General features: G+C 39.9%; 2 protein-coding genes across 5 annotated transcripts; one reads left to right on the plus strand and one right to left on the minus strand.

Annotated features, from left to right (window-relative positions):
- Positions 1–50,467: 50,467 nt before the first annotated feature.
- On the minus strand, positions 50,468–453,346 carry LOC149142747 (kinase superfamily protein). Of its 4 annotated transcripts, none has more exons than XM_089447805.1 (22): positions 452,741–453,344; positions 442,427–442,829; positions 442,157–442,262; positions 441,759–441,900; positions 440,973–441,219; positions 412,635–413,005; positions 337,415–337,485; positions 325,681–325,831; positions 310,974–311,166; positions 272,593–272,848; positions 241,953–242,417; positions 240,395–240,452; positions 239,928–240,015; positions 216,554–216,628; positions 184,469–184,552; positions 184,160–184,303; positions 160,171–160,264; positions 159,654–159,733; positions 159,433–159,487; positions 75,015–75,078; positions 66,792–66,929; positions 50,468–50,793 (listed from the first exon to the last, which is right to left on the minus strand). In XM_089447805.1, the coding sequence occupies exons 1-21, from the start codon at positions 453,171–453,173 to the stop codon at positions 66,919–66,921; spliced, it is 3,591 nt and encodes a 1,196-aa protein (XP_089303931.1). In that variant the 5' UTR covers positions 453,174–453,344; the 3' UTR covers positions 50,468–50,793; positions 66,792–66,918. The 4 variants fall into 4 exon arrangements, with proteins under 4 accessions (XP_089303931.1, XP_089303932.1, XP_089303933.1 ...); XM_089447806.1 differs by having other exon boundaries at positions 50,468–50,879; XM_089447807.1 differs by lacking the exons at positions 50,468–50,793; positions 160,171–160,264 and having other exon boundaries at positions 66,863–66,929; positions 452,741–453,345.
- A 67,784-nt stretch (positions 453,347–521,130) lies between these two features.
- On the plus strand, positions 521,131–521,922 carry LOC149142748 (uncharacterized). Its single transcript, XM_089451571.1, has one exon. It carries the CDS (start codon positions 521,131–521,133, stop codon positions 521,920–521,922), a length of 792 nt encoding a protein of 263 aa, XP_089307697.1.
- Positions 521,923–576,716: the final 54,794 nt, after the last annotated feature.

Genomic DNA, 576,716 nt, shown 5'->3' on the forward strand with positions numbered 1-576,716 from the left:
CAGTGGGCTAGTGAGCAACAAGGTTCCCATTGAGCGGATTAGAACTAGACCAATGAGGGCTATTCTATGGATGATTGTATGCTTGGAAGGGTCCAAGAGCCAACATGTGGTGAAAAAGGCCCAGTTTCTACTAGCATTGCACTACTTACAACCATAGGTATTCAACTGGTGTGAAGGAGTCCTCCGTCAAGTGAAAGCAGAGTTGACAAATTATAAGACCCGAGCCCAAAGAGAGTTTGGGTACGGTACTTCGATCATGTTCTTTACACTTGAGAGAGTTCCCATGATGAAGCCACTCATGAGTTTGGGTATAGACGATCCCAGGGATCTTAGACAGGAGCGATGGGCATCCCTGGCACCTCGTACTGGAGGAGGACCGATTATATACCTTTTCGAGGATGACTTCTTTGAGTGGCTCAACAACCAGATCCTGATGATTAAGGATTATCCTTATACAGGCATGGATCACATAGGGGATCCAAAACTGATATTTCCACCTGACACTCAATGGGAGCCAAAGTACCAAAAAGTATTTTTTGACTTTTGAAATTTATGTAATTTTTTGGTTATGGGTTAAAATTTTTGACATGAAGCATTTGCTTGACATAGATGTGGAACCGATACGTCCCGTGGGTATGCCTTGCCATGCTAGGTGGGGTGATTGGCTACCTGGGGATGGAGAAACAACAGAGGGTGAGGCAACCACCGAAGAGGGAGATGACACACATAGTCTTCGTGAGGTTGCTAGGAGCCTCGAAGCATTGAGCATGGTTGTGCCGCCTCTTCCCATGAGAGAGATACTAGATCATATGCAACGGTACGTAATGGGTGTGCCGAAGTGGTTTCTAGTGCCTCTTAAGAGGTTAGCTAGATAAGTCATTTATTACCATGAGCAACAGGCTCAACATGAGTAGTGTATGGCCAACGGGTGTCATAGCGAGGCTTAGCAGAGTCAATTTGTACTTAAAACATCTAAGTTTTGGGAATTTTTGATGTAAAAGGACTGGAATCGATATATATATATATATATATATATATATATATATATATATATATATATATATATATATATATATATATATATATATATATATATATATATGACGATGGATGGTGTATGTGTTTGTTTTGATTTTTGTAAATTTTTAACTATGAAAATTTTACATTCATACATGTGACTATAAAGAATGGGACATATGCCAATCTAATACATAATTTTCCAATGAGTCAACTAATGCATTATATTCTCTAGGAATGTGTTCATATGTAATAAACTCAAATTGATGTTCCAAAATTCGCACCCTTCAAAAATAATGTAACAATAGTGGATTACGAATGTGATAGTGATTATTCATTTGCATAACGACTAGTTGAGAGTCTAACCTGAACACTAGATTAGAGATATCCCAAGATGAGGCTTTAGTAAGGAGTTAAATCATAGACATGTACTCGAAAATATTGTCGGTGGCAATGTTAAGAAAAACTCCCCTAGAACTAAGTATTTCCGACTCAGGTGTGTAAAGGACCCAAGCAACTAATGCAATGTGTCGTGTGTGACGACTAGAACCATCCACATATTCAACGTATGGTAAGGGTAATGAAGAAGAAAAATCCAGACACACCAAAAGAAGAAAAATTTATATACATAAAATTACAAAGAAAATGTCCAGTAGAACACTAGGCATAATACTTTTTCAGATAGAGCCCATTGTGGGGCTCCGTGAGTGGAATTCCATCACAGTCTTGAAGTTCATAGGCACCTTTTGAAAGGACCTTAGTAATGACATATGGACCGACCCATAATGGTTGAAGTGTTCCTTCCCCCAAGAGATCATGCTTTTGATCGTAAAGTAAAATGAGGTCGCCCTCTTGGTAAGATCAAGGCTTGACATTTTTGTCATATTGGGATTTGAATCGATGCTTATGGGCTTCAAGAGCCAGTGCAACATCTCGACGAGTTGCATCCAGCTAATTGAGTGATAGCAAGTGCTCTTCTTTAGCAGTAGTGTCGGGAAGGAGTTCAACTTATTTTAGGGAGGGAATCTGGCACTCGATAGGAAGAACTGCTTCTAGGCCATAAGAAAGTTGAAATGGTGTAAAGCTTGTAGCAGTTTTGACTGACGTTCGGCATGCCCAAAGAGTAGGATATAACATGTGATGGCAACAAGTTTTATAATTTCCTACTAACTGACAGATCATGGTTTTTAGGACGCCATTGACGACTTCCACTTGGCCATTAGCCTGTGGGTAGTAGGAGGAAGAATGATCTTGCCCAAAACCTAGCAATGATGTTAAGTTGGACATCATATGGTTATGAAAGTATGAACCATGGTCTGTAACGATCGTGAAGGGAACGTCGAAACAACATATTACCTGATTGAACAAGAATAAAGCAACGATTTCTCCATCAGCCTGAAAAATGGGAATGGCTTCGACCCATTTCGTAAAGTAGTCCATAGCGACAATAATGAAGTTGTGTCCATCATAAGAAGTGGGGTTACACATGACGAAATCGATGCTCCATTTAGAAAAGGGGACGACGGAGATAACCGGGTGAAGTGGGGTAGGGGGTGCACGTATTTTCTTGTTAAATATTTGACAAGGATGACACTGCTGGAGTGTAGTAACACAGTCGTTAAACAAAGTTGGCCAGTAGTATCGTGCGCATAATTTTTTTTGGGCGGAAGCCATGCTAGAAAGATGACCACCACGTGCCCCAACATGGTAGTCATTTAGAACATGTTCTGCCTTGGCATGAGTGAGACAAGGTTGAAGAACTGATTCAATGCCATGGCGATATAGAGTATCGTTTATTACTAAGTAGTGACTGCCTTGGTGGAGGATGCGACAACGGTCATCTGACAAGAGAACCAGGAAGAACCGTTTTATTTGGAGGTAGAAAAGAATGTATCCATACCAATAATCAATTAAGTTGACTAGATAGAAAGAATCATCTAGTAGAGGATCATGGGCTACATCATCTGGGTCGACAATGGGAAGGTTTGACAATAATTCAACGAAGACTAGGGATTTTTTAGCCTTGGGAGTGGCAAAAACCAGATCAAATTGTTGGAGGATCACAATCCATTTGGAATATTTTCCTTTGATGACTTGAAGAGACAAGATGTTTCTCATGGGATTCTCCAAGGCAATGACAGTAGTCTGTCACAACACTATGTAATGTCAGAAGCGATTGACAACAAAGACAACTGCTAAGGATAGTTTCTCCACATGTGAATATTGGAGTTCAGGCCCAACCATGCCTTTCGAGAGATAATAGATCACATGCTCACTATGATCATCATGAGTTTGGACCAACACCATACCAATGGAGGATGGCGAGGCTGCCAGGTATAAGAGAAAGTCACGCGAATAGTCAGGAGGACTAAGTAGTGGGGTAGATATGAGTGCCTCTTTCAAGGCATCAAATGATCGTTGGGCTTGATCATCCCACAAGTATGATACTCCTTTCTTTAGCATGCACATAAAGACTTTCATTAGTTCAGCGTAATTCATGATGAATTGTTGTAAGAAGTTTTCCTTCCCTTGCAAACTTTGGAGTTGTAATATGGATTGTGGCGCAGGAAATTGAGTAATTTCCTTTACCTTATAGGGATGAATCCTTATCCCGTGTTTGGAGACAATGAAACCAAGTAGGCGTTTAGACTCGACAAAGAATACACACTTATGCGGACTCAGCCAAATTTTATAGAACCTACACCTAAGAATGATTTCTCAAAGATGAGTTAGGTGTTGGGTTCGTTTCTTGGAATGAGTTGGAAGATCATCCAAGTAAGCTTGAACAATGTGTTAATATCATGAAACACACAGTCCATGGGAACTCACATTCTTCAGACCGAATGGGAGCTTTCTATACAAAAATATGCCCCAAGGACAAATGAAGGCGGTTTTGTGCTAGTCCGTAGGTTTTATAGCAATCTAGTTATAGCCTGAGAAGCCATGCATGAAGGAGAAGGATTCACAACCAGCACAATTGTCGTTTATTTGGTCAATGAACGAAGTCGGATAATTGTATTTTGGACATGCGGCGTTCAAATTGTGGTAGTCAACATAGATGTGGATGGTACCTTGTTTTTTTCTACACGAACCAGATTGGAGACCCATTTCGTCAAGGGAACGAGGTAGATAAAACCAACACGTAACAATTTTTCCACCTCAGTCTTGATAGCTGAAGTTTTACGGCGGTGGACTGGTTGAAGCCTTTGTCAGATAGGCTTGGAATTCTCATAGACCTTGATCTCATGCTCGACAATAGAAGGATCTATGCCAAGCATTTCCTCATAAGACCAAGCGAAGACATCGCAAAATCCTTGAAAAGGCAAGTGAAGCTTGCAATTTCCTCAGGATTGCAGTGAGTTACAATCTGAATGTTTTCCATGATACTTGTTTTGATTGAGATATCAATGAGCATAATCTTTGAAAGAGTGCTCAAGTTCCCTTCTAAATCCAAAGTTTGGAAATTTGTATAAATTGAGGGAAAAACTTCAGGTGGTTCAAAAGGCAAGATTTTTACAGATGTCGCGTTTGAATCAGATATCAAAGTGCGATGGTGAGAGGTTTCCCAGGCTGCTCTTCTAAAGACATGATCTCTCGAATACTTCTTTTGAAGTTAGCACTTCATCGAGGAGATCGTTGGAAGGAGCCGTGATGGGGGAGCAGGTGGTACCATTGGTTGTAACCAAAGTAGAGGAAGAATCAGATGCAAATTGAATGGATTGATAAGCCAATTCGGATGGTGAAAGTGACATTTGTTCCCCATAAGAGTCAAGGTTTGAAGGGGCCGGGAGGATCCAGGGATCACTTGGGTCATGAGGAACAATGGAGACCATAGAAATCATCTGTGGAACCTCAGGCAGTGGGAGAGGAAAGCAACCCAACAGAGAGGAACCCTTCAAAAGACCGGTACCAACACTGATAAGAGTCAGGTATGCCACCCACTAGGGCATGATGCCGCTAGGAAACGAGGAGTAATTTGGGGTACATAAGGACAACTGGTCCACTGTGACTATTCTCCCATCCAATGGAAAGAGGATGAGGTGGAATATCGAAAAAAAAATGGCAGTCATGGCATAAGTCAAACTACAATCCAAGAGAATATTATAGTCGAGATGACGATCTATGACTTCAATGTCCATATTTATAGTTTTCCCACTCAGAGTGATGGGGTAGCTGGCAAGGTATCCTTTTGGGATGAACATGTGGTCATCAAATGCTTTAAGCGAATTTGATGATGGAGCGAGGGTTGGAGAACCCAAAGCGAGTCAACATGAATTAGACATGACACAGGTCGAAGCACCTTCGTCAATGACTATTCTATGGATAACTCTGCCTTTCGAAATAACCTGCACGTGAAATTTCTAGCATGGAACCCTAAGAATCAATTCCACCAATGGCAAAAAACAAAGCTTTCTGTTGTGTTGGAAAAGTTTGCAATACTTCTAGTGAAGACATGGCTGACGATGCTTGCACCAAATATTCTACAATACTGTAGTTCTGGGAAGCACGTGCAGAGGTATTGTGTGTCATGTGATGAAGTTTCACTTTAGGGGGTTGGACCACAAGATCAACAACAAGCGATATGAAGATCATTAGGTGCCCTTTCGATTTGAACTTGAGGCAACGTACGAAGCATTAGTGATGAGAGTTCCATAAGTTTTGGCTCGTGTTTGAAGATCAACCATTTCAAAGGTGTAAATGGTTGACGATCCTTCACTAGAGGAAGGATGGTTTGAACTACCGTTTCCCCCTTGTGGGGGTTGCGGTGGGTTTGAAATAAGATGCTACTTCTGCTGAGTAGGGAAAGAGTTGTTTAGGACCGCAGGGGTCCGACCAGTGTCAGTTTGAGTAAGAAGATCTGTGCATTCTTGAAGACGAGGACATTTGTGTGTCATGTGGTCCTCCACATAGATTTTGCAAGGGAACTTGATAATTTTTTCCTTTCCACTGTCAGATTTGGCAACAACTTTCTGTTTGGGGTTGTGCTGTGTAGTGGGCTTCTCTTCAGAAGGAGAGGTATTTTTCTTGTTCTTCTTGTTCTTGCCACTGGGTTTTTGTGTAGGCTGCATAGAGTTTATTGCAACGATCAGAAGAACATCCAATTGGGTAGAAGTAGCGGTATCGATAGAAAACTGGGAAACATTCCCGCTAAGTTGTTTTATAGCAGCCCTAGAGGTAGCCTCGACGAGACTGTTAGTGTGCACACCGGGTTTTGAGTAGTGGGAGCATTGGAATTTCGAGGAGCATGGGGTATTATATCATATAGTGTGCCATAATGAGAGTAAATCAGATCTAAATGTTGGGCACAACGAATGGATTGGTCTTCTATGACCGCACCACCTAAGGCAACGTCCTTGACAATTTGAGGAAGAAGTGATTTGCAGGACCAATCTGCTAACAGGTTATCCAGAATGGGTGCCTTGACAAGCCTCTGCCTATGTCTCCATTCATGGATGTGATCAGAGATGTCTTGGTGCAAGGTAGTAAGGAGTTTCGTTACGGTTTCATAGCAGATAGGAAGCTGAAAGTGGTTTAAAAATTCCATTTCCAGGGCACCAAAGGTATTGTCTGATGCACATGGTAACTCAATGTACCACTTGGTAGCATTTCCAGTAAGGGTGTGGGGGAAGAGCTTGATCCAGACACTATAATCCACCATTAAGTTTGATACGCACCATAGATGGTAGGTGGTGACGTGTGTACCCAGATCATCCCCTTGTTTCCCTTCAAACTTTAGGATGTCGACATTCATCTTCTGTGGGATTGGGGGCTAATGAAAGTTATGATAGATGGGGTCATTAGTCAGTTTATACAGATCAGGGATATCAAGAATTGCCAATAAAGGAAAAGTGTTCGGTGCCCCCGAGTTTGACCAGGGTGATGAAGAATTACTTGAAGGACCCTGGGGTCCTCCCATCATGTTGTATCCAACATGATACATATGATTCATTAGATGATAACCTCCTTACTGTGGTGGAACAATGATATACGGTGGCGGTCCATAACATCTATTGGGTTCGGGGGCAAAAGACGGGTTTCCCCTAGGATAAAAGGTGCCCCCTTGACTCAATTGAGGTTGAGGAGGGGGTGCCCAAATAGAAGTAGTAGGACCAGTTTGAGGGATTCCACTAGCCATATAGTTTTCCATAGGCACATGAATGACACTAGAATAGTGTCCACTTGGAGGAGGTAAGTCTATCAATGATGATCTAGGTTGTCTTATAGATAGAGTGGGGACAGTGATGCCCCTGATCGATATGTGCATGCTAGGAACATTGCCCCCAAGAATCTGAGCCTGGGGGTTTGAACTTAGAAAAGGGTTCTAACCAAAAGGATTAATGAAGGTATCTATGTTAACTGTGCTATTAGGAGCACTAGCCGAAGGTCTAGGAGTAGACAAAAAAGGGGCAGAAACCAACATGTATTGGGTTCCACTCATAGCAAGTGTAACTAGGTTGCTCAGACTATGCATCGTATCGATAGTAGGGTAACCAATCATCTGTGTGTTACTAACTATTGGCAGGGGAAGTGGTGGTGAGCCAAAGTTGTCCACAAAAGACCACGACCCATTAGTTGTCGGGGGAATGTTGGATGTGGGTACTGTCGAAGACATGATAGGTATAGGTTCTACCTGAATCAACACTCGTCTAATAGGATTGGTGAGGAAGAAAAAGGAGGTACAACTCCTTCGCTATTAAATTCCTCCGGGAATATAGTGTCTTGGGAAGTGTTATGCAATTCAGTGTTAGACACTCGAGGTTGATTTCTCAAAGAGGCAGAATCTAGGTCACTAAGGCTCAGATTATCCTCCAGAGTCAGCAGAGGAAGACCTTGTTGTCACCTAGATTGACGACGAGGGTCATATGTAGCCATGGTGACCGATATATTTTATCAAATTTTTTTAAGTGATATTTTTTATAGTCTCAGTGATAAAAAACCATCACCTAAAAATAAACAATACTCTAAAAGTCAATCAACAATTAGTAAGGGGATATGACTCTATTTGATAATGATCGTTTGCTGGAGATGAAACCCAGTATCACAATGGCTAAAAGAGAAAGTTGGCCAAATGTATAGTTACGATTACTCTTGAGCTTCACCCGAACCTTAGATTAAGGGGCCAAGAACTCTCGTGAAGACGAGCACCCTCCCAAAAATTGAAGATAGAGTAGGTTCGTCTATTTAGGTACGAGGGAAGCCCACCCTAGTCACCTTATGTTCATCCCTAAAAATCTCTGGCCACTAAGGTTACCTCAAATCATAGACACCACCCGGGGGGGACATGGTCGTAGATAGTACGCTGTGCAGGCAAGATATCTGAGTCCCCGACTCAGCTTCAATATCCCCAAGGAGATTCCCAATACAAAAAATACCCAATGGATATGTAATCGAAGGAAAGATACCTTTTCTCACATTCCAATGTTGTCTCTTTTTTAACTCCTCTTTGAGGGGAGCGTCCTGGATGATATGAGCGCAACATGATTTTACCCTCTTTAACGACACTAGTCTCAATTTTGTGATCTTGGATAATTTACTCACCACTTCCTAGCCCAAGATCCTAGCCTAGACTAATCTGTGTGTATGCTCAAAAAGAGTTGTTGATTGTTTTTATTACGAGATTGATTTTAAAGGTACTTCATTAATGTCTTCGGAAGGGGTGTTGACGTATGGAGTTTTATGAGACTCTAACTCAAACCATGCAAAAAATATGCTTTTCAATTTCAATTCAATGAAGAAGTTATTCTACAAGGAGAGAGTTATCTATACATCAATTCAGTACCATGCATCCAATGCAGTAAACACATGCACAACTTGTAGACATGTAATTCTCTCTAACAACTAACCCAATATACATATGCAGAATCAAACCAACTAAAACAAAAATTTTAAACAATTTTTTCATTTTATTTTCCTGAAAACAAATGCACTTAAGCTATTTTCCTAAAAAGAAAAATGATCATAGAAGCAAGCAACCAAACACAGTGCACAATTGCAAATCCATAAAACATACTACAAGTAACCTCCCAACCCATGATTTCACATAACAGGGTGAAAATCAAGATAATGATGAACTAACGCTTCTCAAGAGAGGATACATAGCATTAATATTAGGACTAACGCTCGGTCCAAAATCCTGGGGATAATTATAACTAACTAGACTGCATAGCTAGGGTGCGTTATAGAGGAAAAGGCTATAAAAAGAGTCATTCAGGGTCCAATCAAAGGCTATGCACAACAAAGGATGTTGTGAAGCATCCTGATTGGTCAGAATGGGAAGCAAGTAGAACAGGAAGGCCTGGAAAGAAAGAGATATCTGGGAAATTGAAAGATCAAAACTGGGAACTAAGTATTAGTTCTAGTGGAGTCACCAATTCTACTATAGGGATTAATGCACGGGTGGTTGTGGATGAAATAACCTCTAGGGTCTTCCCGAGACCCAAGGTAAACTATTTAAGATTAGTTGCAACTTTCACAAAGAAACACAAATAAATTCATATTAATCCATGATTTACCAAGCAAAAAGAGAAGGACAACCTCAGTCCTTGGTGTAGCCCTGCTGGAGAACTCAATGTGGCAAAGTGGAAGACCTCTCCACCAACTCCTAGATCAGAACCTACACATAGACAAGACAAAGCGTAATCCTACAACATATAAACCTTGATAATCAAAACATCAATATATGAGAATATAAGCTAGCATGAATCTAAGCTACTTATTAATCATGGAATCAAATCAACATGTACAAGAATACAATATCAACACCATCAAGTACACAACAAAAAAACAAATCTATATTATTAGATAGAAGAAGAATGATTACAACCATCTTGGCTAGACCAAGCCTCCTCTAGTCCTTCAGCTCCACTCTCTCTCTCACTCAACTTCTTGGCATCGTAACAATACTAAAGCTCTTGCAAAATTTCGACAACCTTTCAACCTCATTCACAATGGCGAAGCCTCTAATATATAGATGAAGAGAGGTTGCTCTTTACCTTCTTATGAGACTCTGTTAGGAATAAAAATGTCCTTAGTTAGGTCGGAGGTGGATGTTTTTGGCTTTTCGAATTGACATTTGAGTGAAAAGCGGAGTGTCAGTTAGTCAACTCACGCTTTGACCTCTAGAATCTCACAAATATCTAGTATCACTTCCCTTTAGGAAAAACAGAGCATTAACCTAGGGACTAACGCCTTTGGTGAAGATATGGAAAGTGTTATAACTCTCCTTGTCTGTTTCTAAGGTGCGTTACCCTGGAAAATAGGCCTGTGACTTAGGTCTTGTCTTCAACCAATGTGTGTTTCTCCTTTGAGCTGATGAGGAGGTCATTTTCCTGTATAACAGTGGTATTTGAACCTTATGATGATTTATGCCTGTATTCGACTTATCAATATCACCATGTAGTTTCAATATTTTCTCTTTTTGTTTCTTAAATTTCTCTCCTCTTGCATACTATATTTTATTTTGAAGCTCACTGGACTTCTCTTTGGGATTTTAGAACCCCTTTACAAAATATGCAAGCTCCTTTCCTTCATTAACAATAATTCAATTTCTTTCAACCTTTCTAGCTCAATATTTGATGATTGTGCCACAAACTTAAGGGGTTGAGTTGCTTCTTAATGTCAACATATTTTATGCCTAGGTGAAATTTTGAAAATTTCCCCACCCCATGAAGCACAATGCATGTTCAATTCAAGCTAATTGTGATCATTCATCATCTTAATGTTCCTAAGTGTAGATTTTTTATTTTGATGCAACCCACTATATAAGGCAAGTCATTCATTCATGGGCTGTTGATTACCAGTCGAAATTGCTGAACTTGTAGTGCCAAGAAGATTAAGATTCACATTACCAATGGATGTCATATGTCCTTCCTTCTCAAATGGAAAAATACTCATCATTCCTTAAACTTGTAGCTAGTTATATTGCCCCGTTGATATATAAATAATGAATTAACTCTCTTGAGGTCTTGGTCTTTAAAATATCGTACCTTGCAAATATGTTTTATATGCACAAGTAGATTGATGGCAATTCCTTAAACTCTAATATTAAAATCCAAGTTGGCACTAATGATATTGGAACTACTCATGTGGAAATATATACACCTTTTGAGAGGCGGAAGAGGGATCCCGACTTATTGAGAGCAAAAGAGGTTGTTCCTTTAGAGAAGTATGTTATATATACCTCTGAAATACTTGTTAAGGTTTCCCCCCTCACCTTACTCTACTTGACTGAGCTGACAAGGGTTAACCCAAAAAAAACTGACTAGAATAGGTGGTACTAGTTAGAGCACAAGTGTTTGGTTTTCACCAAGATTCACTCTGAACAGAACATATTTTCCATTGGTGTATCACTGGCTGAAGACAAAAACTTCTGCATAAAGAGAAAGAGAAACATATATCCAAGTGTTGATAGTAGTACAAGTCCTCTTGTACTTTACCCTGCTTGTCTTAAGAGTCACACACAGTTTCATGTGAACTAACCTATGGACGTAAACAAGCAAACAAAACAATAAAGAAAAAATCATAAGCAAATGCGAAAGCAAAGAAAGTAAGCGAAGAAAGCAAGCAAACAAACAAACAAAGTAAAAAGGAAAACAATAATGCAAGTAAACAAGACATAAAGAAAATACTACTCCTACTCCTAAGCTAATCGTGCATGGGCCTGATCACATGAAGTGATATTTCCAATGTAGCCACCGACACATTGGTTGAACCATGTTGGTGAAGGCACGATTCGCGGAAAGGATGGTTATGCGAACCAACAAACATGAAAGGTATAACAATGAAGACCAGCACACTCCGAGTTTGAATGCGTCCACAAAAAAGAAAAGAGTGAAATCACAAGACAAGCATTCCGCGGACTTAACATGGTGTTGTGACACACTGCATGCATATGATAAGCATGCACACTCTTTTGACTATGATAGACAAGCAAACATGAGAAAGAGAGACAACATACACTTTGCAAGTGTTCTCACTGTGTATGATTCCTCCAATGCATGAGCGATGGTATCATGTGATTCAGGTGGAGGAAGCGAAATCTGTGTATGGGATTGATCTTCAATGCATACAAATGATTGATGAGCAGCCTTGGGTGGTTCAACAATTTCTTGATTAGAAGTGAAACTATCCTCAGGACAACGATGGCCTAACATAAGCATCAGCTCGAGCTGAAGTGCCTCGAAAGCCTGCAGGGTTTCAACTTCATCAATAGATAAATCATCATAAACAAGTGGCTTTGCAAGATCAACAACGATTGAATCAACATCATGATCGAATATAGGAATAAAGAGATCACGACAACTATGGTCAAAAAAATCAATGAGTTCATCGACATCCTTATGGTCTGATGAATCACACAGAGGGGTATATGATAAGTAAGGATGTTCACCCTCTGCATTTTCGAAAATAGTAGATGAAAAATTGAGTGGATTCTCAATGAAAGATTTGTCCTCTCTGCTATCAAATGTTGGATTGACGTCGGGTGTGTTCTGTGAATGATCAAAAGTCAATGCATTCGGGAATGAATTTTCACAAACAAAATCAGAGATAGTAGCATCACCAAAGATGTTAGGAAAAAGAGAAGGAGGTGTAGACAGAAAGAGGTCATCCTTCACCACGGGTTCATGTTTAGATTCCTAGTCATACTCATCATAATTAATAGCGTAGGTTGGTTGTGCAACATCAACTCCATCGATATCTTAATCCTCGTTCACAACAAGGGTGGAGTCCGGAACAGAAGAACACAAGACAATGCAATCTGGAGGATCAACAGAATGCAAGGACGAAGGTTGAGGTAACAAGTGCATATGACAACCCATGGGCTTCCCAACCAAATCTTTGTAGATATCAAGAGCAGGTGGGGTAGGAGGATGTGATAGTTCAACATATGTGCGTGCACCTTTTCCCACCTCGCACTGCGGAGCTAGAGCTGTTTGATGAGAAGAGGACAAACAATCACTTGTGACAATGACCTTGTATATCTTATATTTGGTAGCTCCAACACTGAGGTATGCTGGGAGGGGTTCGAATAATTCTAAGAATTAAGAATTTTCAGATATGTAAAAAGATACTTAAATCTTCTATCGAGAAATTCCCAATCAATTTCATCTTTAGGAAATCGAAATGCAATATTACAGAAGAGTTTGTGAAATTTCTTAATGGATTCATCAGGTTCTTTCCGTAATTTAAAATTTCTTTATTGAGTGCTTTATGGTCAAAATGTTTGAAAGCACAGGCTATCTTTCGAACAACTGATGGAAAGAGTGAATAGATTTCTTGGGCAGCGTGACACACCATAGTAGTGGATGCCCTCGAAGGATGAATGTGAACAACGCACAGGTCATGTAATATTCATGGATTTCATGCCTTTTATAGGAGCCTACAACACCAACTACGTGTCTAAGCAAGTCTGCTCCACCTTCACCATCGTATGTTTTACGTGACAAGCCATTCCAAAGCTATTTCGAGATTTCAAAGTCGTTTACATAAGACATACACTTCGGAAGAGAAATTATGCGGTTAGTCATGGTAAATATGCAAAGATTCAAAATATATTGTGAGGACTCAACTTGTTATCTAGCCCTCCTTCTAGCACCAAAAATGTTGATGGTGCTAGACCTGGCAACATGTCAGGGGATATTCGTGGTAAGAAGTTCCAACTAGACCTTAGACAGTTTGGAGTAGGAGTCCTAGCAGTGGGTAGTACGGTATCGCCTTGATTGCGGTTGTGCATAGAGGTAAGTAAGATGTCCTCGTTGGAAGCAAGGGTGTGACCTTGCAGCAAGTTAGGGAAGATGTATGGAAAGGCTTTAACACATGGAAGGGAAGAGGAGTGCGCTCCTAGAAGCCTATAATAGTACGCAACTTGGAAGGGAACACACGAGCTGAAAGACATCACAAGATGGAAAGTAGAATAGTCGACAATTCAAAGTGATGAGTTAAACCAACAACACGCTTCAATAAGATTCATAAAAACATATACGGAATAGTCCATACATACACGCGTAAGTTACAACTACATACATTGTTAGAGTAACCATAATAGTTGAACTACAATAAAAATACATGCATGAAATGTGTTGGCTCTGTTATATTAAAAGAGTGAAAGATCCAATCATACATACAACCATGAAAACCACTAGCCCCAATAGTGGAACGTTATAGTCACTGCCGCCTGCTCCTCCAAAGAGATGTGGTTGCTTTGCATTGTGGAGAAGCCAAGGCTCGTTACATTACACTCCAATATTTCTTTAAGTTATAGCTATCAGAATCTTGGCTACAAAAAACCTGTACAGTGAGTTATGAGGTTCTATATATAACAAAGGGTGGGGTGACCCTTGAAATTCCCCTTTTTGACGCTTGAGCTACCCTCATGGCTATTCAAATTACACATGACTATTTACATTCTACTATTGAAACTTGGTCTTTCACTTTACAACATGTTTACAATAAAATCTGCACATGTATCCATGTGAGACAAAAATGGGCTTGAGTAAGCCATACAAGAAATCTCTGAGACTCAGACAACTGTGGGAAGACTAACTCGTCGACATCCTCTTGGTATTCATTGGTGGCAAATTGATGGCAAACTTGGTAGTCTGCTATGGTGTCCATGTACTCCATAGTGACATCCTTCTGAAATCGATCTCTTGCCTCCGTAGCATATGGGTACACTGATCTGGCACCTCTATCCAACTTGTCATGTAGCATGCACATAATGGTATTGAGTGTAACTGGACCAATGACATACTTTTGCATAGTGTCTGTGCTCATCTGCAAATTTGCATTGGTGGCTATGCGCATCAACTTCTTGAAGTACATGTCTAGCTCCAGTCGGACTTGGTTCTTTTCTTTCACCTTGGTGAGTGTGTTAATGGATGGGATTGCATGCGTGTGCACAATGACATCCATGGTCTTGAACACTCGTGCATGTGAAGCCTGTAAGCTGGTGATGAGCTGTGGGAGTTCCTCATAGTTCCGGATCTGACTCCAAATGCGTGCCTTCAACTCCACTACCTTTGGCTTCATCATCTTTGGCAAGTACAACAGGGCTCCCTTGTACCTCATTGTCTATATCTGTATGTGATCGACAACAATGTGTATGTCTATCAAGATGCGTGCTCTCCTAGAACAACGCTACTGCCAACCATTAAGATGGACAACTAACTTATGCACAATGATGAACCTGTAGTACAACTTCCGCACGACTGTCTCAAGAGACGATACTTCACTAACTATCACTTTCCTCCACTATGGTCTGGCGGATCATGTAGCTTGCTCCTCTCTCTTCTTGGCCGCTTGCAGTTCCTTATCTATGTGCTCATTCTCAACTATCAAGAATCTGACACTTGAGCAGGTGGATTCGACATATGCCTTTGTAGCATTGGCCAATACAGCTAGATGTCTGTGCACATCAGACATGATCACTTGTTCTTGAAAATGCACAGGAGATGCATGGACATCTGGAGTGGGCACTCTGTGCGACTGCACAATTGTGTGTTGTGATTCATTAAAGGATATGTTGTGCACATCTGCTTCTAGATAGTCCTCAAGGATTTCAGTGTCTCATTGATCACTTAGGACTTGCTCTGCTCCCAGATCTGGTGAAGCTTGTGGAGTGACCTTTGGATCCTTAGGCATGAGGTCTTTATCCTAATCCTTCTCCAGCTGAACCAAATATGTGTCCATATGATCCAACATCTGTTCAAACTCCTGAGAAAAGTCTTGCTCCTGCAACTTCTCACCCTTTTTTCTATCTGCCAATTGTTCTAATTCATTAACATGTATCTATGTAATGTCCTCAATGTGTGCACACTACGCTTCCAGTTGTTCTTGTTCATGCTGCGGTTCCTTCTCCTTTCTGTGCAACTTTTGTTCTTCCCTTAGTTGTTGCTTCACCTCATGAAACTTCTTCTTTACCTCCACTAGTCTCTGCATGTCCCTCTGTATTTGTGCAATAATTTTGTTGCACTGTCACTTCTTTGCTTCAATCTCCAAAGCTGCTCTTTCTACAAGTGGATCTTCCTTGAACTTGTAGCTTTGCTCCACCTCTATGCTGTCAACAATCTTCCTTTTTCCATTTTCTGGTGCAAGCCTGCTGCTGTAGTTTCGGCCTTGTTAAGTGCTGCTGCCTTGTGTGTTGCTAACCATTCTACAACCAGTTTGATTGGTTCATTGAGCCTTGAGGATTTATAGTAGTATCTCCATGGGTCTTCCTCAGGCCAATGACATGCCCCGTGGATCTAAGGATGATACACTCTTGCACAGTGGTCCTTCACTAACCAATGCGAGTCATATAGATTGAAACTTCTGGTGCCAAAGGTGAACCTCTTGAATTCCTCCGTCTTGGCCTCAACATGCTTGAGACTTTGGATCTCATACAACCTGATCCACAAAGGAAAAGTGGGCCAAGGTGCCTTCTTCTTCTTGTCTAGTCTCGCTGATAACCCTGTCGACATGTGGTATGCAACCTCTTGCATGACTAGCTTGTCCATGGAAAACTTTGGTAACACATGTAGAGCTTTCTCCACGCTGGACATCTAGATGAAGATGCCAAGGGGTGAGGCGTACCAATTTGCTATGTTAACTAATGCCTCCATCACTGCATATGACATGCAAGGTGGATCCTGGTCAAAGATCATCTTGTACACTGAGGTGACAAAGTGGTATGACAGCTGTAGTATAAATCCAAGGAAGATGCACTCGAAGAAAAACCTACAATAGATGTGCACAGAGGTTTATGAAGGCGTTTATGCCCAACCAAAGCCAGGGAGCCTTCTGCAGTGTCTTTGTCTTGTATACCTGGTTGAGTGTCGTCCTGAAATTAGACAACTCTCTCACCCAGCTCTTCAATATGTCTCTTGAGTTTGTGCTGTTGCTGGGATTGGTGAAGCATGCTTCCATTTTGTTCGTCGACTGCGGAAAGTGATACATCTCTTGCAAGTTCTCTGCCATGAAGGTAGCAAGTTCTGTTCCACTGACACTTCTTAGTACCATTGTCTCTGGATCAATATGCGAGACAATCCAAGGGATCATATCCGCGCATGGAAATGTAGGATACCTGCATGCAACCTGGTACAACCCAGACTTGTGTATGTTGATATAGACTCTACGGTCCTCACGATTCTCCTCAAAGGTTCCTGAAAAGATGTCATTAATGTCTTGCCATGTGATCTTTATCTCCTTGTCTATGAACAACTTATTATCTTTATAGATGGGAAATCTCATAGACACTTGCTCGACCACATCTCCAGTTGTGCTCTCAATGGTGTTCTTTGACCCTGCTCTCTTGGAAGCCATTGTACCTATAATGTTGAGTGAATGATGAAAACCTGTGATACCTAGAGACAGAGAAACACTCATGGCAAGAAAAATTTCAGTTGAAAACAAAAAGAAACTCGAGGACTAACATGCAACACACCTAGGCGACTGCTTGGGAAAATTGCACAGTTTTCTCTAGGAAAGGCTAGGAGACTGACTGTTGGAACTACGCAGAGCACAGTCCAAGTTTCCAATGAGATGACTGACTGTTGAAGCTGCGTAGAGCACAGTCCATCTTGGCCTGCTAAGGACTGGAACTATGCAATGCGCAGTTTCAGTCAGCATGACTGCTACCCAGGAAATTGCACTACGCAATCCCGGGGGCCAACTGAGGCACTGTCTCTCAAAATTATGCAGAGCACAACCTAGGAGGCTAGTGTGAGGAAAAATATGTGGAATTCCTAGGAGCAAGGCAAGGCCTTCCATACCAGAAATGCACAGTGCAATCCAGGCAAGGAAAGGTCCGGGCCAAGGCAGCTTAGACCTACCGATGGGCGACTGAAAATCAGTAAGGACTGAATGCATGTGAAAAGATGGGCGCAAACATAAGTGAATCAACATGCATGCAATCAGTAAATGTAGGATTCAGTAAGATGGGAAAAAAATGAGGTGTGTGAAGCGAGTCGGCGTAATGACAACTGTTAGTGCAGAAACAATGTCATGCATGCGACAACAAGGAATGCAATGGAAAACTTGAAACAACACTTCTACAAGCTAACATGCATTGAAACGACAATGAGCGTCCAATAAAACAAAGAAAACAACATTCACACAAACCGAAATGCAAAAAGAGACTGAAAAGTAGCAAAAGACATGAAAAGCGGAATTACCTAGAAAAAGCTGCAATGAGTGTGCAGAAGGTTCCTAGATGCATTGGGAATGCTAGAGCTTCAAGATCGAAAGTGAAGAATGAGCTCTGAGGCGTAGAATAAATAGTTTTGGCAAGATCGAGGCTTATGATGCACATGCCACAAATCTAGGAAAAAGCGACACTTGGTGAGAGTTTTCTAAAACAACTTTTGCATGTAACCCTCAGCTGCTAAAAATAGATCCCTAAAATATAGGGATGCTTTCTTATTTTTCGAGAAAAGTTGCCCATTCATGCAAGGAAATATTGCATAGTCTTGGAAGGAATCGGTCAACCTATGAGCACATGCAATGATCAGCAAGCCATGGGATGACTTCTACGCAGTTTCTAGGTTGAGTGGCTCTGGCTGCCCCTCAAGCTTTGCACAATTTTTGAACTGAATCTAGGGCTACTAGCCAGAACCACGCAAATTCTGAGAGCAAGCTCGGTGATGGGATGCTTCGCGCAATTTTCTTAGGGAAGGTAGCCTGCTCGCTCTGCGCAATTATGGAGAGCAGTGCTGGCTACTAGGATGCATTGCGTAATCCTGGAGAGCAAGGCTAGTTACCCTCAAGTACTGTGAAGTTTTCCAAGTCAACACAAGAACCGATTTGAGACCAAGTCACGGGAGGTCAGCTTGCGGGCTAAAGACAAAAAAGTTAGCGAACACAAGCTATTATGCCAAAGAAGCTCAATTGAAAGCATAAGTACCTGGGTAGTGCAAGACATGCTGCTAAGGATGGTTGGTATGGAGGCTCCAAAACGAAGCGAAGACAAAATTTCGGAGGATGGTTGTAGCCACTACAACAAAACCTTTGGAGTTTTTCTTTTCACCTCTTTTTCAAACTCTTTAAACATGAAAAAGGAGCCGAGTTACACCTTTGTTGGACTCACAAAAGCATAAAACAACGATGGATTCGTCAAACATGACAGGATTGGGCCACTCCTTCTCAGGGTTCGTTAAAAATACTCAGAAGGATTCTTATGAAGGATGAAATTATAGATCAAGCATATTTTATCCTTCTCAAGTTTGTCAAAAATAAAGAGGTACTGACCAGAAATGGTTTGGGAAATTGGGAAAACATGGTACTTCACCTATTAATGGAATTGAGTCGCTCTTGAACATGACACTCTTTCACCTCATCTCCATGAATTTTGGGTTGGGAAATCCACTTACCTCTTTGGTTCATCTTACCATATTAAAAGACTCCACATTAGATTTTGGGTCAATGATGCCAATTCCATTAAGTGTCGCTGATATGTTCAAGGGAATTCCTTCAGTTGCTATTTGCTACAATACACCTAAGCCTTCATTCATATCGATTGTTTCTAAATCAGTTCCACATCCACATCTTTCCATCTCCAATATTGATACCTGTTTCATGTCATTGACAGGGGATATATCAAGGCCCTCCTGCGACAGGTCGCTTCCTATCGACATCAATTCATTAAACATGAAGCTGACTTAGAAACTCCTTTTGGTACCTTGGAGCTTGCATACAACAATAGAAAGTTTCCTTTCTTTTGGCGACAAGACTTCATCATTGGCCTTCGACCAAAAGATTCTGTTTGGTGTTCGACTTTAACTCATCTATTCACACCACATAGATTGTACTATAGTACCTTGAGAATCATTAACATCATTAGTGGTTTCTCTCTCATTTGTTATAGACTTACATCCTTGCCAGGTAATCAATTGGTGTCTACCATGTTCGACTCCGTCTCATTTATTCACCTGGTTAGACTCATACATCAAGTGATTGAGTGAACAAGATAGAAGACCCCAGATCTAGTTTCATCCATCTAGGTTGCATTTTAGGATTCATGCAAGATCACAAAATATGATGGATATGATCATACAAAAAATCATCCAAACATGAGTCCACACTTTGTCATTGTTGGCTTAGGGGCCTTGACCTAGGTTCAAAGTTAGTTGCGCCAAAAAAATCCCTACACTACTTTCCCTTTTGGCATCAATCCGTGGTGCGCGGACTAAAGTCTCACCTGAAGCAGTATGGGGGGATGTTGGAACCAAGTTTCCGCACCCAAAGATCAGTGTGATGTCCCTTTTCTGTCCTAGATCTGCTTTGCAAATATCTCTAAGCCCTTATGGCTTATCAGTGTAACTTCCCTTAATCGGCCTCTAGACCTCTACGGAGGACTACGACTGGATTTTTTGGACCCAGAACAGGGAAATTATCTACTTATGCACATCATAGATCTACTTAGATCAATATTTACTCAGATCTACCTAAGTGTTCAATAACTTTAATAGAAGGTGTTATGATCTTTGCGTAATCACTTAACATTAATTGCGTTAAGATAATAAGACGGATCAAGTAAATTCGCATCAATACATCATTATTTCATAAATAAATTATTCATCACAACATATATTGCATTCATACATGACATAAGTAAAGAGATAAAACATAGTGATTTCTGCAACAATGTTATTTATTGATCTTCAGTAAAGGCTTATAGACTCGAAAGTTCCCTCAGCTGCAGGGGTCCGTGCATTCAACTACGAACACAACTCTATGCCTAAGCGCACTCAGCTGCAGAGTCTTTTCCTCCTCTAAGACTCCTATTTCAATATTCCTTCTATCGACCCATCATTCATCATTATAGACTATGCCTTAGACTTTCTAAGACACTCCTATTTATACAATCCCATGGTCCGTGGACCATGGGTAGATCTCAAAAACCGGCTCTTCTTTACATGAACAAGGGTAAAAACCCTTTTTGACTCCTAACTAACTCCACACTCCATGTCCACAATTTGCGGAGACTTTACATCCTTTTACATCAAAATTTGGGATTTTGTCCCAAAATTAACCCAGGGGACCCCATCCCAACAGTCCCCCAACACAAAGGTCGTGACTCGCCCTCGAGTCACTCAGCTGGCGAGGTGATCTTGCTGCAAAGATCCCCCAGATATATCTATACAACTGCTACTTCAACCATGCTCTGTGTGGCTGCCGACTTTACTTGCTCCACCAGCTTCTCTGTGGCTGGTCCTTCACTGACTCGCTTGATCTTCTGTTGTGTAAGTTGCAAGTTCGACAACTTTTCCTGTATGTTAGCTGAGACTAGGTAGGCTTCGTCCAACCTGTTAGTGTCAGTCTTTCCAGCCTTCCTCCAGTGATCAAACGTGCTCTTACAAAATGATTTTGAAGTGTCAAGGTCAAAATTTTGTCATTTCAGTGAGTCTTCAAGCAAAATTTGGTCACTAGGCATTAGGTCTAGGGTTTGATCTCACTCTTTTCAAAGTTGCCCAAATGCGAATCTATGTCACTATTCAGCTGAGTCTATCATCATTCATAGGAGTTTCATTATCATCTCAGTGTCTAATGAGTCATTTTACACCTTGTCCATGCTTCAGTTGCGCCTAGGTAAGGTCATTTCCCTCTCCTAGGGTTTTGAAGGCAATTTCTGTTGGACGATCAAATAATCGGCAAAACTTGTATCCTGATGTTCATACACCTTCCCCTATCCTTAAAGTACCTTATCAAACACTTCCCATCCCTTAGATCCGCCAAATTCCTCATTTTTGCACAAACCCTAGTTTCTAGCTACAACTTGGTAATTTTCTAGGTTTGGCCTGTGTTTTGCCCTTTTGGACCCCTTCCCCTCACTCAATCTCTGAGATTCCATTTTCCCCTACTTCCTAACATCCCTCCCTACTTCCAAAAATTTCCCCAAGAATTTAGAAGCCTCTTATCCCCTTCATTTCGCTTCATTTCGACAAAATCCCTTGTTCCACACATCGGGATAAGTTTCACTCAAAAGCCGTTTCAGAGCAATCAAAAATGAATTTTGGAAACCTGAGAGAGGTTTTTGTCCACAACAGGCCAAGGAAGAAAAACCTCCTTCACTTTTTGTACAAGTGTCATGGTTTTAGAGAAATGTCAAAATTACAATCGCTAGATCCAAGGAGGTTGAGCAAAGCACTAAAACGACGGAAAAGGCCCGATCCACTGCAAATTTTGGCCAAAGCCTCTTTGAATGAGCATGGTACTTGATTGGGGACTCCCAGCCCAAATTTCAAGAAATTTGGAGAAATTTTTGTCAATTGAGAATTTTTTGTGCCAAAAACAGGTTTTCTCCACCAACGGGTCGCGCGCCGCGCGCGACCTTTTCGTTGGGCAACTCCTTTTTGGGAAAACTCAGAATTTTTGGATTTGTCATGCAAAGATACACTTTCTCAGCAATTGCCAAGAAATTTCACCAAGTTTTGAGCCTCCAGAAGGTCAAAAAAAAGCAAAAAATGACTTTCTGCCACTTTTTTGACACACAGGAAGCAGTCTTGGGAGATTGTAATTTTGGAGGGGCAAATGACCACCAAATTCAGAAATTCCACTTGGGTTGGAAAGTAGACATCCAGAACTTTCCAAAAAGCCCACTTTTGCCTCATTTGGACACCTGGAAGTGCCTCAAAAGCAGCTCCAAAGTAGCGCGACCTGTTCAGGATCAGGGCGCGACCTATTGGGAAAGTTTGCCAATTTTTCATCTACAGCTCAGGAATTCACCCAGCTTTGACCAGTTTTGACTTGTGATGGGATTTTTCACCCTCTTTGATGTAATTAATTTATTTTCATGTTGACATGACACTTATTTACCTATTCCAGAAGATTCATTCATGAAATAGCAAACATTTAATGAATGAATTGGTTTCCTAGCTTATAGAGGCAAGTTGTTTTGACTGCCTAGATTTTAGTGCTCAATTTAGAATTGGTTGAAACAGCTTCTAGAAGGATGAGCTCGACCCCTAGAGGCAAGGAAAGGTGTTAGCTTGCCTATATTATGTATTTTCTTAGTCATTTTCAGAGGTTGGAGGGTTGGACTCTTGAGGGAGAAAGCTTCTATTGTATTACTCATTGTATCTCTGCAATTTTGGCAAAGGAAGAAAGACCAGGGTTTTGCAGTCCTTTTTGGGATTCCTGTGGTTACATGTATTGATGGTGTGTTTCTCTTTGTACTTGTAAGTTTGTTATGTGAATCATCTCCTTACTTTTCCTTCTGCAAATTAGGCAAATGAAGTGTTAAAGTAGAATTCATGATTGCCATGCTCTGCTTTTAAGTTTGCTTAATATTTATGTTTTCATCTGTCTAAAGAGAACTCTTGAAGGTTTCTTTCTCTCTTTAGCCCCTCACTGGTCATTCCTATCCATTCACTTAATTCAAAGGCATCAATACAGTCTCCTACCTTGCCCCAAAGAACCCCCTGCAAAAACTGTGTCCAATCCCCACACCCAAAATTGCCTTTCCCCGATTTTCCACCAAAATCCTAAAACTTCCCAATTCAAACCTTTTTATCAGTTTACTAGCCTAAAATCAGTGTTCTTTATTGGTTATCTCTGCCTCGTTGAAGATCTTTGCCGAGATAGACCAGAGAGAGCCCTCTCCTGCCCCGTAGGGCTAGCTACGAGGCTAAGTGGTTTGATGTTGCCTTGGAGTTTGCCTTTCTCAGCCTGAGGTGAAATTTCAAGCGCTAACATATTGGCGACCATACTGGGGAGAACAAACTTGTTTGTGGATTGATGTGTTTGTTTCATAAGTCTTAGACGGAGCCTGAAGTTATGCCAGGTAGCCTTCGAAACGCTTTTGCTTTGCATAAGCGCAAGTAGATAAACGCTGCTTCAGTCAATCTCCGTGAGCTTGTGAACACACCACTTCGATTGCATTTTACCCCAGTACATGTATCAAGTTTAGATTTGATTGTTGATAGTGGACAACGATCAGACACTGACAAGGCTGAAATCATTCACTGGTGACTCCTTCACTGAGATCAATGCTTCATGGTGACTTCACTGCAGAGAGATCAGTAGCTGTGAGATTTTCAAGATGGACCGAATCACAAGAAGATATGCTCCCATGAGCCGAGATCACATTCCAGGTTTTCCAAATAAAATTCCAAAGGTAGATTGGTCAAGGAATCTGCCTACATTTAAAGATGATGGTAAGAAGGATGCTGCTTTACAGCTAGTTAGATTTCATATGCATATTCGCAAGTTGAAGGTTGATTTTCCTGAAGATTGCTTGATGAAGATATTCTTGGCCACTCTGGAAGGTGCAGCTCAATCCTGGTATGAAAATTTGCCGCAGGCCTGTATTTACTGTTTAAAGGATTTTCATGCCTTGTTTATTGAAAGATATCAAGCATCTTATCCATCATTAAATTTGGTTCATGACTGTTGCAAGCATGCTTATAGTTTTATTGAAAGCCTTGAGAAATATTATGAAGATGATAATTTTATGGATGTTGAGATCATGGAGGCTCTGTATGAGAATCCATTTCAGCAACATGAAGAGAACCTAGTGGATACCTATCAAGATGATCAGGAAATTTTGCAGCATAATCAAGATCAGCAGGTTGAAGATAATATGGCTGAAAATGATGAAAGAGAGGGTTCTATTTCAGATCTGCCCATAGAAGAAGACAATGAGCAGGGTAGTCAAGATTCATGTGATGCAATCAAGTCAAATATTTCAGATCAACATTCAGATCATGATGACCAAGAATACCTTGTGCCGAATCCTATAAAGACAAACTTGGTTGTTGAGATCATTTGGCATGAAGAAAACAAAGTTACAAATCTAAGTGCTCCCATTTCTTCAGAACAGAGTCTTCATGAGGAGGTCATTCAGTCTGCTCATGAACAGCAAGGTGAGATCTTTGCTCAAGCAAGTGATAAAGTTTCTTTGAGTGAATTTGTGGTAGACGATGTAAATGATAATATTGTGCTTGATAATATTGAAGAATGTAATAAGGAACTTGATAATTTGGTTGTGATAATATATGAAGATGACCTACCATATTGTCAGACTACAGAAGATCAGAGCATACAGGATTACCTTTCAGATTCTTCATATGTTTCATGTGCTGAAATGTTTTTCCAAGAAGAGATTTTCTCATCCATTTGTTCGGAGTTTTTTGAAGCTTATGAGCATACTTTTACTGAAGCACACGATGAAGGCAGATCAGAATTTGAAGCAAAAGACACCTTGTTCTTTCAGCAGGAGGTGGCAATGTCAAGTCTTCATGTTTTCCAGGATCCAATGGCAGATTTGTTACAGTCAGCACTGAAAGTGATTATTGTTGTGTTCAGTGATGAAGGAGATCATGGTCAGCTATGTTTTTGGATGCCCAGTTACCAGTATCTATTGTTGATCATGAGATCTGAGTGGGAGAATCAATCAAGAAGGCATCTGCTTGATTGGTTGCATTGGCATTTTGATATAGTTTGATGTATATTGTCTTGTAAGAAACACAGGTGGTTGTCATCATGATTTCAGATCTTGATGGACTGCTGCCCTTCAATAAGCTTTGTAAGTTGTTGTTTTCGTTAAGTTAGTCATGAGTCATTTATGAGTCAGTTTTCAGTCATGTTGGTTTCATAATTGTGTTGGCTTGAGTCAAGTTTCAGTCAATAAATGTCTCAAAGTTTTATGTCGTTTGCCGAAATAATGGACTCCATCGCCCAATGGTTGAAAGCACTGGTCTGCTCTCCCAGAGGTCTAAGGTTCTTGGCACCTCCAAGGAGCTACCATCCCCATTGGAGCCAATGTTAGTGTCAGTCTTTCCAGCCTTCCTCCAGTGATCAAACGTGCTCTTACAAAATGATTTTGAAGTGTCAAGGTCAAAATTTTGTCATTTCAGTGAGTCTTCAAGCAAAATTTGGTCACTAGGCATTAGGTCTAGGGTTTGATCTCACTCTTTTCAAAGTTGCCCAAATGCCAATCTATGTCACTATTCAGCTAAGTATATCATCATTCATAGGAGTTTCAATATCATCTCAGTGTCTAATGAGTCATTTTACACCTTGTCCATGCTTCAGTTGCGCCTAGGTAAGGTCATTTCCCTCTCCTAGGGTTTTGAAGGCAATTTCTCTTGGACGGTCAAATCATCGGAAAAACTTGTATCCTGATGTTCATACACCTTCCCCTATCCTTAAAGTACCTTATCAAACACTTCCCATCCCTTAGATCCGCCAAATTCCTCATTTTTGCATAAACCCTAGTTTCTAGCTACAACCTGACAAATTTTCTAGGTTTGGCCTGTGTTTTGCCCTTTTGGACCCCTTCCCCTCACTCAATCTCTGAGATTCCATTTTTCCCTGCTTCCTAACATCCCTCCCTACTTCCAAAAATTTCCCCAAGAATTTAGAAGCCTCTTATCCCCTTCATTTCGCTTCATTTCGACAAAATCCATTGTTCCACACATCGGGATAAGTTTAACTCAAAAGCCGTTTCAGAGCAATCAAAAATGAATTTTGGAAAACTGAGAGAGGTTTTTGTCCACAACAGGCCAAGGAAGAAAAACCTCCTTCACTTTTTGCACAGGTGTCATGGTTTTAGAGAAATGTCAAAATTACAATCGCTAGATCCAAGGAGGTTGAGCAAAGCACTAAAACGACGGAAAATGCCCGATCCACTCCAAATTTTGGCCAAAGCCTCTTTGACTGAGCATGGTACTTGATTGGGGACTCCCAACCCAAATTTCAAGAAATTTGGAGAAAGTTTTGTTAATTGAGAATTTTTTGTGCCAAAAACAGGTTTTCTTCACCAACGGCGCGCGACCTTTTCGTTGGGCAACTCCTTTTTGGGAAAAATCAGTATTTTTGGATTTTTCATGCAAAGATACACTTGCTCAACAATTGCCAAGAAATTTCACCAAGTTTTGAGCCTCCAGAAGGTAAAAAAAAAGCAAAAAATGACTTTCTGCCACTTTTTTGACACACAGGAAGCAGTCTTGGGAGATTGTAATTTTGGAGGGGAAAATGACCACCAAATTCAGAAATTCCACTTGGGTTGGAAAGTAGACATCCCGAACTTTCCAACAAGTCCACTTTTGCCTCATTTGGACACTTGGAAGTTCCTCAAAAGCAGCTCCAAAGTAGCACGACCTGTTCAGGATCAGGGCGCGACCTGTTGGGAAAGTTTGCCAATTTTTCATCTACAGCTCAGGAATTCGCCCAACTTTGACCAGTTTTGACTTGTGATGGGATTTTTCACCCTCTTTGATTTAATTAATGTATTTTAATGTTGACATGACACTTATTTACCTATTCTAGAAGATTCATTCATGAAATAGCAAACATTTAATGAATGAATTGGTTTCCTAGCTTATAGAGGCAAGTTGTTTTGACTGCCTAGATTTTAGTGCTCAGTTTGGAATTGGTTGAAACAACTCCTAGAAGGATGAGCTCGACCCCTAGAGGCAAGGAAAGGTGTTAGCTTGCCTATATTATGTATTTTCTTAGTCATTTTCAGAGGTTGGAGGGTTGGACTCTTGAGGGAGAAAGCTTCTATTGTATTACTCATTGTATCTCTACAATTTTGGCAAAGGAAGAAAGACCAGGGTTTTGCAGTCCTTTTTGGGATTCCTGTGGTTACATGTATTGATGGTGTGTTTCTCTTTGTACTTGTAATTTTGTTATGTGAATCATCTCCTTACTTTTCCTTCTGCAAATTAGGCAAATGAAGTGTTAAAGTAGAATTCATGATTCCCATGCTTTGCTTTTAAGTTTGCTTAATATTTATGTTTTCATCTGTCTAAAGAGAACTCTTGAAGGTTTCTTGCTCTCTTTAGCCCCTCACTGGTCATTCCTATCCATTCACTTAATTCAAAGGCATCAATACAGTCTCCTACCTTGCCCCAAAGAACCCCCTGCAAAAACTGTGTCCAATCCCCACACCCAAAATTGCCTTTCCCCGATTTTCCACCAAAATCCTAAAACTTCCCAATTCAAACCTTTTTATCAGTTTACTAGCCTAAAATCAGTGTTCTTTATTGGTTATCTCTGCCTCGTTGAAGATCTTTGCCTAGATAGACCGGAGAGAGCCCTCTCCTGCCCCGTAGGGCTAGCTACGAGGCTAAGTGGTTTGATGTTGCCTTGGAGTTTGCCTTTCTCAGCCTGAGGTGAAATTTCAAGTGCTAACACAACCAAGGACCCAACCTGGCTTTTAGGACTACTTCCTTTTTCTGCACTGCTTGCACTTGTGCAAGGAGATGCTTTTCCTCCTGCAACTTAGCAAGGCACTGCACTGTAGCAATGGTGCGCGCCGTCACCCTTACTTTGTCGTACTGCTATTGGAGCTCGCAAATCTTGGTATTTAATATCTGCATAGTGGTATTTTCCTATAGGGCTGTCACCACTTCCATGGCTTGTTTGAATAAAGCCATCCATTTAACGACCGCATCATCCACAGTAGCTATCCCTTCCTTGATAGGAGCTTCGCGCTGTTCCTTGAATTAAGGAGAGTGGAAAGATGTGACTTGAGTTCCAGCTCCGTGATTTTCATGTTGAGTTTAGACTAAACTCTAGCCACCTCTGCCTTAGCATTGCGGACGCCCGCAACGAGTTTCTAGATCTTGGCCTCTAGTTGTGCTTCCTCAGGGCTGTGCAACTCCGACACTGTTCGACACGCCTCTGCAACTGCTGCCTCCAACTGGGTGTTTTTCTCCTTGATTGTATCTCTTTCTTTCAGAGCCTCTGCCTTCTCGACAAACATTTGTTCATTGTTCACCCTGTACTCGCCGATTAAACTGAGAGCGCACTACTTCTGCACTCTCAATTCCATTGTCACACCTGCCTGCAGTGCGTGAAGATATTTGTTGGGGAGCACTGCAATGTTGAGGTTGATGTTCTTTAGAGTGCTCACGACGACCTTGTAATTAGCCAATTCCACGCTCATGGATCCTTCTGACAGTGCGAATGTCCCGAGATCCACTGTCTTTCCTAGCTCTATAGCCTTTGACTTCTTTCAGGGCCCCTCCTTCTGTTATTCTCTGTTCCTCTTTGCCCAGTGGAATGGAGTGCTTTGCCCTTCATCACCGCCACCGCTCTGTGTTGATTGTTCTTCCTCCTCAGTCTGGGGCAAAGGGGATTTACCACTTCACTCGGATTCGCACTGCTCTTGTTCAGCCTGCTACTTTGCAGTGCATTCCTTTTCTAGTCGGGCCTTCTCCTCGGCCTCCTTCCTTCATTGCGCGACCAACTTCTGTACTGCCTATTTCGTTGCATCCTTCCTCTTTTTCTCTACCGAACTCCCCGCGTCTTTGCTGGTACCCATGACCAGGTTAGACGGAGAGTGCCAATCTGCTAGCCAACACTTGAAGACTTCTTGAATCACATCATCTGTGGCAATATATGGTAGATCAAACCACTTCTATTGCAGATCCTTCGACGCTCTGAAATAGACGCGGTGGAAGTCTTCCTTAAACTCGGTGTACTATTATAACTTATCATACATGGTTTGGGACAAACATGGCTGTTGGTTGATGGCCATGCGAATGCTCGCCTCCATCAAAACCCAATTTTTTTTTCATTCTGTGATTCGCGCGGGGTCCTTTGTGGTCCAAAGGGAGGCAAACTGTGTAGCCTTCAGCAAACCTGCCTCCAGTGGGGGGAACTGACTGTCCTCTGGTTGCTCCCAAGAAACCAACCAACTGATTATCCTCTGACAACTCCCAAGCAATTGACAACAGAACCATTTGTTGGCTTAGGGGGTCCTGACCCAGGTTCAGAGTTAGTTGTGCCAAACAAATCCCTACACTACTGGCCCTTTTGGCATCAATCCGTGGTGCACGGACTGAAGTCTCACCCGAAGCAGTATGGGGGGATGTTGGAACCAAGTTTCTGCACCTAGAGATCAGTGTGATGTCCCTTTTCTGTCCTAGATCTTCCATTGCGCAAATCTTTAAGCCCTTATGGCTTATTGTTGTAACTTCCCTTAATCAGCCTCTAGACCTCCGTGAAGGTCTATGACTGGCTTTTGCGGACCCTGAACAGGAAAATTATCTACTTACGCGCATCATAGATTCTCCTTAGATCAGTATTTACTTAGATCTACCTAAGTGTTCAATAACTTTAGCAGAAAGTGTTATGATTTTCGCGTAATCACTTAACATTAATTGCATTCAAATAATAAGACGGATCAAGTAAATTCACATCAATACATCATTATTTCATAAAGACATTATTTATCACAGCATATATCACATTCATACATGACAAAAGTAAAGAGATAAAACACAGTAATTTCTGCAACAATCTTCTTTATTAATCTTCAATAAAGGCTTACTGACTCAAAACTTCCCTGCGCACTTATCTGTAGGGGTTCACATGCTCAACTGCGGACACAACTCTAGGCCTTTGCACAGTCAACTGCAGAGCCTTTTCCTCCTCTAAGAATCCTATCTCAATCTTCCTTCTATTGACCCATCATTCATCATTATATACTATGCTTTAGACTTTCTAAGACACTCCTATTTATACAATCCCATGGTTTGTGGACCATGGGTAGATCTCAAAAACTGCCTCATCTTTACATGAACAAGGGTAAAAACTCTTTTTGACTCCTAATTAACTCCGCGCTCTGCGTCCACAATTTGCGGAGACTTTACATCTTTTTACATCAAAATTTGGGCTTTTGCACCAAAATTGACCTAGGGGACCCCATCCCAATAGTCATCAATGGACAAAAGTTTTGAACATTGTACATGAAATATGGCTTATATGTTGAGTATGGGTATGCCTTCCTCAGAAGTGATATCACGATGAAAAATGTATTGTAACAAATGATGATCTCGATTAGTTGTTTTTGATCCAGACTTGTCACAAGGCAAAACATTTCAGTCGTCAACCATTACTTCTGACTTTGTACTTTAGGGGGCAATCTGTTACAGGCCATTTTGTCACAGTAACCTAATAGGCCTGCAAAACAGATCAAATAACATTCTAGAACACTTTTTCATAACCCCTTAAAAAAATCCTTAAGCATCACTTCTCCAAAAAGTCTGAGTTTCTGGGACAATTAGCTCAAAAAAACTATTTTTAGCCCCAACGCACCTTGCATGTTTAGCCACCTGTGTTTAACGCATGTTGCATACCTATTAGTCAACGCTGATCAACACTTGTTACTCCCTTCTACAAGTGCGGTGATTCTAGAAATTCAGGAAAAATAAAAAATATCTCCGAAGCTTCCTCTTCTAGAAACTTCTAAGGTAGTTTTAACTATTTACCACAGATAGAGAGCTCGAATACTATCTTGGATACCTTATCTATGATCCCTTGAGCTCGTCTTCCCCTATTAAGTGGATCTCAATCCTAGATTCATAATTGGATAAGAATTCCTAAGCGACCACACTCCTATAAATTTACTGCCTCCCATAAGGCCTAGGTTGGATTTTGGAGATTGATAGTGCCCTTATGCTGCTTCTTTTAGCCTAAGGAGTCATCACATTTATGCATTAGGTTTGATGTTGAGGTGTTCTTTGTGGCAAGGAAGGACAATTCAACTTTGGGAGACATCTACAAAGTCATCTTATATTTATGGTTGTAACTCTCTCTTATATTTGTTAATACAAAGAGAATCTTGTTTTCCTATATTTGTTGTGTTATGTTTGCACTCATGTATTTCAATGCCATGTTGACTCATTGAATAGAGATTTTAGATTATGCTATGCAGATGGTGGTTCCTTTGCTTGTTTTACTTGTGTGTGTAGGTTCTAATTATATCATTTGGAGCTAGAGTTGGAGCTTACAAGCAAGGAGGAAAGGAAGGTTTTCTACAGATTCCAGGTAGGATTCTTTTCCATTTTCTAATTTCTCTAAGGAAAACTCAAATATTTTTGTCTTCTGTTGTTTTAGATCAGACCACTAGATCTAGGGAATTCACCTTTTTCCGCAATCGTGAAAATTCCGCATAACAATTCACATGTTATTGAATTGAGTTGTTTACAAGTATTGGATGAGGCCACGGTGATGGTCGAGCCAGTTCACATACCGAACCAACGAACTCTACATCTTAGGCGACGATTGGTGGAACAGGTGAAGGTCTGGTGGGATAGTTATAGTTCTAGTTCGGCTACTTGAGAGTATGCCAAGGAGATGCGTCACTATTTTTCCTTCATGTTTTGAGAACGTTAGGACGAAGTCTATTGTTAAGAGGGGGTGCATGTAATTCCCCTCTCTAGTTTATTGAATTTGATATTGGATTAACCTTGATATATAGCCTCAGGGCTCATACATTATTCTTTGAGTACCTCAGGTCGAGGATTCAATTATTTTACTTGCATTATTAGTGGATGTGATAATAATTGTGATGTACCGGTTTGATGGTATGATGCTGATGACTGTGATGGACTTGTTTGATGACTATGTGTAATCATGTTGATTGATTCATTATGTTGTCTTGTTTACGTAGTCTAAGGATTATCTCCTTGCTTACAATTAGCGATTATGTTGATGATTATGTCATGATAATAATTTAGCATGTGTAATTATATCAATGACTAACATTATGAACATATATTACTGATGATTATTGAGTGTAGCAGGAGACCACCCGAATGCACCTACATGTGATGAGTCAACGACCTCTGGTTTTATCGATTGCATAATATTGGCATTAAATATTAAATTTCAAATTAATATTCTATTATTATTACTAATGGCATGATAGTGGCTACAAACATAGGTCAGTTTCTTGGATGAACGACTTACACATGGGTGATGGGGTTGTACAAGATAAATGAAACTTCATGGGAGGGGCAGGATGACGTCCATGATTCCACACACTAATACTCCCGCCGTGATTTGGGTTGGAAGGCGTTGGGATACCTTTGTCTTGAAGCTCACGATGTCATGAGGGTGAACCCTAAATTGGGTCACTCATGAGGATTTACTAGGGGCCGTGCATTAAGGCATATTACTTGATACCCAACACGATTAGTCTCACCATAGAGGGAAACATAAGAGATGATAATGGTCTTGGTCGTCGTGCCCAATTTTTCCCTTCGTAGTCATAGGATTCCTGAAGGGCAAGCGATGTGGCACCCTTGGAACTTTGAAGGGAAGTACTTAAAGGACATGACTTAATTGACACCATTGACATCAGGAAGAGAAAGTTGAAAGATATTTAAGGGTCAATGATCATGCAATGAGAAGCAAAAATTCACATAATGTAGTAATGGTTTTTAAAAATAAAATTAATTAAATTATAAGTAAACCTTGGGAAAGGGAAAATAGGAAGAACTATAAAATCTAGACTAAATGAGTAACTCTTCCCTCCTCACGTTTGGAAAATCTTAAGTATATAAGGTGTATATAAAATAACTTCAAAGAGTGTAAGTGTTCTAATAACAAAATGGGAAGTGGATATAGATTTTGTTGAGAAATCTAGGGCAATGAGATGAGATGATTTCTCTTTGCTTAATAATAGCTTATGCTGTATTTTTACTTTACTTGATTGACTTCTTCTTCTTTAATTATTATTATTGTTCTTTATCATCAAAAAACTACCAAATCATAAGTAACAATTAGACTAAGTACACAAGATATAAACGATCAACGAGGGCCAAAACCTCTCTAATAATGAGAGGAAAACCCACAAAATTCTTCTTCTTACATAATCTTCAATTGACGAATTTCAAGACTTAGACCCTTGACCCATAACCCCTCCAAGGCCAAGTCAATGCCTTTCCTTAATGAGTTCTCCTTCCAGAAAGTCAACCCTAGTCAAACTAGCCTTTTTGTAGAAAAAGTTTCTCCTTCGACCTCCTTTTTCGAACATGCAACTTCTTGACTATAATTCTACATAACTGCATAAACCCTAGGCCATACGTGTGGGAAAGATCATGAATAAATCATCCTCCGTTCTTCTTTGCTTGGTGAGATACTTCTCCAACAATTCAACCTTCAAGATGATTCCTTTGCCACCCAAGTTTGGACTTCTATGGTGACTGCAATTTTTGGTCTTCTTGCAACAATGAGAATCCTAATTCTCTTTGAACATGTGAGATATTTCTAGCCCAAAACAGATCATAAATTACTTCATTCTTCTTTCTCCTTCCTTCACTAGGTGTTAGCTCCTTTCTTCTTCTTGATCGAACACTTGATGATGCTTGAATGAGTGTCTCTTGAGTGAGGCTGATCTTGCCTTTATATAGTCCTTCTTGTGTCCTCAAAATAGGCCTACATCATCTTCTAGAGAGGCCGACTGCTCCTTTGTGGGCCGACTTGATTTTTGCATTTGACAAGGTCTTGGAGGGTTAATTTACATGACTTTGACTTAAATAATTTTTCTTACCATATGTAACATGCCCAAGAAGGGTCTTCCAAATATGACAATGACTCATAAGCCTTAAAAGCTCTCAATGGGAGCTTTAACCTATAAAAATAAATTCCTTTTGAGCATGAAATCCATGCCTCAAGAAAACAATAACAAATTTATTTTTCTCATTACATCAAATACATAAAATAATGATTCCATATGTCATTATGAAGATCGAACCTAGTTAGATATTTCAACACTCCCTCTTATCTAAGGAGGTATGCGTAATCCATACAAGGTACTTGGACATTATCAATCTCAAGAATTCTCGTAAGAAGAGTCGGATTGGTAACCCATTTGTATAACATCATATCATACAACATTGTCACATAGAAAGGCCTTGACTAACAACTCTATCTCTCCACAAGATTAGAGCACAATGCTGGTGAGACTAATGATTTATGGACACCTTCATCATTTTCTCTCTAGAAGCATACCCCACCCAGGTGTTCACAGGGTATGTCCTTTTAGGACTATTCTTATCTTGGATTCCCAGTCCTCAAAGAATATAATTCCTCTACAACTACTCTTATCTTAGATTCCCTACCACATCCTCAAAGAGTATCAGATTCCAGATGCTTTCCCAATCCTCCATCCTTTTCTTCCCAAGTGAAGATAAGAGTGACGATTCTATCTCTCCCTCTCAATTATGGAGGATATACCCATTCTAATGAAGGAATGTACCCATTCCTTATAAAAGTAATGTACCCAATCTCCCTCTTAACCAGGGACTTGTCCAAGCTCCCTCTTAGATTAACGACTTGCTTCCAAGTTTCTACTAAATCAAAAACTTGCTTCTAGACTCCCTCTTAATTAGGGACCTGTTCCCAGCAATGAATTTTTTATTCGTTGGTGGAGATAATGGGACCTTCAGTTGCTTGTAGCGCTCCTCCATTCGATGTCATGAATTTCATTTTTAATATTATGAAGCCTTCTTCTTTTGGGACTTATTTGTAGGGCATCGACCATCCATCACTTTCCTTCTCAAATCAGGGTAGTCATATCTTTCTTCCTTTTTGTCGGAGAGTGATCCATTAGACCATATTTGGCTTTTCCTCATACAACTACCTTTTCCACATCATGTATCCTTCAGGATCTTCCATCCCACCACATGAGTACCAGTTGTAGATGACATCCACACCTTTCTTTTGGTAGCCCTGTATTAGCCCATCCAGATATTGTTCAAAAATTAGAAATGAACATCAAATCAAAAATTACCTTTTGTGATGGCCCTTCATCATGACATCTGCTTATTGCAACATCAACATCCCGCATTCATATTGACACATCTCCAAGATATAAATTTTTCAAGGGTATTCTTTCTTTTCAGACTTTTCCGAGGTCTTCATATCTTTCCCATGGAGATATCATAGTCAATTATTCTAGTCATAAGATGTTGATTTCCTTCTCCATAGTTTCATTTTTTCATGATCTCTTCCATTTTATTCACATATTACTTCCCAAGAACTCCCAATCATAGTTTATTCATTTTTTCAACCACCTCGTATTCCATATGAGGACATATTATGTTGATTTCATCTAGTTAATATGTGACCCATGCCTTTATACATCCTTTTAATGAAAGAGATCCTTTTTAATTGATCATGCTCATGAGGTAGAGCACGAACCCTTACTATCTATAACTATATCATGACATGACTTGACTCATTGAACATATGCATACATACCTCTTTTCTTCTTTGGATATCTAGAATTCCTTTAGCAACTTATTGTCCTTGAGTGAGAGCACTTCAATAATCTTTTGACCTGCTACATTCTTTTGTCATCATATCATCATTCTCCTAAACAATGAATCCCATCCCAAGTGGATTTATTAGCAAGGCCTCTTTCAAGAGATGAATATTTTAATGAAGATTCCAACAGAGGATCCTGATTATCCTCATCTTGCAGATGCTCCTTCCCAATAATGTATGACGAGATTTATACTAGATGACTTCCTTCTACCCATAAGTGCTACTTCTAATGAGGTTACCAAGAGGTACTTCCTTCTAATAATCACTACCATAGACTTCAACTATCTTTCAAGCTTCCCATAATGACGTCATGAGCTCTTGCTTTCAATTGTATGCTATTATGATGCCATTCTTAATGTGATGCATCCTATCATACTCTATTGATTGTAATTCTTTAACCATGATGGAGGTCTTCCACCTTATACTCCTTCCAAGCATCCATACATCATGAATAGTGCCCAAGGGTCTGTATAGTTCCCTCCTATCATGCTTCTTAAAAAAACAAAGTCTTAGCCCATCCACCTTTACTTCTTGCACCTGTAATATTTATTGACAAGCACCCCAAGCAAAGTATATAATACCCAAACATTATGTCAAGTTATCTTTCTAGGGTTTTACACAATCAAGAAGTCATCCTAAGGTTTGTTAAGTTCAAAACCTAGATCATATTATTTTCTCTTCATGTCATTCTAGGGTTTATTCGATATCCTAGAATCCTAAAAAACCCTAGAAATCATAGGGAAAAATTACCTTAAGACTAGGGTTCCTCATTACTAGGGTTTCTTATGAGTATGCAAACTAAAAACCCTAGAGCCATAATTTTAACCCTACAACCTCTTATGATGGAACCTTGAAAATTAAAAGGAAAAATATCATACATAGCTCATGGATACCTACTTGCAATGCTCTATATTTCAGGATACCATGGTATTATTGATTTTTATTAACCTTTCTGCTCTCTTCAAGAATTCTTTAATCAAGGAAATTATTGTCCTTCTTGTTGAGACCTGCTTCTTCACGAGTTCCTTTGGAGGTCCTTTTTGATGGCTAAAAGACTTCTTTGCAACAAAACTTCATAATGGAGACTCTTTTTGTTGCACTTACTTTCTGCTTGTAGTTTCTTGATTTGGCTGCTTATCAAAATGTAAAGATGATTGTTGAGGCAATTTAGCCTTCTCAAATAATTGATTGTTCTACAAAGAACAAATATATTTGATTTGAAGATGATTGCACCTCAGTGACATAGATGAATGATTCATCCCAAACTCGGTGCTTTGCAAATTTTAATATGAATTATCTTCATGAATTTCTCGGTCTTCTTGAGGAGTTAGATTCCTTTATGAGGATGTTTGGAAATTGGGTCATGTGGTTGCTACATATAATTTTTTGATGAAAACAATCTTCTTCTTTAAGGCACAAAGACTCGATCTTCTTGTCAAAGGATTCATATTATTCTGAGAATTTGAATTAGGCCTTCGACCTCTTGAAACAATGATGTAGTTTCTTCGAAAATCACTTCATTATGCACACAATTCAGAAGTTTGCTTACTTAGAGAAGGACTGATATTGTAACCAAAATTTTTAACTTTGGAATGAGTTTCAATGTCTTGAGAGAGATAGAGTTTTATTGAGATTTCTTTGTTTTCAGACTTGAGAATTTCAGAACTTTGTCAAGCCTCCTTAAATTTTGAGTATTCCTTTCTTTGGGTTGATAATTGAGCAAGGTTCCCAAGAATGCTAGGTTTTTGAGATCTTCTTTTATGTAATCCTTGACCTTGAAATGCCTTGGAGATGAGAGGATCTTCTTGATGATTGATGCCCTTGATAATATTTTGGTCCTTGAATGTCCCTTATTGAGTTTCCCTTCCTTGACTTGTCACCTTATCTTTGATACCATGTTGAGAAATCTATGGCAGTGAGATGAGATGATTTCTCTTTGCTTGATAACTTCTTGTGATGTATTTTTACTTTACTAGATTGAATTCTTCTTCTTTAATTATTATTAGTGTTATTTATAATTAAACAACTACCAAATCATAAATAACAATGATACAAAAGAAACAAGATATATGTGATCAACCAAGGCCAAAACCTCTCCAATCATGAGAGGAAAAGCCACAAAATTATTCTTCTTATAGAATCTTCAATTGATGAATTCCAAGACATAGACCCTTGACCCATAACCCCTCCAAGACCAAGTCAATGCCTTTCCTTAATGAGTTCTTCTTCCACAAAGTCAACCTTGGTCAAACTAGCCTTTCTATAACAGAAGCTTCTCCTTCGACCTCCTTTTTCGAACCTACAACTTCTTGACTATAATTCGACCTACCTGCAGAAACCCTAGGCCACACATGTGGGCAAGAACATGGAGAAATTGTTCTCCTTTCTGCTTCACTTGGTAAGATACTTCTCCTTTAGCAATTCGACCTTCAAGATGATTCCTTTGCCACCCAAGTTTAGACTTCTATGGTGACTCTAATTTTTGGTATTTTTGTAGCAGTGAGACCCTACTTTTCTTCGCACGTGACATATTTCTAGCCCAAAACAAATCAAAAATTACTTCGCTCTTCTTTCTCCTTCCTTCACTAGGTGTTAGGCTCCTTTCTTCTTCTTGATCGAACAATTGATGATGCTTGAGTGAGTGTCTCTTGAGTGAGGTCGATCTTGCCTTTATATAGTCCTTCTTGAGTCCTCAAAATAGGCCAACATCATCTTCTAGAGAGGCCGACTGTTCCTTTGTAGGACGACTTGATCATTTTGCATTTGAAAAGGACTTGGAGGGTTAATGTACTTGAATTTGTCTTAAATAATTTTTCTTACAATATGTAACATTCCCAAGAAGGGTCTTCCATATATGCCAATGACTCACAAGCCCTAGAAGCTCTCAATGGTAGCTTTGACCAATAAAAATAAATTCCTCTTGAGCATGAAACCCATGCCTCAATAAAACAATAACAAATTTATTTTTCTCATTACAACAAACAAATAAAATCATGATTACATATGTCATTATGAAGACCAAACCTAGTTACATATTTCAACAGATTTTAATTAGAAACATTAATCGAAGGATGGTTTAACCTCATTAAGAAAAGAGAGTTGTGTATGAAAGTAAAGAGTAATAATTTAAAATTAGAGAAATTTAGTTTCATGAGAGAACCTCCACGTGGAAGGAGAACAACACAAAGATATCCATCCAAGCTTTCAGCTTGAATTAAAGTAGGGAGCGATTAGGGAACAAAACCTATGAACTACCAGTTGGATTCATTAATGAACACCAAATGAGTACAAAAGGGGGATCAAGGGACAATTAGGAGAATAAATAGGGAATCATGTTGGGGTGAATATGTGGATCTTCCTTTCACAACAAACAACTCCAACCACATAAACCTAAAATCTACAATTATAACTCGATATGGAAGGGGTATTCACAACGAAGTTCATTTACTTGAAAACTAAGGATCAAAATTAAAAGAAGAGCAACATAATTGGAATTTTTATAAGAATGTAGGGATAAGTATAGAACTTCCAAATGGGTTAATGTCTTGAGTCGGCTTTAGGGTTTTGGCTACACATATCCCGTTGGATTATTTATTCCTCCCTTGCTCTTAACTTTTTTTCCATGTCTTGACAATGGACCTAGTTATTTGCTCCAAAACGTCGACAACAAAACACTCATATGTGGATCTTACTTTCCCAACAAATAAGTCCAACCACATAAACCTAAAATATCCAATTATAGCTCGATATGGAAGGGGCATTCGCAGTGAAGTTCGTTTACTTGAAAACGTAAGGATCAAAATTAAAGGAAGAGTAATGGATTTGGAGCTTTTAAAATCCTGTAGAGATAAGTACGTCACTCCCAAATGCGTTAATGTCTTGAGTTGGATTTAGGGTTTTGGCTACACTTCCCTTTTTGGCTTGTTTATTTCTCATATGCTCTTAATTTCCATGTCTTGACATTGGACCTAATTATTGACTCCAAACTTTGACAAGAAAACACTCATTTGTGGATCTTTCTTTCCCAACAAACAATTTTTGTGTTATTATCTCGTGTTTGTTTTTTGTTTATTTTGATTTGATGTGTGTGTGTGTGTATGGCGTACTTAGGAACGATCCCTACAAATTTCTTACACACACATGATATGTTTGATGTTCTATGTGGATGACATGAAATTGTGCTTTTGCTTGTCAATGGATTATCAGGTATATCATGCTGTTGATTGGATTATTATATGGTTAATAATTTATGGCCTTCATATTATATTTCAAGATTAGTTTATTTGATAACATTTAGATACTATTAATGTTAATGTACCACATTAGGAGAATTTTGAGGTCTAAAATGGGCCTCAGAAGGAAAATAATAAAATAATAAAATGAGAGTAATGGATTTTTAAAGGAAAAGAAACTAAAATTATTTTTTTTGTTGTATTTTCAACTTATCTCCTTACAGGTTTACTCAATTTTCAAGCATGGGCACTCGTTGGATGCATAATTTGATTCTCCATCCAACGAGTGCCCACACTTGAATTTGAGTAAACCTATAAGGAGATACGTCAAAAATAAAATTAAAAACAATAATTTTCTCTCAAAAAATATTTACCCCTAGGGATGACATCATCATCTTGAATAATCTTGAATCCAATTGGTTATTTTATTAGTACATTTTTCATTTTGAGGCCCATTTTTGACCTCAAAATTCTCCTAATGATATGAACTATGGCCAACAAGCTACATTTGTTGATTTTTATGTTTGAATATGAAGGGTTATGCAAGTACACTTACATAATCACGAGGAAGTAAACTATGCAAGGAAAGCATGAAGATTTTGTCAATAAAAGCCATTGAGGGAAAACATAAAATTGAATTGGATTATGTTATATTATACTTGATCCATTTGATATGCAGGTCTATGTGAAAGTCAAAGGGGGAGACACTTGCCAATTCATTAACACATGGGTGTAGGATGCAACCAAGATGCTTTGATAGAGGCATAGAATCTGTGTTTGCAAAGTATGAGAGATGAGTACTTACACCATGGGAATAAGAGCATGGAGTCCTCATTTAACAATTTCAATTGGGATGTGCATAGTAGGGGTGCCAAATCCTCTCCCTAACAAATACACCTCTCATATTCTTGAATAAACCAAACTAACCTCAAAGTGGTATTATATTTTGAGGAAAACTACCCTTTTAGGAGCGAAAACTTAATATATTAGTATTTTAATGTGATTGAGAATTATTCAATTTTTACAAAAATGAATATTGGAGAAATCACAGAAATGACAAATAAGGGTGATGAATAACTATATATTTAAATTACCAATAAATGAATAATTAGGGAGAGTGACATGTATATGGTGACTATTAGTTAATTTAATAATTATGCATGGATGTTAGATGGTAGGTCACCTTGATCCTAATAAATAATTAGAGTAGGGGTGGGTGGAAAATGCCAAAAAATGGTTAGAATTTGGAGATAGTTGAGTTAAAATGAATTGGCTAAATATGGATGGTTGTTGTGTCCAATTGTTATGAATCCCATTATCAAAGGTGCTATTTCTTCTAGATAAGTTCAATGTGTGCGAACCCACTATTTTTACATATTTGACATCAACTCAAGTTCTTGGTTGTGAACCCATGCAACTCAGGGTCTTAAGGGAATTTTTTTTCCCTCAATAGGACTGAGTGGAAACTAGTTGACATTATTTGAATTGGAAAGACAAGGAGTTAAAAGACTGGAGCTTTCATCTAATAACTAGAAGAAAATTCTAAGTATAAGGATGCACTTGGTTATCTAGTGTAGTTGTAATTGCAAGCTTGATTATTTTGCAGATTTTGAAATAATGAATGGCTAAAAATGTGTGTAGTTATATAAGAATATAAAACATGGAATCATGTTGGTTTTGTATTCGTAATACTAACTTGGTTGATGAAGAAATGATGGAGACAAGAATGTGTAATGACTATCTAAAATTGTTGAGAAATCAATGCTAGTACGATTAGTGTTAGATTTCTCTTTCTTGATAATTACTTGTGAATTATGTTTGCTTATTTTACTTATTAGTTATATTATCTTTCATCAAGCAATTACCAAATTATGTGTGCATGAAGATCACAAAAACACAAGACACAAGATGTAGGTCCTCTACTAGGGAAAAACCCTTGTCTAGGGGAAAGCCCATTCAAAATCTCTTCCTTCAATAGTTTTCCTTGAGACTTCTTTTACCTAGACAAAGACCTCCTCCACGCCAAGCCAACCTCTCCTTCTTCGATCCAACCTTCGACCTAGCAGCAACAACACTTCGACCCTAACAATTTCGACTTGGCAACTTCCAGCATCAGCAACAACTTCAACCTTGACTAGGAGACTTCGATCTCCTAAATCAACCCACACGAGAGAGAGAGAGAGAGAGAGAGAGAGAGAGGGAGAGAGGCACCAAAATTTCTATTTTCTTCTTCCCTTCCTCCTTAACCAAACTCGCACTCCTTTTGGACCCTTCCTTCAACTTCGCACTTCTTCTCAGCTTCTAGTGTCCAAAGATCAAACTATGCTTGAGAGAGTGAGATGCTCAAATGAAGTCGAAATGCCTTGTATATATAGCCTTCCAATGAGGTTGAATTGCCTTCCTCGAGGCTGACTTGATCTTCATGAGGCCAACTTGGTATGGACGTTACATAATTTATTTTTGGCTAAAAACTATCCTTTTTACATCGTTCAAAATCCCAAGAAGGGTCCCATAAAATATACAATGACTTTATTGACTCTTTATTAATCCTAGGATTCCTCAATGGGGGCTATGACTAATAAAATGATGCCACAAGCATGAATCCCATGCTTTAATAAGTCATTGTAACAATAATAAAATTTCTTTTGACAAATACATTTTATGAAGAGTGAACCTAGTTACATTTTTCAACAAAAATAACTGTCATAAGAACTACCCGAAAAAATATGTGGATAGGTATGTTATTTGTGGGAAAATATCTTTTGTCTAGTACCATATAAATGAAAAACTATGGAAGTGAAGATGACCATATGAGTAATAATCCTTATCATTCTTTGCTCTTGGATAAGAATATGTTAATGTAATTTCAATCATGATCTTCATAGTTTAAATAAACATTTCTAACATAATAAATTGAGAATGCATACTAAGTGTTTGAAAATAAGATTGAATGGGGTAACTATTTCTTGTGCATCTTGATAATGACCTTATAATATGTTTGGTGAGTTACCTATGGCTAAGATTTTGTTGTTGGTGGAGTAATTTAAAGATAAATGACATTTTCTTTTAGACATGTATCGTTTCCTTTTGATGATATACTTCCAACTTCTTATAGTTTAGCTATGAATTTCTCTCTTATATTATGAAATTGATTGGAATGGGCTTAGAATAGCTTTTAAGGCAATGGGGAATTTGTTTTTCAGTCTTGTATTGTAAAATATTGGGTTTAGGATGTGCTTGGGGCCTATAGAAGAGGCAATCAAGTTCATATAATGTAGGTCATATTTTTGGTCTTTAACATGGAAAATAAGCTATGAATGGAAATTATATTTGTATGTTTGATTGCTTCTAATGCTAAAACAATGTACATCCCATTTATGTATATTTATCCTTTGATTGTGAATGCATTATACCTAAGATTTGGATTTAATAAAGTTTAGTTGATTGATAATTGAACACTTGAAAAATACATCACTTATATTTACTATTTCTTTTTTTAACAAGGTCGGGTAGTTGATATATTATCAAAAGCTTTGTTGGAGCAAGCTCCTATTACAAACGACTGCAAAATGATAAAAATCTAAGCCATGAGATAGGAATGTAGTCTCTTCTCCTAGGCTAGTGTTCAAGACTTCATGTATTTTTATGAGTATTCTAGTGTACTGCCTAACAAACTAACCTACTAGAAAGAGAAATTTACATGTCATGGATTCTCTGACAATTTTTCAAGGCTTATAGACTGTTTGCTCCTAAGTTGGTTGTTTCTTCTTTTCATATTTAACCGAGTTCTCTCCTTCATTACTTCTGCGACTGATTTTGTAATATGCCACTGTGGTTCCATTTGAGTTGATTTCTTGTTCTTCCTTTGGCTTTGCGTTTTGTTGTGCTTCCTTGGATTTGTATTGGTTGAGGTACTTTTTCTTCTGCTAATGTTGACCGCTTTCCTTTTGTCGGACACGAGGGCCATTGGAATTAACAAACAGGGTTTTCAGATTAATAACTGTCAAGTTTAAGTCACATAGTTCAGAATCATGGGATGGATGGTGGAGATTAACCAGAGGCGCTGCAGTCGGGAGGAATCGTCGCAGCTGTCGATGATTAAAATCAACAATCATCGGGCGCAAAAAGGTTGGAACGATAACCAAGGAGAGAGGCGGGTTTAAAAGCGGAGATAGTGTTTTGGGCGGAGAAAAAACCGAGAGTGGTAAAAAGGGGAGGTTGCCCGATTCCACTGACCGGGTGACATGTAACAGCGGAGGAGAGAGAGAAAACCACTTTTTGGGTGGGTAATCTCCGAGCTTGTTGTCGGCCCAATATTGATATGAGCCGTCAAATCTGATGAGGACAGATCGACGGTGGGAGAAAGTTGCACAGGTTTGGATGGACAGGTTGATCGCCAACCATCGGATCAACGATCCAGATTTGATCGGAGATTAGAGAGAGGAGAGAAAAGCGATGCGGTAAAGGCTTGGGAGGGCAGACTCGACGATAGAATTAGGTGTGAATGAATGCTTATTTGAAGTTTGTATTAAGCACTCGGTCATGATTTTCCTTTGTATTTCGATAGAAATGAGGTCCCAAAGTAAGGACCGAAATATGGACATAACAGAGGCTTTATGCTGCAAAGGGTCGCTGAGTGGAAGGAATGGAGGGAATGGGGGGACGCTTAGCAGTGGTAACACTGCAGGCTATTATAAGGCAGGAAGGGGTTTTGAAACCAAAGAAGCACTATACTGACTTGGAAGGTGAAGATTTCTTCACTGAGATTGCTTCTACGATGATTGCACCCTCTGTTCTTATAGTGCTTTAACGCTGCCCGATCCCTGCCTTTGATGAAATAGTTTGCAACATGTTTCTTGTGACCATGGTTGCAATCCTCCTTCCTGTTGTTTCTCATGCCAGAGTCTTAAGTTTCATGGATTTTATTTTGCATTTCCATGACTTCCTGGCTGTTACTGCAATGATGAGTCCTTTGCTGCTTTTTGACTGTTGGTTTTTGATTTATTGCTTTTATCCTTGTGGTTTTTCCTTGATTTTAGTGAGCTTTATACTTGTGCTTTTTGCTGCTCATTAAGGAACATAGTTATGATATTCTTCCTGGTTTTCATGAACATGCCCTTCATTTTTTCGCACTGCTTGGTTTGCAAAATAATCCACTTGTTGATTGTGAATTCTCAAGACATGTTTGAAGATTACATTGCCAGAGCCTTCCAAGTTCTTCCTGATTCTTCGAAGAATTCTGTTCATGAACTCATTGCTTGGGTTTTTGTTTCTTGCCATTGCCTCTATTATTATGGCTCAGTCTCCTATTATGATAGGATTTTGAATTTATATTTTTTTGATTATTCTTGTTCCCATCAGCAAGCTATATGCTTCTGCCTTATTATTTGAGATTTGTCCCAATCCCCATTCATATGTGACATTTTCTTTTCTATCAGGATCTAGGATTATTCCCCCTGCCCCTGCCTTTCCCGGGTTATGCTTTGAGGCCCCATCAATGTAAAGACAGTAACTATTTGATTTTTCCTCCAGTTTGCCAGTTCCTCTTCACTCATTCTTATTTTCCATATATTTCCTGAGTTTATCTTCTTGTTTCCTTTTTGTCCATTATTATTTATTATGGCTTTGCTGAGCCAATCTTCAGGAATATCTTCCAGTGTTTTAACAAACTTGGTGATTGATGGTCTGTACTTTGCCGGGCCCATTGCAGAAATGAGAGGCAAAAGCTTTTGCTGTTCCTTCATTTTCTTGCTGTTGATCTGAAGGAGGCTCTCTGTCCTCTAATGCGTCCATGGAGCTCAAGCCCCAACAACAGGAGGCCGCTGAGGGGTAGTTGCGTGCTTCTTGCTTCGTTCGCTGGCTAGGGTTGCGCAACTCCTTCAACAAGCGATTGTAATTATATTTAGTGTTAACCTTAGGTATGGGTGTGAATTCAGTGAATCTCTCCAAAGCATTTAAGCATTCTTGTGTCGTTGGAAGGCCTTAACAAACAACGATGGGAGGTTGCATATAATATGATTGATAAAATATCTTAATCAATTGCATATTCTTTTATTATTCTTGCTACATTTTTTGAAGGAATGGATGAACCAAATTAAAATTGAGCCATGTAGAACTTTTATGACTTTTTTTTAACCTTTTTTATTATTAATTTTTTTATGTGGTTCAAAGTTCTCAGAGATCGGTGATCGCTACGTCCACGAAATATTTGTACCAGGCAGATCCACCCGAAGGGATCACTTTTTGTCGGATCAACCACTGAGCCTAACCCTGAGGGTGTCGAGAAAATTGAACTTGTGACCTCTTAATAACAAAGGTGCTTTAACAACAAGAGCTTGACCAATTGAGCTAACCCTCTGGGCTAAAATTTTATGATCATTTTACTTAGCTAATAGATGGAAATTATGTTACAATATGTAGACCCTAAAAAATTGATGAAGCATTCAACACTCATTAGTACCTAAGATTATATGCTTGGTTAAATACAAGGGAAAAGTATCTTATACCTTGTGCATGAAATCCTCAATGTGGACTTACATATATAATTGTAACACAACTATTCAAGATTAAATTGCAATTATCCTTATTAATGATTTTGAATTTGATTACGTAGTTGAACAACAATTTGGGAACTAAAGAGTATTTTTTGGGCTTAATTCAAAAGGTGGAGTGGCCTTATGCTTCCTTAAGAGCACAATAAGGAGTTGATGGAAGAGATTTTCCGCATCGCAAGATATCATGATGATGTCTTCGCAACAAGTTATGGTAGCTACAAGAGCAGAACATTACGGATTTAAGGGTCCCGTGGACAAAGGAAACAAGGCTAGTTCATCTGGTCAACCTTCTAGTTCAATTCCTCCTCCTTATGAACCATTACAAATCAAGAAACCAAACCCTAACATGATGATTTGACCAACTCCCAAAGGTTTCATAGCAATGTTGAATCTTATGAAGTTATCAGGTAGTGAATATTCTTAGCCAGTTTCAGCTGGAGCCTAGACATGATCATTGGGTAGTAACGAAACACATCTTAAGATATCTTTGTGGGACCATACATCATTGTTTGAAATGCGTTGTAGGAAATGAGATTAAGTTATTAGGCTACATAGTACTACAAGTGCGGTTTTTGTTTGGGATCTGCTATGGTTTCATGGATGAACATAAAACAAGACTCGGTTGCATTGAGTACTGTTGAAGCTATTAATCACTCAATTTAAGCTCGTGAGAGTAATACTTTATGGTAGAATGGATGATTTGGAAAATATTTTGCACTAAAAATTGACTAATTATGGGTGGTGTAATTTGGAGTGTGTAGAATATTAGTGTGCAATTTGAATGGCATAGGAATGATGAGGTAAAAAATTTGAATAAGTATAGGTGGTGCAATTTGAAGTGTGTAGAACATTAGTGGAAAACCACAAGATCAACATGGATTCAAATTATTACTCCATGGAATCAAGATTTAATGAAATTGTTCTCTTAGACACTGCACAAGGGTCAATACACTTTTTCTTAGGCAACAAGCATCTACAGAGGTTACTGGAGTGATTGACATGGGACTAAAACTAAGCCAAATTGAAATAATAGCTGTTCTTGATGGAGGGATAATGAGTTCAAGGTCGAAATATGAACAACATGAAGACAACAAAATGCTTTGATTCTTTTAGCAGTTTCAATTATTTATGCTTGAAACCCAGAAGTTGTGAGTGAATCATTATTTTCGGTAGATCCTAGTTGTTCCTTGTATTCACATGCATTTACCTTTGATTAAGATTAGATAAATTAGATAATATTGGCACTATCTCTTGCACACACTATGTGGAGAGCCTTGAAATAAATAGACAAAGCTTCAGGGTGATGATTTAATGTATATTAGGAACAAACTAAGCAACCCAACATTTTGGCATCGTTGTCGGGGAGGCTGTCAAAGAAGTGTTAGTCATATCCCTGTAGTATCTATTATATGACTAATAGATGAGATGATATAGTAGTCATCTAGCCCTGCTCTTTTTCAAGATGAGGTCCATCGTGCTACAACTTAACCAACAAGCTTCTTAAGAGGCATGCTCCAAAAACAGAGAGAGTAGACTATAAGAGTGATATCATCATGGTCATTCAAGATGAAGAACTCATTTCATGACATCACGAAGGAGGATCCATAAATGATCCTAGTTATCGGCTTGCAACAAAATCTTTATATCGACTAGTTGACTACTATATCAGGGTCCTGAATTCTTCCGAATGTTGTTATTAACTCTTATCTTCCAGGCATCCATAGTCCCATGATTATACCATGAATCTATCTTTAATTGCTATCGTGTCACCTATCTAGTCAAGTTATATCATATGCTATTGCACTTTAAGTCAAGAAGACAATTATTCTCATGTGGAATGAGTGTCACAAGAGTAAATCTGCAATGTTGTTAATAAGCTATAATTTTTTTCCTCAATGCATTGAATATATAATGTGGAATGCATTTAGAAATTTTACCAATGGATGATTATAATTATTGGTTGTTATTAAATTAAAAATTATATTGCTTTTCTTTTATTAAAAATTAAACTTTTCTATTGAGTTTAATGGTTGCAGTATTGGGGTAACTAAAGTCCTTTTCTATGAGGGGAAGATGACATTTATAAATTATACCTATACTCTTCCCAAATTTGTCTTATAATAGATCTTTGAATGGCATGCATTTTGAATTCCTAGATTCACATGGTATTATACTTTGTCTTATCTTTAGTGTTGTTAAGAATGCTATTAGACTTTAGGAGTCACGGAAGTATTTTGCTTTGATGGTAACAATGTGGCATTTTGTTGAGAGAAGTTAAAACTTATGCACTTTTGAATATTCATTTCAATGCTTATCATGTGTTGTTGCTATGAAAAATTATTGAGACCTATTAATTAAAGTCTAGATATTTTTGAATTGGTTCTTTCTTTCCCATACAAACTGATTTCCAACCATTTAGGTTTCGATTCATATGACTTTTGAATAATTTGAAAGTTCTTTATAAGTATCCCCTAGGGTTTTCTCATAGCTATCAACACCATTATGATTTAGAGTTGGATTCTAATTGACATTAATATTGTATTCTTCTACTTTTTGTGTTTTCTTTCAAATATTTAAAAACCTTTATTCAACAATTTGATTATAGTTTGGTAAATATTATTACTTACATATACCCTAAATTGGAAGATGGATCATTAGAAAATGAAAATTTGAAAGTATATATCAGAATTTTAATTAGATTAGCCCTATACTATAGTTGTAGTTACCCATGAAAAAAACCTATTTAACTTAGTGAATTATAATGACATTAATAAATGGAAGCTATAAAATGAAAGAAAATAATACTATTTAAATGACATCATCCCAATGCTTAAATTTTATTTTTAATACAAGATATTAAATACTCATATTTATCTATTAGAATATCATCATAATCTAAACATTTTCAGATCTCTTTCTTGGCCCAATCTACTGGATAATCAATACACCATTCTTGCAACACATTGTCAAAAATTAGAAAAGCACATGAATTCAATCTCCTGAATGTAGCTCTTGATTTTAACACTTTCTGATCTTATTACCATAGTATCCACATTTTTGTGTTTTCTATGTAAGCCAATAAGTTTATTAATTGTATCCATTCCTATAAACATGTTAGCCAAAATATAGGAATTCAAACTTGCAAAAACATGAGTTGATATTATTATATATTATATAAAATAAAATTGTCAATTTCATGTTTTAGTAGTGTTTTATGTTTTTTTAATGTAGTCTTAAGTTGATATTATTATATATAAAATAAAATAAAATTGTCAATTTCATGTTTTAGTAGTGTTTTATGTTTTTTTAATGTAGTCTAACACCTAAGAGGAATTTAAACTAGTGATTTTTTTGCAAGTTCCTTAACAGTGCACTCGTTCGCTGAATAATATTTTATGTAATATGCTCTTATTGGAAGATTGTTTTGAGATTTTCATTTTGTAATTATTAAAATTGTATAGATACGATTTTCTTTTTCCATCCCAAAAGAAATCACTGCTTTGAGAAATTTTCATAATATTCTATTAGTACTTTCCACTTTCCACTGAGGTTGAGGTCAAGTCAATCAAAATATACTATACAAATTTCAACTCCAATGGTATATTAACAAAATACCTCAAATACATTGAAAAAGACAAGAACTTATTTATATTGAGTTACTTCAATTTAATAACAAAATATCCCAAATAATACATTGAGAAAGACAAAAACTTAATTTATATATACTAACTTTAATTTAATCACTTGAGAGTTAGCTTCGGTACTCTCACATTGCTATGATGACTCCTAGTTTCTAGTCTCATATATTAATAAATACATTTTATCCTTTTGGATGATATATGGCTATTTTTTTCTCCGTGATGTTGCCCCCAATGAACAAATAATGTTAACTATATTTGGTATCATATGCCAGGTATAAACAAGAGGAGCTATGAAGCAACAAGTCCCTGCCATGTTGAAGAAAATAAACAAGTTACAATAGGCAGTTAGGAGAGTACTGTGAAATCTAAGAAGATAGGCAAGTTACTTTACCCTGCAAAATTGAAAACCTTCACAAATCAGATGGCCTAGTACACATGTCACTAAAAATTTGTCCTCATAAATAGCACATTGCGTAAAATTTCTCTAAAAACTTATAGAAATATACAACAAACAGACCAAGTGTCAACAGGTGTAGAGTAGTGAGTAGCCCCAAGAGCACTTCAGGTGCCCTATACCAAAGGGTCACAATATGTAGCAAAAACCAAAAACTTTGTCAATAAAGAAAAAATCTTGGAAAGATAGAAGAATCTCAAGGACCCATATGCAAACTTGCAAAGCTATAAAGGTTAATTTTAAAAATAACCCACTATATCAATCATTTTAATGTTATTTGCTCAAGAAATTTGAAAAGCTTTGAAAAGTGTTGGCCCTGAATGCCAACCCTTCAACCAAAGTGTCGGTCTTGGTAATTGTGCTTCCCGCCTGGAGTTAGTGACTTTGTCACAAAAATAGGTTAGGGATATTTGGTGCTTATTGGATCATTTAACTCATAGGGCTTTCTCTTAATAATGTTTACACTCAGGAAAAGGCATACAAAGAACAAAAGAAATACAAACAAGGAAAGTACGTCATAGAGAGGACGAGAATGTTAAAGGATGGTAGCGCAATTACATCCATATTGACAGGTGAATCCTTAATTGGTTTCTATATGCTATGGAGCATTTTGAAATATCTATTACATTTGACATACATTTCTTTTTCATTGGCCTTGTTGCAGGACTTTTTGGAGCACTAGAAGTCTCATAATTCTTTTTTTTCAAATTGTACATATACAACTATATTCGTTGTTTGGAAGGATTGGTACCTCATTTATTGTCTGTGAATATCTATTTTTTGTTAGGTTCGACCATTGAGGCTGTAGAGATCATCCTTTATGTTTGATCCGCAGACTCTGTTATAATTGATATTTTGGTCTTGTTAATAATTGGTTTCTTTTACATGGGACTTCTTTTCTAATTCTAAATATCCAACTTTGCTCACGTAGCCTGGAGACAAAAGACCACGGTTAGCACATACCAGTGATAGCCCAGACTAGGGATTAATAAGCACTTGCCCAGACCTACGAAGAAGAATAGTTCCATTTTGGGCCATAGGGGGTACAATAACACCAAAGCCCATACCTATTAGCAACACCCCCTCTTATCCATACCTCACACATACCATGTTGTCTATACAAGTTATCAAGCCCTTTGAAAAATACCTTTTATCATAGAAATGGTTCCCTTGTGATCACGATCAATGTTGCACGAAGCGGAAGCATTTTTTGGAAGCAGGGACGTGGAAGCGTCATTTTCCAAAAATCTAGGAAGCGAAGCATCCACGGAAGCGTCTGCTATATATATATATATATATATTTTTTTTTTTTTTTTTTATTTTATTTTTTGCATTTATACTCAAAACAAACATCCCAAATAGCAAATTAATTGTAGAAGACATGAAAACATGCATATTTTTGCTTAAATCAAGATAGATATAACATCCATTGTACATTAATGATTAATTATTCGAGCATCAACCATTTAGATGCATCAACCATCTAGAATCTAGATTCTTCTCCTCTTGTCTAGCCTTTGCCTCTACCTCGATTGTCTAGGGATATTAGTCAACATTGCTCAATTTTGATCAAACTACCTAATTCAAGACTTAAAATATGGTAGAAAAAGCTTAACATGCTTGATCGATGATTTTGACTTGATTGAAAGGTAATTTTTTGCTAAGGGCGTGCCGCGTGACAAAGGAGTTCAACAATTAACACCACTAGGGTACATATAGGGCTTGGTGCTCTTGATTAAATGCTAATCGCATACCTTCATACTTGATATAATCTAATGAAATGCCACAATCCCATTAATCCTGAATCCCTGAAAATTGTTAAGTCTGCTGAATTTTGAATAGGATATGAAATTCTATTTTCTCCATATGAAGTCCAATGAGGCTGGAACCACTTTCAAACATCCTGAGTCATTTCATGGTAATGTTAAAAATTTAAGTAAAAGGATGAAAATGAAAAATAAAGGAGAATGCCACTTTTACTTTAAGAATTTAACATTACCATGAGGGAGCATCTGCTACATTTATATATATTTTTTTGCCTTCATTCGTCACCCTAACCCAAGGTGGATCCATCCCCAACAAGCAAACTCACCTAAAATTAAAAAAAATTGAAAAAAAACGATTTTCTAAACGCTTTTCCGGAAGCGTACGGGAAGCGTACGCTTCCTCCTCCGAAGCGCCACGCTTCTGACGCCCAAAGTGTCGTACGAAGTGCGCTTCGACGCTTCGAAAGCGGCGCTTCCGTACCATGCTTCCGAATTTCCAGGAAGCGGCAAAAATTTCGGAAGCGCGCTTCCGACCAAGCTTCCTAGGTGCTTCCATACGGGGCGCGCTTCGGGGCTCGGAACCGTGGGGGGAGGGGGGGGGGCGCTTCGTGCAACATTGATCACGATACCTATACCCAAGCTTTAGGCGGAGATATTTTAAACGCTATTATCTCGCCTTTTACTCACATATAACAATATTGCCCCTAATCTCTTTGTAAAGCTTACTTCCTTGCCTTCCTTCTTCTGGATAGGGTAGCTCACTGGCCCTCTCTGTAAATAAAAAGTGAAAACAAACTAGAAGGATGAGAAAACACTACCTTTTCGGTAAGAAAGGCATGTTGGAGGACTCATAACATGTGTGTAAAATCATTTTTTCACTTCCCGTGCCTCGGGTCGGTCTCGATGTTGGCAACGCTCTGGCTTCTGTACTGGCTGGGTAAATCCCCTCCTCCTTCCTGATATATTTTAGGAAAAGAGCGTCTTCCTACATCTGCTGGCATGGAGTTTCGCTGTCCTTGCACCTTCTTTTCACACAATTTAAATAGCCTCAATGAGTTGCAAACTACTAGCAAATACAGAGGTCACATTTCCCAAGGTTTTGAAGCTCCACAATCTTCCTGGAATATCACTATTTGTTATAATCAGCCCTCAGTGGGTATTTTTGCTAAAGCTTATAGAACATCTTTATATTCATGGGAACGCGCATTCCCAAACAAATATACAAAAAATCTACCATTTACCAGAAATACAAGGCCTATATATTTTACAAGTATATATCAGAACATAATGGGTTGGGTGAGTTGTTTGTGGGTGGGCCTATGCGAGAGTCAATGCAACCTTGCATGAATAAAGTCAAAATCCTTGGCCTCGGACCATGTAGTAAGTTTAAATTTTACAGTGATTTCCCTCAAAGGATGCAAACCATACAAAGATGGCAGCATTTGTCTTTCAAATCTCTCTGCAGTTCCCAACACCCAAATGCATGTGGTACACGAAAGGCTAAGGAAGCAATCCTACTTTGATCCAAACAAAAGTTTTCCAATCTACCTGGAGAATGCTGGCACAAGCCTGCGCCCCAATGTGGTGATAGATTCGATGGCTAATTACATGAGATCTATGTATGTTCAAATAGGGGCTGGATATGAGCTATCCATGAGAGCAAAAGAGGTGGTGGACTCTGCTCATAAATTCATGAAAACATTTGTGAATGGTGATGAAGTTGGAGAGGTTGCATTTGGGTCTTCATCTTCACAACCCCTAAAAAATTTCAGCTATTGTTACCTCAATGTCCTCAAGGAAGGGGATGAAGTGATTGTTCATGAGGCTAATCAAGAAGCAAATGCTGGTCCATGGGTTAAACTGGCAGAACAGAGAGACCTCCCTATCAAGTTTTGGAAGGTAAATCAAGCTTGGACTCACTTGGTCAGCTTCTATCCACTAAGACAAGAATTATAGCAGTAACCCATGTTTCCAATGTCTTGGGAGAAATCCTTGATTTGGAAAGAGTGGTTAAATTCGTCGGGCATGAGATGGGTTGCATCATTATCACAGACAGTTCAATGAATATGCCATATGTGATGGAAATTATGTGTCACTAACACGAAATCACTAGACATGATTTCCTAGCCCTCAATCAATTTATACACAAGCTTGCAAGAACAAGGATGCCTCACTTGATGACAAAATACTTCTAATACAATCCAGTTTATGCACATGGAATGACTTCTAGGCTGGTTGTCTAACAGGAGATGCAACAGTAAAACACTTTAATGAACAAAATATTGGTTAGCGATAAGTGAATTACTATAATTTGCAGCACCTGTTTGTCAGAGAACAAAAAAAACATAAAAAAATGCCTTGTTTCTAAATAACTGGACTTCTATTGTTAAGTGTTGAATAGATGGAGTCTATAAAAAATAGCAACTTTTTCCATCTGCTGGCATAGAGTTTCAATAACCTCAATGAGTGGCAAAGTAGAGGTGCAAAATAACTCAATTTCCAAGGGGAAATTTGATATAGTTCAACCAAAAATGTAATGGAACTGTAACTCCTTGAAATCCATTGAAAATACAATGTTAAGAGAGTATACAGATGTTCCTTATACACAAAATAAGACAATGTTTGCAAAATTCTTGCAAATCATGGCATGAGCATTAAACCATAGGTTTGGTATGTATCCCTCAGGTTTTGAATTCTTGCTGAACTGCCAAATTCATAGCACAGGCCATAACAACAAAATTGTGCCATTGTTTGCCTCCCTCGAGAGAAGATGTGCTTGAAGAAAACAGAGGCCCCACACAACTGCCTTGAATGACAGATAGGTTGATCAGCGACCGTTCTCATCCATTCCTAATAACATAACTACAGAAATCAGTGGCCATCTATCCAGTCTCTAATGTTTAGACCTTAATTTAAATTTTTATTTAATTCAATCAAAAATGTCCTATAATTATCTGTAGGGCAAGTGGAGCACTAGTTGTAGGTTTCAAAGGCAGAGGGGATACCACCTGGAGGTGGCAAGCGAGCAACATGTTGTACTGATATACACCATATACCCAACAGTGAGAGGTATATGCAGAAACCACTCCAAGATATGAAAAGGGCAACTAAAATACCTCAAAAATTACCGAAGTGCTCCAATATTTATAATGACATACTACTGTCCAATTCAAACTCTACTTCAAGCTTTCACGAAGGTTCCAGTGCCTCTGTTCAAGGGCTCACTGTATGTTTCCAAGGGTTTCTACAACAAAACTTTCACTAGATAACTTCAGAATATTAGCAGCCTTATGACTCTATGAGATTTTGTACCACCACCATTTATGCCACAAACTTGCTGTAAGATGAAGGCACATGAAGACTTTAAATGGCTGTTGCTTGAAGGAAAGCAGATTGTTGTTCTGACTGATGGGTATTTAAAGTTTTACTGCTGGTTTTAATTTGCTGACAATGACCCTAGAAGTAGTCACAAACAAGTACTGAAGGCTACTGCTATTCATAGCACTGAAATGTGTTTTGAAATCCCTCAAACAATCCCACAATTCTATCACCAAATGGCCACCATCCTTGCCTTACACGTCAGCCATCTTCTTTGGCCACTTTGCTTGAACCAAATGACAAATCAACCTCATAAATCGGTATGGTCAAAGTTGTAACACTTGCACTGGCAAAGAATTCCAAGGGGGTTTCCATTGAGGGCAGTCTTTGGTGAGGAGGTCTTGCACCTAACATGCAAAGGCTTTCAGGTGGTCTTGCAGCTAACATGCAAAGCAAGCAATAGAAAACTTTAGATAACGAGCCTTTTGCTATTTGACCCCATCCACTGTCATGATATAAATTATGAGGTAGCTTCTTTTTTAATCAAATTTTACCCAAACCCAGCTCAAAATGACTTGCATCATCAATTCATAATCACCACCTTTCCCAATTGATTGGCAAATAGATTGAGAGATGGCCATCATCCTTTCCTTATAGGCCATCATTGTTGGCCACTTTGCTTGAACCAAATGACAAACCAATCTCATAAGTCGGTATGGTCAAAGATGTAACACTTACACTCAGAAAGAATTATGAGGGGTTTTCCAATGAGGGCAGTCTTTGATAAGGTGGTCTTGCACCTAACATGCAAACACTTTAAATGTGGTCTTGCACCTAACATGCAAGGCAAGCATTGGCCAAATTTACATAACAAGCCTTTTGCTATTTGTTCCCATCCACTGTCATGATAAAAATAAATTGAGATAGTTTTTTTTTAATCAAATTTTACACAAATCCTTGGGCTGGCTCAAAATGAATCCAATCATCCATTCATAATCGACACCTTTCCAAATCGATTGGTAAATAGATTGATAAATGGTCACAAATCAAATCGATTGGCAAATAGATTGACAAAATGGCCAAAAATTAGCTCCAAGAGAGAGGAACTCCAACCACAAAGGATAGTGTGCCTTCCCTCAACTCTACAGGAAAAAATGTCTTCCATGACTGAATATAAGCCAAATATACTGCAATATTCCAAGTTCCACATCACAAAACTTGCCTTGCCGTAGCTTCAATATTGCGACCTCTTCTAGGTTGCACGAAACAGGGAAACGGGTACGAGTTTCCGAAACGGGAACCGATACGAAACGTGACCTCCCCAAATTTTGGAAACGGGGAAACACGAATATATATATATATATATATATATATATATATCTGTATTAGGACATTTAAGAAATATGTGCAATCATAAAGCATATATGATACATTCTAATTTATTACATTATGATAAAATTGTCAATTGTCAATGCATAAACTATAAGTCTCTAAATTTACATCACATTTACTCATGAATGATCACATAATGAAAATAGAAATATCCAAAATCAGCCACGAGAAATTTCTAATTTCTTGTCTCGTGCTTGATTGGGAGTCTTCTCCTACATAGTCAAACGACCTTAGTGCTCTTGATTAAATACAAGTTTCATACCCTAGTACCCTACATGCTCTTGATTATTAGGAGTCTCCCCTGCATAGAGGGCTTGGTTCTCTTCATTAAATACAAGTTCCATACCCTAGTACATGATAAAATCCAATGGAAACATTGCAATCCCCCCAATCTTGAAATCCTGAAAAACAGGTCTGCTGGATTTTGAGTGAGATCTAAAATTCTACTTTCTCCATATGAAATCCAATGAGGGCGAAACCACTCTCAAACATCCTGAGTCATTTCATGGTAATGTTAAAAATTTAAGTAAAAGGATGAAAATAAAAAATAAAGGAGAATATCACTTTCTTAACATTACCATGAACTGCATATGCCTTAAACTTCCTGATAAATTGCATATCAACATTAGGGCAAAAGTCCACTTTTAGAACTTTAGATAGGCATCTAGAAGCAACTAGAAGTCACTAGGATAACCTAAAAATAAATTAGAAAACAAATTAAAAAAAAAACACAAGTAAAACGCTGAAACGTGAGTCGTATGGCCCTGAAACGCGTTTCAGGCCGTACTGGCCACGTTTCATGATCAGTTTCATGAAACGTGGCAATACGGCCTGGAATGCGTTTCAGGGCCGTACCACACGTGTTTCAGCATTTCGTACTTGTTTCCCTACGGAAACGCCCCCTTGCCCTACGTTTCCTGCAACTTATGACCTCTTTCACTTTCCATTTTAATAGGAACCATTTGTTAAATGCACCTCCATCATGCATACGATGCATGAAGTAAAGACGAATAAAAAGGAATTTTATTAAAATAACATATATCAAAATTTATTTGTATGGTACTTGGATTATTAATTATTAACATCTTTGGTTTGGAATATCTTCAACAAAATTTAATAAGTGGGATGAGTAGTAGTGTTGCTTATTATACCACCCTTGTTTATCATTTTACAAATAGTTAAATATTGTAAACTTGAGGGGAAAAGCACTTGTATGGTGAAATATCAATGGAGTGATACTAGGAGAGTGATACAAGGAGAGTGGAGCTTTTGCATCTGCGAAGATGTCTAGATTGTATAGTGTGACAGTGTAAGTGGATAGCTAGAGAGCGAATGAGTTGTAATGGTATTCTCTAAACACGTGTTTCGTCATGAAAATATTAGGAACTGATCACTAATTCTGTCTTGAAAAGAAACTAGGGAATGAATATTAGAAGCAAGTGTTAATTTAAACTAGAGAATGGATGTTAAAAGCGAGTGTTAATTTTCAAAATCTATTTCTAGTTTCTAGGTTATTTCAAAACAAATCTAATTCAATTTTCTGTAACCATGCTTCACTAAGAAACATCAATTTTGAAACAGGTTGACATTGCTCATCACTTCTCAATCTATACAACTTGCATTTGCTACAAATTTGATAGTGCCTTTGTCCTAAACGATACATTTGTTTCCTATCACTCATAAGATCCTAGAACAACATTTTCATTGGTCTTCCATAGCTCCAATCCACATTTGGAGTGAAATTTTGCATGTGAGTAATCGGCACTGTATACACCAGGCATCAATTACAATGCTCTTTCAAGTTCTACAGTGTGTTTAACCCACACTCCCATATTAGAATCTTTCACAAATTCATATGAGATTTTATCAGATGTTGTGGTCAACTTTGGTTTCTATCTAGTGTTGAGTTTTAGGCACTGTTCACAAGCTGGAAAGCTATAGAATATAAGTTTGGATATTCCATAACTATGGATTTTATTCCTTTTCATTTCATGCTTTTGAATCTGGTATAAACCACAACCCATCAGACATGGCTACTAACAAGGAAACAATCAATTGTGATGTCATTGTAAATGAAAGTGCAAGGATTTTTCAATGTGATTCAGATCCAAAATCTAATCTGAAATTTGTTTATGCTAGTTGTTATTGAGGCTAAAAATTGAGTTGTGTGGCAGGAATGTGAAGGACAGTCAAGTCTACAAGAGTTGAGTGTGCATGAAGAGCACAAGAATGAAGTGGTGGAAAAATGCTCCAAGGAAAACTCATAGCAACACCAGTTTGGAAATGAGAACATGTATTACAGCACTTTGCAGGATATGTCATTGCAAGACCTTCCTCAACCAAGAGAAGAATGGACATGCAGAAAACTGAAAAGGCAAGTTCTCCTCGAGAGTGAAGGAAAAGTTACTTCTGCAGCAAAGCAGGACATATCCAGGACAGCCATGGAATTCAGGTGGTTGGTGGAGTAGAAAAATGAATGTAAAGAGTGGTAGAGTCCAGTTGGAGGATGTACAATGGACAAGATTGGAGTCTTTAGAATTCATGGCAGTGCACAAGATTGGAGTCTTCAGAAGTCATAGTGTAACAAACTAAATTTATATAAAAATAGACACAAATAATGTAAAAACAACGAAAAAGATTAAATGATTAATTAGTTAGCAATTAATGAAACGGTATGTCCCTAAAGGACATATCTGTTTGTGAAAGGGTACTTACCTGGCTATATATACGCAAGACCCTCATTCTCATTGTATCATCATTCTTCATACATTTTAATATATAATATTTGTATCCTCAATGGATATCTTTATATTCCAGGTCTAGAGTATTTAACGAGAAGTACGAACTTTCGCTTCATTTGGTATCAGAGCAATTCGATCCTCTGGTTGCTCCACCACTGCACAGAGTCACGCTCTCCAATCCCTAAAGGACATATCTATTCGTGAAAGGGTACTTACCTGGCTATATATACAAGACCCTCATTCTCATTGTATTATCATTCTTCATACATTTTAATATATAATATTTGTATCCTCAATGGATATCTTTATATTCCTTGGAGTATTTAACAAGAAGTACGAACTTTGTTTGCTTCACATAGCAGGCTCAAATTCCTAATACTTGAGCATAAGTTTATTATACTACCAAGATGTAAAAAGGTACATTTATTGGAGGACAAACCGGATTCTATATTGATCTTAGATGGGCTGAAATTTTCAGTCATCACTAAGTCAAATCTGACCACTGAGTTAGGTGATAATCAAATGGTTCATGAATTGGCATCAACCATGCCAACCATGCCAACCATGCCAAATATAGATCTTGCATTCAATTTTGGTGCATTGTGCTTTGAAAAGACAATGGGATGTAGAGTTGTCGACCATACTCTGTTGTGGATCAGTTCCACTACTAAATGATGGGTGGTGGAGATCACTATTCTAAACCTAACTTGCTTTCACAATTGATGCATGGTAGCATTTATTACAATCCTAATGTTGAGAGTAGAGGCATCATTTTGAATTAGGCAGTTAGACCACTTGCAACTTTTGGCCCTTTCAATTGTAATTGCCATTGCCACGTGTTGATTTTGGGTAGCATCGGATGTGCTCTAAGCCTCAAATTTTGCAAGGAGGCTTGGGCACATGTATTCCAAAGAAACCATAAAGCGTTTTGGGAAATTCCACCCAGAAGTGATTTTATTAAAATAATTAATATTTTTAATGAGGTTCTCAAGTCTAAACTTGGGAAAATTAAAATATTAATGGGTATTAATCTAATCGGGGGTGAAACTTCTAGAAAAAGCCAAAACGATCTGAGCCTTTGATTAAGATGTAATCTAGGCCGTTAGTTGTCAAACAAGAAGATATAAGAAGGGACTTGAGGGTCATTTGGAAGACACCAAGAGAGATCAAGAAATCAATTTTTCTGAAGTGAGAATTTCTCAGGAGGAAAATTTGATTGAGGAGCTTTCCTGCAGTTGAGGGGTAGGGATAGCTTCTGGAGAGAGCGTGATTTTCTCAGTTGGAGAATCATCAACAAAGAGAGGCAGAGAGTAATCTAGCAGTGGCAGCGCTGAGCTAGAGGGGCTGACGCAAAGCCACGCAGAGGTAGCGCAAAAGCCAATGAGGAGTCCGAAATTTGCAGAGGGAATTCGAGTTTCAAAAGTTGGGAACTGGGGTGTGAGATCGGGAAGTAGAAATCGAATGTCCTGGACAACAAATCCACTAGCCAGAGGAGTGATGTAGTCCCTAGAGAGCTTGATGCTGGGTTAACGCAAATACTGCGCAGAGGCAACCAGAAAAGCCAGGGAATTCAGTTTGGGGTTGGATCAATCAGGATTTCTAGTGATAGTGTGAGGTAACCTCACAATTCTTTCTGCCAATATTTCTCTCTGTAACTGAATAACCCTGTGAGGTATTCAAAGATGTATTCAGAATTTGCTATTGCTTAATAATAATAAACCCTCAGAGCTGTTGCACCGGTTTTCCCACATTAGGTTTTTCTGGGGACTTTTGTCTAACAATAATGGTGTCCTATGTTTGTATTTCCTTGCTCAGTTTCTATGTTTTAGAATCATATTTAATTTGGTGCAGGCTGCTTCAGTAATTTGCTTCAATATTTCAAGAAGAAATCTGAAATAAGTTTGTAATGTAATTTACAATCTAGGTGAAGTAGATTCAGCTGGTTGCAGTAGGATTCCTGAGATTGTTAGATCTAGGAATTTTCACATGGTATCAGAGTTGTTGATGTGAAACAGGGAAGAGCAGATCTAGCACTGAAGCAAGGGCTAACTTGTTGCAACAAGCAGCAGTTCGAATCCCTTGAGGGATAGCGTAGTTCTAGCTAGGAGGGCTATATTTTCGTGGGTGTCTCTCTCTGAGTGAGCCGACAGAGAGGTAAGACTGCCAGATCAAAATCTTACCAAGGACGAGGGAGCTACGCAGAGCCACACAAAGCTAGAGGGGCACAGTTTTATGCAAGATGAGTCCTAGGAAGAAACACCGTCAAAAGGAAGAAGTAGATCGCATAGAGAGGGAATAATTCCTTAGTGATTTCTTGCCGAGGAATCAATATTTCTCATTTGTTGAGCAGCAGAGGAACAACAACTTACTAGCTCCATCAGGGAGTGCGTAAGGCAGCCTAGGAGCTATGCAGTAGGGAGAAAGAGGGAGTTGTTCGACATTTTTTTCGGTGGATATGGCAACCAATGGCTTGAGGGACCAAGACAGGTTGGATGGGGCTTCCAACTATGCCATCTGGAAGGTTAGAATGACTTTCCTTCTAGATGAGCATACCCTCAAGACATATGTTGATAATGTGGTAGCTGTCCTGACATATGTAGATCCACTGAAGAAGTACAAAGCTGAGATGGCTAAGGCGAAGAGGATGATCCTGGATGGAGTCAAGGATCATGTGGTGTGCCACGTTGCTAGCAAAGCAATCGCTAAGGAGATGTGGGATGCCTTGGCCACATTGTATTACGGATCTTCTGAGCAGCAAAAGATGTACTTAGAGCAGAAGCTGAGATCTGCTCAGATGCAAAAGGGAGAACGTGTGGATCCGCTCCTCACGAAACTGAAGGAGACCCATGATGAGCTGTCAGCTGCAGGACATACAGCTCAGGTTTCGGAGTTAGTGAGACTAGCTCTAAATTCCGTCTTGGATGAGTGACAAATCTTTGTCCACAGTATCCTGGGCAGAGCAACATTGCCAAATTGGGATGAGATGTGGGCAGCTTTGAAACAAGAAGAGCTGAGGAGAGACCTACTCAAGGTGAAACTTGATGGGAGCAACAACAGCAGTGGGTCAAAGCCCAAAGTAGAGGAGTAGGATAACGTAGCCCTTGCATCAAAGGAACAACATGGTCAATAGAGACGAAAGAAGAACGTTTCCAAGGTCAAGTGTTTCAGATGTGGCGAGATGGGCCACTATGCATCCCAGTGTCCTTTGAAGAAAAAGGACAAGGATGAGAAGCATGATCCTAAGGTTGCAGTCGCTAAAAGATTGAACAGGAGGAGTTCGCCATGACAACCAAGATACCTCCAGGAGGGAGGTGGGCTGATATACAATTGTAGTTCGATAGAGCTACAGATGGGCAAAATCCTTGAGGAGCCCACCTCTTGGATCATCACCTTGCTATGGGAGCCCATGATTAGTAGTAGTGGGATGGTGGAGTTTCAGTTGGTGCCATGGAGTGTTGATTCGATAGATGCAATGGTTAGTAGAGCCATAATGTGAGCAACGCAGAGCAGAGGCAATAGTGCCAGGAGGCACAGTGCAAAGCTCCAGTAGCATAGTGGCTTCAGAGGCAGCGTGTGACTAGCAGCAGTCAGGATTTCAGCACTGAGGAGTATCCACTGGATACTTGTCCAGTTTTGGGTGTTTTTAGTTGCTTCGCTCAGCAACTGAGTTGCAGTACGAATGCAGTGTTAGCAGTCACAATGCTAGTAGCATAGCAGATGCAACGTTTGAGAGGGAGCTACAGTATAGATGTAGCATTGACAGTGGCAGTGTCAAAGGCAGCAGTACAATAGCAGCAACAACGCAGTATTTGGTGGACAACATGTCAGACATCAACAATGCAGAGGACGATGCTTCAGAGTCAGAGCAGTATGCAGTAGCAGTATATTGCTAGAGCACATTCCTCGCTAAGAGGGAGTGTTGATTTGGGGTAGCATCAAATGTGCTCTAAGCCTCAAATTTTGTAGGGAGGCTTGGGCACATGTATTCCAAAGAACCCAAAAAGAGTTTTGGAATATTCCACACAAAAGTGATTTTATTAAAATAATTAATATTTTTAATGAGGTTCCTAAGTCTAAACTTCGGAAAATTAAAATATTAATGGGTATTAATCTAATCAGGGGTGAAACATCTAGAAAAAGCCATGGATCAAGCCAAAATGATCTGAGCCTTTGATTAGGATGTAATCTAGGCCGTTGGTTGTCCAACAGGAAGATATAAGAAGGGGCTTGAGGGTCATTTGGACGACACCAAGAGAGATCAAGAAATCGATTTTCTGAAGTGAGAAGTTCTCAGGAGGAAAATTTGATTGAGGAGATTTCTTGTAGTTGAGGGGCAGGGATAGCTTCCGGAGAGAGTGATTTTCTCAGCCAGAGAATCATCAACAGAGAGAGGCAGAGAGTAATCCAGCAGTGGCAGCGCTGAGCCAGAGGGGCTGACGCAGAGCCACGCAAAGGCAACACAGAAGCCAGTGAGGAGTCCAAAATTTGCAGAGGGAATTCGAGTTTCAGAAGCCGAGAGCCGGGGTGTGAGACCGGGAGGTAGAAATCGAATCTCTTGGGCAACAAATCGACTAGCCAGAGGAGTGACGCAGTCCCTAGAGAGCTTGACGCTGGGTTGACGCAGATACTGCGTAGAGGCAGCGAAAAAAGCAGAGGGAATTCAGTCTGGGGCTGGATCAGTCAGGATTTCCAGTGATAGTGTGAGGTAACCTCACAATTCTTTCTGCCAATTTTTCTCTCTATAATTGAATAACTCTGTGAGGTATTCAGAATTTTCTACTGCTTAATCATAATAAACCCTCAGAGTTGTTGCACTGATTTTCCCGCATTGGGATTTTCTAGGGACTTTTGTCCAAAAATAATGGTGTCCTATGTGTTTGTATTTCCTTTCTCAGTTTCTATGTTTCAGAATCATATTTAATTTGGTGTAGCCCGCTTCAATGATTTGCTTCAATATTTCAAGAAGAAATTTGAAATAAGTTTGTAACGTACTTTACAATCTAGGTGAAGTAGATTCAGTTGGTTGCAGTAGGATTTCTGAGATTGTTAGATCTAGGAATTTTCACACAATCAAGTGTTGGGTAGTGGGGGCTCTAGATGTTTGTCGGGTTAGTGTGATACATTGAATTTTGCAACTTGATTTGCTCTTCCAAGTAAATCGAGTCAACATTGGGTTAGATATACATTATAGTTGGATATACATTACATTCAAATTACTTCGGTTGTATGTTGTTTTGTGGATTAATATGGAGATGATATGGGTCAGCTAACTACAAACTACATATACAACACCAAGTATGCACGATTCTCTATGTTTTGATTCATTGATAGCTGAATTAGTAATGGGATTTAATAGAAGACATTAAGAGATGACCAACTTGGCCGAGTAAGTACAAACCCAATGGAGTTGGACTACTTTAGCACCGAACCAACCCCTAACCCAACTAGAGGGCTGACTCAAGATGGTATCTTTTCAACTCGGTCAATTCGGCAAAGTCCAAGTCTGAATTGTCTGAGATTAAAGGCAAGAAAAAGTTTGATCTAGATATAGCAACTAGTAGTGAAAATTCCAATATATGGCACCTAGAAGAAGACTGGACAATTAGTTTAAGATGCAGAACTTCAGAGTAGCCACAGTGGTAGTTCTCAGTTAGTGATATCATGCATGATTTGTTGTAGTATTCATATTGACAAGGAAACCCTAATTTTTCATTAGGAGTGTTATAGACCAGTTTAATATTGTGCTAGATATTTGAGAATACACATATATACTAGAATTTTCCTTTATTCTCTTCATTCAATTCCAATACAAGAGATTTGTTAGACAATAATGATCTGGGTTTCCAGCATCTAGCAACACCTCAAAATACCAGCCTGCAGATTCCCCTCGGCAGCAGGGTTGGAGGCAGATATAGTCAGAGTTGAGGAGGATTACACTGTACACTTTTGTTTGTTCTGCAATGTAACAGAAGTATCTGAATTTTGCACAAAAGGCACATAAGAATCAGATATCACAAATCACATAATTGCAAGCATACCCGTTGCATTTGTAGAGACATAAACAAGGTATAAGATATCCCAATCATGTAATCACCATCATACACAGTAGAATGTATGCTAAGTTCAGTTATTTCCTAAATGTGTTTTTAACTTTTTAATGTAATTCTAGGATCATGGATCTCTGTTCTGAAAAATTAATACTAACACAATGGGATATTCTAACTCTAGATTCTCAAACAAAACTAAAAATACCAAGCTAAATGATTCATCTGCTTTGTAGAATACGGGAAGATAGCATGATGCGAATAATAAATTGTGAAGGGAAGTGGACTCTCAAAGCATGCTTGCATCCCTTATGCCATAAGAAAAATAATCTCTAGGCTGCTAGTTAGACTTAGAACTAAGAACGAAGAAAAAACAGCATGTTTTCACTTTAAGTAATCATCCAAAACTCTATAACAGAAAATGAGTTACAGCAATATGACTGAATCAGTTATTTTAAATATACAACACATATGACACAGATTCATATATTTGAAAATAATAAGCAGCCCTAGACATACACCATCAAGAAGATGGAATTTTTTATTACATCATAAATATATTGTGATAAGTAAAAAACTTTGAACTTACTTCTGCAAGTTTGGCCACAGTAGACTCCTTCAGTATCTTGTTCAGAAGGAATTGGGCAGAGTTGACCAAACTAAATGGCCGTGCAAAGTAATCCGCAAATCGCATCAACTGAACATCAGGCTGCTTTTCATATGAGGTCTACAAATCCAACACCAGAGACACAACCTAATTAGAAGAAGTCAAATCCTTTCCTAATACTTGCTCCAAAAGTTGATCATATATGCATAATGAAAAACATCTCATCCCAATAGTTCAGTTCACTACGGAATAATATTTTCACTTGATATGCAAAAAAAGGAAAAAAACTATAACCTCAAAAATTGTAAATCAACAAGAATGAAAATGAACCAAAGTTTCGTCACTGAGAGTTCAACCACGAAAATAGAATTTGAAATAAAATTTTATAAAGCTGAGTTTTCCAATACTTTCTTGATTAAATTCCATTCACTGTCTTGATCCTAAGTAAAAGAGCTCGTAAGAACAAGACAAGTCCCAAACGATGTCAGGTCTTGATCCTTAGTAAAAGAGCTTGTAGGAACATGACAAGTCCCAAAGGGTGTCAAAATAAGAAAAGTAAGCCTAAACATTATTCATATCAAAGTTTAAAAAATCCCTTCCTGCAAGTGACGGAAAGAATCCAATGTAAGAGTTTCAAAACAATTTTTCCCTATTTTCCATTTTTACTCAAAGGACCTATAAATATTTTTCAATCCAGTTTGATTTAGTGGACCACAAATAACCTAAAAGTTAGTTATGTATCAGCATCTGATCTATATACATGAGTGTCTGAATCGCTACTGCTATTTTTGACTCAGTAGAATAGAGTCAACTTGGGACAAAATTAATTAGGCTCACCAGCAAGGTCAAGCAAGTTCGCCTCAGGAATAATCGAAACCTCAGCGGAATTTACAACTAAGGTTGCATTTAATCCATAGAAGCCTAAATTCCTTTTAATAGTACCATTATATCACCGTACAATTGAAGATGAAGAATGTGAAAGAAGATGTTGATGAGGAATGTAAAACAAGATCCTAAATATTTTGAAATAGCTAAAATAGTTCAACTATCTGAATGAAGATGAAGAATGCTTAACAATGTACAAAAGATAGGAAATGCTAAATCATTAATTACAGAGCTTATATAAACGTTTGGAGAGGAGATTAAAATTCTCAGATCATTTAAAGAACACATACAAAATAACAAACACTTATAAATGTATGCAACATATAATCCATTAATGAAAAAAATGTCAATCGATCCATACGAGAAGTAATTCAAAGCCTTGGGGATCTACCAGCGAATCAAGCAACTCTAAAATTTCTGGAAGCCCAAAAAATAAATAAATGTGATTTATATTATTAAATATGAATTTATATTATTAAATATTAATGTATATCACATAATTGTGTTTGTGTTTCTTTGTTGTACATTAACTCTACAAATGTAATATGCCATCTACAAATGTCATAACTATTTATAAATCCTACACGTCCTCAACATGCAGCAAGGTAGCAATGAGTTCCCTCACACACCTATGCAGAAAGGTCTTGGAACAACTAGGTTCAGGAAGTGGTAATATGTGGTAACTCGTTTCCCTGGGTGGTTGAGTTCAAGTTGAACCAACAGACTGAGACTCCTTAGAAAAGACGCTTCGATCTACACCTAGCTTCTTTCCTTTCACCAATATATTCATGGGTATCTATTAATCTTTAACAAAGTCAAGAGTTGGGTTGTGATCCAGAAGGAAAGCTGCTCAATCCTCTCTCCCAGATAAAAGAAAGTGTCCAATAACACTCTTACTGACCCATAGTCAGTCCCAATGAAGAGAGTGTGTCATACCACTCTTACTGACCCGAAGTCAGTTCCAAAAGAGAGTGAGTTATATCACTCTTACTAACTCGAAGTCAGTTCCAATTGATCCCAGATCAATGTCATCCTAGCATAGGGAGTACAATAGATACACAATGCGTCCATCGGTACTACTATGGTCCCTACCCTCATTTCCCTACTCATTGGCCAGATGAGAGGTACTTCCCATGAGTCCCAGACTGCATGGGTAGGATGTCTTGGCAGGAGAAGGATGAACCACTCATCCTACCTACATGTCGCCATGGGGTATCACAAGGGAAGGCTGAATCATTCACCCTGTACATAGTGCACCACTAGGGGAGGGTGAGTCACCCTATGGTCGCTTGTCGCTCCAAAAAGTACCCCAAGCCCCCCGGAGCTCCCAAAGCTCAATATATGCATCATATAGGACCCTCATAAGAGGGTCGCTCCACAACTCCTAGTCGTTCTCAGAAAGTCAAGAATTTGACCTTTCCCACAGGCTTCGTCAAAATATCAGCAACCTGTTCATTAGTCCCAATATGATAGAGCCTTATTGCTCCTCGTTGTACCATATCTCGAATAAAGTGGTACTTGATGTCGATGTGCTTGGGAGCGATCATGAAATACGAGATTCTCAGATAAACGAATCCCACTCTAGTTGTCATCGAGGATCACAATAGTATCTAGCGTATGTCCAAACAATTCAATGAAGAGCTTCCTCAACCAGACAGCCTCACAGGAGGCCATACTCACAGCAATGTACTCTACCCCAGTGGTGCTCAAAGCCATCGACTTCTACTTCTTGCTCATCCAGGATATCGAGGCAGAACCCAAAGAGAAACAGCACCCGAAAGTGCTCTTTCGGTCCACCACACTGCCTGCCCAATCAGCATCAGAATATCCATGTAGCCTCACATCTCTGGCAGTGTATCTCAACCCATGAGTGATTGTGCCCTGAAGATATCTCAGAAGATTCTTGGCACCAATCCAATGTGAGTGATGAGGCTCAACCATATATTGGCTCAACGTGTTGACTGCAAAACATATATCCGGACGGGAGTTCACCAAGAACATCAATGCTCCTATGAGTTGATGATACTCAGAAGCATTTCCCAAAACAGGTCCGACAGCACTACCGCATAACTTCTTGAAGTTAAGCTCCATCGGGGTAGTCATGGGCTTGCAGTCCACCATACCAAATCTCTCCAATATCTTCACCATATATTTTCCTTGAGATAGGAAAATTTCTCCTGGCTTCTGCCAAACTTCTAGCCCTAGGAAATAGTGCATTAGTCCTAAGTCATTCATCTCAAATTCGGAAGCTAACTCCCTTTTACATTTGTGAATGAGAGGGTCTGCACTTGTCAGAAAGAGGTCGTCAACATACAACACCAGTATGAGAGGCTTATCATTCTCAACCTTAAAGTAAAGGTTTGGATCGGCTTCACTCCTAGTGAATCCCAGCTTCATCAAGTAGCTATCGATCCTTTCATACCAAGCTCGAGGTGCTTGCTTCAGCCCATAGAGAGCTTTCTTCAACCTGCATATGTGAGATTCCTGATTATGAATCTCAAACCCCTCGGGTTGTTCCACATAGACTTCCTCTTTAATCGAACCATGCAAGAACGTGGTCTTGACATCCATCTGATGTAGGTTCCATCCTTGCGAAGCGGCAAGGGCTATGATGGAGCAGATAATTGTGTATTGGGCAACAAGTGCAAATATCTCATCATAGTCCACACCTTCCTTTTGAGAGAAGCCTTGAGCAACAAAGCGAGCCTTATACTTTTCAGCACTCCCATCGAATCCATGCTTTATTTTGTAAAGGCACTTTGAGGTGACATCTGTTTTGTCTTGGGGTATGGGGACCACATCCCAAACATCATTCTTCGTGATGGACTCGTATTCCTCATTAATAGCATCCTTCCATACTAGATGCTTCACGACTTCTTCGAATGATGAAGGCTCATTTTGAATGATGGTGCTCATAATAGTCAAGTATCCCTGATACCTGGTCGGCTTCTTACTTTCACAGAAAGTCCCTTTGGGTGCAATATGTCCCTCGACATCATCAAGTGTCCCCCTAAGCCATGAGGGCCTCTTCTTAGAAGAGGAAGGTTCTTGCGGAAGGGGATCAATAGGATCCACAGGTTCTTCCACATTGGGCATCATCTCATCTTCCTTCTCATCCGACTTCTTGGTGTCAGCTTCTTTATTTTTCCTTAGAATAGGAAGATTGTCAACCTTGCTAAGAGCCATATCTTCGTCAAAGGTGACATCATGACTTATCTCGACTTCCCTTTGACCAACCACATAGATTCTATAGCCCTTAGAAGTTTCGCTATAGCCCACAAAGATTCCCTTCTTTCTAGATGCACCCAATTTTCTTCTTTTCTCTTTCGGCACATGAAAATATACAAGACTTCCAAAAATTCTAAAATGAGAGACATCAGGTTTCTTACCAGTGAACATTTCTTTAGGAGTCTTGTAATCCAATGCTTGATGAGGGCATTATTTTTGAACATATACGGCGGTGTTCACAGCTTCGGCCCATAGAAACTTTGGAAGCCTTTGATCATGTAGCATGGAATGAACAACTTCCAAAATTGTATGGTTCTTCCTTTCCACCACACCATTCTGCTCAGGAGTGTATGGTGTTGTGTTCTCCCTCTTAATGCCAACTTCTTTGCAAAAGTCATGGAACTCATTGGATTCATACTCGGCCCATTATCAGTCCTTAAGATCTCGATCCTATTCTTTGTTTGATTCTCGATCAAGGCTTTGAAGTGACAGAACCAGGAGAACACTTCATCCTTCTTTTTCAAGAAATATATCCAAGTCTTGCGAGAATAATCATCTGTAAAAGTGAGATAATATAGATATCCTCCCAAAGAGTTCATGGGCATCATACCATATATGTCGGAGTGAACCAATTGCAAAATGTCGGAGGTCTTGCTATGGCTTGAGGGGAATGGTCCCCTTTTGAGCTTTCCTTTAGCACATCCCGGACATACACCTTCATGCTCTACTTTAAACTCGGGCATCCTTGTCACCATCTGCCTCACATCGGGTAGAACCTTATAATGAAGGTGGGCAAACCTTCCGTGCCATAATTCAAACTGTAGAGTTGTGTCGCAAGACATGACTTCGAACGGACTTCCTCCAACTTGATATAAAGAGTCAACTCAAAACCCAAGAGTGAAAGCAACTTTAAAATTCTTTTTTCGCACACGTACCTTGCCATCGATGAAGGCCACCTTGTAGCCTTTGTCTTCCATTGCCGAAATGGACACCAGGTTCTTCTTGAGATCAGGTACATATAGGACTTCTTGCAAATGAATTGTTTTACCTTGATTCAATTAAAGAGTAACATTCCCTACACCCTTTACAGGATAAGTGGAATTGTCTCCAACAATAATCTCCAAGTTTGTCTCCTTCTCTATCAGATTAGAGGGAGCTTCCTTGTAACTAGTGAAGTGCCTTGAGGCACCACTATCAATAAGCTAATTGCCCAACGAATCCAGAGTAGAGGTTGTGGAGAGGGCCGATATCAGATAATATTCATCTTGCTTATTGTCAACAACATTTGATTCATACCTGGAGTTCCTTGCTTTCTTGGAGGGTTGACCACCTCCTTGATTTCCCACATTTCTCTTTCCTTTGCCATTGAACCTGCCATTCCTTTGATTGTGGTTGGAGTTGCCTCGGGAGTGATTTTGATCATCGTCATGTGATGTGTCCTTTCTATTTGGACACTCCCTTGCATAGTGGCCAAATTTATTGCAAACGAAGCATCTTCCCTTCCTTCCACCTTTCGATCTGATCTTTCCTTTGAAGTGACTTTTAGACCTAGAATTATTTCTCCTTTTGGCATGAGAGGCGAAAGCAGTGGGATTGCCTTTGCTTGAAGGCATTTCTTGTTCCACCATCCTTGTCTCTTCTTGAATGCATCTTTCCATCAATTCTTCAAATCCTGGAATTCGGTCATTGTTGAGAAGAGTGGTTCTAAATGCATACCATTCGGATGGGAGTCCAAGGGTAGTGATATTTAGTTCCTTGTTAGAAATGACTTCTCCAATCAATAAGAGATCATTCTTGATCTCAGTGATCCTTAAGAAGTAGGATTGAATATCCTCGTCCTTGCCCTTCTTAATATCCTTCAGCTTATTTTTGAGGAACAAAACTTGATTTGTATCACTAACTTTAAACAAGCTTACCAATCTATCGTAGATCTCCTTGGAGATGTTCAACTCGGAAATGTAGGCCGCCAGACGCTTGTCAATTAAGTCCTGGATGATCTTCTTTTCTTTGACTCACCCTTAGTGTACTTGTTCCTTGTGGCAACCGGTGCATTTGATGGAGGCTCCGTAATTCTGCTCCTCACATAGTCCAACACTTCCTGCTCTTCCAATGTCAGATCAATAGACATCTTCCATCTGTGATAGTCAGACTTCTCACGGAGCTTGTCTTCGGCGGGGAAGTATGATGAGGAACACATGAAGACTTTTGACTTTTTCCAACTGTCTCTGGTGATTGCTCGTGCTCTTGCTGTTGCTTGGGCTTTGTCTTCACCTCAGCTCTGATACCATGTTAAATTATGGTATGTTCTATGCTTAAGAGCAATTTACTTCAATTCTTCTTATTAGCCCAATATCAATTCCCAGTATTGCAATCACATCAACATGATAGTAAAATGCAAATAGAACATAAATGTAAACAACAGAAGACAAGCCAAGACAAGAGACAAAAGATGTGGCACCAGGGACAAACCCCAATGCGGGGAAACCCTTTGATCAATTCTTCTATATTCTTGAATAATTCAGCAGAGAGAGAGAGAAATAGTACAATATCACAAATCTGTGATTTACAACAGCAGCAATGTAATTCTGATCAACAAGGTCAAAGCTGGTCAAACAGCTCCAAAAGACCTCAAAACAACCTAGGAGAACTCGGCCTCCAACAGCAGTAGATAGCAGCCCAAAACAGTGAATGCAAGGAGGTCGAAACAACAATCAATGCTACAGCAATACTGTGGTCAGCCCTAACCAGTCAATGCTGTCCCAGACATGTTCTCCAACAGGTCAATGCAGGCTGTCCAGCAATGCGGCTAGCCTAGGAGAGGCTGCCCAACCCAATAATGCAGTCAACTTCCTCTTCGCTGGTCAAACACATGCATAATATACCCTTGCTGCTCCACAGTCAGCCCTAGGTCAACGCTGTCCCAAAACTGGCCTGTGTCCTTCCTTTTCTCCCACGTGAGTTCTGCTCCTCCTATGCATACCAAGAGACTAGGAGAGAGAGGAATGAGATGGTGAGATGATTGTACTAATGCCTCAAGGTCTCCTCTACTTATATGCCACGTTGAGGTTTAGCTGGGGGTGTGCAACACTATTTTACTTGCTGGCCGACCTTGACAATTTGTGAAGAAATACAAATAAATTCATATCTATATGAATACATGTCGGAATCGGATGATCGTTAGATCAATCCTACACCTCTCGATGAGAGGAATCCAAGAAAAATATCAGCTGCCATAAATATTAGTTGTCAATTTTAACAATAATATACAGCCTTCCGAACGAAGGGTTATCTTCTCAATCTGATGTTTTCTTGAATTTCAAATCTGCAAACAATGTCCCATTTAAGGGTTCCTTTTTAGGTCCACGTTATTCAATGTTTAGTTGGTCAGTTGGACTAATGTAGTTACAACTTATGCCACTGCTTTGCAATACAGCACTTTTCGTCCTCAGACTCGGTTAAAAGATGAAGAATCCAGTGTCCGATATGTTTTGATATGAAAAACCTTTATGAGATAAAGGATGGAGAGTTTTGAACATGCAACATCAATACAAAGCATCCATTATCCATTATGTACAGGTAATTATTACCAAAAATATTTCCATCCCCGGTTCCTTTTGAAAACTTTACAGCAAGTTCCAAGGAAAAGTGGACAAAAGAAAAAACGTTATCTTGTCTTCATTTCTCATACTGAAATCCAATGTTGACATACGTTATGTAAAATACCCAGTAACTATCCAGATGACGATGTTCCTCATCAATCCTAGAAGCCTTCTCATTTAGAAACCCCTATAATGCAATGAAAGATACTAAAGGGAATTACTGGAGACATTAAGTCAACATTCAATCCCCTGGAAAAAATTATATGTAAGACTGTTGTTGTAATGAGGAAGTATTGGAAAGAGGGATGATGTCTGCCACCTATATGTAGTACAAGTTTATGCTTTCCCCTTGTTACAGAGTCAAAGGACAAATTTTGTTACGATAGACTACTTAAGTAGATAAGAGCAAAAAGAACATATGTATCAAATATATGATTATGTCATACAACATGCATTAGCTGGATCAAAAAGAATTTTCAAACAAAAAACTTACCTTCATTCTCGACTTTCATAAAATATGGATGCTGAAGAGCATCTGTTGCAGATATCCGATCCTCCTATGAAGCAAAAAATACCAATGTCAGTATTCTGGTAATGCCTGTTCGGTGTTGGTTGTTAATAACAAGAAAAACGAAAATTTTAAGTATCTCAAGTAATCAAAAGTTGTAAAAACAAACTTAAGTATCTACTAATAAAAAACAAATCTCATCTATCTTGCTTGGAATCCTTATTCTCCTTCAAATTCAATCAAGGAAAGTGGCAAGTAAACAAGTGGAAAAGACACTCAACACTCTAATGGAATGAAAACCATCATATACTCGTGGGACACATAATAAAAAAGGCACATGTTCGGGCCCCCCAAAAAGGAAGTCCGTTGAGAAGGTTATTTTTGCAGTCGTTTTGATTTTGTACTAGTGAGGCTGCAACAGGAAAGCCTGGACTCTCTATATCCTAGCTCAGTCAGACTGTGGCTGTTAGCTTTTGGGGTTATTCTGAAAGTTTTTGGCCCATCTTTGGGGATGCTTCATGTGATTTGGAGTACATGGTGTATAATTCAGCCCCTGGATGACCTGTGACGGATTTACATGTGAAAGATGGTCCGTGATGGATTTGCACATTGGAGATGGCTTCCTTAGTGGTTGATTGACTTCAGTTGGGTGCTTCCTTGGTATTCTTCCCCAGGGCGCTAGCGATCTCCTTAAAGCTTGGGTGAAGTTCTACATGATGGCCACATGGAGAAGTTTGCTTGTTTGGAGCATGCCTTAGTTAGGAGGAACTGAAATGAACAAAGTTCATTTATTGAATATGCAATGTAAAAATGGTTGGGTTGAAATTTATATAGGAAAAATGTTAAATAATTGAATAATGAATAACATAGATGATATAGTGATTGATGTCATGTCATGGAATGGGATAATTATATGCATTGACTAGTCACCATGGTTGAATGCTCATATCCTTTAGTTAGGCCATGCCCCTTAGTTAGGATGAGACACTTCATTCATATATATGTATATATATTACATTGCCTATCCCTTCAAGATGCTCTGTTCTCAAAGCATTTTATGGAAACGTTTATGTCTTTGTTCTGGCTTGTAATGCTTTCTCATGACTCTGTTCATCATACCGTGATGGTTGATGATACAAATCAATGAGTTGTGAAGTGTTGAGTAGGATTGTCTTATTCTGAAAGGGTCACACCACCCTAATTCAACTTTTCGTGGAACTGTGCGGGGACAACCTTTGTGATTTGGAAAATGATAAAAGTCCACACCTGAGCTTCTCTTCAATATAATAAAATCTTCACTTAGTTTCCCGTATTGATTTTTGGTTAATTTGTTGAATAATACAATGACTATTACAATTAGGATGATGAAAATGCATCCTTGCATGATGTGTCTTCAGCGCTGGCAGAGCATGTGGATAACCAAGTCTTCAGCGCTGGCAGAGCATGTGGATAAGACCAAGTATCACGTTTGTATTGAGGAGGCTAAGGTTATTGCCAAGGTTGCCCAGTTCCATCATCGGAAACTCAGGGAAGCTATTGAGATCGAAAGAAGGCCTAACAATCTCAATAGAGATGACTGCTGGAAGATCAGTAGATGTTGGATCCCTGCCCTTTCTTCTTAGTCTCCCCCCCCCTCTTTCATCTTTTTTTCGCTTTTGTCGTTCCCCTGGAGCCTTCCTTTCTCCTTTGGTTTATCCTTTTTGGCTCTGGACTCTTTCCAGGCCTTCTCCTGTTTATTTTGTGTCGCTCCTTTTTCCCGGATTGATATTGGTATCTATATTATAGCTAGTATTTATTTACTTATTATATATATATATATATATATATATATATATATATATATATTATTATTATTATTTATTATTATTTATTTTTTATTATTATTATTATTATTATTATTATTTATTATTATTATTATTTATTATTATTTATTTATTTATTATTATTTTATTTATTTATTTATTATTATTATTATTATTATTATTATTATTATTATTTTATTATTTTTCGTCACTAATTTTTATATATTGTTAGTATTGGTAATTTATCTATTTATTAACCGATATATATCATTATTAGTATTTACTTTATTATTTTTTAATTTTTTTTCATAACTAATTTATATATATTATTATTATTTTTATTTTTATATAGATTTTTATCTATTTATTTATTTATCTAGCGAATATATATTATTATTATTTATTTATTTGCTGATTTGTATTATTATTTTATTTAATTACATTTACCTTGTTTATAAATAAGTTAGGTCTTCAATTTAACTAATTCCCATTTAATAATAAAAAAAAAAATTTAATTATTAAATTATACATTTTAACTAATTATTAAAGTAAACCCCTTCTTAAATTATTTCATTTATATAATTATATATTTATATATAGGTATGGTCATTGCTATCTTCCTTGAAATAATCAATTTGACTTTTTGACTGTCCCTAAGTCAAAGCTAGCCGTTATTCTAGATAGCTGTTGGAGGCCCTGCTCATACTATTTAACACGCAAAGCTGGATCTGTTTCTTCAACTTGTCCTGACGATGAGCCACACTTGCTGGCTCGAAACGCGTTGACAAAAGTCTTTCATTATGTGAATTACGCCGAAGCTCTTCTTATAACTATTATGGATCACAGAAGTCTCAATTCAACCATGATGTGTCTTGTTGTTGAAACTTTCATCTTTTGATACTTTCGGTGATTTATTGGTTGGTAACATCTCAATGTAAACATCTTTATAATTTTGGACAGTGATTGTATCTGTATTGGTCCCTTTCTCTATGGTTTGGATTTTACATTCAATAACTTCTCTAATTCAGTTGCATCAATCATTGATTCTTTATTCATCAATGCTTCCTTGCTAGTAAGTTCCTCTATATTTCATGTCTGTGAACTAGCAAGTCACCTCCTAATTTGGGCAACCAAGCATGTTGTGACTTCATGTTCCTATTTTACTAAATCTGTGCAACTGCGAATGTTGTGACTTCATGTTACTATCTACTATTTTACTTCTTAATTTAATCTGTGCAACTGAGCATGTTGTGACTTCATGTTACTATCTTACTATTTTACTTCTTAATTTTTGCAACTAAGCGAGTTGTGACTTCATGTTACTATTAAATCATTTCATGGTGTGACTTCTTCTTACTATCTTATGTATGTTGGAAATACTGAGAGGGGGGTGAATTAGTATTTTTTTCAAATTGTTAAGATTACCAGTTAAGATTCTTCACAATGATAATTAGAAAAATAAATGATAATGATTTTATTATAAACAAGTGAGGACATCAATCCTCTTTTACAAAAATTCGAGTACAATGATGTTTGATGGCACCAACCCTTCAATCTTCTAGGCTCCAACCTGTTGTCAAGCACCAACTTGGACTTTTGTGAGGCTCCAACCCTATTCTTTTCAAGGCTCCAACCTGATTTTTAGAGGCTCCAATCCCTAGGGCACCAACCCTTCAGTCTTCTTAATAAAGATAGATAAGTTAATTACTTGAATTTCTCCAGAAATCTTGTTTTGCACTTCACTTGTCCGTTAGCTCCAAAACAGCTAGTGCTTCACTATCCAAGGTTCTCAATCCTTTATGTCCTTCTTTAGATGATCATGATGAATGATGCCACCAGAGTCATTCCATTATTGTATCTTCACTGATTTATCCTCCAAAGTGTCACTGCAATAGGTTGTGGTGGGGCTCGAGCTCCTCTAGTGAAGTCTGAGCTTACTGTGGAGGAGTACGAGCTTCTATGGCTTATCCAAATGCTGTCCCACAGTCTTCTCTCTAGCAAACAACTTACATGCTCCTTTTATCACAGGTCTGAGAGTATGGTAGATCACTGTTGATGACCACCTCGCTGCTTCAATGAATGCGGGCCTTCTGATCTCCTCGTCTCTTCTGGGTACTGTAGTAATCTTTTTTTGTGTGAAACTTTCTCGTTATTAGTGGAATGCTTCAGATACTGCTCGCTTAAAAATTCTCGACTAGTATCGGAATACTTCAGATAATGTTCCTTCTCAATGGATGAAGGCCTTCTGGATTCCGATCCAAGAGGTCCAAGATTTCTTCAAATACGTCTTGAAGGTTTACAAAGCTTTGTTATATATCAAGCATACGGTTCCTTGTTGCTGGTCCGAATGTTTCATAGGTCCGAGAGATTGTTTCTTCAATTTTTAACCCAATCAAAATTTGCTTCTTCTTCTCGACCTTAAGCTTCTTTTCCTTGGTGATGTAAAGTTCACGATTTGTGAATTGTATCTTACTCTCTGTGATGGATGATTGAGTTCAATGATAGAAATGAAGGTCTGTGGTTTTATTTATATACATTATCTTATGAAAATGAAGGGACGCAACCCTTGGAGGGAGGCGGACATGATGTGGAAGAGTATTAGAGGTTTGTGTATCGGAAGCTTTAACATGACATAACGTGCAAAACTTGCGATATAGGAAAATTCTGACGCAACGGATGTGATATCATATTAAAACGTTATGATAAAGTCAATTGGGTCCACAACCATATCGGCAATCAAATATTAGGTCATACTGAAGGGTCTTATCCTAAGTTGCAGGAAACGTGGCCCTAGGGGGCGTTTCGCCAGGGGAAACGAAACGAAACGCGTTTCCCCGTACCGTACGGCCTAGAAACGCGTTTTCAGCCGTACGGCCACGTTTCCCGAAACGGAAACGTGGCCGTACGGCTGGAAACGCGTTTCCAGGCCGTACGGGCCACGTTTCCCCCAAAAAAACATTTGTTTTTTAATTTTTTTTTTCTAATGTAGATCTCTTACATTTGTTTGCCCTAGTGTTGATATGCAGTTCATGGTAATGTTAAATTCTTAAAGTAAAAGTGATATTCTCCTTTATTTTTCATTTTCATCCTTTTACTTAAATTTTTAACATTACCATGAAATGACTCAGGATGTTTGAGAGTGGTTTCGCCGTCATTGGATTTCATATGGAGAAAGTAGAATTTTAGATCTTACTCAAAATCTAGCAGACTTATTTGTTTTTCAGGATTTCAGGATTGGGGGGATTTCAATGTTTCCATTGGATTTTATCATGTACTAGGGTATGGAACTTGTATTTAATCGAGAGAACAAAGCCCTCTATGCAGGGGAGACTCCCAATAATCAAGAGAATGTAGGGTACTAGGGTATGAAACTTGTATTTAATCAAGAGCACTAAGGTCATTCGACTATGTAGGAGGAGACTCCCAATCAACCACGAGACAAAAAATTAGAAATTTCTCGTGGCTGATTTTGGATATTTCTATTTTCATTATGTGATTATTCATGAGTAAATGTGATGTAAATTTAGATACTTATAGTCTATGCATTGACAATTGACAATTTTATCATAATGTAATAAATTAGAATGTATCTTATATGCTTTATGATTGCACATATTTCTTAAATTCCTATATATATATATATATATATATATATATATATTCGCGTTTCCCCGTTTCCAAAATATGGGGAGGTCGCGTTTCGTATCGCTTCCCGTTTCGGAAACTCGTACCCGTTTCCCCGTTTCGTGCAACCTTGGTCTTATCAGAGGTGCCATTTCAAAAGTTCTGATAAAGTGGTGGATGCGATTTGATAATTAAATCGTTACTAAATCAAGTCAAGTCCGCATATTGGAAGTTAGAGAAAATCATAGGTTATCACATATCAGAGATCAGAGGTTTTGAGTGGTGACACACAATCAAAATGTCGATATGATATTTCTCCGATAGGGTTTTATTATAGCGTTGTGTTATAACTTATATCATATGTGTTGGAACTTTGGTTAAAAGGTTTCCAAATTTTATTAATCCGACAATGGATTACTATTCAAAGGCCCGATTAAAGTCACACGATAATATATGTCATCAAGTATGTCATCAATTATAACCCTCCAATAGTGCAACATCTTATAGTTCCATTAATGACAATTATTGACCAACAATCTCCCCCTTTGTCATTGATGAAAATCTTATTTCTTTCAACATTCTCTCCCCCTTTGACATCAATGGCAAATGGGGTGCCCAATCACTCCCCCTATCAAGCTGTTTCTTGTCATGCTACTCCCCTTGTCATGGTGCTTCTAACCATATCAATGTGTGATCTTAATGTGATGCAAGAGCAATGACCCCTATCTTTTGGTGAAGATATTCAAATGCTTCTCGTACTAGGGGTTTTGTGAAGATATTTGCAATTTGCTCCTTTGTATTTACATATTCCAACTTAATATTCTGTTCAGCAACTTGTTCATGGAGAAAGTGGTATTTGATTGGAATATGTTTGGTCTTTGAGTGCATTACCGGATTCTTTGAAAGATTGATGGCGTTGGTGTTGTCACAATAGATGGTGATTGGTTGATTAGTCTTTATGTTGACATCTTTCAATGCTTCCTTCATCCACAATATTTGTGTACAACAATCTGCAGCAACTATATATTCGGCTTCAACTGTGGAGAGAGATATAGAAGATTGTTTTTTGTTGAGCCAAGATACTAGACAATCTCCCATGAAGAATGCATTTCTGCTGGTACTTTTTCGATCATCTACACTTCTAGCCCAATCAACATTAGTGTAAGCTATCACAGTAAGAGTTGTGCTTTTGGGATACCATAGACCAAAATTAGGAGTACCTTTCAAGTATTTGAGAATTCTCTTCACAACCAACAAATGGGATTGCTTAGGAGCTAATTGAAATCTTCCCACCATTCCTACTACTTGCATAATATCGGGTCTTGTAGCAGTTAAGTATAGGAGAACTACAATTATTGACTTGTAAAGAGTTGCATCTACTGAGGGGGATTCATCATCTTTGCTCAATTTGCAATCTGTGTTCATCAGTGTGCTCATAGGTGCACATTCTTCCATCCCATATCTTTTAAGCATGTTTTTAAGGTATTTTGCTTGAGATATGAACATACCTGCTGTAGTTTTCTTGGAAACCGGTGTAGCAATTCGGAGGGTTATTTTATTATGCAGTCTTTCTAAGTACAATTGGGTGCCAAACTGGCTCACCCGATAGAGAAAAAATCCAGCAGTAATACCTCTCTATTCGGAAGCAGATATTCAGAAAGTTTGCCCCACGAAACCCTCTCCAACACACTCTGAAGCTCAGCGTCAACCCACCTAGCCTCAACGTCAGCCCAGAACCCCCTGCGTCAGCCCTCTGAGGCACTGCGCAGCCTCTACGTCCCTCTGCATCACTCCTACAGTCTCTGCGTGGATGACGTAGGCCCTTTTGGCCTCTGCACAGTCTCTTCTGCCTCTGGCTCAACGTTTACCTCTCTCTGCTTCTGCGCTAGTCTCTTGGCACTATCTCTGCCTCTTTGCCTTGTACTCACTGCCCGTCGCTGCAATTGACACTGATTCAATTTCTCTTAGCAAACCCCACTCTAGAAATCCGAATGATTGATCACTCTGGTGTATTCTCCAACTGACCCTCAAGTCTCCTCTTATACTTTTCCTGTTGGTCCTTCAACGGCCAAGATTACATCTTTAATCGACGGCTAAGATTAGATTTGGCTTGATCCATGTCCTTTGGAACCTTCTAACCTAGTTTTATATTAATACCCATTAATATTTTATTTTACTTAGGAACTCCATTAAAATATTAATTATTTTAATATCTCCTTAACGGGGTAGAATCTTCCCAAAACATTTCTGTGTCTTGGAGATCTCATGTGCTTTAGCGTCTCCACCAATTTTCATGGCTAGAGCACATCCGATGCTACCACAAATCAACATGTAGTAATTGTTTTCTATGTGAAATTGTCTCGGTTATTAATGGAATGGTTCGGATACTGCTCGTTTACAAATTCTCGACTAGTATCAGAATACTTCAGACACTGTTTCTTCTCAATGGATGAAGGCCTTCTGAGTTTCGATCCAAGAGGTTCGAGATTTCTTCAGATACGTCTTGAAGGTTTACAAAGCCTTGTTATATATCAAGCTTACTGTTTCTTGTTGCTGGTCCGAATGTTTCACAGGTTTGAGAGATTTTGTTTCATCAATTTTTAACCCAATCAAAATTTGCTTCTTCTTCTCGGCCTTGAGCTTCTTTTCCTCGGCGCTTTAAAGTTCACGAGTTGTGAACTGTATCTTACTCTCTATGATGGATGATCGAGTTCGTTGATAGAAATGAAGGTCTACGGTATTATTTATATACATTATGTTATGAAAATGAAGGGACATGACCCTTGGAGGGATGCCGACATGATGTTGAAGGGTATTAAAAGCTTTAACACAACACAGTGTGCAAAACTTGTGATATAGGAAAGTTCTGACGCAATATTATATTAAAACATTATGATAAAGCCAATCGAGTCCGCAACCATATCGACAATTGGAGATTAGGTATTATCGGAGGGTCTTATCGGAGATGCCATTTCAAAAGTTCCGATAAAGTGGCGGATGCGATAATTAGATCATTATTAAATCAAGTCGGGTCCACACATTGGAAGTCAGAGCAAATCAAAGGTTATCGCATATCGAAGATCGGAGGTTTTGAGTGGTGACACACAATAAAAACGTCGTTATGATATTTCTCTGATAGGGTTTTATTATAGCGTTGTGTTATATTATATGCGTTGGAACTTTGGTTATATGAGTTGGAACTTTGGTTAAAAGGTTTCCAAAGTCTATTACTCCGACAATGGATTATTATTCAAAGGCCCGATTAAAGTCACACGATAATATATGTCATCAGGTATGTAATCAATTATAATCCTGCAATAGTGCAAGTGCAACATCTTATATTTCCATCAATGGCAATTATTGACCAACAATGTAATGTTGTTACTACTTCTTACTATTTTACTTCTTAATGTTGATTTGGGGTAGCATCGGATGTGCTCTAGCCACGAAAATTGGTGGAGAGGCTAAAGCGCATGAGATCTCCAATAACTAGAGATAGCTTGGGTAGAATCTAACTAGTTTGGGAGATATTAAGATAATTAATATTTTTAATAGAGTCCCTAAGTCTAAACATAGGGAAAATAAAATATTAATGTGAATTAATATAAAATTGAGTTAGAATGGTCCAAAAGCCATGGATCAAGCCAGATCTAATCTTAGCCGTTGATTAGGGACTTAATCTCGGCCGTTGAAATGTCAATGAGAAAAGTATAAGAGGAGGCTTGAGGGTCACTTGGAGAACACACTGAGTTGATCAAGAATTCGATTTTCTGGGGCAGGGCTTGCTAAGGAAATCTAAGGAGTGATCAGAGTTGCAGCTGAGGGGCAGTGAATGCAGTGGCAGAGAGTCAAAGATAGTACCGGGAGCATTAGCGCAAAATCTAGGAGAGAGTTGACATAGAGCCAACTAGAGGCCACACAGAAGCAGCCAGAGGCCATGCAGAGGCAACCAAGAGCTGCGCAGAGCCTGAGGAGGGCCAGCGTGAGAGACGCAGAGGCTCCAAAGGCTGACGCAGAGCCCAAAGAGGTTGACGCTGGGCCAAAGAGGTTGATGCTGGGCAGACGCTAGGCCAGAGAGGCTGACACAGACCCTAGAGGTTGATGCTAGAAGATTTCATGGGGTAGATTGGGGCTGATATCTGTCTTCGACTGAGAGGTACCATTGTCGAGGGCATTCTCTGTTGGGTGAGCCATTTTTGGCACCCAGGTTGTATTATGAAATTGCTTAATAATAAAACCCTCAGATAGCTGCACTAGTTTTCCCGCATTGGGTTTTTCCGGGGACATTGGTCCAAAAATAAGGATGTTACTTGTGTGCTTATTTTTCCTTCAGTTGATGATCTGTATATGTTGAGACTGTACTTGTATTTATTTTCAGTATTTACATGGTAAATAACTTGTTGACAAGGTTGCACGAAACGAGGAAACGGGTACGAGTTTCCGAAATGGGAAGCGATACGAAACGCGACCTCCCCAAATTTTGGAAACGAGGAAACGCGAATATATATATATATATATATATATATATATATATAAATATAAATATTAGGAATTTAAGAAATATGTGCAATCATAAAGCATATATGATACATTCTAATTTATTACATTATGATAAAATTGTCAATTGTCAATGCATAGACTATAAGTATCTAAATTTACATCACATTTAATCATGAATAATCACATAATGAAAATAGAAATATCCAAAATCAGCCACGAGAAATTTCTAATTTTTTGTCTCGTGGTTGATTGGGAGTCTCCTCCTACATAGTCGAATGACCTTAGTGCTCTTGATTAAATACAAGTTTCATACCCTAGTACCCTACATTCTCTTGATTATTGGGAGTCTCCCCTGCATAGAGGGCTTTGTTCTCTCGATTAAATACAAGTTCCATACCCTAGTACATGATAAAATCCAATGGAAACATTGAAATCCCCCCAATCCTGAAATCCTGAAAAACAGATAAGTCTGCTGGATTTTGATTAAGATCTAAAATTCTACTTTCTCCATATGAAATCCAATGACGGTGAAACCACTCTCAAACATCCTGAGTCATTTCATGGTAATGTTAAAAATTTAAGTAAAAGGATGAAAATGAAAAATAAAGGAGAATATCACTTTTTAAGAATTTAACATTACCATGAACTGCATATCAACACTAGGGCAAACAAATGTAAGAGATCTACATTAGAAAAAAAAAAAAAAAAAAAACAAGTGTTTTTTTTTGGGAAACGTGGCCCGTACGGCCTGGAAACGCGTTTCCGGCCGTACGGCCACGTTTCCGCTTCGGGAAACGTGGCCGTACGGCCGGAAACGCGTTTCCAGGCCGTACGGTACGGGGAAACGCGTTTCGTTTCGTTTCCCCTGGCGAAACGCCCCCTAGGGCCACGTTTCTTGCAACTTAGCTTGTTGATTAACAAAGAAAGTAGGAAGAAATAAATTAGAAAGTATAGGAAGAATTTCTAATAGTTAGACTTAGAAATTCCAACATGGTATCAAAGTGTGGTTGTAGACCACAAGATAACTGAGGGCATTAGCCGAGCAGAGAAGCAACAATAAAAACCGCTGTCTCGAGTGACAGAAGCTGTTCCTAGCGGAAAAACAACAAGGAAGGGGTGATGCAGTGCCTACATCATCAGTTAGAGCCAGGAAGAGGATCAATGCAGTGGCAGAGAGGAGCAAACCTCACCTATGTAGTGCCTGGTCATCTTTCTCAGCGAGGAAGGATTGACGCCTGTGACCAAGAGGTGCGGATTTTGCTAGTGCCAGGATTGCGGAGAGCCTAGAGGCTCTAACCTTTAGTTTCCTGGGGCATAGGAGGCTGTGGGTAAGTTGCAGAGTGAAGCTGGTGGGGTACTGTGGTCAGAACAATACCTAACAGGGCAAGACCAAGGAGGAGGGAGTTGTTGCCGAGGATTTCTAGCCAAGAAATACGGATAAGTGGTGCAGCTGCACTAACGATCGGAGTGGGGGCATCTTGACATTGGCAGAGGGGTTTCCAGGAGGGAAATCGAGGCTCAGAGGGAGTCACACCGAGAACTTCTAGGAGGGAAGTAGAGAGACTCGGAAGAGTCGAAAGAGGAGCAGCGAAATGGCAGTGAATGGGGTAAGAAATCAAGACAGACTGAACGGAACCTCAAACTTCATAGTCTGGAAGGCCATGATCTTGTCGTTCTAGACAGGAATCGTCTCAAGCACTTTGCCTTGAGCACGATAGTGATCCCAGTTGACCCAGCTAAGAACAAAATGTACCAGGAGGCAATGGCGAGGGCCAAGAGTATCACCCTTGACGAGGTCATGGACCATGTAGTACCACATATTGCCGAAAAGGACATGGCAAATGCGATGTGGGAGGCCTTGACGAAATTGTATCAACATACTTCCGTGCATAGGAAGATGCTACTAAAATGTCAGTTGTGGTCATACCAAATGCAGAAGGGAGAACAGATAGACACCTTCCTTAGTCGATTGAAGGAGATCCGGGATCAGTTGATTTCCATAGGGTCCATGCCGGATGAGGAGATGATGGTGAGGACCGCATTGAACACAGTCTCAAATGATTGGGAGGTATTTGTCCAGAACATACTGGGCAGGTCGACCCTTCCAGATTGGGAGGAACTGTGGGCAACTTTTCGTCAAGAAGAGATTAGAAGGCTAACCAAGGCAGGAAGCAGTGGTAAGTGGGTTAGAATCAAGAAGGAGGAAGAGGAGGATGCTGCCTTAGAATCTGAGGGAAAGCAGGAGAAACGAAAGAAGAAAGACCTTTCCAAGGTCAAATTCTTCCACTGTGGGGAATTGGATCATTATGCGAGCTAGTGTCCGAGGAAGAAGAGCAAGGGAGAGGCTTCTGAGACCAAGGTTGCACCAGCAAGGGTGGAGAAAGAAGTGGAGACAGATGATGATTGTGCCAGGAGTGCTCATACGCCACTTGAGAGGAAGTGGGGAGACATTGAGCTGTAGTTCGACGGACTACAAACAATGAGGGGCAGGATCCTCGAGGTACCCAACCTCTTGGATTATACCTTGCTACGGGAGCCCAGAAGAGGAGTAGCAGAACTGGCAGATGTCGGTAGAGACGGATGTGGATGGAGCGACAGAGGGAGATACAGTACAGGAGTCCCAGAAAGCATGAGGCAACAGTGCGAGATGCACAGAGTTGTTGCAGCAACGCAGAGGTTAGAGAGGGAGCACTTGTCAGCGACAGAGAGAGCTTAAACATCGGGAGTGATTCTAGCCTGAGGGAGATGTCAGAGTTGGGAGTTCAGTTACTCACTTCTCAGTAACTGAGTTGCAGTGCAACAGTTAGCAGTGGCAGTGCTATGAGCAACACGATGCAGCATGATGAGAGGGGTTGCAGTGCAGATGCAACAGTGGTAGTGGCAAGGCCATGGGTAGCAGTACATGATGCAGCAGTGCAGAGGATGTTGGGCAGCAGACCTAGCATTAGCACGGGGACCAATGCCGGATGATGAGGGTGATGCTCAGTGTGGACTCTAGAGTATTACTAGAGCACAATCCTCGCTAAGAGGGAGTGTTGATTTGGGGTAGCATCGGATGTGCTCTAGCCACGAAAATTGGTGGATAGGCTAAAGCACATGATATTTCCAATGCCCAGAAATGGTTTGAGTAGAATCTAACCAGTTTGGGAGATATTAAAATAATTAATATTTTTAATGGAGTCCCTAAGTCTAAACTTAGGGAAAATAAAATATTAATGTGAATTAATATAAAAATGAGTTAGAAAGGTCCAAAAGCCATGGATCAAGCTAGATCTAATCTTAGTTGTTGATTAGGGACTTAATCTCGGCTGTTGAAATGTCAACGAGAAAAATATAAGAGGAGGCTTGAGGGTCACTTGGAGAACACACCGAGTTGATCAAGAATTCGATTTTTTGGGGCAAGGCTTGATGAGGAAATTGAAGGAGTGATCAGAGTTGTAGTTGAGGGGCAGTGAATGCAGTAGCAGAGAGGCATAGATAGTACCAGGAGCATCAACACAGAAGCTGGGAGAGGATTGACGCAGAGCGAGCCAGAGGCCACACAAAAGTAGCCAGAGGCCACGCAGAGGCAGCTAGGAGCTGCGTAGAGCCTGAGGAGGGCTAGCGTGGGAGACACAGAGGCTCCAGAGGTTGACACAGAGCCCAGAGAGGCTGATGTTGGGCAGACGCTGGGCTAGAGAGGCTGATGTTGGGCAGACGTTGGGCCAGAGAGGCTAACGCAGACCCTAGAGGTTGACGCTGGGAGATTCTGTGGGGCAGATTGGGGCTAATATTTGTCTCCAACTGAGAGGTACTACTGCCGAGGGCATTCTCTATTGGGTGAACCATTTCTGGCACCCAAATTGTATTATGAAACTGCTTAATAATAAAACCCTCATATAGCTGCACCGGTTTTCCCACATTGGGTTTTTCCGGGGACATTGGTCCAAAATAACAGTGTCACTTGTGTGCTTGTTTTTCCTTCAGTTGATGATCTATATGTGTTGAGACTGTACTTGCATTTAATTTCAGTATTTACATGGTAAATAACTTGTTGATTAACATAACAAGTAGAAAGAAATAAATTAGAAAGTACAGGAAGGATTTCTAACAGTTAGACTTAGAAATTCCAACACTTAATTTATGGCTCCTTAAATGAATTTTTTCTTCATTTTTCTCTAATAATCCCTTTCCAAATTTCTTTTTTGAAAGCTAAATTTGTTGTTGTGATACTTGCTCATTTTGTTGATGTTTTGCTAGTTCATCCTCTATTTATTTTTTTAAATTTGTGACTTGCATTTATGCATTTTTTGTTACATGAATATTCCTTTGCAGTGTGAAATCTTCAACAATTGTGACAAAGGATATTTTCCTTTTTAATGGTTAAAAGAGACTCAAACCTCATTGCACAAAAAGGGCATTTAATCCAAAAGGTTGAATCGTTTGTGGAATTCATAGTCAATATCAAACTAGTCCACATATAGGTTCTTCCACTTTTAATAACAACTCTCTTTCAACTCATAAATACCTTCAATAATTTCAAAGAAAACACTTTATTAAATAACCCTCCCTTTTCTTATAAAAAAGAGTTTATATTTTCCACCATGTACGCTTCACTTATATGTATATTTTCATAATTGAATACGCAAAAAGTGCAATTCTATACTTTTTTTAATATATTTCTCTTATAATATAATGAACCAAATGAATATCATTGTCTTAACTTTAAATTGGCTCATTCTTTGAACTTGGAAAAATAAACCTTTCTTACATTCATTGATTTCATATTATCTCATTCTTATTATATAACACTTACATAATTGACTTTTATATGGCTTCAGCCATCAAATTGACAATCGTGTTGTTCAATATGCAGCTTATGTTTTCTTTGTGATTTTGATGGTGGTTATATGTTCCTTTAAATAGCTGGTTTTAGTGATGGTGACTTCGGTTCAGAGTTTCAACCCTATAAATTTGTGGTGGCTACAGCTGCTTCTTCAATATCGTGACCAAATTGATTTCAATGTTCTTTTTGGCATTGGTAGGTTTAGCACTAAGGTGATGATTTTAACATCATGACATGACTACAAATCCCTAGTGGAATACTTTAGTCTTCAACTACGACACCTGATACCTCTTTATGAAGATATTTTTCTTAACAAAACACTCATATTGGTGACTAACATTGAATGTATTGATGCTTGCAGCAATTACACAAAAAGATTTTGTACACACATTCTTGGTGCTTGTCATATTCCTAGGGAATTTTTATAGTAAATAACAAAACAAACATAGACATAAAACCATGAAAATCAAACACATGAGTCAGACCATGAAATTTCACCAAAATCTGCGTTGCTGAGCCATTTTATTATAATAAGAAGAGGGTACAATGAGGTACTGGAAAGAGTGCACCTGGGCTTGCTCAAGGCAAGCTAGCTAAGCCCAAATGAACAATAAGAAATCCCTCGTAAATCTATTGTTGCTCTTTCCTGGCTCTGCACTGAAACTACCCAGAAATATGCTATTGGCTGCAAAGAACTGCTACTAGGACCTCCTTGGGAGCTCAAAAAATTTCAGGAAATTAACCCCGAGCTCTCCACCAATAATTTACAAAAACCCACGAAGGAATTGGTCAAATGTTGACCTTGAAATTTCGGCCCAATTTTCTCCTAGCTGCTGGCCGAGTTGGGACCTCTGTTTGACCCCTCAAATCTGCCCAGAAAATTCTGCCAAATTAATCTTGGCCTCTCCTCAATAAACCTTGAAAAACCCAGAAAGGGGTTGTCCTAGTTTTGATGCTCCAAAATTAACATCCAATTGCTTGGCTCTCCTCTGCAACATAAAGATGTAACTTGTAGCAATTGTTGCGTTTGCTGTTCCACCAAAATGCTGGAAAAGCCCCCACAACACTTCCCTAGACTCCACCTCAAGTTTCAGCCCCAATCACAACTCACTCCTTAATCTCCCAGAGTGATCCCACCAAGAACTACGCAAATCCCTGTGCTCTTGTAGCTATTCCTCTCTCAGAAAATCGACCCTCCTACTAGTAGAGTGAAAAGGAAAGGTGAAACTCCCTCATTGGGCTGGCATTCCAAAGCAAGGGTTCTGATCTCCGCTCAGAGAGACTTGTGCGCTAAACAACACTGCAGACTTGGCTTCAGTTCAAGCGTGCTGTGTTAAAGACACAATTTCTGAATAGATGAATGAATGACCAAAATGAGTGCCTCTTGCTCTATTTATCAAAGAGCCTCCAAGATGCCCATGTGGGCCCAACTCAACCTTCCCCACCAACTTTGCTCCAATGGGAGTGTCTTCCACATGTGGGTTGTAATTTTCCATGTGGTGGCCCCCACACTCCACTAGAACCGCAATATTTCCCTTCCTTCCTAATGTTTGGGCCCCCATTTAATCCCAAAATTCATGTGGGACCTCTGAACCCACATCTCCTAAGTGAAAACATGAAATAAGACAAAGTTGGGCAAGATTGATATTTCGCTTAGGAATATTGCTAAGTGGGAATATCACAGTCCTCCCTGCCAAAACATTGCTTGTCCTCAAGTAATTGCCGAACAATGCTCTCTCTGGTTGTAGCTCCCCATTGTCACTGTAAAAATGTGCCAAGGTCCTAGATGCGCCACTGATTTGTCCCTAAATTCTGCACTGTCTTAACATGAAAGGATCCCTCAATACCAGGATCCCAAGCCATCCTGTCCCACCTGAAGCTCCCCTCACTCCATTCACTACCCTGCCCGATATAAGTACCAAAAGTCCCCTGTATACCATCAATGAGTAGGGGATCATGATAATATGGCACTATGCCCAACTCCTCGTGAAGTTGTCCTACCACATAGGCCATCCCATGCACTCCAAGAGTATACTCTCGAAGATACCACCCAATTCCTGCAGAGATAGCGTCTCGCTCACGTGATCTTCTCCTGATATCATCCTGCTGGCACACCTTCCATGTTAATGAAGTCCCCCACGCCATCAGTGACTCGCTAAAGCCCAATGGAAGATCTGCATGACCTCCCCCTATAGTAGTAGCTCATCCCTAAAGGTTATTGAGCTGTGAAGAGTGGTGATGATCAAGTCCCCTGCTAATTTCAAAGTGGTGCCACCATGCTGAAGCTGCGCTACTCTGATTATGACATACTCCCCATTGTGTGTGGATTGTATCCTCCTCTCATGAGGTTTAGTGGCGAAAGATCTATGAGATCCAAGCTCATCTTTCCCGAGCATCCCCATGATGCCAATATCTACCCCTCCACTACCAATCTCGACCTTGAGCCATAACAAGATAACTCTGCCTCGCCATATCGTGGAGGTCTCAGTGATCCCCCATGTGTCAAACCCAAAGTGCACTGGATCACCCTTTGCCATGACCCTGCTCATCCTAAAGGGTGAGCTAAGACACAGAGAGAGAGGCCTTAACCAACAGTGTGTGAAGGCCTAATCTGCAGTTCTAAAGAGCCCTAATTGCTGACCCTTATTCATAGTCAAAGACTCCTATACGCTGGTCGAAAAAATCAGTTTGTAAAGCATTTATATGCAACAAGCAGAAGGAGCCTTTAGATAAGAAAAAAGGTCTCTATTCTAAGACCAAGGGCAGTGGAACTTCTAGCGTGGAAGAGAAGGCCTATCATTGTTTAGAAGTTGTCATGGAGGAAGACTTATTACGCAACAGTTAAGAGAGGCCCATTAGTAGTCTTGTATTGCTGTCATGATGCCACATTGCTGTAGATGACAGCGTGGCTTAATTAAGGACTGTCTGGGCATATTGTTGATGATACAAAGGGTTGCTACAGCTAGCTGCTTTGCTAGGCTGCAAGCCATAGCAAGCAGCTAAGGATATCCCATGACAATATTGCAGCATGCAGCATATAGATGACAGTGAGGATGGGTGTTGCATGGTGCAACACAGTGAGGATGGGTGTTGCATGGTGTAGCAAAGTGATGATGGACATGGATGTATAGCAGCAACAATAATGTATTACAATAGCATAATGATGATGTATTGGAGTATTCATTTCGATGCAGCATAGTGCAATGAAGGGTACATCATAGTGCAGCATGAAGGATGCAACATAATGATGATGAAAAGTAGCTTGATGGGTACAACATGATGATGAGGTACTGCTCAGTGATGGGAGAAACATAGTGATGAGAGCAGCGCAGTGATTGGGTGCAACCTAAGTCACAGGATACGTCCTCTAAGGTTTTGTGTCCTGTATTTAATGTGTCCGACACGAAAAATGCCCTAAAATATGTCGAAAACGTTTTTGAAAGTGTCCTGGAAAACATAAAACGTACTTTGTCATTTTCTTCGTGTCCTAGTAATGGAAAACGAGTTTTCTAAGTCTAAAAAATGTTGCCCTAACGTTTTTTCTCCAGTTGAATACGTACCCCACGAAATCAATAGCTTTAAAGCCCACGTAATTATTTTTTTGGGGTTCTTTTGCTATTTTCCTCCGATGTCGTCGCTCTCTGTCGCTGTATAATCGTCGTGTGGAGCCGAGTCATCTCCTTGGAGCTGTTTGGTCGCTGGAAAGTTTGGCAACTTGGCAGCGTGTGTGAGGTTCAGGTAAGTCGTAGACCATATGGCATAGACGCAGTTAAAACTTAAGCGGCAAGCCCGTTAAAAATGTGTTTGATTCGTAACAATGACTAGCTGAGGGCCTAAGGCTATAATAAAATAAGATGTCCATTGTCACCGTTCTCTACACCCAGGATTTTCCCTCTTCTTTCGTATCTAGCAAACCAGTTCTAGTTAAACAATATATATATAGTTGAGGGAAACTGTATATTTGGTTCTGCCAGAAAATGTGGCTTCCCAAAGGGTTCTCCACAAGGCAGACTTTGCCCGAGAAGGTGTCCTCAGAAATTGTTATATACGTAGGGGGGATAATATGGGGTACTAAGGGAGGTACCCAAGGTAATAATGTAATAATGGGATGGGCCATAGTAATAAATAAGGTGGTTAACTCATATCATGTAAGGGACCACAAGTAGTTAATAATAATGTAATGGGCCCATGGTATTAGTTTGATGATATGAGGGAACCATGATAATGATCCATGGTATTGTATGTATGAGGCCTATATAGAGGCTAGAGACTCCACAAGAAGAAATAGTGAAGGATTATTATATGAACAAGCATATGGCTTGTGGAGTGTTCTCCTTCCTTAAGGAGTAAATGTATGGTGTTGCCCTACCTTAAGGGTTTGATCAATAAAGAATCATTTCATATTATTTCTGGGTTTCTTTGCATTATCTTATATTTTCATATCAAATCTATAATATTTTTGGATCAGATCTATAACAAGTGGTATCAGAGCTATAACAAGTGGTATCAGATCACTTTCTTGGGCACAAGGGGAGAATTTTTTTAATTTTTTGCAGGATTTCGGGGGCGACGAGTTTGCAGATCAGATCTGTATGTTTTGGTGAAAGATCTGCAAAATCTAATTGTAGATCTGTATTCTTTGTGAAAAAATAGCCGATTTCAAAAAAAAATCAGTTGAATCGGAGTCTGGATGAAGGAGATATCGCTAATCTAAAAATCAGTGGGGTTGCAGACAATTTTTCAGGGCAGCGAGTTGGCGGCGCAGATCTGGACGTCCTGGTGCAAGATCTGCAAAATCTAATAGTAGATCTAGATCTTTGTGAAAAAATATCCAAATTCAAAAAAACAATCAGTCGAATCGGAGTCCGGATGAGGGAGATATCGCTTATTTAAAATCAGCTCTTTTTTTGCAGAAATTTTGGTGACGACGTGAGAGTTGCAGTACAGATCTAAAATTCCAAGTGCCTAGATCAAGATTTCTACCACATGGGCAGATGCAAAATGATTGTTCCATTTCTAAAAACAGGTTATAATAGAGATTCTGAGCAATATTGACGGAATTGTGAACATTTCAAATTTTCGCCAATATTTTTTGTGATGGCGGGCCTAGATCAGAATTTGAGGGACTTGTATAAATTTGATGGTTCTCATCCAGTTAGATGGCTAGCACAAATGGAGAAATATTTGGATCACGTCTATGATAATGAGACTCAGCTTATGGTGGGAAGCATGTACTTGGACAATGAAAGACGACAATGGTGGCAAGAGCATCAACGTTCCAATGGAAGGTTTTTGACTTGGGATGCCTTCAAGAAAGTTCTTATAGAGCGCTTTGACCGTAAATGTAATCTTGTGGATAAGCTCACACAGATAGACACATAGCCTAGCAAAGATTTTATTTTTACAGGAAAGAAGGAAACCAAGAAACCAAAAGGGTTATTTTTTGCTGGTATCTCTGTATTGCAGGTTCATGGATTGATTCAGAAGGAGAAAATCATTGTGTCTATAAATCCGAGTTGCAAGCAAAATCTCATAAATGTCAACTTGGCAAAAAAATTGCAAGTTCCAGCAAAACAAATTGAAAATACACAGGTTGATGATGAGGATGTTCAAATTTATAAGGATTTGAAGCTTTCTATGGATAAGTATGTGTTTCATGGTGATTTTTATGCTTCAAATATGGATAACATGGATGTTGTTTTGGGATACCCTTGGATGGAGTCAGTGGATACTATCAATATTAATGTACAGAAGAAATTCTTGAAGCTCTGGTATAAAAAGAAGAAAATTACATTACAGGATATTTCCATTAATAAACAGGTAGTCCAAAGAGGCTGAAGCAGAAGATGTTCCAGGGTCTGACATATTAGATGATGAGCCAGTGATGATAGACAATCAAACACAAACAGAGGCTGAAGCAGAAAAGGTTATAGGTGCTGATACATCAAAGGAGGGCTCAGTGGTTGAAGTAATATTGAAAGATAAGACACCACAGCAGGCACCACAACATGCACCAGATAACAGTCAGGCTCCCGTAAGGGGTGAATTAAAGAAAAAGCCATCGTGGATTCAAACTTCAACATATCATCACCCACATCACCCCGCAAGACAACCAACAAGATGGCAACCAATTAGCCACATGGACAACAACCCCCGCAGGACAGATAGAGAGGAGTGAAGATCCACCTACTACACATCCACACAGAAGAGCTACCACAGTCAACTTCCATCTCAAGCGAGCGAGGCACCAGCGAGATCGAGGGTTCACCTTTCTCTTGGATGGCTAGATGCACGTGCATGGTACCAGTGGACTACTCTTTTGAGTAGATCTTATTATTTGTGTTCTTCCCATGTTTCGGGGACGAAACATGCTTAGGGGGGTGGAATGTTATATACCTAGGGGGGATAATATGGGGTACCAAGGGAGGTACCCAAGATAATAATGTAATAATGGGATGGGCCATAGTAATAAATAAGGTGGTTAACCCATATCATGTAAGGGACCACAAGTAGTTAATAATAATGTAATGGGCCCATGGTATTATTTTGATGGTATGAGAGAACCATGGTAATGATCCATGGTATTGTATGTATGAGGCCTATATAGAGGCTAGAGACTTCACATGGAGAAATAGTGAAGGATTATTGTATGAACAAGCATATGGCTTGTGGAGTGTTCTCCTTTCTTAAGGAGTAAATGTATGGTGTTGACCTACCTTAAGCGTTTGATCAATAAATAATCATTTCATATTATTTCTGGGTTTATTTGCATTATCTTATATTTTCATATCAGATCTATAATATTTTTGGATCAGATCTATAACAAGTGGTATCTGAGCTATAACAAGTGGTACCAGAGCACTTTCTTGGGCACAAGGGGAAGCCTCTATATAGGTCTCATACATACAATACCATGGGTCATTACCATGGTTCCCTCATACCATCAACCTAAGTAGCAGGAAACGCTGGGCAGGGGTCCGTTTCCGTACGGAAACGAAACGGAAACGGGTTTCCCCGTACCGTACGGCGTGGAAACGAGTTTCCGTCCGTACGGGCGCGTTTCCCGAGATGGAAACGCGCCCGTACGGACGGAAACTCGTTTCCACGCCGTACGGGCCCCGTTTCCTGTAAAAAAGCACTTGTTTTTAAAAAAAAAAAAATTCCTAATTAGTTTAGGGTTTAGCTTAGGGTTTCTAATCACTTCTAGAAAGCGTTTCTAAAGTTATAAAAGAGCTGTGCCTCTCATTCTCTCATCACACTATTCAGCAAGGAGTTTCTCTTGGAGATTGGCAGTTGTTTCAGTAGCTGGTGTTTTGAGCATTGAGCAAAGTAGATTTCAGCAGCGGGAGAAAGAGATTTCAGCAGCAAGAGAAGGAGATTTCAGCAAGAGATTTCTGTAGCAGCAGATTTGGCTCAGCTATAGCCATATTTATCTTCTCTTTTCTGGCATTTCCGGGTAGTTTCAACCACAGAAAATTAATTTGGGTAAGCCACATTCATTTTGTTAGTTTTTTCTTACTATTTCTTCAAATTTTCTAGGGTTTATGCAGCTAAATTGCTGAAAAACGTTTTTTATTTATAGATTTGTTTTTTAAATTTATTTTTGCAGTAGATTTGGCTCAGCTACAGCCATATTTCTCCTCTTTTCTAGCATTTTAGGGTAGATTCAGCCACAGATAATTCATTTGGGTAAGCCACATTTATTTCTTAGTTTTTTCCTTACTATTTCTTTAATTTTTCTAGGGTTTATACAGCCAAAAATATGAAAAACGTTTTTATAAATTTATTATTTACAGATTTGTTTTTTTAATTTATTTTTGCAGCAATGGCTTCCAGCCAAAGTGCAGCTGCAACTTCAAACCCTAGGGCCAACCCAAGGGCTGAATATTATCCTCTTTGGAGGCATGTGGTGAAGCTTCAAAAATGTGGAGGTGGTGGCTCATGGGAATGGCGATGCACTCTTTGCAATATTACGTACAAGGGCTCCTACCCAAGAGTGAAGGCGCATCTGTTGCATGGAGGAGGACAGGGGATTGTGGGTTGCACAAAAACAGCAGATCCGTTGGTAAGGAGGGCATATCAAAGAGAGCAAGATGAGGCGGATGGTACTAAGAGGAGGCATGATGAGCATACTCAGGCTACATCTAACGTTGAGCCAAGGATTGTAGTTGAAGCAAGAAAGAGGAGAGGTGGTCTGGGTCACAGTCAAGAACATGAACAAGCAGCACCCAAACATACCAGAGGCTCAGGGGCATCCCAATCAGTTCAGGATAGCAGAATTGCTAGATTGGTGAATGTGCAAGCAAGAGAAGAAGCTGATTCCAGAGTTGCCAGGTGCATTTATGCATGTGGTATCCCATTCAATGTTGTTCGCTCTCCTTACTGGCAAGATATGTTGAGGGCAGTTAACAAAGCTCCTCAAGGGTACAAGGGGCCCAACTATGAGAAAGTCAGAACCCAGCTTCTCAAAAATGAGAAGGAACTTGTGGAGGACGTTTTAGCTCCAATTCGTTCTTCCTGGAGTAGCTCTGGGGTTACCATAGTCTCAGATGGTTGGACAGATATGAGGCGCAGACCATTGATAAATATCATTGCCACTTCCCCCAAAGGAGCAATGTTTATCAAGGCAGAAGACTGCTCAGAGAGGTGAAAGATGCACAGTTCATTGCTGATATTATTATAAAAGCTATTGAACAAATAGGGGCTAACAGGGTGGTGCAAGTTATCACGGATAATGCACCAGTTTGCAAAGCTGCAGGTTTGATTATTGAGGGGAGGTATGACAACATATTTTGGACACCATGCATTGTCCATAATATGAATCTGATCTTAGAGGAGATCGACAACAAAGTTTCCTGGATAAAGGAAGTCACAGGGGATGCAAGGGAGATTATCAAATTCATCACCAACCACCACCAGTCTCAGGCCATATTTCGAGAGTACTCCAAATTGGAGTTGTTAAAAGTTGCTGAGACAAGATATGCCTCAAACTTCGTGATGTTGCGCCGCCTTGTTGAGGTTAAGCATGCATTAGTTTCTATGGTGGTGAGTCAACTGTGGATTGAGTGGAGACAAGCAGATTCAGAGCGGGGATCTATGGTGCGTAGATTGTGCCTTGATGAGGATTGGTGGAGCAAGGTAGATTTCTTGCTAAAGTTCACAACCCCTGCATTTGAGCTTCTCCGGAGTGCTGACACTGACCAACCTTTCTTGGGAGAGGTATATGATGGCATGGATTCCATGGTTGAGAAAACTATGGAAATCATTTCGCAGGAGTCTCCACAACTTCTGTTTGTTGATGATCATTTTGCTGGTTTAATCAAGAAAATCATTGTTGACCGGTGGAACAATTTCAATACACCATTGCACACTTTAGCACATGCTTTGAACCCCAAATTTTATGATGAGGAGCTTATTGCTAAAAGCAATGGGAAGAGGAAGGCACCCCATAAGGATAGAGAGGTGGCTACTGGGGTGAAAAAAGCACTAATGAGAATGTTTCCTTCTCACCTACATAGGGAGGTAAAGGAGGAATTTGCCAGTTTTGCTGCAGGAATAGATGATTATGCAGATATATCAGCTTTGGAGGAGAGAAGCACCATGAATCCAGTTAGGTGGTGGATTTGTCATGGAGCAAATGGTGTACATTTGCAAAGCCTTGCCATTCGTATTCTTTCACAAGTGGCAAGCTCTTCATCAGCAGAAAGGAATTGGAGCACTTATGGTTTTATTCATTCTGTGAAGCGCAATAGGTTGGGCTCACAGAAAGCAGAGGATCTTGTTTATGTGCACTCCAACCTTCGCCTTGCATCTCGTAGGGGTCCAGAATACAACAGTGGTCCTTCTAAAGAATGGGATGTGGATGCAGAAAATCCTGATTTGGATCTCTCTCTTGCTGCCCTGAATATTGAGGAGGATTCTGGAAGTGGAATTGGTGCATCATCTTCTTCAGCACCACCATCCACTGTTGAGCATTCTGCTGCTTCTATTTTTGATGAGGATTGTTATGATGAAGATTAGTCTTTTGTGACTTGTCTCTATAGTTCTTGCAGCCTTATAGTCTTTATTGTACTTGCAGCCTCATATACTAATATAAATAAAGGCTGATTTTGGATTTTCCAGTTCCTATATTTTTATTTTCATTATGTGATGACTCATGAGTAAATGTGATCATTGTGATGTAAATTTAATCTTAATGTTAAAATGTTTAAGTAAATGTATCATTAATGCTTTATGATTGCAGTCTTGCACATATATATATTAATAATTTTTAAATGTTTTTAATATATATATATATATATATATATATATATTATTATATATATTCGCGTTTCCCCGTTTCCAAAATTCGGGGAGGTCGCGTTTCGTTTCGCTTCCGCGTTTCGTGTCGCTTCCCCGTTTCCCCGTTTCGTGCAACTTAGCCATCAACTAATACCATGGGCCCATTACATTATTACTAACTACTTGTGGTCGCTTACATGATATGGGTTAACCACCTTATTTATTACTACGGCTCATCCCATTATTACATTATTACCTTGGATACCTCCCTTGGTACCCCATATTATCCCCCCTAGGTATATAACAGAAATTATGTAAACATAAAAGGAAACATCCGAGATTGCATACTGTATGGCTACGTATCACCTGCCTGATTACTACACTATTTCTCTCTCTATTTAAAATACCTTAACTATTATGGTGTCTTAATACCATTCCGTGTGCAGCTTACACTGTCGAATTCTGGGGCCGGTATACAAATATAAATAAGTCTACTCAGACACACTGTCATCTAATCAAATGTTACAATAATATAATAATGATTATGTCAGACGATTTTCAACCCACTAGGTTTTCATTCGAGCTATTAATTTTCTTTGGTTTTTGAAATCAAATTTGTTCTGGTTACGATTATATCAAAAGAGCTAGCATGCAGTGTACCTACTGTTTAACAGTTTAATATCAAAGTACATATCTATAAATTTATAATCTTTGTTTCATTATTGACCCCCAAAAACACAGTTGGATCTTAATCAAGACCAAGCATATCACATTCTAATTTCTAAATTCTGATTCTATTTATTTTTTTAAATGAACTATGAACTTTGAAGTAATTATATTTTAATTTGATTAGATAAGCTGCAGCCTACAATTTAATATGGATCAAAAACTATATATATATATTAATAAATATATATAAAACGTGTCCCTCATGTCCTATTTCCGGGTTGCTGCATTTCGTATTGAATACTCGTATTTACGTGTCCTCCGTGTCTCGTGTCCTCATGTCATGTGACTTAGGGTGCAACACAGTGACAGGTGCAACATGATGATGAGGTGCAACACAGTGATGGTGCAACATGGTGATGGAGTCACCTTGGAGGATCAGTTGAAGTAGTTCACCTGAGTTCAGATCAACTACCTCATTATGTTATCTTCATGGTGAAGATCTCTGCTCTTATCTTATCAAAGTGTTGTCTTTTGATGTATATGTACTATCTCTCTCTACTGAACTATTGAAGAATATAAGAAGAATTGATCAAGGGTTCCCCACATTGGGGTTTGTCCCTGGCTGGCGCCGCATCTTGTGTCCTCTTGTGTTGGCTTGTCTTCTGCAATTTATGCCTTTGTTCTATCTGCGTTTTACTATCATGCTAAATGTGATTGCTAATTTGGAATTGATATTGAGCTAATATGGAAAAATTTAAGTAAATTGCGCTAAGCATAGAATATACCTAAAATTAACATTTATTGATGACCTCTCTAGAAAATGCTGGGTGTATTTCATGCAAAACAAGAATGAGACCTTTGAGAAATTCAAAGAATTTAAAGCCCTAGTGGAAAATCAAACTGAAAAGAAGATTAAAAATCTTAGGTTTGATAATGGGGGGAAGCATCAATACCATTCTTTTGTGGATTTCTGTAAAGAACATGGCATAAGAAAACAATTGACTGCCCCTTATAATCTTCAACAAAATCGAGTAGATGAGAGGAAAAATAGAACCCTTGCTGAGGCCACCAAAGCAATGATGTTTGACCAAGACCTTCCTATCTCTCTTTGGGCCGAAGCTACCAGGACAATTGTTTACATTCAAAACCGTAGCCCTCATTCCATTCTCAAGGATAAAACATCTGAAGAAGCCTTCACTGGAATCAAGCCTAACGTAAGCCACTTTAGAGTCTTTGGTTGCACAATTTACATTCATGTTCCCAAGGACAAGAGGTCCAAACTACAACCCTCTAGGATAAAAGGCATATTTGTGGGATATAGTGAGTCATCCAAAGCCTACAAAATTTATATACCTGGTCAAAGAAAAATTGAGGTGAGTTGGGATGTCACCTTCCATGAAGAAGCAACCTTTAGAAAGTCAAAAGAACTGCAACTTGAAACTGAAAATGAGCCTATGTCTCCTTGTACTGAAAGTTCAGGTTCAGGGAGACAGAGGGGGAGACACCAAGATGATCCCATGGATCGTGACTTGTCTCTTGAGCTTGTTGAAGTCCTAGAAAAATCACTTGAAGAAGCTCCAGTTAAAAGATTCACCCTAAAGGAAGGCATTGATTATGACGAGACATTTGCACCAGTGGCAAGGTATACTTCTATTCGTACAATGATTTCTTTAGCCTCTATATTGTTGAAGAAAAGGGTAACTAGGTTCGGTATTTGTCAATGTAATTTTGATCTTTGTACTTGTCAAGAAAAATAATTATTATTTTTATAAATTATATGAATGAGTTTCTTGCTCATTCCATAGGTCTAAGAAAGTCAAAGAGTCAAAAGAAAATTGAAGAGCTCTTCTTGAGCCTATGTGTAATGTATATGGGTCAAACCGAATGTCTAGAACAACCCTCCAAGACAAGCACAATCCTTTGGATGAAGTCGGCCAGCAAATGAACTAAATAAATGTCATGTCGGGTTGCAAATAGAGACACATCTGTTCACACTGACAAGTCGGCTTACTATGTGGGTCAAACCACTATAAATAGGCGTGTAAGTTCAAAATTACAGTCATGGAATTTCAGACATCTCTTTGCAATTCGGATCTCTGAAATCTCAAGGTAGTACATGAGTCGCAATACGCATTACAGAAGGACACATTTTTAGATGTCTCTGAAACAGTCTCAGTGTAGGAAGATCTCAGTGCAGGAAGAATACTATCATAGTCTCAGTGGATATCAACAGTCTTTGCATATATGTGATGAGAGGGATCTCAGTATTACTGTCTCGGCATGGTTAAGGATCACGATGATCCCACAGTAGTGCAAACAGTCTTGGCATATCTGTTATGAAGAGGATAATACACTCTTGACATATTCATAGTCACAGTCAATTGTAATGATAAGAACCTCGGTGATCATACAGCAATGTTCTCCGTCTTGGCATACATTCTAAGTACAACTATGCTCTCATAGAAGTAATCATGTAAATATAGTCACGATCTCGATGAAGACAAGGTCAGTACAAAGACCTAGTTGACATGGTGATGATCTCAGTGAAGGTGCTGCAATCATCTAGATGAAGGTGCATCAATGGTACTACTGTAATGCAATAATGATGACCTCAGTGAAACAATAGTGATGAAGATGATCTCAGTAGTAACAAAGGGAGAGGATTGGTGTCTTCGTCTTGGAGTGGCATAGAGGGTCAAGTATAATGGTCTTGGTGTTCGTCAATTAGAATCTCTATAAGAAGAATTATGTGCGGGTTTTCCTCTCCAAGAGGGAGAGGTTTCGGCCCTGGCAGAATGCCAACTTCTTGTGTTTTTGTGTTTTTGTTTTGGTAGCAGTTTGATGAAGTAAATACACACTCAGAATAAGAAGAAGATCAAGATAAGCTAAATAGTAAAAGCATTTCACAAATTGTTATCAAGTATAGAAGAATCTATCTAATGCTAATTGCCCTAGATTCTTCAACATATGTTTGGTTGGAAGTTACATCAAATGGATGTCAAAACTTCTTTTCTAAATAAAAATGTAGAGTAGGAAGTTTATGTTGAACAACCAGAAGGCTTTATTTCGCATAGCAAGGACTCGCATGTATGCAGGCTAAGGAAGGCTTTGTACAACCTTAAACAGGCTCCTCGGGTATGGTATGAACCATGGACAATTTTCTTAAAGATTTGGGCTTTCAAAGCAGTGATACTGATTCCTACTTGTATCTCAATATGATCAAGAATCAACCTCTATTTGTAGTGTTGTATGTTGATGATCTCTTTCTAACAAGAGAAGACCACTTAATTGAGTGGTGTAAAAAGGAACTCACAAAAAGATTTGGAATGAAAGATCTTGGCATTATGCATTACTTCCTTGGGTTGGAAGTCTGGCAGAACAAAGATGGTATCTTTCTGGCTCGGGGAAAATATATTGTGGACATCCTAAAGAGGTTTGGAATGCTTTAATGTAAGTCAACGACCACACCAATGATCACCAACCTCAAGAAACTAGATGACTCAGACACAAGATCAGATTTAGTGGACCCCACTATGTACAGGCAGCTAATCAGCTCCTTCTTGTATCTAGCTCATACTCGGCCTGATATATGTTATTCAGGGAGTGCGCTAAGTCAATTTATGGCCGAGCCTAGACATAGACATTGGGTTAAAGCAAAGCATATTCTGAGGTATCTGAAAGGGACCATTACCTATGGTCTAAGTTACTCTTCCAACAATGGTATTTCTTTGGATGGTTATGCAGAGTCAAATTGTGTTGGAAGTCCAGTAGACAGGAAGAGCACAACAGGTTACTGTTTTAGTCTTGGATCAGCCATGATTTCTTGGTTGAGTGGAAAACAAGGGTCCATTGCCCATAGTACAACAAAGACTGAATATATTGCAGCAATTGATGCATGCAGGGAAGTAGTGGGGCTCAAGAAGTTGATTCTGGGTTGTACAAAACTCGGCTGGAGACTACCGTCCTCTTTTGTGACAATCAAAGCTGCATAAAACTATCTGAGAATCCAGTGTCCCATGAAAGAATGAAGCACATGGACTTGAAGTATCATTATGTAAGATACATGGTCCAAAAGAAAATAGTCAAGCTACAATACATAGCAACACAAGAGCAGGTTGCAGATATCCTGACCAAGCCCTTGCCAGTAAAACAATTTGCGCACCTAAGAGGTTAGCTTGGAGTTGCGGAGAATGCCTCCCACGTTGAGAGGGAGTGTTGAAAATAGCAACATCGAAAGTCATTCTCTAATGAGAGGCCTTAAATGGCCACCCTGAGGCTAGCTAGGGAAGATTTGAAGAATCAATAAATCCTGTGAGCCACTGCAAAATTCAAGGCGAAGGTAGAAGCCTTGTGAGATTTGACAAGAGTCAGGATCAAGGCGCTGCTAGTGGATGCCTCGTGAGCCATGTGCAAAATCCAAGGCAATGTCTTGTGAGCTCTTTGAGCAATAGTCAAGACTCAGTCTAGCAAGAGGCAGGACGAATGAAGAAGTCCTGTGAGCTAGTACAGGTATGATGGACCCCTTGGCTTGTTGTGATGTGACTACCTAGGCCCTGGCCCCTCCTAGGCTTAATCCAACAAGTGTCCAATTTGTAGTACTAAATGATCACATGGAAAAGACCTTCTTCTTATTGCCATCTTGAACATAAGTACGTAATGTAATTGTAGGTGAATGGACCATATTGGTTGAGAGAGTGATAAAATGTCTATATAAAATATCTATGTAAAAGTGTTTGTCATGTAAACTCCTAGTCCTAGTGACTAGTTGAGATGTTATAATGTAATGTTATGATGTAAAGGCTAAAAGCCTAAGTTTATAAAGGCATTATTATATTAAAGATGTCAATGTAAAATTAGAAGATGGCAGGGCACACTTGTGTCTAGAGAGAACAACTTAAGTTGTTAACCCCTCTTCCATGGGGTCTTCTAGAACAATCATGAAGCTTATCCAATGTCAATCCGAGATTAAGTATGGGCACTCCACTCTAGCCAAGAGAAATGATAAAAGGACCAAGAGAAAGCAATTCGCTACATAAGTTCTTTTTCTGCAGTTTTTCATCTATTCTCCAAGGTGCACCTATCCCTCTTGAGAGCCCAAGGTTACAAGTTCTCAGTTGTTAGATATAAACATTCAAAGTACAGTAGTCATCTTGAGTTAAAAACATTTTAACATTCTACAAGTTGGATGCAAGAAATCCAAAGACTAAGAGGGAGTTGTCATGATATTAAAAGATAAGTATATTATATTTCCTTTATTCTTTTAATCATTACTGACATTGGATTGATTATGGCTTGTAAGCCATAGGTAGGGTTGGAAAAAATATCTATGGTGTATGAACCTAGAACTGATTTGTTAAATGAGCAACTTGATGGTGACGATATAAATATGGACTTGGACTCTTTAATGTTAACTCCTGGATGATATTAATTTCTTATGATGAGAACTCCTTGATGATGTGGATTTCTTGATGACTTCTTGGTGATGTGGATTCCTTGTTATGGACTCCTTATTGATGATGTGGACTTCCTAAATAATGTGGACTCCATGATGTGAACTCCTTAATGATGATATGGACCCCCTTGTTGAAAAATGTGTAACTAGGTTCAGTATGCATATATATGAGATGTACTTTTGATTCTTGCATATTGTAAATTGAAAGAAAAATTATTATTGCTTTTTTGAAGCATGGGTTTCATGCTCAAGGACTTTTATTTTAGAGGTCAAGCACCCATTGAGTGCTTCTACGGTTTGTCCTAGGTCAAGAAGTCAAAAGAGTCATTTTCATATGTTGAAGATCCCATCGAGCACATTGTAACTTGTGAAAAGAATTATTTTTGTATTTAAAAGTGTCAGAATACCGTCCAAGACCAAGTGGGCCTGCCAGCTAAGAAGTCGGCCCATTTTGAGGATCCTCGTCAACCTTAGAAGCCTATGTAAAGGAAGGAACTCGACATCCGTTCAACACACATTCACACACATCATCTAAGCGAACAAGAAGAGCAAGAAGGCTAGCAAATAAGGAGAAGGGTGAAGGAAGAAGTTTTTGGGTAATTCTCGCTCACATGTGCGAAAAAAAAGAGCTAGGGTTTGCTACTTCAAGGTCGAAATTCTCAAGTACCTAGAAGAAGATCAAAGTTGTTGGAAGAAGAGCCTATTAGGTCACTCTCTACCCCTAGACAAGGAAGCAAGTCAAGTGAAGCTGTTGGAAGGCCTTGGAAGGTCAATTTTTGCTCACACGTGTGGATGCAATAGAGTTGCAGGGGTTGAAAATATCAGACCTGCAGTAGAGGCTGAAAATCAGAAGCTTGAGGTCGAAGTTGTGCTACTGGAAGAGCTTTGATTGGGTTTGACTTAGACAAAGAAAGCATATCATCAAGAAGGTCAGACTTGGTCTTGGTCTAGAGGTCTTAGAATTCATCAATTGAAGAGTCTACAAGAAGAGAAGAGATTTACAGGTTTTCCTTTCAAGTGGAGATGTTTTGGCCCTGGCTTGCAACCTATATCCTATGTTCTTGTGTACTTTTGTGCTTGTTTTTGTAGTTGTTTGATGATAAGAACAAACATAATAATAAGAGAAGAAGCTAATAAGAAAGAAAAAGTAAAAAGACATCAAAAGTAGTTATCAAGAATAGAGAAATCATCCTAACTATGCCCTATAGATTTATCAACATGGTATCAGAGCTAAGGTTGGCTAAGGGCATAATGAAGATCTCTTCTACATTGAAGAAGTTCCTAAAGAAGTGTACAATGGTGGAAAGTCATCTCAAGAAGGACATCAAAGAAGGAAGTGACCAAGACATCTACAAAGGATGAAGAACTATTCTCAACACTCACTTCCACATTTCAAGACGAGAATATTTGGGTAATCGATAGTGGAGCATTGAGACATATGACTGCTCAACACAAGCAACTAAAAACATTGTTTAAAGGAAAGTCCTCTTACTCTGTAGAGCTTGGTGACAATAAGAGCTACCTTGTGAGAAGAATTGAATCAACCTCGCTAGAGCTGGAGAATGGAGGAAATATTCATCTCAACAATATCCTATTTGTTCCAGGTTTGCACAAGAATTTACTTTCCATTTCATGTCTAGAAGATAAGGGTGATAGAATTGCTTTCATAGATGGAAAGGTTGTAGTATGGGATAAAAAATCAAGCATAGAAAATGCAAGGATGATTGGGATCCATGAAGGAAGACTTTAAAGATTGTTAACTCCCCTCACTCAAGCCTTGGTTCACATTGAAGTTAGCCCATGTGAACTTTGGCATAGAATATTTGGTCATCTTCACTACAAAATCTTACCAACCCTAAATTCAATGGTGAATGGCATCCCCGAATTAAAAGAAGATCATGAAGGAGTATGCAAGGGATGTGCATTGGGTAAAAACACCAAGAGACCATTTGGAAGCAATGCTTCAAGGTCAAAAGAAATTTTGGATCTCGTTCATTCCGATGTTTTTGGTCTTATGACTCCAAAATCTCTTGGAGGTCATCAGAGGTCATCTATACTATGTAACATTCATTGAGGACCATTCACGGAAAACTCAGGTTTATTTAATGAAATACAAGCATGAAGTATTCATTAAATTTCAAGAATTCAACCCTGAAGTAGAGAACCTTACAGAAAGGAGAATCAAGATTTTAAGGTCTGATAATGGAGGAGAATGCACATCAAAGGAAATTATAGCCTTCTGTAAGGAGTTTGGGATTGAGAGGGAGCTAATAGTCCCATATAATCCTAAACAAAATGCAGTTGCGGAATGAAAGAATCAATCCATTGAAGAAAGTGTAAAAGCCATGTTACATGATCAAGATTTGCCGAAATTTTTGTGGGGTGAAGCTACTAAGACAGTTGTATACATACAAAATCAAAGTCCCCACAGATCACTAGATAACATGACTCCCGAAGAAGTATTCACTGGGAAGAAACCAAGTGTGGACCATCTCCGAATTTTTGGTTGTCATATCTATATTCATATACCAAAAGACAAGAGAACAAAATTGGATTCTTTAGGCATGATATGAACATTTGTTCACTACAGTAATACTTCAAAGGCATATAGGATCTACATAAAAGAAGGACACCGAATAGAAGTTAATTGAGATGTGATATTTGATGAAATTATTGCATTCAAGAAATCAAAGGAACTCCTGATGGACTCTAATGATGAAGAACTTCCTATATTTGAAGAGGAAGGTACAAGGGAGGAAGAAGAATCAAATCATGAAGATGAAGGTCCCAGTGAACCAATGCAACCAGTGGTCATCCCCGAAACTAGAAAGAGACCTAACTGGTTGAAGTCTACTCTACTAGATGCAGAAGGACATGGAGCAGTCAAAGGCACATTCGGGGAAAGTAAGAAGCCCAAAAGATATTTTGGATCTATAGCATATATGACGAAACTGATAGAAGCAGAGCATCCACATTTGAAGAAGTTGTCACACACCAAGAATGGAAGGATGCCATGAATGAAGGGTATCAATCAATGATGAAAAATGGAGTTTGGAAGATCGTTCATAAGCGTGAAGACAAACCTGTGGTAACTTCCAAATGGCTCTACAAGATTAAACATGTAGCGAACATAAGTATTGATAAACATAAGGCAAGATTTGTGGCTAGGGGCTTCTCTCAACAAGAAGGCATCGACTATGAAGAGACATTTGCACCTACAACAAGGTATACAACTATACGTTCGTTGGTCTCTTTGATAGCATCGATGGGATGGAACATCCACCAAATGGATGTCAAGACTACATTTCTGAATGGCACCATTGATGAATAATTCTATATAGAGCAACCCTTGGGATTTGAAGTTAAAGAGAGAAAGGCTTAAGTTTGCAGGTTGAAGAAGACATTATATAGCCTTAAGCAAGCACCAAGGGCATGGTATGCTAGGATGGATGCATACCTACAAATATTGGGCTTCACAAAGAGTTTTGTTGATCTAAATCTCTATATCAAGGTTGTGAAGAATGAGTCTGTTATCATTTTTCTATATGTGGATGATCTTCTCTTGATAGGTGTGGAAGGTCGAATCCAAGAGTGCAAGAAGCAACTAGCAGCAAAATTCGACATGAAGGATCTAGGGCTGATGCACTAATATTTGGGATTGGAAGTCTAGTAGGGACTTGATGAGATTTACCAAGGTCAAGGAAAGTATGTGATTGAGATACTAAAGAGGTTTGACATGATGGATTGCAAACCTATGACAACTCCTATGATCACAAACTTGAAGAGACTAAGAAGTTCTAAATCAAGCCCTATGGATCCGATTAGTTATAGACAATTAACTGGCTCATTGATGACTTGGTGAATACTCGACCAAACATATGTTTTGGAGTGAATGTTCTCAATTAGTTCCAAGTTGATCTGAAGCATGATCATTGGATAGCAACCAAGCATATACTGAGATATCTACAAGGAACAATCCACTACTGCCTAAAGTATGATAAGAGGAATGATGTCCACTTGATTGGATATACAAATTCCGACTGGGGAGGCAGTGAGCAAGATGGAAGAAGCACTACTGGAGGATGTTTCAGTTTGGGATCCTCCATGATCTCATGGATGAGCAGAAAGCAAGAATCGGTTGCTTTGAGTACTACTGAGGCTGAATATATTGCAACCTGTAAAGTAAGCAAAGAAGCTGGTTGGTTGAGGAAATTGTTGTCCAACTTGTTTGAAGGACCAATGGACCCTACAATGATACATTGTGACAACCCCAGCTGTATAAGGTTGTCTGAAGACCCAATGTTTCATGGAAAGACAAAGCATATAAATAACAAGTATCACTACATTCGAAAGTTGGTGCAGGATGGTGTGTTGTAGCTACGATATATCTCCATTGATGAATGTAGCTGACATCTTGACAAAATATCTTCCTAATAAGGAGCTTTTGTATTTGAGAGACAAGCTGGATTAGTTGATATATCCGCCCTAGTTGAGAGGGAGAGATAGATACATCATTTTTGTCTTCACTTGGGAAGAAAGAATGGAGGAGTGGGTAAATATCTAGCATCTGATACTCTTTGAGGATGAGGTAGGGAATCCAAGATAAGAGTAGTCGTAGAGGACTGATATTCTTTGAGGACTGGGAATCCAAGATAAGAATAGTCCCGGAAGGTCATACCTTGTGAACACCTGGGTGGGGTATGTACCTTGAGAGACAATGATGAAGGTGTCTATAAATCATTGGTCTCACCAACATTGTGCTCTGATCTTGTGGAGAGATAGAGTTGTTAGTCAAGGACTTGCTAAGTGACAATGTTGGTTGATATGATGCTAAACATATGGGTTACCACCCTAACTCTTATGAGATCTCTTCAGATTGAGAATGTCCATGTACCATTTATGAATATCTCCCTAGTTAAGAGGGAGTGTTGAAAAATGTGTAACTAGGTCCGGTCTTCATAAATATGAAATGTACTTTTGATTCTTGTATATTGTAAAATGAAAAAAAAATTATTATTGCTATTTTGAAGCATGGGTTTGTTGAAATTTGGTATCGGAGGACAGGTGGTTCCTTAAGGCTTTGATTTTTGGCCTAGGGAAAAGTGTCCAAAAGAATTTAATTTTTCTCCTAAAGTAACTTTATAATTTTTATAAAGTTAAATCTAATTAAAAAGTGACTTTAAGTGATAAAGTTATTAAGTCTAATTTTAAAGTGACTATTATAAAATCAATGAAAAATTAGAAAGGAAAAGTGACTTTGGAAATAAATGACTAAGTGGGTCTTTATTAAAATGGGGTGAATTAAAAAATAAAAAGTGAGAATTAAATAAGCATTTAATCTCAGCCTTAGATCTCAATCTATTTTAGCCATTGGATTTAGGGATCACCCAAAAGTCAATTGGGGTTAGATTAAAGGAGGAAAAGGCCATTCATTCTTTCATGAGCAGATTGGGAGAAGGAGAGCCAAGAGAGCAAGAGAGATTTCTGAGCAGGGAGGAGAAGGAGACAGCAGCTTGGCACACATTCCAAGGCAGCAGTTGAGCAGATTTGTACAGCTGGTTCAGCACACAGTGAAAAGAAAATTTTGGCACGATTTTTGAGGAGTGGTTTGCACAAAAATCGAGGAGTAGTTTGCTGATTTTTCTGCACGCAAAACGAGGGACGTACAGCAGCATTTATTGCTGAAAGTGGGCATGAAAATCGAAGAGGCCGTACAACATTTATTGCTGTCCTATTTGCTGTAATTTCCAGTTTGCTGTGAGGCATGGGAAAAGAGATAAGTTGTAAATTTGCTTGCTGATTTTTTTGCTGAATATTTCTCACTGTAGAAAGACAATTTTTAGAAATAAAGAAAAGCTCTCAAACTGGTTTTCCCCAAGAGTTTTAGGGGATTTTTCCAGGGTCACATTGACCAAAAATTTCAGTGTTTAAATGTGTTTTAATGGCTGTTTATTACTGCTGATTTTTATTTCTGCAATTTCCAGAATTCTGTAAAATTTCCAGAATTTGTGTTTTCAGCAAATTTATTTTTTCCAGCTTGTTAAATGTATGGTTATGGGAAAGGGCATTTAACTATATGGGAGAAATAAGGAGAAACTGAAAAACGGGGTGGGAAATGAGAAATTTCTACATGGTATCAGAGCTTGAGTGCTGAAGGGCAGTTTGGGACAGCAAAAAGAAAAATTACAGCTACTGATTTTTCACTCAGAAAATTCCAGCAAGCTGATTTTTTCATAAACAGTAGTTTTATCTTTACTACAGCAGTGCTATTTTTCAGTTTTAGGACAGCAGGATGTCATTGGGATTGAGGGTGGAGGATAGGCTGGATGGGCATACAAATTACAGCGTTTGGAAGGAGAGAATGCAGAGTATCTTTAAGGAGGCAGAAGTCTGGGGTATCATGGTGCATACCACACAGAACCCTGTTGTTGTGCCTACTGATGCTACTCAGTTAGCTGTTTATAATAAAAAGAACAAGGGTAAGAGGTTGATTCTAGACGGAATCAAATACCATTGCATTCCTCATGTGAGAGGAAAGAGCAATGCCCATGAGATGTGGACACCATTGTCCAATCTCTACCAGAGTACCAATGAGAACTGGAAGATGGTCCTGAAGGAGAAGCTAAAGAACATTAAGATGGGTAATGATAGTGCAGTTGGATATCTCACAAAGATTACTAATGTGAGAGATGAGTTGGCAGCGATTGGAAAGGCCATTCCACCCACTGAGTTGGTGCGGATTGCAGTGAATGGCCTCCCCCGTTCATGGTTGAACTTTGCTGATGGGGTTTGTGCACGTGAGACCCTTCTCACATGGGAGAGGTTTTGGGATGATTGCATTCAGACAGAGATCAGGAAAGGTCAGCTTGGGGCAGCCAAGCCAGTTGAGCAGGATGAAGATGTAGCACTGGTGGCAGGAGGCAAGAAAGGCAAATGGAAGAAGCAGGCTTCCACAAGCAGTGGTGGGGGCAAAGGCAAAGGTAAAGGTAAACAGGGGAACACACAGAAGGACTATTCCAAGGTGAAGTGTTGGAATTGTCAAAAGATGGGACACTATGCAGTTGTGTGTCCGGAGAAGAAGAAGAAGAAGAGGAAGAACCAGGACGTGGCAGCTTCAGCAGAGATTGAGGACTTTGCAGGTCGTTTTGACCGAGAGTTTGCGTTCACTACGTGTGAGTCCTCTAGTGCAGGATCACCTGCCACACAGGTTCAGAGGGAGCATGCTTTTCCCTCGATTAGCGGAGCATCTTCAGGTATCTGGTATGTGGACAGTGGGGCTTCACGTCATATGACAGGAATCCTGAGTACTTCTCAGAGCTTTCAGAGAGTGGCACTGATATTGAGGTAGTACTCAGTGATGATAGAGTTGTTAGAGCAGTCGGGGTCGGGACACTGACATTTCAGAGGGAGTCCAAACCTCCCTTGAAAGTGTCAGATTTTCTTTATGTGCCAGGGATGAGGAAGAACCTCATATCCGTCTTAAGCTTTGGAGGACAGAGGATATGAGGGTACTGTTCAGGGGAGGACAGGTGTTGATGTATCCTAGGGGCACTCCCGCTGATTCAGCTAGAGTGATAGGTGTACGCCATGCAAAGGTGTACAAGTTTGCATTCCAGCCCCTTTTGGCATTGAGCAGTAGTACCGACAGCAGAGCTAGCAGTTATGAGCTGTGTGAGATTTGGCATCGCAGGATGGGACATATATATCATGGAACCTTGAGGACATTGTGGGGGATCACTACAGGTATGCCAGATTTCAGTACTGATCACTTTGATACTTGCAGAGGTTGTGCGATGGGCAAGTTTGCCAAATCCCCTTTTCCCAGCAGTGACAGCAAAGCGACTGGGATACTTGATTTGATTCATTCTGATGTGAGCGGTCGGATGTCTCATGTTTCCTCGAGTGGATATGAGTACTATGTTTTATTCATTGATGATCACTCCAGGAGGACCTGGATTTATTTTTTGAAGACCAAGAGTGAGGTCTTCAAGCGGTTTCAGGAGTTCAGAGCTCTTGTGGAGACACAGACAGGTCGAAAGATCAAGTCCCTGAGGTCGAACAATGGAGGAGAGTACACCCTTGGAGAGTTTGTTGATTATTTTCCGGAGGCAAGCATTAGTTGGGAGTTCACTGTTCCTTACAACCCCCAGCAGAACGAGGTTGCAGAGAGGAAGAACAGATCCATCATAGGGGCTGCCAAAGCCATGTTACATGATCAGGGGTTGCCATTGTTCTTGTGGGCAGAGGCCTGCAACACAGCTGTTTACTTGCAGAACAGGAGTCCGCATCGTGCCTTGGGGCACATGGCTCCGGAGGAGGCTTTCTCTGGGAAGAAGCCTGATATTGGTCATCTTCATATCTTTGGATGCATTACATACTCCTATATACCCAAGGAGAAGAGGACCAAACTAGAGCCCACCGCAGAGAAGGGTATCTTTGTGGGCTACAGTGAGACCTCAAAGGCCTTTCGGATTTACATTCCTGCACAGAGGAGAGTTGTTGTCAGGCGGGATGTGAAGTTCGAGGAGGACAGGGCCTTTAGGAGGTCACGGGAGTTAGAGTATCTGGATCAGCCAGACCCTCAGCAGCAGTTGAGCCAGTCGCAGGGATCCAGTGGGCAGGGATCAGGAGGATCAGGAGGTACATCTATGAGGATGTCAGGTCCGTCAGTGAGCAGTGGCTCGCCGAGCCAGAGGGGTGGTGCTCTGGGTAGCATGCAGAGCAATTCACAGAGCAGTTCATTAGGGAGTCCACTGATGGACAGTTCACACGGTACCTCAGCTTCTACAGGTTCAGGTGTAGGCAGGAGGACAGTAGACAGACAGTCAGGAGTTCAGGCTCCTGATGATGATGATGAGGAGGAGTTTCATTCTCCTATGGGAGAAGCATGCTTAGGGAAGAGAAAGCCCAAGTGGCTTCAGGACACCTTGAGAGATGCCACATCTGTTGCTGAGCCGAAGAGGCCGGTCAGAGAGAGTAGACCACCTGAGAGGTTTTGTAGCTATATGGCGATGGTTACCAGCATCCTTGACTCTGAGCCTTCTAGCTATGAGGAGGCAGCTAGCCAGCAGGTCTGGGGAGAGGCCATGCAGGAGGAGTATTCTTCTATCATGAAGAATGATATTTGGGAGGTGGTGCCGAGGCCTAAGGGCAAATCCGTGGTTACTTCCAGATGGATTTACAAGGTAAATCATGCTGCAAATGGCAGCATTGAGAAATTCAAAGCAAGGTTTGTGGCTAGAGGGTTCTCCCGGGTAGAGGGAGTTGATTATGAAGACACCTTCGCTCCCGTGGCTCGATATACTTCGATCCGCTCCTTTATATCGATAGCAGCAGAGATGGGTTGGAAGATCCACCAGATGGATGTGAAGACCGCATTTCTCAATGGCTTCATACAAGAGGAGGTGTACATTGAGCAACCACAGGGCTTTGAGGTGCATGGGAAGGAGTCCCATGTGTGCAGACTGAAGAAGGCCCTTTATGGCCTGAAGCAAGCTCCCAGAGCTTGGTACTCCAGGATAGATACATATTTGCAGGGGATGGGTTTCACAAAGAGTGAGACAGATCCGAACCTTTATTTTATTGTGATTGGTGAGGAGCCTCTCATTCTGGTGTTGTATGTGGATGACTTGGTCATTACAAGTGCAGAGAGACTCATAGAGCACTGCAAGAGAGATCTTGCGACGGAGTTTGAGATGAAGGACATCGGCTTGATGCATTACTTTTTGGGGTTGGAGGTGTGGCAGGAGGAGGGGCATTTCTTCCTGGGGCAGGGGAAGTATATTGTGGACATCCTTAGCAGATTCCACATGGAGGATTGTAGACCCATGTCGACACCGATGATCACCAACTGGAAGAAGCTTCATGCTTTGGATTCCGAGTTGGTGGATCCCACATTGTACAGGCAGCTGATTGGTTCCTTGATGTATTTGGTCAACACTAGACCAGATATCTGTTTTGCAGTCAACACGATGAGTCAGTTTATGTGTGAGCCTAAGAAGGTTCACTGGGTGGCTGCAAAACACATTTTGCGGTACTTGTAGGGGACAGTGGATTATGGTCTGGACTACAGGCAGGGAGATGGAGTGAGATTGGCAGGATACACTGATTCTGATTGGGCAGGTTGTGCTTCTGATAGGAAGAGCACTTCAGGGTGTTGTTTTGGGTTGGGTTCAGCAGTAGTGTCATGGTTCAGCCAGAAGCAGCAGTCAGTAGCACTGAGTTCAGCGGAAGCAAAGTATATGGCAGCCAATCTAGCTAGTTGTGAGGCTATCTGGCTTCGCAAGATGTTGTTTGGCTTAGTTGGTCAGCCGTTGAGACCTTCAGTGATTTACTGTGATAATCAGAGTTGCATTAAACTCAGGAGAATTCAGTATTTCATGACAAGTCAAAGCATATCGGGATCAGATATCATTTCATCAGAGACTATGTTCAGAAGGGAGCTGTGAAGCTTGAGTATATTTCCACTGATGAGCAGGTTGCAGATATTCTTACCAAAGCCTTACCACGAGGCAAACATGTCTACTTCAGAGACAAGATGGGTGTGGTGAGGAACACCTTCCTCGGTAAGAGGGAGTGTTGAAATTTGGTATCGGAGGACAGGTGGTTCCTTAAGGCTTTGATCTTTGGCCTAGGGAAAAGTGTCCAAAAGAATTTAATTTTTCTCCTAAAGTAACTTTATAATTTTTATAAAGTTAAATCTAATTTAAAAGTGACTTTATGTGATAAAGTTATTAAGTCTAATTTTAAAGTGACTTTTATAAAGTCAATGAAAAATTAGAAAGGAAAAGTGACTTTGGAAATAAATCACTAAGTGGGTCTTTATTAAAGTGGGGTGAATTAAAAAATAAAAAGTGAGATTTAAATGAGCATTTAATCTCAGCCTTAGATCTCAATCTATTTCAGCGATTGGATTTAGGGATCACCCAAAAGTCACTTGGGGTTAGATTAAAGGAGGAAAAGGAGGAAAAGGTCATTCATTCTTTCATGAGCAGATTGGGAGAAGGAGAGCAAGAGAGATTTCTGAGCAGGGAGGAAAAGAAGACAGCAGCTTGACACACATTCCAAGGCAGCAGTTGAGCAGATTTGTACAGTTGGTTCAACACACAGTGAAAGGCAGATTTTGGCACGATTTTCGAGGAGTGGTTTGCACAAAAATCGAGGAGCAGTTTGCTGATTTTTCTGCACGCAAAACGAGGGCCATACAACAACATTTAATGCTGAAAGTGGGCACGAAAATCGAGGAGGCCGTACAACATTTATTGCTGTCTTGTTTGCTGTAATTTCTAGTTTGCTGTGAGGCATGGGAAAAGAGATAAGTTGTAAATTTGCTTGCTGATTTTTTTGCTGAATATTTCTCACTGTAAAAATGCAATTTTCAGAAATAAAGAAGAGCTCTCAAACTGGTTTTCCCCAAGAGTTGTAGGGGGTTTTTCCAGGGTCACATTGACCAAAAATCTCAGTGTTTAAATGTGTTTTAATGGCTGTTTATTACTGCTGATTTTTATTTCTGCAATTTCCAGCATTCTGTAAAATTTCCAGAATTTGTGTTTTCAGCAAATTTATTTTTTCCAGCTTGTTAAATGTATGGTTATGGGAAAGGGCATTTAACTATATGGGAAAAATAAGGAGAAACTGAAAACCGGGGTGGGAAACGAGAAATTTCTACAGGGTTTCATGCTCAAGGTCTTTTATTTTAGAGGTCAAGCAACCATTGAGTGCTTTTAGGGTTTGTCCTAGGTCAAGAAATCAAAAGAGTCCTTGTCATATGTTGAAGACCCCATCAAACACATTGCAACTTGTAAAAATAATTATATTTATATTTAAAAGTGTCAGAATACCCTCCAAGACCAAGTCGGCCTACCATCTAAGAAGTTGACCTATTTTGAGGAGCCTCGTCCACCTTAGAAGCCTATATAAAGGAAGGAACTCGACCTCCCTTGAACACACATTCACACACATCATCCAAGCAAAGAAGAAGAGCAAGGTGGCTAGCGAAGAAGGAGAAGGACGAAGGAAGAAGTTTTTGGGCTAATTCTCTCTCACACGTGCAAAAAATAAGAGCTAATGTTTCCTGCTTCAAGGTCAAAATTCTCAAGTTGCTAGAAGAAGATTGAAGTTGCTGGAAGAAGAGCCTATTAGGTCACTCTCTAGCCCTAGACAAGGAAGCAAGTCTGTTAATTTTAGGTATGTTCTATGCTAGAGCAATTTATTTCAATTTTCCAATATCTTTTCCAGATTAGCAATCACATCAACATTAAAGTAAACTGCAGATAGAACATAAATATAAATCGTAGAAGACAAGCCAAGACAAGAGGACACAAGATGTGGCGCTAGCCAGGGACAAACCCCACAATGTGGGGAAACCCTTGATCAATTCTTCTTTTATGTTCTTCAAAGTTCAACAGAGAAAGTGAGAGAGATAGTACATTTACAATAGAAGTCAACATTTTGACTTTTGATATCAGTGGAGATCATTTCCTATAACAATGAAATCAATTGAAGACATTCTTCTTCAACTGATTCTTCAAGGTGACAGCTTCACCTATCATAGTGTTGCCTCTTGTTCATTTGTTGCACATTACTGTGTGACACCTTGTTGTATTGTCACATATGTTGAACCTTGATGACTGAGCTGCTCTCACCTTCATGCTGCTCATCATACTGCATCTTCCATGGTCTTATTCATCATCAAGCTGTTAGGGTCCAACCCTAACCCCCTTATTTATGTAATAGGGTCGAGTCATAGTTATAGTTAAGTAAAGAGTCAATAAAGCCCATATTAATAATTGTAAGTGGTTGACTCGCATTTAAAGAAGGGACCACAATTAGTTGCAAATGGGCCATGGTATTAGATAGATGGTATTAATAAGAACCACGGTACTGACCCATGGTATTGCATGTATGAATCCTATAGAAAGGATAGAGACTCCCCTCGAGGAGTGTGGTGTCTTATTTTGTAATTGAGCCCTGCTCTATTGGAGGTTGCCCCCTCGAAGAGGCAAGTGAACATTGCTTTCCTTTCTCAATAATAAAATACATGCTGTTATTTCTTATTGTTCTGTGTTCTAGGTATATTTCTTCTCATATTTGGTATTCTGGTATTTTCTCACAGGTCAAGAGCATAACAAGTGGTATCAGAGCGCTTTCCAGGGCCGGTGGGATCTCCATTTTTAGCAGAATTTTTTTTGGCTAGAGACGTGCTCCGGCGTCATTAAACCATGGGATCTATCGTTGAGCGCATAAACCTGCGGATTTGGGGAGGCATGCACGTAGGAAATACAAGAGGTGGTCACGCTTGTTGGACTCCCTTGTAACCCCTGTGCGTACCCCTTCGAGTAGTAGCGCAATAGACAGAACTGCGCACAGACTGTCTTCCAAGTACCCTATGGGTATATCGGAAGCCCCCTAGGCTCTCTTGCAACCTCGCCATAGATAAACTGTTGGCCGTCTTGCTGCTACATTACACCGAGAACAACACTCAGGGAGATTACTCGCATGTACGATAGGGTTGTCGGGTTGTACGACTAAGGGTACGATTGATCCTCCTTGGTTAGTGCCCTGAAAGATTGGGCCAAGTACTACTGTCGGACCCTTATGTATATTGCGATCTGTAGCATCTGACACTCCTTGAGACCCTAGTTCCCTTGTCTTTCTCTCGATCACGCATCATCTTTGCTTGATCAGATCTAGCAGATTGGGTTCGGTCGCTGCAGCAACAATCAGTTTTGATCTATCAGATCCGCCAATCAGAGCTATCAGATCCACCATTCAGATCTACCAGCAGGGGTTCGATCACTGCCACTCTCTGCAGTTGAGGACTTCGCCGACAGATCTGACTATTTGTGTGGCTCCTATACCTAGGCAGGATTCTCACAGGACATTGGGCAGAAGCAAATTTTCAGGGAATCGGCGACTGCAGTATTCCCAAGCGAGGAGTAAAACTCCTCTCGGAGTAACAAATAAAAAAAAAGTTTGAGACACTCCCGAGACGCTTATAGGAGACTTAGCCCATAAGAATCAGGTTGACGAGCTGAGCAAGGTGGTACCATTCACTTGTTAGCGTCAAAAAAATCGGGTGGTCCCAAATTTTTTCTCACAATAACGACAAGTGCACCGGATCTGTGCATGGTACAAACCAGAGCTCAAGCTATGGCCAATGAGAAGACAAACGCCCTTGAACATAGGTTGGAGGAGTTAATGAAGCAGATCCAGAACATACAGGCAACTCTCAGAAAGGGCAAGCTGAGAGAACAATAAGAGGCATATGATTTTCATGAACACATTGAGGGTGAGTCTAGCCATTCTCTTCACTTCTATGGAAACCACCAACAGTCCCAGCCGCGACCACCCAAGCTGGACATGTATAAATTTGATGGCTCTCATCCAGCCACATGGCTAGCACAAATGGAGCAATATTTCACATTGAATCACATCAGAGATGATGCGACTCAGCTAAGTGTGGGCAGCATGTACTTGGACCATGAAAGATGGCAATGGTGGCAGTGGCATCAACGTTGCTATGGAAGGCCCGTGACTTGGCAGATATTCGCAAAAGCCCTTTCAGATCGCTTTGACCATGAATCTAATTTTTTGGATCACCTTACTAAGCTCCGACAGATAGGAATAATGCAAGAATATATTACAGCCTTTGAAGCCCTAGCCTTCCGCACAGGAGGACTACAAGATGAGTTCTACTTGGAATGTTTTGTCAATGGTCTCAAAGAAGCCATACAAGCCCATGTTCGACTGCAACACCCAATCTCATGGTTGGATGCTTGCAAGATAGCTCGTGAAGTAGAACGCGCGTTAGCGGCCCAGTCCACTCGTACAAATTTCATAGCCAAGGGTCGCCCCACCTAGGCTCAAAGCACTACCCAAACGCTTAAGGTACAAAAGGTGTCACCAACGGAAATGGCAGAAAGAAGAAAGCAAGGATTGTGTTACTACTGTGGTGAGAAATACTCCCCGGGGCATAAATGCAAGGAACCCAAATTCTTTCAAATTGATGCTACTGATCACCGTTCATCAAAGGAAGCCCCACCATTTGAGGAACCAGAGGAGGAAGATGAGGGCAACCAGCTGGACAATGCACCTGAAGAACCAATTATCTCGCTTCATGCTTTGGCAGGGATTTCTTCTCCCCAAACTCTCAAAATTAAAGGTTTTATTAAGCATCGCCCTGTAGTAGTCTTGATTGATAGTGGCAGTGCGCATAAATTTATCCATCAAAGAGTCGCTGATAGAGCAGTCTCTAATTTCTAGGTCCAAATCGCTGATGGGGGGACAATCTAATGTGAAGGCCGCTGTGAAAATGCCAAACTTCAAATGGGGGAATTATCAACTAAAGACCCACATGTTTCCATACATATGGGTAGGTGTGACATTGTCTTGGGTGCTGAATGGCTCCGCACACTCGGCCCAATCACAATGGATTTCTAAGAGTTATATATGAGCTTTAAGCAGAATAACCACACATATACCCTCCACGGACTCCAGACGGGTGCTCCCTCTATCATTAGCTCGCATAGGATGGAAAAATTGTTAAAAAAGGGCCACCATGGAGTTATAGCCCAGTTTAATGCCATCCAGGCCTTCGAACCCACTTCTCTTCATATTCATCCTGAGATGCAACAGATCTTAAACAACCATCTGTCGGTCTTTAACAAGCCTCATGAGCTTCCACCCTCGAGAGGGGAACATGATCATAGCATTACTTTGGTCCCAGGGGCACAACCACCAAATGTGCGCCCATATAGATATCCGTTTGCCCAAAAGAATGAAATTGAAAAAATCATCAAGGAACTCCTAGAAGTAGGCGTCATTTGCCCTAGCATTAGTCCTTATTCATCGCCTGTGGTCATGGTGCTCAAGAAAGATGGGGATTGGCGTATGTGTCCAGACTTCAAGGCCCTCAACAAGCTGACGGTCAAAGATAAATTTCCCATCTCGATTGTCAATGATTTGCTGGATGAACTAAATGGGGCTCAATTCTTTACTAAGCTCGACCTTCGCTCGAGCTATCACCAAATTCACATGAAAGAAGTAGACATTCCAAACACTGCTTTCCGAACTCATGAAGGCCATTATGAATTCCTGGTCATGCCATTTGGTCTTTGTAATGCCCCATCCACTTTTGAGAGACTCATGAACCACTTGCTTAAACCATATCTCATAAAAACTGTCCTTATTTTCTTTGATGATATCCTCATCTACAACCGCAACTGGGCAACACATCTTTAGTATGTAGATTTGCTCTTGCAATTGCTCTGGAAGCATACATTATTTGTTAAGATGTCCAAGTGCTCTTTTGGCATGGAAGAAGTTGAGTATTTGGGCCACATTGTGGGGCGTGAAAGTGGCAGGGTGGACCCCAAAAAGATCCCGGCAATGCAGGAGTGGCCTCAACCAAAGGCCTTGAAGAGCTTGAGAGGATTTTGGGTCTCACCGGCTACTATTGCAAATTTGTCCGCAATTATGGTCGCATTGCTAGACCCCTCACTCACCTTCTCAAGAAAAATTCATTTCTCTGGAATGATGAAGCGCAACAGTCATTTATAGCTCTCAAACATGCCATGTGTTCCACTCCCGTATTAGCACTACCTGACTTCACCAAATCTTTTGTGATTGAGTGTGATGCTTCCGGTATGGGTATTGGGGCGGTCTTAATGCAGGAAGGTCGACCCTTGGCCTTCACTAGCCAACAACTAAGTGGGACAAATCTGGGACAATCTACCTATGAGAAGGAGATGATGGCCATCTTACATGCATTGGATACCTGGCGACCATACTTATTGGGGCGACATTTCCAAATCCGCACAGACCATCAAAGCCTTAAATATTTTTTGGAGCAACGCCTATCCTCGCCACAACAAAATAAATGGTTTGCCAAAATGTTGGGATATGATTATGAGATAATTTACAAGAAAGGGCGCGAAAATGTCGTAGCAGATGCTTTATCACGCCAATTTGAGGAGGAAAGCACCCTGCTCGCAATCTCCCTTCCCATTCCAGAATGGATTGAAGAGGCTCGCAAGGAATGGTTTTCACATCCTTTGCTCTCCCAACTCATTAATAAATTGCAAGCGGATCCAAATTCCACAACAGGCTACTCTTGGCAGGATGAGATTCTTCGCTACAAGGATAAAGTAGTGATATCACCAACAGCCACCCTCAAAAGTCGCATTTTGGCGGAGTTGCACTCATCTCCCACTGCAGGCCCTTCAGGGTTTCAAAAGACTTATGCTCGCACTCGACGTTCATTCTTTTGGACAGGCATGAAAAAGGACATTCTTACTTTTGTAGTTGAGTGTGATGTGTGTCAACACCACAAAGGAGAAACAGTCAAATCCCCAGGCACATTACAACCATTGCCCATTCTGGCCTCAATCTGGACGGAGGTTTCTATGGACTTCATTATGGGTCTTTCGAAGTCTAGCAACAAGTTAGTCATCGTGGTGGTTGTGGACAAACTTTCTAAGTATGCTCATTTTTGTGCCCTACCCCACCCTTTTACACCAGCTTTGGTGGCTCAATCTTTCATGGACCAGATCTTCAAATTGCATGGCATGCCCACTTCCATTATGTCCGATCGTGACCCGATCTTCACCAGTAACTTTTGGAAGGAACTCTTCAGGCTACAAGGTACCCAACTACAACTCAGTATTTCTTATCATCCCCAAACTGATGGTCAAATTGAAGTAGCCAACAAATGTCTGGAGACCTACCTTAGGTGTTTTACTTCAGAAAAGCAACATCTATGGGTCCAGTGGTTACCTCTAGTTGAATGGTGGTATATCACTAACTATCATGCCACCACCAAAATGACACCATATGAAGCAGTTTATGGTCAACTCGCTCCTTCACCTACTTCTTATATCCAAGGATGCTCGAAGGTACAAGCAGTGGATCGACTCCTACAAAACTGCAGAACCAGGCTGGACCACCTCAGAGAGAATCTCCATCAAGCTCAAAACTGCATGAAGCAACAGGCAGATCAACATCATTCAGAACGCAAATTTCAAGAAGGGGATCAAGTATTCTTGAGGCCGCAACCATATAAGCAAACATCCCTCAAAGACAAGGGTTGTCAAAAATTATCTCCAAAATTCTACGGACCGTATCAAGTTCTTCTGTGCATCGGAGAAGTAGCCTACAAGCTAGCTTTGCTACCCACTGCAAAAATCCATTCAGTCTTCCATGTCTCATGCCTCAAGAAAGTGATTAGGAACCATTGCTGAATTCAAACTAGTCTACCGGAATTGGATGAAGAAGGTTCAATCTAGCTCCAACCTACACTAGGTTCTTGATATGCGAGAACGACACCTGCACGGCCGCACGATCAAGGAAGTCCTCGTCATGCGGAAAGACACCTCTCTAGAAGATGCGACCTGGGAACCAACCACTGTCTTTCAGCAGTTTCTGCAGCTTCAGCCTTGAGGACAAGGCTATTTTTATGGGGGAGGGCATGTTAGGGTCCAACCCTAACCCCCTTATTTATGTAATAGGGTCGAGTCATAGTTATAGTTAAGTAAAGAGTCAATAAAGCCCATATTAATAATTGTAAGTGGTTGACCCGCATTTAAAGAAGGGACCACAGTTAGTTGCAAATGGGCCATGGTATTAGATAGATGGTATTAATAAAAACCATGGTACTGACCCATGGTATTGCATGTATGAATCCTATATAAAGGATAGAGACTCCCCTCGAGGAGCGTGGTTCTTATTTGTAATTGAGCCCAGCTCTATTGGAGGTTGCCCCCTCGAAGAGGCAAGTGAACATTGCTTTCCTTTCTCAATAATAAAATACATGCTGTTATTTCTTATTGTTTTGTGTTTTGGGTATATTTCTTCTCATATTTGGTATTCTAGTATCTTCTCGCAGGTCAAGAGCATAACACAAGCTGCCCATGCTCATGATCTCATTCATCATCATTATGCTGCTCATGCTTTTCATTTATCATTATGCTGTCCATGCTCGTATCATCGATGTCATCACAGTTGCATCATTGCTGCACCTTTACTGAGATCAAGCTCGCTGTACCTTTGAAGTTGTTATTGCTTTTTCATCCATCTAAGATGACATTCGAGATCATACCTTCATTCATGGCATCCGAGATCTGCGCCTTTGATCGAGATCTCAGAGAAGGGTTTATTGTCAACAAGACTGTAGCTTATAGTCCATTTGAAGTCTTGTCTATCTGTGATTGAGCAGGAGAATGTCCGAGGCAAGTCTCCTTTGACTGCATATATATATATATATATATATATATATATATATATATATATATATCTATATATATATATATATATATATTGTCATTGCCTATGAATATATATATCTTGCCGCGTTGTATTATTGCTTGCGTATATATATATATATATATATATATATATATATATATATATATATATATATATATATATATTTGCGTTTGACTACGGCTTCATATATTGACCCAATACATAGATTATGCTGCGTCTGTAATGTCACCATGAACAGTGTATGACCAATATATAAATGTCACCATGAATAGCATATAAATGTGTCTCCATGATCTGCGCGTAAGTGTCTTCATGACCCGTGCATAAGTGATTCTATGAACTGCGTATTAGTGTCTCAATGACCAGTGTATACGGTTTCCTTGGACAGCATATTAGGGCCTGCGTATAAGGCTTCAGGACACCGTATTAGGGCCTCACTTTTGACAGCAAATTAGGGCAGCTTGGAATAGCGTATTAGGGCCTCCATTTTAGGGCTGTTAGGACAACGTATTAGGGCCTCCATTGACTGCGTTTACTGCGGCTCATCTTCCACCTTTGACTGCGGCTTAGGGTAGCAGATTAGGGCATCACGTTATGTCTTCATGCACTGCGTGTAATCCATGTACAACGTATAGAGTATAAGGTCTCCAAAAATTGTGTTGGATTAGGGCATCATCAAACTAGGCCAACATATTCTTTTTGTGTCTCTCCTTCTCCAAAAACCCAAGACGTGGAGAGGAGATCACATCAAGAATGTGTGTACAAATGACTTCAAGTCCTTGCCAATTTATACTAAAACGTAGATGATGAATAGGCATGACTATTGGGCTTTTGAGCCTACTCAAGTTGCTGGTCGGCTTGATAATAATTCCATAATCAAAATAAATTCATATCTCCATAAATACTTATCGGAATCGGATGATCTTTAGATCAATCCTACACCTCTCGATGAGAGGGATCCAATAAAAATATCAGCTGCCATAAATAAGCTGACCCACATGGAGTTTGGCCCTAGTTGCCAATTTTAACACTCCCTCTCAACTAGGGAGAACTCCATCCGCTAAGCCATATGTCCGACTGTACTATCTCTGCCATCAGTACCCTGCACTACTCTACTCAGCTCTGCTGGCTCTGGTCAGCTTTGTTGGCTCTGCTCTGCTTTGCTCAACTCTGCTGGCTTTGCTCTACTCTACTCAGCTTTGCTGGCTCTGCTCTACTCTGCTCAGCTCTGCTTTGCCCAGCTTTGCTGGCTCTGCTCTGCTTTGCTCAGCTCTGCTAGCTCTACTCTGCTTTGCTCAGCTCTGCTGGCTCTACTCTGTTTTGCTCAGCTCTGCTCTACTCTGCTGGCTCTGCTCAGCCCTGCTTGGCTCAACTCTGTTGGTTCTGCTCTGCTCTTCTTAGCTCTGTTGAACCATGAAGAAGAAGAATTGATCAAGAATGTCTCATACCATTCTCCACTGACCCAAAGTCAGTCTCAGAGTGCGTACCACTGGTCCCAGACCAGTCTCAACTAACTCAAAGTCAGTGTCATAGTGGGTACCACTCCTACCAATGGTCCCAAACCAGTATCATCACTCTCAAAGTGTGTACCACTAGTCCCAAACCACTATCAACCGACCCAAAGTCAGCGTCATAGTATGTACCACTCTCACTGGTCCCAAACCAGTCTTCCACTGACTCAAACTTAGTCTCAGAGTATTTACCACTGGTCCCAGACTAGTCTCAATTGACCCAAAGTCAGCGTCATAGTGGGTACAACTCCTACAATTGGTCTCAGACTAGTATCATTAATCCCAGATCAATGAAGGTCATCCTAGCATAGGGAGTACGGTAGATACAGCATTGCGTCCATTGGTACTACAATGGTCCCTATCCTCATTTCCCTGCTCATTGATCAGATGAGGGGTACTTCCCATGAGTCCCAGAATGCATGGGTAGGATGCCTCGACGGGAGAACTAATCAATCCTGTCCTCACAGGAGAACTAATCATCCTACTACACAATCGCCATGGAGAAAACATCATCCAGGCCTCACAGGAGAGCTAATCATCCTGCTACATAATCGTCATGGAGAACACATCATCCAAACCTCACAAGAGAACTAATCACCTACTACATAGTTGTCATGGAGAACACATCATCCAGACCTCATAGGAGAACTAATCATCCTGCTACATAGTCGTATCCAAACAGCTCACTGAAGAGCTTTCGTAACCAGACTGCCTCTCAGGTAGCCTTGGCGGTGCTCAAAGCCACCGACTTCTGCTTCCTGCTCATCCAGGACATCGAAGCAGATCCCAAGTAGAACCAGCACTGAGAAGTGCTCTAGTGATCCTCCTCACTGCCTGCCCACTCAGCATTTGAAATATTTCAAGCTGTGTATCCCAATCCATGAGAGATTGTGCCCTGAAGATATCTCAAAAGATTCTAGGCACCAATCCAGTGAAGCTCAACCAAATATGAGCTTACCATACTAACTGCAAAACATATGTCCAGACAGAGGTTCACCAAGAACATCAATGCGAATGAGTTTATGAAACTCAGAGGCATTTCCCAAATCTGGTCTGACATCACTACCATATAACTTCTGAAAGTTAAGATCCTCGAGTTAGTCACAGGCTTGCAGTTTATCTTTCCACATTTGGAATCCAACTCCCTTTGTCTCCTACAAATGAGAGGGTCTGCACCTGTCAGACATAGGTGCCGGTATGAGAGGTCTATCATCCACAACCTTCGAGTAATGGGTTGGATCGGTTTCACTCCTAGTGAATCTCAGCTTCATTAGACAGCTATAAATCCTCTCATACTACGCCTAAGGTGTTTTGCTTCAAGCCATAGAGGGCTTTCTTCCACCTGTAAACATGAGATTCCCGATCACGAATCTCAAACTCCTCGGGTTGTTCCAAACCTGTGGACCTGCTGCATGAGGTGAATGGTCCCCCTCATAAGATTTTCCTTCAGTACATTTTAGACATGTACCTTCATGCTCTTTTTGAATTCAGGCATCCCTTTCCATCAATGAGTGCCACCCTGTAACCTTTGACTTCCATTGCTGAAATGGACACCAGGTTCTTCTTGCGATCAGGTACATAAAAGATCAAGCTCGCTGTACCTTTGAAGTTGTTATTGCTTTTTCATCCATCTAAGATGACATTCGAGATCATACCTTCATTCATGGCATCCGAGATCTGCGCCTTTGATCGAGATCTCAGAGAAGGGTTTATTGTCAACAAGACTGTAGCTTATAGTCCATTTGAAGTCTTGTCTATCTGTGATTGAGCAGGAGAATGTCCGAGGCAAGTCTCCTTTGACTGCATATATATATATATATATATATATATATATATATATATATATATATATATATATATATATATATATATATATATATATATTGTCATTGCCTATGAATATATATATCTTGCCGCGTTGTATTATTGCTTGCGTATATATATATATATATATATATATATATATATATATATATATTTGCGTTTGACTACGGCTTCATATATTGACCCAATACATAGATTATGCTGCGTCTGTAATGTCACCATGAACAGTGTATGACCAGTATATAAATGTCACCATGAATAGCATATAAATGTGTCTCCATGATCTGCGCGTAAGTGTCTTCATGACCCGTGCATAAGTGATTCTATGAACTGCGTATTAGTGTCTCAATGACCAGTGTATACGGTTTCCTTGGACAGCATATTAGGGCCTGCGTATAAGGCTTCAGGACACCGTATTAGGGCCTCACTTTTGACAGCAAATTAGGGCAGCTTGGAATAGCGTATTAGGGCCTCCATTTTAGGGCTGTTAGGACAACGTATTAGGGCCTCCATTGACTGCGTTTACTGCGGCTCATCTTCCACCTTTGACTGCGGCTTAGGGTAGCAGATTAGGGCATCACGTTATGTCTTCATGAACTGCGTGTAATCCATGTACAACGTATAGCGTATAAGGTCTCCAAAAACTGTGTTGGATTAGGGCATCATCAAACTAGGCCAACATATTCTTTTTGTGTCTCTCCTTCTCCAAAAACCCAAGACGTGGAGAGGAGATCACATCAAGAATGTGTGTACAAATGACTTCAAGTCCTTGCCAATTTATAATAAAACGTAGATGATGAATAGGCATGACTATTGGGCTTTTGAGCCTACTCAAGTTGCTGGTCGGCTTGATAATAATTCCATAATCAAAATAAATTCATATCTCCATAAATACTTATCGGAATCGGATGATCTTTAGATCAATCCTACACCTCTCGATGAGAGGGATCCAATAAAAATATCAGCTGCCATAAATAAGCTGATCCACATGGAGTTTGGCCCTACTTGCCAATTTTAACACTCCCTCTCAACTAGGGAGAACTCCATCCGCTAAGCCATATGTCCGACTGTACTATCTCTGCCATCAGTACCCTGCACTACTCTACTCAGCTCTGCTGGCTCTGGTCAGCTTTGCTGGCTCTGCTCTGCTTTGCTCAACTCTGCTGGCTTTGCTCTACTCTACTCAGCTTTGCTGGCTCTGCTCTACTCTGCTCAGCTCTGCTTTGCCCAGCTTTGCTGGCTCTGCTCTGCTTTGCTCAGCTCTGCTAGCTCTACTCTGCTTTGCTCAGCTCTGCTGGCTCTACTCTGTTTTGCTCAGCTCTGCTCTACTCTGCTGGCTCTGCTCAGCCCTGCTTGGCTCAACTCTGTTGGTTCTGCTCTGCTCTTCTTAGCTCTGTTGAACCATGAAGAAGAAGAATTGATCAAGAATGTCTCATACCATTCTCCACTGACCCAAAGTCAGTCTCAGAGTGCGTACCACTGGTCCCAGACCAGTCTCAACTAACTCAAAGTCAGTGTCATAGTGGGTACCACTCCTACCAATGGTCCCAAACCAGTATCATCACTCTCAAAGTGTGTACCACTAGTCCCAAACCACTATCAACCGACCCAAAGTCAGCGTCATAGTATGTACCACTCTCACTGGTCCCAAACCAGTCTTCCACTGACTCAAACTTAGTCTCAGAGTATTTACCACTGGTCCCAGACTAGTCTCAATTGACCCAAAGTCAGCGTCATAGTGGGTACAACTCCTACAATTGGTCTCAGACTAGTATCATTAATCCCAGATCAATGAAGGTCATCCTAGCATAGGGAGTACGGTAGATACAACATTGCGTCCATTGGTACTACAATGGTCCCTATCCTCATTTCCCTGCTCATTGATCAGATGAGGGGTACTTCCCATGAGTCCCAGAATGCATGGGTAGGATGCCTCGACGGGAGAACTAATCAATCCTGTCCTCACAGGAGAACTAATCATCCTACTACACAATCGCCATGGAGAAAACATCATCCAGGCCTCACAGGAGAGCTAATCATCCTGCTACATAATCGTCATGGAGAACACATCATCCAAACCTCACAAGAGAACTAATCATCCTACTACATAGTTGTCATGGAGAACACATCATCCAGACCTCATAGGAGAACTAATCATCCTGCTACATAGTCGTATCCAAACAGCTCACTGAAGAGCTTTCGTAACCAGACTGCCTCTCAGGTAGCCTTGGCGGTGCTCAAAGCCACCGACTTCTGCTTCCTGCTCATCCAGGATATCGAAGCAGATCCCAAGTAGAACCAGCACTGAGAAGTGCTCTAGTGATCCTCCTCACTGCCTGCCCACTCAGCATTTGAAATATTTCAAGCTGTGTATCCCAATCCATGAGAGATTGTGCCCTGAAGATATCTCAAAAGATTCTAGGCACCAATCCAGTGAAGCTCAACCAAATATGAGCTTACCATACTAACTGCAAAACATATGTCCAGACAGAGGTTCACCAAGAACATCAATGCGAATGAGTTTATGAAACTCAGAGGCATTTCCCAAATCTGGTCTGACATCACTACCATATAACTTCTGAAAGTTAAGATCCTCGAGTTAGTCACAGGCTTGCAGTTTATCTTTCCACATTTGGAATCCAACTCCCTTTGTCTCCTACAAATGAGAGGGTCTGCACCTGTCAGACATAGGTGCCGGTATGAGAGGTCTATCATCCACAACCTTCGAGTAATGGTTTGGATCGGTTTCACTCCTAGTGAATCTCAGCTTCATTAGACAGCTATCAATCCTCTCATACTACGCCTAAGGTGTTTTGCTTCAAGCCATAGAGGGCTTTCTTCCACCTGTATACATGAGATTCCCGATCATGAATCTCAAACTCCTCGGGTTGTTCCAAACCTGTGGACCTGCTGCATGAGGGGAATGGTCCCCCTCATAAGATTTTCCTTCAGTACATTTCAGACATGTACCTTCATGCTCTTTTTGAATTCAGGCATCCCTTTCCATCGATGAGTGCCACCCTGTAACCTTTGACTTCCATTGCTGAAATGGACACCAGGTTCTTCTTGCGATCAGGTACATAAAAGAGATTCTGTAAATGAATTGAGTTACCCCCATTCAGTTGAGGGATAACATTCCCAACATCCTTTCTGGGATAGGTGGCATCGGCTCCAAGTATAATCCCACGATTGTTTTCATCTCTACCAAATTAGAGAGTGTACCCATCTATCCGATGAAGTGCCTTGAAGCACTACAATCAATAAGCCGAATTCCCAAAGGATATGAAGGAGAGGGCCAATATAAGATAACGCTTTTTTATCATATCAGAAACAACATTTGATTCTTCATACTTGGGGTTCCTTGCTTTCTCTGAAGAGTCGGCCGTATCCTTGATGACCTGCATCTCTGCCATTTGGACACTCCTTCGCATAATGACCGAACCTATTGTAACCAAGGCATCTGTCTTTCCTTCCATGCTTAGATCCGAACTTCCCAATGAAGTGATCTTTAGGTAGGCCATTAGAACCTTCCGCTTGATAATATTCTCTGCTTTGACTTCACTCTGGGTGAATTATGAGGAACCCATTGATCCTTTTGTCTTGTCCCAACTGTCTTTGGTGATTGCTCTTTCACTCTTGCTTGGGCATTGTCTTCACCTTAGCTCTGATACCATGTTAATTTTAGGTATGTTCTATGCTAGAGCAATTTATTTCAATTTTCCAATATCTTTTCCAGATTAGCAATCACATCAGCATTAAAGTAAACAGCTGATAGAACATAAATATAAATCGTAGAAGACAAGCCAAGACAAGAGGACACAAGATGTGGCGCTAGCCAAGGACAAACCCCACAATGTGGGGAAACCCTTGATCAATTCTTCTTTTATGTTCTTCAAAGTTCAACAGAGAAAGTGAGAGAGATAGTACATTTACAATAGAAGTCAACATTTTGACTTTTAATATCGGCAGAGATCATTTCCTATAACGATGAGATCAGTTGAAGACATTCTACTTCAACTGATTCTTCAAGGTGACGGCTTCACCTATCATAGTGCTGCCTCTTGTTCATTTGCTGCACATTACCGTGTGACACCTTGCTGTACTGTCACATATGTTGAACCTTGATGACTGAGCTGCTCTGCTCATCATGCTGCATCTTCCATGGTCTTATTCATCATCAAGTTGCCCATGCTCATGATCTCATTCATCATCATTATGTTGCTCATGCTTTTCATTTATCATTATGCTGCCCATGCTCATATCATCAATGTCATCACAGTTGCATCATTGTTGCACCTTTATTGAGATCATGCTTGCTGTACCTTTGAAGTTGTTACTGCTTTTTCATCCATCCGAGATCATACCTTCATTCATGGCATCCGAGATCTGCTCCTTTGATCGAGATCTCAGAGAAGGGTTTACTATCAACAAGACTGCAACTTACTGTCCATTTGAAGTCTTGTCTATCTGTGATTGAGCAGGAGAATATCCGAGGCAAGTCTCCTTTGACTGCGTATATATATAGAGATATATATAGATATAGCCATAACTGCATTGTCCATTGCCTGCAGCCGCAGTCAAACACAGCAATATATATATATATATTCGCAGGCAATGGCAATATATATCTATATATATATATATATATATATATATATATAGATATATATTGCCATTGCCTGCGAATATATATATATTGCTGTGTTTGACTACGGCTTCATATATTGACCCAATACATAGATTATGCAGTGTCCGTAATGTCACCATGAACAGCGTATGACACAACATATAAATGTGTCTCCATGATCTGCGTGTAAGTGTCTTCATGACCTGTGCATAAGTGATTCTATGAACTGCGTATTAGTGTCTCAATGACCAGCGTATAAGGTTTCCTTGGACAGCATATTAGGGCCTGCGTATAAGGCTTCAGGACACTGTATTAGGGCCTCACTTTGACAGCAAATTAGGGTAGCTTGGAATAGCGTATTAGGGCCTCCATTGACTGCGTTTACTGTGGCTCATCTTCCACCTTTGACTGCGGCTTAGGGTAGCAAATTAGGCATCACATTATGTCTTCATGAATTGTATGTAATCCATGTACAACGTATAGCGTATAAGGTCTCCAAAAACTGCGTTGGATTAGGGCATCATCAAACTAGGCCAGTGTATTCTTTTTGTCTCTCCTCCAAAAACCCAAGACGTGGAGAGGAGATCACATCAAGAATGTGTGTTCAAATGACTTCAAGTCCTTGCCAATTTATACTAAAACGTAGATGATGAATAGGCATGACTATTGAGCTTCTGAGCCTACTCAAGTTGCTAGTTGGCTTGATAATAATTCCATAATCAAAATAAATTCATATCTCCATAAATACTTATCGGAATCGGATGATCTTTAGATCAATCCTACACCTCTCGATGAGAGGGATCCAATAAAAATATCAGCTGCCATAAATAAGCTGACCCACATGGAGTTTGGCCCTAGTTGCCAATTTTAACAAAGTCAAGTGAAGCTGCCGGAAGGCCTTGGAAGGTTAATTTTCACTCACGTGTGGATGCAGTGGTAGTTGCAGGGGCCAAAAATTTAAGACCTGCAATAGAGGCTGACAATTTGACGCTGGGGGTCGAAGTTGTGCTACTGGAAGAGATTTGACTGGGTTTGACTTAGACAAAGAAAGCACATCATCAAGAAGGTCGGACTTGGTCTTGGAATGGTATTGGTCTTGGTCTAGAGGTCTTGGAATTCATCAATTGAAGAATCTATAAGAAGAGGAAATTTATGGGTTTTTCTCTCAAGTGGAGAGGTTTTGGCCTTGGCTTGCAGCCTATATCCTTTGTTCTTGTGTACTTTTGTTCTTCTTGTTTTGGTCGTTGTTTGATGATAAGAACAAACATAATAATAAGAGAAGAAGCTAATAAGAAATAAAAAGTAAAAGGACATCACAAATAGTTATCAAGAATAGAGAAATCATCCTAACTATTGCCTTATAGATTTCTCAACACCCCTGATGTTGATGTGGATGAGATTAACTCTTTAATGAGTTGAATTAAAGGGAGCTAACATATTCTCAAGAGATAAGTACTTTCTTGATTATTTTTGGTATTGTTCTCTTAATTATTATTAGTCTCTTGTCTTTTTATATCTTGCTTGAATGGATTTGTTCTTTCATTGCCTCCTAGTGAGGATTGCAAGTACTTAATGAAGACTGCTAGGGTTGTGGCAACATATGAAGAAGGATGGAAGAACAAAGGCAAGAAGACTTGTGATTGGATGAGCTTTTGGACTTAGAGGGAGCAGACAAGATTAACCTGATTGAAGCAAGTTTTGATAATGATGTAGATGTTGATTTGGGGTAGCATTGGATGTGCTCTAGCCATGAAAGTTGGTGGGGAGGCTAAAGCGCATGAGACCTCCAAGACCTAGAAATGGTTTGGGCAGATTCTACCCAGATGAAGAGATATTAAAATAATTAATATTTTTAATGGAGTTCCTAAGTCTAAACTTAGGAAAAATAAAATATTAATGGGTATTAATATAAAACTGGGTTAGAAGGTTCTAAATTACATGGATCAAGCCAAATCTAATATTAGCCATTGATTAGAGATGTAATCTCAGCCGTTGAAGGACTAACAATAAAAGTATAAGAGGAGGCTTGAGGGTCAGTTGGAGAACACACCAGAGTGATCAGTGATTTGATTTTCTTGAGCAGGGTTTGCTAAGAAAAGTCGAATAAGTGATCAGTTTGCAACAAGGGGCAGTGAGTACGAGACAAAGAGGCAAAGATAGTGCTGGATGACCAGTGTAGAGGCAAAGACGCAGACGTAGAAGCCAGAGGGAGCCACGCAGAGGCTAGTAGAGACAACGCAGAGGCCAGGAGGGCCTGCGTCATCCACGCAGAGGCTGCTGGAGTGTCGCAGAGAGCCAAAGAGGTTGCGGAGAGCCTTAGAGAGCTGACGCAAGGGGTTTTCAGGTTGACGCAGAGGCCAAGAGGGCTGACGCAGTACTTCAGTTGTGCTAGAGAGGGTTTCGTGGGGCTAATTTTTTGAATATCTGCTTCCGAATAGAGAGGTATTACTGCCGGATTATTTTCTCTATCGAGTGAGTCGGTTTGACACCTAGTTGTACTCAGATAGACTGCGTAATAAAATCACCCTCAGAATTGTTGCACGGTTTTCCCAAGTTGGGTTTTTTTGGAGACGAGTTGTCCAAAAATAACAGTGTCACTTGTGTGTTTGCTATTTCTTTCCACTGTTGATCTGTAGATGGTTGAGCCTGTATTGTGTTTATTTCGAATTTATATGTTTAAATAACTTGTTCATAATTAACAAGTAGGAGAAATAAACTAGAGAATATAGATAAAATTTCTAACGGGTAATACTTAGAAATTTTGACAGTAGAGAAGTCAGTTGAAAACATGACTTGAAGTCTTGAAGTCTAATGCTGATCCAAGTATGTTGATAAAGAGTTTGTGACTTTTTTGTTGTGTTTCTGACAAGGATTGAAGTCCTCTTCGTCCTGTGTAGGAGGGAGATGATTGAAGAATTATATGATTGAAAGTATTAAATGAGCTTAGAAAAAACCTCCACTAAGGATGTGGCATAATGGACTGTGAGTCCATGGTCACTTGCATGAGGAAAATTTGAAGAAGCTACGTAACTTTGTTGTTGATGTATCCCTCTGATTAGCATTACTGACTCTATCTGAACTAGATGTATTCTGGATGACATGGATGATCTCGTTGCCTGCTGTGCGATTGAAGCTAGAAATGTAGTTGACTAGTGAAGCTAGTTGTTGATGTTATTGACTACTGGATTTGATCGTGGGTGTTGATATTTTCTTCTGCGAGAAGCCACTAGTTATCTGTTGGATTATTTGCTTTTGTGAGAAGCCCCAACTGAAGCTAAATGAATAGATGTGTATTGTCGTTGGAATGTTTGAAGTCCGCCATGTCTTCTTTTCTGCTGTTGAGCTGGCTGCTAATGATTATGTGATTGGGCTGATTTGGGTGTTACTTAAGTTTGGAGTCTGCCATGATTTCTTGGATATGCAAGGAGCAGAGATTTGTACAACCGAGACAAAGTATATTGCATCTAGTATGGTTAGTTGTGAGGCAATGTGTTTGCAGAAGCTCCTTACATAGTTGTTTGATCATCTTCCAGATACAACTGTGATATATGGTCACAATCAAAGCAAGATCAGTGTTTCAGAGATTCTAGTATTCTATAATAGGTCGAAGCACATTGAGATCAAGTACCACTATATCAAGGATGTGGTACAAAAAGGAGCAACTAGACTCCAACATATTTTGACAGATGAGCAGATTGTAGACATTCTCACCAAGCCATTGCCCAAAGCGAAGTTCTTATTCTTTAGATAGCAACTTGGAGTGCAGGAGAATGTATTCTTTCTTGAGAGGGAACACTGCTGATCAAGAGCACTAATCATATGCTCTTCCCCCAGTGTTTTGTCAAGCCATGGACTTGGTGGGGGGGCGGGGGGATGAGCAACAGGGCTCCTGGGTGTGAGGCTCCTCCTTAAAGCCATGGACTTGGCTGAGTACATGCACTAGTATGCATCCTACTAGCAAGTCACCTTCATGTCATTAGTGACAAAGGGCCATATTGAGATGGTTAAAGCTTACCAGGATTGCCACCCATCTGGCTAGTGGGAGAGGAGACTTAATGTGTGTGATCTTTACCAAAGTTGGACGCGACTGCCATGGACTTGGTTAAGGTAAATTGATCTCCCTAGTTGTTGGATGCAGGTGTTCTACTACTTGATTACTGAGGATCAATCAATGGACATAGGGTGTGTGCAATCTTTACCAAGGTCAGTTATGACTGCCATGGACTTGGTTGTGGTAAATTGATCTCCCCTATTGTCAATGTCAATCATTCTTACTAGATGAGATGAAATGAGATGATGATACAACTATTAGCCTTCCTTATGTTGAGACATGTACATCTGAGATGAGATCTATGATATACTCCTTTAGGTCATGGAGCTTGACTTAGAGACCATAGTGTATGTGTGATCTTTACCAAGGTCATATATGACTGCCATGGACTTGGTTGTGGTAAATCAATCTTCCCTATCATCAGTTGTGGATCGAGACATCATTGTTTAGCTAAGATGAGATTTATGGTACAACCGGAAATTCCTCCCTAGCTAAGAGGGAGTGTTGAAGATTGGCCGCTTTGGTTGGAATTTTTCACTAACAAAATTATGGAGAAAAACAAAGGATGGAAATTGAAATTGAAATTTATATTTTTCCCTCCTAAAATAATGAAGTCAGGCATCTTTTGTTTAGGTTGGTTGGGCCCATAGAGGCACCCATTCGAACCCCCTTTAATCTCTATTGAAAGGAGTCTTTCCTCCATCATTTGCAGACACATTGATTTGTATATTGAGATCTTTGTTCTAGCAAAGGAGGAAGAAGAATTGAGCGTCAAATTTCAGAAGGAAGGCTTGGAGGATTTCTATTGCTTTTGGTTACTGGTTTGGTTATTCTTTTGATGTTGCTTCTGATGTATTGATGAACATTGAACTCTCTCTCTCTCTCTCTCATATAAGGTAAAATTTTTGGGTTTTTCCCTGGCCTCAGGCCTAATTTTTGTGTCTCTTGTCTGATGGTTTCTTGGTTACTTTTGTTTTTACTATGATTTATTATTGCTCTTTCATGCTTATGAATATATTTCCTTATAACTGATTAATTATATAAAATGTTAATGCTAATGATGATTGCTTGAAGTTGTTATTGTTGAGAAATCTAAGGGCAACAACATTAAGTGATTTCTCTTACTTTCATAACTGCTTGTGACGTATTTTTACAACTTTATTATCTTCGTCTTTGACTTGATTATTATTATTATTTTCTTCATCAAACAATTACCAAACCATGAAGAATAATAAGACGAGGACACAAAATATAGGCGATCAACCAGGGCCAAAACCTCTCGAACTGAGAGGAAAACCTACAAGAATTCTTCTCTTCTTATAGACCTTCAGTTGACGAATTCCAAGACCTATCACCATTGACCAAAACCTTCCAAGACCAAGTCAACACTTTTCATTGAAAGATAAAGTCAACCCAATTCAACTTGCTTGCTGCAACTTCCTTCTTCAAAATTTCGAACCTGCAATTCTACAATTTCGACCTCTCGCAATTTTCGGCCTCACTGCAACTTCTTGCAATCTTGCACGTGTGAGTTGATGAGGGCAGAATTGAGAGGTTTCTCCTTTGCTTGGGATAGAGTCTTCTTCTATGGATTTCGACTTGCAGTGGAGACTCCTTCAAAGACAAATCTTGACTTCCTTAGATGACTGCAATTTGGTACCTGTTGCAGCAACAATGATGCCCTAGCTTTGCACGTGTGAGGATAGGAAACCCAAAAATAGTCCCAAAATGCTTTGATCTTCTTCTCTTCTAATCTTTCCCTTCTTCGCTTAGTAGGAGACCTTCTTGTTTATGATCGAACTTCTTGATCAATGATTGATGCTTCTCCAAATGAAGTCGAGCTCACATATATATATATATATATATATATATATATATATATAGTCTTTCTGGTAGGTTGAATAACCCCTTCATTTGGCCAACTTGATCTTTCTAGAAGGCCGACTTGTTCTTTCTTGTTTGACAAGGTCTTGGAGGGTCTTTTGACTCTAACTTTGACACAAATAATTTTCTTTACAATATGTAACATGCCCAAGAAGGGTCTTTCATACATGACAATGACTTTCTTGACTTGTACACTCAATTACAAGCACTAGAAGCTCTCAATGGGAGCTTGACCTAAAAATAAATTTCCCTTGAGCATGAAATCCATGCCTCAAGAACAATAATAAATTTATTTTTCTCTTTACATTAAATACATAAAATCATCGTTACATATGTCATTATGAAGGCCGAACCTAGTTACATATTTCAACATAAAGAGTGTGTAAGTTGAAACTTTTATGACATGCCTTCAATGACCGTGTAAGAGGAATATGCCAAGTCTTTAATGAGAGAGTAACGTAGAGCCAGGTGAGACATTAAAGAGAGGGGTGTGAACTATGAAGGCAAGTGACTTGAATTTATTTTTGATAATAATATCATAGTATCATAAATATAATGATAATAGTAATGATAATATTGATAATTAAGTCAAAATTGAACTATTAGGATTGATTAATGATACATTGATAAGTTGAATGATTTTCCATCAACTATATTTGATTACCAATTGATACAAGGTAATTTACTGTTTTTGGAAAGTCATACTTGAGATGTTAGACATGACTTTCTATTTTTAGAAAGTCACTCCAGAATTGTCAGAAATGAAATTTTAATTAAGGAAATTCATCCCTGAGCTGTCAATTTTCAACACTCCCTCTCGGCTAGGAAATAATTTCTTTCTACGACAAAGATCTCAACTTTCTCTGCTCATCTCTACTGTAGAACAATGATGTCTCAATCTAATGAAGAAGAATCATCATAGGGTAGATTCATCTATCATCCTATATCCACTGATCTTCCCATCTTGACACAAGCTTGGGGCGATTATCACTTGTCAACACATGACAAGGATCGCGCACAACCAAGTCTCACCTTTGCTTGGGGGGATTACCACTTGTCAACACATGACAAGGATCACGCTCAACCAAGCTTTACTATAAGAGTCAAGTGGTAGAAGACTTTGGGAGGATTACCATTTGTCAGCACATGACAAGGATCTCACACAACCAAGTCTCATCTCTGCTTGGGGCGGATTACCACTTGTCAACACATGACAATGATCACGCACAACCAAGCTACACCCATTGGCCAGATGGGTGATAATCCCAAGAAGCCCATCTTGTGGGTAGGATGCATATTGGGGTATACTCTTGGCAAGTCCCAAAATTGATGGTAGGGGGGATTATCACTTATCAACACATGACAAGGATTGTGCAAATCCTATAGTCAAGAGTTTGCTCAACCCAAGGAGCTCTCCCAGGTCCATTCCCAACTTGCGGGCTCAAATAAGAGGGAAGAGAATAGCTCAATGTTCTCGATCATCTATGACCACCCCCACCAAGAAGGGTCAAATCTGTCAGCCCAAGTTGCTCTTTGAATACCAAGAGGCCTTTCATCAAAGGCTTGGTAAGTACGTCAGTTATTTGATCATCAGTTGAAATATGATGGAGTCTCACTGCTCCTCTTTGCACCATATCCTGGATATAGTGACATTTAATCTCAATGTGCTTTGACTTGTCATGGAACACAAGATTTTATGTAAGTTGAATCCCATTCTTATTGTCACAGTATATTACATTCTATCTAGTACATGCTCAAACAACTCTCCAAAGAGCTTCCTCAGCCATACTGCCTCACAACTAGCTATGCTAGCAACAAAGTACTCGACCTTACCCATGCTAAGGGCTACATAATTCTGTTTTCTGCTCATCCAAGATATCATGGTAGATCCCAAGCTAAAGCAACATCTAGATGTGCTCTTTCTGTCAGCAGAGTTACCAGTCCAATCAACATCAAAGTACCCATGTAATCTCACAACTCTGGTACTATGTCTCAATCCAAGATTGATGGTCCCATGTAGGTATCTCAGCACATGCTTTGCAGCAATCCAATGTGCATGTGATAGCTTAATCATATATTGGCTTAGAGTATTGATGACAAAACATATGTTCGGTCTAGTTCACTAAGAATATTAGTGCCCCAATCAGTTGTCGATATTCAGAATGATTATCCAAATAAGGTCCTACAAGTTCACCACACAACTTTTTGAAATTCATTTCCATTGTTGTATTCATGGACTTACATTATGTCATACCAAATCTTTCCAGAAGCTTAACAGCATATTTTCTTTGAAAAAAGAAAATCTCATCAAGTCTCTACCATACCTCTAGGCCCAGAAAGTAGTGCATCAAATGAAGATTTTTCATTTCAAATTCAGAAGCTAACTCCCTTTTACATTGGAGGATAAGAGGTTCTCCACCTGTCAATAATAAGTCGTCAACATATAATTACCAAAATCAAAGGCATACTTTGCACTATTTTGAAGTAGAGATTTGGATCAACATTGCTTCTGGTAAAACCAAGCTTTATCAAGAAGCTATCAATGCTAGCATACCAAGCTCTTAGGGCTTCCTTCAATCCATAGAGAGCTTTCTTTAGTATACACACATGACTTTCCCTGTCATGTACTTCAAAGCCTTGTAGTTGCTCCACAAATACTTCTTCCTTGAGGAAGCCATGCAGAAAAGCAATTTTCACATCCATTTGGTGAAGAGTCCATCCCTGGCTAGTAGTTAGAGCCACAATAGATCGGATGGTAGTATATCGAGCAACAGGTGCAAAAATATCATCATAGTCTATTCCCTCTTTCTGAGAGAAACCTCTAGCCACAAATCTAGCTTTATATTTTTCAATACTTCCATCCGCACCATGTTTAATTTTGTACAACCATTTAGAAGTCACAACAGACTTACCTTGGGGTCTTGGAACTACTTCCCATACATTATTATGTATAATGGACTAATATTCTTCGGCCATTGCATCTTTTCATGCTTGATTTTGCACTACTTCTTCAAAAGTGCATGGTTTAGCTTGAATAATACAATGTATCCCTGGAGTCGGCATGGTTTCTTGCTTTCTCTAAAGGTTCCTCTGGGGGAAGCATGTCTATATGCATCTTGTAGAGTGTCACTAAGCCATAATGGTCTTTTTCTAGCAAGAGGATTACATGGAGGAGGATCCAAGGGGTCCATGGGATCCATAGGTTCATCAACAAGATCAAGTGTAGGCTTAGAATCTTCTTGGGCATCCAAGGCATTATCCTAACTTTCAACACTAGGAGGAAGAGGATGAGTGTCTCTTGCCTTTCTAAGAGCTGCATCTTCATCCAATGTTACATCCTTACTAAATTCTATAGTTCTTTGACCAGGCACGTATATTCTGTAAGCTTTAGAATTTTCACAATAATTGAGAAACATACCTTTCTTACTTGAAGCTTCCAGTTTGTTCCTCTTTTCCTTTGGCGCATGAAAGTAGATAGGGCAACCAAAGATCCTCAAGTGCCAAACCTCGGGCTTTTCACCAGTGAAGACCTCTTCAAGAGTCTTGTTGTTTAAGGCTCGATGTGTAGATCTATTTTGGACATAGACAACAGTGTTAGCGGCTTCTCCCCATACAAACTTTGGTAGCTTTTGATCATGCAACATATATTTGACTTCTTCCATGATAGTTTTGTTCTTTCTTTTGACCAACACCATTTTGTTCTGGGTTATATGGTATGGTGGTCTCTTTCCTGACTCCAACTTCTTTGCAGAAGTCAATGAAATCATTTGAAGTAAACTCTCCTCCATTGTCAGATCTGAAGATTTTGATCTACTTTCCAGTTTTTTCCTACTAGAGCTTTTAAGTCTTTGAACATGTTAAATGCTTGAATTTCAAAAAGAAAATCCATGTTTTGCAAGAAAAATCATCCACAAAGATTATATAATACAAGTAGTCACTCAGAGAAGTTACAGGCATAGATCCACATAAATCAGAATGTATAATATGAAGTTCCTGACTGGTTTTGCTTTTGCTTGAAGGGAATCGTCCATTTACATGCTTTTCACTTGTGCACCTTTGGCAAACCCCATCATGATCCACTCTAATCTCCGACATTCCAGAAACCATCTTTCTCACATGAGGCAATGCTTTATAGTGCAAATGAACGAACCTTCAATGCCAAATTTTACATTGATGATTGTTCTCATGAACCAGTGCATGGATTGGTCTTCCATTGAATTTATAAAGACCTTCAAATCTCAATCCCAGAGTGAAGGCATCTCTCATGTTAGATCTCATTGGCTAGGTGAGAACTTTTCCATTTATGAAAGCAACTTTCATTCCTTTATCTTCTAAGGCAAATATAGATACAAGATTCTTTTTCAAACCAGGTACATACAAAACTTCTTGAAGAGATATAGTTTTACCTTGATCTAGATGAAAAGAAACAAAACCAGATCCCTTTATAGGATATGTAGAGTTATCTCTACGTAACATTTTCAGATCTGTCTCCCTCTTAATCAAATTTGAGAGAACTTCTTTATAACCAATAAAGTGCCTTGAAGCACCACTATCAACCAACCAACTATCACAAGAATCTATAGGAGAGGAACTAGAAAGAGAAAAAACAAGAAAGTACTCTGAATGTGTCTCAGTTGTATTATTATCGTACCTTGGGTTCCCTGAAGTCTTGGAAGAACAATAACTTTCTTTACGAGCAACAGGTGCTTCTCTTCTTCTTCTATAATCCAATCTGAAGTTGTTGCTACGATTGTTGTAGTTGGAATTTGGTGCTCTTAATGTTTTTTGGACAGTCACGAGCATAGTGGGCATGCTTATGGTAGTTATAGCATCAAAATTTTGATAAGTCCCTGCTCCATTTATAGGAATTGTTGGATTTGGGAGAAGACTTTCTTGAAAAGTGACGACCTCTTCTTCCTTTCTGCTTCTTGTCTTGAACAACAAAGGCAGTAGGTTCTCCCTCTCCATGCTTGGTAATTCTTCCTCTGGAAATCATTTTGGCCTCTTTTTTACTGCACTTAACCATGAGCTCATCAAATGTGGGAAACTTATCATTGTTGTTGATGGTGTTAGCGCTTGAAATTTCACCTCAGGCTGAGAAAGGTAAACCTCAAGGCTACATCAAACCATTTAGCCTCGTAGCTAGCCCTACGGGGCAGGAGAAGGCTCTCTCCGGTCAATCTTGGCAGATCTTCAATGGGATGAGATGACCAACAAGGTAACACTGATATTAGGCTAGTAAACTGATCAAAAGGGTTGATTTGGGGTTTTTTGGGTTTTTGGTGGCAAATTGAGGAATTGCAATTTTGGGTGCGGGGATTTGACACAGTTTCTGCAGGGGGTTCTTTGGGGCGAGATAGGAGACCGTATTGATGCTTTTGATTGAGGTGAGTGGATGGAAAAGACCGGTGAGGAGCTAAGGAGAGCAAATAATACTTTGAATTCTCCTTAAACAGCAGAAAACATAGAAATTAAACAAATTTAAAAGCAGAGCATGGCAAGCATGAATTCTTACTTTAACACTTCATTTGTTTAATGTGCAGAAGTAAAGAAAGGAAATGAATCACATAACAAAGCGTACAAGAACATTGAGAAACACACCATCAACACATGAGTCCACAAGAATCCCAAAGATGACTGCAAAACCCTGGCCTTCCTTAGCCAAAAATTGCAGAGATACAAGTGAAATAATACAATGATAGCTTCTCCCTCAAGAGTCCAACCTTCCAACCCCTGAAAATGATTAAGAAAATACATAATATAGGCAAGCCAACCTCTTCCCTTGCCTCTAGGGGTCGAGCTCATCCTTCTAGGAGCTGTTTCAACTAATTCTAAACTGAGCACTAAAATCTAGGCAGTCAAAACAACTTGCCTCTATAAGCTAGGAAACCAATCCATTCATTAAATATTTACCCTTGACATGAATGAATCTTCTAGAAGTGTTAAACAAGAGTAAAAGTGTCTTAGAGTTACAATAATTACATCAAAAATAATCATCTTCCACCCCAAAAAGTCAAACTGGGTCAAAACTGCGTTTTCTGGGCTGTACAATGCAATCTGGCAAAAACTGCTTGACAGGTCGCGCACCCCTGCCTGACGGGTCGCGCCCCTTTGGAGCTCTGTTTGAGGCACTTCCCGGTGTTAGAATCAGGTGCAGGATAGCTCGTTGGAAAGGTCTTTGAGTCTACTTTCCAACCCAACTGGAATTTTTCAATTTGGAGTTCATTTGCCCTATCAAAAATCAAATCTCCCAAGACAGCTTTTTGTAGTTCAAAAAAGTGGCAGAAAGTCAAATTTTTCATGTATTTTGACCTTCTGGAAGCCCAAAACTCCATAAAAACTCAAGTCCATCCATGGGCATATGTAACTTTGCATAACAAATCAGGAAATGCTGAGTTTTTGTGAAAAGGAGTTGCCATGACAAAGGGTCTCACCGGGGGTGAGACCTGTTAAAGAGCCAAAACCTGTAAATTACCAAAAAATGCCAAAATTACCCAAAATTCTCAAAAAAATTTTGGAATTTGAGCTGTGGCTGGGCTAATTAGTGCCTTGATCCTTCAGTGAGGCCTCAGCCAAGATATGGACGGGATCGAGCCTCTTTCCCCTTTTTTGTGCCTTGGCCAACCGCCTTGGATCCGGCGATTGTAATTTTGACATTTCTCTAAAACCATGACACCTGTGCAAAAAGTGAAGGAGGTTTTTCTTCTTTGGCATGTTGTGGACAAAAACCTCTCTCAGTTTTCCAAAATTCATCTTTTATTGCTCTGGAACATCATTTGAGTGCGACTTGTCCCGATGTGTGAAACAAGGAATTTTGTCGAAATCGAGCGAAATGAAGGGGATAGGGGGCTTCTAAATTTTTGGGGAAATTTTTGGGAGTGGGGAGGGATGTTAGGAAGCAGGGGAAAGTGGAATCTCAGAGATTGAGTGAGGGGAAGGGGTCAAAAAGGGAAAAACACAGGCCAAACCTAGAAAATTGCCAGATTGTAGCTAGAAACTAGGGTTTGTGCAAAAATGAGGAATTTGGCGGATCTAAGGGATGGGAAGCATTTGATAAGGTACTTTAAGGATATGGGAAGGTGTATGAACATCTGGAAACAAGTTTTGCTGATGATTTGACCGTCCAAGAGAAATTGCCTTCAAAACCCTAGGAGAAGGAAATGATCTTGCCTGGGTGCAACTGAAGCATGAACAAGGTGTAAAATGACTCATTAGACACTGATATGATAATGACAACCCTATGAATGATGATAGAATCAGCGGAATAGTGACATAGATTGGCATTTGGGCAACTTTGCAAAGAGTGAAAGCAAACCCTAGACCTAATGCCTAGTGACCAAATTTTGCTTGAAAACTCTTTGAAATGACAAAATTTGACCTTGACACTCTGAGACCACTTTGTAAGAGCATATTTGATCACTGGAGGAAGGCTGGAAAGACTGACACTAACATTGGCTCCAATGGGGATGGTAGCTCCTTGGAGGTGCCAAGAACCTCAGACCTCTGGGAGAGCAGACCAGTGCTTTCAACCATTGGGCGATGGAGTCATTATTTCGGCAAACGACACAAGACTTTGACTCATTTATTGAATGAAAACTTGACTGAAAACTGACTGAAACTAACTCAATTATGAAACCAACATGACTGAAAATTGACTCACAAATGACTCATGACTGAACTAAACGAAAACAAGAACTTACAAAGCTTATTTGAAGGGCAGCAATCCATCAAGATTTGAAATCATGATGACAACCACCTTGTTTCTTACAAGACAATATACATCAAACTATATCAAAATGCCAATGCAACCAATCAAGCAGATGCCTTCTTGATTGATTCTCCTGATTAGATCTTCTGGTCAACAATACAAACCTATCACTGGGCATCCAAAAACATAGTTGACCATGGTCTCCTTCATCACTGAACACTGCAATAAACACTATCACTGCTGACTGTAACAAATCTGCCATTGGATCCTGGAAAACATGAAGTCTTGACATTGCCACCTCCTGCTGAAAGAACAAGGTATCTTTTGTTTCAAATTCTAATCTGCCTTCCTCATGTGCTTCGATGAAAGTATGCTCATGGGCTTCAAACAACTCTGAACAAATGGATGAGCAGATCTCTTCTTGGAAAAGTATTTCAGCACATGAAACATATGAAGAATCTGAAAGGTAATCCTGTATGCTCTGATCTTCTGTAGTCTGACAATATGGGAGGTAATCTTCATATGATATCACAACCAAATTATCAAGTTCCTTATTACATTCTTCAATCATAAGGAAAGAAACTTCAGCTGATTCTTGACGTGCAAAAATGACATTTCTATCATCTACCATAAATTCATCCAAAGGGACTGTTTCACTTACTTGAATGAAGATGTCATCTTGCTTTTCATGAACTAACTGAATTACCTCCTCATGCAGGCTCTGTTCTGATGGCATGAGAACATTTGGATCAAAAACTCTGTCTATGGTCTCAACAACAAAACCCTCCTTTTCAGGATTCAGCACAAGGTATGCTTGGTCATCACAATCTGAATCTAGAACTGAAGTAGCTGTCCTGTCTTCTTCAATCTGCATGCTGTCTTCTTCTGTGGGCAGATCTGAAATAGGACCCTCTCTTTCATCATTTTCAGCCATATGGCCATCTTCAACCTGCTGATCTGCGTTAACTTGAGCCGGAACAAGACCTCTCAAAAGTAGATCTATCTCATCTTCAGATAGAGGAGATAATACCTTTTGTTTTCTTTTGTTCACACAGTGAGTGTCTTCATTGATTTCAAGTGAAGGAGTATACAGATTTTCCTCATACTGTTAATCCATTTCATGCAATCCCTGTTGACTGTCAAGATGCAAAATTGTTTCATTTCCCACCGTACTAAGATCTTGGTCCTGCTGCAAATTTTCATGATCATCTCTATGGGAATCCACTAGGTTCTCTTCATGTTGCTGAAATGGATTCTCATACAGAGCCTCCATGATCTCAACGTCCATAAAATTATCATCTTCATAATATTTCTCAAGGCTTTCAATAAAACTATAAGCATGCTTGCAACAGTCTTGAACCAAATTTAATGATGGATAAGATGCTTGATATCTTTCAATAAACAAGGCATGAAAATCCTTTAAACAGTAAATACAAGCAGGTGGCAAACTTTCATACCATGATTGGGCTTTACCCTCCAGAGTGGCCAGGAATATCTTCATCAAGCAATCTTCAGGAAAATCCACTTTCAACTTGCGAATATGCATGTGAAATCTAACTAGATGTAAAGCAGCATCCTTCTTACCATCATCATTAAATGTAGGCAAATTCCTTGACCAATCTACCTTGGGAATCTTATTCGGAAAATCTGGAATGTGATCTCGGCTCAAGGGAGCGTATCTTCTTGCAATCCGATCCATCTTGAAAATCTCAAAGCTATTGATCTTCCTGCAATGAAGTCACCATGAAGCATCGATCTTTGGAGTTTTCAGTGAAGGAGTCGCCAGTGAATGATTTCAGCCTTTCAAGTGTCTGATCGTTGTCCACCATCAACAATCAGATCTGAACTTGATACATGTACTGGGGTAAAATGCAAATGAAGTGCTGTATTCACAAGCTCACGGAGATTGACTGAAGCAACGTTTATCTACTTCCGCTTATGCAAAGCAAAAGCGTTTCGAAGGCTACCTGGCATAACTTCAGGCTCCGTCTAAGACTTATGAAACAAACACATCAATCCACAACCAAGTTTGTTCTCCCCAGTATGGTCGCCAGTATGTTAGCGCTTGAAATTTCACCTCAAGCTGAGAAAGGTAAACCTCAAGGCTACATCAAACCATTTAGCCTCGTAGCTAGCCCTACGGGGCAGGAGAAGACTCTCTCCGGTCAATCTCGGCAGATCTTCAATGGGATGAGATGACCAACAAGGTAACACTGATATTAGGCTAGTAAACTGATCAAAAGGGTTGATTTGGGGTTTTTTTTTGGGGTTTTTGGTGGCAAATTGAGGAATTGCAATTTTGGGTGCGGGGATTTGACACAATTTCTGCAGGGGGTTCTTTGGGGCGAGATAGGAGACCGTATTGATGCTTTTGATTGAGGTGAGTGGATGGAAAAGACCGGTGAGGAGCTAAGGAGAGCAAACAATACTTTGAATTCTCCTTAAACAGCAGAAAACATAGAAATTAAACAAATTTAAAAGCAGAGCATGGCAAGCATGAATTCTTACTTTAACACTTCATTTGTTTAATGTGCAGAAGTAAAGAAAGGAAATGAATCACATAACAAAGCTTACAAGAACATTGAGAAACACACCATCAACACATGAGTCCACAAGAATCCCAAAGATGACTGCAAAACCCTGGTCTTCCTTAGCCAAAAATTGCAGAGATACAAGTGAAATAATACAATGATAGCTTCTCCCTCAAGAGTCCAACCTTCCAACCCCTGAAAATGATTAAGAAAATACATAATATAGGCAAGCCAACCTCTTCCCTTGCCTCTAGGGGTCGAGCTCATCCTTCTAGGCGCTGTTTCAACTAATTCTAAACTGAGCACTAAAATCTAGGCAGTCAAAACAACTTGCCTCTATAAGCTAGGAAACCAATCCATTCATTAAATATTTACCCTTGACATGAATGAATCTTCTAGAAGTGTTAAACAAGAGTAAAAGTGTCTTAGAGTTACAATAATTACATCAAAGATAATCATCTTCCACCCCAAAAAGTCAAACTGGGTCAAAACTGCGTTTTCTGGGCTGTACAATGCAATCTGGCAAAAACTGCCTGATGGGTCGCGCACCCCTGCCTGACGGGTCGCGCCCCTTTGGAGCTCTGTTTGAGGCACTTCCCGGTGTCAGAATCAGGTGCAGGATAGCTCGTTGGAAAGGTCTTTGAGTCTACTTTCCAACCCAACTGGAATTTTTCAATTTGGAGTTCATTTGCCCTATCAAAAATCAAATCTCCCAAGACAGCTTTTTGCAGTTCAAAAAAGTGGCAGAAAGTCAAATTTTTCATGTATTTTGACCTTCTGGAGGCCCAAAACTCCATAAAAACTCAAGTCCATCCATGGGCATATGTAACTTTGCATAACAAATCAGGAAATGCTGAGTTTTTGTGAAAAGGAGTTGCCATGACAAAGGGTCTCACCGGGGTGAGACCCGTTAAAGAGCCAAAACCTGTAAATTACCAAAAAATGCCAAAATTACCCAAAATTCTCAAAAAAAATTTGGGATTTGAGCTGTGGCTGGGCTAATTAGTGCCTTGATCCTTCAGTGAGGCCTCAGCCAAGATATGGAGGGGATCGGGCCTCTTTCTCCTTTTTTGTGCCTTGGCCAACCGCCTTGGATCCGGCGATTGTAATTTTGACATTTCTCTAAAACCATGACACCTGTGCAAAAAGTGAAGGAGGTTTTTCTTCTTTGGCATGTTGTGGACAAAAACCTCTCTCAGTTTTCCAAAATTCATCTTTTATTGCTCTGGAACATCATTTGAGTGCGACTTGTCCCGATGTGTGAAACAAGGAATTTTGTCGAAATGGAGCGAAATGAAGGGGATAGGGGGCTTCTAAATTCTTGGGGAAATTTTTGGGAGTGGGGAGGGATGTTAGGAAGCAGGGGAAAGTGGAATCTCAGAGATTGAGTGAGGGGAAGGGGTCAAAAAGGGAAAAACACAGGCCAAACCTAGAAAATTGCCAGATTGTAGCTAGAAACTAGGGTTTGTGCAAAAATGAGGAATTTGGCGGATCTAAGGGATGGGAAGCATTTGATAAGGTACTTTAAGGATATGGGAAGGTGTATGAACGTCTGGAAACAAGTTTTGCTGATGATTTGACCGTCCAAGAGAAATTGCCTTCAAAACCCTAGGAGAAGGAAATGATCTTGCCTGGGTGCAACTGAAGCATGAACAAGGTGTAAAATGACTCATTAGACACTGATATGATAATGACAACCCTATGAATGATGATAGAATCAGCGGAATAGTGACATAGATTGGCATTTGGGCAACTTTGCAAAGAGTGAAAGCAAACCCTAGACCTAATGCCTAGTGACCAAATTTTGCTTGAAAACTCTTTGAAATGACAAAATTTGACCTTGACACTTTGAAACCACTTTGTAAGAGCATATTTGATCACTGGAGGAACGCTGGAAAGACTGACACTAACAGATGGTAGTAATAAAAGTTTCCCAAGTTGGAGAAAGAATTCCAAGCATAATCAACACTAGCTCATTCTCAGATACAATTTCACCAACTGTTGACAGTTGATCCTTGCTTTTTGATATCCTCATGAAGTATGCTTGAATGGTCTCTCATATGTTCATCTTAATGTCTTTGAGTTGATTCTTCAAAGAAAGGATTTAACTCAAGTTGTTTACTTGATATATTCCAATCAACTTGTCATACATTTCCTTAGATTTCTTCAAGTTGGAGACATAAGTGATAAGATGGTCTCCACGAGAATCAAATATAATCTTTTTAGTGTTGACTTCTCCTTTCTTGTATCTAGCCTTGATAGTAGCATTCGAATATTTTGATGGATCTGTTACCTCACCTTCAACATATTCCAGTACTTCATGCTCCTCAAGAGTAATATCCAACCTTGCCAACATCTCTTTATTATTGAAGTAAGAAGAAGACATCTTGATCAAGTCAAAGAAATTTCAACAACAAATAGGACAACAAATAAGATCTCCTTATTTCAGCAACAAATAAGATCGTCAAAGGGGTAGCAAGATAGACTTCAACAACAGGGAAGGAGCAACAAATAAGATTTTAGTAGCAAGTAAGATTTCAACAGCAAGGAATGAGCAGCAAGGACTCCTTATTTTAATAGCAAATAAGAAGTGACAATTCTTTATCTTCTTGAGTTTTTCTTCATCAAAGCTCTAATACCATGTTAAAATCTGATGTTCTATGTTGTAACAATCACTTATTACAAAAATTCTTTATGCTGCAATATTAGTTAAGCAAGTGTAGCTAGAACATAACCCAAATGCACAAAGGGTGACAACCAAGAACAAAATGAGAAACAAACAATTTAGGTCCAATGACTAGGGCAAAGCCCACAAGGGGAAAACCCAACCAGTTTCTTCTTCTATTAGATATCAATTGTTCATCTGAGATACAAAGTACAATGAGAGATCATGAGAATAAGTAAGTTCAACCAAATATGAACTAGTTGTAGCATGGAGATCACTGATAACAGTACCTGATGCAAACACTGAATCAAGCTTCAAGTTCTGCTCTTACTCTCCAAGTCTCTCTTCCTCACAATCTTCTTCAAGTCTCTCCAACTCTGTCTCTCTCAATTTTGAATCCTTCTTTCACAATGCACTAGTGAGGTGAGAAGATATGAGGCACATATATATAGGAGGAGCAACAAATTCATGCCATAAAGGAGGAGCATGCCTTAGAGTAACTTGTATGCCAAATAAGGAATAGTAACTTAAGCCATTATGGAGAGAGGCAACACATGCCTTTAATGGAGGAATCTTGCATGGCTTGAGGAGTATAACTTATGCCCTTTCAGGAAGTGTAACTCATGCCATTAAGGAGAGAGGGTAATGAATGCCATTTAAGGAAAGGTACGCATGCCTTTTGTAACTTATTGACTAAAGAGAGAGTGCAACATATGCTTTAAAAAATGCGTAAGACAAATCTTTTATGACATGCCTTCAATGAGTGTGTAAGAGGAATATGTGACGTCTTTAATGAGAGAGTAAGAGAGACAGTAACGTAGAGTCATGTGAGACACTAAGGAGAGGGGTGCAAAGTATGAAGGTAAGGTGACTTGAATTTCTTTTTGATAATAATATCATAATATCATAAGGATAATGATAATATTGATAATTAAGTCAAAATTGAACTATTAGGATTGATTAATGATAAGTTGAGTGATTTTCCATCAACTATACTTGATTACCAATTGATACACGCTGATTTACTATTTTTGGAAAGTCATACTTGAGATGCTAGACATGACTTTTTATTTTTAGAAAGTCACCCCAGAATTGTCAGAAATAAAATTTTATTAAGGAAATTCATCCCTGAGCTCCCAATTTTCAACATGTAAAAAGACCATCAACAGGCAAGAATCAACGAACTTGTTCTTGGCTAGGTTTGGGTGCACAATGAGATACCAAGGAGCATTATTTCAAATGAGGACACAAGATTTCTCAATGCATTTTGGACTATATTATGGAACAAGATGGGCATGAAGTTGAAGAGGTCTACAACATTCCATTCATAGATAGATTGGTAGACATATGTAGTCAAAAAAACTTTGGTGTAGCTTTTGAGGGGTTACAATCAAAAGCATCCAAAGACTTGGGATGAAAATTTGGTGTATATATAACACTCTTATGACAGAGAAGTCCACACTTCTATTGGTAAGTTCCCATTTGAAAATTGTTTTGGATCTTTTCCACCTTCACCTTTGGATATTACATATAGGAAACAAGGAGTGAGGGAGGATCTTATAGGGGATGCCCTGAGGGCTGAAGAATTTGTTGAGAAGATCAGGGAAACCCATATACATGTATAGGAGACACTACACAAGTCACATGAAAAATATAAGGCTAGGCATTATTAACAAAAAATAGAGAGGTCATCTAAGGTGGGAGACATAGTATGGTTACAATTAAAGAAGGAGAAGCTACAGGGTCCTAGTAAGAAAATCAAGGCTCTGGAATATGGTCCCTTTGAGATACCGGAAAAGGTGGGAGATATCGCCTACAGACTCAGCGTACCCCTATACATGCACATTTCCTCAATGGTGAATGTAGTGAATCTGAAGCTCTATGAGTGTTCCATGCTAGATTAGGAAGAGGAACAAATCTTCCCTTCTGTAGAGGATTTGGCACCAGACGCTTATGTAGAGTTGATAGAAGATACGATTTTGCAGAAGAGGTCTAGAAGTACAAGACAGGGGCAACATGACATTTGGAAGATTTAGTTAAGGACAGGTTCTAGGCAAGACTAAATGGTACACCTGTGAGAAGGTGGAGGAAAACTTTTCTCACCTCATTTAGTAGAAGCTTTTGGGGACCAAACGCCTCCCAAAATGGGGAGGTGTGATCTGGATTAGATCACTATATTGTTTTCTATCCAACTCGATGCTTTTAGAGTGTAAAAAATGGAGGAATCAAAACACAAGACCATTTTTACCAGTGGGACCCAGTTTGGCAAATTGGGGTCTGAAACCTTCCGAGAGCAGTTTGAGGTATCAAACAATGTTTTTTGGGGGTAAAACTTTGTTGCGTAAGTGCGGCACCCTTTTGTGCTATTCTACACAGACATTTTCAACGATGGGAGAATTGCCTTAATCGGAGTTGGTATGGAAAAATTGTCCCAAATAGAAGTTGACTTGCTTGTTTTGATCATCATAATTCAAGATGATGCCATGTCAATCCCCATAGCTCATGGAAAAGGGGCTCGTCATGTGAACATGATGAAGAAGACTCTCGAAGAATCCATATCATAACTCTAGTGAAAAGTTGAACAAGTCAAACCTAACCACAAGTAGACTACAATACTATGTTATAATCAGGCCACTAAGAGCAAAATGGATTCCATTCTTTTCGAGTGCATTGTGTTCCATAGACAAGAAAAGTTGCCAAGAGGGATAGGGAGAGAGCAAACAAAGAGGATTTGTGCATTGTAGCAGCCCACGGGTCATAGGCCTCATTTCTTTGTACTTGCATTCAATTTCCATTCAGATAAGGAGAGCAGAGTAGGGTCACCTTCCAGCGGGTGTTTCCCAGAATATATCTTGTGGCAATTGTAGTTTGTGATTTTTTATTTCATTATTCTCTCTTTTTTTCATAACATAATTTGCATGCATACACAATAAACAATAATTTACAGATCCAAAAATCTAAGGAGAAATAAACTCTCATAGAGTAGTTTTCAGATTTTAAGCATAACTTTATCAGATTTGTTGTGACGAGTTGTTCAGTGGAATAAGTTAATGATCTACTTTCTACTACATGGCTTAAAGATTTGTATGTTGTTTTTGTACCTTATAGAATCTACATTCTAGATGGCTAATGCTTGAATGATTATCATTAATGTACTATGGTTGCCATTTCTATGTTCATTGACGTACAAATATGCATATTTTCATATATTTTGCAACTAGTTTGGCATTCTATATTTTTTTCTCCTTTTTTTTTAATATAAATACAATATAACACACACACACCTAAGTTGCACGAAACGGGGAAACGAAGCGGAAGCGAGCGAAACGAAACGCGACCTCCCCGAATTTTGGAAACGGGGAAACGCAATATATATATATATATATATATATATATATATTAAAAACATTTAAAAATTATTAATATATATATGTGCAAGACTGCAATCATAAAGCATTAATGATACATTTACTTAAACATTTTAACATTAAGATTAAATTTACATCACAATGATCACATTTACTCATGAGTCATCACATAATGAAAATAAAAATATAGGAACTGGAAAATCCAAAATCAGCCTTTATTTATATTAGTATATGAGGCTGCAAGTACAATAAAGACTATAAGGCTGCAAGAACTATAGAGACAAGTCACAAAAGACTAATCCTCATCATAACAATCCTCATCAAAAATAGAAGCAGCAGAATGCTCAACAGTGGATGGTGGTGCTGAAGAAGATGATGCACCAATTCCACTTCCAGAATCCTCCTCAATATTCAGGGCAGCAAGAGAGAGATCCAAATCAGGATTTTCTGCATCCACATCCCATTCTTTAGAAGGACCACTGTTGTATTCTGGACCCCTACGAGATGCAAGGCGAAGGTTGGAGTGCACATAAACAAGATCCTCTGCTTTCTGTGAGCCCAACCTATTGCGCTTCACAGAATGAATAAAACCATAAGTGCTCCAATTCCTTTCTGCTGATGAAGAGCTTGCCACTTGTGAAAGAATACGAATGGCAAGGCTTTGCAAATGTACACCATTTGCTCCATGACAAATCCACCACCTAACTGGATTCATGGTGCTTCTCTCCTCCAAAGCTGATATATCTGCATAATCATCTATTCCTGCAGCAAAACTGGCAAATTCCTCCTTTACCTCCCTATGTAGGTGAGAAGGAAACATTCTCATTAGTGCTTTTTTCACCCCAGTAGCCACCTCTCTATTCTTATGGGGTGCCTTCCTCTTCCCATTGCTTTTAGCAATAAGCTCCTCATCATAAAATTTGGGGTTCAAAGCATGTGCTAAAGTGTGCAATGGTGTATTGAAATTGTTCCACCGGTCAACAATGATTTTCTTGATCAAACCAGCAAAATGATCATCAACAAACAGAAGTTGTGGAGACTCCTGCGAAATGATTTCCATAGTTTTCTCAACCATGGAATCCATGCCATCATATACCTCTCCCAAGAAAGGTTGGTCAGTGTCAGCACTCCGGAGAAGCTCAAATGCAGGGGTTGTGAACTTTAGCAAGAAATCTACCTTGCTCCACCAATCCTCATCAAGGCACAATCTACGCACCATAGATCCCCGCTCTGAATCTGCTTGTCTCCACTCAATCCACAGTTGACTCACCACCATAGAAACTAATGCATGCTTAACCTCAACAAGGCGGCGCAACATCACGAAGTTTGAGGCATATCTTGTCTCAGCAACTTTTAACAACTCCAATTTGGAGTACTCTCGAAATATGGCCTGAGACTGGTGGTGGTTGGTGATGAATTTGATAATCTCCCTTGCATCCCCTGTGACTTCCTTTATCCAGGAAACTTTGTTGTCGATCTCCTCTAAGATCAGATTCAGATTATGGACAATGCATGGTGTCCAAAATATGTTGTCATACCTCCCCTCAATAATCAAACCTGCAGCTTTGCAAACTGGTGCATTATCCGTGATAACTTGCACCACCCTGTTAGCCCCTATTTGTTCAATAGCTTTTATAATAATGTCAGCAATGAACTGTGCATCTTTCACCTCTCCTGAGAAGTCTTCTGCCTTGATAAACATTGCTCCTTTGGGGGAAGTGGCAATGATATTTATCAATGGTCTGCACCTCATATCTGTCCAACCATCTGAGACTATGGTAACCCCAGAGCTACTCCAGGAAGAACGAATTGGAGCTAAAACGTCCTCCACAAGTTCCTTCTCATTTTTGAGAAGCTGGATTCTGACTTTCTCATAGTTGGGCCCCTTGTACCCTTGAGGAGCTTTGTTAACTGCCCTCAACATATCTTGCCAGTAAGGAGAGCGAACAACATTGAATGGGATACCACATGCATAAATGCACCTGGCAACTCTGGAATCAGCTTCTTCTCTTGCTTGCACATTCACCAATCTAGCAATTCTGCTATCCTGAACTGATTGGGATGCCCCTGAGCCTCTGGTATGTTTGGGTGCTGCTTGTTCATGTTCTTGACTGTGACCCAGACCACCTCTCCTCTTTCTTGCTTCAACTACAATCCTTGGCTCAACGTTAGATGTAGCCTGAGTATGCTCATCATGCCTCCTCTTAGTACCATCCGCCTCATCTTGCTCTCTTTGATATGCCCTCCTTACCAACGGATCTGCTGTTTTTGTGCAACCCACAATCCCCTGTCCTCCTCCATGCAACAGATGCGCCTTCATTCTTGGGTAGGAGCCCTTGTACGTAATATTGCAAAGAGTGCATCGCCATTCCCATGAGCCACCACCTCCACATTTTTGAAGCTTCACCACATGCCTCCAAAGAGGATAATATTCAGCCCTTGGGTTGGCCCTAGGGTTTGAAGTTGCAGCTGCACTTTGGCTGGAAGCCATTGCTGCAAAAATAAATTAAAAAAAAAAATCTGTAAATAATAAATTTATAAAAACGTTTTTCATATTTTTGGCTGTATAAACCCTAGAAAAATTAAAGAAATAGTAAGGAAAAAACTAAGAAATAAATGTGGCTTACCCAAATGAATTATCTGTGGCTGAATCTACCCTAAAATGCCAGAAAAGAGGAGAAATATGGCTATAGCTGAGCCAAATCTGCTGCAAAAATAAATTTAAAAAACAAATCTATAAATAAAAAACGTTTTTCAGCAATTTAGCTGCATAAACCCTAGAAAATTTGAAGAAATAGTAAGAAAAAACTAACAAAATGAATGTGGCTTACCCAAATTAATTTTCTGTGGTTGAAACTACCCGGAAATGCCAGAAAAGAGAAGATAAATATCGCTGTAGCTGAGCCAAATCTGCTGCTACAGAAATCTCTTGCTGAAATCTCCTTCTCTTGCTGCTGAAATCTCTTTCTCCCGCTGCTGAAATCTACTTTGCTCAATGCTCAAAACACCAGCTACTGAAACAACTGCCAATCTCCAAGACAAACTCCTTGCTGAATAGTGTGATGAGAGAATGAGAGGCACAGCTCTTTTATAACTTTAGAAACGCTTTCTAGAAGTGATTAGAAACCCTAAGCTAAACCCTAAACTAATTAGGAATTTTTTTTTTTTAAAAACAAGTGCTTTTTTACAGGAAACGGGGCCCGTACGGCGTGGAAACGAGTTTCCGTCCGTACGGGCGCGTTTCCATCTCGGGAAACGCGCCCGTACGGACGGAAACTCGTTTCCACGCCGTACGGTACGGGGAAACCCATTTCCGTTTCGTTTCCGTACGGAAACGGACCCCTGCCCAGCGTTTCCTGCTACTTAGACACACACAATAGATGTTATCAGGACACTCTTCTCCTGACGATTTTTGGAAAATGAAGCTCCCACTGATCCCATTCTCAAAAGCACTCCTGCTCCATGCGACCTTTGGTTCCAATGATAAATTTCTAGGTGTTTTGGAACACAAAATACAATTCTCACAAGAATGCAAAACTATTTCTGTGCTATTTTAGTAGCGCTGAGCTGAGCATAAAAGGATAAAAGGGATAACCATTTAAATTATATATGCATACTCTTCAAGTGAATGGATGTATGATGGCAAGTGTTTGGGGTACTTAGGATCAATAAGTATTAAGGAGTCTATTTATATAATTATATATAATGTTGGTAAATATTCTATAAGTTGTTTCCTTCCATGGCCCCTGTGAAGGGAGAGTATATATATATTAATGAGAAATATAAATATTAGTTCTTGGAATATTACAGAGCCTTACAGGATGCCACTGCAACAGCTGACGGACCAGGCGCAGAGCCCAAATATTAGGAAACCTGTTCAAGCGAGATAAAAGTTAGAGATGATCAGGGAGCACCTTATAGACATATCAAGTATGGTGATTGACAACAAAAGTAGCGAGAAAGAAAAAATATTAGATAGAAGGTGACTACCAGAAACAACCAAATAAACAAATAAATACTGGATGAAGCAGCAGCTTACCCTAGCTTAAGTGGATCTTGTTGTTTGATTCGCTGGGCAAAAGCTTCCTCAGAGCATTCCCATGAAGCTGGCCAAACTTCCTGCTTGAGTTCATCGCATATTACATTTCATCAGATGTGCACAGATAGCAGTTTTGAAACTTGGAAGCATCCAAAAATTCCCAGGACACCTTTCCTTATGAAATTTAAAGGAAACCAGAAGCAATTAATTTGCCAATACTGGCATCAAGTTGAAAAATTACGTCCTAGAATGCATATGTCAACATCCATTTAAAACTAATGATAGGTGGCAATGTGCAAATATTCGTCTAAGAAACTTGACAGTGGACCCTGTACTGTTATCTTGAAAAAAATGGAAAGGCTTATTCTCATTTACACTACTATCAGCCATCTAGAGTTAATGTCTGACAGTGCAAAGTTGCAAACAAAGGGAAGATAAGTCTTCCATTATGTAGATAGTGAACTATGTGCACATTGATATGATTTATCCTTTGGGAAGGAAAGCTAGCAAAACCTACCGATTGATTTGGTATGCCTTCCATAGTTTGATATTGGTGATTATGTGGAGAACTTCCAGGAAGAAGAATGCACAATTCCATGAGTGCTCGCAATCTAGTTTTACAAGAAGAGTGATCAATAATCTGGTGATGTCATGCTTTGGACATAAAAATTATAATCTTCCAAGATAAGTTTCAGAACAACTGAACCACCAACGAAGTTTCTAGGTTAAGAATCATTCTACAAAGCTGTTCAATACAAAACAAAATACTAATGTACAGGTATACACCATAAAACTGAAAAAACATTAACAAATTCCATTTTCTCCTTGTTTTATCATTTGACTTGACAGATTGTTTTTGGCAATGAATTGCTCAAGCTGATAATTGGCTTACATGTATAGGCATTTGTGTTGATGTACCAATAATGGCTGACAACTAAGAATTTGATTAAATCCAAAGTATTTGCATCATGTAGAGGTATTGGCCCACCTGAGGTAGCCTACAATGCATAGCCAAGTAATTGCTTATTTGTGATATGTTATCTATGGTTTCAATTTTTACAGTAATTAGATGGATAAGGCCCAATGGACCATAGTTAAATGGTGGTAAGACAGATGAAAATAAATTCATAGTATTATAGATCCAACTTGATCATGAAGGATTTGATTAAGAGAAGACGGGATATATTTTCTTTACAATTCCTTAGTTGGGGTTTGTGACACAGGGGACTCATGAGAGGTCAGTATTGGGATTGAGAAAGGGCACTTACCATCTGCTCTGTAGACTATGAGATAGGACACTCTAGAGGGCTCTGTAGAGGTATTACCCACATGTGATAGCATACCATGCACAACCAAGTAGTTGCTTATTTGTGATATATTATCTAAGGTTTCATTTTTTTACAGGAATTAACTGTATAAGGTCCAATCGACCATAGTCAAATGGTGGTAGGGCAGATGAAAATACATTCATAGTATTTGAGCTTCAACTTGATCATGAAGGGTTTGAATCGGAGAAGAAAGATATATTAGCTTTACAATTCCCTGGTTGGGTGTGAGTGGTAGTTGTCACTTGTTAGAATCGAGTCTGTAAGTTGTGAGCCATGACTCACCCGTTGATTTCTAGTAGCATCAGAGGTGCTATAAGCCTCAAAATTTGCAGGGAGGCTAGGTAACATGTATTCCAAAATACCCAGAAATCATTTTGGGAAATTCCACTCAGAAACAATTTTATTAAAATAATTAATTATTTTTAATGGATGCCTAAGTCTAAATTTAGGAAATTAAAATAATTAAAAGGTATTAATTAAGCTAAGGGTTAAACTTCTAAAAGAAGACAAGGATCAAGTCAAAATGATCTGAGCCATTGATTAGAATATAATCTGGGTCATTGATTGATCAACGAGAGGACTATAAAAAGGACTTCGATGAGCATTTGGAAGACGTACCAAGCAGATACTTAGTTTCCCAAGCAGATTGATTTTCTCACTGGCCGAAGTTCGGCAAGAGAAAATCGAATCAGAGGGAGAGTTTTGTTGAAGTTTCTAAGTTTACTTAATTAAAAACCCTCCATGCACTTTCTCTGATTTATTCCTACCTACTTGTTATTTTCCTTAACAAGTTATTTACACTGTAAATACTGAAAATAAACACTAGTGCATGCTCAACATATTACAGATCAGCAACTAAAAGAAACAAGAACACCACATGACACCATTATTTTTGGACTAATGTCCTAGGAAAAACCCAATGTGAGAAAACCGGTGCAGCTATCTGAGGGTTTCCTTATTAAGCAACATCAGAGTACAATCTGGGTGTTGAAACTGGCCTACCCAACAGAGAATGCCCTTGGCAGTAGTACCTCTCAATCTGAGGAAAATGTCTCGGTTGAAACCCCGGATAAACCCTCTGGCAGTTCCTCAGCACCAATTTGCCCCAGAAACCCCAGCGTTTGCCACTCTGGACTGCATCAGGCTCTCTCTGCCCAACGTTGGCCCTGCGTCACCCTGAATGGGTCTGTGTCAACCTCAAGAGGCCCTGCATTAGCCTTCTAGCCCTTTGCGTCAGCAACGCTGGCCTCTCTGAAGCACTGTGCAGCTCCTAGTTGCCTCTGCGTAAGCCCTGACTGGCTCTGGCGTTGTTCTCCCGACACTATCTCTGCCTCTTTGTCTCTCTGTACTCAATGCCCCTCAGGTGCAACTCCGATCACTAATTCTATCTCTCTTAGCTAACCCTGCTCTAGAGAATAAAATAACTGATCACTCTGGTGTGTTCTCCACGTGACCCTCAAGCCTCCTCTTATACTTTTCTTGTTGACATCTTAACCGCTGAGATTAAGTCCCTAATCAACAGCTAAGATTAGATCTGGCTTGATCCATGTCTTTTGGACCATTCTAACATAGATTCATATTAATACACATTAATATTTTATTTTCCCTAAGTTTAGACTTAGGGACTCCGTTAAAAATATTAATTATTTTAATATCTCCTGATCTGTTTAGAATCTGCCCAAACCCTTTCTGGGTATTAGAGATCTCATGTGCCCCAACCTCTCCACCAAATTTCGTGGCTAGAGAACATTCGATGCTACCCCAAATCAACACTCCCTCTTAACGAGGATTGTGCTCTAGCAATACTCCTCCCTAAGTATTACTTTGATCATCCGGCATCGGTACCTGTGCTAATGCTAGGCCTTCCTGCCCAACATCCTCTGCACTTCTGCATCTTGTACTGCTGCCCATGGCACTGCCATTGCCACTGCTATATCTGTACGACAGCTCCCTCTACATCCGTGCTGCTGCTAGTCCTTCCTCCCAGCACTGCATCTGCACTGCACCTCCTCTCATCATGTTGCATCGTGCTGCCCACTGCTGCACTGCAACTCAGTTACTGAGCAATAAGTAACTGATCTCCCAACTATGACATCTCCGTCAGGCTAGAAACACTCTGATGTTGAAGCTCCCTCTGTCACTCCATCCGCATCTGTCTCTACTGACATCTGCCAGTCCTGCTACTTTTCTTTGGGGCTCCCGTAGCAAGGTACAATCCAAGAAGTTGGGTACCTCGAGGATCCTGCCCCTCATCGCCTCTAGTCCATTTGACTACAGCTCGATGTCTCCCCACTTCCTCTCAAGTGGCGCGTGTGCACTCATGGCACAGTCATTGTCTGTCAAAACTTCCTTCTCTGCCCATGCTAGGGCTGCCTTAGTCTCGAAAGATTCTCCCTTACTCTTCTTCCTTGGACACTGGGTCGCATAATGACTCAGCTCCCCATAGTGGAAGCACTTGATCTTGGAGAGATCTTCCTTCTTCTGCTTTTCCTGCTTTCCCTCAAATGCTAGGGCCACATCTTCCTCCTCCTGCTTCTCTTTGATCCCCTTGCTGCTGCTACCTGTCTTCAACTGTCGTTTAATCTCTTCCTGGCGAAGAGTTGCCCACATCTCGTCCCATGGTGGAAGTGTCCCTCTGCCCAGTATACTCTGGACAAACACTTCCCAGTCTTCTGAGACAGCATTCAAGGCTGTCCTCACCATTAGCTCTTGATCCGGTGTCACTCCTATAGCAGTCAACTGGTATCGGATCTCATTCAGTCCTCCGAGGAAGGTGTCTATCGATTGTCCCTTCTTCATCTGATTCTCGAGCAGCATTCTTCTCTGCACAGAAGTATGCTGGTACAGCTTCTTGAGAGCCTCCCACATCTCAAATGTCGTTTCATTCTCGGATATATTTGGTACCACATGATCCTTGACCCCGTCAAGGATAATGCACTTGGCTCTCGCCATCGCCTCCTCGTACCTGTCATTATCACTGGGGTCAACTGGGACAGCTATTACCTTCAAGGCAAAGTTCTTGACATGATTCTTGTCAAGCACTGATAAGATTCTGGCCTTCCAGACTGCGAAGTTCGATGCTCCATCCAGTCTATCCTGGTCTCTTACCCCGTGTAGTGCAATGATGCTCCTCTACTTCCCTTCTGGAAGTTCTCTGTTCGACTCCTATGAGTCTCTACTTCCCGTCTGGAAGTTCTCTTCTGAACTCCCTTTGAGTCCTAATTTCCCTCCTGGAAATCCTTCTGTCGCTTGTCGAGAAGCCCCCTACTCTGATCATCTTGTGCAACTGCACTGCTAATCCAAGTTCCTCGGCTAGAAACCCTTGGTAACAACTCTTCTGGCCCTGCTCTATCAGGTACTGTTCTGACTACAGTACCTCACCAGCTCCACTCTGCAATATTCTTACAGCCTTCTAGACCCCAACAACTGCCTCTCTGTGAACTACGTCAACCCCTCTCTGCGTCACCCCAGATGGATCTGCGTCAGCCCTGGGATGCCCTGCGTCAGCCCTCTGCGTCAATAATGCTGGCCTTTTTGGGGCTCTGAGTGGCCTTGGCTGGCTTTGTGTCACACTCCTTCGCTTCTACGTTGCTAGAAACAACTTCTGTCACCTTGGGACAACTGCTTTCTACTGTTATTGCTCCGCTCGGCTAATGTCTTTTAGTCCTCCTGTGATCTGCAATCACACTTTGATACCATGTTGAAGTTTCTAAGTTTACTTAGTTAGAGACCCTCCATGCACTTTATCTGATTTATTCCTACCTACTTGTTATTTTCCTTAACAAGTTATTTACACTATAAATACTGAAAATAAACACTAGTGCATGCTCAACATATTACAGATTAGCAACTAAAAGAAACAAGAACACCACATGACACCATTATCTTTGGACTAATGTCCCTGGAAAAACCCAATGTGGGAAAATCAGTGCAACTATCTGAGGGTTTTTTTATTAAGCAATATCAAAGTACAATCTGGGTGCCGAAACTGGCCTACCCAACAGAGAATGCCCTTGGCAGTCGTACCTCTTAGTCTGAGGAAAATGTCTCGGCTGAAACCCCGGATAAACCCTCCGGCAGTTCCTCAGCACCAAATTGCCCCAGAAACCCCAGCGTCTGCCACTCTGGACTGCGTCAGCCTCTCTCTACCCAACAATGGCCCTGCGTCACCTTGAATGGGTCCGCATCAGCCTTCTGGACCTCTGCGTCAGCAACGCTGGCCTCTCTGAAGCACTGCGCAGTTGCCTCTGCGTGAGCCCCGACTAGCTCTGCGTCACTCTCTCTGGCTCCTGCGCTGTTCTCCCGACACTATCTCTGCCTCTCTGTCTCTCTGTACTCAATGCCCCTCAGCTGCAACTCCGATAACTAATTCTATCTCTCTTAGCAAACCCTGCTCTAGAGAATAAAATGACTGATCACTCTGGTGTGTTCTCCAAGTGACCCTCAAGCCTCCTCTTATACTTTTCATGTTGACATCTCAACGGCTGAGATTAAGTCCCTAATCAATGGCTAAGATTATATCTGGTTTGATCCATGTCTTTTGGACCATTCTAACACAGATTCATATTAATACACATTAATATTTTATTTTCCCTAAGTCTAGTTTAGACTTAGGGACTCCATTAAAAATATTAATTATTTTAATATCCCCTAATTTGTTTAGAATTTGTCCAAACCCTTTCTCGGTATTGGAGATCTCATGTGCCCCAACCTCTCCACCAAATTTCATGGCTAGAACACATCCGATGCTACCCCAAATCAACAAGTTGCAGGTTGGAGAGAGAGGGCATCAACAATAGTCAGGAGTGCAGGAAGCAGAGAGAAGACACAGAGCAGAGGAGGGGCAATGCAGAGGTAGTGACGCTAGGACTGTGCAGAAGGTGACACAGTGAGGGCAACAGGTCCTCTCCAGAATCAGAATTTCACTGTGAAGCATGAGAAAATTGTCTGTAAAATTTCTCACAGAAATTCCTCTTCCATTCTGCTGGTTGTATTTTGTACATGAAATTTTGTTGAAGATCAATAAAGAAACCTTAATCTGCTGCATGTGTTTTCCCACATGGGGTTTTTCTGGGGACAATTGTCCAAAAATAACTATCATTGTGATTGTACTCGTGCTAGTATTTTTCCTTGCATTTACTTTCCGCAGTATTTCAATTGTGAAGGATGCAGTAGAATTTATTTTGATATTTGTTGTAAAAACACTTTGAATAACTTATTAATAAAGTAGAATAAATAATATCAATTATTGCAGTTGGATTTCTATTTAGAAATTTTCACATGGTATTAGAGCTAAGGAGAAGCAAGAGAATGGAGCCAAAAGAGCCAACGCTAAACATAAGTGGGACCTGCGTAGGCAGCAACTCGAATCCCTAGAGGAATTGAGCAATCCAGGATGGCAAATTTTTCGTGGGAAAATCTTTCTCTGAGTGAGTCGACAGAGAAAGATTTCTAGATCGAAATTTGCTAGTGACAGAGGGAGCAGCGTAGCAGTCTCAGCGCAGAGCGGTCTTCAGGGGGGATGCAGTTTTTGCTAGGCAGAAAAGCGTCAGAAATCAATAGGAAAAATAACACAAATAAGGATGGAAAGTCAAGATGTCTTTGAATTACCTTCCAGATTGGAAGAAGAATTTGCATGCTTGTCAAGCTTAGCATCAGCAGATGTTTGGTATATTGATAGCGGGGCTTCAGCTCACATGACTACTTCCAAATCACTATGGGAAACAGAACAAAGTGTACTCTAGTAAGGAGAGACACCATAGCATTTCAAACGGAAGTAGGAACCAACATCCAAGCCACTAATGTTCTGCATGTGCCCCGGTTAGGAATGAATCTGATTTCAGTGTCCCAATTACAAGACAAGGGATACGATGTATACTTCATTGGAAGGAAAGTATACGTCAAACATCTAAGATGGAAGAAGATGAGACAAATTGGAGCTCGAAGCAACAGAATGTATAGATTGCAGCGCGAGTCTCAAATGGCACTGATAGGCAACAATCATAATGGCGAAAAGGAACTGAATGAACACAGGCGAATGGGACACTTACACCATGGAGCACTGAGGATGCTTAGAGAGACTGTTACAGGAGTACCAGTGTTTAGTACTGAGCATGTGATGTATGCAGAGGATGCGTACTTCGGAAATATGCTAAGGCATTTCCAGAAGTAACAACAGAGCGAAAGGTATATTGGGATTGATACACTCAGATATTTGTGGCCCAATGTCCATGAGAGCTCTTACTGGTGGCGAATACTTCGTCACCATTATTGATGATCACTCTAGAAAAACCTGAATCTATTTCTTAAAGAACAAGGATGAGGTTTTTGATTGGTTCAGAGAGTTTAAGAAACTCGTAGAGAACATGGCAGGGAAAAATATGAAGGTCTTGCGTTCAGATAATGGTGGAGAGTATATGGACAAATGTTGATTTGGGGTAGCATCAAATGTGCTCTAGCCATGCAAAATGGTGGAGAGGCTAAAGCACGTGAGATCTCCAAAACCCAGAAATGGTTTGGCGAAATTTTGCTCGATGAAGGAGATATTAAAATAATTAATATTTTTAATGAGTTCTTAAGTCTAAACTAAGGAAAATAAAAATATTGATGGGTATTAATATAAAACTGGGTTAGAAGGTTCTGAAGAACATGGATCAAGCCAAATCTAATCTTATCCATTGATTAGAGATGTAATCTTGGCTGTTGAAGACTCAACAGAAAAACTATAAGAGGAGGCTTGAGGGTCAATTGGAGATACACTAGAGTGATCAGTCATTTGATTTTCCAGAGTGGGGTTTGCGAAGAGAAATTGAATCGGTGATTTGAGTTGCAGTGAGGGGCAATGAGTACGAGGCAAAGAGGTAGGGATAGTGCCCGAAGGTCAACGCAAAAGCAAAGAGGCAAACACAGAGCCAGAGGGAGCCACGCAGAGGCTAGCAGGGACTGCGCAGAGGCTAGAAGGGCCTGCGTCATCCACGGAGAGGCTGCAAGAGTGACGCAGAGAGCCAGAGAGGCTACACAGAGCCTCAGAGGGCTGACACAAAGGGTTTCAGGCTGACGACAATGCCAGGAGGGCTGACGCAGTGCTTTAGATTGTGCTGGAGAGGGTTTCGTGGGGCAGATTTTTAGAATATCTGCGTCCGAAGAGAGGTATTACTGCCATATTTTTTATCTCTATTGGGTGAGCCAGTTTGGCACACAGTGTACTCAGAAAAGCTGCTTAATAATAAAAACCCTTAGAACTGCTGCACTGGTTTTCCCAAGTTCGGTTTTTCCGAGGACGATTGTCCGAAAATAACGGTGTCACTTGTGTGTTTGTTCATTTCTTTCAATTGTTGATCTGTAGATGGTTGAGACTGTATTGTGTTTAACTTTATTTCAGTATTTATATGGTTAAATAACTTGTTAGTAATTAAACAAGTAGGTGAAATAGACCAGAGAATACAGATAAAATTTCAACATGGTATCAGAGCATTGCAGATCACAGGAGAGATGAAGGCACCAGCTGAATCGGAGAATTTGTAGCAGAAACAACTATCCTGAGTGACAGAAGTTGTTCCTAAGCAGAAAGCAGCAGAGAAGGGTTGACGCAGAGGGACTGCGTCATCAGTTTGAGCAAGAGAAGGGGCCAGCGCAAAAGCAGTGAGAGGCAGAAGAGGCTCATGAAGAGCCACGTCATCCTGCTCAACCAAGTAGGAGTGACGCAGTTGGTTAGTGGAGCGATTCAACCACTATCGAGATTGCACAGAGCCTAAAGGCTCAGTGATTTAGTTGTTGGGGCATAGGAAGCTGTGGGCAGATTGTGAAGTGTGAATTTGGTGCCGTGTTGTTGTTATTGAGACAGAATAGTACCTAACAGGGCAAAACCAAGGTAGAGGGAGTCACTACCTAGGCGGATTTCTAGCCAAGAAATCCAAATCAGTGTTGCAGGTGCATAGGAGATCAAAGAGGTGCGATTCGACGGTTGGCAAGCGGATTTCCAGGAGGGAAATCAAGACTCAGAGGGAGTCTAGCAGAGAACTTCCAGGAGGGAAGTAGCGACTCAGAGGGAGTCAAAGAGAGAACTTCCAGGAGGGAAGTAGAGACTCAGAGGAGTCGAAAAGAAGAGTAGAGATCAGGACAGGCTGGACGGGGCATCCAACTTTGTCATCTGGAAGACCAGGATCCTGTCTGTTTTAGATAGACATCGCATCAAGGCCTTCGCCTTGAGAATCGTGACTATCCTAGTCGACCCAACTGACAATGAAAGGTATGAGAATGCGATGGCCAAAGCGAAATACATAATTCTTGATGGAGTCAAGGATCATGTGGTCTAACATATTGCCAAGAAGGAGATGGCAAAGGAAATGTGGGATACCTTGAAGACATTGTATCAAGGTACCTCCGTGCAGAGGAAGATGCCACTGGAGAATCAGATGCGGTCGTACTAGACGCAAAAGGTGGAGCAGGTAGATCACTTCCTCAGCAGGTTGCAGGAGATCCAGGACCAACTAACTTCCATAGGGGCCACACGAGATCAAGAGTTGATGGTGAGGATTGCCGTAAATGCAGTCTCCGAGGAGTGGGAGACATTCGTCCAGAGCATTCTGGGCAGAGCGAATCTTCTAGATCGGGAAGAATTGTGGGTAGCTCTTTGCCAAGAAGAGATCAGACGGCTGACCAAGACGGAAAGTAGCAGCAAAGGAGCCTGTGTCAAGAAAGAGGAGGAGGAGGATGCAACTCTGGCATCTGCAAGGAAGCAAGAGAAGAGGAAGAAAACGGACCTCTCTAAGATAAAGTGCTTCAACAGTGGGGAACTGGGGCATTATGCGAACTAGTGTCCGAGGAAGAAGAATAAGGGAGAGGTGTCTGACTCCAAGGCATTGCCAACAAAGGTGGAAAAAGAGGTAGAGGAGGATGACGATTGTGCCATGAGTGCTCATATACCTCTAAAGAAGAGGTAGGGAGACATCGAGCTGTAGTCAGGAGGACTACAGGTAATGAGGGGCAGGATCCTTGAGGTACCAAAACTCTTGGATCATACCTGGCTACGGGAGCCCCGAAGTGAGAGTAGTAGGATGGCGGATGTCGATATAAGCGGATGCGGATGAAGCGGCAGAGAGTGTTAGAGTGTAGTAGTCCTAGGCAGCGTAGAGAGGTTGCAGTAGTGCGAGAGGCACAGAGGAGGTTGCAACAGTGCAGGATGGCACGAAGAGGTTTGTAGTGGTGCGAGAGGCACAGAGTTGTTGTAGCAACAGAGAGGTAACAGAGGGAGCATAGTATAGCGACAGAGAGAGCTTTAGCATCGGGAGGGTTTCTAGCTTGACAAGGATGTCAATAGCAGGTGGATCAGTTACTTATTAGTAACTGAGTTGCAGTGCAGTAGCACGATGCAGCGTGATGAGAGAGACTGTAGTGCAGATGTAGTGTTGGGAGAAAGGACCAGCAGCAACACAGATGCAAAGGGAGTTGTCGTATAGATGTAGCAGTGGCAGTGGCAAAGCCATGGGCAGTAGTACAAGATGCAGCAATGTAGAGGATGTTGGGCGAGGACGCCTAGCATCAACACAGGTACCGGTGTTGTATAATTAGGGTGATGCTCAGTGTGGAGTATTACTAGAGCACAGTCCTCGCTAAGAGAGTGTTGATTTGGGGTGGCAGCGGATGTGCTCTAGCCATGAAAATTGGTGGAGAGGCTAAAGCACGTGAGATCTCTAAGACCTAGAAATGGTTTGGGGAAATTCTGAACAGTGAAGGAGATATAAAAATAAAATGAGTTCCTAAGTCTAAACTTAGGAAAATAAAGATATTAATGGGTATTAATATAAAACTGGGTTAGAAGGTTCTAAAGAACATGGATCAAGCAAAATCTAATCTTAGCCATTGATTAGAGATGTAATCTCGGTCGTTGAAGACTCAATAGACAAAGTATAAGAGGTCTGAGGGTCAGTTGGAGATACACCAGAGTGATCAGTCATTCGATTTTCTAGAGCGAAGTTTGCTAAGTGAAATCGAATCAGTGATCTAAGTTGCAGCAAGGGGCAGTGAGTACGAGGCCGAGAGGTAGAGATAGTGTCGAAAGGCCAGCGCAGAAGCAGAGAGGCAGACGCAGAGCTAGAGGGAGCCATGCAGAGGCTAGATGGAACTGCGCAGAGCCCAGAAGGGCGTGTGTCATCCACGCAGAGGCTGCAGGAGTGACGCAGAGAGCCAGAGAGGCTGCGCAGAGCCTCAGAAGGCTAGCACAAAGGGTTTCAAGCTGACGCAGAGGCCAGGAGGGCTGACACAGTGCTTCAGATTGTGCTAGAGAGGGTTTCGTGAGGCAAATTTTTAGAATATTTGCTTCTGAAGAGAGGTATTACTGCCAGATTTTTTATCCCTGTCGGGTGAACCAGTTTGGCACCCAGTGTACTCAGAAACGCTGCTTAATAATAAAATCCCTCAGAACTACTGCACTGGTTTTCCCAAGTTGGGTTTTTTCGGGGATGATTGTCTAAAAATAACGGTGTCACTTGTGTGTTTGTTCATTTCTTGATCTGTAGATGGTTGAGATTGCATTGTGTTTATTTTAGTGTTTATATGGTTAAATAACTTGTTAGTAATTAAACAAGTAGGCGAAATAAACCAGAGAATACAAATAAATTTCTATCAGGTAATACTTAAAAATTTCAACAAACTTCACAGATTTCTGCACAAAGGAGGGCATCAAAAGAGAATGGAGAATTCAATATAATCCAAAGTAGAATGCAGTAGCAAAGCGAAAGAATAGAACTATTGTTGGGGCGACAAAGGCTATGTTGTATGACCAGGACTTGTTTAGATTCTTATGGGTAGAGGCATGCAACAAAGTGGTGAGTCATCTCAGGGTATTCAGAAGTGTGGCATATTGTCACATACCAGACGAGAAGCATAGTAAACTGGATCAGACTGCAAAAAAGGGGTACCTCGTAGGTTATAGCGAGACCTCGAAGGCATACAAGATCTACATTACTAGCAGCAGGAAGATTGTAGTAAGACGGGATGCAAAGTTCATGGAGGATAAAGCTTTCAGGAAATCTCAAGAGATGCTAGCAAAAGATCAGTCAGAAGATGTTCCATTAGTCCAACAGCAGCAGGGGCAGCAAGGAGGACAGACAATAAATTCAAGCACAGTGACCAGCACCAGTATTTCCTCATAAATAGGAAATCTAGGCATTCTTACTAGATGGAACAATAGGAACAAGAGGGGGATTTGATTAGGTCTCCCACCACCAGTGGTAGAACCAATAGGGAAGTACGACAGATGTTGAGGGCTGCAGAGGAGTTTGTCAAGGCTCGTAGAACCAAGAAGAGGCAATGTAGACAGCCTGACAGGTACCAGGCATTGAAAGTATAGGCTGAAGAATCCTCTAGCTTTTAGGAAGTTGTACAACACCAAGTTTGGGTGGGATGCCATGGTAGAAGAGTATAGTTCTATCGTGACGAATGATGTCTGGGAAGTAGTACCTAGACTAGAGGATAGATCAGTTGTAAGATCAAGGTGGATCTACAAGATCAAGTATGTTGCAGATGCCAGTATAGAGAAGTACAAGGCTAAGTTCGTGGCAAAGGGGTACACATAAAAGAAAGGAATAGACTATGAGGAGAACAGGGTGATAGAAGAAGAGGTGTATATAGAACAGCCCGAAGGCTTCGAAACTCATGAAAAGAGAACTCATGTATGTAGGTTAAAGAAAGCCCTGTATGGGCTCAAGCAGGCACCCAGAGCATGGTATGGTCGGATTGATAGTTACTTGCAGCAGTTGGGATTCATCAAGAGTGATGTTGATCCCAATCTCTACTATCTAATGGTGGAGAATGAGCCACTTATTTTGGTATTATATGTGGATGACTTGTTTCTAACAGGGTCATCTAGGCTCATAAAGGACTGCAAGAAGAATCTTGAAGTAGAATTCGACATGAAGGATATGGGGTTGATGCATTATTTTCTAGGGTTGGAAGTTTGCAGAAGAATGCGGAGATCTTCCTTGGACAAGGAAGATATGCTACAAAGTGTTGACCTAGGTTGTCATTGATGTCAATATGGAAATATTCTAGATACTAGAGGATGACATGAAGCCAAGGGGAAGCCGAGCAAATCCATGAAGAGACAGGAGCGAGGCCATCAGGATAGCCAAGCCAAGAGGAGTTACCAAAGGAGGCATATCAAAGCATATTGCAAGATATCAGAGCAAGAGAGGCATTCATATATGCAAGGAGGTCTTTGAAAGACACATTGGAGAAAGAGGAGCTACAGGAGGAGCCACATATATATGTAATAGGAGCTATATATATATTACATATATATATGCCAAAACTAAATTCTCAAACCTACAGGAGCAAATTGAGCGAGCAGAACAGAGCATATATATTCCAAAGAAGAACAGAGCCATGGAAGGCAGCACACAGAGCTATCGGAGCTACAGAGGACCATATATGTATGCCAAAGAAGAGGAGCACACAGAGAAAACGGAGGAAACAGAGAAACAGAGCCATCAAAGAGCTTATATGCATGTGTTTAACAACAGATAGGGCCACAGATGAAGTAGATAGGGCCATCGGGAGCCATTGGAGCCACAGAGGAAGCAAACAGAGCCATCAGAGGAGCAATGGGTGCATTTATATTATCGGGAGCTATCGGGCCACAAAAGAATTACATGCATGAAGATACAGGCAGAGGCGCATATATCATACATATGTGTTTTTACACTATCAGAGGCGCAGAACCTATATATATATATATATATATATATATATATACTATCAGGCCCATAAAACCCACGTATGCATGCTTTAACACTATCGGCGGACAGAAAGCCCATATACATGGGCAAATACACTATCGGAGGCGAATTGCTGACTTGAAACTCTATACATGGCAGTGTTGAGTTGTATCGGGTCCGGCACATCGCATCGCTATGAGGGGTTTACGTTAATGTCGAGCCCTGACCTTGTATGACTCGCGATCGCCGATAGCGAGTATCACATCGACACTTCGAAAGTGGGAGCTACAATATGTCAAGAGGTCCATTGCGATCACCAATAGCGATATCGCATCGGACCTCTGCTAGGGGCAACTCCCGACTGCGATGCATATCCACGCGGACCCGCTGCACATTACAATATGACTTAATCTATGATTGCATCTGTCGCATATCACAAGCCATAAAGCCTTGCCACATTGGAAGCGCCCACTACGATAGGCTGTGGACCCAACGGGCATATTAACTATGGTTTAATACCATATCGCATCTGGTCCCTCGGAGCAGTGGAGGATCGGCCATCGGCCATTGGCGGAGTCATGGGTCCAATATATAAAGGACCCCTGGGAGTCACGAATCGCTGATTGTGATTTAAGCACGGACCCGATACAAGAATAGGTGCGATTGTAATATTTCCTGAAGTCCGCCTTTTAGTCTGTTTCACTGTTTTTCTCATATTCTCTGTGTAATGAAATATTTGGCTTGCGCGAGGTGTTTTTAAGCCGAAAGGCTTACGATGGCTATTTCAATGGTTCAGAAGGCTGAACGTCAGTTAACAAGGGTGAATCATGGCGATTATGATTGTGATCGGGACAAAACATCTCCGTTTAACTGAAAGAACTCTGTGTATGCCCGTAATCATTGCCAAAAGGAGCACTATTAGGATAAACCGGGAAGATGTGTTCTCCGTGGATCATTTGGACCTGTCTAATGAATCCAAGTGTCCCCAGAGAGTCAGTGAACTTGCACAATGCAAAGGAAACTGAAAGCCGGGAAGCTAAAGAAGCAAGTGAGCACATAGGAAATGACAGCGAGCGTTGAGGAAGCAAAAGGGCCAGTGAAGAGAGGAAGCTAGAGGAGACAGAGGAATGGGGAACAAATAAGACAGAAAAAGCAGAGAACAGGGTGTTGAATGTTGTTGAACGTTGTTGAACATTTTTTGTGGAAATAAGTTGGAGGAGACAGAGGCAGCGAGAGGATCTAACTGAACAGAAAGAGGGCCGAAGGGCCAACAGGAGAGCAGACAGGCGAAGGGGAGAAGTAGCCAGCAGAGAACATGAGCTTGAACAGAAAGTTGTTCTTTATGCAGAGTTTAGTGCAGCTACCAGTACACTGACTAAAGCTGTGTGAAGACATTATCAGAGAGCATGAAGGGTATTGGACACTCTGTGTGGGCAGTATGAAGAGTTGTAAAGACTCCTTCATAAGAAGACTGGTTGTCATTGATACTGTAGCTTGGAGACTACAGTGAAGCTGTAAACAGACAGAACTCAGCAGAGAAGAGCTCTGAGAGCAGAAGATTACTATCCAACATGCCTTAACAAGATTGGGTTGGAACCCTTGGGGTTGGTGCCTCAGAAGTGAGAAGGATTGGAGTCCTTGGGGCTGATGCCTCAGAAGTAAGAAGGATAGGAGTCCTTGGGGATTGGTGCCTCTGAAGTAAGAAGGATAGGTCTCCTTGGGACTGGTGTCTCAGGAAATGGAAGGATTGAAGTCCTTGGGAGTTGGTGCTCGTAAGTCCAAGATTGTTGTCTTGGCAAAATAGAGTTGGTGCTTTGGAGGTTGGAGCCTCACCAAAGTCCGAGTTGGAGCTTGGCAATTGATTGCAACCACTTATATATTGTATCTATTTTACTGCAAAGATTATATTAATAAAAGCATTTATTATTGTTGTTCTTCTTGTGTTTTGAATATAAATTGCTTAACTAGTAAAACAATAGTCAGGAAAAGAAATATTGATTCACCCCCCCTCTCAGTATTTCCAACACTTGATATCAGAGCCAAGTTCCTTCATTCAAAGCCTAATAGCTTGAAGGTTGATCTTTAGAACACAAATGGTGAAGTCAAGGAAGAAAGTCTCCAATCCTCCTAAGGATGTGTCTCCCTCTACTGCTAAAATAGAAGACAATCAATTTGAGCAGGCTCCAAGGCTCAATGGGAACTTTAATATATGGGAAGCAAGAATGAGGAATTTCCTACAGACTCAAGGCATTGAAATCTGGAAATCAATGATTGTTGATAGCAGGATGGATGAAGAATCCAAGAAGTACAATGCAAAAGAAATGAAGGCAATCTTGAATGGGCTACCTGATTCTGTAAAGAACAATCTAGGAAAATGTTCATCAGCAAAGGGTATATGGGACAAACATCATGACCTTCACTCAAAAGGAGCATTGACCATGACCATCAGTCAAGAAGATGATGGGAATCAAGAAGGAGATCCAAAACCCATCATAGAAGCTAAAAATGAGAATGATGACATCAAGGCTAAAGCAGACCTAGAAGATGAAGAGAATGAAAAAGACTTTGTAGAAGAACTCCTTGCTCAACTTATGATTGCCATGGAAAAAGGAAAATAAGGCACTTAAGAAGATAGCTCCAGTTAGTGACCAAGATCAAACAAGAAAGAAAGTTGACCTCATCAAGCTTCAAGTACAAGAAAGGGATGAAGAGCTTGCCAACCTTAAGAAGGAATTTGATCAAAGCAAAAGAAAGCATCATGAAGAAGTCATATCCATGACAAATCAATTGAATAAAGCAAAGAAGCAGGAAGATACTTAGTCAAGTCAACTTGAACAAAGGCACAAGAGCTTGAACAAACTTGAAGAAGAGATTGGTCAGTACAAGGTAGAGGTCTCCTCTCTCAAGTCTCAACTACAAGAAGCAAGGAAACAAGCACAAGGAGTTGAAAATACCATGGAAGCATTGGAAGTCATAGAAGGACAGGTTGATGAAGCAGGAAAGGAAAGAAACACCATGATCTGTCAGCTGAAAGCAAAGAATGAAGAAATCTTCGAGTTAAAATCAAACATCAAGCTTCTCAAGGCTGAAACATGTGAAGTTATTTGTATCAAGGAAGAAACTGAGGAACAACCTGCTAAGAAGAATAGTGAGTGTGAAAGATTGGAAGAAGAGATTGTCCTCCTCAGAACAAAGGTTGAAGGGATGAACAAAATCTTGAAGAGCTCTCAAGCCTTGGATGAGATGCTCAGCTATCACAGATGTCCATCTGATAAATCAAGTCTCGGGTATGCAAGTGAACCCTCAAACAAGAATGAAAATGCTTTAAACTAAAGAGATGTGAAGAAGCTAGAAAGGAATGGTGATGCTCCCAGTTGCAACAAAGGCAAGGAGAAAAATCAAGGCTACAATAGAAGAAATCCAGCTCCAAGAAGAAATATAGATGATGTCAAAGATGCGAGAGGCAATGGTTATCATCAAAGGATCTCAAGACAGAAAGGCTTCAGAAGTACATAAAGGAAACCTCCATCTCCCAGGTACCAAAGTTCATTTTTTGGTTATTGTTATTCTTGTACAAACTTTGGTCACATGGCAAAAGACTGTAAAGCATATCATAAAGATAAATGTTATGGTGCCCAACCATCCCATAGAGATAGTTATTATAGTCCCCAACAATCTACAAGAAACAATTTTACAGGAAGAAATCATGAATTCTTATTCATAAACAATGTAGATTGCTTCAAGTGTCATAACATTGGTCATATGGCACATGATTGTAACTTACCATGGGCTCTTACACAAGCTAGAACCATGCAAAAGAAAAAAGTTACACAAATATGGAAAAGGAAGGAAATACAATCTGAAAGTCCCTTGAACTCTCCAGCCAACAACATATGTCATTGGCCTAAATTTTGACAATCTAAGCATTTGATGGGAAGACCCTGCCAAAAGGAGAAGATGCATACAATTAGGGGGAGCCTGTAGTTCGTGATCGCTGTTGCAGAAGCTATTAGTGAAAAGGGTCCTGATGAAATCCTTGTTGAGCTATATTAACAATCATTCTTTGATGAAGATCATGTCTCAGGAGTACTCCATTGAAGCATATGATCCTGTAACCATGCTTTGGACTGTTGTTAAACATGCTTTCCACTTAATCACTAAGTAGTATTTGAAGCAACAGAGAAAGTCATCTAATGGTAAAGAAAATAGGGAAAACAACCATCGTGTTGTTATCACAAAAGTTTATGTCTTAAATCAGGGATTTAATGTGAGAACAGATAAATTCTGGACACTAATAGAGGGAGTATTCAAACAAACAGAGACCTTTGGAATGGAGTTTGAAATACGAGAAGCTGGCAGCATATAACAAAACTGAAGCATTGCATGAAGATGCAAATCAGCAATTGGATTTAAAAGACAGGCATAGACTGGATATCTGAATCTACTAGGAAAATAACATGCAGAGATGTGTGCAAGAACACAAGGACAAGATGGCTCATAGAAAGGAGAATGTTGTGTAGTCAAGCATAACTTAAGCTGATACAGATCACTTAAGAAATATAGCAACAGTAAGGCACAACCCCTCACATTTTTGTCCAAATGTAATGATGATTGAATACTAGATGGCAGTAACTTAAGGAGAAGCACAGAGACACAAAGGAACTTAGATCTGAAGAAAGATAGCAAGAAAGACAATCTCAGGGGCATTTTCTCTTGATTCGGACTATGAAGCCTCCCAATGTTACCTGTGGAGACAGCGATATGGATTGAAGCATAAGAGCCTGGACTTGGACACTTGGTGTATAGCTATTTCAAATCTAATTGTAAGCATTGAAGTAGAGCATCCTTAAACATTGTTGAAGCCATGATAAAGCAGTTCTGAGACATGAAGAGGGAATAATGTGCTACTTGATGATAAAGCATCAATCCTTCTATCTTGAGTAAAAAGAAGAAGAGCACTATGACAGGGGCAGTCACAGACCCATGAAGATCTACCATTCATGAAGAACAGAAGCAGTTTGATAGGGGGAGTCCCAGAGCACTCCTTTTCCATTGATGTCAAAGGGGGAGATAAGAAGAATATTGCCATCAATAACAAAGGGAGAGATTGTTGACCTAGGTTGTCATTGATGTCAATATGGCAATATTCTAGATACTAGAGGATGACATGAAGCCAAGGGGAAGCCGAGCAGATCCATGAAGAGAGAAGAGTAAGGCCATCAGGATAGCCAAGCCAAGAGGAGTTACCAAAGGAGACATATCAAAGCATATTGCAAGATATCAGAGCAAGAGAAGCATTCATATATGCAAGGAGGTCTTTGAAAGACACATTGGAGCAAGAGGAGCTAGAGGAGGAGCCACATATATATGTAATAGGAGCTATATATATATTACATATATATATGCCAAAACTAAATTCTCAGAGCTACAGGAGCAAATTGAGCGAGCAGAACATAGCATATATATGCCAAAGAAGAACCGAGCCATGGAAGGCAACACATAGAGCTATCGAAGCTACAGAGGACCATATATATATGCCAAAGAAGAGGAGCACACAGAGCAAACAGAGGAAACAGAGAAACAGAGCCATCGAAGAGCTTATATGCATGCATTTAACAACAGATAAGGCCACAGAGGAAGCAGATAGGGCCATCGGGAGCCATCAGAGCCATAGAGGAAGCAGACAAAGCCATCAAAGGAGCAATGGGTGCATTTATATTATCGGGAGCGATCGGGCCACAAAAGAATTATATGCATGAAGATATAGGTGGAGGAGCATATATCATACATATGTGTTTATACACTATCGGAGGCGTAGAACCTATATATATATATATATATATATATATATATATATATATATATACTATCGGGCCCGTAAAACCCATGTATGCATGCTTTAACACTATCGGCAAACAGAAAGCCTATATACATGGGCAAACACACTATCAGAGGCGGATTGCGGTCTTGAAACACTATACATGGGAGTGTTGAGTTGTATCGGGTCCGGCACATCGCATGGCTATGAGGGATCTACATTAACGTCAAGCCCTAACCCTGTGCAACCTGCGATTGCCGATAGTGAGTATCGCATCGGCACTTTGGAAGCGGGAGCTACAATATGTCAAGCGGTCCATTGCGATTGCCGATAGCAATATCGCATCGGACCTCCGCCAGGGGCAACTCCCGACTGCGATGCATATCCACGCGGACCCACCGCACATTACAATATGACTTAATCTATTATCGCATATCGCAAGCCGTAAAGCCTTTCCACATTGGAAGCACTGACTACGATAGGCTGTGGACCCGACAGGCATATTAACTATGGTTTAATACCATATCGCATCCGGTCCATAGGAGTAGTGGAGGATCGGTCATTGGCCATCGAAGGAGTCATGGGTCTGATATATAAAGGACCCCCAAGAGTCACGAATCGCCGATTGCGATTTAAGCGCGGACCCGATACAGGAATAGGTACAATTGTAATATTTCCTGAAGTCTGCCTTTTAGTCTGTTTGACTATTTTTCTCATATTCTCTGTGTAATGAAATATTTGGCTTGCGCAGGGTGTTTTTAAGCCGAAAGGCTTACGATGGTTGTTCCGATGGTTCAGAAGGTTGAACGTCAGTTAACAAGGGTGAATCATGGCAATTATGATTGCAATCGGGACAAAACATCTCCGTTTAACTAAAAGAACTCTGTGTATGCCCGTAATCATTGCCAAAAGGAGCACTGTTACGGTAAACCAGGAAGATGTGTTCTCCGTGGATCGTTTGGACCTGTCTAATGAATCTACGCATCCCCAGAGAGTCAGTGAACTTGCACAGCGTAGAGGAAACTGAAAGCCGAGAAGCTGAAAAAGCAAGCAAGCACAGAGGAAATGACAGCAAGCGTTGAGGAAGCAAAAGGGCCAGTGAAGAGAGGAAGCTGGAGGAGACAAAGGAATGGGGAACAAATAAGACAAAAAGAGCAGAGAACAGGGTGTTGAATGCTGTTGAACAAATTTTGTGGAAATAAGGTGGAGGAGACAAAGGCAGTGAGAGGATCCAGCTGAACAGAAAGAGGGCCGAAGGGCCAATAGGACAGCAGAGAGTCGAAGGGGAGAAGTAGCCAGCAGAGAACATAAGTTTGAAAAGAAAGTTGTTCTTTATGTAGAGTTTACTACAGCTAACAGTAGACTGACTAAAGCTGTGTGAAGACATTATCAGAGAGCATGAAGGGTATTGGACACTCTGTGTGGGCAATATGAAGAGTTGTAAAGACTCCTTCATAAGAAGATTGGTTGTCATTGATACTGTAGCTTGGAGACTACAGTGAAGCTATAAACAGATAGAACTCAGCAGAGAAGAGCTCTAAGAGCAGAAGATTACTATCAAACATGCCTTGACAAGATTGGGTTGGAACCCTTGGAGTTGGTGCCTCAGAAGTGAGAAGGATTGGAGTCCTTGGGGCTGATGCATCAGAAGTAAGAAGGATAGGAGTCCTTGGGGATTGGTGCTTCTTAAGTAGGAAGGATAAGTGTCCTTGGGATTGGTGTCTCAGGAAATGGAAGGATTGAAGTCCTTGGGAGTTGGTGCTCCTAAGTCCAAGATTGGTGTCTTGGCAAAATAGAGTTGGTGCTCTGGAGGTTGGAGCCTCACTAAAGTCCGAGTTGGAGCTTGGCAATTGATTGCAACCACTTCTATATTGTATCTATTTTACTGCAAAGATTATATTAATAAAAGCATTTATTATTGTTGTTCTTCTTGTGTTTTGAATATAAATTGTTTAACTGGTAAAACAATAGTCGGGAAAAGAAATACTGATTCACCCCCCCCAGTATTTCCAACACAAAGATCCTCAAGAGATTCAAAATGCAAGATTGTCAGCCCATGGCTACGCCCATGATCACCAACTGGAAGAAAATATATGCATCAAGAGACAAGGAAGTGGACCCCACCTTGTACAGACAGCTCATTGGGTCGCTCATGTATCTGGTCAACACTGGGCTAGACATTTGCTTCACTGTCAACACCCTTAGTCAGTTCATGTTGGCGCCGAAAAGGGTGCATTGGGCAGCAACTAGGCACATTCTTAGATATGTGCATGGAACAGTCGGATATGTGTTGAAATACACCCGAGAAGATGACGTCAGATTGAATGGATTCACAGATGCAGATTGGGCAGGTAGTTTAGTAGACTGGAAAAGTACCTCTGGGTATTGCTTCAATGTTGGATCAGGAATGATCTCTTGGTGCAGTAGGAAGCAGAATTCGGTAGCTCTAAGCTCAGTAGAAGCATAATATATGGCGGCTAGCACAACTACGTGCGAAGCTATATGGCTTATAAAACTTCTTGTGAGTTTGTTCAACAAGAGGATGGAAGCAACCAATATTTTCTATGACAATAAGAGTTGTATTAAACTCTTTGAGAATCCAATATTTCATGATCGGTGGAAACACATTGATATTAGATGTCACTTTATTAGAAACTATATTCAATGTGGGGCAATACAGCTGCAGTATGTCCCCACACGAAATCAAGTAACAGACATACTCACAAAATCTCTAAGAGCTAAGTTCATCCAACTCAGGGAGCAGATGGGTATGGTAGAGAACTCGTTTCAATAGCAGATGCCAAAAACAGTTGGTTTCTTAGTAGCAGCAGCACAGATGCAGCATTTGCGCAGTAGTCAGTGGGCACCGATGTCAGACATCAACAACACAAAGGGAGACGTTACAGAGAAGGGTGATGCTTCAGCAAGTCACATTACTAGAGCACATTCCTTGCTAAGAGGGAGTGTTCATATTGGGTAGCATCAGGATGTGTTCTAAGCCTCAAAATTTGCAGGGAGGCTAGGACACGTGTATTTTAGAATACCCAGAAATCGTTTTTGGAAATTCCACCTGGAGACAGTTTTATTAAAATAAATAATTATTTTTAATGGATGCCTAAGTCTAAACTTAGGAAATTAAAATAATTATAGGGTATTAATTAAACTGAGGGTGAAACTTCTAGAAGAAGACGAGGATCAAGTCAAAATGATCTGAGCCATTGATTAGAATCTAATATGGGTTGTTGATTGATCAACCAAAGGATTATAAGGACTTCAATGGGCATTTGAAAGACGTACTATGCAGATACTTAGTTGCCCAAGCATATCGATTTTCTCACTCGCTGAAGTTCAACAAGAGAAAATCGAATCAAAGGGAGAGTTGCAGGTTGGAGAGAGAGGGCATCAGCAATAGTCGGAAGTTCACGGAGCAAAGAGAAGACGCAGAGCAGAGGAGGTACAACGCAGAGGTAGTGATGTTGGGACCACACAATCATGCACAGAAAGTGACACAGGGAGGGCAGTAGGTCCTCTCTAGAATCATAATTTCACTATGAAGCATGAGGAAATTGTCTATAAAATTTCTCACATAAATTCCTCTTCCATTCTGTTGGTTGTATCTTGTACATGAAATTTTGTTAAAGATCAATAAAGAAACCCTCATCTGCTGCACTGGTTTTCCCACATTGTGTTTTTCCGGGGACAATTGTCCGAAAATAACTGTATCATTGTGATTGTACTTGTGCTGGTATTTTTCCTTGCATTTACTTTCCGCAGTATATGAATTGTGAACGCTGCAGTAGAATTTATTTTGATATTTGCTCTAGAAACATTGTGAATAACTTATTAATAAAGTAGAAGAAATAATATCAGCCACTGCAGTTGGATTTCTATTTAGAAATTTTCACATCACCATCAGGTTTGTTAGACAGGGGACTCATGAGGGGCCAGTGTTACATTTGAGAGAGCACAATCACCATTGGCTCTCTAGACTAAGAGAGGGCGCATGAGATGATTTGGAATCTGAGGAGGGAAGGAATGACGAAACTGAAGAATGGAAGGCAGCAGGGAAGAATGTGAAGCAGCACCTGGTTGGAGAAAGGAATGAACCACAGTCAAGGGGTTTAGATTTGGCCATTTAATAAAATCCCAACCTTCAAAAAAAAAAATGAGCCTCAACGAACGTCGAAAACCAAAGTACAACATTTAATTTGAGGGGAATTTATTTGCATTTAAGTTTGAATTTAAATTTATCTTTAAGTTTGAGTGAATTTTGGATAAATTCATCAAATTTGTTTAGATCCACTTGAAAATCACTGAACTTTGAACTTCAACCTTTGAATTCACTGAGTCTGGTTACTTAGTTTGAAATATGACCATTAGTTCATGTAAAAAAAAAAAGACATCGCTAAGGAAAATTATGTGCCATTAAGTAAACAAAATCACAGCTAAACTTTTGAGGAATATTTAGTGGTCAGTCAGAGATCTTCCCTTTTGGGGCAAGGTACATCCCTGCACTTATCAAATTTCAAGATTCCATCCACATGAAGAAGCAATAATCACATAGTATTGCCACACTTTTCATAATATTTCCTTTGGTTTAACAAACAACCAGGGAGTCCATTATTTCTGCTTTATCAGCCTTACCTGTAGGCAAGCTCTTTTGCCACTTCAGTCCACCCTTCCAGATGCTTATCAAGGAGAACATGGGTGCGGGCACTTATCTGAAAAACGTGGGGGGTGCCTAGGATGAGCTCCAGCATAACAACACCTATGCTCCACATATCATATCTGAAATCAAGAATATCAAGGTATGGCTTCAGGGATCTGCCACACTTACACTCCACCATGGAACTGAGATAGACAGTTCACTAATTTGATAGACAGATAGATTAATGGTCATCATAAGCTCATATATATATCTTAAAACTGTACAAATTTAATCCAATGACCTACTTTAGAGGTTTCTGAGGGGAACCAAGAAACCACTTGTTCTGTAAAATAGCTTCTGGTGGAGCATATTCAAGAGTTTGTTCTCCCCTGCAAAATCCAAGCAAATAAATTTTATGTCAACAAGGAAGAAACATTCAACAGAAAACATATCATCTTTCCAAGACAACAAACTCCAACCTGTGATTCAGTTGCCACATATTATGCTATGGCAACACAAATTTTACAGAGTTCATGGGTACTTCCACATTCTTCGCATGCAGTATTTGATAAGAAAAGTAAAAATACCCAAAAAAACAGCAATGCGTATTTAGATACTGTCAGTGTAAATAGTTCCAGTTTGCTTCAAGTGACACATAATTACTATTTATTGGCTACATTGACAGATTTCTGTAAGATAGAAATCACAGACATAAACTTGGGAAACATAAAGCAAAGAGCTTAGTGTCATTACGAAACTTCTCACTGGAGATATGTTCAAGGTCAGAGTCCAGACACATACAAGTGTACATTGACTACTCAATACTCAACTTGAACTCTTTGAGGGTTTGTTAACCCATGAATTTTCCCCTTGCAAATTTGGAGAGTTAAAGACGCACACATTTTATCATACTGCACATTTAGAGACAGATATGGATATAGGCTAAGGGTTGGTTCCTGTTACCCCTCTTTCAGCAGGGGTACTCCAGAACTTTTTGGCCACGCCATATAAACCCAAAGGATGTGCCTTATAGACTTGTAAAGCCATGTGGGTTTATGTTATTAGTGAAAGTGACTCTTAGATCCCCGTTGGTGTGGACGGCCATGGCTACTCCTGGTCTTGTTTATTTCATGATATGTTTGCCTTTGTGGCATTGCTGACTTCCCCCTGCTGGGCAATAACTCCATCCCTGCCTCGATGGGTATTCTTATACCTGGTATGGTGTTGCGGGTATCATCGAGTAGATATTACTAGGACTCATGGTTTAAGGGATTACTTGTGTTAATAAAGCTTTTTAAGGGTGATCACTGTTGCTGCACAAACTAGCAGGCCTAGTTAGCAGGCTAAAGCTAGAGTGCACAACAACAATTTGGTACAAAGGCCTAGTGTCACTGAAAGAGACAAACTCAGCAATTATCAGCAAAGATATATATTTTATTAATAATGAATGAATAGATGGATTACAGAGTGAGAGGCCTTGGCTTAAATACAGCCCTAAGTGGCTCTTGGTGAATGGGCATGATCTTTGATCATGCTCTTTGCCTTAATTAAACTAATAGTTACAGAATAATTAATTTTTTATATAACATTGCCTTCTGCTTTGTCCTCAAAGGATACGTAATGACGGATGTTGTCGACGAAACACTTCAATCTCCCAAGAAGCTTCCTCTTCTGGTAAGTCCTTCCACTTGATCAAGTATTCTTTGATTACTCGTGATCGCAACATCCTTTTCCTGCTGGATATGATACATTTTGGCTCTAGAATAACCCTTCCTTCGTCATCTAAAGTCGGAAGTGTTGTTTGTGTTGATTGATGTTCACCAAGTGCCTTTTTGAGACATGAAACATGGAAGACGTTGTGAATACAACTTTTATCAGAAAGGCTTAAACTGTATGTGACTTGGCTGATCTTTTTGTTGGTCTGATATGGTCCATAAAAAAATTATTTTTTCCTTTTGTTTTAAGGATAGCTGCTTGTATGGTTGAAGTTTGACAAATACCCATTCACCAACTTCAAATTCTCTCTCTATTCTGTTTCAGTCAGTTTGCTGCTTCATAGGGTTTCTTGCATTATTTAGATTTCCTTTTAGAGATTGTCTAATGTCCCAAATCAAAAAATTTGGAACAGACACTTCATAAAAAATATCATGCATTTTCCAGAAGATTGGCATGTAAAACCCAAATCATAAATCTATAAATGACACAAAATCTCATTAAAAATCACAACATGAGAAACAATGAGAAATGTAGCAACCAAAATCCAACTTTATTATATATAGATGTATGCCAATACAATAGCTGGGAATGACCCTCCAGTCTCCAAACTGAAACAGAAAAACAATCACTACACCTGTGGATTCTGAATGAATCCACCAAGGGGAGATGGGTGCTCGCCCAATCTCTCTAAATCACCCGAGGGTTTTCGTCCTGGGGCTACCAATGGAGTAGAGAACCAAGTTCTCAACCTCTCATACAAGAAACAATACTCAATCCAAAATGTCCTACAATGGTCTCCTCCTCCTCTTTTATAGATTTGATGAACTCCTCTAAAAACTTCTATTTTATTATTATTTTAATCATGGAGCACTTTCCCCTCTTTTATTTCAATTGAAATATTCTTTGAATGCGAGAAATGCGTAAATTAGCCACCATGTCTCCTCAGGCCACTGAAACTCATATCTAACCATCCCATCCTGTAGATCTTCCCATTCCAGTTCCAACGAGCTATTACACTGAGGTGTTCCACCAATTAATTTCCTCGGAATGCCACCTCGAGCATAATTAATTAAGTTATGCCCAATAATAATGTTGATTTCTAAAAGTTGTCGGAATGCGATGAAACGAAAGGAAAACTGTGCGGATGATGAAATATGCCAAGCGAATGCCATCAAACCCCATAAAAACTCTACAAAACTCCATCGGAACCCCTGATGACATAAACCTGCTCCACAGACCTAGCCATCTACTGCCCTGGAAATCCACCATGGCTACACTACGAAGAAGGATAAAATTGGGGAGATGACAGTCCACCCACCCCAAGATTGCTTGCCCTCAAGCAATCCAAATATGTGGACCAATCTGGTGGTCCAACGCAATTGAGACCCAATGCCAGGATCCCATACGAACCACTGGGTGATGCTCTTATCCTGTGTCAACCCACCATGAACGAACTCCTCAATGCTCGAATCCCAGATCAATCTCCGATGGAACCTATCATCAGCAAATCCTCCTGGATCCCAATGCTGCTAAGAAGGAGCATCAAGGCTCCACAGCTTGTGTTGTGCTATAACTCCGGCTGCGAATGCTGCTCCACTTGAAGCGTACCAACTCATCACCTCTCTCCAATCCAACCTTTGGCATAGACCAAGGTCAATCTCATCATGTTGAAGCCGTGCTGAAATACTGATGAGTGGCTAGCCTACATCCTGCTGCCAACTGAAGCATGTGATATCCCTCACCTTGGAGGGCTCTTGCAATACAATGCTCTTGACTAAGAATGACACTCCATGGTCCAGGATATGTATGCTATGCTGAAACTGGTCCATGGTCAGCTGCGGATGCTCTACCTAGACAATCCAAGCATGTCCAAGGAACCCTGCCTCTCTCCCTCTAATGGGAAAAAGTTGGCAAACCATGCTGCAAGCCCTGTCTACGTACTCCCGGAAAGGGTTGTTGCCTAAAAATGTTGTAAGCTCGTCTGGCTGCCACTACATCTGTTTGCACCTCATCAATGGGTAGTCCCAAAGATGGATGCACTGCCATCCCCCTCACTTGGTAGGAAACTTCGCTCTCCTCCAGTCCACCAATCTCCTGCCAAATTGTCCTATCATACTCCAACATATCCCGAGGACAAGTGTCAGCGAATAATGTCATCTTGCCAGCTATCCGTACATCTATTTGCTCCTCATCAGTGGCTGACCCCAAGGGTGGCTGCTCATCCTCCACCATCACGGGTTCAATATGAACCTCCAACTAGCTCTCCCAAGAAGGCTCATCATGCATATTGTGTGCCTCATCCTCCTCAGCTGACTCACACTCCATCATATGCTACTCATGCTAACTCATCACTGGTGACACACTATCCTGAATGTCTCTCCTAGGACCCACAAACTGCTCATCATATGAATCTGGCCTGATGTCAATGACTCACCATGACTCATGCTCCTCTATGTGCTCTCTACGTTGAATCATCAATTGCTCATCTGTTCCCTGATCTCTTTCCCATATGGGAATAATCAGCTGCTCCTCGTACTCCTCTATCACACATGGATGCATATCTGGGTTGTTGTCATCAACTCCATATGACTGCTCGTGCTCCTCTAAGGTATCATCATATGAACCCATGGACTCGTCCAACGAAGAGTCCTCATCTTGACAGACATAAAGAATATCGCCCTACTCTACCGCTGTCATTTCCTCAGTGTCACTCATGCATGAGTGGTCAAGTCCCCAAGGTCCTTTGCAGATGAAGCAAAGCCCCTTCCTCATCATCTCATTTTTCCTGCATGAGCCTACAAACCTGAGCTGCTCCTACTTGGTCAACTGTCTCCTGAACAACCCAATGTTCTGCTCAACCAACCTCTCAGCTAGACCATAAGCAGCAGGTGAGACCAACTTCTCTCTCCTCCAAACAGACAACAATCGAGACTGCAACTCCCGACAAATGGCATCATGACCTCTCATACATGAGGACAAGATGGACTGCATGTGTGTTATGACTCTCTCGGGATGATGTTTCCTAATGCTAAAGAAGCATTGGAACATCTGTAGGATCAAATTGTCACACTCCAGATCAAACAGGATCTCATAAGTCCTAGTCATGGCCATGCCTCCTAGAATATCAAGCTTCTTTCCAAAGGTAGAACCTACACTGTTGTCCAAGTCCTTAATAGTCTCTACTATCAGCTTGAAAACTCTCCTCATAACATCATCATTGTAAGGAGCTATAGGGGCGGTTAGTCTCATGATTTTACTGAGACAAGATGCAATTGGAAGTCTAACCCCTTCACAACGCTCCTCCAAGAACTTGGGATGTATTAAAGCTAGCATGGCTGGTTTCAAAGCCCACATCAACTTCTTCCCCTCTAACTGACTGACTTTGGAAAGGAGGGCATCTAGTTCATCAAGTTTGAAAAGACATTTCCATGTGACCCTCATATGCTTCAAATATGTTCCAAGTGCAAGGATTTTGTGTCCAATCTTCGGTTCCTTCTAAAAATCTCTTGGATGTTCCTTCTAAAGAATGGCATAGACCTCCTTTGAGAAGGGTCTGTTATCTTGCTTGGATTTCGGGTCCAATGATGCATGGTGGTTCAAGGTATTGATTCCTGTGTTGTTCAATCTTCTTAAATCATTCATGCGTGTTGTGAGCCTCTCCATGGTTTAGATTTATGAGGATAGTACATCAGCGATAATGAGATCACTGTTTTCCCAAGTTTTTAGTGTTGTAGGTGTTGTTTTAGTTGACGTTTGGATAATGACAACCAAAATTTTAGACTAGCACTTTCGCACAAATCCTCATTAATTACTTGATTGTTGATATGGATAACAATGTTAACAGAAACAAACAAAACAAAACAAGAAAAGAGAGAAAAAAAAAGTATACATGCTCATCACACTAAACCTTGTCAAGAGAAATATATCACAATAATGAGATTAGAGAATCTGGTTTGAGCCATTGTGGACTTGCTGGGGATTATGAAGTTCATCCGTAGTAGATGTCCTTAGTAAGTTGATCATGTTGTCGTTCCACCTTATTCAGCTACCAGAGAGATATGCTCAGTTGTTAACATCCATGTACAACCTCCCAATCAACTGCATTCTTTTGAGAAATTTGTGCTTCAGCTGTTGGAAACGACACACGTTCAACAAGGAAGAGATGGTTTTGTTTTTCTCAGACAGCAGTCTTTTGAAATATTCCCAGCAACACAAGTAAGGCAGCGGCTTAGAGGGATATTCAACTCTATTACAGTTTTGTTAATGCACAAGTAAATGTGCCATCGAGTTCTCCATCAATTGGTTTCCCACTACTGCTGGAATGTGCAGATGACAGCCACCATGGACACACCTGTAACAAGCACAACTAGTGATCTTTGGGCAAGACTGATAAACATGGCCTCCTCACCTTTGCTTTACGATGTCTGCTACAGCCATGGTTGAAGATGCACGCCTAGCAACCCAACCTCTCTGAAATTTGCAGAGGAATTCACGCCAACAATCACACTCCTCTGCTCATAATGAACAATTCGCTATGTTATTTTATGCACTCAGCTGCATAGGAAACTGACACCCTTGCTAATGAATCGAGCTCAAAAACTTGGCCCAGCAACTATGAACAGGTATTTCAGCGGTTATGAATTTGTCTATGATTATTTTGGACCATTGTTACCAAATTTGGGTTGGACAACGCTTTCGACTAAGACGTGTCCCACGATTGGATCTTGTTCTAGCAAACTCGTCCACTGGTGTATTTAAAACAATTTTCCCTCCCTCAATCCTTTGGCAATGAATCGTTTGCAACAATAACGTTACACAATCAATATTAATTTCGTGTAGTCACTGATCTGTCACCAGAGTAAATCGCACAGGGTCTAGTTAGCCATCGCACCAATCTGCATATGTCACATGAGCTCTGGCGGCTTACCCTGCAATTAGCTCGACACCAAAGTCGTCCCGATCCAACTTTGACGTGGAGGTTGGAGATTCAACTTCCGCCTTAATTGAGGAAAATCAGCCTTGATCCGGGCATTGCAATAGTGGTTTGATCACCACTTAGTAGTGTTTGTACCCATGCATTCAACAAAATTTCATGCAAGTCGAACGCAATCCTGAGACAAAGGATTAATAAAGCCACGATCTACCCGAACTATCAAAATACACAGCAAACTCCCACTGGTCTTGTGCAGGGATCAAAACAACCGCAACCTACAATATATATTTCAACTTGCCCTGATAATAATGGCAATTTGATGTGGTGATAAAAAAAAGAAATTTCGGCGGAGCCCACTGGCTAGCTAATGGACTTGGCCTTCCAAAGATAACTCAACCCCCTTATCTAAATAAGAATATATCCCATATAAGTTGACGCAATTCGGCAAAGGATGCTGAAATGTAGTGTGGAAACTCCAAATCAAGCGACGACTTGGCTGCTTGGCTTGATGTCCCATAAAAAAAACCTTGACTTCAATAAAAATTGGCTTCAATTTGGTGGCTCTCACGATTTTACAAGAATCAACCCCTAAATTTCACCTTTGTTTGAACCACATCGAACGCTTGAACCACCCATAATTGATATTCGGCCTACTAATAAGAATCGGACTACCTTTAGAAAATCATAACAGAACCCACAAATCTATTGGTGGCAATAAAATTTGGCGACATGATTACAGAGTTGCTATGGCAGCCCAAGTTATTTCATCACGTCGATTGGCCTGATGCATAAGAATGCTCACGCTCAGCCAAGGCACGAGCTCGACCCACTATTGGAACTTGACCTGTCTTCACAAATGTGTGCTTCAACCAAACAACGAAATTCAGTTCAACCCGAAATTCTCGTCCAAGTAGATCAAGAATCGAACCCTTGGGAACGACAAGATCAACTCCTCTGTAACCAAAATACTTGCAACTGAAACTGAAAACCCACAGGCTGAGCCAATATCAATGCTCTAATACCACTATAATGTCCCAAATCAAAAATTTTGGAACAGATACTTCGTATAAACTATCATGCATTTTCCAAAAGATTGCCATGTAAAACCCAAATCATAAATCTATAAATTACACAAAATCTCATTAAAAATCACAACATGAGGAACAATGAGAAATGCGGCAACCAAAATCCAACTTTATTATATATAGATGTATGCCAATACAATAGCTGGGAATGACCCCCCGGTCTCCAAACTGAAATAGAAAAACAAATCACTACACATGTGGATTTTGAATGAATCCACCAAGGGGAGATGGGTGCTTGCCCATTCTTTCTCAATCACCCGAGGGTTTTTGTCTTGGGGCTACCAATGGAGTAGAGAACCGGATTCTCAACCTCTCATACAAGAAACAATACTCAATCCAAGATGTCCTCCAATGGTCTCCTCCTCCTCTTTTATAGATTTGATGGACTCTTCTAGAAACTTCTATTTTATTAGTATTTTAATCATGGAGCACTTTCCCTCTTTTATTTCAATTATAATATTCTTTTAATGCGAGAAAAGGGTAAATTGGCCACCATGACTCCTCAGGCCACTGAAACTCATACCTAACCATCCCATCTTGTAGATCTTCTTGTTCTAGTTCCAATGAGCTATTACACTGAGGCAGTGTTGCGGGGGAGCGCCCCCCCCCCCCCCCGAACCCGCTCCCGAATTGCGCTCCGGGCTGGAGCGGTTCGGGAGCGCGCTCCCTTAAAAAAATTTGCGCTCCCTGGTCTGTTAGGGAGCGACACAGGGAGCGATCGCTCCGGCGCTCCCGGAGCGATTTTTAATGCCCGGGAGCGATCGCTCCCTGATCGCTCCCGGACATTAAAAATCGCTCCGGGAGCGATTCGAGCCGGGCCGGGAGCGGTTCGGCGGAAAAAAAATCCGTCGGACCAGAAAATAAAAATAAAAAATTAGAAAAAAAAATTAGTTTTATAAGCCCAATGGGCCAAAAAAAATTCATTATAACTTCATTGAGCTTGAGTTTGGAGCTGGAGCAAGAGCAAAGGAGCAAAGAGCAAGTGCTGAGGAGCGAGGAGCAAGCCTGCAAAGGTAAGTAACTTAGTAATTTAGTTAGTTTAGCTGGTTAGGTAGTAATTTAGTTAATTTAATTTAGCTTATTGAGTTTAAAAATCATGTATTTAAATTAAATTAATAAATTAAATTAATTAATCCCAATAAATTAAATTAATTTGCAGATTCAAGAATCAAAACCCTACAAACATCAAACACCATGGACCTGGCTATATTTCTTGGCATTTTCCTCTTCCTGGTCCCTTTTATGGTTATTATGGTGCTGGAGAGTAGGAAACGGAGGGGCCAGCCCCAAACTGAAGAGGGGGATGAAGAAGCCGGAGAAAGTCAAATGGGTGAAAACCCCGGTGAGGAGGAGCTGGAGGAGGGTGAACATGACCCTCAAAAAACTAAACAAGACCAAACTCCATTGTGGAAATATGTTAACAGGGCTGAAACAGGGAGAGGGGGTGGAACCACTAAATTTCATTGCCCCCATTGCAACACTAATTACACAGGTTCATACACCCGTGCTAGAAGACACCTCTGCGGGAAAAGGGCATGGGATGGAGAGAAACAAATAGGAATCAAAACTTGTACAGCGGTGTCAACAGTGGAGAGAGCCAAATACATAAGGGAAGAGGAGGAAGCCCAATACAGAACAAAAAAGTCAAGGGGTTTCTTTGAACCAAGCTCACAATCACAAAGAACTCCTTCAGCATCCTCCCAAGGCAGTGGATATGGACATGGAGGCACAGGGTCATCATCTTTAAGGCGTAGAACCATATCAGATTTCCTTGATGAGGGGTGTAGGAATGATGTAGATTCAAAAGTTTACAGGTTTCTCTATGCATGTGGGATACCATTCAATGTTCTTCGCTCACCTTATTGGCACGAAATGGTTTCTGCCATAAAGGATGCCCCTAAAGGATACAAGAGCCCTGGGTATGACAAGGCAAGAACTGTTGGCCTTGATCATGAAAAAGCAAAAATATCACATTCTTTGAATAAAATGAAAAGTTCTTGGACTGACCATGGGGTGTCCATTGTATCTGATGGATGGACAAATGTAAAAGGCAAGCCATTGATAAGTGTTCTTGCTGTGTCTGTTAGTGGTCCCATCTTTCTAGCTGCACATGATTACTTAGACAAGTTCAAGACCGCCATCAACATTGCAGAAGCATTACTTGAAACAATTGAGCATATTGGCCCATACAATGTCATCCATGGAGAGGCTCACAATACGCTCAATTGTTTCAAGTAATGCTTCTGCAATGTTGATGGCGGTCTTGAACTTGTCTGAGTAATCATGTGCAGCTAGAAAGATGGGACCACTAACAGACACAGCAAGAACACTTATCAATGGCTTGCCTTTTACATTTGTCCATCCATCAGATACAATGGACACCCCATGGTCAGTCCAAGAACTTGTCATTTTATTCAAAGAATGTGATATTTTTGCTTTTTCATGATCAAGGCCAACAGTTCTTGCCTTGTCATACCCAGGGCTCTTGTATCCTTTAGGGGCATCATTTATGGCAGAAACCATTTCGTGCCAATAAGGTGAGCGAAGAACATTGAATGGTATCCCACATGCATAGAGAAACCTGTAAACTTTTGAATCTACATCATTCCTACACCCCTCATCAAGGAAATCTGATATGGTTCTACGCCTTAAAGATGATGACCCTGTGCCTCCATGTCCATATCCACTGCCTTGGGACGATGTTGAAGGAGTTCTTTGTGATTGTGAGCTTGGTTCAAAGAAACCCCTTGATTTTTTTGTTCTGTATTGAGCTTCCTCCTCTTCTCTTATGTATTTGGCTCTCTCCACTGCTGACACCGCTGTACAAGTTTTCATTCCTATTCGTTTCTCTCCATCCAATGCCCTTTTCCCGCAGAGATGTCTTCTAGCACAGGTGTATGAACCTGTGTAATCAGTGTTGCAATGGGGGCAATGAAATTTAGTGGTTCCACCCCCTCTCCCTGTTTCAGCCCTGTTAACATATTTCCACAATGGAGTTTGGTCTTGTTTAGTTTTTTGAGGGTCATGTTCACCCTCCTCCAGCTCCTCCTCACCGGGGTTTTCACCCATTTGACTTTCTCCGGCTTCTTCATCCCCCTCTTCAGTTTGGGGCTGGCCCCTCCGTTTCCTACTCTCCAGCACCATAATAACCATAAAAGGGACCAAGAAGAGGAAAATGCCAAGAAATATAGCCAGGTCCATGGTGTTTGATGTTTGTAGGGTTTTGATTCTTGAATCTGCAAATTAATTTAATTTATTGGGATTAATTAATTTAATTTATTAATTTAATTTAAATACATGATTTTTAAACTCAATAAGCTAAATTAAATTAACTAAATTACTTCCTAACCAGCTAAACTAACTAAATTACTAAGTTACTTACCTCTGCAGGCTTGCTCCTCGCTCCTTGGCACTTGCTCCTCGCTCCTTTGCTCTTGCTCCAGCTCCAAATTCAAGTTCAATGAAGTAACAATGAATATTTTTTTGGCCCATTGGCCTTTTAAAACCAAAAAAAAAAATTAAAAATTTATTTTTTTCGGGTCCGCATAATTTTTTTCCGCCGACCGGCTCCCGGCCCCGCGCGAATCGCTCCCGGAGCGATCGCTCCCTAAATCAATTCCTAACAGACCAGGGAGCGCAAATTTTTTTGAGGGAGCGCGCTCTCGAGCCGCTCCCGCCCGGAGCGCGATTCGGGAGCGGGTTCGGGGGGGAGGGGCGCTCACCCGCAACATAGGTTTGCATACTTTATGTTCATGTCCTTTCACAACAAATCCTTCAGGCTAGGACATAAAAACATTCTCTTTTAGATCTCCATTCAAGAAAGCAGTTTTTACATCCATTTGATGGACTTTCCAACCGTTCTAAGCAGCTAGTGCAAAGAGTGTCCAGATGGTAGCCCATTTCGTTGTGGGGCAAAAGTCTCCTCATAATCGACCTCTTCCTTCTGTGCAAAACCTTTTGCCACAAGCCTAGCTTTGTGCTTGTCAAGTGAGCCATCAACGTTATACTTGTTCTTGTAGACCCACTTGCAGCCAATTGGTTTGGTTCCTAATGGAGGATCAACCAGCTTCCAGGTGTCGTTCTTTATGAGGGCATCATACTCCTTATGCATCGCTTCTTTCCATTCATCATGAGAAGCAGCTTCTTTGAAGGAAGTTGGTTCAAAATCTGTAGACAAGTTCAATTCACAATCATAAGAAACATCCATATCAACAGGTGAATTAGAGTCATCTACATCACCTCCATTTTGCTGGTTTGAATTTCTGGTTCCTGTCTTTCCAACTTCATCAGGATGAACACTTTCAAGTGTCTTTGTCAGCCACTTTGGAGGACTTTTCTGAGATGGTCCAGGCTGCTCCGTTGATTGAGTTGGGACTGAATCAAGATTGAGTCTCCCAATTCTATCAATCACATCACTTAAAGCATCATCTGTTGTTGGAGTTTCATGCAGGGGAGAGTGTTCTTCAGAAGAAGATTCCACATGTTGATCTAGTATAGGAATCCCCCCTTCAAGATGTAGAATTTGATTATCAAATTCTTGAAATGATTTTGCTTATGCGAATCTATCCAAGCAATCAAGTTGTCGCTGAACAACATTGTTAGTTTTGGATGATTCAAGGAAAATTACATCTCTAGATACAACAAATTTCTTATTTACTTCATCATAGAGGCGGTATGCTTTGGAGGTGTTTGAATACCCCAGGAAGATACACTTACGACTTCTAGCACCAAGTTTGTTTCTATGTACTTTTGGTATTAAGGCATAACAGGTGGAACCAAAGACCCTGAGATGCTTTACCGAAGGAACATGTCCATACCACATTTTATATGGAGTCCTGTTTCTTATAGCATTAGATGGACATCTATTTTTTATATATGCAACACATAGAGTAGCATCAACCCAAAACATTATCTTTACATTCTTGAAAAAGAGCATGGATCGTACCATATTTAAGATTGTCCTATTCATTCTTTCAGCTACACCATTCTGTTGGGGATTATAAGGCACAGTGGTTTGATGTTTGATCCCATGTTGGCGAAGATAGTTTTCAAATTCATTTGATGTGTATTCTTTTCCATTTATCAGTGCGAATAGACCCAATATGAGATTGTGCATCATTTTCAATCCATTTATGAAAATTCTTGAATGTTTGAAAAGCATCAGATTTGTTCTTCAAAAATAAATCCAACACATTTTGGTGTAGTCATCAATAAATGTCATGATATATTTATTTCCATTTGCAGAAAGAACAGGCATTGGACCACATAAATCTGAATGAATGAGTTCAAGCTTCCTATGTGCTCTTAAATGTGAATCATGAAAACATTGTTTGCTATGCTTTCCTAGAATGCAAGCATCACATTGCTTAAGTTTCCTAGGAATTGTAGGCAAACCAGCGACACCATTTTTCTTCAACAAGCAGAGATTGTCATAGTTCAAATGTCCAAATCTAGCATGCCATAATAAACTTGATGGAAGTGTACCTTCTTCATGATGAGAATTGTATGAGAAATGTTGTGCATGAGCAGAGGTTCCGTGCAACTTGATAAGCCTTTCTTCTTCTATTCCCCTCATGACAAGTGAGTGGTCAGATGCTTTTCTTACCTCAAGCTTGCCATCAAACATATGAATGGAGTGACCTTGCTGGCGGATGTGGACCACGGACAACAAGTTTCTCTTCAGTTGTGGGAGATATAGAACATGATGCAGAAGAAAGTCTGGAAGACCACGCAGTTTAAGCCTGATTGTGCCAAGCCCTGATGGCTTGATTTTTGATTGATCTGCAAAGTATACTTCTCCATCAACATTATTAGTGAAATCTTCAAAAAAATCTTTTCTATGAGTCATGTGGCAGATTGCTCCTGAATAAAGCAACCAATCATTTTTCCAAGAATCAAGTGAAGCATTAAATAGATCTTCATTTACTCCAATGTTACATTGTGCCACAACATAGTGAGCGGATTCAGGTGCTTTACCTTTGTCTGTATCATCAGCTTTACCTTTCTGTTGGTTTCTTTTCTGCTCAATTTTGTCCCATGGTAGCTTGCATGTAGAGGCATCATGTGATCCATTTCTTTTGCAGCGAATACAGTGCAAATCTGCTTTTTCTCCTTGAGAATGTCTGCCCCCCCTGCCTTTGAAATATCTTCCTCTTCCTCTTCCTCTTCGTCCACCTCTTCCTCTTGTAGAATCTTGAGCAAGATGCTTTTCTTTATGAGCAAGGCACACAGTCTCTTAAGAAGATTTAGGGGCTGTCTTCTTTCCAAAAGCTTTCTCTCTTTCAGCAAACTTTTTCACAAGAGAGTCAAAGGTTATATCTTTGAGATTTCCATTTGCTTGCAATGACTCAAGATAATTGGAGTAAGTAGGATAAAGTGCCTTGAGAAAAGCAATAAGAGGAATATCCAGCTCAACCTTAGTGGATTTGACATGCATTATAGACTTTACTTTAGATGCAAGAGCAAGAGGATCATTATTTTGCAGTTCAAGAGTGAAGAGTTTAATCATGAGTTGAACAACTTCAAGTGCAGAATGTGAGTCATAGAGTTCTTTCAGCGTTTGTAAGGCTTCAAAGGCAGTTGAATATGACGAAATATGGCGACTCACCTCTTCATTTACAGATGCTGTGATTAATGCATAAGCTTTGCTGTTCTTGTTTTCCCAAATGACGAGCTCTTTGTCTGAGGTAGGCTGTACTGGGTCATTGTCTCCTTCTCCGACACACACTCCTTTCCACAACTCATTGAAGATGAGGGTGTGTTTTATCATCCGGGACCATTCAGGATAGTTCTCCTTGCCAGTGAGAACTATTCCCACCATGGATATGATTGAATGCATTCTGTAAAAAAATTATTTCTGCTGATAGAAAAATATTTCTGCCAATATACAGTAAAATTGTACTCAAAAGGGCATTCTCAAAACATTTCAAATCCACCATGTGACCCACATAAATCCATCATTATATAAATCCACCTCATATAAATCCCGTAAATGTCAATGGTTTTATATACCAAAAAATAGTGGCTTGGAATCCTTTATATATATATCAGTGTTATAGATAGATATATATATATATATATATACCAAAGAAAAAAATGATATTAAATATACCAAAGAAAACACTGCGACGCTGTCTATGGGAAACGATTTTGGTTGTTTAATTCATATCACAGTCAATAATCAATCATTCACCGCGAGCTCTACAAAGTTGGAGCAGCAACGACATCAACCGCGAGCTCTACAAAGTTGGAGCAGCAACGACATCACAATTTCGACTTCTTCAAAACTCAATTAACATATCAGCGCCCAAAACTCAATTATAAAATTATATATGCTCAAAAATTCACTAAGTTAAAGGTCCTTGTAGCAAAATGATTGCAGAAAAAAAGCTATGTTACTGGTCCTTGTAGTCTCAAGATTATTGCACACAAAACGCTTCTACAGATCTGAGTCAAAAATAAAATAAGGTAATTTTATTTTCCAAGTTTGAGTGCCAGACTTCATAAATTTCAAATCGAACTGCCTTTTATTTCTTTGCTCAACAAACTTCAAATCGGACTTCCTCTTAACTCTTCGCTCAGCAGAATTTAAATCAAACTGCCTCTTATTTCTTAGCTCCACAGGGTAAACGATTTAAAACTATTACTAAGCGTTGAACCAAGCCCCCGCACAGGTTCGAACCTTGTTGTCGACGCAAATGAGGATCTAATGAGTAATCAGAATAGGTTCTGGTGGAGATGCGGTGAAGCAATTCATGCAATGGAGGCGACAGGTGCAATAACGCCCTCTTTACAGGAGACAAGGAAAAAAATACGCCATTTCAAGAACTTCAATGCATAGGACAGTGCTTATTTTATGTCAGTACAGCACCCCCTTTTTTGAAATGTTTATGAACAGTCAGACAGGATGGACAGCGCTGGATAGTGGAGCAGTATGGGCAGTATGGACAATGGGGCAGCTACCATGTCAGAAGCAGCGAATTTTATGGAGGAGCTGCTCAGTTATATGGAGAGCAGACAGGGAGTTACAAGGGACACAAAGGCTAAAAAGAGCTGGCTCTGATACCATGTCAGGCCAGGCAGTAACTCCACAAAGAAAAAACTGATTCGTCTATTTTATTCCATCAAGTAGGTCTATTATATACAGGAGGGAGAGACTGTTCAGTTCATCTCCCGATCACTGTTCATATTTCTCATTTATTTATTTACATATATTTACCCAATCACAAGGATTAGGTGTCAATAGAAATGAGTTCTTCTTTAGAAGGTTCGATAGGGGTGCGGTTATATGCGCATAGTTTTTGATAAATCTTCCATAATACCCTGTCAATCCTAAGAATCCTCTTAGCTTGGAGATATTAACTGGTTTGGGCCATTCCCTTGTAGGATGCCTCAACCTGATCTGCAACCTCAGTAGCAATGCCACCAATAACAGTAGAAGTGGACCTAATGGAAGCACAAGTTTATCGACCTGCACAACTAGTGCCTTCCATTGGTTCTTTGCCTTTCCTTGATGCCGCCACAAAATCTGCTTCATCCCCCACTAAAGCCATGTCGATATCAAAATCAACCTCAAACACAGGATCTTCAGTCTCCTCCACCCATTCTGATGTTGGATCAATATTGTCCAACACAATGGGATCTAGATCAGGTGCTTTGTTCATCATTTGGTTCCTCCTCAGTCGAAGGTTGTATTGCACGAAAACAAGATCATTTAACCGTTTTTGTTCCTTAAAGGCTTCGAGAGGGTATTTTTGGAGGGAAAGCACCCTTAATTTCCCTCTAAAACCCCTACACTACCTTGGAAAAGCCACACTGTGGGTCCTCGGTGGGCATGGCAGGTAACCGGCCGGTTTAGGACCGGTTAGGATCGGCTTAGGACTGGTTAGGACCGGTTAGGTCAAATTTTCCGCCACACAAGCTATTAAACCGGGTTTTTTCACTGGTTCCAACTAGTGGGCCTGCTAACCGACCAGTTAGACCGGTAATCGGTTAGCTAGGCCGGTTTTTAAAACTATGAGAGCACCCAATCTCCAAAGGCTTGCCATTCGAGTGCTCAGCCAAACATGTAGCCCCTTAGGATGCAAGCACAACTGGAGTATATTTGAAAAAATACACACCAAGAAGCGCAACAAATTAAAATATTCCACATTTCCAATTAATTTTTTGAATTCATTAAATAATTTTTTTTTAATTATTATTTTATTATTTATAATTTATTACTTTATGACCATTGTACAAGTTGGAGTTCCAGCAACTTAATGACATGGTCTACGTCTACTACAATCTTCGCTTGTGGGTGAGGCAACTTGAGAGGACACCTGATGTGGAGGCCATCTCATTGGATGGGATTGACACCACTGCTGCATGGAGGGTTGAGGCCGAGACGCCTATCATGGAGTCAGCCCCTTATTAGTTAGAGCAGGAGGTAGTGAAGGGGGTAGAGGAGAAGGAGGAGGAGGAGGAGGAGGTGACACCACTTATTCAGGCTACCCTCGTCACCAGCAGAGGACGTGGTCTACCTCTTATAGCTCCTAGTTCTTCAGCTTCTAAAGCACAACAAAGTCCACTGCCAACTCCACCGCCATCTACATCTCGAGGGAAAGTTGTTGCATTTTCTCGCAAGAGGGGCAGAGGAAATCAGTAGTATTAGTTATTTGGTTCATTTCATTATATATGACATTATGACTCATGATATGAGATACATTATTATATTTTTGTTGATAATTTGAGGCTGTGTTGGGACTCAGGACTTAGTATTCAGGACATGATTCACTATTATGTGTGATGTAGCACTAGAAATGATATTACACATCTTATATATTAGTTCTTTTATCATATTTATGTGTCAATGCATTTAGTTTATGTTGTGGATGCTTTAGATATTAAAATTTTGAAAAAAAAAAATGAATATTTTTTTATTTGCCGATTTTTACCAATTTTTCCCTGATTTTTCCGATTTTTTCCCATTTCAGACCCTCGCCGATTTAATCATGATCGCGATGTTCACAACACCTTTGTCCTCCATCACAGAAATAGAAACCAAGTTCTTTTTCAGATCAGGTACATATAGCACTTCTTGCAAAGAACTTGACCTTGATTTAAGTGGAGTGTAACAGTCGCAATACATTTCATGGGATAAGTGGCATTATTCCCAAGTATAATCTCCATATTTGTCTTCTTTTCAACCAGGTTTGAGAGAGCTTCTTTGTACGGAGTGAAGTGCCTTGAGGCACCACTATCAATCAACCAATGGTCCAATGTATCCAGAGGAGAGGCAATTGAGAGGGCAGAAATAAGATAAAATTATTTTTGCTTTACAACAATAACTTCTTCATATCTAGAGTTTCTCGACTTCTTGGGAGGACGACCATTTCCATTTCGAGAAGCAGGAGCATTCCTCTTTCCTTTTTTGTTGAACCTTTCGTTCCTTTGATTTCCATTTCCTTTGAAGTTATTGTTATTGTTGTCATCATCTCTTGGAGTATCCTTCTTGTGAGGACAATCTCTAGGAAAGTGGCCAAACCTGTTGCAATTGAAGCACCTTCCTTTCCTTCCTTCTTTGAATCCCAGCTTGAACCCTTGTCCTTGATTCCTTAGACTAATATTGTTCCTTCTCTTAGAATGAGTAGAGAAGGTGGTAGGATTGTTTCCATTTGAGGGCTTGTCTCTTTCCATCATCTTTATTTCTTCTAGAGTGCATCTAGCCAATAGTTCATCAAATCTTGGAATCCTATCATTATTGAAGATGGTAGTGTTAAACAAATCCCAATCTCTTGTAAGGCCTCCAAGTGCAATAAGAGAGAGCTCTCGGCCACAAGTGACTTCACCAATAGATAGGAGATCATTCTTGATCTCTGTAATCTTCATGAAGTAGGATTGGATGGATTCTCCTCTATCCATCTTGATATCTTTCAGCATGTTCTTGAGAAAGAGAATTTGATTTGCATTGTTTACTTTGAACATCCCAACCATCTTTTCATATATCACCTTAGATGTTTCCAAATCAGAAATATAGGCAACCAAAGGCTTATGAAAAGAATCAACAATAATCTTCTTAGCTTTAACCTCATCTTTCTTGTACTTGGTTTGTGCAGCAGCAAATGCATTTGAAGGTGGCTTTGCTATTCTTCCTTTGACATAGTCCATGGCATCATTTTCTTCTAATGTCAAATGCAAAGTCATCTTCCATGAATGATAGTCGGATTTGTCCTTAAGCTTGTCCTCGGATTTGAAGAAAGGTGTAGTCATCATTGGGACTAGTTCCAAGTTCTTGTCCAAGAGCTTCCCTTAGTGATTGCTTTGCTTCACTCTTGCTTAGGCTTTGTCTTCACCTGAGCTCTGACACCATGTTAATTTTAGATAACAATGGTACGTTCTATGCTTTAGCACAATTTACTTCAATGTTCCTTATCAACCCAATGGCAATTTCCAATTATCTTCAGTAGAAATCACATTAACTTATACACATTCACAATAAATGCAGATAGAACATAAAAACATATGCAGAAGACAAGCCAAGACAAGAGGACACAAGATGTGGCGGATGCCAGGGACAAACCCCAATGTGGGGAAACCCTTTTATCAATTCTTCTTATTATTCTTCAATAGTTCAGCAGAGAGAGAGAGTACAATAATCAAAAATACATGCCCAAAACAGTTCTGCCAAATCAGCAGTCAATGTAGCCCTAACCAAAAAGTCAACGATCGTCAAAGATGCCCCAAAACATCCTCCAAGCAGCTCGGTCAATAGCAAAAGAATGTGGCCTGCCAAGGGAGTCAAAGTCAAACCAAAACCTACTCAGTCAACCTAGTCAAAGTCTACTGTAATTTTGCAATCAAACCAGAAAGTCAACACAACAGTCAACTCGATCAAACTGTCCCCAATCACCTCGAAATTCGTGCCAAAGAATGCGGCTTGCAAAGATCAAAATTTTGCGAACAAAACAGAATTCAACGTTGGTCAATGCATGCCCTAATCCTTGAAATTTTCGACCTCCAAAACTAGTCCAGAAATTTGGCTTCTTCCACATGTGCGAAGGAGAGAGAGCCTCTAAGTTGTACAAACCAATCAAGAGAGGAGAGAGAAGAAGATGTAATGAGATGATTGATGTCCAAATGAGAGAAGGGTCACTTCTATTTATACACTTCGTTTAGGGTGACGAGACACAACCATTGGGCTTCTTGAGCCTACATTTGACTAAGGCCAACCTTGACAATTCGTCCATGAGAAAGAATAAATTCAAATTCCCACTTCTAATTGTCAAAATGAGATGATCTTTATATCAAAATTGTACCTCTCAAAAGGAGGAATCTAATGCAATAATCATCTCCATCATATGAGTTGTCCTAAGGTGGAAGTTGGTCCTAGTTGCCAATTTTAACAAGAATACACCTTAAAAGAGCTTGTAGATTTATGTAAGAAGGTTGCGATTAAAAGGGAGTTGATTGTTCCCTATAATCCACAACAAAATGGCGTAGCAGATTGAAAGAACGGGTTGATTGAAGAATTCGTCAAGGCCATGATGCATGGCCAAGATTTGCCATTATTCTTATGGGGAGAAGCATCGTTGACAGTCATATATATTCAAGACAAAAGTCCTCATTGAATTCTAGAAGCCGTGACTCTTGAAGAAACATTTTCTAGGAGGAAGCCAATGGTTGGGCACATCAGAATCTTTGGTTGTCCTGTCTATATCCATGTTCCTAAGGATAAGAGGAACAAGCTTGAGCCTTCAGGGAAGAAAGGCATATTTGTTGGCTATAGTGAATCATCTAAGGCCTATAGAGTCTACATTCCAGAACGATGGATCGAGGTCAGTCGAGATGTCACTTTTGATGAGAAAGTGGCATATTGGAAGTCCAAGGAAGTTTCAATGGATTCCCTTGATGAAGTAAAACATGAGGATGAGCATTCAAGTTCTACAAAAGGTTGTGCAAAACCAAAAGGGCCTAATGTACCTATGGAACCAATTGTTGTGCCAGAGATAAGAAAAATTCCAGCATGGCTTAAATCTACATTGGAAGAAGCACAAGGACATGCAGCTCTCGTTGACACATCCAAAGAAATCAAGAGACCTAAGAGGTTCTATAGCTATGCAGGTTTCATGACTAATATAATTGATGCAGAACCTTCCACTCATGAAGAAGCATCTAGCCAACAAGTGTCGAAGGAAGTTGTGAATGCAGAATATCAATCAATCACGAAGAATGATGTCTGGGAGATCGTGCCAAGACCAAAAGGAAAGTCAGTGGTAACTTCCAAGTGGATATATAAGATCAAGCATGCTCCAGGTGGGATCATTTACAAGTATAAGGCATGGTTTGTGGCTAGAGGATTCTCCCAAAAAGAGGAAGAAGACTACGATGAGACCTTTGCTCTAGTTGCTAGGCACACCTCCATTAGATCCATCATCTCTCTTGCTGCTTCAATGAGATGGAATTTACATCAGATGAATGTAAAGACTACTTTCCTCAATGATGTGATTGAGAAAGAGGTATACATAGAGAAACCACTAGGCTTTGAGGTGTATCGAAAGGAGACTCAGGTTTGCAGCTTGAAGAAGGCCTTGTATGGACTCAAACAAGCTCCAAGAGCTTGGTATGATTGTATCGACAACTATCTAACGAGATTGGGATTTACCAAGAGTGAAGTTGATCCAAACCTTTATTTTAAGGTTGTGAAGAATGCACCTGTGATCCTACTGTTATATGTTGATGACTTGTTTCTGACAGGTGTTGAGCCTCTTATTGTTCAATGTAAGAAGTAGTTGGCTTTTGAGATTGAAATTAAGGATATTGGGTTGATGCATTACTACTTGGGATTGGAAGTATGGCAAAAACCCGACGAAGACTTCCTTGGTCAAGGAAAGTATGTGATTGAGATCCTTCAGAAGTTCGATATGATGGATTGTAAATCCATGGCTACTCCCATGGTGATGAACTTGAAGAAGTTAAGAGGCTCTGAATCCAGTTTGGTAGATCCATCTATGTATCAGCAGTTGATTGGTTCATTGATGTACTTGGTTAACACCAAGCCAAATATTTTCTTTGTTTTAAACATGTTAAGCTAGTTCCACGTTGAATCAAGGCATGAGCATTGGATTGCAGCAAAGCACATTCTGAGATATCTTTGTGGTACTATGAATTATGGCTTGAGATATGTTACAAACATAGATGTACAACTTTTGGGATATACAGATGCAAATTGGGCTGGAAGTGTTGAGGATAGAAAAATTAACTCGGGAGTATGCTGTAGTCTGGGTTTAGCTATCATATCTTGGTCGGTTGCACTAAACATTGCAGTGGCAGAGTACATTGCAACTAATGAGGCTTGTACCGAAGCAATATGGCTCCGTAAGTTGTTTGCAAGATTGTTCGACCAAGAGTTGGAACCAACGATGATACACTGTGATAATCAAAGTTGTGTGAAGTTTTCAGAGAATGTCATGTTCCATGACAGGTCGAAGCATATCGAGATCAAGCACCACTACATCCATGACATGGTGCAAAGGAGAGCGATAAGGCTCGAGTACATCTCCACCGATGAGTAGCCAGTTGATGTTTTGATGAAGTCATTGCCCGAGGACAAGTTCATGTACTTCAAGGACAAGTTGGGGCTTGTGGAGATTACCCGTTTCCCAGGGACAAGTTCGTGTACTTCAGAGACAAGTTGGGGCTTGTGAATATTACCCCTCATTGAGAGGGAGTTTTGATATGTCTGTAGTAATGTTGGACATTCTCCTGATAGGGGGTGTTAGCGCTCGAATTTGGCCTCAGGCTGAAAAAGACAAAATCCAAGGCAACATCAAACCACTTAGCCTCGTAGCTAGCCCTACAGGGACAGGAGAGGGCTCTCTCCGGGTCTATCTCGGCAAAAGGTTTTCGAAGGGCTGAGATGACCAATAAAGAACACTGATTTTATGCTAGTAAACTGATAGGGAAAGTTTGATTTTAAAATTTTAGGGTTTTGTTGGAAAACTGAGCACGGCAATTTTGGGTGCAGGGATGAGACAGTTTTTGCAGAGGTCTTTTTGGGGCAAGGTAGGAGATTGTCTTGATGCCTTTGAAATAAGTGAATGGATAGATATGACCGATGAGGAGTCAAGGAGAGCAAGAAACCATCGAGAGTTCTCCTTAAACAGATGAAAACATAGATATTAAGCAAACTTAAAGGCAGAGCATAGAAACCATGAATTCTACCTTAACACTTCATTTACTTAATTTGCAGAAGAGAAGAGTAAGAAAATGATACACATAACAAACTTACAAGTACATGAGAGAAACACACCATCAACACAAATCACCACAGGAATCCCAAATAGTGCTGCAAAACCCTGGTCTTTCCTTTGCCAAAATTGCAGAGATATAAAGAGTAATACAGTCTAAGCTTATCCCTCAAGAGTCCAACCATGAAAATGACTAAGAAAGTACATAATATAGGCAAGCTAACACACTTCCTTGCCTCTAGGGGTCGAGCTCATCATCCTAGGAGCTGTTTCAACCAATTCTAAACTGAGCACTAGAATCTAGGAAATCAAAACAACTTGCCTCTATAAGCTAGGAAACCAATTCGTTCATTAATTTTTTGCCATTTTATGAATGAATCTTCTAGAATAGGTAAAAAAGTGTCATGTCAACATGAAATTACATCAATTACATCAAAGAGGATGAAAAATCCCACCAAAAAGTCAAAACTAGTCAATGTTGCGTTTTCCTGAGCTGAAGGTGCAAAACTCGCAAATTTTCCCAACGCGTAGCACGCCTTTCAGACCACTTTTGAGGCACTTCCCGGCATCCAAATGAGGCACAAGTGGGCTTGTTGGAAAGGTCTAGATGTCTACTCTCCAGCCCAAGTGGAATTTCTAAATTTGGTGGCCATTTGCCCCTCCAAAATTGCAATCTCCCAAGACTGCTTCCTGTGTGTCCAAAAAGTGGCAGAAGGTTATTTTTTGCTTGTTTTTCGACCTTTTGGGGGCTCAAATCTCCATGAAACTTCTTGGCAGTGGCTAAGCAAGTGTATTTTGTCATGACAAATCCAAAAATGCTGAGTTTTCGTGAAATGGACCTCCCCAACTTAAGGGTAGCGCGCGGCGCGCTACGCATTGAGGGCAAAAACCTGTTTTTGGCACAAAAAATTCAAAATTGCTCCAAATTTCCTGAATTTTGAGCTGGAGGTGTATCATTGAGCACCATGCTCCCTCAAGGTGGCTTCAGCCAAAATCTGAAGCGGATCGGGCCTTTTCCTCCGTTTTAGTGCCTTAGCCAAGCGTGCTTTGAGCACCTTCATTTTTGCTTTGCACACATGCATGCGGGCCCAATAATGATTCTTCATGTGGCGGAGCATGTCTTTGTCCCTGTTTGCCTTGGCTATCAACCTCTCTAAATGAGTGTTCACCCGAATGAGCATAGACCCTTGCTCAATAGGTGTCAAATCACCGGGTCTCTTGCGAGACAAATTCCGGTCTTCTCGGATCCTCCGCAACTCATCAAGAGTGTGTTCATCCTCTAATTGCTTGTTGCGCTGCTCTAAGTATGTAATTGTCCAATTTGCCATTTCCAACTTTTGCTGCAACAAGTCATTTTCAGCCCTTAGCTGCTGAATGATCTCCTTTGGCTCTAAGCTAGGAGAACTGATATCAAGGTCAACAATATCTATGTCTGGATCACCTGATGGCCCCTCATCAATCTTGGGCTGCTTACCTCTCTCTTGTACCTGTGCTGCTGTCGAAAGCGAGGCCCCTTCCACCTAATGTGGAGATAACACTCGCTGTGCTAATGAAGAAGGCGAGACCCCTTCCACCTGGTGTGGAGATAATACTCGTCGTGCAGATGCAAATAAGACCCTGTGGCCTCTCTGATATGTAACATATGGAGGAGCGCTGACATGCTCTGGCTCAGGAATGTCAAACTGCTGTGAAGGCCCTCCCTCATCATGGACAATCTCGGGAGGTGGTTGTGGCACCATGAAAAAGTCGTGAGAAATGAAATCCTCCCAAGCAATACCCTGCTGTGCCAACTGATGCATCACTATGATCTCGATCAGTGCATAATGATATATACTTTTGAGTTGCTGTGCGGGGTTCTTCCTTTGCACTGCAGGCACCATCTTCTCTATATTTCGGCACATGAAAAATGGAATGTTCATCATTCGTACCCGGGTGAAATGCATCAACAAACGGATATGGTACGAATATAAACGTGAAAATCTGCCCTCACAAGTGAAATAACGCATAATGAGCCTCATCAAGGGTGCATACTCATCCCTTAGGAATCTGAAAGGAAAAACAGCAGTTAGGTGTCTCATGCATCCGGGTTTGATGTATGGTTGATAATGAAATTTGTCTAGCAGTTTGCGCTTGGTCCACTCTTCCCCAACATTTGGTATCCCGATCGCTTGAGCAACCATTTCAGGTGATAAGGTGAAATCCACTCCTGCAAGGTTCACATGGCCATTGTGCAAATGTAGGACAAACAAGCGGACCAGCTCTCTATGGTGTTGAATTTGTGAGATCCTCTCACAATATCCAAAGCATGATTGATACTGAAAACATGACATTGCAAGTGGACAAGCTTGCAAATGAGCCAAAGAAGTGGGCTCTTCCCTGACATGCCGACCACCCTTACCACCCTTGTGATGCCTCCTTGGCACTTCTACCTCCGGTGTTGAATCACTGTCATAACTCTGCTCATAATCTGATTCGGTTTCCGACATGATTTTGAAGGCAAGATGGCTGAAATGTATTGCTGACTTGGCACCCAATTAACTGTTGTTTGACTTTTTCAAATGTTGTCACCAAGGGGACATAAATACAAGGGAATTGTTAGGGATAGGGGAACATGAGGGAATTAGGGAGAATAAACACAAAGAAGGAATTTAGGGAAGGCAAGCATGGGAAATCACAAAATTGTGAGATTTTAAAGTGAAGTAGGGTTTAGGAATTAAGTATGTTTTAGGAATTTTAGAGAGGAGAATTATGAAATTTCATGGGAAAATTTTAAAGAGAAAGGTGATGAAAATGAGGGAAAAAAGGATTACAAATGGGCAACCTTGGACAGCAAGAGAAATTTGAAACCCTAGCACCATTGAGACTTTAAATTTTCCACAAGAATGTAGGGTTTTGATTTATCATTTTCATAGCATTTGAACATATTAAATTTCTCTTTCATCTTGCAAAACCAAATCTAGCCATGGAGGAGAGGCCTACCTGCAATTTGCCTGAGAGAAAAATCGATTTGATGGCTTGCTGGCAGTTTGTTGAGCTGAAACCCCAACGCGTAGCGCGCCTTGCCCAACGCGTAGCGCCCCTCTGACGCGTAGCGCCCCTCTGACGCGTAGCGCACGTGCAGAATAACACTGAGAAAAGCTTCCTAACGCGTAGCGCGCCCTTCCTGACGCGTAGCGCGCCTCTGAAACTTCTCAACTTGCTCAAGAACTCCTAAAATCGCCTTTGCAAGGATTCACTTAGCTTGTGAGAGGCAAATGAGTTGCTAATGAAGAGTGAGGTGCTTTTATAGGCTTCCTTTTGATTTTTACTTGCCCAAAACCCACTTTGTAATGTTTTGAGTGTTGACACTTTTTTGAATTAATTAACTTTGACTTTTGGTTTCTTTTCTTTGAAAAATTGGTTGAAATGATGATTTCTTCTGAAAATTTTTGCAGGGATAGCTTCCAAAGTGCTTTGGCAAAGGAGACCAAGGCTACACTTCGACATTTGGAGAGTTTGAAATTTTGAGAATTTTTACAAAAAATGAGATTATGACCTTTGTTTTTCAAAAACAGAGTTTTGAAAACAAGGTGAAAATTTAGCTGTACAATAATGAGAATTGTTGAAATGATGCTTTATGAAGAACATCCCTCTGGTCTGCTGATCCTTTATGACTTCTCAAGACAAAAATGGACTCAACCCTAGACCTAAGACCTCAAAACTTAAAGCAAGATGAATGACCCTTTGAAGATTTTATTAACTTAAACACACCTGAACCAGCAGTGCCAAACAAGAGGGGAATAAAAAAAACACAAACTCCCTCCACCGGGATTATGGCATGCCTAACGGAATGCAACATGATCACACTGATGGGACACCTAATCATGAAATGCAAAGAGCTTTGATCTCTGGTGGAGGGCTACTAGACCGACTCTAACAGGGAGAATGGATCTGAGAGGCCTAAAGTGCTCACCAAGTAGGGTTGAGTGAGTGCCTCTCGCAACAAACCCGATCACACAGCAAGAAAGGGTACTGAGGTTTGTGGACCTAATCACATACCAGGGAGGGGATAGTGAGGTCCTTCAACATCTACACCCAATCACCAACCAAGGAAGGGTGAAGTGAGGTCTTGGACCCGATCACACACCAGAAGGGTGTAGTGAGGTCCTTTCAGCATCTAGATCAGATCACCAACCAGAGGGGTTGAGTGAGGTCTTGGCCTAGAGCGCTCACCAAGAAGTGTGAGCGAGTGCTAGCTAGTTGAGGTCTTAGCATTTTGACCTAGGGAGAGGTCATGGGGACCAATCACTTTGGAAGAGTGAGTCCTGATATGTTGATGACATTGGCATAGATTTGGTACCGCCTCGATATGGCCACTAGCAGATTTTGATGGTAGATGATGATACTAATGATGATGACTTGATATAACCTTTTATTTAGAGAAATTTTCCAACTTGAGAACACCAATAACAATGATTATGAATACCTCCCTAGTTAAGAGGGAGTGTTGAATTTGTAACTATGGTCAGTCTTCATAATGTATATTTGGTCACTTGATGTACTTGTATTTATTATTGTAAAGCATATTTTAAATGCTAGAGTCAAAAGAAAAAATTATCTTGTGTCAAAATCCTATTGCAAATTTTTAAAGAAAATAATTTGAATTTTTGAATTGTAATTTTTGGCTCCAAAAGTTGTCAAGATGGCCTCCCTCCCAATCAATTCGTCCCAGGCAAAAGACACACCCATTTGGCCAAGACATATCACTATATAAAGGTAGTCCGACCTCCTCCACCTAACCAATTCGCATCTTTCTCACAAGACAGTTTTTGGGCAAGCGAGCTAAGGACAAGAAAGACGAATAGGACAAAGAAGACGACAAAGTTGGCTCTCTTTCTCTCTCACATCAACTCACACGTGTGTACATATTCTCTCTCCTAGTTCGCAATTTTTCAGGGCATTTTGTTCCAGGGGACCAAAATTCTAGGCAACTACATGGGCCGAAATCTTGGGGCAACTGGCAACTGCAAGGAGGCCAAAATTTCTGGGTCAAATCAGGCAAAATGAATTTCTGGATCAGATTGGGTGGCTTGACTTGGAGGGGAAGATTAGGTTTGACCATAGGTCTAGGTGTGTCTCTTGTTGAACAGAAGGATTTCTCTATTGAAAAGGTTGTTGGGTTTTTCCCCTTGGTGGGTGTTCCCAGGGTAAATCTTGTCTCTTCTTTGTGTGTTGTGCTTTCTAGTGTTCTACTGTTATTTATGATTGAATTTCTGAAGTATAATCATTGAATGATATATTGAAATAAAATTAAAAGAAGATCTACATCAAAAGTAATTATCAATTTTTCAGAAAGAACGTGTTATTGATTATAGCACTTAGAAAATCAACACATGGCAACTCTCATTTTAACCCACAACTGGCCAAAATCATGCTATGATACCATTGTATCATTTCAAATGGATATTTTCGTTAAAAATAACGATGGTTTTAACTCGACAATATAGCACTAGGAAATACATTCAAAAACACCGTAAAATTTCTAGAAAATATTGCCAGTAATTAATTCATATTTACAATAAACCTAGAAATACACGACAATTTCATCAAAATATTGCAACACGAGAATAAATCAGAAATGTTGCAACAATATTTGGATTCAACTTTATTATATTAATAAGAATATATGCCAATACAAAATAGTTGGAAATAGCTAAGATAATGGCCACCCAAGATATACGCTACAATGTTAATGTTGGCTTCCAAAACTGAAACTGGAAACAATATAAGTGCACCTATGAATTTTGGATGAATTCATCTACGAATGAGATGGGTTTTCATCCACTCTCACCGAAATACCCAAGGGTTTTCGTCCTGGGGCTATTGACGCTCAAAACGAAGTTCTCCAACCTTCACGAATAAAAAAATACTCAACTCAAAGATATTCCAAATGATTTGCTTCTCTCCTTTTATAGATCTAATGGATCCATCTCCAACCTTTTAAAAGCAGTTTATTTTATCATTTTATTTCCATACTAGAAGATTCTCCCCCTTTATTTTATTTAAGTGACTTTTGTTTTATTTTATTTAAGTCACCTTTCCCCTTCTGGCCTTTTTAAGAAGTTTCCCCTTTTTATTTAATTAGTGACTAATTAAAGTTACTTTTAATTTAGGAAAATGGTAAATCCGCCTCTATGATCTCTACGGCCACTGAAAGTCACTTGTCACCATTTCGTCCTATAGAACTCTTCGTTCCAGTTCCAACGAGCTATTACACTAAGGTGTTTTATCAAAAACTCCTCCCAAAATGACACCTCAAGCATATTTAATTAAGATATGCTCATTAATAACCCCGTTTTACGGAATGATCAAAATGCAACAAAACTAAGAGTAAGTTGTGAGGAATTGACCCTGATGATGAATTATGCCAAGCGAACTCTATTGGACCCCATAAGACTCCTCCAAAACCCTTCGGGACCACAGATAATGAACTATTGCTCTCATGAATACGTTGTCACCAACCCTGGAAACCCATCCTAGCCGCATCATAAGGCAAACTGAAAATGGGGACATTACAATATCAGTAGAGGTTACTCTCATTTCATTTGAATAATCACTTGTGGATCAATTCGGCCCTCTTACAAATTTCAACCTAGCTGAAACTTGTCGTGTATTTTCTAGAGATGTGATCTATTGTGGACTTTTACTTATGGAGTTGTTCTCTTGTCTTGGGGATGTCATTTGGAGCAATAAAGGATTGGTTCATGCATTCTAGCTTGTAGGTGTCCCTTGTATTTGATATATCCATGTATTTTGTGGCTATTGCATGGAATGGTTAATTGTCTAGGCTTTCTATGTAATAATTATTATTGAAAAAATTTCTATGGAATCTTACCAATGGTATTGTATGCATTACCCATTGTAAGGCTTGTCTGACAATCCCATGAATGATTCTTTAAAATAGCTCTCCTCATTCACTTTTCCCCCTCATAAAATGATAGCGGTTTGGAACTAGGGTTTCATATTCCCTTACTACCTGCTAGAGTTTAGTAGTTTTGTCCTAAGTAGTCATCCCATAGACTCCATCACCTAAGATCAAGGCACTAACCTTATTCACATTGCTAATCACACCAAAAACATTCTTAAAATTGCACTTTTCTTCCCTAAACTTGAATTTTCAACTCTTAAGGAAAGTTGTTAACTAGGGTTAGGGCTATATTAAACTAGGGTAGACTACATTGCCTTGTGGAGGTATTCAAGACTTGGTTGAGAGGTCATTACCTCAAAATCAACCTTTTCCTGTGGCTAGGTCCTCCATGCTAGGGAAGACGTCCTTTGCCCTAGGTAAATTTATCCCTAGCAAAGCCTTAGTTTTTCCCTAGGTTTCAACTTGAGGCTTCAAAGGCTTTTTGAACCGTAAGTTAGTTGTGCATATCCATCTCAAGCCTTTTCTTGGCCTTGTGACCTTTGATAAGCTTGTTGACCTCGCTTACTAATAACGCTAGTTCATTTTGTGCCCTAACTAGGCCTCTTGGGGAATGTGCATTGCCTTATTTGAGCTAGCTAAGCCTTGTTCCTATGTAGAGCTTCTCTCCATGAGCTAATTTGTCACCTCTACCCCTTGAACTTGATATATCCTTTAGGTGACCTTACATAGGGAAGCCTCCCTTGTGGTGAAAATCCACAAAAGAGCAGGAAGTAGTGGTTGTGGCAACACTGGGCCACACCTTATAGTGTTGTTACTTCATCTAGTTTTTGCCTGGAGAGCTCCCTGCGTAAGATCTATTTGATTTTGGGGCAACATACATTAGAATACTACTTGTCCAAATGAAGAGGCCTTCCAACTATGACAAGAGTTAGTTTTTCTACAATTGTCAAGCAAGTTTGCATTTGCAGGTTTAACTAATAAAAGGTCTTCAATGCTCAAGGAAAAATTATGCACATCTACACAAGGTCTAGCAATCAATGAGCAAGCCACATCCCATGTGTATGTCCATCATCAAACACCCAAGGGTCATCCATACACCATGCACCACATATCACATGAAGCACCCCAAGAATGGTATAGACACTTTCAAAATAAATTTGAAAGCTAATATTCAAAACCCTTGAGAAGGTTACCTGCTTTAGACCTAATGATCTTTTGTTATCTAAGCAATTCACACCAAAAATCCCAATCCAAAACCCTAAGAGGCTTTTAAAAAATTTGCAACACCGACCCATTATTCAATTCTTACAACACCCCAAAACCATAAAACCTATGGTTGGCCCTAAATGATCCAACTCTCCACTTTATTGCTCCTTGAGAAGTTAATATTAAAACAACTGTATTGATGCATTTCATTCCAAAATTTAATAAATATAATAGGACCCCTTTTAGAGAGTGTATTAGAAAAAACATGAAACAATAAATAGCATGTGATATCCATTTCTTTCATTCTTGCTTTTTGCATATACATGGTTTATGTCTATCTTCATTGATACAATAGTTTTCAAAATCCAAGTCAGTCTTACAATCGATATAAAAATGAAAATTATCCTAATTAATTTAATTACACAATAGGTAGGAGATTTGTAATCACAAGTAATTCAACATGAGCGTGAAAATTTATTAAAATCCTTTTAGCAAGGAAACAACAAGATGGAATATAGAGTTACTACACAAGAAAGAAATGTTAAACTAATGTTAAATTTTCATATGTAAGATCTTTTCACTATCTTGTAAACAGTGAAAAAATCAATTATTGAATTAAAAGACAACAAAGCAAATTTCTCTTAATAATATTCAATTCATCTTTCTCATAAAACCATAAGTTAAAATTAGGTCTCTAGAATATAGTGAATAAAATTTTATTTCACTCACTTCAAATGATCAAACAAGTAGCAAAACCCTTTTCTAAGGTTAACAACTTAGATGGGATGACATACTATGAAGTGTGTTTCATGCTTTGCTTTATTTTGGAACATCTTAAAATTTACTTCTTATTGTTGATATTAGAAGCATAGGAAAAATCTCAGTTTTGAATAATAATGCTAACACCATTAGAGCACATTCATTTTCTACATTGTAAGATTGATGTTACTATCTATCTTAAAAAAAGTACCAACACCTCGACTTGATATGATTGACATTGTATTTTGTATTAGAAAGGCCAAAAGGCGTAAAACATGATAAAGGATACTTAAATTGTTATGCTTGATAATGAATTGCAATATTGTAAGTTACCTCAAATATATCCAAGGAACTCAAAGACCTTCTTACTTAACTCTCAAATATATCATTCATAGAAAGCTGTAAGCTATTCATATAAAATATTTGGAGGTTGATTATTGGAGAAATACCTTCGATGGGGAAAAGAAATAGCAATGCTTTACAAAACAGAATCCTAATCCTAAATGAAAAAAAAACTCATAAAATTGGAAATAAATATTAAATATATTTGTACAAACCTAGAAGGTCCATGCACTCCATACAAATGCTCTAGTGTAAATTGATCAATTGCACTTCCAAAGTCAATAACTCGCCTGCATAAGCAACACATGTGGGATTCTTAAATATGATAACCATCTATGTCAAGATAAGTACACATTTGGCATATATGACAATGAGAAACCAACACAAGACATTTTCAAACACAGAAAAGAAGAGAAAAATAGACTTTAAATAAATAAATCAATGAAAACATAGATTGAAGTTCATTATTTCTAACCAAAAGGATATATATCACTGATAATGATTACAAAAAATGCCCTATCTATTGGTTGATCTTAACGAAGGTTTGTAACAAATGTAATATCCCCATTTTTGGTTTCCATTGTGGTGCAGTAAGGGTGGATTTCCAGGGTTTGTGTCAGCTACGCCATAGGTGCGACATTACGTCATTAGTAGGCTCAATGGGTTTTGGAGGAGTTTTATGGGGTCCGACAAGGCTCGCTTGCTATATTTCATCATCAGGGTCAATTCTGCATAGTTCATTCTTGGTTTTGTTGCATTTGGGCAATTCCTGTAAAACGGGGTTATTATCAAACATATTGTAATTAAATATGCTAAAGGTGTTATTTGGAGCGAATTATTTGGAGAAACACATTAGTGTAATAGTTGATTGGAACCAGGATGAAGAGATCTACAGGATGGAATTATGAAAAGTGACTTTCAGTGGCAGGAGAAATCGTAGAGGTATGGATTAAAAGTGACATAAAAAAATAAAAATAAAAACTGGATGTCAAGATTTAATCTTGGCCATTGAGATCAAGGGTTAGTGGTTTTAGTAATTAATAAGTTTATAAAAGGAGATGGGTGAGTGAAGAGGCAAAATTTTTCTTCATGAGATTTGGAGAAACAAAGGAGAAGGAGAGGAAAGGAGAAAAGGAGATTGATAAAGCAAATCCTACCAAAGAAATAAGTGTACAACAGCACGGCAGCAAGAAAATCAGCACAGATTTCAAGACAGGAGGAGGCACGCATATTATGGTATCTTCTTCATCTGTTGACTGAACTCCAATGTGATTTTTGAGACTAGTTAGGCTGAAATTTGTGGTTGCCTAAGCATGTTCTTCAAGGCAGTCTGAGCAGATTTTTCATGGGACTATCTGCGTAGACTTTGAGGCTGATTCAATACAAATTCAAGTCTAGTTAGGCAGAAATTCAAGTGACTGTCAGCGTGAATCTCAAGGCTGACTTGGGCACAAAATTCAAGGAAGGTAAGTGAACTTAAATGTTGTTAAGTAATGTTGTAAAATTCTCTAATAAGAAATTAAGTTATCTCTTCCTCATTGGTTTTCCCACAGCCAGTTTGACCAAAAATATTGTGTCTAAATTTTATGCACCCATGTGTGATTTCTCAGCAAATGTGAAAGTAGAGTAGATCCGTGTGTTTCATTTTGAGATTCTAAATTCAAGTTCAAATAAGCATTAAACTTGATGTGAAAAACAAACATGAAACCAGGGAGGGAGGGATATGCAACTGCAATTTTTCTGCATGGTCTCAAAGCAACAGTGAACCTATCAGCTAAGTGTTGAACAACAGGCATAAACAACCTACATACCCACAGATTTGGTGGTTGAGAGGGAGACTATTTACAGATTTTCAGTGTTGGATAGTTGCATTGGTTGAGAGGCTATGCTCTTCCCCCCTATTTGAGCTCCCAGGGTAAGGAATTGAGCTTTAGAGCTCCTAGGGTTGAGGGACCTCTGGATTTGACAAAGTATACCCCAGTTGGCATCTGTCTATCCCTCCCATCTAGCTAGTGGGTGCTCGCTATTTGAGTTAGGCCCGACCCTTACCACTTATGGTAAGTGGCATCCCACTCAAGCTAGAGATGCTAGTGTTCTACCACTAACTCTTGAGGGCCAAGTTGGGAAGATCAGCAGATAATAGGATAGGCATGATCCTTACCATTTATGGTAAGTGGTATCCCTCCTATAATCGCCAGCCAGTGGAATAGGCGTGATCCTTACCTCGTAAGGTAAGTGGCATCCCTCCAATTGTCTGTAGGTTTCTCATGTTGTAGCATTATCTCCCCACTGGAAGAGATTCTCGAGTTGTAGCATTGGCTCCCCGCTGGCAGAGATTCTCAGGTCATAGAATTGGCTCCCTGCTGACAGAGATTCCTGGGTAGTAGCATTAGCTCCCCGCTGGCAATTATTCCCAGTGGTAGCAATGGCTCCCTGATGGATAGAGGGTGATAGCTTAAGCTCCCCTATGATTCTTCTTCTTTAGATTCGAGAATTATTTAGCAGATAGAGTCGAGCAAAGATGAGACATGATTTAATGACAAGACACTTGCGATGATCACATGATGCAGTTGGAATTTCTCCCTAACTGGGAGGGAGTGTTAAATTGGCAACTCCATGACAAATTCCAATCATTGGACTAGATTCCTCTTTCCAAGAGGACCAAAATTGACCTTTGAAGCAATGTTTTAAAACTCCGACTCGGCCGAGGATCGACTCCGACTCCGACTCCGAAACGGTAATGACTCGACCGGCTCGATTTCAATGACTCGGTCGTTGTAAAAAATACATTAAATATTTATTTTTTTTATTAAAAAACATTATTTTAAATATTTTAAACATAATTTTAAAGATTTTCATTCATGTTTCCAAACACACAACATTATAATATAGATGGAAGACAACATATGATCAAAGTAGGCTCATGAACCAATCCACTATATCAAAATGGTACCCAATGGCAATACATAGTCGGCGACCTCCAGAGACGTGTCCCTTCAATCAAGCAACAAATTGTGTATAAATAGAGACCTTGACCTTGTCACCTTTACAACTGAGGGAAAACAAACTGGCAAGCTGAAAGTGGTGGCCATGTGTTTGAATTTTCCACATAAAGCTATGCATCCTGTATGTTTGAATGCTAGTTAGATTGTAGGGTCAGCATTTACCATCTCTAAACTTCTGGTCTCAAAACGAACCACCTCTCCTCCCTTGGTTTTTCATTTTCTCCCTGGGATTTCCATCTGATTATATAAGGTGCAACACACCCTTTCAACTTTGATCTTGTGCCTACACTAGGTATGTGGAAAAGGGGTTGAATGACAGTACAATTAAAGAAATGATAACACAATGAAGTGGGGTGAAAGCGCGATAAATAGATCCAACTAACATGTTTTTCATAAAGTTTTAATGACTTTTGGGTTTTGGGAAATATCCATTGCTTTGACAACCCTTTTCACATGCCAAATTGGAAATGTGGGCATATAGAAAGGAAATTAGGTCAAACTAACTTAAATTTTGTCTGATTGGTTATGTTGGACATATATCAATGCATTACATAAAAACCCTTATCTTTCAAAATATCTCAGACATAGAACAATAACACGCGGGCATTTTCACAACAATTACGCAACAAACACACATACATTCATTTACTGGGCAATGTCTGGTCAGTTTTCTAAGAAAATATATGGCTAGAGAGTAGATTTCCTACCTTAGACAACATGAAAACTTGAAAACTGCATTAAACATTTGAAAAAATACCAAAAAAATGAATTTTTTTATGTTTTTACGCTGCCCAGCCGTCCCCTTGTGACTCGGCCAAGTCATATCGGACCCGGCCGGGTTGACCGAGTCATGTGTGACTCGATCAACCGGACCGGTTACTTGGCCGGGTTAGTCCTCAGGCTATTGAAACGGTTCGACTCGGCCGAGTCGGTTTCGAAACGGCCGGTTTGTAAAACAGTGCTTTGAAGCACTAGATTTGCATAAGGGAAAATGTATTTTTGAAGTGAAGCCCACAATGACACATTTGATCAGGTTGGCCTAAGGAAAAATTGCCCCTCCTCCAACGCCTATAAATACAAGTGACCTCAAGCTCATTTGGACATCTTCACACAACAACTTCTCTTCTTCTCTCCCAATTTGATTCATTCATATAGGTCTGAGGCAGCGATTCTCTTCACATGTGTGGGAAAAAAATACGAAATTACAAGTGGCTGAAATCTGAAGTTGTTCTACAACATTTACCAACATTGACTAGCGTTGACTTTGACTTTCTGGTTGATTTTTGGTTTAATTTTTTGTGAAAAATTATGTTTCTCTAGGCCGCAATTTCGGGCACGAAAACCAAGGCATTTGGAAGAAGAAGATATGCTTTTGCTACTCATGAAGAAGGCCATCGTCCTAAAAAGAGATCAAGGAATTCAAGGTATGATAATAATGCAGTTTCTACTCAATCTGAATATTGTTTTATTTCTGCTCTTTCAAGTTTCTCTCCTCTGGATTTATTTGATAGTTGGTTGGTAGATAGTGGGGCCTCTAGACACTTCACTGGTTATCGTGAAGTCCTCTCAAACCTGGTTGAGAGGGAGACTAATTTGAAGATCATTCTCATGGACAATTCTACTTATCCTATGAAGGGGTTTGGTATTGTTTCATTTCATTTGGATTATGGTCAAATTATACATCTACAAGATGCTCTATATGTGTCGAGATTGAAAAGAAATCTTGCATCTATATCTGTATTGGAAGACAAAGGAATGAAGGTTTCTTTCATAAATGGAAAGGTCCTTACTTGGTCAATGGAATCTCGCTTGAGGGATGCCTTCACTTTGGGATCAAGAATAGAAGACCTTTATAAAGTCAATGGAAGACCAATTTGAGCATTGGTTCATGATAGTAATCATCAATGTGAGTTGTCGCATCGAAGATTTGTTCACTTTCATTATGACGCCTTGCCTAAGGTAAGGAAGATGGTTTTTGGGACGCCCAAGATTCATATAGATCGTGAGTCTGGGATGTGCAAGTGGAAAGAAGACAAAGGGACCATTCCCTTCAAGCAGGAGCAGGACCAGTGGAATACTACAACTAATACAATCTGATCTATGTGGACCCATGCCGGTGACATCTCTTAGTGGCTACCAGTACTACATAATCTTTGTGGATGGTTTTTCTCGCAAAACATGGATTTTCTTCTTGAAGCACTAGGACCAAGCATTTGACATGCTCAGGGAGTTCAAGGCACTTATAGAAAATCTAATAGGGAAGAGGATCAAAGTATTCAGATCTGATAATGGAGGAGAATTCATTTCAAATGAGTTCATTGACTTCTGCAAGAAATCGAGAATAAAGCAGGAAACCATCATAATTTATAACCCTGAGCAAAATGGAGTAGCTAAAAGGAAGAACAAGACTATCATGGAAGTTGCCCGAGCCACATTGTATGATGAAAAGTTGTCGAAGTTTATATGGGGAGAAGTTGCAAACACTATTTTCTATGTTCAAAATAGGACTCCTCATCAAGCCTTGGGTGACACGACTCTCAAAGAAGTTTTCACAGGTGTGAAGTCTATTGTTGGACATTTGAGGATCTATGGTTGCCCCATTTATTTTCATGCGCCGAAGGACAAAAAGAACAATTTGGAAGCTTCAAGAAAGAAAGGTATGTTTGTTGGTTTATGATCCCATGGAACCCATGGACCCTTTGGATCCCCCTTTGTGTGATCTTCCTACCAAGAAGAGACCACTATAGATTTGTGATAACTTTATAGGATACTAAGAGACATGTTGCTGCAAGAGGAACTTTCAAGGAAAGAAAGAAGCCATGCCGATATCAAGGATATGTTGTAGCAATGAGCAAAATGATACAGGTTAAACCACACATTTTTGAAGCAGTGAAAGAACAAGTATGGAAGGATGGTATGGTTGAGGAATATGAATCCATCATGAAGAATGATGTATGGGAAGTGGTTCTAAGACCCTAAGGAAAGTTTGTTGTGGCTTCTAAACGGTTGTACAAGATTAAGCATGGCGTGGATGGAAGCATTAAGAAATAAAAGGCGAGATTTGTGCCTAGCGGTTTCTCCCAAAAAGACAGAGAGGACTATGATGACATTTTTGACCAGTTGCCTGCTATACTACCATTCGATCTATTGTTGCTCTTACTATGAATTGACACTTCACCAGATGGATGTGAAGACTACATTTTTACGAGGCATTCTCAAGGAACAAGTATATGTTGTGGAACCTTAGGCCTTTGAGGAGCATGACAAGAAGACTCATGTATGCAAGCTGAAGAAAGCGCTTTATGGATTGAAGCAAGCCCCTAGGGCTTGGTATGCCTGCATTAATAGATATTTGATGAAGCTTGGATTTACGAGAAGCAATGTTTATCCAAATCTCTACTTCAAGGTTGTCCAACATATGCCCCTAATTTTGATTTTATATGATGATGATGTATTTTTGATAGGTGGAGAGCCTCTTATTCTCAAGTGTAAAAGGGAGTTGGCCTCTAAGTTTGAGATGAAAGACCTTGGATTGATGCACTACTTCCTGGGCTTAGAGGTGTGGCAGAGACCTGGTGAGATTTTCCTTTCTCAAGGGAAATATGTTGTCAAACTATTGGAGAGATTTGGAATGGTGGAATGCAATTCCATGGCCACACCGATGGAGATGAACTTCAAGAAGTTATGTGGAGAAGCTACAAAACATGACTTGGCAAATCCCTCTGAGTACCAACAGTTGATTGGGACACTAATGTACTTAGTGAATACTAGACCGAACATGTGTTTTGTTGTCAACACTCTGAGTCAATTTATGACTAAGCCCCTACATGCACATTGGGTTATCGCTAAGCATGTATTGAGATACATGCATGGGATTATTAATTTTGGATTAAGATATATTGCCAAAGACATAGACTACATGGATACACTGATGCTAATTGGGATGGAAATGTTATTGACAAGAAAAGCACATCAGGGTGTTGTTCTAGCCTTCGGTCTACCATGATATCTTGGATGAGAAGGAAGAAAAAGTTTTTTACCTTAGTACGGCTAAGGCTGAGTATATTGCTGCTAGCATCGCTAGCTATTAGGTAGTATGTGTGATATCCCCAATTTTGCTTTTTTTTATTTAACAGGATTAACTAAGTTTATTGGGGAAGTGCTAAGCATAGAAAAAATTTGTAATCTGAGCATTGGAGACATTTTTGGTACATGGAACTTAGGAGAAATCGAAAACTTCAATATTAGTGGAATATGGAGGCCCCCCCTCATGGAATACACACCCCTTGGAGGAAAAATCGATTTTGTGGAAAGGAGATCGAAATTGGATGAGGGACCCACAAGGAAAGGTGAGGCAACAATTATAAATAGAAGGTTGAAGGCAACATTGGGCACCTTTTGATAATTTGACATTTACACCAGTGTTATCGAAACCGACCCGATTCCGACAAAACCGGTCGATCCGACCAGTTTGGGGGCAAAACCGGTCTGAACCGGCCCTCCGAACCAGAAATGACCAGTTCGGTACCGAACCGGTTTTAACCGGTTCCAAACCAATTCTGCCAGCCCGTGGGCCCCACGACTATGTGACCAGCCAGGCCAAAAAAATTGATTTTTTACATTTCTTTTGGTTTTTTTAATTATTTTTCCTCAATTCTAAACCTAATATAGTCGCCTCCCTACCCCCCTCCCCCCGCCACCCTAAAGCTATTTAAACACCCCCACCCCCTCTATTCTACTCACACTATTCATTCGAGTCTCTTGCATTTCTTGAGCTAAGTTCGGTGAGGAGAATTTGGGGAGTTTTTTACAAGGTTGTCCTAAGGGAGATTTTTTGCAGATTTGAAGAGCTGATTGGAGCCTTGGAGAGCTATTGGGTTGGAATATTTTTTAGCTACTTCAAAGAGTTATTTTTTCCCAAATATTTTTGGGTTTTCTTCAGAGGTTTTTGCAATTGGTGGAAGAATTTTTTTTATTTTGTTGGGGCTGCTACATAGCTGATTTTGGAGCTGACTTTCTCCAAAATATTAAGAGGGTAAATCAAGGAAATTACAGCTCTTTTTTTCTTCTATTTTTCTCTAAAAATCGGCTATTTTTTCCCATAAAAATTTAAAACCCCAGTGTTTTTATGCAAATTTGTAGGGGATGCTCTGCAGCGGATTTTGGACGAGTTTGGAGCTGATTTTCTTTAGCAAATTAAGAGAGAAATACGAGGTATTTTTTTCAACCATTAATGTTCTATTTTTCTTAAAAAACTATTTTTTTCTTCTCTTAAAATTTTAAAACTCCAGTTTTTTTTATGCAAAACTCATAATTTCATATTTCTTTTTTTTTTCTCAAAAATTATTGTAATTTGCAGAGTTATTTTGAGAGATTTCATTGGCAAATTTCTGAAGGAGATTTTGGAGCTAATTGAAGAGTTTATTTTCAGCTTGGTTGGAGCTTCTTCTCTTCTCAAAATTTACAGATCTTCTCCAGGTATTTCATTGTTTCTACTCCTCTTTTATTTTTCTCTAAAAAAATGTGATAAAATTCTAAAAACCATAGGGTTTTCTATGCATATTTTTCTATTCTTCCCCATGGCCCCCAAAAACAAGAATGATCCAGCTTGGGTTCACTGTCATTTAAATGAACAAGGAGTAAAAGTCTGTGACTATGTGGAAAAGAAGTCAAAGGTGAGGGCATCCATAGAATCAAAGAACACCTAGCACATTGGAGAGGGCAAGTAAAACCTTGTGAAAATGTTTTTGATGATCTCAAAGAGATGGAAAGTTTAATTGAATCCTACAATGAAAAGAAGGGAAAAAAAAATTAAAAAAGATATAGCCAAAAGTCAAAAATATGATGCCATGTATAGTGACCTTGATTTTGAAGCATATGTGCCCAGTTTTGAAGAATCCTCTAGTTTCCCTACTAAAGTTGAAAAGTGTAGTTCAAGTGGTTTAAACTTGACGAGGACAACAACCCATAAATGGATTGACTCTTTCTTTGTACCCTGCACCACCCCTGGTTCTCAACCAACCCTTGATGTTTAATGGAAGAAAATAGAGAAGGAGGTTGCATTTGAATGCATTGCTAGATGGTGGTATGATGCAGACATACCTTTTAATGCTACTAATTCTGCATTTTGTCAGCCCATGATTGATGTTGATTATCTTATTTGATTTTTGGTGATGATATTTAATGATCTGAAAGTAATTAAATTTAAGTGAAATACATATTCACCACCCTCTCAGTATTTTAAACATTTATCATGATCATGATACAAAATCAATCATACAACTTTTGCTCTTTAGCATGTGTCTTGCTAAAACAACACTTTTCAACATTTGAAGTAACTATTGCCACCCCACATCTAGCAGATGGAGAACTAGCAAAGCCTGAAGAAAATGAGGCATGGGGGAAAACATTAGTGGGTGCATTCCTCCCTTTCCTCTAAATTTTTCTAGATGTATTTGATGATGGAGCCATGATTTCTGTAAAATGAGGAAGACAATCGATTGTTGTAAGAAAAAACTTAAAGATTTTGTGGACAAATCAACTTGCATAGCACTTGAATCCCTTCTAACACTAGACAATAATCATTCGATGCACTCCAAAATGAACTCAAATGAAAAGAAAAACATGTTTTTGAAGGGTTGTGGACCTCTTTTATGGGGGTGCATGGTGAAGGAATGTGTCGGAAATGTGTTTGGCAAGTGTCATGTGAATAGGAGACATGCCAAACATGTGTCAGACATCTAGTTTAGAAATCCAAATTCAAATGGAAAAATGATATCCTTTGGTATGAAGGAAGAATTTATCTAAGCCCAATCCCAAGTTTTAAATCCAAGATTCTTTAACGAGTCCTATGATTCCCCAGTAGCTGGACAAGAAGGTTTTTCAAAACTTATTGTAATGTATAGAAGCTAATTTTTTGGAAGGGGATGAGCAAAGATATTCAAGTATATGCCGTAGAGTGTGATCAATGCCAGAGAAAGAAAAATGAAAATATTATGACTCCAGGATTGCTCCATCCTTTACACATCCCAAACAAAAAATGGGAATAAATACCAATTGATTTCATTGAAGCATTACCCATATCAAATGGGAAGGAAAAAATCCTCATAGTAGTTGACAGGCTCACAAAATATGCACACTTTATAGGAGTAAGGAAACATGACTCCACTAAAAAAATTGCAAAGGTATTCTGCAAAAATGCTTACAATCTACATGGTTTCCCAAAAATTATTGTTAATTATATAGATGCCAAATTTAAAGGAAACTTCTAGAAGGAATTCTACAAACAAATTGGAACATCACTCAATATGAGTTCAGCCTACCATCCCCAAACAGACAGTTAATCAGAAAATGTTAATGAATGTTTGGAAGTTTGCCTGCATTGTTTTGTAATAGAAAAAGAGAATAAGTGGTTCCAATGGCTACACCTTGCTGAGTAGTGATACAACTATACTTATGACATTTTGACTAAAATGACTCCATTTCAAACTCTTTATGGCTATGACCCTCCCGGGAGGAAAGAAACTGCTATAAAAGAAACACCAATTCCAGCAATAAAAGATCAATTAGAAGAGAAAAAAAAAGGCCCTTCAAGCTCTCAAGGAAAACTTAAATATCATAGGAAATCTTATGAAGCAGTAAGCTAACCAATACATGATAGAGAGAGAGTTTGAGATTGGAGATCGGGTATTTGTAAAGCTTCAACCTTACAAACAAATATCCCTCTAACAATAAGGAAAGAACAAGCTAGCACCGAAATTTTATGAACCCTATTAGATTAACAAGAAGATAAACCAAGTGGCATATGGTTTGAACATACCTGATAAACGTCGCGTTCACATTGTTGTTCATGTATCTTGTCTCAAGAAAGTGTTGGGTAAGCACCAAACATCACAAATGTCATTCCCTATCTTAGATGATGAATGAAAGATCATCCTATAACCAAAAGGTACCATTACCACCAGAGAAAAGAAATTACACTCCCAAGTGATTATAGACAACCTCATTAAGTGGAAGAACCTATTGGAAGAAGATGCCTCTCGAGAAACAAATTTTTGTCAACAATGTCCTTCATTAGCCATGCTTTGAGGAAAAAGCATCTCTTAAGGTGTGTGATCGAGAATTAAATTATATATGTATATATAAGAAAATATTTATTAAATTAAGATGGGTTATGACTTTTCAAGCCCAACTTGTCATATAGGCCTGGGGTTATAGTAAAACATGCTGAAAAGTGTAACTAGGTTTGGTCTTCATAATGACGTGTAATTGTGATTTTAGGTAATTGATGTAAAGAAGAAAATAAAACTATCTTTGTAATGCTTGAATCATGGCTTTCATAAGGCCTTACCCTTATTTTAGTTAAGGTTCCCATCGTGAGCCTTTAGGTTTTGCCATCAAGTCATAAAAGTCTATTGAGTCAATGTCATGTTACATTTGTATATGAGTTAATGAAGGAATCAAAGAGACCCTCCAAGACCAAGCTCAAGCATCTCCATCAAGCCAGCCTTAAATGAAATAATGGAACTACTCCAAAGGACATGTCATCTCACCCTCAAGACAAGTCATCTTATTTGATGGTCAAAACACTATAAATAGGCAGCTCGACTCTCATTTGAACACAAAAGATTTTCAGTCAAGAACAAGTCTGCAATAAGAAGTGCGAGAATAACTTGGGAAGGAGCCTCATGATCAATGAAGAGAAGGGAAGGAAGAGTGAAGTTCTTGGTGTTGCTTTGGATTTGTTTTAGGGCTATTTCTTGTCACACGTGCGAAGAAGAGAGGTATCATTTGTTGCAGGAAAGGCCAAGAGTATCACTATCTGCTACAAGGAAGGGCCAAGGTTGGTAAGTTCACTCTAGAAGCTAAGTCAAGGAGAAGACATTGCAACCATCAAGCCAAAGTGTAGAAGGAAGTCTCCCCATTCAAGCGAAGTGGTAACAAGGTGATGCAACTAGGGTTTCTGAATTAGGGTCGAAAGTTGCAGATTTGTCCTAGGAACCAAAACAATGCAAGGTAGATGAGAAGGAGGAAGAAACAAGGAGTTTGACTATCATTGACTCAAGAAAGAAGAAGAATCTTTGTGACTTGGTCTTGGAGGGGTCAAATCGGTCAAGAGTCATGGTCTTGGTATTTTTCAATTGAAGTCTCTATGAGAATAAGAATTCGTTTGGGTTTTCCTCTCAAGTAGGAGAGGTTTTGGCCCTAATTGATAGCCTACATACTATGTCTCTTGTCTCTTTATTGTTTATGCTTTGGTAGTTGTTTGATGAAGAAGAACACTATTATAATCTAACTAAAGAGAAGATCCTAATCTATTGAAGTAAAAAGCATTCACAAGTAGTTATCATCTAGAGAAATTACCTAAACTTGTTGCCCTACAATTCTCAACAACCCCCCCCCCCCAATTGGAATTATATATTCATCAATGAAAATTTATTTATTCATTAAAATATTTCATTGTGTGCCTATTCGTACAATTTTTCTTGTAAGATCTAGCATTTCCCTCTAGGCTCTTCTATTGTGTTTAGGACTTTTTCCTTTAGGAGATAGTTTAATCAGTAATAGGTAGCAAATTTAGAATTGCGTTGAAAAAATAATCTTAGATTTAGTGCTTATGGACTTGCACATGGTCAATATTGCAAATAAAATTGAAGTTGTTGGTCATGTTCCCACTATCTGTAAAATTTCAAAACCGAAATCCTATTGCAGCAACTGGAAATTATTCTCCTAATTGTTAATTTAATTTAACAATTTATTTATTGATTCCTACAACAAATACTAAATAAATCACACTGCAACCTACACAAATAAAATTGCGTAAGAATAAACGCTAGATGAAATGCTAGCACACACATAAAATAACAGTTATTTTTGGACAAATGTCCCCGGAAAAACCCAACTTAGGAAAGTTGGTGCAGCAGTTGAGGGTTTTATTATTAAGCAGTAGTGAAATAATCTAAATACAATTGGATGTCGAAATTGGCAATCCGACAGAGAAATACTGGCAAGAAAAATCTAGTGAGGAAATTTCCTCACTCCACGGGCAAATCTGGGCTCCGACCTCAACTCTAGGTGAGTCATCCAAACTAGCTCTGCGCAGCTACTGCATTACATTAGCGCAGTCCCTTCTGCACTCAGTTTGAACCAGCTTCTCCTCAAGTTGTTTGGTCTGTTGTTGTCTAGGAAAATGTCTCTCCTGGCCTCTGGAACCTCTGTCCAGCTTTTGGCACTGAAACTCGTCTTTCCCTAGTAGAATCGAAACTGCCTCTTAGAGGCTACTACACCGCCCCAGTGTTAGCCTCTCTATGGCTCTTCAGCCTCTCTGCAAATGTACTCACCGGATCTGGAATCCTTCCTCTAGATTCACTGTCTCTGCCCCTCTCACTACTTCGATCTCACTAGCTCTCTCTCCAGCAATTGACTGTTGCTACTATAGAAATCGAACTGCTCAAGTCACTTCTCCAAGTGTCCATCGACTTCTTCTTATAATCCTCTGTTGGGACTCCAACAACTAAGATTAAATCTTAATCGATAGGACCATCTTGAAGTTGATTCGTGTGGGTCTCTAGATCATTCACGCCTTGACTTAATTAATACTGATAATTAACCATATTCCCTAAGTTTAGACTTAGGAAATATTAAAACTTGGTTAATAATCTAATTTCTAGGTGAAATTTCCAGAAACGATTTTTGGGTTTTGGAGATCTCATGTATTCTAGGCTCTCCACAAAATTTCAATGCTAGAACACATCCAATGATACAAAAACTAACACTCCCTCTTAGAAAGGAATGTGTTCTAGTGCTACTGCACACCCTGCAGCAGCAACCTGTCTCTGCATCATCTGACAATGCTGATGTCTAGTTGTTGTTGCCCACCAACCATTACGCAACTTTGATATATGTTGCATATGTGTTGTTGCTAACCCTGTTGAACTGCTACCAACACTACATTTGCACTGCAACTCCCTCTCATTTTTTGTCGTTGCAACTCAGAAGCATCCTAAGTACTGAATTAATTTTGATCAGTATAATGCATGTCTCCCGTGTCCTGACCGCTACTAGCTACTTGCTTTGTCTACTGAAGACATTGCGATGTTAACAACTCTACACTAAGCCATCTGCTTTGCTATCAACACTGCATTGCGCTCCTTAGCATTTAACTACTACTAGTCTGCAAATGTCACTTGACCTCTGACTGCATCTATTGCCACTAATCCATCTTGCTACTGAACACTGTGGGCCCCGTAGCAAGGTATTGATCCTTGAGGTGGACTCCTCAAGGATCCTGCCCATCTATAGTGCTCTAGAGCTACAAAACCAAGTGACGCCACCTCACTCTTGGAGCTATATCAGCAAACATGGCGAAGTCTTCCTCCAGCCTAGATGAAAGCCTATCAATCTCTGTTGATGCTGTCTGTTGGTCCTGCTTCTCCTCCTTGTCCTTCTTCCAGAGAGGACATTGGGTACTGTAGTGACCAAGCTCACCGCATCTAAAGCACTTGACCTTCGATAGGTCCTTCTTCTTCTCTCTACTCCCCTTGTCCCTAACTGGGACCCTTCGATGCGAGGGCCACATTCTCCTCCTCCTTCACCTGCTCCAATCCGTTGTTGCTACCATTGATGGAGCTCTTCAATAGAGCTCATCTCAACTCCTGCTGCAAATCAACCTGCATCCTGTCCCACCTTGGCAAGGTATCTCTGCCCAAAATACTTTGGACAAATACCTGCCACTCCTTAGAGACATTGTTTAGTGCCAATCGCACTAGCTCTGTGGGTTGAGGCGCTGCCCCAACAGCTGAAAACTGATCTTATACCACTTGAATCCCAGTGAGGAAGGACTCTATGCCTTCCGCCTTCTACATCTAGATGAGCCTCGGCTTCTCCTCTAAGTACATCTTCCGCTGCTTAGAAGTTCCTTGGTATAGCGTGGAGAGGGTATACCACATCTTTTGGTCGTTCCTTTGGCCGCTATATGTGATACAACATGATCCCTTACTCCATCTCAGATTAGCCTCTTTTCCCATGCCATCTCCTTTCTGTACTCCTTCAGCTGATCTACATCCTGGGGTACTGCTATCGCTGCATCTATATACATCTTCAGGACAACCTCATCTAGAAGGAAGACATCCTTGCCTTCCAGATGACATAGTTGGAAGCTCCATCCAACTTGTCCTGATCACGAAGCCCAACAATGGCCATTGCAACAAATATCGGAAATCTCCTCTTTCCTTCTGCTCAGCTACAGCACTACTATTCGCACTCCCTTCTGGAGTGAGAAAATCTGCTCACAACGATTGTTGATCTACAAGGAAAAATTGAACTTCTTGAGACTAGAAGTTCGCTGAGGAAGATTTTTCCTCAATGTGTGCTCTTCTTCCTTCCACCTGATGTTTGCTCTACTCTAGCAAATTGTTGCAAAACTATTGCATCCAGCTAGAGATCTGCTCTGCGAAAATACTAAGTTGCTCCTTCTACCTCTAGAATCACTCGATTTGGAGAGATCGAATTTTTTTGTCCCACTCAAAAAAATCAAATCCCCTCGAGTAACTTGGCCTCTTAACAAAGTGACTGCGCTACCTCTGGGAATTTCGACCTATTGCTCACACTGAATAGAAAAATTCCTTCTCTCTTCGCCTTTGGGCTCTCCGGATTATCAACTACCCTCTGATACCATGTGAAAATTCCACAACCAGAATCCTATTGCAGCAACTGGAAATTATTCTCCTAATTGTTAATTTAATTTAACAATTTATTGTTTCCTACAGCAAATACTGAATAAATCACACTGCAACCTACACAAATAAAATTGTGGAAGAATAAACGTTGGATGAAATTCTAGCACACACATAAAATAACGCAGTTACTTTTGGACAAATGTCCCTGGAAAAGCCCAACTTGGAAAAACCGGTGCAGCAACTGAGGGTTTTATTATTAAGCAGTAGTGAAATAATCTGAGTACAACTAGATGCCGAAACTGGCAATCCTAGAGAGAAATACTAGCAAGAAAAAACTAGTGCAGAAATTTTCTCACTCCACAAGCAAATCCGAGCTCTGACCTCAACTCCATGTGAGTTGTCCAAACTAGCTTTGTGCAGCTATTGCGTCACACTAGCGCAGTCCCTTCTGCACTCAGTTTGAACCAGCTTCTCCTCAAGCTGTCCGGTCTACTGTTGTCTGGGAAAATGTCTCTCTTGGACTACGGAACCTCTGTCCAGCTTCTGCCACTGAAACTCGTCTTTCCCCAACAGAATCGAAACTGCCTCTAGAGGCTACTGTGTTGCCCCAGCATCAGCCTCTCTAGGGCTCATTTGCCTCTCTACAAATGCACTCACCAAATCTGGAATCCTTCCTCTGGCTTCACTGTCTCTGCCCCTCTCTCACTGCTTCGATCTCACTAGCTCTCTCTCAGGCAGCTAATTGTTGCTACTCTGGAAATCGATCTGGTCATGAAATCGAAGTGCTCAAGTCACTTCTCCAAGTGCCCATCAACTTCTTCTTATAATCCTCTGTTGGGACTCCAACAACCAAGATTAAATCTTAATTGATGGCTAAGGTCATCTTGAAATCGATCCGTGTGAGTTTCTAGATCATTCACGCCTTAACTTAATTAATATTGATTAATTAACCATATTCCCTAAGTTTAGACTTAAGAAATATTTAAAAACTGGTTAATAATCTAATTAAGTCATTTCTAGGTGGAATTTCCGGAAACGATTTTTGGGTTTTGGAGATCTCATGTATTCTAGTCTATGCACAAAATTTCAAGGCTAAAACACATCCGATGCTACAAAAACTAACACTATCCCTCTTTCGCTGACTTTATATCGCTGATTTATTGGTTTGAAACATATCCTCACCAAAGGGGATATACTTACATGTGTATAGCATATTTGGTAGATTTCATAGAAATATCTGTCTTGGATCTGTGCCAAATAAATCACTCTACACCTACAGAATAAACCCTCAGCAGCTAGTGTATCCCCATCCCCACAAATCTGTCAAAGGAAACAGTGGAATATGATTTGGGAAAGCAGATTTGAATTGTGGTGAAACCCTCTGCCCAGAAGTTCTTTTTATGTTAGAGTTTATACATCAGCAGTAGGGTGTACCAGCCTCAGTAATTTGACTTACAATGCTCATTTGCAGCACATAGCATCTTTTGCTAAGTTGTATAACAGCCCTCAATCCTCTGTATGCCTTATTGCTAGAATAATACTCTCACAGCATTAAACTTCAGCTATCATATGTGAATTTGCACCTGGTTACTTGCAACTATTATACCACAGGAATCTCAAAATCTGGGTTACAAACAGAAATGTATAAGGCTGCAACCTAACTGTTTGACAAAATGTGTATGAGTTAATTTATACTTGAATAACAGTCCCCTTTTTTCCCTCTGTTTGTATGTACGTATTAACATCATAGATGCAAGCCTAAACTCTGTTTATCATGTTTGAAAATACAACCTCATATTGCGCTTGAACAAGCTATGTTTGCACTTTGCAGCCCTGTAGTTTCCCATTTACACCTGCAAGCAATAAATTTAAGAGAGTGGTTTCAGATGGTTTCGAGGTTGAAGCAAAAGCAAACTTCAAGTTAGTTTTTGGTAGCATCGGAAGTGCTCTAGCCTTGAAAATTGATGGACAGGCTAAGGCACATGAGTTCTAAAGAACCCAAAAACCGTTTGGTGAAATTCCGCCCGGATTGTATTTTATTAAAATAATTAATATTTTTAATGGGGTCCCTAAGTCTAAACTTAAGGAAATTAAAATATTAATGGGTATTAATCAAAATATGGGTGAGAATGATCTATAAGGCAGATCAAGTCATGTTTTAATTTTGGCCGTTGATTAGAGACTTAATTTCGGTCGTTGAAAACTCAACAAGAAAAGTATAAAATGGACGCTTGGGGTTCATTTGGAAACACACACAAAGAGAGAGAATTGATCTAGAATTCGATTTTTGGGGCTATGAAGCTGAGCAATTCGAACTAAGTGATCATTCTGCAACAGAGGGGCAGTAAGAATCTGGGAGAAAGACTTTCCGGAGAATACTGACTGAGAGGCGAAGAGACCTTGCAGAGAGTCAGTGCAGTAGCCAGGTGAGTTGATGTTGGGCCAGTCTGGGACCACGCAGCCTTGACATAGACCCAGAAGGGCCACCACAGAGCAGAAAAGTTGTCTGTCATGCAGAATACAAAACTGTTGAGAACAGTCGAAACTGCCAAGAACTGCAGAAACAGTCGGGATAGCTGACATAGAGGGCAGAAGAGGTGACGCAGAGCCTATGCAGGGCCAGTGCAGAAATAGTCGGGGTTAGCTAGTCTTGTGCTGGATCAGCAAAAGAAAGTACTTTACAATGATCAAGAGAACCTAACTTCTACCCTCTAGGTTATGGTGCTTGACATGGAATGATGAAAGATTGTGAATACCTGCTGAAGCCTAGAATCGGTGACCTAGTGCAATACACCTTGAATTATTTCTTAAGCCAGTGGAGGGTCCAAACTACTTGAGGTAATCAACTATATGCAGTGGGAAAAACTAGCGAGGTGATTTCTAATGAAACAATCTTCAGGTGTCCACAGATTTATACACCTCCAGGGCTGCTATATTCAATGATGTTGTTAGAGGGCTTCAGGATTCTTCCATAAATGATTGAGGATTGATACTGCTTGATGCTTGTAGATCTCTTACTCTTCAATGTGCCCAAATATTTGCTGATGACTATACTGAAGGGATATAATATAGATTAAAAATATTGCCGCTGTAAGTAAATAACATTTCACAGGTCGGCTTGACTGACATAAGAGATTCAAGCTGTGAATCCATATATGAGATGATTACGACACTGATGAAGGCACACATTATGGATTTCATCACCCAGGAGCTCATACTGTTTCCATAAGTCAGCGTACATAATATGAGTAGATGATTTAATCCCTTTTATGCTACGAACCGATACTGAGATCAAGGTGATGACCTTACTTATGAGATTAATAATACATCGATCTAAATCTCCTTTATGCAAAGAAAATATGATAGGAGTCTCAGCTCCTCTTTCTTTACAACAGACACTCAAGTTTAGTTCTTTTGAGATGAAATGAGCTCAGAACAGGAGAGCTAGACTGCTTCGAGAAGCTTGGGCCTCATGCTCGGGAATGAGTAAAAGGTTAGGTGCAGATTCATGCTCAAAATGTCCTCAAAGTCAACTTTGGACTGAGTATTTACGCAGGAGTAGACTCAGAATTTTAATTCTTTTGAAGGCTGTCCTTTATGGGTTGAATATAGACCATTTTCCTTTCTTCTAGAGTATGGTCGAATAGGAAGGCCTTAAATGCCTTCCAGCATTGGAGATCAGTCCTGTCACAAAAACATTAATATATTCACTTGTTCAATAATGAAATATACATACCAGAGCTCTGTGGCACCTTCTCTCTCTATGACATGCGAGTGTCCAGAGGATTGTACTTCTGTGATCATCATTTTTGTGACATAACATCTTTGTGGATGCGAGCTTCAGAAAGTCTGTCATCACTGTGTCCTTTGATGCAGAGATCGGATTACATGCCAATAAGTGCAATCAAGAGAGGGCTGATAAATTAGCTTTGGGTTCCTTTGAATAGGGTTGAAGTGTCCTCGATTAAACATGATTTGATCCCCTCAACACAAGTAGTCTATACTTCATCAAGTTCTGCACTTCAGCCTTCAACCTTGAAGAGGAACTCAATCTCTTGTCATGTCTACCTAACTTGTTCCAACAAGGTATGCTCCTTGACATTAGTATGTGTAATAATGTAAGGGCCATGTCAACAAATGGTATTAATGCCTTGCAATCTTTGTAGCTTCAGTATCCATGCCTCCATATGCAACATTCTTCAGATGTTCAGCAAGACATATCACTGTAATGTATGGTTTTTACAGATTTGCATTTTCAACAATTCAGCCCATATCATGCTTGAATATAATTTAGACTTTCAGGGGTCAGGGAGGCTTGTCAACTAACTCTTAGAGATTGCTTTCTCTCACTCTTGCTTGGGCTTTGTTCTTACCATAGCTCTGATGCCATGTTAAATTTAGATAACATGTTCTCTGCTTAGGACAATTACTTCAATGTTCCTTAAGTGCCTGATTTTAATCCATTAAGCAATCACATAAACCATTATCTCATTGACAGTAATTGAAGAAAGAACATAAACATCAACAGTAAAGGACTAGCCAAGACAAAAGGACACAAGATTTTGGCTCAAGCCAGGGAAAAAACGCCAATGTGGGGAAAATCCTTAATCAATTCTTCTTATTATTATCATCAAATGTTCAACAGAGGAAGAGATAGAGAGAGTACAATCAAAGTCAAAACTGACTGTCCTGAGCCAATGACAAAATGCCAAAGAAGCTACCCAAACAAGTGTGCGATCCTGTCTTTGAACAGAAGCAGATTAGATCTGTCCTAACCAGTGATCAGTAGTAGTTACAAGATGATATTCTGAAGGAGATGGATCAAGTTATGTGGCCTCCTTTGCTAAATATGATGAGCCCAAAAACTGTATTGTACTAGGAAAATCTCTGAGATTATAACAGACCTGGTTAGGGCACATGCCAGCCCTAACCTACAACAACAACCTCTGTGTTAGCCCCCATAACATGCTTCATACTTCTTCGTTGATCCTTCATGTGATAGCGGATTAGGGAGAACAGTCTTCCAGGCCTCTTGGCCTCCTTCAAACACGAATCCAAACCAGCTGAAGCTCTAGGAGGGACTGTGGCCTGTTAAAGAGAGGCTTCTTGTATACCATAGAAACACATCCAAAAACATTCCAACTCTGTGATCTGCCTTAGGGATAATTCAGACCTGCAATGAGAGGAAGATATGCCCAGAACAGTACTCAACTTAAGCCCAAACATTCCTTTAGCAGACTCGGCCTCCAGCCTGAGGCACCCAGCTCATAATGCAGCCCAATCAAGACATCAAACAGTTCCCTCCTTCGCTGAATCTATCTTCCTTCTGCGGCCATTTCAGAGAGATGTGTGTGTCATATGATGTGTGTGAGCACCTCTTTATATACTATTCATTGGGGTCAAGAGATGTGACTATTGGGTTTAATGAGCCGACATATAGGTGAGGCTGACCTTAATAATTTGCATGAGATAATTCAAAATTCAAAATCACACTTCCGCTTGTCCAAATGAGACAATCTTTATATTGATTTTGGTCCTCTCGAAGAGAGGAATTCAATGCTGCAATTATCTTCCTCAGAGGAGCTTTCCAACGTGGAATTTGGCCCTAGTTGCCAATTTTAACAATAAACCATGGAGAAGAAATCCAATGATAGGGAAGGCCCCCCTCAAGGTGATATACATTGACTCTAAAATGTGGGAAGATAAATTGAGATGAAAATGGTTTGTCTTCCAAGTTTCCAATGATTTGCCATGAGTGAAGACCTTGCACCCTCCAATGACAAAAAAATCAGTAATATACCTGATTTTCAGCTTTTTTCTATCACATAGGCGGTCTTCCTATATGATATCCCAACTCTCTATCCAGCTCTTGCACTGCAGCTCCCATGCATTCTTCCTTCTTTGTAGTGCTTCCTTCCCATTTTCATATCATAATTAGCTGTTATCCAGTTCAAACACTCTTTCTGTGTATGAAATCAATCTCTACTTATTTCCTCTAACTCAAGTGGGAATAGTGTCTAGACCCAATTCCACTAACAGAATTTTTAACAACACTCACGTAGACCAGAGAGAGAGAGAGAAGGGATTAGGATTTGGGGGTTTTGTGCCTAGGTCTCCATGTTAATACAAGCCTGATCACTTCACTGCTTGCTGCTAGAAGACACTCCCATGGGCACTAACAAGATAATTACATGATGTTCTAAGACACTTTATTCTAATTCCTAATAAATACCATGAGATAACCATTAGACTAAATTAACACAATCAACTAGAGTGATTTCAGCTTCTATTTTAATTTCCAGATTTAAATTGTTATACATAAAACAAAAGATACTCCAAAATTACAACTGAGAATAATTAGCTTAAATGAAAATAAGTGACCTAAAGCTTAGAAGAGTTCTATGATAATTTAAATAGAATTTTATGTTCTAACTGCTACCATAACATATCCTCTTAAAGTGAACATGTATGCTATATATGAGAACTTCCAATTTGAAGGTATTGTCTTTGGTCCTTTCACAAACACTACTGACCAAAAACCATTCTAAAGGCAACTCCAGTACAAGTTTCATATTTTTTCCATTTCAGATAGATCTGAAAATAGCTTCCCAATACACTTTGCTGTAATGCACTCATCATTCCAAGAAAACTTTCCATTGCGTACAAACATTGTACTAACTAAAATTTTGGCATACATATTACTGGAAAATCAATAGAAAATGGGATCCATCTTCATGAAATTCATTCTTGTTGGTTTGTGGTAGCATCAGATGTGCTCTAGCCATGAAAATTGGTAGAGAGGCTAAAGCACATGAGATCTCCAAGACCCAGAAATAGTTTGGGGAAATTCCACCCGGTTAGAGAAATATTAAAATAATTAATATTTTTAATGGAGTTCCTGAGTCTAAACTTAGGAAAATTAAAATATTAATGGGTATTAATATAAAATTGGGTGAGAAGGTTCTAAATGACATGGATCAAGCCAAATCTAATCTTAGTTGTTGATTAGAGACTTAATCTCGGCCGTTGAAGACTCGACCGGAAAAATATAAGAGGAGGCTTGAGGGTCAGTTGGAGATACACCAAGATTGATTAGTCAGTTCGATTTTCCAGAGTGGGGTTTGCTGAGAAAATTCGAACAAGTGATCTGAGTTGCAGCAAGGGGCAGTGAGTACATAGCAAAGAGGCAGAGATAGTGCCTGAGGGTCAGTGCAGTGACTGAAGAGGTTGATGCAGAGGCAACAGGAACCACGCAGAGGCAGCTAAAGACTGCGCAGAGGCTGAAGGGCCTGCATGGGTGACGCAGAGGGCCAGAGAGCTGATGCAAAGAGGCAGAAGGCTAACGCAGAGGGTTCTAGAGCTACGCAGAGGCTAGCAAGGTTGACGTAGAGCCTTGGAGAAGCGTCGAAAGGATTTTTGTGGGGCAGACTTGTTGAATATCTGTCTTCGAGAAGAGGTATTACTGTCTTGTAACAATCTCTATTGGGTGAGCCAGTTCGGCACCCTAGTTGTACTCAAGAAATCCGCTTAATAATAGAACCCTCAAAACTATTGCACCGCTTTTCCCGCATTGGGTTTTTCTGGGGAAGATTGTCCAAAAATAACAATGTCCCTTGTGTGTTTGTATAGTATTTCAGTTGCTAATCTGTATATGAGTTAAGGTTGCATTTGTGTTTATTTTCAGTATTTATATGAATAAATAACTTGTTAAGGAATAAACAAGTAAGTGAAATAAACCAGATAATGCAGTAGGGATTTCTAATGGGTAACATTTAGAAATTTCAACAATTCCTATTCTTAAACATCATGAACATCAATATAATAAAATTTGTGCTTCTAAGACAGAAGCAAGTCAAGATATTGATTGACTCCGAGCATTGCAACTATCAGCTACTAAAACAACTTACATGGTCAAATTATAAGGCCAGGTTTTCTTTGAAAGACCTCTCAAACAGTTGCTCGAGGCTCCCTTTGTTGCACAAACTACCATATTCTCTTTAGTTGAAGACAGGAAATAACAACAACGCCAAAGTCAGTTAACTACATGCAAAAAATGTCCAATGTTTGAAACTAATTAAGTCAAAAGTTCCTTTAAACTTGGAAATATAGCATATCGCTCCACCATTATAAATTTACATACCTACAAACCTTTAGACATAAGCACTAGAAAGATATTGGACAGAATGTTTGCATAAAGTTAACTTTCTTTAGATATGTTTGATAACTTCAACAGACAGTTTGTTAGGCTGTGATAAAAAAGATAAATTCAGGAAAGTTTATATTATTGAGTTGGGGTGGGTTATTTATATGATTATCAACAAATTCCTTAATCTAGTAAAAATCAAAACAAGTCAGGAAACAAGATCATTCTGACCTGGTTTTATGTCTCTGTGTGTGATGTTGCGATCATGGCATGCTTTGGTAGCCCATAGCTACATGAAAGCACAATAATACAAATGATTGAGATAAAGATTAACTTCAAATGAGTAAAATTTAAAGCACGATAATTGCAAAAGTAAGCATCCTAAAACTGTTTCTCATATAAAAGAAAAACATTCTCTCTTTCACAGCTAGGATAGCATAAATAGTTTCAGAAGACAGAAAGTAGATGAAAAACAACCTCTCTACAGACAACAAATTTTGGCCAGAATCCCTTTTAACATTGTCAATTGCTAGAGGATTCTATGAGAGACAAGAAACTTTTACATATATGTCTATCAAGGCCTTGTCTTTAGCTAATTTATTTAATCTGATCCTTGTTCAAAACCTCTTTGGAACTGCTGTATGGTTCTTATGTCAATAGTTTTCCCTCCAGAAATTCCATGACTTCTCCATAATTACCAATTACATGACTAATAGCGACACTTCAGTAGTTAACATTTGATGCACATAATTTGCCGAATAAGCCACTTCCTTGACCAGGCCCTTAATAGTATAATACTGAATGAAACTATAACATCACATTTCCTGCTACAGTCACATGTGAACATTTTGTATATAATAACATGTAAAGAATTATTACAGAAGATCAGTCTTGTGGCTGGTGCTCGTGTCTCGGATTGAACAAGAAACATGTCCTTATCTACCAAACACACTTCTAAAAATATGAGAAGCACAGAATGACAAATATAATGTCAACAGCCTTATCAGCATTCAAGAATTTTCAACCAGTGCCCATAGACATTGAATGCAAAACAGACAAATGCAAACAAAAGATGGTGGTTATGCAACAAGTTTGGCCTATCATGTGTCTTCTTGCTCAACGCATCAGCTGTGATTGCTGAACCAATTATTTGGCTTATGCACAGATATTTTAAACAATCTTGACAAGGCATATGCAGCACTTGACCAGATATTTTAGTGAATTTTATATTAAGACAGGTTTCATTTTTTGAAATATCTGTCTTTACATCAGTAAAGCAAGAAGAAGAAAGCAATAGACAATGAGCTTATATCCCCTTACTAAGCAGTACTAAAGCATAACTAAAATCAGAGGATGCTACTGCCTCTAAAGACAGCATATTTAATAGGTAAAAACCTTTGGCCAACAACTGCATATGTACCTCGTCCCTCCACAGGGCACAGAAAGCAAACAAAGAACTGACCTCATTATCAAAAATAAACCTACAACAGATCTTCCAAAGGGCCAACAGATCAGAGATCCTCACACAGTGCCAATTACCAATGAAAGAAAAGAAAACCAAAATTGTTGCAAACACCAAGAAGGGCTGTCCACCAATAAACCCTACCCTGGAAAAGAAATAAATACCGATCCTAGACATACTTGCAACAATTCTTAGCAAACTGACTACCCCAGAACATGTGCTTTACCATTTCTATGTTTGAATATGTTTAAAAAATAGTACATTGCCAAAGTTTTAAACCAAAACAAACAAATACAAATATCCATAAAGACTAAACATAGAAAATACCAGTTGCCAGATAAGGCTGCGCATGACTTCCTTTCCTTCTTCTGTCTGTCGCAACCAGTGCCACCAAGAAGATGGCTGTAGGATCTGAAAATTCTCTCTTGTCCATGACTTTTCTTTTTCATTATTTTGATGCCTATCATCTGCTGTGTAGATCAACTTTGACAAGGATTGACCTTCATTCTGAAACACAAGCCAAAACTCCTTTGCCTGAGTCTCAATAGATTCTATATACCGAGCTATGTGTTTCAATCCTTCTTCATCCTCAATGTTCTCTTCTTCCAGGACAGAGTCTAGAACTTGTTCTCCAAACGGGTCCAAATCTTCTCTGTGAAGTCTAAAAAATTGCTTTAATTTTGATAAAGACTTCCATTCGGAACTTCTAAGAGAAGTAGAAGCATTCAAAAAGATCTCCCCAAAATGTTTCTCACGAAGGCCACTCAAATAAGCATGATAGCCTCTTTCCACCTGTTAACATGGTAAACATAAATGAAAATTATTCACTCCCTTTGTATTTCAACCTGGGACCCGAACAAATTTTTAAAGTATACTGGCAGGAAGATATAGGGATACCAGACCATTCGAAGGCAGCACTACACAGCAAGTAAGGTTTCTTTATGCTATAGAGTGACATTGTTAAAGATTGCACTAACAATTGAGGCAGAAAAAATTGCAATCAAGAAATATTGTAGAACATAATAGACTGATATGAACCCAACAATGTCCTCAAGTCACCCAGAAAATTTAGTAAATCCTAGAGCACAATTTATGAGGCTTTAATCTCTACCATTAGAGGTACTAAGGTAGAGATTCTTATTACCGTGAATAGCATCTGGCAAAATAGAGGATGAAAAATATAATAATATCTATGCTATGGCAAATGAGAAACAGCATTCTCCTTAAAAAATTTATCAATATTGATTTCAATTTTCAACTATAATATTTAAAACAAGTCAATCAGATCTCAAACCAAGGCATCTGACAACCAATCCAAGATGAATATTAAAACTTACTAAATTCACATTCTAGGCGTTGGTAATTTGAAACTGCAGAATATTCCCGTCTACATATCTCACAAAGTGTTCACCTTTACTTTGTCGGCAGTGCTTTAGAACAGGTAAACCAAGATGAAAATTCCGAAACACATCAAAAAAATAGAGCAGTGTGGTCCCTATGACCCATGTGTAATGATCCTAAACAGGAATACAAGTGATAACAAGCAAATAATATATGCAGCAAATTACAGAAAAGTAATATTCAGCAAACACCCATATAGACGCTGCAAATGGAGAACTTCTGAGCCATTTTATATAATTTCTACAAGCCAAATAAAATCGATGATGGAATGGTGCACCTAGGTTTGTCTCAATGGACAAGCAGTACCAAATCCAGGTAGGAAAATCGCTGAGCTGAAGGCTGCCCAGCTGCTGCACCAATCTGCACTGCGCTGCCCAGAAAATTACTACTCTGCTGAAGTTTGAATGGTTGGATAGTGTACTAAATCTCCCCAGAAATTTATATGCTTTTAACTGCAGACTCCTTGGCCAAAACCCAAAAAAAGCCAGATGGGATTTTAACTGGTTTGGACTTCTGATTTTCAACCCCCTTGGAGCCTCACCTCAGCTATAGCTGCCAAATTCGACCTGCTGGAAACTGCTTGTAAATCCCCCTGAAAACTCCTCCAAAAGGCTGAGTTCACCCCTGATATCCAACCCCTAACTTCCCGGATCATCTCTTGGCCCAAATCAGCTGCTCCCAAGCACCACGAAAATCTATTGAGTGGCCTTTGCATTGTCCCTCAGCCCAGCAGTTCGAATTGTTGGAATGTTGGCTCAAGTCGCTGTAAAACCTAGTGAAAATGTTGGTCTAGTGCTGCTACCTCACCTCCCTGACTTCTCGACAAGCAATATGATCTCTGTTGGCCTCAATCTCCCTCTGCGTGTTTCCTGGCTGCCCAAAAATACGCACTCCTTGCTCTGCGTTGGCTGCTGGTGTATGTCACTACCCCGAAACTCCTAAAAACTCTTGTGGGACAGCCTCCATAGGGCAGGCATGGATGGTCCCCTGAAGTAGAGATTGGATCTACCGCTTGAGAGACACGTGGCTAAACAGCCAATAGACTCGCTAAACAGCAGAGTGAACAGATGTCTAGTTGTTTGCAAATGTCAAATATGGTGGCAAAATGAGGGTTGATCTCTCCTTATAACTCCTTGGGCCTCCTTAGCCTCATGTGTGCCCCACCATGCACCCATTCGATTTTCCCTCCAAGCACATTGAATGGATAATTCGAATTCCCATGTGGGTGGCCTCCACATTCCACTAGTTGCTAAATAAAGTCGATTTGGCCCCTAAGTCCCTGAGTCGAAAGTGTGGGGTCCTATTCATTAGTCAAAAATGTGAAAAATTGGGTAGCAACACCTTGTTACTAATGTTTTTGACAAGGGACATGACAGTCCTCCCCTCCCAAATGTTGTTTTCCCTCAAGCAACCTCAAAGTTGGGTGCTCCAATATGTGCTCACCTTCCCAAGTGGCATCCTCATCCGAAAAGTTCTTCCAGCGCACCAAGAACTCCCTAATGGTCCTGCTCCTCAATTTCCTCTCCCTGCTCTCCAAAATGGCCTTCGATTTTGACACCAAGTGACCCTCATCATCTAGTGGGGGTAGATTTGCTGATGCTGTCACCTGTTGTCCCAACACCCTCTTAAGGCATGAGACATGAAAAACATTGTGGATCCTACTCCCCGAAGGCAGCTCCAGCTCATAAGCTCCTCCTTCCCAACAATGCATCTGCACTGCATCCTCTTCTCATCATGTTGTAGCGTGCTACTGCTGACTACTACTGCACTGCAACATTATACCCATTTCGGCTACTGAAATGGATTCTTTATCATCCCCATCTTCTCCCTAAAATAATCAAACTTCGTTCTTCCAAGGGCCTTGGTAAGGATGTCTGCCACCTGTTCTCCTGTAGGAGTGTAACTCAACTATATGGCTCTTCGCTGGACATGGTCTTTGACAAAGTGACACCGAATATCAATATGTTTTGACTGATCATGAAACGCTGGATTCTCAAAGAGCTTGATGCAACTCTGATTATCACACATGATCCTAGTCGCCTCCATTTTTCTTCTGAATAGGTTCACAAGCAGTTTTCTAAGCCATATGGCCTTGCACGAAGTTGTGCTTGCAGCCATATATTCTGCCTCAGCTGAGCTCAAAGCCACAGATTTATGTTTCCTACTGCACCAGGAAGTCATTCCTGATCCAATGTTGAAACAGTACCCAGAGGTACTTTTCCAATCCACTGAACTTCTAGCCCAATCTGCATCAATAAATCCACTCAATCTGATATCCTTACTCCTGGTGTACAAGAGTCCATAATCGATTGTTCCCTGTAAATATCTAAGAACATGTTTGGCTGCTACCCAGTGCGCCCTCTTTGGTTCCACCATGAACTAACTGAAGGTGTTGACAGCATAACAAATGTTTGGTCTGGTATTGACCAAATACATCAAGGACACTATGAGTTGCCTGTATAAGATGGGATCAACATCCTTATCTTCTTATGCATCAATTTTCTTCTAGTTGGTAATCATTGGGGTAGCCATGGGTCTACAGTCCTCCATCTCGAATCTCTTCAGAATTTCTGTAGCATATCTCCCTTGCCCAAGGAAGATCTCCCCCTTTTGCTGCCAAACTTCCAACCCCAGGAAATTATGCATTTGGCCCAAATCCTTCATGTCAAATTCTGTGGCTAGATTCTTCTTGTAGTCCCTGATGAGACTAGATGATCCTATCAGGAAGAGATCATCCACATATAATACTAGGATTAGAGGCTCATTCTCTACAACCAGATAGTAGAGATTTGGATCTGCGCCACTCTTGACAAATCCCATCTTCTACAAGTAGCCATCAATTCACCATACCATGCTCTAGGTGCCTGTTTCAGCCCATACAAAGCTTTCTTCAATCTACATACATGAAACTTCTTATGTGTCTCAAAGCCTTCTGGTTGTTCAATGTATACCTCTTCTTCTATCACCCCGTTCAGAAATGCCATTTTGACATCCATGTGATGAATCTCCCATCCCATCTGTGCTGCAAGAGATGTCAGGGTTCTAATAGATGTATACCTGGCTACTGAGGCGAAGATCTCTTCGTAGTCAATTCCTTCCTTCTGAGCATACCCCTTAGCCACAAACCTGGCTTTGTATTTTTCCACACTGTCGTCTGCAGCGTATTTAATCTTGTAGATCCATCTCGAACCTACCATTGATCTGTCTTGAGGCCTTGGCACTACCTCCCAGAGATCGTTCACCATTATGGAGTTGTATTCCTCTACCATCGCATCCAGCCAAACCTGATGTTGAGCAACCTCTTGAAAACTGGTGGGCTCCCCATCCTGAGCTACTAATGCGTGATATTTATTTGGTTGTTTTCGCTCCCTCTTATTGTTCCTTGGTGCACTGATGCAATCCTCTGCATCTAACAGAATCTGACGAAGTTCCCTACTCGTTCTTCCTCTGCCAGCAGGTGCTTCTGTTAGCTCCTCTTCCTCCTGTGATTCTTCCTAATCCGAGGAAGAATTCTTTACTTCCATTGGTTGAAGAGGTTTGACCAACAGCTCCTCTTTTGATTGCTCCTCAGAAGGCATTTCTGGAGATTTTCTGAAAGCCCTATCCTCCATGAACTTCACATCTCATCGGATTGCTACCTTCCTGCTTCCTAGAAGATAGATTTTGTATGCCTTAGGATTATCTGCTATATCCCACTAGATATCCTTTCTCTGCAGTTTGATCCAGCTTCTTCCTCTTTTCCTCGGTTATGCGGCAATATGCTAAGCTCCCAAATATCCTGAAATGACTGACTTCAGGCATCATCCTTATGAAGACTTTCTCTGGAGTAATCTTGCCCAATGCCCGACGAAGAGTTCTATTTTGAACATAGACTGTCGTGTTGCATGCTTCTGCCCACAGGAATTTTGGCATATCCTGATCATACATCATGGCCCTGGTTGCTTCTACGATAGTCTTGTTCTTCCTTTCTGCTACTCCATTCTGCTCCAGATTGTAAGAAGTTTTCCACTAAGCACTCACTTCTGATGCCCTCCTTAACACAAAAATTAGTGAAGTGCTTATCGACATACTCTCCACCATTATCTGAGCGCAAAACTTTTATTTTCTTCCCAGTCAAATTCTCCACCAGAGCTTTGAACTCTTTGAATCGACAGAAAACCTCGTCCTTGGTTTTCAGAAAATAAATCAAAGTTTTCCTTGAGTGGTCATCAATGAAGGTTACAAAGTAATCGGCACCACTAAGAGCTTTAGTGGACATAGGTCCGCAGATATCTGAGTGTATCAATCATAGTACACTTTTGGCCCTGTTTTTACTTCTAGGAAATGTTGCTTTAGCATACTTTCCCAAAGCACATCCTCTGCGTACATCATCTCGTTCCGTACTAAGATCTGGAACTCCTATTACAGTGTTCCTGAGAATTCTTAGAGCCCCATGGTCCAAATGTCCCATTCTTTTGTGCCATAGTTTGTTCAAATCCTTGTCTCCATGACTACCTATTAGTGCCAATGGTGATTCTAGTTGTAGTCTGTACAACCTGTTACTTTTGATCCCGATCTGTGCTTTCGTTTTCCAACTCGGGTGTTTTGTTGATTTAGGGTAGCATCGGATGTGCTTTAGCCATAAAATTTGGTGGAGAGGTTATGGCACATGAGATCTCCAATACCCAGAAAGGGTTTGGGCAAATTCTAAACAGATCAAGAGATATTAAAATAATTAATATTTTTAATGGAGTCCCTAAGTCCAAACTTAGGGAAAATAAAATATTAATGTGTATTAATATGAATCTGTGTTAGAGTGGTCCAAAAGACATGGATCAAGCTAGATCTAATCTTAGTCGTTGATTAGGGACTTAATCTCGGCCGTTGAGATGTCAACAGGAAAAGTATAAGAGAAGGCTTGAGGGTTACTTGGAGAGCACACCAAATGATCAGTCATTCTATTCTATAGAATGGGGTTTGCTAAGAGAAATAGAATCAGTGATCGGGAGAGCAGCAAAGGGGCATTGAGTACAGAGAAACAAAGAAGCCAGAGATTGTGTCGGGAGAGCAACGCAGTAGCCAAGGAGGGTGACGCAGAGCCAGCAAGGGCTCACGCAGGGCCACGCGGAGGCAGCCAAGTGCTGCGCGGAGCACCAAAGGGGCCAGCGCAACTGACACAGAGGCTCCTAGAGCTGCCGCAGGGCCTCCTGGGGCTAATGCAGGCCTATAAAGGTTGACGTAGAGCCAGAGTGAGGTAGAGAAGGGCTGACGCAGTCCAGTTTGGGCAGACACAGGGGTTGCAGAGCAGTTTTGTGCTGAGGAGCTGCCGAAAGGTTTTTTCGGGGTTTCAGCCAGGAGATTTCTCTCAAACTGTGAGGTATAGCTGCTAAGGAAATTCTCTGTTGGGTAGGCCAGTTTCAACACCCAGATTGTACTCTGATATTGCTTAATAAGAAAACCCTAAGATAGCTGCACGGTTTTCCCGCATTGGGTTTTTCCGGGGACATTGGTCCAAAAATAACGGTGTCATGTGGTGTGTTTGTTCTTGTTTCTTTTAGTTGTTGATCTATAATATGTTGAGCATGCACTGGTGTTTATTTTCAATATTTACTTTGTAAATAACTTGTTAAAGAAAAATAACAAGTAGGTAGGAATAAATCAGAAAAAGTGCATGAAGGGTTTCTAAACTAAGTAAATTTAGAAACTTCAACATGGTATCAGAGCGTGATTGCAGATCACAAGAGGACTAAAAGACATAAGCTGAGCAGAGCAATAGTAGCAGAAAACAGTTGCCCTGAGGTGACAGAAGCTGTTTCTAGCAGCGCAGAAGTTAAGAAGTGTGACGTAGAGCCAGCCAGAGCCACGCAGAAGAAGTCGGGAGCTGCGCAAAGCCTCAGAGAGGCTAGCGTTGCTAACGCAGAGGGCCAGAGGGCTGACGCAGGGCATCCCAGGGCTGACGCAGACCCATCTAGGGTGACGCAGAGCCAGCGTGAGGCATAGAAGGGCTGATGCAGTTCACATAGAGGCAGTTGCTAGAGTCTAGAAGGCTGTAGAAATATTGCAGAGTGGAGTTGGTGAGGTACTGTAGTCAAAAAAGTACCTGACAGAGCAGGGACAAAGGAGTTGTTACCGAGGGTTTCTAGCCGAGGAACCTGGATCAGTCGTACAATTGCACAAGATGATCAGAGTATGGGGCATCTCAACAAGCGACAGAAGGATTTCCAGGAGGGAAATCAAAACTCAGAGGGAGTCCAGAAGAGAACTTCCAGACAGGAAGTAGAGACTCAAAGGAGTCGAACAGAGAATTTCCAGGAGGGAAGTAGAGGAGCGTCATGGCACTACACGGGGTAAGAGACCAGGATAGACTGGACGGAGCATCGAACTTCACAATTTGGAAGGCCAGAACCTTATTAATGCTTGACAGGAATCGTGTCAAGAACTTTGCCTTAAAGCTTATAGTTATGCCAGTCGTCCCCAATGATAACAACAAGTACGAAGAGGCGATGGTGAGGACCAAGTGCATTATCCTTGACGGGGTCAAGGATCATGTGGTACCACATATAGCCGAGAAGGAAACAGCAGCTGAGATATGGGAGGCTCTCAAGAACCTGTACCAGCATACTTCTGTGCAGAGAAGAATGTTGCTTGAGAACCAGATGAGTTCGTATCAAATGAAGAATGGTCAATCGATTGACACCTTCCTCGGAGGACTGAATGAGATCTGAAACCAGTTGATTGCTATAGAAGTGACACCTAATCAGGAGCTTATGGTGAGGACAGCGCTGAATGTTGTCTCAGAAGATTGGGAAGTGTTTGTCGAGAGTATCCTGGGCAAAGGGACTCTCCTACCTTGGGACGAGATGTGGGCAGCTCTTCGCCAAGTAGAGATCAGACGGCAGTCGAAGACAGGTAGCAGCAGCAAAGGGATCAAAGTTTAGCAGGAGGAAGAGGATGTGGCCCTAGCATCTGATGGAAAGCAGGAGAAGTGGAAGAAGAAAGATCTCTCCAAGATCAAGTGCTTCCACTGTGAGGAGATGGGTCATTATGCGACCCAGTACCCAAGGAAGAAGAGTAAGGGAGAGTCTTCCAAGACTAAGGCAGCGCCAGCACGAGCAGAGAAGGAAGTTTTGACAGACGATGACAGTGCTATGAGTACACACGCGCCACTTGAGAAGAAGTGGGGAGACATCAAGCTGTAGTCAGGGGGACTACAGGCGATGAGGGGCAGGATCCTTGAGGTACCCAGCCTCTTGGGTTAGACCTTGCTACGGGAGCCCCAACAAGGAGTAGCAGGACTGGCTGAGTCAAGTAGAGATGGATGCGGATGGAGCAGTAGAGAGAGCTACAGTGCAGGAGTCCCGAGACAGCACAAAGCTAGCAGGTTGCAGCAGTGTGAGAGGCACAGGAGTGTTGCACCAGTGCAGGAAGGCACAAAGAGGTGTGTAACAGTGCGAGATGCAAGGAGGTGTTACAACAACGCAGAGGTCAGAGAGGGAGCACTTGTCAACGACAGAGGGAGCTTCAGCATCAGAGGGTGTTTCTAGCCCAACAGGGAGGTCAGTTGGGAAATCAGTTAACTTACTTCTCAGTAACTGAGTTGCAGTGCAGCAGTGGGCAGCACGATGCAACATGATGAGAGAAGGTGCAGTGTAGATACAGTGCTGGGAGAAAGGACCAGCATCAACAAGGATGCAGAGGCAGTTGTCGTACAGATGCAGCGGTGGCAGTGGCAACACCATGGGCAGCAATACAGGAGGCAGCAGTGCAGAGAATGATGGGAAAGAAGGCTTAGCATCAGCACAGGTACCGATGCCATATGATCAGATTAATACTCAGTGAGGGGTATTGCTCAAGCACAGTCCTCGCTAAGAGGGAGTGTTGATTTGGGGTAGCATCAGATGTGCTCTAGCCACGAAATTTGGTGAAGAGGTTGGAGCACATGAGATCTCCAATACCCAGAAAGGGTTTGGACAGATTCTAAACAGATCAGGAGATATTAAAATAATTAATATTTTTAATGAAGTCCCTAAGTCTAAACTTAGGGAAAATAAAATATTAATGTGTATTAATATGAATCTGTGTTAGAGTGGTCCAAAAGACATGGATCAAGCCAGATCTAATCTTAGCCATTGATTAAGGACTTAATCTCGACCGTTGAGATGCTAACAGGAAAAGTATAAGAGGAGGCTTGAGGGTCACTTGGAGAGCACACTAGATGATCAGTCATTCTCTTCTCTAGAGCGGGGTTTGCTAAGAGAGATAGAATCAATGATCGGGAGAGCAGCAGAGGAGCATTGAATACAGAGAAATAGAGAAGGCAGACATTGTGCCAAGAGAGCGGCACAGCAACTAAGGAGGGTGACGCAAAGCCAACAAGGGCTCACGCAGGGCCACTCGGAGGCAGCCAAGTGCTGCACAGAGCACCAAAGGGGCCAGCACAACTGACGCAGAAGCTCCCAGAGCTGACACAGGGCCTCTTGGGGCTGAAACAGGCCTCGAAACGCTGATGTAGGGCCAGAGTAAAACAAAGAAGCGCTGATGCAGTCTAATTTGGGCAGACACTGGGGTTGCAAAGCAATTTTGTGCTGAGGAGCTGCCGAAAGTTTTTTCCAGGGTTTCAGATAGGAGATTTCTCTCAAACTGTGAGGTATAGCTGCTAAAGCAATTCTCTGTTGGGTAGGCCAATTTCGGCACCTAGATTGTACTCTGATATTGCTTAATGAGAAAACCCTCAGATAGCTGCACCGATTTTCCCGCATTGAGTTTTTCAGGGGACATTGGTCCAAAAATAACGGTGTCATGTGGTGTGTTTGTTCTTGTTTCTTTTTGTTGCTGATTTGTAATATGTTGAGCATGCACTGATGTTTATTTTCAGTATTTACTTTGTAAATAACTTGTTAAAGAAAAATAACAAGTAGGTAGGAATAAATCAAAAAAAGTGCATGAAGGGTTTCTAAACTAAGTAAATTTAGAAACTTCAACATGTTTGACGTATACTTTCTCCTTGATGAAGAAAACGTCATAGCCTTTGCCTTGAAGTTGTGACACGGAAAGTAAGTTCATCCCCAATCTTGGTACATGGAGCACATTGGTAGCACGAAACTGCTCTTCCGTTTCTGTTTGATAAACTATGGTACCCCTCCCTAATTGAGTACACTTTGCCTTGTTCCCAATGGTGATCTGAAAGTTCATCCTCTCCTCCTGATAATCTGAGAAACATTCTCGGATTCCCGTCATATGCCAAGAGGCTCCACTGTCTATATACCATACCTCTGATGATGCAGAGCTAGTCACACAAGCCACTTCTTCTTCCAGCCTGGAAGCCAACATAGAGAAATCGAAATTACTGTCTCTTGTGCAATTTTCTGAAAATTTGTGTGAGTCTCCTGACGTAGATGCCTCTGCATCATGGTCTCAACCCATAATTGATTTTCCCTTCGTGTCTCTAATTACTTGCTTTGATACCATGTGAAAATTCTATCACTGCAACAACTGATTTATTTTACCTACTTATTTTTCAATAAGTTATTTATGAAAACCCTTCAGTAAACATTAAAATAAATTTTGTCGCAAATATCACACCATAATACAGAAACACACATATGCACAAGAATCAACACATCAACACAGATATTTTGGACAATTGTCCCCGGAAAAACCCAATGTGGGAAATCGCTGTAGCAGAGGAGGATTTTATTACTCACCAATTCTTCAGTACAACTGGGTACCAAACTGGCTTACCCAACAGAGAAAGATTCTCCAGCACTTCTCTTAGTCTCAGCATCAAGCTTGCTGGCCTCTGCGTAGCTCCCAGACCCTCTACATCAGCTCCTGCCTCTCTGCGTTAGCAGTGGGCCTCTCTGCATCACCCACGCATGCCCTCCAGTACCTGCGCAGTTTGTTGCCTCTACGTCTGCCTGAGAGGCTCTGCATCTGCCTCTCCAACCTCTGCGCTAGTCTTCTGGTGCTCTTCCCGACTCTGTGTTCCGTACCCGCAACCTCTTGCTGCTCTCCAGACCACTAGTTTGAATTTCTCCGCTAACCCTGCTCCTGAAATCGAATTCACTGATCTCCCTCTATGTATTCTCCAACTCACCCTCAAGCCTCTTCTTATACTTTTCCTGTTGGTTCTTCAATGGCCGAGATTAAATCTCTAATCAACTGCTAAGGTTAGATTTGGCTTGATCCATGACTTTTGGAACCTTCTAACCCAGTTTTATATTAATACCCATTAATATTTTATTTTTCCTAAGCTTAGACTTAGGAACTCCATTAAAAATATTAATTATTTTAACATCTCCTAAATCGGTTAGAATCTTCCCAAACCATTTATGGGTCTTGAAATCTCATGTGCTTTAGCCTCTCCACCAATTTTCATATCTAGAGCACATCCGATGCTATCCCAAATCAAGATGTCACTACCCTGGAACTCCTAAAAACTCTTGTGGAACAGCCTCCCTAGGGCGGGCACAGATGGTCCCCCGACGTAGAGGTTGAATCTCTCGCTTGAGAGACTCGTGGCTAAACAGCCGGTAGACTCACTAAACAACAGAATGAACAGATGTGTAGTTGTTGAATTTAAGCTTCTGTGATCCATAACAAGTATTTGAGAAGATTTTTCGGCGGAAATCACATTATAATACTTTTGTCGACGCATTTCGAACGAACCAAATGTCAAAGATGATGGAAAAACGAGGGTTGATCTCTCCTTATAACTCCTTGGACCTCCTTAGCCTCATGTGGGCCCCTCCATCCACGCATCCTTCCCTCCAAGCACATCGAATGGCTAATTCGAACTCCCATGTGGGTGGCCCCCACATTCCACTAGCTGCTAAATAAAGATGATTTGGCCCCTAAGTCCCTAAGTCGAAAGTGTGGGGTCCTCTTTCTTAGTCAAAAATGTGCAAAATTGGGTAGCAGAACTCTATTACTAATGTTTTTGAGAAGGGACATGACACCATGACAAACTAAAAATCATGATATGTAACTGTCGGTGCTACTCATGGAGAAGCAGTCGCAAACTAAGGCCAATACATACAGGCCAAGATATATCATATAATCATCCCAGTCAAAAGACATGAACATGGCAGATGTTGAATGTAAGACAACCAATTACAAAAGATGGTCAATATGAAATGAAATATCTAAAAACTACAAGGAGCATGGAAGATCCATGTTATGAATAAATATATAGGAAATAATGTAAAATAATGTAAATGATAATAATCATAAATAATGTCTAGTTAATTAGTAATTAGGTTGAAGAGTCATTTCTAAATGAGACATGACTCTCCATGAAGAGACACCTGCTTGGTATATAAGCAAGCCTCTCACTCTCATTTGTATCATTCATATTCACACATTTAATATATAATATATCTATCCTCATGGATATCTTTATATTCCAAGTGTTCTGGAGTAATTAATCTGTAGAAGGAACTTTGTTCGCTTCATTTGATATCGGAGCCACGTTGGTTGATCACCAGGCCTTTGGCCATCAATTCGTCGTCGTCAAAATTCAAGCGTTTCGCTACAACTCTGAGGTTCTCCATTCAACCAGTTTCACTACAACTCGAAGGTTCTCCATTTATGATCTGAAAATGGGGCACTTAGGCTTCTTGTCTAAATTACAAAGACCTCTCCCACTTCCAAAGCTTAAATGTTCCCAAGTCTTATTGATTAACCAATGTGGAATTAATAATATGCTTGAAAATATAGTTTTATGTTGGTCTGTTTTAAATTGTTTATGTGCTTTAAATTGATTTGCTTCAGCTGATATATAAACACAAATAACAGTAAATAATGTAGCCATAAAACAAACACATAAGACAGCAATTTAATTAGGAGTTCACCCAAAACTCTCGGGCTACGTCTCCGTGAGCTCTAGTCAACTCAACTAGCCTCTCTGGGATTATGGCAAAGTCCTTTTTTTACAAGCTCTTGGCTCAACTCCATTGTTTTACACATAAACAATGGGTTTAGACACCATTTTATCCCTGGCTCTGAAGCTCTCGGCTTTCCGGCTCTAGGCTCTCGCTCTCGGCCTCTGCATGCCTCTGTGATTCGCTTGACCTCCAAGCGATCCTCGACAACCTTCCAGTGACCTTTTGCAGCTCTGCTTTCAGCTTTCTCTAATTGCTTATGCTAGTTTCTTCCTCCTGTGCTCTCACTTGTGCTCTCTAGCTCTTTTCAGGCATTTTCCCGGCTTTTTGGCTTCCCTAGTCGTTTCTCTACGATTCATTGTCCCTCTGCGGCTCTATCGCTTCACAATCCATCATTGCCTGTAAAAACACCTGTTGCAGCGTGGCATGATGATCAAGAGCGTTACAGAAAGAATTGGGGCCATTTCATAAGCAAAAACCCGAAAATGGAGAATATCCCATTACACAAGGAAGGCCTGCAAAATACAATATCAGGCGTGATTTCCGGACGTGAAATCCCATTCAATCGCCCCTAAATCCCTATCGGGTCCGCCATTAGGCATTATATCGCATCGCATTAATGTGTTGGGCAACATCCCTAATACACGGGAAAACCTTCAAAAACCCGACAAAATCCGTCCTATCGGACTTCAAAATATTATCACAATCGCCCTAAAATCACATCGGGTCCACCTTGGGTTGCTTTCACAATCCCCACCGTCGATCTGCTGGATCTTCGATCAACAGTCGATATCCAATTTCGGGTGGCTTAGGAGTAGGGAGGTTACTCGCCCAAAAAGGCGGTTTTCCTCTCTCCTCCGCCAGCCATGTGTCGACCAGTGTGTGGGCTCGAGCAGAGCCAGCCCAATACAGCGTTCCGCGTAAGGCCCGCCCGAAATCCCACCTTATTGGAACTCAAATTTTATATATCACATCTTTAATTCCCCTTCGGGTCCGACTGTATTTCTTTGGGGGCTTTTCCCTTTGTATTTCAGTTTTTATGCCGAAACACTCTTATACACGAGAAAGTCCCTTTTTCCGGAACTCAAATATTATGATGTCGGGTTTATAAAACCCATCGGGTCCAGCGATCGCATGTGCATGTACTATCGCCCCTTTTATCGCCGCGATACGACATTGCGATGCAATATATCGCAATCGCTCGTTGCATAGCCCCGGGGGTCCGTCCCTTGTCTTATGCCATCGCCGATGCCGATCCGCCGATCGGAAATCACAATGTCGCATCGGCCCGGGTCCTTCCCTCACGTTATATGCACCAGCGTGCCTCCGACCCAATATGTCGAGGATCTTCAATCGAGGGTGGCTTCCCCCCTCCACTTAAGTCCGCTTTTGGCCCTCCTCCAATGCGATTTCCCTTTATAAGGGTTTTTTAAATTTTTTCCCATTTTAGGGAATTTTGCCTCTTTTTCTAAAGAATAAAGGGCAACTTCTTTTGGTGATAGCTTCTGCATCCTAAGTCCATTTTTGCCCATTCAATTTGCAATGGATTCAGAGTGAAAAGATCTCTGCAATGGGGCTATTTCCAGGAACTTCCTTGGACTTTCATTTTCCTCTGTGAGGAACACTTAGACTTGGGAGTCTATCCAAAATCCATATTGGATCAATTTAGCCAGTTTCACCACAACTCGGAGGTTCTCCACTCAACCAGTTTCACTACTAGGCCTTTGGCCATTCAAAAAAAAAATATTGAATTCAAAAAAAAATTATTAAAAAATAATAATAAAAAATATATATAGTAAAAAAATATAATAATTATATCAAATATATATATATATATATGCAAAATAAAGTCATATTAAAAGAAAAAAAATAAAGCAAAAGTCGACCACTGTGATATACAGCCGCAGCCCGACTGATAAACAAACCGTCGTTAGCACCATCGAGCGGGCACTGCACTACTTCGCCACCAATGACCAGCCATCGCTGCTTGATCCAACACCACCTTTCCCTGTCGTCAAATCCCCACATAGCCATAGTGCGATCGTGCACATCTCCACCATTGTTGTCGCCGAAACTCCACTGCCATAGTTCCTTCCCACTGTCGCTCTGTTGATTCTCGCCATATCGACCATGCTTCCTCTGCCCCAGTCATCTGTTGTTTCAGTTCCTCCTGACCAGACTCCCAACCGAGCCACCGTCGCTCCATCTGAATCTTGTCCCCACTACAATTCATCTGAATTCCCCCATCTCCGTCTGCGCTACGAATGTTGTTCCTCCACCCCCTCTCAGCCCGACACTGTGTCCCTGATTCTGTCACATGTTCACCGTCGTTTTCATTCGTCATGTGTTCACCACCGTTTTCTTTCGGTCAAAGGTTGCGTCAGTCTCCACCAAGGATGTCATATTTGTAGGTTAAATTCGGTGATTAAATTATATAGATTAAGTTATATATAATTATTATATAAGTTATAATTATATTATATAGTTTATGCTTATATAATCAACTAATCATACCATTATATATATATATATATATATATATATATATATATATATATATATATTAAAGGAATTTCGAAGGGTGTTCAAGTCCAAAAAAAAAAAACCTTATTTCCAAGTAGGGTATCTTTTACAAAATATATATATATATATATATAAAGGTATAATCGAAGTATCCTTGAGGAATCATCAACGGAGGCAAATGGAGTCTAACTCGAAAATAAAGGAAAGAAGATTCTCTTATAAGGGTATTCCAATTGTAAATTTTAAATTATTTACATTAAAAGGGTGTATCCAAAGGAAAGAGATTAACATCGCCATTAATCCAAACATTGAAGATAATTACATTAATATTAATTTGGCAAATCAACTATTAATTTTAGAACCAAATATAGGCAAACGAGAAGGTCTTTTTGGCGAGAAAGCATACAAAATTAATGATTTACAAGTGACGATTAATCATTATGAGTACATATCTCAATTTTGTGTTGTAACTATGCTTGAAAAAGAGGTTGACATAATTTTATGTCGACCTTGGTTCAAGGAATTAGGTACATTCATTCAAAACACAGAAAACAAATTTTATGTTCCCTTACAAGAAGAAGATGGTCACATTCCAAGTCATGACAACAAAATTAAAATTGATAGTGCCTTCAGCGAAGGATCTTAAGGATATTTCGAAACTAATGTTTCAAGAGAATCTAGAAACAGTATCAAAGAAGCAGAAAGAGCTTGAAGAAGTCATATCCAACAAAAATAAGGAAAATTCATGTCTAAAGGAGCATAATCAGAAGCTACTTACACAAGTAAGAAAATGTAAAGCTAAGAAACACCAAATAGAACAAGAAAAGGAAATTTCTGAAAAGAAAATCGACAAAAATCTATCAGGAAAAGAAGAGGAAAGTTTATGCTTAAAGAACCTTAAACAAAGGTTATTAGAACAAATCAAGTGTTTAAAAATTGAGAAGCTTGAATACCAAAATAAAGTTGACTTAGAAAATGAGGAACTTTTACGTCTCAGAAACCATAATCGAAGTCTACTCACTCAAATTAAAAAACTTAAGGATGATAGGAAATCATTGGAAAATAAGTTCGAAGAACTTATCACAAAAGAAATGTCGAAGTCGTCAGTGCAAGTTGAAGGTAAAGGAACGAATACCGATCCAGTGAATATCATAATTCAAGAAGAATGCAAACTAGTTGAAGAAAAGACGCACTTAGATGTTGCAGTTCAGATGATAAACACCCCAAGTGAAGGTTCTGTAACCAACTCAACAACACCGTCACCTGAAGTAAATAAAAAAAAAAATCACACACTTAATAAGGGAAAATCAAACCCAAAAAGTTCCCTATCAACAACCGAATCATGAGAATAGACAACTCAACCATGCCATGTATCGGGACCATTCAAAACAGAAACAACAAACTGGTGTTCGAGAGAAGAGTGATGTAACCTCAATCCAGTCCTATGATGACAAGTCGTTACAAAATTCCAATGATCAGAATATTCCACAGAAGATTAATCTAGGATGGTTTGATCCCTTCTCAGTGTGACAATTTTGTTTGTCACTTAGAAGATCATATCAACTTGTATCGACGAAAATCACTGTTCCGAGACGAAAAGACATTCGAACCCGAAGAAGAGATCAAGCCTTTTTTATCGACAAACTTTGAGGACAAAGCTTTTTGAGGAGGAAGGCAATATTATGAATAAATATATAGGAAATAATGTAAATGATAATAATCATAAATAATAATTAGTTAATTAGTAATTAGGTTGAAGAGTCATGTCTAAATGAGACATGACTCTCCATGAAGAGACACATGTTTGGTATATAAGCAAGCCTCTCACTCTCATTTGTATCATTCATATTCACACATTTAATATATAATATTTGTATCCTCATGGATATCTTTATATTCCAAGTCTTCTAGAGTAATTAATCTGTAGAAGGAACTTTGTTCGCTTCAATCCACTTGCCGAGGAAAGAAGCATGGAAACACTGCATCTATGTCACATCATTTAGTTTTGACTTTGAATTCAGAAACAATCAAATTTAGCTTGAATTTGAAATTACCAATGAGACTCGGATAAGATTCACCATTTGGTTCATCCATATACATATTTCAAAATACAAGTCAGTCTGAAATTTTTACTTTTCTCCATTAAAAAAATGGTGTTAATAATTAAAGATGCCACTTTTTTCTAAATTGACCTTGAGATTTGTCTCAAGATTTGCCTTGAAATTTGAACTCGTCTTGACAATCACCTTTAAATTTTCCCTAATATTCACCTTTAAAAATTGCCTTTAAAATTTGACAAACCCCAATGAATTTCAAAATGCTTTGAGATTAAGTGAATTTCGAGCCTCACAATGAAATCTAGCAAACCTCGGGACTTAGCACTACATCACCATGACAAAAATGAAAAGCCACAATCAATACATCTGGATGGAGTTAAAAAGCACCAGTACCGGCACTTCCATTGTTACATGTTATTTTTCCCACAAAAATCAGAATTCTATAAGAAAAACGGCATCAATAGTGAATAAGATACCATATTACCCCCTAATGTATAGCATGCAAGACCTCAAGGGCCAAAGAGACATAATGATGGTGGGATATTTTAATGGGCATAGATGGCGAGCTAACTTCAACCATTGTGCCCAGATTGCAAAATGAATCCCAAAAATATCATACTCACAACCCTTCTTCAAGGGATCATCCCTCTAGCCTTTTAGAGTCTAGACTCTAGACATAGGTGATGCTCGGTGTGGGCACAAGAATGAGAAGCCTGAGAGTAGCCAATGTGATGGGGGATTTGAAGGGGATGGGGTTTTGATTGAAACAACAAAGACAAAAAAGAAACCAAGAATCAATGATCTGTAAACTGTTTTGAATATTCAACTAGACAGTGCGTCACAATAGATCTGTGAAAATAAATTAAAATCTATACTATGAAGGGTTAATTCCTTTTAGATTTTCAGTTTTGTTATTATTTTTTTGCTATTTATGCATGCAATAGATAATATGCAAAAAAATAGAGAACAAGTAAATAAAATCACTCGCAAACCACAAGTAACACCAAGGTATGCTCTAGACACCTTTTTCAGAGAAAACCCAACTGGAAGGTGAGGTTTCTCTGCTCTCTTTTGACTGGAATGGATATGATGCAAGTAAAAAGGAGAAGGCACTCTCTATGGAGTTGCATGAGACCTGTGACCTATGGCCTGCTACTCTGTTTTATTGTGGAATAAATGCAAGAAAATAGAATGTTACCCCTTTTCCTCATAATGGCATGGTTATAACATAACGCAATAGTCAACTAGGAGTTAAATTTGACCCATTCAACCCTCAACATGAATTACAACTTGACCCTTCTAGACTTTTCTTCATAGTCATCACATGGCTAGCCCCTTTTCCATGAGTAACGGGGAATGATGTGGCATCTTATCAAATTATGGTGATCAATCATGATCAATCAACTTCTGAGAGGCATAACTTTTGCATCTGAACTCTGGTTGAAATGATTCTTGCACAGTTGGAAATGTCTTCAAGTGTACAACAATGTCACCAGGCCTGGCACTGAAGCAAAAAAGTTTTAACTGCAAAAAATATTATTTTAAGGCATCAAACTAGCCCCGAAAGGTTTTAGAGCTCAATTCTCCAAACTATGTCCCATTGATAACACTGCTCTTGTCAGTCGATCCATTCAATTTTTCCACTCTAGAAGCATCAAGATGGACAACAAATTATATAGTGATCCAAGTTGCATCAATCACACAAGGAGGATCACTTTCAATCTGGTCCAAGAGAGAATTGAACATACTATGGATAAGGATATGATAGACACTAAGAAAAGAATAAAATGGTAACACACCCCTCACACAATGATTCTTTAATGATCCCTTGCACAAACAACAACTCTAAGAAAAACCCAACATTGCATTTAAAACCTTGGCAATTGAAGAATTTTTTCAATCTAGACTAGTAGATTAAGCATCACATTTTCAAGAACACAAATATGCATATCGACTTGGCATTGATATTCCCAGTTACAATACCACATACCTAGTCCACAAGGATGTACGAAATAGCATATCCATATTGGTAAGGAATGTAAAATGCCTCTATGAAGCACAAGCCATAACAAAATCAAAGACAACAAAAATGATCTTATCAGTGCTTTGAGGAAAAAAATATTATTGAAGGGAGACAAAATGTAATGAATATAATATCATCTAATAAAGGTAAATTTGATTTATATGTTGTAGCTACTACAACCCCCCTCCAAAAAATTTCCTACACTTTGATTTTGGAGCCTACCTTTGCTCATAAGAATTGTTGTTTTGACTGTCGTCAAGTGTTCTTGTTTATTTAGTGTTGCAATCACTTTTTCTTTTATGCAACGCTTGTGATGTCTTAACTGTGTTGTCTTGACAATGACAAAGTCTTGTTGACATCAATTGCCCAACTTCTGAAGACAAGCAAACTCCCTTTCAAACACAAGCTAAGTCTTGTCCTAATCAAGCATTGGTTGCTTGTCTTGTCTTGAGGAACTGCATAATTCTTTGTCACTAGGAACTGCGCAACTCCGTGTGCAATTGAACTGCGTAATCTTGTGAGACAGACAGCCACTAAGAAAGAAGATTGTGCAATCATCAATGTGAGTCAAAAACAGCGCAATTCATTGTGCCAACAAACTGCTCAATCCCTTGTCACTGGGAATTGTGTAGTCTCTTCTGCCAATAAACTGAACAATCCCCTAGATCAGCTAATTGCGCGCTCCTAGAAAATACGAGGTGTGCATTCCTATCTCACAGTGTGGCACAAGCTTCCATTTATGATCTTAAGACAAATGCCAGTCTCCTTGATTTTAGAAATGTTCGTCAGAAACCCTAACCCTAATCCCATGAGAGAAAATCTAATAATAGAGGCTTGTAGAGCTCATTTTCACATTTGACATTGGAGCTTTGGCTATTCTCACGAATTCAAGCACTTTGTTGCTTTTGTGGTTGCAAGTGTCGTTTTGCCTTATTCTTCTTGTAGCAAGTGGCGTTTTTGTTATTGTTAGCTTGTACAAGTGTCATTTCAGTCTTTTGAGCTTGTTTAAAAGTGTCGCCAAGGGTTTCTTGTCTTTTCACCTACCAACAGTTACTGATGTTGGGTCTATTTATGCATGCATAATCTTCACTTTGCATTATCTTATTCGATCAATGTTGGTGACTAATCTAACTGATTCCAAGATTGATCTACACCTGTCCCTTGCTCAATCATAAATCCAAAGTTTGCCTCTCTCTGGGTTGAACTGCACAATCCTCAAGGGTCTTGCTAGCCTCTCTCACTGTGCATTGCGCAATCACAAGTAGCAAGACCCTTCCCTTGCCAATTACAACTACACACTGCACAGTCACTAGCCTTCCCACGCTGCACATCGCGCAATCATTGGCAAAAATGGCTCTGCCTGACAGTTGAAACTGCACATTGCGCAATCCAGAGCCTCCTCTCCTAGCTGAGACTGCACATTGCACAGTTCTATCCCACAAGCCAACCTCCTAAAAACCAGAACTATTCAATCTCCTTCCATAACTACGCAGTGCACAATTCCAGAGCCCAGTCTACCTCCTTGCAACACAGCATTGTACAATCTTTTCCCTCAGTGATTGTTTCGCTGCTTTAAAGTTGATTGTTGAACTAGTCTTTCTTGAACTAACTTGTCCTCGCCATGAGTGCACCTCTTGCAATACATACTACAAATCCTGAACACATCACTCTCTCATCATCATGTAACACCATGCCTCCCAAGAAATTTGCATCAAAGGAGGTCACAGGGAGCAACACCGAAGAGGTCATTGACAATCCCTCACTATCAGCTCCTATCCTATCAGATACACAGTGTTATATTGAAAAGGATTCCACTGTCACTTGGCATACCATCCAGAATGTATTCACTGCAATAGAATTCAGAGAATATCTTGAGGATAGGCAGGATTATATCAACATCCAGCAATCAGGGTTCTCCAGGGTCGCTTGCAGATATCAAGTCTTACCATCTACAAATGTTATTAGATGGATTTTGTAGGGCTTGGATACCAAGAGCATGACAATGAACAATGCTAGTGGGTAGCAGCTTGCCTCCTACTAACCACATGGCATCCACTTGATCTACAATTGCCTAAGCCTAAGCAACATCTGGATTCAGCCTAGATCCATGAGAAATGCCTCTACACATGTGCAACCTCAACATGAAAATAAAGGGTAACCTCAAATGAAAATAGAACCAAGAAGTTGAGCTCTCAAGTGATGGATTCAAACATGCAATAGCGAATGGGTTCCATGCTCCAACCAAAAGCTGGGTGCCTGAAAAACCATGAAGATTTGGAGTGCCCCATGAAAACGAGTGTCTAACCAATAAAACATCGCCATATGACCTTAGTAGGCACTAGAAATCCCAAGGCACTCATACACAAGGAAGAAGGGAGTGTTCGCTAGGATTAGGTATCTATCCCATAAAGTATGGCCATAGGAACCTAATAGACACAAAAAATATAAGGGCTCTCTATCCAAGATGTGTGATCCACCAACCATGCCAAAATCACCCCCGAAACCCTAGGTTGCTGAGAAATGTGCCAAGGAATAACCACTCTATAAGGCGTAGTACAAGAGTGCTTCTCTAGAAAAGCCACATTATCAAACATGCAAGAAGCTACTTTGAAGCAAGGAGCTAGTATCATCATCAAGTGATATCAGCGATCCAAAAAAAACAATGTTAAAATTGCAACTAGGGCCAAATTCCACCGTAGGATAACTCATATGATGGAGATGATTATTGCATTACATTCCTCTTTTCGAGAGGTCCAATTTTGATATAACAATCATCTCATTCTTACAAGCAGAAGTGGAATTTTGAATTTATTTTCTCTCATGCACAGATTGTCAAGGTCAGCCTCAGTCAAATGTAAGCTCAAGAAGCCCAAGGGATAAGTCTCCTCACTCTCAACGAATAGTATAAATAGGAGTGACCTCTCCCCTCATTTGGACATCACTCATCACATCATCTCTCTCCCTTCTCTTGATTGATTCATACAAGCTTGGGGCAGCCTCTCTCTTCTTTGCACGTGTGGTAGAAGGCTGAATATTTCAAGGACAAAACAGGGTGAAATTTTAGAGAATCAGACCTGCGTTGAGCAGCGTTGACCAAGCCTGATTTGACCAAGTTTGACTTTGATTTTCAGGGCAGAATTCCGATTTCTCTAGGCCGAGTTGTTCGGCATAGATACCGAGGCGTCTTGGGTAGGTTGACTTCAGAAAATTACAGCAGTTTTTCTCTCTCCTTTGACTAGGTTTGACCGAATTGTTCTGGGCTTACTTTGATACTCTTTGAACGCAAAATTGGACTGTTGTTGACTGAACTGCTTGGAGGACGTTTTGGTGTTGATTTGACCAGCGTTGACTTTCTGGTTAGGGTTGCAGTTGACTATTGTTGACTGCTGATTTTGAGGGAGTTGTTTTGGGCAAGTAATTTTGATATTTGTACTCTCTCTGCTGAACTATTGACTAATAATAAGAAGATTTGATCAAAGGGTTTTACCCACATTGGGGTTTTTCCCTGGCATCCACCAAATCTTGTCTCCTCTTGTCTTGGCTTGTCTTCTTCACATGTTTTTATGTTCTATATACATTTAATATCAATGTGTTTAAGTTAATGTGATTGCTACTGGAAATAATTGGAAATTGTCATTGGGCTGATAAGAAACATTGAAGTAAATTGTGTTAAAGCAAAAAGAACATACCATTGTTATTTAAAATTAACATGGTATCAGAGCTTAGGTAAAGACAGAGCCCAAGCAAGAGTGAGGAAAAGAAATCACTAAGGGAAGTTGTCAAACAAAAACTTGGAACTAGTTCCAATCACAACTACATATTACTTCAAATCTAAGGACAAATCCGACTATCATGCATGGAAGATGTCTCTAAATTTGACTTTGGAAGAAAATGATGCTATGGACTATGTCAAAGGAAGAGTGGTGGAGCCTCCTTCAAATGCATCTGCAGTTGCACAAACAAAGTACAAGAAAGGTGGGTTAAAGTTAAGAAAATTATTGTTGATTCTATTCACAAGCTTTTGGTTGACTATATTTCTGATTTGGAAACATCTGAGATGTATGACAAGCTGGTTGGGATGTTCAAAGTAAATAATGCAAATCAAGTTCTCTTTCTCAAAAACAAGTTGAAAGACATGAAGATGGATAGAGGAGAATCCATTCAATCCTACTTCATGAGGATTACCGAGATTAAGAATGATCTCCTATCTATTGTAGAAGTCACTGGTGACAGGGATCTCACTCTTATTGCACTTAGAGGCCTTACAAGAGAATGGGATGTGTTTAACACTACCATCCTCAACAATGACAGGATTTCGGGATTTGATGAATTATTGGATAGATACACTCAAGAAGAAATAAGGATGATGGAAAGAGACAAGCCCTCAAATGGAAACAATCCTACCGCCTTCTCCACTCATGCTAAGAGTAAGAAAATGTTGGTCCAAAAAGACAAGGTCAAGGGTTCAAGCCAAGATTCAATGAAGGAAGAAACGGAAGATGCTTCAATTGCAACAGCTTTGGCAACTTCGCTAGAGAGCATCCTCACAAGAAGGATACTCCAAGAGATGATGGCAACCATAACAACAACTACAAGGGAAATGGCAATCAAAGGAACGACAGGTTCAACAACAAAGGAAAGAGAAATGCTCCCGCTCCTCGAAATGGAAATGGTCGTCCTCCCAAGAAGTCGAGAAACTCCAAGTATGAAGTTAATGTTGTAAAGCAAAAAGAAATTTATCTTATTTCTGCCCACACACCCGCCTCTCCTCCGGATACATCGGATCATTGGTTGATTTATATTGGTGCCTCAAGGCACTTCATTGGGTATAGAGAGGCTCTCTCAAACTTGATTGAAAAGAAGACTAATATGGAAATTATACTTGGGGATAATGCAACTTATCCTGTAAAAGGAATTGGGACTGTTACTCTCCTCTTAAATCAAGGTCAAACCCTTCATTTACAAGAAGTGTTATATGTCCCTGATCTGAAAAAGAACTTGGTCTCTATTTCTGCAATTGAAGACAAAGGTTTCAAGGTGACATTCATTGCTGGGAAGTTTCGTGTTTTGCAAAGGAACCCAAGAGATGCATTCACTCTTGGATTTAGGGTTGAAGGTCTTTATCATGTTGGAGGAAGTCCGTTTGGAGCAATAACTTGCGATACTTCTCTTCAATCCGAATTATGGCACTAAAGATTTGCTCACCTTCATTACAAAGCCTTACCCGATGTAAGGAAGATGGTCACAAGTATGCCCAAATTCAACTTAGACCATGAAGGTGTATGTCAAGGTTGTGCAGATGGAAAACATACAAGGGGACCATTCCCCTCAAGTCAAAGTCAAACTATCAATATTCTTCAACTAGTCCATTCTGATCTATAAGGTATGTTGCCTGTGACATCTTTGGGTGTATATTTGTACTATGCAATTTTTTTGGATGACTTCTCTTTCAAAACAAAACATGGATCTATTTCTTAAAGAAGAAGGATGAAGTGTTCAAATGGTTTCGCTCTTTCAAAGCCTTGGTCGACAATCAAACAAGGAAGAAGATCAAAATATTGAAAACCGACAATGGGACCGAATATGAGTCAAATGAATTCATTGGCTATTGTAAAGAAGCTGGGATTACGGGGGAGACCACTACTACATATACTCCTGAGCAAAATAGAGTTGACAAAAGGAAGAATCATACTATCATAAAAGCCACCCATTACATGCTTCATGACCAAGGTCTTCCGAAGTTCTTATGGGGAGAAGTTGCCAACACCGTTGTGTATGTTCAAAATAGATACCCACATCAAGCTTTGGACTTCAAGACACCTGAAAAAAATTTCATCGGTAAGAAACCTTATGTTTCTCATTTTAGAATTTTTGGTTGTCCTGTATATTTTCATGCGCCGAAAGAGAAAAGAAACAAACTAGATGCATCTGGGAAGAAAGGAACGTTTGTGAGCTACAGTGAAACTTCAAAGGCACATAGAATCTGTGTCTAGTCAAAGGGAAGTTGAAATAAGTCATGATGTCACTTTCGATGAAGATTTTGCCCTTAGGAAAGTACGAGATCTTCCTATTCCTAGGAAGGGCAATGATGATGATGATGCAAGAAAGCAGGATGAACCTCCGATTGATGACCCGATGCCCGATGTTGAAGGTTCGATGGATCCCATTGATACACCTCCTAGTGAGCCCTCTACTTCAAGAAAAAAACCTTTACGGCTCAAAGATACTCTTGGAGACGCTGAGAAACACATTGCACCGCGGGGGACATTTCACGAAAGTAAGAAGTTGAATAGGTACCAAGGGTACTTAGCTGCAATGAGTACCATTATACAATTTGAGCCTTGTACATTCAAAGAAGTCGTGAAACACCAGCTTTGGAAGGATGCGATGAACGAAGAGTATGAATTGATCATGAAGAATGATGTCTGGGATGTGGTTTCTAGACCCAAGGACAAGTCAGTGGTCACTTCAAAATGGCTCTACAAGATCAAACATGGAGTTGATGAGAGTGCTAAAAAGTTCAAGGCCAGATTCGTTGCTCGAGGCTTCTCTCAAAAGGAATGAATAGACTACGATGAGATATTTGCACCAGTAGCCTGATATACCACCATCCATTTGCTCATAGCCCTTGCCACTTCGCAAGGATGGAGTCTACATTAGATGGATGTCAAAACTGCCTTCTTGCATGGCTCGCTTAAAGAGGAAGTCTATGTAGAACAACCTGAGGGGTTCGGAGTTCAAGATCATAAGACACATGTATGCAGATTGAAGAAAGCCCTCTATGGGTTGAAGAAAGCCCCTAAGGCTTGGTATGAGAGGATTGATAGCTATCTTATGAAGTTGGGATTTACAAGTAGCGATGCTAACTGGAACCTATACTTCAAGGTTGAAAAGGACAGACCTCTCATTCTGGTCCTTAATGTGGATGATCTCTTTCTAACAGGTCATGACTCTCTCATTCATCAATGCAAGAGTGAGTTGGCTTCCAAATTCGAGATGAAGGATCTAGGACTGATGCACTACTTCCTAAGATTGGAGATCTGGCAAAAGCCAAGTGAGATTTTCCTTTCTCAAGGAAAATACATTGTGAAGCTACTTGAGAGATGTGGGATGGTGGACTGCAAGTTTGTATCTACTCCAATGGAACTCAACTTCAAGAAGCTATGTGGTAGTGTTTTTTGACCTAGATTAGCGAACCCTTTCGAGTATCGTCAACTTGTGGGGGCCCTAATGTTCTTGGTAAACTCTCGTTCTGACATATGCTTCGTTGTTGACATGTTGAGTCAATTTATGGTAGAGCCTCATCACATTCAGTGGATTGCTACTAAGAATCTCTTGAGATATCTCCAGGGCACAATCCACTATGGACTGAGATACACTGTCAGGAACTTGAGGCTACATGGATATTCAGATGTTGACTGGGCTGCCAGTGTTGTGGATCATAAGAGCACGTCTGGGTGTTGCTTCTCTTTGGGGTCTGCTTCAATATCTTGGATGAGCGGGAAGCAGAAATCAATTTCTTTAAGCACCATCGAGGCCGAATACATCGCTACGATTATGGCCTGTTGTGAAGTAGTTTGGTTGAGGAAGCTCTTTAGTGAGATATTTGAGCACGTGCAAGATACCACCGTGATCTTCTGCAACAACCAGAGTGGGATTCGCCTTTCATAGAATCCTATGTTCCACGACCGCTCCAAGCACATTGATATCAGGTACCACTTTATCCGAGATATGGTACAACGGGGAGCAATAAGGCTCCAACACATCAGGACAAACGAGCAGGTTGCAGACATTATCAAGAAGCCTTTGGGGAAGGTCAAATTCTTAACCTTCCAAGAGAGACCTGGAGTCTTGGAACAACCCTCCTATGACGATCCCGTATGAGTTGGACACTGAGCTCTGGGATCACCTGGGAGCATGGGGTACTTCTTGGAGCTATGAGCGACCATAAGGTGAGTGGTTCACCTTCCCCTAGTGGTGTGCTAGATACAGGGTTAGTGGTTCACCTTCCCCTGTGATACCCCATGATGGTTGACATTTGTGTAGGGTGAGTCGTTCACCTTCTCCTGCTAACACATGTATGTAGGGTGAGTGGTTCACCTTCTCCTATGGCATATGAGCAGGATGAGTGGTTCACCTTCTCCTGTCGATGTCCCAGCACACATCCTACCCATGGAGTCCAAGATTCATGGGAAGTACATCTCATCTGGCCAATGAGTTGGGAAAAGATGGTTAGGGACCATAGCACTACCGATGGATACATTGTGTACTTCCATAGTCCCTATGACTAAGATGTTTGGTATTCAATAACTTGATCTGGGATCAAGGATTGACTTTTGTCAGTGGAAAGTGGTAAAGTCTTGTGACTCACTCTTGATCACTTCTTCTTCATTATTACTTCATGGATTAGTAGAGCAGTGATGACAGAGATGGTACATGATGACAGATGGATTGGCAGGTGGAATTCTCGCTACTTGAGAGGGAGAGTTAAAATTGGAAACTAGGGCCAAATTCCACCTTAGGACAACTCATATGATGGATATGATTTTTGCATTGAATTCCTCTTTTCGATAGGCCCAATTTTAATATAAAGATCATCTCATTCTAACAAGCAGAAGTGGAATTTTGAATTTATTTTCACTCATGCACAAATTGCCAAGGTTGACCTCAATCAAATGTAGGCTCAAGAAGCCCAATTGATGTCTCCTCACCCTCAACGAATTGTATAAATAAGAGTGACCTCTCTCCTCATTTGGACATCACTCATCACATCATCTCTCTCTCCCTTCTCTTGATTGGTTCATACAAGCTTGGGGTAGCCTCTCTCTTCTTCGCACGTGTGGTAAAAGGCCGAATATTTCAAGGACAAAACAGGCCGAAATTTCAGAGAATCAGACTTGTGTTGACTAGCGTCAACCAAGCCTGATTTGACCCAGTTTGACTTCGATCTTCAGGGCAGAATTCAGATTTCTCTAGGCTGAGTTGTTGGGCACAGATCAATGTTGTTAAAAGCGCGAGCGGGATTAAATCGGCGCCGGGAATGAAGCGGAAAAAATCGGAAAAAGCGGGAAAAAAGCGGGAAAAAAGCGTTTGGTACAAAAATATTCATTTTTTTTTCATTTTTTTTCAATTTTCATTATAAATCGCACTGCCAGGAACCCCCGAGCTTTTTTTCGAAAAAAACGGCAAAAAAAAATTTTAGGCGCTTTTTTCCCATAAAAAGCGCGATTTAATCGCGCTTTTAACAACACTGGCACAGATACCAAGGCATTTTGGTCACGTTGACTTGAGCGTTGACTTCAGATTAGACCACAGAAAATTACAGCAGTGTTTCTCTCTCTTTTGACTGGCTTTGACCAAACTGTTTTGGGCTGACTTTGACTCTCTTTGAAGGCTGAATTGGACTGTTGTTGACCAAACTGCTTGGAGGACGTTTTGGTGCTGATTTGACCAACATTGACTTTCTGGTTAGGGCTGCAGTTCACTGTTTCTGACTGTTGATTTTGATAGAAATGTTTTTGGCAACTATATTTGATATTTGTACTCTCTCTCTCTTTGTTGAACTATTCAATAATAATAAGCAGATTTGATCAAAGGGTTTTCCCCACATTGAGGTTTTTCCCTAGCATCCGCCAAATCTTGTGTCCTCTTGTCTTGGCTTGTCTTCTTCACATGTTTCTATGCTCTATCTGCGTTTACTATGAATGTGTTTAAGTCAAAGTGGAAAAAGTCGAAGTCAGGATTAAATCGGCAAGGGTCCAGAAATTGAAAAAGTCTTTAAAGTCGGGAGGTTTTTGAAAGAGTCGGCAAAATTAAAAAATACAAAAATATGCATTTTTTAAAACATCCTGACTTTTTCAATAAAACCCCGATTTAAATAAATATAAAAAAAATAAAAAATAAAAAAATTGTTAAAGAAACTACCTCATTCACGATTTTTTGGAAAAAGTCTCAATTTAATCCCAACTTTTTAAACTGGGAAAAAATTGCCAAAAAGTCGGCCGATTAAATCGACTAGTCCAAAAAATTGGACTTTGCCAATTTAATCGCAACTTTTTGGTGACTTTTTCCACGCTGATTTAAGTTAATGTGATTGTTACTGGAAATAATTGGAGATTTTCATTGGGTTGATAAGGAACATTGAAATAAATTGTGCTAAAGCATAGAACATACCATTGTTATCTAAAATTAACAAACAAGCAATATGATAATGTAGTATTAAGGAGCATATCACCACTATCATTTGAGCATCATGAAGAGAAGACAATGCATCAAGGTGATGCCATACAAGCTATGCACCATCAAGGTGAAGCTATAGGATCCATGTACTATGCTCCACCAAGCAAAAAGAAAAGTGTGCATCTGAAGTCCATCAGCATCCCTGACAAGTAACCCTACAAAACTTGTCACGTTATGAGAATCACAGTTTACCACTTATATCAATATGAGGGGTAACAGAGGGGATAGCAGTGACTAATGATTTCACCATCCAAGGATGAAGCAAAAGAATATCACATTCAGCAGTAGATGCAAACTTTATGTTTAAAATAACACTGTAATTGTGTATTCTATAGAAAAGGCACGAGGACAGTTTATTGCAGACAATGCTGTGGCATAACATAAATAAACGCAAGTACCAATGATATGGAAAGGGTGAAAGCCAAGGTTGAAGATTCTCTCCAACAAAAATGCATTATATGTGCCACTGATCATTTAGTTAGATATAGCAAAAACCATTTCAGTGGCTCCATGATCATGAAAATGTCACAATTTGTGAGATTGATCACATCTCCTATAATCATCACCTTCTGCACCAAGCATATCCTTCATTAGCTCATATATTTGAAATTAATGTGTTTGTTCGTTTCAGTGCAAATACACTTTGCTGCATGTTTCATTCCCATGGATTATTTGATCATGTGGATGTCTAAATATCTATCACCCTCTCTGTTGGCCGAGCCATGAAAAAACATAGTATATTATATAATAGATTCATATTAAATCTTGAAACATTTCTAGATAATTTGTTTTGTGTCTAAACTCTAAAGAAATTGTCTCATATTCTCAGAAAGTGACTTCAAGAATTATGAAGGTCAATGTACCATTATGCGCTTGAGAATGAAGGTGTCATCATTGCTGAAACCAACATGACTATCACTCAAAGAGGACATTGTTGAGTTGCCCTGATCATTATGAAATTCACCGCTCATGTTATTGATTGAGGTGTATGTTCCTTCCCATCCTTGTCTTCCATGCATCGAGAAGTTGAATCTATCTCCATTGTGAGTGTAATTCAAATGCACTGCTAGCCAAACTTCTCCAAATGATCCATGGTCAAATCTTCTTTTCAGAAAATACCTAATTATCCATCAATTGAGCAATTAAATCACCTACATAGAAATATAAACTAATGAAATTAACCCGCATAATAAGCTTTAAAAGAAAAGTTCATAAAGCCCATGTGATCAAAATTAACCAAGAACATAAAAGAAAGGCTATAAATGATGGATAGCATTCAAGTAACTGGAAGATTGAAAAGCTTCAAATATGCGTAGTGCTGAATGGAAAACTCAGAAGTGCAAACAGTGCATGTCAAGAGACAAGATCAGTCCTACAGAAGATAATCAATGATCTAAGAAATTCACAGCATGAATGTAGTGGACAGCAAGCTATAATTCTGTGACATCAATCACCATCTTCTCATTAACACAATAGAAGGATTACAGTACTGTCCAAAAAGGACTACAATGTCTTCTCTCAAGTGTTCACACTCTTACACTATATGTTGACGTACCTCATACATATGAATATATAACCCTAATCAAATCAAACTTGACAAGAGAAAAGCAGATACAAAACTTTAAATGCTAACAACAGACCTCAAAAAGAGCACGCCACATACAAATGAATCTCTCCCAGGAAATTTGCCGACCATGCTAGAATAGCTCTTATACATTTTTCCATGAATGAATCTGTCATAATTGTGTAAGGAATCTATTTTTGGTCTTTTTGTGGCCCCTATGCTTGGGTAAGGCTATCACTTTCCTGTCACTCATCTATAGTTATCACAGTTGCCATAATTCTTCCATTCTGTAACTATTGATCGATATCATTGACTTGGAATTACTGAAATAATCAACTCAATCAATGCCCCCTATTTTGAAACGACTTCGGGGTACACAGCATATGTGACTGGTGCTTCACCAAGATCAAATGGTTCTGATGCTGGGCCTTTATATGGCTTGGGGTTCTTCAATTTCAAATCTAACTTGCTTGTTCCAATTGCCTTATCAATTGGTTTGAAAGGAATTTTTAATAGACGTCATAAAATCTGCCATAATTTTACAATGACCAAAAGACTAGAAGCCAAGTATCAATCACAAGAAATCTGTGATAGGGGTGTCAAGGAATCTCTCCCAGATGGGACACCCATCCTGCAAGGAATCACATTCAATGTTCATGTGCTGTCCTAGGAGAACAACTCAGAGCAAACAAAAATTAGCAATCAAGTGTAACCAAGATCCGTATGCATTATGTGTGATGAGATGGGGAAAAAAGTTAAAAGTGTAAATCACAATTATAATGCAGTCTAACTAAGTCCACTGGGATATTATGGCCCAAGTCTCATCATATTGTCAGTGTCCCTAAATCAATGCGGAAGAAATTAAGAATGACAGACTATTTTCAATCAAGGCAAAGAATGAGCAGTAACACTAGTTTGGGAGATTAACTCGTTGCCAAAGGAAAAAGTCATGTTGAACACATGCAAACATAGAGAATAAGCCCTCTCCATCACTATTGACAGCAAGGGAAGGAATGTGATTGTCTTCCCATCCTGGCTCAAAGAAACAAGAGAAACTATGAACCAAAACTGTCAAGTTGCAAGTCAGTCATGTGCAGGCTTTTAAGCATCACCAACCTTCTCCGATCAGGGAGATTGGAGAATAGCAGTGCAAGGGGAAAATTTTGAGAGGAAAGAACTGCCAAAGAGGAATAAGGTCTTTGTGGCTTTCTCCAAAAGACCTCCGGGGCAGAGCCAGGCAAGAACAAACATTTATGAGTGGCATTCAATTCAGAATGAACAATTAAAGACATCTTCACAGATCTGGTGGATGAGTTATCAGGAACCATGGTATCCCTAAAGAAGGAGGTCCATGCTCTTTGAGTCTCGCATAAGAGAGGAAATGAAAAAGAATCGATGAGCCCTGTTACCACAAAATTTAGCAGGCACTTAGGAGGGAAATTCTATGGGACAAAGAGCTAGACTAAGTGCTAACAATGGGACAATGGCCCACTGTCACCACAGCCAAGGTCCCCTGCCCTTTATGGACTTTCCACGATGGGAGGAATCCCAGTAGGAAGAAGATCAGTTAGGATAGATGGACTAGGTATAGGGCAATAAGTGATCAAGCTAGAGCTCATTTGAAATAGAGGCTCAATAAAGGTACAAAGCTTCAAAGAAGCAAACATTCTCTAAGAAAAGCCCTAGAGAATAAGGCACAAGACCTAGTGTTTCGAGGTTTTTTTATGGTGATAGGTATTCACTAGGTCAAGGCTCAGGAGAACAGGCTTCTTACAATTTACTTCAACAAGTACTAAGCTCATACAGCCTTCAAGGAAGTCCTCAAATTGAGGGGGAAGAACCTAGGGTTTCCCTCATGGATCAACACCTAGGGTGACAAAATTTATGGATGAAACTCAAATGAATGCCCACCAAACTTGGAGCATAGGTATGTAATATCCCTTATCAGGAATATTCCTCAAACACAAGCAAACTCCAACCAGAGATGGACTGCGAGGGCATTTACCAGATATGTCGCCTCTGAAAAGAGGACGAGATCTGGAGGCTACCTGGCCCTTTCTAGACTTTGTCTAAGAGTATAGGAGAAAACACACAAGTGCTATAGTAGCCGGGAAGCTCAAAGAGATAAAAATAACAACGGTGCAACATATAACAATATAACCATAAGCAGATACTCAAAAAATGCAGAGAGATATGCTAAGCCATTTTATTATACTGAGTAATAGAATGAGTACAGGAGGTGATCAGAATAGCAAGTGAAGCAATACACTCAGAATAGCAAAGGAATGGCCTCTCTCTGAACTGTATCCAAGCTGCTGGAGAACTGCTGTGCTGCTGCTACTGCTAGAAATCAAGTGAGGATTTGGGGTTGTTCCTCTCAGAAAATGTTGAAACTCTGGAATTGGATTCTACTCAGAAAACCCAGAAAAACCCAGAAAGCTTTCCTAGAATGGCCGACCCCCGAAAATAGCCTCTTTGAGGACCCACGCAATCCTTCAAGGCCCTGCACTGCCACTGGAATAACCCCACCACAACTCTGCTGCCAACTCAGCCCAAAATCCTCCAATATGCAAGAGTTGATCCCCTGTTCAACCTCCTAGCACAAATCCACCTGCAAAACCTCAATCCAGAACTCCTGCCAGAAAGAACTATGTCATCCCTCTCAAGACTGCGCAGTCATCCAAGATGCTCAATCCTCTAGCCAAAATGCTGATGAAACTACTGCAAAAATATTGATGGAAATACCTTGCCCAAGTTGGCACTCGAAGTCCCCTGAGGCTAAGGGTGAGATCTCCGAATGGAGACACTCAATGCACTAAACAGTGTTGCAGACTAGCTAAACAGCCAGTGTGCTCCAAGTCGAAGTGACTAGCTCAAATGCACATAATTGAAGGTCAAAATGAGGAGGCTCCTCTCTCCTTTATAGCGTTGGCCTCTCTCGATCCCAAGGCTCACCTCCTCCAACGTAGCTTTCCTCTTGCCATGTGTTCCTCACCATCTACGCAGTCACTCCAAGTGTCTACGTGGGCCCCTCCTCTACGTGGTTCTTTGGCCCCCCTTTGCTCACCTTTTAAGTTACAACGTTGTGCTACTAGGGAGTGTCTTTATTCATGAAGTGAGTATGTCCCCCTCTCCTCACCTTTTTATTTATAAATAGCTATAAAAGGCAAAATCGAATATTCCAATTAGCCATGGCTAATTAGGAATATTATAGTCTCCCCCAGCAAAATGTTGCTTGTCCTCAAGCAACTGAAGTGATGGATGCTGCAAAATTTTCTCACTCTCCCAAGTGCCATCCTCATCCGGTAAATTCTTCCACCTCACCAAGAATTCCCGGACAGTCCTGCTCCGTAGCTGCCTCTCCCTGGTATCAATAATAGCCTCTGGCTGCAACACCAAATGCCCCTCATCACCCGTGGGTGGTAGCTCATCTGTCACTGTCACATGTTGTCCCAATGCCTCCTTCAGGAATGATACATGAAAAATGTTATGAATCTTGCTGCCTTGGGGCAACTCCAACTCATATGCAACCTGTCCAATCCTGCATATCACCCTGTATGGCAAATAAAAGCGGGGCTTGAGCTTCTCAGCCCCCTTCTGCTTCAGTGACGACTATCGGTATGGTTGTAATCGTAGGTAGACCAGGTCCCCTACCTCAAACTGTCTCTCCACCCGACCCCTGTCAGCATACAACTTCTGCTGGTTCTACGTTGTAGCCATGTTATCCTTGAGAGCTCGGAGAATATCCTGACTCTCTTGGATCCAAATCTTGGCTCTCGGAGCCTGGATAGCACCAAACATCATGTCAGCAAAAGATAAGGAATGATATCCATACAAAGCATAGAATGGTGACATACCGATGGACATGTGATGTGTAGTGTTGTAGCAGTACTCCCCCAGATGCAGCCACTTCAGCCATGCTCTCTGCTGCCCACTGACATAGTTACGCAAGTAGCCCTCCAGCCACTTGTTAACTATCTCTGTCTGTCCATCCGTCTGTGGCTGATAACTGGTACTCGGTGTCAACTCCGTCCCCACCAACCAGAAAAGCTACTGCCAAAACCCGCCCATGAAACGGTTGTCCCTGTCACTGATGATGGTCATAGGAAGACCATGTAGCCTGAAGACCTCTCTGAAGAACAGCTCGGCCACCTGTGCTGCTGTGTAGTGTGCGGATATCGCGAAAAAATGTGTGTACTTTGTCAGTCAATCAACGACGACAAAGATACAATCCTTGCCCTGCACCATGGGCAACCCTGTGATGAAGGCCATTGAAATACTCTCCCATTTCCCCTCCGGAATGGGAAGAGGTTGCAATAATCCTGCGAGATGGCTCATCTCCCCCTTGTTCCTCTGGCAAACGTCGCACTCCCGGACATGCTGGAATACGTCCTCCTTAAGGCCCTTCCATGAGAACCTCTCTCTAATTGCCCTGTAGGTTTTGGTAAACCCCTGATGGCCTGCCAATGGTGAATCATGTGATGCCTGAAGTATCTTCTTCTTGAGCTGAGATCTCTCAATCAAGAAGATCCTGTCCCTGTAGTAGATGATCTCATCGACCACCCTGTACCTGTCATCTGCCACCTGCCCATCCAAAACTTCACATGCAAACCTGTCCTTGGAGTACTCTACTAAGAGTCGAGCCCTCCAGTCTGCGTCCAAGCTCATAAGGGACAACGTGGCTGGTCTACGTGAAAGGGAATCCACTACCACGTTGTTCTTACCCTTGACATACTCGATGTCGAAGTCATATGCTTGGCTCTTACTGATCCACTTCTGATGCCTCTCCTGTAGCTGCTTCTGCTCCAAAAAGGACCTGAGGTTGTTGTGATCAGTCCTCACCCTGAACCTGTTACCCACTAGATACTGCCGGAACTTGGCCAATGCATGCATGATGGCCAGCATCTCCTTGTCGTATATAGAATACAACCTCTTGTGCGGAAGGAGCTTCTGGCTCTTAAAGGCTATAGGGTGACCTCCCCGCATCAATACTGCATCGATCCCCTCTCCCGATGCATCACACTCCAAAGCAAATGGCTGCACAAAATCTAGCAATACAAGCACTGGGCAATTGCTCGTCACCTCCTTGAGCCTATCAAAGGCTTGTTGCGCTGTATCCGACCAAATGAATGCCCCCTTCCTCGTCAAATCCGTCAGGGGTGCAGCAAGCTGTGAGAAACTCTTGATGAACTTCCGGTAGTAAGTACAAATACCAATGAATCCCCGAAGTTCCATCACGTTCCTCGGCTCCGACCAATCTCTGATGGCCCTAATCTTCTCTTCGTGGACTGTCACTCCGTCCACCCCTATGATTTGTCCCAAGTACAACATCTTCGTCAATCCAAACTCACACTTGGAGAGCTTGGCATAGAACTGTTGCTCCTCCAAGATGCGCAACATTGTCTCAATGTGCTGGAGATGCTACTCCCAAGTCCTGTTGTAAATGAGTAATCATCAAAGAATACCAACACAAACTTCCTCAAGTGACTGCGGAAGATGTGATTCATGCAAGACTGGAATGTAGCTGGGGCGTTGGTTAGCCCGAAGGGCATCACCAAAAACTCAAAGTGCCCATAGTGACACTTGAAGGCGGTCTTGGGAATGTCCTGTTTCCTCACGCGAATCTGATGATACCCAGACCTCAAATCAATCTTTGAGAAGAACCGAGCTCCTCTCAACTCATCGATCCTGGGTATGGGGTACCTGTTCTTCACGGTCTTCTTGTTCAGGGCCCTGTAGTCAATGCACATCCTCAATGTGTCGTCCTTCTTCTTCAACAACACCACGGAAGAAGCAAAGGGACTCGTGCTTGGCCGAATGTGCCCAAGAGCTAGCAACTACTGAATGGCCCGCTCAATCTCATCCCGATAGGCCTTGGGATGCCTATAGGGGGTAGTAATCACTGCCTGTATGCCCTGCTCAAGCTCAATGGTGTGCTCAAACCCCCGGTCCGGTGGCTATCCTGGCGGAATCTCCCCAAATACTATGGCATACCGGTCTAGGATGGACTGTATCTCTGGGTGCATTGTCTGCCCTGTAGTCCCTGCCTCTGATGCACGTGGCTCCACTGCCCACTCTACGTCTCCCTTTCGGAACACTGCCTCCATCCGATGAGCCGAAACAGTGTGAGGGGATATGTGTGCTGTCCCCGTATCTTCTCATGCCTCCCTGTCTTCTCATCATCCCACTCCATCTCTAGGGTCTTCCAATCTGTTGTGACCTTCCCTAGAGTGATAAGCCACTGAACACCCAATATCATGTTGGTGTCCGGAATATCGACCATGAAAAAGTGGTCAGTCAGTGTGTAGGTGCCCATCGTCACTGATAACTCTGGAACATAACGAGCATACACCATGGTCTGATCTCCTGGGACCAAGACTGAAAAGCCATCGAAGCTCTCTGTCTGTGTACCTCTCCGCTCAACCATCTGTGCATCGATGAAGTTGTTGGTTGCCCCACTATAAACCAAGACTGATACCCGCTAGCCACGTACTGTCCCTCGTACGCGTAGCATCAAATACTTGGGAACTCCTCGCAATGCTGCAAGGGCCCCTCCGGTAGGTGCAAAAGCTGCACCACCCATTGCTAGTGGTGGAGGTGGCAAACAATCCTGTGTGGCATGACTACCTCCTGCCTCCACATCATCCTCCTCATCCTCTTCCCCGCTGCTCTCGTAGAAGACCTCAATAAAATGTGCTTTGCCCACGGCTCCTGACAGGTGAAGCACAACCGCTTCTTCTTCAACTCCCTCCTGGCATCATCATCAAGTTGTACTCGTCCTGGATTCCCCTTTGAAGGCGGAATCCTCACATCCTTCCCCTTAAGCTGAAAAGCCTGTCGCTGGGGATAAGGTGTCCGGGTCCTGGGTAAGACATCCTGTAAGTCCCGGGTCCTACTAATAGCATCCTAAAGGGTGGTTGGTCTAGCGGATCTGACTAGACCCCGAAGTGGCTCTGCTAACCCCTCAACATACATGTAGATCCTCCGTGTCGTGGATAGATCTGGCACCATCACTGAAACCCTCAAAAAGTCTGCAATGTAGGTCTCTGGGCTCCCTGTCTGTTTGAGCCTTGTCAGCTCAACAAAGTGTTGTTCCGGATCCCTCCGGTCAAACCTCTCCATCAACCTCCTGGTGAACTCGGCATACATCGTCACTGTGGAATGCCCGAGTGTAACCATCCCATGGAACCACCAATCCTGGGCCTCACCATCCAAATGTAATGTCGCCACCTTGATGGCCTCTGTCTCTGACATCTGGTTAAGCTGGAAGTAAATGTCCAGCTTCTCCACCCAAGACTTTGCCGAACTGTTTGATGAACCATCAAACGTAGGTAAGTGGAATCTACTAGCTGCACGGTGGGTGTCACCATCATGATAATCCCGGTACCCTCTGTGATCGTCGTGGGGTCTACTATCCCACTAGAGTTGAACAAAGTCCCTGAATGAGAGAGCCTCCCTGAACTCCTGCCCATAGGCCTGGTATTCTGCAAAATAATCGCCCATATGACCAGGCTCTGCCTCCTGCTGGGCTCCGGCCCCTGTGTCTGCTCCTAAGAAAGTGGGCATGGTAGAGCGTGTAGGGGCATGTGAGGCCACCTGCTGAGTAGTATCACGTTGCTCTGGCAAATGGTGGGATGCACCCGATCCCTCACCAACTTGGAAAACCTGTGGGCTCTCACGCTGTCTAGCCTCTACTGTCGTGAATCTCTGTCCCATCACCTCAATCTGCCTCGACAGATCCTGTACTGATTTGAGGAGCATGTCCGCAAATCTCTTCCCGTCATCATCTGCCATCGGATTCTCCTGCTCTGTGTCCACCACAGGCTCCTCCTGTCCTGCGTCCACCACAGGCTCCTCCTGTTCTGCGTCCACCACTGGAACACAGTCTCCCTCTCCATAGGTGTTCTCCAACCTACGCCCAGCGTCTCTGTATCTCCTACCTCTGTAACAGATATAGGGATTTTCCCACGGTGTCATAGATTGCTAGCTCCACAGGCCGAGCCAGATCTATGCTCTGATACCACTATGATATCCCTTATCAGAAATATTCCTCAAACACAAGCAAACTCCAACCAGAGATGGATTGGGAGGGCATTTACCAGATATGTTGCCTCTGAAAAGAGGACGAGATCTGGAGGCTAACTGGCCCTTTCCAAACTCTGTCTAAGAGCATAGGAGAAAACACACAAGTGGTATAGTAGCCGAGAAGCTCAAAGAGATAAAAATAACAATGGTGCAACATATAACAATATAACCATAAGCAGATACTCAAGAAATGCAGAGAGAAATGCTAAGCCATTTTATTATATTGAGTAATAGAATGAGTACAAGAGGTGATCAGAAAGATGGCACCTCGACTTGCACGAGGCAAGTGAAGAAATACACTCAGAATAGCAAAGGAATGGCCTCTCTCTGAACTGTGTCCAAGCTGCTGGAGAACTGTCGTGCTGTTGCTGCTGTTAGAAATCAAATGAGGATTTGGGGCTATTCCCCTCCTCAAAAAATGTTGAAACTCTGGAATCGGATTCTACTCAGAAAACCTAGAAAAACCCAGAAAGCTTTCCTGGAATGGCCAACCCCCAAAAATCACCCTCTTGAGGACCCATGCAATCCCTCAAGGCTCTGCGCTGCCACTGGAATAACCCCACCACAACTCTGCCTGAAACTCAGCCCAAAATCCTCCAATATGCAAGAGCTGATCCCCTGCTCAACCTCCCAACACAAATCCAGCTGCAAAACCTCAATCCAGAACTCCTGCTAGAAAGAACTGCGTCATCCCTCTCAAGACTGCGCAATCATCCAAGATGCTCAATCCTCCAACCAAAATGCTGATGAAACTACTGCAAAAATACTGATGGAAATACCTTGCCCGAGCAGGCACTCTGAGTCCCCCGGGGCTAAGGGTGAGATCTCCAAACGGAGACACTCAATGCACTAAACAGTGCTGCAGACTAGCTAAATAGCCAGCGTGCTCCAAGTCAAAGTGACTAGCTCAAATGCACATAATCGAATGCCAAAATGAGGAGGCTCCTCTCTCCTTTATAGTGTTGGCCTCTCTCGATCCCAAGGCTCACCTCCTCCAACGTAGCTTTCCTCTTGCCACGTGTTCCTCACCATCTACGCAGTCACTCCAAGTGTCTACGTGGGCCCCTCCTCTATGAGGTTCTTTGGCCCCCCTTGGCTCACCTTTTAAGTTACAACGTTGTACTACTAGGGAGTGTCTTTATTCATGAAGTGAGTATGTCCCCCTCTCCTCACCTTTTTATTTATAAATAGCTATAGAAGGCAAAATTGAGCAAAATCGAATATTCCAATTAGCCATGGCTAATTAGGAATATTACAAGGTAGCATAGACCCTAAGCTTGATGTCTAGGCTTTCGAACTCCTGAAAAATCTCCTCCCTAAAATTTCGCTGAAAGCCCTAGATTTTTGCCCTAGCCTGAAAGGACCGGTTTTTAAGAGAAAAAATTATGGATGAAAAGTAGAGATACCCACCAAGGACTTCGATTAGTGCCTTGTCCTTCGGGCATGTGGACTCTAGGATGAAATAGATAAGCTAGATCCTTTCTAAGGAAGTTGAAAATTGAGGATTTACCCACTTCAAAAGAAAATGGACTTTGATGGAGAGATTAAAGATTTCCTCCACTAGGAACATTCATTACATGTTGTAGAATGAATAACATATGCAATACTCAACTAGATAGACTTTCAAAATTAATTTTCAACAATTAGGGCACAAAATAGCATAACCTAGAAGCAACAATTCCATACATAGACAATTTCAAGATAGAAAATCTTCAACAAAAAGCACTTACAAGACAACTATTGGAAAATACTAAGAGGGGGCAATGAATTAGTATTCCTTAGCAACTAGCACTTTTAAATCTTTTCAGAGCATTAGTTAATCTTCAATTATTATTAATGTTTATGCGGTAATAACAGTAAATAAAAGAATACAATAGGCACAAAAATTTTAGGTGGAAAACCCCCTCCGAGTCAAAAACCACAGAACACTTTTCTAATAATAAATTCTTTAATCTTCAACCCCAACTGAAATGAAAGCAACACGTCCTAGAATTCTAGAAAAGCATTCTTCTCCAGCTCCCACTAGAAGGACGCCGCAATGTCCTGGTTTCTTCAGTAATCAACTGAATGGATGCCCCAACACCCTAGACCAACCTACCACCCTGAAGTGTTCACAGGCTCCAACCTGTAGGCGACTTCATGCACCTGCCTAACACCTCCTTGCCACCCTATAATGACTGAAATGAGACAAGAGTGTGGATTCCCGTACCAGGGACAATGATCCACGATACAATATGATTTACAATGATTTTGACCGAACACCCAATCACACTATGACCTGCAACCCAACCATGACATCATCCCAACAAAGACTCCTATACCTCCCAACAATGCCTTTTCGACTCTAGGCAAATTGATTCTTTTACAATAATGACTCTTCCAATGATGACACTTTTACAAATGACTCTTTTACAACTTTACAATGATGACTCTTGGCCTTGACACTTCTTCACAATATAACAGCAGTAGACAGCACTACACAGATCTTCATGGGTGCTCAGAGAATACTACCGATCCACTTTTGGGATGATGATGATATGCTTGGTACATTATGCCCAGCAAGCCTCCACAAGAGCCCCACACTCTTAACAGGTGTCCCAGGACTTGTACGATGTCATGGCAGCATTCATTTCACCACTTGTACCCTTGCAAAGGACCTCTGATTCATATAGAGACCCGTGGGGTCATCTATGTGCCCTCATACCCAATGGGAGCACCACAGTTCTACTACTGGGAGAACAAGGGGCCACCTCCTTGTCCATCATATTCCGAGGAATTTATTCCTCAATATGGCACTTCAGGATATTATTAAGCCTTTAGAGGGCCCTACGACATGAACATATTATTATTTGGCCCCTTGTGAGGCTTATTTTTACACTTATGAGCTAGTTTGGTGGGCTTGTCACCAACAAGGGTTTTATTTGCACATTATTTTATCATCAGGGGCTAATGTAGGCCCATAGGCTAATTCGAACTCCTTAGGAGGCTATATATTGATGTTAGATACATTCATTTGTATCATCATTTGAATCGGGGTCTCTCTAATCATAAAGAATTTCACACTTATTCCTTGGTGGATATTTTTGGATATGGATGAATTTTGATGTATGGATTTGAGTTATTTCCCTTGTCTTGGAGCTTTATTGAGCAAACAAAATGCTAGTTGGATATACTCTATAATGTTGTAAGTAAATTTTAATTTTATTATTCTTGTTGCTGCATATTGCTAAAATTAGGGCTAGTTACTGCATTATTGAAATGTGGAATTGAGCATGTTTTAGCTAATTTAATGTATGGGCCAATGTTATATGAATGAAATGTCCTAGAGATTTATTTATTTCAGGAAGCTTGCACCATTTGCTTTAAAGTATAAATGCTTGAAGGTCACTTTTCTTTTTTTTCTCTCAACATTGGATAAAGTTGACTTTTCGGGCCTCCTTGATCAAGAAACCAAGTTCATACTCATCATCATCCTTGACCCCATATCCCCAAGTGAACTAAGCACTGGTCCCTCAAAAAGGGTGATCATTTTAACCCTCTCTTTACCATTTTCCCCTTTTCCCCCAAGTCTAGCCCCATTAGGTCACCTAGGGCATCAATTCCCCAGAAATTGACCCAAGGAAAAACTTCAATCTCCTATAGGCTAATGCGTTGGTAGGTCCCCTCCCTCTCCTCCAAATTTGAGGCAATTCTAACAGTGGAATCTCCAAGAATCCCAACTCATCTAGGATCGAATTGTGCCTAGGCATCCCCAAGGTTAGACCTTCATAGGATCAATTCAACTTTTTGAGGAAAATATTCTTGTTTGGTCCTTTCCCCTCTCCTTATCCAGGATAAGAACATCAATGGTTGCTACATTCCATTCTCGAACCTAGGTTGATGCCACTTGGCCCCATGTGGTCCCACATCTCAATAAAGAATATTTGTCTAGGACCATTTGGGAATCCAAGTTAACCAAGGATTATAGGGATTGAGAAACTTGTTTATAAGCCTATCCTTTCTCCCTCAACCCTCCAATCCTCTCCCCTTATCCCTAATGGACCAAGTCCCTTGCTTAAAGAGCAAGCAAGCTCCATTCTTCACTCCATCTTTGGGAAAGGGTTTTCAGGGTCACTTCTCACTTATCCATTGACATATACTTTAAAAGTGATCCCTAGATTACCGGAACTCCTCCCGTCGATGAAATTTCGTAAAGTGCAAGGAGACTTAGTTGTGGTGACAATAGGCTAAGCCTCCATTGTTGCCCTTAACCTAGCAGTTGCCCTCTTAGGAACCCCTTTAGGTCCCCTGCTGGTTTGAGTGGTAACAAGGCTGAAGAGGCCTAAATAAGCAATGATGGGCCTGAAGAGAGGGAGTCGGGGCCCTCTAAGGGCTAGACAACTGCCCTAAAAAGGAGCCGCAAGCCTTAAGAGGCTTTCGCCAGCCTAGGAAAGGCTACGGCCAAGAAAAAGAGGGGGTCAAAAGGCTAAAAAGGGTGACGGCTAGGCAAGGAAGGATGACGTTGGGCCTAGAGGCCTCAGAAAAATTGAAACTCCTACCCAAAAATCGAATTTGCTTCAAATATTCAGTATTTGCCCAAATCACTACAAAATCTTCAATAGCTGGCTGTGCAGAAAATTTAGAGATTAGATTTTACCCTGAAGGGCCTAGATATAGCTCTAATCTAAAAAATCTTCTTGAATCTCACCTGCACAAATAAATTTACAAGTGCCCAAAACCCCAATATATATAAAAAAAAATCAAAATCCCAACTACAAAACAAGGGTTAGAAAATAAAAATTTATTTACAAAATTATTATACAAAATCTATTTACAAATTATACAAATATACAATGCTTAAAAAGATTTTTTGGAGATTAGAATCTTTATAGACCTTGATAATGTCTAGATGTATTTCGAAAAATAAATGTTAACCCACAGCCTTAGCAAAGTTAGAAAATCACATAAAATATTCAAAATCCAAACATGGTCAGCCTGTGCCCATAGTTCGTGAACTTGGAGCCCAAGGGCTAAGGAACCTACAAACTCTATATATTTTCTCAAGAAGAAACCGTTAGAACATACAATGAATCGAATCACCTAAGATAAGCCCAAAACTTACCAATAGAATGTTCCTATCATCTACAAATGAAATAACGATTTAATTAATATTTGAAGCACAATATAGGAATGCACATACCACCAATCAATGAGACGAAGACACCATGAACTGCACCCCAAAGTCTTTTATTATGATGATCAAAACATTCCCAGCAGAACAATGGCTTTACACCAGCTTTTACAAAGTTACATCAAATCAGAAGTCAAGATCAAGATTGAAAATAGAAGCAAAATGTCTTCTATTTATAGAGAAATTCCTCCAGTGGAAAAGAACCGCTAGTTGGCTTGATCCCCGTCAAAATAATCTCGACCGTCGATAAATCTTTGATGATCTTTTAATCTTTGTCATCGATAATATTTATTTTTGAAGAATTTTCGAATTTTTCATTAAAACCATTTTTTATTAGCTCAAAAATAATTATTTTGAGCTAATTTCCTTAAACAATTGACTTTGACTTAATCACCAAGGTCCAAGGGTCCAATTATTCTTGAAATATCTAATATTCCCTTGGTGGGGGACCTCCAAAATTTAATTTTTTTTAGACCCACGAATTTTTCCACTACAAGAATTTAATTTCTCTGACATTTTAAATTTTGACTCAAATTAATTAATTTTTTCGCTTAGGAATTATTTTAATTTTGCCAGAAAAATCAATTAATTGACACTTGAGGGGATTAATTATTTTTCCACCCTCAAATATTTTAGCCATGGTATATGTTGACCACTATATGTCAACAACCCATAGTAGTACACCCCCTTTTTTCGCAAAAAGGGATAGCACTTGATCGATGTGTCAGTGTTGTTCAGCTATCATCATCAGCCTGACTTCCAAGATGTTATGTACACCCTTTCTGCATGTCTATAATGTAAATGATCTCAGCAGATCTGTGTCATGTATGTAACGACCTAGGTAAACCTACTTTTCTGGTGACGATCCACATTCTGGGAGGTTTTTTGTCTCACCGATCCATTCTCGGATGGTCAGCAGAGTTTTCCTTCACTCTTACCCCAAAGCTGGAATGGATTTTGTCACTAGGATCTTAGGCGAGTCCTAGTGTTCTAAATTGAGTCTATGTAAAAGTGATATGGAAAGTTAGTTTATTACAAATTGCTTGGTCTGTTCGATTATATTTGTGTCGTAGAAATGGGTAATCTATGAGGGTTTATTATAAATGGGTTTTCACCCTTATGATGGAATGGATTTTGTCACTAGGATCTTAGGCTAGTCCTAGTGTTCTAAATTGAGTCTATGTAAAAGTGATTTGGGAATAATTCTAACTATTTGGTTAAGTTAGTTTATTACAAATTGCTTGGTCTGTTCGATTATATTTGTGTCGTAGAAATGGGTAATCTATGAGGGTCTATTATAAATGGGTTTTCACCCTTATGATGTACAAAAATATGAAAATCATGATGTAAAGTGCCTTGAGGGTTGGAAAAATAATTTATCTCCTCATAAGTTAATTCATTAAATTTTTGGCCAAAAATTTATTAAAATCCTAAGCCAAAAATTTAATTAATTCTAGATCCTAGGTAAATTTAAATTTCCAAAGGCAAAATTCGTCAATCCTTAAAAATTAAATTTTAAGAGGTCTCAAGACTAAAGTAAATTAATTATTTTTCCAAATTTAAACCTTTGATCCCTAGGATTAAGTCAAAATCAAAATTTTGGGAAAATTAACTCAAAAATTTAATTTTTGAGTTAATTAAAATACATTCAATTGAAAAATTCGAATTTCCTCAAGAATTAAGTATTTCGACAGATGGGATTAAAATAAATTTTAATCCTCATCAACAATCGAGATTGCTTTGACGAGGATCACTCGAACTAGTCGTTGGAGGATTTATCTTTACATAAGAAGTCATTTGTTAGTTGATCCATCTGATCATTTGATCGTGTGCTTAGCAGGAAGCTCTGGTGTAATCTTTTTTCTGGATAATAAAGAAAGACTTTGGAGTTAAATTTTGTTGGTGTTACTCTTCATGGGAATATTGTAAAATGTGTTGTTTTAATGCATAAATTTTTCTAAAGCCATTGATGATAACTTCTGAAGAGTGATTTGAGTACAAGTATCTTGCTTAATTGCTAGGGTTTGAATAATAATTTAAATTTTCAACGTAAAAGCAGGTATCTCTATTTGTCTGAATTTTATTATTATTTTCTCGCTCTATTTTTAATAGCCAGATTGAGTTTTGTAGAAAAATCTTGATTTTAGATCCTCAGGCATTAGGGAAATTTTTCAATTGGACCAACCAACTCCCGATCCGTGTTTTCTGAGAAGCTCAGTAAAACTAATCCTGGGCTTATCATAAGATCTTTTGTTGGTGATGCACGAAGGGTTTCGAGCTAGCACCTCCTTAAAATTTAAAAATTTAGTTTTGTGTGTGGGAAATTGATATATCTAGCTATTGAGAGCTTTAGATTATCAGATCTGGGAGCAGAGTTGGACTCATACTCCTCAGATCTGATAGATCTACCATTCTTGTGCATAGATATGTAAATTTATTTGGTTTTTTGACTTGGGTTTTTTCTCGGTTTTAGTTTTTATATTGTATATATCATTTGGGTGTTTTCTTGTTGTTGTACAGCTATATATCTTAGGAGAAAATTTGTGCAAAATCTAGATCTAGTCCCTGGAGAGTAAGATCTGGATCTCTGGGGTTTATCAACACAATTTTCCAGGGATATTATTCATATTTTTTGCAGTCCAAGGGTTTAAAAAACTTTAAATTTGGAAACTTTCATGAGGGTTTCAAGGCTAAACCTGAAGCATAAAAAATATATTGACGTGGAATTCGATTTTTTGGGTTTATTTTGGGTTTCTTGGGGCTATTGTTAGTTGCCTGGAAATGCTCCCTGGGTTCTTCTTTTTATTCTTCTTACTGCAAAACTTTCGAAAACAAAATTTAAGGAAAGTCCACGGCCTGCATTCTCCATTAAATATACTGCCATCCCTCGCTGCTCACAAACCTGCAATTAACGCCCACAACGCCATTCGATTATTGTCCCAGACTCTATTTTCGCTGCATTCAAACCCTTGCTAACCCTCGCCCTCAGTTCTGCCCTCAAACCCTTGTCCACATCCCTTCTCCTCCCGTCACTGCCTTTCAAAACCTGTGTGTCCCTCACATTTTCTTGTTTTGTTTTTACTTATGATTTTGATTTATTTTTTTATATATAAAAATTAAAACATTTAAAAATCTAAAAAATTTAAAAAACATTAAAAAATCTAAAAAAATTAAAAATCTAAAACATTTAAAATTTTAGTGACTTTAGAATGGCTAAGGAATTAAATTAAAAGAGGATTTGCACTTTCACATTAAAAATTTTAATGTGGCCTATGGCCCATTAAAATTTCAATTTATTAACCCTTTTAATTTACTTTTGTCACATTAAAAACGTAATCTCTTAATTTCCTAAGGAATAATTAAAATTCTAATCTAAAGTTCCTTGGTGTCTTTTGTGTTAAGTGTAAGATTTTTAAATTTTCTGGTAATATTTCTCTATTGTCAAGTGTGATTAATGTTTTAAAAAATTATATTGGCGATAGGAGAAAGATAATCAATTCTAGATCTAGGTTATTGAAGAAAATCATTTTTTCTAGAATCACTGTTTAGCATTTAATTTTCATAAGTTTTCATGGGATTTAATTGCTAGATATATTGCAGTTTTGAGCAGTCATACTTAATTGTTCATGATCATCGCTTTGTCACATATATAAATTACTTGGAATATCTTGTTTCTATTCAGTTTATGGTTAATCGGATATTAGGGCACTGGTCTATGATCATTTTTATCATGTGGTTGTGCCTTGTGTTTAATCTATTCATCTCAGTTGACCAAGATTTGTTCTAAATTCATCAAGTTATCCATCTTCAAGTCTCCTTGAGCCTGTGTTTCATAGGCTATCTTCATTCATTCACCTTAGGGATTACCCCCCTTGACTTGTCTAGGAGAGTCTAAACTAAGTGAGTAAGGATTAGAGTGACAACCCTTACTCTAAGCATTGTTGCGGTGCCTAGACACTTTGTGCGACAACAGTGTCTAAGTATGGGGACAATGCACTAAAATATTTTACATAAGATTTTACAGATTAACCCCTCAAAGGGGGAATACCCATTCGTTATAGACCCTCATAATTTTTACCCAGTTTTGCGACACAATATGATCTAGTAAACCAAGTGATTTGCAATAAAATAATTTAGCCAAATAGCTTAAATTATTCCCAAATCAGTTTTACAAAAGACTCGACTAAAACACTAGGACTCACCTAAGACTTTGTCGAAAATTCCACCCTAGCTTTGGGGTTGATGCTAAAGGAAAAAATTATGTTGATCATCCGTGTTTAGAAACACAGATAATTAGTGAGAAGAAAAACCTCCTAAGATGAAAATCGTGGCTAAAATGATAGGCTTACCTAGGTTGTTACATAAATACGCAGTCTTACTAGCATCATTTATATTAGAAATTTGCAGAATGGGTTTACAATGACTCAATAAGTTGTTGGCTGATGATCCTGATCTTTTTTTTTTTAAATCGGCACAACTGCTTCCTTGGAACTGTGACAAAATGTGTGTAACATGTCCTTTGTATAAATATTTGTGCATCTGCGCATAACCAAAGCTTACATTTGTTTCTCTTGCCTTCGGTTTTTTAAACTAGTTTGCAGGTTGGTTCAACAATTTTGAATCCAAATTAGAAATATGATTAAATGTTTCATAACAAGTTTGCAAAGTAGTTAGAGGGGTTGATGGTTTCCCGTTTTGCAATTAGCTCAAGAGTCAACACCAGTGGCCACAAACTCTTACTGAGTACCCCAACGAACTGTGTCGTCGGTCATCAAACTCACACCAGGACCGAGGACCATCACCAAACATTGCGCCACTATGAGAGGCCTGTGCGAAAATGAAAAATGGGAGCATTCAACAATGAAACAAATGCAAGAGCGATTTCACTTTTCTCACAGCAATCATACAAGTAGATAAGCGAAATGCAGATAGAACATATAAGCAGATCTTACAGAAGACAAATCAGAAACAGGAAAAATGAATGTTTTCGTTTCGGCGGTCAACAGGATGCTTCAACCAGCAAAGTCTCCTTTGGTCAGCCAGCCCAGCATGTGTCACAACAACCCTCCTGGTAGCTCGTACTTTTAGGATGAGAGAGGAAGATGTGAGTTGAGTTGTCTTCAAATTCTCTCCAACTTTTCCTGTATATATATCCATCAATGAGGGTGTGTGACACATCTGTTGGGCATGTGAGCCTACATTACAAAACTGGCTGACCTTGCACATATAATTTATTAAGAATAATAAATTCAAAATATAAGTTCTGCTCATCGGATTAAGACTATTTTTATATGGATTTTACACCTCTCAGAAAGAGGAATCCAACAAAAATATTAGCCTCTTAATCTGAGCATCAGAACATGGAGTTTGGACCTAGTTGTCCAAATTTAACACTCCCTCTCAACTAGGGAGATCTCCATCTATTAGTGCAATTAACATCGTGAGTCATCCCGCCGAAACTTGCTTTGCTGGCTTCTTTATTTCAGAACAGAAGTGGGTCAGTCACAAAGACATCATTCCCCGACTGACATAATCAGTCCAGAGGTCCCAGACCTCACAAATCTTGATCCCAGATCAAGTGGTTGGACCATGCCATCCTAGATAGAGAGTACGGCAATCTCTGATGCGTCCATCAGTCTTTGCTAATAGTCTCTAGCTTTTCCACACCTCATTGGCCAAATGAGAGGTACTTCCCATGAGCCTTGAACTCAATGGGTAGGATGCATACGGGGCACAGATTAAATGAGTGGCGAACCAGCTCAATAATCACAAGGGTGGGGCAGAAGCATTATGAGTGCTTATAGCTCCGAGAAGCTATCCCCAAAGCCCCCCAGAGCTCCCAGAGCTCATCGTCCAACAGGACCCATATCATAGGGTCTTTCCACGACACCAAGACTCTCACGGAAGGTTAGGAACTTGACCTTCCCCAGGGGCTTAGTGAGAGTATCCGCGACCTGCTCATCAGTTCCTATATGATCGAGCCTTACGGCGCCTCGCTGTACCATATCCCGGATAAAGTGGTACCTGATATCAATATGCTTGGATCGGTCGTGGAACACAGGATTCTCAGTCATACGAATCCCACTCTGATTATCACAGAGTATTACAGTGGTATCTAGCACATGTTGGAACAACTCACTAAAGAGCTTCCTCAACCAAACTGCTTCACAACAGGCCATACTAGCAGCAATGTATTCGGCCTCGGCGGTGCTCAAAGCCACCGACTTCTGCTTCCTGCTCATCCATGAGATCGAAGCAGAACCAAGATTGAAACAGCATCCAGATGTGCTCTTACGATCCACCACACTGCCAGCCCAATCGGCATCAGTATATCCCCGGAGTATCACACTCCCGGCAGTGTATCTCAGCCCATGGTTTATCGTGCCCCGAAGATATCTCAAAAGATTCTTGGCACCAACCCAGTGAAAATGATGAGGCTCAACCATCTGTTGACTCAAAGTATTCACTGCAAAACATATGTCCGGACGGGTGTTCACTAAGAACATCAAAGCTCCTATGAGTTGACGATACTCAGTAGGATTGGCCAAGATAGGCCCAGCAGCGCTGCCACTCAACTTCTTAAAGTTGAGTTCCATTGGTGTCGACATGGACTTACAGTCCACCATCCCAAATCTTTCCAGAAGCTTCACAATATACTTTCCTTGAGAAAGGAGAATCTCTCCAGGTCTCTGCCAGACCTCCAGGCCTAGGAAATAGTGCATCAGTCCTAGGTCTTTCATCTCGAACTCAGTAGCAAGCTCCCTTTTACATTGATGAATGAGAGGGTCATCATCTGTCAGGAAGAGGTCGTCCACATACAGCACTAGAATGAGAGGCTTTCCTTCCTCAACCTTAAGTAAAGGTTTGGATCAACATTGCTTCGAGTGAAGCCCAGCTTCATCAAGTAACTATCCATCCTCTCATACCAAGCTCTGGGTGCTTGCTTTAACCCATAGAGGGCTTTCTTCAACCTGCAGACATAAGTGTCTTGATCTTGAACTTCAAATCCCAGAGGTTGTTCTACATACACCTCTTCCTTTATTGCACCATGCAGAAAAGCGGTCTTGACATCCATCTGATGAAGACTCCATCCTTGCGTAGCAGCAAGGGCTATGATGGATCGGATGGTGGTATATCGAGCCACAGGTGCAAATATATTGTCATAGTCAATTCCTTCCTTTTGAGAGAAGCCATGGGCAACAAATCTTGCCTTAAACTCTTCAGCACTCCCATCAGATCCATGTTTAATCTTGTAGAGCCATTTAGCGGTGACAACAGATTTGTCCTTCGGTCTCGGGACCACATCCCAGACATCATTCTTCATAATAGCCTCATAGCATCCTTCCAGACTTGATGCTTGATGGCTTCCTCAAAAGATCCAGGTTCAGATTGTATAATAGTACTCATGGCAGCTAGATACCCTTGGTATCTACACGGCTTCTTGCTTTCTCGGAATGTTCCCCTTGGGGCAGCATGACCCTCAGCATCTCCGAGGGTGTCCCTGAGCCATGATGGCCTCTTTCCTAGAGAAGGGGAAGGATCAATAGGGTCCATTGGCCCTTCAACATCAGGCATAGTCTCAGCCTGGGGTTCTTCCAGATTTCCAGGTCTTTCTTCATGGTTTTCTTCAGATCTAGGAAGATCTACTACTTTCTTCAGGGAAGCATCTTCGTCAAAAGTGACATCATGGCTTATCTCTACTTCCCTTTGATCAGGTACATAGACTCTATATGCCTTAGAAGTCTCACTGTAGCCCACAAACATTCCTTTCTTCCCAGTAGCATCCAGCTTACTTCTCTTTTCTTTCGGCACATGAAAATAGACAGGACATCCAAAAATTCTAAAATGTGAGACATCAGGTTTCTTACCAGAGAAAAACTCTTCGGGAGTTTTGGAGTCCAAAGCGGAATGAGGGCATCGGTTTTGAATGTACACAGCAGTATTTGCAGCTTCTCCCCACAGAAACTTTGGAAGACCCTGGTCACATAGCATGGCACGGGCAGCTTCCACAATAGTCCTATTTTTGCGTTCAGCACATTGTTTTACAACCCAGCCGAGTCAACTCCGAAACGGCCGTTTCGAACCGAGCCATTACCAAAATCTTTGACCCGGCCAGCAACCCGGCTCGGTTGACCGAGTCAACTATGACTCGGCCGAGTCATCCAATGACTCGGCCGAGTCATAGTTGACTCGGTCAACCCGACCGGATCCGTATTGACTCGGCCGAGTCAATGAAACTACGGCTGGGCAGCGTAAAACATGCAATTTATTCATTTTTTTGTGATTTTTGGTAAAGTTAAAGAACTACAAGTTCTTTTTGAGACAATATTTCAGGATTATGAGAGTTGAGACATAAGATCTTGATAAATTACACCTCAGATTTGAAAGAAGCTTAAAGTCTGTACGTAAAATGTTTGGGGTCAAGGATAAATTTAATGAAACTTTATTATCAAGAATAGAAATGATAGTCAGATGTCCTTTTTTTCTTAACAGAAATACATTTATATTATATTAGGAAGGTTTCCCTGTCACACACACATATCTTTGTTTGTTTAAAATTCAAAAAATACGTCTTATATATACACACAAAAATATTTACAATCAGAGAACCAAAAGTTATAAGGTATATACAATGAGCTTGATAGCTTCCTCTGAAGAGCCACTAAAGCAGAACTAAAAGTAGAGTACTTTATCCTATCCAAAAATTGGGCATCTTTGATCAACAAAGCTCCTTTTTCCAACAACTAATGACAAACTGCATCATTCCTTACAAAACTGAAAGCAGACAAAGAGCTAGCCTAATGTTCAAAAACAAAATTACACCCAAGTTTCAATAAAACAAATAGAACCACAATAATCAAAGTTCTTTAACTTTACCAAAGGCTACTGAATTTAACTTGTCTTCCGTTTCGGCAATAGATGATCTTGGCTCCTCTGGCAGTAGCTACTAGCCAGTAGTACTAGTATTGGAGTCTGGTCACCATCACAGTTTACTTTTGTTGTAGAGGCCATTTCTAGCCTCCTTGGTTATTTGTATTTTGTTTTGAGTCTTTGATCATGTATGACAGTTGACTATGTATTGCCATTGGGTACCATTTTGATAAATTGGATTGGTTCATGAGCCTACTTTGATCATATGTTGTCTTCCATCTATATTATAATGCTGTGTGTTTGGAAACATGAATGAAAATCTTTAAAATTATGTTTAAAATATTTAAAATTATGTTTTTTTATAAAAAAAATAAATATTTAATGTATTTTTTACAACGACCGAGTCATTGAAATCGAGCCGGCCGAGTCATTACCGAGTCGGAGTCGAGTCGGAGTCGATCCTCGGCCGAGTCGGAGTCGGAGTCGGAGTTGTAAAACACTGGTTCAGCAACACCATTCTGCTCAGGAGTATATGCAGTGGTAGTCTCCCTCTTAATGCCAGCTTCTCTGCAAAAGTCTTTGAACTCATTTGATGTCCATTCAGGTGGCATCAATAGGAAGCTCATCAAACTGTGTCGAACATAGTCAAACCTTGACTCAATATAATTTCCAGAACACTGTGATCTTCTTGCTGTACTAACTGACACTGCTTCAGCAGTTATCCTTTTCATCAATAATGAAGGCCTTCAAGTCTGCAGTAGGCCACGCAGTCCAAGACTGATAGAACAACCTATGCTGCTCGCTATGGCCTGCGGCCTAGCCCAGCAGCAAGATAGGCCTATGATCCTCAAACAGTCAGCAACTAATAACATATGCTGATCTGATGACAGTGACTTATCAACCTTGAAACAGTCCTAAGGAACAGCCCTTATCAATGTGCTGTCACCATGCTTCTTTTATTTATAGCAATCGAAACACTGTCCTTCCAGACCTCCTTATACTGTGTATAGGGTCAACAGACTGCGGATTCAGGCCTTCTGAAGCTGCGGATTATGAGTCTCTTTCTTGAGCACTGCTGAGATCACCATCTTGCTGCTCCTCTAACATCATTGCATCACCAAGAACTTCATTGTTGTCGCAATATCTTTTAGTGTATCATTGTTACGCTATGGTTGCCCTTAGGATCTTTGCACCATAAAGATTACGACAACACTTCGCTGTACTGCTTCTTTCATTATACTTAAATTGTAATAATCATGTTATTACTTCTTGTGATCCTTGTCATTGTGACTGCTTCTGAGATCATATTCATGTCGAGATCACTAGATCCGAATACAATGGAGACTATTGATATGGTATATCTCCTTTTTCAGGGATGCCAAGAATCAATGTCATCACTGAAACATACTTCATTAATCTGGTTATGCTGAGACAGTAATATATAGGAAATAGAGATAATATTCAAAATGACCTTCGTTGATCCGAGAGAGTAGATCCATCACTGCTCCCTTCAAGACTGCAGCTCTTGATTTGATTGTCACTGCTCAGATTGCAGTAGACACAGTCATTATTGAAATTCTCTTCAACAAGATTATATGCCGAGACTGATACAGGAATATCTCTGAAAGAGCGGAGATATCTTTATGCTGAGATTGTCATATCAATCTATTCATGTAATGCAGAGACTTTCATTATAAGGATTAGGTCTCTGTTGAGAATCTATATAGCTCAGACCTCACTGCAGTGTCCTTATCCGAGATCTTCATTTCCTTATCCATCCGAGTTTTGTGCCTTTAATTCATAGGTATGCCGAGAGAATATTTAGCCCAGTTCATGGATCAATTCTGCGTCCTCATCATACCTTCGAGTTCTGGTCATGAATGCACCTCATACCCTAACCGAGGTGCAGTCAAATCTAGCTTCTCCATGCGAGATCTAGCATGTGTGATTTCTGCGTTCTAGACTGCAGCTCCACTACTGCTTCATTCCCTTAATAGTATGATTATTATAGTGGACAGAGTTCCGACATTTATCATGTAACTGTTCTTCAAAATATCAGAAGTATCGGAGTTCATATGACTGTCTCCGTGACTGCACATAGGTTTTCACTGCGGCTTCATTAACTGTGCGTATATATATATAGACTGCGGCTTCATTATTCCAGCGTATATATTGTATGGACTGCGGCTTCATTATTCCAGCGTATATATGTATAACCATTCCCAGCGTATAAAGTGGTTCCATATTGCGTATACAACATAAACAATATTGGGTATATGAACAGCGTATCATAACTGTTCTTTATGTCCTGTGTTTACTTATATGCGGCTTCATTATTTCTTCAACTGCGTATTAGTACTCCTCTTGACAGCTACAGGTCTCCTTTTGCACTGCGTCCAGACCTCCTTGTAAGACATGACTGCGGCTTGACTGCAGCTACGTTAGCCTTACTGCGGTTGTCCCTTATATGAACACACGTTAACCTTTAACCTTACTGCGGTTTTTCCTTATATGACTGCGGCTTCCTGCGGTTAGGGCATCACCCTTGGGCCAGCGTATCTGTTGGTTCTCTCCTTCCAAAAACCCAGACGTGGAGAGGAGATCACCTCAAGAATACCTGTTCTTCGATGATGATTGCTATAGATAGAGTTTGTCTTCACCTCAGCTCCGATACCATGTAAAGTTTTGTAGATGTTCTATGCTAAGAGCGATTTCACTTTTCTCACAGCAATCATACAAGTAGATAAGCGAAATGCAGATAGAACATATAAGCAGATCTTACAGAAGACAAATCAGAAACAGGAAAAATGAATGTGTTCGTTTCGGCGGTCAACAGGATGCTTCAACCAGCAAAGTCTCCTTTGGTCAGCCAGCCCAGCATGTGTCACAACAACCCTCCTGGTAGCTCGTACTTTTAGGATGAGAGAGGATGTGAGTTGAGTTGTCTTCAAATTCTCTCCAACTTTTCCTGTATATATATCCATCAATGAGGGTGTGTGACACATCTGTTGGGCATGTGAGCCTACATTACAAAACTGGCTGACCTTGCACATATAATTTATTAAGAATAATAAATTCAAAATATAAGTTCTGCTCATCGGATTAAGACTATTTTTATATGGATTTTACACCTCTCAGAAAGAGGAATCCAACAAAAATATTAGCCTCTTAATCTGAGCATCAGAACATGGAGTTTGGACCTAGTTGTCCAAATTTAACAGTTATAAGTCAAAACAATGGTTTTCATTTAATTAAAAAAACATTATTTTATTGCCTCTTGCCACCAACGGACCAACCACGCACCCAAAATCACGGTTTAGTGCACCCATTGTATGTAAAGAACCCATGGCGCGATTATGGAGTACCGGGTTCTTATAGGACGAACACGATCCTTAAGAGTTCGTTTGGGACGTCCCAGCTCTAGCACCCAGTTCGTGGGGACGAGAACCCCACCCCTGAGTTTGCGAACCCGTGCTTCATAGTAAACTAGCCATCCAAATGTTAGCCAAGTTGATGATGTCATGCTGATGCAGGTCCACTGGAGGGCCATGTTGAGTCCTCTAGGTGCCAAGATGAGAGAGAGAGCTCCATAAATCATCAATCAAAGGATGGCCCATAATTCTCCATGCAAGTCACCATGTGCGGCCCCAACGTGGGTTTGGGGCACAAATGTTGGTCTCAAGGGCGTCCAAATGATATAATAGCATGTATAACGCTCCAAATGAGGGCTCTAATGATGGTGCCTTCCCTCCCATGTCTCAAGGGTGAGATAAACCTCCTTTAGGCCTCAGATCAGTAATCACTCCATAATGGTCTGTCGGTTGGGCACACTAGTCCAAGTGCATCATCTCGCGAATAATGTGGGGCAGTAGACAAACTACTGAAGGTGTTGATGTGCCCATGGTGTGAAATGATTCTGCACATGATGGGAGTCCCATGGCTCTCAACGCATCCCCTGTGGTGTTAATATGATCCTCTGGTGGACATGGACCCCAATTAAGTTTCCCTGCCCACGACGAAACCACCTTCCAATTACAAAGTGAACAATGCGCCTCCTCACCTTCAAGTACGATAATTCATTAGTGCAACTAAGTGAAACAAGCTTGTTTATCAAGGGCCCAGTGAGACTTCATATGTGGTTTCCCTTCCAAATTTGGGGCTTTGAGCTCAAAGTAGTGTCACCTCCCTATATAGGAGTGTGAAGCAACAAAACTTATAGTTTGTTGTCTTTAATGTAAAAAGACACAAAAGGTATTTTGTAATAATAATTTATTATATATAAAAATGTACAAGTGATGTAGAATGTTACAATGAGGACCCGCATAGATACTAGGCAGGTGTCCCTTCACGATTGAGCATGTCTTTTAGACATGCCTTTTCACTTAACTTGATGACTATCTAACATAATCATTATTTGATTATTATCATTTGCATTATTTTGTTATGAATTATATTCATAACATTGCCTTCTTCTTCGAAAATCTTTGTCCTCAAAGCTTATTATTGACCTGCTTTGTCCTCAAGCTTATTGTTGATCTTTTTCTTCATGTTGTGCTTGTTATTTCGACATATGTAATTCGTCATTGGTACGTATAGCTTGTCAAAGATATTCTCTTGGTTTTTTTTATAATAATAATAATTATTATGATTGTGATTTTTTTATTTTTTATATAATTTTTTTATATTAAATAATAATAATAATTTATATTTAATTTATAATTAAAATTATAATATAGTTATATAGTTTATAATTAATATATAACTATGCTAATAGATTATGTGTAATGACCTGTTGACCAACGCAGCGGATCAAAAATTCATTGATCGGCGACGTGAATGCTGACCTGTATCAAACCGATGCAATGTTTGGATGCACTCTTATGAGCAAAATCAGGTGACGGATGGCAAGGTGGACGCAGCGTAGTGGAGAGGTCGAAATCGGTGAGCATGACATGGTCGTTGCTCTGTATCAGCAAGTTCTCGGGCTTTAGACCTCTGTACACAATTCCCAAGTTGTGCAGATACTCCAATGCCAAAGCAATCTCCATTGTCCTTCTCCCTCTCCCTATGCCTCCCCGTATGCCTCTTCCACGACCACGATAGCCTCTGGTAGACTCGTTTCGCGTTTCTCGGTCGACTATTTCAAGTCCGAGAGGCCTTCCATCCAGAAGTCGATGGTTGTACTTTTAGATGGCAGAAATAGCGTCTTTCTTTCTTGCGAAAACAACTTCGACTATGCCCAAGGAGAGCCCCTCTGCATTATAGTGAACTGTTGATTTCTTGAGTATCACTCTCCCGCGTTCTGAAAATAATTCTTCGAGATCGTGATTATCAACTTTATAACTGAGATTTGAGATGTATATCTTCACTGTGCCGCTCTCCACCGCTGCTGATCTCTGCCCATCTCCCACTCTACCATTTAAACGTATCTGAGTGTACCCGTTACTACTTGGAGGTGGTATTTGTCTAGGCTTGATGGGGCGATGAGTAGAGGTGCTTTGGCTTCGTCGCCCTCCACAGTGTCCACAAGGTGGTCATCCCCGCCCTAGTCATCGTTGGGAAGAATTTCTTTTGTTGGCGGTGACCAATTCCCCCAAAGTCATGTCTAACAGACTTTTGTTGTAGCCACTGTTGTTTTCTACCATTGTGTATTTGATATGATATTTATATATTCTTCCTCCTACTCTGCGCAGAGAAAATATCGAGAGAGAGAAATTTAAAGTTCTAAAAAGATGTGTGTTTCAATCAATTTTCATGTAGCCAACTTTTTTCTTTACAACAAAGTGTTCAATTGCATACATCATTGACAGATGGTGGGAAAAAACAAGGAATTTGCAGCCTGCCTCAATCATAGTTCCAAAAAAATCAAAGACAGCAGGAACTTTCACCTCAACCGATTTTGTATACATCTTATTTAAAAATTGATTTTCAAAATGCTTGAGGAGTTTAGCGTCTTCATCAGACTTGCAACCTTTTATGTCTCTTTGGATGGGCCACAACTGAGAAAAAAGTGTGTGCGTTTGTTTCAGACCTTTATCCTCCAAAGAAGGAAAGATATGTTGTCGACACTTCACTGGAAGTTGGGAAAGAATATCTTTCTTTATCCTTTGAATCATCATTTTTTTCTTCATTAAAGCATGCAGCTCTTCATGATTACTAGCTCCTTGATATATTCCAAAATTACCACCCTTGTAGTATCGTTGCCCATATTGGTGAACATCCTTATAAACAGTAGGATCTGAAGCAATTTCTCCTTTCTTCCCACTTCTTACTACGTTGAGTTTCTAGCTGTCTGCGTTTGAGGAATCAGTGCATTCTTGTTGATCAACCAAATTAACTATACATTTCTCCTCATTAGTGAGTGGGGATCAAATTTGCCAAATTCATTTAGGGAAACATTCCGCATAGCTTCAAATGTTTCAAGGTCAACTGCATCATTAACTTCGATTTCCATATCATTTACAGTTTCCTCATTCTCACTATCGGTGTCCATATCATTTATATTCACAGATTTTGTCTCCCTCCAAATCAACAATTTTGATCAATGTTGCAGGAAGCGTCACCCCCGGTTCCAAGGCCCAAAGCGCATCCTGTGCGGATGCGTCCAGGAAGCATCCTCGAAAGCGCGCTTCCAAAATTCGGAAGTGCGCTTCCGCCTGTTTTGGACGCTTCCTGGAAATTTCGGAAGCTTTCCTCCGAAGCGCGCTTCGTACGACGCTTCGGCAGTACGAAGCGTGGCACTTCGGAGGGCGAAGCGTACACTTCCCATACGCTTCCGTACGATTCCGGAAAAGCGCCACGCTGTTTAGAAAATCGTTTTTTTTTTTTTTTTTTTTTTTTAGGTGAGTTTGCTTGTTGGGGGTGGGTCCACCTTGGGTTAGGGTGAGGAATGAAGGCAAAAAAAATATAAATATAGCAGATGCTCCCTCATGGTAATGTTAAATTCTTAAAGTAAAAGTGACATTCTCCTTTATTTTTCATTTTCATTCTTTTACTTAAATTTTTAACATTACCATGAAATGACTTGGGATGTTTGAGAGTGGTTCCAACCTCATTGGACTTCATAAGGAGAAAATAGAATTTCATATCCTATTCAAAATTCAGCAGAATTAACAGTTTTCAGGAATTCAGGATCAATGGGATTGTGGCATTTAATTAGATTATATCAAGTATGAAGGTATGCGATTAGCATTTAATCAAGAGCACCAAGCCCTATATGTACCCTAGTGTTGGTGGTGTTAATTGTTGAACTCCTTTGTCACGCGGCATGCCCTTAGCAAAAGTTTACCTTTCAATGAAGTCAAAATCATCAATCAAGCATGTTAAGCTTTTTCTACCATATTTTAAGTCTTGAATTAGATAGTTTGATCAAAATTAGGCAATGTTGATTAATATCCCTAGACAGTCGAGGTAGAGGCAAAGGCTAGACAAGAGGAGCAGAATCTAGATTCTAGATGGTTGATGCATCTAAATGGTTGATGCTCGAATAATTAATCATTAATGTACAATGGATGCTATATCTATCTTGATTTATGCAAAAATATGCATGTTTTCATGTCTTCTAATTTGGTATTTGGGATGTTTGTTTTGAGTATAAATGTAAAAAAATAAAAAAAAATAAAAATAAAAAAAAATATATATATATAAGATATATGTAGCAGACGCTTCGCTTTCTAGATTTTTGGAAAATGACACTTCCGCGTCCCCGCTTCCAAAAAACGTCTCCGCTTCGTGCAACATTGATTTTGATATCTTCCCCTTCACCATCAATGGCATTGTTTCCTCCACTTTTACTGTGTGAACTCATATATTCCTGATCATCCCCTTCATCATCTATGGACATATTTCTTCCATTGGTACTCTCTGCAACCACATCTTTCTCTCCATTATCAAAATCAACCACATTCACTTCCTTTTCATCATCAAAATGAGTAATCTTCACATCTTCATCATCAACAACTCCATTTACATCCTTAAATTCATTTCTTCCACTTCTTATCTCTCTATTCATTTCATTTTCCTCTTTATCACCATTATCTACATCGTCATCTTGATCTATATCATCCTCACCCACATCAAGATTGTTGATTTTTGGGTAGCATCGGATGTGCTCTTGCTTCGAAATTTTGTGGAGGGGCTAGAACACATGAGATCTCCAAGACCTAGAAATCGTTTGGTGAAATTCCACCCGATTGTATTTTATTAAAATAATTAATATTTTTAATGGGGTTCCTAAGTCTAAGCTTAGGAAAATTTAAATATTAATGGGTATTAATGAAAATATGGGTGAGAAGCTTCTAAGAGACGAGGATCAAGTCTAATTTAATCTTAGTCCTTGATTAGAAATTAGATCACAATCATTGATTTCTCAACAGGAAAAGTATAAACGAAGGCTTGGGGTCAGTTGGAGAAGACACACCGAGAGATTAAGGAAATCGATTTTCTAAGGTGAGAAGTTCTCAGGTGGAAAATCGATTGGGGAGATCTTGCAGTTGAGGGGCAGGGATAGTTCGGGAATACTGACAGAGAGGCAGAGAGAGCTTGTGGAGGCAGTGCAGTAGCCAAGAGAGCTGACGTTGGGCCAGTCTGGGTCCACGTTGCCTTGACGCAGAGCCAAAAGGGCCAGCATAGAGGCAAAAAGTTGCCTTCCATGCAGAGAGTCAGAACTGTCGGGAACAGCTATATAGATAGGGTAAAAACGTGTGATTCCAAGTTGTTGATCCAAGAGAGAAGTGTGATATTGCTATATATAGGATGCGCCCTAGAAGCGCTGATACAGAGCCTCAGAGAGCTCCATGCAGGCCCACGTAGTTACTACGAAAGGGCAGCACAATTGTCGCCGGGGACAGCCAGTTTTGCTGCCAGAATCTGCCAGGTAAAGTGGGGTAAAACTCACTCAGGTTTTCCACCATTGTATTTCTCTGTCACTGGTTTGTCGGGAGGGAAACAAGCATTTGTATTCAAAAATACTGCTTCATAATAGAAAACCCTCATAGTTGTTGCACCGGTTTTCCCACATTGGGTTTTTCCGGGGACGTTTAGTCCAAAACTATGTTGCACGAAACTTCTAGGAACCCGATGTTTCGAGCCGTACCCATATCCAAAACTTCAAAACTTAGACGAAACTTGACCGAAACTCGACCATCGTGTAGTCATCTACGAGAGTTAATATAGACTTGGTTTTCCTTCTGAATTGTCATCTATCGGTCTTATTCCCTTTTTACTTGCAAGATAATATGTGATTCACTTATTTATAACTTTTTTTCTATATATATATATATATATATATATATATGACGTTTCAGTGGGCGTTTCGGCTGACGTTTCCATTTTGGGGAGGTGACATTTCTAAACGAACCCATTTCGAAAACTCTGAAACGTTTCAGCGTTTTGTGCAACTTAGGTCCAAAATAAGTGTGTCCTTTGTGTGTTTGTCTCATTTATTTTTCAGTACTTGATCTGTATATTGGTGTAGGTTGTAGTGTATTTACATTAATATTTTCCAAATATTTCTGAAAATAGCTTGTTAAATGAAGAACACAAGTAGGTAATGCAAATCGGTTTACTGCAGTAGGATTTCTAACTTGTTCGATTCATAAATTTTCACATGGTATTAGAGTGATTGCAGATCAAGGAGCACTGAAGCCATCGGCGAAAGAACAAGAGAAAATATGTGCAAAGGCAGTTGTCCCGTGAGACAGTGCAGTTTCTGGCCGAGAGAGCAGAGGAGGGTTGACGCAGTCACCAAGGGAGGCTTACACAGAGCTTGCGTTAGCCTGATTGGGTGACATTGTTGTTGCAGAGGGCAGCGCAGTGATTGTTGAGCCAACGCAGAGACTGTTGAGTCTCGTTTTTCCGGTTGCCATGGCTAGAGGTGCAGCGCAGATTTCATTTGGAGTTGCTGGTGGGGTGTTGATTCTGTTGGTGCAGAACAGTACCTAGTGGGACAGAAGCAAAGTAGAGGGAATCAGTTCCTCAGAAGATTTCTTGCCAAGAAATCTAGATCCAGCGTTGAGCAACAACAAAGAGAGATTAGAGAGGAGTGGTTCGACAGTGGTTGGCAGAAAGATTTTCGTGAAGGAAATCAAAATTCAGAGGGAGCTTGTTCGTTAGAGGATTTCTAGCGCCAAAGAAATCAAGATCCAAGTTTTGCTAGGGAAGCAGCGAAAGAGGGAGAAGAGAACTAGTTTGACATTCATTTGAGCATAGATGGTCATTAATGTTCTAAGGGATCAGGACAGGTTGGATGGAGAATCCAACTTCGTCATCTGGAAGGCCAGGATCCTAGCAATTTTGGATAAAAATCACATCAAGGATTATGCCTTGAAGACGGTTGTTGTTCCAATTGATGTTGTTCCTCTCAAGAAGTACAAGGAGGCTCAGGCAGAAGCAAGTGCATGGACGGGGTCAAGGATCATGTGATCCCACATATTGTTGAGAAAGACACAGAGGGGAAATGTGGGATGCCTTGACCACTTTGTACGAGGGAACTTTTGTTCAGCGGAAGATGTTGCTTAGGAGTCAACTGAGACAGTTTCAGATGCAGAAGCGAGAAGAAATTGATCCCTTCCATCTCAGGTTGCAAGGGATTCGCGAATAGCTAACTTTCGTAGGGGCTACACCAGATCCTGAATTTATGGTCAGGACCGCCCTGAATGCAGTCATTGAAGACCGGGAAACCTTTGTCCAAAGCATCTTGGGCAGGGCTTCTCTTCCCAGTTGGGAGGAGATGTGGGCAGCTCTTTGACAGGAAGAGATCAGACGATTGACCAAGGCGGGAAGCAGCAACAAAGGGATCAAAGTCAAGAAGGACGAAGAGGAGGATGCAGCTCTCACATCAGTGGGATAGCAAGGGCAACAGAAGAGAAAGAAAAATGACATATCCAAAGTCAGATGCTTCAGATGTGGAGAAATGGGTCATTTCGCCATGCAATGCCCTTGAAAGAAGGGCAAAGAAGACAAGTCTAACTCAAAGGTTGCTCCAGCGCAAGCTGACAAGGATGACGATGAGGATTGCGCCATGAGTGCTCATGCACCTCTAGAGAAGAGGTGGGGTGATATTGAGTTGTAGTCGAGAGGACTATAGACGAGGACAGGGTCCTTGAGGTGCCCAAACTCTTGGATCACATACGGTTACGGGAGCCCTTAATGGCAGTAGTAGAATGACGGGAGTCAGTTGGTATGAGGGATGATGGAGCAACAGTGGCAGAACTAGAGTGCTAAAGTCTGAAGCAATGCAGTGGAATGTTACAGCAATGCGAAAGGCACAGAGCAGATACAACAGCAGCACAGTAGCATCAGAGGTAGCTTCAGCATCAAGGGGCATCTAGACTGACCAGCATGTCAGCTTTTGAGTGGCTTTTCAGTTGCTTACTTCTCTGCAATTGAGTTGCAGTGCAACAATTAGCAGTGGCAGTGCTATGGGTAGCATGATGCAGCATATTGAGAGGGAGTTGCAGTATGGATGCAGCAGTGACAGTGCCAGTGTCATGGTAAGTAGTACAAATTGCAGCAACGCAGTGAATGAAGGGCAGCAAGCCGAGCATCAACAGCGCAGAGGATCAATGTCGTGGATCAATGTGATACTTCTGTTGGGAACTTGGGAAGTATTGGTAGAGCACATTCCTTGCTAAGAGGGAGTGTTGATTTTTGGGTAGCATTGAATCTTCTCTAGCACCAAAATTTTGTGGAGGGGCTAGAACACATGAGATCTCCAAGACCCAGAAATCGTTTGGTGAAATTCCACCCGGATTGCATTTTATTAAAATAATTAATATTTTTAATGGGGTTCCTAAGTCTAAACTTAGGAAAAGTTAAATATTAATGTGTATTAATGAAAATATGGGTGAGAAGCTTCTAAGAGACAAGGATCAAGTCTAATTTAATCTTAGCCGTTGATTAGAGATTAGATCACGATCGTTGATTTCTCAACAGGAAAAATATAAAGGAAGGCTTGATGTTAGTTGAAGAAGAAACACAGAGAGATTGACGAAATCGATTTTCTGAGGTGAGAAGTTCTCAGAAGGAAAATCGATTGGGGAGATCTTGTAGCTGAGGGGCGGGGATAGTTTGGGAATATTGGCAGAGAGGCAGAGAGAAGCTTGTGGAGACAACGCAGTAGCTAGGAGAGTTGACGTTGGGCCAGTCTGGGCTCACGCAGCCTTGACGCACAGCCAGAAGGGCTAGCGCAAAGGGAGAAAGATGTCTTCCACACAGAGAGTCAGAACTGTCGAGAACTACCAGAATAGCCAGGAAAGCTGAAACAGTGGGCAGAAGAGCTGACGCAGAGCCTTAGAGAGCTCCACGTAGGCCCACGCAGTTATTGTGAAAGGGCAGCGTAGTTGTAGTGGGGAACAGCCAGTTTCATTGCTGGATCGGTCGGAATCTGCCAGGTGAAGTGAGGTAAATCTCACTCAGGTTTTCCGGCATTGTATTTCTCTGTCGCTTGTTTGTCGGGAGGGCAACTAGCATTTATATTCATAACTACTGCTTAATAATAGAAAACCCTCAGAGTTGGTGCACTGGTTTTCCCACATTGGGTTTTTCTAGGGACGTTTAGTCCAAAATAAGTGTGTCCTTTGTGTGTTTGTCTCATTTATTTTTCAATACTTGATCTGTATATTGGTGTAGGCCGCAGTGTATTTACATTAATATTTTCTGAATATTTATGAAAATAACTTGTTAAATGAAGAACGCAAGTAGGTAATGCAAATCAGTTTACTGCAGTGGGATTTTTGAATTGTTTGATTCAGAAATTTTCACAAAGATCAATTGCATCTAGATCCTCATCTTGATCGATATCATTTTCATATTCATCATCATCTATTACATCTTCTTCTCTTGCTTCACCCTGTTTCGTTTCTTCATTGTCGCTATCTTCTTTCTTATTATTGATTTCCTTTAGACATGCTTTAACTTCTGCATATGATTTTTCACATTGCTGAAGTTTTTCTTGAATTTTACTAAACTGCTCAATGAATTTAGGACATAAACGTAATGGCATATTGTGTGGCGAACAACGTTCAAAGACTCGCATGGTTATATTGTGTGACGGATAATGTTCAAAGTCTTGCATGGCTCTAATACCACTAAAACAACAAAACTTATAGCTTGTTGACTTTAATGTAAAAATACACCCATGCAATAACTATAAATTCTTGTCGGTATCGAGCTGGAGTAATTTGTTCCTCTTGACTTATAGCTTGTTGTCTTTAATGTAAAAATACACAAAAGGTATTTTGTAATAATAATTTATTATCTATAAAAATGTAAAAGTGATGTAGAATGTTACAATGCCCCGCATATATACTAGGCAGGTGTCCCTTCACGATTGGGCATGTCTTTTAGACATGTCTTTTCACTTAACTTGATGACTATTTAACATAATCATTATTTGATTATTTATCATTTACATTATTTATATTTATTTTATTTTGTTATGAATTATATTCATAACAGAGTGGTTAATAAACAACCATATTAGGTGTTCCCAACCCCTAAGGGGAAAGACAGGTCCAAGTTACATCCTTCAATTGATAGGCATCATGTGAATAATGATAAGATGGATGGGGACACAGGGTCTCAAGGCCAAATGCCATGGGTACAAGGGTGGAAATGATGAGGAATGCCCACATATTGGGCATACAGATGTAGGAGGGAGCAATCATGGATACATGAGTTACCCCAACCTTTGTTTTTCCATCCTTCTTCATTTTCCTTTTGCCTTTTCTTGATTATTTTTTGTATTATTTCTCGGGGCTCCAAGAAATGAGAACATGTTGTGTATGATGTAATCAGTTATTACCCCCTTAAGGTGGGGCAATTCATCACCCACCAAGGGTTGGGATGTGCATGGATTCCTTAATGATGTGGAGGGAACTCATGGGCTCTAGGAACTAGAGTGATGGCCATAATGATAAGGGGTAGAACTCATGTTTGGCTTTTGCCCGTGTGCTATTTTAATGTCTCAACCATCTTTTGCATTTTATAATATTTTTTTCTTTGTTTCTTGCTTGTGGCCATGATATGCTTTTAACTTTATTTTCACTGCATCAACCTCTGAGGCAGCATTTCCAAGCCCGACCCAAATGTGTGGACAAGGGGAGGGGGTGTGCCAGTGCCTTGTCGACCCAGTGGACATGTGGACCCAAAGAAGGAAGATCATGAAATAGGGCTTGTAATGTGCGGAGGGGAGTGAGAAATGTTGAACGGGAAAACGAGACTGCGCTTCCAAAATCAGGGTTTCCCAAGTAGTGTCCTTCCTAAAGCTATAGGCCAATAGGGGAGATCCCACAGGACTAGGGTTGAAGATTAACCCCTCATTCAAGATGAGGGAACAAGGCGCTGGTCAAAACCCTTCCTTCTTCTAGGTCACCCAATAATCCATGCCCAAACTGCCCAATGAAAAACAAGCATAAGCACTCGATTTCAAAATGAAAAACGTATCTTCCGGATTGAATTTCCCAACTTCGAACATATGCTCTTGACAAATGGGCAAGGGGAGATATGACTGATTCAGGGAGCAGAGATCAAATGGCACAATGCATCGGCTACATCAATGGCTGTCAGGGTCTATTGGCTGCTGGCTAGAGAGATGCCTAGGAGAAAAATTCTCCTATGGAGTCACCAACTTTTGGCGGGTAACAAGCCCCTTTCATTAAAGAAGGCCAATGTGACTGTTGAAGCAAAGTTGCAATCGCAGAGAAACAATGGCAACTAAACAATCCTCCTAAGCATCTTCTCCACAAACATGTGTTCAAGAAGATGAAAGCATTAGCAGAGAAGAGTCCAGACAGAGGCAGCAGCAATTCCACCCTTCACCATCAATCTGATACCATTATCATGGAAATATGCAATCTGGTCTGTGCTTTTTATTATGAAGACACCTCAAATTCAAATTCAAATTGAAGGGCTTTACTGCTAATTTTTCTAAGAGAAAGATATCAGCATAAACATTAACATTATAAATGATTTTGGTAATTCGTTTTGTATGGCTTTAAATCATAAAAAAGAGCCAAGGACTGTTCTTCATGCCTGGCAAATTTATCAGTAGTAAAGCAACCACAAAATATATAGATGCATGCAGTGGTATAACGCTAATCTTCTTTGGCAAAGTCAATCAGAAGGCCAATACATGATTGTCATGGCCAGAACTGTCAATTTGTACATTCATTTTGTATTAAGAACAAATCTTTTTACTTGTCAAAAAGGAAAGGTCTGCATAGCCACACATTTATGTAACAAATATCTACATATAGTTTACCAGGTTTCTCTAAGCTAATATTGCCAGTGAAGCATTGCAAGTGTCTCAAAACCCAAAGTAGACAAATATCAAGAATTTACAATGAAGTGGCACAATACAGTTGACTTTATTCTAGCATCAATTTCATTAATATCACAATAAACAAAAAGCTCAGAAAGCATCACACATCTTCAAAGCATAAATACTACCAATCTCACAATAGATGAAAACTCAAATATGATCACTCATAATTCATTAGCTTGCATTTTTTAAATTGCAGACAATAGGATTCTAAGGGGCAAAATAAGCATACCTAAAATCCGATCCCTCATAAACCGGGACCTCTGTAGAATTAAACTGATGAGTGTCAAAAGGAATTGATCTTATGAGTCCAAAAAAGCTAGCAAAGCCTTCTGGATTTAAACACTGTTGCCTTTCATCTTCTGAAGCAAGTTGAAAACTTAAACATAGATCTTGATCATGGTATAAATCCAACTGCCACTCCCCTACAAGAACAATAAGCATATCAATTAACACAGACTACAACATTGGATATATAACAGATAAATTGTTCAACCAGTTAGCAACATCTTCTTAAATGCTAGTTGTAAATACAGCTTTATATCTTGAGATTAATGTACGTAAGTGTGCAAGACAGTGAAAACAATCTACTATGCAAGTTAAACAATATTAAGTCTTCACGTACTGTAATCAAACAACAGTTATCGTATGATGTGCAAGACAGTGAAAACAATCTACTATTGCAAGTTAACAATATTTTAAGTCTTCACGTACTGTAATCAAACAACAGTTATCGTATGATGTAAATTATTTTCCTTATGAAATCAGAACTAGAGGTTTCATGAAATCACAATTTTCAAAAAGAAAAAATATAAAATTTACAATAAGAAAATTAATATCTTCACCAGATCACAATAAAATAAAATAAAATACAAGAGAAAATTACGGAAAGAAAATTAACAAATCACCCAAACTTCATGATTGCCTCATGGCCTCATCAGCCAAGGCAACCAACTTGAGTAGAACAAAGATGGCTTAGGATACATTATTACCTTGCTAGAGGATGAGATTAGGTTCATTTGGTTCTTTTTTCCTTTTTGAATTAATGTCCCTCAGCATCAGGGAAGAAAATTAAGAAAGTAATAAGAATAGGCGATAGTTGAATTCAAAATTTGAACCTACTAAACTGATAGGCAGCCTCATGGCCTATGCTTTTTCTACTTTACTTCCAAAAGAACCTAGGTCACCCAAACAGGTTAAATACTCGGATATTAAACAGGAGAAAAAAGTAGGAGGTAGTAATAGCAGGTTGCTGTTGGATTTAAGTTGGATTGTCCAAAATATGTCCCAATTCTAATGAAATTTTGGTTCTTTGTAAGCAGTTTGCCATATTTATCATCGATGTTGTTCAACTGGGGATGTACAGCTTGTCAAGAACAGAGGCACAAAGCAGCCAATCTGTTGCTGGTCATACTGTATAATGTACCCTCACAATCCACAATGTTTCCTCTGACCTTAAGGTCCTTTCAGCTCATCATTAGATTCACTAATATCTGCAGTGGACTAACAGAGAGAGCTATCTGAGGGTTTTCTTATTAAGCAATATCAGAGTACAATCTAGGTGCCGAAACTGGCCTACCCAACAGTGAATTTCCTTAGCAGCTATGCCTCACAATTTGAGAGAAATCTCCTGGCTGAAACCCCGGAAAACACTTCCGGCAGCTCCTCAGCACAAAACTGCTCTACAACCCTAGCGTCTGCCCAATCTGGACTGCGTAAGCCCCTCTCTATCTCACGCTGGCCCTGCATCAACCTTTCTTGGCCTGCGTCAGCCCCAGGAGGTCCTGCGTCAACTTTTTGGGCCTCTGCGTCAAACACGTTGACCTCTTTGGTGCTCTGCACAGCACTTGGCTACCTCTGCGTGGCCCTACATGAGCCCTTGCTGGCTCTGCGTCACTCGCCTTGGCTGCTGCGCTGCTCTCCCGGCACAATCTCTGCCTTCTCTGTTTCTCTGTACTCAATGCCCCTCAGCTGCTCTCTCGATCACTGATTCTAACTTTCTTAGCAAACCCCGCTCTAGAGAATAGAATGACTAATCACTCTAATGTGTTCTCCAAGTGACCCTCAAGCCTCCTCTTAAACTTTTCCTATTGACATATCAACAGCCGAGATTAAGTCCCTAATCAACGGCTAAGATTAGATCTGGCTTGATCCATGTCTTTTGAACCCTTCTAACATAGATTCATATTAATACACATTAATATTTTATTTTCCCTAAGTCTAAACTTAGGGACTTTATTAAAAATATTAATTATTTTAATATCTCCTGTCTGTTTAGAATCTGCCCATACCCTTTCTGGGTATTGGAGATCTCATGTGCCCCAACTTCTCCACCAAATTTTGTGGCTGGAGCACATCCGATGCTACCCCAAAGCAACACTCCCTCTTAGCGAGGATTGTGCTCTAGCAATACTCCTCACTGAGTATTACTCTGATCATCTGGCATCGGTACCTATGTTGATGCTAGGCCTTCCTGCCCAACATCCTCTGCACTGCTGCATCCTGTACTGTTGCCCATGGTTCTGCCACTACCATTGCTGCATTTGTACGACAGCTCCCTCTGCATCCGTGTTGTTGATGGTCCTTTCTCCTAGCACTGCATCCGCACTACACCTCCTCTCATCAAGTTGCATCGCGCTACTCACTGTTGCACTGCAACTCAGTTACTGAGAAGTAAGTAACTGACCTCCCTGTTGGGCTAGAAACACCCACTGATGTTGAAGCTCCCTCTGCCGCTCCATCTGCATCCGTCTCTACACACATCAGCTAGTCCTACTACTCCTCATCGGGGCTCCCGTAGCAAGGTCTAATGCAAGAGGCTGGGTACCTCGAGGATCCTGCCCCTCATCACCTGTAGTTCGCCTGACTACAGCTCGATGTCCCCCACTTCCGCTCAAGTGGTGCGTGTGCACTCATGGCACAGTCATCATCTGTCAAAACTTCTTTCTCTGCCCATGCTGGCACTGCCTTAGTCTCAGAAGACTCTCCCTTACTCTTCTTTCTTGGGCACTAGGTCGCATAATGACCCATATCCCCACAGTGGAAGCACTTGATCTTGGAGAGATCTTTCTTCTTCTGCTTCTCCTGCTTTCCCTCAGATGCTAGGGCCACATCCTCCTCCTCTTGCTTAACCTTGATCCCTTTGTTGTTGCTACCTGTCTTCGACTGCCGTTTGATCTCTTCCTGGAGAAGAGCTGCCCACATCTCGTCCCAAGGTGGGAAAGTTCCTCTGCCCAAGATACTATAGACAAACACTTCTCAATCTTCTAAGACAACATTCAGGATTGTCCTCACCATAAGCTCCTGATTCGGTGTTGCTCCTATAGCAGTCAACTAGTCCCGGATCTCATTCAGTCCTCCGAGGAAGGTGTCAATCGATTGACCCTTCTTCATTTGATACGACCTCATCTGGTTCTCAAGCAACATTCTTCTTTGCATAGAAGTATGGTGGTATAGGTTATTGAGAGCCTCCCACATCTCAACTGTCGTTTCCTTCTCGGCTATATGTGGTACCACATGACCCTTGACCCCGTCAAGGATAATGTACTTGGCCCTCGCCATCGCCTCTTCATACTTGTCGTTATCATTGGGGTCGACTGGGATAGCTATAACCTTCAAGGCGAAGTTCTTGACACGATTCCTGTCAAGCACTGATAAGATTTTGTCCTTCCAGACTGCGAAGTTCGATGCTTTGTCCAATCTATCTTGGTCTCTTAACCCGTTTAGTGTCATGATGCTCCTCTACTTCCCTCCTGGAAGTTCTCTGTTCAACTCTTCCGAGTCTCTACTTCCCGTCTAGAAGTTCTCTTCTGGACTCCCTCTGAGTCCTCATTTCCCTCCTAGAAATCCTTCTACCGCTTGTCGAGATGCCCCCTACTCTGATCGTCTTGTGTAACTACACTGATGATCCAGGTTCCTCGGCTGGAAACCCTCGGTAACAACTCCTCTAGCCCTGCTCTGTCAGGTACTGTTCTGACTACAGTACCTCACCATCTCCACTCTGCAATATTTTTGCAGCCTTCTAGACTCCAGCAACTGTCTCTCTATGAACTGCGTCAGCCCCTCTCTGCCTCACGTTGGCTCTGCATCACCCCCAATGGGTCTACATCAGCCCTGGGATGCCCTGCGTCAGCCCCTCTGCCTCACACTGGCTCTCCGTCACCCCAGATGTGTCTACGTCAGCCCTGGGATGCCCTGCGTCAGCCCTCTGGCCCTCTGCGTCCGCAACGCTGGCCTCTTTAGGGCTCTGCGCAGTTCCCAGCGTCTTCTGCGTGGCTCTGGCTGGCTCTGCGTCACACTTCCTTGGCTTTTGTGCTGCTAGAAATAGCTTCGGTCACCTTAGGACAGCTGTTTTTTGCTACTATTGCTCCGCTCAACTGATGTCTCTTAGTCCTCCTATGATTTGCAATTACGCTCTGATACCATGTTAAAGTTTCTAAGTTTACTTAGTTTAGAAACCCTTCATGCAATTTTTCTGATTTATTCCTACCTACTTGTTATTTTTCTTTAACAGGTTATTTACAAATTAAATACTGAAAATAAACACCAGTGCATGCTCAACATATTACAGATCAGCAACTAAAAGAAACAAGAACAAACACACCACATGACACCATTATTTTTGGACCAATGTCCCCGGAAAAACCTAATGCGGGAAAACCGGTGCAGCTATCTGAGGGCTTTCTTATTAAGCAATATCAGAGTACAATCTGGGTGCCGAAACTGGCCTACTCAACAGAGAATTTCCTTAGTAGCTATGCCTCACAGTTTGAGAGAAATCTCCTGGTTGAAACCCCAAAAAACCCTTCCGGCAGCTCCTCAGCACAAAACTTCTCTGCAACCCTAGCGTTTGCACAATCTGGACTGTGTCAACCCCTCTTCTTCTCACGCTGGCCCTGCGTCAGCCTTTCTTGGCCTACATCAGCCCCAGGAGGCCCTGCGTCAGCTTTTTGGGCCTCTGCGTCAAACACTCCATTAAAAATATTAATTATTTTAATATCTCCCGATCTTTTTAGAATCTGCCCAAACCCTTTCTGAGTATTGGAGATCTCATGTGCCCCAACCTCTCCACCAAATTTCGTGGCTGGAGCACATCCGATGCTTCCCCAAATCAACAAGTACATCATCCGACGTGTGGTAGATAGACAGCGAGGCTTCCCACCATATGACAGGTGCACGAGAGTTCTTTTTAGAGCTTGCAGAGAAGGCACTTGATATTGAGATTGTACTAGGAGATGACCGCACAGTGAGAGTTGTTGGTATGGGTCCTGTGACCTTTGAGAGGGTGTCTTTGCCTCCTTTGAAGGTCATGGATGTTTTGTATGTTCCATGGATGAAGAAGAACTTGATTTCAATGTATGCTATGGAGAAGGGGTTTGACGTCACCTTCTCAGGAGGGTAGGTATTGATGCATCCCAAGGGAGCTTACATCACTTCGTCCAAAGTGATTGGAGTCTGCTCTGGGAAATTATACAGGTTCAGTTTACAGTCGGTAGGAGCATTGGTGAGTAGCCAATCTGGTAGCACTCACACTAGTACCACCAGTAAGAGAGACTTGTGCAAGTTATGGCACCGAAAGATGGTGCATATGCATCATGGAGCTTTGAGAGTACTGAGGGAGATCACTACTAGAGTTCATGATTTCAGTGTCGAGTGTTATGAGGTCTGCAGAGGGTGTGCTTTGGGCAAGTACACCAAGTTACCATTCCCAGCGAGCGACAGCAAATCTACAAGTATACTAGACTTGATCATACTGATGTTAGTGGTCGTATGTCTCATGTGCCTTTGGGTGGTTATGAGTATTATGTTATATTCATTGATGACTACTCTAGGAGGACTTGGGTATATTTCCTGAAGACCAAGGGTGAGGTCTTTAGTCGCTTTAAAGCAGTGTTACGAACATCTTGATAACATCCCGATTTTATCTCGAAATCACGATTTTTTGGCCTAGCCGATGTTTGCCGATTTTTAAAGATATATTTATGTTATCTTAATTTTGTCGATGTTTGCCGATTTTTTACCAATATTTTCCAGATTTTTTGGTTGTTTGGACCATTGTCGATGTTCACAACATTGCTTTAAAGAGTTCGAAGCTCTTGTGGAAAAGCAAACAAGTAGGAAGATTTGGGTCTTCAGGTCAAACAATGGTGGTGAGTACACCGATGGTGGGTTTTCTAACTTATGTGCACATGAGGGCATTAATAGAGAGTCCACAGTTCCTTAAGCCCCCGGCAGAATGGGGTGTCTGAAAGGAAGAACAGAGCTATTGTCGGGGCTGCTAGAGCGATGATTCATGATCAGGAGTTGCCTTTGTTTTTGTGGGCTGAGGCCTGCAACATTGTTGTTTATCTTCAAAACAGGAGTCCTCACAGAGTATTGAGGAATATGACTCTGGAGGAGGCTTTCACTGGAGAGAAGCCTCATGTGGCACATCTTCGTATCTTTGGATGTCTCACATATTCTTATATCCCCAAGGAGCAGAGAACGAAGCTGGAACCCATGGCAAAGAAGGGTATCTTTATGGGTTACAGCGAGTTTTCGAAGGCCTATCGGATCTTCATTCCTTCTAAACGGAGAGTGGTGATTAGGAGGGATGTGAAGTTCGAGGAGGAGAGGGCCTATTAGAAATCACGGGAGTATGATGAGAGAGAGTCACAGACTTCTCCTCAACAGGGAGGTCAGGTACAGGGAGCAAGACCTCAGGGTTCTAGATCGACTGGTACAGGCACACCAGTGGCAAGTTCACATAGCACTTCTTTAGGGAGTCCACTGGTACAGAGTTCACATGGCACTTCAGCTGACATAGGCACAAGTGCCAGTACAGGTTCTTCGGGGACAAGTGCTAGTACAAGCACACCAAGGTTAGTTGGCATACCTTCAGGTTCACCAAACTAGGGGGCAGAGGATGAGGTTCCCTATGGGGAAGCTTCTTCAGGGAAGAGGAGGCCCAAGTGGCCTCAAGACACCTTGAAGGAAGCGGAGTTCGTTGGTCCTCCGAAGAGGGTGAATAGGGAGAGTGTGCCACCTAAGCGGTTTTGCAGTTATGTAGCCAAGGCTACAAGCATTGTTGACTCTGAGCCTACTATGTATGAGGAGGTTGCCAACCAGGAGGTATGGAGAGAGGCTATGGTGGAGGAGCATGCCTCTATCATTAAGAACAATGTCTGGGAAGCGGTGCCTAGGCCTGAGGGCAATTCAGTTGTGACTTTCAGGTGGTGGCTCTACAAGATCAAGCATGTTGCAAATGGCAGCGTTGAGAAGTTCAAGGCGAGGTTTATGGCTAGAGGATTCTCACAGATAGAGTGAGTTGATTATGATGAGACCTTCGCTCCTGTAGCTCGGTACACTTCTATCCGGTCCCTTATTTCTATTGCTGTAGAAACAGGTTGGCAGATCCCTCAGATGGATGTGAAGACCGCATTTCTGAACGAAATTATAGAGGAGGAGGTGTATGTTGAGCAACCACAGGGCTTTGAGGTACTTGGGCAGGGAACCCATGTATGTCAGTTGAGGCGAGCACTCTACGGACTTAAGCAAGCTTCGAGAGCTTGGTATTTGAGGATTGATACTTACTTGCAGCATATGGGTTTCACGAACACTGCTGCAAATCCGAACCTATACTACCTATACTACAATGTTGTAGGCTAAGTTGCATGAAACGGGGAAACGGTTACGAGTTTCGACACAGGCACGGGTACAAAACGTGACCCCCCCAAATTTTGGAAATGGGGAAATGCAATATATATATATATATATATATATTAGGACATTTAAGAAATATGTGCAATCATAAAGCATATATGATACATTCTAATTTATTACATTATGATTAAATTGTCAATTGTCAATGCATAAACTATAAGTCTCTAAATTTACATAACATTCACTCATGAATGATCACATAATGAAAATAGCAATATCCAAAATCAGCCACGAGAAATTTCTAATTTCTTGTCTCGTGCTTGATTGGGAGTCTCCTCCTACATAGTCGAACAACCTTAGTGCTCTTGATTAAATACAAGTTCTATACCCTAGTACCCTACGTGCTCTTGATTATTGGGAGTCTCCCCTGCATAGAGGGCGTGGTTGTCTTGATTAAATACAAGTTCCATACACTAATACATGACAAAATCCAATGGAAACATTGCAATCCCCCCAATCCTGAAATCCTGAAAAACAGATAAGTCTACTGGATTTTGAGTGAGATCTAAGATTCTATTTTCTCGATATGAAATCCAATGAGGGCAAAACCACTCTCAAACATCCTGAGTCATTTCATGGTAATGTTAAAAATTTAAGTAAAATTATGAAAATGAAAAATAAAGGAGAATGTCACTTTTACTTTAAGAATTTAACATTACCACGAACTACATATCAACACTAGGGCCATAGGCTTGAACATTAGGCTGCCCCACTCAAAAAATCCTCTTTTTTATAACTTGAGAGGCATCTAGAAGCATCCAAAAGATATTTTAGTCGCCCAATAGAAATTAGAAGCAAAAAAATTTAAAGAAATACAAGAAAAAGTCACGTTAGAAGAGGAAACTCCACCGTACGGCCTAGAAATGCGTTTCCGACCATACTGGCCACATTTCCTCCTCGAGAAATGGGCCAATACGGCCAGAAACGAGTTTCCAGGCCGTACGATAAGAGTTTCCTCGTTTTCGTTTCGTTTCCAGCTGAAAACGGACCCTTCTCCAACGTTTCCTGCAACTTAGGTTGTAGGGGATGATCTACTCATTCTTGTGTTGTATGTTGATGACTTGTTCATTACTGGGACAGAAAGACTGATTAGTGGTTGCAAGGAGGATCTTGCTATGGAGTTCAAGATGAAGGACATTGGGAGGATGCATTACTTTTTGGGGCTTGAGGTGTGGCAGGAGGAGGGGCATATCTTTCTGGGGCAGGGGCAGTATGTTGTGTGTGGATGTGTTGAGCAGATTTCACATCGCAGACTATAGACCCATGTCTACACCTATGATCACCAACTGGAAGAAGCTTCATGCTTCAGATTCTAGTTTGGTGGATCCCACATTGTATAGGCAGCTTATTGGGTCCTTGATGTATCTGGTCAACACTAAGACAGATATATGCTTTGCAGTGAACACACTTAGCCAGTTCATGGTTGAGCCCAAGAAGGTGCATTAGGTAGTTGCAAAGCACATTCTTCGCTACATGCAGGGGACTGTTGATTATGGTCTAGACTATAGGTGGGGAGATGGAGTGAGCTTGGCAGGTTACACAAATTCAGATTAGGCGGGTTGTGCTTCTGACAAGAAAAGCACTTCAGGGTGTTGCTTCGGATTGGGTTCGACAATTGTGTCGTGGTTCTGTGGAAAGCAAAATTCAGTTGCTTTGAGCTCTTCTGAGGTTGAGTATATGGCTGCTAGCCAGAGTTGTGAGGCCATTTGGCATCGCAAGTTGTTGTATGGCCTATTTGATCAGGAGATGAGACCGACGGTTATTCACTGTGATAATCAGAGTTGCATTAAACTCACGGAGGATCCAATGTTTCATGACAAGTCAAAACACATTGACATCAGATATCATTTCATCAGAGACTATATTCAAAAGCGGGCAGTGAAGCTGGAGTATATATAAACAAATGAGCAAGTGCCCGATGTTCTCACGAAGTCCTTGCCAAGAGGCAAGCATGTCCATTTCAGGGACAAAATGGGTGTAGTGAGAAACACCTTCCTCGGTAAGAGGGAGTGTTGATTTTTAATGTACCTTGGACAAGTGGTTTCCCATGGGTTAGTCTCTACCTAGGGAAAAGTGTCCAAAATAATTCTTTTCCTAAGTGTGACTTTATAAAGTGAAAGCGACTTTATAAGTGGTAAAGTCAATGTTAAATTATAAAGTGAAAAGTGACTTTAGACATAAAGTACAATGTGGGTACTTTATTTAATGGGTGAGTTAAAAAATAGAAAGTGAGAATTAAATGCACATTTATTCTCATCCCTTGATGTAAATGAATCTAAGCCATTAGATTTTAGGGTTGCCCAAAAGTCATTTAGGGAAACAAAAGAGGGAAAAGAAAAGAGAGACTGCATTCATTCTTCATGAGCAAATTGGAGAGAGGCTGAGAGCTGGAGAAAAGTTTCGAAGGAGAAATTTGTCGCAACAAGTTAAAGGAGTGATTTCTAGGCAAAGCTGGGCATGGAAATCAAGGTTTAGAAGGCAACAGAAGGTACAGTACGAACATCATTTAATGCTGTGAGTTGCACGTCGTTCGAGAGAAGTTTTGAACAAAAAAAATTGAAAAAAAAAATCATACAGCGGTATGGAAATCCATACAATCTGTATGGGACAGTCCGTATAGTCGTATCTGTACCATACATATTTTCAGCTTCAAGTGGGCACGGAAATCGAGGCAAAGTGAGCACGGTTTTCAAGGAATTTTGGGTTGAAGAGATAAGTTGTATTTTGTTGTTTTGTTTTGCCTGCAAATGTATTTTTCCTGAACTTGAAAGATAAATAAATTTGAAGAGCTCTCTAACAGGTTTTCCCCGGAGAAGATTGAAGGGGTTTTGCTTGGGTCTAAGTTGACCAAAAATCTGTGTATTTTTATGTGTGTTGCTGGTCTAGTTATGTCCATATTTATTTTCAACATGTGTTGACAGTCCCATGTGTTTTAATCTGAAAATTTCATTTCCAGAATTCGATATGTTGAATGTATGTTTATGGGAAAAGGCATTTAACTGAATGGGAATGATAAGGTGAAATTAAAACTGGGTTGGGATTGCTGGAAACTTTTTTTTGTCATCAAATTTCAACATTTGGAAACTAGCATGGGACCCTAGGGTTATACGGTTTGACAGTTTAGCCACAATTAGGGATGAGCTAGTCTTTAGATGGGAAGATCACAAAGACCTTCCATTGGACCTCAATTTTACAGAAAGCATTTCACATCTTAGTGATTCGTTAATGTTATGGGGCACCTCAATAGTACGACAGTATGATCAGCAAGAGGAGGTCGTGATTAGCTCATGCGGACGAGGATCCTTTTTTAGAGTGGTTGGATTGTACCTTCAAGAGTTCACTCTTGAGGTACATGGGAATGATTCCCTAATAGGGCATCTTCTCCACGAGTTGATCAAGGTTTTGCATTATTAAGATGGTCTACTTATTGGTGGTAAGTAGAGGGCCTTTGGTGCCTTTACCTTGTTAGATAGGGAGTGGAACGAGGAATGCTACACATTGATCAGAGGATGGTTTGGGACCCTGGTATCAAGGGATTCATTTATGTTGGGGCAATAAAGTGGCATGGAGTGGCTCAGTGATACATTTGGGACCCTAGTATTAATTTCAATTTGGGTCAGCTTGTGAAGCGGCATCTTGTGATGGCATTGCTTGAGGACAAGAAATTTTAGGGAGGGAGGATTGTAATGTCCCCAATTTTTGGATTACCTTGTGATGTGGTTAGGGGAGATTTCCACAGCTTGTATCGACCAAGTCATAGGAGCAAGATTACACCTTTGGTAGGCCTTGAGGGTTTGAAGGAGTTTTATGGGGTCCGACTGGGATCGGTTGCCATATTTCATCATCGGGATCAGTTCTACACAGTTCAATTTTGGTTCTGTTGCAATCCAATGATTCCCGTAAAACGGGGTTATTATCAAGCATATTTTAATTATTTCAACTTAAGGTGTTATTTGGGGTTGATTATTTGGAGGAGCACTTTAGTGTAATAGCTCGTTGGAATCTAGATGAAAAGATCTACAAGGCAAAATGATGAAAAGGGACTTTGAGATGTTCGGTGTGATCATGGTGATCAATTAAGCATTTTCTGGGTTAAAAGTGACTTTGATTAGTTAATAAAAAGTCATTTTATTAAATAAAAGAGGGGAAAAGTGATTTTTATTATTTAATTGGAGAAAAGGCCAAAAAGGGGCAAAAGTCACTTGGAGAAAATAAGAAAAACTCACTTAGTGACTTTATCAATTAAAAATAAAAATAATAAGGTGCTTCTAGAAGGTTGGAGAAAGATCCAACAAATCTTTAAAAAGGGAGAGGGGGTCACTTCTCAATCATTCTATTCTATTCATCATTACTTTGAAGATTGATTTGGCTCAAGCAAGTCTCATACAAGGGTTTCAAGCGAAACTCTTCAGCTGATTTTGATGGACTTCGAGTGCCACCCTAGTTGGCTCTTTGGGAAGATTACTTCAGATCTTCCACTTATGCAAACAAAAGATTTTGCAACTGTTTGGAGCGGATTTTCCAGAAGACAGTCCCTTGGCTAGAGAGTTAATTGTTTGAGCTTTGGTCATTGACATTGCAGATTCGAACTATATTATGGACGCTGAAATTACTGGAGTCTAAGTTTCTATTTGCTGGAGTCCAATTCCATTTACTGAGGTCGAGTTTCTCTTTGTCGGAGATCTTCTATTTGTTGGGGCCAAGTGTATTTGCCGAAGATCTTTCATTCGCATGGGCTGAGTTTATCATTATTGCAAAGGCCGAGTTCGTGATTGGCAAGGGTCAAGTTTGTTGGGTCAAATTTGTCATGTGAGTAGGCAGAGATCATTAAGTCACAAGGGTTGAATTTATTGCAGTGTTCCACGAGGACGCGTCCCCCAGGGTTGGGTGCGCGCACCCCTCGCACCCCACGCACCCGGGACGGGGAGTCTCTTGGGGGTGCGTTTCCCCACGCACCCTTTTTGGGGAGTCTTGGGGAGACGCAAGGGGGTGCGTTTGCCCAGTGTGGGAGTCTAGACTCCCCAAGACTCCCCAAAAAGGGTGCTTCTGGGCGTCCCCCTTCAGTGTGGGAGTCTAGATTCCCCAAAAAGGGTGCGCCTGGGGGTCCCCCTTTAAATTGTCTAATAAGACTTAAAAATTAAAAATAAAAAAATCAAAACCATTAATTTTTTTTTTAAACTAAATAACTAAAACTTAAAAGTCTAAGCTGAGGGACGGTGAACCGAGTCATTGTCGTTGAGAGACACTGAGCCGAGACAGCACGCTGCGTCCCCTTGCAGGCTTGCTGTTGGCAGTTGCTCCAGCCGCTGTTGTTTAAAATTTTGACCACGACTTTCAAGTTTCAGCCGCAGCCCAGCATCCTCGGACCTCCTGAGTCCTTTGCCGTCAACCCTCTGTCCCTGACGTTGTGCGGCTCCACCTCCAGGTAGACATTAAAGCTTGAAATCTGAACTGTTTTAATGTTGTAGTTTAAAAAAAATTGTTGTAACAGTGAACATACAGCCTGCGGCCCTGCTGTAATTTTTAAAATTTTTAATTTTTTTTTTAAATTTGATATCATTTGTTTAAACTATAATTATAATGTTTTAAATTTTAATAATTTTTAAATATAAATTTTAATGAAAACTTCAAAATGCTTCAAAACAGAGTCACTTGAATTTAATTTTTATTTTTTGCTTATGTTTTTGTTTTTAAATTTTAATAATTTAAATTTAATTCTACTATATTTGCATTATAAATTTTAATTTACATGATGAATTTTTTTTTTTAAACTCTTCCTGCAGGGCAGAAAAACAAAAAAAAAAATTGCAAAATAAATTAAAACAGTGACACAACAAGCTGCAAGCCTGCAAGTGTAAAATCGTTGATTACAACATGAGCATTATTTGAATATTTTATTATTGATTTTTATTTTTGTTTTTCGAATCTCATGGTATGTATGAATAATAATTAATTCAATAATGAGACTTGTCACTTGAGGATGTCATATGAATGATGTATGTATCAAAATGAATGATGAGGATGGATCAATGATTCAAATTTCAATTGTCTACTTAATATTTTTATGCTTTCATTATTTAACAGTGAACAATGAATATGAATTTGAATTATATATATATATATATATATATATATATATACCTCGACGACTCCCCGCACCCCCGAAATTTCCCTAAAATTTGAGGGTACGCCCACACGTACCCCCTGTGCGTCTCCCCGCACCCGCGTCTCCCCGCACCGGAGTCTTGGTGGAACATTGATTTATTGTACTTTCCAGGAGACAAGTCGTGATTTGAAGAGGCTGAGGTCATGGGTTTTACTGGGACCAAGTTTGATGTATTTGCTTGGTCGGAAGGGCCAAATCCTGTAGTAGATCAAGCTGTGCAAGAATGCCGAATTTATCTAGTGTGAGTGCCTATTCCAGAGAGCAGTGAAAAGGGTGGCTGAGTTATTAAATTGTTGGGGACGAGATCCATTATTGACGGCTGAGTTTACATAATAATTGGAACAAGTATTTCCTGAAATATATTTGTCGAATTACTCACTATTCTCGGAGGCCGAGTTCACCTGTTGGAGAAGGTCAAGTTCCATTGTTGGGTCAAGTATTTGCTGGAGGAGGTTGATTTATTTGCTGAGGGCCGTGTTATTTCTCTGAGCTCGAGTTATCTTGTTGCCAGGCCGAATTTGCTTGTTGGATCCAAGTTCTTTTTCAGAGGACCGAGATCATCATTCTTAAAGACCGAGTTGTTCTAGCTATTTGCCGAAGTTGTATTACATGTTCACAAACAGATATTTGGCATGTAAACCCCTTGATTAAGTCAATAAAATTCTGGCTGTGCCTTAAAATATCTCTGTTATAAGTGTTTGTTTATTTTTCATTCAAAATGTTCGAAGAAAAACTTCCACACAAAGTGTTTGTCAAAATTCCTAAAAGAGAATTTAATATTTTTGCGAGTTGTGCTAGCATATTTTAGCAATTGGATATTACAACTTGAGCCATTGTGTCCATTTATCAAATGCAAAGAAATAAAGATATCCTTCTAAACATTTATTCAAAATTACTAAATTTGAAACAGAAATTCTAATAGATGTACACTTGCTTCAAGAAAATAGGAGCATTCAATTTCAAATATCCAATGTTCCATTATATAAGGCAGCTAGAAGTAGCATGAGCAAGATGGTCATTTAATATTTACTTCTATTACAAAAATCAAAATGATGTGGAAACCATTACATACTATGTACAGGCACAACCCCTTCAGGGAAAGCTTGGAACCCATCATAGGATTTGATTATATCCTTCTGAGGTGTCAAGAAAACGTAGCCTTTGTAGTCATCAAGATTCTCTATAAGATGATAATGGTTGAAAGAGTTCCGCCTTCCTTGGATCTGCATCCGCAAAATACTTCATAAGTCTACAAATATGTTGGAAAACCCTCCAAACAAACAGTGCAAAGATAGCCTTTGTTTCCTAATATGATGAAACTCAAAAGAGTTCTATCTTCACAGATCGTCGTTTCTAACATACATTGGCATATGCTGTCCAAAATAACAGATCATTACTCTAAAAAGGTTTGAAATTTGTTGGACATATCTTATCCAGAATGGCTTGACTGACAAGTTCATAGTCAAAATAAAAATGATATTTCAAGCTAGGAGCAAGAGAGAATACAAGCATATTATGGCTGTCCTAACTCATAACAGAATATCATCGCATCCTGATACTGTAGAAAATTAGGATAGAATTCTGCACAATTGCCTCCAATTTTCCACTACCATATTTTAGGTTGGAAAATATGACCTTTTATGAGTTACAAGAATGCCCCTGCAAAGAATAGCCAAGCCCTTAGCTTCTGCATCAATTTTGGTTGATCACTTCAGAATGTTACTTATTGAAAAAAAAGAGAATTTACATGCAAGCCCCAAGGAATCAGTGATATCAAAATGGATTTAGGAATTTGCCACGGCAATTTTATTTTAAGAAACAATTGAGGTATGCCTCGATTGTGTCAAGAAAACTTACAATAATTTCATACCAGTTCCCCTTCACTTTCAAACAACCGGAATCAAATCTATAGTATTCTAATTTCTGTATTGACAAACCATCAAGTTATAGATGACATTAAACATCATAACTAGATAAAGAAACAGGAAGGCAGGCACAGAAGGTTTAGGGTTTATGCTGGGGTTCATATTGATGCATTGAACAGGAAATGGCACCAAGCATGAGTAAGGGTTATCTCTGGATGAGACTACCTCCTCATCAACAGTTTCAGGGTAACACAGATCAAAAGGAGACCGCAATGCAACAGGGAATGGAGGAAATAGTGGTGTTGCAAGTCCCATCTCTGCCTTTCCAAACCCAAAAGCCTCCCATCCAAAGAAAAGATGCACCCAAGCAATCGCCTGCTCTAAGAACGTTGATGTACTGATATTTTGGATAATGGAAAGAGTGGGGGACTTATGAAAGCATGCCCTGATTGCGTACTTCAATGGGAAGAAACTGGCCCTTCCAGATCTCGGCCCATGGATCGGGAAAACATGGTTCAAGGCAGTTTCAGGTAAAGTACAAATCTCTCCATTAAGCAGAGAGTTCTCTTCTCAAAATCTGCTGCAGACAAGGAAGCAGTGTTGAAGGAAAGACCATGGCCCTTCCAAGGCATGGAACTGGTTCTCATGGAGTTGAACGAATGCTTCAGTTCCAAGAATGCATCGAAGGACAAGATTTTCCTTGGGGTTTGCCACGTAGGGCTTCTCCCCTACACCAGGGCTGTTGGGAGCAGAGGTAGGAGCACGAAGCACCGATTTCTAAAAGACTACAGGAGCGAAGTGTTTCAAGAGAAGTTTTTATATAATATATAATTTAACACATTTTGACACATACATATTCAAATAAATCATGCAGAATGATGAATTAGATGCAGAAAATATGAATTTGGGATAACACTTCAGATCCAAAAATGCATGGAAGGACAACCTTTTCCTTTGGTTTGCCTCCTAGGTCTTCCCCTGAACCAAAGTTCTTGGGAGTACGAGTGTTAAACGACAATTTCCAAAAGACTCTAGGAGTGAAGCATTCTGGGGACATTTTTTATATAACATATAATTTAATATATTTTGGTGGACATGTATCCAAAAAAGCATACAGAATAGTGGATTCACTGTAGAATATCTGAAAACATAGATTTTTGTAGTAGATTAACAATACTCATTAAAGCATCAACCATTTGGTATGCAAATAACATCAACCATCTAGCAGTTATAGCATTATCATAAAATGATCAACCATACATCAACCTTCAAGTTTCAAGTTTCAACAAATAACATTTTCCATCAACAAACTATAACAAAAAAAATTAACCATGAAATGAAACAGAGCATCATGACCAAAGAGTTGTAATATAAAATCAATAATTCAAACTTAAGCATTAAATTCTCATACTATGTTGCAAGAAATGGGTGAATAGGGGCTCTCCCAGTACCCAAAATGGCCTGAAATGCCGAAACGCCTCTGAAACAGCTCGAAATGCTAAAACGGCCCCAAAATGGCTTTGAAACACTGCCAGACTGAAGCAACAAAACTTAAGAGTGTTTGCGCTTTTAACATAAAATATACAAATGTATTTATAAATAATATTTTATTAATATATAAGATGCACAAGGATGTTGAATGTTACAATGAGGCCCTGCTTATATACTTAGGGAAGTGTCCTTTCATGATTGGGCATTTCTTTTAGACATGCCTTTTCACTTAACTAATGACTGTTTAAGATGATCATTAGGCAAGATGTACAAGGATGTTGAATGTTACAATGAGGCCCTGCTTATATACTTTGACAAGTGTCCTTTCATGATTGGGCATTTCTTTTAGATATGCCTTTTCACTTAACTAATGACAATTTAAGATAATCATTATTTTGATTATTTATTATTTATTATTTATTTATTTTATTAAATATAATTTATATTCGTAACATTGCCCCTTCCTTCAAAAGCTTTGTCCTCAAAGCTTATCGTTGACAATTTTCTTCACCTTAATCGCTAACAATTTTCTTCACTTTGCTCACATCATTTTTAATAAATGTAACTGGTCACTGGTACCAATTCTTTTCACTTTGCTGTATATATATATATATAAGGTAGCTTTATAAAAAATTAATATAAAGTGACTTTATATTTTTAATAAAGTAACTTCAATAGTTTTCATAAAGCACCTTTATAGTTCATTAAAATTATTTATATGTATTACTAATAGTTCATTCTTACGGTCCTGTCCCATTTTAAATTCATCTGTGTGGTTAAATCTGAGAACTTGACAACCTGGAATGGAACAGATGTTCACAATATTCCTCATCCTTGCTAACTTGGTTAAGCATAATATTTCTTCCTTTCTTCTTGGACTGTCGATGAAGCAGGAGGAGCACGAGAATTAACTATGTTCGCAGGGGACAATTCTCGGTTCACTACAATCTTCACCGGTTTTGTGGTAGACGTTGACTGCTTGTCTTCGGATTTGTCATCATTATCTGTCGGCAAATTCTCCGTCGCCACGGAAGCAGTTCGCACGAGCTTAATTGAATGCCTTTCTGATGGACTCGTAACCTTTGACGGGAGATCAAATCCATTCGACGGAAGTCAGTCAGTATATTAATGGATACTCATTGCAATGTGCTCATAATCAATGGCAGCCTTCGAGTCCTTCCTTTTATCCATGAGATCTTTGGGCTTACCAATGCAGGGATGCTTTCCGGGAACAGGTTTTACCCTAACAACTCTCGGCACTAGGGACCTCGGTTCCAACTTTTCAACATAGATGAACTACCCTAGTTGCAATTTATCCGCCAATATAAGCTCGTTATTGTCGTCATTTAACGAAAAGTAAGTGGAATGCGGAGAATTGGAGACCTTTATGTAAAAACCTTTGTTTGGCCAAAGCTCGCTCCCTGCGAGGACAAGTATAATACTGATGACCTATAACAACACCGAACGATACTCTCCACCAGCCCTCACTTCAGAATTCATGTGTTGTAAGAGCTTCAATAGTATTCCCAAGGTCAATGGTGTTGGAAAATCAAAGATATTATATTAGGATTTGATTCTCCTTTCTTGATAATTACTTGTGTGTGTTAGTTTCTTTTACTTTTTGTTATCTTATCTTTCATCAAGCAATTATACATACATGAAGATCACAAAACAAGAGACACAAGATATAGGCACATGCCAGGGCAAAACCCCCCTCGAGGGGAAAACCCAGTCAAAGTAATTCTTCCTTTCAATAGTATTCTTTGAGACTCTTCACCCTAGACCAAGACCAGACTTTCCCTCCACACCATGTCAACCTCCAAGATCTTCGACCCCTTCCAGCAACTTCGACTAGGCAGCAGTTCCTAGCAACATGCAGCTTCCGGCAGCAGCAAAACCCTAGGAGACTTCAATCTCCTAAACCAGACCACGAAACAAAGAGAGAGGCACCAAAAGTTCGATTTTCCTCTTCTCTAGAGACTCCCCAAAACTCACACTTATTTCCTCCTTCCGACAGTAGACTTCGCACTTCCCAGCTCTTCTAGAGATATTGAATTGCTTGAGAGAGTGAGAGTTCCAAATGACTTCGACCTCCTCCAACATATAGGCTTCTTGTGAGTCAAATGGGGGTCCTTAGGCCGACTTGATCTTCCTTAGGCTGACATGAAGTGGAGGACACATACTTCATATTTCACTTGATACAAAACATTTTTACATCATCTGAAAACCCAAGAAAGGCCTCTTCAAATGTACAATGACTCTATAAACTCAATATTAATCCTAGGAGTCCCCAATGGGGACTTTGACTAATATAATGATGACCCAAGCATGAAATCCATGCTTTAATAAGTCATTGTTACAATAATAAAAATTATTTTCTTTATTCTTTTGACAAGTACATTAAATAATGACTCAAGTACATTATTAAAGACCGAACATAATTACTTTTTCCAGCACTCCCTCTTAACTAGGGAGGTATTCACAATGTACAAATACAATGGAAGATCTCAAACTATATGAAAACATGAAGAACCTTTAGGCATCGCAATGCCATGGACTAGATTCCTAACCACGGCAATTTATCCAACCAATCACTCAGCAATTTAGGTACCGCGATGCCATGGACTAGATTCCTGACCAGGGCAATCTATCCAATCAGTCACTCAACAATTTAGGCACCGCAATGCCATGGACTAGATTCCTGACCAAGGCAATCTATCCAATCAATCACTCAACAATTTAGGCACCGCAATGCCATGGACTAGATTCCTGACCAAGGCAATCTATCCAGGTGGGACTAAGGTGGACTCAAGCTTTCAGCCCCTCTAGGTACCATCAGGCTTACTTGCTAACCACCAACCCAAACATACAGGTGTGTATCCAAAACCGAGCTCAATAAACAACACCACCTTTTCAATTTCGGGATTCCTGACATCAACACATAGTGTTGGCCTGATGTCTCCCCAGGCAATGCTTCACTCACAAAGCCTCAACAAATCTCTTCCATTCCTTTATCATCAATACAATCACCAATATCTACCAAACCCAGCAGGTTCCTTAGATATTCAAACTTCTTATTAGGAAGAGCCTTTGTCAGAATGTCTACTACCTGTTCGTCTGTCGGAACATATTCTAACTTCACGATCCCATCCTGCACCAAGTTCCTAATAAAGTGGAACTTATTATTGATATGTTTCGTCCTCGAATGAAACACGGGATCTCCAGACATCTTGATACAACTTTGATTATCACAGTTAATCATAGTAGGACCCAGAGACTTTTCAAACAAGTATGTCAGAAGCTTCCTTAACCAAACAGCCTCTTTTCCTACTTCACATGCAGCCACATATTCTGCCTCAACACTACTCAATGCAACAGGATCTTGCTTCCTACTCATCCATGAGATCATAGTAGCTCCCAGACTAAAGCATCCTCCGGTAGTGCTCCTTCCATCGGTCTCACTGCCACCCCAATCAGAGTTTGTGAAGCCATCTAGCTTGACTTCCTTGCTATCAAACTTTAGGCAATGATGTATAGTGCCACGAAGATACCTCAATATATGTTTGGCAGTTATCCAATGATCGAGGCTCCAACTAAAATTGACTAAGAATGTTTACTGCAAAACATATATCTAACCTAGTATTTACCAGATACATCAGGGAACCCACCAACTGGCAATATGAGGTAGGATCCACGAGACTCGAGTTGAAGCTCCTCAAACTTCTTCAGGTTGGTGATCATAGGAGTAATCATCAACTTGGATTCCATCATCCCAAATTTTTGCAATAACTTGATGATGTACTTTCCTTGCCTCAAATATATCTCCCCAGGTCTCTGCCATACTTCTAGACCTAGGTAGTAATGCATCAATCCTAGATCCTTCATCTCAAATTCAACTGCCAACATCTTCTTGCATTCTTGAATTCTGTGTTCTACATCAGTGATGAATAGATCATCCACATACAGTACAATAATGAATGGCTCATTATTCACGACCTTGATATTTAGATTTGAATTTGCAATACTCTTCACGAACCCAATCCTAAGAAGGTATGCATCCATTCTTGCATACCATGCCCTTGGTGCCTACTTCAAGCCATATAGAGCCTTCTTGAATTTGCAAACATGAGAGTCCATGCTATTCACTTCAAATCCTTCAGGTTGTTCGATGTACACTTCCTCATCAATGGTCCCATACAGAAATGTGGTCTTAACATCCATTTGATGGATATTCCAACCCATTGTAGCAGCCAATGAAACCAACAATCTAATTGTACATCTAGAAATAGACATAAGGGGTAAGCTAACAATATTATGCTTCTTTATAGTGACATATTATAAAAGGGTCTGCATAGATATATGAGAGATCGATGATATGTTAGCATTCGATGTCTTTCCTTGCATATAGGCTTTTGTGATCAATTATAGAAATGAAATCCATCTCATAAAAAGCTTGTTAATAGCATTTATAGGGTTTTTGCAACTAAGTCTTTAGTATGCTTCTAGAATTTGCAATTCTTAAATGATAGATCTTGATGACTTTGGAAAATCTAGGGTTTGTCAACCCTGGCAAAGTTTTTAATTAGAAAACCCTAGGAACAAAACCCTAACTAATCATTTCCATTGTAAGAAGAAGATCTAGCTCTTGAAAATGAACGAAATGACATCATGCTAATGTGAGAACAAGGTAGGTGAATAGGTATAAGATTAAGAGGGAGCTGACCTTCCTCAAAAAAATAAGTACTTCACATCTCCTCTCTTTAATTACTATTGTTGTTATTTTGTCTACACACTTTTCTTTTTTGTTTTGTCATGGACTTCTAATAGAGTTTGCAGGTCAAAGCAAGAACTATCTAAGCTTTATTAGCAGATGAAAGAATTGGAATAATGCAACCAAGCATGAAGATTTTTCCAAATCTTAATAGACGAAGAAAACAATTTGAAGCATGCATCAAAGAAGTCAATTTGATTACAGCATGAAAGAAAGACTTAATAAAGAAGAAGTTCACTTACCTCAAGGAGCTGTAAAATCTTGGATGGATACGTCATTACTTGAGCTGATTGGATTCGATTCAAGGACACATCAATTGAGTTGGCAGTGCTAATGATGAATACAGATACTACCGATGGTTGAATCTACTTGGAAGTTGGTATGATTTCTTGATAGAGCATGAAGCAAAATTTTGTTGCACTATGAAGGAAGAGAACATGGAAGTTTGTACAATTAGCTATGAAGCAGTTTGGCTCCATAAAATGTTGTGATGGACTATTTGATGACACGTTGGATTCGATATGAAGATTGTCAGAAAACCAGGAAGGTTGAAGCTCGTTATGATGTGATGCAGATAGGAGCCGAGAAGCTACAATGGATCCCCACAACACAAATAAGTAGTCGATGCATGGATGAAGTTCATTTTCATGGCAAAGGATGAGTATTTTTTAGACAAGCTTAGGCTTGTGGTTATCTCCTCCGTGGCTGAGAGAGAGTCAGGATCTTCTCCTTGGTTAAGAGGGAGTGAGGGTGGACATCGTGTTCTCCATGTGTCACATACTATGGTCAGGACTAACAACTGTAATCTTAGTGCAAGAACACTGGTAGGGAGAACAGTGGATTGGATAAGCATCAAGGACGTATATTCTTTAGTCATGTATTAAGGTTGAATATGATTAACATCTTAAGTTGGATACATGGACTTGGTAAAAAAATGGTCTAGAGGACGTACTTTTCCTTGGATTAGGAAATCGTCCTATGAGGTCATATCTTGGAAACACCCGAGTGGGGTATGTGCCTTGAGAGGCGATGGTGTCCAAATTTATGCCTCCCAGCATTGTGCTCTAATCTAGTGGAGAGATAGAGCATACTTGTCAAGGCCTTGGTATTTTGACAATGTTGGTTATGATGATGTAAATCATCATTGATGCTTATCAATCTGGATCCTTTCTTATATGAATATTTCAACTTGAGAATATCTTGTTGAGTCATTATGAATACCTCCCTAGTTAAGAGGGAGTGTTGAAATTGTAACTAGCGTCGGCCTTTATAATGTAATGAAAAATATATCAATAATGTACTTATTATATGATTCATTATTATATTTTATTTTTGGTAAGAGCATGTTCTTCATGCTTATAGAGTCAAAAAGATTTCATTATGAGTCAAAGAAAAATGTATTTGAGTCATGCCCCATCTCGACATTTGTAAGAAAAGAAATCTGATTTTTATGTTCAGTCAAAAGTCTACAAAAATGTCAAGTCGGCGTGGGCCTCCAAGAAACACCTATTTGACCTCCTAGACAGTTATATATAAGAGGACAGTTCGACCTACTTGGGACATCACATCAAATCATACAACAAGAAGTACATCTAAACCATGCAAAGGAGAACAAAAAGCAGATTTCAAAGGAGAGAGAAATGAAGTCAAAGAAGAGATAATTTTGCTTGATCGAATTTCGGACTTGAAGGCCAAATTTTTCTGTGCTACTGCAGACCCGAAATTTCAAGAGTTGACCAGATTTGGGACAGTTTGACCATCATTACTTTTGACATTGGAGGTGACTTGGAGGAGGGTTTGACTTGGCATTTTTGGTGGAACTTTTGGTCTTGGTCTTGGTCTTGGATATCTCATTTTGATCTAATTCTATAAGAAGGATTGTTGGGTTTTCCCCCTTATGGGGTTTTTCCATGGCTTGGAGCCTAAGTTTTGTGTCTCTTGTCTCTTTTTTTTTCTTGAAAGATTGAACATTTGTATAATTGCTTGATGAAGAACACTTGATGATGAATTGTTGGAGGAATTTTGACAGTGATAAGTGGCAACCCTCCATGCCCTAAGTGTGTCTTCATCGAGCAGCACAAGTGGGAAGAAGTCCCTAAGAGTTGCGTCCTTGAAGGACTAAGGAACAGCTAGTGGGCAAGAAGTCCCAAAGGAGCTGAGGAGCAACAGTGGGCAGTTGAGAGTTGTTCACAAATGAAGTTGTGAACAACTCAAAAGAAGACCCTAAGTGTTGATGCATTAATGGATGAATGGTCAGCTAAAGGGCAGATTGGATCAGTGTTCAGTGACCTAAAGGAGTCGGTTCATTGATAGATGCAGGTTGGTTTGGATGTAGATCGAGAGTCGAAGGACCGAGCAGGTGTGTTCAGGATACGACTAAGAGGAGCTAAGAGAGTGCAGACGGTTAGTGTATCTTGTTCAGGCAATTTGGTTGTCATAGTTGTTGACACCAAGTCCTAGTCATAGTCTTGTATCAGTGGATGTATGAGAGCCATTATCCCTAGTACATGAGCCCTAGACAGTTATATTATAGTTTGTTAATATAACAAAGTTAGGGAGTTAAAATTTATAAGTTGTCTATATTGTGCATGTGTTGATTTATTGTTGTATTTTGTTTCGTTATCCAAAGTAGTTTGTTGTTGTATTTTGTTTCGTTGTCCAAAGTAGTTTGTTGTGGTATTTGGATTAGTAGTGTCATAGATTCTAAGATCCTAACCTAGATTCTAGTACCGTGGAAAAATAACATTCTGAAGGGCTAGATACCCTCTTCCTAGTGCTAACTGAGCCTAATGTAGTATTTCCTTAAGAGGCCTCTATTAAAGTCATGCTCCCAGCTAAATTGAGGAGTAAATCAAGCTTATCTCCAAGATGGGGGCTCTCTCACTCTCTGAGTGGAGTGAATGTTATAGCTATCTACTTGCTGGTAGATAAGGGAGTAACTATCGCGGCTCCATAAGGGTGTGTCCAAGAATCAGGTTGTCCATCATGTGAATCACTCAGCAAATCTGTTACTACGCGCAGATTTGAGGGGGCAATGATTAAGGAAATCCCAAAATTCAAGGTGAAAGAAGCTGGAAGTAGTAGTCCATATGGGGGCACCTTGGACCTGGACTCTTTCCCAAGACCTTGGGTCTAGGTTAGAGTCTTAAAATCACTGACGCTACCAAAACCAAGAATCTCAACCATAAACTACTTTGCACAGCAGAAAGATAAAGCATTAAATCAATACGCACAATGACACATAGTTTTAAACAAAATTGTACAATAATGTACAATCACCAATCTTCGTTATATTAATCCAAATCTGATAAATACAATAGTCTATGGTTACAAGATACAATGACAAACTTGGTTGCAGCACTCTATGTCATATCTTGTCCTGTCGGTCCGTCGCACCCATACTACTCACTAGTAGTGCCTTAGTCCATCAAGGCCACTACACATCAAGACTCAGATTTGAGGGGACAATGATTAAGGAATCCTAAAAGTCAAGTCGAAAGAAGCTGGAAGTAGTAATCCATATGGGGGCATCTTGGACCTGGACTCTTTCCATTTCCTTGGCCCCTCTCAACAGTGGTTGGAAAGATAGAACGAAGCAACCCTTATAGGGAATGGTAAAGCTAAGAAATCAAGCTCATACCTTTGGACTCATCTCTGCCCGGAACTGCACAATGGGGTCAGGATGCGCTGAAACAGTGCTTGGTGAGGATTCCTTGTCGACTTTTGAGTTCTTTCTGGAAATACCATTTTTTCACGATTCAACCCACTTGGTAAGACCTTTCTCTGGTGGTAACCACTTTGGGATTTTATGCCTAGATCTTGTAACATCCCTCATAAATAGCTCATTTCCAAAATTTTCTGATGTTTATTCCTTCTAGCCTTCTTCACCTGTCAGTTATGTTCCCTCAGGAAAGAGGAGCAAAAATGTGTCCAACTTTGGACACCTATCTAGCAAGCTTGAGATGCCATACATACAGGTAGAATATTATCTGAGGAGGCAGTGCATGGTTGTAACCCTTCTCGAGAGTTTGGTCTCCTCTCTATCTAGTATCAACCTGTGTGCTGATATTTCTGACATTGAATGTGAATATTTTTGTTTTATGTTAATCTCAAAAAAACTAGCAATCAAAGTCATTACCAATGGCATTAGAATTGCTGAGATCTATTTACAACAGCAAAGGAGCTTTACCATTAAGTGTAAGTAACCTGATTCTATTTGCTGAGAATTTCAGATTGTAGCGTAACATTCATAACCTATTTGTAAAATCCAATAGATCAGGATTTGCCAACACTCATAACCAAAAACCTCAGTCTTTATGGGCAGCAATATCCAACCCACAGTAGAGTGCAAGACATACTAGGATCTTCATTCTGCAGATAGGTGTTGGTATAAAATATTTTCAAAAAATAAAAACCAATAATTTAATTGTCTTGACATGTTCAGAAAAGAAATATTAAACTGATAAAATTGAGTATTACCCAAAAAACTATCATACTGAATATTTTGTATATAATTCCCTTTAAATTCTATATGAAAACAAAACCTTCACTACCATCTACTAAATTGTCACTGATTTAACTATACATGTTGTCCTTACGATAAACAGCAAACTACCACCTTCACAATCATTCATAATAAAAATTGGGAACTGTACAAATGGAGAAAAAAATTGTCTTACCGGCATTCCAGGCATATTAGCTAAAATCTTATGCTTGTTCTTCTTGGTCATCTGGTAGTAACTGGCAACATCTTTTGATTTCCCAGCACAAGATATCCAACAATATTTTGGTTAGAAAATTATGATGTTCAACATTGAAAGAAAGAAAAATCAGGGAAGAGACAGAAAACGATAAAAATTAATTGGTGCTTCTGTAACTGTGTTGATACAAATTGGGAGAGTAAACCATTATGAAGAAGCCAAGCAGTATTCAGAATTAAACTGACAACAATCAAAAAAGACTCTTACACTTCCAGCAAAGATATTTGTATCTTTTATTGGCCCAGCATATTAATACAACGTACTAATACTCCAAATCAAACCATTGACAACAGAAAGTCCAAATTTATTGACTCAATTTAAATATTTTCAAGGCTTTCATGATCATAAAAATGTTCCCAAATTTGCAGTTCTTTTCTTGTAAGTTTGTTGCGATATTTTTTGTGTACATTACGTGGTTCTTTAGAATGTTGTATGCTTCAGCCTTAGCATACTCTGCGGTACATGTGTTTTCTAATTTACTCTCTGACTTTGCTCACAGCTCTCAAGAAGAAAAATTTTTCTGTTTGAAATACCAAAACCAATCTTCTTAGAAGGAATTAATACATATTACTATATTAGCACTCCAGGACTGATTGTTGAAAAGTGGGGCAGCTATGGGACGAATTTCTCATAGAAACCCTAAGACCCTAAAGGAAGCCCATCTCGCCCCAAAGGAAATATTAATATTCATGTGTTGGGCACGTCTCATTATTATTTTACAAGGAAAAATTGTTTGGGGCAAGCAATCTATAAATCGTGTGAAAATATATTTAAATGCTATTTGATTTTTTAGCTTTCCCTCCAAATACTCAAGTCAGCCTAATGTCGGCCTGCCCTAGGGGACGCGTCCCTTCACTCAAAGGATAAACTATAAATTGGGTGCCTTAGCTTGTCAAAAGAGTATCACATCTCTATGGCTTAGTCTTCTTTGAAGATTTGCATCTGTGGCAGGCTCGCATACTATTGGTGATGGACTTCGCTATAATGGATTCACTCTACTATGTGATGAAGCACATTGCTTTGAGGCTTGTCTATATAGCAGTGGCTTTGAGGCTTATCTATATCGCAGTGGCTCTGAGGCTTAACTATATCGCAATGGTTCAATTGGCTTGTTCGCATATGTCTGTGGCACAATATACAGTGGCTCGGTTCTATAACGCTACACAGTGGCACTCATTGATATCTGGACTCGCATTACATCTATGGTCTGTGGTTCGCATTACGTATGTAACTACTAAGTTTATTACTGTGGCATTACATTTCTCTTACAGTGGCAACGCATCATCGATGGCAACGCTTCTCTTTATTGTGGCTCGTTCTAAGGCTAGGGTCTGTACGCAGTGGCACGTTGACTCGTATGTCTCTGTGGCCAGTGGATCTCATACTTTTGTGGATCAATCTATGGTTCGCATTAAACTGACAGCATTCCCATACTCTAAGGTAAATTATATATATTTTGCCATCGCTATGTGGTTGTGTGTGGCATTGCATATGTGGCATCGTATTACAACAACAGTGACATAGATCTACCATACTCTGAGGTAAACAATATATATTTTTAATTTTTGTGGCTAACTATTTGATATAAGGTAGCATTCTATATTACAGTGAATTGGAGAGACAATTGTAATCTTCATTTCTTTGACCTAGACAAATGACAGTAATGTATATGACAAGAACCTTCATATATGAAAGAGCACTCATAGTATAGCAGTGACAGTAATCTTGACATTACAGTGACCTTTATATAGCAGTAAGCTTCTTGTATGACAATGGCAGTAACCTTGTATGGACAGTATCCTTGTTGATATTGTGTCAATGCCATCACAAAAGTGACCTTGTTATTAAGTTATATGATGACATGGACACGGTAGGTATTGCATAACAGCGATGTATGTATTCTTCAGATATGTTACATGGGACAAGAAATCTTGATACACATTTGACAGTGTTCTTCTACAGTACATATGACAGAGATCTTCTATAATACATGTGACAGTGATCATGATAGGATTCATGTGGCAGTGACCTTATAATAGCAGTGACTTATTATGGATTCATGATGGCAGTGAATCTACATGGCAGTGACACTATAGTAATCTATGATTGATATTGCAGAAGCTTTCTTGGACTCATTTGGTTATCGGAAGTCAGTTCACAATCGAAGCTGTGAATTGACTTGGATTACCCCTAGGATGCCTGGTGTAATGATATATCTCACTATGGATGTACTTTGTATCTCAGTTGAACATTTAATGAATATCTAAGAGAAGAAGAATCTGGTTGGGGTTTCCCCCTTGTGGGGTTTTGCCCTAATCTCTGACCTAAATCATGGTGTCTCTATCTTTGCATGTTTTTCTTCTACTATTCTTTATTGTTCCACTACAATGTTAATGTTTATTAAACTTGGCAACTAGGGCCAAACTTCACATTGGACAGCTCATATGAGGCAGCTCATATTTTTCTTGGATTCCTCTCTCCGAGAGGTGTAGGATTGATCTAAAGATCATCCTATTCTGACATGTACAAATGAAGTTATGAATTTATTTTGATTATGGACAAACTGTCAAGGTCAGCCAGCAAACTCATGTAGGCTCAAAAGCCCAACAGTCATGTCTATTCATCCTCAACATTTGCCTATAAATACATGATGCCTCCTCCTCATTTGGACACACTTCACTCACTCATCTTCTCTCTCCTACTTTGATTGGGTACGAAAATCAGAAGCTGCTCTCCACACGTGCGAAGGGAAGGGAGGGTTTTTCTGTTTCAGCGTTGACCAGAATTGACCGAAAATTTCAGAGGCTGTTTTGACTTGCGTTGACCAAGCGTTCACCTGTTTTGATGTGGTTTTGAGTGGAGGATTTCTGTTCTAGCAGGCCGCAGTTTTGGGCAAAAAAACTGAGGCAATCTGACCTCCTGTTTGACCAGCATTGACTGTACTAGGGCTGGCTGCAGCATTGACTTTTGTTGACCAGTTTTGACTGGACTTTTTTAGAATGTTTTGGGTTGATAAGATTTGCTGTTGGAGGCCAAAGTTAACTGGGTTTGACCAAGCTGAATTGAGGAAGAAATCTGTCGTGTTGACCAGCGTTGAATTTTTGGTTAGGGCTTTCTGTTTCTGCTGTTTGACTGATCAGATTTTCACTATAATTGGACAAGTGAATATTATACATTGTACTCTCTCTCTGCTGAAACTTTGAAGAATTATAAGAAGAATTGATCAAGGGTTTCCCCACATTGGGGCTTGTCCCTAGTTGGTGCCATATCTTGTGTCCTCTTGTCTTGGCTAGTCTTCTATTGTTATTGTTTATATTCTATCTACATTTTACTATCATGTTGATGTGATTGCTAAACTGGATATTGATATTGAGCTAATAAAGAAATTGAAGTAAAATTGTTCTTAGCATAGAACATATCATTGTTATCCTAAAATTAACAATGTTATTGTTCTTTATACATAATTGCAAATGATGTTATGATGTTATGAGGTGAACGTAACATGTAAATGATGAAAAAATTGTAAATGCAATTATCTAAAACAAAGAACAATCTAGCCCTAAGAAAATTAACAGTGATGGCCAATAGTAAATTAGTAATTTTCCATTCTAAATTGAAATGATAAAGATCAATATTAAATACTTCAAGCCGGTCTCTCTTTTGGAATCAAAGTTGTTGACACTCTGCCACCTTCCAAAATAATAAGAATCATCAAACAACTCTTACAATGAAAAAAATATAATTAGGTAACTTCCATTGCATCCTAGCATGTCTATATCAGAAGAACTTTTCAAGAAGTTGGGTATATGGTTTCTAGACTAGAAAGCATTCAAAGTAAATCTATAAAAATGTAGAACGGAGCAAAATGCAAAAAAGAATTCAATGATACATCAACTCCAAAACGAGAATAGCTTACCACTCACACAGAATGAACTTATCAAAAGTTCATCTTGATTGATCCAACATCAACAATATATTTGCAAATGAACCTCGCATCAAAAGCTCAAATTTTCACACCAACAGTTCATGGATACATGGGCGCCTTACTCCAATTCCATCACGTTCTTTTCCGTGAATTTTATCATATGTTTTGACCTAGATGGGGTGCATCCTACTTGTGTACATGTGTCATCTTTGTCGATCCCATGGAGTAGTGCACCCCCACTTGAGAGGACTCATGGAGGATGAAGTAGTTTTTTGACACATGGTATCCACTCTTGACTAGTGTACCCTACTTGAGATGGTACTTTTTAACTTGACTTGAACTCTAGGCGAGCTTTTCTCTATGTTGACCTACACTCTAAGCAAGTTTTTCTTCATGTTGACTTGCACTCCTAGAACCTATGCCAAAGAGAAGAGCTCTTTGCATAAAAGCCACCCCTCCAAGTGTGAAAAGATGCCAAATGAAGTAGGGCACTTCACCAATAGAGTCAAGTAGCCACCAAAATGATGAAATCACATCCTCAATACATGTGCACAAAGGCTAATGCTCTAATATAATGATAGTCTGCTTCCAAATACTCTCTGGATAATTAAGTCACTATGAACATGTGTACCATTGAGGGAATGCACTCCATCAAAGTGCTATACCAAAGATGTCCTCCCTGGCAAAACCTTAGCATGATAACAGCAACAACAAAAATCTCCACCTGGGATTGAACCTAGGGAGCATCACCATCAATGGACTAATACCACAAATACATCATCCAACCTTAGGAAAATGATATATCATTGAAAAAACATCTATAGCAACCCCCTTGTAACTCAAACTTAGGAAAAAGTACATCCACAAGGGTACTAACATCATCAAACACATTCACCCTATGTGATGTCTAATATCACAATGTTATATCACCTAGGAAAATCACACCAAGGCAACATGCATCACCCCACAATAGCAAAATCATAGAAGAAAGGGGCATAAGAAAGTGTTAGCTTCATCCAATCATCAAGTATGTCCCCATCACACACCCATTACTAGAGGACAATGTAGAACACCCCCTCCTAGCAACATCAATAACGTAATATCACTATCACGCAAGATCACTAGGAATGCTCCAGGTAGAAGATGACGCATGAAATAGCATGAATCCATATGTAAAGGGAGTGACCCATCATGTTGAGAAATATAGCTTGAGCATGAGCTTCATGCAAAAATTAGGTGTGAACATGTAGTGTGTTGAATTTTCCTTGGCACTTTAGAATCGGGTCTATGTCTAAAGCATGATCACAAACACATTAAAATGCCACAACACAAGCACTTTGCTCAGCGGAAAATGTACAACGGTGAATCAATGTAATACACAACAAATTTTGCAAACCCAAAAATTGTTATATTACAAATTAAATACAACAAACATAGGGCTCTTGTACTAGGGATCATGGCCCTTACAATTAGCCTTGATACAAAGAAAACTAGGACTTGATGTCAACAACATATGACAACCAATCTACCCTTGAACAAGACACACTTGACTTACTTTTTGAAGGAGCACTCACACCAGCCCTTTTAGTCCACATACCTTGAACATTAGGCAATTCCTTTGCCACCTATACTCGAAGAGTATAACGCTGCTCCAATAGCTTTGCCTCTGCTACTCACAAGTTCTTTTATTGCTTCAAAATGGTTTGCATCTTCAGCTCATCACTCTGTCTCTAATACTCCACTTGTTCCACCAAGGGTAGCTATACTTAGGCTCTACCACGTCTGCCCTCCAACAATCTGGTAGTTGCTCCTTCGATCATTGTTCTTATGGTCTTCAATGCTTGCCCTCTGTCAGTCCTTGTTACTCCGAGAAGACTAAACTTAGGGTTTCTACAAACACTGCCCTCACACAACAACTTTGCTCCACCAAAGTCACTACTCTTAGGGTCTTACACAGCAACCCAGGGTCTTACACAGCAACCCACTCAACAGAGATTTATCACACAAAATCACAATACTTAGGGCTTCTCAAATCAGCCCATACAGCCCCTTTTGTACACGTCAGGGTGACTAATCTAGGGCACACAAAACAGGTCTACAACACATATTGAATTCTCCCTTGAACTCAACAATCAACACATCCCTGAGCATTGTTGTCCTTTCACACATTCGAGGACAAACTTCACACTCATCACCTAGCAACTAATCTCCTCAGACGTCAACCTCTTTGCAACCCTTCCACAACCCTAATTCACCTCGCCCTCAAAGTCAAACACCTACATACCAGAACATACTTGTGGCCTAACTCTTTAGGCATGTAGCTTTTCAGATCCCAACCTAGAAGGCCTCTTTTTCACTGTGGTGGGTCCTTGAGGGAAATCAAGCCTCCTATCTGCATAGTCACAGGCCCTTCAGCCTTCTTCTTGCACACTTCAAGTCTTCAGTCGTCCTACCACAAAACGGAAGAACTTCAACCTCTTTACCAAACCTCTCTCCACAGAAACTTGGTTGTCAAAACAAAATGGAAACCTCCTTAAGCTCGAGCAAACTCAGAACAGAACAAAAAACTTGCTCCCTTGATGTTGCAGCTTCTTTGAGGCTCACTGATTCACCCTTACTAAACGTCCTCCTGAGATATAGTTGCACTTGGATGGATGTCAAATGGTCTTAATCTCATCTCTTCTTATAGTGTCTCAGGTGGAGTCATTCTTCACCAAGAGTTGTGTCTTGTAAGCCAAGCTGGCTTGAGCATACACATAAAAACCCCACTAATCATAAGAGATAAAATTCCTCCATTTGACTTTTCGCCACTCGATTGAAGCTCTAGGTGCCCCTTAGCCGTTCAAGGGCACCCGTCACGCATCTAATGAATAAACAATTATTTTGTCCTTAGGTCTTTCGCCCATGACTTCGAGCACAAAACCCACCACTTGGATACACTACCCACAAACCACATTTTGTGGGTCAACTCTTCACAAAACCAATACCCCAAGGGTTGTGGGAGTACCTCCCAGGCTACACATTTCAACAATCCCTCTTAGCGAGGAAGCTACTTCCATTGCTCGGAAATAACTCATTATCATCAGCAACACTAGCCCAATCTCTAGCGTCCACCACTGTAGCATACCCTATAGAATGAACCACACTATTCTCAGTGGTGTCCCTGCCTTGATCTCTTCAGAAGTTGATGATTCAAACTTCCATAGGGCAGCTGACAATCGTTCACAGTCTCCCTCTGAAGCTAGACTCCCTCTGAGTCTACACAGCCTCAACTGACTCACCCTGCTTTCCCTCTTGGAAGGTTCTGCTACTGAACTTATGTCCTTCCAACTTCCAAGGTAAGTCCGAGCTGCGGTCGAACAATGGGTCTAATCACTAGAGACCACCGCAACTCAACTCTGCAAGTGATCTCATCCTCCTGATCAAATACCTCACGTGCACATGACTCCAATGTCGGATGTGCAACTTCACAACCCAATGAAGATACTAGTTTGCCATCATCTCATCCTTCACACGAAGCTAACTCGTTCATGCCAAAGCACCCCTTGAGCAATTCCAACAATCTTTGACAAGTCATCGGAAGTCTGTGATCTATAACCTACCACACAACAAATTGTTGTTCACCTGGTTCACCACCAATCCACTAGAACTCCCAGCCTATCTTGTCACTTAGCCAATCAAGACCACATTTCCATGTTATCAGCTAAACCCTCTACTCCATGTTTAGTCAATTTCTTAGCGCCCTCTTAAGTTGCTTAATTGTGCACACTCTAATTCAACCATCCCTACAAAGTAGCTCTAACACCATGTTGAATTTTCCTCGGCACTTCAAAATGAGGTCTATGTCTAAAACATGATCACAAACACACTAAAATGCCACAACACAAGCATTTTGCATAGCAGAAAATGTACAGCAATGAATCAATGTAGTAAACAAGAAATTTTGCAAACCCAAAACTTTTTGTATTACAACTTTAATACAACAAACATAATGCTCCAATACCAAGGATCACGACCCTTACAATTAGCCTGATACAAGGAAAACTAGGGCTTGATGTCAACAACGTATGACAACCAATCTACCCTTGAACAAGGCACACTTGACTTACTTGTTGAAGGAGCGCTCACACCAACCTTTTCAGTCCACATACCTTGAACACCTGGCAGGTCCTTTCCCACCGATACTCATAGAGTATAATGTTGCTCTACTACCTTTGCCTTTGTTGCTCACAAGTTCTTTTGCTTCTTTAGAATGGCTTGCATCTTCAACTCACCACTCTGTCTCTAATAGTCCACTTGTTCCACCAAGGGTCACTGTACTTAGGTTCAACAAGGTTTTCCCTCCAACAATCCTCTAGTTGCTCCTTAGATCATCGTTCTTAGGGTCTTCAAAGTCTGCCCTTTATCAATCCTTATTGCTCCAAGAAGACTGAACTTATGGTTTCTACAAACACTGCCCTCACACAACAACTTTGCTCCACCAAAGTCAGTACTCTTAGGGTCTTATGCAACAACCCACTCAACAGAGATTTATCACACAAAATAATAGTACTTAGGTCTTTTCAAATCAACCCACACACAACCCCTTTTGTACACGTCAAGGTGATTGGTCTAGGGAACACAAAATAGGTTTGCAACACACATATTCAATTCTCCCTTGAACTCAAAAATCAACGCAACCCTAAGCACTACTGTCCTTTCACACATTCAAGGAAAAACTTCACACTCATCACCTAGCAACTAATCTCCTCAGATGTCAACCTCTTTGCATCCCTTCCACAACCCTAATTCACCTCGACCTCCAAGTCAAAAAACTGCAATACCTGAACATGCTTATGACCTAACTCTTTAAGCATGTAGTTTTCCAGATCTTGGCCTAGAAGGCCTCTTCTTCATTGCGGTGGGTCCTGAGGGAACTTGACCCTCCTACCAAAAAACAGAAGAACTTTGACCTCTTTATCAAGCCTCTCTCCATAAAAACTTGGTTGTCAAAAGAGAATGGAAACCTCCTTAAGCTCGAGCAAACTCATAACAGAACAGATCACTTGCTCCCTTAATTTGCAGCTTCTTTGTGGCTCACCGATTCACCCTTACTAGACGTCCTCTTGAGATATCGTTGCACTTGGATGGATGCCAGATGGTCTCAATCTCATCTCTTCTTATAGTGTCTTACGTGGTGTCATTCTTCACCAAGGGTTGTGTCTTGTAGGCCAAGCCGACTTTAGCCTACACATAAAAACCCCACTAATCATAAGAGATAAAATTCTTTCATTTGACTTTTCGCCACTCCATTAAAGCCCTAATGTAAAAATTTCTCATTTCCCACCCCGGTTTTCAGTTTCACCTTATTTCTCCAAAATAGTTAAATGCCCTTTCCCATATCCATACATTCAACAACTGGAAAATAAATTTTGTTGAAAACACAAATTCTGGAAATATTACAGAATGCTGGAAAATGCAGAAATAAATATCAGCACATACAAACAGCCATTCAACACATTTAAACACAGTGATTTTTGGTCAAGGTGACCCTGGAAAAACCCCCTACAACTCTTGGGGAAAACCAGTTCGAAAGCTCTTTCTTATTTCTAGAAAATGCTTTTACAGTGAGAGAAATATTCAGCAAAAATCAGCAAGCAAACTTTTACAACTTATCTCGTTTTTCGTGCCTCACAGCCAACTGGAAAAACTTGCAAACAGCAAAACAGAACAACAATAAATGTTGTACGGCCTCCGCGATTTTGTGCCCAAATTTCAACCTTAAATGTTGTTGTACGGACTGCCTAGAAAAGTGTACGGGCTGCCATAAATGCTATTGTACGGTTTCCTTGATTTCTGTGCAGAAAAACAGCAGTACAGTTGTATGTATTTCTGCCTCGAAAAGCGTGCCAAGGTACAGCCACTTGCTGTACGGCCTCCCTTGAAAAACGTGCCAGCAAACTTCAGACTTTCTGCTCCTCGATTTCTGTGCTAACTTGTTGTACGGCCTCCTTGGAATCTGAACCAAAACTGTTGTACGGCCTTTCTAGAAAATCGTGCCCAAAGTCTGTCTTTCACTGTGTGCTAACTCAGCTGTACGGACTTGCTGAAACGCTGCCTTGGAATGTATGCCAAGCTGCTGCCTCCTTCTCCACATTGTCTAGAAATCTCCTTTGCTCTCTTGCTCTCCTTCTCTCAATCTGCTCATGAAAAAAGTAATGACATTTTCCTCATTTTCCTCCTTTAATCTAACCCTAAGTGACTTTTGGGGAATCCCTAAATCCAATGGCTGAAATAGATTGAGATCTAGGGCTGAGATTAAACGCTCATTTAAATCTCACTTTCTATTTTTTAATTCACCCCACTTTAATAAAGACCCACTTAGTCATTTATTTCCAAAGTCACTTTTCCTTTCTAATTTTACATTGACTTTATTAAAGTCACTTTAAAATTAGACTTTAGTAACTTTATCACTTAAAGTCACTTCTAAATTAGATTTGACTTTATAAAAATTATAAAGTCACTTTAGGAGAAAAATTAAATTCTTTTGGACACTTTTCCCTAGGCCAAAGATCAATGCCTTAGGGAACCACTTGTCCTCCGGTACCAAATTTCAACACTCCCTCTTACCGAGGAAGGTGTTCCTCACCACACCCATCTTGTCTCTGAAGTAGACATGCTTGCTCCGTGGTAAGGCTTTGGTAAGAATATCTGCAACCTGCTCATCAGTGGGAATATACTCAAGCTTCACAGCGCCCTTCTGAACATAGTCTCTGATGAAATGATATTTGATCCCGATATGCTTTGACCTGTCATGAAATACTGGATTCTCCGTGAGTTTAATGCAACTCTGATTATCACAGTAAATCACTCAAGGTCTCAACGGTTGACCAAATAAGCCAAACAACATCTTGCGAAGCCAGATGGCCTCACAACTAGCTAGACTGGCTACCATATACTCTGCTTCCGCTGAACTCAATGCTACTGACTGCTGCTTCCGGCTGAACCATGACACTACTGCCGAACCCAACCCAAAACAGCACCCTGAAGTGCTCTTCCTATCAGAAGCACAACCTGCCCAATCAGAATCAGTATAACCTGCCAATCTCACTCCATCCCCCTGCCTGTAGTCCAGACCATAATCCACTGTCCCCTGCAAGTACCGCAAAATGTGTTTTGCAGCCACCCAGTGAACCTTCCTAGGCTCACACATAAACTGACTCATCATGTTGACTGCAAAACAAATATCTAGTCTAGTGTTGACCAAATACATCAAGGAACCAATCAGCTGCCTGTACAATCTGGGATCCACCAACTCGGAATCCGAAGCATGAAGCTTCTTCCAGTTGGTGATCATCGGTGTCGACATGGGTTTACAATCCTCCATGTGGAATCTGCCAAGGATATCCACAATATACTTCCCCTGCCCCAGGAAGAAATGCCCCTCCTCCTGCCACACCTCCAAACCCAAAAAGTAATGCATCAAGCCGATGTCCTTCATCTCAAACTCCGCCGCAAGATCTCTCTTGCAGTGCTCTATGAGTCTCTTTGCACCTGTAATGACCAAGTCATCCACATACAGCACCAGAATGAGAGGCTCCTCACCTATCACAATATAGTAAAGGTTCGGATCTGGGTCACTCTTTGTGAAACCCATCCCCTGCAAGTATGTATCTATCCTGGAGTACCAACCTCTGGGAGCTTGCTTCAGGCCATAAAGGGCCTTCTTCAGTCTGCACACATGGGACTCCTTCCCACGCACCTCAAAGCCCTGTGGCTGCTCAATGTACACCTCCTCCTGTATGAAGCCATTGACAAATGCAGTCTTCACATCCATCTATGGATCTTCCAACCCATCTCTGTTGCTATCGATATAATGGAGCGGATCGAAGTATATCGAGCCATGGGAGCGAAGGTCTCCTCATAATCAACTCCCTCTACCTGGGAGAACCCTCTAGCCACAAACCTCGCTTTGAATTTCTCAATGCTGCCATCTGCAGTATGCTTTACCTTGTAAAGCCATCTAGAAGTAACCACGGATTTTCCCTCGGGTCTCGGCACCACCTCCCAAACATCATTCTTCATGATAGAAGAATACTCCTCCTGCATGGCCTCTCTCCAGACCTACTGGCTAGCTGCCTCCTCATCGCTAGAAGGCTCAGAGTCAAGGATGCTGGTAGCCATTGCCATATAGCTACAAAACCTCTCAGGTGGTCTACTCTCTCTGACCAGCCTCTTAGGCTCAGCAACAGATGTGGCATCTCTCAAGGTGTCCTGAAGCCACTTGGGCTTCCTCTTCCCTGAGCGCACTTCTCCCATTGGAGAATGAAACTCCTCCTCCTCATCATCATCAGGAGCCTGAACTCCTGACTGTCTGTTTGTTGTCCTCCTGCCTGCACCTGAACCTGTAGAAGCTGAGGTACAGTGTGAACTGTCCATCAGTGGACTCTCTAGTGAACTGCTCTGTGGACTGCTCTGCATGCTGCCCGGAGCACCACCCCTCTGGCTCGGCGAGCCACTACTCACTGATAGACCTGACATCCTCATAGATGTACCTCCAGATCCTCCTGATCCCTGCCCACTGGATCCTTGCGACTGACTCAACTGCTGCTGAGGGTCTAGCTAATCCAGATACTCTAACTCCCGTGACCTCCTAAAAGCCCTGTCCTCCTCGAACTTCACATCCCGCCTGACAACAACTTTCCTCTGTGCGGGAATGTAAATCCGAAAGGCCTTTGAGGTCTCACTGTAGCCCACAAAGATACGCTTCTCTGCGGTGGGCTCAAGCTTGGTCCTCTTCTCCTTGGGTATGTAGGAGTATGTAATGCACCCAAAGATACGAAGATGACCAATATCAGGCTTCTTCCCAAAAACAGCCTCCTCCGGAGTCAAGTGCCCCAAGGCACGATGTGGACTCTTGTTCTACAAATAAACAGCTGTGTTGCAGGCCTCTGCCCACAAGAACAATGGCAACCCTTGATCATGTAACATGGCTTTGGCAGCCCCTCCAATGGATTTGTTCTTCCTCTCCGCAACCCCGTTCTGCTAGTGTTGTAAGGAACAGTGAACTCCCTCCTAATGCGTGCCTCCGCACAATAGTCAACAAACTCTCCAACGGTGTACTCTCCCCCATTGTCCGACCTCAGGGACTTGATCTTCCGACCTGTCTGTGTCTCCACAAGAGCTCTAAACTCCTGAAACCGCTTGAAGACCTCACTCTTGGTCTTCAAGAAATAAATCCAGGTCCTCCTGGAGTAATCATCAATGAATAAAACATAGTACTCATATCCACTCAAGGAAACATGAGACATCCGATCGCTCACATCGGAATGAATCAAATCAAGTATCCCAGTCGCTCTGTTGTCACTGCTGGGAAAAGGGGATTTGGCAAACTTGCCCCTCGCACATCCTCTGCAAGTATCAAAGTGATCAGTACTGAAATCTGGCACACCTGTAGTGATCTCCCGCAAGGTCCTCAATGCTCCATGATACATATGCCCCATCCTGCGGTGCCAAATCTCACACAGCTCAGAACTGCTAGCTCTGCTGTCGGTACTACTGCTCAATGCCAAAAGGGGCTGGAATGCAAACTTGTACACCTTTGCATCGCGTACACCTATCACTCTAGCTAAATTAGCTGGAGTGCCCCTGGGATACATCAACACCTGTCCTCCCCTGAACAGTACCTCATATCCTTTGTCCTCCAAAGCTGAGACAGATATGAGGTTCTTCCTCATCCCTGGCACATAAAGAACATCTGACACCTTCAAGGGAGGTTTGGACTCCCTCTGAAATGTCAGTGTCCCAACCCCGACTGCTCCAACAACTCTGTCATCACCGAGTACTACCCTATATCAGTGCCACTCTCTGAAAACTCTGAGATGTACTCACGGACTCCTGTCATGTGACGTGAAGCCCCACTGTCCGCATACCAAATACCCGAAGATGCTCCGCTAATCAAGGGAAAAGCATGCTCCCTCTGAACCTGTGTGGCAGGTGATCCTGCACTAGAGGACTCACACGCAGTGAACCCAAACTCTCGGTCAAAACGATCTGCAAAGTCCTCAACCTCTGCCGAAATTGCCATGCTCTGGTTCTTCCCCTTCTTCTTCTCCGAACACACAACTGCATAGTGTCCCATCTTTTGACAATTCCAACACTTCACCTTGAAATAGTCTTTCTGTGTGTTACCCTGTTTACCTTTACCTTTGCCTTTGCCCCCACCATTGCTTGTAGAAGCCTGCTTCTTCCCTTTGCCTTTCTTGTCTCCTGCCAACAGTGCTACATCCTCATCCTGTTCAACTGACTTGGCTGCCCCAAGCTGACCTTTCCTTATCTCTGTCTGAATGCAATCATCCCAAAACCTCTCCCATGTGGGAAGGGCCTCATGTGCACAAACCCCATTAGCAAAGTTCATCCATGAACGAGGGAGGCCATCCACTGCAATCCACACCAACTCAGTGGGTGGAATGACCTCTCTAACTACTGCCAACTCATATCTCACATTAGTAATCTTTGTGAGATATCCAGCTGCACTATCATTACCCATCTTAATGGTCTTCAGCTTCTCCTTCGGGACCATTTTCCGGTTCTCATTGGTACTCTAGTAGAGATTGGACAATGTTGTCCACATCTCATGGGCATTTCTCTTTCCTCTCACATGAGGAATGCAATGGTCTTTGACTCTGTCTAGAATCAGTCTCTTACCCTTGTTGTTCTTTCTATTATAAGTAGCCAATTGAGTAGCATCAGTAGGCACAACAGCAGGGTTCTGTGTGGTATGCACCATAATGTCCCAGACTTCTGCCTCCTCAAAGATACTCTGCATTCTCTCCTTCCAAACGCTGTAATTGGTATGCCCATCCAACCTATCCTCCACCCTCAATCCCAATGACATCCTGTTGTCCTAAAACTGAAGAATAGCACTGCTGTAGTAAAGATAAAACTGTTGTTTGTGAAAAATCAGCTTGCTGGGATTTTCCGAGTGAAAAATCAGCACGCTGTAATTTTCCTCCTTTCTATCCCAAACTGCATTCAGCACTCAAACTTTGATACCATGTAAAAATTTCTCATTTCCCACCCCGTTTCTCAGTTTCACCTTATTTCTCCAAAATAGTTAAATGCCCTTTCCCATATCCATACATTCAACAACTGGAAAATAAATTTTGCTGAAAACACAAATTCTAGAAATATTACAGAATGCTGAAAAATGCATAAATAAATATCAGCACATACAAACAGCCATTCAACACATTTAAACACAGTGATTTTTGGTAAAGGTGAACCTGGAAAAACCCCCTACAACTCTTGGGAAAACCAGTTCGAAAGCTCTTTCTTATTTCTGGAAAATGCTTTTACAATGAGAAATATTCAGCGAAAATTAGCAAGAAAACTTTTATAACTTATCTCGTTTTCTGTGCCTCAGCCAACTAGAAAAACTTGCAAACAGCAAAACAAAACAGCAATAAATGTTGTACAGCCTTCTCAATTTTGTGCCCAAATTTCAGCCTTAAATGTTGTTGTACGGACTGCCTAGAAAAGCATGCAGGCTGCCATAAATGTTGTTGTACGGTTTCCTCTATTTCTGTGCAGAAAAACAACAGTACAGCTGTACGGATTTCTGCCTAGAAAAGCATGCCAAGGTACAGCCACTTACTGTACGGCCTCCCTTGAAAAACATGCCAGCAAACTTCAGATTTTCTGCTCCTCGATTTCTGTGCTAACTTGTTGTACGGCCTCCTTGGAATCTGAACCAAAACTACTATACGACCTTTCTAGAAAATCGTGCTCAAAGTCTGCCTTTCACTGTGTGCTAACTCGGCTGTACAGACTTGCTGAAACGCTGCCTTGGAATGTGTGCCAAGCTGCTGCCTCCTTCTCCTCACTGTCCAGAAATCTCCTTTACTCTCTTGCTCTCCTTCTCTCAATCTGCTCATGAAAAAAGTAATGACCTTTTCCTCCTTTTCCTCCTTTAATCTAACCCTAAATGACTTTTGTGGAATCCCTAAATCCAATGGCTGAAATAGATTGAGATCTAGAGCTGAGATTAAATGCTCATTTAAATCTCACTTTCTATTTTTTAATTCACCTCACTTTAATAAAGACCCACTTAGTCATTTATTTCCAAGGTCACTTTTCCTTTCTAAATTTACATTGACTTTATTAAAGTCACTTTAATATTAGACTTTAGTAACTTTATCACTTAAAGTCACTTTTAAATTAGATTTGACTTTATAAAAATTATAAAGTCACTTTAGGAGAAAAATTAAATTCTTTTGGACACTTTTCCCTAGGCCAAAGATCAAAGCTTTAGGGAACCACCTGTCCTCCGGTACCAAATTTCAACACCTAAGTGCCCCTTCACCCTTCAAGGGTGCCCCTCATGCATCCAATGAATAAACAATTATTTTCTCCTTGGGTCTTTCACCCACAACTTTTGGGTACAAAGCCCACCACTTGGGCACACTACCCACAAACCACATTTTTTGGGTCAACTCCTCACAAACCCAATACCCCAGGGGTTGTGGGAGTACCACCCAAGCTACACATTCAACATAGTGGCCACTTAGTAAAAGTGGGAAATAATATCATCATGTAATTTCACTTAAATAAATACAAGTGAAAATCAAATTTCCTATATTCTTCTAGTCTTAGAAATTTAAATAAAATATTGTAGGTAAGATAAGATAACTATATAATGTCCAAAAAATGACCAGATAAGTAGGTCAATGGGACTACTGAGTACAACGATGTCAATACAAAGCAAGAGTACTAAAATGTCTCTTATGTAAGGAACAAGAAGTAAAATAGAAACATGAAGTCTATATGTGAGAAAATGAGAAAACCCTCGAACCCAAGAATGGGTAGTCGCAGCGGGAGGAACATGTGCAGAGGGAAAGGATCTAGGGATTCTAGAATATTAATGAATGAGATTTCTTCTAATCTTAGCCACATATATCATTGTTGAGGTAAAGTGGTTGTTGGGATTAAGGAGATCAACTGCTAAGATATGGGAAATTAGTTGTTGGGATTAAGGAGATTAGTTATCTCTCAAAGCATAAACAAGACAAGATGGGAGAAGTTGAAACACACATGAGAACACTTGAGAGAGGCGGAGACCAAGAGAAGAATGAGAGTGCATCAGAGAGGAGAAGGTGTAGATTCATTGTAGCAAATGGAAAGAAGAAATCCGTACAACAATAGCATCACACAATCGGATAGCAATAGCATCCAATGATGGTGATCTTAGGAGCGACCCAACGGATTTTCATCCTCGAAAACTTCAACAAGTGTGGGGTTTCTAGGGTTTTCCATGGCTTCTAGAAATTTGGAGCTTCAATAACTGCAATCCAAACAAATATTAAGAGCGTTCAAGAATTGATGTTGACATCAATGACAACACTGTTCAACAATCTCCCCCTTTGTCATTGATAACAACACATACTCCCCTTACGATCACTACTCCCCCTAACTTCAGGCTTCTAAGCTTCCTTTCCTGATTTCTATTTTGATTTGGCCTTTGAGGGATCCTACTATCAGCCTTCTTATCAATCTTGCTTTATGGGGACTTGGAGCTCATGCCTTCGTCACATGTAGCTTTACCTACTTCTTTTGCCTTCATCTTCAACTGAGCCATTTCTTCCTTATTCCTTTCAATATCTCTTGTAAATGATCCTTTTGCCATTCCTTGAGCCTGTTGATTTCAATTAGAGTTGTGTCAAGTTCCTTTCGCTTTTGACCGATTTTTGCATCATACTTCTGAACAGATTCTTCTAATTGGCTTGCCAAAATTTTCTCTTTCATTTTTGCTTCCAACACTTGATGTTTTAAAGGGCAACTACTTCTTCGAGTGCCTTATTTCGTTTTCTTGCTTTGTTAAAGATCACATAAGGCACTAATCAATTTTGCTTCCAAATCTACTACTCCTTCCTCGTCTGCTTCCTCTGAATCACAATCATCATCATTATTTTCATCTTTGACCTGCATACTTCTTTGAGTAGAGATCATCGAGTTTCTTCAAAAGACTTTTGGCTGATGAGCATTAATCAACTTTGACTTTTATAGGATCTGGCAGAGCATCAAGAATGACCTTCGTGGCTTTTGTATTGTACCTTATAGATTCGTCAGTAGATGTGTCTCCCAAAACAACAAATTGCCATACATAATATCCATGAGCTTGTAGATAGGCTTCCATTCTAGATTCCCATATCTCATATTTGGCTTCATCGAATTCAGGAGTTGGTGAGCCAACTTGATTCACTTCATCAACTGCAACACTGGAGACTTCCTTTGATTCTTTTGAACGTTTGGCGGCTTGCTTCTTTGACTTTCCCATCTCTACACTCTGAGATTTGCCTTCTAGTTGTTAAGCTGCAACTAACGGAACCTACTCTGGTACCAATTGTTGGAATCATGATTGTCATAGACCAAAACCTGCAGGCATTAGTCTCTGCTACAATTGCCAGAGTTAGGATCCACGAGAGGCGATTAGTCCAAGTCGTGAAACCCACAAGGAGCGCTGAAACTGTTACAAAAATTAGAAATGTAGAAAGATTTTCTTTATGTTGATAGTTACTTGAGATATTCTTATGTTTTCTTATGTTCCTCTTTTATCTTTAGTTCATCAAGCAATTATCAAAACAATAGCACAAAGATCACAGACAACAGATATAGGCGAACAGCCAAGGAAAAACCCCTATCTAGAGGGAAACCCAGTGAACAACTCTTCCTTAATAACTTCCTGAGATAATCCAAGACTCTAACAGACTTCCTCCACACCAAGTCAGCCTTTTCTTCCTTCTATAGATGATAACCTTTCCAATAATATCTTCGACCTAGCAGCAATAGAACTTCAACTTCGACCCAACAGTTAGCCTACCAACAACTTCGACCCAGCAGCAGCACTTCGATCCTCCAGTAACAGACCAGAAAATCCATACGTGTGAGGGAGAGATGACTCAAAAACTTCAATCTTGATCTTTTCAGCACTTCTCTTCTTGGAATTTCGCACTTTTTCTACCTCCTTGTGTATAAAACTTGAGTGAGTGAGAGTGCTCTAAATGAATTTGAATTGCTTGTATATATAGGCTTCTGGTGAGATTGAATTACCCTGTTTGAGGTCGACTTGGTCTCCTTGAGGCCGACTTGGTGTGGAGGTGACAAATACCTTATTTGACTCAATAATAAAACTTTTTACATGTTCCAAAAGCCCAAGAATGGTCTCTTAGAATGGACAATGACTCTAATGACTCTGAATAAATCCTAGAAGTCCTCAATGGGAACTTTGACCTAAAACACGATGACCCAAGCATGAAACCCATGCTTTAATAAGTCATATTAATAATAATAATAAATTATTTTTCTTTCTTTTGATAAATACATTTCATTATGACTCAAATACAATTTATGAAGACTGAACCTAGTTACATTCTTTAACACTCCCTCTTAACTAGGGAGGTATTCATACTTACATATTCAAGTACATGGAAGATCTCAAGACACACAGACCATGAAGAGTTCAGGCATTTACAGTGCCACAGACTAGTTTCCTGACCATCGCAATCTATCCAGGTGGGACTAAGATGGACTAAAGCTTTCGGCCTCTCTAGGTACCATTAGGCTTACTTACTAACCATCAACCCAGGGATCTAGGTGCGTATCCAAGGTCAAAGCTCCATGACCAATGCCACCCTCCCTCTTCAGGATCTAGACATCAATACATATGTCGGCCAGATGTCCTCCCAGACATTATACACACTCAATGCCTCAACATATCAAATCTCTCTAACCTCAAGCATGCTTTTCAAAAACCTTGAGAGATTTACCTGAACAGTGACAACCCCAATCAGTGACAATTTTTCAAATACTCATGAGTAAACACAAACCTCCAGGGTCTTTTGACTTCTTGATGTTGCCTCACAATTCATCATAGTAGGACTTCGTGGCTTCCCAAACAAATCTTGACAAAGGTTTCCTCAATCATTCAGCTTCCTTTCCTACTTCTCATGCAGCAACCAAAACCCACTTTCCTTCTTTCAGCAGAACCTCAATATGCATTCTCCGATTTCTTCTTCAAGACTATAATATTCCCTCCATCTCAACTCGGGAGATATACTATTTTCTTTATCCAAGCTCCCTCTTAACTTAGGGAGATCAACTTCTTTTCTATGACACTGGAGAATTTTTCATGGCTTCCATCCTTCTTATCTTGATCATCATCATTCATACAAATTCCTTTATCATGCTTTATCAACCAAATCAACTTTACTTACGAATATCTTCAACATCTTGAAGATTTTGTACCTGTACAACTTAGATAACAAGTACAACCAAATACATGTATAGAACCACGAACTTAACTATATCAGAATCATAATATCACAGAAGCATTAGACTTTAGACAACAAACATATAAACTTAGTTAGGCTCATAAACAACAAGAGGCACATACTTTTATACTTCAACTTCTTGCTCGGGTTAGGTTATAACCCCTAGATCACATTAGTACCTCAATCAATATATCAATATCATTATATCTAGGGCCTCTATATTTCTTGTAGAAATATGACATAATCTACTATAATATATTGCAAACCCTAGAAGCAATTCAAACAAGTATAGTTCTACAATGGATCTAACAACTTTAGAATTCATTTGTTAGATTTCTACTAGAATTTAATGAAAACCCTAGATTCCATACATGAGACACTAAGTCTTAGATGTCAACCAATCACAACACAATCAATATGACCAATCCTTTTGTAAATCTTAGATCTTATCATATCATCACATCATATCCTAGAACATCAAACTTCTACTAGGGCTTAGTTACAAACCCTAGAACTTATCAACAAATAGGTTAGCACAAATACATATCTAGGATAATCATGCACAAGCATATCATAACATATATAGGACAAACCCAAGACACAAATATCAATACATTTAAAGTCAGACATATAACAATCTAGATCAGACTAGGGTTTTGATCATATAGACAAACATTTACCTAGGGATTCATTCCTAGGAGCTAACTCTCAATACATAAGGGTTTTACTTACAAACCCTAATTTACCAAAACTTCAAGGTCTAGGAACACATCACCATCCAACCCTAAAGGACTAGGGTTTCCATAACAATACCAAGACTCCAAACATGACATTACCATCAAAACCCCAAACATCAAAAGAATAGTATTTTCTAGATTTCATCAGTAACCCTAAGTAGACTAGGGTTTTTCACATTAGCATTGACATACCCTTAGGTTAGGGTCTTCCAGAGAACCTATTAGGGTTTCACAAACATAATGTTTTAATGAGGGTAGATTTAATCTAATGATTAATCTCCCAGACAATAATCTCTATGCTTCAGAGGCCCTAGACATAACACTTGTTAGTAATGTAAAGAAGATATCTTAGAATAAATGAATATACCTTTATCATTAAGAGAAACAAAACTTATATTCTAAGACATACCTTTGATTTTTAGACAAACCTTATAGGATATCAATGTGAAAATTTATGAATCTAACACATTAGAAACCCCTACAGCAATTACTGGTTTACTCTCTCCTACTTGTTCTTCACATTAACAAGTTATTTAACTGCATAAATATCGAAGTAAACACTATTGTAGCCTTCAAATATACAGATCATGAACTGAAATAAACAGAGACAATAACACAAGGGACACCGTTATTTTTGGACAATCCGGAAAAACCCAATTCGAGAAAACCAGTGCAGCATATATGAGGGTTTTATTATTAACCAGATTTCATGAATACAACTAAGGTGCCAGAAATGGCTCACCCAACAAAGAATATCCTCGGCAGTAGTACCTCTATCCGGAGATGGATATTCCAGCAAATCAGCAACTGGATGATCAACCCCACAGTGACTTTGGTTGTTCCTTGTGTTGGACAACGAAAGTTGCTCCAACCACTGCTCTGGAACTGCGTCACCCTTCAGAAACTGCATCACCCTGTCCGGCTGATCTACTCTCAGTCTGCCTCACAGAATCTCCCAGCACTGCCTCTGATGCCCAACATCAACCTCTACAGCTTCTGTGATGCCTATGTCAGCCTCTGTGCTACCTTCATCAGCATTCTACGTCCTCTGCATCAGCGTTGTTGGCCTCTGTGTCAGCGCTTCTAGGGCCTGCACTGCCTCTCCTGACACATCGTTGCCTCTCTGCTACGTATTCTTCAGCCTTAGATGAAAATCCCTTGTTGAACTGCCCCTCATTGCAACTAATCACTTGCTCAATTTCCTCATCAAACCTCGCCCCAGAAAATCGAACTAACTGATCTCTCTTGGTGTATCTCCAACTGACCCTCAAGCCTCCTCTTATATTTTTCCTGTTGACGATTCAAAAGTCGAGATTAAGTCCCTAATCAACGGCTAAAATTAGAACTGACTTGATCCTCGTCACTTAGAACTTTCTCACCCATATTATATTAATACACATTAATATTTTTATTTTCCTAAGTTTAGACTTAGGAACTCATTAAAAATATTAATTATTTTAATATCTCTTCATCCGGGTGGAATTTCTCCAAACGATTTCTGGGTCTTGGAGATCTCATGTGCCTTAGTCTCTCCTCCAAATTTCAAGGCTAGGGCACATCCTATGCTACCCAAAATCAACAATCAACTCCAACAGAACTTTTATGTTTTGTCTTGTGAGGTCTTCTCCATAGCCCTTGATCATAGCAGCGAGCTTTTCCTAAACAAAGAGAATATAAAAGAAATATGATTAGCATCTAGTGTAAACACATCTAGATAAGAAAAGGAAAACCAAATATAAAAGATAATACATGGAGTAAGATACTTATCTTTGGAAAATGGTGAGGGCTCCCTCTTAATCCAATCTCAAGGGATACCTAAAACTTTAACAAAACAATTCAACAATGTTTTTCCAAAGAATGTTAAACCTATAAGTTCTAGAAATCAAAATACAAAACAAATCAAAAACTCAAAGTAGAAGGGCTTAGTAGTATAAGTCCTTTATTTCCAATTCTTCGGTCTTGTGCTTCTTTGGAGATCCTTCTTCGGCAACATTTGCATGATCTCTATTTCTCTTTCTATTTCTCGGATTTTCAGGACAATCACTTTTATAGTGACCCATCTTGTGACAGTTGTAGCATTTGATTTTGGATATGTCTATCTTCCTTCTAGGTCCTTTAGTCTTCTTGAATGATCCTTTGTTCTTGTGATGAGCGGAGTAGGCATTTGAAACTTTTTCTTCTTCATTCTCTTTGTTGCTTACTAGAGAAATCTTGACTTCTTCCTGACTGCAAGCATTCCATAGTTGTTCAAATGTAGGAGTCTCCTTCTAGTTGTTGAGACCTGATGAGAAGGCACTCCATGATGTTGGTAAACCTAGAAGTGCATTAATTACAAGTTTCTTCTATGGCGATATCTCATCAATCGCTTGAAGTCCATCTCTTAATCTAGCTATTCTCACAAAGAAAGATGCCGCAGTGTCTTCCTTTGTCATTTTTATAAACCTCAGTTCATTTTTAAGGCTTGCTATTTGACCAAGATTCTTGGTAGTGAATAATTTTGATAAAGCCTCATACATCTCTTGAGCAGAGTTTATGTTAGAGATATAGGGGATGAGGTTATCTTTTATTCCATCCACCATTAGAGTCGTGGCCAATATTTTTGTTTCCCTGAATTTTACCTTTTCTGCATCACTTGACTCAATAGTAGGCTTCTTTAGCTTTCCCTTGACTAAATCCAAAACTTTATTATTCTCGAGGATGAGGTCTATCCTCTTCTTCCATGCCCTTCATTGAGTTAGACATTGTCCTTGAAGATGATAGACTTGGCTTCTTATGTGTTCCTTTTGAAGGCCCTTATTCAAAGCGTCTTAGAACTCCTTACTCTTCAGTAGATCTTTGAGTTGCCTTTTTCCCTTCTTCACCTTAGCTTTGATACCATGTTAGAAAATCAGAAAGATGTTCTTTATGTTGATAGTTACTTGAGATATTCTTATGTTTTCTTATGTTCCTCTTTTATCTTTAGTTCATCAAGCAATTATCAAAACAATAGCATAAAGATCACAGACACCAGATATAGGCGGACAGCCAGGGCAAAACCCCTATCTAGGGGAAAACCTAGTCAACAACTCTTCTTTAATAACTTCTTGAGATAATCCAAGACTCTAACAAACTTCCTCCACACCAAGTCAGCCTTTTCTTCCTTTTGTAGATAATAACCTTTCCAACAATATCTTCAACCTAACAACACCAACTTGTAGCAACAACAGAACTTCAATTTCGTCCCAGCAACAACTTCGACCCAGTAGTTAGCCCAACAACAACTTCGACCCAACAGTAGCACTTCAAACCTCCAATAATAGACCAGAAAATCCACACGTGTGAGAGAGAGATGACCCAAAAACTTCGATCTTGATCTTTCCAGCACTTCTCCTTCTCTTCTTGGAATTTCGCACTTATTCTGCCTCCTTCTGTATCAAACTTGAGTGAGTGAGAGTGCTCCAAATGAATTCACATCGCTTGTATATATAGGCTTCTGGTGAGGTTGAATTACCCTGTTTGAGGCCGAATTGGTATGGAGGTGACAAATACCTTATTTGACTCAATAATAAATCTTTTTACATGATCCAAAAGCCCAAGAATGGTCTCTTTAGATGGACAATGACTCTAATGACTCCGAATAAATCCCAGAAGTCCACAATGGGGACTTTGACCTAAAGCATGATGACCCAAGCATGAAACCCATGCTTTAATAAGTCATATTAATAATAATAAAGAATTATTTTTCTTTCTTTTTATAAATACATTTCACTATGACTCAAATACAATTTATGAAGACATAACCTAATTACATTCTTTAACAGAAACCAATCTCCAACATGCTCCCCCTTAGCGAGGGAGGTATTCTCCTTAGTTGTAAACGTATTTCTCCTTAGCTGAAATTTCTCCTTCCTTAATAAAAATTCATGAGCTTGTTATGTTGATGTATGTCTATAGATCACTCCATCTTGGAGTAGACAATGTGACTCTTCACATGCACGTCTATAGATCACTCCATCCTAGAGTAGGAAATGTGAGTATCCTAAGCCATTTACCCCTGGCCAAATCAGCATGGCCCGGCCAAAGTCCTTTATGGCTCCTCAGGTAAATGTATCAATCTCCTCTGGTCAAATCAGCATGACCCAACCAAAGTCCTTCATGGCTTCTCAAGAGAGGATTTACCCCTAGATCATTCACCCTTGGCCAAATCAGCATGGCCCAACCAAAGTCCTTTATGGCTTCTCAAGTGAATTTCATCTATGTCCTCTAGTCAAATCAACAAGACCCAACCAAGTCTTTTGGTCTTCTCAGGAGAGGATCGGTCCAATCCTGCAATTGCCCTAGACCATTCACCCCTGGTCAAATCACCATGACCCTGCCAAAGTTCTTCATGGCTAATCAGGGGAATGTATCCATCTCCCCTGGTGAAATCAACATAACCATCCAAGTCTATCTAGCTTCTTAAGAGATAGTATTCCTAACCTTGCAAAGACATCAACACTCCCTTTCAACAAGGGAGACATTCTGCATCAAGCCAAGCTTTTCTCTAAAGTATACAAACTTCGCTCTAGACAAAGGCTAGGTGAGAATGTCTGCAATCTACTCATCTATGGATATGTATTGGAGCTTCACTGCTCCCTTCTACATCATGTCTCGAATGAAGTGATATTTGACCTCAATGTGCTTTGACCTAATCAAATAGACCTGCAAGTAACTTTCAAAGCTAAATTGCTTCCTTATTTGCGGCATTAGTTGAGATATACTTTGTCTTTGTTGTACCAAGTGCGACAGAAATTTGCTTCCTGCTAAACCACAATATCATAGCCAATCCCAAGTTGAAGCAACACTCCAAGGTGCTCTTTTTGTCCTCCACACTCCCTGCTCAATCTAAATCTATATATCTTGCAGCCTCACTTCATGTTAATTTAGGCAACAACGGTATGTTCTATGCTTTAGAGCAATTTTACTTCAATTTCTTTATTAGCCCAGTATCCATATTCAGATTAGCAATTACATCAACATGACAGTAAAATGCAAATAGAACATAAACATAAAAAGTAGAAGACAAGCCAAGACAAGAGGACACAAGATGTGGCACTAGCCAGGGACAAACCCCAATGTGGGGAAACCCTTCATCAGATCTTCTTTTAGTCTTCAATAGTTCAGCAGAGAGAGATAGTACAATTTACAAATCTCATAATTACCAGAAAAGTCAACGTTGGTCAACAGGGCAGATTTGACCCTCAGCAAATCAGTCAATTTCAGCCTCCAAACAGCAAGATAAAACAGCCCTCAAAACAGTCAAATTCAGCCCAGTCAAACAGCCCACTTGAGGTCAGCCCTACCTACAGTCAACGTTTAGCCTTGATTTTTGTGCCCAGAAATGTGCCCTGCCCAAACAGAGATAGCCCTCACAAAAATGCAGTCAAAGGAGGTCAATGCCTGGTCAGATTGTCCAGAAATTCAGTCTCCCGAAATTTCGGCCTCCTAGAATTTTGCTCTTCTAAAATTTTGGAAGTGGAGAGAGAAAGGCCTAGAAATCCGTACCCAATCAATGAGAAGAGAGAGAGAGAAGCGTGAAGATGAGTGTGTCCAAATGAGGCTAAGGCATCATGTATTTATAGCAAACGTTGAGGATGAATAGATGTGACTGTTGGGCTTCTAAGCCTACATAAGTTTGCTAGCCGACCTTGACAATTTGTCCATAATCAAAATAAATTCATAACTTCATTTGTACATGTTGAAATCAGAAGATCTTTAGACCAATCCTACACCTCTCGAAGAGAGAAATCCAAGAAAAATATCAGCTGTCATAAATAAGATGACCCATGTGGAGTTTGGCCCTAGTTGCCAATTTTAACACTCCCTCACAACTAAGGAGAACTCCATCGGATAATCCATCTGCCAATCTGTACTATCTCTACCATCAATGCACTGCTTTGTTCTACTCTGCCCTGCTCTGTTGAACTATGAAGAAGAAGAAGTGATCGAGAATGTATCATACCATTCTCTACTAACCCGAAGTCAGTCCCAAATAAAAGAGAGTATCTCATACCACTCTTACTGACCCGAAGTCAGTTCCAAGCAAAAGAGTGTCTCATACCACTCTTACTGACCCGAAGTCAGTTCCCATTGATCCCAGATAAATATCGGTCATCCTAGCATAGGGAGTACGATAATACACAATGCGTCCATCGTTAGTATCCTCATTTCCCTACTCATTGGCCAGACGAGAGGTACTTCCCATGAGTCCCAGACTGCATAGGTAGGATGTCTCAGCATGAGAAGGATGAACCACTCATCCTGCCTACATGTCGCCAAAGGGTATTGTTGGCTTAGTGAGGCCTGACCCGGGTTCGGAAGTGATTTATCCAAGCAAATCCCGGTACTACTGGCCCTTTCGGCAACAGTCCGCGGAGCGCACACTGAGGTCTCACCCGAAGTAGTATGGGAGGGTGTTGGAACCAGGTTTCCGCACCCTAGGGATGTCTTGATGAAGTTTCTGGAGGGTCGCGGTCCAATCCTGCGCACTTACGCTACTTCGCGCAGCTGTCTATCCTTCGCGACCTATGCCACTACCTCCGCACACCTCTGTAAGGGCACGAAGAAAGTACTACCCTGATCTCTATTCTTACTACGCTATTATATTAGTGCTTAACTTAACTTGTGAGGGCCCAATATTCTTATTACTTCATTCAACATTCAGGTAAGTGCGCGTAATCATAAACAGTATAAATGCATAAAGATAAACAGAAACATAGATGCACAATATTCCAAATCAAACTTATCTTTATTAGTATTCTTTTTCAAGTACAATCCCACTTACAGACCCGACTCCGCCCTGCACACTCAGCTGCAGAGCCTCTTCCTACTACTACGACCCAATACACTTCAACTTTTCCTCTTATGCTCTAACCATGCTTTCATATCTATCTATTACCCGCTAAAATTACTTCATTTACACTTAGAGCCTCGCTCTATTTATACAATCCCATGGTCCGTAGACCATGGGTAGGCCGACACAACTTTACATTATTTTACAATTCTTAGGGCGGACAAACATATAACTCATCCTACATTTTCGTGCTCCGCACCCACACTACCCGGAGTCTTACAATACAATTGACCAAAACTCGGGCTTTAAGCCTCAAAACCTGTTGTGGAGGATCCCATGCCCAATAGGCCCCCAACATAATCATCGTGACTCGTCTCGAGTCACTCTACTGGTGCGTCCATCTTTGTGCAGAGTCCATCTAGCAGATCTCGCGCAGCTTGGGTGTTCGTGGCACACTATTCCACTGTCTGTTGTACTTGCTACACGCGTATCTCTGAACCTTCGTGAGCAGGGTCACATTCCTGTCTAACCGCATAAAGTTCCTGCATTTGTGCCAACTTTCCTTCAATGGTAGTTGTAATTGTGAAAGCTTCATCGATCCATGGTTGGATGCACGCTTTAAGCAAGGCTTCTTTTTGTCACGCAGCGTCTAATTGGTCCTTCAGTGCCCTTGCCTACTGTAGTTTGGCGAGTCGTTGAGTAAGGACAACCGTCTGCACAGTCCCCCGGACACTATCGTACTCCTGCTGCAACTCGCGCGCCTCTGTCTCTAGGCACTGTAGGTTTGGATCTTCCTGCAGGTATGTAAGCATGGTTAGTGCTTGATCCAACATCCCGGTGCAGTCCTATACCGCTTGGCCAATTTGCTCCAACCCTGTTTGGATAGCGCGGGCGCTGCTCTCTGACTTCTGGGGGCATGGAAGGTTGCACCTTCAACCGTAGCTCGGCGATCTGCAGGTTTAGCTCCAACTGAACCTTCGTCATTTCCTCCCTGGCCTCGCGGACTCTAGCCGCCAATCTGTGGACCCGCTCTGCTGCTGGTAGCTCTACCGGCACGGCCAACTCTGGGACGCTCCTACACGCATCCTCTACCACCTGCTCCAATCCTCGAGCCTGCACAAAAAACTCATCAAGCTAGAGGCTAAGCTCATCCATGTTGATTTTCTACTTGTTCAAGACCTGGATCGCGCAGCCTTCCCTGGCGCGGAGCTCTGCGATGACCCCATCCTGTAACTGGTACAGGGTTTCACGCGGCAAGGCTGCCAAGTTTAAGCCGACACCTTTCATGCTGCTCATCGCAGCCCGGTCAACCTCACTTGCTGCTGCTAGGGCGCCTTCGGGCAACACGAAAGGGTTGTCCCTACAGGCGCGCAGCGTTTGTTCGACTTCTGTGGTTCCTGATGTGGCGTACGGAGCCATTGTAACTATTTGGTGGGTTATACTTGTAAGCCTTGTAGTTGCACGCTGAGCACCCCCAACACAGTGTTCTGCTCCATCCTCATTTCCTGGAGCGCGTCCTTTGTGACCTCGCGAATCGTTTCGCCAATGTCAAACAGATCACCTTCTATGAGCGTGATCGGGTCGACGGACGTCTTTGTCGCTTTTACCTTCTTCCTGGGAGTTGTTTTCTCAGGGACGCGTGGTCGCTTGAGTTGGGTCGATGCTGAACCGGGGTCCGCACGCTCTTCTGTCCTGTCCACTTCCCCGGTCTGTTGCCCCGTGGACATCTCTTGGCCGTCCTCGGGCTCTTCTGTTTGTGTTGTTGTGGTTTCTGCCGTCTGCAACACTACTACTGCATCGGTCGTCTTCTGCTGTGCGACTGCTCCTTGTTCCTGGCACCTATTTTCAGCCAGCTGCACGATGCGCAGCTTGGTGTCCTTCTTTCCTTGCTGGGTTGCGGCCTTCTCCATTCCTTCCAAGTTCGGGGCGCGCCACTCCGAAGGCCATGACTCCATTACTGCGAAGATCACATCATCCGTTGCGATGAACAAAAGCTTCGCCCATTTCTATATTGGATCCTTGCGCGCCCGGATATACAGGTTATGCATATCCACCTTGAACTTTTTCGAGCTCTACAACTGTTATAAACCGTGGGAGACAGGCGCGGCCTTCGGTTGATCCACATTCAGATGCTCGCCTCCACAAACACCCAGAACACCTTCGTCTCCTGAATCCTCTTCACGTCTTTTGTAGCCCAAAGCGAGGTGTACCTCGCGGCTTCGAGCAGATCATCCTCAATACTAGGAAACTGGCTGTCCTCAGGCAATTCCCCTGCAACCAACAAAATGGCTAAGAGCAACCACGCGTAGTGGAAGGTCTTACCCTACTCCTGGGCTTCCTTGCAGTTTGTCAGAAACTCCTCACAACAGAACTGCGCCCAGTTGAACTGTACCCCCTTAGCGCACTGCTCTGCCAGTGCAATCATAGACGCTGGTACTTCGTCGGTGTGGCATTTCCTGATCAGCTTGTCAGCCAACAGCTGGGTGGCTACGTGCACCCCTTTGTCCTTAATGTTTGCTATTGCGTACCCCCGCTTTTTCCTTTCTAGTTTATAGTTAGGCTTCATGGCTTCTGCAAGGGCCAAGTCATTGCTTTTTCCCGCTATGGCCGCGTGGTCGTGTCCTGTGAAGGGCAGTCAAGAAATTTTGTGAATTAGGTCGGTCGTGATGGGAATAGGCTCCTCCAGCCAGAGATACCCATCATGCACCAGGCACAGAAGCTGCCTGATGACGAAAATGGTGATGGGCGCGCGGTGGTAGTGGGGTATCCATCGCATATGGAGTAACCCAGCCTTCTCCACCCCGCGCAACCATTTCTGCTTCATTAAACTCTCTGTGGCCAGGTGTGGGAACTTCTCGCTATCCGCGAGGTCCCAATCCTCGAACTTCATGGTACGTTTTCGTCCCAAAGGCGGACCATCAAACATTATACCGTCAGGGAGGAATGCAGTCTAGAGCGCACTCTTCGTGGCCTCCAGGTCTTTCGATATCTTGGCTTTCCCTTTCCACGGGGGGACGTACGTAGGTAACTTTGTTGCGGAAGGCATTGGTGAGACATCCTCCGCCACATCGTCTTGCGCCTCAATTTGAGCGATTAGAGCTTGCAAGTCTTCCTCCTCTTCGTCTGATTCAACGGTGACGGTTTTTCCCTTTAGACATAGTTACCGGAGAATCCACAGTAAAAACCATTTTCCGTCAACATTTCAAATCCCAACTAGAATCCATCATCAGGACTTTCTGTCAACGTTTTTCCCTTTTCTGCCATTGACAATTTGCCAAACCGTGGGTTTCTTGGGGATACACGGACTGGGCCCATAGTCTGCTTATCTTTCTTCGGTCGCGGCGTTCGTGGTGATTTTGGAACTTCTGGCGCAACTGCCACCTCTCTGGGCTCCTCATGGGCCATATGGGGCTCCGCGGTATCTTCGGCGAATCACACTCTTGTTCTGGCAGCAGTCATCGTGTCTATAGTCAAAGGTGGTAAGAGTACGCGGTGCTCACTGCTCTGTAACTGCTCAATTCTCACACAACCAAGTGTTGCCTCGTGGCTAGCCCTAGGGATTTTATAGCATCTTTTGAATTTGAATTCAACCATTCCCCCCACTTCTGAGTCATTAATGCCTTCTTGGCGGCAAATCGTCCCAAATCTAGCTCTTAATTCGTGTCTTAATTGCCCGTCGCCCGCTCCTCTTTGCCTTAAATTGGACATCTTGTCATGAACAGTGACACCAATGGTCACCTCCCAGCCTACCCGCGCAGCAGCACAGCCCCCTATGCGCGAGCGCGACCCCTGTGACATACTGATCCTGCGCATGCCCTCCTGAACGCGCAACTCCCTCACAGACTCTTTTATAGTCCCGCGCTCTCTTTCAACTGCTTGGAGCGCTGAAACTGTATTCCCTACAGATAGTCAGGTGGTTGCACCACCTGTGTGAGGCTTCAATTCACCTTCCAGCCCAATCCGCGAGCACTCCTCAATTACCCTTGCGACAGTCAGCGCCGCGCGTTCATCCTTATGTGGTGCGCTCCACTAGTTACTTTGTCTGGTAAGGTGCGGTCGCAGCCATGGTAGCAGAGTCACAAATGCTCGGCGACAATCTTCTAATACAAGAGTCTGGCTGTCTGTAACTTGTCTGGTCATGCTGAGTCCATCGATGTGACATGCTTGCGCAATTTTGTTTTCCAGGTTTTTGATCTTCGTTTCCATTAACATGTTTTTCTTCCTCAGTCATACATGATCTTCTTCGAGTTCGCGAAGCTTAAGGTTCCTTCGCCGAATGGCTTCCTGTATCCGCATCTATTCGCCGTCACGTCTTCATAATTCCTTTGTCCTGGTTCTCACGTACCATCCCAACTGTAAGAGCTACTACGTGGGGATTCCTTTCCTCCAAAATTACGGTCTCGACTCTGCTCTTTAGCTTCGGGATCATCTCCGCGCTCAGGTTTTTGCACATGGCCCTATAGGCCCATCGGACCACTGGTACGTGCAGGTCCCAATAAGTTCGTCTCGCCTGGTGAACTCTGTTCAAGATTCCACATACCTTCTTCAATGCTTTTACATGGAACATTTGTGGTGTGTGTTTCCTTTCCTATTGTTGCGTCCTGTTCCAATTTTCGATCCTTAGTTTTGGGTGTGCTTGTGGGGACTGCATAACACACGTCTGTACCCATTGACAGAGGTGGGCGCGCAAGCTGCTCCGTCCTGGCTGCCCGACTCTCGTTTGAAGCTGGGGGCTTCCAAACCGTAGGCGCATCATCCTTCTACATCCGCGTCAGTCCTCAATTTTCTTAATGCGTACCCCACCATCGTGCAGGTGTTGCGCGCAGTGCCCATTTCAATGCATCAAACCGCTGTTGTTCCGGTACTGCGCTTTCAAATTTGCTCAAGAATTCATCCACCGTTGTCAATCCATCATATGTCGGCAGCTCTCGTGCCTCTATTGTCATGCAACGCAGTGATCTAATCATCATGTTGCAATTCAGCGTTGTCACTTCATGCAACCGATTCTTCCAGTGCTCTACTTCTTCGTCTGAATCCAAAGTGCAGGAGCTTTCGCGCTCCCACGAGATCCTCCCATCTGCAGTCAAATTCACCCAATCCTAGTCTCGCGCAGTTATCTTGTAAATACAATCAAGATCATCATCGCGCATTGGTTCAGTGTAGCGCGCTCCTTCGGCTGGGTCCAATGGGACTACTACACGTAGCGACTTTTTCTCGAAGATCATTTTGCACTTCTTCAGATTAATGACTCCGTTCATATCGGTGGCCCAGTCTATTCCTAACAACGCGGGATAGGGATTGTTGTCATCGACAATCTCTATCACTTCAAAATCCGTCTGTGTGCTCGCGCCTTCAATATCAACTGTTACCCCTTGCAACCTTCCCATGGGCAAAATCTTATGTTGGTTCGCCATTCGTAATTGAATAGGGGACCACTGTAACGCGGGCCTGCCCATACGTTCCCATGTTTGCTTCGGTAATACATTCGCGTCCGAACCCAGATCTAGGATTACCTGATCCATTTCATATTCCCCAATCTATGCAGTCAACCTCATTTCTCTTCCAGTGCGCAATGCATGCTTCCCCAATTTCCGAACGACGTGTGGTTCCCTTGACCCCGTGCACCTGGTGATCAATTCCTATAGTCCTTTAACCGCCTTGTTGTCACGCAACAATTTCATGCATGTCTCCAGAAAGGTAGTAAGCATTGAAGGATCCATTCTTAGCTCTGGTTGATCCTTACTACCTAAAGTGGAGGCCTCCGCAAAGCTCTTCTTAGCTTCCATGAATGTCTCCTTTGCGCGTTCTAAGTCAAACTCGGGTTCCTTTGCAGGAGCCTTGCGAACCCACGTACTTTCCTCTGGCTGCTTTCCCTTATCCTCTCCCATGGTCGCACCACTTCTGAGCATCATGTTTACATTCGGGTCCTCTTCGCATGGTTCAGACCTCATCATTTGTATATTCTGAGTCAGGGGAGGCTGGAATACCCCTTTTTCGCGCATCTTCATAATCAACATAGGACAGTCTATTGTTTCATGATCAAACTGAGCACAATACGTACAGGATATCCTCGTCGGGTTGGTACAGTCGCAGGCATAGTGCCCTAGTCCTCCGCAATTGTAACAAATTAACTATCTATGGCCCCTTCCTAGTCCCATTCCACCTCGTCCTCGACCTCGCCCCTGAAATCCAGCGCGCGCCATCCCCGCATCTGGGTCGAGGGCTCGCGTTTCGGTCTGCATTCTATAGGCTGGGGTCCGATCCATCATTAGCTCGTAACTACAACAAGTGCGCTCATCGTGGCCTACCGACCTACAGAAATTACAAAACAATTGTTGGGGTGTCTGTGTATATTTCTGCAGCGAATGACAACTGTCCGTCATCTATTTCCCTCCTATCTGACAGATCGCACACCATAAAGTGGGTGCCACACTCGACCCTACCTGCACCTCCGATCTCAACGGCATTGGCCCTCCTCCTGCCAAGTAGTTCGCAAACACTAGACAGTGATCCTTGTCATGACCCTGGCCTTTGCATTTTATGCACCATACTTCCTCGCACGCCTCTGGCCGCGGTGCCCTATCCTACTTCAAGCTTTGCATTTCCAAACACAGATTCTGTAGTTGCGCGTGGATTTGTTGAACTCCCAACCCAGGGTCCTGTATCGGGGTCTCATGTAATCTCATCGCCATCTCCAATGCTTCAACCTGGGTAGAAAGTTTCTGCTATGACAGTGTCATCCTCAAGTGTGGTGTCAGAGATGCTACAAACCATCTGCAATGTTGTGCATCCGTTAACATCATATTGGCCTCGCGGATCGTACTCTTCAGCCTTAAGTCCAGATCCCGGGGGGTCTCGCCAGAAGAATCGTGATCTCTTTAAACCCGATGATTGACTGTGTCTCGAATTTTGGCCTGCTAAATTCTCTGTTTAACGCATTCTATATCTCTGTTATCCCTGCGTTTGGGTGGTCGTTAGAGTGCTTGATGTACCACATTAATGCGCGATCCTGCAGTGCACTCACCAATGTATCCCTCTTAATGTTGTCATCTATGACACCTTGTGCTTCCCATACTGCTCTTACCACGAACCAAAATTAGTCTAGATCCTCATTTCTTATCAAACTAACCGTGCTTCTCGGAGAAACTTTCGCGAGCTCATCCTCGCTCTCCCGTGAGGGTGAAATTAAGGCACTGTTTTCTAATTCTTCACTACCTCTGCTTCTGTAGATTCTTCCGCTCCGCGTAGTCCCAAACATTAATTTATTCGCATAACCCGCTTTTCACATACAGCATCTTAATCGAGGTATTCAAAGATTTAATACACTTACCTCACGATCCCTTGAGAAAACGTTGCTCTGCCTCGCTTTAATTGACGGTCGTGTCCAGCGCGAACTCAGTGATAAATCCTCCTATTATTACGTCGAGCCAATGGTCCATAGCTCGCGCTATCTTATCTTCTAAGCCTTTCATTCTGCGCACTAATTCTGGATTCCACACTATCGGTTGGTCGAGCCTACACCTTCCCTGGCTGTTGGCTAACCTCGCGATCCACTCATACAGTTCAGAAGGAAAGGATGCAAAGAAAATCTCGTGGATTTCCGTATACACATAGCAATCCAACCACTTTTTCTCAGATACTTGCGGAGTTCTGTTTTTCTTGGTCGCGAACTCATGAATCTTCTTGTCCAACCACTCTTCAATTTCCTTCTTTGTTGGGTTCCAGTGGCACGACATCAGACATCCCTTATGCAGATCCTGGTCCCGGCAACGGAACCATTTGTTGGCTTAGTGGGGCCTGACCCGGTTCGGAAGTGATTTAGCCAAGCAAATCCCAGTACTACTGGCCCTTTCGGCAACAGTCTGCGAAGCGCGGACTAAGATCTCACCCGAAGTAGTATGGGAGGGTGTTGGAACCAGGTTTCCGCACCCTAAGGATGTCTTGATGAAGTTTTTGGAGGGTCGCAGTCCGACCCTGCGTGCTTGCGCTACTCTGCACAGATGTCTATCATTCGCGACCTGTGCCACTACCTCCCCGCACCTCTATAAGGGCACGAAGAAAGTACTACCCTGATCTCTATTCTTACTGCGCTATTATATTAGTGCTTAACTTAACTTGTGAGGACCCAATATTCTTATTAATTCATTCAACATTCAGGTAAGTGCGCATAATCATAAACTGTATAAATGCATAAATACAAACAGAAACATAAATGCACAATATTCCAAATCAAACTTATCTTTATTAGTATTCTTTTTCAAGTACAATCCCACTTACAGACCCGACTCCGCCCTGCACACTCAGCTGCAGGGGTCCGCGCCATAGTTTTAAAAAACGGCTGTTTCAAAACAGAAACGGCAGAGTTGGTCCGTTCCATTGCCCTCCGGAGTGACTCGGTACAAAAAACGGCTCGGTTGGCCGAGTCAGCCATGATTCAACGATGACTCGGCCGAGTCATGGCTGACTCGGCCAACTCGACCGTTTCCCGTACTGACTCGGCCGAGTCACAAACAACGGCCCGTAACCCACTAAAACAGCGATTTAACATTATTTTAATGAAATTTTAAGGGGTTTGCTGATTGGTTTGGACTTCAAGGTGTTTTATGAATTAGCTAAATGTTATTTGGGGTCCATTTCCCCCTCCCAAACCCTATTTAACACACTCAAATGCTCTCTACTATTGATATGCTATTCAAATTTCATGGTAATGTTAAATTCTTAAAGTAAAAGTGACATTCTCCTTAATCTTCATTTTCATCCTTTTACTTAAATTTTTAACATTACCATGAAATGACTCGGGATGTTTCAGAGTGGTTTCAGCCTCATTGGATTTCATATGGAGAAAGTAGAATTTTAGATTTCATTCAAAATCCAGCAGACTTATCAGTTTTTCAAGATTTCAGGATTGGAGGATTGCAATGTTTCCATTGAATTTTGTCATGTATTAGGGTATGGAACTCGTATTTAATCAAGAGCACCAATCCCTCTATGTACCTTGATGTTAGTGACATTGGTTGCCGAACTCCTCTGGGATTCGCTCCCAAACCAGGAGCTTCTGAAAATGTTGCTCCCGCTCCCATTTTCGCTCCTGCTCCCAAGTAACACAAAGAAGATAAACCATTTGGATCAAAAACGGTTAAATGATCTAGTTTATGTCCAATACAACCTCTGGCTCAGACAAAACCATTTGCTGAACAAAAGACCTGATTCAGATCCCATTGTGTTGGAAGACATTGATCCAACATCAGATTGGGTAGTGGAGAGTCGTCCAACAGAGTTTGATCCTGATGAGGATCTTGATTTAGATTTAGATATCGAGACATCAGTTGAACTTGAACATGTTGTTCAGTTGAATGCAGATCCCAATCCACCAGCCTCAGTCTCACAGCCAGCAAGGACTCCAGTTGTAGGTGCTTCCTCTGCTCAGCCACGACAGAAGCGCAGCCGCATATCTACTCTATCTCAGCTTGCATCTGTTGCAGTTGCACAGCCTGCTAGTGGTACCACTTCTACAACTGTAGTTGGAGATGATGATGATGATGAGGAGCCATGGGGCCCCCTGTCTGACTCTGATGATGATCCAGAGATTGATCGACATGATCTTGGCTCCTCTGGCAATAGCTACTAGCCAGTAGCTGTAGTACTAGTACTGGAGTTTGGTCACAGTTTACTTTTGTTGTAGAGGCCATTTCTAGCCTCCTTGGTTATGTGTTTTTTGTTTTGAGTCTTTGATCATGTACGACAGTTGACTATGTATTGCCATTGGGTACCATTTTGATATAATGGATTGGCTCATGAGCCTACTTTGATCATATGTTGTCTTCCATCTATATTATAATGATGTGTGTTTGGAAACATGAATGAAAATCTTTAAAAGTATGTTTTTTTATAAAAAAAATAAATATTTAATGTATTTTTTACAACGACCGAGTCACTGAAATCGAGTCGGCCGAGTCATTACCGTTTCGGAGTCGGAGTCGATCCTCGGCCGAGTCGGAGTCGGAGTCGGAGTTTTAAAACTATGGTCCGCGCACTCAGCTGCGGACTCTACTAGGCCTCTGCGCACTCAGCTGCAAGCCTCTTCCCACTACTACGACCCAATACACTTCAACTTTTCTTCTTATGCTCGGCCCGTTAGATCCGTCTCTGCTCGGCCCGTCTCTGCTCGCGGCGTCCCGTCTCTGCTCGCGGCGTCGGCCCGTTAGCTCGCAGCGTCGGTCCCTCTCTGCTCGTGTCGGTCTGCTCGCGTCGGCCCGTTAGACCCTTGCGTCGGCCCATCTTCCTCGCGGCCCCTGCAATCCCTCGTCTACTCTTGCAAACCCGCGTCCTAGCGTCAGCCCCTCTCGTCCATCTTCCATCTTTCGATTAAAATGACAGGTTAACTATGGGTTCCCCGAAGACACACACAGAACCAGAGCATGAGACCCACCTCAGTAACCCCTTCAAAAATAGAGGACCTTCCCATTACCTCCACCAATGCCTTAACCAACCGGAAGAGACCTATAGCCCCAGAGACATTGCCATGGAGTCAGACTTCGCCTTCTAGACATCTCAAATCAAACAACTGTTACGTCGGGTAGATTCCCTTGAAACTGAGAATGACAAGCTCCGGGCCGAGGTAAACACACTCAATGACAGAGTTTCCTTTGTGGAAGGGGAAAACTTGTCCCTTCGGAAATCAGTGCAGGAAGACCCCACAAAGACAATTTTGCATGCAGAAATCCAGGAGATCAGGAACAAGCAGGAGGAGATTATATCACAACAGGTCTCCCTCAGACAGGAAATAGAAACACACATCAGCTCATGGGCGCAGGTGGTTCGGGGGAAAGACAAATCCTCTCCTATCGCAGCAATAGAGGAAGTTGTACAGGCCAAACTCGTGGAAGAACGATCCCGTAGAGCGAGAGAGCTAAACCTCAAAGTGAGAGGTCTCCTATCTTCAGCAGATCCGATGGAGGTGGCCACAGGATTCTTGAGAGACACCCTCGACATATCCGATATAAGATTAGACAGAGCTTGGCTGGGACAGGACTCCACCTTATTTATCCGATTCCATAATACCACAGATCGTCTATATGCTCTTCGAGCTAAACGGAAGCTATTTGACCTTCCACACAGGATATTCCTAGATGAGGATCTCACTTGGGCACAGGTGGCTGAACTCAAACAGGCTAGGGAACAAGTGGCTGCAGCAAGACAAGCGGGAAAATGGGCAGTCATAAGGAACCTCCGTGCGGTCATTCGAGACTCCTTCCCCCCAGGATGGACACCTCGATCAAGCAGTTCCAAATGACGGGTCCGCCTCGAGAGGCGTCGAACAACAGGGATTTCAATTCACTGCTGGAACGGAAATGGGTCTTTTTGGTCTTCACCTGGGCTACTCTACGACGCCCTTGAGTCAGCAGATATCCTCCTAGTAACAAGACCCACGAGAGCCCAATTCGGCCTCTCCCAGACATAACGGGGTACCAATGGCATTCAGTATGTAGACAGGAAACAAGGAGCTCAGGGGGGGTCAGAGGGTAAGGGGGAGTCGCGTGCCTAGTCAAAGACGAGTTCAGAGACAGAGTCACAGTGGCAAATACAGATGAGTACGCCAGATAAATGTGGATCTGAATCAGAACTGGAGCCCCACCCCTGAGGGATATCTTTATTGCAGTCTGTTACTTCCCCCCAACCACATCTCCGTTTGCCATCCACGACGGTGTAGAAAGGGACCCCTTCACCAACATATACCCAGACATCACTAAATACTCAGCTGATGGAGAAATCATCATTATGGAGGACTTCAATGCCCGTACCAAGGATCATCAGGTCCCACTCCATGACCGGTCTGAGGATGTGTTCTGCACTAGGGGTGTTGACCTGGCTTCAGTAGGCTTGCAGAGGATCTCGGAGGACGCTTTGGGCCCCATCACAGCTTACGGTAGACATCTTTTGCAGTTGGGCGAATCACATGAGCTGATAATTTTGAACGGCCTCTCGCGCTTCCCGGAATCCCACTTCTTCACGTGTAGGCCTTGTTATCACTCCAGGAAACTCTCCGAGGTTGTAAATCGGAGATGCCTGGTAACATATAATTTCTTAATATTGTTCTCTAAAATATTGGAATGAAAGATGGTTTGGATCAAGTCGGATAACCATTTCAGCTCTATTCACACTCAAGGCATGCATGAACACCCCCAATAACACAAGGCTTTAGACTGCTAATGCTCAATAGTTTGTAGATTTAATGGATAGATGGAGAACACTGACTATGCCAGCAGGTTGCATACATGGACCTATACGAATGGCTAGCTACAGGCAGCAAATGGACTTACTGACTATACCGGCAGATGCGTATATAATCACACATATAAATGGCTAGCCATAGGCAGCAAAGAAGCTTGCAAATCTAATATATCAAAGCAAAGATAAGATGACAGTTATCTGGCCTCAAACACACAGAAAACCTGAACAAACTGTTCAAGTGCAAGCATAGAACAGAAGAGAAATGGACATTAAACATGTAGCAGCAAAAGAAGCTTGTATTACTAAAGACTACAGATGAGAAGCTTGAGCAAACAGGGGAGGAATAATCTCCAAAAGTTGAACCCTTGTTACATCTTGTTCTCAGCTATTTATAGCTTGTTTACAATGGTCCTCAGCCTTTTGAGGCTTCAGGTGTCTTAATCTATCCTTCTGTCTTGTTTAACCGATTGATTCCCTCAATAGGTAGGCATGGCTCGGCGGTTTTCCTCTTCTGACAGAGAAATAACCATACTCAGATATTTTGGGTGGCCTGCTGTGATGCATAGGAGCTCCCTCGTGCCAAAGATGCCCCATTATGTTCGTTAGGATGATTGCTGCACTGGCAGGGCCGTTAATGCTCCATGATTTTATTTGATTTGGGTTGAGGGGTGTAGTGGCCCTTCCCCTTCCCTTTCTAGGTTCTGTTTGCCGGCTGTTGTCCCTCCGTCGAATCCTTCTTCTGGTATATAACATAACTGCACGGTTCCTTCAAGGATGGCTTGTCGCTTGAACCTGCAATGGAGTGGCTGCCGTTCTTATGAAATCCCTGCACCGGTCCCTTTCAGGCAATAGCTGTGAATGTTTCTTTTCTGTTATTGTGTCTGTCTGGGTCATAAACAGCGAAAACGCTGCGACACTGCTAAATCCCGCCCATTTCTGTTTCACTTGGACTTCAAACATCCTCAAACATGGCATAACTTTCTATCGAGTCCGCCTTTCGGGTCACAGTCGCATATCGCAGCCGGTCGATCCCTTGCTTTTCTTTATATTTGGAAATTCATGAACAATGCTGCAAAACATGAGGAAATCGACTTTGGCGGACCTGAAAATATATGTATTTCACTTCCCGAACCCTTTCGGGTCCGGGCTTCATCGTTATCGACATTCGCTAAGGCTTCCTGTGTATTTCCTTATACATTGACAATACACAAAATACAATAAAAATGGCCCCCGCGCGAACTTGAAATTTTATAGTGTCATCGGGTCCGACCCATCGGATCAGAGGCATGCTATATGTAAAGGCCCCGCCCCTCAGAAAACGCCGATAGCGATATTCACCGCGGACCCGATAAGTTATCAAAAATAACTCATAACGCCGTCGGGTCCGGCCCATCGGCGATCGCTGATATATGTTAAAGGCCCATCCCTTTGTTATCGCCGATAGCGATACGCCGAAGCGATATCGGCGATCGCTCATCGGTAATGTATCATGTCACTGCCTCTGCCTCCTCCGACTTGCGATATGCCGACGCGACCTGGACCGTTGATCGGCCAGATCCGACGGCTGAGGTTGATGCGGATTCATAAGCCTGCAATCTTGGTTTTTATGTGATTTTTTGGGTATTTTCACCTTCCGATAGTGTAATTCTGCCCTCCAAAGGGCTTCCCTCTTGCAACCTCTTTGATCGGTGGGTAGCTTTTGTCATGTCTTGATGATTTGAACAGCAAACATGGATTTTGGGCATGACTATAAGCATATTTGCAGCCTTTGAGAGCTTTTTGAATCTATTTTTAAACCATTTGCATAGCAAAGCTAACAGGCCTCATGGAGGAGGGGCTAGTGTGGTGGATTACGCCTTAACCGGTCGAACACTGCTCCCTTTTATCCGAAATCTCTCCGTATCACCCATCCCTCTAGCCGACCACGCACTGCTTTCACTTTCTCTTCAGTTTGATCCCCCCCGACCAACCCACCCCCCACCCCGATTCTCGGGTAGAACCATCTTTCGTTTTGATGAGGGTGACCCCGACATTTTCTCCTCCTCACTCAGACAAATCCTCCTCGACACGGATGACTTCTCCCATCTCGAGACTGTTTCGGATAAGTACCACTGTCTCTCCTCGGCAATCTGGGAGTCGGCGCTTAAATCCTTTCCCCACTCCATTCGGACCACCTCGACCTCCCGCAAGACAGGAACTTCCCCTATGAACAAATGGTACGATACAGAATGTAAACTCCTCCACCAGGATCTCCGCCAAGCCTTCCGTCAGTCCCTTCCCTCATACTCTGCCATCCAAAAGAATTATCGTCGCCTCCTCCGCCACAAAAAACGACAGTTCATCTCCCAACAAAGACGGGAGCTTTCCGCCCTCCTTACCCATTCCCCCAAGCAATTCTGGGGCAAGATCCTCCCCCGACGCTCTCCTCCTCCCGCTGATCTCGACCCAGTCTCCATGTTCTCACACACCTCCCGCCTTTACGACATTCCCGGACAGTCCCAGATCCAAGTCACATCTCCTCCCCTCTCCTGCCACCTGTTCACCGATAAAGATGTCAGGGAAGCCATCTGGGCGATGAATAGCAGCAAAGCAGCGGACGAGGAAGGATTCCAAGCCGAATTCTTCAAACAAGGCCTCCGACCCTTAGTCGGATACCTGGCAGATCTCTTCAACCATGTGGTCCGAGAAGGGTTCCCCCCCATATGGTCCCACCATATTATATATCCCATCCATAAGTCAGGGGATACCTCGGACCCCAACAACTACAGGACAATTATGGTGGGTCATACATTCTCAAAACTCTATGCCACTATCCTTCATAGAAAGCTTTCCGGCGATTTCGAAGAAAGAGATCTCAGGGCCAGAGGCCAAGCTGGTTTCAGGCCAGATCATCAGACCATTGACCACATCTTTACACTCCGTGCTGTGATCGAGGAAGCACGCCACCGGTCCTCGAAGGTGTACTGCTGCTTTGTGGACTTCCGGAAGGCTTTTGATTCAGTCCCGAGAGAGGATCTTCTACAGCGACTCAAAGACATCAATACCTCAAACTCCCGGCTGACTGTTGTTATGCGTCTTTACGAGTCTGTCCTGGGCCGTCTTCGCACTGTGGGGGGACTATCTGAGTTCATCCGGAGCACGATTGGAGTTAAGCAGGGGTACCCACTCTCCCCCACCCTATTTGGGATATATATTGATGAGCTTGAAGCCTTTCTGCGGGAACACATATAGGAGTCTGACGGTTGCTTTCTTCATCAGGTTTTGATCTATATCTTACTCTTTGCAAATGACATTGCACTCTTATCCTCATCACCAGAAGGTCTCCAGAGGCAGCTGGATGCATTAGCCCTATTCTGTGATCTCCGGAAATTGACAGTGAACCTGAGTAAGACAAAGGTAATAGTCTTCAACGGGACGAAGAAGTCTCAGGATCTCCGATTTCTCTTCAAGGGAGAGAGAGTGGAGATTACCAATAGCTACACGTACTTGGGAGTACAGTTTTCGGGCCCCCGGTTCAGTATGCGGCCAGCTCTGCAACCTCGGATCAATAAGGGGTATGGCTCTCTAGCCATTTTAGAGAGACAATGTTTCCGCCATCACTTCCAGGACATCTCGTCAAAGTTGAGCCTTATGGACGCCCTGATCCGACCCACGGTCCTGTACGGATCGGAAATTTGGGGCCCCTCCTTGCTTGAGTCAGATTGGGCAGCAGTTGAGAGAGTCCAAACCCTTCTCCTCCGACGTATTATCCGTTGCAAGCATACTATCCCACAACAAATCATACTGGCCGAATTTGGTGCACAGCCCTTCCGCCTTGAGATAGCCTTCAGACTGGTCTCCTTTCTTCACCGAGTCCGGAGCTTCGCAAATACATTGAAAGGACGCGAAAGGTACCCTTATCTAGCCTACTGCTCTTCTGAGGCCATCGACCGCACCCAACCAGGAAAAGCCAAGTGTTGATATACAGGGTCTCGAAGTTCCTCGAGACAGTGGGACTCCATATAGATCATCTCCCCCCCTTTCGGTATTCCCTGAACGCCCCCAGAGGACTCCCCCCCAGGCAGGAACTAAATAAGATCATCAAGGAAGACATCTACAGGCAGTTTATCCAGGTCACATGGATTAACCCCCCGGGGGGCCTGCGCCCAAAGATGGCTTTCTATGCAGAGCACTTCTTGAGTATCAGAGACGGGCTTATAGTTCGCCCCCAGTACACGCTTCGACATTGGATGCATGCTCTTCGAATCCCCCTCAGGCAGTTCAGAGTTGGATCACATAGGCTTCGGGTAGAGACAGACCACCAGATAGAGAGAGTTGACAGGACTTGCCGGTTATGCCATACACAGGAGGTGGAAACCGAATGGCACTTCATCTTCGGTTGTCCGATATATTATGAGATCAGAGGTCGCTACCACTGTCTGTTCAGAGGACCACAGAACCTATCCAGCTTCTTTTTCAGTTACACGGACCAGAGATGCGTCGCACTTTACATCCAAGAGACTCTTAAGCATCGGGAGCATATCCTCCAGCCTCCCGTCCGACCCAACACTACTCGTCAGATCACCTCTTTCTTCAACATACTCCCCTCAGCCCAAGGAGTTAAGAGATCAACCAGTCCGAGTAGCGATCAATCCAGCTCACACAGACCGATAGACCCTCGTTCAGTTAAGAGGAGAGGCCCCTTGCTTACGAGGGCCCAGCAGCAGAACCGTTCCAGGCATCTCCCCGAGAGGCGGCCCAGGATCGTTAGATCACGGAGACAGCACAATGGGAGGCAACCAGCGCCCACCACTTCAAACCAGCAAACCTTACTGAACTACCCACAGTTCTTTCCTCTCGGCCTCGGATGTTAGGAGTAGTGGACTCTCACATCCGCGTCCCTAGGGTCTTCTTCACCAGTGATCCTACGATGCAGTCTAGAGATCAACAGGCATGAACGGGATCAGAGCTCCATACGCTCTTCCCAACCCGCCTCGTTTTTAGTTTCTATCTTCCTTTCAGCATTTGTCTTTCTGAGGAGACCGATTGGTTCTCCTACTGGGCACGGCCCCTTATGTAACCGGCAGTCCCGTTGACCTACTTTGTGGTCATTCGTTGGACATTAATAAAATTATCTTATCTAACCATGCCTTCACATCTATCTATTACCCGGTAAAATTACTTTCATTACACTTACAGCCTCGCTCTATTTATACAATCCCATGGTCCGCGGACCATGGGTAGGCTGACACAACTTTACATTATTTTACAATTCTTAGGGTGGACAACCCTATGACTCATCCTAAACTTTCGCGTTCCACGCCCGCACTTCACGGAGTCTTACAATACAATTGACCAAAACTCGGGCTTTAAGCCCCAAAACCTGCTACGGGGGATCCCATGCCCAACAAGTATCACAGGGCAAGGCTGAACCACTCACCCTGTACACAACAAACCACTAGGGGAAGGCTGAACCACTCACCCTATGGTTGCTCATTACTCCAAGAAGTACCCCAAGCCCCCCAGAGCTCCCAGAGCTCAATGTCCATCTCATCCATCTCATACAGGACCCTCATAAGAGGGTCTCTCCACGACTCCAAGTCATTCTCAGAAGGCCAAGAACTTGACCTTCTCCAGGGGTTTTGTCACAGTATCGGCGACTTACTCATCAGTCCCAATGTGATGGAGTCTTATTGCTCCTCGTTGTACCATATCCCGGATAAAGTGGTACCTGATATCTATATGCTTGGAGTGATCAAAAAACACGGGATTCTTTGATAATCGGATCCCACTTTGGCTGTCGCAGAGGATCACAATGGTATCCAGCACATGTCCAATAAACTCACTGAAGAGCTTCCACAACCAAACAACTTCACAAGAGGCCATACTAGCATCTATGTATTCGGCCTCGGCGGTGCTCAAGGCAACCGATTTATGCTTCCTGCTCATCCAAGATATCAAAGCAGAACCCAAAGAAAACCAGCATCCATAAGTGCTCTTGCGATCCACCACACTGCCAGCCCAATCATCATTAGAATAACCATGCAACCTCACATCTCCGAAGTGTATCTCATTCCATGAGTGATTGTGCCCCAAAGATATCTCAAAAGATTCTTGGCACCAATCCAATGTATATGATGAGGCTCAACCATATATTAGCTCAACGTGTTAACTGCAAAACATATGTCCAGATGGGAGTTCACCAGGAACATTGGTGCTCCTATGAGTTGACAATACTCGGAAGCATTTCCCAATTCAGATCCAGCAACGCTACCACATAACTTCTTAAGGTTAAGTTCCATTGCAGTAGTCACAGGCTTGCAGTCCACCATCCCAAATCTTTCCAATATCTTCACAACATATTTTCCTTGAGAGAGGTAACTTTCACCTGCCTTTTGCCAGACCTCCAACCCTAGGAAATAATGCATTGGTCCTAGGTCCTTCATCTCAAATTCAGAAGCTAACTCCATCTTACATTTGTGAATGAGAGGGTCCGCACTTCCATCAGCTCCATGCTTGATTTTGTAGAGCCACTTAGAGGTGACAAACGATTTGTCTTGTGGTCTAGGGACCACATCCAAGACATCGTTCTTCATAATTCACTTGTATTCTTCATTCATAGCATCCTTCCATACTTGTTGCTTCACGGCTTCTTCGAATGATGAAGGCTCATTTTGAATGATAGTGCTCATGACAATCAAGTATCCTTAATACCTTTTCGGATCTTGCTTTCACGGAAAGTCCCCCTTGGTGAAATATGTCTCTCGGCATCTTCGAGAGTCTCCCTAAGCCATGAGGGTCTCCACTTGGAGGAGGAGGATCTATAGGATCCATAGGTTCATCAACATCAGGCATCGTTTCATCCTATTTTTCACCTTGATTTCCGGTGTCAGCGTCTTTGTCCTTCCTTAAGATAGGAAAGTTGTTGATCTTCCTGAGGGCCATATCTTAGTTGAAGGTGACATAATGACTTATCTCAACTTCCTTTTGACTAGCCACATAAATTCTATATCCCTTAGAATTTTCACTATAGCCCACAAAGATTCGTTTCTTCCCAGATGCACCCAATTTGCTTCTTTTCTCTTTCAGCACATGAAAATATACGGGACTCCCAAAAATTCTAAAATGAAAGGCATTGGGTTTCTTACCAGTGAACATTTCTTTGGGAGCCTTGGAGTCCAATGCTTGATGAGGGCATCGATTTTGAACATACACTTCGGTATTTGCAACTTTCGCCCATAGGAACTTCGGAAGGCCTTGATCATGAAGCATGGCACGAACTGCTTCTATAATATAGCGATTCTTCCTTTCAACCATACCATTCTGCTCAGGAGTGTATGGCGTTGTAGTCTCCCTATTAATGCCAGCTTCTCTGCAATAATCTTGGAATTCATTGGATTCGTACTTGGTCCCATTATCAGTCCTCAAGATCTTGATTTTCTTCTCGGATTGGTTTTCGATCAAGGCTTTGAAGTGTCGGAACAAGGTGAACACTTCATCCTTCTTCTTCAAGAAGTAGATCCAGGTCTTGCGAGAATAATCATCCGTAAAGGTGAGATAATATAAGTACCCTCCCTAAGAGTTTACGAGCATCATACCAAATATGTCGGAGTGGATCAATTGCAATATATATGTGGCCTTGCTATTACTTGAGGGGAATGGTCCCCTTGTAAGTTTTCCTTTTGCACGTCCCAGACATACACCTTGCTCTACTTTGAACCCGGGCATACCTGTCACCATCTGTCTCACAACGGGTAGGGCCTTATAATGAAGATGGGAAGACCTCTGGTGCCATAGTTTAGATTGTAGAGATGTGTCACAAGACATGGCTCCCAATGGACTTCCTCCAACTTGATACAAAGTGTCAACCCTAAACCCAAGAGTAAAAGCATCTTTAAAATTTATTTTCCAAACACGTACCTTTCCATCGATGAATGCCACCTTGAATCATTTGTCCTTCATGGCTGAAATGGACACCATGTTCTTCTTGAGATCAGGTACATATAATACTTCTTGCAAATGAATAGTGCTACCTTGATTCAATTGAAGGGTAACATTTCCTACTCCCTTCATGAGATAGGTGGCATCGTCTCCAAGGATGATCTCCAAGTTTGTCTCCTTTTCTATCAGATTAGAGAGGGCTTCCTTGTATCCGATGAAGTGCCTTGAGGCACCACTATCAATCAGCCAATTTCCCAAAGTGTCCGAAGGAGAGGCAGTGGAGAGGGGATATAAGATAGTACTCTTTTTTCTTATTGTTAACAACATTTGATTCTTCATACCTGCAGTTCCTTGATTTCTTGGAGGGTCAACCATTTCCTTGATGTCTTGCATTCCTTTTTCCTTTGCCATTGGACCTGCCATCTTTTGATTGTTGTTGTTGAAGTTGCCCCTAGAATGATTTTGATCATCATCATGCGATGTGTCCCTTCTATTTGGACAATCCCTTGCATAGTGGCCAAACTTATTGCAAACAAAGCACCTGCCCTTCCTTCTGTTGAAGAAGATGTAACTAGGTTCGGTCTTCACATATGTAATTTTGATATTTCTACTTATTCAAGAAAAGAGAACTTATTTTGATATTATTTGTTAATGAGTTTCTTGCTCATTGAAAATAGGTCAAGCACATTTTGAAGTGCTTCTAGGGAGTCAAAGTCAAAAAGTAATTATGATGAGACCCTTTGAGGGCATGTTACATCATGTATGATGTCATACAAGGTCATGGGAACACCTCCAAGGCAAGTCAAATCCTCTCCTAGCAGCAACGAAGACTACAAGCAGCAAAAATGATGAAGAAAAGTTGAATTTTGGCACAAACTGCAAGTCGGCTTTAGGGACAGTCATGTCGGCTTCAAGGAGGAGGGACAGACCTCTATAAATAGAGGTTGTCCACTCCTCATTTGGAGACACCAACTCATCTCTGAAATCCGCAAGGAGGATGAAGTAAGACGAAGAAAAGAGGAGAAAAAGGGTTTGTTAGGGCAGTGAAGCAAGGAGAAGTTGCAGCCGCAGTCAAAGGACTGTCTCTAAGGTGAAAACCAGTCACATGTGCGAAGAACAGGGCCATCTCTGCGGTCACAACAGCAGCCATATATCAGTCTCAAGTTTATCATTGTTTGGGCTAGTAATTAGGCCTACAAAGACCCTCCACTCTAGCGTTGAAGAGAGCCTCACAAACGAAGTGAAGGAAGACTTTTCTGAAGCTAACACAGCCACACGTGCAAAGTAAGAAGGCCACTCTGCAGCCCTAACCGCAGTCATACTTCAGGTCAAGTATAATCATTGGTTGGGGTGAAATTTAAGGTCTATAAGACCTCCCTCTAGAGCGAAGGAGAAACACTCACAAACGAAGGAAGCCGAGAAAGAAAGGGATTGTTTCTAGGGCTAGAAATAGTCACACGTGCGAGGTACAGTTGCAGATTGACAATGGTCTAAAGGAAGCATATTGAGGGACATCATTTGGATGTAGGAAAAGGTCTACAAGGTCCCCAAGATCAGCAAGAAGGTCCTCCTTGTAGCGAAGTAGAAGAGGCCTTAATATTCTAGGGTTTCCTAACCTAGAGGACAAAGTGCCGGAAGTGACAGTGCAGAAAGAGGAAGGATTTGACTCATGCTTGGAGGAGATTTTAGTGAAGGGTCTAGGGGGTTTAGCAGTTGTTCAAATAAGAAGCTTCAATAAGAGAAAACTTACAAAGGGTTTCTCTCTCAAGAGTGGAGAGGGTTTTTCCCTGGCAGAGAGCCAAAATTTTGTGTTCTTGTTATTTTGTTTTGGTAGTAGTTTGATGAAGCGCACACATATGCACCAATAAGAAGAAGTATAAGCTAACCAAGAAAAGGTAAAAAGACTTCACAAATTGTTATCAAGTCTCAGAGAATCATCTCAATGCTACTTTGCCCTAGATTCTCTAACACCTTCCTCCCTTAGATCTAGGCTTTCCATGGAAATGACTTTTATAACCTGCATTATTTCTCCTTTTGGCATGAGCAAAGAATGCAGTGGGGTTGATTCTATTAGAAGGCATTTCTTGCTCCACTATTCTTGTTTCTTCTTGAATGCATCTCGACATCAATTCTTCAAACCCTGGAATTCGATCATTGTTGAGTATAGGGGTCCTAAATACATACCACTTAAGTGGGAGTCCTCCAAGGGTGGTGAGAGTAAGTTCCCTATCAAGAATGACTTCTCCAATCAAGAGTAGATCATTCTTGATCTTAGTAATCCTCAAGAAATAGGATTGAATTTCCTCGTCCTTGCCCTTCTTAATATCCTTCAACTTATTCTTGAGAAATAGAATTTGATTAGCATTACTAACCTTGAACATGCCAACCTATCTGTCGTAGATCTCCTTGGAGGTCTTCAATTCGGAGATGTAGGCCACCAGATGCTTGTCAATGGAATCCCTGATAATCTTTTTTGGTTTGGCTTCAACCCTATTGTACTTGGTCTTCACAGCAGCCGGTGCATTTGAAGGAGGTTCAGGGATTTTACCATGCACATAGTCCATCACTTCTACTTCTTCCAAGGTCAAATCAAGAGACATCTTCCATCCATGATAGTAAGATTTATCATGGAGCTTGTCTCCACCCGGGAAGTAGGATGAGGGACCCATTGAGCCTTTTGTCTTAGTCCAACTGTCTTTGGTGATTGCTCTTTCACTCTTGCTTGGGCTTTGTCTTCACGTCACCTTTGATACCATGTTAATTTTAGGCAACAATGGTATGTTCTATGCTTTAGAGCAATTTTACTTCAATTTCTTTACTAGCCCAGTATCCATATTCAGATTAGCAATCACATCAACATGATAGTAAAATGCAGATAGAACATAAACATAAACAGTAGAAGACAAGCCAAGACAAGAGGACACAAGATGTGGCACCAGCGAGGGACAAACCCCAATGTGGGGAACCCCTTGATCAAATCTTCTTTTAGTCTTCAATAGTTCAGCAGAGAGAGAGTACAATTTACAAATCTGATAATTTATAACGGCAGCAAAAGAGCCCTAACCAGAAAAGTCAACGCTGGTCAATAGGGAAGATTTGACCCTCAGCAAATCGGTCAACTTTACTCAACTTCAACCTCCAAACAGCAAGATAAAACAGCCCTCAAAACAGTCAAATTTAGCCCAGTCAAAGTCTGATCAAACAGCGCACTTGCTGTTAGCCCTAGCTACAATCAACGCTAGTCAACAGTCAACATTTAACCTTGATTTTTGTGCCAGAAATGCGGTCTGCCCAAACAGAGATAGCCCTCACAAAAACACAGTCAAAGGAGGTCAACGCATGTTGGTCAATGCTTGGTCAAACTGTCCAAAAATTCGGTCTCCTAAAATTTCGACCTCCTCAAATTTCGCTCTCCTGAAATTTCGGACATGAGAGAGAGAGAGGCCTAGAAATCCGTACCCAATCAATGAGAAGAGAGAGAGAGGCCCAGAAATCTGTACCCAATCAACGAGAAGAGAGAGAGAGAAGTGTGAAGATGAGTGTGTCCAGTTGAGGCTAAGGCATCATGTATTTAGAGCAAACGTTGCAGATGAATAGACGTGATTGTTGGGCTTCTGAGCCTACATAAGTTTGTTCGCCGACCTTGACAATTTGTCCATAATCAAAATAAATTCATAACTTCATTTGCACATGTCAGAAACGGATGATCTTTAGATCAATCCTACACCTCTCGAAGAGAGGAATCCAAAAAAAATATCAGCTGTCATAAATAAGATGACCCATGTGGAGTTTGGCACTAGTTGCCAATTTTAACACTTCACAACCTAAGACATATCTCAGACCATATCCAAATATACCACGTAGGTAACTTAACACATGCTTTACTACAACCTAATATACATGCCTCAGCTCAACCATAAACCTAGCTCAAGGTGCTCACTGCAAAGCAAATCTTCAACGTGGTGTTAACCGAGTACATCAAAGATCCAATAAACTGCTTGTACATCGTGGGACACCAAATCTGAAATCTAAATCTAAATTACTTAGCTTCTTCATATTGGTCACCATAGATGTAGCCATGGACTTGAAGTCCACCATATCGAATCTCCTCAAAATCTTAACCTTGTCCGAGGAAGATCTTATTAGGTCTCTGCCACGCCTACCATCCCAAGGAATAATGTATCAAGCGAGGATCCTTCATTTTCAAATTTTGAGACTAACTCCCTTTGACACTAAAGCATATCCTTTTGTGCCAAGTCTTTCTGCCACTATTGCTCCCTCTATCACTAAAGCATACTCTTCTATCTGACATGGTCCCTACATAGAAGGCATACAACTCCTAGAGACCTCTTGTCTCTAAGCATCTGTTAAATTATAGTATGTTCTATGCTTAGAGTAGTTTACTTCTTTTCTTCTTATTTGCCACAAATTAACAATCACATATACATTAAGTAAAGTGCAGATAGAACATTAAATGATCAACAAAAAACAAGCCAACACAAGAGACACAAGATGTGGCGGCTAGCCATGGACAAACCCCAATGCGGGGAAACCCTTTGATCAAATCTTCTTTTATCTTCGATAGTTCAGCAGAGAGAAATAGTACAAAATCAGAATTCTGTAATTTTATATCAGCAGCAGCAAACCCTAGATCAGCAAAGTCAAGCTTGGTCAAATGAGTTGAAATTGACCTCCAATATGCTTGGTCAATTTCCAGTCAACTAGCCTAAAGAAACAGCGCCAAAAACACAATCAAACTATTGTTGACTGAAGTCACCCTGTTGCCCAAAACTAGGGTAGTCAACGCTAGTCAAACCAGAGGTCAGATTGCCTCAGTTTCTGCGCCAAAATCTGCGGCCTGCCTAGGGGAGGCAGCCACACCAAAACTGCACCCTTGATGAGTCAACACAATCAACAATTTATGCATCCTCTTTCAGCCTGCGTTTTCTTGCTTCCCACGTGTGAGAGATCCTCTTCCTTGTGTACACCCAATCATACAAGAAGAAAGAGAAGAATGAGAGATAATGAGATGAGTTGAAACGAATCAACCTCACTTGTATTTATATGATTTGTGCCACACATTTAGTTGTTGGCCGACCTTGACAATTTGTCAAGCAATTACAAGTAAATTCATATCTCCATAAATACATGTCGGAATTGGATGATCTTTAGATCAATCCCACACCTCTCAACAAGAGGAATCTACGAAAAATATCAGCTACCATGAATGAGGTGACCCACATGGAGTTTGGCCCTAGTTGCCAATTTTAACAGCATCTGACAGATTCATGACATCCTCTTGGAAGGTTGCTCCTTCCACTCTTCCTGATCGTTTGTTCCCTCAGAACTGGAAACTCTTCCGATCATCTGGTACAGTCCTAGATGTCCTAACAATTTGAACAATCCTCCCTCTCGAACATCAATCACTCTTCCTAAGTCGATGCTTGAGCCCAGGAATCTGACCATCGGGCAACTAGAGCAAAAATCTTCTCATAGTCCATGTTGCCACAAAATCTAGCAGGCTTTGGACTTTAATGTAGTTCACTTTAAGCCATAAAGGACTTTGGCTAGGCAAATGGTCCAAAGGCAAACTGTATCCTGAGAAGCCTGAAAGACTTGGCTAGGTCATAAAGGACTTTGACCATAAGAGATTGATTCATTTGCCTTAGGTCTCATAAAGGATTTTGACAAAAGAGCCCTGGATGTTCAAGGATGGAGTGACCTATAAGATCATGCACGTTATAAGTCCCTTCGTCCACTCCATTTGAATCTATAGACATCAACATGATAAACTTTTCTTAAGAAGGAGAATTTCCAGGTAAGGGGAAAGCTATTGCAGGAGAATACCTCCCTCGCTAAGAGGGAGTGTTGATTTTTGTGTAGCATTGGGAGCTATTCCCGCATGCCAAAAGGGCCTCCTATGTTGGCCAAAGAAATTCATGAAGAACTAAAATATAAAATTATTAATTGTTAAACACACACAAAAATAGAAAGTTGATAAAGATAAATCGTTAAACTTCATTTACTATTCACAATGATTTACATTTATACATTTTCCATGACCATTGGATTCATATTCCAAGGTCTCTTGGACTCCAATGACTCTTCATATTCCACCACACCAACCCTTAGCGGATTAGGTGTCCAACGTTCCACCCTTAATCTGAAGGGGTATATAGGAGTCCAAGAAGAGAGCTATAATACAAAAATACAATAGGCTAAATGTGCTCTCTGAGATGATAATATAAGGTGGGAGAACTCGAGGTCTCAATCGGTGATGATTTAAGGACGAACACCAACACTGGAATGCTTGGTGCAGTTCTTGGAACTCTTTCAAGTTTGGCTAGAAGTTGAAGTCTTCTGCTAAAGGAAGTGTTCCCTAATGCTTTGAAAAGGGAGACCATTGAGGTTTCAACATGGAACGCTTGGTGCAGTTCCTAAAACTGTTCCAAATCTAACAAGAAGTCGTTAGTCTTCTGCTAGAGGAAGAGTTCCTAATGTTCTTAAAAGGGAGACCATCAACTTGGAAAAGAGAGGTCTCAACCTGCAAAAAGAGGGAGAACCTCAACCTGAAAAGGGAGGTCTCAATCTACAGTGGTTTAAGGAAGGCCACCAACCAAAGGCATGCTCAAGGACTTCTCTGTCTACAACTTTGAATCTGGGTATGGAGGACTCTGGCTCTAGGCTTAGGAAGCAGGTTCAGGTTGTGGCTCAGGCTCACTTGATGTATCTAACAAGAAGTTGAAGTCTGGCTCCCAAAACAGTTCCAAATCTAACAAGAAGTTGTTAGTCTTCTACTAGAGGAAGAGTTCCTAATGTTCTTAAAAGGGAGACCATCAACTTGGAAAAGGGAGGTCTCAACTTGCAAAAGGAGGGAGAACCTCAACCTGAAAAGGGAGGTCTCAATCTGCAACGGTTTAAGGAAGGCCACCAACCAAGGCATGCTCAAGGGCTTCTCTGTCTACAACTTTGAATCTGGGTATGGATGACTCTGGCTCTAGGCTTAGGAAGTAGGTTCAAGTTGTGGCTTAGGCTCACTTGATGTATCTTTGAAGCTTGTAGATGATCATCAATTCCCCCCCTGTCAGATACAAGGTGAGACGATGAAGAAAACTCAACTGCAAGACCTTTCAATATTCGAGAACATATTTTGCGGTATGAGCGAAATAACTTCTTGGTTGTTGAAATGCATTGCCAAGAAGCGATCCATCCAAGGTGAATCTTTGTTCTTGCAGGCGTTTTGCTTCTAAAACATTTGTTTGAATGATGAGTGTGCATATGACAATGCTCACACGGGTGAAGATCAAAACAGTGATCTTTCACATGGCCAACTCTGTTACAATGTTGGCATCTGCAAATCTGTAGTGAATGTGGAAGATGAGCAGGATCTAGAAGAGGTGAAGATGAACCTTCATGTAGAAACCCAGCACTATGAAACTAGATGGGCTTGGAATAGTCTGGAATGTGAAGAGAAATGTCCTTGTCATATCCAACACTGGTCTTGTTTCTGTTGTTGATAATCTCTTCCCAAACCCTGATGATGGAATTGGGAAGTGCAGGCTGAACATGAACATTTTCATGCAAATTTGTTCCTGAAGTGGGCACTGAATGTGAATCAACTTCAACCTCACTGATTTCATCACTCCCTGATAGTTGATGGGAATCTGTCTCAAACTCAAACATAGGATTGTTCAGACCAAAAACAAGTTGTAAATGATGACTACACTGTTGTAGGTCATCTCGCTGTAGTTGTGACTCAAGCTGCAAAAATTCAATGTTTTCTTGTGCATATTGTAGACAGAATTTAATGTCAACAAGAGAGGCTTTGTTGATTTTCAGTGTCTTCAAGAGTAGACAGCATTAGAGTGTTTAATAACTCTAACAAATCATCAAGTCTGACCATCTTTCAAATAACTCAAGCTGAGAAAAAGAATGGGTGTAGCTGTCCAAATGAACAAAAGGGTACAGAAGCAGCTTTGCTTTTCGTAAGCTGGAGAGAAATCAAAACTAATAGAGTGGCTTGGATAAAAGCCTCTAGGCTGTCAAAATTTGCAATGATGAGGCAATGTCTCTGGCCCTAGCATCACAAGTTCAAGTCTCCACACTAACACTTGTATGTCAATGAATATTATAGGCAACAATACTTAAACCATGAAAACACTGTATTTCTTATGCCATAATTTGCCAAACATAAAAACAGAATTGCGCCACAATGGAATAAAAGCAATGATGCTTTATATGGTAAGCCACTTCCAACTTGATCTATTGTAACCATTTAAGGATCTCTGAAAGGAAAATATTAGTCATTATGGATAAAGGGCAGCAATCCTTACCTTTGGAGCTTTAATCCAAATTTCCACAAGCATGTCGGTGTACAGATCAGGGATGTCACCCAATCTTACTGGCCTTGGCTACTCCGTTGCACTAATGGGCGCTAATTTATTTTTTTAAATCAATTGCTGCCTTAGGAGGGTTGGTGTTATTGTTGGTGTTTCACACCACATATCCTTTTCAGCATCAACAAAGTTTCCTAGTTCAGAGCCTGTTACTCCTCAAACTCAAATAATTTTGCATTGCTCACAACACCATCTTCTTCAAAGGAACAAAACAAATGAGGTAATGAGTAAAGCTTCGGACTGAAAAACAAACAATTCTAAAATGGAAAATTTTGATCCAAACAGAGATCTCCGTTGTCACTGACTCTCCAGGATGCTTAATTCTCATAAATTTCCAATCATAGCAGAGCAATCAAGACCTTCTTGCAACCAGTGGGACCTGAATTCATGCGAGAGATTATGAGAAATACTAGCAGTGTCATGAGCAACAATGAGCCATCTCCTAAAGGTTGTAACAGGCTCTATCATATATATCAAATAGTCCAAGAGCCACTTCTCAATTCCACAACGATGCAGCGACAACGCTATCTATTCATAAATTCAATTTCAATAAAATGAAATATGTGCTTTGACCCTTTAATTTTGTCCCATGCAGTACAATAGATTCAACGAGTCGATCTAACTGCCCATTTTGATTGAGCTTCTCATTATTTTCAACAGACAGTAGAATAGGATTCAAGTTCAACCTCAAAGAAAATGAGTGTTCATACAGAGAGCTTTTTGTGTCAAGCACAAGACCATCAGGGGAAGTGCCTCCTTGCACAACATAAAGAACGGAATACAAATCAGAGTAACGCCATAAGTTTGCAACGACAAAGGAATCAATAGGCAAGATACAGTGAAACAGATAGCCACACAAAAGATTCCTAGCAAGGGGATAGAATTCTGGTATGCTGTGCTGGAAATACATGTGGAATGGACTACCAATCGGCCTTGCACAGAATATGCAAAGAGAAACAATCTGCTCCTAATCGGCGTTTTTGCTGCAAAAGGGCTTTAGGTGAAAGGCGCATGCACAATAGTAGAAGAAAAATCAACGGTCAACACAGATGTTGGGTTATGCAAGCCTGGCTAGTCTGCAACCAACGTTGCTGAAGGCAGGACCATTGGTCTACAGAGCAGTGCATTTCATGTCAAGTGTTAGAGATTTGGTAGAGAGGACAGAGAGACAGAATAACAGAAGCATTTCTGCCAGGGCAGGAGATTGACAGAGCGACAAAAAGGAATTACATGGCTAAAATGGGACCTGAGGACCTGCACTCTGATACCATGTTAAACACACAAAACTAGACAGCAGATAAAGATAAATCGTTGAGCTTCATTTACTATTCACAATGATTTACATTTATACATTTTCCATGACCATTGAATTCATCATTCATCTTCCAAGGTCTCTTGGACTCCAATGATTCTTCATATTCCACCACACCAACCCTTGGAGGATTAGGTGTCCAACATTAATTGTGGACTTCATGTAGGCCCCAAGTGACAAGTCAGCCCCACAAGATGAAGGTTCTGACTTTTGGTCAAAAGTCACTCCACTTTGACCAATAGAAAATAAGTCTCCTTCACCTTGACCAATTTGTTCACAACAACAAATCATCTAATCTGATCCACACATGCTCAGGAAGGAGAACTACAGCTGAATTTTGACTTAGTTCTGAAGCTGACGTTGACCATCGTTGACCTACTCTCTTGACCAACTCTGGTCAGCTCTCTTTGATCGAGAATTAGGCTACATTTGACCGAGACTTAGGACTGAATTTGACTGTGGAAAGGAGGCTGTTTTGACTGCAGGAATCTCACACTTTGACAGCAGACCTGAAGCACTTTGACCGCAGTTGACCGCTGGCCTTTGACCACTGCAGGCCTTTGACATCAGGCCAAAATTCGGACTGTTGACCAGCATTGACTTTTGGTAATTTTTGAAGGTCTGACCAGCCATCACTAGCTGGTATTTGACCAGGTTTGGCCGTGGTATAGATCCCTAGAATAGTTTGGAAAATTGTGATTATTAATGAAGAACAAATTCTCTTAAGAAGAAAAGTTTGCTGGGTTTTTCCCAAGGTTGGATTTTCCCAGGGTAAACTTGTCTCTTGGTGCTTGGCTCTCTTTATGATCCTACTGTTACTATTGCATTATTGTTGAGATTTTCTATGTATAATTGCTTAATGATATAAGATAATTTGATTGGAAATCATTCGAAAGTAATTATCAGATTAGAAGATCAGTTCTACTAAACTTTATTGTAGAAAATTCAGCAGGGAGTTTCAAAGCAAATATGTTTTTGAGAATGAGGTTTGCTCTTTGTCTTCCTTTTGTCATGTATGGAAAGAAGAGGTAAGCATGCAGCTATTGGCAAAAGGGTTTTTGTTGATCAAGGACACCAAATTGTTAGACTCTAGTGCCTATTAAAATTTCATTGCTGTTCTTGTTGCTTTAAGGGAGAGGATGCAAATACCATTGTACACACCTTACGACTTTTTGTTTTCTTTCGATGTAAACATTTTTTGTAAATGTAAGAACTATTTTTTTAAAAGTAAAAAGTATAAGTATTGTTGACCTCTACTGGTCAACTACCCATGCAGTGCATCCCGTTTTTCTTGACAGAAAGAAGCAGCACCTGAACAGCATGTCCGTGCCATCCTGCCATCATCAGCAGCTTGATCATTTTTGTTGTAAACCCAGTCTGCATGTATAAGTTGTAAATAATCTAAGCAGATCAGAGTCATGTATGTAAAGTTGCCTAGGTGGACCTAACTTTCTAATGATGATATGCGTCCCGGGAGGTTTTTCGTCTCACCGATCTACGATCGGCAGAGTTTTCCTTCAAACCTGACCCCAAAGCCGGGATGGATTTCGTCATCAGAACTTTAGGAGAGTCTTATATGTTAATCTGCTAGATTATAGTTGTGTCGCAGAACTGGGTGTTCTATGAGGGTCTGTGTTAAGTGGGTTCATCCCTTTGAGATGTAAATTGTAAAAATCATGATGAAATGTGTCTTGAGGGTTGAAAAAGTTGTAAATCCCCTCATGAGTCCTAGGTCCTAGGTCCTAGGTGATGTTTCCAACGGCTTAGTTTGATGATCCATCTTAAAATGAATTAAAAAATTAAAAAATGAATAAAAATTAAAAAATAATAAAAAATTAAAAAATGAAGCAAAAAACCCTAACTAATAAAATAATAATATTTTAAGTTAATAAATCGACGGATGAGATCAAGAGATGTCTTGATCCTCATCAACGGTCGAGATCAGTTCTACATGGATCACCCAAAACTAGCCATTGGGATCATTTCCTTTATATAGGGTCTTAGGGGGTCATTTTAGTGGATCTGATCTGTGAGTCTGTACTGAAAAAGCTCTCTTGTAAATCTGATTTTCTGATTAATAAAAAGACTTTGGGGTTCAAACTGGCTGGTGTTACTCTCTGGAATTGCTGTGAGATGTTTGCTTTTCTGCATATTTCAGATTTTATCAATTAAAATAGCTGATTTTTCAGAGCATTGTGAGTACAGGTATCTTGCTCACGTGCTAGGGTTTGAATGTTGTAGGGTTTCTGAAATAATGGCAGGTATCTCCATTATTTCCTGAGATCTAGCAGCATTCTCTCTCTCTTTGCTGATGGTTGCTTGAGATGTGCAGGAAAACCTTTCTAAAGGAAATTGTGGGCGTTTGGGGAAGTTCTAGGCTGAACCAGCCGACTCCCACTAGCACTTTCTGTGCAGAGCCCAGCTGATTGTTCCCTGGGTTAATCTTTTGAGTTTTATTTCGTGTTTTACATTGAGAGATTTTTTTTTTCTGTTCACAGTGAAGTTCAAAGTTTTCTGATATTTCGAAAATATTACTGTGCAAATACCGTTAAATCTGGCTGTCCAGAGCTGTAAATTTTTGTGATTCTAGGTTAATTTTGAAGGGTTTTACTTTAAAATTTTGCATCTGGCAGGTTACATATAATCTTTGGAGGAAAAAATTTTGCAGGTTCATTGTTTCTCTGTCTAGAGTTTTTTTTTCAAGATCTGGAAGAATTTTTTCACATCAGGATTGCCTGCGTTTCTGAATCAAGATACAATTTACGTGGGGGGCATCTTCCCGCGCTGCTGTTGGTCATCTGTTTAATTCATAAGTTGCATTACCTGCGGAAGAATTCTTGAGGGCCAGTGAAGAGGGAGATTTCAGGGCGTCGTTTGTCAATGCATCCGCCATCGAGAAGGGCGTGACTGCATGTGATTGATGGCATACCCAGGATCAGCGTGGGTGAAAACGTGGACAGGACAAGCGATTTGGTGAGTTTGAAACAAAACGGTGGTCATGATCAACGCAGCAAAACCGCAAGTTATTGCCATATTCACCGTTGACCAGGTAATATATTCACGTATATGCAAAAAATCGATTTAAAGCTGCCATCGACTGTATATCAGGTAAAATATGCATCATTTTTTTAAAAATCAGAACCGATTTTTCTCCGCATGCGTTTAAATTTCTTCATTCGCGGCTGAGCTAGCGTCTCGATTTTGGGACTCTGGCATTCATAAATCCGCATATTGGCTTATCGTATGTCTGCAAGCTCAAATCGATTTTTTATTTTTCCCCTGCCGCCGTCAACTGTGCTTCCGAATTCCTTTCTGCGTTCTCAATCTTTGTTGTCGGGGTCACTATAGAGTATCAAAACGATTTATGTATGTCTGGGCATTGCGTCTCATTTTTCAGCAGCAAAACGCTTGCTTCATACGGCCTGCTCAATCCGTCGAGTATCCAGTCTTTCTCTCCTGCCTTCTGCGTCCCATCCGCACCCTTCTCGTCCACCGTCAAAACCTGCAAGCACTCACGTTTTTTCCTGTCCGTCTGGCTGGGTTTTACGCAGTCTCCTTTGAGCTCGTTTAGTTTCATGTATATATGCGTTAGGGTTTGAGTATTTTGGATAGCCGATGTTTTAGATTTCAAATCGTTCTTTTGTTTTTTGATTTAAATAAAAAGGCATAAATTCATAAAAAAAAACAAAAAATGTTAAATACTAAAAATGTAGTTTTAGTATTAGATTTCAATTGATTTTTTTTTTTTTTTTTAATTTCGTTTTATAGATTTTAAATTGATTTTTAGTTAGGTTTTTCATAGTTTCGTTCTATAGTTTTTAATGTTAGTTTTTTTATTTAGTTTTGTTAAATTTTAATGTGTTAGGTTAAGTTTTATGCTATAGTTAGATTTTAGATTAAATTGTTTTAATTAGATTTTGATTTATGTTTTTTTTTAAATTTTGTTATAAAAAATAAAAATATTTTTGTTAGATTTTTAGATTTAAATTTAATTTTTTGTTTAGTTTAGTTTTAAAATTCTCCTTAGTTTAGATTTTAGGTTTTAATTATTTTTTTAAAATCATTCAAAAAAAAAAAATTTGAAAAAGATTTAAAAAACTTTTAAAAAATAAAAATTTTGTGGGAAATTATTTTTGCTAGTCTCAGTGGTTTTCATGTATATCTTTCATGCTAGGATCTAAGTTTTCAAGCCGAGATGCGAAATATGATATCTGGTTAATAATTTACAACTCTCGTGGTGGTTTTAAGCATTTATCTTTTCGAAGGTTTCTTTTGCTGGATATCATTTTGGTCATGTGATTTAGCTGATGATAGATGGTTGTTGTTCATGGTCCATGTTTCTATATCATTTAAAAGGTAATCATTTAAACATTAACTCCACAAGGCACTGGTCTGCTAAGTTAATCAAATCATCGTGTGCTTTTTTACATCGTATCTCGTGTCTCCCAACCAACTGGTCGACAGTTGGTCACACTATCTCGCAGGGTCTACCCCCCTTAGCCGCGGGAGACAGGCTTAAACGGAGGGATCGGGGATCAGAGTGACAGCCCCCGGTCCGAGCGTTGTCGTGCCAATCTGCGCGACAACATTTTTTGGCGCCGCTGCCGGGGACAGAGTTTTTCTGTTCCTGGAGTTTCATCGACATTCATCTTCTCATCTCTCATTTGAGCTGGCAGATTCAATATTTTGGCATCTTTTCATCACATATCAGCAGCATCTCTTCGGTGTGTTTCTTGTTTGGGTGGCGACTCCATTTTTTATTTTTTCCCAGACAAGAAGCCTCCCGCATATCTGTTTGTTGGTTACTTCTTGGATCTTAGAATCAATTTTATTGTTCAAGTGGCGACTCCACTTCTTTCATCTTTTGATTTTCTTGAGCAAAGAGCTAGTTCTATCATCCATCTGATCCCTTATTGTTCATCATGGATTATTCATTTAAACCATGTCATTTTACTGATAATCTCCATGATCTTCCGAAAGAGGCCATTGGTAAATTACTTAAGTTCTCGGGTGATGATTCGGTCGCTGTTAAAAGGCATTTAAACATGTTTACTTGTGTAATGATCTTATACTGTAGATTTCCTCAATATAATAATGAAGATTTCAAGATGCGTCTATTTGTCCGTTCTTTAGAGGGTGATGCCTTGAATTGGTTTAATAACTTTCCTAATGATTTTTTCACTTCTTTACAAGACATTCTCAATGCTTTTAAAGATAGATATGATAGTCCAAACAGATTGCCTTCTACTTCTAAAATTGTTGAACAGAAAGAAAGTAATTCAGCTGTTGAAGAAAGATTTCAAGGTCAGAATGTGTCATCCACCGGAAATATTGCAGATCATCATAGTGAAAAATCAGGGATAAATGACAATGAAAAGGAGGAGCAAAAGCAAATAATACAAGATTTAAAGATGCTGGTGAAAAATCTGGAAAGCAACCAAACTAATCTTATCAATGATGTTAAAACTTTACGCACCCATCTGGAAAAACGTAATAAGGAGATTGAGGACACGCAAAATCAGCATGCTAAGGAAATTGAGGCCATGAAAACTAAACATGAAACGGAAATTGGAAACATGCAAGCGAATCATGAAGAAGAAATAAATTCCATGCAGCATTGCTTGATGAACATAAAGGAAGAAAATGTTAAAGTAATAAAAGACATGGAAGAACATCATGCCAGACAAATTAGTGCTATAAAGGATGAATGCTCTAGTCAGATGGATGCCATTAGAATACAAGTTCAAAAGATTCAACAATGGTCAGATGATAAGAGAAACCAGGAGCCTTCTCATTTGCCGCAACAAGTTCCATCTTACTATGAGGAGGTCATTAAGTGGATAATTGAAGGTGATCCAGATAAGCTTAAAAACGATAAAAATCAGATGCAAGACACAAAAAGACTTAGCATGCATAACTTACACACTTCATCTGATAGTTTCGAAACAGAAAGTTCCAGATCATCAGTAATTCATCCTACCAGAAAGAAGAAGCGCAAGAGGAAGAAGATTAGAAGAAGATTTGATGCATCAGACGGCCGTGAGCAGCTTGATTTTCGGATAGGAAAGAGTCCTACCGTATGCAAAATTGGACATGGCACATCCGACAAGCAGCCGACAGATTTGCCTGAAAGCAGGCAAATGCTCAGTATGCACTATATTGAACACATCTGATGTCGTGAGGCATTTTTTGTATTGTATTTCTAACTCTACTCCTTGTCTTTTCAGCATTTCATTTCTGTTTTAGGATTAGATTTACTTTTCATGCTATTAGATAGTTAATAAATGAAGAGCTTTTATCTTTCCTGTGCTTAATGTATATGCTGATTTTTTGGGATGGACGCTACTTATTTTTGTGTTGTATGGATGCAGATTCTGGATTCTCACATTCCTGCAAGCAGCAACGTGTCCCCAAGTAGAGCCAGATGTTGACCTCTACTGGTCAACTACCCATGCAGTGCATCCCGTTTTTCTTGACAAAAAGAAGCAGCACCTGAACAGCATGTCCGTGCCATCCTGCCATCATCAGCAGCTTGATCATTTTTGTTGTAAACCCAGTCTGCATGTATAAGTTGTAAATAATCTAAGCAGATCAGAGTCATGTATGTAAAGTTGCCTAGGTGGACCTAACTTTCTAATGATGATATGCGTCCCGGGAGGTTTTTCGTCTCACCGATCTACGATCGGCAGAGTTTTCCTTCAAACCTGACCCCAAAGCCGGGATGGATTTCGTCATCAGAACTTTAGGAGAGTCTTATATGTTAATCTGCTAGATTATAGTTGTGTCGCAGAACTGGGTGTTCTATGAGGGTCTGTGTTAAGTGGGTTCATCCCTTTGAGATGTAAATTGTAAAAATCATGATGAAATGTGTCTTGAGGGTTGAAAAAGTTGTAAATCCCCTCATGAGTCCTAGGTCCTAGGTCCTAGGTGATGTTTCCAACGGCTTAGTTTGATGATCCATCTTAAAATGAATTAAAAAATTAAAAAATGAATAAAAATTAAAAAATAATAAAAAATTAAAAAATGAAGCAAAAAACCCTAACTAATAAAATAATAATATTTTAAGTTAATAAATCGACGGATGAGATCAAGAGATGTCTTGATCCTCATCAACGGTCGAGATCAGTTCTACATGGATCACCCAAAACTAGCCGTTGGGATCATTTCCTTTATATAGGGTCTTAGGGGGTCATTTTAGTGGATCTGATCTGTGAGTCTGTACTGAAAAAGCTCTCTTGTAAATCTGATTTTCTGATTAATAAAAAGACTTTGGGGTTCAAACTGGCTGGTGTTACTCTCTGGAATTGCTGTGAGATGTTTGCTTTTCTGCATATTTCAGTTTTTATCAATTAAAATAGCTGATTTTTCAGAGCATTGTGAGTACAGGTATCTTGCTCACGTGCTAGGGTTTGAATGTTGTAGGGTTTCTGAAATAATGGCAGGTATCTCCATTATTTCCTGAGATCTAGCAGCGTTCTCTCTCTCTTTGCTGATGGTTGCTTGAGATGTGCAGGAAAACCTTTCTGAAGGAAATTGTGGGCGTTTGGGGAAGTTCTAGGCTGAACCAGCCGACTCCCACTAGCACTTTCTGTGCAGAGCCCAGCTGATTGTTCCCTGGGTTAATCTTTTGAGTTTTATTTCGTGTTTTACATTGAGAGATTTTTTTTTTCTGTTCACAGTGAAGTTCAAAGTTTTCTGATATTTCGAAAATATTACTGTGCAAATACCGTTAAATATGGCTGTCCAGAGCTGTAAATTTTTGTGATTCTAGGTTAATTTTGAAGGGTTTTACTTTAAAATTTTGCATCTGGCAGGTTACATATAATCTTTGGAGGAAAAAATTTTGCAGGTTCATTGTTTCTCTGTCTAGAGTTTTTTTTTCAAGATCTGGAAGAATTTTTTCACATCAGGATTGCCTGCGTTTCTGAATCAAGATACAATTTACGTGGGGGGCATCTTCCCGCGCTGCTGTTGGTCATCTGTTTAATTCATAAGTTGCATTACCTGCGGAAGAATTCTTGAGGGCCAGTGAAGAGGGAGATTTCAGGGCGTCGTTTGTCAATGCATCCGCCATCGAGAAGGGCGTGACTGCATGTGATTGATGGCATACCCAGGATCAGCGTGGGTGAAAACGTGGACAGGACAAGTGATTTGGTGAGTTTGAAACAAAACGGTGGTCATGATCAACGCAGCAAAACCGCAAGTTATTGCCATATTCACCGTTGACCAGGTAATATATTCACGTATATGCAAAAAATCGATTTAAAGCCGCCATCGACTGTATATCAGGTAAAATACGCATCATTTTTTTAAAAATCAGAACCGATTTTTCTCCGCATGCGTTTAAATTTCTTCATTCGCGGTTGAGCTAGCGTCTCGATTTTGGGACTCTGGCATTCATAAATCCGCATATTGGCTTATCGTATGTCTGCAAGCTCAAATCGATTTTTTATTTTTCCTCTGCCGCCGTCAACTGTGCTTCCGAATTCCTTTCTGCGTTCTCAATCTTTGTTGTCGGGGTCACTATAGAGTATCAAAACGATTTATGTATGTCTGGGCATTGCGTCTCATTTTTCAGCAGCAAAACGCTTGCTTCATACGGCCTGCTCAATCCGTCGAGTATCCAGTCTTTCTCTCCTGCCTTCTGCGTCCCATCCGCACCCTTCTCGTCCACCGTCAAAACCTGCAAGCACTCACGTTTTTTCCTGTCCGTCTGGCTGGGTTTTACGCAGTCTCCTTTGAGCTCGTTTAGTTTCATGTATATATGCGTTAGGGTTTGAGTATTTTGGATAGCCGATGTTTTAGATTTCAAATCGTTCTTTTGTTTTTTGATTTAAATAAAAAGGCATAAATTCATAAAAAAAAAAAACAAAAAATGTTAAATACTAAAAATGTAGTTTTAGTATTAGATTTCAATTGATTTTTGTTTTTTTTTTTTAAATTTCGTTTTATAGATTTTAAATTGATTTTTAGTTAGGTTTTTCATAGTTTCGTTCTATAGTTTTTAATGTTAGTTTTTTTATTTAGTTTTGTTAAATTTTAATGTGTTAGGTTAAGTTTTATGCTATAGTTAGATTTTAGATTAAATTGTTTTAATTAGATTTTGATTTATGTTTTTTTTTAAATTTTGTTATAAAAAATAAAAATATTTTTGTTAGATTTTTAGATTTAAATTTAATTTTTTGTTTAGTTTAGTTTTAAAATTCTCCTTAGTTTAGATTTTAGGTTTTAATTATTTTTTTAAAATCATTCAAAAAAAAAAAATTTGAAAAAGATTTAAAAAACTTTTAAAAAATAAAAATTTTGTGGGAAATTATTTTTGCCAGTCTCAGTGGTTTTCATGTATATCTTTCATGCTGGGATCTAAGTTTTCAAGCCGAGATGCGAAATATGATATCTGGTTAATAATTTACAACTCTCGTGGTGGTTTTAAGCATTTATCTTTTCGAAGGTTTCTTTCGCTGGATATCATTTTGGTCATGTGATTTAGCTGATGATAGATGGTTGCTGTTCATGGTCCATGTTTCTATATCATTTAAAAGGTAATCATTTAAACATTAACTCCACAAGGCACTGGTCTGCTAAGTTAATCAAATCATCGTGTGCTTTTTTACATCGTATCTCGTGTCTCCCAACCAACTGGTCGACAGTTGGTCACACTATCTCGCAGGGTCTACCCCCCTTAGCCGCGGGAGACAGGCTTAAACGGAGGGATCGGGGATCAGAGTGACAGCCCCCGGTCCGAGCGTTGTCGTGCCAATCTGCGCGACAACAAGTATTAATGAGCCATTATGAAGAAATGGCTCCCTTATTGAAGACACGTGTCATTATGACATCTATTGTATAAAATTTAAATAATAGGCTGACACCAATGTACAACCATTCATACAAATAATATGTTTTTTTATGTATTCAAGATTACATGGCTTTGCCTCTTTTATTATGGAAGCTCCATTGACTGAACCAGTTTGTTCATTCTAGAATTACTTTTCATTTTCTAGCAGCTTCTAAATCTGAAATTGGAGTGCATTTAAGAAGGGCATGTTGTGTATACGTAAGGCATCAAGGTGCGAAATTGTAGAGAGCGGCCGGGAGGATTTCCAAACAATAGACTTCCATTATCAACATTTCAAATCGCTGATCCATTGCACAAAACAGAGGCAGCTTGTAGACAGTTTCTACAACTCACTTGGTCGAGACTCCAAATAAATCAGTTATGTTTGGGGAAAAACATTGGTATGTAATATGACCATTCAAGGAGCACAATATTAGAGCATATGTGTAATGGCCATATCTAGTACTTTAGTTAGTTAAGTTAGTAAGTACATTTTGGAATAAGATCAGATTACTGATTTTTAGTCTAGTTTAGATTTTTAATTAGTCTATAATTATGGAATATGAAGACTCACTCACTTCATGTACTCGCATGAAAGATGTATTTTCATAAAATGAAGTTAATCGCTATGTTGCACGGGAACCGTTCCTGAGAGCTGGGAAACCCGTTCCGGTGGTTCCCACGCTCCTTGGAACTTTGGAGCTGCACAGGAACGTTCCGTTTTCTGTGGGAACGGCAAAAGAAACTTTGGACGGTTTCCGGAACTGGTCAGGGTTAAATTTGCAACGCTCCAGCGTTCCCATGTGCAAATTGGAATTGGCAGCGGTCTTTTAGCTATGACAGCTAGTTTCGAACCAAACATCCCTGTATGGTTTCGGTGGAAACTGCCAGCGTGATATGAAAATTGGCTATTTAAATTCACTAATTTAATAATTTTCCCTTTGAATTCACCCACGAAATTGCAAAATTTAGTAATTGAATTCAATATAGCAAGTCAAAAATACGTAAACCCCAAAGAAAAACGCAGTTGCTGTTACACACTGTATGATCAGAGAGAGAAATACGCACTTGTTATTAATAGACGATGCACTATTCGTCTTTCCACCAGTTTCTGTGGATATGAATGGGCGGGAATGTTTTTGGCGCCAAAAAAAACCCTTCAGTTTTTCCATATATGCTGGTTGCTACAGCTCTTTTCACTGAGAGCTTTAGTTGTTGTTTGGCGTTGAGAGCGGAGAGCTAAGTGCGTTGAGAGCGGAGAGCTGAGTGTGTTCAGAGCTAAGTGTGTTGAGAGTTGGAGCGCTGCCCTTCAGCAATAAACTACTTGTTTCGTTTTCATAAGTTCAGGTAAAAAAACAAATCAAGCCTATTTTATTTTTGTTTTTGTACATATTCGAGTTGTTTGGAAAGCGGAGAGATCATGTCTTAAACATTTACATATGTTTACATGTACGATGAAACATTTTACTCAAATATGTATGGATACAATGCAATAAATATCTGCAAATTCTTTTTCTGTAACTTATATTAATGTAATTTTAGTACAGGTTCACGTAAATATTCAAATATGTTCATGGATACAATGCAATAAATATCTGCAAATTCTTTTTCTGTAACTTATATTAATATAATTTTAGTACAGGTTCACGTAAATATTATATTTTTTTGGTAACATAGGAGACATATGTCAACGCTTATTTTTGATAACATATGTCAACACATATATCTTTTTGCTATGGCAACGGTCTTTTTATTATATTTTTTTGTCTTTTTGGTAACATATGTTAACATAAAAAAATATAAATAAGAAGGTATATTTTTTTAGTGGCATGAAGAAATATAAATAAGAGGAATTAAATATTTGAATATGTTAATTGTTTTAAAATTGTAATATTTTTTTTTAGTATTTTAATATATTTAATCATATTCTACATTTTTATTTGCATTTTTTAAAGTTTAGATTAAGATGAGTTTCTCTCTTGACAAGTTAATGATCAACATAGAAAAAATACACAAAATATTGCTAGCATGCAGAAATTAATTGTTATATTATATATAATATGTTCATCAACATAAACACATATTTTGTTTATAGTTTATATTGTCCAAATTAAAATTTTGTTATTAATATCTTTTAGTCTTTCTGGTAACATATGTTGACATAAAAAATATAAATAAGAAGGTATATATTTTTAGTAGCATGAAGAAATATAAATAAGAGGGATTAAATATTTCAATATGTTAACAATTTTGAAATTGTAATACTTTTTTGCTTAGTATTTTAAGATATTTAATCATTCTCTACACTTTTATTTGTATTTTATAAATTTTATATTAAAATGAGTTTCTCTCTTGACAAAAAAAACACAAACAAAATGTTTTAACTATGACAATTTTTTATTTTTATTTTTAATTTACACTTCTTCTTTAGTGGGATTGGATATTAATCATATATTTAATATTAGTAATGGTGCAAAATTAACTTACATAGTGTTTAATTTTTTAACTCATCTTTTCACAGAAACTTTAACCTTTAGATAAATTTCTTCTCAAGAATTTTTAAAGGTTTGGAAGGCAGAAGTGGAATAATATACCTAATTTGTTCTTTTACATATAAAAATGCTCTGTATAGTTTTTGGTTAAGCATTCTAGGTGCTTTTATTAAAATGCAGGTAAGACTATCATGATATGACCTCAACTTTGATGTTATAAGATAATTTGATTTATTTATTTTTAACTTACATAGCTATTTTATTTAGGTCGTAGATTTTTAATAATAAAGAAAATTCAATTATTTAACTCATTTTTATTTTTAATTTGATTTATTTATTTTTAACTTGGATATTTATTTTTATTTAGATGGTACATTTTTAATAATAAAGAAAATTCAAGTATTTAACTTCATTTTTAATTTCAATTTCGCTTCTATACATCAAATTGCAAAATAGTCTTCAATGTAATTAACTTATTAAGTTAAATACTTAAATACAAGAAGTAATTAAATTTGCAAATTGCAATTCCCTTAGGCTTTTAAACTTGGATAGCTATTTTTATTTAGATGGTAGATTTTTAATAATAAATAAAATTCAAGTATTTAACTCATTTTTATTTTCAATTTGATTTATTTATTTTTAACTTGGATAACTATTTTTAATTAGATGGCACATTTTTAATAATAAAGAAAATTCATGTATTTAACTTCATTTTTATTTTCAATTTAGCTTCTATACATCAAATTTCAAAATAGTACTGTAATTAAGTTAAATATTAAAATACAAGAAGCCATTAAATTTGTAAATTGTAGTTCCCTAAGATCTTTGGTGATGTGCAAAAGAAAATGGGAGTAAAATTTGACAATATAGAACCTTGGCACACTCACTCATGGGACCTCGTATTGAAGATCTGCAAAAAAAAATGCTCAATCTATTTTTCTGTTGTCTTGGACTTCTTCTCATCTCATTAGATGATATGTTGTTGTAGATATATTAATAATGGTAAAAAATTACCTTACATAGTTGTTCCTAGTAAGTATGAAAAGAAATAAAAAGTACTTGGGTGTAAGCCCTTAACCACTTAAAAGTTAGAGCAAAGATTAGTTTATGCTAATTTATTTCATTTTTTTTTTTTATGTCAATGCTTCTTTTTTATAATTAAATGCAAAACATCAAAGTTTTTCTATTTTGTTTTATTGGCATTATCCACATAGATAGTAGTCATTATCCACAAAGGTAGATATGTAAACCTTAGTGTGTTCTTTTTGTTAATCCTTATTGTTGGTTCAAATTTTGATTCATAAGTAGAACTTGACAGGTAAATTTGTGTCTTTGTATGTAAGTACAAGTTATTTTTTGATTTCTCATTGTAAATTTTGTTTATAATGTGTTTTTTTGTCTCTTGTATTAATCAGGAAAATCATGGAGGGTGGTAGTTCAATACCAACAAGTGAATATGAAATTTCTCCTCTTCCTCCAATTCCAAGTGGTCAAGTCCAACAAAGCACAAACCCCAAGAAACCCTTGTTAAAGTTTGTGAAGAAAATTACTAAAAACAAGAAAAAGAATAGTGGTGGTTGTGAAGAATGGATGTGCACATTGTGTAACCATGTGTTTAAAGGAAGCTACACTAGGGTGTGGCATCATCTTCTATCCCTATCCGGTGATGGTGTAAAGGGTTGTACATGTACTGTTTTGAAAAGGATGGAGTTGACAAAGCTTCATATGGCTTCCCTAGGATCCAATGTAATGAACTTGGAAAATGATTGTAATTTTAAAGTACCAAGATCTTCTTCCCATGATATGGAAGATTCAATTAATGAAAATGCATCAAACCAATTTAAGTCTGTGGGGGGGTCTACTTCTGAGAGGAGTAAGAGGCCCGCTAGTTTTGCTCAGGAACAAATTTCTAAAATCTACAATGTAGTACATAGGGATGAGGCTGATGATGCTATTGCCGATTTTTTTATGGCAAATGGAATTTCATTTAATGCTACCCGTTCTCCACATTACAAAGAAATGGTGCGAAAAATCATAGCTGCTGGGCCAGGATATGCACCTCCAAATTACAACAAAATGAGGACATCATTGTTAGATAAAGGGGTGACAAGAATGCAGGGGCTTATGGGCCCCCTTAAACAATCTTGGATTTATTCAGGATGTTCAATAGTTATGGATGGTTGGACAGACATTCAACAAAGGCCATTGTTGAATATTATTGTTACATCTCCCGCTGGGCCTTATTTTTTAAGAGCAGTTGATTGTAGTGGGAAACTAAAGGATGCTACCTTCATGTTTGAAGTATTGAAAGAAGCAATTGATGAGCTTGGTCCTTCAAATGTAGTACATGTAATCACAGATGCAGCGCCTGTTTGCAAAGCAGCGGGTTTGATGGTTCAAAGTCGATATAGGCATATCTTTTGGACTCCTTGTTGTGTACATGCCTTGAATAATGTCCTCAAAGATATTGGCAAAATTTCTTGGATTGCAAAACTAATTTTAGATGCAAGAGATGCACAAATGTACATTTGCAACCACCATGCCTCTTTAGCAATCTATAAGATGTACTCAAGGAAGAGGTTTTTGAAACCTGCAGAAACAAGATATGCTACATACTTCATTCTTCTTCAACGTATGGTTGAGGTGCATGCATCCTTACAAGCCACCGTTGTTTCCCAAGAGTGGAATGCGTGGTCTGAATCTAAATCAATGCAGGCAAAGAAGATAAGAGAGCAACTTCTCAATGATGATTGGTGGTCTGATTGTAAATATGTTGTTTCTTTCACAGCTCCAATTGTGGAATTGATTAGGTATGCAGATTCTGATTCCCCCACCCTTGGAGAAGTTTATGAATGTATTGATAGCATGGTAGGCAAGATAAGGCACATCATTCGGGATAGAAACCCCTCTTTGGAGTTCTTCAATGAAATTCATAAGATAATAGGGAAGAGATGGATCAAACTCAATACCTCTCTTCACATGGCTGCTTATGCCCTTAATCCAAAGTGGTATATGGAGAGACCAAACAGAGTTCTACCCATTGATGATGAAGAAGTGAAACAAGGCTTTCTTGATGCCATATGCAAAATCTATACACCTAATGAAGCAACTGTAATGCGGGAACAATTTATTGATTTTGCTACCTTAAACCCTTCCAAATTCTCTCAAGATGCAAAGGTGGACATAAACATTTATGCACAAAGGAATCCCATTGGATGGTGGAGAATGTATGGGGGGAAAGCCCAAGATCTTCGAAATCTTGCCTTACGCTTGCTATCTCAAGTTTCTAGTTCATCATCAGCTGAAAGGAATTGGTCTACTTATAGTTTCATTCACTCTGTTAAGAGGAATAGGCTTACCTCTAAGAGAGCAGAGAAATTGGTTTATATGCATAGTAGTCTTCGACTTTGCTCAAGGAAGCTACCTGAATATTTAGATGGCCCTGCAGCAAGATGGGATGTTGATGCTGAGGAGGCTTCTCAGATTGATGATGATGAGGATAATCCTTCACCAGATGCAGGTTTAGTTGGCATACCTTTGGGTAGCATTGCAGGCGATCTTGATATTGATGATGGTGATGATGAAGTTGGAGTGCCTAGCGAGGCTCAAGGTTATATGGATAATCTTGATGTTGAAGATTTCACTTTATGATCATGTTCAACTTTAGTCTTTAATGTTCTGTTTTGGCCATTGAGCATTTTTGGACCATGTATTACTTTGCCACTTTGGGCATCTGTCATTTTTGTTTTACTATGTACTACATTGGGCATGCTAGCAATATGAATATTAATATGATGAGTTCTTTTATTTTCACTATGTTTCTTAAATTCAAAAGAGTCTCTTGAATCATTTGCATTTTCAAATTTTCATTTTTGAATTTGATATTCATATAATGAATTAAAATTTTAAATTAATTTTAATATTTGAAATATTGTGATATATATATATATATATTATTACCGCTCCCAATTAGCCGTTTCCTGGAAAATTTGGGGAAACCTCTAGCCGTTCCAGACACCCGTACCCAAGTTCCCAACGTTCCCAAGTTCCAGAAACTTGTGCAACATAGAGTTAATGTTATTCACATGGTTCTCTCTCTTATATTGTTGGTGTACTTGTTTCCTGCTACTGTTGTATGTATTTACTAACTTATCCTGCTATGTCCGAGGTTAGGTTTTGCTTGTTAAGATGCACTTAAAGTGACCTAGGTTTTATTCCCTCTAGTTTCACATTCCAAACAAGACCACAGTAACTTGGGATTACATAGAGTTGCAGAAGCACTTCACATAGAAGAGGTGTTCAATGCAACACTTAGAATCTGTCATGAAAAAAACAAGATGGAATAATGCTCATAAAAGAATATTAAGAGATATGAACTAAAAGAAAATGACTCATTGAAATGCATAGAGATAGAACAAATGAACCAATCATACTTTCAGCATAATGGTAACAAAGAAATTTTCAAAGAGATTAAAGTTCAAATCCAATAAATAGACCATAAGAGCTAGAATGACAGTTCTACATAACATGAAAAATTCTAAAACCTTAATTATCTAATAGTAAAACCAAATGCTAACTCAAATATTCTAACATGAGAGGGGACTTAAGCAACAAATGAACAACAGAAACAAATATAGTACAGAATAATAAGGGTTCCAATGGAATAGGCTCCAGAATAGTCTTTTGAATATGACAGACTAACAAGCAGTAAAGAATTGACTCAAGACCCATTACAAATTTTATATGTCGGCACTTCTTCTAGTCTGTTCTTCACAATTTCCAAATTTTTAATTGCTTAGTGTTCTTTTTGGCTGAATCCAAATCCTAGATGATTAATGGATTTCGCACAACTATTTGACATGTTAACATATATTTTCTTCATAGTTACTTCCTCACATCCAGGTCATGTCCACAATAAAAACTTTCAAATATATATCTAACACCAAAAACTGGTACATAAGGTGCCAATTAGAAATCCTGTATCCCCTTGTGGTATCATAACATTAAAAATTTGGTTTAAATTGTACTAATTTTCCATCTGCATATTATCACTTGTTAAAGGCCAAGTAATCTTTAAAAAGGTGTACCATAAAAGATGTGAATGTCGGCAATGCCCTCTAACTTTCTGGAAGTAGAAACTTCTTATCTAACCATGTCAGTTAAGGATACATACCTGCACCTAAATCATCCACATTTTCTTCTCTGTCAATGTCAAAATTTGAGTTCCTTTGTAGAGAAGATCCCCTCTGGGAGTAGGACCGAGCAGAATGAGTAGTGGAATCCAAAGCCAGTACAACTGCTGCCAGATTGTCCATGCTTCCTCTGTCAAAAGCAGCATTCACCATAGCCAGAGCTAACGCATGTACATTGGCTGGTAAATGCTCTGTTGAATGATTATTTTGCCGTTGTGCCTCTAGAAGCAGATTGCAGATATCTTGTGTATTCATCTTCTCAAAGATTCCATCTGATGCAACAACAAGGTAACTATCATTGCTTGATAAGCGTTGCCAATCTGTGACCTCTGGTTCAGAAATCACCCCATACCTGAAGCCATCAACATTAGGATGTCAAGCAATTTCAGAGAGAACAATATAACTTTTCACTTCCAAAACTCTCCCTCTGAGCAACCAATATATATAGGAAACTAGCATCCAATAGAAAATACATCAAAGAAAATAAAATAGAGCAGGTTATTCCATCCTAAACTTCGTAAAGGAAGCAAATACTTAGCAATTGATTTAATAGACTGTAATATCCCAAACGGGATATTTGGCTAATTTTGCAGAAATCTAACTCAACCCCAAATTTCTCCATAAAATTACCATTCAATTAACAGAAGATTGCCATGTAAAATATAACAAATAGAATGCATGCAATTCAATAATATGATAAGCAAAATGTTAAATTTAGCAACTAGGGCCAAACATCACTTTGGACAGAGCTTATGAGGCATCTGATATTTTTCTTGGATTCCTCTTTCCAAGAGGTGTAGGATTGATCTAAATATCATCCCATTCTGACATGTACAAATGAAGTTATGAATTTATTTTGATTATGGACAAATTGTCAAGGTCAGCCAGCGATCAAATTAGCCTCCTCCAGCGTTCAATGTTGCATATAAATACAAGGTGCCTCCTCCTCATTTTGGCATCTCATCTCATTCATCTTTCTCTCTCTCATCTTGATTGGGTACGGATTTTTGGGCCTCTCTCTCTCCACACGTGCAAAAGGAAGACTGTCTTTTCTAGTTGCTGCGTTGACTAGATTTGACTGAAATTTCAAGAGGCCGAAATTTCAGGAGGCTGACTTTGACCAGCATTGACCCTGTTTGACTTCGGTTTTGTGAGGGAGACTTCTGTTTGGGCAGGCCGCTGTTCTGGGCACAAAAACCAAGGCAGTTTGACCCCTGCATTGACCAGCATTGACTGCCCTAATTCAGGTTGCTGCGTTGACTTTTGTTGACCATATTTGACTAGTTATTTTCATACTGTTTTGGGCTGCATTATCTTGCTGTTGGAGGCCAAGTTGACCAAGGTTGACCAAGTTGTTTTGGAGGTCAATTTTAGCCCTGTTGACCAGCGTTGACTTTCTAGTTAGGGCTTTATGTTTCTGCTGTTTTGAATGATCAGTTTGGACAAGTGAATATTGTAAATTGTACTCTCTCTCTGCTGAACTTTTGAAGAATTATAAGAAGAATTGATCAAGGGTTTCCCCACATTGGAGTTTGTCCCTGGCTAGTGCCATATCTTGTGTCCTCGTGTTGGCTTGTCTTCTAATGTTATTGTTTATGTTCTATCTGCATTTTACTATCATGTTGATGTGATTGCTATACTGGATATGATATTGGGCTAATAAAGAAAATTGAGATAAAATTGCTCTAAGAATACAACATACCATTGTTATCCTAAAATTAACATGGAAACAGAGCTGAGGTGAAGACAAAGCCCAAGCAAGAGTGAAGAGCAATCACTAAGAGGAGCAATCACTGATCAAGAACAAGTCTCAATGGCCTCCACATCCTACTTCAAGTCTGATGATAAGCTTCGTGATAATGTTGATTTGAGGTAGCATCGGATGTGCTCTAGCCACGAAAATTGGTGGAGAGGCTAAGGCACATGAGATCTCCAATACCCAGAAAGGGTTTGGGAGGATTCTAAACAGTTTCGGAGATATTTAAATAATTAATATTTTTTAATGGAGTCCTTCAGTCTAAACTTTAGAGAAAACAAAATATTAATGTGAATTAATATAAAATTGTGTTAGAATGGTCCAAAAGTCATGGATCAAGCCAGAGTTAATCTTAGTCGTTGATTAGGAACTTAATCTCGATCGTTGATCTGTCAACGAGAAAAGTATAAGAGGAGGCTTGAAGGTCACTTGGAGAACACACTGAGGGAGACCAGTCAATTCAATTTCCGGAGCGGGGTTAGCTGAGAAATTGAACTAGTGGTCTGGTGAGTAGTCAAGAGGGCAGAAGCTGGAACTACCGGGAACAGTCGGAACTGCCAGGAATTGCCGAAACAATCGGGAAAGCTGACGCATAGGGCAGAAGCCCGAACTGCCGACTGCCAAAACAGTCGGGAAAGCTGACGCAGAGGGCAGAAGTCGGAACTGCCGGGAACAGTCGGGAACGCTGACACAGAGGGCAGAAGCCAGAACTGCTGGGAACAGCCGGGAACTGCCGAAACAGCAAGGAAAGTTGACGAAGAGGGCATAAACCGAAACTACCGGGAACAGCTAGAACTGTCGGGCACTACCGGAATAGCCGAGAAAGCTAACGCAGAGGGCAGAAGCCGGAACTGCCGAGAACTGCCGAAACTGCCAAGAAAGCTGACGCAGAGGGCAGAAGAGGTGACACAGAAATAGTCTGGGTTAGCCAGTCTTGTGCCGAATCAGCCGGAATTCTGCCGGGTGAAGTGAGGTAAAACTCACTTAGATTTTCCGCCAGTATTTTCTTTGTAAAGGATTGCTGGATGAGCATCCTAGATTTGTATTCAAATATTTCTCCTGCATAATAATAAAATCCTCCCTTGCTGCACCGGTTTTCCCACATTGGGTTTTTCCGGGGACTGTTGTCCAAAATATCTGTGTCAATGTGTTGATTCTTGTGCATATGTTTGTTTCTGTACTACGATGTGATATATGCAGCAGTATTTATTTTAATGTTTACTGAAGTAATTTCATAAATAACTTATTGAGGAATAAGTAGGAAAAGTAAATCAATTGCTGCAGCGATAGAATTTTCACAGATAAGTTTGATTATCATGCATGGAAGAGGTCTCTTGATTTGACTTTAGAAGAGCAAGATGTCATGGATTATGTGCAGGGAAGGATTCTAGAACCTCATTCAAATGCACCGGCTTCTGCTAAGACAAAGTACAAGAAGGGTGAAGTCAAAGCCAAGAAGATCATCAAGGATTCTATTCATAAGCACTTAGTTGCTTACATCTCCGATTTGAATACATCAAAGGAGATATATGACAGGTTGGTTGGCATGTTCAAATCTAGCAATGCAAATCAATTTTTTTTCCTCAAGAACAAGTTGAATGATATAAAGAAGGGAAAAGGTGAGGATATTCAATCCTACTTCATGAGGATTACCGAGATCAAAAATGATCTTCTTTCGATTGGTGAAGCTATTGCTGACAGGGAGCTCACTCTCATTGCCCTTGGAGGTCTTCCTCCCGAATGGCATGTGTTCAACACTATTATTGAAGAATTGTTGACTAGATGTTCTCAAAAAGAAACAAGGATGATGGAATTGGAGATGACTTCGAAAATGAATAATCCTACTGCATTCTCCGCTCATGTCAAGAGGAAAAACAATGTAGGTTCAAAGAAGCAAAGTCAAGGAAATCGGGATTCAAAAATGGAAGGAAGGGAAGATGCTTCGTTTGCAACAAGTTTGGTCACTATGCCAGGGAGTGTCCAAATAGAAGGGACACATCTCATGATGATGATCACAATCATTCCAAGGGCAACAACAACAATCAAAGGAATGGCAGGTTCAACAACAAAGGGAAAAGGAATGCTTCCGCTACTCAACTTGGAAATGATCAAGCTTCTAAAAGAACAAGAAACTCCAAGTATGATGAGTCTAATGTTGTAAATTCTAAGCAAAAGGAATTTTATCTTATATCTACCCTCTCTACTGCCTCTCCTCTGGATACTTTGGGAAATTGGTTGATTGATAGTGGTGCCTCAAGGCACTTCACCGGGTACAAGGAAGCTCTTTCAAATCTGATAGAGAAGGATACAAATTTGGAAATTATCCTTGGAGACAATGCCACCTATCTCGTGAAGGGAGTTGGGAATGTTACCCTTCAATTGAATCAAGGTAACACCGTTCATCTTCAAGAAGTACTATATGTACCTGATCTAAAGAAGAATCTAGTGTCTATCTCGGCGATGGAAGACGAAGGATTCAAGGTGGCATTCATCGATAGAAAGGTGCGTGTGTGGAAAAAAAATTCAAAGAAGCATTTACTCTTGGATTCAGGGTTGACAGTTTATATCAAGTTGGAGGAAATCCACTGGGAGCCATGTCTTGCGACACATCTCTTCAATCTGAATTATGGCAGCAGAGGTTTGCTCATCTTCACTATAAGGCTCTACCCGATGCAAGGAAGATGGTTACAGGTGTGCCCGAATTCAAAATAGAGCATGAAGGTGTATGTCAAGGATGTGTCGAGGGAAAACATACAAGGGGACCATTCCCCTCAAGTGATAGCAAGACCATAGATATTTTGCAATTGGTTCATTCTGATCTATCTGGTATGTTGCATGTGACATCATTAGGACAATATTTATATTATGTTGTGTTTGTGGATGACTTCTCTTGCAAAACTTGGATATATTTCTTGAAGAAGAAGGACAAAATATTCTCATGGTTCTGTGCCTTCAAAGCCTTGGTGGAAAATCAAATAGGGAAGAAGATCAAGATATTGAGGACCGATAATGGAATCGAGTATGAGTCAAATGAATTCAATGACTATTGCAGGGAAGCTAGCATTAAAAGGGAGACTACTACTGCATATACTCCTAAGCAAAATGGTGTTGTTGAAAGGAAGAATCGTTCCATTATAGAAGCTACTCATGCCATGCTTCATGATCAAGGACTTTCAAAGTTCCTATGGGGAGACGCTGCCAACACTGTTGTGTACGTTCAAAATCGATGCCCTCATCAAGCATTGGACTGCAAAACTCCCGAAGAAGTTCCCACCGGTAAGAAACCTGATGTTTGTCGTCTTAGAATTTTTGGTAGTCCCGTATACTTTCATGTGCCGAAACAAAAGAGAAGTAAATTGGAGGCATCTGGGAAAAAAGGAACTTTTGTGGGCTATGGTGAAACTTCTAAGGCATATAGAATCTATGTGCCTGGTCAAAGAGAAGTAGAGTTGAGTCATGATGCCACCTTCGATGAGGATGTTGCCCTAAAAAAGATTAGCAACTTTCCTATTGTAAGAAGGAAGGACAAAGAAGCAGATGCAGGAAATCAGGGAGATTTGCAGGATGAGCCGATGCCCGATGTTGAAGAACCGATGGATCCCATTGATCTTCTTCCTCATGAGCCCTCCTCCTCCAAAAGGAGACCCTCATGACTGAGATGCCAAGAGACATGTTGCACCAAGGGGGACATTTCCTGAAAGCAAGAAGCCTAATAGGTACCAAGGGTACTTAACTGCTATGAGCACCATTATTTAGTTTGAACCTTGCTCATTCGAAGAAGCTGTGAAGCAACAAGTATGGAAGGATGCTATGAACGAAGAGTACGAGTCAATTATGAAGAATGATGTTTAGGATGTGGTCCCTAGACCCCAGGACAAATCTGTTGTCACCTCTAAATGGCTCTACAAGATCAAGCATGGTGTTGATGGAAGTGCTGAGAAGTTCAAGGCCAGATTTGTTGCTTGAGGCTTCTCTCAAAAGGAAGGTGTAGATTATGATGAGATATTTGCACCCATTGCTCGCTACACCACCATCCGTTCAATTATAGCCTTTGCTGCCTCGCAAGGATGGAATCTACACCAGATGGATGTTAAGACTGTCTTCGTGCATGGTTCACTTAAGGAGGAAGTCTATGTCGAACAACCTAAGGGGTTTGAAGTTCAAGATCGTCAGACACATATATGCAGGTTGAAGAAATCCCTCTACGGATTGAAGCAAGCACCCCGGGCTTGGTATGAGAGGATCGATAGCTATCTGATGAAAATGGGATTTACAAGAAGTAAAGTTGATCTGCACCTTTACTTTAAGGTTGAGAATGATAGACCTCTCATCTTGGTACTCTATGTGGACGATCTCTTTCTGACAGGTGCAGACCCTCTTATTCATCAATGTAAGAGAGAGTTGGCTTCCGAATTTGATATGAAGGACCTAGGACTGATGCATTACTTCCTGGGGTTGGCAGTCTAGCAAAAGCAAGGGGGGATTTTCCTTTCTCAAGGAAAATATGTTGTGAAGCTACTTGAAAGATTTGGGATGGTGGATTGCAAGTCTGTGACTACTCCGATGGAACTTAACTTCAAGAAGTTATGCGGAAGTGTTGCCAGGCCCGATTTAGGAAATCTTTCTGAGTATTGTCAACTAATAGGGGTCCTGATGTTCTTGGTGAACTCTCGTCCGGACATATGTTTTGCAGTGAACACATTGAGTCAGTTTGTGGTCGAGCCTCATCATATACATTGGATTGTTGCCAAGAATCTCTTAAGATATCTCTGGGGCACAGTCACTTATGGACTGAGATACACTACCGGGAATGTGAGACTCCATGGTTACTCTTATGCAAACTGGACTGGCAGTGTGGTGGATCGCAAAAGCAGATCAGGATGTTGCTTCTCTCTAGGTTCTGCTTCAATATCATGGATGCGCAGGAAGCAGAAGTCGGTTACTTTAAGCACCGCTGAGGCTAAATACATTGCTGCTAGTTTGGCCTCCAGTGAAGTTGTCTGGTTAAGGAAGCTCTTTAGTGAGATGTTTGGACATGTGCTGGATACCACCGTGATCTTCTGTGACAACTAGAGTGGGATTCGTCTTTCTGAGAATCTTGTGTTTCATGATTGTTCCAAGCATATTGATATCAGGGACCACTTTATCCGAGATATGTTACAGCGGGGAGCAATAAGGCTCCATCATATTGGGACCTGTTGACCACTGGAGTGGCACTTGATGATTATATAAAGACTCCATGCCCAAAGATGTACCAATGAACACTTGTACCATCAGATATCATCAGTCAACAGAGTTTTTAAACACTACTATTTTCTCATTATCTTTCTTGTACCCAGATTCCACACCCTACGGGGAATTGTAATAAGTGATACTAGTAATGATGAGTTTTGAGTCTGTAATAGGCATAGGATGTTGGGACTCGATGTTCAAAATTCGGAGAACCCAAAAAAAAAATTCAAATTCATTCAAGTTCAACGAACCTGATAGTCGAACCTCAAATTCAAACCTCAACGAATTCGAACCTAAAGACGAACCTAAAGACAAATTTTATAATTTTTTTTAATTTTTTTGGAGTTCAAGGTTAGATTTCGAGCGATTTTTGTCAGCTATTTTAAGGTTTATGAGAAAAACCATGGGAAACACATGGTTTTCTCTTGTTCCACTTCCCATCAATTAGTTTCCCGCGGTGGCCACTGCTTGGCTTTATTTACCATGGTTATCAATAGATTTTCACAAGCCAACTTCAGTCTGAGTGTACTCGCTCTGTTATGCTCAGTGTCGCTGTTGCGTGTTGTATTCTCTGCAATTTCCTGAATTCAATTTCTAGACGCTGCTTGTCCCAGCCGCCCAGAGCATGAAGTTAATAGTGGTCGTGATTTGTGGCTCGCGGGTGCTTACTGCTACTCATATAGTTTTATTGATTGATTTTGATTTTTTATTATTTTATGTCATATATATATATATATATATGAATATGACATAAAATAATAAAAAATCAAAATCAATATAGTCAAACTTAATGTCGCACCTCATACAAACCTCATCGGAAAATTAAAATTCAAATCGAACTTAATTGTTTCTGAACTTGAATTCGAACCCGAACCGTGTGACATAGAATCTAGGTAGTCATTTTTTAATTTTTTAGATTTTCCGCACTGCGGAAATTGCAATAAAAATTGTATTTGTAATGTAATAAGTGATGTCTAGAGAAGTGTATGGGGTATGAGTAATTAAATGTGCACCTCTCACCTTCAACTTTCTACTATGACACACTTTGAGGGGTTAAAAATGTGTTTTAAACCCTCAAAATCCACTTTTCCTAAGTTTAGTGGGAAATCTATAAATTAATTAAGCCATAAATTAAATAAATGAAAAAAAATAAATATCCACACATGCTAAATGTTTTGGAAATGAGGTGGAAAATTATGGAGGAGTTAAAGTGAAGTCTCAAAGTGATGTGGACTCCTAAAATCAAGGAAAGGACATGTGCTCAAATAAAATCGAATTTCTAACATTAAATGAAAAAGTTGCTTACTTGGGAATTCAAATTTGTGAAGTTAATGCACATTTGGGAGGATTTGGGAGAATATTTTGCGGAGATTTTTGTGGGAAATTGTCCCCGCATGGGTTACCACCCATATACACTTGTCATTCCATCATAAAATTTGAATTTGGCACGTAAGGGAAGAAGAAAATGATGTCCACTTCTCAGAATTCGATTTTTACACTTGGCATTGGAGCTCCATTCAACAAATTCGAATTTCGTTTTGGGATTGTCACCTCATGCCACTTGTTTAATCACTTCTACATTGGGATTGGCTCTCATAGTTCTATATAATAGAGCATTGAGCTATCACTTGTATCATATTGTTACTAGTTATTGTGCTTGCGGAAGCGTTGATGTCTTGTACACTTTCAAAAATATCAATAAAGACTTTGGGGTTTCAATCATGAGGTGTTCCTCCTTTGGGAGCGTGATGAATTGTTGATCATTGGTATAATTCTTTTCACTCATGCTTTGATCTAATTTGTTTCCATATGCTCTTGTAGATTTGTTAATGTAGACTTATCTTGCATTGACATTTGATTTAAAAGTATGCTCTAGTTATAGAATGCTCTAGTTGGTTTTAAATAAATCTTTAGAGTTTCTTATCATTGTTTATTGCTAAATCTATATGGAAATAATTCTTGATTTAAGTTTTGTAGAGGGAACATTTTGTTGGGATCACAAAATCAAGCGTGAGGGGAAGTCTTTGAAGAGACCAACCCACTCTTGATACATTTTTAAAGGAGCTCTCATTTGTTCTTTGAGCCTTCATCGTCTTATCTTACAAAGTGGTTTTGCAGGGGTTTTGGCACATACCTTGTACACAAGCCGAGCACTTCTAAATTTAAATCTCTTTTAAAAAACATTGTACTTAATTTCTTTCATTTGCTATCTAAGAGCTTGAAGATGGCTAAAAGCACAAACGAGAGTTTACTCTCACTCTTTAGCTTAGCCTTTTGTAAATTATAATTGTACATATAAATTTTATCTTGTTGATTTTTTCACTAATACTTAACTTATTTTGCAGTCATTGTTTGGATTGTTTGCTAACTCATGTCACAAACACCACCTCTGCAAGATACCATAGGAAGACCTGTCATCATATTTTCTTTACATAGATTTTGAATGGAGTGATAGTTTAAGTGACCAAATTGCTCATGCCAAAGCTTGCTCACTTCATCATTATGAACAACAAATACAGAGAGAATAATTGATGACCCAAAGTTGTTAAACTTATACAACCTTGTAGAATCATCAGCAATGCCAGTAGCTAAAATCTGTCTAGGGTCTCTTAGGTCCTTAATTACAACATCATGAGGTGAAATTTCAACAGTTTTACCTTCACTTGAATGAGTTATCTGATATACAGATAGAAAGTTGCAGGGTAAGGTAGGAACACATAATACATCATTAAATTAACCATTTTCTAGATGAATAGTTCCCGTCCCTACAACACTAAGAGATCTATCATCACCAACATATATAGTTTTGGTGTTACAATCATTTAAAGAATAAAACATGGTTTTGTTTTTAGCCATGTGATAAGAAGCTCCAGAATCAATGAGCCACTCATGAGAATGAAGATACATTTAGTGCATAACCAGACCAAGATGCTTGACAACCACATGCAGAAAGTGTTATTCCTGAAGATGAAGTTGAAGTTGAAGTTGAAGAGTGCTCCAAATGGATGTTATGCTTCTTCATGGCTGCTTCCAAGGCTTCCATATTCTTAAAGCATTTGGATTCTAAGCGGCCATCACGGTTACAAAAGTTGCAATGTCTATCAGTCTTCTTCCCTTTGTTTTTATTTGCCTTATCATTTTGTTGAGTTGATTTTTCATTTCGAGATTGAAATTGGTTAGGACTCTTGTTTGGTTTAGGACCATTCTTTTTAAGATGTTGTTTCTTAGGATTCTTTGAACTTGGTTGTTGTTGGGCTGCTAAGGCTTTCTTAGAAGAGTTTCCAGTATCAAGAAGACCAAGATGTAAGAGTTTTTATTGTTCTCCTATTAAAGAACCACAAAAGGCATCAAAAGAGGGGGACTTGTAGGCTTGTCCTTGAGAAATAAAGGCTTCTCTAGTAGAATGGAAGGTGGAAACAAACACAGAGTAGGCTGATCTTAACTTAATAAGAATAGAATAGATAAAGCTACCATCTTCTTTCTTAACCTTAACACCTTCCAAGAGAAGTCTAAGGGTCTTGAACTTAGACAAAAACTCTTCAATGGAAGAAAAATTATTGGGGTTCAACATAAGCAACTCAATTTCGAGTTGATGGGCTCTAATTTCATTTTTAATTCAAAAAACATTACTGATCTTTTTCATTGCTTCGTTGGGGGTATCAATTTCTGCGATATGGAATCTAAGGTCTAGAGAAATAGACGTCCCTATCAACCCACGTGCTTGATCTTGCTTATTTTCCCATTTGGCTTACTTATCTTCATCTGAAGGTTTAGACTCTTGGCCTAAGGCTATTCTATAAAGACTTTTGCTTCTAAGTAAATCCACCATGTAGGATAGCCATTGAAAATAGTTGGTGTTGTCAAGAATAACTAGGCATGGTCTTTCCATTTTAAAATAAACTGAAGCTGTAGACGCTGAAATTAAGTGTTCCAATGGAAAGATCTCGAAAAATTAAACCAATGAAAAAAAAAAAACAGCTCTGAAAACGACTTCTGGATGAAGAAGTTATGGCTTTTTGAAGAAAAGTTGTTGAAGATGCCAACGAACCATGTGAATGTTTGGAAGTTGATGATAATGTTATATTTAAAAAAAAAAATCCCCCATTTTCAAACTTAATCTAATTAGCTCACTTTTAAAAAAATATTATTTTATGTAACCCACTTTTATAAATAAGTGTGAGTCACTTTTACAATGGTACTTTATGAGCTGTCCACTAAATTGTAACTTAAATAAAAGATAAAGTGACTTTAGAATTATAAGTGACTCACTTTTTATAATGGGTGAGAACACTTTTACATAAAGTAACTTTAAAACATAAGTTACATGTGCTTTTTGAAAAAGTAACTCAACAAAAAAAAAGCTTGAACCCAAGACTTTTATTCTCATAAAGTAACTTTTGACCAAGTGAGCTACTTTAAAAGGTTAGTAATTGTTGGAAATGAGGAAGGGGTTTTTTTTTTGCTTACTGAAGCTTTGGGATGCGTGCTTACTTGAAAAACCATTTTTTCCCTACAAAACAAAAAAAAACTCACACAAACCAAATGAACAAGCAAAAGTTTCCAAGCCTTACGGCTTAAAGTTAGATTTGGCCGGAAACTAAATATTTTCCTCAATGTTTCTGATTTTCCGAGATCACACTAAGGCGCAGCAAAAAAGAGCATACGCATGAGAAAAATCATTTCTTTCTGTTTCTGGGTTGCCCAGATTGCACAGCAAATAAAGACTATACCTCCAGATCTTAAAAATGACGTCGCTAGGGCTACCGAAAACCTTTTCACATGAAACGAAAGGGGTTCCTCACTGGAACAGATGCTCCTAACACAATAGAGTACTCCTCTCGGCCCAAAAGCGATCAGAAACAATAGATCTAGGAAACGACAACCGGATGCAGTTGTACTGGCTTCGGATTTGGATCACCAACAGATGCGGCCCTCGAATAACTCTGGTACCATGTAGGAATTTACTGGGTAAGTTCTTTAGCTAGGACACCAAAGAACACTGCTCACAAACAAATCACAAATCAGTACACGGTATTCTTGACGTGGTTAAAACCCTCAAAGAGGGAAACAGTCCATGACCTGAGCCAACACGGCCACTTCAGGCAATTTATTAATGTAAAAGAAAAAAAAATTACATAAGCTCCTCTCATGAACAGTCACCTAACAAATGAGCCTCCATGCTCTTTAAATAGAGATCATGGACCAATCGGGTGTTAAGCCACGAATCAAGTGTCGGTAATACCAAAGAGGGAATGAACCGTAGGATCACTTCATGTCTAGAACATATCATGACTGTCGAATTGTAAGTTACAAAAAGTACATACTAAAGAAACACACTTTACCTAACTATACACTAGACCAAGTTATACTTAATTATTTCCTATTTGTCGGAATATCCTAACATTTTTATTTTATTTTGGTCTAGTTAAAATGTTTACATTACATTACATTAATCTTTTTATTTAATTTTGTTTTTATTTTTATGTAATTTGACTTAATCAAAATGTTAAACATTACATTACAACATCTCTACCATATTGGGCTGGAAAGCGCCTCTCGACACAATCATAAGACTAGATTATGGTAACATCAATGTTCTTGGGAACATAAGTCACTTGTTTATGATTTGAATGATAAGGATATGCATACTAGTTGAAATGTCTACTTTTATGATTTGGTTGTCAATAAGGAGTTCTTGTGATCTAATCTCCCATAAACCTGTTTGTGGTGATATCTTGGTTTACTTTAAGTATCTGATTTCCTTCACATACGAAAGTTGCTTGGTTAATCGTTGGATCTTCACTTGAATTTTCGTTGTTTGAACTACAATTTTTTAGTGTCTTCACTTCAATTGGATTGGAATTGTTTTGAATCATGATATCATCTCGACCAGTGTTTGTTCCCTTTTCTTCAACTTTGGTTGTTTCATTTGAAGACTTTGATTTTGTAATAAGTTCTTATAATTTGCTCTCTAATGATTTCTTATCATTTTTAAGTTTCTTAATTTGAGTGAGTAGATTTTGATTGTGATTTCTAAGATGTAAGAGTTCCTCATTTTCTGAATCAACTTTATTTTGGCGTTCAAGCTTTTCATCTTTTAAATCTCTAATTTGTTCTAATAACTTTTGATTAAGGTGAGGAGAGTGTGAAAAATGAAGCAGGAGGATGTTGTAGACTATGAGCCGAAACTGGAACAAGGGGATCGAGTCTTCTCGGAGCCTTGTTTTGTCAGGGAGTGGGCTTCGGGAAGTGCCTCTGTGGATGTGGGTTAGTCCGCCTTTGCCGAGGTTTTTCAGAATCTGTCAGATGAGCAAAGGAGCAATAACGTTGCAACTCCAGTCCCTCGGCAACAGGTATTGGTAGAAGCGGTGGGCATCAGTGAGGTTTTGGGGTTAGTAGAGGGTCTAAGTGGAAACCCTCAAGCTCAGAGCTTGCCAACGGGTGGATTCGGCTATCCTTCGGGGTGGTGGAGGATGCAAGGAAAGTTGCTCAAAGAGCCTGGCATGTTGGGAAGGCACCGATGATCTTTCTTTTTTGGACACCTTTGTTCAATGCGACGAAGGAGAAACAAGAGGTGGCTCGTCTATTGGTAAGGCTTCGGGGACTATCCTTAAACTTATAGAACATCCAATCGCCAAAGGATCGGCAATCTATTGGGAAGTTATCTTGATCATGACAGGTCATTTGAAGTCACTAGGCAGTTCAAGATGGCCAGAATTTTAGTCAATATGGATCTTAGGAAGGGACTACCAGCGGAAATGAAGATCAAGATGGAGGAGAGGGGCTTGGAACCACAGCAGCTAGATTATGAAGGGGTGTTGTTCCGTTGTTCAAGATGCCATGATCACGGCCGCATAGTCAATGAATGCAAGACGAAGTTCAGCCAAAAGGAGGCCTGCATCCCGAAGTAGCAAGCGGTGGAGTTGGAGATAAGCATGGACGACCCAAAGCATACGTGCAACAAGGGAGGGGAGGAGGCAAGGCCAACCCAGTCAGCGTCTGTTATTGAGAACAGGAGGGAGGTAGCGGGCCGAGAATCTCTGGAGCCGAGGAGAAATGTAGGACTTCAGACGATGAAAGCCCCCCCCTCCCCTTGCAAGATAAAGTTCCAGAGCAACCTGTCTCTCCTGCATTTGGAGCAGTAGAAGATATGTTCCATGTCCTTTCTTCATCTCTTCCTATTTTCGCTAGCATGCAATTTTTGAATTTGTCTCATAAGAAAGTAGAGTCTCAGTTGTTGATTACTCAGTCGAAGGTGTTGGGGATAGGGGTAGAGAATGGAGGGGACGATGCGTATTCGGCCCAGGTGACGCCTATAAGATCGTCCGGGCAAAATGATTTAGTGACCTTGTTGCTTAATTTAGACTTGTCGCTGTCAGAGAGCTCAGAGGCGAGAGCTCTAGCCTACACCCTTCATTCGAGGCAAATTCTGGTGCCTCCAGATGATCTGGGGTCAAGGCTAGGAAAGTTGGAGCGATCATCCTCGGAAGGGAGGTGGAGAGGGAGTAAAGCTTACTTGGTCAAAACAAAAACAATGAAGCCAAAGTGGAGCTAGCGACAGGTAGACAACAGTCAATCAAAGGGACCCTTGGAGCAGTGCAAGCCCCAGTAATGGTGACTCAATGAAATTACTCTCATTTAATTGCAGGGGGTAGCATGCCCTCACAAAAAACGTGCTCTCAAGAGGCTAATAGAAGTAGAGAAACCGGAGGGGATTTTTCTTCAAGGAACTCTTGGCTCTGAGGAAGTTGTTGTAAGGGATTTGGAGGCTTTGCTCTCGGGATGGAAGTTCCTGGGGTCTGATGTTGCTAGAAGAATGAGAGGCACAGTCGGATAGAGGTGGCAAGTGAGGGCCTGGGACGGACATTCACTCTCCTCAATGCGTATGGGCCAAGCAAGAGTTTTGGGACTCCCTAATGAACAAAGGTTTAGTGAGATCCACAAGACTGATTCTAAGGGGGGACCTTAATTTTTTGCCGAGTGCAACAGAAACTTAGGGACCCAGGGCCATCCTGGATTAGCTGATAGATTTCTTCATCAATAGACTAGAAGCTAGCAGACTGGTGGACGTGGACTTAATCAAACACAAGCCTACATGGAGGAACAAGAGAACAAGGGATGACAGGATAGCCAAGAGGTTGGATCGCTTCTTAGTTAAAGAGGGACTCACAGATGGAAATTTGATGCTCAGACAATGGGTCTTTAATGGAGGGTTGTGGACCACTCCCCCATACTCCTAGAAGTGGTTGGAGGAACCACGAAGTCGTCGGGGCCATTCAAGTTTAATTCCTCTTGGCTCAAAGAGGAGTCCTTTATTGATTTGGTAAGGAAAGCCCAGAGCCCCTTTGAACCGAGAGTTTAGCGATCAGCGGCCCAATAATTTGAGGAGAACTTGAAAAGAGTAAAAAAAGAAAACAAGTGATGGGCCTTGGGTCAGAAGGAAGCAAGAACTAAGGAGTTACACAGATTGAGTTGTCGCTTAGGGAGTGGGTAGAGAGGCCTGAGGAAGGTTTTGGGTCTGTAGAAGATAAAGAAAGGGTCTTGGGATTGGAGAAAAGGAAGAAAGAAATTTTGAAATTGTAAGAGAAGGAATGGAGGTTAAAAAGCAAGGCAATTTGGATGTCAAGTGGTGATAAAAACACCAAGCTTTTCCAGGATTTCGCTAGAGGATGGAAGTTGACTAACACCATTTGGAGCATCAAGAATGAGGAGGGTCAAGAGGCGTCGGATTTTGAGGGCCTGACCGGTCTTTGTAAGGCCTACTTCGAAAATCTATTCAAGGCTCCAAAGGAAGAAAATATAGGGGAAGTAGTTCAGACAGCAATGTTGCTCCCGAGTTTTGTTGATGAAGAAGGGAATAGAGGGTTGATGGCCTCGATCACTAAAGATGAGCTAAAAGGTGTGATGTTTAAACTTTAAATTTCAAAGGGATAAGAGTGTTGAAATTTCTAAGTCTAACACATTAGAAACCTTACTGCATTATCTAGTTTATTTTCTCCTACTAGTTCTTCTTATTAACAGGTTATTTATAAATATAAATATTGAAAATAAACACAACTGCAGCCTTAACTCATACACAAATCAGCAACTGAAATACTGGGACAAACACACAAGGGACACCGTTATTTTTGGACAATCATCCCCAGAAAAACCCAATGCGGGAAAACCGGTGCAGCAGTTCTAAGGGTTTTATTATTATGCAGATTCTTGAGTACAACTAGGGTGTCGAAATGGCTCACCCAACAGAGATTGTTACACGGCAATAATACCTCTTCTCGGAGACAGATATTCAGCCTCTCAACTCTAGTCTGCCCCACAAAAATCCTTCCATCACTTCCTCTTGGCCCTGTGTCAGCCCTTCTAGCTTAAACGTAGCTCTTAAAGCCTCTGCATCAGCCTCCTGGCTCTCTACGTCAACTCTTGGCCCCTTTGCGTCACCCACGCAAGCCTCTTTACCTCTACGCAGTCCCCAGCTGCCTTTGCGTAGCTCTAGTTGCCTTTGCGTCAGCCTCTTTGATCTCTGCGCTGACCCTCTGGCACTATCCTTGCCTCTCTGCAATGTACTCACTGCCCCTCGCTGCAACAGGCCACTAGCTCGAATTTTCTCAACAAGCCCCGCTCCAGAAAATCAAACCGACTTATCAATTTGGTGTATCTCCAACTGACCCTCAAGCCTCCTCTTATACTTTTCCTGTTGAGTCTTCAACAGCCAAGATTAAGTCTTTAATCAACAACTAAGATTAGATTTGGCTTGATCCATGTCATTTAGAACATTCTCACCCAGTTTTATATTAATACCCATTAATAATTTAATTTTCCTAAGTTTAGACTTAGGAACCCCATTGAAAATATTAATTACTTTAATACCTCTCCAACCAAGTGGAATTTCCCCAACCATTTCTGGGTCTTGGAGATCTTATGTGCCTTAGCCTCTCCACCAATTTTCATGGCTAGAGCACATCCGATGCTACCACAAATCAACAAAGAGTCCGAGTCCGAACAAGTGTGGGGTGGATTTTTTTCCTAGGGCTCTATGAGGTTCTGGGTGACGACCTCTTAAAGGTAGCCAAAGAATCTCGTAGAGAAGGATGCTCCTTGCTTTCAACACAACCTTCTTAGCGTTAATTCACAAGAAGGATTCTCCAGACTCCTTTGAAGATTTCAGACTGATTTCTTTGTGTAATATTGTGTATAAAATTATAGCAAAGATAATAGCTAACAAGTTAAAGCCTATCCTTTCAGCCTCAATCAAGGAGGAGCAATTTGGTTTTCTTGAGGACAGACAAACCCATGAGGCGGTGGGGGCAACCTAGGAAGGTTTGCACAGTCTCAAGATACAGGATCAGAAGGGTGCTATAATGAAAATTGATCTATCAAAGGCGTACGACAGAGTTAGTTGTATTTATCTGAGGTTGTTGCTGACACATTTGGGTTTTGAAGTGGAGTTTGTAATGTGGGTAATGAGTTGTATTTAGTCGGTCTCATTTGCAGTCCTCATTAACGAGGCTCTATCCCCTTTCTTTCATGCACAGAGAGTACTGCGACATGCCTGCTCTATCCCTTGCTCTTCTTATTTGTAACAGAAGCTCTCAGCCGCCTCATTTCGAACGCCAAGAAAAGGGGGGAATTGTAAGGTACTCTAGTTGCCAGGGATTTCTATTTGACTCACTTATTGTTCGTTGACGATGTTCTTATCTTCTCCAATGGCAGGTTGGAGTTAGCAAATCTCAAAGATCTTCTCTAGTTATTTGGCAAGTCAACGGGGATGATAATTAATCCAAGAAAATCCTTTTTTGAGGTTAATAATATAGGAGGAAGGGAGCAAAGGAGGCTTGCACGACTATTCCCTTATGAAATAAAGGACTTGGATGTAGGTCTAGAATACCTTGGTTTTCAATTGAAGCCCAGTTGTTATCAAAAGGAGGATTGGTATTGGTTGATAGCCAGAATTGAAAAAAGGATAAAAGGATGATATTTCAAATGGTTGTCTCAAGCAGGCAGGTTGGTCCTGATCAAGTCTGTGATGGAGGCCATTCCGGTGTATTGGTCTTCTTTGTTGTGGATCCCGAAAGCAGTCTTGGAAAAGATTAGGAGGCTTTGTTTTAGATTCTTATGGTCTAGTAGGCAAGATCAATCCACGCTCCCCTGGGTTAAATGGGAAAGGATTGTTCTTCCCAAAAAGTCGGGGGAATGGGAACTGAAGAAGATATCCAGTTTCGCACAAGCGTTAGCAGCAAAATTTGGTTAGAAGTTGACATCCTCTAATAGTTTGTGGACTAAACTTGTTACTCAGAAGTATATCGATCCAAAGTCGTTGGAGCACTAGATAAGAAGGGAGGAGAAGCCTCGTGCTAATGCCTCGATCATCTAGAGAGCACTGCTTAACGCGTTTGATGTTATAGGTCATTTTTTGGCTTGGCAGATAGGGATGGGAAGAAAGGTCAGAGTGGGGTTGGACCCCTAGCCGAGCTGCAGACAGGGTCATAGACTCCTGCAAAATATGATTAAGGCCTTAAGAGACAAGGGTTTAGTAAGACTTGATCAGGTGACAGACCCAAGGTCAACAACGATCTGGAGGCAGGGATGGAGATTAGGAAAAGATCTAGGGATATCTTCGGAGTTTGGGGAGGCATGGCGTGGGTATTTGAACACCCTGGCAGTGGGGCATGTCCGACTTGTTGAAATTTGGTACCGGAGGACAGGTGGTTCCCTTAGGCTTTGATCTTTGGCCTAGGGAAAAGTGTCCAAAAGAATTTAATTTTTCTCCTAAAGTGACTTTATAATTTTATAAAGTTAAATCTAATTTAAAAGTGACTTTAAGTGATAAAGTTACTAAGTCTAATTTTAAAGTGACTTTTATAAAGTCAATGAAAAATTAGAAAGGAAAAGTGACTTTGGAAATAAATGACTAAGTGGGTCTTTATTAAAGTGGGGTGAATTAAAAAATAAAAAGTGAGATTTAAATGAGCATTTAATCTCAGCCATTGATCTAAATCTATTTCAGCCATTGGATTTAGAGATCACCCAAAAGTCACTTGGATCACCCAAAAGTCACTTGGGTCACCCAAAAGTCATTTGGAGTTATATTAAGGGAGGAAAAAGAGGAAAAGATCACATTCGATTCAATTCTTTCATGAGCAGATTGGGAGAAGGAGAGCAAGAGAGCAAGAGAGATTTCTGAGCAGGGAGGAGAAGGAGACAGCAGCTTGGCACACATTCCAAGGCAGCAGTTGAGCAGATTTGTATAGCTGATTCAGCACACAGTGAAAGACAGATTTTGGCACGATTTTCGAGGAGAGGTTTGCACAAAAATCGAGGAGCAGTTTGCTGGTTTTTCTGCACGCAAAACGAGGGCCATACAGCAGCATTTAATGTTGAAAGTGGGCACGAAAATCGAGGAGACCGTACAACATTTATTGCTGTCCTGTTTGTTGTAATTTCCAGTTTGTTGTGAAGCATGGGAAAAGAGATAAGTTGTAAATTTGCTTGCTGATTTTTTGCTGAAAATTTCTCACTGTAAAAGGCAATTTTCAGAAATAAAGAAGAGCTCTCAAACTGGTTTTCCCCAAGAGTTGTAGGGGGTTTTTCCAGGGTCACATTGACCAAAAATCTCAGTGTTTAAATGTGTTTTAATGGCTGTTTATTACTGCTGATTTTTATTTCTGCAATTTCCAGCATTCTGTAAAATTTCCAGAATTTGTGTTTTCAGCAAATTTATTTTTTTTTCAGCTTGTTAAATGTATGGTTATGGGAAAGGGCATTTAACTATATGGGAGAAATAAGGAGAAACTGAAAACCGGGGTGGGAAAACAGAAATTTCTACACGACTCACAAATAGGGAGGATAAGTTGGTGTGTAGGACCTCTCCCTCAGGGGTGTATTCTCCTAAGGAAGGTTACGTATTGCTTTCAGTAGATTTGGTCCCTAGGGAGGAGAAATGGTGGTGGAAACAAATCTGGAAGCCAAAATGTCCTCCTAAGGCTAATTTATTCATGTGGTGCTTACTAGAAAACAAGGTCCCCATATGGAATGCCCTCCAAAGAAGATTCATGGTAGGGCCAGGATGGTGTGCTCTATCATTCAGTCCCTGAATCATGTTTTCCTCAACTGCCCTTTCAGCAAACTGGTATGGTCAAGCGGTGCAATATCGTTGGGAATGAAACTTCATTGGGAGGGTTTTTCGATAGAATCCTAGACGAGGTGGTTAGCACATCAGGAGTACAAACCAGTGTTGCACTAATCGCGAAAATATCACGATAAAATCGTTTTATCGTGATTTAAAAAAAAAACGATAACATCGCGCGATCAAAACAGAGGTGTTCGCTGCAGGGGTGGATTCATTCTACAACTATCAAAATCCCACCATTTTGAAGTCATGTTACTGGTGGGAGGGGGATCAAACAACTGGGCAGAGTTGGTTGCATGCAAAAGTCTATTGTTGTTAGCTCTGGAAAAAGGAGTGTCTCAATCACAAATATATGGGGACTCGTTGTTGGTTATGAATTGGCTCAGCCAGATTCAAGAATGCAGAAAGATTGATTTAGTCTCTACAGTCTCTGATTTATTATGTCTCAAAATGATGTTTGCTTTCTTTGATGTTAATTCAGGGACCGGAACGGATTGGCATATTAGCTCTCCAAAACAAGATTGGTGATGGACCCAGGTGTTGAATTTCCACGACCTTGGGTCTAGGTTAGAGTCTCAACCATAAACTACTTTGCACTGCGGAAATATAAAGTAATGCACAAATATACACGGTTTTTAACAAAATTGTACAATATATACAATCCCAATCTTCGTTATATTAAACCAAATTTGAATAATACAATAGTCTATGGTATACAAGATACAATGACAAACTTTGTTGCGCAACTTCGATGTCATATCTTGTCCTGTCGGTCCTTCGCTCCCATACTGCTCACTAGTAGTGCCTTAGTCCATCAAGGCCACTACACATCGAGACTCCAAGAGGGTTGCCTCCTAACAATGTTGCAAGTCACTTCTGTTGCATGTACACGGCTCATCAAACTACTCTCTAGGTTGGCCAATACCTAAGCTCCAATCTGCCTTCTAGCAGCCTCTTTTGTCCATCAAAGAGCGACTCATAAGGCTGCAATCTTCACCCAATCAAGCACCAACAACATCATTCTTGTCTGCTGCTTTAGGGCTACTTTGGTTAGCCAACACACTACCCTCTAATCAGATCAATGGTATCCAATCACGTCACTGCGAAATCTGCTCCTAGGATAGGCTTTCATCCATCAAGATAAGCCCTCTGAATGGCTCCCACAGGCTGCAACTTGTCAACACTAGGACACCACCCCAACTAGCATCAAATCAACACTACCTCATCAACATACCTCTGGTTGTGCATACTGTTGTAGCTCTTCATTGGTTACGGCACCCACAAAAATATGTCACAACCCTAAAACTACTCCAACAATCACCTAGAGGACTGTGGTTTTCCTTCCACAACACCCTCCTTCCTTCGTTGCTCTATATGGCACTTTGTTTCAGCTTGTTAAGGACAACAGTGCCAACAAAACTCCTCTACAGGCCTACGACCAAGTTTGCAAACAATGAATAGGGTTGCGGCATCTTTACATAGGAAAGATAGTCCTCAAAATTCCACACACAGGTGTCCAGATTCTCCTCAATGCATGCAGCCTCCCTTTCTGTTCAAATCGAACCCAAAACAGAGATAATTAACACCTTAAAACGTGCCCAGATTTGCCTTTAGCCCTAAGGGCTACATCCTGTAATAGCTCGGCCTAATCACAAGTGTGTTCTACCCTCAAAAAAAATCCCTTTACCCTATTTTGTCCTCCTTGACCTCGCCTAATTCAGAGAGAATTCTATGAATGATGCAATTTTTGGATGCTCTAAAACAATGCCTCCACCCTCTTTTTATAGCCTAACGAGGGGCTCCAACGAATTAGTGAAGAGACCCTTCTATTGGAGTGATTTACATCAAGCCTACATGACTTGAAAACCAATAATTAATTTGTAAACTTCAAAAATTCATTTATCCACTTGTACAACTCGAAATTCGACTATTCTTGAAGCGTTAGAATCGTCTTTCCGCCCTCTATTGTCTCATGCCATCACATGTAGAAATGTGCCTCTGCAATTACCCCAAACATGATTGGGTGCAAAACCCCATACTTGGGTTCCCAAGCCCACAAGTGACCCTTGTGGCGCTTTGCCCTCCAACCCCCGAACCCTAGGGCTTGGAGTACCTCCCAAGCTACACAAATCAACACTCCAAGACTAGGAAGTCTCTTGTCATAATCATCACTGCTCGCAAAACTTGCCCCAACTCCTGGTGCAAACAATCGCAGCAATCCCTATACGGTGAACTACGCCCTTCTCGGAAGTGTCGCTGTCACTGCTGGAAGTACCCTACTTCTTCTTATCCTATAACGTCTTCCACTCTCTCTGTGATTACTTCTTGGCAAGTGTAGGAGCACCCTTTCTCCCCACTTACCACGCGGCTCTTCTTGGACTGTAGACTCTCCCTCTGAATCTACAAGCTCCCTCTCCAACTAGACTCCCTCTGAGTCTGTGGGAACCTGGACCTTCTCGGGAAGGTGTACCTTCTTCTCGAGAACTTGTACCTGCTCCTCTGAAGCCTGCCCCTGCGCCTGCTCCACCTGCTTCTTTCCGTGATCCACAGGCTTGCCCGTCAACTTGTAGAGACCATGTTCTCTAACTCCGAATACAATCCCATCGGACTTAGAGCCTCTTGGCCTGAGTCTTGCCTTCCCATCTTGGAACAAGACCCCAAACCCCTTCCTCTCGATCATCGAGACCGAAATCACGCTATATCTGAGTCCTCGTACAAACAGTACATCCTAGACCCACATCACACGTCCTATCTCCATCCTGAATGGCACAACTCTCGGTCCTCGAATCTAAAACTGACTCTTGTCGCCCAACACCATGTGCAACTTCGAGTCCCATTCAGCTAGAGTCTCAAAAACCTCTTGTAACCCTATCATATGTTGTGTCACACCACTATCCACGTACTATCCATCCTCATTGACAGTACCCTGTGAGAAATGAGAAAACATAGCAAAGTCCTCCTCTTCCAATCTCCTAGAGAGATCATCTATCTCAACTAAAGTGGCAACACCAGCGGCCTGCTTTCCTTTCTTCTTCTCATCATTTCCCTTCTTCTTCATCGGACATCTCAACGAAAAATGACCCATCTCACCACAGTTAAAACACTTGACTTTACTCAAATCCTTTTGCTTACCCTTCATTCGTGCTGCAAGTGTCATCTCATCATTTGAAGCCTTCTTCTTCGGATGAAGATCCTCGTCTCGCAACTCTTCCTGAATGAAGTCATCCCACAGCCTATCCCAGTCTGGCAACTTCTCCCTGACAACAATCCCTTTGATGAAGGGCTTCCAATCCTCAGTGAACCCTTTCAAGACAATCCTTACCATATCTCCATTTGAGGTAGATACACCGATGGTAGCAAGCTCATCTTTGACCTGAGTCTTGAGACAATCTCGTCAGATACGAGGTCACGCTTTCACCCTTTATCTTCTTGGTGGACTTCAACTTATCCTCCAATACCAGTGCCCGGTTCTTGTTCTTATTCTGGAACAAATTCTGCAGAGCCATCCGCATCTCATGTGCATTTTTTTACCAGACAAATGAGGTATTAGGGCATCCTTCACACCATCTAGGATGATCAATCTCGTCCTTGCATCCAAATCTTCATATCTTTCCAGCTCCTTAAGATCGGTTGGCTTCTTGATCTCTTTCTCGACGAACTCCCAGAGCCTGTTGACCTGTAAGACCAACTTGATCCTTTCCTTCCAAGGACTATCGTTGGACAACCCCTCCAACCTGTCCTCATACCGGAAACTTGCCTACAACTTCAACATTGTAGTGAGCCCTTCACTTACAATGTGACCAACTCCCTCTCACACTGTACTTCATTGCGCACAACTCTGATTTACTTACTTCCAAAGTAGCTCAGACACCCTCTGATACCATGTTGAATTTCCACGACCTTGGGTCTAGGTTAGAGTCTTAAAATCATTGACACTACCAAACCAAGAATCTCAACCATAAACTACTTTGCACAGCGGAAATATAAAGCAGTAAATCACATATGCACAAATATACACGGTTTTTAACAAAATTGTACAATATGTACAATCCCAATCTTCGTTATATTAAACCAAATCTGAATAATACAACAGTCTATGGTATACAAGATACAATGACAAACTTTGTTGTGCAACTTGGAAGTCGTATCTTGTCCTGTCAGCCCTTCGCTCCTATACTGCTCGCTAGTAGTGCCTTAGTCCATCAAGGCCACTAAACATCAAGACTCCAAGAGGCTGCCTCCTAACAATGCTACAAGTCACTTCTGTTGCATGTACATGGGCTCATCAAACTGCTCTCTAAGTTGGCCAATACTTGAGCTCCAATCTGCCTTCTAGCAGCCTCTTTTGTCCATCAAAGAGTTACTCATAAGGCTGCAATCTTCAACCAATCACGCACCAACAACGTCCTTCTTGTTTGCTACTCTAGGGCTACTTTGGGTAGCCAACACACTGCCCTCAAATCAGATCAATGGTACCCAATCACGTCATTGTGAAATCTGCTCCTAGGATAGGCTTTCATCCACCAAGATAAGCCCTCCAAATGGCTCCCACAGGCTGCAACTTGTCCACACTAGGACACCACCCAAACTAGCATCAAATCAACACTATCTCATCAACATACCTCTGGTTGTGCATACTGTTGTAGCTCTTCACTGGTTAGGGCACCCACAGAAATATGTCACAGCCCTAAAACTGCTCCAACAGTCACCTAGAGGACTATGGCTTTCCTTCCACAAGACCCTCCTTCCTTTGTTGCTCTATATGGCACCTTGTTTCAGCTTGTTAAGGACAACGGTCCCAACAAAACTCCTCTACAGCCCTGTGGCCAAGTTTGCACACAATGAATAGGGTTGCGGCATCTTTACATAAGAAAGACATTCCTCAAAATTCCACGCAGAGGTGTCCAGAGTCTCCTCAAAGCATGCAGCCTCCCTTTCTGCTCAAATCGGACCCAAAACAGAGATAACTATCACCTTAAATTGTGCCCAGATTTGCCTTTAGGCCTGCGGCCTACCTCTTGCAGTAGCTCGGCTTAATCACAGGTGTGTTCTGCCCTCAAAACAGATCCCTTTACCCTATTTCGTCCTCCTTCTTGAGCTCGACCTAATTCAAAGAATATTCTATGAATGATGCAAATTTTGGATGCTCTAAAACAATGCCTCCACCCTCTTTTTATAGCCTATAGAGAGGCCCCAACAAATTAGTGAAGAGAACATTCCATTGGAGTGATTTACATCAAGCCTACATGACTTGAAAACCAATAATTAATTTGTCAACTTCAAAAATTCATTTCTCCACTTCTACAACTCGGAATTCGACAATTCTCGAAGCGTTAGATTCGTCTTTCTGCCCTTTATCGTCTCATGCCATCACATGTCAAAATGTGCCTCCGGAATTGCCCCAAACACGATTGGGTGCAAAACCCCATACTTGGGTTCCAAGCCCACAAGTGACCCTTGTGGCGCTTTGCCCTCCAAACCCCGAACTCTAGGGCTTGGAGTACCTCCCAAGCTACACAAATCAACACTAGGTTTATGGCAGGGGGTGCAGCAGCAGGATGGGGTGAGGAAGATGTCATAGATGTGGCCCTACGAGGGCCTTCTCCAATAATTTTATATTTATGTCTTTGTGACTATATAACAGCCACGAATTTGGTGCTTTTTGCTTGGCTATACAGCCACGAATATGGTGCTTTTTGCTCAGCTCTATCACTTTAGTAATTATGGTTTTAACTGTATGGCAGCCACTTTGTCTGTGCATTGTGATCGGCTTTGTATGTCAATCAATGGGTTACATCCCAGGATTATTTGTCAGTTTGTATTCCTCGGCCTTCAGCCAGCTTTTGAGCCTTTCTTTTAGAAGGGGATCTTCCCTTTGTAGCTCAAGACGCACTTGGTACGTATGCTGCCTGTAACTTTTTCATTTCTCATGAATAAAAGTTACGTTTTTTCTTTGGAAAAAAAAACAACAACCTTTTGATTAAGGTTTTTTAAGTGCAAATTATCTTCTTTCTCTGATACTCTCATTGAGTTTCTTCTCAAAACTTTCCTTTTTCTTGCTTTAATTTTTGCTTCTTAGCCTTGCACTTCTTGATTTGTGCAAGTAATTTTTCACTGTGGTCCTTAAACTGAGAAATTTCTTCATTTTTGTCAACTTCATTTTTCGTATTTTGCACCGACTTTTTACTTTCTTGAAGAATGACTTTTGAGATATCTTGTATGTCTTCTGGTGTTACTGAATCTAACTTCAATGTAACATCCTGTAGTGTTTTCTTCCTTCCTATGGGTAAATGTTAAAAACTTCTTCGTATATAGGATGAAGGACCCTATCATTTCCATCTCGGGTGAACCCGGAATAATGTCACCTTGATCGCTCTATAGGGATCACACGGAGAATTGTGATATAAATATATAATCCTCAATGTTTAATTGTAAATTGTTATGTCATATTTTTTTTGTTCCAGAGGTCTAATTTTTTTATTATAGTTGACTCAAAAATCACTAATTGGTTAGCAAGCTTAGGGTTTATATAATTTTTATATTCGGCTAGCAATATAGAAGTAGTGACATCTTTTCTTGCAAGAGTCCCTTTAATTCTAAATAGCATTGAAGCATAGTTACATGAAGTTTATGAAATTCCTTTCTCTTCCGTTATAGACTCCATTCTTTTCTCTTCAATGATTGATTCCATTTATTCTTATGTCAGCACATGTAATATTAAGCTTAACAATTTATGATATATGAGTTATTGTATTTTTAATAGATACCTTCACACTTGGTCTTTCGTAAATGCGATAGAATAAACTCAAGTAATAGTATCTGCCGACAACAAAACCCTTTTATGACTCCCTTATTAATTTCTCTTGAATATATATATATATATATATAAGCTTTGATAAGTTATAACTCCTTTTATAAACTTTTGAATTACCATAAAACTTCAGAAACTTTAACTATTCTCACTTTACTTCTAATGTACCCTTTTTAAATAGATTTCCAAGATATATATATTTTAACAACAAACTAATTTAGTTATAGTAATTGGACCAAATTGACCCTTTGAAAAGTCGTGTCCTTGCACAAGCATCACACTTTGATAAGTGGGATGAACAACAACGACAATGATATGTGATGAGTTATTTTATTGGACGACAACCATATCAGGAAGGGATGGTTTGGTATAATGGTTCACGAGAAATTGCAGCACCTGTAGACAACAACTGTTGTTGTTTCTCCTTTGGCCAGCATGATATTTGGCAACCTTGACTCAAATCTCTCACGGTTATGAGCAGGCACAGTGATTAAACGAATTTCCCGTGTGCTCAGCAAAATTTCCTGTGTTTAAATGAATTTTTCTAGCTGTGCTACGTGCAGCGGCAGCACCAGAAGGCCACTGGAGACGACAGGCTTGGACTGGCCTAGATGGTGTCTCTTGCGACGGCATTGTTCAGTCGGCACTGGAGACAAGTGGCGTCATAGTGTTGTGGCTCTCTCTCTCCTGTGTTGTTGACTTTTTTTTTATTTTTTCATTCTAAATTTTTTCTGTCTCTTTATTATTTTTATTTTTTCAATATTTTTTTTAATATATGTATTCATATAATATTTCTTTTTTTCCTTTTTTAATAGCCAAAGGCCTAATGTCTGAATGGAGAACCTCCAAAAAACTGTGTGGCTTAACAGCATCAATCACAATGGCAAAGAACTTGATGAAGGGTTGACGGCCAAAGGCCGGACCAAACTGGCTCTGATACCAATGTAACAAACGAATTTCATATACACAGTGGAATATTCAAAATATCTGGAACATGTAAGTATCCATTATAGAACAAGCAGTATATTTATATAAAGAATGTTGAATGTACAAGAGATGATATGATATGATTACAAAAGAAGGACCGCTTATATACCTAGGCAGGTGCCCCTTCATGAACAGTCATGTCCTTAGAGACAAGTCTCTTCAATAACTAATTATTATTTAATTAATCATTATTACAATTATTAGTATTTATATTATTATATTCATAGCATTCTCCTCCCTTTCTTTGAGCTATTATATTCTCTTATCTGCTCTATAAGGTCCTAACAACCAAGAAAAAGCTTTATTGAAGCATTATCTTTTGAGGAAAGGTTCTATACTGATGGTGGCTAACGTGAATTACTTTTTAAGTTACATTTTATATGCAGTAGGGATGGTATGGGACTCACTTTTTAAATGATACATCTCCAATAGCTCTAGAAATGGCTAGCTCGCCATTAACCCTTGGCACATCTCTCCATTTCAAAACAGAGCCACCAGCAGCTTCAATGCGTGTTCTCTCTTCATCTCTATCTGGGCGGTGATCTTGGGTTAATTCCTTCACACAAAGCAATGAATGAGAATTGTTGGAATTCTCTTGTCTGAAAAGTTTTGTGGTCTTGTTTCGTTTTCGCTTATGCTCCCTCCAACTAGCACCTGAAGAAATTTAAGCTGTAGATCCCATCAAATTCAAACAATAAACTGTTGGACTAGTAACTGACATAACTTTACACAAAGGAAAAAAAAAAAGATCAAAACATAGTGCACTAACTAGCATGCAAAACATAGATATAAGATGCATTGCATAGAGGGTAAAAAGGATATAAGTAGATAGACTAATAATATAAGATAATTCCCTCATCCTCGGGAAGAAAAAGGATATAAATGGCATTGTATATACCCTTCTTCCTTTTTTTACTTTTTGATGTAAATACATTTATGTGAATATAAAAAGTATCATTTCAAAACAAAAACAGATGAGATCATTTATTAGTGTCCAACAAACAACCACAACATTACATCTATGGGACTAAAAGAGTACATCCACTGTAAATACAAAGTCAGAGTGTGAAGGCAACTCCTAGATCAGAACTAGAGGCAGAAAAGATAAAGAAATAGTTTAAGTAGAACTCAATTTAAGAATCTAACTATACATATAGGAGACAACTCAATTGCTCAAGAGGAACAAAATTCACCTCTGAATTGTTCTGGTAAATTAGAACATTCTGAGCATAAAAGAGCTTTGGAATCTCCAATATTGGCAACCAAAACATACTCATCGGCTTTGAGAACAATACTTGCTGTTGATCCAGATTGCAAATCACTTCTGAGAGCTTCCTGCAAAATATTTAGGTATAGTAACCCATTAGAAAAACACAAGATAACCTGAAAAAAATAATGTTTCAAACAAAAAATTGAATGACTTGAAGATATTCGAATGATGATTAACAGGCATTAATATCAATTCAATATTAACAGCAAAAAGAATTTGGGTTGTATTACATAGAGTAAGGATGAAAGCATTACAGTTACCATCAATAATCACACACTCTCTGGTACACTAAGGAATGCACATCTTTGAAGTTGAACTTACATTTGTAAATGCAATATCAATATCAAATATTGCTCTTAGCAATGCTTCCTTTAATATTGTCCTGTACATTGAATCTTCAGAAATTCCTAATGAGACCCACCATGACCTGTTAAAGTAAAAGAAACACAAACTTACATTATAACAAAGAAGCCTATGCTTTTTATTTCCAGAAACTGAAAGAATACCGAGATATTGAGTACTCACACTTTTGATATTTCAGTTTGCATGGTTATCTAAATTTGTAAATTATTTACAAGATTTTCCTCATACCTGCGAAGCTCAAGAATCTTTATGAATCGATCCTTCAAAAATACTTCAAAGGAAAATTGGTCTTTTCCTTCCTTCTTGCAAACTTCCAAACAATGTAAGCCATAATGTCCTCCTCTAACATCATTTTCAGTAATAGATGCATCCTCAAAACAGGGCTTATATCGAGTCAATAACATACTTCTTTGCCCCATTGTAGACAGCTGCCCTGCTTCTGGCAACTCTTCAGAAATTTTCCTTAATCCAACAGAAGAATCACCAGAATGAAGACCCTCGAGAAGGAAGAGCATGTGAAGGAGAAAGTACTCAGGAAGGAGGCTAGCTGCCAATTCACTTGCTTCAGCACCATTGTGACCATCAAAGACAGCAAGCAATCCAACTTTCTTCTCTTCCATATCTGAAAGACCTGTTTGATAAATGGTGTCTATAAGCACAAACTCAACAACGCAAACTGCTTTTCTTCTGCAATGCAAAATTGGTCTACAGCCCATACCCCCACCCATGCATGTGGCACATAGTGTGGGATGTCAATACAGTACTTATTATAATTTAGAAGGCTGAAGGGTAAAAATGAGAGTTGCAAAACCAAAAACCAAAAATACAACAGGGACGAAGAAACCTTTTATAGTGTTGAATAAGAGGATTCCTAAATTTGCCTTGTGCACCCTTAATGTGTTAAAATAATAACTGAAATCCATGGAAATAGAGAAATTTTGATGAGAAAAATGATCAATACTTCAACAAAAAAGTGTGATGGGGGCCCCTCATAGTCGCCCCAAGGTGCAGGCCCACATTAAACTCAGCATAAGCCTACCTGCACTATTTTCTGAGGCTGACCTCAGGATGGAAAACTAATGTAAGTATATATGGAAATGAAACGGGCCTCATTTATTGTGCACATCTCTTTTATTTCTAAACAAAATATGAAATAGATTGGATTTTCAATCCATTTCTTTGAACGTCCAGAACTTTTGCATATAAGGTCTAAAAAATGTCATAAGAATCATCATTTTGGGGATCGGAAAAAGGTTAGTTTTGACTTCATAACTTGATGTATCTCTGTTGAGCTTAATAATTTCTCTAAGAACGGTTTCTGGGTTTTTCCTCATGTGGGGTTTTGTTAAAATTGGCAACTAGGGCCAAACTCTACATGGGTCATCTTATTTATGGTAGCTGATATTTTTCATGGATTCCTCTCTCCGAGAGGTGTAGGATTGATCTAGAGATCATCCGATTCCTACATGTACAAATGAAGTTATGAATTTATTTTGATTATGGACAAATTGTCAAGGTCGGCCAGCAAACTTATGTAGGCTCAGAAGCCCAACAGTGACGTCTATTCATCCTCAACATTTCCTATAAATACATGACGCCTTAGTCTCATTTGGACACACTCATCTTCACACATCTCTCTATCCTCATTGATTGGGTACGGATTTCTGGGTAGTCTCTCTCTCCACATGTGCGAAGGAAAGGAAGGCAAATTTTCTGTTCTGGGCATTGACCAAGTTTGACCGAATTTCAGAAACTGTTTTTGGGCTGCGTTGACCATCTTTGACTGTGATTTTTGGTGGAGGAACTCTGTCCCAGCAGGGCACATTTCTGGGCACAGAAATCGAGGCTAAACGTTCATTTTTGACCAGTGTTGACTGCAGCTAGGGCTGACCGCAGGTGGACTGTTTGCCCCGACTTTGACTGGGCTGACTTCGGACTGTTTTGAGGGCTGATACATCTTGTTGTTTGGAGGCCGAAATTGACTGAAGTTGACCAAATTGTTGAGGGTCAAATCTGCCCTGTTGACCAGCGTTGACTTTCTTGGTTAGGGCTCTTTTGTTGCTATTATAAATTATCAAATATGTAAATTTTACTATATCTCTCTCTACTGAACTATTGAAGACTATAAGAAGAATTGATCAAGGGTTTCTCCACATTGGGGTTTGTCCCTGGCTAGTGCCACATCTTGTGTCCTCTTATCTTGGCTTGTCTTCCACTGTTTATGTTTATGTTCTATCTACATTTTACTATCATGTTGATGTGATTGCTAAACTAGATATTGATATTGGGCTAATAAAGAAATTGAAGTAAAATTTCTCTAAAGCATAGAACATACCATTGTTGCCTAAAATTAACATGGTATCAGCGCTGAGGTGAAGACAAAGCCCAAGCAAGAGTGAAAGAGCAATCACCAAAGACAGTTGGACAAGGACAAAAGGCTCAAAGGGTTCCTCATCCTACTTCCCGGCTAAAGAAAAGCTCCATAATAAATCTGACTATCATGGATGGAAGATGTCTCTTGATTTGACCTTGGAAGAAAAAGAAGTGATGGATTATGTGCAGGGTAAAATCCCTGAGCCTCCTTCAAATGCATTGGCTGCTACGAAGACCAAGTTCAATAGGGTTGAAGTCAAAGCAAAGAAGACTATCAGGGATTCCATTGACAAGCATCTAGTGGCCTATATCTCCAACTTGAAGACCTCCAAGGAGATCTATGATAGGTTGGTCGGCATGTTCAAGGTTAGTAATGCTAATCAAATTCTATTTCTAAAGAATAACTTAATAAGTTGAAGGATATTAAGAAGGGCAAGGACGAGGCCATTCAATCCTATTTCTTGAGGATTACTGAGATCAAGAATGATCTACTCTCGAATGGAGAAGTCATTCTTGATGGGGAACTTACTCTCACCACCCTCGGAGGACTCCCATCTGAGTGGTATGTATTTAGAACCACCATACTCAACAATGATCAAATTCCAGGGTTTGAAAAATTGATGTCGAGATGCATTCAAGAAGAAACAAGAATGGGGGAGCAATAAATGCTTTCCAATAGAAGCAACCCCACTGCATTCTCCGCTCATGCCAAGAGGAAGAACAATGCAGGTTCAAAGAAGCAAAGTCAAGGAAGACCGGGATTCAAAAATGGAAGGAAGGGAAGATGCTTTGTTTGCAATAAGTTTGGCCACTATGCAAGGGAGTGTCCAAACAAAAGGGAAAAATCCCAAGGGACACATCGCATGATGATGATCACTATCATTCCAGGGGCAACTTCAACAACAACGATCAAAGAAATGGCAGGTCCAATGGCAAAGGAAAAAGGAATGCGGGACATCAAGGAAATGGTCGACCCTCCAAGAAATCAAGGAATTTCAGGTATGAAGAATCCAATATTGTTAACAATAAGCAAAAAGAGTACTATTTTATATTGGCCCTCTCTGCTGCCTCTCCTCCGGGCACTTTGGGAAATTGGCTGATTGATAGTGGTGCCTCAAGGCACTTCGCCGGATACAAGGAAGCCCTCTCTAATTTGATAGAAAAGGAGACAAACTTGGAGATCACCCTTGGAGATAATGCCACCTATCCCGTGAAGGGAGTAGGGAATGTTACCCTTCAATTGAATCAAGGTAACACTATTCATTTGCTGCAAGTACTATATGTACCCGATCTCAAAAAGACCCTGGTGTCCATTTCGGCAATGGACGACAAAGGATTCAAGGTGGCTTTTATCGATGGAAAGGTGCGTGTTTGGAAAAGAAATTTTAAAGATGATTTTACTCTTGGGTTTAGGGTTGACACTTTATATCAAGTTGGAAGAAGTCCATTGGGAGCCATGTCTTGCGACACATCTCTACAATCTGAACTATGGCACCGAAGGTTCGCCCATCTTCATGTGAGACATATGGTGACAGGTATGCCGAAGTTCAAAGTAGAGCATGAAGGTGTATGTCCGAGATGTGCCAAAGGAAAACTTACAAGGGGACCATTCCCCTCAAGTAATAGCAAGACCACAGACATATTGCAATTGATCCACTCTGACATATTTGGCAAGATGCCTGTAAACTCTTTAGGAGGATACTTGTATTATCTCACCTTTACGGATGATTATTCTCGGAAGACCTGGATCTACTTTTTGAAGAAGAAGGACGAAGTGTTCACCTGGTTCCGACACTTCAAAGCCTTGATCGAAAACCAATTCGAGAAGAAAATCAAGATATTAGAGACTGATAATGGGACTGAGTACGAATCTAATGAATTCCAAGATTATTGCAGAGACGCTGGCATTAAGAAGGAGACTACAATGCCATACACTCTCAAGCATAATGGTGTGGCTGAAAGGAAGAATCACTCTATTATAGCAGTTGTTTGTGCCATGCTTCATGATCAAGGCCCTCTGAAGTTTCTATGGGCTGAAGCAGCAAATACCATCGTGTATGTTCAAAACCGATCCCCTCATCAAGCATTGGACTCCAAGACTCCCAAAGAAATGTTCACTAGTAAGAAACCCGATGTCTCACATTTTAGAATTTTTGGAAGCCCCGTATATTTTCACATACCAAAAGAGAAAAGAAGCAAATTGGGTGCATCTGGGAAGAAAGGAATCTTTGTGGGCTATAGTGAAAATTCTAAAGGATATAGAATTTACGTGGTTGGTCAAAAGGAAGTTGAGATAAGTCATGATGTCACCTTCGACGAAAATATGGCCCTTAGGAAGAACCTTCCATTCCTAAGGAAGGACAAAGAAGTTGACACTAGAAATCAGGGTGAAAAAGAGGACGAAACAATGCCTGATGTTGATGAACCTATGGATCCTATTGATCCTCCTCCTCATGAGCCCTCCTCCTCTAAAAGGAGACCCTCATGGCTTAGGGAGACTCTTGAAGATGCCAAGAGACACATTGCACCAAGGGGAACTCTCCGTGAAAGCAAGAAGCCAAACGGGTATCAAGGATATTTGACCGTCATGAGCACTATCATTCAAAATGAGCCTTCATAATTCGAAGAAGTCGTGAAGCAACAAGTATGGAAGGATGCTATGAATGAAGAATATGAGTCAATTGTGAAGAATAATGTCTGGGATGTGGTCCCTAGACCCCGAGACAAATCAGTTCTCACCTCCAAGTGGCTCTACAAAAATCAAGCATGGAGTTGATGAAAGTGCAGAAAAGTTCAAGGCTCGCTTTGTTGCTCGAGGCTTCTCTCAAAAGGAAGGTGTAGATTATGATGAGATATTTGCACCTGTTGCCCGATACACCACCATCTGTTGGTTGCCTCGCAAGGATGGAAACTACATCAGATGGATGTCAAGACCACTTTCTTGCATGGTTCAATCAAAGAGGAAGTCTATGTGGAACAACCCAAGGGGTTTGAGGTTCATGATCGGGAATCTCATGTATGCAGGTTCAAGAAATCTCTCTATAGGTTGAAGCAAGCACCCCGAGCTTGGTATGAGAGGATCAATAGTTATCTGATGAAGTGGGATTGACTAGAAGTGAAGTTGATCCGAACCTTTACTTTAAGATTGAAAACGATAAACTTCTCATTCTGGTACTTTATGTGGACGACCTCTTTCTGACATGTGCAAACCCTCTCATTCACAAATGTAAGAGGGAGTTGGCTTTTGAATTTGAGATGAAGGACATAGGATCGATGCACTATTTCCTAGGGCTGGAAGTCTGGGAAAAGTCATGTGAAATTTTCCTCTCTCAAGGATTATATGTTGTGAAGATATTGGAAAGATTTGGAATGGTAGACTACAAGCCTGTGACTACCCCGATGAAACTTAACTTTAAGAATTTATGTGGTAGTATTGCTAGACCTGAATTGGGAAATGCTTCTGAGTATCTTCAACTCATAGGAGCACTGAAGTTCTTTGTGAACTCCCGTCTGGACATATGTTTTATAGTTAACACATTGAGCCAATACATGGTTGAGCCTCATCATATACATTGGATTGCTGCCAAGAATCTTCTGAGATATCTTCAGGGCACAATTACTCATGGACTGAGATACATTGTCGGAAATGTGAGGCTGCATGGTTATTCTGATGTTGATTGGGCTGGCAGTGTGGTGGATCGCAAGAGCACTTCTGGATGTTGTTTTTCTCTGGGTTCTGCTTCGATATCCTGGATGAGCAGGAAGCAGAAATCAGTTGCCTTGAGCACCGCCAAGACCGAATACATAGATACTAGTATGGCCTCCTGTGAAGCTGTCTGGTTGAAGAGGCTCTTCAATGAGCTGTTTGGACATGTATTGGATACCACCGTGATCCTCTGCGACAACCAGAGTGGGATCCGATTATCAGAGAATCCCAAGTTTCATGATCGCTCCAAGCATATAGATATCAGGTACCACTTTATCCGGGACATGATATAACGAGGAGCAATAAGGCTCCATCACATTAGCATTGTTGAGCAGGTCACCGATATTCTGACAAAGCCCCTGGGGAAGGTCAAATTCTTGGCTTTACGAGAACGACTTGGAGTCGTGGAGAGACCTGAATGAGATGGACATTGAGCTCTGAGAGCTACGGGGGGCTTGGGGTACTTCTTGGAGAGATGAGCAACCATAGGGTGAGTGGTTCAGTGTTCCCCTAGTGGTTTGTTGTGTACAGGGTGAGTGGTTCAGCGTTCCCCTAGTGGTTTGTTGTGTACAGGGTGAGTGGTTCAGCCTTCCCCTGTGATACCCCTTAGCGACATGTAGATAGGATGAGTGGTCCATCCTTCCCCTACGGAGACATCCTACCCATGCAGTCTAGGCCTCATGGGAAGTACCTCTCATCTGGCCAATGAGTCAGGAAATGAGGATAGGGACCATAGTACTACCGATGGACGCATCGTGTACTACTGTACTCCCTATGCTAGGATGACCGATATTGATCTGAAATCAATGGGAACTGATTTCGGGTCAGTAAGAGTGGTATGAGACAAAGACACTCTCTTTTGAATGAAACTGACTTCGAGTCAGTAAGAGTGCTATGAGACACTCTCTTTTGATTGGAACTGACTTCGGGTCAGTAAGAGTGGTATGAGACACTCTCTTTTGATTGGGACTGACTTCGGGTCAGTAGAGAATGGTATGATACATTCTCGATCACTTTTTCTTCTTCATAGTTCAGCAAAGTAGACCAGAGCAGTGCATTGATGGGATAGATAGAACAGAATGGCAGATGGATTAGTAGATGGAGTTATCCCTAGTTGTGAGGGAGTGTTAAAATTGGCAACTAAGGCCAAACTCCACATGGGTCATCTTATTTATGACAGCGGATATTTTTCTTGGATTCCTCTCTCCAAGAGGTGTAGGATTTATCAAGAGATCATTCGATTCCAACATGTACAAATGAAGTTATGAATTTATTTTGATTATAGACAAATTGTCAAGGTTGGCCAACAAACTTATGTAGGCTCAGAAGCCCAACAATCACATCTATTCATCCTCAACATTTGCTATAAATACAAGATGTCTTAGCCTCATTTGGACACACTCATCTTCACACATCTCTCTCTCTCCTCATTGATTGGGTACGGATTTCTGAGCAGTCTCTCTCTCCACACGTGCAAAGGAAAGGAAGGCAAATTTTCTGTTTTGGGCATTGACCAAGTTTGACCGAATTTCAGAAACTATTTTGGGTTGTGTTGACCATCTTTGACTGCAATTTTTGGTGGAGGAACTCTGTCCCAGCAGGCCGCATTTCTGGGCACAGAAATCAAGGCTAAACATTGACTGTTGACCAGTGTTGACTGCAGCTAAGGCTGACTACAGGTGGACTGTTTGACCAGACTTTGACTGGGCTAATTTCGGACTATTTTGAGGGCTGATTCATCTTGCTGTTTGGAGGCCGAAGTTGACCAAATTGTTGAGGGTCAAATCTGCCCTGTTGACCAACGTTGACTTTTCTGGTTAGGGCTCTTTTGCTGCTGTTATAAATTATCAGATTTATAAATTGTACTATCTCTCTCTCTGCTGAACTATTGAAGACTATAAGAAGAATTGATCAAGGGTTTCCCCACATTGGGGTTTGTCCTTGGCTGGTGCCACATTTTGTGTTCTCTTGTCTTGGCTTGTCTTCTACCGTTTATGTTTATGTTCTATCTGCATTTTACCATCATGTTGATGTGATTGCTAAACTGGATATTGACATTGGGCTAATAAAGAAATTGAAGTAAAATTGCTCTAAAGCATAGAACATACCATTGTTGCCTAAAATTAACAGTTTCCCTGGGTAAAATATTGTGTTCTTGTATGGCTCTCTTTATGATCCTATTGGCATTTTTGTTTTTACTGTTGAAATTTTCGGTGCATTTACTTTATGATGAATAATTAGTACAAGAAAACATTAACCTAAGATAAGTTTATAAGAAATAATTGTTTGTTGAGAGGATCCTTAAATATCAACAAAAACCTGCATTCTACGTTTTTCTGTCATAAATCAGATTCTGAAAAGTTTTGACAGCAGAAAACTTGTCCCATTTGCAGCTCATAATCAAGATGTAATTTTACAATATCATTTGTCATTGATTTGTGCAATTTAACATCACCTTCGATGGTAAAAGGTATACTTTCTCTAGCTCAAAGTGTGATTTCATTGTGCTGATTTATATTTTTGATGAATTATATTTTAGAACATATATCAGCACTTATAAATTAGCTCATTGATAAGTGGTGATTGATGCCCTAGCTCTTAAGTGAATAATCTTAAGGTATTTTATTGTCAAAGTGGCACCGGTCTATCTAACTTATATTGAGGTCTATGTTTGTGAAGTGAATTGCTTAGTGCTTACAACGATATACTTTGCAAATTCGTTTCGTAGAATGGCATACACACCATGGCTTCAAGGAGCTTGCCTAAAGTAAAGGGGAGCTTGTGCTAAGGTAACAATGGTACATTTCCCACGTGTGCTTAACATCTTAGCACCATAATCAGGACATCCACAAGGGGTGCGAGTTTGAGTGATAACAGGTTGTAAACTGACATTTTATTATAAGTAGAAAGCATTAAAGCCAGGAAGCTAAATAATTTCCAGTGGGTGACAAAACCACTTTCTTCAACATTTGTAAAGCCTTTGCTAAAGAAGAGAAAACAAAGGTTGTACTTGTTGGCCCTCTCTCCTAGAATTAGAAGCATTGTAACCAGGTACACGGCAGCTATCTCTATGTACAAGATAGGAGACTTGTACAAGAAGATGATCCCTAAGCTTATTAATCAAACTAAGCTTAATATAATATGGAATCTCAATGATGAGGAGCATAAACAACATAAAAGAATGCAAGCTATCTAGAATGCAACGGTTTCCTTTAAAATGAGACTCGTTGCCTAGTTCATTCTGTACATGGTACTCCCAACAAAAGGAAGGCTTCATTTTACTAGAAATGCAGCTATTGTGTAAATCTAGAACATGTTGACCATGTTTCTTGGAAATGCGCGTTTGGTTATAAGGGTCTTAAGTAGAAGGCCTCTTTACATGTATGTTTACGACACAACTCTACTAGCATGCTATCATTCTCAGGTATCCTTAGTGTTGCCACAAGCCTGTCTGGACCTTCTAGCAGGTAATCAAAATGGTCACCTCCACTTCATGTGGCAAAAGAGATGCCATAACATTTGACAATTTTCCCAAAGAAAGACTAACTAAATTTGATAAATTCTTATTTTCGCCCTCTATAGCTATTTAATTTCCATGCTCAGCTCTTCGGATTGTGAAAAGCTAAATATTGGGGCTAGATCTCATGCATTTGCCCTATTAGCATTGGAAGGTTGGGAAAAGGCTGTTGTGATGTAATAAGGATGATAAGAGCGTCCTTTTAGTAATACAAGTATTAGGCTAGAAAATATATATTTAAAAAGAAAGACGCAACCAAATATCAATCAAATGTAATCACCCTGAAGAGCCGTCTCGCCCATATAAGTCAACCATTGCATGCAGCTGGATGCAGTGAAGTCTTACGCTAGTTTGGTAAAATGGATACTCCACATGTGGCTTCTCAGCCAGAGGAACCTTTCTAGAATATTGCAAGGTTAAAGCTAGCTAAATTCCATTGAATACCAACAGAATGTACCACTTGAGGATGTTATGAAACATATTTAAAAAATACATCGATTTGATCACTTGGTGGCAGTGAACTAGGTGCAGCGTTTGAGCGGCCGACATGTGATGGTAAACCTTGAATTCTAGACATGCAGACACTCGGGAAGACACCAATTTTTGCTCAAATGTTGAGAATAGGGTGTAGCCAACTAGCATGAGACACGTGTACATGAATGCATTCAGTTCAACCTGCAATTTGGTACAGGGGTTACTAAATTGGAAGGAGAACAAAAGTGGCATCTTGGGCGCATAATGCACGCACCATAACCTAGCCCAAGACTTGGGCTTATAGCCATTCACTAATTAGGCATGTGCCTTGGGCTTCGTACTGGGAATATTTAAAATGTGTTTGACATATTTACACTGCGAGATCATATAACTCAGATTCCCTAGCAATCTTTTGGAGGTTTCCATTATAATCATTCCAATTTTAGTTGAAGAATTGTAATGAGATGGATACCTAGCCATGGTATGTTGAGGTCTAGGGCACAGAAAGTCCTGTCTTCTTGAAAGGTTCTTCTACCCTTGAGCTGTGCAACCTCGCAATTCAACATAAATTTCTTCCAGTCTTCTTTAAAAACCCTTCTACAGCCTCTTGATGAACTCTGTTTTTGATGCTGTTCCTTCGACGGGCATTTGGGTGGGACTGATAACTCAGGGGCTTTCGCACCCTCGTTGTACACCATAAGACATCCGGACTGTGACGGCGGAGACCGAGGATGACACGTTCCATATTCTCCAGTCAGAAGAAACAAACACGCCCACCATAGAATTACTCTGACACACCTATTCCATGAACAGTAGCGTCCCATGTCTGAAGCATGATGAATCCTAATTTGCAGTGTGCTATGAATCAGAAAAGTCGATCTCTCAATCCGATAAAGGCACACCATAGACGTGCTGTATCTTTGGAAATATAAATTAAATTGTCTGTGACTTGCAGAGCCAAACCGTAAATGTGAGGGTCCGCCGACTTCAAAGACTCGTCAATATCAGTTTTGAACCTCCTACCTGTGAGAACACAGATGTTTCAAATTTGGAGTTTGGCTGATCATAAATTTGGATGAATGATCTATAGCATTGGTTTACTAAGCATGTTATTATTAGATTAAATAAAGATAATTTAAATGTTTTGAAATGCAATTTATATATTTAAGTACAATGACGTATTCGTTTGATTAATTGTCTAGAAAATAATTAAATGGTGAAACAAATTTTATGTTATTAAGATTGAGTTATAACTAGCATTTGTAGCAAATGTTGCAAAGGAAACGCGGTAAGGCATAAATTGAGGAACAATCAGGACATGGAATGGGAAAATCTAAATGAAATGTAGAGATGTAGTAGAAATGAAATTGATTTAGGGTGCCTTACACTATTTTTTATTAATTATTGAATTAATATTGCATATAAATTGTTGTTCATGACTATGAAGCTACCAAGTTGCTCAATGGGAAAGTTATAGCCAAAGGAGAGGAGAGGTAGGAAGAACACTATAAATTGTACATGTGAGTTAATTTGAATTTACTTTAAAATCATAGTAATTTAGTTTCAATTTGAATTTATTTATTTCTAAAGTCACCTTTTATTCATAAAAATTAATTAATGGTTGTGAAAGACATGAGCATCCTATTGATTGGTTGTATATCACTGAGAAAATAACTTGTAATCAGATATGCCAATCAAGAACAAAGAACTGGATGAAGGTTGAACACTTTCTCTGAGTGTGGACAACTGAAGAAGAACCTCGTGAGTAAGCCCCAACTGAATCATGGAATTCGAAAAGGATGAATAAAAAATAGCTGCCAGTTTTCCTCTTCTACCAAATCCCCCATTCTTATTATAGATGTCTCTGCAACTCCAATTTCTGACAGCACTTTGCGATTCCTTGAACTTACAACGAGTCTCGAGTTGGACTGGTGGGTTAGCAGCAACAAACCAAATTTCTTCCATCAACTGGGAACCATCTCTCCAAACTTCATCCAGAAATAAAGCAAACCTCTGAGTTTGCAATCTCTGTCTCAACCACATCTTTGCATATTCATCACCATCATTTCTATCTAATTCTATCTTTGTAAGCGTGGTTATTTGCATACACAGTTCATTTCTAAGATTGTAGAAGATGGATTATTGGAAACAATGAGCCAAAGCAATAAGTCATCTCTGAAGAGATTTCTCACCTTTGGACTTTGGAAGACTGATATGTTTGCTGAGGGTTCTTGTGGAAGAGTATTGAAATTACTTACGATTATATGAATCTTTTGGTAGATCTGACGAGAAGACAAGGGTTTCTAGTATTTTTGGTTTCTTCATAAAGGGTGTCGTTGGGTTTCAATTTGCAAGATTATTTTCCCTGGAAAAATGCTCGTAGCATGGATCTGTAGTTGTTCTCCATATTACTCAATCATCACGATGATTTTCCTCTGAAATACTCTTTGGTGAATTTGAATTTTCAGTGTTAGATTTTGTTGGTGATAAATCTAACAACACTGATGGTTATGGATGTTTGATTTGTCATTTCTGAAATCTAATCATCTTTGCCAAAATCTGAGGAACGAGTTTTTTTCAAGGTCCTTCCACCATGAATCCTTCATCAGAGAATGAATTATATAGAGGCATAATAATTGAAATCGATTCCTGATTCCGTGATCTGAAATTGTTTGAAGCAGATTGTCCATTGAAACACCCATCTCCATCTTTTTCTATTGCATATCTCCAGCTCTTGTTTCTCAATAAGTCTGAGCATTATATTGACCTCAGAGCTCACTGTTTTAATATCACAAGTGGCTACTCATAGTGTACATTTCCCTTCAAAAAATAGAAAGGAAGCAATGTACAACTTTGTGTTGTCATGCCTCAGTAGCAAACTCAGAAGCACCATTACTTGAGAAGACCGAGCTTTTCTTTGGGTATCTGTGATATTTATGTTCATATTAGGAGGCTCTACCTATTTCTTCTCTTCAAGTTGTGATCCTAGGTCTGAAGCTTCACCAATAGCACTAATAGCTAAAGACCTTGACACAGGACAGAAACCTTGTGTGACAAATCCTTGACGATTTGTTGATGCTGTAAGAGTAACACTGGTTGCATGACATTGACTTATGTGTGACTGTAACAATGATAGCAATGAGCATCCTATTGATTGGTTGTATATTGCATATTCATCACCCTCATTTCTACCTAATTCTATCTTTGTAAGCGTGGCTATTTGCATACACAGTTCATTTCTAAGATTGTGAAAGATGGATTATTGGAAACAGTGAGCCAAAGCAATAAGTCATCTTTGAAGAGATTTCTCACCTTTGGACTGTTGAAGACTGATATGTTTGCTGAGGATTCTTGTGGAAGAGTATTGAAATTACTTACGGTTATACGAATATTTTGGTAGATTTGACGAGAAGACAAGGGTTTCTGGTGTTTTTGGTTTCTTCATAGAGGGTGTCGTTGGGTTTCAATTTGCAAGGTTATTTTCCTTGGAAAAATGCTGGTAGCACGGACTATTGAACATATATATATCGACCTCTCGCATAGGGACGCTCCATCAAGAATATGTGAGCATTACAAGCATCCTCAGTGTGGACTAATAAAATGGAACCCATGATATCATGAAGCTCCCTTAACCATTCAAAATGTTCAGCGTTGCCTGAGAGATGTGAACATTAATATAAGAACAGGAAAAATGGGCATTTTTCTGTTAATGGCAGATCTGAAAATTATGCTCTTACCCATTGGATACTGAGAATCAAAATGTTCAACATTGATACAGAGATGCGACTTTAATATAAGATTAGATGAAATGAACATTTTTATATTGATTTCAGATTTCATGTATCTCATTGATATGTAACAAAACTATGCTTATACCCATGAGATACAGAGAATCCATAATCAACCTAAACTCAATGAAATAAAACAATCCATAAGAGAAACACCAAGCCATGAAAATTTACAAAAATAAGATCAAATATCTAATGAACGCATACCATACGTGTGACAAGATAGAAATGTAAATTACATTTTTCTAAATATCAAGAGATTTGCATTTCAAAGTAATTTCAAAATAATGGTTGAGAAGCTCATTTTACAGTCGAGTCAAAATAATGATTGTGTTGGGTAAGAGATTGTGTTAAGAAGCTCATTTTATAGTGGAATATGAAAATTATTTGGGATTTCATCACTTTTTAAAACCGGTCTACATTTATCTAATTCTAAATCTATTATGAGCATACAATTTTACAACTCATAAATTTGATCCTCTGCAACCTAACCCTAATAAATCCAAATTGATTAGATTTATCTAATTCTAAATCTATTATGAGCATGCAACTTTACAACTCATAAATTTGATCTTCTGGACCCTAACCCTAATAAATCTAGATTGATTATATTTGAAGTTAAGATAAACTTACGGATCTTTTAATACAAATCTTTGAAGTGAGTAGTAACAGCGAACTTACCCAGAAAATAGGCTTTTCACGTCTCATGATATCGATTGGGGTCCAACAAGATTCATCGAGGCAGTCCCTGAATTCGCCATCATCATTAAGTGGCGAGGCTGCAGTTATGGATGATGTGTAAATTACACGCCTCACAGACTTTGCCTGACTGCAAGTCCTCAAAATATCAAGAGTACCATTCACCTCAGCTTCGATAACATTCATCTGTGTCTGAAGAAAAAGTACATTAAAAGGGAAAATTTATATCCAAAAAAGGGGTCAAAATCCATTAATAAATTCGTTGTTTCCGGAAGTTGTGCATTCGGGTGGTTGTTAAAAAATACATGTGCTTCAATGGCGAAATCCATTATAGTTTCCAAATGACAAATGTACTCACAACCCTCAACGGCAGCATGGAAGCTTCCCTCTTGGCGGAGGTCGGCTTTGAAGAGTCTGAGCCTCTCTTTTGCTCCTGGCAGGCACAGAATACGGCGAGTTTTGCTATCGTTGCCTGCAGCATGTGAAAGACGGTTGACGGTTCGTATGGACCGTGCATTGCTCAATTCAAATCAACGGTTAATGATTACCGGATCATCTAACAACCAAATCGAATGGCACATATTTTGACACGACAACAGTTTGGAGAGTTCATTTCAGAGGGAAATGCCTTACGGCGTAAATATGTAAAGAAATAAATATGCTAGGCAATAAATATGTAAAGTAAAACTGAAAATAGAGCCGCGTGACAAGACACATCAAAAGGATGGATGGGAGGCTGAATTTTTATAAACAATACATACTCCAATTTTTATAAACAATTCATACTCCAATTTTTATTCTGTGTAAATATAGACATAGTGTGAAACAATTATCCACAATTATTTTCTCTAAATATCCTAATGGCAAAGGAAAAAAATATCACCTAGAAATTCCAAACTTATTATAGATTGATTAGTGGAACATTTGAAATAAAAAACTACACCTTGTTATCAACATATCAAAATATGATTTCAAATCTCATGCCTCTCCTATCAATTTTCATCACATGTATAGAATCAAAGGATCCATGAATTGTGTAAGAACAAATCTAAATGCCATAGTTTAACTAGCTGAGGAATTGTCTGGATTGTTATGGAAATTTAGGTTATATTTAGAAAATATGTGGTAAATATTTTTGTAAATCCAAGTTATAGTTGTTAAATTTCAAAATTTTAAGTGTCCTAGACGTTTTTGATGGTGCTGAATCTATTTCTACTGATGGTGCTGAATCTATTTCTACTATAAAAAATAAAATTCAAACACTGCATCTACAAGATTTTTTGAAATTATTTTGCCCAGATTCCTACCACTTTTGGCCATCCAAACAATTCCTCCGTATCCAATTCAAATGGACAAAGGCAAAGCAAGGCTATTTAAACAAAAGGATCAACAATTCTCGGAACAATGTAATAAAATCAGTGTTTCTTCAAAGAATGTAATAAAGTCAGTTTTTCTTCAAAGCAATTTACATGCTTTTTCTTTGATTGCAGATTATCAGGAGGACAATCTTATTTTCTCTATATTATAAACTTTGTGACTGGTTTTTATATGTTCAACAGAACTGATAAATTATATATCTTTCATACACACAACTATGAACCTTTATAAGAGTTCTTATACCATATTATTATTTTGACATATCTCAGCTGGTACTACAGCCATATATACAACATAAACATGTTTTTAAGGTGGTAGGGTACTAATAACTGGGCAAAAATTATTGCATATCGGGTTTTTTATACTTGTTTCAGTGGCTCAACATCAAAGATATTCAGGTATTTGGGGATTTAAAAAGTTGCATTGATGGGATAAAAAGGCTCAATTGCTTTCGGCCTCCAGTGATGTCATACGGGATGAAACTGTGTTAGTTAAAGGTTGTTGCGAGATTCTCACAAATCTTATATTCTCAGGATAAAGAGTGAATATTTTATGACCATAGAAACCCAACCTATGTAAGTAGGTGATATAAGTTTGAGAATATAGATACTTTGGAGATGAGTTGTTAGTCTAGTATGATGCTAGAGCCACATAAAAGATTTGATCATGGACAGATTTGTGATCCAGTGAATTAGTTTCCCTAATAAATCAAATGTCTTTTCTTCAATTCACTTACAACTTCATTCGTTGTTTGTATTTCATTCGGTTGTTGTTTTTCAATTCACTTATAACTTCATTCGTTGTCTGTTTTTCATTGTGTTGGATTTTTATTCCCAGCATGGCCAACTCCGCCAGTTTCCACACTGTGCTCATATTGACCTATTTTACCACTTATTCATCCCAAAAGATTTCAATATTTACTAACAAAATCATTTATCTCCCCGAGAGATAAAATTCAAAATCCAAAAGACCATTACATTTCTAGTTCTCCAATATCTTCATACCCACAAATATGAAAATATTTACATGAACAAAGCTTACATACGAGAGGATATGACTATTTTTCCTCAGCTCAGAGACATTTGTATCCACCAGTTCTCTCCCAGATATTATAGATACTCTAATTCATGGCTTGCATTCAATGGAATGTCGAGTCTTGTTTTTGAGTCGGTCACTTCTATAAAACATTTGGTCCTGTTCAATAACAATATTGTTAGTTAAAACGAGTGGACATATAGTGATTTAGAAATTGTTTTTTCCTATCAAACACAAGGTTGGACATAATAGAGCATCACAGGGAAGTTTACCATGGACATATAATGGTAAATCAATATTTATAATTCTCCTTCACCGCAATATGCCACAAACGACAGACGAATTTATGGTGGAATTTCGAAAGCAAAGAAACTTATATTATACCTTGTTTTTCCCACGTGTCACTGTTTTGTTTTCACACATTTCTCCAAAACTGCCCAAAGAGAGATCAGACCATTTAATTTTTATGACAAAAATTTTTTTGACATTTTATTTTTAATGACAATTTTTTGTTTTTTATATATGAAAACATGAGACCTTAATCAATCAAGCAATTATATATACCTCTCAAGCAATAATATATGCCTCTGTTGAGGGTTCCTGCTCTCCTAGTTTCGATGTTTTTGACAGTACTTAGATGGCATAGAGACATGCATGGCGTAGACGCTCAAATCCTCCTCTGCCAATTTGCGTTACGAAGCCACCGGTTATTTTCTCGATCTCAACTAAATTTTATGCATTGGGATGATGCTAAGTCATGCGCAATTTTCAGCTCAATCAAATGAATTTTAGCTATGGGAATATTGTAAGATGTCGTTACAAAAGTTTCAAAATCACTTACAAAGTATTTTTGACTGAGACACAGACCAAAGGAAAGCACGGTTCAGCCCCTGACTACTTCGTGGCAAAACTTAGGGCTCGATTCCAACAATCTGAGGGTGAGCAACGAGGCAACGGCTCCTCCTAAGATACTTCAATGGGTGCCTAAGATACTTCAATGGGATGCTCTTGGCTCTGTCAAGAAACCCCGCATGAGCAGCTCTCGCTCCCAGGCTCAAGGACCTCTGCATTATGTTGAGATCCGTTAGCGCATCCATAAACCCCGTGGTGCCTCTGCAGGCGATGATCATGTGATATTTGGCCAGGCTTTTAACGACCAGAAGAACCTGCTTTCGGCCGATCTCGAAGCCTTCTTTTCGCAGCTTGTCTTCTTCCAGAAATTCATAGATCGCCGTTTCCGGCAAGCCGAATGTGGTATTCAATGTTTCAAGTTCCTGCCGAGGATTGTCGCTGTATGCAACGGCTGAAAGAATCAGCGCATCGGCAAGCCAGACGGGATGACGGTCTTGCTTGATTATTTGGCTGAGCGTGGCCATCGATTTTGTGGTTCTGCGAATACTAATGTCTCTCCCTCCACACCACCACGATGTCTCGCCTCCCCAGGCGCCTCACCTTCTCGTCTGTGCTCACCGCAACGTATCTTGTTGAAAGACGGTTGACGGTTCGTATGGAGCGTCGCCCCTGGCATTGAGCAATTCAAATCAACGGTTAAGGATTACTCGATCGTCTAACAACCAAATTGAATGGCACATATTTTGACACGACAGCAGTTTGGAGAGTTTATTTCAGAGGGAAACGCCTTACGGCGTAATTATTGACAATTTTAATGTGTGAAGGGTTTTTCAAGATTATGAATTTATATACGGAATCAAAAATTTATTTTAAACCATAAAAATTAAAATTTAGCAAATAAAAATCAACTAAAATTCCAAAATATAGTTTAGATAATAATTATGTTTGGAAAAATTAGTTAAGTAATATAAATTAAATTGTTGGTGAATGTTAATAAGTATCAAAACACTTTATAGTACATTTTACATTATTAAAATTTGGAAAATCATAAAAATTAACTAAATTATAATTTTATTTTAAATTATTATTATTAATTGTAAAAAAAATAATATAAGTTAAATGTATAGACATGTAAAAACATTTTTAACTATGGAGATTCACCTCATTATACCATGAATATTGTTAATTTGTAAATAGGTTTTGTTATAATGCTATAGGGTAAGGAGTCATCTACCGCTATGGGGTAAGGAGTCGTTATGGAGGCAGAGGAATTGCTCGGACGACCAAAAGTGGTTGGAATTTGGTCCAAAAAAATTCAAAAAATCTTGTAGATGCAGTGTTTGAATCATGTTTTTGATGGTGGAAATGGATTCGACACCATCAAAATCTCTAGAGCACTTAAAATTATGAAGTTTGACAACTTTTACTGAGATTTACAAAAATCTGTGCGGGATTTTTTCAAAATATGGCCGGAATTTCCATAACTTTCATGGCAAAAAAGCATAATCGTTAGACTACGACATGGGGTAATACTATGACTTATCAATACCACATGGGCAAAAAACTATAACTCATTTCATATGACACTTGTTCATTTAAAATCTTTCTTAATTAATCAATTTAATTAAAATGGAATAACTACTTTGGAGATAAATGTCAACCCTTGATTTATGAATAGTACTAAAAATATTGTAGAATATTCATTCGAGGTTAAATCTCTACCATTGGCTTAATAATTATTGATCATTAAATTAAAATGTTGAAAGCATTATTCTAAAATAGACATGCATATCCACTTAATTAAGTAAAACTAGCACAACCATATAAATTAAATGGCTATTAAATGCTAATAGGCATCAACCCGTAGCAAGCATCAAAACACTTACTTCATGAAATGTCTCTCATTCCTAAAATTAAAAAAAATCATAAAACTATCTAAATTGTGACTTTATTTTAAACCAGCCTAGATCCATCTTAACATCGAATTTATCAAGTGCTGAGATGGATCAAATCTCTCTAGGTGCAAACAGTTCCTTAAGTTTTTCACTCAAAAAAGAGGTTTGCACTGATCTCTCGACGCTTGATAGATACAGGGTTAAGATGGATCTAGGTTGGTTTATAAAATTCATTACAATAAAATATTTGAGAAAATAGTAATATTTCTAATTCATGAAACTCACAATAATATAATATTGGAAAAAAAACAAACAACTTAGTATTTAAAACTTTAGTAATAAGTAAAGTATCCATTTTATAATTTGTCATCTACTTTATTGAAAACAAATATTCATGTATATTGTGTCTATCTACTTTAATGGAAAATAAATATTCATTGTGAGCTTAATAATTAAATTCAAAGCCACTAAATGAAGAAAACAAATGTACATACAATGAGATGAATTTCGATTCATCATATTTAAGGGTGAATTTTTACGAAGAAGTTTTATAACAATATTTTGAAGTGGATAAAATCAAGTGTGCTAGTTTCGGAAGTCATGGAGAATACAAGTTGCATTAGGGCTTCGTCATTCATTCGTTTCCTTTTAGACGTCGTCGTCGATCATGAGACATGGAGCAAAGGCTCAGACCCTTGCTTCCATCTAAGTGACAAGCAACGAGAGATCAAGGGCTATCTTAGTGGTTGTATGCAATTGTTTCCTGATGACTTGCGGTTGAGTCTCTCCACGCATCACACAAGCAAATGGATCATCCACAACCCAATTGATAAGGAATTGCTTTTAAACAAGGAATCCATGACTTATATCTTTGGTGTTGGTTTGATGTTCTATGCCTTGATAAGGCGGATTTTCAAGAATGCATGGTGTGTGTATCAAGTTCTTCATACTTGTTGGTGTTTCTTTCGGTTCATTCCTCCTCAGATCGAAGGATCACAGTTTGAAAAGACGAATTTGGAGGAGGGTTTCTAGATTTTTGTCAAGACCCTAAGCGGGAACTCGATTCTTTTATGGGCATCTAGATCTAATCATGTGGTGGACATAAAACAAAAGATAGAGCAACAAACTAGCATCTTTGTGTCTTTGTAGTGCTTATTACACAAAGGAAAGTAGTTAAAGGATTTCTCCCCATTGCATGGATATGGTATCTCAAGAAAATCCACCATCATTATGTTTGTGTGGTTGTCTGGTGGAGTTACGAGTACCAAGAAGCCAAACGTTTCAACATCTTTCAAGGGAGCTTATTGTTCCAGAAACCCCTGTGGATTTGTCTCCTTCAAGGATGTGGTGCAAGGGAAGGACCCCATCCCATCATATCAGGTCCAAAACAACCCTAGACCCTACATCGTAGAACAAATGGAATAAGCACTAGCCATGGAAGTTAATTATTCAAAGGTAATTTCTATTTTTATTGATCTCCAATTCAGGGTTGTTATATGCAGATTTAATGGTTTCTGACCCAGATCTGATGCATTACACTAGTGGGTTTTCTCAACTTGGACCACTAACTATGATATATATTTATGTTTCAAGGGTTTCTTCATTGTTCGATTCAATGCATAGAAAGATCTAGAATATGTCCTAAATGAGGGGCCATGGTTTTGGGTCAAAGCTGGGCTCTTTATTACCCCATGGTTCCCAGATTTTGATGCTACAAACATGGTGGTTTCAATAATGCTAATATGGGTGAAAATTCCCAATCTCCTTCTTCCTTTCTAGCACCATCAGGTCTTAGAGGATATTGTAAATACTCTTAAAAAGTTCAAAAAGAGAGACCTTGACAGAAAGGGTTCGGAACCAGAGAAGGTTTCGAAACACTGGAGATTGATTCAAGTCTTCCAAAGGATCTAGCTCCACCTCAGAGGCCTACACACGGTTAGTTTTAACCATGTGTGAAGGCAGGCCAATAAACTAGCTGATTTACTGGCTAATCAAGGAGTGAAGTGTACCATGTATAGGGTTGCATTGGGCGGGCATAGGTTGTCTCAGAACAGTTTCATGGATCAGTGCGATACCCAAGCAGTTGAGGATATGATGGTGTACCGCACCAAAACTATGGAAGCTCTGTCCAATAATTTGGTTGATTTATGAGGAGCAAGTTTTTCCTTTTCTCGGTGTTTCTTATGTTGCTAGAAGGAGTCTGCTACCAGAGTAGCTGTTTGGAGGGAAGGGGTAGTTTGTTGCTCAAGCTCACATTCGGCCGCAATGGCAGAAGAGGTAACTGCCGGAATCCGGGATCCAATGGCAACCTGAATTTTCCTACTTTGCTGTCAAAGGACGCGAATCCGCTTGCTAAGTGGTTTCCGGTATATCGGGGGTCTCTCGGGTGGGAAGTGGTTTTCAAAATTTGGGAGCGATCACACTCCTCGGGTTACACGTGGCTGAGGGGCGGTTTTGTTTTCCACTCTCATCGCACGTTAACCAGCAGCTCTTTTGCTCGGTGCGATATGTTCCTCCGCCGTAGGATCAAGTCCAGTGAATCTACGGCTGTGATTTAACGAGCTTGTCAGTGGGGCCATAAGGTTAAAGGGCGGGCTTTTAGGCGGCGCGACATTCACCTCTACCGTTGGATCAAATTGGGAGGATCGATGGTCAGAAATATGTGTACTTACTGGGGGGTCCAAACAGTTAATTGGTGGGAGCCTTGGCTCAGCAAGGTCCTCCTCTGCTATGGGTGGGAGCTTGGTCCCCTTTTCCGGATTTGTCGGGTTGATTAAGTGGCCTTGTTACTTTTTACTGTTTTGGGTGGTGTAGTTTTGTGGGTTTGGGTCAGAGTTTTAACACTTAACTCGTGACCCTTGATTTTCTAGTAAGTAGTGTTTGTTTAAGATCCATGTTTCCTTGTGGATGGTTGTATTCTATGTAAATAATTTTCTGATTTAATGAATTTGAAGGTACGACTCTTGCTTCAGCAAAAAAAAAAAAAAAAAATATATCTTTACTTTTGCCAGAATTTTTGTGTGGAGATAGACCTCAACAAAGGCCTACCTAATCACATTCAACTGAAACACAAAAACTTTCAACGAACCCAAGTATTAGATTATAATAACACAACATTCAAATGTCGAATTTGTTTTCAAACATGACACTTGTAGAACACATGCCCACAAGCAAAAATATACCAAAAATGAAAAAAGGGCAGGCCCGTAAGGCAAAGGGATGGCAGGTATCCAACCCTCACCTTTTTGAAGAAGAAGAATAAGATACCATGGAGAAATATCCAAATACGAATGCACTGGCCCAACATGGTAACCAAGCAGATGGAGGTGTTATGGATCAGTCTGGATCCGCAACCAAGATTCATAAGGGTACCGAATTAATAGAAATCCAAGCATCAAAGTAGCAGAAAAAGGAAAAGTGTATGGGGGGTATAAAGAGAACTCATGTCTCTAAGAGCTCGAACTCAGACAAAGAAGTCCCTTTGCAGACAACTAGAAATGAATTGGCAATGGTAATAGTTGATCCCAACTCTAGGGTCTAGTAAAAGGTACAGAAAAAGAAAGGCAAAAAGGAGAAGTTAAGTGATTTTTATCACACTTAACTTTGGCAATTTTTACAGGCTTCATTTGTATTGCTCATTAGCCGAAAGGCTTATGAAAGGCAAAAAGGAGAAGTTAAGTGATTTTTATCACACTTAACTTTGGCAATTTTTACAGGCTTCATTTGTATTGCTCATTAGCCGAAAGGCTTATATGACTAATTGCTTTCAACATCTACAAAATATGATTTTGTTCCTTGTTTAAAGTTCAATAAAATTCTGATTTTTTCCTCGGAAAAACACAATACTTCGAAGTTATAATTAAAAAAATAAAATAAAATTTGTAATGTTTAATGCTTAATGCAAAGAGCTTTTTGGCAAGTTGGAGGATGGTAGATTTGAGGAAAAAGACTTTAACTATTACAACTATCTTGTACATGCTGCAAGTGGTCTCCTTCATTGTAACATGGAGGTTTTATTAATGATATTATAATTCTTTCATTTTATTTTCTTCTATTGTGTTCTATTTTAATTTCAATTTTACATCTTGGTTCATTGTTCCAGAATGGTGGCTTAACTTGATTATGCATTATTCTTGAATATATTAAATGATTTTAAATACTTTGGAATACTTGATATTTAGGGTTTTTAAATCATAGTTTAAATTTATTGGTTGCAGGTTTAATTCCATGAGTACATGATATTTATGGTTATGATGGTTATGCACAGTGTAAATTCAAAATCCATAAAAACTAGTTCTTTAAATTTTATTCTTGTTTTCACTATTTTCCCTCACTAGAAAATATGAAATTATTAGCCATTATTTGACTTGTTCAGATTGTCTAATGTTTCACACATTACATTTAATTTAATGTTTCTCTAATATTTACTTTTGGAAATTATTAAATTAAATTATTCTAATTGTTATGTGGGTTGAATAATAATAATATTCGATGTCATGTTATTTAAACCACATGGTTCAGTTAGATATATTTAATACCAGTGTGCTTTAATTTCTTTATTTTCTTCAATTTTAATTTTATTTCTCACCATCCTTTGTGAATTATGATATATATTAATTTACCTCATTTGTCATTAATGAAGTTTTCATGAGTTATGTACCTGCCATCTCTTTTTCCCAAAAAACATTATTTTAGTTAAAATACTCTTTATTCAATAATTTGGCTTATTTATTTTTTTAATTAGAAAATCTATTTAATTATTCACACTACTTTACAATGACTATTCAATTTTGATTATCATTAGGGAATACCCTCGGTGGTGAAAGGGAGGTCAGCCCTTGTTACCCAGAGCGTGAGGATCTAGGATCCTTAATGGTGTGGTCTCAGGTTGTCTTGAGTTACCATGATAATTTGAGCACCAACCGACATTTAATTCTCTGCGATAGTATAGGTTCTATTTCAAGTCACTTATTTTCTTGCAAAGTTAAAATAGGTATGTTTTTCGTTTACATAATTTCCCAAGTGTTTCATGTAGCATAGTGGTCTATGTTCATCTTAATTCATTTCATTACATCAGATCAATAAAAGAAGGACACATTGCAGGTTGCACACATAGTACTGACACCTCTTAAGTTTGTATGAACCTCGGGCTGATAATTAACATTGATCACCTTGGGAGTTTTTTTTCTCATGCAAAATAAATAACTACTTTATTTAATATAAAAGTCGTTACATAAATCATGAGAACTTGAAACCCAGTACAAAAACCAAACAAACCAAAAATTACAGACCTGATACCACTCCAGTAACGAAGGCCCAAAATGTAACAATACATGAACCAAAACTAGACATCACCGCTAACACAAAATACAACCCTTGTGGAAACCAAAAAGAAGGCAAAAATCGTTGCCAAAACAACTGAAAACCAGCAAAGGAAAGACATACTTGGGCAATAGTAGAAGAGAGACAAGAGGACAAGGAAGACCCCTGATGAATGGATCACGTCATTGACTAGGAAGCTGAAATGAAAGAATCTTGGCGTCGATGAAACATTGCGTTTTGAGATATGGTGAGCCACAGAGCTCTATTCCTGATAGATGTGGGAAAATTATATATGGGAGAATTAATCCCTCAAATGCAGAATCTACTGAAACTGGTGGAATAATGAAGGAACAATCAAGGAGGATCTACCCTTTACCCAATCTATGAGATATTTGGAGTCCCTAATGATATGAATGTCCTCGATGGCAAGCCAAGATGCAAACCTCAACACTCGTTTGGGAGTTATGACATTCTTATTGCAATACTGGGGCTCATCACTTTTTGGCGTCGTTGTTGGGGAGGGGTCAAAGTATGTCTTGTTTCCTTCCCTAATTGATTCACTTCTTTTACTTTCTAAAAAAAAAAAAAAAAGTTGCATTAGGAATTATTCATTTCAAAAATATAATATTGCATTGCATTAGCATTCAAAATTCAAAATTCGCAAAACAGAAAAATACTTTTCCAATACGACAAACCCCCCACTTGATAATGTGGTGCAGTAAGAACCACATCACCATCTACTTTTGCAAGTATAATAAGAAGAGGTAGCAGAGAAGGTAAAAGAAATGGATGGAGATGATGACAATGAGGAAGATCCTCTTAGATTTCACATTCAAGATACTAATATAAGCATTCATATGAAGAACATCCCTCCATGTATTCTTCTCAACTTCCATGGTATGAGACTAGAAGACCTGAAAACCTTTATTTTTGAATTTGAAATACTTTTTAGATCTTATGGTTACCTATTAAACACTCAAAAAAGTGATATTTTTCGAGCATCATTGAAGGATAAAGCTCTTAAATGGTTCATGAGTTTAGGGACTAATTCAATAAGATCATGGAATGACATGTAAAATATATTTTTAGAAAATATGAAGGCTATGTATATATCATGATCTTACAGAGGAAATCTTTAGAATGACTCAAAAAAAATGAGAGCCTTGAGGATTTGATAGAGAGATTTATGTATAATGTTAAGAGGGAAAAATTACATAATTTAGGGTTTGATACACTAAAACCCCTCTTACTTAGAACAATAAAAAATGAGTGGTTGATCTCCTTGATATAATGAGTAGAGGGGATGTATATCAACTATCATTTGAAGAAATTTGTGGAATATGTAAGAACATATCAAGAGGAAGGGAAAGTGTAAGTAAATCGACATCGAGATTGGTAAGTCAAGTTAAATTTGGGAATTCACTAAATAACTTTAAAACAAAAATTCTTAGCAATATAAGTGAACAAATAGATATGTTAAGAATGAAAGATAAGGAAAAATAGAATGTTGAAATTTGTGTTATCTGTGCAAAATCACATGCTACTAAAGATTGTGCATCATTATGAGGGTTGAAGGAAGTTTACCAAGAGGAAAGTGGAGAAAATCAAACAACAAAGCGACTCTGTTATGTAGCTCCAAGAAGACCATGGAAACCTAGTCAACCCAGTATGATTCAAGATTCTAATTCACAATTTCAAAGTTATGCACAAGAATCTCAAAGTAATTGGAAGACACCCTTTCCTTGACAACATTGGCCATCTCAACCCCAAAACCAAGTAAGGACCTTATGGAAGAAATCCACAATGTCCTAAATCTTTTCCTCAATATCCTCCATACCAAACTCAATGTTTTTCATACCATCCACCTCCACCACAACCATAGCCTAAACCACGTCCAGCTTAAAGATCCACTGCCACTCAACTGCCTTCACAACCATTTCCGAACCCAAACAATAAAGTACTCAAACCACTTACAATGTTCATGTGATCTAAATGATATTCATATTAGATCAACAAAAATATTGCAAAAACAATATCCCCTTGTTGTCATTGAAGAACAACATCCAGAAGAAGAAGATCCAGAGGAGACTAAAGAATCATGGACCACATTTGATGGAGAGCAAACATTGGAACCTGAGATTGAAAATTTTCTATTGTGCTTATCATAAGATTATTTATGTGTTCAAGAGACTAATCAACAAAAAGTAAAAAAACCTTAATGTCATCGCAGAAGAGGGCATTGAGGGTGATCTAGATGAGCAAGAGAACCAAGAGCATCACAACTATATTGAACATTGGTTCTAGACAAACATTAAGTTGGGGCACCATGCTCCTCTTCATCAATTCTTGATGTCATCTCAATCAAAAAAACTAATCTCTCGTATTATGGTATATTTCAGAGCATATATTTCAAACGTGCATATGAGTTTATTTGCCATCTTGGTATGCACATGGCTCAATTGGAAGTATTCCTATACTTGAAAGATTTTATTTTTATTTTTTTTCAAGTGGAGTATGATAGAAAAAAAAAAAAAAAGGGAAAAAAGAAAAAAGAAAAGAAGGGAAAAATAAATTCTCAGGTGAAAACCTCCTTTGGGGCGCTTGAGAATGGCTCACTAATTAGAAACCTATATGAGGCGGTCAGTGGGTTGAAAAAAAAAAAAAAAAAAAAAAGGAAACAACATCCTAGGTGAAAACCTCCTCTCAGGCGCCTAGGCACACCCACTGATTGAAAACCTCGTTGAGGTATCCAATAAGCCTAGAAAAAATGGAAGAAAAAAAATATTCTTTGCTCCAGGTATCTCTTTTTTATGTATGCAAGTGCTCTCCCAACTTGTGCAAGCAACAACAACAAGTTAGCACCATAAGAATAAGTTGATGACAAAAGCATGCATCTAGTCAAGGGAAATCAAACTTGAGTTTTCACTTCCTTTTCCAAGATGCTTCAATAGGGTCATGGCTAGGTCAATCCATCACTCTCATCCATTTCCAACATTCACCCATCATTCCCAAACCTTTCCCATTCGTTTTTCTCATTGTCCTGAGTTGCTACAGGAAAGTTCTGTGTTGCTACAAGATATTCCAGAATTGGTAAAAAACACAAGGAAAACTTCGTCCTAAACATATCTCGTAAACCTTGCATCCATTGGCTGATATTTTTTTATGGGGAGATGCATAAGGATGCTGGTAACATGCTCAATTTTTTTTAGCAAATTTTAGTGTATATTTTTCAAGAAATTGGCCACCATCACCTACAACCATTTCTCGTTTTTATTAAGATTTGTGCATCCATTGACTGAGATTGTTTATGGGGAGATGCATAAGGATGATAGTAATATGCTCAAAAAGTTTCAGGTGAACACAATCTACCGTTTGAGAGATATTGGCTAAACAATTCTACTACAAGAAGTGGACACTACAGTCCAGATTTGAAAACATACACATATCAAGCAAGGAAAAGCTTCTCCACACCTTCTTCATCCTTTATAAGATTTCTCCATCATTTCTAGACTTCCTTGCTTTCTATTGTCCATGGGCCTAAACTACTATAGGAAGGTCCCTTTATTGCTACAGGAAGTTGTCAAGTATAGAGAGGAGGGGAAGACTTAATTTTTTTCACGTGAGGGCAGAAGAGGAAACGTATGGAAGCCCTAACACCTATCCAATCCATTAGATTTCACTTTTTCACCATTTTCGCATTCACCATCCATCAAAAACTCAATCCTCCACGTAATTTAACCCATTATCATCGTAGGAAGACTCTCCAACCACCAACAACAATTTCACCATGGATTATCAAAAATTTTGAAGGCCACATTTAGAGAAAATTATTAACCTGAGGGGTCTATTTAGTTGCTACAAGAAGACCCACAGTCCTATAGTAGCCTACATAAACCCTACAAGATCGAATTGGTAGCACTAATCCAAGGACTTTAAAGACCACAACACTTCAGAAGGCTTAGAAAACTTATATGAGAAGTTACAGGATTTCCTGTAGACTGCTATTGGATCCTTCATCATCAAAAAGTAGCAACATTAGGTCGACTACAACACCAGTTCTCTGACAACCTGTACTAGGTAAATTCCCTCAGCAACAAAAAAATACAAAGCACGTGCAGAGGAAATGGAAGGACTAAAGAAGCTTACATATTACATCACCAACCACTTCATGACCATCAAGAGGAATTCAAACAATTACATCAAATTTCCTATAGTCACATAAAAATTCCAAATCGTCAAATCAATAACTCCAGCATCACCTGCAAAGGCACAACCAGGTAGGGCACAAGTATGCAAATCTCTAAACTTACACTTTGAACCTATTCTATCTTAAGAAAACATTAAAAGAGTGAGGAGGAAGAGGTTTTTATAGCCAAACTTAGTAACAAAAGGTCTTGGCCACATCTAGCTATGGACTTCATTGTTCCACCAAGACATCCACATGTGTGCTAGAGGAACATAACAAAAGTGAAAAAGACTCGAGAAAGTGGGTTGTTATTATTTAGTCATGATAGAGAACAAGGAGTGTGAAGGAGTAGGTGGGGGCCAACTTAGTTAACACAAAGCACTCTGAGTTTATTTTGCATGCAATACTGTTATATGAGAGAAAAAAAAAGAAAAAAATTAAAATAAATAATATAAAATAAAAGACACATTTAAGGGAAAAAAAATTGGGGGAAAACTTCATCATTCCTCATAGGTCAACTGAGTGGGAGACAAGCTAAGGACTCGAACTAGTGTTCTGCTTTGAACGTTACCATGGCAATGTGAGGAGGGGGTCCAGAGTTCCCCTCCTTTCGCAAAATCATAGCGTCCAAGGGTAAGGAGCCAGAGTCTTATTTTTTCACAAATCTAACCACCTTCAAGAAGTCTATTTCCAATCGCTCAAGAGAGGGAGGACCAAGGAAAAGTAATGACAAACAGTCCAACTCTCAACCTACAAGCTCCAACAGAAAAGCTCAAACTCTGTTGAAAATTAGAGAGAAAGGTGATTCCTTGATTTGTGCCTTAATTCAAGGAGTCAAAGTCAAGTTCCTTTTTATGCATGGTCAAGTTCCTACAATTTAGGAGTTTCCCTAAAAATTAGGAGTGCATGAGGCAGTTAAGTTGAAGGTTAAATTTTGATCTTCAAGTGTAAGTTAAATTGGAAATTGAAAGCTTAAGTGGAGTTATCCTCTTAAATATTAGAAGGATCAAGTTAACTAGTTATGTTGACTTTTTTAACTACAAAAGCTCTAGTTCAATTCCTTAATTAGATAACTCACTAATTTTAACCATTCAAGTTGCCTTTAAAAGAAAGAATGAAGACACAAGTTTAATCATTGTTTTGGTGAGGACGAGTTGGTGAGACCGGGCAATAGGAAGCACAAGTTTGTGTGTGGAGCTTGTGAGAGGAAGAGTGCGTAAGAGAAGCTTGTGCAAAAGATTGGTAGAGGAGCAAAGATCAATATTCTTGTAGGTGTTTTCAAGCCTAGTTCAAGGTTGAGTGATAAATTTGTATTCTCTATTGAAACATTGTATTATAAGAGATCAATAGCTCAATTTTTCTATCAATAAAATTCTCATCGAACAGAGGATTTTCCCAGATGAGTTCCCTAGAAAAACAATGTGTTTTATTGTGTGATTGTGCTTTTATTTATGTTCATATTCTCCTACATCTAGTAGAGACATTTTGTGTTTATGTGAGAAGAAATTTTATTTCAGATTGCTCATATTAGCAGATCAGTTCGTGGAAATTCCACATGGTATCGAAGCAATTGGAACAAATTTAAGGGTCATCACAAGTGCATCTCGCATAAGGAGAAGGAGGTTTGATCTCAGGTTGGTGATTTTTCTTCCAAGTTTTATGTTGATTGATTGTTAGGTGATGAGGGTTGTTCAGAGTATTGAACAATAGTTATGTAGCAACCTATGTACAATGTGTTGGAGGCCTGTTAGTGGCTATCTAGTTGCCCTGGACAAGTGGTAGACTTGTCACAACAAGTGGATTGTATTTTTATAGCCTAAGGATTGACTTTTGGAGCAACCAAGAGCATTCAAGTGGGTTTGTTTTGCTTCCCTAGTTCACTGGTTTGGTGTTTGACAAATCAGATATAAGAGGGATTGTTGCAAAAGTCGTAGATCAGTCAAGGAGTGATTGTATGTGGGTAGATCTGAAAGCCCTAAGAAGAGTGATAGTAGCAGTTGATATGCCATAGAGATTGGGCAAATATGGAAGGCTAAGTATTGTTCACAAATGTAGTTATGAACAATGTCTTTCGTATGCATTATGCAACAGCTTGAAGGCCTCAAGTACAATATGCATGAAAGGAACCATGGACTGTTAGGAGGCAGATTGATGGAACCGTAGTTCAGGGAAAATCTAGAAGACCCTATGTGTAGACTTCTTAATGGAGCTAGAAGGCTGCTAGTGGGTATATCAGTGAGCCAAAGTTTAGCGACATAAAAGGAGTTGTAATCATTGATAGTGGCAGATTATGGACTCATAGAACATGGTGGCAAAGATCAGGTCTTCAAAGCAGGTTCCGCATAATAAAGTAGGGAAGCCTTCTAGTTTAGAGGGAGCAGTTGCAGCAACGAAGAACATGGTAGAGTTGAAGATATATCCAAATAGATGAGGTTCTTACAGGAACAACTTCCTCGCTAAGAGGGAGCATTGAAAAATAGCGAGAAAAATGATTCCTTGATTTGTTCCTTAATTCAAGGAGTCAAAATCAAGTTCCTTTTTGTGCATGGTCAAGTTCCTAAAATTTAGGAGTTTCCCTAAAAATTAGGAGTGGATGAGGCAATTAACTGATGTGTTGAATTTGAAGTTCAAGTTTTGATCTTCTAGTGTGAGTTAAATTGGGAACTGAAAGATTAAGTGGAGTTAGCTTCCTAAATTTTAGGAGGATCCAATTAACTAGTTTTGTTGACTTTTGTTAACTAGAAAAGCTCTAGTTCAATTCCTTAATTAGAAAACTCACTATTTTAACCATTCAAATTGCCTATAAAAGAAGCGACGAAGACACAAGTTTAATCATTGTTTTGGTGAGCACGAGTTAGTGAGACCAAGCAATAGGAAGCACAATTTTGTGCGTGGAGATTGTGAGAGAAAGAGTGCACAAGAGAAGCTTGTGCATAAGATTGACAGAGGAGCAGAGATCAATATTTTTGCAGGTGTTTTCAAGCCTAGTTCAAGGCTAAGAGATCAATTTGTTTTCTCTATTGAAGCAATGTATTGTAAGAGATCAATTGCTCAATTTTTCTATTAATAAAATTCTCATGAAGCAGAGGGTTTTCCTAGTTGGGTTCCCTAGAAAAACAATGTGTTTTATTGTGTGGTTGTGCTTATATTTTTGTTCCTTTTTAGTTGCAACTAGTAGAGAAATTCTATGTTTATGTGAGAATAAATTTTATTTTAGATTGCTCATATTAGCAGATCATAATTTCGTGGAAATTATATAAACTATGTCGCAAACTATCAATCCATGCAAGCCCAAAACAAAGAAGATACTGACCCTAGAGATCATGGACTTGAATGTTGCAACTTACAAGGATTATATGCAACAAAATGTAATCATTTGTAAGTTCATGGGCTTCTTTCTTGCAGAGAAAACCCTTAACTGGTGGATCCCAATGAAATGGTGCCCGAAGGGAGAGATCATGCTTCAACTAGGTTCAAAAGGGTTCTTCATAGTGATTTTTGATCTTTTGGAGGAAAAGGATCGTATCTTTGAAGGAGGTCCCTACTTCTTCAACTTGGCTGGTCTCTACATGCGTTATTGGAAAGATAACTTCACCCCTGAAAAGGAGGATTTCACAACGGTTCTTGTCCCACAAATTATTGGTCTCCCTTTTTCCTCAAAGGCATAGGAGACAAAATAGTAGAATATAAAAAAAATTCTGAAGGAACTAGACTTGAAAACTACATATCATATGCTCACATGTGTGTTTACTTAGATGTTTGAGGCACTCTTCCGAAAGCCATCAAACTAGTATTCAAAGATGATGTGTGGCTCCAGAGCATCGATTATGAACACATACCTTTTAGATGCAGGAAGTGTCGTGAACATGCATATCTTTTTAGGGATTGCCCTCATAATGCTTCCCAAACCACCTATTGTATCTGTTCCTTGAAGGCAGTTCTTGGCTGCGAAACTACATCGAGAAACCAACTTGACCAAACTTTAGGTTCAAGATGGCCCTCAAACTAGAGGGGGCTCCCTCGAGTGTTACAGGTCTTTTATAATGTTGTTTGTAGAAATTCCTTGTAAATTCAAACTGAAGATTGTAATATGCTAAAACAATTGACTTGAATCTACTCTACTCATCAGCGGAAATAATAAATGATCGATGAAATCATGAAGCATATAAGAGAAAGAATTAAATCACACATAACACAATGATTTTTTGGGGAAAGCCACACCTAAAAACCCCAATTATATGTATATTGCATTAATAAGAAAATATGAGAAGATTACAATGCTTTTCTCAATTCTGAGCAACCTCTGCACTATCTCTATCTATACCAATGCTTCCCAAACAAGCTCAATCCAATACTTAGCCAATTATGTTGCCTGCCAAGCTCCTATTTCCTTGCGCTATTCCCTTGGGAATTAACCCATATTTAATTGGGAAATTCCACAATTATGAATTGGCCTTCCTTTGATTGCATACACCCCCTATATAATTTAGATGATTATACAACTGATAATACATTGTCCCTAAACTCAAATCTCAACTGGACCTTTCTCTAATCTTACATGCATGAGTTAAATATGAGTGAATCATCAGTTTACTGATCAATGCAGGTTACACCCCACTATAGTAAGTTACAGCCCACTGTTGCTGGTTACACCCCAGTGTTGTTGGTTACACCCCACTACTGTTGGTTACACCTCACTACTATATCTCCCTCCAATTCCTCCATCAATTGGAACTAGTTTAACTGACTTTAACTTAGTTGGACTGAATTAAATAATTACAACTCAAAATAAACTCATCTAGTGCTCTTAATTGTAGAAGACACTCTACATGACTGTAGTTAGACCCCCAACTAGAATTTAACTGATATAACTAAGTCAAATTAACTTAGTTAACTATTACAAGTTGTCATGAGATGTGGAATTACAATTTAATTCCCAATTTAATTCAAGGAAAAATTAAATTAGGATTTTCTTGTTGCATTTTCAACACTCACTCTCAATAAGAAAGGGATTATCTACTACCCTGATCCCGCCTCTATGAAACTAAAAATTTGCCTCTTGACAATGCCTTTGTCAAAATATCTACATCTTGCTCCTCTATAGGAATGTACTCTAGCAACATTATTCTCCTATGCACGCAATCTCGTAGACAGTGATACCAGATGTCGATATGCTTGGACTAATCATGAAAAAATGGATTCTCAGAGAGTTTGAACAATTATGATTGTCACAGTAAATCATTGCATGATCCATTCACTGAACAAATAACCCAATAAGGATCTTCCTCATCCAGATAGCCTCACAAGTTGCTTGACTAGCAGCCATGTACTCTACTTCTGCTGAACTGAGTGGAACTGATCTCTGCTTCCTGTTGTACCAAGAAACTTTTGTTGACCCAATACTAAAGATTCTCCCTAATGTGATCTTCCTATCGGAAGGACTCCCTTCCCAATATGAATTTGTGAAGCCTTAAAGCATCACTCTCTCTGTTCTCCTGTACCAAAGACCGAACTGATTGGTGGCTCTGAGGTATCTCAACACATGTTTAATTGCCTTCCAATAGAGTTTGGTTGGCTTAACCATGACTTGACTAAGATGGTTAACTACAAAACACATGGTTGTTGTGTGTTCACCAAATACATAAGTGAACCCATAATATGTCTATAAATAATAGCCTCCTCTGCTTCACCTGAAGTAGTGTCTTCCTTCTTCCAATTACCTACTAGAGGAGTCTCCATGGGCTTGCTGCTCTCCATGTGGAACTTCTTTAGTATCTCATTGGCATACTTTACCTGAGAGACAAACAATTCCCCATCTCCTTGCCATACTTCCATACCAAGAAAGTAGTGCATGAGCCCTAAGTCCTTCATCTCGAATTCTCTTGCAAGATCCTCTTTACAAGCTTTTATCATCTTCTCATCACCTGTTAGAATAAAATCATCGATGTATAATACTATAATCAACAATTTATCTTCAACCACAATTATCGCTATGAACCAATGTCATCTTGTTGGATGGCAGGTACACCTGATAGATATAATTCTTTGAAAATAAACTTATATATATATATATATATATATATATATATATATATATATATATATATATATATATATATTCAAAGTCTTCATAAATAAGAAACCAATAATTGAATTGTCTCATCAATGTTACATACCCGGAGACAGAACAAAGAGGCATGCCACTTGAACGACCAAAACCTCGATGACACATAAGACTAAATAATAATGACAAAGAGGACCCATGTGATTATTTAAAACTTGTTGTGTTGCATGCTCTTGTTTGATTTATATCCACTCTCATAGGTGTTGTTTTAAAAATCCAATTACAAGTTTAGTCGCTTCGTCTAAAAAATTGTTGTGGGAGAAAATGGACTCGATCACCTTAGTATTCATATAATACTTCATTCTTGAAAATTTAGGAAGATGATCCTTGCTACGAATCATTAGAAGGCAAGGATCTTGAATGTTGTAATCCTCGAAAAGCTCCAACCTTTTTAGATTTCTTTAAATTACAAGTTCAAAACCAAGATCATAAATTTGTTATCTGTGAGTACTTTATGGTCACTTAGATTGAAACGAAAGCACAAGGAAAACCAATAAAACAAAAATATAGGTTACCTTTTGCTGCAAACGTATAGATCAACTAGCTCACTTAGGTTTAGATGCAACTGAAGATCATGCTTAGTGCTCCAAGGAGGCAAGGGTATGTAAGGGTCACATAGATCCAATTTTATTTAATTTCCCCCTTTAAATAGGTTATATTCTAATGAATACCGTGGGTCATTTTTGTTTTTTATAATTATTATATTTTTATAAGGTTATTTTTATTATTATTTCATTTTATTTTGATCGAGTTAAAATGTTTACATTACATTATGTTACAACATCTTTATCATGTTGGGCTGGAAAGTGCCTCTCAACACGATTATTATTATTATTATTATTATTTATTTTTTAATTATAAAAATAATTAATATATTGGTTAAACATACATACATTTAAAAAAGCATAGAACAAGATTCTTAACCATGGAGATTTACCCTCACTTTCCATGGATATTCTTAGTCTATAAATAGGCTTTGTTACAATACCATGGCTTATCAATACCACATGCCCAAAAATCCATAACTCACTTCATATGGCACTTGTTCGTATGACATTTTTTTTTAATTAATCAATTTTATTATCAGCCTAGATCCATCTTTTTTTTAACAAGAACGGTTAATGTATTTATTTCCAAAAGTGGAGCAAGCTCCTATTACAATTGATAGTAGCTTTTAAAAATTGAGCAAAGAGAATGAGTTGATGGTAGTCCCTTCCCCTAAGCTTTAATTCAAATGTTTTGTGAGTTCTTTGGCTATTCTTGCTTTCTGTCTTACAATTTATCTCTCGGAGAGCAAATTCTATGGCCTTTTCCTTGTGTATTTCTTTTTGTTGTTCCTTTAGTTTGGCGTTCCTTCTGCTATTATTCGTTCTGCTTGCTATTACTTTGGGTCGTTGTTCCTTCGTCCTGTTGTTCCCTTGGAAGCTGTTCCTTCGGCCTGCTATTCCTTCGGATGTTGTTCCTTTGAACTTTTGGTCCTTCGGCCTGCTGTTCCTTCGGATGTTGTTCCTTCAAACTGTTGTTCCTTCGGCATGCCATTCCTTCAGCTTGTTGTTCCTTAGGGTGTTGTTCCTTCTGTTTTTGTGCCTTCGGTCTGTTGTTCCTTCGTCCTGTTGTTCCTTCGGTCTGATGTTCCTTTGACCTGTTGTTTCTTTGGGCTATTGTTCCTTCGGTTGCTGTTCCTTCTATTGCTGTTCCTTTGGCCTGTTGTTTCTTCGGATGCTATTCGTTCTGCTGCTGTTCCTTCTGGTCGTTGTTCCTTATGGTCGTTGTTCCTTCTGATGTTGTTCCTTCTACTACAATTCCTTTTGTTTGCTGATGATTTTGCTGTCGTGCCTTGATCTGTTTGATGTTCTTTCTACTTCTGCTAGTCCTTTGGTTGTTTTTCCTTCTGCGGCTATTCCTTCTACCGTCTGTTGCTGTACATTCTATTGTTGTTTCTTCTGCTTGATAGTTCTTATGCTTGATGTTCCATCTGTTTGCTACATGGCGATCCTAAATGTGACTTTTAAGATGCCACATACCACTCTCCCTCTGAGTAGCAGTTCTACCTTCTGAAGATTGTCTAAGGCAAAGGGTGAATTGAGCGGGGTCCTCCATTAAGGCTGAGATTACCTTGTGATAGCAGGCAACCTTTATTTGCCAGTGAGTATGCTTGTTTGTTTAAATCCCACAGAATGTGGTATGAGTCAACAATGTCGAAATCTTTCAAAGTGTTTTGAATTCTTTGCAAGGTTTTGTTTAAAGCTCGGTTGCTGAAATCATCTTCAAAGTTTAAGAGCTTTATCAGGAGTTCTAAGTCTTTGAAAATTTGGATTGTTTTGTAATCTAACTCCTTCGCCATCTGGCAAGCTTTTAGGAGGCTGTAACTCTCTGCTTGATTATTCGAGCTTATGTCAAGGCTCTAGCTGAAACTGGTTTTTTCTGATTTGTCTGGGGAAAGTATCAGACCCCCTGTGCCTGCAGTGCCTAGATTCCCCTTGGACGCTCCATCGAAGAAGGTAGTGGCTTTTGAGGTCCCTTGCCACCACTTAAGAAAGTCACCTGCAGTGAGACATAGCCACATAGAGGCTTATGCAAATAGAGTGAGGGGAAAACTTGGATTATTTACTATTTCCAACAAGAGAGCTTTTAATTTGGCAGCCACTTCCACTGATTTTGGGATCCTGTTATTAAAAACGCACTCGTTTCGAGCCAACCACACTTTCCACCAAAGGCATTTTGGAATAGCTTGCCAAATGTTTTTCTAGCCTGTGTTTTTAGATTTTTTCTCAGGGTTTTGGTCTGCCCAGGAGGAGTAGAGTGTAACAACTAAAATCTGGGAGGGGGTGGATACGCTAAGTCCTTGGAGGACCATCTTCCATACTTCTTGAGTGAAAACACAGTCAACCAATAAATGGTCAGAGGTTTCGATAGCAGAGGTGCAAAGGCAGCATCTAAAGGGCCCGTGAAAGCCTCTTTTATTCAGATTTTCTCCTGTTAGTGCCTTTTTATGCATTAGTAACCAAGTGAAGAAATTCACCTTTGGAAGGCAAAAGGGAGACCAAACTAATTTCCAGATCTTCTGTGTTAGCAACGGTGCGTGTGTGGCTTGTAATGAGGAGAAACCTTGAGCTGCTGTATAAATTCCAGTTCTTCCCCACCCCCATTTATCTTTGGATGTACGATGGATAGGGCCAAGGCCAGAGAGCGCTGCACAGAGCAAGTTTTTCTATGGTTCCAGTGGGTCAGGAACCCCTAGAAAGGTCCATCCTGTCCAATTCCCTTTGCTATTCCAAGAACATATGTCTGCCAACCGGAGAATCCCTTTTTTCACTAGCCAGATCTTTAAATCATTACAGGAATTGAGGGCGACCAATGGAGCATTCCCTTGAATTGTGTCCTCCCAAAGTAATGTTCTCTGCCCATTTCCCAGAATTCTGTATAATTGTTGTTATATATGGTCGATGCTTCTTCTGACTAAATTCCAAATTGTTGTTCCTGTTGGAGTAGAAGCAGTGGTGAGATTTCTCAGGGAGCCTCCCTTAAGGTATTTCTTCCAAAGGATTTTGCTAACAGGATGATTTTTGTCTGCATGCCATATGATTTTTTCCACCAAGAGCCAGGTTTGCTAATACTGGATCCCGTATCTATAACCCTCCTTGCTGGAGTGGCTTATTCAGTATATCCCATCTTACCAAATGTAACTTGCTCTGATTGCCCTTGCCCCCATTCCATAAGAAATCCCGCAAGAGTTTGGAGATTTGTTCCATGATTGACTTAGGAGCTAGCAGAAGGGAAGACTGGAAGATGGGAAGGGCGGAGAGGACTGCCTTAATCAAGGGAGGGAGGGCTTGGTCCCAAGGTTAATGGAAGGTCTAGATATTTGATCTTTTCCCACTTGTCATACCCAGGGAATCCCAATATACAAGCAATTCGAAGGATAGTTGGGTGTTCTACATTCCAGCCATAAACCACACTTTTTCTTTTGTTGATCAAGGCTCCTGTGATTAGACAGAAGTGTTGAAGAATTTCTTTGAAAGCCTTTGCTATCTTAATCGAGGCCTCTCCCAAAAGGAGAGATTCATCCACAAAGAGGGCATGATTTATAGGGTCCACCCCTCTTGCTGCCTTAATACCTAGAATAGTGCCTATTTCCATTTCTGTTGTCAGCTTTCTGCTTAGGGATTCTGCCATCAAGATATAAAGAAAGGGGGACAAAGGGCATCCTTGGCAGAGCCCTCTAGAAGCTTGGAAGAAGTCAGAAGGTCTGCCATTGACTAGGGGGGCTATCCAAGGTCTGTGTGTGCAGGCTTTTATCAAGTTGACAAAATCAACACTAAAACCAAAGGAGAGGAGGATTTTATAGAGAAATGAGAGTCTAACTCGGTCAAAAGCATTTGACATATCCAACTTGATGAGCATACCTTTTTCCTTCCGAGAGTGGCTAGAGTGTAGGGCTTCTTGCACTTGGATCACATTGTCTATGAGGTGCCTTCCTTTGACGAAACCGCCCTGCAGAGGGGAGATCAGGTACCCTAACAGAGGCTTGAGTCTATTGGCTAATAGTTTGGCAAGGATCTTGTAGGAGGCATTGCATAGAGAGATTGGCCGGAATCTGTCAAAAGACTCAGGGTTAACTTCTTTCGGGATAAGGGCAAGGAAGGTGGAGTTGGTGCACCCTCCCACTTTGGCTTTCTTTTGAAAGGCTTTTACCATTCTGAGAAGATTGAGTTTAATTACATTCCAGCAAGCTCTGTAGAAATGTATTGTGAAGCCATCCGACCCAGGTGCTTTATCCGGCTGCATTGACCAAATGACCTCAACTATCTCTTTTTCAGAAAAGGGCTTCATTAACCCAACATTTACATCTGTAGTGACAAGAGGTGGGATGTTTGACAGTAAGTCGGCAGCCAGGTCGTCATCGGATGAACCATCCTCCTGGAATAGATTCTGATAGTGGATTGTGGCTACCTATTTTATGAGATCCTGTCCTTTGATAACTTCCCCCTCCTTGTTGGATATTTCGGAAATGTGATTCCGAGAGAGTCGGGCTCTGCATTGTTTATGAAAAAAAGTTGTATTTTTGTCTCCAACTTGGAGCCAAAGGCTGCGAGACTTAAGGCGCCAATATTCCTCTTCTTGTCGAAAGGAAAGAAAGGTGTTGAACTGGGCATTCTGTTTGGTGAGCAGTTGGGCTTTGGTGATTTCAGATCCTTCCATGCCTAGTTGAATCTCAGCTAGAGCCTGAACTGTCTTTTTTCTATGACTCGTAGGAGTGAAAAGGGGTTTTCTTTTTGCCTAGGTTTTTAATGCAGACTTAGTGTGTTTGAGGTTCTGCTCCCACACGAAGCTGGGGGATCCTTCGACTGGTTGTGCCCATACTTCGGCCACTATGTCCATAAAGCTCTCTCTCAATACCCAAAGAGGATTGAATCTAAAGGGAATAGGGCCGAGGTCCTCCTCTTTCTCTATCAACAACAAAATGGGGTTATGATCAAATGTTATTTTGAGCAGAATTTTTGAAGAGATTAGGTGCTTCCCCTCCAGAAGAGTGCTTTTTACTAGAAACCGATCTAAACGGGCAGCAATGTTGGCTTTGCCAACTCTATTGTTGGTCCAGGTATAACGACCTTTCTTTGGTTTATGGTCCAAAAGGTCCCATTCAAGAATCAGAGACTCCACGGAGGCATGGAAGGGATCTTTGCCCCTTACTCCGCCTTTTTTCTCTTGTGGGTCTAGAGTGATGTTGAGATCCCCTGCTAGAATGATGTTTTGGGGGGCATAGATTTCTAGAAAGTCTAAGAGAGAATTCCAGTAGTCCTTCTTTTCCAAAAAATGAACAGGAACATAAATATTGAAGAGAGCTAGAGAAATATTACTTGGGAGGTGAAGGAGATCTGTATAGATCCAATGTTGGGTTGCAAAAGAGCTTTTAAGCTGGAATATATCCTTCGACCAGAGGGTTGCAAGGCCCCCTGAAGTACCTCTGGCACTGACCGCTTTCCCTAAGTTCTTTTTCCATTTGGTTCGACCTAGAGATAGAAGACCATCTTCTTCTATCTTTGTCTCTTGGAGCGGGAGAATGTCTGAGTTTTCCATTTTTAATAGGTCTTTGACTGCTTCAACTTTTAGAGGATTTCCCAAACCCCTGCAGTTCCAAGTGATGATCTGCATTATGTACTAGAGGGGGGCGGTGCAGACCCACCCTTTGGGTGTCTGTTCCTTGTGTTCCTTCCTAGTGACATTTCGATTGTAGATTGGCTGCCCCTCATCTTTAATCTCTCTGCCTCTTCTTCTCTGATATCCTTGCGAGACTTCCTTCCTACCTTTTTGTTGGATTGCTCAAGAGGTCCATCTTCAGAAGAACCAGGACTATCTAGCAATTTTTCCTTTTTGGTCATTTCTACATAAGAGGGTGGGGAAGTGGCACCTACAAGAGGCCCTTGATTTTTGCGTTGCGTTGCATCTATAAAAGGAGTTTCTAAAATGGCTTCTACAGTATGTTCCTAAGGTCCTGAATTTATTTCTGCGTCTGCTGTCTGTTCCATATTCTGATGCACCTCTCCCTCTTCAAGTTATGGTTGGTCTTTTGGAGGGTTTAGAGTAGAAAAATGGTTTGCTGAGTTGGTGGCATTTGCAGTGGCTTGATTTTCGGTTAAACTCTTCCCAATAGAGGGTCCTCTGGTCTTTGGATTTCCTCCTTTCCTTTTCGCTTTGGTGGTCTGTTTAGTAGTGGCAGTTTTTCTGGCTTGTGTCCACTGTTCGCCCTTTTCTTTTTCGGATTCTTCCTCAATTTTCTTTTTGCAGTTTCGAGCGAAGTGGCCATAGCCATGACAATGTCAGCACTTGAAGGGGAGTTGTTCATAATCTAGTTCCTGAATGTGAGACCAACCAACTATGGTCAACTTGATCGCCTCAGGCAATCCTGTCTCCAGATCGACTTCTACGCATATTCTGGTGCACGAATATTGATCTCTCCTTTCAGCCCTATCAATGTATTTTCCTAATTTGTTCCCAATTGTTTCCAAAGATTCTGGGTTCCAGCAATGAAGAGGAAGATGGGGTAACCTTACCCAGACAGGGACGGCTGAGGGAGTGTCCTGGGAAGGGTCAAAGTCCAGTGTCCATTTATTCAGATAGAGCCCTTGGGGGCCCATGAAATATGGACCGTTTTGGAAAATGAGATCTCGATCTTTAGCTGATTCGAAAACAAAAACATAATATCCTCTACCTACCATGTGGCTTCGTATTCCTTTAGAGACAAGGGGCCTCCAATTTCGCTGGACCCATCCCTCAATAGCTTTGGGAGAGGGCCATAGACCCGTGAATTGTCCTAAGGGCCCTCGTTCAACCAGATTCAGCGCAGTCCGGCACGAGTGTTCCGCATGCAGCTCTACCAAAGGGATGGATTCGACTTTCTTAACTAATTTCTGTTGATTCGTGCTTGATTTCCTCTTGCCACAGCAGGCTACAAATCTCTTGAAGGCGGTAATCTTGAGAGGGGAGGAAGAGGGACCCCCTCTGGTGTCCATCCTGATTGGACTCAAAAATTTTATAAAGAGGCTCCCTGTGCATAACTGTCTTGACCCACTGGTTGGTCTCAGCAGCGGGAGGCCGCCGAGAGAGCTCTGCAGGAGCGACAGTGGCTAGGGGCGTGCTCCAGAGCCGAACCCTAGGCAAAAGTAAAGTCTACCAGCCTAGATCCATCTTAACTCTGGATCTATCAAGCACTAAGAGGGATCAAATCTCTCAAGGTGCAAACCTTTTTTTTTAATGCAAAACTTGAGGAAAAGTTTGCACCTTGAGAGATTTGATCCTCCTCAACACTTGATAGATTCAGAGTTAAGATGGATCTAGGTTGGTTTATATGTTAATACTATGCCTTTAAATAGGCTACATTAGAAACCAATACCATGGAAGAAAAGATGGGTTTTCAAAACTTGGAGTCTGAAAATCGTTGGTAATTTGACCAAGTCAAAATGTTTACATAACATTACAACATCTCTTCTATACTCGACTAGAGAGCGGCACAAAAAGGAAAATAAAGACATAACTACTTTGGAGATGAATCTTAGCTTTGACTTCATATAATATTATGAATATTCTAAAATATTTTGGGGAGGTTAAATCCCTACCATCCACCTAATAGTTATTGATAATTAAATTAAAATTTTGGAAGCCCTATTCCAAAATAGGCACCCTATTAGCGTAATTATGTTTTATTTTTTTATGGGCAAAGTTAGTTAAAAAGAAATGGTGTGTATATTAAATTTTCTTTGTATTACACATTTTACAATTTTATTTAGTTAAGATGTTTTTGGATTAGTCCAACTACCAATGTCATTATGATGTTATGAGCATTGCTTCTAATTTTGGTAATATTATTTTTGTTCTTTCAACTCATAATGTTGGAAAATTAGTTTTGATTAAACAAATTAGTATTAAGAAAACATGTGAAGTATCTTAACTTTTTATTATTAGTGATTTCAAAATAACTCCACATCTTGTCATTAATATTGGTGTGTAAAATTTAGTATTGTTGAGTTGAAGCATTTATTGATGCCATGGTAATTACTTGAGAAAGGAAGAATTGAGGATGAGAAGCAAGGTGTAGGAAAACTATGATTTGCAAGCAAAGGACCAAAGAGTAAGAAGAGATGTCTTCAAAGAGTGAATTCAATAAGGATTTTCACTTCCATGGGGATGGATACTAACATCATTGAGGATCTCCCGTATAGAGCATTGATTGGATACTTCAATGAACTTAAACCCTCTACGGTATAAATGACCCTACAAATCGACTCTTTTGGGGCTATGAAAGTCAAAGGAAATGTAAGGATATCACCTATGTAGCATGGCATTTTCCCTCTCTTATTTTAGTATAAATAGATAGGGAAGCCATCCCAAGGGAGAGCCATGGGTGGACAAAAATTTTGGGCTAGCTCTTATGCCATCATAGGCATCTTTTGACTATGGAAAAACTTTGAGAAATTTTCTCTTTTTATGGGTGATATTGTCGAGATTGTCACTCTATTTTACTACCCAAATGATTGTGTAAAGAGTGGGATTGCAATAATATATGGTTTAAGGAAGATTAATGGAAGGAGTACTTTATTTATCATATTCGATTTCCAATGATGATAGGCTTCCTAAGAAGACCATCTAAAATGGGATGAAACAAAATGGAAATATGGGATTGACTATGAGGGCATCCACTTTTGATGTTGATATTGACATTAACATGGACATATTATAAAAAGCTAACCATAGAGGTAAGTTGCTAATTTGAGGAGAAAGAAGATGAAAAATTAGAAGTCCCTATTTTTTTAATGAAGGAAGTCAAGGGAACCTCCAGGGGATTGCACTAAGGTGGTAGAAGAAAGAGTCTAAATAAGCATAAGGTAGTTCTTGAGGGGCACAACCTTACAAATCTAATTATAGATCCTTGCAAGGTGAAATTGGATGACGAGAGGAGCAAGGATTCATATTAGAGAATAGTGGTATCTATGGAGAAATAGTACCCTTAATCCAGGATCATCCTACGGTTTATTTCCTGCATTGATTGTTGGCTCAAAATAGTGGAATATTACAACAAAGGGGTATCTAGGATCTGCACAAGGTATATTTCATATACTGATTGTTGGATTTAAATAATGGAATATTCCAACAAAGTGGTTGTAACCAAGAATTGACATATTAGTACCTAAGAATAGGTAAGGTATCACAAGAGGTGCATTGCTAAGATGTTAAGTGGGTGGGAGAAAATTAAAAAAGATAGTTGCAACCATTCCTACCTTCATGACCTATTCAACAATTTCACCGTTTCATTTTGCTACCATTTTCACTTATATTTCACCATTGATATAATTATGATGTAAGTGCAACTAACAATTATAATAAACCAAGTGAAATAATTGTAGATGAGTACAATTGAACAAGGTAAACATCATCAACATATAGTATTAACACAAAACTCAATTTTGAAATATGGTTACCAATCCATTCTTAATCGCCATAAACAACAACATCATAATATCTTATTGTTCAAAAGATTCACAACTTATTACAAAATATGACTTTTCATTATCTCTTTTTCATTGCATCTCTCTTTCTAGTCTATAACTCCAACCATTGACATGCTAAAGTGCTTGCATTTTATACTTGGGTTCTTCTAGGTCATTTCCTTATTGTTAATGTAGTAAAAGTGATCTATTACTCAAACACTTTTTATTCTTAAATGTTATGCAGTCTTCTCCTAGTCAACTCATCAAAATTTAGGATCTTTTCTAAAATTCTGGCCCTCGTCTCTTGTGTTCTTTATCTTCCTTGGTTTTGGAATCTACTTCTTGATCTAGGTGGCATAACTTAGATATTGTTGTATATGTGTCAATGCCACCATGTCTTTATAAAAAATGAAAAGGCCAATGAGCCTAACCACGCCTATTGACTCACTCTCAACTTAACTCAAATCACTCTTCTCTACTACCACTGAAAACAAAGCAGCCCATTCTAAGTTTGTCTCAACCACGTATAGAACCCTTTGAATGTGGTGAGATGTTGTGACAATTTTGACAATTGTAGCTATAGAAATTAATGTGTAGATTCAATACTGCTCATGAAATTTACTAAATCATAAGACTTGAATCTACTCTACTCATCTGCGGAAGTTAATTCACCATCTAAAACAAGAATCATTGACATACAAAAGGAAACATCACGCATGCACAGGGATTTATCTAGTGGAAGCAACTATTGAAAACCCATTACTATCTATATTGAATTAATAAGAGAATAGAGAAGAAATATAATGCTTGGTAAAGCCTAAGCACACCCTGCAACTGTATAGTCTATCCCTCTCCCTGATTGACTGAACCTGGCCCAACACTTAGCCCATTTCAAGCCTTCCCAAGCTCCTATTTCCTTGCATTGTTCCCTTGGGCAATTTCCTTTATTGTTTAGGAATTTTACACCAAGTAACTGTGTAATAGCCTTAGGTCAATCTCTGATTGCATGCACCACCTATACACATGGGAATATGCTACAACTGATAGTACATTGCCTTGGAATCTCCATCTCAGTTGGGTAACTTGAATTCTCTGCATGCAACAATTATTTTGGGATGATTGATCGGTTAACTGGTTGATCACTGAGTGTGGTTGAAGTTACACATCCAGAACTTGATCTCCATTAGTTCTTCTGACAGTTAGAACTAAATAAACTAATAATAACTCAAATTAACTTAAATAGATTGCTACAAACTAGAAATCAATCATGTATAACTGAACTCGAGTGTCTCGAACTCGAATTTATTGAGTTAATTGAGTGACAAGAGCCATGTCACCTCAGTTAACTACCTCCAAGTATTCTGTTGAAATAAAAATTCGAATTTTAATCTAGTTTGACCAAGGCAAAGTCAAAACTAGATTTTCTTGTTGCATTTTCAACACTCCCTCTCAACAAGAAAGGGATTATCAGATACCCCAATCCTACTTCTATGGAACTCGAATTTGCCTCTTGATAAGGCCTTTGTCAAAATATTTGCATCTTGTTCCTTTGTCGGAATGTACTGCAACAACATAATCCGCCTCTGCACATAATCTCGTAGATGGTGATACCAGATGTCGATATGCTTGGATCGATCATGAAATACTGAATTCTCATAGGGCATGATACAACTCTTATTGTCATAGTAAATTACAGTAGGATCCATATTTTGACCAAATAACCCAACAAGAATCTTTCTCATCCAGATAACCTCACATGTTGCTTAACATGCAGCCATATACTCTACTTTTGTTGAGTTGAATGCCACAGATCTCTGCTTTATGTTGTACCAAGAAATCGTTAATGACCTAACACAGAAAATTCCTCCTTAAGTGATCTTCTTGTCTGATGGACTCCCCACCCAATTTTCTTCTATGAAGCCCTGCACCTTCACTCCCTCTGTCCGAATGTACCAAAGACCAAACTGTTGGGTCCCTATAATACTAGTGATTACCCCATTACTATTGTAGTTATACCCCTTATTTATATTGTTGTGCCCCTATTACCCCCAAATTTTTATTTCTGTGCCCCATAGAATCCCTCTATTGTTATTTTTGTGGCTTTATATTATTATTGTTAGGTTGGCTGGATTATATTGTGACTCCTTAGACTCCTATATATAGAAAGGAGGTTTTGTAATTTGAATCATCAAAGAATTGTTCATTTATGTAATGTAAAGGAGGTTGCCCCCTTGAAGAGGCTGAATTCTAAGGTGTTGATCTATCTTTTCTATCTTTTCTTGAGCTGGTTTCATAACATTTGGTATAAGAGCTTTGGATTCTAGGGTTTCGCTGCTCCAAACAGGTCATCGTGGCATTTTTGCTATAACTTTTTTTCTGTGACGTTTCAGAAGTCGCAAAAAAAAACCCATTTGAGAAGAAATCGCGTTGAACCTTGGGTCCAAATTTCAGAGCTTTTCGCGCGATATTTGCGGAGATATGATCTGAGGAAGTTGGTCTTTTTCCAGACTCCTGAATTACATTCAAAACAGTTGACCTAGGGAAAATCATCATAACTTTCTCTCTGGGGATCGGATTGAAATTTTGTAAGAAGGTACAGAAAGAGGACAGACTGTAGTTTCTTGTGTGCATTTTTTAGATCCAAAGGTTGAAACAGTGACTCGTGGCACGTCGTACAAGTTCGCTCTACTGAACTAGTCTATAATCAGGTCATCTTGGGAGATTGTGCATAAATCTTTCTTGGAGAATCTAATTTGGGTCAGAATTGTGGCATTGGAAATAGGACATAGAAGGATACTACAGGTTTCAATTTCAGAACTGGATGATCCGAAATTACAGAGATACATCAAATTCAATATCAGGCTTCTACAAAGGGAAAAAAGGTGTGTAGTTTTTTTACATTTTTGTGTAAGCTTGGTTTGAAGGAATTCAAAGGGCATAGTAAAGCATTATTATCGGTAACTGATGCCCCGAGGAAAGAAAATGCAAACACTGAGTAAGGAACCTGAAAGCTCTAGCATGACTCATGAAGAAGAGGAAGAAATGCTACATGATATATCAAAATTACAAGAACAAGTGCAACAAATGTCACGCTCACAAAAGCTAACAGAAGCTAAGATAAATGGCGTGGAATCTAAGATAAAGGGCATGGAAGCTAAGATGGATGATTCGAACACAGATTTGAAGAGAGACATGGCAGATTTGAAGACAGACATGGACGAATTGAAGATAAATATGAATAAGTTGCTACAAGAAATGGGCACTAAGGATGAAAGGGTACTAAAGGAAACTCATGATGAGAATAAAATAAATGTTAATCATGATTCCATAGATGCTAATGTTGGATCAAAGACTCACCATATTCCAAAAATTGATATGAGGAAGTTTGATGGCAAGGATCCTGACACATGGATATTACAGATGGAGCAATTCTTCGATCTCAATAATGTGCAAAACACACAAAAGGTACGTATGGCAATTGTATATTTGGAACCAAATCAATTTGTATGGTATCAATGGCTTTGATCTCGTAAAAATTTTATCACTTGGGCAATTTTTACGGAAGAATTGATAGCACATTATGAGGATACAAAAAGCAACACTTTTTTTAGCCAATTGATAAGTCTCAAACAAAAGGGTTCAATAATGGAGCACATTGAGGAGTTCCAAAAATTGAACATAAGGGTAAAAGATATTCCAGAGGAGCATAGGGTTGATGTGTTCATAGGGTTTTTAAAGGATAATATCCAACATGATGTTCGCCTTTGGGAACCTGATTCATTAGAGAAGGCATTCAGGTTAGCAAGAAAAATGGAAAGCAAAATTATGGCAACCAGGAAGCATACCACTCACAACTATAAAGATGGAAGTGTTGTTGCCCCTAGTCTTCCACAACCTATAAGGTTGACACCACAACAATTGGAAGAAAAAAGAGCAAAAGGGCTTTGTTACAGTTGTGATAGCAAATACACTAAAGGTCATAAGTGTGCTGAGAAGAAATTATTCTACATAGATTGTGAAGAGGAAGAAGAAAAGGAGCAAGAAAGGTCAAAAGAAGAGGATATACTCCAGGAACAAAGCCTAGATGAAGAACAATTAAATCCGACCATATCTTGTAATGCATTGGCGGGAATTACCACTCCTCAAACCATCAAGATAGAAGGACAAATCAAGAAGAAAAAGGTAATAGTGTTGATTGATTCAGGAAGCACCCACAATTTTATTCATTGTAGGGTAGCAAAAGAATTGAATTGCTTCCTATATCCAGCACCAGAGTGTCAAGTGATGATTGCAAATGGAGTAACAATAAATTGCTCTGGAAGGTGCCATAATATCAAGCTATCCATGGGAGAATATGTATTGACTAGCCCAATGCTTTCCATTCCAATGGGAGGTGCTGATGTTGTACTAGGAGTCCAATGGCTACAATCCTTGGGTACAATAGCTTTTAATTTTCAAGAAATTTTCATCAAATTTTCTACGGAAGGAAAGGAAGTTGAATTAAGGGGTATTGCAGGGAAACCAGGAAAGATAATCAGCTCTAATGGTATGACAAAGCTTCTAAAAAAGGAGCAAAGAGGTGTAATTGCACAATTATGTTCGCTAGATGTTTCCACATCGGAATCATCTATTTCTCCAGATCTCCAAAAAGTCTTGGACAATCATTCCAGGGTATTTGAGACTCCCAAAGGTCTCCCACCTATGCGTGATCATGATCATGCTATTCATCTGATTCCAGGAAGTGTTCCTCCAAACATCAGGCCGTACAGATATCCCTATGTCCAAAAAAGTGAAATTGAACGTATGGTTGCAGAAATGCTAGAGGCTGGTATAATTCAACCGAGTCAAAGTTCTTTCTCTGCTCCAGTAGTATTGGTGCACAAGAAGGATGGATCATGGCGCATGTGTCCGGATTATAGGGAGCTCAACAAGCTCACTATTAAAGATAAGTTCCCCATTCCTGTCATTGATGAATTACTGGATGAATTGCATGGATCAATTTACTTCACCAAGTTGGATCTTCGTTCGGGATATCATCAAATCAGAATGAAGATTGAAGACATTCCGAAAACAACATTTAGAACTCATGAGGGTCATTATGAATTTTTGGTCATGCCTTTTGGCCTTACCAATGCACCTTCAACATTTCAAGGTTTGATGAATTCAATTTTCAAACCATTCCTTAGAAAAATTTTGTTAGTATTTTTTGATGATATACTAATCTACAACAAGTCTTGGAAGGATCATGTTGAACATGTTGACAGGGTGCTACAACTATTGGAGGAGAAACAATTATATGCAAAAAGATCCAAATGTTTCTTTGGAGTCCAGGAGGTGGAATATTTGGGTCATATTGTATCTCATGAAGGAGTTAAGGTAGACCCTAGCAAAATTAAAGCCATTAAGGAATGGAAAATCCCCACATCCATAAAGAATCTGTGAGGATTTCTTGGGTTGACAGGGTATTATCGCAAGTTTGTTAAGAATTATGGGAGAATAGCAGCACCTCTAACAACATTATTGAAGAAAGATGCATTTTCATGGACTCCGGAAGCAACAAAGGCCTTTGAACATCTTAAAGAGGCAATGTGCCAAGCACCGGTCTTAGCTACACCGGACTTCACAAAAACCTTTATTGTGGAATGTGATGCTTCAGGAAATGGAATTGGTGCTGTTCTAATGCAAGATGAAAGACCCATTGCTTTTGAAAGTTGTCCAATCAAGGTAAAGTTTTTAAGCAAAGCTATTTATGAGAAGGAAATGTTGGCAATACTCCATGCACTTAACAAATGGCGACCCTACCTAATGGGAAGACACTTCAAGGTAAAAACGGATCATGATAGCCTTAAATACTTTTTAGAACAAAGATTATCCTCTGAAGAGCAACAAAAGTGGGTCACAAAGATGTTGGGTTATGACTTTGAAATCATCTACAAAAAAGGGAAGCAAAATGTGGTGGCAGATGCACACTCAAGAAAGGATGAGGATGTGGAAGCATTGTTGTGTGCCATTTCTATTATCCAACCAGATTGGATAAATGAAGCAAGGGAGGAATGGAAGAATGACGAAGAAGTTTGGGCACTTATTCGAAAGCTACAATAAGATTCCAGTACGTCTGATACATTTAGCTGTTAGCTGGCAAAATGATTCATTATGGTACAAAGATCGCTTATACCTCTGTAAGAATTCCCAGCTAAAACAAAAGATTCTTATGGAATTACACACTTCTCCCTTAGGAGGGCACTCAGGATTTTTAAAAACTTACCACAGGGTTAAGAAGGAATTTTTTTGGGATGGCCTTAAATAAGATATTCAAAATTTTGTGGCGGAATGTTTGGTTTGCCAACAAAATAAAGTTGAAACAATTAAGACACTGGGTCTACTACAACCTTTATCCATTCCAAGCCAACGTTGGGAGGAGGTTTCAATGGATTTTATCACAGGTTTACCCAAGTCTGAGGGAAAAAGTGTCATCATGGTGGTAGTTGATAGAATTACCAAGTATGCACACTTTTGTGCATTATCACATCCATTTAAAGCCAGTACAATTTCTACTGCATTTATGGAAACAATTCAAAAGCTACATGGAAACCCAAAGATTATTGTAAGTGATAGAGATCCCATTTTCACTGGAAATTTTTGGACAAAATTATTTTCTTGTCTTGGTACTCAGTTAGCTCATAGCTCATCTTATCATCCTCAATCTGATGGGCAAACTGAGATAGTAAACAAATGTTTGGAAGGATATCTTCGTTGCTTTGTATTTGATAAACAGACACAATGGGTCAAATGGTTGCCTCTGGCTGAATGGTGGTATAACACTTCCTTCCATACAGCAACAAAAATGACCCCATTTATGGCACTTTATGGGTATCAACCACCATCCATCACATCATATTTAAGAGAAAATTCTAAGGTTCAGGCAGTGGAACATCACATCGAACATCAACAACAAGTCCTCCAACTCTTAAAGGATAACCTCGTGTTGGCACAAAATAGAATGAAACAACAAGCAGATCAACATCGCAGTGAAAGAAGTTTTGATGTAGGTGATTGGGTATTCCTACGGCTACAACCATATAAGCAAATGTCCCTAAAGCAAGATAAGAAGGATAATAAATTATCACCAAAGTATTATGGTCCGTACAAGGTGTTGCAAAATATTGGTACTATGGCATACAAATTGGAGCTTCCTGCAGCTTCTCGATTGCACCCAGTTTTCCATGTTTCATGTTTAAATAAGGTTATAGGCGACAAGATCCCAGTTCAAACAATATTGCCAGAACTTGACGAGGAAGGAAAAATTATATTGGAACCGGAAGCAGTCACAGAAACAAGAACTCGATAGCTACGAAATTGATCAATTTCAGAGTATCTTATCAAGTGGAAGAACTTATCCGCTGAAGATTCCACATGGGAGGATGAGAATTTTATGCAGAAGTATCCATAACTACTCAAGCGTTGAGGACAACACTTTTTTGAAGGAGAGGGGCATGTTGGGTCCCTATAATACTAGTGATTACCCCATTACTATTGTAGTTATACCCCTTATTTATATTGTTGTGCCCCTATTACCCCCATATTGTTATTTATGTGCCCCATAGAATCCCTCTATTGTTATTTTTGTGGCTTTATATTATTATTGTTAGGTCGGCTGGATTATATTGTGACTCCTTAGACTCCTATATATAGAAAGGAGGTTTTGTCATTTGAATCATCAAAGAATTGTTCATTTATGTAATGTAAAGGAGGTTGTCCCCTCAAAGAGGTTGAATTCTAAGTTGATCTATCTTTTCTATCTTTTCTTGAGCTGGTTTCATAACACAAACTAAGTAGTGCCTCTATGGTATCTTAACACATGCTTTGCTACCTTCCAATACAGTTTGGTTGGCTTAACCATTGCTTGACAAAGTTGGTTAACTACATAATACATGTCTAGTCATGTGTTCACCAAATACATAAGTGAACCCACAAGTTGCCTATAAATGGTAGCCTCCACTACTTCACCTGAAGTAACATCCTCTTTCCTCCAGTTTCCTGCTAGAGGAGTCTCCATGGATTTTCACTTGTCCATGTAAAACCTCTAAAGTATCTCATTGGCATACTTTCCCTCATATATAAATAGTTCCCCATCGCCTTGCCATACTTCTAATCCTAGGAAGTAGTGCATGAGGCCCATGTCCTTCATCTCAAACTCTCTTGAAAGGTCCTCCTTGCAATATCTAATCAATGTTCATCACCAGTAAGGATCAAGTCATCAACATATAACACAATAATCAATAATTTACCTTCTACCACAATGTGATAAAAGTTTGCATCGCTTCACTTTTGGTGAAGCCCAAACTGGTGAGATAATTATTGATCCTAGTATACCAAGCACGGGGTGCTTGCTTGAGTTCATACAACACTCGTTTGAGTATAAACACATGTGACTCTCTGTCAAAGGTCTCAAACCCTTCTGGTTGCCTAACATACACCTCCTCCCCAATAACTCCATTGAGGAATGTTGTCTTCACATCCATCAAGTGGATCTTCCACCCCATCTGCATTGACAATGCTAGAATTGACCTTATGGATGAATACCTTGCTACTGGAGAAAAGGTCTTGTCATATTCAATTCCCTAAAATTGAAAGAACCCCTTAGCCACAAATTTGGCCTTGTGTTTCTCTATGCTCCCATATGTTGCATGCTTTACCTTGTAAATCCATCTCGAACCAACCACTTATTTGTCCGTTGATCTTGGGACCACTTCCCAAACACCATTTTGGACAATGGAATCATATTACTCTACCATAGCATCAACCCGTACTAGTTTCTCTACATATTCCTCGAATGAGGATGGCTCAGTCTCTACAAGCTCACCCATTAGAGCCATGTATCTAGTGTACTAATCTAGTGACCTCTTGTGTCTGCGTTGTGATGTGGGTGCTCCCACATTCTCTATACCATCCTACAATAATCTATTGTCTTCCCTTGTTCACTTCCTTCCTTCTTTGGATGTCTTTGCTTGATTGGATGTCTCCACTCTCTGCTCCTCTACTTATGCCTTCTCCACAACTTCCTTAGGTTCTTCCTTTGGAGCCAAAAGCCCCTGATTAGGCTACAAGTGAAGCTCCCTCTAAAGAGAACACCTCATTTCCTTCTCCTCATCAAATTTCACATCTCTTCTTACCAATATCATCTTGATAGATGAAAATTACACATGATAGTTGTGAGGTGTGTCTATGTACCCCCCAAATATGCCAAACTCTGCTATCAACTCTAGCTTTTGCCTTGCTTCCTTGGAAACCTGAAATTAAACTAATGATCCAAAGATCCTGAAGCATGGCACATCTGGTTTCTTCCCTAGAAAAGATTCCTTTGGTGTACTCATGCCAAGAATCTTGTGAGGACTTCTGTTCTGCAAATAGATCATTGCGTTGCATGCTTCAACCCACAAGTGTAGAGGTAGGCTTTGGTCATGCAACATCACCCTTGCTTCTCCCACAATACTTTGGTTCTTCCTCTCAGCCACCCCTTTGCACAATAATGCCTTTTTTTTTTAAATTCATTCAACACGTACCCACCATCGTTATCTCTCCTAAGAGCCTTCACTTTCCTTCCAGTTTCTTTCTCAACAAGTGCTTTAAACTCAACAAATTTGGAAAATGTTTGGTCTTTCTTCTACATGAAGTAGATCCAACACTTCCATGAGAAATCATCTACAAATATAACATAATACTTATGCTTGGCAATGGAGGTTGTTGAGAAAGGTCCACAAACATCAGAGTGGATCCTTTCAAGGATTGCATGCGCCCTGTTGTCCTGATCATTGAAGGTGGATTTTGTGTACTTCCCTAATGTACACCCTTTTCATGTATCTCACTGCTCTAGTGCTCCTTTGGGGAGGCCTGTAGAAATTTGTTGCATGATCTTCAAAGCGCCATGATGTAAATGGCCAAGTCTTTTATGCCATAATTCACTAACATCTCGGCTCTGCACCTTCTTTTATTTTGTGCTCAATTTTGCATAGTATTCCACATCTAATTTGTAGAGGTTCTTCACTCGAACCCTGATCTTCTTCACTTGTCCTAGTGATGTGTCTCAAGAAAGCCTTCCCTTTGTTAAATATCACATCATAGCCACGATCTTCCAACACAGCTACAGAAACTAGATTCTTCTTCAGACCCGGTACAAACATCACATCCTTGAGCCTGAGAGGGGAGCCAGAATCCCTCTGAAAAGTAATTGTACCAATATCGGTCATGCTATACCTTCCATCATCTCCCATCTTGATGTGCATCTAAAGATCCTTCTCCTCTAAGTCACTGAAAAATTATTTGTTCCCTGTCATGTGGAATGAGGCACCGCTATCCAAATACCACACACTACCCATCATTATGCTTTCCATGCATGAAATGAGGGTAAAATCAAGTTCGAACTATGAAGCCAAAGCTTCACCCACTGCTCCTCTTGCAGTCTTCTTGCTTGCCTTCTTATGTGGACACTTTGTCGCATAGTGCCCCCAAATTCATGATAGTGAAAGCACTTGATTTTGGACAAGTCTTTCTTCCTGCCCCTTGACTTGAATCTGATTTGGATTGGTATTTATTCCCTTTCCCTTTCTTTTCATTTCCATCCAAGGCATAGTTCTCCTCATCCTCACCCTTGTATGAGGTCTTGTCTCTAGTGTTCCGCTTTATTTCTTCCTGCACTAGGTCAGACCATAACCGATCCCAACTTGGTAGTTTCTCTCTACCATTTACATAATCCTGATAACTATGCCAACTCTTGGGAAGGCCCAAAAGGGCTAGAGCTACCAAGTCTTCTCCAGGGATAGTACCACTGACCCTGCCAAGTTCATCATGAAACTGTGTAAACCTGCTTAAACACTGCAAAATGGCGTCGTTCTTTTGCATCTTGATACTTTGAATCTTGTCCTTGAGTGCCAGCTTCTTGTGGTCACTATTGTTCTTGAACAATTCGGTTAGTGATTTCCACATCGTGAACGAGGTCTCTTTTTTGTGGAGATTCGAGACAATATGATCCCGAACTACCTCCAATATGATTCTCCTCGCTTTGACCACATCCTTCTTCCATTGAGCAACATTTTTTGCATCAGATGCTTGGATTTGTCTTAATGTATTCTAACAGCTCATTATCATCCAATATTGCCTCCATGCAGTCCTTCCATGCAACAAAGTTTGAGGTCCCTTCCAAGGCATACTCGAGGATGAGTCAATTGAAATCCATCTTCTCAAACCTAAAGATAACCTGCAACACTGATCTTCAAGTTCGAACCTCCTGTAATGGCAACTTCAAAATCTCTGCTCTAAAGTGATTTTAACTCTGATACCATGTAGGAATTAATGTGTAGATTCAATACTGCTCATGAAATTTACTAAATCACAAGACTTGAAGCTACTCTACTTATCTGCGGAAGTCAATTCACCATCTAAAACAAGAATCATTGACATGCAAAAGGAAACATCACACATGCATAGATATTTATCTAGGGGAAAGCAACTACTCAAAACCCCTTACTATCTATATTACATTAATAAGAGAATAGAGAAGAAATACAATGCTTTCTCAAGCCTGAGCACACCCTGCAACTGTATAGTCTATCCCTCTACCTGACTGACTGAACCTGGCCCAACACTTAGCCAATTTTAAGCCTTCCCAAGCTCCTATTTCCTTGTGTTGTTCCCTTGGGAAATTGCCCCTATTTTTTTAGGAATTTCACACCAAGGAATTGTGCAATAGCCTTAGGTCAATCTATGACTACATGCACCACCTATACACATGGGAATATGCTACAAATGATAGTACATTACCTTGGAATCTCCATCTCAACTGGGTAACTTGAATTCTCTGCATGCAACAATTATTTTGGACTGATTGATCAGTTAACTAGTTGATCACTGAGTGTGGTTGAAGTTACACATCCACAACTTGACCTCCACTAGTTCTTCTGACAGTTAGAACTAGTTAAACTGAAAATAAATCAAATTAACTGAAATAGATTGCTACAAATTAGCAATCAATCATGTAGAACTGAACTCAAGTGTCTCCAACTTGAATTTACTGAGTTAACTGAGTGACAAGAGCCATGTCACCTCAGTTAACTACCTCTAAGTATTCTGTTGAAATAGAAATTCGAATTTTAATCTAGTTTGACCAAGGCAAAGTCAAAACTAGATTTTCTTGTTGCATTTTCAATAGTAGCTTGGTTCCCACTAAGAATGTTTAAGCCTTCTCCTTGTGTGATATTATTGGCTTAGATGTTTATATAGTTCTCGATTATATGTCAACAAATATATTGATACTTTGTAATTATCTACACTTCTATGTTGTGTATGGCCTGAGAGATCTCACTTCTTTTTGAAATTTTCTTGCATCTCAAAAAAATTGATCCATCTCCTCATCCAGTGAAACAATTTCTTCCTAATCTCATCAGTGTGGCTCAAATCTATTATGTTCTCTGCCTTTGCTTGCAAACTAAGAACCCTTTGTTGTATGGCATCTATTAGTGCTTCTCTCCATTGATTTATTCATCTTGACCAACTTGTGATCACAAAGTGAACCGTTATGCTATGTTCCATTGCAACCCAAAGTTGTTATCTTTTATCTCATTGTTATTTATGTGGGTTGATGTTCTCCATTGGCATCTTGGCCTATTTGTTTCCCTATTGTTGATTTATCTCTAGCTCTAGTGAGAGTGTCCTTGATCTTTGTTGCAATTGAGAATATGAAAGATGCACACTATCGAGTAACCTCAAAAGGTGCTCATATGGAGTGATGGTTGTGACTTCAAGATATGTTGCTTGTATTATCTGTCACATGTGCAAGGAATCCCTATAGATATCACATGCATGTGTAGTAAGCATCATGTTATCATGTCACAAGTGTTCCCTTTCCTCAAAAATATCTATAACTTATTGTGTGTGATAAACAAGTTCCTTTATGTATCAATCATTTGTTTCTCTACTGCAAGGAGTCAAGTACCAATTTCCATGCCTAAGGACTATTGTGCATAAAATAGATATTCTAAAGGCATTCTACCTATGGCAATTGTTAGTGAGGCATTGGAGTGGAGCCCAACTAAAATATGTTATGCATGGATGTATCCCCTAGTTGCGAGCATCCCCTATGTCCATATTATTTCCCTGGAACAATAGTTATAACATTGCATTATAGATTCTTTCTTGTCTTAGATTGCTAGTGATATATAACATTCTATCATGATATTTTTTCTAAAGCATGTCTACAACATATGGGAAATTACTAGTTAATTTATACAAGTTTTCTATGGCTACATTATGGTCCATTAAAAAGTAAAGATTTATGTGTCCATGAGTTTCTTCAAGTCCTCTTGTTTCTTACCTAGGAGTTGTGGGTCATCTATTTCTCACTCTCCTTGATCTATCTCCTTATCGTTACCTTGTCCTTATTCTCAAAAACCTTTGTCATATATCCTTGCTGCGACTTTTATGGGGGTCTTCTCCTTTATCACCACATGTTGTGCCTTCCAACCCCCTTGGCCTTTTTGGTACCCTTGATTAATAACCTCTGCGACTACCTTCTACTATAGTTACCTTTACCCCCCATCACCTTCTATAGTATTTTTAGGAAACTTGAAGGAGGAGGACCAATAATTCTTGATACTTTCCCCTTTTCTTTTTGTATCATGGATAGTTTTGACTACAACATTTGTATGAAATCTTTCCTTTTAGTAGTTTAACTTATAACTTTGTACTTTGTGGGGGAGGAGAAAGGAAAGGAACTATGTGAAAGGCTTCTATCTTTATGGACTCTTGCTTCTTCTTGGAAATAAGAAGAAATTGCCAACTTATTTTGTTGATTTTATAATTCCTAACTAATTCTCAATCTCTATGCTCACCGCCTCTTACTATCCTTGCCACAAGGTAGGTATTACGCATTCTATATGCGTTTGACCATGAATTACATGGAGTTTGACAAAAAAAAAATTAAACAATAATATCTAAAGTTCACATTATATATATAAAATCTGCACTTTGATTGGTTATAGTTTTTATGGTCTTAATGGGTAATGATGACAATTTAACATATAATCAATCACATTAAATGTCAAAGTGTATATGTTTTAATGCTATACTAAGAATTTAATTTTGATTTATGAAATGTTAAGCCTCATATTTATTGTTTTATGTGCTAAAGATCATGGTGACGCCTAACAATCAAAGGCTGAGCCACTGACACAATCAAAAACCACTTATTTTTTATTACTGGAAAAACAACAAATCAATTAAAAGTTTGGAAGAAACCCGACCCCGATTCAAAAGGCAAACGAATGTACATTACTTGATTAGGAAATAATTTTAATAATATCAAAATTATGAAATTTTATAATTAAATATTTATATTTAATATTAAGGTTTTAATTTTTTTTGTTATCATAAATATTGTTAAATTTGAACCATTAATATTTTAAAAATTTACCATATAATATAAAAGTTTTAAAACAACAATGCGAAATGAATTGAAGTTAAAGATTTAGTTTAATTCCTATAGGAAAAAATATAATATTCTTACACATGTAATCAATATAATAAAAAAAGAGTTGAAATAAATCAAAATAAAAATGAAAAAATAGATAAATAATTTATTTCACACAGTGAGACATGGATTTCATTTATATTAGCTCAAGAATAATCTATTTCTAGAAATGTAAAGCTTTTAACGGAAGAGCAATAATCTATTTTACAAATATAAAGTTTTTTTATAAAAATTAAATATAATATTTTTAATATTTTAAAATAATATATTTTTACAAATATAAAGATGTTATAAGTATAAAAAAGTATTTAATTGGTCTGGAGTATGCCGTAAAACTGTTTTTGCTTGGCTAAGAGCTCGTCTTCCTTGGACGTAACGAAACAGGTTAACGACCCAAGACCCAGAGGCATCTGGTAGGAGTGAAAGCCTGCTCCCTTACGGACCACCAACGGGTTATTACAGGTGGCGTGGTTTTCCTTGATAACGGTGATGAGTCAAACCGCAAATAGCAGCCATAGATGGTTGTCCTCTCTGTTGGTTTGACACTTGAGTTTGATAGGTTTTGCCACATTCGGAAAAAAGAAAGAAGAAAGAAAGTATTTAACTCTTTAAAATTAGTTTTTTTTTTGTATTTTTAAAGAAAGCTAACATATATTTAACAAATTAATCCAATTATATATTAATGAAATATTTTTTCTGAGATTATATTCTCATTTTACTTAAATAATTATTTCAATATATTTTTAAAAATATACTTTATTATTTTAAATCTCCATTATAATAAGGGAATGCTCTAAATTTCTCTAATCTCAATATGTTGAAATTTAAATTTAAATTATTTATAATATATTAGATAAATTTAACTTTTTTAATGAGTTTTTTTTTAAGATAAAATTACATTTTAATAATTTATTAACATTTTCAAAATTTCATTATTTAAATATTTTAAAATGGGTGAAAAATTATAAATCAAAATTCTCACAATTATAACTTACCAAAAAATAATTCATAAGAAAAAATATAAGTTTATTTACTATTTAACTTGCTTATAAAAGTAAAATTTAATCAATTTTACAATTTCATTTATTAATAAAAGCATTCTTTATAAATAACTATAAAGGTTAAAAACCTAATTTCCCTCTCTAACGTATTAAAAATATTGCTATTAAATATATTGCAACTCATTGTAACTTGTTACAATTGTGAAGTCTTTTATTAATAGATATAAATATTTATTCAAAAATAAATGAAAGAGTTCAACAAAGTATTCATTTTTATTTATTTGTATGGTAATATAGTAGTACTATTAATAATAAGTTGATTTTAAGGTTATAGCCAAGCCTACACCAAATTGGCTCATGAAACTTTCTTATCTGTGAAACAATGGACCTACCTCTATGCAACAATTTGACCACTAAATCTAGGAAGGTGTACATACCTAACAACTCTATATTTGAACTTGCTAAGCACATGTTCTTAACCATTATGCCCAAAGTATTTTTGTGACACAAAGATATTATGTGGAGAATCAAATAGCAGAAGGGATTGTAAGGAGGAAAAATGTAGACATAGAAGCATTGAGGAAACAAATCAAACTTCCCTCCACTAAGGAAATATTTTTTCAATGGATATGGATCCCTAAAAGAAATTAAAAAATCCATTGGTTTTGTAGGACAATACAGTGTTGTCATGATACATAGATACACTGGATACAATGCTTGGAGAATCAAACACAAACTTTTTCTAATTGAAATGGATCCTAAACCAAAACATTACAGTCACTTTCAAATGTAGAAATTGGTTCATACCTTTCAAAGTTTAGTAATGAAACTAAGCGGCAGGGAACGCTAGCTATGCGACCTTGTTTTAATACGGAGGGTAGGGGATTTACTTCAAATATGTCCCCCCCCCCCCCTGTGATTGTTCTTACATAGTTGATCTCTCTCTTGGACTCAAACTTAATTTGATCTTAGTAATGCTCGATATAAACTTAAGGAAATGTATATGAAATATCATCACCTCCAACATTCTTTGCACTAGTGATGTATTTCTCTCTCATCACCTCCAACATCCTCATAATCTGAACAGAGATAATGGCGTGGAGATTAGCGGGAGCTGGCTTCCCTTGATCAAGGAAATGAAAAGCGTAAGCACTTCCGCCCGTAATAGGTAAAGGCCTCAAGCAGGTAAGTTATCCCTCTCCTTTCTTGTGTCTTTAGTCTTTGTTTTCATTTAAATCGAGGTATAGGATTTTGGTAAAATTCTAGAATATTCTAACCCTAGATATTATTTCCCTTTTGGTCCCTAGGTTAAAATCTATTTCTTATAAAATTTCCCCTCGGTATAACATTAATCTCCTTTAAAATCATTATTATATATAAAAACAAATTAATATTAATAATAACATTATTAATAAGAACTATTATTAATAATTTTATAATTAATAAATAATATAATTGATATAAATAAATAATTAATATTAATTAATATATTAATAATCATATTATAATTAATAATATATTAATAATAATGTAATTAATATATTGAGGAATTATTTTATAATTATAAATAATAATATATAATTAAATAATTAAGAATAATAATTAATATAATCATTATAATTAATATTAACTAATATATTAACAATAATATAATTTAATATAATTAATTAATATTAATAATAATAATTTATTACATAATTAAATTAATTAACATTAATAATAATAATAATATATTAATATTAATATTATTATTAATATAATTAATAATATTATTACCCCAGGTTTATTCTCATTAGAATTATTCCTTCCTAGGTATAAAATTAAATTAATTTCATAACAAAATTAATTCTTTAACAAATTTATTTAATATTAATAATATAAGTAATATGATTAGTTTTATAATTAATAATATGGTTAATATAATTAAATATTAATTAATTAATAAATTAATAATAATAATATATAATTAATATAATTAATAATAATTAGTATTAATAATATATTAATAATATTTTAATTAATATATTTAGGATTAATAATATATTCAAAAACAATAAATAATTAATATAATTAATTAATAACAATAATTAATATTATTAATATAATTATTATTAATTAAATAATTAATATAATAATATTAATATTATTATAATCAATTTAATTAATATTAATAATATAATTAATTAGTATTATTAATATTATTAATAATTTAATTAAATTATTTGGTTATTATTTTCTTATTAAGATTAATATTAATTATCATATCAAAATAAATATTTTTAAAAAAATTTTAACATATTATAAAAATTAAAAATAAAAATTAAATAAAAATAAAAATAATAAAGTTATTAATTCAGCCGACTTGTTTGTTTTCATAATCGTTTCATCCTCATCACTATTTATTACCTCTCCGCTGCTCTTCTATCATCATCATTCTCTCATCCTGAAGATGGATCCCACTTGGGATTCGAAACGTCGATCCAAAAATGATAAAACTGTGGATTCTCCGGTCAATTATTTAAAAGGTTTCTAGATTGTCATGATATTTCCTATACCTCTTGGGATTGAAGGCAAAGTAGACCAAGTCACACTTTGGTCTTGAAATCATTTAGGCTAGTGACATTCCACCTGCCTCGAGCTAGAGATACCACCTGCCTACAGAGCTTAATAAATAAGCTCATGTTGGTTACGTATCGAGAATTACTAAGCACTATTCTAGAGCTATCACTAATTAGGGAATTAAGCTAAGCTCGTGAGTCAATTGTCTGTATGATGCTTAATTGCTTAACCCTCATAGTCATAATACCTAATTATATATGTAATTACGCCATTGATGGATGAATGAGGGAGATTCCAAGCATATATTATATATGGATACTCATTTGGCTCCTGTATCCATCTGTACCATCAGATCTCAGAGCACTCTCATAGAGCATGATTCTTACAGCGGGGTGGTCAGTGTCCTAACCACTTTAATAGAAAATCCCACCACATGTTTGTTTGTTTGGCTGGGAGCTTTGCTGTTATTTACAATAAATATCATTACCTCAAAGCATGTAAGGCTTGTTGGACCAAACTGATTACATCATTGATTTGTCCAACCATGTCATTTGTTCTGGTTTCCCGTAGGCATGGGATTTGTTCCAGTGAATAGGTGTTGACTAATAATCCCACCACGAAAATAGCGTCTTCTATACCTTCCACTGCTCTCTCTTCTACTTCTCCCACTCCATCTATTCTCACTTCTACTTCCATCACCATGAGCCTGTGAAGATCACATCATTAGATCACGGGGATGATGTAGGTAGTGGGTTTGGTGAGCCTTAGGTCAAACTAGGTTTCTCTTTATCAGATGTGTGTTTCAGGAGGTTGACCCGCTTTTCTGCATTGGGTAAGGAGCTAAGCTGCTCGACTAAAAAGGAGAGGAGGTTTTTGATATCGACCGGAACCAACCCAAATTGCTACTTATTCATCACACTTCTTATGTGGTAGATTCACTGCGCACCTCACTTGAGATCTTGGAAGAGATGGCTTGCTTGATGTCTTGTCGACCCTTTATTTCCATATAAAGAACACGACGAGGGGAAATAACTTCTTGAATTTCCATTTTGATCATTTGAATATCCTTCATAAGAAATCGTGGGAAAATACGATGATTTATTCCGAGGAATCCCCAACGAAACAATGTCTCCCCTTTCTTTGTAACAAGGCTCCCCATAATCTTCTCTGATCTTCTTTGTGGCAGGTGGCTGCAGGCTAGATGGTGGCTAGGGGGTGGGCATAAGAATGATTGTTGGCTTACCTAGTTGGGATGAATTAGATCGCTGGCTTCAGTTTGCTTGCTTTGCTACTGGACCTGGAACTAGTACTCCAACTAGTTATGCTACTTATGCTGGATAAGCTAGATCTTATGCTTAATCGACATCAATAACTGCATTCCAACTGGTTCTTAAGCTACTGGATATGGATCTCACTACCTTGCAATACCTTCTAGTTGAACATAACAAACCTTCATATAAAGACGCCATGATTGAATGGATTGGCCTTTGTTTATGCTTTGCTCATGCCTTCAACAAATCCATTCATCAAAAAGCTAGCACAAGCTAAGTCTTTTAGCTTCGATATATGGATCTATAGCTAAGAAAAAATCTAACTCTTCTTTTACAATTTTCTTGTGACTTTGCATGCAAGAATATATATTCTTATGTGCACTAACTTCATAGTGATCTATATGAGGATGTCATCATTGATTGTTTTTCACATGCCATGCTTGCTATAGAGGTCATATTTATTGGTGTTTCTTTCCCAGATGTTCTCTTTGGACATGGTGTGGACATTAAAGCCTTCGATGAATAGGCTTGTCATATCTTGGACTTGATCTAATGTTATTAGGTATGGTTTCCCAAGTCATAGGTACCCTATGTGTACCTTACTGATGAGAAGGTTGATACACTTCTAAATTTTCAAAGTGTTATCGAAGACAGGGACTTGAAGTAGATGAGCAAGGAAGAGACCTGTAGTGTTTGGAACTCATTAGTTACCCCCATCCCTATATTGTCACTTTTTTCAATTGCACAAATCTCATATAAAAATCGTCTCACAACTTAGGAAGTTATTCAATATCATTGAATTCATGTTTTCTTATCCTTGTGAACTCCACTCTTCCATGGAAGTCACCTCTTTGATGTATGTGGATGTTTAGTGGGTCCTCATGTATTGCTTCTGATCAGCCTCCCAATTAGGTGCAAAATAAGGTCCATCTAACCTTTCTTAGGCACATATAGGCTATATTAAATATCTCCTTCTGCAATTAATAATATTTTCTTAGCTTTAGCGAGTTCTTAAGAAGCTTTAGAGATAATTTCTTATTATGTGCCTAATATTATTTATTTTGTAGAATATTGAGTAAATTTTGAATATTTGCAGAATGAAAGAATTTAGGGATTTGCTCCCTAACAGATGATGCTATAGGATGAACCAATAAATGAATAGGATATTATGAAATTATTGAACAGATTTTAGAGCTCCAATGATTGAGAAAATCTAGGGATGTGTTCCCTACTACATGAGAAGCCAAAAACTTAGTATTTAATGAAGATTCGTACTTTTGGGACCAAATCCACTTTTTGAGGGATTTTGGAGGGGAAAGTTGCCTCCTTTCAAGGAGGTTGCTTCCCCATCAATTTGTATAAGTACCAATTCCAATTAGCCTTTAAGGGCATGGAATTTTTATCTTCTTGTGAGGAAAACCTGTTATTTAGTAGTTCTACTTTCATTTCCAATAGGGATGTACTTGAATTGATTCCAGTAATAAAATTTGATTTCATATTCAACTTCTAAGACTTGGTTTCCTTCGTAAGACTCTGAGTATCCTTGGGCTTGGCCATCCTAGTAGCCTAAGAGCCCTACTGTACAAATTCTTTTAATCTTTTTTGCACTTCTTGTTCACTTACATATCTTATTCTTGCATTTCCTATTTTTGCATTTAGTATTTATGCTTCATTTGTTGCAGGTTAGATTGGTTAAATGATTGAAGTAATTTGTTTTGCAAGTAATTTATATAGTTAGTATGATGCATCCTTAGAAAAACTCTGCAAAGTCATATTCATCATTGAGTTCACAATTATGAAATTTTGGGTTTTAGTAATAAATTTATGTTGAATTTTAGCACATGTTAATGAAATTATTTTGAGGTGATTCCACTTGGATTGAATTCTAACAACATACAAATTAATAATAAAATTTACCCATAGCATTTTCACTTGATTATCTTGTAGAAATTCTCACTGTAGATCACCTGATAATGCAATGTAGCTAAAGCAAAATACTTGATCTACTTCTACAAAAAAACTTGCGGAAGCTTAATCAATTTTGAGCAAGATCAAATAGAACACATATAACAGATGAAGAAGAAATCAATCACACATGAACATAGAAGAATACTCTGGGGAAAGCCTCAGCTAAAAGCCCCGATCTCTGTATTATCAAACAAGTGGAAATATCTCAGGATTACACAAAGCTTTAGCTCACAAGCTATCCAGCTCTCAATATAATCCCTCACTGCTGCTCATAGACAGAATAGACAACGCATATGCCTTCCTTCAATCCTCCAAGCCTCCTATTTCCTTTCGCAGTTTCTCCTCGGTCCTCAAGATGCCACTTGTGTGTAATTAATTCCTCACACATTGCTCTGACCTTTGAAACAACTGCGCAATCCTCAAGGAATGAATTCCTTCTGCATGCAAGAGAAATCCTCATGGGAATATTCCTGCAACTGATAGTACATTGTCCCATCCTTTGATCTCAACTGGGTCTTTGTCTGAACTGACATGCATGAGTTATTTATGAGAGAATATTCAGTTATTTTAAGTACCCTAGTTGCATGCATGCATGCATTGACTAACTGAACTCACAATCAGTTCCACAAACTGTTGGGACTAATCTAACTGGACTTAACTCAGTTAACTGAGCTAACTAATTACAACTCAAAGTACAACTCATCCTGATCTCCTTAATTAAGGGATAACTTCCTCAATCAAAGGGATAACTATTGCATGTCTTCACATAGACTTCATGTTTGATTTTCTTCAACTAATTAACTCAAGATGAATTAATTAATTATTTTACAAACAACTGCTGAGATCAAATTCGAATTTTGATTCTCAATTTTAATTTAGGGACTAATTAAAATTGGAATGTATCGAGAAATTCTATCTATAGCAATGCTATTTTTAGCATTTTTTGTTGCTATTTTCAACACTCCCTCTCAATAAGAAAGGGATGCCACCCCGATCCTATCTTTGTGGAACTCGAATTTTCATTTTGACAATGCCTTAGTCAAAATGTCTGCATCCTGCTCCTCGGTCGAAACATACTGCAACAACATGATCCTCTTCACCACACAGTCTCGAAGATGATGATAACATATATCGATGTGTTTGGACCTGTCATGAAATACTGGATTCTCAAGGAGTTTGATACAACTTTTACTATCGCAATAGATCACAGTTGGATCCATCCTCTGATCAAACAACCCAACTATAATTTTCCGCATCCAAATGGCCTCACATGTTGCCTGGCTTGCAGCCATGTATTCAGCCTTTGCTGAGCTAAGTGTAATTGACCTCTGTTTCCTGCTATCCCAAGAAACTGCACCTGAACCAAGGTTGAAAATTCCTCCCGAAGTGCTCTTCTGATCTGATGGACTCCCTGCCCAATCTGCATCTATGAAGCCCTGAAGCTTCACTCCCTCTGTCCGTCTGTATCATAATCCATACTGAGATGTGCCTCTGAGGTATCTCAACACATGCTTAGCTTCCTTCCAAAACAGCTTGGTAGGCTGAACCATAGCTTGATTAGCTGGTTCACCGCAAAGCACAAATCTGGTCGTGTGTTCACTAAATACATCAATGAACCCACAAGCTGCCGATACACAGTAGCAGCTACTACCTCACCTGAAGTAGCATCCTCCTTCCTCTAGTTACCTGCTAGAGGAGTCTACATGGGCTTGCACTTCTCCATGTGGAATCTCCTGAGTATCTCATTGGCATACTTGCCTTGAGACACAAACACTTCCCCATCCTTCTACCACACTTCCATGCCTAGAAAGTAGTGCATGAGTCTCATGTCTTTCATCTCAAACTCTCTTGCAAGATTCTCCTTGCAAGACTTGATCAACTGATCATCACATGTTAATATTAGATCATCAACATAAAGAACAATGATCAATGGCTTACCTTCTACCATGATGTGGTACAAGTTCGCATCTGCTTCACTCTTTTTTAGGCTCAACCCGGTTAAGTCACTGTCGATCCTGGTGTACCAAGCACGAGGTGCTTGCTTCAGCGCATACAAAGCTCTCTTGAGTCGACACACATGCGACTCACGATCGAAGGTCTCAAATCCTTCCGGTTGCTCTATGTACACCTCTTCCTCAATCTTGCCATTGAGGAATGCAGTCTTCACATCCATCTGATGGATCTTCCAACCCATCTATGCTGATAGTGCCAACATCGATCTAATAGATGAGTACCTTGCTACTGGAGCAAAATTCTCATCATAGTCGATCCCCTCGACCTGTGAGAAACCACAGGCAGCAAATCTTGCCTTATGTCTCTCCACACTACCATCAGCAGCTTGCTTTACCTTGTAAAGCCAATGAGAACTCACAACTGACTTGTTCTCTGGTCTTGGAACCACATCCCAAACACTGTTCCGAACTATGGAGTCATACTTCTCCACCATAGCATCAACCCAAACTGGCTGTTTCACTGCTTCCTCAAAGGAAGATGGTTCAGTCTCTACACATTCCCCAACAAGGGCCATGTAACCAGTGTACTGCTCAGGTGACCTCCTCTATTTGCGCTAAGAAGATGGCTCACCCACATTCTCTCTCGCATCCATCAACAATATGTCAGCTTCCCTTGTGCGTTTCTGCCCCTCTCTGGAAGACTCTGCATGAGTGGATGTCTCCACTCCTGGAATCTCTACATGTGGATGCTCTGCAATAGTCTAAGGCTCCTCCTCCTTAGTAACCAAAAGTTCCTTCTCTGCATGCAACTTGAGCTCCCTCTCAAGGGAAACTCGCATGGCCTTCTGCTCGTCAAACTTTAGATCTATGCGAACCACTGTCCTCTGACTGGTAGGCAAGAACAACCGATAGTTTTGTTTTGTATTAGTGTACCCCACAAGTATCCCCAACTTAGCTGTTGGCTCAAGTTTCTTCCAGGCATCTTTGGTCATATGGAAAAATACCGATGATCCAAAGATCCTGAAGTGACTCACATTTGGTCTCTTCCCAGAGAAAGGTTCCTCTGGTGTCTTCATCCCAAGTATGTGATGCAGGCTTCTATTCTGCAAATATATAGCTGTATTGCATGCCTCAGCCTACAAATGAAGTGGTAGGCCTTGGTCATGAAGCATCGCCCGAGCTGCTCCCACAATCATTCTGTTCTTCCTCTCGACCACCCCATTTTGCTGTGGGTTATGGGGTGCAGTCAACTCCCTGTTAATTCCTTTCGCTACACAAAAGTCCTTAAACTCTTGAGAGACATACTCTCCACCGTTGTCACTTCTCAAGGCCATTATTTTCTTCCCTGGTTCCTTCTCAACCAAAGCTTTGAACTCACAAAACCTGGAGAAGGTCTGATCCTTCTTCTACATGAAATGGATCCAACACTTATGAGAAAAATCATCAATGAAAATAACATAGTACCTTTGTTTCATGGTGGATGTAGTCGATAATGGTCCACACACATCTGTATGAATTCACTGCAAGATTGCCTCAGCTCGACTGTCTCGATCATGAAAGGAAGATTTTGCATACTTACCCAAGGTACAACCTTTGCATGTATCTACTTGCTCAAGTTTACCTTTGGGAAGTACGGTAGAGATCTACTGCATGATCTTCAAGGCCCCATGATGCAAGTGGCCCAACCTTCTATGCCATAACTCGCCAATATCTTGGCTTTGCACCAACTCTGCTTTGGAACTCAATGCAGCACAATCATCTACCTCTAGCTTGTAGAGATTCTTCACTCGAATCCCAATCCTCTTGGTCTGACCCGTGGCGATGTGTCTCAAGAACGCCTTTCCTTTACTGAAGACTACATCATAGCCTTTGTCTTCCAACATTGCGATGGATATCAGGTTCTTCTTCAGCCTAGGCACATACTTTACATCAGTCAGGGTCAGAGGAGCTCCATGCTCCCTCTGAAACACAACCGTGCCTTCACTTGAAACACAGTACTTTCCATCATTGCCCATCTCTATGCACATCTGGAGGTCCTTCTCCTCCAAGGTACTGAATAAACTCTTGTCGCCAGTCATGTGGAATGAGGCTCCACTGTCCAGGTACCAAACACAACCCACCATCGATGAAACCATGCATGTAATGAGGGTAAAATCCAATTCGAACTATGAGGCCAGTGCCTCACCATCTGATCCTTTCGAGGATCCCTTCTTGGATTTCTTCTATGGACAATTTGTTGCATAATGGCCCACCTCATGACAATTAAAGCATCGCACTTTAGATTTGTCAATCTTCTTCCCACCATGGGAAGAACTCGATTTGGAATGGGAAGCCTTCCCTTTCCCTTTCCTCGCCTTACTTGCTAAGGCTATATTTTCTTCATCATCATGCTTTGATGAAGAACCATCTCTGGTGCTTCTCCTGATCTCCTCCTGCATCAGATCTGACCAAAGTCGTTCCCAATCTGCAGTTTCTCTCTTCCATTTACTGAGTCTTGGTAGCTATGCCATCTCTTAGGAACACCAAGGAGAGCAAGACTCACCATGTCATCATCAGTTTTCGTGATTCCTACACTTCCAAGCTCATCTCTGCAGGTGGTGATCTTGTTCAGATATGTAGAGATTGTGTCGCCCTTTTCACACTTGATTTTCTGAAGCTTGTCTTTCAGCGCCCACTTCCTTTGATCGTTGTTGTTCTGATATAGATCCTTCAATGTCTTCCACATTTAAAATGGTGTCTCCTTCCCATGGAGACTTGAGACAATATGGTCTCGAACTCCCTCCAGAAGAATCCTCCTCGCTCTCGCCACACATTTCTTCCATTCCGCCAATTCTTGGGCATTAGCTGCTGCTGGCTTGGGGACTTCTTGATCAATGAAGTCCTTCAACCCATTGTCCTTTAATACTGCTTCCATGCAATCCTTCCAGGCTATGTAATTCAAGCTGCCATCTAGGGCATACTCGAGTCTCAAGCCATTGAACGCCATTGGTGAATTTTGAGATGTGATAAGAAATCGATTCTGTACCTACAATCAAGAACTTCAAAACTTCAAACTTCTCCCTTCTTTGTATATTGTTCTCTGCTTTGATCACCTTTGCTCCGATACCATGTAGAAATTCTCACTGTAGATCGCCTGATAATGCAATGTAACTAAAGCAAAATACTTGCTCTACTTCTACAAACAAACTTGCGGAAGCTTAATCAATTTTCAGCAAGATCAAAATAACACATATAACAGATGAAGAAGAAATCAATCACACATGAACACAAAAGAATACTCTGGGAATGGCCTCAGCTAAAAACCCCGATCTCTGTATTATCATACAAGTGGAAATATCTCAGGATTACACAAAGCTTTAGCTCACAAGCTATCCAGCTCTCAGTACAATCCCTCACTGCTGCTCATAAACAGAATAGACAACACATATGCCTTCCTTCAGTCCTCCAAACCTCCTATTTCCTTGCGCAGTTTCTCTTGGGTCCTCAAGCTGCCTCCTATGTGTAATTAATTCCTCACACACTGCTTTGACCTCTGAAATAACTGCGCAATCCTCAAGGAATGAATTCCTTCTGCATGCAAGAGATATCCTCATGGGAATATTCTTGCAACTGATAGTACACTGTCCCATCCTTTGATCTCAACTGGGTCTCTGTCTGAACTAACATGCATGAGTTATTTATGAGAGAATATTCAGTTATTTGAAGTACACTAGTTGCATGCATGCATGCATTGACTAACTGAACTCATAATCAGTTCCACAAGCTATTGGAACTAATCTAATTGAACTTAACTCAGTTAATTGAGCTAACTAATTACAACTCAAAGTACAACTCATCATGATCTCCTTAATTAAGGGATAACTTCCTCAATCAAAGGGATAACTGTTGCATGTCTTCACATAGACTTCATGTTTGATTTTCTTCAACTAATTAACTAAAGATGAATTAATTAATTATTTTACAAACAGCTGCTGAGATCAAATTCGAATTTTAATTCTCAATTTTAATTTAGGGACTAATTAAAATTGGAATGTATCCCGAAATGATATCTATAGAAATGCTATTTTTAGCATTTTTTGTTGCTATTTTCAACATATCTTAGGCACTTGGGTACTTAAATAAGCTTAATAGTTCACTATTATGAAATTTCTGGTTTTTTAATAGTAAAATTATGTTAAATTTTAGCACGTGCTAATGAAGCTCTTTCGAGTTGATTCCACTTGGATTGAAGCCTACAAACATTCAACTTAATAACAAAATTTACCCCATAGCATTTGCATTTGATTAGCTTAGGAATTTTGCAGGTTAACTCAAGAAACTGACTTGTTGAAGTTTCTTGTAGCACAATGGAGGCATCCTGTAGCAATCCTGTAGTAGCACACAAATTTCCCTAAAATGCTTCCAGAATTGCATCCACAGTTTTCCCTTCATTTTTCATCACTCCATAACGTCATTTAAGCCTTGAAGATGGATTTGAGAAGACCAAAGATCCCCTAGGCACTTTGCTTTCATAGTTGTAGTTTCATTTTATAATTAGGTTAAACACCTCCTGTTATTTATTAAATAGAACAAGATTGATTTACCTTCAACATTCTTGAGCATTTACTTTGTAGAGCATAATTTACTTTAATCATTAGTTTCCTTCAATAAGATAGGTTTATTTTTTGCAAATAAATTAAGGTTTCATTATGTTATTTACTTCCTACAAAATAGCTTAAGAGTTTCTTTTTGTCATTTACTTTCATGCAATCCGATTAGGGTCTATTTTATGACATTCTTATCGTCAGTTTGATCCCAATTCAATCTTGTCTCCTTATGTTAATTTCGCCTTATGCCTCGTCTCATATTCTCATGATAAAAAATCACACCCATAAATTTTCATGTTTACCGTACATCAAATATATTATTGTAATAATCATTGTAACTGGTAAAAAAAATTACTATTATGTTAAATAAAAAAATTAAAATCTTAATTTTGAATTAATAATTATAATTATAATAACTTAAAATTAAAATTAAATAATAAATTTTAATTAATCCAAATATTAATTATTAAAAAATTATAAATTACAATTATTATTATAATAAGTTAAAATTAAAAAACTAAATAATAAATTAATTAATTAATCAAAATATTAATTATTAAAAAATTAAAATAAAAAATACAAGTTAAATAATATATAATTAATTAAAATTAATAAATAAATAAAAAACGTGAATTAAATAAATTATAATAAAATTAAATCAAATATTAAATAATTATAAATTAAATGAATTAAAATAACAAAAAAATAATTATATAAAACATTAATTAAATATAAATTTACGTACCTCCTAACTACTCTCACTTCATGATATTCATTCACTCTCCAAAAACTCAACGTACCATTATAACAAGAGGGTGTGGGGCTTGGGTATACCCACTTTACCCTTTCATTTACACATAATGCTAAGAGTTTCACAAATGAAATCACGCTGAAAAGGAGGTCATCGGGTATATTTTAAAGTCTGCCCATCGAATCCATTTTTATGCGATGACCATTCGATTAAATTCATCAATGGTTATAATGTGTCAGGCCTAACTTATTCAAAATTTCTTTCAAAAATTAATTTCAAATTTGTTTAATCAAATTTATTTTTTTATATATGCAGTATATAAAAAATTATATATATATATTGAAATTGGGAATATATATATATATGAATTATATATTTAAATTTATATATCACGAGATATTATATAAGATTATATTTTTTAAATTGCTTAAAAAATTATTTAAATGTATATTAAAATGAAAATCTGAAATTTATAATTAAAATATTATTTTAAATTTGAAATTGAAAATATATATACATTTCAGATTTTTTCATTTAAATTCAAATTTTTTATTTCTAACAGTTAGGTGAAGAATTTGTGAAGGGATCAATTTAGGATGGGAAGAGCGTTGAGATTTCATGGTAGATTTTGTAGAAATGCAAGCGTTTAAAAGAGAAAACCACACTAAATTTAGTAAATTTAATATTTTGGATTCTATCTTGTGTATCTGGAAAATACGTTCATGTTAAATACCTAATTTATAACCTAATGTTTTATATAGTAGGAAAATTTTAGTCGATCTCATCTACGGTAAAAAAATGAATTTCATTAATAATGTACGTATAATAGGACAGCATTATGAAGAATGAGTTATATTTTAATTTAATTTATTATAATGTTTTATATTTGAGAATTAATTTATATATTTTCTTTTAATGCAGGGAATATTATGTAAAGGATTATTAACGTGGAGGAGGATTTGAGTAGGAATTTATTTAAATGATGGAATTTGTACTTCATTTAGTAACAAAACTAATTAATAATGTAATTTTACTTAGAAGTTATGAGAACTAAAAATGAAACGAACTTCAAGAAGATGTAGAAGATTGTTCGGGGCTTTTTGGGGAGATAGCTTTTTGGCAGGTGAGGATGGTAGCTTTGAGGAAGAAGACTTTGACTATTACAACCATCTTGTACATGTTGCAAATGGTCTCCTTCATTGTGACATGAGGGTTTTATTAATGATATAATAATTCTTTTCTTTTCTTTCTTTTTTCATTGTGTTCTATTTTAATTTTAATTTTACATATTCGGTCATTGTTCCAAAATGGCTTAACTTGATTATGCATTATTCTCCAATATATTAAATGATTTTAAATACTTTGGAATACTTGATATCTAGGGTTTAAAAATCATATTTTGAATTTATTGGTTGCAGGTTTAATTCCATGAGTACATGATATTTATGGTTATGTGCATTGTAAATTCAAAAGCCATAAAAAACGAGTTCTTTAAATTTTATTTCCTTTTATTTTATTCTTGTTTTCACTATTTTCCCTTACTGGAAAACGTGAAATTATTAACCATTATTTGACTTGTTCAAATTGTCTAATGTTTGACCTAGCCGCCTCTGGCTCGCCTTCACTGAAGCTGCAGGCCGATTCAACCCTTTGGCTGCTCCGAAGGGCAGCGTATTCTCCATCTTTGGGCTGCTGGGTGTTCCTCCGTGCGCCCTCGTGGCTGCTGCGCCCCCACGCACAGCACTGAGGTGCCCTCACCATGGATTCTTCAGGGGGCTTCTCCAATCCGCCTCCAGAGGTGATAGCCTTTAAAGCAATGATCGAAGCAGCCCCGAAACGAGTGCCATCGGCGACTCAACAGAAGTTCATCAAGAAAATGGAAAAGATCCCTTCAGTGGCCCTTCCTGAAGAAGAGACGTGCAAGGCAGCTCTGAACCTGGTGGAGAGAGGCCTCATCGGGCAGTTCACGGGCCTCTGGCCCTCTCCTAAATCAATAGAAGACTGGACTAAAAGAAACTGGAACCCCCTAATCAAAGAAGGTGTCAAAAGCTACTTTGTAGGTAAAGGATTCTTTGTCTTTGTTTTTGAAAGCACAGAAGACAAAAGTTTAATTTTCAGAAATGGTCCATATTTTATGGGACCGCAGGGATTGTATTTGAACAAATGGTCCCCAGATTTTGACCCTTCCCAAGACGTCCCATCAACTGTTCCGGTCTGGGTGAGACTACCCCATCTACCGCTCCACTGCTGGAACCAAAAATCCTTAGAGAACATCGGAAACGCGCTGGGTAAATATATAGACAAAGCTGCAAGAAAAGATCAGTACTCTTGTGCTCGCATATGTGTTGAAGTCGACCTAGAGGAGGGGTTACCGGAAGCAATCAAGCTCACTGTCGTTGGATGGACACATATCCAGGAGCTGGACTACGAATAGTTACCCTTCAAATGCAGACACTGTCATGGGCATGGACATTTCGCCAAGCACTGCAAGAAAAGGGCAGAAGAGCAACTAGACAAACAAAATGAGGATCAATGGACCCTAGTCCAGAAAACAACTCTTCCAAAAAAAGGCTCCGGCAAAGGAAACACAACAGGAATTCCAAGCAGTTCTAAGTCCACTCAGGAAGGCGAAGTAAAAACAAAAGGGACAACAGGCACTCAGATTGACCCTGTAGCCCCAGAGCAGGAAAATCGGGTGCAGGAAGAAAGCACCCCTCCAAGCAACGAAGGAGAGAAAGCAGTTCAGGCTGAAGTTACCCAAGGCAGCCCATCCAACCCCTCATATGCAGAAGTTGCGAGGAAAAAAGCAATAGAAAGCTCAGGTTCATCGGAGGATGAAACCTATGAGCGCCCCTTTAAAAGAGTTGGAAGGAAATCCCGGAAAGAAATGAGAGAAGAAGAGGCAGAGAGACTCAAAACTCAAGGAAGTCAAGCCACAATAGAAATGTCCATCGGACGAAATACCAGACCGAGACCTTCCAAGGGAGGTCCCAATCCTCCTCTCAGTAAATAATGAAGTTTGTCTCTTGGAACTGCAGAGGACTGGGGAATCCCTCTAAACTAGAAGCAGTCAAGGATCTACTCAAAACAAAACCCTCAGATATCCTCATGCTCCAAGAGACCAAGATTGAAGGGCAAGCCCTTCTAGACATCAGTAAGTCAAAGTGGAATAAAAATACAGGCAAGGCAATCAGTGCCAGGGGCACCTCTGGAGGCCTGGCTACTCTTTGGTCAGACAACACTTTCCAGCTTCAAAATTCTAAAGAAACCCAGCATTGGATCTTTACAGATCTCAAGCACAAAGCTAGTAAGTTGAACATTTCTCTTTTCAATATGTATGTCCCTGTAAACTATTCTGAGAAAAGAGATTGCTGGAATTCGCTTTCAATTTTTCTAGAGCAGCATTCCCCAAGTAACATTATCTTAGCAGGAGACCTTAACATAGTGTTGAATCCAAAAGAGAAAAGGGGTGGATCAGGTAACAGAGATCCCATGTTGGCATTTGTGGAGGAGCTCTCCCAGAACTGGGACCTTCTAGACTTCAACCCAATCCGCGGGAGGTACACTTGGTCAAATAATCGAGCTGGGTCGGAACATATTGCTGCTCGCCTGGACAGGTTCCTGGTCCAAAGCGCCCTCATGATGAACAAAAAAATCATCATTACAAAAATTTTGCCTAAATTAACCTCAGACCATAAGCCAATTCAGCTCCTACTGGAAGATGAAGAAGATCTGGGGCCCATCCCCTTCCGCTTCAGCCCGCTTTGGTTTGAGAAAGAGGGATTCATGGAAACTGTGAAAGCTGCCTGGGCTAAACCCTTTTCAGGTTCCTCCAGCTATATATGGGAACAAAAGCTGAAGGCCACAAAACTAGCACTGAAGGAGTGGATCAAAAAGCCAGATCCCACTCCAACCAATCAAAGAAAAGAGGCAGTCCAGATGCTGCACTCCTTGCAAACAAATATGGAAAATATAGTCATCACAGCAGAACTACTGGATAAGGAAGTTAAAGCTCAACGATCCACATACCAATCCTTTCGAGCTGAAGAAGAACATTGGAGGCTAAAATCCAGAAGTCTTTGGTTAAAGGCTGGGGACCGGAACACCTCCTTCTTCCATCGACAATACAGAGCCAGGCTGTCCCGGAACTATATAGCTGAAATCAAAACCACGGAGGGCCAAGTTTGCAAAGGATTCAACCAGGTTAAAGACGCTGCTGAAAATCATTTCAGGAACTTATTCAATGATGGAACCCAAGGTAGCGATGAGGAAACAACCGATTTCCTCACCAAAATCCCTCTCCTTGTTAATGCTGAAGATAACATAGCTCTCTGCAGACCCATCTCGGAGGAGGCGATCATCAAAGTAATCTGGTCCATGGAAGCTGACAAGGCCCCTGGGCCAGATGGATTCACAATCCATTTTTATAAAGCTTGATGGGAAGTTATAAAAGTGGATCTCCTTAAAATGATAAGAGGCTTCATGAAAAAAGCTAAGATAGGAGGAGGAACCAACTCCACCTATTTAGCCCTAATCCCCAAAGAAACCAACCCTGAATCCTTTGCAAGATTTAGGCCTATTTCGCTGTGCAATGCTTCTTACAAAATTATAGCCAAGCTCTTAGCTAATCGAATCAAGCCTCTGCTCAAAAGATTGATCTCCAGCTCACAAGGCGGATTTGTGGAAGGCAGGTACATTTTGGACAATGTCATTCAGGTATAGGAGACCATCCATACAAGCAAACAGCGAGGGGAGAAAGGTATGTTGATTAAACTTGATATGGCAAACGCATTCGATAGAGTTAATCGTTTGTTCCTTTGCAAAGTTTTGCAGTCTTTTGGCTTCTCTCAGCAATTTGTTCAGCTCATAAAAGCATGTATTGATTCCCCGTGGATCGCTCCCCTCATCAACGGCTGCCCAACTAATTTTTTCCAAGCTCAGAGAGGCATTCGGCAGGGATGCCCCCTCTCTCCCTTTATGTACACCCTCATGGCGGACTCCCTTAGCAGAAAACTATCATCTGAAATAAATGTTGGCTCCCTTCCCGGTCTCAAACCTTCCCATGGATCAGCCCCCCTGAATCATGCTCTCTTTGCGGACGACTACCTATTCCTGGGAGGTGCTTCCTCCATAATAGCGAAAGCCTTTGACAATGTCCTGAGAAGTTATTGTAGGGTATCTGGTGCTCTTGTCAATGAGAGCAAAAGTGAAATCTTCAGCTGGAATACAGATCAACAGGAGATCAATAACATCGCGAAGAGCTTAGGATTCAAAGGGCAGGCACAATGGGACAGGTTTAGGTATCTTGGACTTCCAATAATCTCAGGCATGAACAAGAGGTCCCTATGGACTGACATCATCAGTAAAATCAAATCCAAAATCAAAGCTTTGGGAGGCCACTGGTTAACAAAAGGTGGAAAAACCATTCTTATCAAATCCCAGCTGTCAGCTCTTCCTATTTATCAAGCAGCTTTCCTCTTGGCTCCTAAACATGTAATGGAACAGACCTCTTCACTCCTCAGGGACTTCTTATGGCAAGGAGGGAAAGGAAACGAAAAAAAAATTCATCTTGTAAACTGGGACCTGGTCAAGAGACCGATCACTGAGGGCGGACTGCAAATTCGCGACCCTTCCCTCGTCAACACAGCGTTGGGAGGCAAGCTTCTGTGGAAAATGATCCACGACCCTTCTCACCCCGTCAGCATCACTCTACGGTCAAAATACATAGACAAAGCCGCTCTCAGGACAATGCAACTAGACAACACAATTCCATGTACGTAGGTCTGGAGGCTCTGCTGCAAAAGTAGCAATTTTTTCAAGCATCATTTGTATAGAATCCCTGGAAATGGCAAGCACACACACCTGTGGAAAGATCGCATAATGGGGTGTGAACCTTTAGCTGAGAATGAGGAAATTGCAGAGCTCAGGGAATGGTTAGAAAGAGCAGACATAAACAACGTTTATGACTTGTCAATTTGGGATAGACGCGATGAATGGGCAGGTTGGAACTTTCACGGAGCCCCTGCGCATTTAACTGACCAACAAAATTATCTGGAGGAGCTGCTCGAAGAGGCCACGCCGATCAACAGAATCACGAGAGATAGTTGGGGATGGGGGCGGACAGGTAACTACACTTCAGCTGAAGGCTATAGAGTGCTTCAAGGTTCAAAGAACAGTAATCACTCGCCCAAGTTTTGGAAACAGGTTTGGAAGCCGCTGGCACTTCCAAAAATAATTTTTTTCTTCTCGACTTTAGCGCACAACAAACTTTTAACAGGAGATAATCTCATAAAGAGGAAGATTGAAGGGCCTCATAGATGCGATCTATGCAAAAGAAATATTGAAACTGCCCGACATCTATTTTTGGAATGCCTCTTTGCCAAAGAGGTGTGGGGACTCATCCTGCAAGATTTTCATATCTCTATACCTTCACAAATTTCTGTCCCTGACTTCATTGATACATGGACTTCCTTCTACCCTCAGCGTATCCCTCCCAAGTCCTTCTGGCGCAAGGTATGGATAGCGATACCAAAATATGTTTGCTGGCAGCTTTGGTTGGCTCGTAACCAACAGATATTCAAAGACATATAGCATTCCCCGCTTCAAGTTGCAGCAAAAGCAAAGTCTCTACTCTTGGAAACGGCCCAACAACAATACTACAAAGATGACCCTCTGCTTACACTGGAAGAAAAGAGGTGGCTGGCGTTAGAACCACATCCCCAAAAGTATCTACTGCCTCCCCTGAAAGCTAAACCAAACTGGCAAATAAGAGAACCGGATGACATCTTCCAGAAATGGTGGGGGACCCAAAAATTAACTTCCATATTCTTTGACGGGGCTTCCAAAGGGAACCCCGGAGTAGCAGGTGCTGGTGGGGTCATCTATTCCACAGATGGGACAGAAAGAGATTCATTTGCAGGGGACTTAGCCTGAAAACTAACAATCAAGCTGAGATCCTTGGGTTACTCAAAGCTTGTCTTATTGCAAGGGAGAAAGGCATCAAAGATCTCCAAGTTTTTGGAGACTCAGAAATTATAATAAAAAATTTAATCAAAGGGGAATTCTTCAACAACGTTGGTCTCAACAAAATTATGGACAGATTGAAGAGAGTATTACAAGACTTCAACTCATACAAGCTCTACTACATACTCGGAAACTCCAACAGCGAAGCGGACCGGATGGCGAACATTGGATGCATTCTCAGGAAAGGGAGCTTAACTGTAAATGGGGAAAGATTCTTTCAAAAATTGTGAAATTGTAAGATCTCAAAGGCTGTAAAAAAGGAAAATAGCCATGTAATAAGGGTTGCCACGGCAAAGACCCACCATCCCTTTTGCAATAAATAAAAATCACAACCGTTTCAGTTAAAAAAAATAAAAAAAATTGTCTAATGTTTCACACATTACATTTAATTTAATGTTTCTGTGATACTTATTATTGGAAATTATTAAATTAAATTATTCTAATTGTTATGTAGGTTGAATAATAATAATACTTGTTGTTACGATTGTGTTTTTAATATTATCAGGTAAACGAGGGCTCATCAGATGCTGCTTGCGCGAGGGCTCGAACGCTAACCCTTTCACCTTTCTTCTCTGTGCTGCTGGCGATCCTAATACAGTTATCCAACTGAGTTCCTTACCATGGATTCGCCCTTTGGAGGGGCGGGCTCAACCCCCCCTTCATCCACCGGTCCCTCTTCTGACAAGACAGAACGCGTAGACCCTCTGATCAATCCAGGCGCCCTCCCTCGGACTGACCAGGACACTGAACCTGCCATCGATGCCGCTGGGGACTCTGCTGCAGGTTCTGCGGCCGCCAATGATAAAGGCAATGACCAAAAGACCTCAACGTCACAGCCAAAGGCGTCTTCTGCAACATGCATCCCGAAGACTGCAGAAAGAATCAAAGTAGATCTCCCCAGTCATAGAATCAACAACCAAATCCAATATATGAGGGATCATGCACTCATAGGCAAGTTCCTCGGATTCTGGCCAACTAAAAAGGCCTTGCATGGATGGATAGCTTCCAAATGGAAGCCTAAAGGACAAGTTACTCTGCAGCTTGGCCCCAAAGGCTTCTTTACCGCCACTTTCAACTGCTTGGAAGACAAAACTCGCATCTTCGAGGGAGGCCCGTATTTCTTCAACTCTTCAGGCCTGTACCTTCGTGACTGGAAAGAAAGGTTCAACCCAGACAAAGAAGATTTCAGCTGGGCTCCAGTATGGATACGCATGTATTCTCTTCCACTGGAATACTGGAACAAGGAGACCTTAAAGGACATAGGCAACAACTTGGGGGTATTCATCAAAGCTGCCAAGGAGACCAAAACTCAAAGATATACCTCCTATGCCAGGATCTGTGTTCACATGCATCTGACCAAAGCACTCACGGACTCGGTAAGTCTATTTCATGACGACTATGAATGGATCCAAACAATAGACTACGAGCATGTTCCTTTTCGTTGCAGAAAATGCCATGAACATGGCCATCTTTTCAGGGACTGCCCTCTGAATCTTCAGTCCAAAGCCCTAGTTAATGAGACAAGCAAAGATACTGAGGGTTTTACAAAGGTCCCTAGTCGTAGAAGGCATGCCAAGAAAACTCCGGCAGCTCCAGATACCTCCAAAAATCCTGACACCCAGAACAGATTTGAAATTCTGACCTCTCAAAATACTACGGAGGATCACCCTGAAATCCCTCTTGCAGATCCCTCTCCTTCCTCAACCCCCCAGCCCCTACAATCTTCAGTTCCGATCTCAGCCTCCACTCTCACCAGCTTTCCCGCCTCTACCTCCTCTGAGAAAATAGATCCAGAGACCGCCCAGAAGTCTTCCACTATGGAAATCGATGCAGCTCTAGCTCTCAGCATTCACCAAAAGATAAGCGAGGAAGAACAAAATACCCCAATCCACATGGACGAGGAACCAGAAAGCGTAGATTTGGAAGGGCTGGACATTCTCAAACTGGAAACAGCGTGCAGTCAGAAAGAATTTAATACAATACCCCCCCGGGAAATTGAAAGGCTTGAAGTAGTTCTAGCTAGAGCACAGCATAACAAATGTCTAGGTATTTAGGCTGGCAGTCCTTGGGATGGAAAGAAAATCTTGAAAGACACGAAGAAACGAGGGCGCAAAACGGATCTGCAAAGGACAATTATCATTGGAGAAATGCTGGTGGATTCTGGTAGATTCCCCAAGCTGACCAAGTTCTTCAAATCTCTCCCCCACGGTTCCTCATGAAGCTCATCTCATGGAACGTGAGAGGGCTTAATAGCCCCACAAAACACAGAATGTTAAAAAATATGATCCAGCAAGAAAAGCCTTCAATAGTCTTTCTTCAAGAGACAAAAGGCAATAGCACTGTATTGGAAAGGATTCTAAATAAGGTTTGGTCAGGATGCCGCTCAGTCTCAGTGGACGCTTCTGGTGCTTCAGGAGGGTTGGCAATCTTGTGGAACCCGCAGGTACTCTCCCTTCAAGACTTTCATGCCTCACACTTCTTCATTCAATCAACCTTTCACCTAATTGGGACCAACATCCATGGCCATCTCTCTAATGTATATTTTCCACAAGATTTACAAAAAAAGCTGGATCTACTGGACACACTCACAACTCTCAATTCAGATAGGCGGTTTCCCCTTTGGATTGGTGGCGGTGACTTCAATATAATCACGACTTTGGAGGAAAAATCCGGAGGTAGATCGAAGCTAGAAGGTGACAACATCGGCTTCAAAGACTTCATCCACAGTAATCAGTTAATGGACCTTCAGACTTCCAATGGTATGTATACCTAGACCAATAAAAGAAGGGGACCACAGCATATAGCTTCCAGGCTGGACCGCTTCCTTATATCGGATAATGCCATACACCTGGGTGGGGACTTTCATGCTTCCATCATGCCTCAAGTGGGCTCTGATCATTGGCCCATAATGTTACAGTGGTCACGTCCGGGCACAAAGTGCAACAGACCTTTCCACTTTGAAGCCTTTTAGTTCTCTCATCCCAACTTCAAAGAAGTAGTTAATGGGCTTGGAAATCCTTCAATCCCCCTGTAGGAGCCAAGATGTTCCAGTTCCAACAAAAACTAAAGCACCTCAAACAAGCTCTCAAATCATGGAATCAGACTCAGTTTGGTAACATCTTTAAACATCAGAAAGTGCTGGAGCAGCAGATGAACTCACTACAACAGAGCATTATCTTGGAGGGAAGAACAGACAATTATGTGCAACAGGAACGGACCCTCTTAACCAAGGTCGAAGCACGAAGGCAGCAAGAAGAAGTCCTGTGGCGACAAAAATCCAGAATCAGATGGCTCAAGGAGGGACAGAAAAATACAATTTTTTTTCACAGATCTACTATTCAAAGGAGAATGCACAATAACATCGCCTTCATTAATAATCGACAAGGGGAGAGATTAGAGGTGCATGAAGAAGTGGAACAGGAATTCAAAGAGTACTTTCAGGATATTCTGCGGGAGTCGATGGGATGCAGGGATTAAGCCATTCGAGTACTCACGTAGCACATTCCCAAACTAGTTACGGAGGACCACAACAAAATGCTTCTCCAGCCCATCTCCAAACAGGAAGTGGAGGATGCCATGGCCCAACTTAAGGATGGAAAAGCGCCTGGACCCGATGGCTTTACAGCCAACTTCTTTCATGCGTTTTGGGAGCTTATTAACACAGAGGTCTGGGAGATAGTGGAGGAATCAAGATCGATGCACTGGATCCTTCCCTCCCTAAATTCTACCTTCATAGCGCTAATACCTAAAGTGGATGAACCCAATACACCTGACGAATATAGGCCCATAGCACTTTGCAATGTCATTTACAAGCTCATATCCAAAGTCTTGGCGAACATGCTTAAACCTCTTCTCCCTTTCCTCATCTCGCCAGAGCAGACCGGATATGTAGAAGGGCGCCAGATAATGGATGACATCATTCTCTCAAATGAAGTGATCCACTCTCTCAAGCTACTAAAAAAGCCAGGTATGATTCTCAAGCTAGATCTTTCCAAAGCTTTTGATAAACTCAGCTGGAACTATATCCATCAGATGTTACTGGCATTTGGCTTCAGCGCTACTTGGACTCGGTGGATCATGAATCTCATCTCTTCACCTAGTTTCTCCATCCTGCTTAATGGCTCACCTTCTATTCCCTTTCGTCCTTCCCGTGGCATTCGACAAGGGGATCCCCTTTCCCCTTTCCTCTTTGTTCTCATGGCCGAAGGTCTCAGTCGCCTTCTTCATTCTGCCATCTCCTCCCATACCCTAAAGGGCATTTCTTTTCATGGCCTCCCCCCTATTTCCCACCAACAATTTGTCGACGATACCATACTTTTCGGCCACTCGTCAGCAAAAGAGGTCTCAGCCTTTAAAGCCCGGCTCAACCTCTTCTCAGAAGCCTCAGGAACATCCATCAATGCCTCCAAGTCCCAGCTCTTCTTCTTCCACACTCACACCCTGACTCAGAGGAACATCGCTAGGATTCTGGGCTTCCTGATAGTCGTGCTACCTTCGAAATACCTAGGAGCTCCTTTGCTAGATTATGCTATTAAACATGCCTCCTAGAGAACCCTCATTGACAAACTAGAAACTAGGCTCTCTTCCTGGACTTTCCGCTCACTCAATATAGCTGGCAGGCTCATCCTTTTCAAATCCGTTCTCCAAGCCATGCCCCTTTATATTTTTTCTATATTGGCAGCTCCTAAATGGGTTCTCAAGAACATCTGTAATCTCCAAAGAAACTTTCTTTGGGGGTCCTCGAGACTCAACAAGAAATGGGCTCTTGTCAAATGGACTGAGGCCTGTATACCGAGATCAGCTGGTGGGCTAGGTTTGAGGGATCCCCTTCATAGCAACAACACCATGGGAGCCCGTATCTGGTGGAACTGGATTTCCAAACCGCACATTCCTTGGGCTCGTCTCTGGCAAGCCAAATACGCGCCAGGCAGTCAATGGGATGATCTCATCAGAATCAGCACTACAACTCCTGGCTCGTTGATCTGGAATGCTGCCAAGCAACATAGTGCCTTTATCCAAGCGCACAGTTTTTGGGAGATCCATTCGGGCACCATAACTAGATTTTGGGAGGACTCTTGGCAAAAACTCCCCAAACTAGCCTCTCTCTTCCACAAACCCAACTGGCAAGCTACAATGCAACAAACTGACCAAATCCATGTTCAACAGTTTTGGCAGCAGCAATCCCCTCAAGATTTTCAACTCTGGAGATCAGCTAGTACTTGGCAGGCTAATTGGCAGGGGGAAACATTTGAAGAGATCGATCAGGAGCTAAAAATTAGGAAAATTAAATACTTAAATCAAAAGGACAAACTGCGATGGGGACACACGCCAAAAGGTATGTTCAATACCAAGGAAGCATACCAACTTCTCTATCAACCCATGCAAACAACAAAGGATCTGATTTGGGATCAGGTTTGGAAACCCAGTATCTGGCCTAAGGTTTCCACTTTTTTATGGCTTCTGAGCAAGCAGCGAATCCTCACTTGGGATAATCTACAAAAGCGTGGATTTAATGGACCTTCCAGATGTCCCAACTGCAATCTCAATTCAGAAACAATCTAGCATCTACTGGATACCTGCCCACTAGCTGCACAATTTTGGGAGAGAATCGCTCAGTGCAATAGAAGAACGGGCAGACATGTGGGAAATATCATAGACACTATCAGAAACTAGCCTCGGCATCCTTTCCAAAGCCTTCTTCTCAACTCCCTTTGGAGCCTCATTCCGGGCTTTGTCTATTGGATCATTTGGAAGGAGAGAAACAATAGAATCTTCAACAATCTTAGCAAACCTCTTGATACCCTATGGTTTCTTCTCAAACAAAATCTGCAAGAAACTCTTGCTCTTAGACATTGGAAAGACTCGGACCTGCCAGACTCTCCTCAGGAACGACTCATCCTGAAAGATTGGGATTTGGATCTCACCTTTTTAGCTCAAGCCAAGCCTAGTCACCCAGTCAGCATTGCTTCTCCCCACAATTGGTCTCCTCCGGCTTCCCATTCTTACAAATTGAACTTCGATGGGGCTGCTAAGGGCAATCCTGGGTTGGCTGGCTATGGTGGTGTTTTCAGAAATGACGTTGGTTCAGCATTGCACATATATCATGGGTCAATTGGCAAAGATACCAACAACGCTGCAAAACTTGAAGGTTTATGGAAAGGCATATGCATAGCAGAACACAATTTTTTTTTCCCTCTTGAGGTAGAAGGGGATTCTCAAATCTTAATAACAGCTGCCACAAGGATTCACTCAGGTACCTCAGTAGTAAAGATTGCCTCAAGCTGGCGGCTTCTAAGCATATTGGAACAAATTGAGGAATGGCTCAGGACTTCCAGGAGCATCACCTTCAAGCACATTCGGCATTTGGCCAACAAATTAGCAGACAAATTGGCTAATCAGGGAGTCAATCAGCAGCTCCTATTTTTCTCAGGTCCATTACGCGATTCAAATGATGCACAACTCATACAAGACTGCACTTCTCTGGTGCAACAGGATTTATCTCCCCCGGATGCGGGTGTATATTCAAGCGAGCAGTACAAAGGCGGCGTGGAAGGTGGGCGCGTGGCTCATCACACTCACCAGCCGGCATCGTATGAGGAAAGAATTTATGTCTCAGACCATCGACTTAAATGCTGCATTAACGCGACTCTCTCCCTCTCGCCAGTATGTAAGTATATCGACTATGAAGCTCTGCTTGTTATTCACTCATGCTCTTCCCTTGCGCTTATGCTGGTTCAGCAAGGTTGAAGCTCCTCGCAGCTTCCTCTGTCGCCCCCTTTCAGCCCCCTCCACGGCTGTTTGTTCAACACTTCCAGCATACCTCACAATGCCCAGAATGCGCTCAAGGATGAGCTGCAGAAGAGGCAGCTCCCGAGGCCGTGTCTCTCGCCAGCCTTCTTCCACAACCTTGAACCCTTCATATGAGGCTTCGAATTTCTGCTTTGATAGATACCCTATGACCAGAAGTGGTCGTCGTAGGGGAAGAAGGCAGTTCCTCACCGAAGTGCGCTCGTCAATCCAATTCTCACGTAGCTCGCTTCCGCTTCCCTTGCACTCTAGGCAACTCCTCCTTCATTGTGTCGGTCACCGTAGAGTTGTGTGAGGATATTGTGGGTTCGGGGGTTGTCAGTCCAGGGGCTCCTTTGGAACCGAGGATGGAAAACCAGAATGATTCCTCACAGAATGTGACTGCTGAGAGAAAGGACCCTGGCTCGAGCACTCCTGCTGGTGATGGTCCTTCAAGTAAAGAGGGCCAACCCTCTGAGTCTGAAGATCCAGACCAATTCGGTTGCCGCATTGTTGAAGAATCGCCTCCAACCTCGCATGAAGATTGAACAAGTGTGCACCTTCTGGTTTTGTTCATCTACTGAAAGAAGCTGCTCAAGCCCTTCCGGACATATAGTCACTTCATGTTCTCAGTTCTCAGTTTATGGTCTTATTTCAATTTTTGAAATGCCAGTTTCCCCTGCGTGGGCGGCTTTCTGATGTTGTTTTGGTCATTGTCTTGGTTCAATATGTTCAGGGGTCAGATTCCGATCTTGTAGTGGCTGCGCTGCACTAAGTTTTGATTGGTTCCTTTCAATCTGTCCCGGTCTTCAGTTACAGTTTCCAGTTATATCAAGTCTCAAAGCTAGTCATAATGCAGGTCTTCTGGTCAGTTACTCAAGCGATTTTTGTAAGCATGCCGTCTCATGGGCTAGAACTCTCGAGGCCTCTGCCTCTCTGTAACCATATTTTTGTATCCATTATGATATATATTAATTTACGTCATTTGTCATTAATGAAATTTTAATTTAATAAGTTTTCATGAGTTATGTACCTACCATCTCTTTTTCCCAAAAATACATTATTTTATTTAAAATAATATTTATTCAATAATCCGGCCTATTTATTTTTTTAATTATTAAATCTATTTAATTCACACTATTTAATTGGTCAAGTCTGTGAACTCTTAGTGAACAAGATCACAACTGCATGTGTCTTAAAGGTTTTAAAGTATATATTTATTTGTTTTGCTCACTTGACAACTCCTAGATTATATATATTATTTTTATTTTCCAATGGAATTCTCTTGGACTTTTTTGCAATCTAAATTATCTTCAAATATACCTTGCATGTTTCATGTTTTTTTATTATGCTAATATTGATGATTATGATTATGTTAATATTGATGATTATGAAGGAGACAACTTCGAAGGAGAATCAAGGTTATTCAACCACAGTGAAGAAGAGGTATGTGATGATGTTTTCATTAGTTCTGATGTTGATTCATTTTAGGTTCATGCCAATTATTCAAAACCTCTTATGTATGATGAATATGATAATAATGATTCATTTGTATGTTTAAATTCACACAACTATAGTGTTTTTCATATTCATAACCATGATAAATATGACTATGTAACTAACAATGAACTTGTTTACGATGATTATGCACATAATAAGGTTATTTTACATGAAAATATAAATGAAAAAATTCTAAACTTTATTTAACTAATATTCATTTATTTATTTTGCCATATAAATATCATCTCTTCAATAACTCCTTCCAAACTGCACACAATTCTTCTGATTATGATGAACATAAATTTCAAGAAAATTTAAGTTGCCACATGAAAAATCCTAACATGATTTCAGATTGCTCTAATAAGGAAGTAAACTATGAATATATTACATATACATTAATGTTAGAAAGGTTTGATAATTTAAATAATCACACAAAGTATTATGATTTTGTAGAAGATTGGATGGAAAAAGTCTTTAAGGGAACATCATTTTATCATTGTGTTGATATCAACTCCCTTCTAGGAACTAAAATAAGCAAAACACCTTATCCTTTCTTATAGTTACTAAACATATTACTATTTTCGAAACTTAAAGGTAAGAGATTTGGAGCTGATAAATTATTGTCTTGGTTACATTGGTTGTTTGACTTCTTTGAACAATTTTTGCTTTTGAAAACACATTGTATATAAACCTTGTACATAAATAAATTGTCGCTTACATAGCTTCTTGAGTTTAAAATGAATAAAGATGAAGTTTTTACATCTTGAAGAGTCTTTATGTGACCATAGTAGAATGAAACACACATATATGAGTCCTTGATACGAACTATATTAATGAGATTTTTAAATACGTATTTAAAGACTTGGTTTGCAAATCATATTTGAGGGGTAACAATCTTTAAAGGGCTCAAAACCTCAATTTCTTTATTGTCAAACTCATATTGAATATTCTTCACCATGTCTCTCTTTCATACTACTTACACATAAATACTAAGGAGTCACATTAATTCTTAAGGGCTAGATGAAGTTTTTACATCTTGAAGAGTCTTTATGTAACCATAGTAGAATGAAACACACATATATGAGTCCTTGGTATGAACTATATTAACGAGATTTTTAAATACGTATTTAAAGACTTAGTTTGCAAATCATATTTGAGGGGTAACAATCTTTAAAGGGCTCAAAACCTCAATTTCTTTATTGTCAAACTCATATTGGATATTCTTCACCATGTCTCTCTTTCATACTACTTACACATAAATACTAAGGAGTCACATTAATTCTTAAGGGCTGGATCTATAACCATAAGTTTGGGCTTTTATAAAATTCCATTGAAACTTTGGTAGCACTAGTTACATTATAACCATGCATGAGACCTTTCCTTATTACCATGCTACCCTAGGGATAGGAACTAATGTTTTCTTGGGTGGGGCATGCTGGTATCTTCATGGGGGCTATAGACGCTCGCTAGCAGCAGAGCAAGGCTAGTGGCGTTAGATTAGAATCTAGTGTGTAATCCTCCCACTCCTTCTGATGAGGTAACTTCCGATGGGGCATGGTGACATCTCCATCGGGGCTATGCATGCTCTCATGCTCTCTGGTAGTGGAGCAAGGTCAGTGGTATTGGAATGAATCCAATGCGTAATCTTCCATCCCGTGAATGTTATATTTGCTAAATAAATTGAAAGAAGGGCCTCTAACACGAAGAGAAAGCAAGCATTCAGAAAATACCTCATCTCAGTATAGTGGATGACTCCATCGAGGCTATGAACGCTCGCTTGTGTAGAAATTTCTGTTTTCCCACCCCGGTTTTCAGTTTCACCTTATTTCTCCCATGTAGTTAAATGCCCTTTCCCATAACCATACATTTAACAAGCTGAAAAAATAAATATTGCTGAAAACACAAATTCTGGAAATTTTACAGAATGCTGGAAATTGCAGAAATAAAAATCAGCAGTAATAAACAGCCATTAAAACACATTAAAACGCTGAGATTTTTGGTCAACTTGACCCTGGAAAAACCCCCTACAACTCTTGGGGAAAACCAGTTTGAGAGCACTTCTTTATTTCTGGAAAATACCTTTTACAGTGAGAAAAATTTCAGCAAATAAATTTCAGCAAAACAGAAACTTCTAGCAAGCAAAACTTATCTGTTTTCAGCCTAACAGACAATCTGGAAAACACTGTACGAACTGTACGGACCGTATGGATGTACGTACTGTACGAACGTGCGGATGTACGGATCGTACGGACTGTACGGACAGAACTCGGTTTCCGTGCAGAAAATCACCTCCTCGAAATTCGTGCCTGAAAATCAGTTTTTCCCTGTTTGCTCACAAAAATCTGCCTTTTATTGCTTGCTCTTTAAGCTGTACGGATTTGCTGAAGTGCTGCCTTGGAATGTGTGCCAAGCTGCTGCCTCCTTCTCCTTCCTGTCCAGAAATCTCCCTTGCTCTCTTGCTCTCCTTCTCCCAATCTGCTCATGAAAGAATGAATGATCTTTTCCTCCTTTTCCTCCCTTAACCCAACCTTAAGTGACTTTTGGGTGATCCCTAAATCCAATGGCTGAAATAGATTTAGATCAATGGCTGAGATTAAATGCTCATTTAATGTCACTTTCTATTTTTTTAATTCACCCCACTTTAATAAAGACCCACTTAGTCATTTATTTCCAAAGTCACTGTTCCTTTCTAATTTTTCATTGACTTTATAAAAGCCACTTTAAAATTAGACTTAGTAACTTTATCACTTAAAGTCACTTTTACATTAGATTTAACTTTATAAAAATTATAAAGTTACTTTAGGAGAAAAATCAAATTCTTTTGGACACTTTTCCCCAGGCCAAAGATCAAAGCCTAAGGGAACCACCTGTCCTCCGGTAGCAAATTTCAACACTCCCTCTTACCGAGGAAGGTGTTCTTCACCAAACCCATCTTGTCTCTGAAGTAGACATGTTTACCCCGTGGTAAGGCTTTGTTAAGAATATCTGCAACTTGCTCATCAGTGGAAATATACTCAAGCTTCACAGCTCCCTTCTGAACATAGCCTCTGATGAAATGATATCTGATCCCGATATGCTTTGACCTGTCATGAAATACTGGATTCTTCATGAGTTTAATGAAACTCTGATTATCACAGTAAATCACTAAAGGTCTCAACGGCTGACCAAGTAAGCCAAACAACATCTTGCGAAGCCAGATAGCCTCACAACTAGCTAGACTGGCTGCCATATACTCTGCTTCCGCTGAACTCAGTGCTACTGACTGCTACTTCCGGCTGAACCATGACACTACTGCTGAACCCAACCCAAAACAACACCTTGAAGTGCTCTTCCTATCAGAAGCACAACATGCCCAATCAGAATCAGTGTATCCTGCCAATCTCACTCCATCTCCCTGCCTGTAGTCCAGACCATAATCCACTGTCTCCTGCAAGTACCGCAAAATGTGTTTTGCAGCCACCCAGTGAACCTTCCTAGGCTCACACATAAACTGACTCATCGTGTTGACTGCAAAACAGATATCTGGTTTAGTGTTGACCAAATACATCAAGGAACCAATCAACTGCCTGTACAATGTGGGATCCACCAACTCGGAATCCGAAGCATGAAGCTTCTTCCAGTTGGTGATCATCGGTGTCGACATGGGTCTACAATCCTCCATGTGGAATCTACTAAGGATGTCCACAATATACTTCCCCTGCCCCAGGAAGAAATTCCCCTCCTCCTGCCACACCTCCAAACCCAAAAAGTAATGCATCAAGTCGATGTCCTTCATCTCAAACTCCGTCACAAGATCTCTCTTGCAGTGCTCTATGAGTCTTTTGCACCTGTAATGACCAAGTCATCCACATACAATACCAGAATGAGAGGCTCCTCACCAATCACAATAAAGTAGATTTTCGGATCTGCCTCACTCTTTGTGAAACCCATCCCCTGCAAATATGTATCTATCCTGGAGTACCAACCTCTCGGAGCTTGCTTCAGGCCATAAAGGGCCTTCTTCAGTCTGCACACATGGGACTCCTTCCCATGCACCTCAAAGCCCTGTGGCTGCTCAATATACACCTCCTCCTGTATGAAGCCATTGAGAAATGCAGTCTTCACATCCATTTGGTGGATCTTCCAACCCATCTCTGCTGCTATCGATATAATGGAGCGGATCGAAGTATATCGAGCCACGGGAGCGAAGGTCTCCTCATAATCAACTCCCTCTACCTAGGAGAACCCTCTAGCCACAAACCTTGCTTTGAATTTATCAATGCTACCATCTGCAGCATGCTTTACCTTGTAAAGCCATCTGGAAGTAACCACGGATTTTCCCTCAGGCCTCGGCACCACCTCCCAAACATCATTCTTCATGATAGAAGAATACTCCTCCTGCATGGCCTCTCTCCAGACCTGCTGGCTAGCTGCCTCCTCATAGCTAGAAGGCTCAGAGTCAAGGATGTTGGTAACCATCGCCATATAGCTACAAAACCTCTCAGGTGGTCTACTCTCTCTGACCGGCCTCTTCGGCTCAGCAACAGATGAGGCATCTCTCGAGGTGTCTTGAAGCCACTTGGGCTTCCTCTTCCCTGAGCGCACTTCTCCCACCGGAGAATGAAACTCCTCCTCCTCATCATCATCAGGAGCCTGAACTCCTGACTGTCTGTCTGTTGTCCTCCTGCCTGCACCTGAACCTGTAGAAGCTGAGGTACCGTGTGAGCTGTCCATTAGTGGACTCCCTAGTGAACTGCTCTGCATGTTGCCCGGAGCACCACCCCTCTGGCTCGGTGAGCCACTGCTCACTGACGGACCTGACATCCTCATAGATGTACCTCCTGATCTTCCTGATCCCTACCCACTGGATCCCTGCGACTGACTCAACTGCTGCTGAGGGTCTGGCTGATCCAGATACTCTAACTCCCGTGACCTCCTAAAGGCCCTGTCCTCCTCGAACTTCACATCTCGTCTGACAACAACTCTCCTCTATGCAGGAATGTAAATCTGAAAGGCCTTTGAGGTCTCACTATAGCCCATTAAGATACCCTTCTCTGTGGTGGGCTCTAGTTTGGTCCTCTTCTCCTTGGGTATATAGGAGTATGTAATGCATCCAAAGATACGAAGATGACCAATATCAGGCTTCTTCCCAGAGAAAGCCTCCTCCGGAGTCATGTGCCCCAAGGCACGATGCGGACTCCTGTTCTGCAAATAAACAGTTGTGTTGCAGGTCTCTGCCCACAAGAACAATGGCAACCCCTGATCATGTAACATGGCTTTGGCAGCCCCTATGATGGATCTGTTCTTCCTCTCTGCAACCCCGTTCTGCTAGGGGTTGTAAGGAACAGTGAACTCCCTCCCAATGCCTGCCTCCGCACAATAGTCAACAAACTCTCCAAGGGTGTACTCTCCTCCATTGTTCGACCTCAGGGACTTGATCTTTCGACCCGTCTGTGTCTCCACAAGAGCTCTGAACTCCTGAAACCGCTTGAAGACCTCAATCTTGGTTTTCAAAAAATAAATTCAGGTCCTCCTGGAGTGATCATCAATGAATAAAACATAGTACTCATATCCACTCAAGGAAACATGAGACATCCGACCGCTCACATCGGAATGAATCAAATCAAGTATCCCAGTCGCTCTGCTGTCACTGCCGGGAAAAGGGGATTTGGCAAACTTGCCCATCGCACAACCTCTGCAAGTATCAAAGTGATCGGTACTGAAATCTGGCACACCTGTAGTGATCTGCCGCAATGTCCTCAAGGCTCCATGATACATATGTCCCATCCTGCGGTGCCAAATCTCACACAGCTCAGAACTGCTAGCTCTGCTGTCGGTACTACTGCTAAATGCCAAAAGGGGCTGTAATGCAAACTTGTACACCTTTGCATGGCGTACACTTATCACTCTAGCTGAAGCAGCTGGAGTGCCCCTGTGATACATCAACACCTGTCCTCCCCTCAACAGTACCTCATATCCTCTGTCCTCCAAAGCTGAGATGGATATGAGGTTCTTCCTCATCCCTGGCACGTAAAGAGCATCTCACAATTTCAAGGGAGGTTTGGACTCCCTCTGAAATGTCAGTGTCCCCACCCCGACTGCTCTAACAACTCTATCATCACTGAGTACTACCTCAATATCAGTGCCACTCTCTGAAAGCTCTGAGAAGTACTCACAGACTCCTGTCATATGACGTGAAGCCCCACTGTCCACATATCAGATACCTGAAGATGCTCCGTTAATCGAGGGAAAAGCATGCTCCCTCTGAACCTGTGTGGCAGGTGATCCTGCACTAGAGGACTCACATGTAGTGAACGCAAACTCCCGGTCAAAACGACCTGCAAAGTCCTCAATCTCTGCTGAAGCTGCCACGTCCTGGTTCTTCCCCTTCTTCTTCTTTTTCTCCGGACACACAACTGCATAGTGTCCCATATTTTGACAATTCCAACACTTCACCTTGAAATAGTCCTTCTGTGCGTTCCCCTGTTTACCTTTACCTTTGCCTTTGCCCTTACCACTGCTTGTGGAAGCCTGCTTCTTCCCTTTGCCTTTCTTACCTCTTGCCACCAGTGCTACATCCTCATCCTGCTCAACTGGCTTGGCTGACCCAAGATGACCTTTCCTGATCTCTGTCTGAATGCAATCATCCCAAAACCTCTCCTATGTGTGAAGGGTCTCACGTGCACAAACCCCATCAGCAAAGTTCAACCATGAACGGGGGAGGCCATTCACTGCAATCCGCACCAACTCAGTGGGTGGAATGGCCTCTCTAATCGCTGCTAACTCATCTCTCACATTAGTAATCTTTGTGAGATATCCAGCTACACTATCATTACCCATCTTAATGTTTTTCAGTTTCTCCTTCAGAACCATTTTCCGGTTCTCATTGGTACTCTGGTAGAGATTGGACAATGCTGTCCACATCTCATGGGCATTGCTCTTTCCTCTCACATGAGGAATGCAATGGTCTTTGATTCCGTCTAGAATCAACCTCTTACCCTTGTTGTTTTTTTTATTATAAGCTGTCAACTGAGTAGCATCAGTAGGCACAACAATAGGGTTCTGTGTGGTATGCATCATGATATCCCAGACTTCTGCCTTCTCAAAGATACTCTGCATTCTCTCCTTCCAAACGCTGTAATTTATATGCCCATCCAGCCTATCTTCCACCCCGACATCTTGTTGTCCTAAAATTGAAAAATAGCACTGCTGTAGTAAAGATAAAACTGTTGTTTATGAAAAAATCAGCGTGCTGGAAATTTCTGAGTGAAACATCAGCAGCTGTAATTTTTCCTTTTGCTGTCCCAAACTGCCCTTCAGCACTCAAGCTCTGGTACCATATAGAAATTTCTGTTTTCCCACCCCGGTTTTCAGTTTCACCTTATTTCTCCCATGTAGTTAAATGCCCTTTCCCATAACCATACATTTAACAAGCTGAAAAAATAAATATTGCGGAAAACACAAATTCTGGAAATTTTACAGAATGCTGAAAATTGCAGAAATAAAAATCAGCAGTAATAAACATCCATTAAAACACATTTAAACACTGATATTTTTGGTCAACTTGACCCTGGAAAAACTCCCTACAACTCTTGGGGAAAACCAGTTTGAGAGCACTTCTTTATTTCTGGAAAATACCTTTTACAGTGAGAAAATTTTCAGCGAATAAATTTCAACAAAACAGAAATTTCCAGCAAGCAAAACTTATCTGTTTTCAGCCTAATAGACAATCTGGAAAATGTTGTACGAACTGTACGGACCGTACAGATGTATGGACTGTACGGACGTATGGATGTACGGACCATATAGACTGTACAGACGACCGTACGGACAGACCTCGGTTTCTGTGCAGAAAATCACCTCCTCGAAATTCATGCCTGAAAATCAGTTTTTCCCTGTTTGCTCACAAAAATATGCCTTTTACTGCTTGCTCTTTAAGCTGTACAGATTTGCTGAAGTGCTGCCTTGGAATGTGTGCCAAGCTGCTGCCTCATTCTCCTTCCTGTCCAGAAATATCCCTTGCTCTTCTGCTCTCCTTCTCCCAATCTGTTCATGAAATAATGAATGATCTTTTCCTCCTTTTCCTCCCTTAACCCAACCCTAAGTGACTTTTGGGTGATCCCTAAATCCAATGGCTGAAATAGATTTAGATCAATGGCTGAGATTAAATGCTCATTTAAATCTCACTTTCTATTTTTTTAATTCACCCCACTTTAATAAAGACCCACTTAGTCATTTATTTCCAAAGTCACTTTTCCTTTCTAATTTTTCATTGACTTTATAAAAGTCATTTTAAAATTAGACTTAGTAACTTTATCACTTAAAGTCACTTTTACATTAGATTTAACTTTATAAAAATTATAAAGTTACTTTAGGAGAAAAATTAAATTCTTTTGGACACTTTTCCCTAGGCCAAAGATCAAAGCCTAAGGGAACCATCTGTCCTCCGGTACCAAATTTCAACAGCTTGCAGTGGAGTGACATCCGATTCTAGAAACCCATGTCATGTGACAGAAAGGGAACCAAATCCCTAACAACTAATCTCCACGGTTTCAACCTTATTCCAAAATGGAAGTCATTCTTATGAACCTAATTAGCTCCATGATTTATGTAATTTCTTAATCATTAACTGTAAGTAGGTATGAGTTGTTATGGTGTTGAATGCTCTTATAAATTGAGATATTTATCATTTATAATCACCTACCCTTAATCATTATCATAGCTACCCCAAAACACTTAATATACAAACAAAGGTCAATTATGTGTGTAAATAATCATTGAACTTGTTATCTATATGTACTGGGACCTCACATTTATTTTTGTTTCATTCTTGCTATCGATTGACTTAGTCTTTAAGATGCAAAAGATTTTCCTTTTATTAATTTTTGTCTCTTCAATTTCCTTTTTCGACTCCATGCCCAATACGAAGGCTTTTGGTCTATGTTCTTAATCCTACGCAGGGGAGCATCATCCCCAGTTGGAGCCAAATGTTGTCGCCAATTTGACCACAATTAAATCTTGGTTCCTTATGTCAGTGTCTCCTTGTGCCTCCTCTCATATTCTCATGATAAAAAATCACTTCCTTGGATTTTCATGTTTGCCCTACATCAAGTATATTGTTGTAATAATCATTTTAACTTGTAAGAAAATCACTATTAAATTCAATAAATAAATAAATAAAATCTTAATTTTGAATTAATAGTTATACTTATAATTACAATTATTATTATAATAAGTAAAAAAAGGCTAAATAATAAATAATAAATTAATTAATTAATCAAAATATAAATTATTAAAAAAATTAAAAAAATAAAAAATTAAATAAATTAAAACACAAAAAATAATCCATAAGGTCTTGGATAGATGGTGGTTGGGTGCTCTGTTAAGACACTCTTTGATGTGAAGTCACCAATTCAATTCCCTACTCCGATATATTGAACATGTTAAAAATATAATCTTGCTAAACTTACCAAAAAACAAATTAAACAATAAAAAATTAATTAAATAAAATGTTATGTAAATATAAACTTACATATCTCCTAACCACTCTCACCTCGTGATATTCATTCACTCTCCAAGAATTCAACGTACCATTCAAATTTTAATATATAACAAGAGGGTGTGGGGCTTGGGTATTATAATACCCACTTTACCCTTTTCTTTAGACTTATTGCTAAGAGCTTCACAAAAGAAATCACGCAGAAAGTCAGGCCATCGACTCCATTTTCATGCGATGACAGCTCGATTAAACTCATAATCAATTATAATCTGTCGCGCTTAACGTGCTGAAAGTTTCTCTATACCATTAATTTCGAATTTGTATAATTTAAATGATTTTTATATGGTATATATTGGGATTTAATATATATATATATATCATTATTGAGATTTTATATAGGATTGAGTTGTTTAGAAAATTACTTGAAATCTATATCAAAATGAAAATCTGAAATTTATAATTAAAATTTTATTTTAAATTTGAAATTGAAATTATATATACATTTTAAATTGACTTTTATTTAAACTTAAAATTTTTATTTCTAATTGTTGGGTGAAGAAATTGTGTAGGCATCAATTTAGCATGGGAGGAGGGTTGAAATTTCATGGCAAATTTTGTAAAAGTGCAAGCATTTAAAAAGGTAGATTACATTAAATTTAGTAAATTTAATATTTTGGATCCTATCTTGTGTCTCTGGAAAATACGTTCACATTAAATACATAATTTATGACCTAATATTATACGTAGTGGGAAAATTTTACTAAATCTCACTTAATGTAAAAATTGAATTTCATTAATAATGTACGTGAGATAATATTATGAGGAAAGCATTATGAATCGCGAGTTACATTTTAATTTCATTTATTATAATGTTTTATCATTGAAAATTAACTTATATATTCTCTTTTAATGTAGGAAATATTATGTAATCATTTATTATAATGTTTTATCATTGAAAATTAACTTATATATTCTCTTTTAATGTAGGAAATATTATGTAAATGATTGTTAACGTGGAGGATTTGAGCGAGGATTTATTTAAATGATGGAATTTGTATTTTATTTAGTTACAAAAGTAATTATTGATGTAATTTTACTTAGAAGTTACGAGAACTAAAAATGAAACGAACTTCCAAATATTTAAAAGAAGATGTAGAAGATTGCTTTGGGGCTTTTTGGGCAAATAGATTTTTGGCAAGTTGGAGGATGATAACTTGGAGGAAGAAGACTTTAACTATTACATCCATATTGTACAAGCTGCAAATGTTATCTTTCATTATGACATGGAGGTTTTATTAATGATATGATAATTCTTTTATTTTGTTTTCTTCCATTGTGTTCTATTTTAATTTCATTTTACATATTGGTTCATTGTTTCAGAATGGTGGCTTAGCTTGATTATGCATTATTCTCGAATATATTAAATGATTTTAAATATTTTGGAATACTTGATATTTAGGGTTTTAAAAGCATGTTTTAAATTTATTGGTTGCAAGTTTAATTCCATAAGTACATGATATTTATGGTTATGTGCAATGTAAATTCAAAATCCATAAAAACGAGTTCTTTAAATTTTATTTCCTTTTATTGTATTTTTGTTTTCACTATTTTCCCTTAGTGGAAAACATGAAATTATTAGCCATTATTTGAATTATTTAGATTATCTAATGTTTCACACATTCCATTTAATTTAATGTTTCTCTAATATTTATTATTGGAAATTATTAAATTAAATTATTCTAATTGTTATGTAGGTTGAATAATAATAATACTTGATGTTATGTTATTTAAACCGCATAATTCAGTTAGATGTATTTAACACTAGCTTGCTTTAATTTCTTTCTTTTCTTTAATTTTAATTTTATTTCTCACTAACCTTTGCAAATTATGATATATATTAATTTACCTCATTTGTCATTAATAAAATCTTAGTTTAATAAGTTTTCATGAGTTATGTACCTACCATCTCATTTTCCGAAAAAAAAACATGATTTTATTTAAAATATTCTTTATTCAATAATCTGACCTATTTATTTATTTAATTAGAATATCTATACAATAATTTGTCGTATTTGAGCATTGATGAACATTTAATTCTCTACAATAGTATAGGTTCTATTTCAAGTCACTTCTTTTCTTGCAAAGTCAGAATAGGTTTGTTCGCCATTTATTGAATTTCCCAAGTGTTTCATGTAGCATAGTGGTAGTTGTGCATCTTAATTCATTTTATTGCATTAGATCAACAAAAGAAGGACACAATGCATGCTGCACACATAGTACTGACACCTCTTAAGTTTGTACGAAACTTGGATTGATAATTAACGTTGATCACCTTGGGAGTTTTTTTTCTCAGGCGAAAAAAACTAATTACTTTATTTAATATAAATGTCGTTACATAAATCATGAGAACTTGAAACCAAGTACAAAAACCAAACAAACCAAAAAATATAGGTATGATACCACTCCAAGAATGAAGGCCCAAAATGTAACAATACATGAACCAAAACTAGACATCACCGCTAACACAAAATACAATCCCCGTGGAATCCAAAAAGAAGGCAAAAATTACTGCTAAAACGACCAAAAACCAGAAAAGGAAAGATATACTTGGGTAACAGTAGAAGAGAGGCAAAAAACCAAAACCTCTCAGAGGACAGGGAAGACACCTGATTAATGGATCACGCCGTTGACTAGGAAGATGAAATGAAAGAATCTCGATGTCGATGAAACACCACGTTTTGAGAGATGGCCAGCCACAAAGTTCTGTTCCTGATAGATATGGGAAAATGGTATATGCGCGAATGAATCCCTCAAATGCGTAATCTACTGAAACCGATGGAATAATGAAGGAACAATCAAGGATAAACTACCTTTTACCCAATCTATGACGGATTTGGAGTCCCTAATGATTTAAATGTCCTCGATGGCAAGCCAAGATGCGAACCTCAACACTCGTTTGGGAGTTACAACATTCTTATTGCAAAACTGAGGCTCATCACTTTTTGGTGTCGTTGTTGGGGAGGTGTCAAAGTATGTCTTGTTTCCTTCCCTAGTTGATTCACTTATTTTACTTTCTACAAAAACAAAAAATCTATATTAGGCATTATTCATTTCAAAAATATAAAATTACATTGCATTAGTATTCTCATTCAAAATTCACAAAAATAGAAAAATACTTCTCCAATACCACAAACCACCCACTTGATCATGTGGTGCAGTAAGAACCACATCACCATTCACTTTTGCAAGTAGAATAAGAAGATGTAGCAAAGAAGGTAAAAGAAATGGATGGAGATGATGATAATTAGGAATAACCTCTTGGATTTCCCATTCACGATACTGATATAAGCATTCATACGAAGAACATCCCTCCATCTATTCTTCTAAGCTTCCATGGTATGAGGCTAGAAGACCTAAAAACCATTATTTTTGAATTTGAAATACTTTGTAGATATTATGGTTATTTTTTATTTTAACAAGATCGGTTAATTTTGTATTTCCAAAAAGAAAGAGAGGAGCTAGCTCCTATTACATTCGAGAGTGTTTGGAGTCAAGCCATAGGAGGAGAATGGGAGCGTAGTCCCTGAGACCTGTAGGCTTGATTCCCAAAATTCTAGTAGAGCCTAAAACTATTCTGGAATAGTAACAAGATAAACTTACATGACATATTACTTAGAGACTTTTGTAGAACTTAATAGCTGCTTAGTATTGGTTTACAAAGTGTTCTTGCTGGGACCTCTGCTTATTGCCCTGATATGTTGAGTTTTCTCCCTCCTGGCTCAGAGTGGTGTTTTTGAGGAATGTAACAACCTCCTCCAGATGTACACATTTGTTTTTGAGGGCTATGATTTCAGCTTTCTGATTCTCAAACTGCCTCTTTTGGTAGCTGATCTCCATCTTCATCTCAGATCTAAGGTCTTGAATTGTTTCTTTAAGTTTGCTAATCATGAATTTATTTGCCTTGCAAGTGGCGCAGCTATCATTCTGGGCAACTTTCTCCACCGGGTTGAACTCCATTTTTGTAGTATGGTTCACTGTGGTATTATATTGCTTCCTGAAGTTCTTGTTTGTGCTGAGCCTTACTCGATTTTCACTTTCCTTGTACAGATGACTCCACTTCTACTTTCTATTGTTTGGATGATTTCCCCCCTTTCTTTGAGCTGTTAACAGAGAATGAATTAAGACACCAATGCGGAGCTTGATTGGACTGCGGGCTTGTTGAAGAGTTGAATTGAGCGTTGCGTATTCGAAAAAACTCTCTCCCTAGGATTTATATTCAGACTGTCAGCAGTGTGAACGCATAAGGAGGAGGACTCTTCACACTAATAAATTGATAGAGAATTGATGAGGGAAATGCTCAGGCTTCTTAGATGGGTTGTGCAACCAGGGGACCAATGAGGAAAGTGCGAAGCAGAGGCTACAGGATTCTCGTGGACAGGGCTGCGTATGGGTAAGGATAAGGAGGATTGGTAATTTAAAGAAGGAAGGCGATTGAGATAACGATCATGAAAAATGTGGTTCGTGCATATCTGCAGGGGAATGAGTGGCTTATCCTCCTTGGACTTCGGGCTAAGACTGAGCCTTGATTTTCTCAGGATTTTTTGGTAGAGATCATGAGACCTCCATGTTGTTTGGGTTGTTGGTATCTCTGTGCATTGATTTTCTATGGTCCTTCGAATCTTCCTCTTGTTGATCTTCTGATTTGTTTGGAGAAATGTGATTTTTGTCATGATCATTGATTGGACAATAACTATGGGATTGAGTTATGATAAACCTCCTCATTTTCTCTTATTTCTCCTTCCATTCTGGTAACTGCCATGTTAGCATAATGATCAGTTGTGCTGTTATTCTCTCGCAAGATGTGTTTGAATGTGACTTTGCCTGCACTTGCCAGATTGTTCCTGATTCGTTTGAGAATCTTGTTCATGGCTGCGTTTGAGGGTTTTTTGTTGAGTCCCCCAATATTATTGGGTCTTTGATCGCTTTTTTTTTAAGTATCATAGAACCCAATAACAAACTATAAGCCTCTGCTCTGTTGTTTGAAGTTTCCCCTAGTCCCCATTCATAGGAGATCAACATTTTCCCCCAAGGATCATTTATGTTGCCTCCAACACCTGCTTTTCCTGGATTATTTTTAGAGGCCCCATCGAAGAACAGGAAAAATCTATTTTGATTTCCTTTCCAAGTTGCGAACTCTTCCTCATTTAATCTGATTTTCCAATTCTGTGCTGGAGGTATATCCCTGAGATTTTTATTTCCATTGTTTCTTATTGTTGCCTTGCTAATCCAATCCCTTTCTTCTTGTTGTAGAAGATTATTATCGATTGCTGTTGTTCCCTTCATATTTAAAAATTTAGAGGTAAGACCCCATGTTTTTGACAATATCTTCCCAATTTTTGGTGCCTGATCTTTGAAGATGCTTTTGTTCCTTGAAAGCCATATTTGCCAACAAAGAACAGCTGGGAGGCAATCCCAAAACCTTTTAATGGTTGCCTTGTTCTTTGTCGAGTAGGGGTATGTTTTTTTCCATTCTATGAAGAAATCCATGAAAGTTCTGGAGAAATTTAGATCAACTTCCAAAGGACTAATTAATTGCTTCCAACATTCTTTGGTGACAGTGCAGTCCAGAAAGAGGTGCTGAATAGTTTCTTCTTCCTTTAAACACATCGGACACCTTGACGGACCAAAGAATCCTTTTCTTTTGAGATTTTCAGTAGTGAGAATTTTCCCTTTTAGCAGGGTCCATATGAAAATTTTGATTTTTGGGAGGCTTTCACTTTTCCATATGGACTTCCAAGGAGCCCAGTCTTGTTGATTTTGTTGTTCTTGGAGGGTTGTATATCCGAACTTAACTATATAGCTTCCTCCACTCGGGTCCCATACCATTGTGTCATCCTCCTCCATGCTTGTTGGTGCAACTCCTTTGAGGTGATGCAGAAGGCTATCCCATTGACTTTTTAGATTTGGAGGGATACCAGGAATATACCACTCTTGCCAATTTCGATTTTCCCAATGAGAGATGGAGTAAAGAGATGTAATTCCTCTATCCTTCATCCAATTTTGTATGTCTTCATGGCCTGAAAGGAGGTTTAAAGGATCCTTCCCCATTATTCTATCATCCCATATCTTGACATTTTTGCCATTGCTTGGCATTTTTGAGATATATTTGCTGATTATTGGTATCATTTTCTTCACAAGCTTCCAAACTTGCGTGCACGATCTTATTGGTACATTTTCAAACAACAGATTTGTTCTTGGGTGATTCATATATTTTGTGGCTAGAGTTTTTTTCCACCAGCTATCCTTGCCAGTTATCATTCTCCAAATGATTTTAATCCCTAGAGCAGCATTCATCAAGTCGGGCAGCCTTATAGATAAGCCTCCTTTATCATAAGGCAAGGTTACTTGCTCCCATTTTACCAAACTGAATTTTTTATTCTCTTGTTTCCCTCCCTGCCAGAGGAAGCCTCTTATGATTAGTTCCATTTGCTTGTGTGCACTAGTCAGAGCCAAAATTGTAGCATATTGATATATTGGTAGCGCCGTGAGCATAGCTTTAATTAGGATTACCCTGCCTGCCATGTTCAGCCACATCATTCCCCACTTTTGAATTTTCTCTTTCATTTTTTCAATTTGTTTACTCCACAACTCTACTTTCATATTTTCTTTTGAAATGGGTAGTCCAAGGTAGAAGAAATAGTTCCAGCTTTCTTGTATAGGGATCTCAAGAATCTGTGAGATTCTTTGCATGATTCGGGAAGAAGTATTCCAGCCATAAATTCTACACTTAGAATTGTTTAAAAGACCACTAGAGACCTTCAAAAAATTATCAATGACTTTTTTAAATCTTTGTGCAATTATGCATGAGGCACCTCCCAACAAGAGAGTATCATCAACAAACAAAGAGTGATTGATACTTTTAATTCCTTTTGATATTTGTAGGCCAATTAAGATTCTTTCTCTCCTTTTTTTGTCCAGTGCTCTACTTAGAGTATCAACCATTATTATATATAGAAATGGAGATAGAGGGCATCCCTGTCTCAATCCTCTGGAGCTTTGGAAGAAGTCACTGGGTCTTCCATTAATAAGTGGAGCTATCCATGGATCAGTGATACAAGCTTTGATGACCTCAATAATTTCTTTTGAGAACCCGAACTTATTTAGGACAACCATGAGGTATGGAAGGCTTACCCTATCAAAAGCATTGACCATGTCTAGTTTTATAATAATTCCTTTTTCTTTTCTCAACATGCTTGAATGGATAGCTTCCTGGACCACTATTACATTATCAATGATCTGCTGTTTGGGACAAAACCTCCTTGGTTTTCCGAAATTATCTCTGGGATAACTTTCTTTATTCTATTGGCTATGATCTTTGTTACTATCTTGTAGGAAGAATTGCATAAGGAGATTGGCCTAAATCTAACTGAAAGTGGAGGGGTTGGCTTCCTTTGGTATTGATGCCAGATAGGAAGATTTTGTGTTGCCTCCCATTTTTTGTTTTTGAACACATTCCTTACCATTATTAATAAATCATTTTTTATTATTTTCCAGTGCTGTCTTCTTCTGAAATTTCTTTAATTATTTCTACATTTTGTACTTCACTTATCTTATTTGGAGTATGCTACAGGAAATTATCATGGTCTACTCCTTCTCCATTTGTTGTTAGGAGGTTTTTAAAGTGGTTATGTGCCTCTTTTTTTAGTTCCTCCACTCCCTTTATTTCTTATCCGTTTACTTGGATTTTGTCAATTTGATTTCTTGCTCTTCTCATTTTCATGGAGTTGTGAAAGAATGTTTTTTTTTTTCTTCTCATTATTCCTGGAACTTTTCCCAAAGAAGAATCCATGGGTTGTTGTGTTCCTAATGCCATCTATTTAGCTGTCACTTCATCTCTTAGATCCTTGTTGGATTTTCTTCTTGATTTCTTTTGGTGTTCAAGGGTTTGGAGGGATTCTTTGGATTGGTTTCTAGTTAGTATTCTGTCCACTGATGGAGGAGGTGGAGTGTGAAGGGTAATAGGGATTGAAGGTGTGAGTAAATGGGAGGAGGGAGGGAGATGAAGGGAGGAGGGGGGAGAGAGGGGAGTTGAGGGCTCTTCCAAGGGGCCGAAAGGGTTGGTATTAGCTAGGGAGGAAGGGTTATCTGCATTGGGCGAGGATGGAGAAGGTTCTGAGGGAGCTTGAGGTTGGTTTGAAGGGGGAATGGTCTGTTTGTTGGACGATTTTTTCCTTTTGACTTGTTCCCATTTGGATTCGGGTTCTTCTGCATTTTCATTTTCTTGTTTTTTTGGACATCTATTTGCAAAATGACCGTATTCATGACATACCTTGCACTTGAAGGGGATTTGTTCGTAGTCCAGTTGTTGTATATGCGTCCATTGGTCTACTTTGATCTTTACTGCCTCAAGAAGACCTTTCCCTAGATCCACTTCAACACAGATCCTCGCGCACGCATGCATGTTCTCTTTTGGTTCACATCTATCAATGTATTTCCCCACAACATTCCCAATAGCTTTCACTGATTCATCTCCCCAACAGTGAAGAGGGAGATGAGGTAGTTTGACCCAGACCGACATGTCGCTGGGAACATCTATTTCAGGATTAAAATTGGCGGTCCATCTATTTAAATATAATCCTTGCATGTCCGTGAAGTATGGGCCATTCCTGAAGATTAAATCACGGTCTTCCTTTGTTTCAAAATGGAAGGTGTAATACCCTCTTCCACAGAATCTTATGGATATTTTCCCAATGGTTGAAGAAGTCCAGTTTCTTTCAACCCATTTCTGGATAGATTTGGGGGATGGACATAAACCTTTAAATTTACTAGCCAGTCCTCGTTCTGCCTGAGACAGCGCTGCATGACAAGGGAGAGTCGGAGGGAGGGATATCTCAGGAATGCCATCAAGTTTCTTCATAAACTTCGTTATTGACGGCCTGGTTTTTGGAGGTCTAATGGTAGATATTAGAGAAGAAAAAGAATTTGCAGATTCTTCTTACTCTTGTTGATGATATGATGTTGGATCTCCATCTTCTAGAGGATCCATCTCCTCCATTGAAATGACAGGAGGTCGTAGGATGGCGGCTGGGAACTGCGTTCACCCAAGCTAGGTCGCTCGCATTCAGTAGCGGCGGAGGAGAGTGTTTTCTAAGACATATCAAACATGTTCAATGATTGGGAGGAGATATTATGGTTACTTATTAAACACTAAAAAAAATTGATATTTTTTTCCAGCAACATTGAAGGATAGAGCTCTTAAATGGTTCATGATTTTAGGGACTAATTCAATAAGATCATGGAATGATATGTAAACGATATTTCTAGAAAAATATAAAGACCATTGTATATAACACGATCTTAAAGAGGAAATATTTAGAATGACTAAAAAAAAGGGAATTGAGGATTTGATAGAGAGATTTATGTATAATGTTAAGAGGAAAAAATTACATAATTTAGGTTTTGATACACTAAAACCCTTCTTACTTAGAACACTTAGAAATGAGTGAGTTGATCTCCTTGATATAATGAGAAGAGGGGACACATACAAACTATCATTTGAAGAAATTTGTGGAATATGTAAACACATCAAGAGGAAGGGAAAGAGTAAGTAAATCGACATCGAGATCAGTGAGTCAATCTAAACTTGGGAACTTTCTAAATAACTTAAAAAAAAAATTCTTAGAAATCTAAGTGAACAAATAAATATGTTAGGAATGTGATCCGAACTTAAACATGAACGCAACAAATCATAGATATAACCATAAATACAGAGATGCAACAAAAACAACACTTCATTTCATTATAATCAAATACCGAAACATGCTTACAAACAGAATGGAAATAAACTAGCTCGAGCGATGGTAGCTTATCTATGAGAAGAGATGTGATGGTTACATGCCTATGAATTGTGTTACAATGAGGCTCAAGGGCCTATTTATTATTGAACAATAAGGGAAAACCTTAAACAACCAAAAACCTAACCTCAGGAGATGGAACGTCAAGCGTTTGTGGGCCCCGTTGGTGTTAGTTGGGCAACCAACTTCCCGGGGTAGTAACTTGGTCATATTATCTTCGATATTAACCTTGTTGGATCTCCCCGAGTACTACAGGATTTAAGATAGGCCCTTGCCAACGACTATGGGATTGTTGTGAACCTAAAAAAATGCCGTTTAGGGGGGTCAAAACTACTTTGGAAGTGCAGGACCCGAAAAAACTACTAAAAATAGTAAATGTTGCAATAAACAAGGAAACAAATGAAACTGAATGGAGGTTTAGGTGGTATAGGCGGTTAGCCACAAATTTACATCTGGATCAGTCCTCCCTCCTCGAGAACTAATGGTCCCCATTGCATGCAGAGCCTCCATGAGGTGAGGAAATTTCTGTTGAACTTGGTCCTTGGTGAACCACTTGCCTTGGTGAAGGAATTGGCTTGCTTTGACAACTCGATATTGTTGGATCCTCTGTTGGCAAGTGTTCTTTATCTATGTGTCCATGATCTGATCATTTGTGTCTTATTCCATGCAGTCTCAGTTTAGCTCTGTTGGTGTGAGTTATTCTGCAATGTTGTATGTGTCCGTCAAAGGTGGAAAGTATGGCCAAAGGCAGTCTACATTAAACAATGGGTGCAAACCAAGGAACGGTGGAATGTTGATCTCGCAAGCATTGTCCCCTACATCCTTGGTGATGGTGTATGGCCCATATCAGAGCGGGCGAAGCTTGCGATGGGGTGCAACGAGGTGCTCCTTCTACAAATGTAGCCCAATTTTGTTGCCCACCTAGAACTTGTGCGACACCTGATGTTGATCATGGAGCTACTTGTACTTAGAATTGGCTCCATCCAATATATCATGGACCTGTTGGGGGATGTGTTGAATGCGTTAAATGAAGTTGTTTTAGCCCTGTTGACTTCGTACTAGACATGATTCAAATCTGCCTGAGTAGCTACAAATGGTATGGCCACATCAATGGGACATAATGGCTAAAATCCAACCCTATCTGAAATTGGTTGTGGCCCGTTGAGCTGTGGAGAGATCTGTTGTAGCTGTGTTTGACATGGAAGAGGATTTCATCCCATGTGCATGGATGCTTCGAGTTGTACATGCATATAATGTGTACAATCATCCTGTTGACGATCTCTATTTGACCATAAGTTTGGGGATGGAAAGTTGTGGACTTAGTAAGTTTGGTATCCAACATCAATCAGAGACTTGACCAAAATGCACTTAGGAATCTACTGTCCCAATATGAGACAATGATCTGTGGGATCCCAAAATGTACCCACACTCTCTGAAAGAAGAGCTTAGTAGTGGCCTCTGTTGTGATACTCTTATGGTAGGCTGCCATAATGGCCATCTTAGAGAATCTGTCGATGACCACTAAAACACAGTCGTTGATGTGCTTACTAGAAGGAAGGCTCGATATGTAATCCATGGATATGGATTCCTAAGGTCGAATAGGAGTGGGCAAAGGAGTATACATGCCTTGCTTCTTGATGGTTGGTTTGGAAATGACGCAGATAGTGTAGGATTTAATGTACCTACCAACATCCTGATGAAGGTTCGACAAATAAAAAAACTTCTGTAGCACTGTCACTATTTTCTCTACTCCGAAATGTCCAACAACTTGAATTTAGTGCGCATCCAAAATCATCTTGGAATGCCTGCTCGAAGGAACACCTATGTGTCTTAGGTGGCATAAGATTGCATCCTAGAGGTGAAAATTTGGAACTTGCTTACCTTCCAGGAGAGTTTGCTAGGTGTTGTCGAATTTTGGATTTGCCCTTATAAAGATGCGGCCACCCTAAAGTGTCTGCCCACATGAGTGGAGCACAGTGATCAATGCCATGACTGGTGGTCATCTGAGGCAGTCTGCAACATTATTGGTGCTTCCCTTCTTGTACTTAACGTTCAAAAGGAATTGCTGTAGGTATGTGGAACTTTTCTGATGGCAATCGTTCTGCAACTTCCCTTGTGTCTATATGAACTACAAAGGTTGGTGGTCTGTGTCGATGACCGTTTCCTTCCCCATAATGTAAAGCATCCATTGACAGAAGACAAGCCTGTACAATCGATCTGAATGGAAAATGACATCCACCTATGGTATTCATCCACCCAAGTATTCATCCACTCATGGAATTTACCCATGGTATTGTAAGTGACATCCACCCATGGTATTCATCTACCCATGGTGTTTATCCACCCATGGAATTTACCCACAGTATTGTAAGTGGCATCTACCCATGCTATTCATTCACCCATGGTATTGTAAGTGACATCCACCCTTGGTATTCATTCTCCTATGATATTTATCTACTTATGGAATTTACCCATGGTATTGTAAGTGACATCCACCCATGGTATTCATTCACCCAAGGAATTTACATGTGGTATTGTAAGCGAAAAAGACTATAAATAACAAGTCACATTTTGTAAAATGACATATTGTCCACCACAATGTAGCTTTTACAATTATTCTCTATTTTAATAAAAAAATTCTTGTGGTTTTGTTTAATGTGCGTTATCTTATTTTCTTTTTACATTTCAATTTTTCAGATCTTGGGGGCCTCCCCCACAAGGTCCATTTCAATTTTTTAGATCTCAGGGGTTCCCCCCATGATCCAGATCAATGGTATCAGAATCAGGTTACAACTCCGTAGAAATAAGGGTTTGACGCATTTTTCGGTTTCAAATTTTTGCATCAATCTTCAACAAACTCCATGCACGTGGTACGACCTCTACAGAGAACTTTCTTGGGCAAAGCGAGATTTCTTTTTCATTGTTTTGCAGGAATTTTTTGGGCAGCGAGTTTTCAAATCAGATTTGAAACTTTTTCTGAAAATTTTACAAAAACAAATAACATATCTGGATTCCTTATGAAAAAATACCCACATTCCAAAAAAAAAATCAACTCAATCAGAGTCCGGATGAGGGAGATATTGCTGATTTAAAATCAGTTATGTTGCATAATTTTTTCTGACGACAATTCGTGGGTGACGTCTCCTATTTTTTTTGTAGTTTTTATGCAGAATTACAGAAAATTAATTGCAAATATGAGATTATCTTGAAAAATCACCAATTTAAAAAAAATTGGTCGAATCGTAGTTCGAGTGAGGGAGATATCACTGATTTAAAATCAACTATTTGTTTAGAACTTTTGTGACAATGGGAGAGTTGCAACATGAATTTGAGTTTCCAAAGTGTCTAGATAGAGATTTCAATCACATGAGAAGATGCAAAGTGGTCATTCTATTTCCAAAAACAGGTTATAATAAATATTCTGAGTTATATTGACCAAGTTATGCCCATTTTAAATTAGTTTTTATATCGAGAGCAACATTCGAAGCAGGCTCCCTTTGGAGATGTGCCCTCCCACCCCACTTTAGTAGGCACTTGCTTCACATTCATCAGTTTCTGCATAACAACATTCGACTTGGGTTCTTTGGAGACGTGCCCCTCCACCCTAGGGTATGTAGGTACCTGATACTTCATCAATAGTCAACATCACAGTTATGGATCAACCACACCAAATCCTTGTCATTGAAGTCCATTTGTTAGGCCACACACTTTTAGTATCACAGTTGGTGACAAGCATTACAGGGTATCTCTATCCTTGGATCTTTGTTTGTCATGGTTATTGGTCATCAACAAATCCACACTTCATTGAATTCCATTTGTTAGGTCGCACACTGTCAGTATCACAATTAGTCACAAGCATTACAAGGTATCTCTATCCTCAGATCTTCATTCATCATGGTTATGGGTTAACCACACAAAACCCTTCTCTTCAGTGGCTCTTCATATTCAACAAAAGACTTCTCAGGAGGGAACTTCATGCAATGGGGACCATTTCTTCATAAGGAGTGAGGAATCATCTGAATGGAAAATGACATCCACCCATGGTATTCATCCACCCATAGTATTTATCCACCCATGGAATTTAACCATGGTATTGTAAGTGGAATCCACCCATGGTATTCATTCATCCATGGTATTGTAAGTGACATTCACCCTTGGTATTCCTCCTCCCATAGTATTTATCAACTCGTGGAATTTACCCATAGTATTGTAAGTGACATCCACCCATGGTATTCATTCACCCATGGAATTTACTTGTGCTATTGTAAGCAAAAAATATTATAAGTAACAAGTCACATTTTGTAAAATGACATATTGTCAACCACAATGTAGCTTTTACATTTACTCTCTATTTTAATAAAAAAAATCTTGGTGGCTTTATTTAATGTGTGTTCTCTTATTTTCTTCTGACATTTCAATTTTTCAGATCTTGGGGGCCTCCCCCCAAGATCTGGATCAATAATGGAATACATTTCTTTGTCATAGGTGGGATACTTTCAGACTGTGTCTGAAAGTATCTCACTGTGGTAAGCCACTGGATGCCCCTATTGAGTAATAACTACACCAATAAAATAGTTGGAGGCATTTGTCTCAATTTCAAATGGTTGTTGTAGGTCTGGTAATGTGAGCACTAGTGCATAGTAGAGGCGTTGCTTCAATTCAAAAAACATCTTCTATTGGGTTTCAATCCAAAATAAATTTACTTTTGCTCTGCCCTTGGTGACTTGACTTAGAGGCCAAGTGATATGAGAGAACCCCAACATGAACCCCCAATAGAAATTGGCAAGGCCCAGAAAGTTGCGGAGCTCTGGTAGAGTGTGTTAGCGCTTGAGATTTCACCCTAGGCTGAAGAAGGTAAACCTTCAAGGCAACATCAAACCATTTCACCTCGTAGCTAGCCCTACGGGGTATGAGAAGGCTCTCTCCGGTCAAACTCGGTAGATCTTTCAATAGGATGAGCTGACCCAATTAGGAACACTGATATTAGGCTAGTAAACTGATAAGGAGGGTTGATTTAAAGTTTTTGGGGTTTTTGGTGGCAATTGGAGGGAGTGCAATTCAGGGTGCGGGGATTGAGCTCAGTTTTTGCAGGTGGGTCTTTGGGGCAAGGTAGGAGTTTGTGCTGATGCCTTAAACTGAGATGAATGATCAAGGAAGAAAGAGAGGGAGCTAAAGAGGGCAAACAATGACTTTGAATCCTCTTTAGACAGTGGAAAACATAAATATTAAACAAAATTGAAAGCTGAGCATGGCATGCATGAATTCAAACTTTATCACTTCTTTTGTTTAATTAGCAGCAATAGAATAAGAGATGGAACACATAAACACACTTACAATGACAAGTAGAAAACACACCATCAACACAATAATCCACAAGAATCCACAATGATGTCTGCAAAACCCTGGCCTTCCTTTTCCTCAAATTGCAGAGATACAAGTAAAATATACAATAGAGCTTCTCCCTCAAGAGTCCAACCATGAAAATGAGTAAGAGAAGGCATAATATAGATCATCTAACTCCTTTCCCCACCTCTAGGTGTCGAGCTCAGCTTCCTAGGAGCAGTTTGAACTAATTCTAAACTAAGCACTAGATAATAGGCAATCAAAACAACTTGCCTCTAAAACTTAGGTAACCCATCCATGCATTTAATATTCACTATTTACATCAAGGAAACTTCTAGAAGGGTTAAAGGAGAGTAAATGTATCCATGTGCCATGAAAATTATCCAAAAATCCATCATTTACAAGCATTAAGAGTCAACCATAGTAAAAACTGAGTTTTGCAGGCCGAAATGGTCAAACTGGCAAAATTTCCCTGAGTGGTCGCGCCCCTGCCTTGGAGTGGTCGCGCGCATTGGCAGCTGTGTTTGAGGGCCTTCCTGGTGTCCAAATCAGGTGCAAGATAGCTCATTGGAAAGGTCTGTGAGTCTACTTTCCAACCCAACTGGAATTTCTGAATTTGGAGTTGATTTGACCCATCAAACGTCATTTCTCCCAAGGCAGCTTTCTGCAACTCAAAAAGTGGGCAGAAAGTCAAAATTTGCATGTATTTTGAGCTTTTGGAGGCCCAAATCTCCATAAACATTTTACCCCATCCATAGGCAAGTGTATTTTTGCATGACAATTCCAAAAATGTAGAGTTTTCCCCGTTCTGAGCTGTCCCCACGAGTGGTCGCGCGCAGGGTGAGACCACTCCAATGGCCAAAACCTGTAAAATTCTCAAAAATGCCAAAAATGCCTCAAAACTCTCAAAATTTCTTGAGTTTGCTGCCAGGAGGAGGCTAATGAGTATCATGGTGAGTAAGAGAGGCCTCAGCCAAGATACAGAGCGGGTTGGTCTTCTTCCTCCTCTTGCGAGCCTCGGACAACTTCCTTTGGAGTACCTTCATCTTTGTTTTGCAAACATGCATTCTCGCCCAATAATGATTTTTCATGTTCCATAGCAGCCTCTTGTCTTGGTTGGCCTTCTCCAACAGCCTCTCCAAGTGTGCATTCACACGGATAAGCATGGATTCCCTCTCCTTGGGCAGCAAGTCACCGGGCCTCCTACGGTTCAAACCTCGATTACCGCGGATCCTCCATAGCTCATCAAGTTCTTTTTCTTCTTCTAATTGTTTGGTGCGCTGTTCTAGATAAGTGATGGTTCATTGAGCCATTTCGAGCTTCTGCTGCAACACGAGGTTCTCCTCCTCTCTCTGTCTGATAAGCTCATAAAAATCTGAAGAAGGAGAGCGGGCATCACGACCAATGAAATCATCATGTGTATCACCAGCTCTCTCATCCTCAATCATGGGCTGCTTGCCCTCCCGTACTGCCTCTGCTGATGAAGAATGCGAGGCCCCTTCCACCTGGTGTGGAGATAACACTCGCTGATCTAAAGAAGATGACGAGACCCCTTCCACCTGCTGTGGAGAAAATACTCGTCGAGCTGCTGCAAATAAGGTCCTATGACCCCTCTGATATGTAAGCTGCGGTGGGGAAGCAACATGTCTCGGAACAATAATCTCAGGCTGGTGTGATGGACCTCCCGCCTCATGAATGGCCTCTGGCTGTGGCTGTGGCTGTGGTGGCACTGTGAAGAACTCATGAGAAATGAAGTCTGCCCATGGAATGCCCTGCTGACTCAACTGATGGGAAACAATGAGCTGGATGAGACCATGATGGCACAAACTCCTGTACTGCTGAGCTGGGGACTGCCTCTGAAACATGGACACCATCCTCTGAATATCCTGGAAGAAGTAAACCGGGATGTTCATCATCCTCACTCGGGTAAAGTGCATCAACAGGCGAATGTGACAAGCAAAGACTCGTGAAAGCCTTCCCTCACATGTGAAGTAATGCATGATAAGCCGCATGATCGGAGCATACTCCTCTCGGAGGAATCTGAAAGGAAAGTTCCCTGACAAGTGATGTACGAATGCTGGCCTGACATATGGCTGAAAATAAACAAAATCCAGTCATTTGCGCTTTGGCCACACCTCACCCACATTGGGTATCCCGGTAGCCTCTGAAATCATCTCAGGAGAAAACACAAAATTCACCCCTGCAAGAGTAACCTGCCCATCATGAAGGCGCAAAACAAATAGCCGGGCCAACTCCCTGTGGTGCTGAATCTGGGCAAGCCTCTCGCAAAACTGGAAACATGACATGTACTGGAAACAAGTCACTGCCAATGGGCAAGCCTGTAATCCTGCTAAAGATGTGGGCTCTTCTCTCCTATGATGACCACCTTTGCCACCCTTACGAGGCCTCTGCTGTGTCTCAACCTCCGTAGAAGAAGACCAGTCATCACCTTGCTCATTAGTTTCAGTGGTTGACATGGTGTTATTGAGCAAGGTGGAGAAAATAGACAAAGTTGACTGCTGCCCTGCCTGCAAAATGCTGAGAAGTATGCTGTTTTCAAGGGGAAAAAATCATGAGGGAAATGTTAGGGGAGGGACTTTTTCATAAGGAATGGGAAAATATATAAAAACAGGGAACTTTTAAAGAATAATTCACAAAATGTCAAACATGTTATCCCATCTCTCATCATTGGGAAATCATTTGCAAAGACATATCTTTATTAGGGAAAACATGTAATAGAGTCACCAAGGGAAAGGACAATACAATTTTCAACAGGGGGTAAAGGATAGCATGATTACAGGGGTATAGGGCAACAATGATAACTAGCATCAACAACTTGCTTTTTAATTATGTCCTTTGACTGTACATTTTGAAGCATACTCTGTTTTTCCAAGGGACTGATATGCTTTTGATGCTAAGGGGCAATAAGGGATTAATTTGCATTTGTCATAAGGGGAGGGGAAAGGCTTTATTTGGCAGATTCAAAGAGAAAGGAGATGTATTGCATCTAGGGGAATAGAAGGAAAAAAGATACATAGGTTTGGGTCTGAAAACACATCAATCTTCCTTTACAAACAGTATTTCAAGGCAACCTGTCCTTTAACAAATAGGTACAACTGTATTTACTTTGTTTTTGTTATGAATAACAGCCTCCTTTTCACTGTTTTTATGAGGACTATACACAGCAATAAGTTTCTTTTGTCTTTGCAATAACTTGGCTACACATAGTAATCTTTTTCTCTGTTTTTTGTCTTTTTGTTTTATTATTGCAATTGCTCTTTCATTTTCACATCACTATTTGATCTTTGCTGTGGTTTTACATATTTTTATAATGATATTGCTGTGGTGAATGAATTAGGGTTTTGGGACAGATTTGTATAGAGGGTTTAGGGTTTAGGGATGCATATGAGAGGGATTAGGGTTTTAGGTGTAGGGAATGGGGAATTGAGATTCATTCTTTGCAAATGAGATGAGATTGAGACACATGATGACAAGTATAAATCTAATAGGAGTAATGGAGGGAATAAAAAGGAATTAAAAACCTTGAAATCAAACATAACCCTAGCAAAATTGCCTACAAGAACAAGCAATCACTTAACCTATTTCTCTTCATAATTTTGATGATAAAAATGCACAAACACAAGCTCATCATCCTTATTTTCAACATTCAAAACATTTGAGAGGCCTACCTCGAGCAATTTACAAGTTACAAGGCAATTTGAGTGAGTTTGGGCCGGTTCTGCAAGTTACAGCTCGAGTGGTCGCGCGCAGGGTTGGAGTGGTCGCGCGCAGCTCGAGTGGTCGCGCCAGTGTAAAATTTGCACTGCGGAGGAGGGCTCGAGTGGTCGCGCACCGCCCAGGTGGTCGCGCACCCTGCCCGAGTGGTCGCGCACCAGAGAAACTCTCCAATTTCACTGCAATTCGACCTCCTTCACTATTTTCGCCCTCTTGCTCCTCTTTGTTAGCTCATAGAGGCATAATGAAATGTTTAGAGGGAAATTTAGCTCTTGTAGGTTGAATTTGAAAAAATTAAATCACAAAACCCACTCTCTAATGTTCTATTTTGGCATTCACTTTAACACTGTTTCTTGAGTTGTTTTGTCCTGAATTTAGCTTTTGAGGCACTTTAACTCCGTTCTTTTTGCAGGTTGACCATCTGATGGACTCTGGCGAGGAGACCAGGGTTATTGCCGGCATTTTGAAAACTTTTGAAATTTTCTTTATTTTTTGCAAATATTACATGACCTTGGGTTTAAAAACAGGGTTTTTAAATCCAAGGTATAAATGATCTGTACCTAATGAAAAATATCAATGGAACATATGTACATACCTCCTTCTGGCTTGCTGGGCACTCATGGACCTTTGACTCGTGACCTTGTAGTGATTTTTGACCAAAACCCTAGACCTAAGACTTGGGACCTCAAGACAAAACAAAACAAGTATGACACAAGCTTAATACCTGACATGACCTGATCCAGCAAAGCCAAGAAGGGGACAAGGACCAGCTCCTCCATCAGTTTTATGGCATGCCTAACGGGATGCAAAACTGACACTGATGAGACACCTACCTATGCATATGCAAAGAACTTTTGATCACCGATGGAGGGCTCAAGACCGACACTAACATTGGCTCCAATGGGGATGGTAGCTCCTTGGAGGTGCCAAGAACTTTAGACCTCTGGGAGAGCAGACCAGTGCTTTATTCATTAGGCAATGGAGTCATTATTTACACCTTTGACACAAGACTTTGACTCATTTATTGAATGAAAACTTGACTGAAAACTGACTGAAACTTAACTGGAACTTGACTCAAACCGACTCGATGGAAAACTGAAATAACTTGAAAAAACTTCACTCAACAAACCAAACACAAATGACTCATGACCGACTTAAAACAAAAATTTACAAAGCTTTTGGAAAAACGGCAGCAATCCATCAAGATTTGGAATCATGATGACAACCACCTGCATACCAATGAAATATGTACAATCATGTATAATGAGATTTCCAATGTAACCAATCCAGCAGATGGCTACTTGATTGATTCTTCTTATCAGATCTTCTGGTCAACAGTACAAACCTATAACTGAGTATCCGAAAACATAGCTGACCATGATCTCCTTCATCACTGAACACTGCAATAAACACTATCACTGCTGGTTGCAACAAACTTGCTAGAGGATCGTGAAAAACATGAAGATTTGCCACTGCCACCTCCTGCTGAAAGAACAAGGTTTCCTTTGCTTCAAATTCTGATCTACCTTCATCATGTGCTTCAGTAAAAGCATACTCATGGGCTTCAAAAAAATCTGAACAAATGGATGGGCAGATCTCTTCTTGGAAAAGCATTTCAGCACATGAAACATATGAAGAATCTGAAAGGTAATCCTGTATACTATGATCTTCGGTAGTCAGACAATATGGTGGGTCATCTTCATATGGTATCATAACCAAATTATCAGGTTCCTTACTACATTCTTCAATCATAAGGAAAGAAACTTCAGCTGATTCTTGAAGTGCAAAAATGACATTTCTATCATCTACCATAAATTCATCCAAAGGAACTGTTTCACTTACTTGAATGAAGATGTCATCTTGCTTTTCATGAACTGACTGAATTACCTCCTCATGCAGGCTCTGTTCTAATGGCATGAGAACATTTGGATCAAAAACTCTGTCTATGGTCTCAACAACAAAACCCTTCTTTTCGGGATTCAACACAAGGTATGCTTGGTCACCATGATCTGAATTTAGAACTGAAGTAGCTGTCATGTCTTCTTCAATCTGCCTGCTGTCTTCTTCTGTGGGCAGATCTGAAATAAGATTTTCTCTTTCATCACTTTCAGCCATATGGCCATCTTCAACCTGCTGATCTGCGTTAACTTGAGCCGGAACAAGACCTCTCAAAAGTAGATCTATCTCATCTTCAGATAGAGGAGATAATACCTTTTGTTTTCTTTTGTTCAAACAGTGATTGTCTTCATTGATTTCAAGTGAAGGAGTATACAGATTTTCCTCATACTGCTGATCCATTTCATGCAATTCCTGTTGACTGTCAAGATGCGAAATTGTTTCATTTCCCACCGTACTAAGATCTTGGTCCTGCTGCAAATTTTCATGATCATCTCTATGGGAATCTTCTAGGTTCTCTTCATGTTGCTGAAATGGATTCTCGTACAGAGCCTCCATGATCTCAACATCCATAAAATTATCATCTTCATAGTATTTCTCAAGGCTTTCAATAAAACTATAGGCATGCTTGCAACAGTCTTGAACTAAATTCAATGATGGATAAGAGTCCTTATATCTTTCAATGAACATAGCATGAAAATCCTTTAAACAGTAAATACAAGCAGGTGGCAAACTTTCATACCATGATTGAGCTTTACCTTCCAGAGTGGCCAAGAATATCTTCATCAAGCAATCTTCAGGAAAATCCACCTTCAACTTACGAATATGCATGTGAAATCTAACCAGATGTAGAGCAGCATCCTTCTTACCATCATCATTAAATATAGGCAGATTCCTTGACCAATCTACCTTTGGAATTTTATTTGGAAAACCTGGAATGTGATCTCGGCTCAAGGGAGCATATCTTCTTGCGATTAGGTCCATCATGAAAATCTCACAGCTACTGATCTTCCTGCAGTGAAGTCACCATGAAGCATAGGTCGCCGATTCTTCAGTGAAAGGAGTCGCCAAGTGAATGATTCAGCCTTGTCAGTGTCTGATCGTTGTCCACTATCAACAATCAGATCTGAACTTGATACATGTACTGGGGTAAAGTGTCAATGAAGTGCTACGTTCACAAGCTCACGGAGATTGACTGAAGCAGCGTTTATCTACTAACGCTGATGTAAAACAAGAGCGTTTTCGAAGGCTACCTGGCGTAACTTCAGGCTCCGTCTAAGACTTATGAAATAACACATTCAATGAGCAAAGGATTAGATGTTCTCCCCAGTATGGTCGCCACTATGTTAGCGCTTGAGATTTCACCCTAGGCTGAAGAAGGTAAACCTTCAAGGCAACATCAAACCATTTCACCTCGTAGCTAGCCCTACGGGGTATGAGAAGGCTCTCTCCGGTCAAACTCAGTAGATCTTTCAATAGGATGAGCTGACCCAATTAGGAACACTGATATTAGGCTAGTAAACTGATAAGGAGGGTTGATTTAAAGTTTTTGGGGTTTTTGGTGGCAATTGGAGGGAGTGCAATTCAGGGTGCGGGGATTGAGCTCAGTTTTTGCAGGTGGGTCTTTGGGGCAAGGTAGGAGTTTGTGCTGATGCCTTAAACTGAGATGAATGATCAAGGAAGAAAGAGAGGGAGCTAAAGAGGGCAAACAATGACTTTGAATCCTCTTTAGACAGTGGAAAACATAAATATTAAACAAAATTGAAAGCTGAGCATGGCATGCATGAATTCAAACTTTATCACTTCTTTTGTTTAATTAGCAGCAATAGAATAAGAGATGGAACACATAAACACACTTACAATGACAAGTAGGAAACACACCATCAACACAATAATCCACAAGAATCCACAATGATGTCTGCAAAACCCTGGCCTTCCTTTTCCTCAAATTGCAGAGATACAAGTAAAATATACAATAGAGCTTCTCCCTCAAGAGTCCAACCATGAAAATGAGTAAGAGAAGGCATAATATAGATCATCTAACTCCTTTCCCCACCTCTAGGGGTCGAGCTCAGCTTCCTAGGAGCAGTTTGAACTAATTCTAAACTAAGCACTAGATAATAGGCAATCAAAACAACTTGCCTCTAAAACTTAGGTAACCCATCCATGCATTTAATATTCACTATTTACATCAAGGAAACTTCTAGAAGGGTTAAAGGAGAGTAAATGTATCCATGTGCCATGAAAATTATCCAAAAATCCATCATTTACAAGCATTAAGAGTCAACCATAGTAAAAACTGAGTTTTGCAGGCCGAAATGGTCAAACTGGCAAAATTTCCCTGAGTGGTCGCGCCCCTGCCTTGGAGTGGTCACGCGCATTGGCAGCTGTGTTTGAGGGCCTTCCTGGTGTCCAAATCAGGTAAAGATAGCTCATTGGAAAGGTCTGTGAGTCTACTTTCCAACCCAACTGGAATTTCTGAATTTGGAGTTGATTTGACCCATCAAACGTCATTTCTCCCAAGGCAGCTTTCTGCAACTCAAAAAGTGGGCAGAAAGTCAAAATTTGCATGTATTTTGAGCTTTTGGAGGCCCAAATCTCCATAAAAATTTTACCCCATCCATAGGCAAGTGTATTTTTGCATGACAATTCCAAAAATGTAGAGTTTTCCCCGTTCTGAGCTGTCCCCACGAGTGGTCGCGCGCGGGGTGAGACCACTCCAATGGCCAAAACCTGTAAAATTCTCAAAAATGCCAAAAATGCCTCAAAACTCTCAAAATTTCTTGAGTTTGCTGCCAGGAGGAGGCTAATGAGTATCATGGTGAGTAAGAGAGGCCTCAGCCAAGATACAGAGCGGGTTGGTCTTCTTCCTCCTCTTGCGGGCCTCGGACAACTTCCTTTGGAGTACCTTCATCTTTGTTTTGCAAACATGCATTCTCGCACAATAATGATTTTTCATGTTCCGTAGCAGCCTCTTGTCTTGGTTGGCCTTCTCCAACAGCCTCTCCAAGTGTGCATTCACACAGATAAGCATGGATTCCCTCTCCTTGGGCAGCAAGTCACCGGGCCTCCTACGGTTCAAACCTCGATTACCGCGGATCCTCCATAGCTCATCAAGTTCTTTTTCTTCTTCTAATTGTTTGGTGCGCTGTTCTAGATAAGTGATGGTTCATTGAGCCATTTCGAGCTTCTGCTGCAACACGAGGTTCTCCTCCTCTCTCTGTCTGATAATCTCATAAAAATCTGAAGAAGGAGAGCGGGCATCACGACCAATGAAATCATCATGTGTATCACCAGCTCTCTCATCCTCAATCATGGGCTGCTTGCCCTCCCGTACTGCCTCTGCTGATGAAGAATGCGAGGCCCCTTCCACCTGGTGTGGAGATAACACTCGCTGATCTAAAGAAGATGACGAGACCCCTTCCACCTGCTGTGGAGAAAATACTCGTCGAGCTGCTGCAAATAAGGTCCTATGACCCCTCTGATATGTAAGCTGCGGTGGGGAAGCAACATGTCTCGGAACAATAATCTCAGGCTGGTGTGATGGACCTCCCGCCTCATGAATGGCCTCTGGCTGTGGCTGTGGCTGTGGTGGCACTGTGAAGAACTCATGAGAAATGAAGTCTGCCCATGGAATGCCCTGCTGACTCAACTGATGGGAAACAATGAGCTGGATGAGACCATGATGGCACAAACTCCTGTACTGCTGAGCTGGGGACTGCCTCTGAAACATGGACACCATCCTCTGAATATCCTGGAAGAAGTAAACCGGGATGTTCATCATCCTCACTCGGTTAAAGTGCATCAACAGGCGAATGTGACAAGCAAAGACTCGTGAAAACCTTCCCTCACATGTGAAGTAATGCATGATAAGCCGCATGATCGGAGCATACTCCTCTCGGAGGAATCTGAAAGGAAAGTTCCCTGACAAGTGATGTACGAATGCTGGCTTGACATATGGCTGAAAATAAACAAAATCCAGCCATTTGCGCTTTGGCCACACCTCACCCACATTGGGTATCCCGGTAGCCTCTGAAATCATCTCAGGAGAAAACACAAAATTCACCCCTGCAAGAGTAACCTGCCCATCATGAAGGCGCAAAACAAATAGCCGGGCCAACTCCCTGTGGTGCTGAATCTGGGCAAGCCTCTCGCAAAACTGGAAACATGACATGTACTGGAAACAAGTCACTGCCAATGGGCAAGCCTGTAATCCTGCTAAAGATGTGGGCTCTTCTCTCCTATGATGACCACCTTTGCCACCCTTACGAGGCCTCTGCTGTGTCTCAACCTCCGTAGAAGAAGACCGGTCATCACCTTGCTCATTAGTTTCAGTGGTTGACATGGTGTTATTGAGCAAGGTGGAGAAAATAGACAAAGTTGACTGCTGCCTTGCCTGCAAAATGCTGAGAAGTATGCTGTTTTCAAGGGGAAAAAATCATGAGGGAAATGTTAGGGGAGGGACTTTTTCATAAGGAATGGGAAAATATATAAAAACAGGGAACTTTTAAGGAATAATTCACAAAATGTCAAACATGTTATCCCATCTCTCATCATTGGGAAATCATTTGCAAAGACATATCTTTATTAGGGAAAACATGTAATAGAGTCACCAAGGGAAAGGACAATACAATTTTCAACAGGGGGTAAAGGATAGCATGATTACAGGGGTATAGGGCAACAATGATAACTAGCATCAACAACTTGCTTTTTAATTATGTCCTTTGACTGTACATTTTGAAGCATACTCTGTTTTTCCAAGGGACTGATATGCTTTTGATGCTAAGGGGCAATAAGGGATTAATTTGCATTTGTCATAAGGGGAGGGGAAAGGCTTTATTTGACAGATTCAAAGAGAAAGGAGATGTATTGCATCTAGGGGAATAGAAGGAAAAAAGATACATAGGTTTGGGTCTGAAAACACAGCAATCTTCCTTTACAAACAGTATTTCAAGGCAACCTGTCCTTTAACAAATAGGTACAACTGTATTTACTTTGTTTTTGTTATGAATAACAGCCTCCTTTTCACTGTTTTTATGAGGACTATACACAGCAATAAGTTTCTTTTGTCTTTGCAATAACTTGGCTACACATAGTAATCTTTTTCTTTGTTTTTTGTCTTTTTGTTTTATTATTGCAATTGCTCTTTCATTTTCACATCACTATTTGATCTTTGCTATGGTTTTACATACTTTTATAATGATATTGCTGTGGGGAATGAATTAGGGTTTTGGGACAGATTTGCATAGAGGGTTTAGGGTTTAGGGATGCATATGAGAGGGATTAGGGTTTTAGGTGTAGGGAATGGGGAATTGAGATTCATTCTTTGCAAATGAGATGAGATTGAGACACATGATGACAAGTATAAATCTAATAGGAGTAATGGAGGGAATAAAAAGGAATTAAAAACCTTGAAATCAAACATAACCCTAGCAAAATTGCCTACAAGAACAAGCAATCACTTAACCTATTTCTCTTCATAATTTTGATGATAAAAATGCACAAACACAAGCTCATCATCCTTATTTTCAACATTCAAAACATTTGAGAGGCCTACCTCAAGCAATTTACAAGTTACAAGGCAATTTGAGTGAGTTTGGGCCGGTTCTGCAAGTTACAGCTCGAGTGGTCGCGCGCAGGGTTGGAGTGGTCGCGCGCAGCTCGAGTGGTCGCGCCAGTGTAAAATTTGCACTGCGGAGGAGGGCTCGAGTGGTCGCGCACCGCCCAGGTGGTCGCGCACCCTACCCGAGTGGTCGCGCACCAGAGAAACTCTCCAATTTCACTGCAATTCGACCTCCTTCACTATTTTCGCCCTCTTGCTCCTCTTTGTTAGCTCATAGAGGCATAATGAAATGTTTAGAGGGAAATTTAGCTCTTGTAGGTTGAATTTGAAAAAATTAAATCACAAAACCCACTCTCTAATGTTCTATTTTGGCATTCACTTTAACACTGTTTCTTGAGTTGTTTTGTCCTGAATTTAGCTTTTGAGGCACTTTAACTCCGTTCTTTTTGCAGGTTGACCATCTGATGGACTCTGGTGAGGAGACCAGGGTTATTGCCGGCATTTTGAAAACTTTTGAAATTTTCCTTATTTTTTGCAAATATTACATGACCTTGGGTTTAAAAACAGGGTTTTTAAATCCAAGGTATAAATGATCTGTACCTGATGAAAAATATCAATGGAACATATGTACATACCTCCTTCTGGCTTGCTGGGCACTCATGGACCTTTGACTCGTGACCTTGCAGTGATTTTTGACCAAAACCCTAGACCTAAGACTTGGGACCTCAAGACAAAACAAAACAAGTATGACACAAGCTTAATACCTGACATGACCTGATCCAGCAAAGCCAAGAAGGGGACAAGGACCAGCTCCTCCATCAGTTTTATGGCATGCCTAACGGGATTCAAAACTGACACTGATGAGACACCTACCTATGCATATGCAAAGAGCTTTTGATCACCGATGGAGGGCTCAAGACCGACACTAACAGAGTGGTTGGGGCTGGCCAATCCCAAATGACTTGTTTCTTGCTGGGTCTAGATGCACACCCTTCTCAACAATGATATACCCCAGATATTGAACCCAGGTCATGCCAAAAGTGCATTTCTCTAGATTGGCACATTGCTTGTGTTGTCGCAGGGTTTGGAGGACCTGTTGAATATGATGGAGGTGCTCTTCCCAACTCTGGCTGAAGATCAAGATGCCATCTAAATACACCACCATGAATGCATTGGCGGAGGATAACAAGATATCATCCAATAACTTCATGAAGGTTGCGGGGGAATTTGTCAACCCAAAAGGCATGGCCAACCCTTCGAAAAGTCCCTCCTTGCATTTGAAGGTAGTCTTCCACACATCAGAGGGTTTGATAGGTACTTGGTGATAACTGGACTTCAAGTCAATAAATATGAAATATTTTCCCCCCTTGAGCTGGTCTAGAAGGTCATCAATCCATGGGATTGGGTACCTATTTTGGATAGTGATCTTGTTTAGCGCCCGATAATTAATACTGAGTCTCTTGGTCTCGTCCTTCTTCTGTACCAATACAATCAGGCTCTCACAAGGTGATGAGCATGACTTGATGTTCCCTTTCTACAACAACTCTTGAATCTGCCTCTTGATCTCATTGTTTTCCAGAACAGAGTGTCGATAGATTGGTCCATTGGGTAGCGCCATGCCCAGGGTCAGATCGATGGAGTGTTTGACCTAACAGTGTAGAGGTACCCTCTTAGGTGAGGTGAAAATGTTCATGCACTCCACGACCTTGTCCATTTGTTGTTGTTGTGCGAAGGAGCCTTGTTTAGAAGTCGTGGTCACAATCTTCTTCTTGCCCTGAGGGCGAACCATAAGGAAAACGAAGTTCATGGTCTGTGAAATGATCTTACTGCATTTCTTTGTAGAGATCAAAGATATGGCAGTAGGCAGGGCTGCCTCTCGTATCCTGTACAACTTATTGCCCAAAGTAATAATCACAAAGCGAAGTCTAGACTCATATACAACACGTCACTTCCACAAGTATGGTTGTCCTGATAATACATCACAAAATTCAAGAGGAGAAACATCACGCAATACCTCATCTGTGAAGGGCTTGATGTTGTAGGGAAGGTGACACTGCTGGCTAATGCGAAGATCTCATTCTTGGTGAAGTCACCCAATGGTGTATGATTGTGGATGTGTTGTAGTCGGTAGACCAACCCGATTCATGACCTCTGCTGAAATGAGGTTCTTTTGGCTCCCGTTGTCGATAATGAATTGTAGCGAAGAACCCTTCACTCACATCTGTGAGTGGAAGAGGTGCTTTCCCTCCTCTAGATGTTCAAGATCATTCTTTTGGATCTCGGTGATGGCCATGGTGGCACTGGGCTCTGCGTCAATGATCTTCTTCCCTTTGTCATTCTCCTTATTGGGTTCTGACTTAGAGTCAGAACACACATTTGATTCGGAAGCCTTCATCTTGGTTACCAGTGACTGCTTGGCTCGACACTCACTTGTGTTGTGAGTGGAGCTCTTGTGGAACTCACACCATTTTCCCGTGTTCTTCTTTGTCTTTGGGGTGTTTTTTTTTGATTGTGGCTTTTGTGGGTTGTCCTGGGTCACCCTGCCTTGGCTTTGTCCTTTGCTCTATGGTTTTGGGGGGGGGGGGGGGGGGGGGGGGCATTTCCCTTGCTTCAGATTCGTAGACCCAAAGTCTTGCTTCTTCTGTTTAAACTTCTGCTCAATCTTGACAGCGTATCGATACACCATGACAAGTGAAGAGATGTCTAGGAACTCCATCCCGTCCTCGATGTATCTATGTAGACTGTCGCGGTACTTGAGTATCAAATGTCACTAAGAATCCTTGATAACCTACTTCATGCGAAGGGTATGAAAAACATTGGTAAACTCTGGCATGTCTTGGTCCCTTCGGTGCCACAACGTGGTCCACTTTATGTATTTATCGTCATAGCTCCCAACAGGGTAGTACTGCTCCTTGATGGCGTCCCAAAACGAATTCCAAGTCGGTGCGACTGAAAATAGTGAGGGTGTAATTTCGTCTTTCTTCTGATAGTAGGTTTCCCACCAGTCCTTGACGTGGGGGGTGACTTTGAGAAGTGCAAAGTAATCTTTTCCCAACTGAAAAAATCACGAACAGAAAAATATCCTTCTAGCAGATTTAACCATTTATCTATGACGTCCACATCTATTTGACCTTCAAATATGGGGATGTCAAAGTAAACTTGTACCTTAAAGGGTGTGGCACTTCTAGAGTGGCTACTCAAAGAAGATGTGTCACCTTTGGGTAGCCGCTGAAGGATCTGGGCAAAGTTGTCCATCATCGCGTACCTCTATTGCTCGAGGGATTCTTCAAGCAATATTTTGAAAGGATCTCTTGCCCCCTTGTCTTTCTTCTCTTTTTCCATGGGAGGTCCTCGAGATTTGTGAGTCTGGTCTTGCAAAGGTTTGACTAGTTCGAGCCCTAAATCCTTATATCCCGTCCTCGTTGGGGACATGCAAAGAAAAATAGAGAAAGATCAAACCGCTCTAATGCCACTGATCTAAACTTAAACATGAATGCAAAAAATCACAAATATAACCACAAATATAGAGATGTAGCAGAAATAACACTTCATTTCATTAATATCAAATACTGAAACATTCTTAGAATTAGAATGGAAATAAACTAGCTCAGGCGGTGGTAGCTTATCTCTAAGAAGATATGTGGCAGCTACATGCCTCTAAACTATGTTACAGTGAGGCTCAAGGGTCTTTTTATTATTGAACAACAAGGGAAAACCCTAAACAACCAAAACCCTAACCCTAAGAGATGGAACACCAAGAGTTTGTGGGCCCCATTGGGGTTAGTTGAGCAGCCAACTTCCCAGGGTCGTAAGTTGGTCATATTATCTCCGTTGTGGTGCGTACGATACCTTGTTGGAAAGATCTCTCCAAGTACTACAGGATTTGTGGTCGGCCCCTACTTATGACCATAAGACTGTTGCAGACCTCATGAAAACATTGTTTGGGGTCAAAATTGCTCCGGAAGTTCAAAACCCAAAAAACTACTAAAAATAGTAAATGTTACAATAAACAAGGAAACATATGAAACTGACTGGAGGTATAGGTGGAATAGGTGGGTGGTCACCAATATCCACCTGGATTAGAATGAAAGATAAGTAAAAAGAGAATTCTGAAATTTGTGTTATCTGTGCAAACTCACATGCTACTAGAGATTGTGCATCATTACCAGGGTTGAAGGAAGTTTAGCAAGAGGACAATGGATCAAATCAAATACCAAAGCAACTTTGTTACATAGCTCCAACAATACTTGGCAACCTAATCAACCCAGTATGTTGCACGATCCTAATTCACGATTTCAAGGTTATGCACGACAATTTCAAAGTAATTGGAACACACCCTTTCCTTGGCAACATTAGCCATCTCAACCCAAAAACCAAGGAAGGACCTAATGGAAGAAATCCACAATATCCTAAATCTTTTCCTCAATATCCTTAATACAAAACTCAATGTATAACATACCATCCACCTCCACCACAACCACAGCCTCAATCACATCCAGCTTAAAGATCCACTCCCACTCAACTGCCTGCACAACCACTTCCGAACCCAAATAATACATTAACTCAAACCACTTACAATGGCAAGGTACATTTTTTTCATACAAATCCTCTTCATCTAAATGATATTCATCTTATATTAGGAAAATTATTGCAAAAACAAGATCCCCTTGTTGTCATTGAAGAACAACATCCGGAGGAGACTAAAGAATCATGGACCACATTTGATGGAGAGCAGTCATTGGAGCCCGAGATTGAAGAATTTCTACTATGCTTATCATAATATTCTTTATGTGTTCAAGAAACTAATCAACAGAAAGTAAAAAAACTTAATGTCATGGCAGAAGAGGACATAGAAGGTGGTCTGGATGAGGAAGAGAACCAAGGGCATCACAACTATAATGAACATTGGTTCTAGACAATCATTAAGCTGTGGCACCACACTCCTCTTCAACAGTTCTTGATGTCATCTCAATCAAAGAAAACAATCTCTCATATTATGGTATATTTCAGAGCATATATTTCAAACTTGCATTTGATTTTATTTTCCATCCTGGTATGCACTTGGCTCCATTGGAAATATTCCTATACTTGAAATATTATTATTATTATTATTTATTTATTTATTTTTCAAGTAGAGTATGATAGAAAAAATATATGAAAAAGGGGAAAGAGAAAAAATAAAAGAAGAGGGAAAAATAATTTCTCAGGTGAAAACCTCCTTTGAGGCGCCTAAGATTGGCTCACTAATTAGAAACCTCTATGAGGTGGTTAGTGGGTTAGAAAAAAAGAGAGGAAAAAAATGAAAAAAATGAAAAAAATGAAAACAAGGAAACAGGATCCTAGATGAAAACCTCCTCTAAGGCGCCTAGGCATACCTATTGGTTGAAATCCTCATTGAGGTAGCCAATAAGCCCAGAAAAAAAAAGAGAGAAAAAATGAAAAATAAGGATTCTTTACTCTAAGTATCTCTTTTTGATGTATGCAAGTGCTCTCCAACCTGCACAAGTAACAACAACAAGTTAGCACAATGGGAAGACGCTGATGAGAAAAGTAAGCATCTAGTCAAGGGAAATAAAACTTGAGTTTTTACCTCCTTTGCCAAGAAGCTCTAATAGGGACAAGGCTAGGTCAATCCATCACTCTCATCCATAACATTCAACCATCATTCCCAAACCTTCCCATTCATTTTTCTTGTTGTCCTGAGTTGCTACAGGAAAGTTTTGTGCTGCTATAGGATATTCCAGAATTGTTAAAAAACACAAGGCGAAAATTATCTTGACCATATCTCACAAACTGTGCATCCATTGGCTGATATTTTTTTATGGGGAGATGCATAAGGATGATGGTGACATGCTCAATTTTTTTAATAGCAAATTTCAGTGTATATTTTCAAGAAATTGGCCACCATCACCTACAACCATTTCTTATTTTTATTAAGATTTGTGCATCCATTGACTGATATTTTTTATGGGGAGATGCATAAGGATGATGGTAACACACTCAAAAAATTTCAGGTGAATACAATCTACTGTTTGAGATATTTTGACTAAACAATTCTGCTACAAGAAGTAGACACTACAGTCCAGATTTGAAAAAATACACAAATCAAGCAAGGAAAATCTTCTCCACACCTTCTTCATCCCTTTCATCATCATTTATAAGGTTTCTCCATCATTTCCAAGATTATTTCCTTTCTATTGTCCATGGGCCTAAATTATTATAGGAAGGTCCCTTTATTGCTACAAGAAGTTATCAAGTACAGAAAGGAGGGGAAGACTTGAAGTTTTTCACCTCAGGGCAGGATATGAAGCCTATGGAAGCCCTAACACCTATCCACTCCATTATATTTCACTTTTTCACCATTGTCCCATTCACAATCCATAAAAAACTCAACCCTCCATCTCTTTTTCACCCATTACCATCATAAAAGACTCGCCAACCACAACAAACAATTTCACCATGAGTTATCAAAAAATTTTGAAGGCCACATTTAGAGAAAATTATTAATCTGAGGGGCCTATTTCACTGCTACAGGAAGACCCACAGTCATGTAGTAGCCAACATAAACCTTATAGGATCGAATTTGCAGCACTAATCCACGGACTTTGAAGACCACAACGCTTTAGGAGGCTTAGAAAACTGGTTTGATAAGCTATAGGATTTCCTGTAGATTGCTACAGGACCCTTCATCATCAACAAGCAACAACATCAGGTTGAATACAACACCAATACTATGACAACTTGGACTAGGAAAATTACCTCAGCAACACAAAAATTCAAAACACCTCCAAAGGAAATGGAAAGACTAAAGAAGCTTACATATTACATCACCAACCACTTAAGGACCATTAGGAAGAATTCAAACAACTACATCAAAGTTCCTGCAGTCACTTCAAAATTCAAAATCGTCAAATCAACAACTCCAACATCACCTTCAAAGGCACAACCAGGTAGGGCACATGTATGCAACTCTTCAACCTTACCCTTTGAACCTATTCTATGTTGAGAAAACATTAAAAGAGTAAGGAGGAAGAGGTTTTTATAGCCAAACTTAGTAACAGAAGGTGTTGGAGATCTAGCATTGAACTTCATTGTTCCACTAATATATCCACATGTGTGGGAGAGGAACAAAAAAAAAGTGAAAAAGACTTGAGAAAGTGGGTTGTTATCATTTAGTCATGATAGAGGAAAAGGAGTGTGAAGGGGTAAGTGGGGGCTAGCTCAGTTAACCCAAAGCACCTTGAGTTTATGTTGCATGCAATATTGTTTATATGAGAAAAAAAAAGAAAAAAAATTAAAAAAAATAATATAAAATAAAAGACATTTGTTGCAAAAAATTGGGGGGAAACTTCATCATTCCTTATAAGTCAACTGCGTGGGAGACAACCTAAGGACTCGACCTAGGATTTGGTTTGAATGTTGCCATGAAGGTGTCAAGAGGGGGTCAAGGGCCCCCCCTTTCTCAAAATCATAGCTGGAAAAGGTAAGGAGCCAAAGTCTTATTGTTTTACAAAGCTAACCATTTATAATGCCTTCAAGAAGCCTATTGCCAATCGCTGAAGAGATGGAGGACCAGGGAAAAGTACTGACAAACAATTCAACTCTCAACCTGCAAGCTCCAACAGAAAAGCTAAAACTATGTTGAAAATAGCGAGAAAAGTGATTCCTTGATTTGTGCCTTAATTCAAGGAGTCAAAGTCAAGTTCCTTTTTATGCATGGTCAAGTTCCTAAAATTTAGGAGTTTCCCTAAAAATTAGGATTGCATGAGGCAGTTAACTGACGTGTTGAAGTTGAAGGTCAAATTTTGATCTTCTAGTGTGATTTAAATTGGGAACCGAAAGCTTAAGTGGAGTTAGCCTCCTAAATTTTATAAGGATCCAAGTATCTAGTTCTGTTGACTTTTTAAACTAGAAAATCTCTAGTTCAATTCCTTAATTAGAAAACTCACTAATTTTAACCATTCGAGTTGCCTTTAAAAGAAGGAACGAAGACACAAGTTTAATCATTGTTTTGGTGAGGATGAGTTGGTGAGGCCAAGCAATAGGAAGCACAATTTTGTGCGTGGAGCTTGTGAGAGGAAGAGTGCACAAGAGAACTTTGTACACAAGATTGATAAAGGAGCAGAGATAAATATTCTTGCAGGTGTTTTCAAGCCTAGTTCAAGGTTGAGAGATCAGTTTGTATTCTCTATTGAAACATTGTATTGTAAGAGATCAATTGCTCATTTTTTCTATCAATAAAATTATCATTAAGAAAAGGGTTTTCCCATATGGGTTCCTTAGAAAAAAAATGTGTTTTATTGTGTGTCTGTGCTTTTATTTATGTTCCAATTCTGCTGCATCTAGTAGAGAAATTTTGTATTTATGTGAGAAGAAATTTTGTTTCAGATTTCTCATATTAGCAAATCATAATTTCGTAGAAATTCTACATGGTATCAGAATAGTTGGAACATATTTAAGGGTCATCACAAGTGCATCTTGCATAAGGAGAAGGAGTTTTGATCTCAAGTTGGTGATTCTACTTCTAAGTTTTATGTTGATTGAATGCTAGGTGATGAGGGTTGTTCAGAGTATTGAAAAATAGTTACGTAGCAACCTATGTACATTGTGTTGGAGGCTTATTAATGGCTGTCTAGTTGTGCTAAGTGTTGTGGACAAGTGGAAGACTTGTCACAACAAGTAGGTTGTATTTTGATACCTTAAGGATTAACTTTTGGAGCAGCCAAGAGCAGTCAAGTGGGTTCTTTTTTCTACCCTAGTTGACTAGTTTGGTGTTTGAAAAATTAGAGATAAGAGGGCTTGTTGCAAAAATCGTAGACCAATCAAGGAGTGATTGTATATGTGCAGATCTGAAAACCCTAATAAGAGTGATAGTAACAGCTGATATGTCACAAAGATAGGGTAGATATGGAAGGATGAGTATTGTTCACAAATTTAGTTGTGAACAGTGAATTTTGTATACAATATGAAACAATTTGAAGGCCTCAAGTACAATATGCATGAAAGGGACCATGGACTGTTAGGAGGCATATTAATGGAGCCTAGTTCAGGGCAGATCTAGAAGACCCTATGTGTAGACTTCTTAATGGATCTAGAAGGATGCTGGTGGGTATATCAGTGAGCCAAAGTTTAGTGACACAAAAGGAGTTGTGATAATTGATAGTGGAAGATTATGGACTCTCAGAACATGGTGGGAAAGAACAAGTATTCAAAGTAGGTTCTGTAGAAGAAAGTAGGGAAGCCTTCTAGTTTAGAGGGAGCAACTACACAACAAAGAACTTGGTAGAGTTGAAGATAGATCCAAATAGATGAGGTTCTTACAGGAACAACTTCCTTGCTAAGAGGGAGTGTTGAAAATCAGCGAGACAAGTGATTCCTTGATTTATGCCTTAATTCA

This window comes from Pinus tabuliformis, chromosome X, assembly GCF_031772625.1.
Source record: "Pinus tabuliformis cultivar Carrire ecotype Pingquan chromosome X, CPIR1, whole genome shotgun sequence".
In the NCBI taxonomy this organism is placed as follows: Eukaryota; Viridiplantae; Streptophyta; class Pinopsida; order Pinales; family Pinaceae; genus Pinus; species Pinus tabuliformis.

What these genes read in the sequence shown, in the direction of transcription:
- LOC149142748 (XM_089451571.1), top strand. Translation starts at nt 521,131, where the DNA reads ATGGCGGACTCCCTTAGCAGAAAACTATCATCTGAAATAAATGTTGGC.
- LOC149142747 (XM_089447805.1), bottom strand. Translation starts at nt 453,173, where the DNA reads ATGGTGTGCCTTTATCGGATTGAGAGATCGACTTTTCTGATTCATAGC. An exon ending in TTTACCAGAACAATTCAGAG is followed by an intron (nt 441,220 to 441,758) that starts GTGAATTTTGTT and finishes AAATTTCTTCAG; the next exon opens with GTGCTAGTTGGAGGGAGCAT. An exon ending in TATGAGGGATCGGATTTTAG is followed by an intron (nt 272,849 to 310,973) that starts GTATGCTTATTT and finishes ATGGATAATTAG; the next exon opens with GTATTTTCTGAAAAGAAGAT.